The 576716-nt window shown below is 44.6% G+C and overlaps 2 protein-coding genes and 1 long non-coding RNA gene across 5 annotated transcripts; 2 read left to right on the forward strand and 1 right to left on the reverse strand.

Annotated features, from left to right (window-relative positions):
• Positions 1-7574: 7574 nt before the first annotated feature.
• Positions 7575-389718, reverse strand: LOC143773945 (protein transport protein Sec23A). The gene is made up of 20 exons (XM_077261251.1): positions 389510-389718; positions 353299-353540; positions 348595-348652; positions 331147-331233; positions 319715-319951; positions 295198-295277; positions 277252-277396; positions 241823-241981; positions 241534-241649; positions 218389-218512; positions 215319-215399; positions 172698-172787; positions 64485-64591; positions 46065-46218; positions 35154-35231; positions 31939-32100; positions 17024-17110; positions 16750-16905; positions 12815-12880; positions 7575-8772 (listed from the first exon to the last, which is right to left on the reverse strand). Exons 2-20 carry the CDS (start codon positions 353517-353519, stop codon positions 8683-8685), a joined length of 2298 nt encoding a protein of 765 aa, XP_077117366.1. The 5' UTR covers positions 353520-353540; positions 389510-389718; the 3' UTR covers positions 7575-8682.
• LOC143773969 (uncharacterized) lies at positions 71985-134325 on the forward strand. Of its 2 annotated transcripts, XR_013215440.1 has the most exons (5): positions 71985-72063; positions 90395-90517; positions 119868-120021; positions 128990-129196; positions 134061-134325. It is a non-coding gene; the product is annotated as an uncharacterized LOC143773969 (long non-coding RNA). The 2 variants fall into 2 exon arrangements; XR_013215441.1 differs by lacking the exons at positions 71985-72063; positions 90395-90517 and adding an exon at positions 90535-91151.
• Positions 389719-389862: 144 nt separating the features above from the next.
• Positions 389863-461921, forward strand: GEMIN2 (gem nuclear organelle associated protein 2). 2 transcript variants are annotated; one of them, XR_013215439.1, is made up of 11 exons: positions 389863-390119; positions 396782-396866; positions 398746-398835; positions 411495-411554; positions 417357-417473; positions 436038-436082; positions 452495-452563; positions 452716-452826; positions 452965-453023; positions 460737-460950; positions 461093-461921. XR_013215439.1 is itself a non-coding variant. In XM_077261260.1 (10 exons), exons 1-10 carry the CDS (start codon positions 389998-390000, stop codon positions 460780-460782), a joined length of 804 nt encoding a protein of 267 aa, XP_077117375.1. In that variant the 5' UTR covers positions 389876-389997; the 3' UTR covers positions 460783-461921. The 2 variants fall into 2 exon arrangements, 1 of the variants encoding a protein (XP_077117375.1); XM_077261260.1 differs by having other exon boundaries at positions 389876-390119; positions 460737-461921.
• Positions 461922-576716: the final 114795 nt, after the last annotated feature.

Here is a 576716-nt window from a genome sequence, read left to right on the forward strand (position 1 = left end):
CAGGTATCACAGACACCAATATGTTTCACAGCAGGGCCTCCGGGGGGAGCTAAGGGTGCTATTCATTAGGCCACTCCCCACCATAGTGGGTAAACTGGGGGTCAGGCAGGAAGTTAGAAGAGAACGCTGACGGGATTGAACAGAGCAACACCCTGTGGCAGAGGGTGTTGTGAAGGGAGAGACTGTAGGGTCTCTGCCAGGGGTGGGATCCTGGCAGAGGCTTGGCATTGAGAGAACGTAACGGGACCGTGCCTGCTCAGCTTAGCGGCGGTGCCCAAGAAAGGACTAGAAGCGAGGCAGATTGTGCTGAGTGAGAAACGAGATCAAGCAGAAGGAGAATACCAGCAGGGGTTTTGTTGAAAGAGGCAGCACCCTGCTGAGGCGCAATACCGGTGGCCGGAACGCCGAGGGAGTGGATTAGAATACAGCTTCAAGCCATACTCCAAACAGCGGCAGGACAGTCGGTCTCAGGCGGGCTGTCTACCACATATCACCTATGAAGTCTTGGGGGGCAATTGCGGGAGAGGAGCGTCTCTAGGGTCCCGGAAGAACTCCAGGCCTACCTGACAAACGGGTGCCATTCCAACCTGAATACAGGGAAGGGGTGGATTACAGAGGAACATCAAATCGAGTTGTGAGGGAACTTAAGAAACAGACACAACCGTTGTGGGGTCACTTCCCGTGAGCACAGCAGGGAAGGACTACAACACATAGCGCTAGAAGGAAGGCACAGATCTCCACCTGAGAGGAGGACTCTGGAGGTGCCATTGGACCGGCTGGACTTGCGTAGCCTGGTGAACCGTGTTCTGGACTGAGGACTCAGAGATCTCCAGTAAAGAGGTAAAGAGACTGCAACCTGGTGTCCTTGTTATTTACTGCGACCTGCACCCCCACAACTGCACCGCTACATCGCTATCATTACTACCAACACCCACACCTTGCATTTTACTGTGCGCCCCCCCCCACGGCAGGGTCACGGACCGGGGCCTAGCCGCCGTGACAACCCCAGAAGCAGAGACTCAGAGGCCCGGTACCGGGTACCCCTCGGCCCTGCGGCGGTGGAGGGGGCGCTGCACCAGCATCTTGCCCCGTACCAGCATCCTGCCCCGTACAAGCATACTGCCCCATACCAGTTCCCAACCACATCATCCGCGCCTCCCCTCCCTGTCTATCAGTCTCCTTCAACGCCCATCATGCCCCACCCACCACCTCTTTTGCCTCCCAATCCCTCCACTCCATTCCTCAAACCTTCCAAATTCCCAACACTACTCCCAGTTTCATGTCCACCCATTCTTTCTTTCTCCACCCCTTCACCTGTTTTGCCTATTGATCCATCACCAGCACCATCACATTCCTCTCTCCACACTCCCAATGTCAAAGTGTCCCAATCTGACAAGCCCTCCAGGATTATCTCCACCCCACACTATTTAAATTTATAAAGATTTTGGTTGTTAAAAACTTGTTAATAAAAACACAGTTTTTTTGGTTTAAAAATTTTCTTTAATTTATTAATTTATAAGGTTAAATACTTTGGTTAAAACAAGGTACAATACTTTGGGTAAAGAAGGTAAAATGCTTTTGGGAAAACCCGACCAGGTACAATACTTTGGGTAAAAAAGGTACAATACTTTGGGTAATACCCAACCAGGTACAATACTTTGGGTAAAGAAGGTAAAATACTTTAGGGAAAACCCATCCAGGTACAACACTTTGGGTAAAGAAGGTCAAATCCTTTGGGTAACAATGTCCAAGACAAATTTTTCAAACTCTCTCATCCTGCCAGTCTACTCTTCCTTGAGGTGAAATAAAGTATTCAGCAAATTTGTCCCTCATTCTGGAAACTGACACAGAACTTCGATAAGTAATGTTGTGATAATCATGCAAGATGGTTTCTTCAAAGTGGTCATCAATGGAAATCTATTCCTTGCATGTAACAAAATTGTGCAGGACCACACAAGCTTTCACCACCTCGTCCACAGTGTCAGTCTTCAGGTTGATAGCAGTCAATAGAACTCAGAATCCCAAAAGCGCACTCCACCATTCTTCATGCTTGTGTGAGGCGGTAATTAAAAATTCTTGTAGTTTTGCCAGAAACCACTACGTTCTCCATTTGCATCCGCACATATGAGAAAAATTTCTCAGGGTTTCCTCGTAGCTCCATGTATAGTGTAGAATACTCACCACATGTCATTCTCTGAGCAGTGATAGGGTGGATCCACAAACGTCGTCGGCGCAGACGCATGATGCGCTGTCTGTCTCGCTCTTTCTCCAGAACGATTCGCCTCAACAGTAAAATCCACAGTAATCTTCAGAATGTTTGCCATCACGCCTTCCATCTTCGCCACTTGTTCCACAATTTTGTTTTTTAACAAAGTTTGGAATTTTTTTTTCACCACTTAGATTAAAAAAACCTAAATATGTTTGGTGTCTATAAATTCGTAATGACCTGGAGAATCATAATGGCAGGTCAGCATTTAGTGAACCTAGTAAAAAAGCCAAACAAAAAACAAATATGGGATTGCACTTTTTTTGCAATTTCACCGCACTTGGAATTTTTTTTCCTGTTTTCTAGTACATGACTCTTCAAAAGTACAACTCGTCCTGCAAAAAACAAGCACTCACATGGCCATATTGATGGAAAAATAAAAAAGTTATGGCTCTGGGAATAAGGGGAGCGAGAAAACGAAAAACCGAAAAAAGCTCCGGGTATGAAGGGGTTAAGTAAAGACATTCTCACATATAATGAGAACATCAATGTATGTAAAAATTCAGAGTTATTTGAGAGCTGCGCTGATAAGCTTTATCTCATCAATGAGGAGAAAATCAACTGTTTAAAATGTGGCTTCAGCTTTCTGCAACTATTTACAGATGATGAGCATTAAAAATCTACTATATAATTGTCTAAGGGTCACTTCCGTCTGTCTGTCTGTAACGGATATTCATTGGTTGCGGCCTCTGTCTGTCATGGAATCCAAGTCGCTGATTGGTCTCGCCAGCTGCCTGTCATGGCTGCCGCGACCAATCAGCGACGGCCACAGTCCGATTAGTCCCTCCCTACTTCCCCGCAGTCAGTGCCTGGCGCCCGCTCCATACTCCCCGCAGTCACCGCTCACACAGGGTTAATGCCAGCAGTAGTAGCGTTATGCCGCGGGTAACTCACTCCGTTACGGCCGCTATTAACCCTGCGTGACCAAGTTTTTACTATTGATGCTGCCTATGCAGCGTCAATAGTAAAAAGATCTAATGTTAAAAATAATAAAAAAAATAAAAAATCATTATCTACTCACCTTCCGCCGCCTTTCCCGCTCCTAGCGATGCTCCGGTGACCGCTCCATGCAAGCGGCAGGTTCCGGTGGCAAGGATGGTATGCGAGAAAGACCTTCCATGACGTCACGGTCATGTGACCGCGATGTCATCACAGGTCCTGCGAGAAGGACCTGCCATGACGTCACAGTCATGTGACCGTGACGTCATCACAGGTCCTGCGCTCATACCAACCCTGGGACCAGAAGCTGCCGCGTGTACCGCACACTGGGCCAGGACTTCAAAGGGCCTTCGGAAGGTGAGTATATGTTTATTTTTTATTTTAAGTCTGTATACTACGTGGCTCTGTGCTGTATACTACGTCGCTGTGCAATATACTACGTGGCTGGGCAATATACTACGTGGCTGGGCAATATACTATGCAGCTGGGCAATATACTACGTCGCTGGGCAATATACTACGTGGCTGGGCAATTTACTACGTGGCTGGGCAATATACTACGTGGCTGTGCAATATACTACGTGGACATGCATATTCTAGAATACCCGATGCGTTAGAATCGGGCCACCATCTAGTGCCTTATAAGAGGAAGTCAAATGAGTGGTTATATGATAAGGATGGATTTAAAAAAGTTGATCTGGAACACAACCAATAACAAATTAAAAATTGATCAAAATGTTTGTTCGTTTATATTCATGTCCACATTGGAAAGGTATTATAAAAGCAGATGAAAATGTAAAATCACATTCAATGATTCAGACATTTGTAGATTACAAAAAAATCAGGAGTACACATGATTAATTCATTTACCTCTAGTCAATCCTGCTCTGCTGCGACCTTGACCGTTTCATTCCTGTTTCTTCAGTTTTCTACAATATTTGTCCTTTCTTGTTACAATTGTGACATATAAAATCTTTAGTCCCCCACTTACCCCTAAATGAAGAGGACTGTGAGGATGGAGCGGCTTGTACTTTCTTAACAGTGAGTACAGTAGCTGCAAACTGTAATTGCATTATTTTCTCTTTGCGTCCTTTATGTAACGATTCGTTATTTTTCACATGAAAGTAAAGTCCATCGAAAATGGCTCTGAACTCCAGTTGTTTCCAGTGCGGCATCTGGGTAGTTAATTTGGCCCACAGAGTCTTGGTTAACCCATCTATTAATATTTGTACAAGTATTGTAACAACTTCAGGCACTTCCAACAAAGCTTTCTCACTACCTTGATCGTTTACTAATTAACAGAATTGGTGATGCTATTCTCTAACAGATTCTGTAGACCGCTCTTGGATGTTACTTTTTGGATGTCCAATACATGATTGTTTGTAAATGCACTCCAATAGGGGTGCCATAGATGGTACAGTTTAGCTTACACAACAGTCCCACCCCAGAAGGTTTATCGGGGCATCTGCTTATAACAAAAGAGAATGTTCAGTAGTTATGGGATTGTGGCCGAATCTGATAAGAAAAGAGAATTTGGATGCCGGGTAATTTTTCACCAGCTTTTAGAATCACTTTTTGTAATCATTATAGATTTTGTCCCATTAATTTGTTACATTTCCAATGGCAAATCTTTGTGTTGGCATAATCCATATTCTCAACTAAAAACCTCAACAGGCATGAATGCAGTGTGTAATACTTACATTATTGCTTGGCCCTGCATCTGGTGGGTGTGAAAGAGTTTATTAATCAGATCCCATGATTTTCTCGGATTGTTCTTATAATCTCCAACCTGTTTATTTCAAAAGTAAAGTGCAATATGGCTTTCTCATCTTCCATGACTGTCCTCTTGTCATAGGGCATATCCTTTGTGTGTTGGATTCAGATGTCCCTCTACCAGTTCTTGTCTGATGAAGATGCAGTGAATTAGTATATGTATCATCCATCAGTGGTTTGTTTCGGTGACATAATCAGCTAGTTTTTTATATGGACTAATACCATCATTACCATTCCTCCTTTTCCTTATCTTTAAATGAGTTGGAGGTTACTTAGTCCTTATAGGCTGTACACCATGTGCCATCTGCTTCAGCTACTGCATCACATGTATGCTAGAGTCTACTTTGGGCCACCAGGCCAGCATCTGTTCATCACCACACTCCATAATATTCAAGAATCTAGTTCTATTAATTATACTATTTGATGGGAAAGTCGTGGGAACAGAGAGAATAACTACTGGTACAAATGCACTTCTTCTAACCACACACAATGTATTTCATTTCTATAGCAGGGAGAGATACTCTTTAGCAATTTTTCATCTACCGTGCCTTCCCCAATTAGTTCTGGTAGAATATATCTCCCTCTATTCCATATATGGAGATTTACCATAGGCATTAATCACAAATATCATCGGACTCCTTTAAGAATATTGTACGCATTTAGTTCCCTTTTCTGAGGGATCTTTTGATTTTTTCCAAGTACTAGGTAAATTCCCCAATCTGCATATTATCTAGGGAAGCAAAACTAATAGGGAACAATTGTGGATCTCGTCAGACCAACATATGGGTTTTACAATATTCTGCTTATATTCTATTTCACTCTCTGTATTCAACTTTACCTTGAATCTTATTTAAACAAGATCTAAATTTTTACTCCTAACACGTATATCAATATAACCAATAAAAATCAACAAGTACATTTTAAGCCAGTAATACTGTGTATAACAAAGACAAAGTATACAGTTAGGTCCATATATATTTGGACAGAGACAACATTTTTCTAATTTTGGTTATAGACATTACCACAATGAATTTTAAACAAAACAATTCAGATGCAGTTGAAGTTCAGACTTTCAGCTTTCATTTGAGGGTATCCACATTAAAATTGGATGAAGGGTTTAGGAGTTTCAGCTCCTTAACATGTGCCACCCTGTTTTTAAAGGGACCAAAAGTAATTGGACAGATTAAATAATCGTAAATAAAATGTTAATTTCTAGTACTTGGTTGAAAACCCTTTGTTGGCAATGACTGCCTGAAGTCTTGAACTCATTGACATCACCAGACGCTGTGTTTCCTCCTTTTTGACGCTCTGCCAGGCCTTCACTGCGGTGGTTTTCAGTTGCTGTTTGTTTGTGGGCCTTTCTGTCTGAAGTTTAGTCTTTAACAAGTGAAATGCATGCTCAATTGGGTTGAGATCAGGTGACTGACTTGGCCATTCAAGAATATTCCATTTCTTTGTTTTAATAAACTCTTGGGTTGTTTTGGCTTTATGTTTTGGGTCATTGTCCATCTGTGGTATGAAACGACGACCAATCAGTTTGGCTGCATTTGGCTGGATCTGAGCACACAGTATGGCTCTGAATACCTCAGAATTCATTCGGCTGCTTCTGTCCTGTGTCACATCATCAATAAACACTAGTGACCCAGTGCCACTGGCAGCCATGCATGCCCAAGCCATCACACTGCCTCCGCCGTGTTTTACAGATGATGTGGTATGCTTTGGATCATGAGCTGTACCACGCCTTCACCATACTTTCCTCTTTCCATCATTCTGGTAGAGGTTGATCTTGGTTTCGTCTGTCCAAAGAATGTTCTTCCAGAACTGTGCTGGCTTTTTTAGATGTTTTTTAGCAAAGTCCAGTCTAGCCTTTTTATTTTTGATGCTTATGAGTGGCTTGCACCGTGCAGTGAACCCTCTGTATTTACTTTCATGCAGTCTTCTCTTTATTGTAGATTTTGATATTGATACGCTGACCTCCTGGAGAGCGTTGTTCACTTAGTTGGCTGTTGTGAAGGGGTTTCTCTTCACCATGGAGATTATTCTGCGATCATCTACCACTGTTGTCTTCTTTGGGCGCCCAGGTCTTTTTGCATTGATGAGTTCACCAGTGCTTGCTTTCTTTCTCAGGATGTACCAAACTGTAGATTTTGCCACTCCTAATATTGTAGCAATTTCTCGGATGGGTTTTTTCTGCTTTCGCAGCTTAAGGATGGCTTGTTTCACCTGCATGGAGAGCTCCTTTGACCGCATGTTTACTTCACAGTAAAACCTTCCAAATGCAAGCGCCACACTGCAAATCAACTCCAGGCCTTTTATCTGCTTAATTGAGAATGACATAACGAAGGGATTGCCAACACCTGCCCATGGAGTCAATTGTCCAATTACTTTTGGTCCCTTTAAAAACAGGGTGGCAAATGTTAAGGAGCTGAAACTCCTAAACCCTTCATCCAATTTTAATGTGGATACCCTCAAATGAAAGCTGAAAGTCTGAACTTCAACTGCATCTGAATTGTTTTGTTTAAAATTCATTGTGGTAATGTCTATAACCAAAATTAGAAAAATGTTGTCTCTGTCCAAATATATATGGACCTAACTGTAGTTAACAGAAATGGACATAAGTAAAACAAAGCAGCTAAGAGGGCTAGTAATAACATTTGACTGTGTATCTAGTCACCCTTCATCTCTCCCTTTGTAAGAGATACTGTCAGTTTGACAGTGGGTGATAAACGGAGTAAAAAACTTCAATAAGTACATATTCACTCCAGACAGAGATAAAATTGCTCCAGTTAAATAGTTGAAGATTAAAGATACATCAAGGTAAAGTAAATTACATAGTACTTATTACTGTATGCAACAAAATATAACATATATTCTTATCTAAATTGGGTACCAAACTTTACAATCCTTTGAAGAATGGGCAAGTAAACCATAAAATAGGTACCTCAGACAACCCCAGACAGGATCAGGCAGTTACTGGCAGACAAAGTGAAAGCAGGTAAGAAGCTAATTTCTGAGCCCAATGGTGATCCACTTTTCCTGTCAGTGACATTTGGTAGGTTCCCGCCTGGTTGTCCGAGATCCCGGGTTTCGGCACCATGTGATACAGAATAACTTTTGAATCTCCCAAGGATGATGTACAACTTTCTGTAATTTTAAAGAACGTTCATTATGGCAATAAGAGTTCTGATCATTAGTAGAACAGAACTGTCCCATTGTGGCAAGGGTTTATTCTTATAGGAAAAAGGAACAATAAAGCAGGATGATAGGTGGCCACTATACAAGTAATCTAAATCAGACATTTAGCATAACGCCAATCAGAATAAAACAAATGGTTAAAGTGAAGCTACTACGAATAGGGCAGTTGCAAAGATGATAAAAGAAAGACACAGCTCATTTCAGGGTAATAAAACCAAATCGAAGTATGTTGATCTTGTTTTGTTATAAAGACAATAGGTCTTTGTATCCTCTAAAGTATAGTATATTTGACTCCATTTTTTGGCATTGCAAAAACATCCGTTACAGATAATTAGTTGCATGAACAGATCATACTGTGCGGAAGACAGTTTTCTGATTTAAAGGTTGAATTGTGCAATAATAAGATATCTAAAGGAATATCACATATATAGATTTATTAAAATGTATCATCATCCAATCTAATGCAAGAGGGTTCCAACAAAGATTGCTCCATAATGTCCTTTTAAACATCTAGGCTGCACTGGAAACGGCCAATTTCTTCAGATGATCCATAAAAACTTGCAAGCTAACATCATCTGTGAGGATAGGAGCCCCAGTTTCCTGCAATGAAATTTATTTGTGAATATATCATTTTCTAAAAAGCATCAATATAATGTATTGCCAGATATAAATACCTGTAGCATGTAAAGTACATTTAAAAATATTTTTTACTTAACTGAACTGAAGCTTAATGGCGTTTTCCGAGCTCAAGAGAAATTTCTGCAGTCACTGTAGATTGCAGAAAGTCAGGAGTCCCATCTATTCCTATACAAATGGTTGATTACACAAATCGCACAATGGCAGCCACAGGCTGATTAGATTCTCATCCGTTTCTCTCAATAGAGCAAATGTGCGACTAATGTCATTGGAAATGTACTGTAAATGCGCAATGAACAATGTCACGATTTGGGAAATCTCTCTCAATTGCTCTTTGCTCAGAAAACTGCTTTAACCTTAAAGGGGTTGTCTGTGACTTTAACATTGATGGGCTACCCTTATAATAGGTCATCCATGTCCCAGCAACCACGCCGATTAGCTGTTCCCAATGTTGGCTGCGCCAAGTACTGCTCAGTTGTGGAGCTGCAGAGAGCAGATCTGTCAACGGAATAGTGGCCTTGGTCAGGTACTGCACATCCAACCCCAACTGATTCCAAGGGGGTACAGTTAAAGGGTTTATCCAACACTATTTTTTTTTACTATGGGCCTATAAATTAACAGGCAGGTAGGTGCTACCAAACTGCATCTGGTGCCAGGCACTGAGCTCTGCCAGCACAGTGATTGTTCCTGCCACCGATTCAGCAGCTTCCCCTGATGTCACACTGACAGAGCAGCGGCTTCTTTTTCACTCTGCTCTGTTGACGGCGTGTGACTGCCAACATCTTGCTGATTGACAGCCGGCTCCCCGCTGCCTAATTGCAGGGAACCGGCTATTAATCAGTATAATGTCACAAGTCATGCCCGTCAACTAAGCAGAAGAGGAAAAACTGTTCTGTTGATGTTGAGGAACTAAATCAACTTCAGGAGCAGTCAATAGGCAGGAGTGCTGCACCACAATGATCAGACAATGATTACCTATTCTAAGGGTAAGCCACCAATGTTAATATCCCAGACAACCTTTCTAACTTATCTACCCATTATTTAAAAAGGTATCCGTCATTTTATTTTTACATAATTTGATAGATATGAATGAGGAGGGACAAGATAGAAATCAACAGAAGCAAAACAGACAGGCCATCGGAAGTTTTACTAAAATCGCAGTTAGATATTAAGCCTTATTAAAGAAGCACTCCTTCTCCCTTCAAAGTTTTAATTCTCTTAATATATTGCAATCATTATATTATATAGCACTGTGTACTTACAATTGCTCATTTTGCCTTTCTGCCCAGTTAAGACCTGTTCGATTAGATCTTTGAAATCTTGGGATTAATAACTGACTCCCTGAATTCTTTTAGGCTATGTGCACACGTAGAAAATGTGGTGCAGAATTTTCTGCACTAAATCTGCATCTGCAGATTTGATGCAGTTTCTGTGCAGTTTCTGTGCAGTTTCTGTGCAGTTTCTATGCAGTTTTTATGCAGTTTCTATGCAGTTTCTATGCAGTTTCTGCGCAGATTCTATGCAGTTTCTGTGCAGTTTCTATGCAGATTCTATGCAGTTTCTGCGCAGATTCTATGCAGTTTCTGCGCAGATTCTATGCAGTTTCTGTGCAGTTTCTGTGCAGTACAATGTAAATCAATGGGAAAAAAAAAAGCTGTGCACATGGTGCAGAAAAATCTGCAGCAGAAACGCTGCAGAACTGCACAAAAGAAGCGACGTGCACTTCTTTGAAATCTGCAGCGTTTCTGCGCAGATTTTTCTGCACCATGTGCACAGCTTTTTTTTTTTCCCATTGATTTACATTGTACTGTAAATCACAGTGCAGTTCTGCAGCGTTTCTGCAGCAGAAAAATCTGCTGCAGTTCTGCACCAATTCTGCACTAAATCTGCATCGTGTGCACATACCCTTAAGGTGTAAATAGCAGGTCAATTTTCCCTGTATGAGTCATTACTGCAAAAGTCTATGGCGGGGGGGAGGAAGGAGCAGCTAGGTCAATAGGTGAAGAGGGGAATGATAAATGCAAGGACAAGATACTCACTGTATCTACATAGAGCAGAGAAAAGAGATGAATTAGCTGGGTAGAAAGGCAAAATATTACTCTTTATCAAAAAAAATAAATCAAATAAAAAAAGCAATTACAAACATAGTATTTATTTAACTTTACTCATTTTTGTAGGAATTCTGCTATTTGTAACATTATTTAAAGGGGTATTCTCACCTTAGGCCTCCTTCACACATCCTGGTGATTCCTGTGCAGGAAAAACCAGTACTGTGAGATCCGTGGTTCGTGTACGTATGTGACAACTGTGTATCCATGTTTGCTGTCGATGTGTTACATCTATGTGCGTCCGTGTGACACGTACCAGCGCCTGGGCAAAGCAGTACAGTTCGCGCTGATCCCAGATGGCGGCTGCTGAAGGCAGCTCTCATCATTGTTCCAAAGACATACTGATAGGGAATTTAGATTGTCAGCCCCAACAGGGACAGCGACGATAATGTGTGCAAACTGTAAAGCGCTGCGGAATATGTTAGCACTATATAAAAATAAAGATTATTATAAAAAATAAAGATTATTATCATTGTTGCCTGGTCGCACTGAGATCAGCACAGCCAGGAGACAATGATAGGAGTTGTCATCAGCGTGACTCGTACTAGCGCCTGGGAAGAAGTTGTACAGTTTGCGCTGTTCCCAGATGCCAGGTGCTGAAGGCAGTTCTCATTGGTGTCGCCTGGTCGCGCTGAGATCAGTGTGACCAAGAGACAATGATGGGAGTTGTATTCAGCAGCTGCTGTGTAACTCATGTGTAAAAAAAAACATTAAATAAAAAAAAAGTTTTGGTCTCCTGCGCAATTTTGATAACCAGCAGACGGAAAGCTCACAGCTGGAGATTGATGTTAATAATCTTGGAAAAGGGGCCATATGCCAAAAAATTCCCTGGTTATTAATAACAGCTCACAGCTGTTTGCTTAGCCTTTATTGGTTAATTTATGGGGGGCCCCAGAAAAAAAGTGACACCCACACCATTTTTTCTATTTAATTCTTTGTTTTACATGAGAGTTACACTGCTGCTGATGAATACAACTCCCATAATTTTCTCCTGGTCGCGCTGATCTCACAGAGACCAGGCGACAATAATGAGAACTGCCTTCAGTAGCTGGTGCCTGGGAACAGCGTGAACTGTACTGCTTCTTCCCAGGCGCCGGTACGTGTCACACTGATACATGAACTGAGAAAGGAAGGAGAACTTCTGAAACGCGCGTCGAGGAGGGCGGGAGATTGTTGTGTACCACTAGGTATGTGATTTACATGTTGATACCAATGTACCTTTACTTGGGCAGCTATATGTTTGTATTTATTAATTACTCCGGGGGTATCATGCTATTACCGCCTATGCATGTGCGGCATTGCCTGTCACTTTTTAGCCATGTCTCTTGTCAGCTGACCTTTTTGTATTAACAAATATATTATGCTGCAATGTAGTAGCTGCACAAAGCAAAATTTTGCCATATGAACCATGTAATGGGCAAAGTCGCCATCTACCCACGCCTTATTGCATATCCACAAGCAAGCTCAACATGTGCAGACATCTCTTTATGAGCTGCCTGGCCAGGCACGAAAGGGGGGTTTCCATTAATGAGATAGTTGAAGATCCTGTGGATATGCCATAGATGTCTGGGGAAAATGACCTTTAAAGGGAATTGTCAGCTAATTCATGCTGCTAAAACCGCCTACCTTACAAGACTGACAGGGTTCTGCCCCTTATACACAGCAGGAGAGACCTGTCAATCTAGCCCAAAGAAACCAGAAGGAACACGCCACTTGGAGTAATCCCCTTGTCCTCGACCATGCTTTCTACTACGTAAAACATATGTTTATAGTAGATGGTCTAGGATTCATGCTGCTGATGCATTGGGCAGCATGTATGAGCTCACAGGTTCCCTTTAATACACTAAAATATTATTCACTGAACACATAAAAAAGCACAAATCCACATAAATACTGACCTGTCCCCAGCCATACATATTACTATGAGTCTGGGAAGGATTCACTTTTGAAAGCAGAAAGCGTGCCTGGAAAATAAAACAAAAGTCCAATAGAACTTTTACAAATCATTTTTTCTTAGTGTATAAAAAAATGTCAAGATAAAACACAAAGCATGGGTCAAATAACAGTATACATTTCTAGGAGTCGGGGAAGTCTGGATGGAAGAAGAATGTTCACCTTGTTAGCTTCTATCATGTTCCTACATGTTCTACACGATTCTAACAAATATAGCCAGTTATTGTTATCCATTCACAAGATATTATTCATCTGTGACCTCTTTCCCCAACTCAAGTAGACACATACTATCCCCAAACAGAACTACAAATTGATTTCTTGTTGGCAATAAAACTATTATTCTTATAGATAGGTGGATCAACTTTGAATCAAAATTCCTGTAATTCTCTGGTTCCCGCAAACGTAAAAAAATGTTTAATTCGATCTATGAGGATCGTAAAATGAAATGCCTCTCGTGCTGTATGTGGAGTCGGAGAAGGGATTTCCCCCTAATGTAGAGCTATTAGCAACTGCCTCATTGGGTTTTTTGCTTTCCTCTGGATCAACATGTTAGGCTATATATTGAACTCAATGGACTTAAGTCAATAAGTGCAAACATTTTTAAAGAGTCTCGCCAGCTAAACATGGTAAGCGGACAGGGCAGGAGACAGGTAAGCTATGCCAGATATTCAAACAAACATGCTTCTCGTTCAGTTGCACTACATCATCCAATTTCCATATCTCTGCTTCATATATGTTTTAGCTGCTGCTTCCGTTCACCTTTACCGACCTTTGATATATTCTAAACAGTATCTATACATCAGTCCCTCTCTCCTCCCCTCTCCTATGTACAACACAGAGGCCCTATTGACATTTCTCAATCATGCAAAACCATCCACTACCACCATACAAAACGCTCACACAAATCATTAAACCTCCTGCTCTTTCTCTTCTCTCTCGTTGTCGCTGGCGACATCTCTCTCTACCCTGGGCCATTATACACTACTACTGTATATCTACCTGTCATCCTGCAGCATATTTACACCCAGCCAATTTCATAAACATTCAGGGCATGCCTTCCCTGTCTCTTTTAATTGCGCCCTTTAGAACTCACAGTTAGCGTGCAACAAACTCCTCTAAATCCAAGATATTTTCCTTTCAAATTCCATCAAACTTCTGACTCTCACTGAAACCTGGATCCAGCAGTCTGACACCACCGCTGCTGTTCTCTCATATGGTAGGCTACAATTCTCATACCTGACCTGAGAGCAGACAAGAGGTGGAAGTAATGGTTTGCTCTTGTCATCAGAATGTGTTTTCCAGGTTTTCCCCCGGTCCCCTCCCTTACGTTTCCTTTCTTTGAAGTCCACACTGTTAGACTCTTCAAACTCTTCTCCCTGAGAGTGGCCGTTGTGTATCGTACTCCAGGTTTCTCCCATCAGTTCCTGGATCACTTTGCCACCTGGCCTCTACACTTGCTATCCTGTGATATTCCCACTCTCATCATGGGTAATTTTAACATCCCCATTGATGAGCCGCTCTCTGGATCTGCCTCTCATCTGCTTTCTATATCTTCCTCCTTTGGCATTTCACAGCTTACTAACTCTCCTACAAATGATGGCGGGAATACTCTGGACCTGGGCTTCTCAGAACTCTGCTCGCTGCATGACTTTACTAACTACCCTCTCCCACTCTCTGACCACAAACGTCTTTCCTTCTCTGTCAAGAACTGTCTCCACACGCAGGACACCCCTATTTACTACACACACAGAAATCAGCTTTCCATCGATACCATGTGGCTTATCAACAATCTACAGTTATCTTTATCTCCCATCTCCTTCTTTTCCTGTCCAGACTCAGCATTGTGACATTATAACAATACTTTGCAGAGCGCCCTGCATGATTTCATCCACTATAATTTCATGCTCACAACTTATAACTCTGCTCTCCATCTGGCTATACAAGTCTACTTCACCGCCCTCATCACATCAGTAGCCAACAATCCAAAATGACTCTTTGAATCCTTCCACTCCCTTCTGAGCCCCAAAGTACAGGCCCACATCACCAACTTAAGCGCTGACTATCTGGCCACTTATTTCCTACAAAAAAATCAATCACATGTGTCAGTACATTTTCACACAAACCCCTCAGAGCCTGGATCACATTCCTTCCCTCACCTCAAGTGCACTTTCCATCTTTAAGCCTGTCACAGAAGAAGAAGTCACCAGGCTCCTCGTTTCTTCTCATCCTAAAACCTGCAACAGTGACCCTATTCCCTCACATCTCCTTCAGTCCCTCTCCCCAGCTGTGACTACCCACCTAACTAAAATATTTAACCTCTTTCTTTGGATATCTTTCCCTCTTTATTCAAATACGCCATCATAACCCCTTTTCTTAAAAAGCCATAGTGTACCCTCGATTTCCTTATAGATTGTAGCTTGTGAGCAGGACCCTCACTCCTCCTGTAACTGTTGAAGTGTGTCACCTTGTATTCTTTTTATTGCCTGCACATGTCCCTGTTTAATTTTAAAGTGCCGCGTAATATGTTGGCGCTATATAAATATTATTATTAAACTATTATCCTCAGCCACACACTGCTACACTACAGCAGCCAGGGAATGCGCTAATGATGTCAGGCACATCTCTGCATGCTTCTCTAAAATACCTTGCAGATATCACATCATATGGCCTGGCCTAGTCAACCACTCAAAGGGACCTATCAAAGGCAGTGCATAATTAAAACCCATATATACAGTATATATATATATATATATATATATATATATATATATATATATATATATATATAAAGTTGCATTAAAAATGGCCGACTTCAAATGGCAGCCATGGTCACCGCGCATCTTGAAAAGTTTTCCCCCTCCTATATACGAATGTGCCACAAACGGGAAGTTATCACCAACCATTCCCATTTTATTTAGGTGTATCCATATACATGGCCCATTCCATTATATATACACACATACGTTCCTAAGGCTAATTCATAGGCTGGTGAATGCTCAGATAGCAGGCTAATCATTAGGCACAGCCATGCGGGCTTCATCATTATATACTGCAGATAACACATTACATGGTCTAGAGCAGCAAAAAAGGGGGACGATCACTGTAAAACATGAGGGTCTGCAGCGCTATTTGAGTTTAACCCCTATACCACCTGCCTGGCGATTTTCAGTTTTTGTTTTTTTTGTCCTTTTCTTCCAAGAGTCATAGCTTTTTTTTATTTTCATCCTGCCACATAGTGTACTGAAAGCCAGGGAAAAAAATACAATTGTGGTGAAACTGCAAAAAAAAAAGTGCAATTCCACAAAGTTTTTTAGTTTTTTTATTTATCATGTTCAATATATGGTAAAACTGACCTGGCAATATGATTCCCTAGGTCAGTACGAGTACGCAGATATCAAACATGTACTGAATATAAAAATACCAGAAATCCCAAAAATTATACAGGGAACTCCCAATACAGTTAGGAAAAATGGGGTATGTTGATCCCAAAATAGATATAAAATAGTAAAAAAAAAAGCCTATTTAATTAAAAATGACATTTTATTGAAAAAGTCAAAAGAATTCATAGGCAACATTAAACAAAAAATTAGTAGTAGGTCAAATGGTGAGGACACAAAAAAATGTGACAACACAAAAGATACATAAATGTTATAGCTAATTGAAAAGCAAAATAATATTTTTACACATTAGTTAAATAGATTGCTGAAAGTCACAATCCACAAATAGAAATTAATTCAAAAGATCTCAATGTAGTAATATAGTATAGCCAGTAGATGGCACCCAAGTACAATCATGTACTAAAAAACATGTTGTAAATAGGGGCTAACTCCTTTTAGTGTACTTCTCCCTGTTCAATCCTTGTATTTTTATCAGCACTTACTTGGCTTCCTCCATGTTCTGTGTCAATGTAACGAGGCATTGGGAAACGTGAGCAAAGGATCTCCTGTCCATCATCAACAGGGGCCTGAAGCAAATGTCTGAAATTCTCATACTCAGGCATATCTTGATAGCCCGCTTTCCTCCATTGTGCAATAGTCTAGATGAAAACAGAACAAGGAGGGGAAATTAACTAAAATATTAATAATATAAATTAAACACAAAACTGATAAATGAAAAAAATATTCCATTAATACATTTGAGAGAATCAAACTTACCTCACCATGATAAATAAGGATCTGGAAAAATGTGTCCATCAGCAGGATCCTATCTGGTAGAATGCTAGTGCTATCAAGCAATACAGGCTGTAAAATCAATAAATAATTTATTTGCATTAATGAGTTTTCAAGAAACCTGATACATTTCATATACAGTATATTTACATTAAAGGTGCACTCCTGTGAAGTTAGATTTTTTACTAAATCTGTGTATATGTGCATATGATGTAGTGTGAGTGTATGAATATACTCGCCTATCGCTGCATTCCCTGGTATCCAGCATCCAGATCTGTTCTTATTCCATCTCTACATGTGAGCAGGATGTCTCCTTTTACAAAGGAAGCCTATGGAATGTCGGCTTACATTGTAAAAGCCACCATTACAGACCACTAACATCACTGAGAATAGGAGCGGAATGGTGCAGGAGACCGGAGAAGGTGGCTTTAGGCGAGTATATTAATACACACAAACTGCACTACATACACAGATTTAGTAGAAAAAAAAAGTTTAAGCGAGGTGTCTCCTCTGCTTCCTACAACCCAGTCAGCTAAACTTTCTTGTGCTCCATGTTGGGCTTTGTGAGTATCCTGGTGTGCTCCCATGTGTTTACCTTCCTAGGCTTATATAAGGCCTATCAGGAAACACACCTGTGTCTTGATATCCAGAATTTTAGTTTGTATGTGCACAGCTCACTGTCCCCAGTCTCCAGGATGTCTCCTGACTACCTGCGACTTCCAAAACCTCTGGTATTTGTTCCCAGTCTTCCAGGGCCTCTGTTACCAGTCTCATTCTCCAGGATGTCTCCTGTTTACCTGCGACTTCCAACACTGCTCAGAGCCAGCTGTAGTTGTCTGTCAAGTTGGGTGGGTGGAGTATGGATACGCTTGTACTCATTAGCTACAGGGTCTTGCGAAAATATTCACCCCCATTACATTTTTCGTGTTTTGCTACCTCTCAACTTGGAATTTCACTGTTTTGAAGCTTTGCATCAGTTTATGTAAAGAACATGCCTTCATCTGTGAATATTTGGTTTTCTTTTTATTGTGAAGCAGATCATCAGAGATTGGGATTATTTTATTTATAACCCAACCCTGATTTGTACTTCTCAACCACTTTGGGATTACCCCCGAGGAAGCCCCATTTGGCGTGCAATACACATGGGGATTGTGGTCCTCAGTTATTCCCCGTCTATGCTCACAGTCTCCTTTTATACATAGAGACCAGAATAAGCCAATTCATCACTCTTTAATAGAACTTTCTACCACCTTTTCATTACATCTGGTATTCAATTTCTTTTGCATGTATAATTATCAGACTCCTCTTCTATCATACTCCTTCTTTGCAAATTGGGTGTATTTATTTCCATAAGGTATTCATTCAGTTTTGCCTGCAGCAGTTGCTTGCTTCATTTGATGTATGGACTTTTTTCTCACCTTTTATCCTTGACCGTTCGTACAGCCTCATATATTTTTTCAGCATATACTTTATTTACAGTGGGGGAAATAATTATTTGATCCCTTGCTGATTTTGTAAGTTTGCCCACTGACAAAGACATGAACAGTCTATAATTTTAAGGGTAGGTTAATTTTAACATTGAGAGATAGAATATCAAAAATAAAATCCAGAAAATCACATTGTATAAATTATATAAATGTATTTCCATTTTGTAGTGAGAAATAAGTATCTGATCCCTCTGGCAAACAAGACTTAATACTTGGTGGCAAAACCCTTGTTGGCAAGCACAGCAGTCAGACGTTTTTTGTAGTTGATGATGAGGTTTGCGCACATGTCAGGAGGAATTTTGGTCCACTCCTCTTTGCAGATCATCTCTAAATCATTAACATTTTGAGTCTGTCGCTTGGCAACTCGGAGCTTCAACTCCCTCCATAAGTTTTCTATGGGATTAGGGTCTGGAGACTGGCTAGGCCACTCCATGACCTTAATGTGCTTCTTTTTGAACCAGTCCTTTGTTGCCTTGGCTGTATGTTTTGGGTCATTGTCTTGCTGTAAAGTCACTGAATAAGAAAACAGCTGACCGCACCATCCAATTTCAGGCTTTGTGAACACACCGGCTGTCAGCATACGCTGGCCAGCTGATCTCGGGTGCCGAGCCCAGAAGACACACTGTTGTAAATCATAGAAGGAAGAAGTGGCAGCACTCACCGATCTTCAAAGCAGATGAATCTTTATTGCATTAAAATCTTCACGGCTCGGGGGTGCATATACAACGGAGTGTACAAGCTCAAACGACGGCCGTTTCACGCTGCTTGAGCGCTTCAACGGGTTTCACTCAAGATCGTGAGTGCTGCCACTTCTTCCTTCTATGATTGTCTTGCTGTAAGACCCAGCCACGACCCATTTTTTTTCCGGGCGGAGGAAGGAGGTTGTCACTCAGGATTTTACAGTACATGGCTCAATCCATTCTCCCATTGATGTGGTGAAATAGTCCTGTGCCCTTATCAGAGAAACACCCCCAAAACATAATGTATCCTCCTCCATGCTTGACAGTGGGAACGGTGTTCTTTTGGTCATAGGCAGCATTTCTCTTCCTCCAAACACGACGAGTTGAGTTAATGCCAAAGACCTAAATTTTTGTCTCATCTGACCACAGCACCTTCTCCCAATCACTCACAGAATCATCCAGGTGTTCATTTGCAAACTTCAGATAGGCCTGCACATGTGCCTTCTTGAGCAGGGGGACCTTGCGGGTACTGCAGGATTTTAAACCTTTTATGGCGTAATGTGTGACTAATGTTTTTTTTGGTGACTGTGGTGCCAGCTGCCTTGAAATCATTAACAAGTTCCTCTACTGTGTAGTTTTAGGCTGATCTCTCACCTTCCTCATGATTAAGGATACCCTACGAGGTGAGATTTTGCATGTGCCCCAGATCGATGTGGATTGACAGTCATTTTGCATTTCTTCCATTTTCTCACTATTGAACCAACAAATTGTCTTCTCTCACCCAGCGTCTTACTTATGGGCTTGTAGCCCATTCCAGCTTTGTGCAGATCTATGATCTATCTTGTCCCTGACATCCTTATAAAGCTCTTTGGTCTTGCCCATGTTGTAGAGGTTAGAGTCTGACTGATAAATTGAGTCTGTGGATAGGAGTCTTTTATAAAGGTGACTATGTAAGACAGCTGTCTTTAATGCAGGTAACGAGTTGATTAGGAGCGTCTAACTGGTCTGTAGGAGTCAGAACTCAATGGGTGGAAGGGGATCAAATACTTATTTTTTACTGGAAAATGCAAATAAATGCAAATAAATTTAAAGAATTTATACAATGTGATTTTCTGGATTTTATTTTTGATATTCTATCTCTCAATGTTAAAATTAACCTACCCTTAAAATTATAGACTGCACATGTCTTTGTCAGTGGGCAAACTTACAAAATCAGCAAGGGCTAAAATTCTTATTTCCCCACTTTACCTGATGTGTTGAGGTAGACTGCCTATACTGTTATATTTATATACATATTATATGTTGTTTATATATACTGTATTTTTCGGATTATAAGATGCACTTTTTTCCTCCAAATTCGGGAGTAAACGGGGTGGGATGTCTTATAATCTGAAAAGAGCTTACAGGTGGCTGGTGCCGATGTAGTGGGGTCACAGGAGGCAGGGTCGCTGCTTCAAGAGGCCAGCGGCAGCAGTAGCTGCAGTGCCTGGGATCCCGCCGGTGAGCGGAGTCCATTTTCAAAATGATATCCCTGCGATGGGCTTCGGGAAAATGGCAGACATGGAGCGCTTTTGCAGATGGAGATCTCAGGTGACGATGATGTAAAATACAGGTCAAATACTGGACATGTGAACGTGGTCTAAAGATACAAATGGTTTAGTGTTCTAAGGTATAGAAAGGGTAACTCAACAGGTAAGAGGAGGAAATTGGTTGCAAAATAATGATTTTTTCTTATTTTGTTCCTATTATGCATTTATATTTAGGAACGTGGATGATGGATGTCATTATTAAATAAGATTTTCTATACAAGTGAGTAACCTCTACCATTAAGAGCAGTTTAATGTCAGAAACCCGACCACTTGTGCCAGACTTTAGCAAAAAATGAATCACTAACATTTTATTAGAGAAAGATGTGCTGTCCGCTTCTGCTGTTTTCTTATGCGAATTGAAAAGTGAAGATGCAGCGCCCCAGAGTCCTGGTCGTTGCAGTACTGTGGCTCCGCCACTATGGGGAGCCATGGTGCGTCCGATGGCACTGAAGGAGTTCATCTGATCAGGTATCACAGACACCAATAGATTTCACAGCTGGGCCTCCGGGGGGAGCTAAGGGTTCTATTCATTAGGCCACTCCCCACCATAGTGGGTAAACTGGGGGTCAGGCAGGAAGTTAGAGCAGAAAGCTGACTGAATTGGACGAAGCAACACCTAGTGGCAGAGGGTGTTGTGGAGGAAGAGACAGTAGGGTCTCTGTCAGGGGTGGGATCCTGACAGAGGCTTGGCATTGAAAAGAACGTAACGGGTCCGCGCCAGCTCCGGGAAGCGGCGGGACCCAAGAAAGGACTAGAAGCGAGATAGATTGTGCTGAGTGAGAAACGAGATCAAGCAATAGGAGAATACCAGTAGGGGTCGTGCTGTAAGACCGGAGCAACATCCTACTGAGGCGCACTACCGGCGGCCGGAACGCCGAGGGAGTATTTCATTAGACAGCTTCAAGCAATACTCTAAACAGCGGCAGGACAGTCAGTCTCAGGCGGGCTGTCTCACCTAAATCACCTATGAAGTCTTGGGAGGCAATTGCGGGAGAGGGGCGTCTCTAGGGTCCCGGAAGAACTCCAGGCCTACCCGACAAACGGGTGCCGTTCTAACTGTAACATCAGGAAGGGACGGAAGATTAGCAGAAGATCAGTTAATCGAGTTGTGAGGGAACACGAGAAACAGACACAACGGTTGTGGGGTACTTTCCGTAAGCATAGCAGGGAAGGACTACAACACATAGCGCTAAGAAGGAAGGCACCGATTTCCACCTGTGAAGTGAACTCTGGAGGTGCCATTGGACCGGCCGGACTTGCGCAGCCTGGTGAACCGTATTCTGGACTGAGGACTCAGAGATCTCCAGTAAAGAGGTAAAGAGACTGCAACCTGGTGTCCTCGTTATTTACCGCGACCTGCACCCCACAACTGCACCACCAACATCCACACCCACCCATTCACTGTGCGCCCCACGGCAGGGTCACGGGCCGGGACCTAGCCGCCGTGACAACCCCAGAAGCAGAGACTCAGAGGCCCGGTACCGGGTACCCCTCGGCCCTGCGGCAGTGGGGGCGCTACAACTTGGCGTCACGAACAGGATCTACTTAAGCCTGAAGAATCGGGTCATGTGTGCCTTGGAACTGTAATTTGTTGTGCTTGGACTGTACTTTATTGAGAGACTGTGTACTGCCATTGACCAAGAGAAGTTCCCGCCAAAAGCCGCCGCCATTGCTACGCCAGAGAAGAAGGAGGGCGTGCCATGGGAGGAGACTATCAGAGTGGCGCGAGAAATGGCTACCGCCCCCTGTGTTTCTGGCTGCAAAGCGATGACCTGCCTCGGAGTACAAGACCACCCCCTGATTTGCAACGGCGGGAAACAGGAGATGGAGAAGCCCGGCCCAGGAGAAATGGCGGAGTCAGGTGCATGCACTGCCACCGACTATCAGGCAGCGATGACGAGCAGCAAGTACCTGAACGAGGAAGAAGCGATTCCGGCTTGCCCTCCTTCACCAGAGGCGGACCTATGTCCACTGCAGCGGAAAGATCCGAATTCTTTGGAACAGGCCGCGGAGCTGAGCTTACCCATCCCGTCCTCGGAGCCAGCGGAGGAGGAACCATGGTGGGCGGAGCCACACCCGGGGACCCCATTGGAGGAGCCGCGGTCCGGGCTGCGGCCAACTCCAGCGTTCTCGTCAATGGACCGGATCGACATCGGTGGAACCACATCAGGCGCAGGTATGGGAGACCCCCCTGCTCCCCTGCTCGATCCCGCTCCCGCGACCGGTCCTCACCCCAGTAAAAGCCGCCTACTATCGGCAGAGCTAGTGGTGTTACCCCCCGATGCAATGGGGAAGCTGGTGCCACCGCTGCCGACTAGGATGGGGGAACCCGTAGACGTAGGCCCAGATGGGGTGACCCTCCAGTGGGACACCCCCTGGGTTGGGCCAGATGGGGTTCGGGAAGAAGGATTCACCCTTGCTGTGCTTACCTGGGAGCAATACAAACAATGCCTGATCCTACATTGGAAAAGGCAGAAAGAGGCAGAGCTGACTGCCCCACCGAGGGTACGACAACCACCGCCTGCATGTGATGACCGGGACATGGTGAGGCGGGGCACTGTATTGGCCTTCCACCCGAAGAGAGGATGGGGCTCCATACAGGAACCGGGACTGCCAACCGACGTCTTCGTTGCCAGTTGCAACGTGAGGGCCCCCTGCTGTGGCCGAAGGGGTGATCCACTACAAAGGGGAGATCCGGTGACTTACACCCGTCATCGGAATGCATACGGGTGGTATGCCCGGGACGTGCGCCGTTGTGAGCTTGGGGGAGCGTCGTCTGGTACTCCCACCATGATGGAACCAGACGTAACGGATCTTACCAACATTGCCGCCGTACGTCTCATTGCAGCGACTGAGCTGGCGGCTAGAGTCCGCCTTCGGGTCCAGACATCGGGTGGTCTGACTGCACCAGGGAAATCCATTGGTGATACTGGTGCGGCATCAGCTGCTGACCTAGGATCACAGTCTGCACAGTCAGAAGGTACCCACTTTCGGCTGATGTCTTGTGATTTACTATGAAGATAAACCTCGATACCATGAGTATGTATATAGTTACTATTTCCTGCTGCTAAACCCGCTCAGGGTAAACTCTTAAAGGGATCCCTTTGTTGACCCGGGATCCCTATTGTTTTGTTTTCTTGTTTGTTTTCCAAGTTTTTGCACAAAGTTTACAGAACTGCTGAAATCATGAACAGTGCATGATCCGAACTTTTTGTATATAGTTTGCACCTTATTAAAGGCGCTCCCTACTGGTTTTACTTAAAGAAAGACTCTTTGCGAAGATACCGCACTGGAACCTTTGCTGAGTATGGACTGGTAGCTTGAGAAGACGCGCTACCTCACAGAGACTTGGTCCCCTCTTAAAGGGGATGTTCATTTGTCGCGTTTCGATAGTAATATTGCTTAAGACAAGTAGCAATAATGTGGATGAGAGAAAAGTGATGATAATGTTTGTACAAGAAAGTTATATGTGTTTAATTAGTTAAATGTGAAGAAATACTGATGATGTGCTCTGAGAATTAAAAGGTGAAAGATAGAAGAAGGATGCAGTGGGCCCGTAGAGATAGATGTGGTGTCCAGCATGCAAGAAAGGAAGAAAGATAATGAGAAGGCTTAATGTTCGATAGAAAATGTTTAGATAATGTTGATAGATAGTTAGGATAGAAGGTAAACCCTGAGTCCTCATAGGAGTCATGTAGAGATGACTTAGTGCTCTTAAACTGAAAGTAATGTTATGTTCTATACTGTGTATAGTAGTTGAAAAGGCAGTAGGCCCTGGCTGAATGGGGCGGTCCTGTAACAGAAAGGAGAGGCAGTAGGTCTGGTGCCGATAGGACAGGCGGTCCTGCAGATTTAAAGAAGGCGAATGGGAAAGTTAAAATACCTTATAATGTGATTATAGGAAGGTCTTTAGTGGATTTAGAGTGTGAGTCCTTAAAGGCAATGTTAAATTATTGTTCAACAATTTTGTACTTAGTAGAATACCCGGTTGGGTAACAGGAGTTATTTATAGCCTGTAATTTATAATGTTAACCATGTTTGTAACGTTCAAGTGTCCTCACCTCCCATAAAGGGAAGCTCTGTTCAAGTATACTTATTATTATTTGCACTCAACAAAAATTGTATGTCTTTTTGCTAACCTGTATTGTTGTTTTCTTCCCAGTCCCGGAGTACTGTGTTTAACGAGGGGGGAGTGCAGCGCCCCAGAGTCCTGGTCGTTGCAGTACTGTGGCTCCGCCACTATGGGGAGCCATGGTGCGTCCGATGGCACTGAAGGAGTTCATCTGATCAGGTATCACAGACACCAATAGATTTCACAGCTGGGCCTCCGGGGGGAGCTAAGGGTTCTATTCATTAGGCCACTCCCCACCATAGTGGGTAAACTGGGGGTCAGGCAGGAAGTTAGAGCAGAAAGCTGACTGAATTGGACGAAGCAACACCTAGTGGCAGAGGGTGTTGTGGAGGAAGAGACAGTAGGGTCTCTGTCAGGGGTGGGATCCTGACAGAGGCTTGGCATTGAAAAGAACGTAACGGGTCCGCGCCAGCTCCGGGAAGCGGCGGGACCCAAGAAAGGACTAGAAGCGAGATAGATTGTGCTGAGTGAGAAACGAGATCAAGCAATAGGAGAATACCAGTAGGGGTCGTGCTGTAAGACCGGAGCAACATCCTACTGAGGCGCACTACCGGCGGCCGGAACGCCGAGGGAGTATTTCATTAGACAGCTTCAAGCAATACTCTAAACAGCGGCAGGACAGTCAGTCTCAGGCGGGCTGTCTCACCTAAATCACCTATGAAGTCTTGGGAGGCAATTGCGGGAGAGGGGCGTCTCTAGGGTCCCGGAAGAACTCCAGGCCTACCCGACAAACGGGTGCCGTTCTAACTGTAACATCAGGAAGGGACGGAAGATTAGCAGAAGATCAGTTAATCGAGTTGTGAGGGAACACGAGAAACAGACACAACGGTTGTGGGGTACTTTCCGTAAGCATAGCAGGGAAGGACTACAACACATAGCGCTAAGAAGGAAGGCACCGATTTCCACCTGTGAAGTGAACTCTGGAGGTGCCATTGGACCGGCCGGACTTGCGCAGCCTGGTGAACCGTATTCTGGACTGAGGACTCAGAGATCTCCAGTAAAGAGGTAAAGAGACTGCAACCTGGTGTCCTCGTTATTTACCGCGACCTGCACCCCACAACTGCACCACCAACATCCACACCCACCCATTCACTGTGCGCCCCACGGCAGGGTCACGGGCCGGGGCCTAGCCGCCGTGACAACCCCAGAAGCAGAGACTCAGAGGCCCGGTACCGGGTACCCCTCGGCCCTGCGGCAGTGGGGGCGCTACAAAGACATTTAGGAACCACCAGAACCCAGCCACAAAACGGCAGGCGAAGTAACGTTACAAAGAAGTGTCACCAAGCACAGAGATGTATACCGCATAAAAGTTGCCATAACATCAGAGGTCCAAACCTCTTCAGAAATTTATATTAGCACAAAATTGAGTGCCTGGAGCACCGTAGCATAGGTTTCCATAGCCGAGCAGTTGCATGCAAGTCTTCCATCTCCACTGTTGGGTAAGCTTGGGGTGGAAAAACTTGACTGGCCTGGACAGAGCCCTAATCTTAATCCCACAGAACACCTTTAAGATAAATTACAACCGAGATTGTGAGATGAACCTTCTAGCCCAACATCAGTTTTACCTCACATATGATCTTCTGGATAAATGGGCAAAAATTCCAACAGACACAAAACAAAATCGTGTAGAAAAGTGGAAGCCACTTAAGCTGCAAATGAGGGATCAACTCCATATTAACGTCTTCATGACCACCAACAACGCGCAGCTCCGTCATGAATTTACGGTGGATGGTAAGGCAGGGGTAAGGTCCAAGAACCTGGTGCCAAACACCGTCTTGAACTGGTAAAATCAGGACCTAATTGACCCATGTAAGTCAGCCCCCCAGCTCTGTTATCTTATAGATGATACGATCAATTGTGTTAAGAAGGTAGTGAGATTGAGTGGGATCCCTGCCTCAATGACATCCCAACAAAATGTCTGTGGGGAGCCAACAGTAGTCACGGTAGCTGGAGGTCAAATATTGACCTCCAGGTCTGCCATCTATGGTGGCCTTTTAGACCCAACCAGAAGCAGGGTCTAACAGGCTTTCTGCCAGTGTAATCTGACAGGTGTCATGCATTGCAGTATACGTGCATTGCAATGCATGAGACTAGTGATCAGAGAAGTAAAAGTTAAAGTCCAATAGCGGGACTAAGTAAAAAAGAAAAAATATTTTTTCATGATTTTTTCCATTCTTTATTTTGTGTTTATTTTTTACAATGACACAAATTTTTAATGTAAAAACTAAAAAAAAAGTACACATATTTGGTATCACTGCGTTCGGAACAACCTTATGTATAAACCTGTTACACTTTTTAACCCCTACAGTTATCACATATTTGGTATCACTGCGTTCAGAACAACCTTATGTATAAACCTGCTACACTTTTTAACCCCTACAGTGAACACAGTGAAAAAAAAAATTAAAAAGCTGAAAAAAGTGTTATTTCATCATACCATCAAACAAAAACAGGACTAAAATGTGATCATAAAGTCGTATGTGAATAGAAATGGTACCGCTGTAATCGTCATTCTGTCCCACAAAAAATAACCCCCTACTCAGCTCTATCAATAAAAAATAAATAAATAAGCTATAGCTCTCAACTATGGGGAAGCAAAAAAATGTATATATTTCTATGAAATTGTTTTTAGTGTTAAAAAGCAGTAAAATAACAAAATGATATAAACGTGGCATCTCTGTAATCATAATGACCCAAAGAATAAAGCTGCCTTATCAGCTTTTCCACAAGGTGAATGGTGTAAAAAAAAAAAAAAACAATTGCTGTTTTTTAACATTCTGCCTCCAAAAAATTGGAAAAGAAATTAATCAGAAAATATTATGTGACACAAAAAGGTTGAAAGAAAACTGAAACTGATCCTGCAAAACACAAGCCCTCATCCAAAAATATTTTTAGAATGTAGAATAAGCAAAACACAAATCCTATCTAAATCTTGTATCGCTGTAACTGTAGTGACCCGAAGAATAAAGTCCTCTAATCACTTATACAGTACAGTGAACGGCATAACAAAAATATATCTAAAAGCAATTCTGGAACTGCTGTGATTTGTTCATTCTGCCTCCCAAGGTTTGCAATAAGGAACTTGTCGCAACTTAAGCACTGATGCCAATTATGTTTTTTTTTCTCATTTTATTAAAAAAAAAATTACCTTGCACAAGAAAAAAAAATTACATTTTTATAATTTCAGATAAAAATCCAAGTATATTAACAGGAAATCCTCAGAATGCTTATATAATATACTGTAATACTTTGAATTGCATTATGTCCTTTCTGTTCCTTTAAATCCAGCAGGGGGTGTAAAGGGCATCTGCACACAGTGTTTTTGGAGCATTCATATAAGGAATTTTTTTCACTCCTTTTCACTACACAGGGTTTGAAAATGCCTGGTGGAAGAAAAAAAAAAAATCACTTCTTTAAGTGTGGATCCTAAGAGAAACCTCTCTGAACTAGGCACTGTGCCAGAAAAATAATGCGTCAGGTAAAATAATCTAAAAAAAAAATGTTTTGCAAAAATAAAAACTCCTGAAGAGGTTTCTGCTTGAAAAACTCATGGTTTTTGAAAACCTAAAAAATGTCTGTCCACATATCTTTAGGCACACATATACGAAGTTTCTACGTTTTAAGGTTGAAAGAAAGCACAAGTTCGTCAAGTTAAAAATATAATCCTAAGGTGTTGAAGCAGAAAAAGGCAATTACTGCATCATGCTAATTTTCCAATATTAGGGAAAAACCGACTTCCTGACTCCAGAGTTGACAATCAGACTATGCTCCCTGGATCATTGTCCCATCTCATAATCTAGTGTTCATAACCTATAATATTATATTTTTCAAGAAAGGTGTCCAGGACCTCCTTGTACTGAACAGACTATTACAACATGTTGTGGGAAAGTGCTTATTCAGTTAAAGGGAACCTGTCACCCCCAAAATGGCTGGTGAGGTAAGCTCACCGGCATCAGGGGCTTATCTACAGCATTCTGTAATGCTGTAGATAAGCCCCCGATGTTACCTGAAAGAGGAGAAAAAGACGTTAGATTATACTCACCCAGGGGCGGTCCCATCTTCATTCCATGACGTCCTCTTCGGGTCTTTACGCCGCGGCTCCGGCGCAGGCGTACTTTGTCTGCCCTGTTGAGGGCAGAGCAAAGTACTGCAGTGCGCAGGCGGAAAGGTCAGAGAGGCCCAGCGCCTGCGCACTGCAGTACTTTGCTCTGCCCTGAACAGGGCAGACAAAGTACGCCTGCGCCGGAGCCGCGGCGTAAAGACCCGAAGAGGACGTCATGGAATGAAGATGGGAGGCGCCGGTGGGGACCGGAGACACCCATTTGACCAGACCGCACCGGGACCGCCCCTGGGTGAGTATAATCTAACGTCTTTTTCTCCTCATTCAGGTAACATCGGGGGCTTATCTACAACATTACAAAATGCTGTAGATAAGCCCCTGATGCCGGTGAGCTTACCTCACCAGCCAATTTGGGGGTGACAGGTTCCCTTTAAAATCGTAGTACTTGATAATGGTTAAATCTTCTTTACTGAAGTCTTGGAGGATGCTCCCTTGTCACTGTTGCAGCCCTAGGTATAAAAAGATCGTTATACAGATCTCTGTACAGTCCCCTCATAGATTTGTACATTGTAAGAAGAGAGCCTCTAAGGGTAACGTCACACTCAGCGACGCTGCAGCGATATAGACAACGAGCCGATCGCTGCAGCGTCGCTGTTTAGGTTGCTGGGGAGCTGTCACACAGCTCTCTCCAGCGACCAACGATCAGGGGAACGACTTCGGCATCGTTGAAACTGTCTTCAACGATGCCGAAGTCCCCCTGCAGCACCCGGGTAACCAGGGTAAACATCGGGTTACTAAGCGCAGGGCCGCGCTTAGTAACCCGATATTTACCCTGGTTACCATTGTAAAAGTTAAAAAAAAACACTACATACTCACATTCTGATGTCTGTCACGTCCCCCGGCGTCCACAGGGTTAAACTGCTTTCGGCAGCAGCGCAGCATTAGCAAGCGCTCCTGCTGAGAGAGCTTCCCTGCACTGAATGTGTCAGCGCCGGCACCCGGCAGTAACAGCGGTGACGTCACCGCTGTGCTCTGCTTTACGGCCGGCACTGACAGTCAGTGCAGGGAAGCTCTCGGCAGCAGGGCGTGCATTTAGCAGCGCTCCTGCCGAAAGCAGTTTAACCCTGTGGACGCCGGGGGACGTGACAGACATCAGAAGGTGAGTATGTAGTGGTTTTTTTTACTTTTACAATGGTAACCAGGGTAAATATCGGGTTACTAAGTGCGGCCCTGCGCTTAGTAACCCGATGTTTACCCTGGTTACCATTGTAAAACATTGCAGGCATCGTTGCTTTTGCTGTCAAACACAACGATACACACCGATCTGACGAACAAATAAAGTTCTGGACTTCTAGCTCCGACCAGCGATATCACAGCAGGATCCAGATCGCTGCTGCGTGTCAAACACAACGAGATCGCTATCCAGGACGCTGCAACGTCATGGATCGTCGTCGTTCTCGTTGGAAAGTTGCTCAGTGTGAAGGTACCTTAAGCCTTCACTGTTCCAAACTGAATAACCTCAAGTTGTTTAGGCTCAACAGGTGAGATGGAACCTCAAAGCCTCAGGACTGGGTGGGCACACGGACACCAGGTGTGGGTGTGGCAAGCAGGAAAGCACGTGGTAAGCAAGGACTTAGGACAAACAGGAATCTCGGGAGCAGTAGGACAGATGCAATGAAACCCAGCAGGGATGGAAGCAAGGTAAAGCACAGTATGCACAGAAGGTGGAGCAGACCAAACAAAAGTCTTGAGACTCAATCCCAAGACACAGGTGAGTGTGTGTTAATGGGCCTGAAATAGGTCTAGGGAGGTGTTGTTACTGATCCACACCGGGCAACTTGCAAAACTCGATAAGGAGCACAACAGAGGGCAGCAAACCCGGGAGAATGGAGCAAAGCCGGGATGCCTGGGACAAATGTGTAACACAAGTTTGATAACCTGTCTTGATACTGCAGTCTATCCATTCCATTAATAACCTAAATTATTGTCTTATTACTGTGGGCTGGGATAGGCTTCACAAGAGGACTAAGATGGAAGCCATGGTGGTCTTCTGCAAGTTCCCAGCTGCCGTGTCAACACATCAACATGCAAATCTTACATCATAGTCATTGAAATGCTGCTGTTAGTGATTAACAGCAGAAATCGGAGCTGAGCTTTCCATTTGTCAGTCCTTTCCATGTCTCAACTAGGTGAGGTTTCCTGTGCTGGGTCAAGCTAAGCTGCAGGCTCCACTCCTAGTGATGCCCGTAGGTCAATTCAGACAGAAGCACACAACCAGCATCTGCCAGATATGGTGCAGCCTCAACTCCTGACCCCACCCCATACATGAAGACCCTATAACGACCTAAGTTGGGAAGAGGTTAACAAAAATGTCAAGGTTATGCTCACATCTCCTGTTTGTTACACTAGTAGTGTGTATGCTGGGAAAGCTTATCACATACTCACTTAACATGCCCTTAGGATTTCATTAGCTCGTCTGCACAACAGACATGAAACAGCTGAGTAGACTACACTCTTTCATTCAACAGTAATTAGTTAAAAAAAAATGCAAACATATACACATTTTTATGCTGTTACCCTATGTGTGATGGATGCAACCCCATAAAGTATCTTCCCAGGGAAACCCATTCAAATTATACACGTATTGTATAGGCTTATGTATTATTCATAATGTATCGTTAACTTCATAGCTCATTTCCATAATTATACACCATTTATATAAATAAGTATAAATTAGAATAAAGTTTTAACCACACCATTTTGTATTTTTATATTACATGTGTTTATAATTTTTTAATCTCACAAGGCGATTTAAGCCTTTAATTTGTCTTTTTGTTTCCGATCACTGTGAATTTGCATATTTGAACATGTTTATACCAATAACACTACATGACAAATTGAAAGAAATACCCCTCTGGATACATGGTAGTTATCAGCTATTACTGGACATACCTCTGGAGGACCACTGAAAGAGTATGAATAAAGGATGGGCTGCATCATTATAAGGGACTGGGTAAGATCTTGACGCATAAAGTGATGTCTATAGTAGGAACTCTCATCTGGACTGTTGTTAAACACCTGCAGAAAAGGTGATCTTCTCAAATGGAACATAAACTAAAAGGTAAGTAAAAAACAAAACTCAGTTTTGAATAATTTCATCAATTGTTAAAAATTGTTGTCAAAATATATCTTCTAAACTATTGACTATCAGTCCCATCCTCCTAAATCAACATGCATATGATGAATGTTTGCAGTATTACAAGTATAATAGACACTATTCCAAATGACAATGCATACAAAAATTACATATTGTCGTAGAGAAAAATTGTAAAGTACATAAAGACATTTCCAGAGAGGGGACATATCACCCTTACATTGAATAGATGAGATTAATTATAACTGGAAAGTGAGAAAGAGCTGTCACCTCAACCTCTATATATTTTTTATTTTTTTTATTTTGTTATCTATGTACTACACTGGTGTGCTTAGTTTTTGCAATATATATATATATATATATATATATATATATATATATATATATATATATATATATATATATATATATATATATATATATATACTGTATATATATATTCATTTTTGTGAATTTTACCTTATCACATGCCACATGCAAAATTGGTCTTTTTTATATACAGAAATCGACATTTATTGTATGCTTTTCTATTGTCATATTATTTCTTAATAAAGATATATCTTTTTATCATGCATTCTCTGCTTGAGTGGTTTTTGGTTTACCCTGTTTGGAGCACGGATTAGTTTTTTCTTGTAAGTGGTCTCCACTATTTTTCTGTACATACGGTGGCTCTATGGTATTTAATGAATTATTGGTTTACAAAAAATATCGAATTAACAGGGTATTCCTATATAATACCATTGGGTATCACTCTTGTGTTTATTTAATTTGTCAGTTCAGGAAGACACAGTGCTCTGTGGTTCTGTCCCTTGCTCCAAGGAGTGCTTCCCTCCACTAAGCTCTGAGCCATTTTCGTGACACGGGTTTAGCACTTTCCTTTTGTCATGCAGTTTGTGTCATATGATTATATATGATAATAATGATCCATCCATGGTCAAATATGCTCAGAGCACATGGACAGATCATTACGACCATTGTCAGAAAGGGGTTAAACTTAAAAACTTATTAAACATGAAAACTAGGTTATGGTGGAATAAGTCGTTTCTGGAGCAATATCTAATTAAGGGATTGATACTTCGAGGCCTACGCATTCAGGTTTTTCCTTCTTTCATGATTGATGACGAGATTTAAAAAAAACAATAGGAAGAGCTCTATTCCACATGTTCCAGGTGACTTTATGGATCTTTTGATTGGGTCTAACACAACGTCTTTGGTATAAGTTGAAACTGAGCTTAATTCAATCAAGGAGAACCTCCTTAATCGGTTTTCCCCAGATGCCATGACTAAACTTAATGAGGATTTGGATACTGACTTTTGCAAATGAGAAAAATATTTAGTTGCTGCTAAAACCAACAAATATCAAATGGATGCCACTGATTTTAAAAATAATCAAATTTATAGATCTACCACAAAGATCCGTTCAAATTCAGCTTCTTCAGCATCATCGGCTGATGATAATTCTTCAGTGGGCATTAATGTAAGCACCAATCTAGTTGATTAGACATCCCATTGCTCAAAAGGGAAAAACATTTAACAAATGTAAATTAATACTCCCTCAGTCTACAGAGAAAAAGAGTAAAAACAATAATTTTGAGGTAATTAACTTATCCACCCATGTCTTATCTAACACTCAGCAGGAGGTTTCAGAATTGGACCTCCCTTTTGTTCCAAATAATAACTTTACTTTTTTTTTTTTACTGCAGTAAAGGATCTACACATTTTCTCGAGAAAGCTTGTGAAACAAAAATTACACTCAAAAACTGATCTTGATTTGGGTCTTAACACCAGGGCAGAATGGGAGGCCATCTTGATCCTGGAGGAGTTAGAAAGGAAAGCTCAAGTGCTCCCACAGGTATTCCCCCACCCCATTCTCACTCTGTCCTCAGGTTGAAATCTTCAGCAAACTTGTTGCTGAGGATTTCAGGTCCATTTCCACCAATAGAGTAGATGATAATCTTACTTGTGAACGATGAAGAGAGCTCAGAGAGCTGCGGTCCCTAGAGGACGTGTTATTTAAACCAAATGGAAAGAGGGACAATGTGGTCATCTGGCTCATTGCGACATACAAGAGAGCTTTTCCGGCGACTTAGGGACCAGAAGTCTTACACTTCCTTGTCCTATAACCCTCAAACTGGCTTCTCTATGGAACCTTTTCAAATCCTAGACAGGGCTTTTTCTCAAGGCATCATCATTCCTAAAATGGTACTAGAAGAGTTATTTGTGAAGTGTCTGGTTATTCACACTTTTTATTTACTTCCCAAAGTCCTCAAGGACCCCCTTAATCCACCAGATTGTCCAATTGTCTCTGGCATTGGAGGGTTCAGTAACCCAGTATGCAAAATTATCGAACATTACCTGCACCTATTGGTTGAAACCCTGCCTTCTCGTGTAAGAGACACCACGGATGTAATGAAAAGACTCGGTCCTGAAACGGATGTCACTAAATTTGCTTAATTTCAGGGAGAGGGCAGAGGCTATGGCAGTGACCACACCCTCTGCCCCCTGATGACGACTCCTGTGACTATCCCAGCATGCACTGGAATTCTCAATCAAAATGTAGTAGTAAAAAATAAATAAAGTAGTTAAATAGTGTAGTGAAGGAAAGATAGGGACTTTTAAAATAAAGTATATTATAAAATAGATTAGATTATGACATTAAATAGATAGCCATTTAGAATTAAAATAAATGTTAGTTCTGGAACACCCCTTTTACGTACCTTATGTTTTTATGTCTGTAGCATTAATGGGATTCATATGTTCACTTGTTGCAATGTGTTGATGCATAGTCTGTATATATAGTTTTGTATATTGCCCACAACTTTTTTGTGTAACTATAAATTAATACTATAGGAGTGCGGACCCCTTTTGTATTTTTCCCCACATTGCTATGTTGACGAAAAAATAAAAAAGGTGCCGCTCTCAAGTAAGCAAAGGTAAGTAAAGGTTTAGGTATTTATTTAAAAGCCTTACAACTTGGACTGTAAAGACTTACTGAAAATATGTAAGTATATACCTGGGGGAAAAGAGAAAATGTTTCTGAGAAGCGGAAGGAATTAGGGTCATCCTTGTGATACTCTCCAAACTTCTGGCACTAGAGAAACAAAAACAATTACTTTATGTTCCTATTGTTAGATGGTAAAAAGCATATTAAATACATATCCAAAGCCATGCCATTTTGTTCTTGTTGAATGGAACTCAATCAGAAAGTGACAAACTGCTTATCAAAAAGTCAATTTGATACCATCTATACTAATATGTCACATACAGTAGTGCTCAAAATAAAAGCAGTGTGTTAAAAAACGTGAGTTAATCCCAAAATCTGTATACAAGTTTTTATTTCCAGTATTGGGAACATTGCACATTGTTTTCTAATTCAAAACACAAAGAGAAATGTATATAATTTCTAACTACTTTACAGAAAATAACAAAAAATGAACATTAGGCTGTTTTAAAAAAAATAGCAGTGTCTGCATCTGTCTTTACAGACTCACAATATGTATTATTTTGTGGATTTAGCATTCCTGTGACTTCCTAACCTAATATTTATTTGCTACCCACAGTTTTTTAGAACTGCTTCACATCTATGTTACATAGAGTCACCCAACTTCTGGTCCCTGTCACTGTTATTCCAGCCCAGGATGCTTGGACTATATCTCACAACTCTTTGGCATTTGTTGGCTTTACCTCATAAACGGCATTTTTAATTTCACCCCACAAGTTTTCTATCGGATTAAGGTTCAGGGATTGGGCTGGCCGCTCCATAACCTCAATTTTGTTGGACTGGAACCAAGATTTTGATTGTTTACAGAAGATCTTTTTGATTTTGATCTCTTCAAGTATTTTAATATAGGCAAACTGGTCAATGATCCCTGGTATGTGGTAAATAGGCCCGGAACCATAGTAAGAGACAAATGCCCATATTGTGATTCTTGCACCACTATGCTTCACTGTCTTCAGAGTGTACCGTGGCTTGAATAATGAGTTTGGGGGTCGTCTGACGAACTGACTGCAGCCTTTGGACCCAAAAAATGGGTATTAGACCTACTGGTAATTCGGTTTCCAGGAGTCCATCCTGACAGCACCCTGGAGGACGTCCTCCTCCTCCTTGCAGGGACAGGAAAAACACACGAGAGGTTAAAAGGTCCCACTCTGCCCCCTTTCCTTCTGTGTTTTGACAAGTACCACACCATGGATAAATGCAGTTTGAATTCTTTTAATTAACCAAATCATATTACAGCATATGAAAATAGTATACATGGGGGGGAAAGTAACGGTGCTGTCTGGATGGACTCCTGGAAACCGAATTACCGGTAGGTCTAATACCCATTTTCCAGGATGTCCCCCTGACAGCACCCTGGAGAATACCAAAGAAAACTCCTTTAGGGTTGGACTACTGCTTGGAGAACTTTTCTCCCAAATGACGTTTCCTGGGCTGCTAACACGTCAAGTTTATAATGTTTACAGAATGTATTCACCCTGGCCTAGGTTGCGGCCTTACATATTTGTTCTAAGGACACCCCCACTCGTTCAGCCCATGATGCTGAAATGGCCCCAGTAGAATGAGCTTTTATTCCCACTGGGCAGTCTACCCCCTCTGATGAATAGGCTTTAGCAATCACAGTTGTGATCCATCTAGCTATAGAAGCTTTGGAAGCTTTTTTACCCCTATTTTTCCCCCAAACAGGATAAATAGGTTAGGGTCCCTTCTCCAGGTACTAGTGGCCTCTAGATAGTATAACACTGCTTGTCTTACCTACAGGGAATGTAAAGATTGCTCTTTTGCATTAGAGGCGTTTTCGCAAAAGGAGGGTAAAATTATCTATTGGTTCCGGTTTTGTACTGAAGCAATTTTTGGGATAAACAATGGGTCTAATTTTAAGATTATGTGATCATCGCGAATCTGAAGATACGGATCCCTAATAGATAAAGCCTGAATCTCTCCCACTCTTTTAGCTGTCGTAATTGCTACTAGCAAGGCTGTTTTCCATGTACGAACTGAGATAGGCATGTTTTCACCTAGGGCATAAGGTTCTTACATAAAGCCCCGAGGACCAAGTTTAAGTCCCAAGAGGGGATTAACTGCCTAAAGGTGGGACGCAATCTCTGGATGGCTTTAACAAACCTAATTATCGATGGGTGGGAGGCCAAAGGATAATCTAAGAAAGTGCTGAGGGCTGAAATCTGTACCTTAAGGGTACTAGGCCTAAGAGCCATGTTGAACCCAGACTGAAGAAAATCCAGAACTCTAGGGACATCCGGGGTCTCTGGCAACACGGCCGACCTGCCACCCTCCATACAGAATTTCTTCCGGATCTTGTAGTAGATCGCCAAAGTTACTGGTTTTCTGGTAGCTTGAATGGTTGAAATGACTTCATCTGATAAACCCCGAGCTTTCAAGATGTCCCTTTCAGGATCCATGCTGACAGGTGTAACCTTTCTGGGTTTTGGTGCAAGACAGGACCCTGATAGATGATGCCCTTCCATAGAAGAACGCTTGATTGGGTTCTCTGTAGTCATGGACCCCAGCAACGGGAACCAGCTTCTCTTTGTCCAGAATGGCACAATCAACAGAACTGTTGCCTGGTCTTCCTTGATTTTTCTGAGTACCACTGGAATGAGTGCCAATGGGGGAAACGCATAGGAGAGTGGTTCGTCCCATGTCTGGCTTAAGGCGTCAATTGCTTCTGGCATGTCTGAAGGATTGAGAGAATAGAATCTGGGCACCTTCGAATTTTTTCTTGTGGCAAACAAATCTATTCTGGGAGTTCCCCAACGGTGGCATAATAGTTGGAAAACTTCTTGATTTAGTTCCCACTCTGTTGGGCAGACCTTCCTCCTGCTTAGGTAGTCGGCCAGGATATTTTGCGACCCTTCTAAGTTCACTGCTGTAATTGAAGGAACTGTGTTCTCTGCCCAGACAAATATCTTTTGTGCTAGATCTTGTAGTGCTTTGTGCTTGGGACCTCCCTGGTGTCTCAAGAATGACACTGCTGTCATGTTGTCCGTTAAAATCTTCACATGCTTGTTCTTTAACCGAGAACGGTTTCTTCTTAGGGTCTCCCACACTGCATAAAATTCCCTGAAGTTTGATGACTTGTGGCTGATGTCTTCGGGCCACCTGTCCTGAAAAAACTCCCTTCTAGGTGTGCTCCCCATCTCCACTGACTGGCGTCCGTGGTGATTACTACACAAGGGGTCGGAATCCATGAGACATCTGTTCTTAGGTTGCTGGGTTGTGTCCACCATCATAATGATCTTCTCACTGCTGTTGATAGATGTATTGGTCTGTCCAGCTTGGGCCCACCTGACACAGGTGATACAGGTTATCATTATTCCTAAGATCTTCATGGCTGATCTTATGGTAACCCGATGTCTCAGGAATCCTGTGATCATTTTCCTTATTGACTCCTGCTTTTCTCTTGGTAGAAAGGATTGTCTGCAGGTAGAATCCAGAAGCACTCCAAGGAATACTTTCCGAGATTCGGGCTTCAGGTGTGACTTTTTTCGATTTACGACCCAGCCAAGGTGTTCTAACACCGCAATGGTTCGATCTCTGTGTAGGAGTAAAGTCCTTTCTGATCAGGCTACCAGGAGAAAATTGTCCAAATAAGGAATTATTGTAATTCCTTGGTTTCTTAGGTATGCAACTACCTCTGCGATCAGCTTCGTAAATATTCTTAGAGCTGAGGCCAAGCCGAATGGGAGGCATTGAAACTGGAGGTGGCAGGTTTGGTCCGGCAGACTTACCGAGAACCTCAGAAGTTCCAGAGAGGTTGGTTGGATTGGAACCTGATAATAATAACTACTCTTGAGGTCGAAAGTGCACATTACTGAATTTTTGTCTATGAGGTGGATGGTTGACCTTATAGATTCCATCCTGAACCTTTTGTAGTTGACCCATGCGTTTAACGGTTTTAGGTTTATGATTGTGCGTGTTTCCCCTGATGGTTTCGGGATTGAGAATAGGGAAGAGTAGTGACCTTTGCCTATTTCTGATGAGGGGACCCGAATTATGACCTTGGAGCTGAAAAGTTCCTGAAGGTCTGAGAACATTGGAGAATCAACTGCCATGGTTGTCGGTGGGATACACCTTTGGGGCGGGGTAGATATAAGCTCTATTTTGTAGCCCTCTGATCTGATGTTTTCCAAGCTCGACGTAGGAGAATATCTGCCTTGCGGTCCATGGCATCTCTGAGGCTTGAAGAGTCCTCAAAAGGAATGGATGTCTTTTTTGTAACTTTGGCCACAGGTACGGCGACTTTAGGGATTTCTTCCCATGTCTTGATGTCATCTGTGTCAAATGGTAGACGGCCCTTAAATTCCCGGGACATCACTAGTCTACGCTCTGCTTCCTTCCATTCTTGAAATATCATCAGCCGGATATGTTCACTTACAGGGAACACCGTCTGTCTCTGAGATGTAAGACCTCCAAACATTAGATCCTGTCTGGACTCTTTACGCGGCTCCTTCTACATCTGCATAGTATTTCTCACCGCCTGTACTAGATCTTCCGTATCTTCCACTGGGAAGAGATATTTCCTATATTGATCCTGCTCTTTTAGTGGAAGCTCCCCTTCTTCCTGGTTTGAGCTCTTAAAGTCTGATTCTTCATTTGAAGATATATCAAGATCTCTCTGTTCTGGGTCCCATCTGGGTCTCTTACGGCTCGGACCTGGACTGGAATGGTGCGGTTGTGATATGGTAGCCATGGAGGCTTGCACTTCCTCCCGGATTAAACTTCTCATCTCAGACAAGGTTGGTTGTTCTTCCCTTACAACTTTGGAAATACATGAGCTGCAGAGTGATTTTTTGTACGCCTCTGGAAGCTTTAAATGGCCTATGGAGCAACGGTTACACTTTGCCGAGGCCTTACCTGGCTTTTTGGCCATTGGGAGGGGTGTCTGTGGGATATCCTTATCCTAAATAATACAAGAATAGGGATAATAGGGCTGGGCTTAGTGTCTACATGCGTGTTCAGGTGCATCTGTGCTATGCGCACTTACCCCGGCATCCTCACTCCTGAATTCCATATCATCTTTAGTTTCAGTCATTTAGACACTGGCTCCAAGACACACACCCTCTGCCAAACCAGCGATGCTGAACATTTGACCGCGAGTCCTGTTCATATGCGGACTCTCAGAAGCCTGAGCGCAAATTTAATCAAATTTGCCGCCCGCTTTTTTCCCCAACCACATCCGCATTCCACGCTGTGAAACGCTGGACGGGATATGCTGCTGATGTCACCGGAAGTGACACTGGGTTATTTTTGCACCTACTTCCACGTTCCACGATGTGGAATGCAAGCTGGGTCCCCGCTGACCGGAAGTGACGCTCGGTTCCGGGAGTGGCTTCCTGCTGACCGCCAACTCCTCCGTGTTCCTGTATGGAACACATGGTTCCAGGTGCCTTTTCTCCTGCCGCATGGCGCCAGAGCCGAGAGCTCCCCACCGGGAGGAAGCGGCTCTACCCAGGAGCTCGTCCGCTTGACTGGTCTCTGGGGCAGAGGGACTCCCCACCGGGAAGATTCTGCCCTGGGCCACTTGACAGGGGGAAGGATATTGGACCAGCCGCATGATCCCTCTGAGCCCTCCGGTAAGCCTTTGCACGCTGCGCAGATCTCTCGTGTGTCCCTCCATGCAGGGACAGGAAAAACACTGAAGGAAAGGGGGCGGAGTGGGACCTTTTAACCTCTCGTGTGTTTTTCCTGTCCCTGCAAGGAGGAGGAGGACGTCCTCCAGGGTGCTGTCAGGGGGACGTCCTGGAAAGAAAAGTTTTAATTTCATTAGTCCACAAACTGCTTCTCCATTTCTCTTTAGGTTCTTTGATGTGTTCTTTGGCAAATTGTATCCGCTTCAGTACATTTCTTTTTTTTAACAGTAGGACTTTGCGGGGACTTCTTGGTAAGAGATTAGCTTCACACAGTTGTCTTCTCACTGTCACAGTCCTTACAGGTAACTTGAGACGGTCTTTGATCATGCTGGAGCTGATCATTGGCTGAGGCTTTGCAATTCTGGCTATTCTTCCATCCATTTTTGAATATTAGTCTTCCACTTTCTTCCACATCTCTATGGTTTGGCTTTCCATTTTAAAGCATTGGAGATCATTTTAGCTGAACAGCCAATCATTGTCTGTCAGGTTTTCAAGGAGAAATGCATGTACAACATGTCCTGGGTTCACGCTTAAATAAGGGACACCTGATTCACACTTGTTTCTTCAGAATGACTGACTTCACTAACTGAACTCCACACTGCTATTATTGTGAACACTTTCCCCTTTCAATTAATTATTCTAATACACGGACTCAAAAACCTGCAGATCATCAATGCGGAGTGTGTTGGCTTTCTTAGAATCTACTGCTCCAACTGGTAAATTGTTTGACATGTGATAATATAATTTATACCCAAAACACTGATTAATTAATTAATTAATAATTAAATCATTTTGGACTGCTGGTATTTTGAACACTACTGTAGTTAGATCATCTTTACTCATTTAGGACTTATCACCTCGTAGGATACTTTTTGGAGTAAAATTAAACCAAAATGCATAGACTTTTTCAAATATACTATTATATACACATTCCTCAACACTTAAATTGCAACATAAATAAGCAATAGTCATGGAATTATGAAAATCACAAGATTGATAGACATGGTAATGACATGTAAATGATGAAAAATTGGATATAAATGTTTTCAAAATATCTTGATTTATTCAGAGTTGAGTATGTATGTTTTGTGCATAAATCCTTGCACTTACACGCCTTGGTTGCTCTCAATGAGGTTATTAATAGTTATACAAGCAATGAGTTATATGAGTATACATGAGTTTTTGTCAACGCTGAATGCATTTGGGCATGACAATTTTCCAGATCCGCTGCTGGCAGCTGCTGTTGTAATTGCCAACCAAAGATATCTCAGATGTGCTGTTAAGGGCTCACCTTCATAGGTGGATCCTCTAAGCCCCAGGTCCGACTGTGCAGACGGATCATGGGTAATGATGCAGCAGCAGGAGACATTAAGGAGAAAGTACCGTAATTGAATCACTGGATGCCATAGGTAGACAATACACAAGAAAGCAGGTATGGTGCAAGAACTTGAAACACTGGAGGCCAAAGACAGAAAGAATGCAGGAAAGTCCAAGACAAAGCAAGCAGAAGCAAGTCAGGAGCAAGTAGTGTTGTACAGAAAACAAACAAGAGTTTTAATATCAAGACACGTGTCTAAGTGGGCCTTATGTAAGCCTAGGCAAATGATGACATAGGAAAACATCGGGCCACTTGTAAAAGGAGAGGACAGTAGCCATGGGGAGGATGATGAAGCCCTATGGCGCAAAGGCAGATGCGTAACATGTGCTCAATAGGAAATAAGTTTGGAGATGCAGCCGGCCATCTCAGTACACTTAGGTTGTTCACAATAGCACAAGCAACATGAAAAAAAATCGGCTCTTGGGAGACTTTCATGTTCCCCAGTGAAGGCATCTTCATGACTTGCCTACATGGTCTCCAGACTAATCTCCAGCTATGATTGAAAACATTTGTGGTGATCATCGCTAAAAAGAACAGACCTCTATTCCAGCCTCCATTGCTGTCTTGCGCTGTACAATGATAACCTTTGACAGCAGTGGCATGAGGTCAATGGAACACCTGTAGTGGGATGTCTGGCTCACGGCCCAGTGTTGTGCAAAAGCCTTCTAATGGTTTGTGCAGAAAATGTTTGATGCCTTAGGCTTGAATGTGATGTCTAATTTCATTTGCAGCACTAAATGGATCACTACGCACTATTCTTCACATCTGATGATGCCATGAAGAGATCTTCATGTGAAAATGTCATGTTGGTTCTTCTCCCAAAACTATGGTGTGGGGTTACATAACATACAGTAGCTAGACCCCTCTAGTCCTCATTCGAGATACACAAACAGCACAGCATTTCTCCAAAATGTCCCAGGAGCTGTTTTCAAACATAACAATGTCAGGACACATGTTGCTTGTGCTATTGTGAGCAGACGCAGCAACTCCAGACTTGTCTCCCATTGAGCACATCTAAGACGTAATTAGTTGGCAAATGCAAAGGGAGCTGCCAGAAGTGGATCTTGATGATTTTTTTTGCCAAATGCATTCATTGTAGCAGAACATTTCTCAGACAACCATTAATAACATAGTAACATAGTAACATACATAGTTATTAAGGTTGAAGGAAGACTTTAAGTCCATCTAGTTCAACCCATAGCCTAACCTAACATGCCCTAACATGTTGATCCAGAGGAAGGCAAAAAAAAACATGTGGCAAAGAGTAAGCTCCACATTAGGGAAAAAAATTCCTTCCCGACTCCACATACGGCAATCAGACTAGTTCCCTGGATCAACACCCTATCAAGGAATCTAATATATATAACCTGTAACATTACACTTTTCAAGAAAGGCATCCAGTCCCCTCTTAAATTTAAGTAATGAATCACTCATTACAACATCATACGGCAGAGAGTTCCATAGTCTCACTGCTCTTACAGTAAAGAATCCGCGTCTGTTATTATGCTTAAACCTTCTTTCCTCCAGAGGTAGAGGATGCCCCCTTGTCCCTGTCACCGGTCTATGATTAAAAAGATCATCAGAAAGGTCTTTGTACTGTCCCCTCATATATTTATACATTAAAATAAGATCACCCCTCAGCCTTCGTTTTTCAAAACTAAATAGCCCCAAGTGTAATAACCTATCTTGGTATTGCAGGTATAAAAAAGAAAAGAATGTCCAGCTTCACCGAATCCGTAAAAAAGAGTTTTCTTTATTCACATACTTTTAAGCATAGAGGATACAGACTTCAGCACGAGCCATATGGGTAAGAATCTCAACGCGTTTCTGGAGACTAAGCTCCCTTAATCATGACATGTTGTCATGATTAAGGGAGCTTAGTCTCCAGAAACGCGTTGAGATTCTTACCCATATGGCTTGTGTTGAAGTCTGTATCCTCTATGCTTAAAAGTATGTGAATAAAGAAAACTCTTTTTTATGGATTCGGTGAAGCTGGACATTCTTTTCTTTTTTGGACTCTATACGCCTGAACACGGCGGGTCCGTGCTCCCGAGGATTGGTTTATGCATCACGGGTGAGCTGGTTTATATTCCTTATTGCAGGTATAACCTGCTTCCCTTTTTCATGATTTGCACACTACTATCAAACCACAGGGAAGAACTGAACTGTTTAACACTTGATGATGAATGTAATGATATAGAAAACGATGTATCATAGAGCAGCGTGAGGAGGCTAAAAACAGCAAAAGAGGTCAATCCTGTTGTATCCTTCTCCTTAGTATGTTGTTGTTTTCTGTCTGTGTGCAGTATGTGCAGACATAGATTGATCCTTTACAAGCGGTTGTCTTCTTCTCTTAGAAATTAACCAATTAGAAACATGTATACTATTCTCTAGAAGTTCAACCCTTTAGAAGCAGCTATGTCTTTAATGGATTAACCCATTTGAAGGCTCTGCATCCTCCTTCTTTAGTTGAGCCTATAACATACAGGCACAGCTTAATACCGTACTTTGCAGATATATAACAATATTCTGTATGAAATAAACTTCAGATTCCAGGCAGGAAGCGAACAAAGAGTTTCCTTTAGGTGTGTTTATGTGCAAATTGAATGCAGTGGTAAATTAGTGCAACATGTTTGTGAGATTTATGCATATAGGGGCAGGTGCAGACAACCGTATTTTCGGTCCAAGTGCGATCTGACGAATGTTAGTCTATGGAGCTGTGCACATGTACGATATTTTCCTCCGACACAGCCAGACTAAGGATAAAATGGCATGAAGAAACACTGCATGCACTACCAGAATAGGTGCCTTAGTAGGGTCCCACACCATATATATAGAAATACATACAGAGTCCCTGCCAGACACGCCGGCACATTGTCCTTTCTGGGTCTCTACTACACACCGGTTACTCCAGTTGGGACCTTATACTCCTGCACAGATATTGCTGTTATCATGTCTACGTTATATAACCACGTTCACCTACGTTATCATCTTCTTCTGGTACTAACCGTTACTGAAGAAGGCCTTTTACTGTGGCTGAAACGTTTATTTGTTGACGACATTAAACCACAAAAAGTTCTGCATAAGCTGAGTGCCTAGTCTATTTTCTTCTAAGGATAAAATGGCGGCATGGCCGAGTTGATCAAATTTTCAGATCGCACTTGGCCATCTTCTCATCTGAGGGAATCAGAGAACACTATGCTCACTCTGATCAAACTGTGCTCAGAGTTTGATCACGGTGTGATTTGCATAATTGACCCAATTCTGTCAGATGAGAGAATATACACTGTGACTCAAGCCTAACAGATACTCCTATTCTATGGCGCAAAACAGGAAAATTGATCAGTGCCTCTCAAACCTTGCCAGATCTGTGCGCATTTGCAGTAAATTGGTGCTGCACTTCTTTGATACATGGTAAGCCGAGCAAGCTGTATCAAGTCTGCTGCATACATACAGTCCCCAATGTACCATCAGGTGCAGGAGTGTCATGTGTTTGTCACATTCCATCTAACTCCAGAACCTAGAAAAGCGATATATCGGAAGATACAGCACAGAAAGGAAACAATGTATGAAAACCGTGAATCACACGGCCTACAATGAGGCATGCGCAAGGAGGCATCACAGGTAATAATACTAAATCAAAAAACGTGCTTGTGTGGAGCTGGTAACCGATATGAGACGAGGTAGTGGAAAATCCTTTCAATATGCTTTTTCTAAACACAAATTTGCATCACAAACTAATGTTAATTGTGAATAAACAATAACATGTAAAGTGTACAAGTATATACAGTAGGTTTACCACATATTTCCTTTCAAGGTATTACCAAAAATATGTGGAAGCCCGGTTCACCATCAAATATTCATAATCAAGTGTTTTTCATGAAAAAATCATCTTACCAATCGTATTAGTTGCCTATCCAGCCACCTCAAGACATCTGGACCCTCTTCAGTTTCTGCTCTAAACATAGCCAACCTTGCCATTAGGATAGCAGAGGCCTCTTGGTCGAAGGAAGCAGCAATGTTTTGGATCTGAGTTTGGGCATCAGCCCAGCTACATGAGGGAGGGGGATTAAAAACAATACATTATACATATCATTATCTATTATCAAATTTTAAAAAAACTATATATTTTTCAAGCCAAATTGCATTTTTGTTTTACAAAATGTAGGAATAAAAAGAAACCATTATGGTTAAATAGGGAAGTACAAAGTATAATAAAACAAAAACAAAGTGCAATGAAAAACTGTCATGTAAAAAACGTTATTAATCTGCAAATATTCCTTATCTATAAAGATGACACTGGTGGAGATCCGTAAGGTGAGACCCACACATTTTTGCATATAAAGGGAACTTAAATCCTTTTTCTAGGATCAGTCATGAAATTCAAGAGAGACCACAGATCATTATTAATTAAATCCCCTGAAACATCTAAGTAACAAATACAAAGTTGAATTGAAGTGTATGTCCACCTCATACAAAAAAGGCTTTGTGCTGAGTTAAGTTCACTTTGTGAGATGGATCCTCTAAAGGTACCTTCACAGTAAACGATTTTGCAACGATATCGCTAGCGATCCGTGACGTTGCAGCGTCCTGGCTAGCGATATCGTTGTGTTTGACAGGCAGCAGCGATCAGGATCCTGCTGTGCCATCGTTGGTCAGAGAAGAAAGTCCAGAACTTTATTTCGTCGCTGGATCTCCCGTAGACATCGCTGGATCGGTGTGTGTGACACCGATCCAGCGATGTCTTCACTGGTAACCAGGGTAAACATCGGGTTACTAAGCGCAGGGCCGCGCTTAGTAACCCGATGTTTACCCTGGTTACCAGCGTAAATGTAAAAAAAACAAACAGTACATACTCACATTCCGGTGTCCGTCAGGTCCCTTGCCGTCTGCTTCCCGCACTGACTGTGAGTGCCGGCCGTACAGCACAGCACAGCGGTGACGTCACTTTACGGCCGGCACTCACAGTCAGTGCGGGAAGCAGACGGCAAGGGACCTGACAGACACCGGAATGTGAGTATGTACTGTTTGTTTTTTTTACGTTTACGCTGGTAACCAGGGTAAACATCGGGTTACTAAGCGTGGCCCTGCGCTTAGTAACCCGATGTTTACCCTGGTTACCCGGGGACCTCGGCATCGTTGGTCGCTGGAGAACTGTCTGTGTGACAGCTCCCCAGCGACCACACAACGACTTACCAACGATCACGACCAGGTCGTATCGCTGGTCGTGATTGTTGGTAAATCGTTTAGTGTGAAGGTACCTTAAGCCTTAGGTCCAGATGGGCACACGGACGCTGGGCATTGATGCAGGAAGTAGAAAGGCATGTGGGTAGCACAGGTATCTCAGGAACAGCAGGATGGATGAAGTAGAGCATAGCAGTGATGAATGCAAGCACAACACAAAACAGACAAGCTAGTGACAGCAGAAAGAGGATGCTAAGTTGATTCAACTACAAAACCAAGTAAATTAAAGGGAACCTGTAATCCCCAAAATCGATGGTGAGGTAAGCTCACCGGCATCAGGGGCTTATCTACAGCATTCTGTAATGCTGTACTATTGAATTATTATAACAAGAAAATGTGCAAAAGAGGTTTACATTTTTGGATTAGTGATATTTTTCTTAAGGAAGTAAAATATGTAGCTTGTCATCTTCCAATGTTGGAAGCCCACATTTTGTGACATAAGCTTGCATTCCATAACAAAAGTAGCAAAAATAGAACTAAGAGGTTTAATACTGCCCTCCTTATTTGCCCTTATTTACAGAGTGGGAAGAAAAAGATGGCTGAAATTATGATGCTGTTACTATAGCATATCTCAGATCAATTAAAGGGAATCTATTAGCAGGTTTTTGCTATGAAATCTGAAGACAGCAGGAGTTAGAGACTGAAACAGAATTCAGGGATGTGTAACTTGTGAGGGTATGTGCACACGCTGCGGATTTTGCTGCGGAACCACAGCGTTTCCGCAGATGCGGGCCTGCAGCGGTTTCCCATGAGTTTACAGTACAATGTAAACCTATGGGAAACGAAATCCACAGTGCACATGCTGCGGAAAAAAACGCACGGAAACGCAGCGGTTTATATTCTGCAGCATGTCAGTTCTTTGTGCGGATTCCGCTGCAGGTTTACACCTGCTCCAATAGAAATCTGCAGGTGAAGACCCACAGAGGAAACCACAATAGAAACCGCGATAAATCCGCAGTAAAAACCGCAGTGGAATCCGCAGCATGTGCACAAGCCCTCAGGCCATGTGCACACGTTCAGGATTTTTAGCGTTTTTTTCGTGTTTTTTCGCTATAAAAACGTGATAAAAACGCGAAAAAAACGCTAACATATGCCTCCTATTATTTACTTATTATTTTGTGCAAATGTTGCGATTTTTTCCGTGAAAAAATCGCATCGCGGAAAAAAAAGCAACATGTTCATTAAAAATGCGGAATTGCGGGGATTCCGCACACCTAGGTGTCCATTGATCTGCTTACTTCCCGCACGGGGCTGTGCACACCATGCGGGAAGTAAGCAGATTATGTGCGGTTGGTACCCAGGGTGGAGGAGAGGAGACTCTCCTCCACGCACTGGGCACCATATAATTGGTAAAAAAAAAAAGAATTAAAATAAAAAATAGTCCTATACTCACCTTCGATGTCTTCCCGCCTCACCGCTGCATGCTGCCACTTCGGTTCCTATAGCTGCTGTGCGGTGAAGGACCTGCCGATGACGTCACTGTCTTGTGATTGGTCGTGAGCGGTCATGTGACCGCTCACGTGACCGCTCACATGACCGCGACGTCATGGAAGGTCCTGCGAGCACACACCAGCTATAGGAAGAGGAACCTACGCCACTGATGAGATGTCTGGGTGAGTATAACCATTTTTTTTATTTTTTTTATTATTTTTAAACATTCTATCTTTTACTATAGATGCTGCATAAGCTGCATCTATAGTAAAAAGTTGGTCACACTTGTCAAACAGTATGTTTGACAAGTGTGACCAACCTGTCAGTCAGTTTTCCAAGTGATGCTACAGATCGCTTGGAAAACTTTAGCATTCTGCAAGCTAATTACGCTTGCAGAATGCTAAAAAAAACGCGAAAAAAAACGGAAAAATACGCAAAAAAAAAAATGCGGATTTCTTGCAGAAAATTTCCGGTTTTCTTCAGGAAATTTCTGCAAGAAATCCAGACGTGTGCACATACCCTCAAGGTGTGTGCTGTTGTTTACTAACTGCGATGGATTTACCAATAAGAGATTAACATTCCTGGACTAGACTGGCAAAGCCCCCTCATGTGATAAGAATCTCACTGTCTATGGACTTTGTACTTGGAGAACCTGGTGTGGGCGTGGTTAGCTTTCTCAGCTCTGTTTCATTCTAAATCTAACAACTCTGAATTGTTGGAGAAATTCTGCACTCAGTAAACTATGTAATACATACAGTACCGTTCAAAAGTTTAGGGTCACCCAGACAATTTTGTGTTTTCCATGAAAGCTCATACTTTTATTAATCAAATGAGTTGCCAAATTAATTGAAAATCTAGTCCAGACATTGACAAGGTTCGAAAAAAAAGTTTTTCATGTGAAATAACAATTTTCTCCTTCAAACTTTGCTTTCGTCAAAGAATGCTCTATTTGTAGCAATTACAGCATTGCAGACCTTTGGCATTCTAGCAGTTAATTTGCTGACGTAATCTGGAGAAATTTCACCCCATGCTTCCAGAAGTCCCTCCCACATGTTGGTTTGTCTTGATGGGCACTTTTTGCGTACCATACGGTTAAGCTGCTCCCACAACAGCTCAGTGGGGTTGAGATCTTGTGACTGCCCTGGCCACTCCATTACAGATAGAATACTAGCTGCCTGCGTCTTCCCTAAATAGTTCTTGCATAATTTGGAGGTGTGCTTTGGGTCATTGTCCTGTTGTAGGATGAAATTGGCTCCAATCAAGCGCTGTCCACAGGGTATGGCATGGCATTGCAAAATGGAGTGATAGCCTTCCTTGTTCAATATCCCTTTTACCTTGTACAAATCTCCCACCTTACCAGCACCAAAGCAACCCCAGGCCATCACATTACCTCCACCATGCTTGACAGATGGCGTCAGGCACTCTTCCAGCATCTTTTCAGTTCAGTTGTTCTGCATCTCACAAATGTTCTTCTGTATGATCCAAGCACCTCAATGTTGGATTCGTCTGCCCATAACACTTTTTTCCAATCTTCCTCTGTCCAATGTCTGTTATGGCTTTTTCTTTGCCACTCTGCCCTGAAGGCCAGCATACCAGAGTTGCCTCTTCACTGTAGATGTCGACACTGGCGTTTTGCGTGTACTATTTAATGAAGCTGCCAGTTGAGGACCTGTGAGGCGTCGATTTCTCAAACTACAGACTCTAATGTACTTGTCTTGTTGCTCAGTTGTGCAGCGGGGCCTCCCACTTTTCTTTCTACTCTTGTTAGAGCCTGTTTGTGCTCTCCTTTGAAGGGAGTAGCACACACCGTTGTAGGAAATGTTCAGTTTCTTGGCAATTTCTCGCATGGAATACACTTAATTTCTAAGAACAATAATAGACTGTTGAGTTTCACATGAAAGTTCTTTTTTTTCTGGCCATTTTTAAAATTTAATGGAATCAATAAATGTAATGCCCCAGATTCTCAACTAGCTCAAAGGAAGGTCAGGTTTATAGGTTTTCTAATCAGCCAAACTGTTTTCAGCTGTGCTAACATACTTGCACAAGGGTTTCAAGGGTATTCTAACCATCTATTAGCCTTCTTACACAGTTAGCAAACACAAAGTACCATAAGAACACTGGAGTGATGGTTGTTGGAAATGGGCCTCTATACACCTATGAAGATATTGCATTACAAACCAGACGTTTGCAGCTAGAATAGTCATTTACCAGATTAACAATGTATAGAGTGTATTTCTGAATCATTTAATGTTAGCTTCATTGGAAAAAACTGTGCTTTTCTTTCAAAAATAAGGAAATTTCTAAGTGACCCTAAACTTCTGAACGGTAGTGTAGTTGGATCCAACTTCTCTTTGCCTATATTACGCCGCTCTCAGATGAGGTAGCAAAAACCTGCTGACAGATTCCCTTTAATTCACAATCATACTGATTATACCACAACAGCACTTCCCTATCACTTGAATCTCTGAATTAGTATTTACAGATTGAGACTACCATTCCCATATTGAATCTGCATGAGCAATAAAGTAGCATACCACAATCAGATTTAGGCCTTTTTCTACCTCTGTGTGGGATGAGCTGTGCTCCCTGACCTACATATCTGTGCAAGCATACAATGGAGCTTCTTGTCCACCCCCAATCTTTCATACTGGATGTGATAGCTCCCCACCTTCACACCTGATTGGCTGAACTAGACCATATGATGCGATAGATGCAGGGCAAGTGAAGTCCACTCGGTCGTGCCTGACGTCTTTAGCCTATTCTTCCTGAGTCTTGAGCGGTGTGCGAAATAGTGGTGGCCATTATTTGTTTTTGTGATGTTCTCAGATCAAACAGTATACTGTTTGAATTCATGGGGACTTTGCGAATTTCAGGAAGTTCGACTCAACGATGATACTCCTCGTCAGCTCTACTGCCTATCAAAAACATTTATATAGCGTACTGTTTGCGTTTTCGTTATCTTGCTGCTTTAACTCAATTTGGTAATCGGCATCTTTGGATGAAATGATACTTTAATACCACAAGCGAGGATGTACAGCATACATTTATACAGAAAATTTAGAACATGATTTCCTCTGTCTCATTTCCTTCTGGTAATTATATGCCAAATTGCACTAATGGGACTCAAGAGCCGCAACTCGGAATGTTTATGAAGAAAGTTCTACTGAAAGCAACGATTGCACATCTGGCTTTACAGTCACATTTCCCTGCATAGATGTCAATGAACTATTAGACACGTATCTAGTAACAAGGTTCTAGAATTTTAGGACAAAAAATAACATTAGGTTTATTGCAAATTTGAAATATTAAATCATTGAAACGATTAACCCCTTAAGGGTGCAGCCTATTTTGTTTCCTATTTTTGCCACTAGATTCTGATGGCTATAACATCAGTATATATCAGCTGTTATTTTGAGTACTTGAATGACTTTTTTTAGTGCACAAATTATTGTTTTTAACAGCTTAAGAAATAAGTAATTTTTCCGTTTTTTCCCTCCTCTTCTTCCAAGAGCGGTAACTTTTAAAAAGAAAATCTTTCCATTGACAAAGCCGTATAGGGACTTGATTTTCTTCAGGACGAGTTGGAATTTTGAATGGCACCATCCAATTTACTATTTAGGGTGGGCTACATGGCAACAGTGCCAAGAGACAGCGATTCTCTAACGTGTTGCGTGACCAAAAATATTTGGGCAATTGGGTTGTGACTTCGCTGTTGGGCAACTATGTGAGAGCTTTGATTTTGCTGTAACTAAAACATCCAAGATACAGATAAGCCACATGTCGAATATAAGTGGTGACATGTGACCAGCGACAAAAACATCCAACATATTTTAAAAACAGCGCAAAAAAAGTTCAGATAGCCGGTTCAATGGTAAGCATGAAATTCTTATTAGGACTCTTGCAGCACGTGTATTGCCAGCAGTACACGGGAGGTGCTCAACAAAAGATCATAGCAAAGTATCCAAAAATAAATAGACGTGGCACTCATCCGAAATCTGCTGTGATTCAATGTCCTTTATTCATCATTACAACGATATGGACATGACGTGGAGAGGCGGCTGGTATGAGGAGGGGTGCGGGGGTGAGAAAAGAACGACGGCCGTTTCGCGCTGGTGCTGGCTTAAAATTTTACTTTACTTACAGTTAAATTCTTTATGGGGTTGAATTGAAACAATTGTGGCTACTGTGGGTACTGGATATTTAACAGAGCTGATCAACTCATTCTACCCAGAGATAGCACATGGCCACTGTACTGTGGCTGTAGCTAAAGGGGTTTTCTTGAGAACAAAATACATTTTCATTAATAGATCTTGGAATAATAATAATTTCCACAATTGGATGTGTTTAAAAAAATGTTCCTGTGCCGAGATAGATAATCTTATAAATGTGCCCCTGCTGTGTACTGTGTAATGACTGTGTCTGACCGTACAGGAACATGGTCTGATCATACCACAGCTCCTGGGCAGGGGGGGAAGCAAAAGAGAGGATACAGATATGACAACATGGGATCACAGCTGATTCTTTTTGTAAGGTAAAATGTTTATATTACTGTTTTTAAGCAATGTTTTACCTCATAGAAATCAGCTGTGATGCCATGCTGTATACTTTTTTTTTTATTTCTCCCCTGCCCAGGAGCTGTAGTATGATCAGACCACGTTCCTTTATGATTAGACACGGCCATTACACAGTACACAGCAGGGACACATTTAAAGGATTATCTCAGCATAAGAACTTTTTTTTAACACATCCAATTGTGGAACTTATTATTCCAAAAAGTGTTGATTAAAATTAACTTTGTGGGCAAAAAAACTTTAAGGGGTTAATATACGATTTAGGTTCTACCTCATCACCTAGGGTCTCCAATCTCGCTCCTGTGCAGGTGTACTTTTCTCTGTCCTGCTGAAGGCACAGCAAAGTACTGTACTACACATGCGCAGGGAAAGGACAAAGACCGTCGATGTCATGTAGGTAAAGCCGGCACATGTGCACTACAATACTTTATATTGCCCTCAGCAGGGCAGAGAGAAGTGCACCTACAGTGCCTTGCGAAAGTATTCGGCTCCCTGGAACTTTTCAGTTTTTGAATTTCCACAAAAATTTAAAATAACCAATACATTTCGTTCAACTTCACGATTGCTTCACTTTACATTTGGTATCTTTATGTTTGAAGCATGATATGTGGGAAAAGGTTGAAAAGTTCCAGGGAGCCGAATACTTTCGCAAGGCACTGTAAGCAGGAGCGCAATGGGGGACAATGTGTGGATGACGTAGGATACGAGATGCAAGAAGGACGGCCATTGTAAGAAGAGAGGAGGCACCATATCAAGATCAGAGATGCCCATCGGACTGGGTGGCAGAGTATGAGACTCTACTAAAGGCCGGGGTCACACTAGTGCAGCGCCCCAGAGTCCTGGTCGTTGCAGTGCTGTGGCTCCGCCGCTAAGGGGGGCTATGGTACGTCTGATGGCACTGAAGGAGTTCATCTGACCAGGTATCACATACACCAATACATTTCACAGCCGTGCCTCCAGGGGGAGCTAAGGGTGCTATTTATTAGGCCACTCCTCACCGTGTGGGTAAACTGGGGGTCAGGCAGGAAGTTAGAAAGCTGACTGGGTTGGAACCAGACAACACCTGGTGGCAGAGGGTGGTGTAGGGGAAGATTCGGTGGGGTCCCTGTCAGGTTTGGGACCCTGACAGAGGCCTGGCAAACAGAAAGAACGTCACGGGACCATGCCTGCTCAGCATAGCGGCGGTGCCCTAAGAAAGGATCAGAAGCGAGATATATTGTGCTGAGTGAGAAACGAGATCAAAGCAAGAAGGAGAATACCAGTAGGAGTCGTGCTGTAAGACCGAGGCAACATCCTACTGAGGCGCACAACCGGCGGCCGGAACGCCGAGGGAGTATTACTATATTCAGCTTCAGGCAATACTTCAAACCAACGGCAGGACAGTCAGTCATAGGCGGGCTGTCTCACCTAAATCACCTATGCAGACTTGGGGGGCAACCTGTGTAGAGGGGCGACTCTAGGGTCCCGGAAGAGCTCCGAGCCTACCCGTCATACGGGTGCGTCCCAACCATAACACCGGGAGGGACGGAGGATTAGCAGAACATCATCTAATCGAGTTGTTGTGAGGGAACACGAGAAACAGACACAACAGTTGTGGGGACTATCCCGTAAGCACAGCAGGGGAGGACCACAACACATAGCGCAAGCAGGAAGGCACAGATTTCCACCTGCAAAGGGAACTCTGGAGGTGCCATCGGACCGGCCGGACTTGCGCAGCCTGGTGAACTGTATTCCGGACTGAGGACCCAGAGACCTTCAGTAAAGAGGTAAAGAGACTGCAACCTGGTGTCCTCGTTATTTACTGCACCGCACCACTACCACTATCCACATCTATTATTTACTGTACGCCCCTCAGCAGGGTCACGGACCGGGCCTAGCCACCATGACAACCCCAGAGCAGAGACTCAGAGGCCCGGTACCGGGTACCCCTCGGCCCTGCGGCAGTGGGGGCGCTACAACTTGGCGTCACGAACAGGATCTACTTAAGCCTGAAGAATCAGGTCATGTGTGCCTTGGAACTGTGATTTACTGTGCTTGGACTGTACTTTATTGCAAGGACTGTGCTGTGCCATTTGCCGCCAAAATCCGCCGCCATTACAGCGCTGAGGAGAGTGCAGGAGAAGAAGAGGGGCGTGGAGTAGGCGTGGACAAGCTGGAGAGCGCGAACGACAATGGCCGCCCAGTCTAAATATTGTTGTATCCTAAGGGCGGGCCCGTCAACAGGGGAGATCCGCTGTTATGACCCCAATGGCGAGGGTCTCAGAGGAACGTGGAAGTCTGCAGAATACAAAAATCCAGCTCATAGGGCAGTGGTAGCTGGGTTGACCATATATCTACTCCTAACGCCAACACTAGAAGTAGCCGGGGATCATTCCTACGTTGATTCTAGATGACACGCTCCAGCCGGAGAATCTAGCTACCCCTAGTAGAGGAAAACAAAAGACCTTTCTTGCCTCCAGAGAAGGGGACCCCAAAGCTGGATAGAAGCCCCCCACAAATAATAACGGTGAGGTAAGAGGAAATGACAAACACAGAAATGAACCAGGTTTAGCACAGAGAGGCCCGCTTACTGATAGCAGAATAAAGAAAGGTAACTTATATGGTCAACAAAAACCCTATCAAAATCCACACTGGAAATTCAAGAACCCCCGAACCGTCTAACGGTCCGGGGGGAGAACACCAGCCCCCTAGAGCTTCCAGCAAAGGTCAGGATATAAATTTGGAACAAGCTGGACAAAAATACAAAACCAAAACAAAATAGCAAAAAGCAAAAAGCGGACTTAGCTGATATAACTGGAACCAGGATCAGTAGACAAGAGCACAGCAGACTAGCTCTGATAACTACGTTGCCAGGCATTGAACTGAAGGTCCAGGGAGCTTAAATAGCAACACCCTTAACTAACGACCCAGGTGCGGATAAAAGGAATGACAGAAAAACCAGAGTCAAAAAACTAGTAACCACTAGAGGGAGCAAAAAGTAAATTCACAACAGTACCCCCCCCTTAGTGAGGGGTCACCGAACCCTCACCACGACCACCAGGGCGATCAGGATGAGCGGCATGAAAGGCACGAACTAAATCGGCCGCATGAACATCAGAGGCGACCACCCAGGAATTATCCTCCTGACCATAGCCCTTCCACTTGACCAGGTACTGAAGCCTCCGCCTGGAGAGGCGAGAATCCAAGATCTTCTCCACCACGTACTCCAACTCGCCCTCAACCAACACCGGAGCAGGAGGCTCAGCAGAAGGAACTATAGGCACAATGTACCGCCGCAACAAGGACCTATGAAATACATTGTGAATAGCAAACGACACAGGAAGATCCAGACGAAAAGATACAGGATTAAGGATTTCCAATATCTTGTAAGGCCCAATAAAACGAGGTTTAAATTTGGGAGAGGAGACCTTCATAGGAACAAAGCGGGAAGAAAGCCATACCAAATCCCCAACGCGTAGTCGGGGACCCACACCGCGGCGGCGGTTGGCAAAGCGCTGAGCCCTCTCCTGTGACAACTTCAAGTTGTCCACCACATGATTCCAGATCCGCTGCAACCTATCCACCACACGATGCTTAGCACCCTCGAGCCAATGACGCCACTCCTCAAATGCCCATTTCATGGCCAACAACTCCCGATTGCCCACATCATAATTTCGCTCGGCAGGCGAAAACTTCCTAGAGAAAAAGGCACAAGGTTTCATAACAGAGCAACCAGGGCCTCTCTGCGACAAAACGGCCCCTGCTCCAATCTCTGAAGCATCCACCTCAACCTGAAAGGGAAGTGAGACATCGGGCTGGCACAAAACAGGCGCCGAAGTAAACCGGCGTTTCAACTCCTGGAAAGCCTCCATGGCAGCAGGAGCCCAGTTAGCTACATCGGAGCCCTTCTTGGTCATATCCGTCAAAGGTTTCACAATGCTAGAAAAATTAGCGATAAAACGACGGTAGAAGTTAGCGAAACCCAAGAACTTCTGTAGACTCTTAACTGACGAGGGCTGAGTCCAATCAAGAATAGCTCGGACCTTGACTGGGTCCATCTCCACAGCAGAAGGGGAAAAAATGAACCCCAAAAAGGGAACCTTCTGTACACCAAAGAGACACTTTGAGCCCTTGACAAACAAAGAATTTTCACGCAAAATTTTAAAGACCAACCTGACCTGCTCCACATGCGAATCCCAATTATCAGAAAAAACCAAAATATCATCCAGATAAACAATCAAAAATTTATCCAGATACTTCCGGAAAATGTCATGCATAAAGGACTGAAAAACTGAAGGCGCATTGGAGAGCCCAAAAGGCATCACCAAGTACTCAAAATGACCTTCGGGCGTATTGAATGCAGTTTTCCATTCATCACCTTGCTTAATGCGCACAAGGTTGTACGCACCACGAAGAGCTATCTTGGTGAACCACTTGGCACCTTTAATCCGGGCAAACAAGTCAGACAACAGCGGTAAAGGATACTGAAATTTGACAGTGATCTTATTTAAAAGCCGATAATCAATACAAGGTCTCAAAGATCCGTCCTTTTTTGCCACAAAAAAGAATCCCGCACCAAGAGGGGAAGAAGACGGACGAATATGTCCTTTCTCTAGAGACTCCTTGATATATGAACGCATAGCGGTATGTTCAGGTACCGACAGATTAAACAGTCTTCCCTTAGGAAATTTACTGCCTGGGATCAAATCTATAGCACAGTCACAGTCCCTATGAGGAGGCAGTGCACTGGACTCAGACTCACTGAAGACATCCTGATAATCAGACAAATACTCCGGAACTTCCGAAGGCGTAGAAGAAGCAATAGACACAGGCAGGGAATCCCCATGAATACCACGACAGCCCCAACTTGAGACTGACATAGCCTTCCAGTCCAGGACTGGATTATGGGTCTGTAACCATGGCAGCCCTAAAACAACCAAATCATGCATTTTATGTAAAACCAGGAAACGTATCACCTCGCGGTGTTCAGGAGTCATGCACATGGTAACCTGTGTCCAATACTGCGGTTTATTTGCTGCCAATGGCGTAGCATCAATACCCCTAAGAGGAATAGGATTTTCTAATGGTTCAAGAGTAAAACCACAGTGCTTAGCAAATGACAGATCCATAAGACTCAGGGCAGCACCTGAATCTACAAACGCCATGACAGGAAAAGACGACAGTGAGCAAATCAAAGTTACAGACAGAATAAATTTAGGTTGCAAATTACCAACGGTGACAGGACTAACAACCTTAGCTATACGTTTAGAGCATGCTGAGATAATATGTGTAGAATCACCACAGTAGTAGCACAAGCCATTCCGGCGTCTATGAATTTTCCGCTCATTTCTAGTCAGGATTCTATCACATTGCATTAAATCAGGTGTCTGTTCAGACAACACCATGAGGGAATTTGCGATTTTTCTATCACATTGCACCGAATTAGGTGTCTGTTCAGACAACACCATGAGGGAATTTGCGGTTTTGCGCTCCCGCAACCGCCGGTCAATTTGAATAGCCAGTGCCATAGTATCATTCAGACCTGTGGGAATGGGAAAACCCACCATAACATTCTTAATGGCTTCAGAAAGGCCATTTCTAAAATTAGCGGCCAGTGCACACTCGTTCCAATGTGTCAGCACGGACCATTTCCGAAATTTTTGGCAGTACACTTCAGCCTCGTCCTGCCCCTGAGACATAGCCAGCAAGGCCTTTTCTGCCTGAATCTCAAGATTGGGTTCCTCATAAAGTAAACCGAGCGCCAGAAAAAACGCATTAATATCAGCCAATGCCGGATCTCCTGGCGCCAGCGAAAAAGCCCAATCCTGAGGGTCGCCCCGTAAGAACGAAATAACAATTTTTACTTGCTGAGCAGAGTCTCCAGATGAACAGGGTCTCAGGGACAAAAACAATTTACAATTATTCACAAAATTCCTAAACTTAAACCTGTCTCCGGAAAACAGTTCAGGAATCGGTATTTTAGGTTCTGACCTAGGATTACTGATAACATAGTCTTGTATGCCCTGCACACGAGTAGCCAGCTGGTCCACACTTGTAATCAAGGTCTGGACATTCATGTCTGCAGCAAGCATAGCCACTCTGAGGTAAAGGGGAAGAAGAAAAAAAAAAAAAAAAAAACTCAGAATCTTCTTTCTTATAATCCCTCTTCTGCAATGCATTAAACATTTAATACTGGCCTGGCAAACTGTTATGACCCCAATGGCGAGGGTCTCAGAGGAACGTGGAAGTCTGCAGAATACAAAAATCCAGCTCATAGGGCAGTGGTAGCTGGGTTGACCATATATCTACTCCTAACGCCAACACTAGAAGTAGCCGGGGATCATTCCTACGTTGATTCTAGATGACACGCTCCAGCCGGAGAATCTAGCTACCCCTAGTAGAGGAAAACAAAAGACCTTTCTTGCCTCCAGAGAAGGGGACCCCAAAGCTGGATAGAAGCCCCCCACAAATAATAACGGTGAGGTAAGAGGAAATGACAAACACAGAAATGAACCAGGTTTAGCACAGAGAGGCCCGCTTACTGATAGCAGAATAAAGAAAGGTAACTTATATGGTCAACAAAAACCCTATCAAAATCCACACTGGAAATTCAAGAACCCCCGAACCGTCTAACGGTCCGGGGGGAGAACACCAGCCCCCTAGAGCTTCCAGCAAAGGTCAGGATATAAATTTGGAACAAGCTGGACAAAAATACAAAACCAAAACAAAATAGCAAAAAGCAAAAAGCGGACTTAGCTGATATAACTGGAACCAGGATCAGTAGACAAGAGCACAGCAGACTAGCTCTGATAACTACGTTGCCAGGCATTGAACTGAAGGTCCAGGGAGCTTAAATAGCAACACCCTTAACTAACGACCCAGGTGCGGATAAAAGGAATGACAGAAAAACCAGAGTCAAAAAACTAGTAACCACTAGAGGGAGCAAAAAGTAAATTCACAACAATCCGCCTCCTGATCTTCTATGGTGGGCAGAGACCGAAGAAACGAAACTATGACTCAGATGAGGTGGGACTGGAGACTGGAGAAGGCCTGCAGAAAAGGATGGCCCCGCATCGACCCCCGTCACCGGAGGATTATTCGGATATGCCCCCGCTGGAGGATCTGGATCCGTGGGAGCTGTCGATGGGGCACCCTTTGCCTGCGCAGTCCCCATCCCGTGTGCCTCCCCCAGGGGAAAGGAGTGACGCTGGAGGAGTCACCCCAGGTAGGGGTACTGAGTGCCGTGACCCCCAGGGAGATCGCCTCACCTCTGCACCAGACCCGGCCGCCGCTGCGGCCACTGGCGCTCCAGCATTCCTGCCGCCTGCTCCCAAAGAACCGGGGGGGCCAGACATGGGGCCCTTCCCTTGGGGAGAGTACAGGAATCACCTGATTGCGGAGTTCCAGCAGGAAGTGGAGCGGGAGGCGCGTGGTGAGCTGCTAGAGGGCTCCCTGCCGAAGTGGGGCGTCGTGATTGTTTACCTGCCTCAGACAGGAAAGGGCTTCGTGCAGGAGATCGGGACAGCCCTGAGAGTCCGCATCACCCAGGATGAAGTGGAGCCCTGCCTGTGCGGAGACGGCGCCGAGTCCTTCCTGAAGCCGGGGGATGTGGTCACATATCGCCGGCACTTAAAGGGGAGCAGCTGGTGGGCCCGGGATATGCAGCGCTGCACCGCCGTTCTGGCGGTATCCCGAACCGAGGGGGAGGAACTCGCTGCTGAAGCCGCTGCTGCCGCCGCCGCCGCTGCCAGCATCATCCATCGACCCACACAGACCCTCATTGCAGCGCACGACCTGGTTGTGCAGAAGACCCGAACCCACGGGGTACACCTGGCCGAGGGAGTGGACTTGGAGTTCAGCCTATCCGGGCCGCAGAAAGCCACCTGCCAGGTAAAGCCTCGGTGGGGGCTGCCAGAAACTGAGTAGTGAATAAGTTTTAATGACTGTAAATAAGTTAACTGTTTTCACTGTTTTGCTGCTAAACCCGTCCAGGGTTAACTCTTAAAGGGATCCCTTTGTTGACCCGGGATCCCTATTGCTTTTTGTTTGTTTTTCTACCTTTTGCTCTGTTACTAAAAACTGCTGAATCATGAACAGTGCATGATACAAACTTCTTGTACATAGTTGCACCTTCTTAAAGGTGCTCCCTACTGGTTTTATATAAAAGACGGACTCTTTGCGAAGATACGATTCTTGGAACTTGTGCTGGAGTCCTAGCTGCATACGGAGTTGCAGCTTGAAAAGTTGCACTACCTCATAGAGACTTGGTCCCCTCTTAAAGGGGATGTTCATCGATAGCACTTAAGGAATGATGATGCTTTGAAAGAAGTAATGATGTTGATATGTGAAAGTTAAATGTAACCAATTAGTTAATTGTAAGAAATGTTCAATAATGTTAATAGAAGGATGAGGACAGGAAGTGAACCCGTAGGGGTTAGTGGTGAGTCCTCTTAGGAGCCATATAGAGATGGCTCAGTGATCTCAAACTGAAAGAAAAACATGTTCTATACTGTGTATAGTAGTGGAAGGACAGTAGGCTCGGGCGGAAAGGAGCGGTCCTGTAATGGAAAGGAGAGGCAGTAGGTCTGGAGCCGTTAGGACAGGCGGTCCTGCAGATGTAAAGTAGGAGAATGTAGCACAGTTGCTCAAGCCTTATAATGTGTTATAAGAAGGTCTTTAGTGGATTTAGAGTGTACATCCTTAAAGGCAATGTTGAATTAATGTTTAAAAATTTTGCACTTAGTAGAATACCCGGTTGGGTAAGAAAAGTTATTTAAAAGTATTTAACCATGTTTGTAACGTTCAAGTGTCCTCACCTCCCATAAAGGGAAGCTCTGTTCAAATAAGCTTATTGTTATTGCACTCACAAAAATTGTATGTCTTTTTGCTGACATGTATTGTTGCTTTCTTCCCAGTCCCGGAGTACTGGATTTAACCGGGGGGGGAGTGCAGCGCCCCAGAGTCCTGGTCATTGCAGTACTGTGGCTCCGCCGCTAAGGGGGGCTATGGTACGTCTGATGGCACTGAAGGAGTTCATCTGACCAGGTATCACATACACCAATACATTTCACAGCCGTGCCTCCAGGGGGAGCTAAGGGTGCTATTTATTAGGCCACTCCTCACCGTGTGGGTAAACTGGGGGTCAGGCAGGAAGTTAGAAAGCTGACTGGGTTGGAACCAGACAACACCTGGTGGCAGAGGGTGGTGTAGGGGAAGATTCGGTGGGGTCCCTGTCAGGTTTGGGACCCTGACAGAGGCCTGGCAAACAGAAAGAACGTCACGGGACCGTGCCTGCTCAGCATAGCGGCGGTGCCCTAAGAAAGGATCAGAAGCGAGATATATTGTGCTGAGTGAGAAACGAGATCAAAGCAAGAAGGAGAATACCAGTAGGAGTCGTGTTGTAAGACCGAGGCAACATCCTACTGAGGCGCACAACCGGCGGCCGGAACGCCGAGGGAGTATTACTATATTCAGCTTCAGGCAATACTTCAAACCAACGGCAGGACAGTCAGTCATAGGCGGGCTGTCTCACCTAAATCACCTATGCAGACTTGGGGGGCAACCTGTGTAGAGGGGCGACTCTAGGGTCCCGGAAGAGCTCCGAGCCTACCCGTCATACGGGTGCGTCCCAACCATAACACCGGGAGGGACGGAGGATTAGCAGAACATCATCTAATCGAGTTGTTGTGAGGGAACACGAGAAACAGACACAACAGTTGTGGGGACTATCCCGTAAGCACAGCAGGGGAGGACCACAACACATAGCGCAAGCAGGAAGGCACAGATTTCCACCTGCAAAGGGAACTCTGGAGGTGCCATCGGACCGGCCGGACTTGCGCAGCCTGGTGAACTGTATTCCGGACTGAGGACCCAGAGACCTTCAGTAAAGAGGTAAAGAGACTGCAACCTGGTGTCCTCGTTATTTACTGCACCGCACCACCACCACTATCCACATCTATTATTTACTGTACGCCCCTCAGCAGGGTCACGGACCGGGCCTAGCCACCGTGACAACCCCAGAGCAGAGACTCAGAGGCCTGGTACCGGGTACCCCTCGGCCCTGCGGCAGTAAGGGCGCTACACTAGCATATAACACGGACGAGTGCTATGCGAGAAAACATAGCATAGCACTCGGACCAGTGTTAATCTATGGGGCAGATCACATCTGGGATTATTTTCTCATGCCGAATCGGCATGCGAGAACAATCACAGTATGCTGCTATTGGCATCGAGACTTGGCCGAGTCTCGGCTCACTCGCACTCATATAAGTCTATGGGTGCGATTGACAGCACACATCACTCGGATATCATCCGAGTGCTGTGCGATATACGCCAACGCCGGAAATGGAGGAGATGAAGAAATTAGTTTCTCTGCCTCCTCCGCAGCTGTGCTCCGATTCTCTCTGTGCGAGAGGATCAGACCACAGTAGCATGCTCTGATGGGAGCGGGAGCCGAGGGTCATTAGCATATCGCATCCGATGTTCTCACATCGGATGCCATACGCTAGTGTGACCCCGGCCAAAATTTTTGTGCCTTGCAGAGAGGATTGAGGACAGAGATACAGCTTACTAGCATGCTGTAAAACAGCATATAGGTTCTGTCCATATCTTATATAGGGAAAACCTGGAGATACGTTCCTTTTAAGTAAAGTCAGCTTCAGTAAAGTCAAGAAAGTTAGCTAAGCTATGACACAATGCCTGTCAGTAAGTTTATGGAGCTGTTAGGACACAGACTTCATGCAACACTAGAAATTGTTTTTGAATAAAACAGCCTTTATATGATGGGCCTTTAAAGCACTTTCACTTTTCTTGTTAGAACACATTTAAAAAAAAAAAAAAAGACTTAATTGACCAACCCAGTAATTATGTTCACGGCTAGTAGTTCCATAGAGAATGCATGGTGTGAAGTTGGGCTTGCTGAGACATGCTATACTTAAAGTTTCCATTCCCCAAACCATGCCAGATTACCGAAAGATGATACTTCAACCTAGCTCATACAAAATATCTTCCTTCAAGATTTTTTTTAACTTTAGACTGGTAATTTAATTTCTTTTCTTCACACTGTGTATTTATAAAGAAGAATGATTCTTACTTCCTTGCAATTGTGGTGACACAAATTCTCCGTTGTCCGCTCGAGTGCTGATACTGTGTCACAAACTGAATTGCTCCTCGACCCCCTTGAGGAATAGGTGCATTGTGCTAATGAAAAAGAAACACATCATGTCAAATGTATGCCGAATGAACACATTAGAATGCATGAGGCATTTCTCACAATAGGTAATAAAACATCATTATCGTAATGAGGAGCGATAAATGTAAATGTATCAACGCCAGCTTTGCATTATTTTAACTACAAAACAGCACAGGGCTCATTATGTTCCAGAACTTTGTTATCATTTTTATCAAACGATGAGCCAAGAGCAAAATGTGCACATGTAAAAGGAGTAAAGGTGAAAATACAATAGCAAAAAAAAAAAAAGATAGAGAAAGAAAGAACACCATACCTAGAACATGCTGCATACTGGAAAAAATAAAGAAAATGGTAAAAAAAAAAACACACAAAAAAGAACATAACAAAAAAAAAAAAATCACAAAAATGTAACATTTGGACTCTGAAACCCCCTGCCCAGAGATGTGTAGTGCATCATTTGTGAACACATTGACTGTCTAATAACTGGTTACATTTTTTTTATTATTGCAGAAGTGTAGCAAACAAAAAAAATATCAGCAAAAACGCTGTATGTAAAATCACAACTGTGTAAAAGTAACGCAACATTAAAAATTATATAAATTTAGTGTTGTTGTAACCATCCCGACAGGGTGCTAAACAGTCACTGCTGTGATCAGAATATCTAATGTATTTATGATCGGTGCTCCTTGATTAAAGGGGTTTTCCCCTTGAACAAAGTACGGTACATTTTGATCAATAGACTTTAGAATAAAAATAATTTCTACAATTGGATGTGTTAGGCTACTTTCACACTAGCGTCGGACGACGCACGACGAATTGCGTCGCTGCGACGTACCGACGCTAGCAGTGACTGTGCCGCACAACGGGAGCAGCGGATGCTGTTTTTCAACGCATCCGCTGCCCCATTGTGAGGTGCGGGGAGGCGCGGGCGACGCACCAAAAAACGTTACAAGCAACGTTTTTTGGTGGCGACGGTCCGACGCAACACGACGCAACCGTCGCACCCCTCAAGGTGCTCAAAACCACATTCATTAAGTTTCACAAGTTTCACAAACGTGAATTATGACCCAATAAGATGCACCATATAGACACTAGCCCCATATAATGCTGCACAAACGTTAATTATGGCCCCATAAGATGCTCCATAAAGATATTTGCCCCATTTGCTGTTGCTGCGATAAAAAAAAAAATCACATACCTCTCGTCGCTCAGGCCCCCGGCACTTGCGATATTCACCTTTCCTCGTTCCGATGCCGCTCCGTCTTCAGCATTTTCTGCACTGACGATCAGGCAGAGGGCGCGCACTAACCACGTCACCGCGCCCTCTGACCTGAGCGCCACTGCAGAAGACGCTGAAGACGGAGCGAGATATAGCGGATCAAGAGCCCCATATAATGCTCCATAAAGTTTATGATGGGCCCCATAAGATGCTCCATATTAAAATATGCCCCATAAAATCCTGCATAAAAGTTAACAATGGCCCCATAAGATGCTCTATAGAGACATTTTCCCCATATAGTGCTGCACAAACGTTGATTATGGCCCCATAAGATGCTCCATACAGACACTTGCCCCATACAGTGCTGCACAAACGTGAATTATGACCCAATATGATGCCCCATATAGACACTTGCCCCATATAATTCTGCACAAATGTTAATTATGGCCCCATAAAATGCTCCATACAGACACTTGCCCCATTTGCTGTTGCTGCGATAAAAAAAAAAAATCACATACCTCTCGTCGCTCAGGCCCCCGGCACTTGCGATATTCACCTTTCCTCGCTCCGATGCGGCTCCGTCTTCAGCATCTTCTGCACTGACGATCAGGCAGAGGGCGCGCACTAACCACGTCACCGCGCCCTCTGACCTGAGCGCCACTGCAGAAGACGCTGAAGACGGAGCGGCACCGGAACGAGGAAAGGTGACTATCGCGCAGCGCTTCCCCACCCCATTATACTCACCGGCTCCTTGCGCGGTGCCTGGTGCCGCAGCATCTTCCTGTATTGAGCGGTCACCGTTACCACTCATTACAGTAATGAATATGCAGCTCCACCCCTATAGGAGGTGGAGCCACATATTCATTACTGTAATGAGCAGTACCATGTGACCGCTCAGTACAGGAAGAAGCTGCGGCGCCTGGGAACCAGGGACCTGCAGGGACTGCACCAGGAGCAGGTGAGCATAATTAGACAGCCCCCGCTCCCCCTCCCCTGCCGACCCCTAGGTATCACTCGATTATAAGCCGAGAGGGGGACTTTCAGCCCAAAAAAATGGGCTGAAAATCTCGGCTTATACTCGAGTATATACGGTACTTTTCCTTCATACAAATTTTCTTTTAGACCTACCATAATTTCTTTTACTTTTGCAAAGGTAACAGGAGAAAATTAAACATAAACTTTGTTGTGCAATTTCTACTGAGCATGCAGATACCCCATATGTGGGGGAAATATACCATTTGGGCACACGGTAGGACTCGGAAGGGAAGGAGCGCCATTTCACTTTTTGAATTTGCTGGTATAATTAGCAGACACCATGTCATGTTTAGAGAGCCCCTGATGTGCCTAAACAGTAGAAACCCTCAACAAGTGACACCATTTTGGAAACTACACCCCTTTTGGAACTTACCTAGATGTGTATTGAGCACCTTGAACCCACAGGTGCTTCACAGAAGTTTATAAAGTAGAGCCATGCAAATAAAAAAATACAATTTTTCCCAGATAAATCTTTTTTAGCTCAAAATTTTGCATTTTCATAAGGGTAACAGGAGAAATTGCAGTATTCTGAGAAAATATTCAGAAAAATTCCCACTCTACAGTTCATATGAGTTTATGCCACCAGAGGGCGTAGCTTGTATGATGGCACCGCAAGTCAACGAAGCTGCATTCCATTCATTCCCCAGTTTTTACAGCCAGGGGCGGCTGCATTAGCAGACTCCTGGTTGTAAATGTATTTAACACCTTCAGATGGATTTACAGCGTGGGACATGACTGTACGGCAGACAGGTATGGGATATTGTTGTTTTATTTTCCTTTTATTTTTCCAGAAGAACGAGGGTCGTCAATTGGATTGAGCGTACAATAAAGATATTAAAACCCCATGTATTTATTTATTTAGTTAAAATACTTTATTCATAATGTGTGTGTATTTTTAACCCTTTATTACTACTGAATTAATAATGGAAAGGTGTCTTATTGACATCTCTCAATTATTAAGCAGGCTAAGGCTAAGTGCATACGTCGCAGAATTGCCGTGGAAATTTCCGTGGCAATTCTGCAACTCTTGCAGTAATAGTAAAGGATAGAATGTTAAAAATAATAAAAAAAAATTAAAAAAATGGTTATACTCACCTTCTGATGGCCCCGGATCTCCTCAGCTGCTTCCGTTCCTATAGATGCTTTGTGTGCAGGACCTTCGATGACGTCGCGGTCATGTGACCGGAAGCGGCCGCGTGCACCGCTGAGAGGCGGGAAGACTCCGGGGCCATCAGAAGGTGAGTATATCACTATTTTTTATTTTAATTCTTTTTTTTAACAATTATATGGTGCCCAGTCCGTGGAGGAAAGTCTCCTCTTCTCCACCCTGGGTACCAACCGCACATGATCTGCTTACTTCCCGCATGGTGGGCATAGCCCCATGCGGGAAGTAAGCAGATCAATGCATTCCTAGGTGTGCGGAATCCCCGCGATTCCGCAAATTTAATGAACATGCTGCGTTTTTTTCTGGAATGCGATTCCGCTCAGGAAAACAACGCAGCATGTGCACAAAAAATGTGGATTGCATTCTATTAAATAGGATGCTTAATGTGAGCGTTTTTTTGCGGTTTTATAGCGTTTTCATAGCAAAAAAACGCGAAAAAAACACGGAAAATCTGCTACATGTGCACACAGCCTTAATGTCACCTTACAATAGCAAGGTGACATTAACTCCTTATTACCCTATATCCCACTGCTACTCGGGAGTGGGAAGAGAGTGGCTAAGTGCGAGAATAGGCGCATCTTACAGATGTGCCTTTTCTGGGGTGGCTGGGAGCAGATGTTTTTAGCCACGGGGGCAATAACCATGGTCCCTCTCTAGGCTATTAATATCTGCCCTCAGTCACTGGCTTTCCCACTCTGGTGGAGAAAATTGCGAGGAAGCCCACTCCAGTTTTTTTTGTGATTTAACCCTTTATTTTAACACCTAGAGCTCCCAAATTTTGCACACACACACTACTAACATTATTAGTGAGGAATATGTAAAAATATAAGGGATATGAAATGGTTTACTGTATGTAAACCATGTCTCATATCCTGTCGGGTTTGAAAAGGAGAAAGCAAGAGCAGCAATTGAATTACCTGCTTTTCTGCTATCTAGCGCTGTATGAAATATAAATATATATATGTGTGTGTGTCACTGGCATTGTACATTCACACTGAAGGCATCAAAACTATGAATTAACACATGTGGAATTATATACTTAACAAAAAAGTGTGAAACAAATGAAATTATGTCTTATATTCAAGGTTCTACAAAGTAGCCACCTTTTGCTTTGATGACTGCTTTGCACACTCTTGGCATTCTCTTGATGAGCTTCAAGAGGTAGTCACCGGGAATGGTTTTTACTTCACAGGTGTGCCCTGTCAGGTTTAATAAGTGGGATTTCTTGCCTTATAAAAGGTGTTGGGACCATCAGTTGTGTTGAGCAGAAGTCTGGTAGATACACAGCTGATAGTCCTACTGAATAGACTGTTAGAATTTGTATTATGGCAAGAAAAACGCAGCTAAGTAAAGAAAAACGAGTGGCCATCATTACTTTAAGAAATGAAGGTCAGTCAGTCCGAAAAATTGGGAAAACTTTGAAAGTGTCCCCAAGTGCAGTTGCAAAAACCATCAAGCGCTACAAAGAAACTGGCTCACATGAGGACTGCCCCAGGAAAGGAAGATCTCTGCTTCTGAGGATAAGTTTATCCGAGTCACAAGCCTCATAATTCGCAGGTTAACAGCAGCTCAGATTAGAGACCAGGTTAATGCCACACAGAGTTCTAGCAGCAGACACATCTCTACAACAACTGTTAAGAGGAGACTTTGTGCAGCAGGCCTTCATGGTAAAATAGCTGCTAGGAAACCACTGCTAAGGACAGGCAACAAGCAGAAGAGACTTGTTTGGGCTAAAGAACACAAGGAATTGACATTAGACCAGTGGAAATCTGTGCTTTGGTCTGATGAGTCCAAATTTGAGATCTTTGGTTCCAACCACCGTGTCTTTGTGTGACGTAGAAAAGGTGAACATATGGACTCTACATGCCTGGTTCCCACCGTGAAGCATGGAGGAGGTGGTGTGATGGTGTGGGGGTGCTTTGCTGGTAACACTGTTGGGGATCTATTCAAAATTGGAGGCATACTGAACCAGCATGGCTACCACAACATCTTGCAGTGACATGCTATTCCATCCGGTTTGCGTTTAGTTGGACCATCATTTATTGTTTAACAGGACAATAACCCCAAACACACATAGCTGTGTATGGGCTATTTGACCAAGAAGGAGAGTGATGGGGTTCTACGCCAGACCTGAACCCAATCGAGATGGTTTGGGGTGAGCTGGACCGCAAAGTGGAGGCAAAAGAGTCAACAAGTGCTAAGCATCTCTGGGAACCCCTTCAAAATTGTTGGAAGACCATTTCCGGTGACTACCTCTTGAAGTTCATCAAGAGAATGCCAAGGGTGTGCAAAGCAGTCATCAAAGCAAAAGGTGGCTACTTTGAAAAACCTAGAATATAAGACATATTTTCAGTTGTTTCACACTTTTTTGTTAAGTACATACAGTAATTCCACATGTGTTAATTCATAGTTTTGATGCCTTCAGTGTGAATGTACAATTTTCATAGTCATGAAAATACAGAAAAATCTTTAAATGAGAAGGTGTGTCCAAACTTTTGGTCTGTACTGCATTGATGACTGTTTTACGACAAAGCTGCAGAATTATGGTTCCTTTGTAATAACACCTATACTATGTGCAGACATTTATTTTCTCTATTCTATTCTAACCTGTCAGTGTGATTTTACTGTACACCGCACTGAATTACCGGCTTTTCTATAGAACACCGGTGCGTATTTCTTGCAAATCACACTGATGGTCCGTGTGTAATCCGTATTTTTCTCACCCCCATAGACTTTCATTGGCGTATTTTTGTAGGAATACACTGACAATTGTAGCATGCTGCGATTTTCTCAGCCCGTAAAATACAGCCGAGAAATATACGGCAGACAGGAGCTGCCCCATAGAGAAACATTGGTCTATGTGCAATGCGTTGTTTTTGCGCCTCTCCCTTATCCGTATTTCTCTCTAGTGTGATGCCAGCTTAATAGTAAGGAGATCCTGAAAACATGTTGTTGGCTCTTGAGGACTGGACTTGGGGAACACTGGATTACAGCAATACCCCATTTATATATTTTTGTATGTTTTGGCGCTTTTACACAATAAAAACTATTTTATAGAAAAACGAATCATTTTTGCATCGCTTTATTCTGAGAGCTACAACTTTTCTCTTTTTCTGCTGATAGAGCTGTATGGCGGCTCGTTTTTTTGCGGGACAAGATGACGTTTTCAGCCGTACCATTTTTATTTACATTCGTCTTTTAGATCGCGTTTTATTGCACTTTTTGTTCGGCAGTATAATGCTAAAGTATTGTTTTTTGCCTCGTTATTTTTTTTTAATGGTGTTCACTGAAGGGGTTAACTAGTGGGACACTAAAGGCATCAGTAGGGGCACTATTACTGTGTACATGCCTCAGTACATGTCCTTCAAAAAGTAGTAAGGTCTTCTCTTCTTCAACTGTGACTATGCACCGAAATCTCAGCCTACTCTGTTACATAGGTTGAAAACGACCTAGATCCATCAAATTCAACCTTTCTCCACCAATCGTACATTTCGTCACTAATTTAACTATAAGGATGGGAGGGGGCAAGTACGGCTTTTACTATGGGACTCCATGATTTCTACGTATGCCCCTGACTCAGGTCACATCATTCTGCATTAACACTTAGCATGGCACAATTACCAGTTATGATTTCAGCAAAGATTGTGTCCACCTTGTCACTAATTAAGACAACTAACAAAAATGTCATTCATCAAATATAATGACCATAAAACATAATCATGTGAGATTACAGTAATTGTAAGTGTTGCTAAACAACACGACAACTCGAAATGCAGTAAGGAGGAAATTGGCTATAATATGGACAGCAATAAAAATGCACTAGCGGGCAGGATAGTTTGTTTGAGTTTGTGTCTCCAGGGCACGGGCACTTACGTGCCTCAGTCAGCTAGCAAGCACTGGATAAATCAGGATGCTGCATGTCATCTGATTACTGACCTATAGACAGTGCACATCTAATGTTCATCCACAGGCGGGTCAACGTCTGAGACTTACACAATTCCTCCATCTGCAGAGATACTTCTGCGTTGTCACATTTATACCCGGAATGCACTAACTGTCTGGTAAGTCGTCTTTTTATTTTACTTTACATATTCTTCTGTTTATTACTATGAAAATGATGAAAGTGTGAAAGTTTTATTCTGCAATATGACCGGATAATCTTTGGAATTGTCAGTCTCAGTCAGTTATCTAAGGATGGGGAAAAAATTGCTGAGCACTGGCTCTCAGACCACTGGTGCTCAGACCACTGGGACCCCAAGTGATCTGGAGCTTGGAGATGTAGAATCCCAAGAATGGGACTCTAGAGCCCTGCTCTTAATCTCATGTTGGAGTGCAGTGCTCAGCCTCTGCTTCATTTATTGTCTATGGGACTGCTAGAAATGGCTGAGCACAGTGCTCGGCAGCCCAATAGGCAATGAAAGGAGCAGATCCCAAGCATGTGCACCTGGGCTCCATTCAGGACAAAGCTGCAAAGACCCATTTTCTGGATTCCACAGACCCCATCTCAGAATAAAAAATAACTTGACTTTTTTTTGGCACAACCCTTCAATATTGCCATGAGACTTGCAGTTCATTCCTCTTTCAGAATCCAATATCCCTATACCGAACTCTCTACAAAGAGGTTCTGCATCAGCGTCTACCTCATGTTCATTACCTAAAGGACTACAACTGACTTCGTGGATTTTTGGGGATTAGGCAGAGAGAGGAGGTACAGAGTGGGCTGATGAAGCTGGCCATACATAAGTGACACACTATGGATGGCGCTAGGGTGGGTACACATACTGACTGCGAGGAGCAGACATCCAAGTGTTACAGTATAAACAGGCATCAGCTGGTGAAGGACAGCGCCGGCCTGACATTGCCTGCCATTTGTGCTGCTACCAGCCCGCAGGTTAGTTAGCAACCAGGTGACAGCAAACAATGCTGGAAACTTGCTGTCAATAATGTAGAATGAATTACCGCAGTCTGAAAACCATTCTGCCATTAGACTAGTTCTGAAGCCTAAATACACAACTCAGTGAGAAAAATTAATTCTAATACATAATGTCCATTAAACAATCTCAAAAGCTCCCAAAAATGAACATTAAACCAAAATATCAAGAAACATTGTTCAAATAGCTTATTAAGTATGATTTAAAAACGGAGAAACTGACAAGATAATTTACAATAAATATCATAGTGCAAAAATACATCATGTAGGGTACAGATCAAATATACATACTGGAGAATAATCTCCAAAGGGACAGACCTATAAGTGCAAAAGTGTATCATGAACGATCTAAAAAGACTAAATAAAGTGCATGGAAAGTCTCTAAGAAAATACTGGTACCAGTGTAGAGATGATCTGAAGTTCCCAAGGACTCCAGCTCCTGGGAGCTACAGATCATCTCTGTAGTTTTATCCAGTTTATTGCATCTTCATTTTCAACAATAAAAATGTTTTTCCTTTTGGATTACAACTGTGACTGAGTTGTTTTCCTGGACCCTTGGTGCCCGTGCTGCAGTAACCGGGAAGAACATGTAAATTGCATGGGATTGCATCTGTCCTGTCTGTTGTACACCATGTTCCAAATTATTATGCAAATTATATTTTTCTCTGATTTTCCTAAATGGTTGGTGCAAATGACAGTCAGTGTAATAAAAGTCATCACCCGTTAGATTATACATCAAATTGTATTGAAGAAACCTCCCAATGATAACAGTATAATCTCCAAAAGTAATAAAAACTCAAAATGCACTGTTCCAAATTATTAGGTACAGTAGAATTTCTAAACATTTGATATGTTATAAAGAACTGAAAATGCTCATTTGTTAAATTTGCAGCATTAGGAGGTCACATTAACTGAACAAAAAAGCTATTTAACTCCAAAACATCCTATCCTAACAGGCCAAGTTACATGTTAACATAGGAACCCTTTTTTGATATCACCATCACAATTCTTGCATCCATTGAACTTGTGAGTTTTTGGAGAGTTTCTGCTTGTATGTCTTTGCATGAAGTCAGAAAAGCCTCCCAGAGCTGCTGTTTTGATGTGAACTGCCTCCCACCCTCATAGATCTTTTGCTTGATGATACTCCAAAGGTTCTCTATAGGGTTGAGGTCAGGGGAAGATGGTGGCCACACCATGAGTTTATCTTCTTTTATGCCCATAGCAGCTAATGTATCAGAGATATTCTTCGCAGCATGAGATGGTGCATTGTCATGCATGAAGATGATTTTGTTCCTGAAGGCATGTTTCTGCTTTTTATACCATGGAAGAAAGTTGTCAGTCAAGTCAGAAACTCTATATACTTTGCAGAGGTCATTTTCACACCTTCAGGAACCTTAAAGGGCCCTACCAGCTGTTTCCCCATGATTCCGTCCCAAAACATGACTCCACCTCCCTGCTGATGTCGCAGCCTTGTTGGGACATGGTGTCCATCCACTACTCCATCCATCTGGACCATCCAGGGTTGCTTGACACTCATCAGTAAACAAGACTGTTTGAAAATTAGTCTTCATGTATGTCTGTTTACAAGCAGAAACGGTTGCAGGGAGCTCAATGTTTAGGTGTGGCCGAATAGTAGGTTTATGAACTAAAGCAAGCCTTTGAAGGATCCTAAACCTTGAGGTTCGAGTTACTCCAGAGGCACCAGCAGCTTCATATATCTGTTTGCTGGTTTGTAATGGCTTTTTAGCAGCTGCTCTCTTAATCCGATGAACTTGCCTGGCAGAAACCTTCCTCATTATGCCTTTATCAGCACGAACACGTCTGCGCTCAGATTCAGCCACAAATCTCTTAACAGTACGATGATCAAGCTTAAGTTTTCAGGAAATATCTAATGTTTTGATCCCTTAATTCGAATCACCTGGAAAACTAATTATGACATGTGTTTAAGATTGATTTCAGTGATCCATTGAGCCCTGACACACAATACCATCCATGCGTTTATTTGAAAAAGAACAAAACAATTAAACCTTTATGACACTTAAATCCAATTTGCATAATAATTTGGAACACGTTCTATGTGCAAGGGGCCGGGGTGTTTGTGGACTGTTGCTTTAAATGGACTTGGTCATGCTTACCACCCCGTGCCACCTTATTACACCTTCATCATGCAGGAGCTGCTGACACAATTCAGCTACATGAGGCCTAGCATTGTCATGGATCAGAAGGAACCCAGGGCAGACTGCACGTGCATATGGTCTCAGAATGGGTCTGAGGATCTCATCCCAGTACCCAATGGCAGCCAGGGTACCTCTGGCTAGCACATGGAGGGCTGTATGGCCCTCCATAGAAATTACACAAATGTGGACGTCAGGCCCTCATACCACCATCATGGAGACTGCTCAAACTGTCAGAAACCGATACATGGATTTTAGTGGCCTGCTGGAGATCATTTTGCAGGGCTCTGACACTATTCCTCCTTGGACAAAGGAGGAGGTAGCGGTCCTGCTGCAGGGTTGCTGCCTCCTATAGCCCCCTCAATGTCTCCTGGTATACGGGCTTGTCACCTGGTATTTGCTCCATGCTCTGGACACTGTGCTGACAGACACAGCTACCCTTCTAGGCACAGCTCGCACTGAAGTGCCATCCTGGATTAGCTGCACTACCTGAGCAACTTCTGTGGTTGGTAGATACCACCTCATACTACTGTATCTCTGGGGTGAGGACAATGACAAAATGAAAAATGACTAAAACAACAGCCACAAAGGACAAGAACAGAGAAATTGTCTGTGGTCACCCCCCAGAACCATTCCTTTATAGGTGTTGCCTTGCTAATTGTGCTAATTGTCTATCATTTCTACATGTTATCTGTTCCATTTGCACCATAGCAGGAGAAATTGATGCACAATCAGTGTAGCTTCATAACCGGACAGGTTGATTTCACATAACTGTAATTGAGTTGGAGTTATATTGTGTTGTTTAAGTGTTCCCTTTATCTTTGAGCAGTGTATATTAACTGAACCTTCCTTAAAATTGATGGCGCTAAGGCTATGTGCCCACATTGCAGAAATGCTGTGGAAATGTCCACAGCATTTCCGCAACTACCTGCCACGGGGAAAACACATGCAAAATTCGCATGCGTTTTCCCGCAAAACACAAGCATTTTGCAAGCGTGTTTAGCTTGCAGAATGCTTGCGCTTTTACAAGTGATTTGAAGCATCGCTTGGAAAAGTGATTGACAGGTTGGTCACACTTGTCAAGCAATAGTAAAAGATAGAATGTTAAAAATAATAATAAAAAAAAATATGGTTAGTCTCACCTTCCGACGACCCCCGATCTCCTCAGCTGTGCTCCAGGTACGTTCTGTTCCCAGGGATGCTTTGCGCCAAGGACTTTTGTGATGTCACGGTCGCGAGACCGCGACGTCATCTCAGGTGATTCACGCAATGCATCCCTGGGAACGGAAGCCGCCGCGTGCGCCGCTGAGAGCCGGAAGGAATCCGGGGCCATCAGAAGGTAAGTATATCCCTATTTTTTTCATTTTAATTCTTTTTTTTTTACAGGAATATTGTACGCAGCAGGGGCACAGCAACTGCAGAATCCCATAGGATTGCATGGGAATGCGTTTTTTAAACGTTTCCGCTGCGACAAAAATGCGGCGGAAACGCATGAAAAACGCAATATGGGCACATAGCCTAATAGAAAAAATTAAGAAACTAAATTAAGAATATTTAAAATGGGCATTACCCCTTCATGACCCAGCCTATTTTGACCTTAATGACCTGGCCAATTTTTGCAATTCTGACCAGTGTCCCTTTATGAGGTAATAACTCAGGAACGCTTCAACGGATCCTAGCGATTCTGAGACTGTTTTTTCGTGACATATTGGGCTTCATGATAGTGGTAAATTTAGGTCAATAATTTCTGCGTTTATTTGTGAAAAGAACGGAAATTTGGCGAAAATTTTGAAAATTTAGCAATTTTCACATTTTGAATTTTTATTCTGTTAAATCAGAGAGTTATGTGACACAAAATAGTTAATAAATAACATTTCCCACATGTCTACTTTACATCAGCACAATTTTGGAAACAAAATTTTTTTTTGCTAGGAAGTTATAAGGGTTAAAACTTGACCAGTGATTTCTCATTTTTACAACAAAATTTACAAAACCATTTTTTTAGGGACCACCTCACATTTGAAGTCAGTTTGAGGGTTCTATATGGCTGAAAATACCCAAAAGTGACACCATTCTAAAAACTACACCCCTCAAGGTGCTCAAAACCACATTCAAGAAGTTTGTTAACCCTTCAGGTGTTTCACAGCAGCAGAAGCAACATGGAAGGAAACAAGGAACATTTACCTTTTTAGTCACAAAAATTATCTTTTAGCAACAATTTTTTTTATTTTCCCAAGGGTAAAAGGAGAAACTGGACCACGAAAGTTGTTGTCCAATTTGTCCTGAGTAAGCTGACACTTCATATATGGGGGTGAACCACTGTTTGGGCGCACGGCAGGGCTCGGAAGGGAAGGAGTGCCATTTGACTTTTTGAATGAAAATTTGGCTCTAATCTTTAGCGGACACCATGTCGCGTTTGGAGAGCCCCCGTGTGCCTAAACATTGGAGCTCCCCCACAAGTGACCCCATTTTGGAAACTAGACCCCCCAAGGAACTTATCTAGAAGCATAGTGAGCACTTTAAACCCCCAGGTGCTTCACAAATTGATCCGTAAAAATTAAAAAGTACTTTTTTTTCACAAAAAAATTATTTCAGCCTCAATTTTTTCATTTTCACATGGGCAACAGGATAAAATGGATCCTAACATTTGTTGGGAAATTTCTCCTGAGTACACCGACACCTCATATGTGGGGGTAAACCACTGTTTGGGCACATGGTAAGGCTCGGAAGGGAAGGAGCGCCATTTGACTTTTTGAATGAAAAATTATCTTCATCGTTAGCGAACACCATGTCGCGTTTGGAGAGCCCCCGTGTGCCTAAACATTGGAGCTCCCCCACAAGTGACCCCATTTTGGAAACTAGACCCCCCAAGGAACTTATCTAGATGCATAGTGAGCACTTTAAACCCTCAGGTGCTTCACAAATTGATTTGTAAAAAAGAAAAAGTGCTTTTTTTCACTAAAAATTTCTTTTAGACTTAATATTTTCATTTTCACATGGGCAACAGGATAAAATGGATCCTAAAATTTGTTGGGAAATTTCTCCTGAGTACGCTGATACCTCATATGTGGGGGTAAACCACTATTTAGGCGCACGGCAAGGCTCAGAAGGGAAGGTGCGCCATTTGACTTTTTGAATGGAAAATTAGCTCCAATCATTAGCGGACACCATGTCGCGTTTGGAGAGCCCCTGTGTGCCTAAACATTGGAGCTCCCCCACAACTGACCCTATTTTGGAAAGTAGACCCCCCAAGGAACTTATCTAGATGCATAGTGAGCACTTTAAACCCCCAGGTGCTTCACAGAAGTTTATAACGCAGAGCCATGAAAATAAACAATAATTTTTCTTTTCTCAAAAATGATTTTTTAGCCCGGAATTTTTTTTTCCCAAGGGTAACAGGAGAAATTGGACCCCAAATGTTGTTGTCCAGTTTGTCCTGAGTACGCTGATACCCCATATGTGGGGGTAAACCACTGTTTGGGCGCATGGCAGGGCTCGGAAGGGAAGGCACGCCATTTGACTTTTTGAATGGAAAATTAGCTCCAATCATTAGTGGACACCATGTCGCGTTTGGAGAGCCCCTGTGTGCCTAAACATTGGAGCTCCCCCACAAGTGACCCCATTTTGGAAACTAGACCTCCCAAGGAACTAATCTAGATGTGTTCTGAGCACTTTGAACCCCAAAGTGCTTCACAGAAGTTTATAACGCAGAGCCATGAAAATAAAAAATAATTTTTCTTTTCTCAAAAATGATTTTTTAGCCCGGAATTTTTTATTTTCCCAAGGGTAACAGGAGAAATTTGACCCCAAAAGTTGTTGTCCAGTTTCTCCTGAGTATGCTGATACTCCATATGTGGGGGTAAACCACTGTTTGAGCACACGTCGGGGTTCAGAAGGGAAGTAGTGAGGTTTTGAAATGCAGACTTTGATGGAATGCTCTGCGGGCGTCACGTTGCGTTTGCAGAGCCCCTGATGTGCCTAAACAGTAGAAACCCCCCACAAGTGACCCCATTTTGGAAACTAGACCCCCAAAGGAACTTATCTAGATGTATGGTGAGCACTTTGAACCCCCAAGTGCTTCACAGAAGTTTATAACGCAGAGCCGTTAAAATAAAAAATAATTTTTCTTTCCTCAAAAATAATATTTTAGCCCACAATTTTTAATTTTTCCAAGGGTAACAGGAGAAATTTTACCCCAAAAGTTGTTGTCCAGTTTCTCCTGAGTACGCTGATACCCCATATGTGGGGGTAAACCACTGTTTGGGCACATGCCGGGACTCGGAAGTGAAGTAGTGACGTTTTGAAATGCAGACTTTGATGGAATGCTCTGCGGGCATCACATTGCGTTTGCAGAGCCCCTGATGTGCCTAAACAGTAGAAACCCCCCACAAGTGACCCCATTTTGGAAACTAGACTCCAACAGAACTTATCTAGATGTGTGGTGAGCACTTTGAACCCCCAAGTGCTTCACAGATGTTTATAACGCAGAGCCGTGAAAATAAAAAATCATTTTTGTTTCCTCAAAAATAATTTTTTAGCCCGCAATTTTTTATTTTCCCAAGGCTTACAGGAGAAATTGGACCCCAAAAGTTGTTGTCCAGTTTCTCCTGAGTACGCTGATACCCCATATGTGGGGGTAAACCACTGTTTGGGCACACGTCGGGGCTCAGAAGGGAGAGAGCACCATTTGACTTTTTCAACGCAAGATTGGCTGGAATCAATGGTGGCGCCATGTCGCGTTTGGAGACCCCCTGATGTGCCTAAACAGTGGAAACCCCTCAATTCTAACTCCAACCCTAACCCCAACACACCCCTAACCCTAATCCCAACCCTATCCGCAACACAACCCTAACCCTAGTCTTAACCCTAATTCCAACCCTAACTCTAATTCTAACCCTAAGGCTATGTGCCCACGTTGCGGATTTGTGTGCACCGTTTTTGAAAAATCTGCAGATAAAACGCACTGCACTTTACCTGCGGATTTACCGCGGATTTCCAGTGTTATTTGTGTGGATTTCACCTGCGGATTCCTATTATGGAGCAGGTGTAAAACGCTGCAGAATCCACACAAAGAATTGACATGCTGCGGAAAATACAACGCAGTGTTTCCGTGCTGTATTTTCCGCACCATGGGCACAGCGGATTTGGTTTTCCATAGGTTTATGTGGTACTGTAAACGTGATGGAAAACTGCTACGAATCCGCAGCGACCAATCCGCTGCGGATCCACAGCCAAATTCGCACCGTGTGCACATAGCCTAATTCTAACCCTAATTCCAACCCTAGCCCTAATTCCAACCCTAATTGTAACCCTAACCCTAATTGCAACCCTAACCCTAATTCTAACCCTAATTCTAACCCTAATTCTAACCCTAACCATAATTCTAGCCCTAGAACTAAGTGCAACCCTAGCCCTAAGTGCAACCCTAACCCTAAGTGCAACCCTAACCCTAAGTGCAACCCTAAGTGCAACCCTAACCCTAAGTGCAACCCTAACCCTAAGTGAAACCCTAAGTGCAACCCTAGCCCTAAGTGCAACCCTAGCCCTAAGTGCAACCCTATCCCTAAGTGCAACTCTATCCGTAAGTGCAACCCTATCCCTAAGTGCAACCCTAACCCGAAGTGCAACCCTAACCCTACCCCTAACCCTACCCCTAACCCTACCCCTAACCCTACCCCTACCCCTAACCCTAACGGAAAAACAAAAATAAATATATTTTCTGTATTTTATTATTGTACCTACCTATGGGGGTGATAAAGGGGGGGTTTATTTACTATTTTTTTTATTTTGATCACTGTGATAGAACCTATCACAGCGATCAAAATGTACAGGGAACGAATCTGCCGGCTGGCAGATTCGGCGGGCGCACTGCGCATGTGCCCGCCATTTTCCAAGATGGAAGACCGAGGACAGCGGGAGTGACACTGGGACTAGGTAAGTATGGGGGGGTGCGATCGGACAGCGGGGGCGGGCGGAGGGGAGGATGGGGGAGAAGCGGAGGGGAGAGGAAGGCGCTTAGGATAGGACGGAGGGGTAGGGAACACTGACTGCGGCTGCAGATCTCTGCCGTCAGTCGTGGGGGGGCTAGATCGGGGTCTCCAGCCATGACCGATGCTATTGCAGCATCGGCTATGGCTGGATTGTAATATTTCACCAGTTTTCATAGGTGAAATATTACAGATTGCTCTGATTGGCTGTTTCACTTTCAACAGCCAATCAGAGCGATCGTAGCCACGGGGGGGCGAAGCCACCCCCCCTGGGCTGAAGTACCACTCCCCCTGTTCCGGTAGGTCGGATGAAATTGGAGTTAACCCTTTCACCCGGCCTGCAGGAACGCAATCATTCTGTGACACAGTATATGCGCAGGGCCGCCATCAGGGCATTACAGCCGTGACTGGCGTATGGGGCCCGGTGGGCAGAGGGGCCCGCATCGGGCCCCGTCTCATCTGCCCATCGGGCCCCTACCGGCAGCCGCAGGCTGAACCGGGCCCTTAGCTGCGGCCGGCGCTGCAGCGCTATTGAAGTGCGGGCCCGAGCCCGCACGTCAATAGTTAACAGCCGCCAGCCAATCTGAGGCTGGCAGCTGACGTCAGCCGCAGCGTGCATGTCGCCGGCGTCTGACGTCATTGTCAGTCGCCGGCGAGTGCACGCTGCAGCTGCGTGCAGAGAGCAGGAGCGCTGGAGGTAAGTAGAACTTTTTTTTTTTTTTTAATTGAGAGCGGCGATCCGGGGGGGGGGGGGGGGGGCAGGAGGGGGCAGAGCGCTGGACACAGGAGGGCAGAACGCTGGACACGGGGGGCAGAACGCTGGACACAGGAGGGGGCAGAGCGCTGGACACAGGAGGGCAGAACGCTGGACACAGGAGGGGGCAGAGCGCTGGACACAGGAGGGGGCAGAGCGCTGGACACAGGAGGGGGCAGAGCGCTGGACACAGGAGGGGGCAGAGCGCTGGACACAGGAGGGGGCAGAGCGCTGGACACAGGAGGGGGCAGAGCGCTGGACACAGGAGGGGGCAGAGCGCTGGACACAGGAGGGGGCAGAGCGCTGGACACAGGAGGGGCAGAGTGCTGGACACAGGAGGGGGCAGAGCGCTGGACACAGGAGGGGGCAGAGCGCTGGACACAGGAGGGGGCAGAGCGCTGGACACAGGAGGGGGCAGAGCGCTGGACACAGGAGGGGGCAGAGCGCTGGACACAGGAGGGGGCAGAGCGCTGGACACAGGAGGGGCAGAGTGCTGGACACAGGAGGGGGCAGAGCGCTGGACACAGGAGGGGGCAGAACGCTGGACACGGGGGGGCAGAACGCTGGACACGGGGGGGCAGAACGCTGGACACGGGGGGGCAGAACACTGGACACGGGGGGGCAGAACGCTGGACACAGGAGGGGGCAGAACGCTAGACACAGGAGGGGGCAGAACGCTGGACACAGGAGGGCAGAGCGCTGGACACAGGAGGCGGCAGAGCTCTGGACACAGGCAGAACGCTGGACACGGGCAGAACGCTGGACACGGGCAGAATGCTGGACACGGGCAGAACGCTGGACACTGGGGCAGAACGATGCACACTGGGGCAGAAAGATGCACACAGGGGCAGAAAGCTGCACACGGGCAGAAAGCTGGACACAGGGGGGCAGAAAGCTGGGCACGGGGGCAGAAACCTGGACACGGGCAGAAAGCTGGGCACAGGGGCAGAAAGCTGGGCACAGGGGCAGAAAGCTGGACACAGGGGCAGAAAGCTGGACACAGGGGCAGAAAGCTGGACACAGGGGGGCAGAAAGGAGAAACAGGGCATGATTGGAGACACGGGGCAGGATGACAGACATGGCGGCATGACTGGAGACACTGGGGCATGACTGGAGACACTGGGGCAGGAATGGAAATAGATGGGGCAGAATTGAGACACAGGGGGCATGATTGCAGAAATGGGGGCCTGATTGGAGACGGGGCAGAATGGTGATACGGGCATGATTGGAGACACTGGAGGCAGGATTGGAGACAGATGGGGCAGGATCATGGGGCAGGATGGATACGATGGAGACAGATGGGGCAGGATGGGGAGATCATATGGGGCAGGATGGATACTCATTAGAACAGGATGGGAGAACATATGGCTGACCCCAGTAATGAGACACACGGGGCCAGGATGGCGAATATTATTACCATAGGGGCTAATTAAGGGATATTATTACTGCAGTGATGTATTTATTTTATTTTTTGAGTACACTGTTTTAAATGGAGGGGCGGTCCTATTACTGTGTAGATTGACACTATGTTGCCTTCTTCATGTGGTGTAATGTAGAAGTTGGGAAAATTAAGTAATGTGTTCTGCAAGTGGAACTCGAGATAACTTATTTCCTGCAGAAACGAGTCCTGGCTGCATGAAGTGATGGTGGTCTGTGCGGGATGAAAGATGAAGGACTTCACCTAGAGACGTCACTGGTGAGTCAGTGTGTTACCTATACATTGACACTATACAATGTATACTATATACAGAGGTCCTGTGTATAATATCACCAGTGATCACTGGATTACCTATAGACTATATACAGAGCTCCTGTGTATAATGTCACTGGTGATCACTGTATTACCTGTACACAGACACTGCATACTAAGTACAGATCTCCTGTGTATAATGGCACTTATGGTGATAGTATTGTGTTTTTTTTTATTATTGATCAGTATTGTAGTATTCAGTCACTATGTGTTGCTAATATGTGGTCTGGTCATGATGTTGTGGTATTTGTTCCTTGTATTTGATATTATTCGATCACTGTGGTGGTAATATGTCATCTGGTCATGGTGTGGCGGTATTTGTGCCTTGTAGATAGTATTATAGGTCACTGTGGTGATAATATGGTGTCTGGTCATGGTGCTGTGGTATTTGTTCCTTGTATGTGGTATTATAGGTCATTTTAAAAATTGAAAAATAAAAATATACCTAAATTGTACTGCATATTTTAACAAATATTTAATAGGTTACAGTAGAGTAGGGCCCGGCCAAAAGTGTCTACCTTGTCATTTTGGTGGCTTAAAAAAAATCTATTGGCCAAAACAAAAGCTGCCGGCTACATGTGTGATCTGGTGATGGGAACTGTCAATGTGTGATAGGTGAGAAGTGGAGATTTTCCAAGAGAGAGCGGTGGGACTGTGGACAGTTTGAGGGGTGGAGCGTGGAGGCGGGGCTGTGGTGGAGCCTGGGCGGAGTCTCAAGGGGGCCCCGGAAATTTTGCCAGTATGGGGCCCCGAAATTTCTAGTGGCAGCCCTGCATATGCGTCACAGGTCGGATTGGCACCGACTTTCATGACGCATACGCTGTGTCACAGGTCGGGAAGGGGTTAACAACATACAGTCCACGTTTCAAAATATACAGTCCCTTGCGAAAGTATTCGGCCCCCTGGAATTTTTCAACCTTTTCCCACATATCATGCTTCAAACAAAGATGTCAAATGTAAATTTTTGGTGAAGAATCAACAACAAGTGGAACACAATTGTGAAGTTGAACGAAATATATTGCTTATTTTAAATTTTTGTGGAAATTCGAAAAGTGGAACGTGCAATATTATTCGGCCCCTTTACTTTCAGTGCAGTAAACTCCCTCCAGAAGTTCATTGTGGATCTCTGAATCATCCAATGTTGTCCTAAATGCCTAATGATGATAATTATAATCCACCTGTGTGTAATCAAGTCTCCGTATAAATGCACCTGCTTTGTGATAGTCTCAGGGTTCTGTTTGAAGCACAGAGAGCATCATGAAGACCAAGGAATACAACAGGCAGGTCCGTGATACTGTTGTGGAGAAGTTTATGATAATGGTAAACTTAGGTTGATATGTTTTACATATATATATAAAAGTTTCACAAATTTTGCAAGGAAATGTACAAAACCTATTTTTTTTGGAATCTATTCAGTTTTGAAGTGACTGGGGGTCCTATATATTGGAAACCCCAAAAGTGATACATTTTAAAAACAGCGCCCCTCAATATGTTCAAAATTGCTTCCAGGTAGTTTATTAACCCTTCAGGTGCTTTTCAGGAATTAATGCAAAATGGCATAACAGGAATGAAGAAATGTATTTTTACCATCTAAATGCTGATAACTTCTGTACAGGCCGCTATAGCTGGCAGATTCTAAGGCCATTATCAGGCCATGAATTGCCATCGCAAACATCAGGACCACACAATCAAGATCTCAGGGTGCCGATGGGGTTAAACAGGAAGCCCCCACACTCTGATAACCATCTAGAACTATCTAGAAGCTGTAGTCATTATTGACAGCATCATTAAAGAGTCAGTACCAACACAGATCATAGCCGGTGCAGCAAGTTGTCAGCTATAGTGTACAGCCGACAGGTGCTGGATTGTCACCCGTTGGGGGCTGCTAGTCTCTTATATTGCAGGTCAGTAAAAAGACGTTATCTGTGGTCACGAAGGGGTTGAAGGAGTTTTCCCACAAACAAAGTACATTTTAATTATTAGATGTTGGAATATTAATAATTTCCACAATTGGATGTTAAAAAATAATGTTCCTGTGCTGAGATAATCTTATTATTGCGCCCCTGGTATATACTGTGTAATGGCTGTGTTATTACAGCACGGGAGCACAGATGATTCTTTTTGCAAGATAAAGCATTTCCCTGCCTGTTTTCAAGCAATGTTTTACCTCAAAGTAAGAATCAGTTGTGCTCCCACACTGTAATGTATTTATACTCTCTTTTGCTTCTATTGACTGGAATGGGTGTTGAAAAAAGCTGAAAAAAAGCACCAAAAACGCAGGTATCAGTTTTTGCTGCATTTTTTGTGCCAAAATCTGATTCTATAGAATAGGACTTTTTTTCAACACTAAACTTTATCAGCATTCACAAGAGACAAATCTAGAAGTCCAAAACTGCCGCAAAAAGACGCTCAAAAAGCAAATAAAAAATTCCAAGAAAAACATGCTTTTTTTTGCAGCTCCTTTCCTGCCAGGAGAACAGGTTTTGCTGCAGAAACACAAACTCTGAAAAAATGCCTAGTGTGAACTTACCCTTAAATAAGTGCATTTTTGTCAAGTTTTTTTGCATGCATTTTTGTTGCAGACTCATACTCATTAGTATGGGTGAAATCTGCAGGAAAAAAAAATTGACACACTGAACATTTAAATCTGCTGCAAATCTGCAATACAAAAATAAGCAACATGTTCTTGATTTCAGGAATCTCATTGACTTTCCTGGCACTAGGAAATCCATAAGTCTTTGTGACAAAACTGCTCAGAAAAAAATGCAACACAAGTACAATGTGTGCCCAGACCCGCATACATTTTTGTTCATATTTAAATGCCATTATAATTACAGATCATCGGGAGTTCAGCTCCTGAGACTCCCCTCAAACCTCAAAACCATCTCCGCAAGGTGCACAGCTCAGGTGACAGGAATGTGCAGGCACAACGTCGGCCCGGCTAAGGCTACTTTCACACTAGCGTTAACTGCAATACGTCGCAAATGCGTCGTTTTGCCGAAAAAACGCATCCTGCAAAAGTTCTTGCAGGATGCGTTTTTTGAGCATTGACTAACATTAGCGACGCATTTATGACGCATTGCTACACGTCGCAACCGTCGTGCGACGGTGGCGCCGTATTGTGGCGGACCGTCTGGACCAAAAAACGTTACATGTAACGTTTTTTGCTCCCGACGGTCCGCTTTTTCCGACCGCACATGCGCGGCCGGAACTCCGCCCCCACCTCCCCGCACTTCCCCGCACCTCACAATGGGGCAGCGGATGCGCTGGAAAAATGCATCCGCTGCCCCCGTTGTGCGGCAGAGACAGCGCTAGCGTCGGGGACCTCGGCCCGACGCACTGCGACGGACCGAGCCCGACGCTAGTGTGAAAGAAGCCTAAGAAAACTGATTGTTGACGGCTCCATTTGTTAGTAAAAATAGTGTGGTCAATTTTAAAGTACTTAAGAATTTTTCATCAGATTGAAACTGATCCAGTTTTTTAGTTTACAGGATCCATTTAAAACGGATGAATACGGGATGTGGGAAACTCAGACTTGTGCATTTTTACACCAATATCTGTATATTTCCAAATAGAAATAACAGTGCTTATGGGGGAAATGAGCAGTGTTTAAGAGTGTTTACCTCCCACCCCCCAATTTGCAACATTAAATGACCACCAATTGGAAATAATTTACCGATTGGCAGTCGTTTATTTGCGTATTTAGACAAACAGGACATGATCAATGATACATACTGAACAATCTGTAATGGGTCGATCAATGAGAATAGGTTGAGAAAGAGCTGCTGAGAATGGTGATCTTTTTTCTAGGCAAAATAATTTCATCTGAAGAATGTGCAAATTGCCTCTTCTGAGAAAAAGAGGACTTAACTCTATAGCGCCACCTGTTGGAAGTAGCGATCCTACAAGTCACAATCAACCCTCTAACGAGTAATTGTGACTTGTAAGATCGCTACTTCCAACAGGTGGCGCTATAGAGTTAAGTCCTCTTTTTCTCAGAAGAGGCAATTTGCATATTTAATTTCCCAGAGGAGCATTGTACGGCAAATAAGCCTCCTTACCTTGACAAGCCAGAGATGGTATGTCACTCTCCATAAGGAGAAACGATACCCCTTAGATCTGAAGAATGAGCATTTTGCTTATTCATAAGGTGATTTGGCAGTCTGTACTTATTGCAAGATCATCTACGAATGCTCACTCACAGAATGCTTTATAAAAGGGGGGTGACTGAGATTTCAAGACTTACGGTAACTGTCAGACACTGAGTTTGTTCGGCCAACCTTTGGTGGTTGGTCCCCTTGACAAAAAGCTATAAACAATGCAAGAAAAGAGTTCTTATTGCCGAAGAAAAGCAGCATATAGGAAAAGCAAACAAATTGCAAACTCTTATTTTCATGCTATCTTTTTCATTGGCTATGTGTCTGGGATCATTGTCTTGCTGAAATGTCCGTCATCGTTGCATCTTCATCATCCTGGCAGATTGCAGCAGATTTTTATCAAGAATGTCTTGGCACATTTGTTCATTCATCCTTCCTTCATCCTTGGGAGTGCCGTATACTGAAAAACCTCCCACACCATGATGTTCCCACCTCCAAACTTCACTGTTGGTATGGTGTTTTTGGGGCCATATTCAATGTCTTTTGGCCTACATGTTATGTATTATGGTATCTACTGAGTTCAATATTGGTCTCGTCTGACCAGACTATATTCTCCCAGTATTTCACATGCTTGTCTAAATGCTGTTGAGCAAATTTTAAATGTGCATGATCATGCTTCTTGCTCAGCAATGAATAGTGAACCTGCGTACAGGCCATGGAAATTAAGTGCCTTTCTTATAGTTTTCTTTGAAACAATTGTACCTGCTGATTCCAGGTCTTTCTGTAGCTCTCCACAGATAGTCCATGGCTCTGTTCTGATAATTCTTCACTCCTTGCAATAAACTTTTGTGGAGAACACCTGGCCGTGGCCGGTTTATGGTGAAATTATATTGTTTCCACATCTGGATTTGAAACAATAAGGTTGTGAAGGTCTTGAGTCAGCTCACTGGTTTACCCATCATGAGAGGTTTCTTGTGTGGCACCTTGGTAATGAGGCAACTTTGTGTAGGCCATCAGTTGAACCAGCTGATATTTTCAGTAAGTGGCAGGATTGCTTTCTAATTACTGATAGATTTCAGCTGTAGTCATAACTTTCCAAGGATATTTGCATATCTTTCTTCATGTATTCAATACTTTTTTCAATGTGTCTTTTCTCATTATAACACATAAGGTAATTTATGGATTTCTGTGGTTTCAATTTTTTATTGTTGAGCATTCCGATACCGCAAGTATCGGGTATCGGCCGATACTTGCAGTATCGGAATTCCGATACCAAGTTCCGATACTTTTGTGGTATCGGGAATCGGTATCGGAACCATATTCATGTGTAAAATAAAGAATTAAAATAAAAAATATGGATATACTCACCTCTCCGGCGGCCCCTGGATCTTACCGATGTAACCGGGAGCCTCCGTTCCTAAGAATGAGCGCGTGAAGGGCCTTCGATTACGTCACGGCTTCTGATTGGTCGCGTGACCGCTCATGTGACCGCTCACTCGACCAATCAGAAGCCGCGACGTCATCGAAGGTCCTTCACGGGCTCATTCTTAGGAATGGAGGCTCCCGGTTACAGCGGTAAGGTCCAGGGGCCGCCGGAGAGGTGAGTATATCCATTTATATCCATATACTCACCTCTCCGGCGGCCCCTGGACCTTACCGCTGTAACCGGGAGCCTCCGTTCCTAAGAATGAGCCCGTGAAGGACCTTCGATGACGTCGCGGCTGACGTCGCAGCTTCTGATTGGTCGGGTGAGCGGTCACATGAGCGGTCACGCGACCAATCAGAAGCCGCGACGTCATCGAAGACCCTTCACGCGCTCATTCTTAGGAACGGAGGCTCCCGGTTACAGCGGTAAGATCCAGGGGCCACCGGAGAGGTGAGTATATCCATATTTTTTATTTTAATTCTTTATTTTACACATGAATATGGATCCCAGGGCCTGAAGGAGAGTTTCCTCTCCTTCAGACCCTGGGAACCATTCCGATACTTTGCGTCCCATTGAAATGCATTGGTTTCGGGTATCTGTATCGGCGATATCCGATATTTTTCGGATATCGGCCGATACTATCCGATACCGATACTTTCAAGTATCGGACGGTATCGCTCAACACTAGTTGTTACCAACATCTGGTGAGAATTTCATGTCAATAGCACATTTAGAAACATATTAAATTAGCAAATTGGTGATATGTTCAATACATAATGTCACCCATTGTATGTATGTTTATATACAGTATATCACATTTCCTGGAGGATTGTTAGAGAGAAATAATAAGTTCCTTTATGATGTACTATAGGATAACACAGCTTCATGCACGGGGCTCTTGATTATCTGTGTCTGCCCCCCCGGTGAGTTAAAAGGCTTGTTAGAATCCTCAGCACAATCTGTTTGTGTCTCCCTCGGCATGATTTCTCACCCTGCTCCTCTATCCCCTCTCCATGCAGTAAAATCAGTTGTGTATCTTGGCACTACAGTAAGCTGGATGTCTGGCTCATCTTGAACATGGATTAAACTGTTTTTACGAGTGTCTCTTCAGTTCATGAGGCAGAGGGAGAGGTGGGTAATAAGTGGAGAAAAAAAGTTAATTTCTTTGATAGGATATATTACGAGATTTGTTATACAGTACGAATTTAAGCCGTATTTGTTAAATAAAGACTGTTCTCATACATATATATATTTATTGTCTTTGCACACTACAGGTGAGATGGTGACAACACGTGGACATAAGCCCTGAAGTAAACCTTCAACTGCATCCTCGGATTAAGATGTCATCTGTCCTGATTGTCTATGCAACGCTTATAATCAGCACAAGTGTTGGTGCTGTGAGTGCAAACCTCACCTTACTTTTACTATTTGCTTCACACTTGAAACTGCGCACAGACAGCTGGGCTTTAATACTTAATCTCAGCTTATGTGACATGCTTTTTGGAATAAGTGTCATCTCCGTTGCAATTTACAGCTGCCTTGGAGGTGGTGCCTTCTTGAATAATAGCATTGCCTGTAAACTTGCAGGATTCATGTTTGTTCTATTGCAGATGGCATCATTAAACTCCCTGGTGTGGGCAACTGTCGACAAGTTTACAGAAATCTGTTTTCCTCTACGATATGCTCAAATAGTCACCAAGAGACGTATTTGGATTATCTTGATTTTTTTATGGATTTACGCCATAGTTTTGGCTGCCCTACCTTTAATGGGTTTTGGAGACTACAGCTTCAACAAAGATGCCTATGTGTGTTTGCCCTCACTCAACTCAACAACCATGGCTTATAGCGTGATGCTACTTAGTGGTGGTGTTCTCACTCCAATATCAGCAATCAGTGTATTTTACTTTGCCATCATTCAGATTGCCAGGAACCAGGCAAAGAGAGGAACCTTTGTTTGCAATGACCAACATTGCTACTATGTGCCCATCAGGTCTTATTTTCGAAATACTCTTATTCTTGTGGTCTCCGCATGTAAGTTTTTAAGCCAAATACTAAAAGAATATACACAGCCTTAAAACAAAGATCAAATGTGAAATTAGTCAAATGACCAAAGGACCTCTTCAACAAAAAGATTACTCTAGGGGTAAAAGCAGCAGCAGACACATGTATGGATTGCATTTTGACTAAGAATGTGGGGTTTGTGGCCAGATGTTCGGAGAGATTCAGTACCATTTTATCTATGGACATGGCAAAAAAAAGGGTTCTATTTTTACAGACTTGTCTAGGAACGTCTAGACAGTTGGCAAGGCCAGTAGTTTAATGGCCTGTTTACACAGCCTGACTGCACTACCATGGGCACAAAATTATCATTACTGCCCCTGTAGATAATTTGTACCTGTATCTTCCCACACATGTTGATCAGATGTATGGGGAGCCCTTGTAGCATTCTAAACCCTATAAGAGCATACAGATTGCCCCTCTCCCCCATTATTTTATATATGCCCCCCTTCCTAGTATATAATATAAGTCTCCCATCCTGGTATATATGTCGCTTATCCTGGGCCCCATTCTGGTATATATGACCCACACACTGGTATATATGTCCCACATCCTGGTGTATATGTCCACCATCCTAGTATGCACTCCCTGACAGAAGTTATGTCGCTTATCCATGTTATGTAAATAAAAGCTTATAACCTGATGTTAAATTCATCCATTGGTAGTATAAATTATTATTTTGAAAACTGAAACCCTCCGAAATGTGCTTTAGGTTAAGAAAATAAATTGGCATCAATGCAGAAATATTGATCAGTTAAAGGACACAGAATTGTCATATTTTGGCAAGACAAACATTTTGTCGCCTGGTCATATAATGCACCCATTGCTAGTTTACATCCTCACCTGTGCTAAGTAAATGATCGGTTGATTAGTGAATGTGTATAAAAAGAAACCCAGCACCCCAGACCTTCACTTGAACTGCAACTTGAGCTTTGACAACATGCCAAAAATCCACCCTGCGACCAAAGCCTGTATTATCAAGAGGCTGAAGATCAGATCCACTGCAGAGGTGGCTGGCACCTTTAATGTGTCTCAGCGTCAAGTACAAAGAATTAAAAAAAGATTTCAAGAGACTGGAGATGTGTTTGACAAGCCCAGGTCCGGCAGACCCCGCAAGACAACTACTCAGGAGGAACGTTTGTTGGTTAGAAAATCCAAAGCAAGCCCCTCTTCCTGCAGCAGAGCTCCAACAGGCCTAGTCACCTCAAGTCCCTGTGTCAACTAGAACAGTTTGTAGGATTCTGTCTCGAAATGGCCCCCATGATCGAATCCGTGCCAAGAAGCCAGCACTAAACAAAAGGCAAATAAACTGTGTGGCATTTGCAAAATCCCACAGCCTGCTAAACAGATGGACGCTGGAAAAGTGTCAGAAGGTGGATCTCTCTGATGAATCTTCAGTAGAATTACACCACAGCCGCCACAAATACTGCAGGAGACCTACTGGAGCCTGTATGGATCCAAAATACACCCAGAAAACAGTTAAATTTGGAGGTGGAAAGATCATGGTCTGGGGTTACATTCAGTATAGGGGTGTGCGAAACATTTGCAAGGTGGAAGGCAAAATCAATAGCCTAAAATATTAAGAAGTATTAGCTACCTCTTATATTCCAAATCTTAAAAGGGGTCAAATTCTGCAGCAGGATGGTGCTCCATCTCATACATCCATCTCTACAACAAAGTTTCTCCAGACAAAAAAGATCAAGGTGCTCAAGGACTGGCCAGCTGTTGTGAACTCTATTTTTGGGCTCCCTCTAGTGGTCACAAGCGGTACTGTGTAGTGTTGTCTTTCTGCAGGTTGCAGCATCAGCTGGTTCGTTATCCTTGGTTGGTTTCCTATTTAGCTCACCTGGATACTCAGTTCCTTGCCTGCTATCAATGTATTCAGTGCTCTTCAGATTCCTTGTGGCTACCTTGCTCCCAGTCTCTCCAAGACAAGCTAAGTTTTTGTTTGATCATTTTTTGATTATCAGCGTTCATTATGTTTTTAGTCCAGCTCGCTAAAATGTGATTTCCTCGCTTGCTGGTTGCTCTAGGGGACTGAGTTTCTCCCCCCCCCCACACACCGTTAGTTGGTGTGGGGGTTCTTGAAATCTCAGAGTGGATATTTTGTAAGGGTTTTTTACTGACCGCATAGATTCCCTTTTCTATTTTCTGCTATCTAGTATTAGTGGGCCTCATTTGCTGAATCTGCTTTCACCCCTGTGTATGTGCCTTCCTCTTACCTCACCGTTATTATTTGTTGGGGGCTTCTATATCTTTGGGGATTATTTCTCTGGAGGCAAGAGAGGTCTTTCTTTCTCTCTAGGGGTAGTTAGTTCCTCAGGCTGGCTCGAGACGTCTAGGATTTTTAGGCACGTTCACCAGCTACTTCTAGTGTGTTTGGATAGGTTCAGATTTGCGGTCAGTCCAGTTTGCCACCTCCCTAGAGCTTGTCCTATGTTTGTTACTTAGCTGGAGTAATTTGTGATCCTCAACCACTAAGGATCATAACAGTATAGCAGGCCAAAAAGTGTTTAATGCATCACAGAAGTGGGATAAAAAGAAGACCTGAGTACATTTTTTTTTCCCTACCGCTTTTCCTTTGCTGCAGTCTGTCTAGCTTCTTTCATCCCCTTGAACTCTGGGTGGTTTTGAGCTCAGCTGCAGACATGAATGTTCAGACTCTGACTTCTAGTGTGGATCATCTTACTGCACGGATGCAAAGGATTTTGTTATTTGTAGCCCTATGTCAGAACCAAAGATACCCATTCCTGAGTTGTTTTCTGGAGATAGATCTAGGTTTCTAAATTTTAAGAATAATTGTAAGTTATTTCTATCTCTGAGACCTCGTTCCTCTGGTGATTCCGCTCAGCAAGTTAAAATTATTATCTCCTTGTTGCGTGGCGACCCTCAAGATTGGGCTTTCTCTCTGGCGCCAGGAGATCCTGCATTGCTTAATGTAGATGCATTTTTTCTGGCTCTTGGACTGCTTTATGAGGAGCCTAATCTTGAGAATCAGGCAGAAAAAGCCTTGCTGGCTATCTCTCAAGGTCAGGATGAAGCAGAGGTGTATTGTCAAAAATTTTGGAAATGGTCGGTGCTTACTCAATGGAATGAGTGTGCCCTGGCTGCAAATTTCAGAGAAGGTCTTTCTGAGGCCGTTAAGAATGTTATGGTGGGGTTTCCCACCCCTACAAGTCTGAGTGATTCTATGGCTTTAGCCATTCAGGTTGATCGGCGTTTGCGGGAGCGCAAATCTGCTCATCCTTTGGCGGTATTTTCTGGACAGGGACCTGAGTCTATGCAATGTGACCGAACTCTGACCAGAATTGAGCGACAAAGTCATAGACGTCAAAATGGGTTGTGCTTTTACTGTGGTGATTCTACTCATGTTATCTCAGCATGCTCTAAACGCTTAAAAAAAATCGCTAAACCTGTCACCATTGGTACTATACAGCCTAAATTTATTTTGTCTGTTACTTTGATTTGTTCTTTGTCGTCCTACCCGGTTATGGCTTTTGTGGATTCGGGTGCTGCCCTGAATCTGATGGATTTGTCGTTTGCCAGGCGCTGTGGTTTTGTCCTGGAGCCTTTGGAATTTCCTATTCCTCTGAGGGGAATTGATGCTACGCCATTGGCTGAGAATATGCCTCAGTATTGGACGCAAATGACCATGTGCATGACTCCCGTACATCAGGAGGTGATTCGCTTTCTCGTTCTGCATAATTTGTATGATGTTGTCGTTTTGGGTCTGCCTTGGCTGCAAGCTCATAATCCAGTTTTAGATTGGAAAGCTATGTCTGTGTCAAGTTGGGGTTGTCAGGGAATTCATGGCGATACTCCGTTGGTGTCTATTGCTTCTTCCACTCCTTCTGAGGTCCCTGAGTTTTTGTCTGACTTCCAGGATGTATTTGATGAGCCCAGGTCCAGTGCCCTGCCCCCTCATAGGGATTGTGACTGTGCTATAAATTTAATTCCTGGTAGTAAATTCCCTAAGGGACGACTTTTTAATTTGTCTATACCAGAGCATGCCGCGATGCGGAGTTATATAAAGGAGTCTTTGGAGAAGGGACATATTCGCCCATCCTCTTTCCCTCTTGGTGCAGGATTTTTTTTTGTGGCCAAGAAGGACGGTTCTTTGAGACCTTGTATAGATTATCGTCTTCTGAATAAAATTACAGTCAAATTTCAATATCCTTTGCCACTATTGTCTGATTTGTTTGCTCGGATTAAGGGTGCCAGTTGGTTCACCAAGATAGATCTCCGTGGTGCGTATAACCTTGTGCGCATTAAGCAGGGAGATGAATGGAAAACAGCATTTAATACGCCCGAAGGCCATTTTGAGTACTTAGTGATGCCTTTTGGACTCTCTAATGCTCCTTCTGTGTTTCAGTCCTTCATGCATGACATCTTCCGAGAATATCTGGATAAATTTATGATTGTTTATTTGGATGACATTTTGGTCTTTTCTGATGATTGGGAGTCCCATGTGAAGCAGGTTAGGATGGTGTTTCAGGTCCTGCGTGCTAATGCTTTATTTGTGAAGGGCTCAAAATGCCTCTTCGGAGTACAGAAGGTCTCCTTTTTGGGTTTTATTTTTTCTCCTTCTACTGTGGAGATGGACCCAGTCAAGGTCCAGGCTATTCATGACTGGACTCAGCCCACGTCTGTTAAGAGTCTTCAGAAGTTCTTGGGTTTTGCTAATTTTTACCGTCGTTTCATCGCTAATTTTTCTAGCGTGGTAAAACCTTTGACGGATTTGACCAAGAAGGGTTCTGATGTGACTAATTGGTCTCCTGCGGCCGTGGAGGCCTTTTGGGAGCTGAAGCACCGATTTTCTTCGGCTCCAGTCTTATGTCAGCCAGATGTCTCTCTCCCCTTCCAGGTCGAGGTTGATGCTTCTGAGATTGGAGCAGGGGCTGTTTTGTCGCAGAGAAGCTCTGATGGCTCTGTGATGAAGCCATGTGCTTTCTTTTCAAGAAAGTTTTCGCCTGCTGAGCGGAATTATGATGTTGGTAATCGGGAGTTGTTGGCTATGAAGTGGGCATTTGAGGAGTGGCGACATTGGCTCGAAGGAGCTAAACATCGTGTGGTGGTCTTGACTGGTCACAAAAATCTGATTTACCTTGAATCTGCCAAGCGCCTGAATCCTAGACAGGCTCGTTGGTCGTTGTTTTTCTCCCGTTTCAACTTCGTGGTCTCATACCTGCCTGGTTCGAAGAACGTGAATGCTGATGCACTTTCTAGGAGTTTTGTGCCTGACTCTCCGGGAGTTTCTGAGCCGGCTGGTATTCTCAGAGAGGGAGTAATTTTGTCTGCCATTTCCCCAGATTTGCGACGAGTGCTGCAGAAATTTCAGGCGGATAGACCTGACCGTTGTCCACCAGAGAGACTGTTTGTCCCGGATAGATGGACCAGCAGAGTTATTTCCGAGGTTCATTCTTCGGTGTTGGCGGGTCATCCTGGGATTTTTGGTACCAGAGATTTGGTGGCTAGGTCCATTTGGTGCCCTTGCCTAAGTTGCCTTCTTCCTCCGATTTGGTTCCTCTATTTTTTCAGAATGTGGTTCGCTTGCACGGCATTCCTGAAAATATTGTGTCTGATAGAGGATCCCAGTTTGTGTCCAGGTTTTGGCAGACTTTTTGTGCTAGGATGGGCATTGATTTGTCTTTTTCGTCGGCCTTCCATCCTCAGACTAATGGCCAAACCGAGCGAACTAATCAGACGTTGGAGACTTATTTGAGATGTTTTGTTTCTGCTAATCAGGATGATTGGGTGACGTTTTTGCCTTTGGCCGAGTTTGCCCTTAATAATCGGGCTAGTTTGGTTTCGCCTTTTTTCTGCAATTCTGGTTTCCATCCTCGTTTTTCCTCGGGTCAGGTTGAGCCTTCTGACTGTCCTGGGGTGGATTCTGTGGTGGATAGGTTGCAGCAGATTTGGAACCATGTGGTGGACAATTTGAGGTTGTCACAGGAGAAGGCTCAGCGCTTTGCCAACCGCCGCCGCGGTGTGGGTCCCCGACTTCGTGTTGGGGATTTGGTGTGGCTGTCTTCTCGGTATGTTCCTATGAAGGTCTCCTCTCCTAAATTCAAGCCTCGCTTCATCGGTCCTTATAAGATCTTGGAAATCCTTAACCCGGTGTCTTTTCGTTTGGATCTCCCAGCATCGTTTGCCATTCATAATGTGTTCCATAGGTCTTTGTTGCGGAGGTATGTGGTACCTAAGGTTCCTTCTGTTGAGCCTCCTGCTCCGCTGCTGGTCGAGGGCGAATTGGAGTACGTGGTGGAGAAGATTTTGGATTCTCGTATCTCTAGACGGAGGCTTCAGTATTTGGTTAAGTGGAAGGGCTATGGTCAGGAGGATAATTCCTGGGTTGTCGCCTCTGATGTTGATGTTCATGCGGCCGATTTGGTTCGTGCCTTCCACGCGGCTCATCCTGATCGCCCTGGGGGTCTTGATGAGGGTTCGGTGACCCCTCCTCAAGGGGGGGTACTGTTGTGAACTCTATTTTTGGGCTCCCTCTAGTGGTCACAAGCGGTACTGTGTAGTGTTGTCTTTCTGCAGGTTGCAGCATCAGCTGGTTCGTTATCCTTGGTTGGTTTCCTATTTAGCTCACCTGGATACTCAGTTCCTTGCCTCCTATCAATGTATTCAGTGCTCTTCAGATTCCTTGTGGCTACCTTGCTCCCAGTCTCTCCAAGACAAGCTAAGTTTTTGTTTGATCATTTTTTGATTATCAGCGTTCATTATGTTATTAGTCCAGCTCGCTAAAATGTGATTTCCTCGCTTGCTGGTTGCTCTAGGGGACTGAGTTTCTCCCCCCCACACCGTTAGTTGGTGTGGGGGTTCTTGAAATCTCAGAGTGGATATTTTGTAAGGGTTTTTTACTGACCGCATGGATTCCCTTTTCTATTTTCTGCTATCTAGTATTAGTGGGCCTCATTTGCTGAATCTGCTTTCACCCCTGTGTATGTGCCTTCCTCTTACCTCACCGTTATTATTTGTTGGGGGCTTCTATATCTTTGGGGATTATTTCTCTGGAGGCAAGAGAGGTCTTTCTTTCTCTCTAGGGGTAGTTAGTTCCTCAGGCTGGCTCGAGACGTCTAGGATTTTTAGGCACATTCACCGGCTACTTCTAGTGTGTTTGGATAGGTTCAGATTTGCGGTCAGTCCAGTTTGCCACCTCCCTAGAGCTTGTCCTATGTTTGTTACTTAGCTGGAGTAATTTGTGATCCTCAACCACTAAGGATCATAACAGCCAGCCCAGTCACCAGACATGAACATCATTGAGAATGTTTGGGGTAGGATGAAAGAGGAAGCTTGGAAGACAAAACCAAAGAATCTAGATGAACTCTGGGAGGAAAGTAAGACTGCATTCTTTGCTATTCCTGATGACTTCATTAACAAATTGTATGAATCATTGTTGAACTGCATGGATGCAGTCCTTCAAGCTCATGGAAGTCACACAAAATATTAAATATGACTCTAATAGCAACACAACTTCATTCACCAATGTTATGCAACAAATATTTGTTAATATTAAGTTAATTATTTGTTTGAATATCACATTACTTTCTGTGGGCGACAAAACTTCTGTCTTGCCAAAATCTGACCATTCTGTGTTTATTAACTGATCAATATTTCTGCATTGATGCCAATTTATTTTCTTAACCTAAACCACATTTCAGAGGGTTTCAGCTTTCAAAAGAATAATTTATACAACCAATGGATGAATTTAACGTCAGGTTATAAGCTTTTATTTACATACGATGGATAAGCGACATAACTTCTGTCAGGGAGTGTACATGTTCTCCATCCTGCACCCATCCTGATGTATATGTCCCCCTTCCTGATATATAAGTCTCCCATCCTGCTATATCTGTCACTTATCCTGGGCCCCATCCTGGTATATAAGACCCATATACTGGTATACTGGGTCCATCTTGATATATATATATATATATATATATATATATATATATATATATATATATATATATATATATGTTCCCTGTTCTGCTGCTGTTCTTTATCGCATTAAAAAAAAGAATTCTCACTTTCTCACACTCCCACACCACGCATCGTCCTCTTCTGTAGCCAGTGCGGGAGCCGTCAGCTGACTTCAGAGTGCAAGCGGCGGCCAGTGTATGACGTCACTGCCATGCACAGCCAGTAAATTGCACGCCAATGTCAGATGTAACCTATGACTGGCTGGCAGCTTGCATTATGCTGCGGGGACCAGACGGGTCTCTGCACCTCAATGCAATTCAGCTGAATATGAGTCCTCAGAAGCACAGAAGGTGGATTTCTCTGATGAATCTTCAGTAGAATTACACCACAGCCGCCGCAAATACTGCAGGAGACCTACTGGAGCCTGTATGGATCCAAAATACACCCAGAAAACAGTTACATTTAGTGGTGGAAAGATCATGGTCTGGGGTTACATTCAGTATAGGGGTGTGCGAAACATTTGCAAGGTGGAAGGCAAAATCAATAGCCTAAAATATTAAGAAGTATTAGCTACCTCTTATATTCCAAATCTTAAAAGGGTTCAAATACATGCTGGTGTCGGTGGGCCCCCTCCTGCATGAGCTCAGTCGTACCCTCTGCGACTGCGATCATTACATACCTGACTACAATTATTCTGTGCGCATAGAACATTATGTTATCAGCAGGACGGGGACATGTACTGATTACCAATGACGATGTGATACAAAGAATGATAATTTTTAAGCTTGCCTAAATATCGATTTACTTAACTTTCTGAGTGTTTAGCCGACATGGGCAACTGCTGGCCGGTGTGGACATGTACTGTATATAGTAATTCCTTTAAAGACTTGTTTGCAATTATTGGTAAGTGTAAATTGCCTTATTTCCTGTATTACAACTTTGAGCTCTGAGAAGCATGACTGAGAGAATCACTATTTATTCACTGTACATCACTAAAGATAAATGATCTGTACTGTTACAATGTATAAAAGAGCATGGGATCATTACCATTGGCTGCCACCAACGTCTTCCTAAAGCAGCTTTGCCTAGTAAAACTCATCAGTGCACCGATGTAAAAAAAACAACAACGTGGCAATAATTGAAGAATACGGTGGTTAAGAGGCCACGCTGCTAGAGCTATAATCACCAATGAAGGTGAAGCAGGAATGCAGTTTAGTATGTTAATTTAAGATTTTCAAACCTCTTCATCAGGACCAAACCACAATGATAAGATACAACTTAGAAATTGCAGGAATATAAAGACAATGTTGGAGTGTTCAGTGTGTATGCCAACTGCACTAGTGTCTCACCTGGCATACACACCAAATATTCCAATTTTCAAGAATGAGTTTGATCCCCCTAATTTTTACACATGCGACATACATACACACATGGTCAAAATTGTTGGTACCCCTCGTTTAATGACAGAAAAACCCACAATGGTCACAGAAATAACTTGAATCTGTCAAAAGGAATAATACATAAAAGATATATATGAAAATGAACAAATGAAAGTCAGACATTGCTTTTCAACCATGCTTCCACAGAATTAAAAAAAAAAAATAAAACTCATGAAATAGGCCTGGACAGAAATGATGGTACCCTTAACTTCATATTTTGTTGCACAACCTTTTGAGGCAATCACTGCAATCAAATGATTCCTGTAACTGTCAATGAGACTTCTGCACCTCTCGACAGGTATTTTGGCCCCTCAAGAGCAACCTGCTCCAGTTATCCCGTGTTTGAAAGTTACCTTTTTCAAATGGCGATCTCAGCTCTTTCCAATGATGCTCAATAGGATTTAGGTCAGGGCTCATAGAAGGCCACTTCAGAATAGTCCAATGTTTTCCTCTTAGCCAATCTTGGGTGTTTTTAGCTGTGTGTTTTGAGCCATTATCCTGTTGCAAAACCCATGTCCTGCGACTGAGACCAAGCTTTCTGTCACTGGGCAGCATATTTCTCTCTAGAATCTCTTGATAGTCTTCAGATTTCATTGTACCCTGCACAGATTCTAGACACCGTGTGCCAGATGCAGCAAAGCAGCCCCAGAACATAACAGAGCCTCCTCCATGTTTCACAGTAGGGACATTGTTCTTTTCTTTATGTGCTTCATTTTTCCGTCTGTGAACATAGAGCTGATGTGCCATGCCAAAAAGTTCCATTTTTGTCTCATCTGTCCATAGGACATTTTCCCAGAAGCTTTGTAGCTTGTCACCATGTAGTTTGGAAAATTCCAGTCTGGCTTTTTTATGATTTTTTTTCAACAATGATGTCCACTTTGACTCATACAACGACGGATGGTGCGATCTGACGCTGATGTTCCTTGAGCTTGAAGTTCACCTTTAATCTGTTTAGAAGTTTCTCTGGGCTCTTTTGTTACCATTCGTATTATCCGTCTCTTTGAGTTGTCATCAATTTTCCTCCTGCGGCCATGTCCAGGGAGGTAGCTACAGACCCATGGATCTAACATTTCTGAATAATATGTGCAACTGTAGTCACAGGAAAATCAAGCTGCTTGGAGATGGTCTTATAACTTTTACCTTTAACGTGTTTGTCTATAATTTTCTTTCTAATCTCCTGAGTAGTGTTGAGCATTCCGATACCGCAAGTATCGGGTATCGGCCGATACTTGTGGTATCGGAATTCCGATACCGAGTTCCGATATTTTTGTGGTATCGGAAATCGGAATCGGAAGTTCCCAGTGTATGGTTCCCAGGGTCTGGAGGAGAGGAGACTCTCCTTCAGGCCCTGGGAACCATATTCATGTAAAAAATAAAGAATTAAAATAAAAAATATGGATATACTCACCCATCCGGCGGCCCCTGGACCTTACCGACTGTAACCGGCAGCCTCCGTTCCTAAGAATGAGTAAGGTCCAGGGGCCGCCGGACGGGTGAGTATAGCCATATTTTTTATTTTAATTCTTTATTTTTTACATGAATATGGATCCCAGGGCCTGAAGGAGAGTTTCCTCTCCTTCAGACCCTGGGAACCATCCAGGATAGCTTCCGATACTTGTGTCCCATTGACTTGTATTGGTATCGGGTATCGGTATCGGCGATATCCGATATTTTTCGGGTATCGGCCGATACTATCCAATACCGATACTTTAAAGTATCGGAAGGTATCGATCAACACTACTCCTGAGACTCTTTCCTTTGCTTCCTCTGGTCCATGTTGAGTGTGATACATACCATGTCACCAAACAGCACAGTGAGTATCTGTAGCCTTATATGCAGGCCCACTCACTGATTCCAAGATTGTAGACACCTGTGATGCTAGTTAGTGGACACACCGTGATTTAACATGTCTCTTTTGTCATATTATTTTCAGGGGTACCATCATTTCTGTCCAGGCCTATTTCATGAGTTATTTTTTTTTTATTCTGTGGAAGCATGGTTGAAAAGCAATGTCTGACTTTCATTTGATCATTTTCATAGATCTTTTATTTGTCAGATTCAAGCTATTTCTGTGACCATTGTGTTTTTTTTGGTCATTAAACGAGGGGTACCAACAATTTTGACCACATGTGTATATTTAATTTTTTATCTTTATACATCTGTCACAATTACTGTCATGTCGGAACCTATTCACACTAGGGCGTCCGACAGACAGCGGTAATTCCACATTCGTCCACTATACGTTCAGTGGCGCCGGCTAGATTTTATCCTGGTTGTCCGGGATTAATCTAGCTGGTAATCTGGTTGGAGGCTGGGTCACGCCCGTGGCCTTTAAATAGTCTTTCTGGACTTTGGGCGTCGCCGATTATAGCTTGTGTCTTGTGCCTGGTGTTCTCGGTCTGGAGTGGTGGTCTAGGAGAAGAAATATCGTATCTGGTGGTGTATTATCCTTTGTCATATTTCTCCTTCCTATATTTGTATTTGTTTTGTCTGTGCTTTCTGTAGGGGTTGGTGTGTGGTCTAATCACTGGGTGGCGGGTGGAGGTTTCAGCACAGGACTGAAACAGGAGTCAGGGTCAGGCCTGGCGGCCCAGACAAGCACACCATCAGTGTAAATTCTGGGAGAGGGACAGACAGGGTTTTCCCTAGTCTTAGGGATATCGCAGGGGCCCGGGTAATCAGCTGTAGTCTACCCAGTACCCGCATGACATTATAATCGGCCAAAATAAATTTTGGATGCCATGGATCCCATGATTTCCATAACCCGCCAGTTGGAGGCGCTGTCCTTACAGGTCACTGAGTTGAAGGGGGCAGTTCAGCAACAGGGTCTTGTAGTATCTAATGTGCAAGCTGAAAATGCAGGTAGAGTTGCAGAGCCAAAGATTCCTTTACCTGAGAGGTTTACTGGGGAACGCAGTAAATTTGTTGTTTTTCATGAGGCTTGCAAATTATATTTTCGTATGCTCCCGGTTTCCTCAGGTAATGAGGCTCAGCGTGTGGGCCTGGTATTGTCATTACTGAACGGAGACCCCCAAGCATGGGCATTTTCATTACCATCTGATTCAGCTGCATTTAACTCAGTGGAAATTTTTTTTTCTGCTCTTGGACTCATATGTGATGATCCTGACAGATTGGCTCTAGCAGAATATAAAATACGCACTCTCCGTGAGGGGGAGCGAATGACGGAGGATTACTGTTCTGAATTTCGCCGCTGGGCGGTGGACACACAATGGAATGACCCGGCACTGTGGAGTCAGTTTGTACATGGGGTTTCGAGAAGGGTTAAACAAGCCCTCCTGATGTATGAGACTCCTTCTTCTCTAGAGTCTGCCATGAGTCTTCTTGTCCGCATTGATCGCCGTTTGCGTCAGGGGGTGCAAGAGACGCCGCTTATGGAGGAGGGCGTAGGTGCACGTGAGGTTGCTCCAGGTGAGCCCACGGAGCCTATGCAAATCGCAGTAGTGTCACATCATCGAGCCCCCTCACTCAGGAAGCAGGGAGCCTGTTTTTGCTGTGGTAAAAAAGGGCATTATGTAAATGCTTGTCCTCTGTTTTCTAAGAAAAGCGCAATGGCGGAAAACTACTAAGCTCAGAGGGTGTGGAGGAGGCCAATCTGAGCTTATGCATATCCTCCATGGTGGTCTCTCAATGTATGCTCCCTGCCAGAGTTATGGACGCTGGCAGAGAGCTGCCAATCACTGTTTTTGTGGATAGTGGGTCGGCCACTAATCTCATTGATGAGGAGTTTGCGCGCACATCCGGGTTCACGGTCGAAAAGCTGCCTCATCCTATCCGGGTGGTCACCATCAATGCTACTCCACTCCCACAGGGGGAGATTACTGAGTTTGTGGCTGAGGTTAAACTCCACATTGGGGTCCTACATTCTGAACAAGTTACATGTAGGGTGCTCAGTAATCTTCCTGCACAGGTGGTTCTGGGTTTTCCATAGTTGTCTATGCACAACCCGGTGATTGACTGGAGAACTCAGGACATAATTCAGTGGAGCGGATTCTGCCAGGAGAATTGCCTGGCCACATGTGTGACCGCTCTGACTCCTAGCATTCCTGAGTCACTGCTGGATTTCGCAGATGTGTTCTCTGAGAAGGGTTGCTCAGAATTGCCACCACATCGACCCTATGACTGTACTATTAGGTTTAAACCAGGGGCCAAATTGCCGAAAGCTAGGATGTTTAACATCTTTCGTCCTCAGAGGCAAGCTTTAAAAGACTACATTGCTGAGAGTTTGAGCAAAGGGCACATCAGGCCTTCGTCCTCGCCGATGGCAGCGGGGTTCTTCTTCGTTAAGAAGAAAGATGGCGGACTACGCCCGTGTCTGGATTTCAGGGAGTTAAACCAGATTACTGTTCGTGATCCATACCCTATGCCACTGATACCTAATTTGTTCAACCAGGTGGCTGGTGCTAAGTGGTTTTCCAAGCTTGATCTCAGGGGGGCGTACAACCTCATAAAAGTCCGTCAAGGTGATGAGTGGAAGACGGCTTTTAATACTCCTGAGGGTCATTTTGAAAATTTGGTGATGCCATTTGGGTTGACAAACGCACCTGCTGTATTTCAACATTTCATAAATGATGTGTTCTCGCATGTACTGGGGAAATTCTTTATTGTGTACCTAGATGACATTCTCATTTATTCATGCGACCGTGATACTCATTTAGAGCATGTGAGGCAGGTGTTACAGCTGCTCAGAGAAAATAAGCTCTATGCAAAACTGGAGAAATGTGTTTTTTCCGTTCAGGAGTTGCCTTTCTTGGGTTATATTGTGTCTGCTTCAGGGTTTAAAATGGACGCCGCTAAGGTGCAAGCGGTGCTGCATTGGGAACGGCCTGATAACCTAAAAGCACTCCAGAGGTTCCTTGGATTTTCTAATTATTATAGAAAATGTATCAAAGATTTTTCTACCATTGCTAAACCGCTTACTGACATGACGAAAAAGGGTACCAATTTCTCCGCCTGGCCTGAGGCTGCTGTGCACGCATTCGAATTTCTGAAGAACAGTTTTGCTTCGGCCCCCATTCTGGTGCAACCGGAAGTATCAAAACCATTTACCGTGGAAGTCGATGCGTCTGAGGTTGGAGTGGGGGCGGTGCTGTCACAAGGCTCATCCTTGGGTGAGTTGCATCCATGCGCCTACTTTTCCAAGAAGTTGTCGCCCGCCGAACGTAACTACGATATCGGCAACAGGGAGTTGTTGGCTATCAAGTTGGCTTTTGAGGAATGGCGACACTTCTTGGAGGGGTCAGTCCACCAGGTTACAGTTATCACCGACCATAAAAATCTGCTTTATTTAGAGTCAGCCAAGCGTCTGTCCCCCAGGCAGGCTCGCTGGGCATTGTTTTTCACGCGATTCAACTTTGTTGTCACGTACCGTCCGGGGTCTAAGAACACTAAGGCAGATGCTTTATTCAGGTGTTTTCCGGGGGAGAACCTCGGGAAGATCTAGGTACTGTGATAAAACACTTCAGGATCGCCTTTGCTGGGGTCAAAGGTCACGTGGTTTGTGCATTGAATCTGAGGCGTACAGCAGGTTTCTTAGAAGACTGACTTCAGGTCAGATTTATTAACGTGAAAGCAACATAGATAAAACAAAGCATAAAAATAAATCCTAGCCTGTCCGGCACTAACTAAACAAATACGCTGCTATCTAACAACTGGGGGGGCTTCTCCCACCCAGCTAACAACACACAGTCCTTGAGCACAGCTCTCACTCACGTTTGTCTCACACAGACAGGCAATCTGTGTGCCCCAGGCTGACCCCGGAAATCCTCAGCTGGTCATCCTTTATTCCCGCACTCATTAACCCATCATTATCCTGAAGATACTGAGCGGCCTAATTCACATAGGACAAATACCTGGGCAAGATATACCTGCCCCCGACTACCAGACCGACATGATTCTTACAGTACCCATCCTCCAAAAAAGTGTAGTGGTCTCAGCTCTCACGACAGAGGTTGAGGCTGAGATTGCCGAGGCTCAGGAGGAAGTACCACCAGAGCTTCCCATTAACAAATCATTTGTACCGCTCGATCTTCGCCTAAAGGTGTTGGGTGAGCATTATGATACTGTTCTGGCTGGCCATCCAGGCGTTAGGGGTACCTTGGAGTTGGTGTCGCGTCGGTTTTGGTGGCCCAAAATCCGACAGGATGTGGTCTCGTACGTATCAGCATGTAACACGTGTGCTAGGGCTAAGACGCCTCGCTCCCGTCCTGCTGGCTCATTACATCCTCTAGGGGTACCCAGTAGGCCATGGACGGAGATCTCCATGGATTTTATTACAGACCTACCCTCCTCAGCTGGGAACACGGTCATCTTGGTGGTTGTTGATCGGTTCTCAAAGATGTCGCACTTTGTGTCCTTGCCTTTGTTGCCTAATGCGAAGACTCAGGCTCAGGTTTTTGTGCAGGAGGTGGTCACACTTCACGGGGTCCCGTCTGACATAGTGTCTGATAGGGGTACTCAGTTTGTGGCAAAGTTTTGGATTTTGCTCACGGCTGGGGATCAAGTTGTCGCAATCTTCGGCGTTTCATCCTCAGTCAAATGGTCAGACCGAGCGTATGAACCAGAATTTGGAGCAGTACTTACGCTGCTTTGTTTCTGACAACCAGGAGGAGTGGTCGAAGTTCCTTCCTTTGGCTGAGTTTGCCATTAATAATCACTGCCAGGAATCATCTGGGGAGTCCCCGTTCTTTTGTGTTTACGGGCACCATCCTCAATTTTGTACTCTGCTTCAGGGTGGCTGTGCTGGCGTTCCGGAGGAGGACCAGCTAGGAGCACAACTGTCATCCTTTTGGAGGAGCGTGAAACAGCGCTTGCTGAGCGTGGGTGCAAGGTACAAACGAGTGGCTGACAGTAGACGTGTGCCAGGTCCGGACCTGAGTGTAGGTGATTGGGTGTGGTTGTCCACAAAAAAACATAAAACTCAAAGTACCATCCCTGAAATTGGGTCCAAGATTTATTGGTCCATTTAGGGTCGCCGCCATCATTAACCCGGTAGCCTACCGATTGGAGCTTCCTACGGTATATAAAATACACAACGTGTTTCACAGATCTCTTTTAAAGAAGGTGGTGGGTTCTGTGGACGCGGCGCCTATGCCACCTCCAGTCTTGGTGGATGGCAATTTGGAGTTTGAAGTCTCCAAGGTGGTTGACTCTCGTATAGTGCGCCGCATATTACAGTATCTGGTACACTGGCGTGGTTATGGGCCGGAGGAGAGGTCTTGGGTACCAGCTTCGGACATACATGCGGACCGGCTGGTCAGTATGTTTCACCGCCGCCATCTGGACAAGCCGGGTCCTATAAGTCGTGAGGGCCCTGGGGTCCCTCGTAGAAGGCGGGGTACTGTCATGTCGGACGCTATTCACACTAGGGCGTCCGACAGACAGCGGTAATTCCACATTCGTCCACTGTACGCTCAGTGGCGCCGGCTAGATTTTATCCAGGTTGTCCAGGCTTAATCTAGCTGGTAATCTGGTTGGAGGCTGGGTCACGCCCGTGGCCTTTAAAAAGTCTTTCTGGACTTTGGGCGTCGCCGATTATAGCTTGTGTCTTGTGCCTGGTGATCTCGGTCTGGAGTGGTGGTCTAGGAGAAGAAATATCGTATCTGGTGGTGTATTATCCTTTGTCATATTTCTCCTTCCTATATTTGTATTTGTTTTGCCCTGTGCACATTATAGTGTTTTTTGCTGTGAGTCTGCGGCGTGGTGCGTTTTTAGTTTTCCCTGTCTGTGCTTTCTGTAGGGGTTGGTGTGTGGTCTAATCACTGCGTGGCGGGTGGAGGTTTCAGCACAGGACTGAAACAGGAGTCAGGGTCAGGCCTGGTGGCCCAGACAAGCACACCATCAGTGTAAATTCTGGGAGAGGGACAGACAGGGTTTTCCCTAGTCTGAGGGATATCGCAGGGGCCCGGGTAATCAGCTGTAGTCTACCCAGTACCCGCAAGACAATTACATACACTTTGTTTTTACAGTTACATATTTTGTTTTATTCTGCTTGCAATCTTTGCATCTGCTACAATGACGTGGCATGTCCATATATTCCCGTGCTTTTTGAGTTGTATCTTATTTTGTTTTGGTCCTGATGAAGAGGTTTGAGAATCTTGAAATGCGTTGACATAATAAACCGCATTCATGCATCACCTTCGTGTGTGATCGTATCTTTGAACCTTGGGCAGCACGGACTCTGAACCACCGTATTCCTCATTCATTGCAATGTATCTCCTTGGTGTCCTGCTGCAGCCTTTATATGCTTCTATAGGAGTTGTGAATGTCACAACCCTATCAGGTGTAATATTTAAAGACCAATTGGTTACACTGCGCAACAAATTTCAGGGAAGCTCTTGTCCCCTGAGAAAATGTTACTGTATCCTATAGATTTTGATATGCTGAACAGGAATATGTGCTCCAAAAGTCTGTATCATGTAAGGTTTTTAACCCCTTCATGACTGGAGCTTTTTTTGATTTTTCATTTTTCGCTCCCCTTCTATCCAGAGCCATAACTTTTTTATTTTTCCATCAATATGGCCATGTGAGGGCTTATTTTTTGTGGGACAAGCTGACGTTTTTAATAATAATATCACTTTTGTGCAGATACTTTCTTTTGTTTGCCCGTTATTGCATTTTAATTCAATGTCGCAGCGAAAAAAAAGTAATTCTGGCGTTTTGATTTTTTTTATCGCTACGCCATTTAGCGATCATGTTACTACTTTTCTTTATTGATAGAGCGGGCGATTCTGAATGCGGCGATACCAAATATGTGTAGGTTTGATTTTTTTTTATTTTGATTGGGGCGAAAGGGAGATGATTTGAACTTTTATGGATTTTTAAATATTTTTAAACACTTTTTTTTTTTCACTTTTGGCATGTGTCAATAGCCTCCATAGGAGAGTAGAAGCTGATATAGCGTGATTGGCTCTGCTACATTGAGGTAATGCTCAGATCACCTCTATGCAAGCAAAATTACAGGCTTGCTATGAGCGCTGACCACAGGGTGGTGCTCATAGCAATCTGCCATCAACAACCATAGGGGTCACGAGCAGACCTCTGGTTGTGATGGCAACGGGGGTCATCGCTGCGCGTATTTCCGGACGTCCGGAAGTGCACTTAAATGCCCGCTGTCAGAGTTTGACAGCGGCATTTAACTACTTAATAGGCGCGAGCGGATCGCGATTCCGCTCGTGCCTATTGCGGTCACATGTCATCTGTTAAAAACAGCTGATATGTCGCGGCTTTGAGGTGGGCTCACCGCCGGAGCCCACCTCAAAGCGGGGGATACTGCCAGCTAACGTACTATTCCGTCAGCTGGCAGTAAGGGGTTATGAAACAACAGTTTATAGTCTACATTATGACGTCTGAGACACTACATACATATGCATCGATGTCAGTAGCAAAAGCAATTGTTCAAAAGTGTTTTGCAGATGACTTTTGTTTCTAATTTGTGTCAGATGCTTCTCAAATAAGATTCCAGCAATAGTCAGCCAGCATTGACATGTTCCACTTTCCCTGGTACCTTTTGTCCTTTTCTCCATCAGCGCAATGTCTTGGTGAAATTTTTAACTGTGTTCATTGCTAATGGCACCAAGATTGGCTGGAAAAAAGTCCAAGTGAGAATGTAGAAAATGCATTTTTAGTGACATATTGCTGTGATCCCCTGCTGTAATGTCAGTATTGTCTTTTGATTCCTCCCCTGCCCAGGCGATGTGGTATGCTCCGTACACGTCAGCCGAATGAATCACTGTGCTTGCGCGCAATTCGCATAATAAGTGCTTGCATATGTGTAGATCAGTGATTTATGTTATTTCAGTGGAAAATTCAGATTATACTCTTTCAGAAAATGTTCATATGAGTTTTTAGACTTATAACTGAATATTATCATGTTTCGTATCATTTCTCAAAAACCTTATATGATAGGAAAAATTTGAAGTCATTTCTGAAATCAGCATGAAAAAAATCTATCAGGAACACTCAAAATTGTCCGAGGTACAAAACCTTTGTAACAAAGTGTTATCAGATAAGACACTATTTGCGCTTTTTGTCTCTCCAGTTTTACCATTCCATTTAAAAGACAATGTGTGCACACACCATTACTAATTGCTGAACTGTGTCATGTATTAAAACATTTTTCTCCATTTCTTTATCTGTCAGTAAAATGGGGAGAGACTTTTCAGTCTCTCCCCGGTAGAGTTGGTAGTCCCCGGCCTCTATTGACTAATTAGTTCCCATTCCTCGGTTTTAAATCAAGACAGTAACATCCATTCAGAGCGATGAGGTCACTTTGTGCCTGCTATAAGGTGAAGATTTTGGCCCCCAGGAGACCACAGCACTTTATAACGCCCCCTTTTACCTTTGTAACCAAATGTTTGTTCACATAGACCTGAGAAAAAGTGTTACCGCATCTTGCTTGTCACGTTCAGCCCCCTCTGTATCTCCTTAAGGCCTCATTTAGATGTCCATTTTTTTATCACATAAGTGAAAAAAAAATACCCATTTTCTTCAGTGTTTGGTCCGTGCGCCAGTTTTTTAAGATCAGTGTTTCAGCAGTGATTTTCTCATATGCAAAAAATGACAAATTGCAAAGAATGGCATCCATGTGCTGTCCGTTATTTTCATGGACACATAGATTTGCATGGTTGATTTTTGGTTGTCAAAAAACAAAAATGTGAACAGCAGCATAGACCATAATGGGTGAGTGTTCTATGCTTGAAAAACTTGGAGTGAACACTTGTGAGAAAAAAAGAACGTCTGAATGATTCCGAACGGTGACGACTTGGATAGTGCCCATCTTCACGGCATGGATTCTGCTGTTAACCGTTAGCATCCAACATAAAACTGCAGAGCACAGTGAACTGGAAAACGAACATTGTTGATGGAATCCAGAAGTGAGTTGAATAAATGAAAATATATTGTCTAAATTTCATATACCAGTAACTATTGTTCACCGTTGGCTTCTGTCCCAATGTGGATGGTCCAGCTCGCTGCGCTGTTGTGTAGTCTGTGTGGCATCCATGTGTCATAAAGAGGTGGAGAGGGTAGGATGGGCAAGGTATGAATACAGGCTTCGGTGGGTGTCTCCTCTAAGTAATGGCTCATGCAGATGTCCGATTTTTCAAGTACGAGAAAAGTATCGATTATTCTGATCAAAGTTTGATCATAGTCAGGGTTGCCAACTTGACTTTTTATTTTTTCTGGACAGCTTATCAAAAAAATCACGAACAGAAAGTATTTTTTTACGGACCCAATGGAAGACCTAAATAAATCAAACTGATTACAAGCGATCCATGTCTAAAGTCCATAATTCTGACTTGAAGACATCGGCTGCATTCACTGTAAACTGCAAATGATGATAATTACAGTCGAAGTAATCTATGGGTATGTGTCCACCTTCAGGATGGCCAGCGGTTTGGACGGAGCGGCAAACCCGCTCCGCCCTAAGCCCCGTCCACTTTTGTGACGCGATGATGCCAGATGTGTTCATTGCACACATCCGGCATCATCGCACCCCACACATAGGGCCCTGTGTTTTACCTTGCGGAGGCGCAGCGTCGCCGCAAGGTACACGGACATGCTGCAATCTTAAAAGATGTGCCGCATGTCCGGAATCGCAGGGCCAACGGATGCGTGTTACCACGCATAGTGGAGACGGGATTTGATAAAATCCCCTCCACTATGCTGTAACATCTGGACGCTGCGTGTTTGACGCTGCGGCTCTGCGCAGCGTCAAACACGCAGCGTTTCCTGAACGTGGACACATACCCTATAGAAGTTTCTTCAACTTCAAAAAAAAATCACAGATGCCTTAATTCTTTTTACTGACAGCGCAAAAAAGTGTCTTAATTATTTTTACATAATGTCCTGGAATTTTTAGACAGTTGGCAAGCCTAATCATAGTGTGGTCCGAGTGGCATCCGATTTTCTCGTACATGGAGAAATGAAAGAAAAAAAAAAAGTTTTCCCCATCTTCTCCAATCTGACAGTCCATGACGTTCAGAATGAACTCAGATGTTATCCGAGTGTGGTATGATTTTTTTTCACGAACCCACTAACTTGCATTGACGATTCTGATCCAACACCTCGATCAAAATCAGACATGTCTCCGCAATTTTACGATGACCTCTATGTCTGCAAAAATTAATTGACAAGTGAGTTGTCCCATAGCCTATACAAAATAGAAAAAGGCACGACACATTGTTTTTCTTCATAATTTAGCCAAAAATATTTCATCCAGTATATATAAAGACAAGTAATAGAAATAATATGCAATATATTTACCACCGCAGACAAAACAGACTGTGATACGGGCTTTAGTAAGCTTCCGATTTGCAGACAGATGCTGGGTGTGGGTGATTCCTGTGCAGACTTGCACCTCCATAGCTTGAGCAGGAGAGCAGAGACCCTGACCGACAATAAGGAGAGCACACCTGTGGCCATGAGCCACTGTTTTCAGCCCCTCGTGGGTCAGTGTGCTGTCCGAGAAAAAAACACAGAACTAAGATGTGTCATACAGATGCGTGAATGTAGCCTGAGGATCAGTGTAATGGACGCTCTGTGGAGATGCTGACAGCGTCCAATACACAGCTGTTCACAAGCCTTGACCAAGGGTAACCAGCAGGATAACCTTATGAGTGCTTGGTTTTTTTCAGCAGAATCAAATGTAGTTTTTAAATATAATCATTTAATTTACCTTGTATCCATTGGAAGATGGAAAAAAAAATATTAATGTTGTTGAATTTTAAAAAAAAACAAGCTAACCCGCAGTTGTGTTTTTATGCTATTCACTTTACAGTAAAAATAACATTTAATTTTATTCTCCAGGTCAGTATGAATGCGGTGATATCAAAAGTATGTATTCTTTTTTGTCTTACTACTAAAAAAATTGGCCTGTGATCCCATTCTAAAACTAACTTTTTTATGGAGTTGTGTGAAGGCTTGTTTATGGGATCAGCTATAGGTTTAGCTCATACCATTTGGGGTACTTTTTTTACCTTTTTTTTATTATTCCTCTTTTTGGGAGGGAAGGAGACGTGACCCCCTCAAAAAAAGCAGTTCAGACATTATGACATATCATTGGTGACACCTGTCCGGTCACACAGGGGCCCGAGATGTGAAGAGGGACCACTTCTACCTCCAAAGCAACAAGCACCTCGTTACCCAAGGGGTGCATTATGATGAGACATTCTACTTCAAAGGGCCCACTCACTTTTCTTGCATGCGGGGGGGCTTCTTCTGTCTGTGACCTCCCCTGATGAATGTGACTACTATGAATTCTATTTTTCTTGTCCTATTTTTGACCAGAATGATGGTACTCGAAAAACTGATGTGATGTCAGCCTCAAACAGTAATCAGGTAGCTTTAGATCTTGTGCCTCAAGCAAAACAGGCTGAAGTATTAAAGAGTTACTAATAGCCTTTTCAACAATATGTTGTATATACTGTGTTCCAAATTATTATGCAAATTGGATTTAAGTGTCTTAAAGATTTAATTGTTTTGTTTTTCAAATAAACTCGTGGATGGTATTGTGTCTCAGGGCTCAATGAATCACTGAAATCAATCTTAAACACATGTGATAATTAGTTTTCCAGGTGATTCTAATTAAAGGAAAACTACTCAAAAATGATGTTCCACATTATTATGCAGGTCACAGGTTTCAAGCAATATGGGAAATAAAAAGGATCTCTCTGCTGCTGAAAAGCGTTAAATAGTGCAATGCCTTGGACAAGGTATGAAAAAATTAGATATTTCACGAAAACTTAAGAGTGATCATCATACTCTGATGAGATTTGTGACTGAAACAGAGCACAGACAGAGTTCATGCAAATAAAGGCATAATGAGGAAGTTTTCTGGCAGACAAATTCATTGGATTAAGAGAGCAGCTGCCAAAATACCATTACAAAGCAGCAAACAGTTATTTGAAGCTGCTGGTGCGTCTGGAGTCCCTCGAACCTTTGGTTTATAAACCTACTATTCGGCCACTCCTAAACAGTGTTCACAAGCAGAAACGGTTGCAGTGGGCCCAGACATACATGAAGACTAATTGTCAAACAGTCTTGTTTACTGATGAGTGTCGAGCAACCCTGGATGGTCCAGATGGATGGAGTAGTGGATGGTTGGTGGATGGCCACCATGTCCCAACAAGGCTGCGACGTCAGCAAGGAGGTGGAGGAGTCATGTTTTGGCCTGGAATCATGGGGAACCAGCTGGTAGGGCCCTTTAAGGTTCCTGAAGGTGTGAAAATGACCTCAGCAAAGTAAATAGAGTTTCTGACTGACAACTTTCTTCCATGGTCTAAAAAGCAGAAACATGCCTTCAGGAACAAAATCATCTTCATGCATGACAATGAATACCTCTGAGTAACTGGCTGCTATGGGCATAAAAGGAGATAAACTCATGGTGTGGCCACCATCTTCCCCTGACCTCAACCCTATAGAGAACCTTTGGAGTATCATCAAACAAAAGATCTATGAGGGTGGGAGGCAGTTCACATCAAAACAGCAGCCTTGGGAGGCTATTCTGACTGCATGCAAAGAAATACAAGCAGAAACTCTCCATAAACTCACAAGTTCAATAGATGCAAGAATTGTGAAGGTGATATCAAAGAAGGGTCCTATGTTAACATGTAACTTGGCCTGTTAGGATGTTTTGGAGTTAAATAGCTTTTTTGTTCAGTGAATGTGACCTCCTAATGCTGCAAATTCCACAAATGAGCATTTTCAGTTCTTTAAAACATATCAAATGTTTAGAAATACTACTGTGCCTAATAATTTGGAACAGTGCATTTTGAGTTTTTATTCATTTTGGAGATTATACTGTTATCATTGGGAGGTTTCTTCAATAAAATTCGATGTATACTGTAACGGGTGATGACTTTTATTAGACTGACTGTCATTTGCACTGACCATTTAGGAAAATCCGAGAAAAATGTCATTTGCAGAATAATTTGGAACATAGTGTACATAAGTATTTAGGTTATAAAAGTTTTGAGATCTCAGCCCTAGCTGTTTGACCTAGAGGAGAGCAAGACACTCTTAAAAAGGGCTCCGTGCAGATGATCGTATTGTTGGTCTGAGTGTGATCCAACAAAGCATCAGAACGCACTCGGAGCAATGTTAGTCTATGGGACTGTGCAAGTGTCAAAATTTTTCCTCAGAGTCGGTCAAAGGCAAAAAATTGTTTCATGTCAGAGTTGGATCTGATACTCAGATTGCACTTGGCCACGCAAGTCAATGAGTCCGTGGTAAACTTTGGACTGAACTCGTATGACATCTGAGTGCGGTCTGATATCTATTCACTGATGCAACGTAGTGACTGAGAAATTTTTCTTTCCATCTTCTCCTCATCAAAGAGAATTGGATCACACTGTGATCAGACAGACAACTAAGGTTGTCTGTTCCTGACCTAACTTTACAGAGGCAAGTTAAAGGACTTATACGGATCCACTATACATAATTTCATTGCTAAATTAATTATAACAATGTCATCTGTGAAGAGATGGGACTGGAGTTTTGTTACTAAAGTGGCTCTCACCAGATCACTCACCTGATCACTCACCTGATCTCACAATACATGTACATGTTCTATGTAATAATACTATGTAATCTGTATTGTGAAATCATCCTGAGTCCAGTTCCCTTTAAACACTTCCGGACATATTAGTGCGTCTTATTTGAATAAGTGTTCCCACAAATGGACATACCAATATATCTATATGATCATATGGGCACAGGTGCTCTGACGGGTACAATCACCGCGGGAGCTCGATCTGACTGACAGTTTGGCTCCTAAAGCAATAATCAATGCCAGAACCAATCCTGGCTGTTTAGCCCCTAGATGCCATGTTCTGTAGGTACCACCGTATTTAGAAGGCTGGTAAAGGGAGGGGGACTCTCAAAGCCCAACAGTAACCCATTATAGTTGTCATGGCAACCGGAGATCAAATATTGACCCCCAGGTATGCCTGGCATGGCGGTGTGTTAGACACTGCTGTAAGCACTGCCTAAGGCCGGGGTCACACTTGCGAGTTCAATGCGAGAAACTCGCACGAGTCTCTCGTATCAATTCCGGCACTGCCGCCGGCGGTTCGGATTGAAGCATGCAGCCGCAAACTCCGGTCCCAAGTGCCGGCAGCAGTGCCAGGAATTGATGCGAGAGACTCACGCGAGTTTCTTGCATTGAACTCACAAGTGTGACCCCGGCCTAAAGGTTAAGATCCAACAAAGAGTTTTTGGTGTATTTTTTATTTTGAATTTTGCATAGTTTTGTTGCAGAAAAACACAGCATCTTACTGTTCCAGCAAAGTGGATGGGATCTATAGACATCTCATGCCCACTGTGCTTTTTTATGCTGTGTAAAGTCACCTGTGGATTTCACCTGCAGTGAAAACCACAGCATATAATTTTCTCTTGAGGGTACGCTGAATTTTATGCACAGATTTTCTTCATAGAATTGCATTAGATATGGAGAATAAGCAGGTACCACTGGGGAAATACATTAAAAATGCATGTAACACACACTATTAAACATAAAGATCCAAAGGGCAGTTATTAAACTGCATACTGAATCAAGGAAGTGTCAACTTTTTTTGGATAAAATGTTATAACTTTATTAATGTACAAAACACATAAAATCAAACACACATAATAAAAACAATGCCTCATCAACTTGAATTAAATCTTATGGCAGATAGGAGTAGGATAAATCTAATGGCTAGCAGGAAAACATGCGGCAATATATGTATTGCTGTTATTGAGTAGCCTAGTGCACACAGAGACAATGTCTCATACCAAAATTGGGTGCGGCACCTATAGGAAAGCTCTTAGTGCCCTTTAATTATAGTTGCAATACTGTATATGCTGCAAACATTACTGTCAACAAAATGATACAATACAGAGAAACACCGTTGCGACGTAGTATATGGGCGGAAAAAAATAAAATTCTAATATAACAACCAAAATTATAAATAAACAAATATAATGACCAATATACACGTCTCAACGGGCGTAAGCAACAAAGTCAGCCTTTAAATCTCACACTAAGATAGTACAGTGATAATAATAAGCACAAGCTGCATCAAAGCAGTGCACAGCAAACAGTGAAGCCAACCTTAATTCAATACGTCCACCTACTTCATATAGAATACATCTCATACAGGCAGCAGCTCACTGAACACAAGTGTATTACACAGTTGGATGTGAAGGGAACAAGACTTTAATAATACATATTACCTAAAATGCGATGCTTCCTGCAGCCAGCCACGTGTGGCACGCCAGTCTCTGCACTAAACCCTGACGCGCGTTTCGCGAATAGCTTCCTCTTGGGGGCGTAACACACACGACTGTATCAATAAAGTTTTTTAAAAGTCTAATACTAGAAAGTATGTAAAACAAAGAAGTTTCACTTAAAACATGACATACCAAAAAGACAAAAACTGCAAAGTCAAAAACTTGGAAAAAAAACCCACACATGTAAAAAACTGCACTCAAAAACCACAAAAAAAACCCCGCAAATAACCTAATTTACTCACCAATTACTCATCGTGGGAATGTAGCCTTAGGGCGGGATCACACTTGCGAGTGCCATGCGAGAAACTGGCGTGAGTCTCTCGCCTCAATACCCGGCACTGCCGCCAGAACTCAGACCGGAGCATGCGGCTGCATGTATTTCTACGCAGCTGAACGCTCCGGCCCGAGTGCCGGCGGCAGTGCCGGGTATTGAGGCGAGAGACTAACACGAGTTTCTCGCACTGCACTCGCAAGTGTGACGACGGCCTAAGGCTGGAATCACACTTAACGTATGAAAAATCAGTCTGAATCTCCCTGCTGAGGGTCCCACAAGTGTAATGCAAGTGTCATGCAAGTACAATCTGATTTTTCACATGGTCCAAGTGCTGTGCAATTTTTTTCTCGCACCCATAGGCTTGCATTGCCGAGTCTCGGCCTAGTCTTAGTGACAATCGCAGCATGCTGTGATTTTACACGCACGCTGAATATGCCTGAGAAAATAAATGCTGATGTGAGCTGCCCCATAGATTAACACTGGTCCGAGCGCTACGCAATGTATTCTCGCATAGCACTCGGCCGTATTCTATGGTACTGTGACTCCAGCTTAACTGAAATTCTGTCGGTGTGAAAGAGAGAGCTCTAATGTACGGCAATACAAGATCAGACCATACAAGCCCCAAAATGTACATTTATTTAGCACTTTTTCAGGCAGTTTACAGGTAAAATCCACCTGAAACTGACGTTGTGTGCACTCGATGCGTTTTGGAGAGTTTTTGACCCTGTGTATTTTTGCAGCATCAAAAATGCAGTGTCTTAGAGTTCTCACAGAGCAGATGGGACTTTAAAAAGAAGCCCATTGGGCAGGAGATTTCTATCTCAGCGTAAACTGACCTGCGGTGCGTGATTAAAACAGATCAAAACCACCTGTAATCCTTCATGACTATATCAATAAAGTTTTATAAACTCAACAAAAGCTCATAATGGGAAGTAGATCTAATCTCAGAAAAACAATATTCAGACAAAACTCATGACAGAACCATTAATTTTAATGCTGCAAATTGTGTAGCTGTGATCTCTGTCTGGCTTCTCTTCCAGCTGTGCCTCGTCTTTATGTCATGTAAAAAAAGTAGAGTTGGTGTACATTTGTCATTAGACTTGCCCCTGCCATTGATGTGGGCTTGAAAGCCAAACCTGCAACTATTCCAACAGATGATAGCTGTTTAATTCAGCAATCATCTGTCATTAACAGCCACTCCACCCATGGCTGTTAGCCTGTTAAATGCCTGTCCATAAAAATACTGTCAATCTCTGATAGCGACATTTAACACACGCTGACAGGGGGTACATCAGCGTGCCCATGACGTGATCCAGGGAGGCCTGTGGTTTGCCATGACAGCTGGGGGTCTGCTGAAAACCTCTGTGATTTTCACAATACCTATCAGACTGTGATTTTCACTACAAAGCAGAAATTTGAAAGCACTTGGAATTTTTTTCCTGCTTTCTAGTGCATCACACGATAAAACTAATGGTGTCATTCAAAAGTACAACCAAGCTCTCATACAGCTATGTGAATTGAAAAATACAAAAGTTATGGCTCTTGGAAGAAAGGAAGGAAAAAATGAAAACAAAAAATTGGAAAAGGGGTTAAGTGCAAAATTCCTTTAGTTATAACCCTCAACAACATTTATGGCTAGTTACATATCTAGCACTTTATTTAAATGATTATATGTATCTACTTTATTATGTCAATATGATTACCAAAAGTATACAAAAATTGACATTAAATATTTTAATGTTTTTGCTTCAATCCTAGTGTATCTTCTAGTATGCTGGGTTCCATCCATCACAATTAGCTTTTGTGAAATATTTCAAACTTACAATGTACCTCCGATAGCAGAAATGGCTTCCACATGGCTTATTGTATTGACAGCTGGCATAAATCCGTGGGTTAATTCACTGGCTCAAAGGTATGTGTACTAATAAAGAGATATTCTTTGGGGCTTTCATTTAATTTTCTTCTTATTCTCTAAGGATGATTTATTGATTAAAAATTAGTGATGAGTGAGTATGCTGGTTACTTGGGTTTCTCCGAGCATGCTCGGGTGGTATCTGAATATTTCGGCGTGCTCGGAGATTTAGTTTATGTCGATGCAGCTGCATGATTTGTGGCTGCTAGACAGCTTGAATACATGTGGGGATTGCCTGTTTGTTAAGCAACCCCCACATGTATTCAAGCTGTCTAGCAGCTGCAAATTATGCAGCTGCGTCAACATAAACTAAATCTCCAAGCACACCAAAATATTCAGAGACCACCCAAGTAACGAGCATACTCGCTCATCACTAATAATAATCAAGCTGAGATTCATTTTATCACAAAATGTTAAAAGGTCATTCCATTCAAAATCTAAAGGAGTCTCCCATCAGTCAAAGTCTGTGTAGCCATAACAGATCAGTGCAGTCCTAATACACTTCAGAGTTAGCATAAGGGTAAGCAAATTGTCTCTTCAGAGAGGAAGAGGACTAGAACTCTAGCACCACCTATAGGAAGTAGCAATCCTAAAATTTAATATCTACTCTCTTGTCACATGACTTAGGATAAAAGACAAAACCAGATTCTCAATATGCAAATTGAGATTATTGAGATTTTGGGTTTGGCTTTTACCCTAAGTCATGAGACAAGGCTCATTGGAGAGTCAATATTGGCTTTTAGGATTGTTACTTCCTATAGGTGGCACTAGAGTTTTAGTCCTCTTCCTCTCTGAAGAGACAATTGACATATTTCCCAAAGGAGCATTGCGGCTTAAAAGTCTCCTCACCCTGGCATGTCAGGCTTGACATGTCACTCTTCGCAAGGAGATACGTTACCCTTTTGAATCTCCATAAGTGTATGTGCACATGATGTCTTTTCTTGATGGATTCAGCCTGGCACCTGCCCCCCAAAAATTGCTATAAAAAGAAAAAATGAATGATCATAACACAGCAGTGTCAAAACGACTTCTGTGTATGTTCCGTTTTTTTTGTCACTTCTTTTAACAGCTTTAGGCTTCGAAAGCCGTGAGGTGTCAAAAAGATGTGTTCCAATTATAAAAGCTTCTTGTTACCAGACACAGTATACCTCTTAAACATAATACTTTGGAAATACAAATGGATATAATTGATATGGACCATTAAAAAGGTACAGATAATGTTCCTGAGCAGCAGCCTGCACCTCAGACCCCAACATGCTTTTTACCAAACTGATTATTTGGGGTGTGCTGAACTGGGAGGCAAGGCAAATGCTTCAGTGGATGCTGGCCAGGTGTCAAAGCTTACCTTATAGATGAATAATTGTCTGCTGCCTATTGTATGGCACTTGTTCTAGTGTAATGTGACAGTTGCCCTGTCAAGTCACAAATCAAGGAGAGGAGACACGCATGCGTTGTCACAAATGCTCATAGATGTGCAACATCTTGGAATAGGGAAATACACAAAACTATTCAAATAAAGGTAGCGCATATAGCACATGTCCAAGTGTAGTGCTTGTAGCTCAGAGCAATGTTATAGACAAAAATGTGCCCACAATATTTAGCAGGTGAAAGGTAGGGGATAGTGTCACAATATGTCACTAACAACTAGATCCAAATTCATCTAACTAGAAATATTTCAGTAAGAAGATACTCTATGCATCTCCTCCTCAATATCCGACATCAATTCCATCTATTCCCACTGATTCATCTCTGTGATGTTCTGTAAAGTGTTTTGGAATTAATATTAATTCTGAAATCCCATCTTCGTCCATAAGGTTATTCCTTGTTACATGGATATGTAGCATAGTAGTTAAAATAATCACTTTTACGTGTAATGTACAGTTTTAGATTTTTTTTTGTGCCTGTGAATTATTTAAAGATTTTTGTTTCTTGAATGTATTTACAAGCCAAGCAGTATCTTTAGTCTTTGCTGAGATTGAACGATGGAGGAAGGAGTTTTCAGCTTTGTGCTTCTTGATCCACATTCAATTTTTCTGTCTGTCCCTGCTAAGAGTTGATTGGACTGGTTAGTCCAGTCAGCTCAGTCCAGCCACAGTAGCTTACACTGTTTGCAGCCTCAGTCTCACTGAGGCAGGGGGAGGGTCTGGCAGAGACTGGGGGCATGCTGTCTTTTGTGACTTTAAAGGCCCCGTCTCACATAGCGAGATCGCTAGCGAGATCGCTGCTGAGTCACAAGTTTTGTGACGCAACAGCGACCTCCATAGCGATCTCGCTATGTGTGACACGTACCAGCGATCAGGCCCCTGCTGTAAGATCGCTGGTCGTGTCGGAATGGCCTGGACCTTTTTTCGGTCGTTGAGGTCCCGCTGACATCGCTGAATCGGTGTGTGTGACACCGATCCAGCGATGTCTTCACTGGTAACCAGGGTAAACATCGGGTTACTAAGCGCAGGGCCGCGCTTAGTAACCCGATGTTTACCCTGGTTACCAGCGTAAATGTAAAAAAAAACAAACAGTACATACTCACTATCTGATGTCCGTCAGGTCCCTTGCCGTCTGCTTCCTGCTCTCACTGACTGCCGGCCGTACAGTGAGAAGTGAGAGCACAGCAGTGACGTCACCGCTGCGCTCTGCTCTCGCTGTACGGCGGCTCAGTCAGAGCAGGAAGCAGATGGCAAGGGACCTGACGGACATCAGATAGTGAGTATGTACTGTTTGTTTTTTTTGGTAACCAGGGTAAATATCGGGTTACTAAGCGCGGCCCTGCGCTTAGTAACCCGATGTTTACCCTGGTTACCCGGGTGCTGCAGGGGGACTTCGGCATCGTTGAAGACAGTTTCAACGATGCCGAAGTCGTTCCCCTGATCGTTGGTCGCTGGAGAGAGCTGTCTGTGTGACAGCTCCCCAGCGACCACACAACGACTTACCAACGATCACGGCCAGGTCGTATCGCTGGTCGTGATCGTTGGTAAATCGCTTAGTGAGACGGGGCCTTAAGTCCAGTCTCTGCCAGACAGAAAAACTCTAGACAGAGTGTGATCAGCTCCTCCAGAATCAGGAGAGCTGGTTACCTGCTGAAGTGTGATATCTAGGCAACAGTGCAGAATGTTGAAACTGTCAGCATTCTGCAGCCTAGGTACACACTCGAAATAAGATAAAAGCCTGGACAACCCCTTTAAAGAGGTACTGTCACCAGGTCAAAAGTGGCCAGTTTTTACTGGTCCTTTATTCATGCTTCTCATTTGTGGACTTTTCATTTACTGAGAGTGGTGCTCACAGGATTCCCTGGGGGATGTATCTTTAATCACCCTTTGAGCAATGCCCTTTTAGTAAAGACCATAAAAATGTTAGCACTAACTAAAAAAAGTGCACATATTTTAAACCATATGGATTAAAAACAAGTGGCATAAATATCGTTCCCTACAGGAGAGAGAGCTGTATTGAGATTGGAATCTATGCAAAAGAAGGAGCTGTAATATGGCTAAATGCTAATGTACTAATAATAGGTGTATTAACTTTATATTATATTTAACCCCTTACTGACATCCGCTATACATGTACATCGCAAGTCGACCCATACCTGGTAAGTAATGGTTGTGAGGATGACGTGGAGAGCAGCCTATGATTGTTGCTGCCCTCTTCAAACTGTAACCACTCCTCACATTGTCCCCTACACAGTATGATGGTCATCACACCCGCCCATACGGTACAATATCCACAGCAAGTCGCCTATAGTATGGTCACCACAACAGCCCCCCATAAATAGTATGATGTCCAAAACAGCATCCATGTATACTATGATGGCCCTCACAGCACCCCACACAGTATTATGGCCCACAAGAAGCACCTCAAACAGTACCATACTCACCACAGCTCCATATCCAGTATGTTCACCAGAGCCCCTAGAATAATTATCTCCACAGCCCCATATACAGTATGGTCACCACAGCTCCTCATATATAGAGTTAAGTGAATTTGTTCGGGTTCCCTTTTACTCAGTAAGCTATACCGCCTACCAAATAAGCTGCAGAAGGAACACGGCTTCCTGGATCGCTCTGGCCAATCAGCTGATCGGCGCCGCAGCAGCATGTGTCACGGCTGTGTGACAGTCACAGCACATGCATGGACAGCTCAACACACAGGCTCTCCATGCATGTGCTGTGACTGTCACACAGCTGTGACTAATGCAGCGGCGGCGCCGATCTATCATTGGAATATAAGGGGTCCCATGTTACTGGTAGAACAAAGACTCTTGAAAAGCAATGGTTCACCCACCCCCTCAAATAAAATCCAGTGAAATCTGTGCTCATAAATCTAATTCCCCCCTCCTTCTGAGCCCCACTGTGCCTAAACTGCAGTAAGTGGCCACATGTTTGGCATTACTGTAGAAGGGAGAGCCCAACAGTGTGCGTTGCTGGATGAACAAGCTGGGCACAATGTATGGAGGTTCTACAATATATGTGGACTCTACACAGTATGGGGCACAATGTATGGGCATTAAACTGACATATTTGCAATTCTCCAGAATGAACCCTAGAGGGTATGTTACAAAATAGTCACTGCACCTCTAGATTAATTTATTGAGAGATGTAGTTTCTACAATGGAGTCACTTTTGGGGTTTGTCTGTTGTTCTGCCACACTAGGGGCTCAGCAAATTTTGCCAGTAAACTATCCTAGCAAAATATGTGGTTCAAAAGCCATACAGCACTCACACTTTCTCAGCCCTGAAGTGTGACCAAACAACAGTTTCTGGTGACATATGGGGTATCACCGCATTCAGGAGAAATTGTGGGGTCCAGTTTCACATATTACCATTGTTTAACTGACAAACTTGCAGCAGATGCAAAAATTATATTTTTACCACTAAAATTTTATATTTCCACTGCTATAAAATAGCCCCCTAATAAAGTTTCCAACATGGGTTACCTAGGAGGGCTTCTACTGATCTGGCACCTCAGGGGCTTGGCTAATGTGTGTGTGTGTGTGGGGGGGGGGGGATCTGCTGTTTTAACAAATCAGGAGCTTGGCTAATGTGGGAGAGGGAATTTCTGCTTTTTTGACACCTCAGAGGCTTGTCTAATGACACCCACAATCTGTTCAAATGGAATCTACTTTCTAAAAGCCAAGTAGCGCTCCTTCCTATCCAATCCCTGCGGTGTGCTCAAACAGTACTGTACAACCACATATTGGTTTCTGCCACGTTCGGTAAAAATTGTATAACAAATGATGGGATCCATTTTCTCCTATTACCACTTGTGGAAATTATAAATTGGTGCTAAAACAGAATTTGAATTTAGAATAAAGTTTTGCTAAAAATCGAATCCAATAGTGTGTGCTTAACTTCGTGGATTACAGCTGGTTTCAGACAGGCATATTTCACAGTTCGAATATGAATTGACTCCGTGTACTCTGACCCAACATGTAGTTTCACTTGTGTACAAGAAGCTGTAAGTTCGGTTTTGCAGACCAGTGGTCAGTCCAGGCATTCCGATTCGTATATGCCCATCTGAACCAGGCGTACATCTGATGATGTTAAATAGACTTTAGCAACACTCCCTATTTTGAGAAAGATACTGAATGTGCTGCTAAATAAAGTGAATCACAATAATCACTCTACAGAAATATAGACACTGCTCAAAAAAATGAAAGGAACACTTAAATCCCACATCCTAGAAATCACTGTATGAAATATTCCAGTTGTAAATCTTTATTCATTACATAGTGGAATGTGTTGAGAACAATAAAACCTAAAAATTATCAATGTAAATCACAACTAATATCCCACGGAGGTCTGGAGTTGGAATGATGCTCAAAATCAAAGTGGAAAATGAAGTTACAGGCTGATCCAACTCAGTGAGTGGAAATGCCTCAAGACAAAGAAATGATGCTCAGTAGTGTGTGTGGCCTCCACGTGCCTGTATGACCCCCCTACAATGCCTGGGCATGCTACTGATGAGGCGGTGGATGGTCTCCTAAGGGATCTCCTCCCAGACCTGGACTAAAGCATCCGCCAACTCCTGGACAGTCTGTGGTGGATCATGCAAGACATAATGTCTCTGATGTATTCAATCGTATTCAGGTCTGGGGAATGGGCGGGCCAGTCCATAGCTTCAATGCTTTCATCTTGCAGGAACTGCTGACACACTCCAGCCACATGAGGTCTGGCATTGTCCTGCATTAGGAGGAACCCAGGACCAATCGCACCAGCATATGGTCTCACAAGGGGTCTGAAGATCTCATCTCGGGCCCTAATGGCAGTCAGGCTACCTCTGGCGAGCACATGGAGGGCTGTGCGGCCTTCCAAATAAATGACACCCCACACTATTACTGACCCACTGCCAAACCGGTCATGCTGAAGGATGTTGCAGGCAGATCGCTTTCTACGGCGTCTCCAAACTTTGTCAAGTCTGTCACATGTACTCAGTGTGAACCTGCTTTCATCTGTGAAGAGCACAGGGCACCAGTGGTGAGTTTGCCAATCCTGGTGTTCTCTGGCAAATGCCAAGCGTCCTGCACTGTGTTGGGCTGTGAGCACAACCCCCATCTATGGACGTTGGGCACTCAGGCCATCCTCATGGAGTCGGTTTCTAACCGTTTGTGCAAAAACATGCACATTTGTGGCCTGCTGGAGGTCATTATGCAGGGCTGTGGCAGTGCTCCTTCTTGCACAAAGACTGAGGTAGCGGTCCTGCTGCTGGGTTGTTGCCCTCCTATGGCCCCCTCCACGTCTCCTGGTGTACTGGCCTGTCTCCTGGAAGCACCTCCAGCTTCTGGACACTACGCTGACAGACACAGCAATCCTTCTTGCCACAGCTCGCATTGATGTGCCATCCTGGATGAGATGCAGTACCTGAGCCACTTGTGTGGGTTGTAGAGTCAAAAGTGACCAAAACATCAGACAGAAAGCATTGGTACTAAGATGTGGTCTGTGGTCCCCACCTGCAGAGCCACTCCTTTATTGAGTAGGTCTTGATAATTGCCAATAATTTCCATCTGTTGTCTATTCCATTTGCGCAACAGCATGTGAAATTGATTGTCAAACAGTGTTGCTTCCTAAGTGGACAGTTTGATTTCACAGAATTTTCTTTTACTTGGAGTTATATTCTTTTGTTTATGTATATTTTAGATTCTGTTCATACTATATTTGAATATGGCAAAGACATGGAAATTTGTGGCTCCCAAATTTTCAAGGGATCCAATTTCCAGTTGATAGCAATCTATTCCACCTGAACTGATGCTAAGAACGCTTCTTTCAGCATACGTTTGTCATACTATAGCATAGCCCTAAAGGGATGTTTGTCATATGTATGGAGCCTTCTTGGAAAATGTCAAGTGATGTAAATCTTGTATAATTTCATAGTTTTTCAGGGGAAAAAAACACCCAAGTCCATTAAGTTTAACCTATTACTCTAACGTGCTGATTCAGAGGAAGGCAAAAACCCAGTTAGGCCTAATTCACATGTCAATGTTGCACCCAAGTGTTGTCTTTGCTTTTTTCCCTTTTTTTTGAGCATATACCAGGATGGAGGGAGCATATACAATAATGAGGGGCATATACCAGGATGAGGGTGCATATACCAGGGTGGGGAGCATAAACAAGAATGAGGGTGCAAATACCAGGATGAGGGTGCATATACCAGGATGGGCAGAACATATACCATGATAGGAAGCATATTCCTTTATATCTGCAGTCTGGTACCCCTGCTCCTGTCTGTGGCTGCTCTGTGCTGGCCCCACCTGATCTCTGCTGCCACCGCCTGCTCTCTGCTGCCACCGCCTGCTCCCTTGCCCCGTCTGCTCTCTGCATGAGTTGTTTTTTTCTAAACTAAAAACTCAGTATTCAGTTTTTAAGATAAATAAGTGGGTTTTGGGTTGCAGTTTGGGCACTCGGTCTCTAAAAGGTTTGCCATCACTGCTCTAGGCAAATAAGTTGCCCCCTCATCATCATTGCAGGCCTAGGTATAAAAAAATCACTATACAGATCTCTGTACTGTCCGATGATATATATTTGTAGATTGTAATAACGTCACCTCTAAGTCTTCATTTTTTTTCAAACTGAATAACCCCAAATTTAATAACCTGTCTTGGTATTGCCGTCCACCGATTCCCAAACCTTGGTCAAGGGTCACAAAACTTAGGCTTGCTGTCCACCATACCACCTTAAATAGTTTTCAGTGGCAGTTTTACTCAGCGACATGATTTTCCCCAAAAAAAAAACTACAAATGGAATGAAATTGTGAAAAAAATGTAACATTGTTTCTTTGGGTTTTGCTTTCACAGCGTTCATTGTACAGTAAAAATGAGCTAGAAACATGATATTTTACGTCAGAATTAGGGATGAGTGAATGTGCTCGGATAAGGTGTTATCCGAGCATGCTCAAATACTATGTTCGAGTCCCAGGTGCTGCTTGTCTCGCAGCTGAAAACACATCTGTTCAGAGCGGCCTATCACGTTCCCTAATGGAAGTGTGTGTATGTGTACCATTCACTATCTATCTGACAATAACTGATGACTGATGAATTACAAAAAGCTGACTGGCACATCCAAACTAGTCTGAATGGGTGAAAACCAGGAGGAGTTACCTCCATATACAATATACAAAAAAAGGTTGCACTCTATCATGCTAAAGCATGTCAATGTGAAATATATGAAATATGAATAGCAGTATGGTTTTTAAATATTAAGAAAAAAAATGAGATGCGTTGCATAAAATTTGGCCAAATTATATTATTATTATTTGGGCAAAGTCACTCTATTAGCGCCCGAGGATGCTCTGATAACACCACATCACATAACACCGAGCATGTTCGCTCATCACTATCTGACCCCTTGTGGTTCCCCACTGTTAACTAAAACCTAAAGTGTGTTCTATTGCTTTACCAATTTCATACTCTTCAATATTTAAATTATTCATGGTGTTAAGTGTTATCTCATGATTAAAACAGCTTTTTTATGTATAACTAAAGAAAATATAGAAAAGCCCTCCGGGAGAGCTGGCAGAAGATTAAAAGAATCTTTCAAAACATGGGCTCCAGTGTAGAGTTGCCAAGTGAAAATGAAAGACATCCAAGTATCCAAACTCATCACTGCCTGCCCGGACATAACACGACAAGGATGATTCAAACAGGAACAGAAAAAAATAACGAATCCTAACATCTTCAAGATTAGAAGAGGTATGTTCCTTATCATATTATCAATATTTCCCATTTGTTTGAGTGATAAACTCAACATAATTTATATCTAGTTTACTGCCACTTAAATTCTTCCAGGTCCATGAAGAACTACTATGTCGTGGCTGGCTCAGCTATCATACAGCATGCTGTAATAGTACATCACGGAAATTTTGAGGGCTCAACATGCACCATCCTCAGCAGGTGTCAGTGGCATCATACAGCTGACACCCTGCTGCCATGGTCATTATCGATGCTGGGACTGATCAAGGCCATTTGATCCTCTCGAATATACATTATAAATACAGTGGTGCGTAAACGGTTTAGGTAGGCTTGGAAAAATGCTGCAAAGTAATACACGCTTTCACAAATAGAAGTGTTTAATAATTTGTTTTTATCAATTAATAAAAAGCAAAGTAAATGAACAAAGTCAGGGATTTTGCAGAATTTTAGACCGATGCATGATTAACCAATTATACTAAACAGGTGATAATGATCATAATCTTCAACTGAAACAGCTGTATAAGAGGCTTATAACTGGGTGAGAAACAGCCAAAATCTGCTGCAAAGTGAGGTTGTTGAGGGCAGTTTCATGTCACCGGTCAAAAACCATGCAGGACTGAGCACAGCAACAACTCACAAGGTAGTTATACTGCATCAACAAGGTCTTTCCCAGGGAAATTCATAGAATTGGGCAACATTAAGGATTATTAATGCAGTGGTCAGCCAAGAAAACCTAGAGCAGATAGTTAAGAGACACATCATGCTTAATTCCTTTTGAAATTGGAAGATTTCCACAAGTGACATAAGCTCAGAACTGGCAGCAACTAGCCGGACCCAGATACATATCTAGCTACTATTCTGAGAAGTCTGTCGAGAAGTGGACTTCCATCTGCAGCAAAATAAGCAGTATCTTCAACATGAACATGGCTTTGTTTTCATGTTGAAGATACTGCTTATTTTGCTGCAGATGGAAGTCCACTTCTCGACAGACTTCTCAGAATAGTAGCTAGATATGTATCTGGGTGCAGAAAATATGGGGTGCAGAAAATATGGCAGCGGGTGCTTTGAAGTGATCAGTTAAAACGCAAAATATTTGGTGCTTTGTTTTCATGTTGAAGATACTGCTTATTTTGCTGCAGATGGAAGTCCACTTCTCGACAGACTTCTCAGAATAGTAGCTAGATATGTATCTGGGTGCAGAAAATATGGGGTGCAGAAAATATGGCAGCGGGTGCTTTGAAGTGATCAGTTAAAACGCAAAATATTTGGCCGTAACAATAGTCAATTTATTCACAAAAGGTCTGGAGAGAGGCACAATAATGAGTGTCTTTAGGCATCATACATTCAACTTTGGGGCTGAATTTAAGCAAATCCAGTTGGGGTTTTGGTCAGGATTAATGGTGCCTCAGTGTTGAGAAATATAGGGAGATACTTATCCATAACATAACATCAGGTATTCATCTGACTGGCTCCAAATCCCAAACATACAGCACAAGTTATTAAAAGTTATCTTAAGTGAAAAGAAGAACAAGAAGTCTTGGAAGTGATATGGCCCCCAGAGAACCCTAATTTACATCAAGTCTATCTGCAATTACATGAAGAGACAGAAGGATTTGTACAAGTGACAGCGGCAGAAATTAGCATTCCAAAATGTGTGGTACCACCTCCCTGTTGAACCCCATCAAAAACTGTGTACCTAGAAGAATTAAAGGGGTTGTCCCCTACTAGGATAACCCCTTCTCAATCTGAATGCTTGGTGCCGATAAAATAAAAACACATAGACTCATCTCCTGTTCCGGTGCCGTTCCAGCGATGTTGGCAGTCATGTTCCCGGGACTCCAGTACGGTTGTTATGAGTAGTGAGCCCTGTGCCCAAACAGCGCTGGCGTCACTGTTCCCAACCTTGGACAATTTGAATTAATATGGCTGCATGTGCCTTTGTCAAATTGAAAAAAAATGCTTGTTGCAAAACTCTCAGAAAGGAAATGCAAGATCATTATGAAACATTACATCTAATTTTTGAATTTTGTCTTTTCTTACAGTTTTTTAAATCATCTAGAGACATTATGACTTGGTGGCTGGGGCACTCAATGAGCAAATGTAATCTGAGGAAGGCTTAATTTCTTAATTATCTAATTTTGAGTCAAATATGATAATACTTTCAAGATGGAAAAGCAAAGTTCATCACTAAAGAAGATAGAGATGAATTTTTATGTACTGACTGTGGTACAAGGAAACTTTTTCTTGTTACACAAAGGAGAATACCAGAATGTGCTGCATTTTTCTTTCTACCTACATATAAAATTGTAATATATTGTGCAAAACAGACTTTATATTTTAAACATATTGTGACAAAGTCACTGGTAAAGTGCTGGAATGGAAATGTTTCACTATGCCTAATGGCGTCAGTGATATAAAACCCAGAGTTTTTCCTCCAGCACACTAAGTGTTGTGAGGGGTTAAGTTATTTTCATAATGGACTGGCTTTTATGTGGACATCCATAGAGCGTGAGGGAGGATGTTCACCTTATCTCCACCCCAGGACTTGGTCTGGGGCTTAAGTAGCTGGCCTCCAAAGGCAGCAGTGTTCAGTGTCTGGGGAGGAAGTACTTCAGAGAAGTTTTTGCTAAAACCTGAACCGTGTGTGTTCTGCTAGCAGTGAGCGGGAGGAACCCGGCTCTCAGAAGGACTGTGCTTTCAGCTACCGTTTTCTTTTGTTTTCCTTTCTTGCAGATAGGGCTGTATTTGTTTTACTACACCTAAGGGTACCGTCACACAGTGGCATTTTCATCGCTACGACCGCACGATTCGTGACGTTGCAGCGTCGTATGATTATCGCTCCAGCGTCGTAGACTCCGGTCACACGTTGCAATACACGGCGCTGGAGCGATAATTTCATGACGTATTTGCGATGTAGAAGCCGTTGGTTACTGTGCGCACATTGTATACAACCTGTGTCACACGATGCAATCATGCCACCACAGCGGGACACTAGACGACGAAAGAAAGTTTCAAACGATCTGCTACGACGTACGATTCTCAGCGGGGATCCGGATCGCAGTAGCGTGTCAGACACAGCGATATCGTAACGATATCGCTAGAACGTCACGAATCGTGCCGTCGTAGCGATGAAAATGGCACTGTGTGACGGTACCCTAAGACGTGAGTTTCCCTGTATTTGATAACCAGCCCTACAAAACTGACAGCTGCAGGCTGCAACCCTCATCTGCCAGCGTTTACATAAATAATTTAAAAAATTGGCATTGGGTCCCCCCAATTTTTGACAACCAGCCTTGCTAAAGCAGACAGCTGGGGGCAGGTATTCTCAGGCTGGTAAGGGGCCATGGATATTGGCCCCCAACCCACAAATAGTAGTCTGCAACTGCCCCAGAAAAGGCAAATCTATTAAATGTGCCAATTCTGACTCTTTGTTCAGCTCTTCCCACTTATCCTGTGGTGGGAATCGATTGCTTATGCTCACGGCAGCTGTACTAATTTCCCAGTACAGGTTTTGTCAGTGAAACAAGGCAGCGGGCATTTTAATTCTATAGTGATTACCTCCCTAGACAAAACTAATGTACTTCGCTGTATTTAGTAATTTATTTATAATGCCATTTCCCTTAGTTATTTATTATTTTCTATTCCTGGAGAATCCTTTTAAAGGACCAGACTATTTTTTTTTAGTTTTTTAGATATTTGTAGAAAGCCATCATTTTTTTTTTTTTTTCTGTTGATGAGGCCATATGAACACTTGGTATTGTAGACAGAAGTTATAGTTTCCACTGGCATCATCTTTTTGCTATATAAAGGTTATTTATTAGATTTTCTATTAACCCTTTTTGTGAGGAATAAAAAACTTTATTTTGCCATTTCTTTTTTACATTTACAATTTTGCACATTTACCATGCAGCAAAAATAATGCTACCCTTGTACTGTAAGACTGATTATATTGATACCAAATTCTGAGCCAGACTGGCTGCACCAAAGCCTGGAGGTAGAGGGGGCCCTTGCAGGTAGGGTTATACTGCAGCCGCTATGGGGCACCTATGTCCAGTGTGCTTGACACCTGTCCCCTCATACTGCCACCCATAATCATTCTGATACCCAGAGTTGGGGTGAGAGCGATGAACTGAGTGCAGGCATTGAAAAATGGGATGTGTCATGCAGGAAGAGAGGCCGCTGGCCAATGAACACTTTCCCCATCAACTGATGAGAGCACTCACTGACTGCAGTATATGTCCTCCTGCACGGCGCCCCAACGGTGAGTGTTCGCCTGTAGAGACAGGAGGCCGGGCCACACAGCACACAGGGGACCATAGTGGAGGAAGTGCAGAATGACTTACAGTGTGTCTTCTGCTCCCTGTACTGTTCAATTTTCAGCAGCACCTACTCAAAGAGTAGAGGTCAGGAAAGGAGGGCTCAAGGGAAAGGATAGCACAGCAGGAACAGGGAGCTGTTTTTAGTCCTTTCTGCTGTGCCCTTCGTTCTCCGCAGTGGTTTCTGCAGCCCTTTCCAGCTGGTCTATGAACTACATGGCCGACCTCCTCCACGAATCGGCTGATCACTTGGTATAGTACAAGATTAGTATTTGAGTGTATGCATGTATTTATACATGTGTACTTTTGTGTGTGTACATATGTGTGTATTTATATATAAAGCAATTATAATTATATACAAAGTAGTCAAAGTGGCTCACAAATACAACATAGAAAAATCTTAAATTGATAGAAAAGTTGAAAAAAACCCAATGCATAATAATCATAAAACTGTCAATCAAGTAAGAGCAATAAAGCTCAAATATGCAGATATATTCCAATATTTTGATAATGTAACATAATCTCTCTATTTAAATGTAATCCAACAGGTAACCTACTCTTGAGGTGAAGTCTTTTATGGATCTTTTAACTCTCCCGGTAACGATGACTCTAAAGGATTTTGTGGACCCATTATCTTCTGTAATAGACTGATGCTCTACATTGGATATGTTTTCTTTTTTTAGTTGAAAATAGCCATCAAATGTTGTAAAAGACGTGTTTTTTTTATTTTCTGGATGTGTATAATATATAGGCTTTATGCCATTCAACAAAGGACATCATAAAAATTTGTAAATTCTGTATTTTCAATTTCTGAATTCCTTAATAGGGAAAATATTTAAAGGGTGGGGGGGGGTTTCTGGGCACAAATATTATTAATGCACTGTAATGCCTATCAAAACTGACAAAACTTCATAATTTACTTGTTGCTGTTAAAATTATGCTCTGCTCCTGAGCCATCGCATGTGATAACGTGTCCCCCAGCTCCTTACCCCTGCTACAGCGCCTTCAAAGCAAAGAGGAGATAACTTCCCTGTCTGTGCTTGAAGAGCTGAGCTACTTAGCCAAGGATGGTGATGTCAGGTAAGCACATAGCCTGTGATCCTCAGCAAGTTATCAGTGACTGGAGATGTGCACAGGGGAGGTAAGTGGAGCAAAGAGAGGACACTGATATTGCAAGCTTTACACCAAGTACTATTATCAACTTGTGTGTTTGGCCAAATGAGATGGTTCTTAGCTTTCCATAGTGCTAAATTACATTACAAAACATGAATACATTATCTAACTCAATGAGCCCATCTAATGTCAACGTGAGCTCTTGTGTCATTATTGTCACTGTACAAGGAAAGTCTCAAGACACTGCATACTAGGTGAAGAGGTGAATGTTAGGAAGGAGAAACTGTTTGCAGCAATTTATCCATGTTAAGACTGTGCAAAGAGTCTCTAGATAGCGCTCTGCAGGTAGAATGAGCAGGCACTGAGGTTGGGAGCTACGGGACAGATACAGCTCTGCCTCTTGGTAAATGTAGTCTAGAAGCAGGCGTTCAATATGTAAGTTCAGGATTAGTGATGAGCGAATATACTTGTTACTCGAGATTTCTCGAGCATGCTCGGGGGTCCTCCGAATATTTGTTAGTGTTCGGAGATTTAGTTTTTCTTGCCGCAGCTGAATGATTTACATCTGTTAGCCAGCATAAGTACATGTGGGGGTTGCCTGGTTGCTAGGGAATCCCCACATGTAATTAAGCTGGCTAACAGATGTAATTCATCCAGCTGCGGCGAAGGAAACGAAATCTCTGATCACTAAAAAATACTCGGAGGACCCCCGAGCATGTTCGGGAAATCTCAAGTAACGAGTATATTTGCTCATCACTATTCAGGATATAATCAATAACCACAGGTATAGCTGCATTGCGGCTAAAGGGTAGTTAAAAAAAATAAAATAAAAAGTAATAGGAAGGTTTGGGGGCTCCTTAGAGGGACATCAAGATATTTCTTTTTTTTATTTCTTTTTTTTAACTGGAAAACCTCTTTGAATTACTTTAATGTACAATACTTACATTTAATCCTCAATGTATAAACATATTATGAATTTGAGAATATTTGAATAAAGATGATCAAATGAAATAAATGCATATTGTTTAAACAATAAATTATGCTGATTGTATTAGGTTTCAAAATCTAATTTCACGTAGTACAGTTTTGTTGTATGCAGTGACTGTACTAATACTGCAGGATTCCATCCTAAAATATTGTTAAGGAATGAAAGTAATGTCGAGCTGAGCCGCCCCCCCCCCCCCAGTGGCGTAAGAGGAGGACAGCATGACAATGGTATGTAGGGAGGGGTTAGGTTGAAAGAGTTGGGGGCCTGGTGTGGAGACAGGGTTATGAAGAGGTGGTGGGAGGGGCCTAGTCACTTCCCGCTCTCTGGGCAACGAGTGCACACTCACCATGGCAGCTGTGGACCGGGTCCTGGAGAGCCTGCAGGCGACAGCGGCGTTGCAGCCCCCAGGCTGGCTTGAAGAGCAGGTTGCGGCCATCGTCGGCGGGAGCTCAGGGTCGGCATCAGCAGCTGCAGCGTCACCAGTTAGGCACTCGAGGCAGACCAGGCCTCCGGAATGCCTCTCACCGGATTCGGCTCCCAGGGCCCCCCGCAGGCGCAGGAGCCCCTCCAGGGACCCTCCAGGCCGGGTGCCGGTAAGTCGCGGTGCCAGCAGGCCCCGGCCTGGGAGGAATCTTATTGCCAGGCGGGGTCCGGCGGCGGCTGCTAGGCCTTCGCCCCGACGTGCTAGGGGGGCGGAGCCAGCGTGCGTCGGGCAGCAAGCGATGCTTTCTATGTCGGGTGGCCGCTGCGGTGATGTTCCGGCCGCGCGGCCTGCCTCTGCGTCATCAGCGGGCAGGCGAGGAAGCGTGGCGGGGGCGGGTGGTCCCGGACAATGAGGAGCGGGGCTGGCCCTTCATGCTGCGGCAGGGTGCTCACCTGCGTCGGTGGATATGGCTACAGATGAAGAATCCTCACAGGCTGATGGGGGCCCGTGTGCTGCAGCAGCGGGATCGCAGGCGCGGCAGCTGTTCCAGAGTCAGCAACCTGGTCCGTCTACATCTGCGTGTGACGCGGTATCGCAGGGGTTACGCTCAAGTTCAAGCCATGGACACCAACAACAGTCTTCCCCGGACAGATCGGGTTTGGATCTCTCAGGACAGTGGCATCAGGAGCCCGGCACTCCGGCTTGAGGGATCACAGCGCCCTCGCAGCCCGGTGAGTATGCGTCTTCGTCGTTATTGTCTTCACAGCTTTTCTCTTCTGCTGGTGGGGGTCGGCAAGGAGAATTGGTTTCTGTCAGTGCGGCTGGTGTCCCGGGTGGGGTTGAAGTGGGTGCAGTGTTAGCTAATGTGAGGGATTTGTTAGTGAGATTGGAGAGGAGGATGGAGGAGTCAAGGCATTTGGTGGCGTGGGTAGGTCCGCATGGAGGGGCTGGTCATTTTAGGGAAGCGGCGGTGTCGCACGTGGAACCCGTCTCTGTTTCCGTACAAACTGAGAAGGAAAAAGAGTGTCGGATTCATCTGGATGATAGGGCTCATGGGGAGGTCTACGTATGTTTTGAGGGCCCTCTGGGGGCACACCTTAAAAAGGAGGTTAGGGAAAAGATTTTAAAGGATGAATACGTGGAAATTTTCTCGCTACTCCCTTTGGAAAAATTTAATTTAGACAAGGGAAAAAAGGAGGACAGCAAAAAGGAGGAAGAGGAGAAGCGTAGGTGGTGGTTAATACCGCAGACGTTCAAAAACTGGCTTCAGGCCTTGGCGTCATTGGGGAAAGAGCACCAGAAAATTATTCTGGCCTTTTATGCTACATGGATTCTATTGGAGAGGCTCATAGAGTGTACGGAGGGCAGGCCTGGCTGAGATATGATGAGCAATTTTGGCAGAGAAAAGCTATTCGTCCGACTCTGAGATGGGACCAAAAGGACATTGGACTCTGGTTGCGCGTTATGGCGCAGTATAAGTTTGGTCAATCCTTTCCAGGGGGGGCGGAGGTTCCGGACAGAATAGCCAGTCCAGTTCCGCGGGGCAGTCTGGTCAATCAGGGGGGCACAAATCGGGTCTATGTTGGCAGTTCAATGATGGCCAGTGTAAGTTCGGGGTCAAATGTAAATTCAAACACCTTTGTTCCCACTGCAGTGGTTCCAGTCACGGGGCCTCTAAATGCTTCAAGAAATCTAAGCCAAAGCCGGGGGCCGGTAATACCCATGGGGGGAGACTCCGGTGAATCTGGAAAGGATGGCCCCTTATCTAAGTAGATATCCTGTTAAGGAGGCGGCGGAGTTGTTGTTTCGCGGCTTTCGGGACGGTTTTGTTATTCCTTCCCCTCTGTTTGTGGTTCCCCGGGTTCTTAAAAATTTGCGGTCCGCGGTAATACACGGTGAGGTGGTTTTGGAGAAGTTAAAGAAGGAGGTGACTTTGGGTCGCATGTCCGGCCCCTTTGTATCTCCTCCATTTGAGGACTTAGTTGTTTTCCCTTTGGGTGTAGTCCCAAAGAAGGAAGTTGGCAAATTCCGTTTGATTCACCATCTGTCCTACCCCCGTGGGTTGTCCGTCAACGATGGTATTGCGCCGGAGCTTTGCTCGGTGGTGTATGCATCATTTGATGAGGCCATTGCATGGGTTCGTAAGTCTGGTAAAGGGGCCCTGCTGGCCAAAAAGGATATTGAGGCAGCGTTTAGGTTATTGCCGGTTCATCCAGACAGTGTTAAGCTTTTGGGTTGTTTTTGGGAGGGGGGTTTCTTTGTGGATAGATGCTTGCCCATGGCTTGTTCCTTATCATGTGCCCTGTTTGAAACGTTTAGTTCTTTTTTGGAATGGGTGGTGAAGGACGTTTCGGCCTGTGATTCCGTCATTCACTATCTGGATGATTTTTTGTGTATCGGCCCAGCAGGGTCGGATCGGTGTGGGAGGCTTTTGAGGGCCGTGGAGTAGGTGTCTGATCGTTTTGGTGTTCCTTTGGCTCCGGGAAAAACAGAAGGCCTGAGTACATGTTTGAGTTTCTTGGGCATTGTGATAGATACGGTTAAGTGGGAGTTTAGGTTGCCTGTCGAGAAGATAGAGGGGTTGCGCAAGGATTTGTCCCGGGCTCAGCGTTTGAAGAAAGTGACGTTGCGGGATCTTCAATCTTTGCTTGGGAAGCTTCATTTTGCCTTTCGGGTCATGCCCATGGGGAGAGTGTTTTCAAGAAAACTGGTGATGTCCACGGCTGGTGTTCGTGCCCCGCATCATTTCATTCGGTTACCGGCAGAGTTGAAGGAGGATTTGGCAGTTTGGAGCACATTTTGGAAACTTATAACTGTCGTTCTTTGCTGATGGAGGAGGTTGTGGACAACGATTCGCTGGCGTTGTTTACGGATGCCGCTGGAGGTACTGGCTTCGGAGAGTACTTCAAAGGGCAGTGGTGTGCAGCACCTTGGCCGGCGGAGTACTTTTTATCTGGTCTGGTTCGCAACATCGCATTGCTGGAAATTTTTCCTATTTTGGTGGCAGCGCATTTGTGGCAACAGGAATTTCGTAACAGACGCATTCGTTTCAACTGCGATAATATGGGGGTGGTTTGCGCGGTTAACGGTCTCACTGCGTCGTCACCGCCCGTGGTGCGGGTGCTTCGACAGTTGGTGTTATTATGTCTGGCCTTCAACTCGCATGTTACGGGGTCTCATGTGCCTGGTATTTGTAACTCCATTGCTGACTCTTTCTCGATTTCAGTTCGAGTGTTTCCGGTCCTTGGCTCCGGAAGCAGAGGCCATCGGTTTGGAACGCTCGGCGGAACTTTGGCTTGTGGCATCCGGGAAGAATGGATCAAGTCGTCGCTGGCTCCAAAAACTTGGGAGGCTTATTAGGCAATTTGGTCATCTTGGGAAAGGGTGTTGACGGCTTGCCCTGGAGGGGGGGGGCACAGATGAGCAAGTGGGGGCATTGTTGACTTGGTTGAGTAGTGGGGCTTCAGACAGTTGGTCTTGTACGAAAGTGTCTCACATTATGGCTGCGCTGGCTTTCGGTTTTAAATTGCGGGGGCAACAGGATTTGTCCAAGGCCTTTTTGGTGAGACAGGCTGTAAAGGGTTTTTGTAGAAGGAAGTGTCAATTAGATTTGAGGCGTCCGGTGTCCTTTTCCTTGTTGGAAAGGTTGGGGGAGGTGTTGGTTTCTTGTTGTGGGTCAGATTTCAAATATCGTTTGTTCAGTGTGGCTTTTTCTTTCGCTTTCTTTGGTGCAATGAGAATCGGGGAATTGGTGTCTCCCTCCAAAAAAGTTATGGGGGGATCTTAGCACGGGATGTCTTATTGTCTGGGGGCGGGTAGAGTTTTGGTTGCATCGTTCAAAGACGGACCCAGAAGGACAGGGTAAGAAGGTTGTGTTGGGTGCTGTCGTCGGGTCAGAAATGTGTTTGGTGAGTTTGGTGGGTTTTGGGAGCTTATGACTAATAGGGTAGGACCTCTACTCTGCCATGAGGATGGTTCCTTCCTTTCGAGATATCAGTTTATTATGGTTTTCAAGAAGGCGCTCAAAGTTTTGGGGTTGGATGATCATCGTTTTGCGCCTCACTCTTTTCGCATTGGGGCGGCAACGGAGGTGGCTGTGGGTGGCTTACGGGTTGATGTCATTTTGCGTATTGGGAGATGGAGATCGGATAGGTATCGCAGTTATGTGAGGCCTTAAGGGGTGTTGTTTGTTACCAGGCGTATTCAATTTGTTTGGCATTTAAAAGATGTAAGGGGCTCGTTTTTTGAGTGATTTGTGTTTGTATTTTTCAGATCCCTTGCCGCTATTGGTGTGGATTTTCAGCCATTCCTATGTGCACTGGGGAGCACTGCGAGCGGATGTACGGTCGGAGGGTATACAGCTTGGATTTGATCGGAAGATGGCGGTGGTCAGATGGATTGGTTTTAAGGGAATGTCCTGGAATAGGGTGTTGCGGGAAATACATAATGCTGTCATTCTGGATAAGTCCCCAGATATTTTGGTGCTACATGTAGGGGGTAACGATTTGGCTGTGCGGCCTTTTAGGGAATTGATCAGGAATATAAAGCAAGATTTGTTACGTTTATGGCTTTTGTATCCTGGGTTATCCGTTGTCTGGTCGGATATTGTGCAGTGCAAACGGAGGAATATGCGGTCGTTGAAAAAAATTGACAAGGCCAGGATAAAAGTTAATAGGGCTGTCTCAGCTTTTGTGGTCAGGAATGGTGGGGTTGATGTCAGGCATTTTGAGTTGGAGAAAGGGGATGGTGCTTTCTGGTTGGCCGATAGGGTGCATTTAAATGCGGTCGGTATGGATTTTTGGGCGCTGGGTTTGCAAGAAGGTGTGGAGGCCATAGCTTTTCGTTTCGGTGGGGTCTCGGGCCTTTGAGGTATTCAAAGTCCCTCATTGTGGTGGCTGGGTGGAGTCCTTGGAGTTGGTGGAAATTGGGTTGGGGGATCCATTTGATTATGGCTCCTCTGTCTTTGGAATTCAACTCGTTTTGGATCTGGTGAATTGTGGAAGGGAGTTCCGGCAGGGGTGGTCGGTTCCCCTTGAATTTTAGCGTGAACAGTGAACCCGCTGGGTTTTTGGTGCTCCCGAGCCAGTGTGGTAGCGGCTGGGAGTAATTTGGTTTGATTTACGTTCACGCTATGCAGTGTTAGTCACCAAATTCCTGGGAGCTCCAAGGACTCCTCCTAGAGTTAAAAAATGTTATTGATGTGTATTGTAATGTATTTTGTTTTATGTTAAATAAAGGCTGCTGTGGCCCATAATATTCCAAAGAAATTGCCTCATGTTTTTATTTGAAGCTAATGACATGCTTCTTGGGTTTGTAGAAGGGGGGATAGGTTGTCCTTCCGTACCCCGGGTACTCGACATTACCAGGGTCATGAAATAAGCACTCCTCCCATCAAATTTTGTATCCTCATAATATACTGCAATCATCATATTATACACTTGTGCTCAAAAGTTTATATACCCCGGCAGAATTTTTGCTTTCTTGGCCTTGTTTCAGAGAATATGAATGATAACACCAAAACCTTTTCTCCACTCATGGTTAGTGGTTGGGTGGGTGAAGCTATTTATTGTCAAACTACTGTGTTTTCTCTTTTCAAATCATAATGACACCCCAGAACATCCAAATGGCCCTGATCAAAAGTTCACATACTCTGGTGACTTTGGCCTGATAACATACACAGAAGTCGACACAATTGGGTTTGAATGGCTACTAAAGGTAACATCCTCACCTGTGACCTGTATGCTTGTAATTAGTGTGTGTGCATAAAAGCTGAGTGAGTTTCTGGAATCCAGACATGGACATGTGAGTCATGGGGACAGCAGGAGAATTGTAAACGGCTCTATGGGAAAAGGTAGTTGTACTGTATAAAACAGGAAAGGGATACAAAAAGATATCCAAGGAATTGATAATGCCAGTCAGCAATGTTCAAACTGTGATTAACCCCCCGCCGATGGCGAGACCCGGTTCCCCCCGATGTTGTGGAGTGGTTTTCAGAATTTGAAACCATCTTTAGGATGGAGGAAATTGAAGCAGACCTTTCACAGACAAGGGTCTCCTTCTTAGGTACCTGGACTGAATGGATTCTATTTAAAGATTCTGCTCGTTTCCCTGACCTGTTTACCTGAATACACCTGTCTATTCTACAGTCGATTACTAAGCTACTCTTCCTTTCTTTTCATGTTCTCATTTTAAATATCTTTTCTTGAGCCCCACCTAATTGGGCTCCCCCCTCTATTTTTTCTTCTTTCTATCTCCCCCCTGGGTGAGCTGTTCACCTTCCACCAGCTCGGTGTGATAGGTCTGTACCATGATTTACCAGTTACTTTTATAATGATACCATCTGCGTGCATGTCTCGCTTTAGGGGACATGGGCGAACTGATTTTAGGTATGCTTTACTTTATTTACGGTAATGAAAGTCCTCGCCTGTTGCGGGGGCAAGGAGTCATTGCTTATATGTTAAAGATACCGTAGTCATTCTTGAGGGTTTACTCCCTCTAATTTTTTTTTTTTCTCTCTTTTTTGTAAGATTTATGCAAGGTTTGTGAATGAGTGTTTTTTTGTGTTACTCTTCTCGAATTGTATATTATAAGAAAAAGTACTTTGATCATTGACGTAGTTTTCAACTACTGTTTTTCTTGTAAAATTCTCTTCTCTTTAATAAAAATATATTTAACTACAAACTGTGATTAACAAATGGAAAAGCAGGGGCTCTGTAAAAACAAATCCACGCTCATGTTCAGGATTTTTCAAGTTTTTTCGCGGTTTTCGGCCGTTATCCAAGGAAAAAAAAGCTAAAAAAAGCATACATAAGCATCCCATAATTTTTAATGCATTCCGCAATTTCTTGCGCACATGCTGCATTTTTTTCCGCGAAAAAACGAATCGCGGTAAAAATCGCAGCATGTTCATTAATTTTGCGGGTTTTTTTTCGGATTTTTTACATACATACATATTTAATACACTGGAGAAGTGCTTCTTCTCAGCGGAGAAGAACGAGCCATCAGACGCTGTGGTCTTCTGGTACTGTTCTGTCGTGGTATCTCCGTAACAGTTTATTTGTGAAAAAGACAGAAATTTGGCGAAAATTTTGAAAATTTTGAACTTTTCCAACTTTGAATTTTCATGCCCTTAAATTGCAGATATTTCACACAAAATACATTTCCCACATGTCTACTTTACATCAGCACAATTTTGGAACCAAAATTTTTTTTTGTTAGGAGGTTATAAGGGTAAAAAGTTGACCAGCGATTTCTCATTTTTACAGCACCATTTTGTTTTAGGGACCACATCACATTTGAAGTCACTTTGAGGGGTGTATGATGATAGAAAATACCCAAGTGTGACACCATTCTAAAAACTGCCCCACACAAGGTGCTCAAAACCACATTCAAGAAGTTTATTAACCCTTCAGGTGCTTCACAGGAATTTTTGGATTGTTTAAAAAAAAAATGAACATTTAACTTTTTTTCACAAAAAATTTAATTCAGATCCAATTTGTTTTATCTTATCAAGGGTAACAAGAGAAATTGGACACCAAAAGTTTTTGTGCAATTTGTCCTGAGTACATTGATACCCCATATGTGGGGGTAAACCACTGTTTGGGCGCATCGCAGAGCTCGAAAGGGAAGGAGCGCCGTTTGACTTTTCAATGCAAAATTGGCTGGAATTGAGATCAGACGCCATGTCGCGTTTGGAGAGCTCCTGATGTGACTAAACAGTGGAAACCCCCCACAAGTGACACCATTTTGGAAAGTAGACCACCTAAGGAACTTATCTAGATGTGTGGTGAGCACTTTGAACCCCCAAGTGCTTCAAAGAAGTATATAATGTAGAGCTGTAAAACTAAAAAATAATATTTTTTTCACAAAAATTATATTTTTGCACCCAATTTTTAATTTTCCCAGGGTTAACAGGAGAAATTTGACCCCAAAAGTCGTTGCACAATTTGTCCTGAGTATGCTGATACCCCATATGTGGGAGTAAACCACTGTTTGGGCGCATGGCAGAGCTCGGAAGGGAAGGAGCACTGTTTGACATTTTCAATGCAGAATTGGCTGGAATTGAGATCAGACGCCATGTCGCATTTGGAGAGCCCCTGATGTGCCTAAACAGTGGAAACCCCTCACAAATTACCCCATTTTGGAAAGTAGACCACAAAAGGAACTTATCTAGATGCGTGGTGAGCACTTTGCACCCCAATTGTCTCACGAAAGTTTATAATGTAGAGCCGTGAAAATAAAAAAAATGTTTTTTCCACAAAAATGATCCTTTAGCCTGCAATTTTTTATTTTCCCAAGGGTATCCGGAGAAATTGGACCCCAAAAGTTGTTGTGCAATTTGTCCTGAGTACGCTAATACCCCATATGTGGGAGAAAACTACAGTTTGGGCACACGTCAGGGCTCGGAAGGGAAGATGTGACGTTTTGGAATGCAGAATTTGATGGAATGGTCTGCGGGCGTCATGTTGCGCTTGCAGAGCCACTGATGTGCCAAAACAGTAGAAACCCCCCACAAGTGACATCATTTTGGAAACTAGACCCCCAAGGAACTTATCTAGGTGTGTTGTGAGAACTTTAATCCCCCAAGTGATTCACTAAAGTATATAACGCAGAGCCGTGAAAATAAAAAATATTTTTTTCCCACAAAATGATTTTTTAGCCTCCAAACTTTTATTTTTATTCGGACCAACTATTGTGAGAAGCTTGTGGAAGGATATCCCAAATGTTTGACCCAAGTCATTCAGTTTAAGGGCAATGGTACCAAATACTAATGAAATGTATGTCAACTGTAAGTAATAAAAATGCCTTAAAACATTCTCTCTTTCTCATTAATCTGATATTTGTCAAATCTTAATAATTATAGTAATCCTAATTGACCTAAAACAGGAAAGATTTATTCTGATTTTGTGTCAGATATTGAGAGAAACATGCATATGTGTCTTTTTATATAGTGAATGTAAACTTCTGATTTCAACTGTATATATCTCATATGTTGGAATCAGAGGTTTATATACCATACGCTCACTTTGAGTTCCTTCTAAGGCTACTTTCACACTAGCGTCGGGCCGAGGTTCCCGACGCTAGCGTTGTCTCCGCCGCACAACGGGGGCAGCGGATGCATTTTCCAGCGCATCCGCTGCCCCATTGTGAGGTGCGGGGAAGTGCGGGGAGGTGGGGGCGGAGTTCCGGCCGGGCATGCGCGGTCGGAAAAAGCGGACCGTCGTGAGCAAAAAACATTACATGTAGCGTTTTTTGGTCCCGACGGTCCGCCACAACACGGCGCAACCGTCGCACGACGGTTGCGACGTGTGTCAATCCGTCACAATACGTCGCTTAATGTTAGTCTATGGGGAAAAAACGCATCCTGCAAGCACTTTTGCAGGATGCGTTTTTTCGGCAAAATGACGCATTGTGGCGGATTGCAGTTAACGCTAGTGTGAAAGTAGCCTAACTCGGTCAATTACGTAGCTGTCCTGATGGCTGGAGGCAACAGAGAGTCGTCCTTCTGACAGAGTCTAAAAAAGCCTCAGTTGCCAGTATAAAAATTGATAAATTATTTCTCATTTTTATTTTTAATAAAAATTGTGATATAGAAAAAAAGGGTCACTTTTTTTCACATAAAATCTTGATTTAAACAATAGTTTTATTTTCCATTTTTGCACTTTCACATTTTCCTCCCCTTCTTCCAAACACATCACTTTTTTAAACTTGATTTTAACACACAATGTACTGGAAAAGAAGAAGAAAATTACAAGAGCTGAAAAAAATGAGGAAAAAAAACACAGTTCCTCAATTGTTTGTGATCAGATGAGTTACAAAAAAAATGCAATGTTATTAATTGCTATAAAAATAAACTTAATCACAATAACCCCATTTCCTTTTATTTCCGCCCTGGCTCTAACTGACCTTCTGACTTCATTTCAGTGATCTTCTCGTTCGCTCTCATAAAGAGAACAAGGCAGCTGATATTACTTTGTCATGCTGACTGAAGCATAAGAACAGACTGCTTGCTTTAAAAGGGGGCTGGTGCTTGAAATAATTGTTTTTTTCTTTTAACTATGTTACCTCCAAGGAAATACCTGCGGTCATCATTGCTTTCCATCTAAAGGGCTTTACAGGCAAGAAAACTGCTGGCCCCTAAATCAACCATTTATCAGCTCATCAAGAACTTCAAAGAGAGAGGTTCAATTACCGTGATGAAAGTTACAGGGCACCCAAGAAAGTCCATCAAGTGCCAGGACCATCTCTTAAGGCCCCGTCTCACATAGCGAGATCGCTAGCGAGATCGCTGCTGAGTCACAAGTTTTGTGACGCAACAGCGACCTCCATAGCGATCTCGCTATGTGTGACACGTACCAGCGATCAGGCCCCTGCTGCGAGATCGCTGGTCGTGTCAGAATGGCCTGGACCTTTTTTTGGTCGTTGAGGCCCCGCTGACATCGCTGAATCGGTGTGTGTGACACCGATCCAGCGATGTCTTCACTGGTAACCAGGGTAAACATCGGGTTACTAAGCGCAGGGCCGCGCTTAGTAACCCGATGTTTACCCTGGTTACCAAAAAAAAACAAACAGTACATACTCGCCTTTCGGTGTCCCTTGCCGTCTGCTTCCTGCTCTGACTGAGCCGCCGTACAGTGAGAAGTGAGAGCACAGCAGTGACGTCACCGCTGCGCTCTGCTCTCACTGTACGGTGGCTCAGTCAGAGCAGGAAGCAGACGGCAAGGGACACCGAAAGGCGAGTATGTACTGTTTGTTTTTTTTGGTAACCAGGGTAAACATCGGGTTACTAAGCGCGGCCCTGCGCTTAGTAACCCGATGTTTACCCTGGTTACCCGGGTGCTGCAGGGGGACTTCGGCATCGTTGAAGACAGTTTCAACGATGCCGAAGTCGTTCCCCTGATCGTTGGTCGCTGGGGAGAGCGGTCTGTGTGACAGCTCCCCAGCGACCACACAGCGACTTACCAACGATCACGGCCAGGTCGTATCGCTGGTCGTGATCGTTGGTAAATCGCTTAGTGAGACGGTGCCTTTAGGCCATGTGCACACGTTCAGGATTTTTCGCGTTTTTTTCACGTTTTTTCGCTATAAAAACGTGATAAAAACGCGAAAAAAATGCTTACATATGCCTCCTATTATTTACAGGGTATTCCGCATTTTTTGTGCAAATGTTGCATTTTTTTCCGCGAAAAAATCGCATCGCGGAAAAAGAAGCAACATGTTCATTAAAAATGCGGAATTGCGGGGATTCCGCACACCTAGGAGTGCATTGATCTGCTTACTTCCCGCACGGGGCTGTGCCCACCATGCGGGAAGTAAGCAGATTATGTGCGGTTGGTACCCAGGGTGGAGGAGAGGAGACTCTCCTCCACGGACTGGGCACCATATAATTGGTAAAAAAAAAAGAATTAAAATAAAAAATAGTGATATACTCACCCTCTGATGGCCCCCGAAGTGTTCCCGCCTCTCCAGTGTATGCTCTCTCTTCAGTTCCTATAGATGGTGTGGTTCAGGACCTGTGATGACGTCGCGGTCTTGTGATTGGTCGCGTGACCGCTCATGTGACTCACGCGACCAATCACAAGCCGCGACGTCATCGAAGGTCCTAAACCACACCGGCATCTATAGGAACGGACGCCGCTGAGGATATCGGCTGTCTGCAGAGGGTGAGTATAACCATTTTTTTATTTTTTTTATTATTTTTAAACATTCTATCTTTTACTATAGATGCTGCATAAGCAGCATCTATAGTAAAAAGTTGGTCACACTTGTCAAACAGTATGTTTGACAAGTGTGACCAACTTGTCAGTCAGTTTTCCAAGCGATGCTACAGATCGCTTGGAAAACTTTAGCATTCTGCAAGCTAATTACGCTTACAGAATGCTAAAAAAAACCGCGAAAAAAACAGAAAAAAAACGCAAAAAAAAATGCGGATTTCTTGCAGAAAATTTCCGGTTTTCTTCAGGAAATTTCTGCAAGAAATCCGGACGTGTGCACATACCCTTAAAGAGATTTAAGCTACAGGATTGGTTCAAGACCAGTGTAGAACTTACTCTAAAATGGTAGGAGTCAGGTATCAGTGCATCATCAAAGTAAGGAAAAGGCTTTTGTAGCCAGGTTTGGGCTGCCATTTCTTTCCAAAAAAAACATCAAAGACAGATTGACATTCTGAAGGAAGCACAGGTTCTACTGCTCAGAGACACTTGCACAAATATTGCCTTCATGGAAGAGTCATCAAAATAAAACCTCTCCTGCATCGTCATCATAAAATTCAGTGTCAGAAGACTGCAAAAGAACATTTAAACAAGCTCTATGCATTTAAACAAGTCCTGTGGACCAATGAGGTTAAAATAGAACTCTTTGGCCATAATAGTCAAAAGTATGTGTGCATAAAAAAGAACACAGAATTTCATGAAAAGAACAGCTAGCAAACCATTAAGCATGGGGATTAATCATGCTTTGGGGTTGTGTTGTAGCCAATGGCACAGGGAAAAGTTCACGGGAGAGGGAAGAATTAATTCAATGATATTTCATCAAATTCTTGACTCAAATATAACACCATGCTTATGGTTTGCTTATGTGTTATGATCCTAGTGGCAAGGATCGCAAGTAGGACTAGCTAAGTAACTAAACTGACTACAAACTCTGGGGAAGTGGTAACTGAATTGACCGCAACCTGATCCTATCCGCAAACAATTATAGGCAGCCGTGGAACGTTACCTGAAAATCCTAGACGTCTCGTCACGGCCTGAAAAACTGACTATTCCTAGAGGGAACAAAAGTCCTCACTTGCCTCAGTGAAATGACCCCAAAGATATAGAATAGCCCCCCACAAATATTAACGGTGAGTTAAGGGGAAAGCACAAACGCAGAGATGAAATTAGATTTAGCAAATGAGGCCCGCTAACACTAGAAAGCAGAAAATAGGAAGGGAACTGTGCGGTCAATTAAAAACCCTATTCAAAATATCCACGCAGAGATCGCTCGAGCCCCCGCACCAACTAACGGTGCGGGGGAAGCAACTCTGTACCCCAGAGGAAACCAGCAAAAGAAATCACATATTAGCAAGCTGGACTAAACTCAACATACACAGAAATCATATTGCAGACTGATGAGCAAAAAATAATTAAACAGAACTTAGCTTATCCTGAAGAGACTGAAACCGAAGATAATCAGGAGTAATCAGAATAGCACTGAGTACATTGACAGCCGGCAACAAGTGGAAGTGAAACAGAGCTAAATAGGAAACTCCCAAGTGAATAACGAGGCAGCTGATCAGCCACAGACCCGCAGGATAACAAACAAAGCCACCAGGGGGAGCCCAAAACAAAAGTCACACAATACCACCTGTGACAACAAGAGGGAGCCTGAAAACAGAGTTTACAACACTTATGCAAATGGTTAATGATCCTAAACACATGTCAAGATCCACAATAGACTACCTCAAAAGGCACAAGCTGAAAGTTTTACAATGGCCCTCACAGTCCCCTTATCTGAACATCATTAAAAATCTGTGGTTAGGTCTGGTCTCGTCTGAAACGCATGTTGGGGTTTGGCGCTACATGTCCTCTTACTCAGCACAACAGCTCCCTGGTATGTTCCTCTACGCATATACAGTATGTGCCTCCTTGTACACTATTGATTATACCCATGGCTCCCACCACAGGCTCCTTACTGTCATGATATGGCTTCCCTAGTGGTTACCCTCTTTAGGATTTGCACTTCCACCAACATTCATATTAATCTGCCACTGTGAAATATGTCTTCCCATACCCCTTATATATTTCTAATTACCTTACCTTCATACATTCTATGTGTATGGGTCTGTATAAAGTTGCTTTATGCATTGTACTGTTTTTAAGTGACATGTGAATATACACTCACCGGCCACTTTATTAGGTACACCTGTCCAACTTCTTGTTAACACTTAATTTCTAATCAGCCAATCACATGGCGGCAACTCAGTGCATTTAGGCATGTAGACATGGTCAAGACAATCTCCTGCAGTTCAAACCGAGCATCAGTATGGGGAAGAAAGGTGATTTGAGTGCCTTTGAACGTGGCATGGTTGTTGGTGCCAGAAGGGCTGGTCTGAGTATTTCAGAAACTGCTGATCTACTGGGATTTTCACGCACAACCATATCTAGGTTATAGAGAAAGGTCCGAAAAAGAAAAAAAATCCAGTGAGCGGCAGTTCTGTGGGCAGAAATGCCTTGTTGATGCCAGAGGTCAGAGGAGAATGGGCAGACTGGTTCGAGCTGATAGAAAGGCAACAGTGACTCAAATCGCCACCCGTTACAACCAAGGTAGGCCTAAGAGCATCTCTGAACGCACAGTGCGTCGAACTTTGAGGCAGATGGGCTACAGCAGCAGAAGACCACACCGGGTACCACTCCTTTCAGCTAAGAACAGGAAACTGAGGCTACAATTTGTACAAGCTCATCGAAATTGGACAGTAGAAGATTGGAAAAACGTTGCTTGGTCTGATGAGTCTCGATTTCTGCTGCGACATTCGGATGGTAGGGTCAGAATTTGGCGTAAACAACATGAAAGCATGGATCCATCCTGCCTTGTATGGAGCATCTTTGGGATGTGCAGCCGACAAATCTGCGGCAACTGTGTGATGCCATCATGTCAATATGGACCAAAATCTCTGAGGAATGCTTCCAGCACCTTGTTGAATCTATGCCATGAAGAATTGAGGCAGTTCTGAAGGCAAAAGGGGGTCCAACCCGTTACTAGCATGGTGTACCTAATAAAGTGGCCGGTGAGTGTATATATTTTGTTACTATTTATATCTCTAGAATTTGCCTTTTTGCACATTTATGGTCGCATATGTCCTTTTCTGCTACTGGCATGTTGCACTTTATTTATAGATACCATCCATTTCTATACGCTATTTGCTGCTCTGTTTCCATCATACCCGGATTACTATGTTTTCAGGAACGGTGTTAGGGGCAGGCAGACCATGTAGTCGCTGAGGGCCCCCCGCTCATCCAGGGACCCCCAGCCAGTGGTGTGCCGCTAATAGCAGCATACCACGCGGCCGCTATGGGACCCCTAAGTAAGAGAGGCCCAGCGCCACCCCCCACACACACATTGCGCATTCAACTTATCACCATCACAGATGACACTCCCTCTCCCATCACTCCCCCTCTGCCTCTGACTCACCATGTGCCAGCAGGGAAGCTGATGAGACATTGAGACGCTCTGCAGAATCTAGAGCAGCGAGGGTACGAGAAGGAGAGGTAAGTATTGTGTGTGTATGTGTGTGTGTGTCTGCTGCACGAAACTGTGTGTGGGAGAACTGCACTATAATGTGTTGTGTGTGTGTCTGCTACACTATACTGTGTGTGGGGAACTGCACTATACTGTGTGTGTGTGGGGGCTGCATTATACTGTGTGGGGGGCAGCATTATACTGTGTGGGGGGGCTGCACTATACTGTGTATGTCGGATGGGTTGCATTATTATTTTACTTGCCTTCCTTGCCCTGATACTTTGATTCTGAGATAATTAACCTGTATCTCAGTTCTATTCTTTTTGGTTTCTCTTTTCAATGTAGACAGATAGACCCATTTTTGAATGAGGTAATTTCCTTGATAGAAATGGTGTTTGGAGTGAAATTGTTAACAGATCCCCGTATATGTATATTAGGATTATTTGAAGATGGACTGGCTCCCAACTCACCCCTGTTAATCTCTCATATCTTATTTAAAACACGTAAACGTCTTCCATTTCATTGGTTTGACACGCAACACCCATCTATAGGGGAGCTAAAAAAAGAAGAATAAATAATGTAATGTGGTTAGAAAGAGGAGTCTATCATAAACGTAACTCTATTCGCAAATTTGAAAAGATATGGAGTCCTTGGTTGGATATGCAAGGGTTGCCCACAAATCTTCTAATTAGAGACAGAATATTTACAATGCTATCCCTTAATTGTTAGTCCCCTTTTTCCTCCATCTTATACCTTCCACAAATTTTATGCTCTTTTATTCTAGAACAGCTCTGAAAATGAAAATCGTCCTCTCTGAAATGTTGGGATTTGGGTTTAGAGTGGGTTAGGGAATTGAAGTTATGATACTTTGTCTATGTTTTATACCATAGAATTATTATGTTATTCATGTGGAGAGTGACAAGCCTGTCATATCAGAGTAAGAAGACTTATATGCCATGCATGCTCCTCTGGGAAATTAAATCTGCAAATTGCCTCTTCAGCGAGGAAGAGGACTAGGAATCACATCATTGTGTCAGCTGTCTCACACGCGGATTGGTGGAAGAAGGGGCTGGCAGCCCCTCCACCAATGCATTGACTGATGCCTGCATCCCAAGGATGCAGATAGCAGTGACTGTGGGCGGCAGCAGACAGGCTGGGGAGGGCAATATACGGCCCGTAGGCCACTGTATTCAGCCCCTCGGCTGTCCTGCTCCGTGGGTCCGACAGGAACAGCCAGAGGGCAGGACGTGCCCCGCGGGCCGCACTTTGCCCAGGTCTATCCTAAGTCACATGGCAAGGCTCATTAAAGGGTCGATATTGACTTTTAGGACGGCGACTTCCAATAGGAGGAACTAGAGTTCTAGCTCTCTTCCTATCTGAAGAGGCAATTTGCATATGTCTTTCATGATATTTGAAAGATGGAAAATCTATATGTGGATGTTTTCAATAAAAAATTATTTGATTTAAAAAGAAAATTCACTGCAATTTCACAATCTAATGAAAAGTGTGATATTCTATTAAGAAGTGAAAAGGCAGCTGAGTAATGGGAACAGGTCAATTACTTACCATATTTTTGGCATTTTTGACAAAAGGCTTCTCAGAATGTATGGCTTATAATTTTATAATACGTGACAGCGACGTCTTTGTTGTGTTTCATGAAATTGCATTTGATAAAGAAGTCACTGAATGTTTTTCATGTACAGCAGCCTCCCTGCTGAATGTAAGGTGAGTGATGTTTAAAGGGTTAGCCTCAAAATGATAAGTTATCCCCCAAGTTATCCAATGGATAGAGGTTAATTTTATATTGTTGGGGTCCAACAGCAATTCAGAAGTCTGGTTTCTGAAACCGAGAAAACTTGGTTTTGCTGCACTGTCCTCTTGAATGGAGCAGAGGTGTGCATGCTCGGTACCTGTTTCATTAATTGTCTTTTGGACTGGGTGTGTGGTCTACACACATCATGATCAGAAGTGTTCCCTTCTAGATCCAACTGAGTGATCCCATATAGCCTCATAAAGTCAAACTAAACTTGCTCTCTAAACTTGCTCTCTTTCTGGTGCAAGCCAGAATTACATCTTCCTCAGATCCTCATGCATTGGGTGTGTGCAACTTTGAAGTCTTGTCTTCTCTCATGACAAGAAGCAAAACAAATAAAGGAACAGAGCAGGAGGCTCAGGGTGATATCAGCCTCTCACGCCTTGCCTTTTCCGCACAGATTGCATTGCTGAGGAGTTTTTTAATGTAGCTTCCAGACTGGGAAGGCATGCTAGATCTGCATTGGCAGATACAAGAAGTAATGAATTAGTCCAAGCTGAACATTCTTCACAGAGTGCAGATACCATGACCTCATCAATCACAAAGCTGACCAGGGAGAAAATGATGGAGGATGGGAGTGATGCTGCCAAGTCACAAATTATTAGTGTTCTGCAGGAGAACAACGTGAGTATTAAGAACCTACACTCAAAGATGTTATCTGAGCCATAGGATAATGGAATAAATCCATAAATTCACTTGGCTTTCAAATTAGATGTAGTAAAAAGCTACAATTGTGAGGAATGATCTTAAGAAATTATCTGACTGGACCACATGCAGATGAGAGGACTAGTGATATGGAGGAATTTCGGCCTCACATGAGATGTGCAGCAGCACAGCAGAGCGCTTCAAACAAGCCGTGCAAATCAAAATAATGTAAAAAAATAACAACTGAGTAATATACATGTCATGAGACTACCAGAGAAAAGAAGGGGATACAACCACACAGAATTCTTTGAATCCCGTTTGGAAGGACTACCTCAGCCCACTTTTTGTTGAAGAATGCGTGCATGTAAGAAGGTGGAAAGCCGAAGATGTGGTTCATCAACGTCCTTTGGCATTTAAGACCAAATGTCACCATCTGCTGAGTGACCAAAGTAGGTAGAAACTAAAAGGTGGAGGAAGCATTTCTGGAGGGAAGAACTTGAAGGGGACGCCGGGTCAGGTGATATTTATGGCACAGCTATCAAATATAAAAAACTGGGTGTCACACGGTTACCGCAACAGAGCAGAGCCGGAATACAGCAGCATCTGGTGGCTCCTACTCCGCCGCTGAGAAGAAGCACTTCTCCAGTGTATTAAACCTGTTTATTTCTTTCAGCAGAACAGGGTTTTAATCAGCCATGTTGGAAATTCCTCCATTCAGCTGTGCTAGGTTAGTCACTTTTTTCCCCTATAAAATCTGGGCTCGCTTACCAAGTCCTTGTCTGAGTTAGCAATAGCTGGAAGACATAGGAATGGGAGAAGTTGGTTTTGTGAAGGAGTGGTGGAGGAATTTATTAGTGACTGTAGTCTGGTTGGACGCCTGGTAATTCCTTATTGTTCCCTGTTTTGCTTTCTCCCCCCTCCATACACATCCTGGTGAATACCTCTGTTATATTTGAGTGTACATTTTGTGTGTGGAGTTTTCAGTTTACCCTTGTCTTTGTTACCCTGTTTGTTGGGTTGGTGTACTGTGGTGCACAGTAGTGCCCCCTCTTCCCTGGTTGGGGGAAGGGGACTAACGAAGGGCTAATCTAGTAGACAGGGCAAGGGCGGAGGCCCGGCATCTTTGCCATCTGAAGTATCCCGGGGAACATGGCGAGTTGAGGCGCCCCCTAGTGTTAGGGCCAGGAAAGGTGCCACTGGTCCCAGGTCACTCGCCAGTCAAATCATGCCATTAACTCAGACCGCAATCAATTTTTCTAATCCGTGATGGATCCTATCTCAGCTCTGACAGGGCAGTTGTAACTCAGTCTGAAGGTGGCGGATTTGTCCACAGTGGTTTCACAGCACCCTATTACATCTGATGTGGCAGTCTCGCTCTCCAGGCAAACCGTTGTGGAACCCACGGTTGCTTTACTGGACAGGTTCTCTGGGGGGGGGGGGGGTGACAAGATTGTGGTGTTCCGTGAGGCTTGCAAACTTTATTTCAGGTTGCGCTGCAGGTTGGACATTGTAATCTCTCTCCTCCAGGGGGACACACAAGCATGGGCTTTTTCACTCCCATCTGACTCACTCACTCCAGACGGTAGAGGGAGTTTTCAGGCTCTGGGCCTTGTGTATGGTGACCCCGATCGCGTCTCCCTGGCTGAGTTCTCTCCATGCCATCTTCAGCATGGAGGCCGCCTAGCAGAGGAATATTGCTCCTAATTACGGAGGTAGGCCACAGACACTAGTTGGAATGACTCCGTAGTCTGTTCTGTGAGGGCGTCTCAGTGAGAGGAATAGATGCTTTACCTCTCTATTATATGTAGGATAGCTGCGGAGACACCATCACGTGTTTCTCAACGCAAGCAGTGAATAGCCAGACCTTTCCCCGGGAAGGAACAACCACGGGAAGGGCAGCATCCAATAAAGGAAAACATCCAATACAGGAAAACCACCTATGCCAAGCATGGGATCCATCCACAGACAGCTGTTTCGGGGTGTTTGCCCCTCATCAGTGTGGAGTAGGAATCTGGCTATTAGGAGCAGTGCCTAGTAAAAGGCTGTAAAGGCACAGATGATTGGCCTCGGGGAGACCAAAAACATCTGAACACCGCGGAGACACCATCACGTGTTTCTCAACGCAGTGATCCAGAACACTGCCCCCATCCCTTATGGGAAATATGCAAATGCATGTAGGATAGCTGCGGAGACACCATCGCGTGTTTCTCAACGCAAGCAGTTGAGAAACACGTGATGGTGTCTCCGCAGCTATCCTACATGCATTTGCATATTTCCCATAAGGGATGGGGGCAGTGTTCTGGATCACTGCGTTGAGAAACACGTGATGGTGTCTCCGCGGTGTTCAGATGTTTTAGGTCTCCCCGAGGCCAATCATCTGTGCCTTTACAGCCTTTTACTAGGCACTGCTCCTAATAGCCAGATTCCTACTCCACACTGATGAGGGGCAAACACCCCGAAACAGCTGTCTGTGGATGGATACCATGCTTGGCATAGGTGGTTTTCCTGTATTGGATGTTTTCCTTTATTGGATGCTGCCCTTCCCGTGGTTGTTCCTTCCCGGGGAAAGGTCTGGCTATTCACTGCTTGCGTTGAGAAACACGTGATGGTGTCTCTGCAGCTATCCTACATGCATTTGCATATTTCCCATAAGGGATGGGGGCAGTGTTCTGGATCACTGCGTTGAGAAACACGTGATGGTGTCTCCGCGGTGTTCAGATGTTTTTGGTCTCCCCGAGGCCAATCATCTGTGCCTTTATTACCTATTAGACTCCTGACTCCCTTGAGGCAGCCATGTCTCTGGCGATCAGAGTTGATCACCGCCTTCGCCAGAGGCATAGGGAGTCACCACTGGGGAGGGAGGTCCGGGGTCGAGTGGGTCAGCACTGCCTACTGTGGTACCTATGCAGTTGGGTGTGGTGTCTTATGCTGGCAAATTGTCTGTAGTCCAGCGTAAGGGGGAGTGCGTTTCTGTTGTGGTACAAAGGGCAATTTTGTGAGCACATGTCCTTCCTGACCTCTATTTAAACAACCACCAGAAAAACCAGTGGGCTCGGGTTGCGGGGAGGTTGGCAACTCAGGTATACTTATTACCTCGGTGGGTAAGACTCATTTTTCCTTACTAGCTATTATACACCTGCGTGGAAATAAGGTGGACATTTCCGCCTTCCTGGACAGTGGAGCGGGGTTTAGTGTAATTTAGTCAATGCTAGGTTCTTCCGGGACCAAAGCCTCATCCCACATACATTGTCCAGACCTATACCCATTATTGTAATTGACTCTGACCCCCTAAAGCAGGAGCACTTTACGCAGATGGTCCGTGACTTGTGGCTCCAGGTGGGGGCCATACACTCTGAGATGTTAAACGTCTATGTGCTTGAGGGCCTGCCCTCACCTGTGGTACTGGGACTTCCTTGGATTGCTCTGCACAATGCGGTAATAATTGGCAGACACAGAAAGTGGTTAATTGAAGTACATACTGTCAAGGACACAGCTTGGGTACCCAGTTGCCTGGAGTGGATACCCAGTCCGTGCCCAATTACCTGTAAGACTTTGTGGATGTGCTTTCTGAGCAGGGGAGCCAAGAACTCCCCCATCGTCCTTATGATTGTGCCATAAATCTGGTTCCTGGTGCCAAGCTGCCCAAGAGCAGACTCTATAACATCTCAAGTCCAAAGAAGCAGGCCAAGAAGGACTATAATACGGAAAGTCCGATTAAGGGTCATATCAGACCATCCTCATCTCACATTGCTGCGAGGTTCTTTTTTTTTAAGAAAAAAGATGGGGTCTTATGTCCTTGCCTGGATTTCTGGGAACTCAATGCGATCACTGTCAGTGATCTGATCTGAATCCGCTTCTCCTGATCCCTGACCTCTGTAATCAAATTGTTGGGGCAAAATGGTTCTCTGAGATGGACCTCATGGGGGCGTACAACCTCATCCGCATTAAAGAGGGGGATGAGTGGAAGACTGTGTTCAATACGCCAGAAGGACGCTATGAGAATCTGGTAATGCCTTTTGGGCTGGCGAACAGGCCCGTCATCTTTCAGTACTTTATTAATTACATCTTTAGTCACCTGGTAGGCAGGTTCATTGTGATCTACCTGTACGATATTCTTATTTATTCACCTGACCTTGAGACACACCAGGGACATGTCAGGCAGATCTTACAATTTATTGTCACGTAGCATGTGTATGTCAAACCCGAGAAGTGTATGTTCTTGGATGAGGAGATCCCTTTCCTTGGATATGTATTGTCTGCCACTGGTTTTCGCATGGATCCAGAGAAAGTACAAGCAGTATTGGAGTGGGATCATCCTGAGGATTTGAAGGCATTAGAAAGATTCTTGGGTTTCACCAACTACTACCGTAAATTCATAAACTTTTTGGTAGTAGCCAAACTTCTCACAGATATGACCAAGAAGGGGAAGGACTTCTCCAAGTGGTCCAGTCCTACCAGGGAGGTGTTTGATATATTGAAAAGTGTTTTGCTTCTGCGCTGATTCTTATCCAGCCTGCCGTCTCTCAGCTTTTCATTGTGGAGGTTGATGCGTCTGAGGTGGGAGTGCGGGCTGTATTGTCGCAGGATGTGTCTCCTGGTAAATGGCAACCATGTGCTTACTTTTCTAAGAAACTGTCGCCACGTGAGAGAAATTATGATATTGGTAATAGGGAACTCTTAGCTATGAAATGGGCATTTGAGGAGTGGCATCATTTTTTGGAGGGAGCGGTTCACCCAGTGATGGTTATCACAGATCATAAAAATCTGGTATACTCTGAGTCGGCTAAACGTCTTACACCACGACAGGCAAGATGGGCTTACTCTTTACCAGGCTTAACTTTTTTGTTACTTTTAGGCCGGGGAGCAAAAACAATAAGGCAGATGCTTTGTCCTGTTGCTTTCCTGGGGGAGGAGATAAGTGCCAGTTCCAATTCTCCAAAAAGGGGTAGTGATGGCATCTATATGCTCCAATCTTGAGAGGTTGCTGACGCTACCTGTCCACTTGGTAAGCTGTTCGTTCCAGTCACTCTCCTTCTTAGGGTCCACAGTGAACATTATGATAAGGTGTTGGCTGGACATCCTGGGAATAAGGCCACCGCGGATCTACTTTACTCAGTGTTTTTGGTGGCCAGGTGCTCATAAGGATGTTCGGGAGTATGTGGCCACCTGTGCGTTCTAAGACCTCCCATACTCATCCGTCAGGGGCTCTCCAACCATTGGAGATTCCCAGCAGACCTTGGACTTATTTGTCGGTTGATTTTATTACGGACCTACCCATGTCTGCAGGGAACACTGTAATCCTGGTGGTGGTGGACAGGTTCAGTAAGAGGTCTCATTTTACTGTCTTACCAGCTTTGCCTAACACCTAATCTCTGGTGCAAATTTTTGTCAGAGAAATAATTAGACTGAATGGGATTCCTATCGATATTGTTTCTCATCGGGGGTACAGTTTATCTCCAAATTTTGGAAGGCCGTTTTGCACCCGTCTGGGGATCCATTTGTCTTTTTCTTCTACTTTTCACCCGCAGTCTAATGGGCAGACTGAACGGGTTAATCAGAATTTAGAGACATATCTCAGATGCTTTGTGTCTGGGAATCAGGAGAACTGGGTTACCTACTTACCGTAAGCTGAATTTACGGTAAATAATCGTCAGGAATCAACTGGTAATTTCCTGTTTTTCAGGGCATATGGGTACCATCTGCAGTTTAGTTCTTTAAATGTTAATCGCCTGGAGGAAGAACAGTTTTCATCTTCCATTTCTACCATATGGCAGGGGGTGACTAATAATTTGTGAAAGATGGGTTCCAAATATAAGCATGTGGCTGATCAGAGACGTTTGGTGGGTCCGGACCTGTGTGTTGGTGACTTGGTGTGGCTGTCCTATAGGAACATTGAGCTGAAGGTTCCGTCTTGGAAACTGGGTCCCAGGTTTATCGATCCTTATAAGATCTTAGCCGTCATCAATCTGGTAGCATTCCACCTTGCTCTGCCACCTACTTTTAGAATCCATAACGTTTTCCATTGTTCGCTTCTCAAGTATGTGGCATCTGCAGTACTTTTGCCTCTATCACCTTCTCCTGTCATTATCGATGGTAATCTGGAGTTCCACATAGGAAAGGGCTTAGACTTTCATCTTGTTCGTTTGTCGCTTCAATATATGATACATTGGAAGGGGTCCTGAGGAAAGGATGTGGGTACCAGCTTCTGACGTCCATGCGGCCAGACTGGTTCGGCCTTTCATGTTGCACACAAGGATAAACCTGGCCCGGAGGTTCCTGAGGTCCCTCGTAGAAGAGGGGGTACTGTCACGGGGTTACTGCAACAGAGCAAAGACAGAAGACGGCAGCGTCTGGTGGCTCCTACTCCACCGCTGAGAAGAAGCACTTCTCCAGTGTATTAAACCTGTTTATTTCTTTCAGCAGAACGGGGGTTAATCGGTCATGTTGGAAATTCTTGCATTCAGCTGTGCTCAGTTAGCCACTCTTTTCCCCTATAAAATCTGGGCTCAATTACCAAGCCCTTGTCTGAGTTAGCAATTGCTGCAAGACACAGGGAGTGGGAGAAGTTAGTTTTGTGAAGGAGTACTGGAGGAATTTATTAGCAACTGTTGTCTGGTTTGTACGCTGGGTAATTCCTTATCCTTCCCTGTTTTGCTTTTTTTCCCCCTTCCTACACACCCTTGTGAATACCTCTACTATATGTGAGTGTATATTTTGTGTGTGTGTGTGTGTGTAGTTTTCAGTTTACCCTTGTCTTTGTTATCCTCTCTGTCAGGTTGGTGTACTGGGGTGCACAGTAGCGCCCCTTCTTCCCTGGGTGCGGGAAGGGGAGAGATGAAGGGCTAATATAGGAGATAGGGCAAGGGCGGAGGCCCCGGCGTCTTCGCGATCTGAAGTATCCCGGGGTACAGGGCAAGCTAGGGAGCCCCTAGTGTTAGGGCCAGGAAAGGTGTCCCTGGTCTCAGGTCACTCGCCAGTCGAATTGTGACACTGGGGTATTAAGGAGGGAAAGCAGTTGGTGCCGACCAGTGAGACAGAGAGGACGTATGAGTGGTGGAACACAGAAGCAGAGTGGCCGGAGAGTGGTAGGAGACCTGGACGGCGATACATTGTTGGTTAAGTACCGAAGCTCAGACTTCGCCGGTCAGGACCTGAGACCCAGACTACACTAGTCAAGACCAGAAGTCCAGTCTTCACCAGTCAAGACCCGACATCCAGACGCTGCCGGTCAAGCGCCTAAGGTCGGACACCTGCCGCTGTGACAAGAATCCAAGAGAATCGGGCTGTTTCTTCTAACGTAGACGTACAGTACAGGGTGTGGAGTGTTGCCGCGCTCCAAAAGAGAGTAAGGGTGGTCGGTGTGACAAATACACACAGGCTTGCAGCCTAACGGGAAATACTGGAGACCCCATCAGTGTCAGTATAACAATCAAAAGCGCTTGAAGAGCATATGGTGATGAGCCTATCATTGGGAATGATGTCCGTTGAGCTAAGACAGAAAGACATTAATAGTCATTTAACTGAGACATAACTTGATAGAACATAGAATAGGATATTGCAACTGTTATACTGTGGTTATTGCTGTGATACTTGTTTCCGTATACATGAATAACAATCTGTTTCTACAGTTAAACTTCCATTCTGTGGTAAGAAAATAAATAGCTTTAATTGCCGACTTGCACATTATTACTACAGTATTTGTGTTGTTGCATCCCAGTAAGGCTTCTTTTACACTTACTGTTTTTTTTTGCGGCCCGTTATTGAGGGCCTTTTTTGCAGGCCGTATTGCCGCAATTTTCACAGTCTGAATAACGGACCACAAAAAACTTGTGGATCGCCATTTTTCGGGTTCTCAATACTATAGCAAAAGTATTCTGAAAAAAAAAAAGTCGGTCCACAAAACCAGAAGTCACGGTGCACCGCAAAACAACCTTCCGTTGATCTTTTTTCATGGCCGTAAATACGGCCCTCACGGCCATACGTCGCACGGTGTGCCGTGGAATTATTGCGGCCCGTATTTGCGGGTCCATAGAAACCTACTGGGGCCGCAAAATCATAGCAAGTGTAAAAGAAGCCTAACCTGTTCACATACATACATTGTGTCACAACCAGTTACCTCCAAGTATTTATCCTCACATGGTTCTAATGAAGATCCCTAACTACAGTGTCAGATATCCTGCTACAAAAAGCAAGAGAAAACCCAAATCTGGGTTATAGATAGACATAAGGTCTCCATGTTTCCAGATTATTCCACTGATGCGCAAAAAAAAGCACAGTTTATATTTATATTGCGATTCGTCATCCTCAGTGATATCCAATTTATTTAGTTACCAAAGATATCTTGTCCTGCTGATTGGGGACATCGCATGGGGGACAGATACGAGGTAATGCGGCGAATTAGTAGTTAGAGCAGTTACAGTTATAATTCAAAATTTATGATTTTATGTTTCCATTTACATAACATACTGTATATGGTGCAGATGACCTAACATACACAATTTATAGTTACAAGATAACACTTGTTATAAATAAAATATGCATTTCATTGCATGTTTAACAATGCATAAATTATATGTACTATATATTATGTTCAATAATGATGGATACAAATGTGTATGTAACATAGTTTATTTTGTTGTTAATAAACGAATTAAAAAAAAAAGATACCTTGTCTTGAGTTTACCGCAATGACAAACAGATTAGAGCACCCATTAACTACCAGTAATCCTGATGAACTCTGAAGATGTGTTCTATTCTAAGGTTTATTTAATCCGTAAATGTGTATGCTTCCATATTTTCATGCATTTACATAAATATTGCACATGTAAATTACTCGCCATTGCAATCCTGGGTGAGTTTTAGGAATATCAACCCTTGATGTGATCTGTTGTGTATTATAAGGAGCACTGGGGCTATTTGCTTACAGAAGTAAAGAATACTATTGTCCTCTTACCCCAATAAATGGCTTCCTCTGTTGGTTGACATATTGGCCTAGGAAGCCATCTATTGTAATAGTTCATTCTGCTTTTTTCATTTTTACAAGTGGGTGAAAGTCTTTCTGGGGGGCACTACCACCTGGTCTGTTATGTTAAGCTTGTTCAACTCTAGGCTAAGTTCACATTAGCGTTCGGGGGCTTTGCGGAGGGCTGCGTAAGTCCTCCACTAAACCCCACCTATTTCCGCATACTTCTGAATGCATCCTGCATACCTAACCTTAACATTGGGTACGCAGGACACGCCCACCGACCTCATGGGAACGCAAAAGGGGGCACAACTTAGGATGACTCTCAAGTTAGTAAAAGATCATGAATGCTCCCCAAAATTACAGCGTTTCATATTGTACCAAGTTGCGTTCCCGTGCGGTCCGCATACATCCGCATGTCCTGCGTACCCAATGTTAAAGATAGGTACGCAGGACGTATGCAGAAGTATGCGGAAGTAGGCAGGGCTTAGCGGAGGACGTATGCTAATGTGAACACGGCCTTAGTTTGTGAATAGGTGTTAACAGGCATGATCTGATATACAACAGAAGTCCTCTAAGATATCCATCCAACTTATATCCCTACTTTAGTTATGGCTAATATACGTTTAGTCCTTTAATGTTAGAGCACTAAATGACTCAACTAAACAGAAAGCCATATTTGAGTTTGTGAAACCCTACCAACCCCTGATTCTTTGTCTCAAAGAGATGCATTTACTATCTGAGAAAACACGATACTTAAGAGGTTTCCTAGGTGGGGCAGGGATTTCATGCTACCTGGTCAGCTTATTCTTGTGAAGTCAGTATTTTTATTAATCGAAATGACCTCTTTGGAAGCCACTCCATTGACAAAGATAAAGCGGGGAGACATGTCTGTCTACTAGGGAAATTGACGAATGTCTCTTGCATTATTATAGCTATTAATGTGATGTCCCTTCCCCTTACTTAGGACTAGTCATTCATAAAGCAATTAAATTTGCTGCCCAGGCCTCACGTGCTACTAGAATAATTATGGGAGACTTTAATGTCATGCCCACTTCCCCAATGTAAAATCCTTTTTTTTTTTTTTTTAAATAATAGAGTGTCATCACAGCACCCTTGGCCAAAATGCACAGTACAGACCACGTTCACCCTGGTGATATAGTGGTTCTGGATGAGGAGGATGAGGATAAGGAGGAGGATAGAAACAAACAGACCAACTATGGAAGCGTATACCCATGTGTGGTTGTGAATAGGTGCATGAGAATACACCTCCCCAAAAGAGAGAATGTATTTGAGGTTATGTTTCGCTGTTTTCACTTGGTGGTGTACAGAAGTCTTTCCCAATCCAGGCCTTGTTCATTTTGATAAGAGTCAGCTTGTCAGCATTTTCAGTTGACAGGCGGATGCGCTTATCTGTTATAATTCCACCAGCGGCACTAAAAACCCTCTCTGACAGAACGCTAGCAGCAGGGCAGGCCAGGACCTCCAAGGCGTAGAGAGCCAGTTCATGCCACGTGTCCAGCTTGGATACTCAATAATTAAAAGGCACAGAGGAATCACGGAGGACGTTTGTACGATCTGCAAGGTACTCCCTCACCATCTTCCCAAACATTGCACTTCTTGTGACAGCACCCCTTGCCTCTGTGCCACCATGATGGGAGGGTCTGAGAAAACTGTTCCAGAACTTGGCCATTGTTCCCCTGCCTGAGCTGGATTGTATTTCTGTCTCTCTCACTTGGAGTCCTTGGTTGTACAACAAACTCTGACGTCTGCTGCCAGCGTTCTCACATGGGAATTTTCTAACTAATTCCGCTACAAGGGCCCTGAGGTACTACAACATTTTAGTACACCTCTCTGCTTCAGGCAGAAGAGATTGAAAGTTCTCCTTGTAGCGTGGGTCTAGAAGTGTCACCAACCAGTAATGAGTGTCACCCAAAATTTTGATAATCCGAGGGTCATGTAAAATGCAGCGCAACATAAAGTCAGCCATGCGTGCCAGACTGCTAACAGGCAAGACTTTTGTGTCCTCACCAACAGGACGACTGACCATGTTGTCCTCTCCTCCTCCTCCTCCCTGTCCTCAGGACATCCCCGCTGAACAGAAGCTAATACAGATGTGTTTGTAGTACTGTCTATAGCGCATGAAAGTAGCTCCTGTTCTTCCTCCTCCTCCTCCTCATTGCCTACCAATCCATGTTGAGAAGACATGAGGCTGGGCTGAGTGTAATCCCCCTGTATGTTTCCTTGCTCGATGTCCTCGTGCTCTGCCTGCAATGCATCCTCTTTAATTGTGAGCAGAGAGTTTTTCAGAATGCTGAGAAGCGGGATGGTGATGCTAATTATGGTGTCATCTTGGTGCAGTCCTCAAAGTTTTGGAGGATGATACATATGTCTGACATCCATGTCCACTCCTGAGGTCTTATGTGTGGAGTCTGACCTGTAATTCGACGGCCTTGTTGATGTTGGTAGTCAACAGCGGCCCTCTTCTGCTCACAAATCCTTTCCAACATATGCAGCGTAGAGTTCCAGCGCGTGGGGACATCACACAACAGTCGGAGAGATGGAAGCTGAAACCGCTGCTGTAGCCCGGCAAGGGCGGCTGAAGCTGTAGCTGACTTTCTAAAATGGGCAGACAGATGGCGTACTTTCACTAGCAGATCCGACAGCTCCAGATAGCTTTTTAGAAAATGTTGAACCACGAGGTTAAGCACATGGGCCAAGCAAGGTACGTGTGTGAGCTCACCTTGCCTCAGAGCCAACACCAGGTTACGGCCATTGTCACACACGACCATGCCTGGCTGTAGGTTCAGCAGTGTCATCCAATCATCTGACTGCTCTTTCAGCGCTGTCCACAACTCTTATGCATTGTGCGGTTTGTCACCTATGCAGATTAGCTTCAGCACAGCCTGTTGCCGCTTGGCTGCAGTGCTTTCAGCTTCTGATTGATGTGTTGATTTCAGACATGGAGGATGAAGATGAGGAGGAGGAGCTGTAGACTGTGGTGGCAACCCTGATTGATGTAGGGCCAGCAACCTCGGCGTGGGGAGGATGTGTTCCATCCGAAGGTCCGACTGGGTCCCGGCTTCCACTATGTTAACCCAGTGTGCCGTCATTGAGATGTACCGTCCCTGCCCACAAGCACTTGTCCACGTGTCCGTGGTTAAGTGGACTTTCCCAGTAGCAGCACTGTTGAGGGCACGGGTAATGTTGTGGGACACATGCTGGTGTAATGCCGGTACAGCACACTGGGAGAAATGGTTGCGACTGGGGACCGAGTACCTTGGGATGGCCACCGCCATCAGGTTGCGGAAAGCTTCCGTCTCAACAAGCCTAAAAGGCAGCATTTCTAGCGCAAGCAGAAGAGAAATATTAGAATTGAGAACTGTGGCTTGTGGGGTGTTGGCTGGGTATTTCCGCTTGCGTTCCAAAGACTGGGTTATAGACAACTGAACGCTGTGCTGGGACAAGGACGTGGACGCGCTTGCTGATGGTGCTGCTTGACTGTGGGCCACAACAGGTGCAGGGCTAGAGGCATCTCCACATGCACGGTGTACTGGGGATCGGCTTCAACGCAAAACAGTGGAAGAAGCAGTGGTGTGACCAGCAGGCAGTGGTCCTGGAGTTCAGCCCACAAAGTCGGGTGCTTTGCTTGCATGTGCCTGATCATGCTGGTGGTGGTCAGGCTGATTGTTTTGCTACCCCTGCTGATGCGGGCATGGCAGGTACTGCAAATGGCCTGTTTGGGGTTATCGGCAGAGTCTTTAAAAAATAGCCAGACTCGGGAAGATCTCACAGGTGGAATGGCAACTTCACTCATGTTGGTGTTACAGGGAACGGATGCACGCCTTCTGTCTGTGGCCACCACACTGCTTCTTCCTGCCTGTTGGGGGGATATGCCTCCTTCCCCATTTGTGCTGCTGTCCTCACTATGCATGTCCTCCTGCCAGGTTGGGTCAGTCACTATGTCATCCACCACCTCGTCTTCCACATCTGCACCCTGTTCCTCCTCCTGACTTTCTGGCAATTGTGTCTCATCATCGTCCACCTCTTGTGTCACTTTCCCACCATCGCCTTCATGTGACCGGGGCTGGTCAAAGCTTTGGGCAGCTCTACATTCAATCTCATATTTCCTCACTTCAAGTTGACCGGCAGAGATTTCTGAATCTTGAAATGGAAAACTGAACAGCTCTTCAGAGTGTCCAAGTGTAGGATCAGTTGTCTCAGGGCACTCGGCATGGTGGGAGGAAGGAGGATCAGGGTGAGAAATATCCTGGCCACACTCACGGCTACTCAGACTTGTGGAAGACAAGGTAGTGGTGGTGGCTAAGTGACTGGAAGCATTATCTGCTATACAACCAACGACCGTTTCACACTGCTCTGGCTTCAATAGTGGTGTGCTGCGGTCCCCCAGAAACTGGGACAGGAAGGTTGAGCGAGAAGATGTGGGTCTTTGTTGTTGCCCACTTTCACCTTGCCCACAGCCTCGTCCTCTGGAAGCACCATCACGTCCACTTCCCCGTCCCTTGCCTTAACCATTTTAAATGGACTACTGCACTATTTCAAATGCTCAACACAAATGTCTTTATTACTAGAGAAATAATATGTGATCAGTATGCCTGCAAATCTACGATTTTTCAAACCCAAACACCAGGCAGGCGTCAGCCAGACCTAACAGGCTGTATTCAATTTTTTATTTTTTTTTAAGTTAATTTATGCTAAATAGCGCTGTATAGAATTTGAGTATCACACAGCCACAAAATAAGTACACCAGCCTCCAATGCCCAAACTTAGAGCTCAGAGATATATGACGGCTGTAACGGAAATACCACACTGGCAAATCTGTGGCTTTTCAATTTTTTTGGATGCTAAATAGCGCTGTATAGAATTTGAGTATCACACAGCCAAAAAATAAGTACACCGGCCTCCAATGCCAAAACTTGGAGCAGAGATATATGACGGCTGTAACAGAAATACCACACTGGCAAATCTGTGGCCGTTAAACATTTTTTTAGGCTGAATAGCGCTGTAGAGAATTTGAGTTTCACACAGCCAAAAAATAAGTACACCGGCCTCCAATGCCAAAACTTGGAGCAGAGAGATATGACAGCTGTAACAGAAATACCACACTGGCAAATCTGTGGCCTTTAAAAAATTTTTAGGCTGAATAGTGCTGTATAGAATTTGAGTTTCAAACAGCCAAAAAATAAGTACACCGGCTTCCAATACCAAAACTTGGAGCAGAGATATATGACGGCTGTAACAGAAATACCACACTGGCAAATATGTGGCCTTTCACATTTTCTTTAGGCTGAATAGCGCTGTATAGAATTTGAGTATCACACAGCCCAAAAATAAGTACACCGGCCTCCAATGCCAAAACTTGGAGCAGAGCTATATGACGGCTGTAACAAAAATACCACACTGGCAAATCTGTGGCCTTTCAAATTTTTTAGGCAAAATAGTGCTGTATAGAATTTGACTATCAGACAGCCCAAAAAAAATACACCGGCCTCCAATGACCAAACTTGGAGCATGCAGATATATGAGGCCTTTTTCGGTGAATTTAAAACACCAGAAAAAAAAAAAAAGGGGGGCACAAGGGTAGCACACACAACTATGCTACGTATGCCTGACAAACTATGATTTTTCAACAGGTCTGACAGAACAGACTGTATTTTTTTTTTTTTTTGGGGGGGGGGGGAGGGGGATTTTTTTGTAAAAAAAAAAAGGTATATAGACAGTAAATAAGCTGCAGCAGCAGGCAGTTATGGAGCTTTGGGAAGGATGCAGTGGAACCAATGGAGGCACATACAGTGCCTGCAGGCCTTGCACTGATGTGGATATGCTGTGCCCTGCCTACCTAGTGCTGCAATATCGGGACCCACAAATTATCCCTAAAAAGGACTTTTGGTTTCTGAGGAGTTGTGGATGTGAGAGTTGCAGACCTACACTAACTCTAAAACCACAATTCTGACCCTATCTCGGCAGCAGCTCTCCCTACTCTCGCTGAATCCGGAGCAGAATGCGGTGAGCAGGGCGGTGCCAGGTCTCTTATACTTGGGATGATGCTGTACAGGCCAGCCAATCACTGCACGACCACAACAAAGATGGCTGCGGCGTTTCATGGCCTCGCAGACAATCCCTGCACCGTGATTGGGTCTCTAAAGTCTGCCAAAACTGCTGGGTGGAGACTGCAGTTACCGCCGAATAATCCCGGAAATGCTCGCTGCTCGCCAAGTACGCCGAGCACAGTGATACTCGGGTGAGTAACGAGTAGTGGCAAGCACGTTCGCTCATCACTAGTTATCACTAGTGATGAGCGAGTGTACTCGTTGCTCGGGTTTTCCAGAGCATGCTCGGGTGACCTCCGAGTATTTATGACTGCTCGGAGATTTAGTTTTCAGCGCTGCAGCTGAATGATTTACAGCTACTAGCCAGGCTGAGTACATGTGGGGGTTGCCTGGTTGCTAGGGAATCCCCAAATGTAATCAAGCAGGCTGGTAGCTGTAAATCATTCAGCTGCCCCGATGAAAACTAAATCTCCAAGCAGTCATAAATACTCGGAGGTTACCCGAGTGTGCTCTGGAAAACCCGAGCAACGAGTACACTCGCTCATCACTAGTTATCACAAGATCTGAACATGGATCATTCTTTATTAAAGAATTGCAGATGGCTGATTGTACTAGTGTGCAGTCAGCTCCGAACTACTCATTCTTCACTACCTTGTATAATAATAAGGTTCACCTCATGCAGGAATCCCCATGCTATCAAAGGAGGAGGCTCAGTTGCTGAAGGATTACATTACAATGGAGGAGTTAGAAATCGAGTTGTTGCCAAAGGGCAAAGTTCCTGGAGAGGGCTGTTTCCTGCAGAGGTGTTAAATTCATGTAAAAAAAATCTCCAAACCAGTTAATGAGAAGTATATGAAGCAGCATTCAAGGGAACTCGTTTGCCAGGTTCTATGAATAATACTGCAATAGTTGTCATGTCAAAACCAGAAAAAAACCTGCAGTCTCCAGATTTTTACTGAGCTGCTTGATTGTTGATGGTAGACAAAAAGATTTTGGCAAACCAACTAACCAAAGTGATTATGTCAGTGATAAATCTTGATCAGGCCGGCTTCATTACGGATACGTCTACTGTCGTCAATGTCAGGAGGCTTTTCCTTAATTTTCTTCCTTCTGAAGAACAGGATTTTAAGGCTGTTGCATCTCTCGACACGACAAAGGCCTTTGATAGTTTTGAGTGGACTTTTATTTCACGTACATGGGTTTTGAAAACCAATTTATTTAATGGGCACAATGTGTCATGATTTCTCCACTCAGTGTGGCAAGTGGCAGCTCAGCCGTGCAATCTGGGGCAGGGACATGCTGAGCTGTCCATATATTGATAGACACTGAAAGAAGCTTTGTCCATTATTAATAATATTTGTGTATTTTCAGACCTTATAATTAATTGGAATAAATCTATTCTTATGTTGGTGGGACTTAAAAACCCTTCAACTGATAAAGAGGCTGGACAATTTAGGGTATGTTTAACATTTAAGTATCTAGGAATACAAATCAGTGAAAAAGTTACATTAAAATGTCAGTAGAAAATAATTACGTTGTATAAGCTCCCATATCAGTTATTGGATGCACCGATTTGATCAAAATGATCTTGATGCCACAGGCCCTTTATTTACTGCATAACACCCCAGTGTGGTTGCCCCTTCATATATTCTGAGAGAACAGTATATTCAGAGACTTCATTTTGAAAAAATAAACACCAAAAAATAAGTTAGAAAATCTAAAGTAGACAAAAATATGATGGAGGACTAACCATCAGCGGGAGGGGAGACGTTGCCTGTACTATCTCATCAGCACAAATGGCATGATACAGCCTAAACAAGACACATTTATTGGTTGCTTAAGATTCAAGTGGATTCAAAACCTTGCCCCCATCACATCACATGTTAATGTGTATTCATAACATATCGAATAAGTCTAAGGCAATAGTAAGTTCTATCTCATATGGAATAATGAACAATACCCCGAATTCCAGAAGCTGGAGGGATTTTAATTTTGGCAGAAAGGGAATTGATAGAACAACAAAGTTGTTTAGTGACAGTTGTAATAGATTTTATCAGTACTTTCAGTTACATCATGTGTACTTCATTCAAGACAAGTTGGCATCCTTTAGACCTTCTTCGCATGCATCCATTATATAGTATGTAATACCGGTAGTACATTGTCAGTGATCTCTTTACAGTATAAATGTTTATTGGAGGCTACCCTTCAAAAGCTCAAGGGTGGATAACCAAAAGAATTGGGCTCCATTACTGATAAATAGGTAGAAGTTTTACAGGGTGTTTAAAAAGTCTCACTTGGTGAAGGCCACAGGTTTATCCAAAATCTACTCCACACACAAAGTTTATTGTACAACAATGCTTTTATTGAAAATGGGCCATAAGAGTGATTGAAAAGGTATTAGATGCAATATGTCATAGTTTGACCTGCTGCATGTTATGTGCAATTATTCCAGGCTTAGGAGACATTGGAATGATCTGTTAGATCTGATTAACACAGTATATGAAGCCATCTGACACAATCAATAATATCATCAGACTTGATCAATTTGTCTATAAAAAAAGAGATACAATACAAAAATTTGAGGATCTGTGGGTGTTGTGGCTGAAAAATCCAGGTCTTGAACTAAAATTACTTATCATTTCCAGAATATTTAATCTAAACTAATTTTGTCTATCTGATAGACATGGACTCTGGCCTATGGCTCGTTTTTCTTCCTCACTTCTTAAAATGGTAATTGTATAACATTAGTTTGATAAACCCTTATTGCTACCGCAATGGACAATGACACTATGATGATCCCAGCCATGGAAATCTTCTCAACCTCTAAGGAGGAAAATTCATGGGCTATGTATTAAAAGATTGATGATTGCATTTTGATTAAATTTTGACGGCCGGTGGGTGAGGGCTGCTTTTGTTTTAATCTTCTTGTTCAATTCATGGTATTGTATTAAAGTGATTTATGTTCTTGGTGACTTTTTTGTAAATTGTTCCTCTTCACAGGCAGCTCTAACAATCTGTTCTCTTCTTTCTTCCAATGATCAAATGTTCTAAGGAGAGAAGGTGCAATAGGGTGCAGATGCTTGCTGCATTTTAAATACCGTATTAGAAGTATTAGAAGCTGTGTGATTCATAGCTCATGTGATTTCAAGATTTGCCCTTGACATTACAACTCATGGTATTCTGAGACGCAGCAGACGAGCATCGATATATGTGTTTTTGAGCAGAGGAAAAAAGAACATGGGGCTAAATAGCATAATACGCTCACAAACTGCCTACGTACAAAAATGTAGCATCTAAATAAAGCTGAAAAAAAGCAATATGAATGAAGGCACTCAAACTAATTTGATCACCATGATTTGATCACACAGTAATCACATGATCAGAGACTGAGCTAATGGGTCCCCGACTATTACTTGCTGTATCCAGTCTGTCACAGACAGCTCAACATAGGCTTTAAAAATCACACCATACATTTATGTTATGAGCCCCAATAGAGAAAGTGACTGATTATTATGTCTGTAAAGCGCTGCGGAAAATGTTGGTGCAATAGAAATAAGCAAAATAACAGTAACCAAAATTATTTTGTAGCGCAAGACAGGTCCTTTTAGCATCATCCATGAGTCCAAAAAATGTGCTCAACTCTGTTAACTTAGAACTTTTACTATATTTATGAAAATTATTCTTTTAAGGACGGTTTCACAAACTCCAAAATTTAAGGTCCAAGTACAGACTGGGATGACTGGACCCACTGTGGGTCTCCATTCCGAAACTCAACAGCCTCATGTATGTCGAGCCTCATATATGCACAAGAGACTATTGAGTTCAGATCAGGACAGCGGATAGTTAAGAAATTACGTTCCGTACTTGGATCATGAATGTTGGACGTGTGAAACGGGCCTAAGCGAGACAATTATTTTAGTATCTATCGAATGTAAAAAGCAATGGAATTTTACCTGATTGACAACTTCAAAGTACACTGCGAGGGTTGTGGAAGGGCTGAGGCCACCTATCTTCCACTGACATGTGCCACCTGTACCAATTTCCTGGGAAACATAAGACATTAATTACACATTATGCAAACAGAAATCAGAACTGGTGATAATATCTAGAATATATAAACAAGCAAAAGAAATAAAAAAAAATATTTTTGAATCTTTATAAAATGGTTTTTAGTCAAAATTTACTCTCAATATTAAGCACCCAGATGGCAATAGATGGAGCACATTATTGATTTCTGGCGCTCACACAACAGGATCCCTCGCTAAGTACTTACTTGGTTCTTGTGGAGTGAAACAACAAGTGAAATGGAAAGTAGTAAAAATACTAAAAAGGAATCAGCTACGGCAAGTAGCTCAGTGAGTGACACACCACTGGAATCAAGGTGACTGCTGCCGTTTAAAGCCCCCGTCACACCAAGTGAGGTCGCTAGCGAGATCGCTGCTGAGTCACAAGTTTTGTGACGCAACAGTGACCTCAGTAGCGATCTCGCTATGTTTGACATGTAGCAGCGACCAGGCCCCTGCTGTGAGATCGCTGGTCGTGTCGGAATGGCCTGGACCTTTTTTTGATCGTTGAGGTCCCGCTGGGTAGCACACATCGCTGTGTTTGACACCTTACCAACGACCTCGTTCACACAGGACGTCCCTCATCGAGGTCTGAATCGTCATAATAGCTGCCATGTGACAGGGTCACAATGACCAACGACACGACACAACGTCGTTGGGAAGATCTCACTGTTTGACATCTCACCAGCGACCACATAGCGACGCAGCAACGATCCCTGACAGGTCGTATCGTTGTCGGGATCGCTTTAGCGTCGCTAAGTGTGACGGGGCCTTAAGACCGTAATAATCTGGTGAGTCAATATAAGCAATTAAAAAACAGAAATTATAAAGTTTCTTTCTTCTACATAAATGCTTTCTTCCTGATAAAGGAGTTTGTTCCACTCTGAAACGTTTAGAATAAAAGTGCTCTTCATTCAACACCATCATCGCCATTGGACATCTTCTTGACCAGCAGAATTATCCGTATATCCAACTCAACTATTGCATTTTCTTTTACAGTAGATAAGGTCATATCATATTCACAAAGTTAAACATATGACCGGGATTACATGTGAATACTGCACCTAGATCCAAGCAAAATCCACTGCAATTCCACTGGCAATAGATCAAAATTGGGTTTTTAATTATACATTCACCGGCTATGCAAAAATATGGTGCAAATTAACCCCTTGATGCTCTATGACATACTCAGATGTGTCAGACACTTTGGAGCAGGCTTAGAAGCAGGGCCAGTAACAAACAGGGAAAAGCCCAACTATATTGTGCCTCTAACAGCAGTGATCTGTGCGTCCATCGATCGCTGCTGTTAACATCTTCAGTGCCGCTGTAAATCACTGAGAGTTGCATTTACAGTAGGTGTGAAATCTGTCCCGGGGACATTAGTTTTGACCCCACTTACCCCTTTCCCCGCAATGCGATTTTTAATAGGTCTCTATGACAATTGGGGACTGGCTGAACACCTCTCCATGCCTGTCATGTGATCTCTTCTGTAATGTCCTGCCTGTGGCTAGGCGTCATAGAAGACTGTCGTTTCCACTATATACATCAGTACCGTGGTATTGCTGTATATAGTACAAGCAATCAAACGATCACATGTTCAAGTTCCCTAAGAGGACTAACAAATAAAAGTGGGATAGAAAGTTTTTTTTTTTTTTAAACAACAACAATAAAAAATAAGTAAATATTTTAATCACCCCCCCCCCCCTTTTCTTCAATTAGCAATAAATAAATGTAAAAGATTAAACGAAAACATATTTGGTATCACTGCACCCAGAAAAATCCAATCAAAATATAATTTAATTAAAACAATTAGTAAATGTGGAAAGGATAAGAAAAATAATCAAAACAATTGCTGTTTTTTTTTGGTCACCACAATAAGGTCAAAAAATGTAATACGAAGCTATCAAAACATAGCAAGTACCCCAAAATTGTATAAATACAACAATACTTCACCACATAAAAAAACAAGCACTATACAGCTCCACTGTTTGTAAAAAAAAGTTATGAAAATGGTGGTACTAAATACACTTTTTTTTAACAAAATTCAGAGTTTCCAATAAAATTGAAAACAAATTATACATGTTTTTGGTAGATCCACAGTTTTTTTGCCATAGGTTATTTGCTATAATCAATCTTGTCATTCAAATCTACAACAGGTATTGCAAAAAGCAAGCCTTCAAGGCTATGTCAGTACAAAATTAAAAAGCTGTGGCTGTTTAAAAAAGAGGGGAAAAGTAAAACAGTAAAAACAAATATTAACCGTGGGGGGTTAACGATCATGCCAAAGCATGTGAGCAGGAAGCTCTCTGCAATTCTGTCCATTCTGTCCTTCAACCCATTACCACCATCTGATAATACAAGGCCATGAGGATTTATTGTCACCCAACTCCTTTGATCTCCAATTTACTTTGGTCTGAGCTGGAGTACGTAACCGTTCCGGCTTGAGGCATTCTGTCTGAATCTGGACCTGCTCTGCCTCTTTCTGGTTGCTTTTCTGCATGGAGCATCCAGACCTTCTGGTGAAAGGTGGCATCTGAACTCTTTTAAAAGTCTCTGATGTGCTGTCAACCTTGAACAATCAACTTCTATTACTGACTCCAGCGCATCTCTAAATTGCAAACAGGCCAGCTTAGTGGCCACACATTGTGTCCAGCTTGTGTTTCTGAAGATATGCACCCAATAAATTATTTCATGGGTTCTTCTCACTACAGCAATGTCATACATGAAGACTAAAATTGTGGTTTAGGCAAGCTGCGGGGCTCAGGAAGAGTGAGAAGGGAGCATTTGGATTTAGGAGTGTAGATTCTGTTGGATTGGTTTATGGGTGCCATGTCGTGTTTGTATGCTATACAGTCTATGGTGTTACTACAAGGGGGCATGTGATTATAAAAGTAATTAGGTTAATTCTGAGGTCTCAGGCAGCATTTGTGGTGTGTAACATTGAGGTACGTCAGCTAAGAAAATTAAGATTGCACTGTCTCTCCACTGTATACTGTAAATAAAAATTAAATGCAAATTGTTTATTTTAATGGTTGCAAGGGTTTGCATAAACTGAGCAGCCATTAACAATAAGCAACACATTTGTAATTACATTTTCTTGAATTGTCCATGGTAAACTACAAATAACTGTTCCCTTATATCTAACTGAAATATGTATTTGTAATAATGTTTCACAGTATGGGAAATGTCAAGGTCTAAAAAGACAATTTTATATTGAAAATTCAGTCCCCCAAGTGTTACTACTGAGCTTCTCCACAAATGGCTATTGGTTTGATGGTATTACCATAATAGATTAACACATATATTGAAAAGACCTTGAATTGCCTCATTAAATAGATTAGCATAGTTTAGGTTAAGGCCCCGTCTCACACAGCGACGCTGCAGCGATACAGACAACGATGCTGATCGCTGCAGCGTCGCTGTGTGGTCGCTGTGTGGTCGCTGGGGAGCTGTCACACAGACAGCTCTCTCCAGCGACCAACGATCAGGGGAACGACTTCGGCATCGTTGAAACTGTCTTCAACGATGCCGAAGTCCCCCTGCAGCACCCGGGTAACCAGGGTAAACATCGGGTTACTAAGCGCAGGGCCGCGCTTAGTAACCCGATGTTTACCCTGGTTACCAGCGTAAATGTAAAAAAAAACAAACAGTACATACTCACCATCTGTCAGGTCCCTTGCCGTCCGCTTCCCGCTCTGACTGTGTGCCGCCGTACAGTGAGAGCAGAGCGCAGCGGTGACGTCACTGCTGCGCTCTCACTTTACGGCGGCAGTCAGAGCAGGAAGCAGACGCCAAGGGACCTGACGGGCATCAGATGGTGAGTATGTACTGTTTTTTTTTTTTTACATTTACGCTGGTAACCAGGGTAAACATTGGGTTACTAAGCGCTGCCCTGCGCTTAGTAACCCGATGTTTACCCTGGTTACCAGTGAAGACATCGCTGGATCGGTGTCACACACACCGATTCAGCGATGTCAGCGGGACCTCAACGACCAAAAAAAGGTCCAGGCCATTCTGACATGACCAGCGATCTCGCAGCAGGGGCCTGATCGCTGGTACGTGTCACACATAGCGAGATCGCTACTGAGGTCGCTGTTGAGTCACAAAACTTGTGACTCAGCAGCGATCTCGCTAGCGATCTCGCTATGTGAGACGGGGCCTTTACCCTAAATACCCATGGCAGTCTCATGGAAGCACATTGTTCTTCAAAATCATCTAAGATATTGCAGATTATATCAGTGCACTTTAAATAAAACTGTATGACCTCAAGTTCCAGCATGTGGTCGATATTACAGTATAGCTTGGATACATATAGTGTCATAAAGAGATAATCATTTTCCCATGTAAAGGATAGACGCCCAAAAGACAATGAAGATCCTTGACAAGGGTAGTAAGCTTGTGTATTTTGGCCAAATTATCAACTAATACCTCATGTACGTTTCCATGTTTGCAGGATGAAGCCAGGCCTTATAATGATGGTGTGGAATAATAAGGTGCTAGTCCTTGTGGGATTCACTTACATAGTGCTGGACAGCACACTCTAATCTAATAGCATCAGCATGACAAACAGCCTGTCAGTAGAGATGGGCAAACCCGAACAGTAAAGTTCAGTGTCTGTAAAGAACACTTACTGTTTGGGCACGGACATCGAAACATGGACTTCATCAGGAAGTCCGTGTTACTGTTTGGGTTTGGTCCCTCGAACACCGGATGTTTGTATTGCTGTTATGTGCACGACAACGCGGCAAACACCGCTTCTGATCGGCGGTAAAATCATTACCGTCGGTCAGACAGCCGCGGTTCCCACACTGTCAAACGACAGCGTGAGAACGCAGCTGTAATCGGATGTAAAAAGTTTGCGTCCGGTCACTGGCGTGGGCTGATGGGACTACTGTTTCCATCAGCCTACGCCTGCTGCCGTTAATAACAGTGAGAGAATAAAGAATAAATTAAATTTTTACCACTAAAATGTTGTTTTAGCCACAAGTTTTACATTTTTTTAAGGGCTAATAGGACATTTTTTTACAACAAACTGAGGTCCATTTTTTCCTGTGTGTGCCATTACCATACATGTAATCAAGAAATATTTTTCAGGCACATTGCAAAGCTCAGAAGGCAAGGAGTGCCAGATTTTACTGCTATGGTTTGCAGGTGCCATGACCCACTGGGAGAGCCCATGAAGTGCCAGTTCAGCGGTGACCCCAATTTACAAACTACATGACTCAATGAATTAATCTAGGGGTGCAGTGATTATATTGATACAACGGGTGTGTCACAGAATATTATACCATTGGGCAGTGAAGAAAAAATAACTACAGTTTTACCACCAAAATTTTGTTCTAGCCCCAGATTTTACATGTTCACACAATAAGTAGGTAAAAATGGCACCAAAATGTGTCCCACAATTTCTACTGAACATGGCAATACCCCATATGTGGTTGTACAGTACTACCATACGGAGAGACTCGGGAAGAACAGAACGCTATTTGCCTCCTGGAGCGCAGATTTTCCTAGAACAGTTTGCGGACTCCATATACAGAGCCCCTATTTGCTAGAAGAGCAGAATCCGCCCTTAAGTGACCCCATTTTGAAAACTATATCCCTTGGGGAATTTATCTACAGGTGTAGTGACGATTTTGACTACATGGGTGTTTTCCAGAAACAAACAGCAATGAATGTTGCCGAGTGAAAATTGCAAACTGCCATTGTAGTGACCAGTATGCTGTAGTCACCAGTACGTTATGCCCATCCTGAACCTCTGGAGGCATGCACTTGTAAGTTAGGCGGGCTCTCTTCGCTTCAGAGATGTCAAACATGTGGATGCTATATGTGGTTTAGGCACACTGGGGCTCAGAAGGAAGGGGGGGCATTTGGATTTGAGAGCGCAGAATTTGCTGAATTTCTTTTGGTGGGTGAGGAGCCATTTCGCTTTTCCAGAGCCTTTATGCTACCAGTAACGTGGAAGCCCCCTATACGTCCGTTAACAGATGACAGACCTGAGTGGGACTTGCCTTTTTGTGTGGCTTTAGTTGAAGCTTTTATTGGGAACATTTTACATAACGTTTTGGATCACAGTTATCCGGCGCTCTACGCTGACCACATACTTTGGGTTTTCTATCTAAATCTCTGAGTGACGTGATTCAGATGAAACTCCTGAGAGATACATTCCCTATAATGAGGCAGCAGAGTAACGCCACTGGACTCGGTCTGGCCTCTGTTCAGCATTGTCCTTCTTTTCAAAAGTGCACAAAATTGTGTCCGACGGCACTTTTATGCAATCCTTTATTATAGGGAATCTTCCGCCAGAGATTCCGTCTGAATCACGTATTTAAGAGATTTACACGAAAACCCAGATGCAAGCACTCAGCGAAATGTGCGGCAAGCCTTACTGCGATCTTTGGGAGGCAGAATGGAAAAAATCAACAGCAGGTGAAGAATCAGTTTTATTTATTTTTTACGCCGTTCCTTGTGTGGTAAAAGTGATTAGGCGACTTTATTCTTCAGGTCAGTGTGATTACAGTAATACCAGTTTTACATTGGGGGGTTTTATGTTTGGGTGCTGTCACACACTAAAAGTCTCTTTTTATTGAAAAAAAAATAGTAACTGCATCATCATATTTTGATAGCTATAATTATTCCATATTTTGGCCCACAAAGTCATGTGATGGCTTGTATTTTTTTGCGGGATGAGTTGATGTTTTTATTGGTACCATTTTCGGGCACATGACACTTTTTGATCGCTTTCTATTCCGATTTTTGGGAGGTAGAGTGAACTAAAACCAGCAATTCAGGGTTTTTTTTGTGGGGGGGGGGGGGCGATACCCCATTTACATCTTTTTTTTATGTTTTTTGCTTTTACACAATAAAAACTATTTTATAGACAAAATAATTATTTTTGCATCGCTTTATTATGAGAGCTATAACTTTTTTACTTTTTCGCTGATTGAGATGTATGGCAGCTTTTTTTTTGAGGGACAAGATGACGTTTTCAGCGGTACCATTTTTATTTATATCCATCTTTTTTATTGCGTTTTATTACACATTTTGTTCAGCGGTATGATGATAAAGCATTGTTTTTTGCCTTGTTTTTTATTTTTTTATGGTGTTCACGAAAGGGGTCGAGTAGTGGGACAGTGTTATAGGTCGAGTTGTTGCGGACGAGGCGATACAAAATGTGTACCGTATTTCCTGGCGTATAAGACGACTTTTTAACCCCTGAAAAATCTTCAGAAAAGTCGGGGGTGGTCTTATTCGCCGATGTCGCCTTATACGGCGGTTGTGGAGCACTCTGCGGTCAGCGTTCGCCTTATACGGCGGTTGGCGCATATGGTGGGGGGAGCGGTCCCGAAGAAGAGGTGGGGGGGCACCTTACCGGAAGGTGAAGCAAGCTGCAGGCGTCACGGGGTATGGAAAACAGTGAGAGAGCAGTGCTGTGCCCAGAAGATATGCCTCTTTCACCCGTCTGGCCCGCCTTTGTATCTTATTATCTTCTCTGCCTCTCGGATCTCGCACATGCACGCCTGCGCTGTTTCACTGCGCCCCCTCACCTTGTCACTGTGCAGTCCTCAGAAGCTAGAAAGGCGAGAGGCAGAGATACAAGGGCGGGGCAGACAGGTGAAAGAGGCGTGTTTTTCTGGGCACAGCGCTCTCTGGAGGTACCAGTAATAGGTACAAGGGTGGGCCAGAAGGATGCGCTCGGATAGTCTTGGGGACAGGGAGGGCTGGGCATTCAGGGAGAGCTGACCAAAGCAAGCAGGATTTGTATACAACAACCACTGGTTGGATAGTTGTTGTACACTTGATACCAGTACATCACCAGTATCTTTACATGTTCACCAGTACATACAGTACAGTACCGGTATACAAATGTCCAGCAGTCAAAACCTCATCATGGCTCCACCAGCAAGAAGAAAGTGTGCATTAAGAGGCACCCAACATTGGCCAGCGCTTGAAAAACATGTAGCAGACATGGTGAATGAGCATTGCCAAAACGGTTATGTAGTGACACAAAATAAAATACGTTTGTTTGCACTTCAGTGAGCCAAATCTAACCCAGATCACAGCAACAGATTTAAGGCCACTGTATCCTGGTGTACTAGATTCATGGCAAGGCATAACATGGTACTGAGGCAAAAGATGAAAATTGCCCAAAAATTACCTGCAGATCTTGATAGCAAAGTAAATAGTTTCCATCGATACGTAATACAACAGCGCACTAAACATGGCTATCCGTTAAGTAGTATTGGAAATATGGATGAAACTCCAATGAATTTTGATATGGTTGGAAATAAAACTGTCCATCAAAAAGGTGAAAAAACTATTTTAATTAAAACAACGGGGCATGAGAAGTCCAGTTTTACAGTGGTGTTAGGATGCACAGCTGATGGCGGCAAACTGAGACCAATGATTATTTTTAAAAGAAAAACAATGCCAAAACTCAAGTTCCCTGTTGGTTGTTTTGTACATGTGAATGAAAAAGGCTGGATGGATGAGGAAGGTGTAAAGCTATGGCTTGATAATGTATGGAGCAGGCGACCAGGTGGATGTAGTCTACTGGTGTGGGATATGTTCAGGGCTCATTTAACTCCCAGCACCAAGCAAAGGCTTGCAAGACTAAACACACATGCTGCAGTTATTCCTGCAGGATTGACATCGTTGGTATGGCCACTGGATGTGTGCCTAAACAAGCCATTTAAAGATCGCATTCGAGAACAGTGGAATGAATGGATGGTTAGCGGCGATAAGTCATTCACAAAAGGAGGAAACATGCATGCTCCACAGTTGGATGTTTTGTGCCAGTTTGTCATAAAAGCCTGGAATGATATTGATGCAGAAACAGTAATCAAGTCTTTCAAGAAGCGTGGCATATCAAATTCATTAGATGGGATGGAGGACAACTACTTGTGGCAAGATGAAGAGGAAGCCAAAGCTGAGCCCACACCATTTGATACGGAATTCGATCCATACGATGACTGCCTTACAGATGTATCACAAGATGTCATTGACGTACTTATGATATCAGATGACGAACAGGAGGATTTTGAAGGCTTTTAAAGGGAAACTGTCACGCTAGCAAAACCTGTAAAAATACTGTAGCTTGCAGGTATGATGGGGATTGCTAACACGGACTTGCCCCACTTGCTCTCTCTCTATTGTTTGTTATCTTCCTCCTATCATTATCAGTTCCAGTTTGGTTGACAGCTTGGAAAACAAACAGCATGGCAGCTCCCATGGGTTTATTGTCTTATCCTTCCTTTCAGCTTTATTAGAGTGAATTAGGAAAAGTTTAATCCACTTGCACTGTTTAAGGGTATGTGCACACGTTGCGGATTTCTTGCAGAAATTTCCTGAAGAAAACCGGAAATTTTCTGCAAGAAATCCGCATTTTTTTTTTGCGTTTTTTTTCCGTTTTTTTTGCGTTTTTTTAGCATTCTGCAAGCGTAATTAGCTTGCAGAATGCTAAAGTTTTCCAAGCGATCTGTAGCATCGCTTGGAAAACTGACTGACAAGTTGGTCACACTTGTCAAACATACTGTTTGACAAGTGTGACCAACTTTTTACTATAGATGCAGCTTATGCAGCATCTATAGTAAAAGATAGAATGTTTAAAAATAATAAAAAAAATAAAAAAATGCTTATACTCACCCAGACATCTCATCAGCGGCGTCCGTTCGTCTTCCTATAGCTGGTCTGTGCGCACAGGACCTTCCGTGACGTCACGGTCACGTGAGCGGTCACATGACCGCTCACGACCAATCACAGGACAGTGACGTCATCGGCAAGGTCCTTCGCCGCACATCAGCTACAGGAACCGAAGCGACAGCATGCAGTGGAGGCGGGAAGACATCGAGGGTGAGTATATCGCTATTTTTTATTTTAATTCTTTTTTTTTTTACCAATTATATGGTGCCCAGTGCGTGGAGGAGAGTCTCCTCTCCTCCACCCTGGGTACCAACCGCACATAATCTGCTTACTTCCCGCATGGTGTGCACAGCCCCGTGCGGGAAGTAAGCAGATCAATGGACCCCTAGGTGTGCGGAATCCTCTGCAATTCCGCATTTTAATGAACATGTTGCTTTTTTTTCCGCGATGCGATTTTTTCGCTGAAAAAAAGGCTACATTTGCACAAAAAATGCGGAATACACTTAAAATAATGGGAGGCATATGTAAGCGTTTTTTTCGTGTTTTTATCACGTTTTTATAGCGAAAAAACGCGAAAAAAACGCGAAAAATACTTAACGTGTGCACATGGCCTTAATATACATGTTTGATGATAAACAGCCTTATGTTTATAAGTGACAGTTTTCCTGCTGAGTACCTGCATGTCATAAGCATTTGAATTAAAATTACCATACTGAAATCAAATCTGATGGTTTTTTTATATTTTCCGTATGTGCGTTGGCAGAAGTGTAGTCTTATATGGCGAGTATATCCCAAACTCTATATTTTAACTGGAAAAGTTGGGGGTCGTCTTATACACCCAGTCGTCTTATACACCAGAAAATACGGGTACTTTTATTGTTTATATTTTTTTCATTCAAATATTTATTTATACAGTACAGACCAAAAGTTTGGACACACCTTCCCATTTAAAGATTTTTCTGTATTTTCATGACTATGAAAATTGTACATTCACACTGAAGGCATAAAAACTATGAATTAACACATGTGGAATTATATACTTAACAAAAAAGTGTGAAACAATTGAAATTATGTCTTATATTCTAGGTTCTTCAAAGAAGCCACCTTTTGCTTTGATGACTGCTTTGCACACTCTTAGCATTCTCTTGATGAGCTTCAAGAGGTAGTCATTGGGAATGGTCTTCCAACAATCTTGAAGGAGTTCCCAGAGATGCTTAGCACTTGTTGGCCCTTTTGCCTTCACTCTGCGGTCCAGCTCACCCCAAACCATCTCGATTGGGTTCAGGTCTGGTGACTGTGGAGGCCAGGTCATCTGGCGTAGCATCCCATCACTTTCCTTCTTGGTCAAATAGCCCTTACACAGCCTGGAGGTGTGTTTGGGGTCATTGTCCTGTTGAAAAATAAATGATGGTCCAACTCAACGCAAACCGGATGGAATAGCATGCCGCTGCAAGATGCTGTGGTAGCCATGCTGGTTCAGTATGCCTTCAATTTTGAATAAATCCCCAACAGTGTCACCAGCAAAGCACCCCCACACCATCACACCTCCTCCTCCATGCTTCACGGTGGGAACCAGGCATGTAGAGTCCATCCGTTCACCTTTTCTGTGTCGCACAAAGACACGGTGGTTGGAACCAAAGATCTCAAATTTGGACTCATCAGAACAAAGCACAGATTTCCACTGGTCTAATGTCCATTCCTTGCTTTCTTTAGCCCAAACAAGTCTCTTCTGCTTGTTGCCTGTCCTTAGCAGTGGTTTCCTAGCAGCTATTTTACCATGAAGGCCTGCTGCACAAAGTCTCTTCTTAACAGTTGTTGTAGAGATGTGTCTGCTGCTAGAACTCTGTGTGGTATTGACCTGGTCTCTAATCTGAGCTGCTGTTAACCTGCGATTTCTGAGGCTGGTGACTCAGATAAACTTATCCTCAGAAGCAGAGGTGACTCTTAGTCTTCCTTTCCTGGGGCGGTCCTCATGTGAGCCAGTTTCTTTGTAGCGCTTGATGGTTTTTGCAACTGCACTTGGGGACACTTTCAAAGTTACCCCAATTTTTCGGACTCACTGACCTTAATTTCTTAAAGTAATGATGGCCACTTGTTTTTCTTTACTTAGCTGCTTATTCTTGCCATAATACAAATTCTAACAGTCTATTCAGTAGGACTATCAGCTGTGTATCCACCAGACTTCTGCACAACACAACTGATGGTCCCAACCCCATTTATAAGGCAAGAAATCCCACTTATTAAACCTGACAGGGCACACCTATGAAGTGAAAACCATTCCCGATGACTACCTCTTGAAGCTCATCAAGAGAATGCCAAGAGTGTGCAAAGCAGTCATCAAAGCAAAAGGTGGCCACTTTGAAGAACCTAGAATATAAGACATAATTTCAGGTGTTTCACACTTTTTTTGTTAAGTATATAATTCCACATGTGTTAATTCATAGTTTTGATGCCTTCAGTGTGAATGTCCAATTTTCATAGTCATGAAAATACAGAAAAATCTTTAAATGAGAAGGTGTGTCCAAACTTTTTTTCTGTACTGTAGATAGAATATCTTTTGACTTTTAATTATTTTTGATTTTTTTTTAAATATTTTTACAATTATTTAAAAAAAATGTTTTTAACTTTTTTACTTTGTCCCACTATGGGACTATCATTTTTTGCAGGCTGATCGTGTCTACAGCATAGAGATGATCAGCGAGTTTCCTAACTCTGGTGACCCGGATGTAGTCATGACAACATTGGGTCACCATGTCAACGATCGGAACCCCGCATCACGTAGCGGGGTCTCCGATCCAAAGGCAGAGGGGCTGTCAGCCCTCTGCAAGCTCCCGAAATGCTGCAATCTCATTTGATCGCAGCATTTCAGGGGTTAAAGTACTGGGAGCGGTTTGTGACTGCTCCTGGCACTAAGTGCCAGGTGTGAGCTGTCAGAATCAGCTGACACCTAGCAGCGATCACCCGCACACCACCCGTGTGCACCTGCGATTTAGTAGACATAATAATACGTCCCTGGTCAGCTAGACCCAGGTCACATGGACGTATTATTACGTCTAAAGTCAGAAAGGGGTTAATTCACAGAATGACACATACTCCTTTAATGATTCTAAATTAAACCAGACTCACTTCATCGCCCATTCCATTAAAGTCATTGTCTCCTGTAATAAAACAAAGATAAAAAACAACCATATCCTTTACCTGTCCGTTGTTCTGTCAAATGCCATAATCCGTCTGGGGATAAACCGTTTTCAACCTGGACGTTGCCAAGATGCAACAGTCCAGGCTGAGAACCAATGGGAAAATAAGCTGATGAGCGCACAGCATCAGTGACTAGCGGTGACGTAATTGAGGTTACCACTGGTCACTGAGGCTGCGTTCTCTGCCGGGTCCCTGAACTGCGGTGACCTCAGTGAGATCCCTGCTAACACTGAGAAAAAGCCTCAAGGATGTTCGGTGGGAGTAATTTCTTTTTATTGAAAGATTCCATAGAATAATACATCAAGCATAAAAGAATGCAGTGTGAAGTCAGAATAATCCATACAATCATGATTCACAGTGACACAGATATATTACACTCCCAGCAATAGAGTAAACAAACAAAACAAATAAAACATAACATTTAACATGATGTATTCTACAAAGCATTGCACCGTCAGATCAGCAGGTTCTTTATCAGAATTTCGAGTTCACACTAAGTCAGGTTATAATAGAAATATATTCCCAAGTTCATACACAGCATCACCTCCCTATTCTGGAAGGGATACACTTTAGGAGCCATATCGCGAGATTGAGGAAACCATGGCACCAGGGGGTGGGTGTGTCAAGGGTGAATCACACCACCTTTCCCAAATCCTATGGAACTTCCGGGGACATCCTCTGTTTCTATATACAGTAATATGTTCTCATATGGAATCATATCGTTCACTAGTTTTTTTCCATTGATTAATCGAAGGAGTTTTCTCCTCCATCCACCTCAATGCTATCGCTTTTCTAGCCATAAACAGAACCTCTTGGAGAAATATTCTATCATAATGGATCTACATCTCCTCATCCACAACACCCAGAATACACAGCTCCGGACTACATTCAATTTGTATCCCAATTATCCGTTCTAGTGTATTTATTACCTCCCTCCAGTATCTTCGTATAATTGTACATCTCCAAATGAGATGCCAAAAGTCCGCACCTGATTCCCCACACCCAGGGGCGGATTATAATAGGGTCAATCTGGGCGGTAGCCCAGGGCCCAGCGGTGTGGGGGGACCCTTGGCTACCGCTCAGATTGCACGTCAATAGTTAACAACAGCCGCCAGACAATTGGAGGCTTGCAGCTGAAGTCGGCCGCAGGCGCAGCGCACATGTCGCCGGCGTCTGACGTCATTGTCAGTCGCCGACGAGTGCGAGCTGCTGGAGGGAGCTCGCCGCTGGAGCATGGACAGGTGAGGAGAACTCTTTTTTTTTTTCTTTGCGAACGGCCAGATTGCTGGACACACTGGGGGCAATGCTGGAGAGGAGACACTGGGGCAGATTGCTGGACAGACTGGGGGCAATATTGGAGACACTGGGGCAGATTGCTGGATCATACACTGTGGGCAATATGCTGGACAGACTGGGGGCAATATGCTGGAGACACTGGGGCAGATTGCTGGACACACTGGGGCAGATTGCTGGACAGACTGGGGCAGAATGCTGGACACACTGGGGCAGAATGCTGGACACACTGGGTGTAAAATCCAATAATAATATATATAATCACTTACATATGGAAAGAACCAAGGGTATAGGGAAAGTGTATGATACAGTTTCTGAAGGTCTTGTCATTGACCATCTGTCCTCTGCATGTCAGAAGCTAGAGGGTGTTTGTGAAGCCCAACCTATATTTGGATGTCTAGCGTTATTTCTAGCCGGTAAACAAGTGTAACTAAGATAAGGAATATTCTGGAATCTACTTTTATGGTATAGACCATTGGCATGAAACTGGTTTACCTTATATGGATATTGTGTAGGAGAAAATAGAAACCCATGAAAGCCTATGGGACGGATTTGTATATAAACCGTCTCTTCTCAGCATGTGGTAGAGTCCTCATACCTTGAGCCTCTCTACACGGACGAACACATCATCATGCCACAAGACCATATGTAAGATCTCTGCTTGCTTTCATTTTCTTTTTAACCTAATACTTGAATTTGTGTAATGAACTTATAATTTACTTTTTCTTCATTTTTGTAATCACTCTTTTTGAATGGACATTAAATGAGTTCTGTTTTATCCAAACAATTCTATTTTTGCTTTTCTTCCCAATCCTCACTAAGATACATTTTTTCTAACATTTTGGCGAGCCTTAGCCAGATCTGATTTTTTGTCTTTTCTGTGAGGAATTTCAGCCTTTTCAGGGGGGAGTTTGCTAAAACACCTGTTTTGAGTTGTTAAAAGGCACAGAAATTCTACTATATCGTGTTACAAAAGTCAGACTGAACCTACACACAGAAGTGAGGATACGTGATGCAAGTCCCATATACGGAGCTCTGAAGGATCCATAAAGACAGAGGATCTTCCATTGACTATTGGACCAATCCAGGAGGAAAAGAAATTACATAGGTAAGAGGAATGGAGTTTATCTATGAATTCTCTAAGAAGAGTAATATACAGTTTCAGTTTGTTCATAGCCATACAAACGCACAATTATGGTCTAGTCTGTATAACCAATGTGAAGCAGAGAATCTTAAAATTGATAAGAAGTTTTTTCTATAAAAAAAGTTGCAAAGGAAGCTTCAGAATGTAATGCACATGGTCCGAGTGTACAATAATTTAGTTTTTGATAAAACTGAAACACAGACACAAATATGTACTGTCACACAAGACATTGATCATACTGACATACAAGGTGTCACACAAGAAGCTGATGGGGATTACTTTGACTGTCCAAATTGTTTGATATTGTCTGAACATATTGAACAATTGGAAGATCAAATTGATACCAGAACAGAATTATTGTCCAAATTGAGACAAGATATTAAAAAAGCTTCTGTTGTTACACGATCAAAAGACCAAGAAGACAATGCTGCCGCATCATTTATACCTGACACACAAGAATTAGATGAATCAGTAGATTTACATGCAGAAGAATTGCAACGGAAAAAATTCCATGACAGAGCTGCACGCATTAATCTAAAAATACACGATCAGTTAATGAAAATTGCAAAAGACATTCCAAAATTCAATGACAAGATGGATGCCTTTTACAATGCAGACATTTTTGAATCAAACACAGACAAATACAATCTTAATGATGAACAGAAAAACAAGATATTCAAAGTATGGTTACCCTCACATATGGGAAGAAGGTTACAGACCACACCCAGATTAAATGAGAACCATGAATTGACACATAGTACAAGAGAAGACAGACTTAGGCAATTAAATTCTTACATCACAGGAGAGGCCACTCCGAATGCTGAAATTTTGGAACAATTAAAAACTAATATTAATGAGGATCCATTTGTATTTTTGGTAAAATTTGAGCAGGCCTATAGAATGGAGATGGAAATTGGGCCTAATCAGGAACCAACATCCATGATCAGATTTTTTGTGAAAAAGTTCAAATATTTGGATCCTGCCTCAGAACAAATGGCTAGTACTCAGCCATCATTGCAAGAAGCAACAGTTTTTATCGACAGAGTAAGGAGATCCATGAAGCAAAATCAGGTGAAGGCTAAAATAGCAGTAATTCATGAAAAAGAGGATAGTCAGCTGAAACCTAGACCCACAGTAACATTCAAGAGCAGAGATTACGTAGAACAAAGAGGTAAAAATACTACACAAAGAAACAATATCCATTGTTATTTCTGTGGTATACCTGGACACTTAAAGTGGCAATGCAGAAAATTCTTGAGAGCAGAAGCAGAGACAGGTACACAAGGGACAGGTAATCTTGGAAGGGAAAACGGTCTCATGCCAAAATTATCCACCAAACCTTCTGCACCTCCATTACAGTCTAATGCCCCCACTCACACTGACAACAGACAAATGCAGTCTCCATATGCACCATTAATCAGACAGATCAGAGAGATGACAGTTAAGGAGACTGAGTCCAGAAATAGAATGCCGAGTGCTCTTAAAAAGGATACTGGACTTCTCCCATCTCCTTCATCCAGGGCAGTTTCTAGCCCAAAAATGACACAGGGCGAGAGTAGGAAATTTCTCCCCCCCCCCCCCCCCCCCGGCACCGAAAATAATAAACATTATTTTTGTGGGCTTGAGTAATAAATAGAGAGCAGGCTTGTATCTTCCCTTTTTTTAATAAATTATAATTTGCCTTTAACTTATATAGAACTTGGGGAAAAGGGACAAGTATGCTAATTATTAACGGTGAGAACAAAGTTGTAGGTAAATAATATCTATTAATTATTTTGGAAACAGATCCTAAAAATTGTAGGTTGCAGATTTATGAGAAACTGACTCTTCTAGATTTAGCCGCTGCAAAAGCATTAATAGCTTCCGAATAATTCAGCTTTTCTGCCAGTTCATTTTCTAATTCCAGGTCACATTTACTAATCTCTTCTAAAAGGAGATTGGCGAGACTTTCCCCAGATGTATCAGTAGCAGGACGATAGCCAATAAAATGTTCCTTTATTGCTACGTGATCATCATCTATATCAACAAATCTTAAGGTGTATGACAACTGTTCAGTGTGACCTGCATCTTGTGTGCAGTCCAACATTATTGAAAAATACTTAGATCTTTTGGCTTTTTCTAGAATACATTTCTTCACCTGAGAGGCCATCAAGCAGATAATTTCATTTTGAATTAAATTTCCACAGTAATGTGTATGGATTTCCTGGGAAGTAATTCGTTTTAAATGATCTCTCATTACTGGTTCAAATTTTCCAAGAAGCTCTATAAGCCCAAGGAAATGTCCATTATTTGGTGTAAACAATGTATTTGACGATCCTCGAAAAGCTAAATTATTGGTTGCCAGGTATACAGTTACTGCCATAACTCTTTCCAACACTTCTCGCCTGGGTGAGGATGCCACCAGACTGCCAAAGATGAGGTAAGTCAGCTGGGCCCCCTCCCGGGTTTCATGCTGTGGGGCATGCCAAATCAGCATGCCCCAAGGGTGGTTGGGGGGGGGGCAGGTGTGGGGGTCCCCATCCAAAAAAAAAGGCTAGCCCAACCCATCCCATCCCTCAGACCCCCTCACCTGTTCAGTGTGTCAGTGCCCTCTGCCCTCTGAGTCTGAGCGCGCTCAGACTGCTAAATGGGGCTGCTGGGAAGGGAAGGACTAATCCATAGGCAGGGGGTGGGCATTTTTGCTATACTGCTACCACTGTCAGACTAGACTGCAGCCTGTCCTGTCCAGCATTGAAATTGGCAACAGCCAGGCAGCCTAGTCTGACAGTGATAGTGTGTGTGCTTAGCTCTTTGATCACTGTCTCAGGGAGCGCCCGTGCTCAGCCGAGAGCGCGGCGCCCCTGCTATCAGTGTGGGAGTGGCCGAGCTGCCTCATCCTGGCTGTTCATTCTCGCTGTTCATCCAGCGCGGAGCGGAGGTGAGTCATACCTCCCAACTTTTGAAGATGGGAAAGAGGGACAAAGTTTGCGGCGCGCTTTGCGCGCCGCGGCAAATTTTAGGCCACGCCTCTGACCACACCCATTCATAATTAGTCACACCCATATCCACATCCCAACCACACCCATTTAGCACTGCCGATCACACTGTTTCATATACAATAATTATAAACAAAAAAATATGGCCACACAGTGCCCCATACTGTATAATGGCCACACATGATGCTCCATACTGTATAATGAACACACATGACGCTCCATACTGTATAATGGCCACACATGATGCTCCATACTGTATAATGAACACACATGATGCTCCATACTGTATGACCGCAAATGATGCTCCATACTGTATAATGACCGCACATGATGCTCCAGACTGTATAATGACCGCACATGATGCTCCATACTGTATAATGACCCCACATGATGCTCCATACTGTATAATGACCGCACATGATGCTCCATACTGTATAATGACCGCACATGATGCTCCATACTGTATGACCGCAAATGATGCTCCATACTGTATAATGACCGCACATGATGCTCCAGACTGTATAATGACCGCACATGATGCTCCAGACTGTATAATGACCGCACATGATGCTCCAGACTGTATAATGACCGCACATGATGCTCCAGACTGTATAATGACCGCACATGATGCTCCAGACTGTATAATGACCGCACATGATGCTCCAGACTGTATAATGGCCGCACATGATGCTCCATACTGTATAATGGCCGCACATGATGCTCCATACTGTATAATGGCCACACATGATGCTCCATACTGTATAATGGCCGCACATGATGCTCCATACTGTATAATGGCCACACATGATGCTCCATACTGTATAATGACCGCACATGATGCTCCATACTGTATAATGACCGCACATGATGCTCCATACTGTACAATGACCGCACATGATGCTCCATATTGTATAATGACCGCACATGATGCTCCATACTGTATAATGACCGCACATGATGCTCCATACTGTATAATGGCCACACATAATGCTCCATACTGTATAATGACCGCACATGATGCTCCATACTGTATAATGACCGCACATGATGCTCCATATTGTATAATGACCACACATGATGCTCCATACTGTATAATGACATACAGGCACGCAGCTCACACACAGGCACGCAGCTCACACGCACGCAGCTCACAAACACATGCAGCTTTGACACAAATGCATCACACACGCAGCCATCACACACACACGCAGCCATCACACACACACACACGCAGCCATCACACACACACACACGCAGCCATCACACACACACACGCAGCCATCACACACACACACACACGCAGCCATCACACACACATGCAGCCATCACACACACACGCAGACATCACACACGCAGCCATCACACACACACACACACGCAGCCATCACACACACACGCAGCCATCACACACACGCAGCCATCACACACACACAGCCATCACACACACACAGCCATCACACACACACAGCCATCACACACACACAGCCATCACACACACACAGCCATCACACACACGCAGCCATCACACACACACAGCCATCACACACACACGCAGCCATCACACACACGCAGCCATCACACACACGCAGCCATCACACACACGCAGCCATCACACACACGCAGCCATCACACACACACACGCAGCCATCACACACACACGCAGCCATCACACACACAGCCATCACACACACACACGCAGCCATCACACACACACACACACGCGCAGCCATCACACATGCAGCCATCACACACACACGCAGCCATCACACACACACACGCAGCCATCACACACACACACGCAGCCATCACACACACACGCAGCCATCACACACACACACGCAGCCATCACACACACACACACGCAGCCATCACACACACACACACGCAGCCATCACACACACACAGCCATCACACACACACACGCAGCCATCACACACACGCAGCCATCACACACACACACACGCAGCCATCACACACACACAGCCATCACACACACACACGCAGCCATCACACACACACACACACGCAGCCATCACACACACATGCAGCCATCACACACACACGCAGACATCACACACGCAGCCATCACACACACACACACACGCAGCCATCACACACACACGCAGCCATCACACACACGCAGCCATCACACACACACAGCCATCACACACACACAGCCATCACACACACACAGCCATCACACACACACAGCCATCACACACACACAGCCATCACACACACGCAGCCATCACACACACACAGCCATCACACACACACGCAGCCATCACACACACGCAGCCATCACACACACGCAGCCATCACACACACGCAGCCATCACACACACGCAGCCATCACACACACACACGCAGCCATCACACACACACGCAGCCATCACACACACAGCCATCACACACACACACGCAGCCATCACACACACACACACACGCGCAGCCATCACACATGCAGCCATCACACACACACGCAGCCATCACACACACACACGCAGCCATCACACACACACACGCAGCCATCACACACACACGCAGCCATCACACACACACACGCAGCCATCACACACACACACACGCAGCCATCACACACACACACAGCCATCACACACACACAGCCATCACACACACACACGCAGCCATCACACACACGCAGCCATCACACACACACACACGCAGCCATCACACACACACAGCCATCACACACACACACGCAGCCATCACACACACGCAGCCATCACACACACACACACGCAGCCATCACACACACACAGCCATCACACACACACACCCAGCCATCACACACACACACACGCAGCCATCACACACATCACACACACACAATCTCCTCTGTGATGCAGGGGCGGCTGATGTCCATGTGCAGCTCTCTGCTGAAGTCTTCAGTCTCCTGCTCACAGCTCTGCACTATCCCGGCACCTCCCCCGTCTCTCCTTCTCTGCCGGGATAGCAGCTAAGAGCAGAAGCCGGAGCTCCGTGCACACACAGCCAGAGGTAGTGAATCGCTGACCTTTCTTCTTGATTGCTGCAGGCTCTCTCCTTCAGCGTGGCAGCGCCGCACAGGGGGCGGGAGGGGGGGGGGGTGTTGCGCGGGCGGTCAGGAGGCAGCTTTTATATAAAAAAAAAAAAAAACAGGCTCTCTCTACGTCCCGGAAGTGGGCGGGGCTTCACCGGCGGCCGCAAATTCGGGATTTTAAATGCCCGAAGCGGGACAGCGGGACCCCGGTGCCAAAGCGGGACTGTCCCGCTGAAATCGGGACGGTTGGGAGGTATGGGTGAGTGGCGGCGCCGAGGTGGCCGCAACCATTATGTGCGGTGCGGGGGGGGGGGCGCGGCGACGCGAGGCGATGATCTGACCGCTCAGCTGTCAGATTTGCAGCTGAGTTCGGGCAGGGCGCGCCCGCGCTCAGCACTGAGCGCGGCATCCGCGCCCCTGACAGCCCTTAAACAGCAGCAGCAGCGGGCAGGGGACCACCGGGGCCCGAGGCCTCTCCTGCGCCCCCCGGCCCCACGGCGCCCCGTGTGGCCGCCCTGCCCGCCCTGTTGAAGAAACGGCCCTGCCTTCATCCTTCTGACAATCACAGACAATTCCAACACCTCATCCACTGGAATTTGTGACTCGAGTTACATTAGATGAATGTGGAAGACCATTTGTCAAGGTAAATCTAGCAGGACAGAATGTTGTATTTCTCATTGATACAGGAGCTCAGTTAAGCGTCACAAATCTTGATCTGAAGCTACAACCAGATTCACCAGTTTGTACAATTGTTGGTTTTAGTGGAAAAGGTGGAACTAGAGCAACCTTAGTTACTGATGTGATATTGGAAATACCTAGTTCTTTCAAAACAGGAATTGACATTTGGTATTGTCGTGACTCTGAAAATATACTTGGCACGGATTTTATGCAGAAATTTGGATGGGTTGTTGATCTAGGAAATCAGGTGATCTGGAAGGATTCTAATGGTTGTAAACCTGTAGTCATTGATCCTAGTGATTATAGCCACGTTGGAAGTATTTGCTTAAATGATGTTGTGTCAACGGATCATCTGTGGCCTGAAACTGGTGGTGATGAGGTATTGACAGAAATTGTACAGCTTTTTCCTTCTCTTTGGGCTCAGTTCAGGAATGAAGTAGGGACCATGAAAGATGTAATTGTAAATGTCGAGGGGCGTGATCCCCCACCTCAGCGTCAGTATAAATTGCCTCCAGAATCAATTGAGTCTATGTCAAAGATCATACAGGAATTGTTAAAGCAAGGTGTCATCCGAAAGGCTAATTCTGTAAGTAACAATCCTTTGTGGTGTGTTTTGAAGTCTGATGGTTCTTATCGGATGATATTGGATCTGCGGATGTTTAATAAACATACTCCCAATGTAGCACCCATTGTTGCAGATACTCATGACATGATGGCAAGGTTGAATGCAAAGGCAAAATACTTTTCTGTACTAGACATCAGTAATGGCTTTTTCAGTATACCTCTTGAAAAGAGTTGTCAGTACAAGTTTGCTTTTACTTTCTTGGATGAGCAATACCTGTTTTGCAGGTTACCTCAGGGAGCTAATTTGTCACCGAGTATATTTCATCAGGCATTGGCAAAGGTATTAGCTAAATTTTCAAGGCCAGACTGTATTTTACAGTATGTGGATGATATTTTGCTATCCACAGAAGATAAGGAGTCACACTTTTCACTTCTGAAAGAGTTGTTTGAGCTGCTGCATGATGCAGGGTTGAAATTGAACACAAAAAAGGTCAAATTGCTGCAGACTGAGGTCAGATTCTTAGGAGTATTGTTGAGCCCAGGTAAAAGACAACCATTGCAGGAATGGATCGATGCAATTGCTTCTCTACCAGTTCCAACATCACACAAGGCAGTAAGACATTTCTTGGGTCTTATAAATTTTTCAAGGGAATTCATTGAGAATTTTGCAGACAAAGCCAGGCCTTTGTATGATCTTTTAAAAAATGAAAACAGTGAGTATTTTGGTCCTTGGGGTGATGAACAACAAACCTCATTTGAACAATTGAAAATGAATTTACAAACTGCACCTGCTTTGTCCACAGTAGATCCTACGGCTCCATTTGCTTTGCAAGTGCACACATCAGAGACTTCTGTGTCTGCTGTGCTGCTACAGTTGCAAGGAGAAGAGTGGAGAATTTTGGGCTATTTTTCTAAGCTTCTCTCACCTGTTGAAAGAGGGTTTGAGACATGTGCAAGACACCTGGTAGGTGTGTACTTTGCAGTCAAAGCAACTGAACACATTGTTGGGTTCAACAAAATTACTTTGCAAACTCCTCATTCTACACTAAAACTTCTCTTTGAGAATAATATCCCAGGTGTGTCACATCAGAGATTTGCTCATTGGTTATTGTCATTGTCTCCCAAACAAATTGAGGTAGATTACAAAGCCAAATATGTTCTTCCTCAGTTGATGCAATATGAAGGACAAACTCATGATTGTTTGCAGTCTTTTCAGGATCCATGTCCATCGCTTTTCAGACGGAAGGCAGAGGCAACAGATGAACCAATTTTTGTTGATGGTTCCAGATTTTATGCAGATGGACATTACTATGCAGGATATTCCATTTTTTATCCTAAAAGAGAACAGGTAGTAAAACACAAATTACCAAGTCATTTTTCAGCTCAAAGGGCAGAGCTAGAAGCAGTGAAAATGGTGCTACAGCTGAACGAAGCTGATGATCAGTGTCCCATTGTAATCTACAGTGATAGCTCCTATGTTGTTAGATCACTGACAGATTATTTGCCAGTTTGGGAAAAAAGAGGCTATGTAGATTCTTCAAATAAGACTCTTGTACATAGTGACACACTGAAAACAATTTTCAAAATAGCATCAAAAACCCCTAATGGTTTTGCTATTGTCAAAGTACCAGCCCATAAAAAAACTGATGATGAATTATCTGTAGGAAATGCTACTGCAGATAGGTTAGCCAAAGAGGCAGCCCTGACAGGAGAAGAAGTGTTTCAACCAGAGACTATTGAGCTTTTAGCAGTTCAAAGAACGGACACGCATATCCCTTCTTTTGCGGAAGAACAGGAGAAAGACACATCTCTTGTTGCTTCCCGGGTTGATCCAAAACCTCCCTTTGTTTGTGAAAACGGGGTTTTGTGTCATGACTTAAACGGGGAGTTGCGTCCTGTTGTACCAAAACATCTACAGGCTGAGTTCACAAAATATAATCATGAAAGTTTGGGTCATTTGGGCCAACAGAAATTGTTAGACATTCTCAGAGAGAAATTTTACTGGGAAAAGATGGAAGAGACAGTACAAAGTATTGTCCAATCATGTCTCATTTGTGCCCAAATTAATCCAAGACCAAAAGGACAGAAACCGCCACTACTCCGAACCGCACCTGCAGATGGTCCATGGTCTACACTACAAATCGACTACATTGGTCCGTTACCATCAGGTAAAAATGGTCTCAGGTATGCATTGGTTGTGGTAGATGTTTTTTCCAAATGGGTTGAAATTTTACCTGTCAGAAAAGATGATGCTTTGTCTACAGCTAGAGCATTAGTTAATCATGTCTTTTGTACTTGGGGGGATCCCAAGAATGATCTCCTCTGATCGAGGAAGTCACTTTACAGGAAAAATCATGCAAGCCGTTTGTACTATTCTAGGGGTACAACAACAGTTCCATGTACCTTACCATCCACAGTCTGCTGGTATTGTGGAAAGGATGAATAGGACAATAAAATCCAGAATTGCCAAGATGCTATTGGACAAAGGCAATACTTGGGTTGATGCCGTACCTTTTGTATTGTTGAGTGTGAGAGGAACAACTTCTTCCACAACTCAGTTCACTCCTTTTGAACTAATGACAGGAAGAAAAATGCCATTGATTTTTCCACATGAACCATTTTTGTCTACATCTCAAAAAGATGCTGTTGCAAGGTCAAAATGGTTGCAATTGTTACAGGAAAATTTGAAAACAATTCTTCCTCATGCTGCATCAAGAATGCAGAGAATGGAGCCACCATATGAGTCTAAATTCAAAAAAGGGGCTCAGGTGATGATCAAAACTTTCAGGAAGAATGGACCTTGGGAAAGTAACTGGGAAGGTCCCTTTGATATCATTGAAACCATGGGACAAGTTATGATTCTTGTGCAACGAGCATCAAACGTGGTTAAAAATACCCGCAGGCAACAAAGAGTGTGGGTACATGTTGATCAATGCAAATTGTATATTGCAAAATAATGATACTGCATTTCTTTTAGGAAGAAATGGATTCCAATAAGAGCTGGAATATGAAACACCATGTCCTTGATGGAAGGGATTCAACACCAATCCTTCGAGAAAAGACGACAGTTCCCAGGAAAAGTTACTATCTGATGGGAATCGCATTTCTGCTGCTATGTACTATTTCAACTGTGATCTACGCAGAAGACATCTTATATCGTGAAACAGACACTAGTGAAGTGAATGAACCTTTCAGAAGAACTCTACATTCGAGGAAACCAAGAGGATCAAGTTTACAAAACCTTAAAGATGAAGACATACCGGACAATTCAGTAGATATTACTGGAAACATCTGCATGGGTTATGGGGTGAAATGCTGTATTGAGCTACACTTCATACACGACACTGACATAATATTACATGCTACTACAGGACCTAAGGCTGGGTTTATACAGTTACAAGGAGATTCAATGTCAATCACATCTCATTAATATGGAAATGGGAATAGAACAATGGTTTGGGAAAAGAACTCCAACACAAGTTAGAAGTAAGAGGGGAGTGTTGGAAGGAATTTTGGGGGGATTAGGTACAGTAGGAAGTCTAATTAACACTATGGACATACATACACTTAAATCAGATTTGGAAAATATTGGGTATATCGGAGGTAAAGGAGTAAAGATTCAGAAAAGTTTGAATCAAGTTCTTGAGAAAATGGTTTTGACTACTGCTTCTGTATTGGGGTCTTCAGTATCACATCTACAAGATGCTACTCTAGCATTAATAGAAAGTGAACAGGAATCTCAAGTGGCCAAAACATGTCTAGAAATTCAGATTGAATATTCCACCAATCTAAAAATGTTTGCACAAGCCTTACAAAGTGGAATTACTCCTTTAGGACTAATGAGAAATTTGCCTACAGAATATAGTTTTGCATTAAATCATACAGATTTGTGGGTAAATAAGTGGTTAGGATGTGACCAGGATATTTGTGTAGGAACATCACTGATTCCAGTGTCGGGAAGAGAAGAAACCCTAGTTCCTATAACTGTTCTGGGAATTCCTGTTAGTCACACACAATTGCTATATTATCAATTACAGTACACAGATTTTGCATTTGACGGAACAAACACTGAACAGTTGGACATTCAAAATTAAGAACATTTATAAAAAGATAAAGACAGAAATGAAAAAGGAAGATGACATTTTAAGAGAAATGCTGAAAAGAAAAATATAATTCTCTAATCTAATTTTAGTTTTCAAAACTCAGGTGACATTCGAGACAGATGTTAATACAAGGTTTTCAGAATAAAGAATGAATGTGATACGAATGGTGAGAGAAAGATTTTAGGGTTAATTATGATATTCTCAAATCATAATCAGGGGGGAATGTAAAATCCAATAATAATATATATAATCACTTACATATGGAAAGAACCAAGGGTATAGGGAAAGTGTATGATACAGTTTCTGAAGGTCTTGTCATTGACCATCTGTCCTCTGCATGTCAGAAGCTAGAGGGTGTTTGTGAAGCCCAACCTATATTTGGATGTCTAGCGTTATTTCTAGCCGGTAAACAAGTGTAACTAAGATAAGGAATATTCTGGAATCTACTTTTATGGTATAGACCATTGGCATGAAACTGGTTTACCTTATATGGATATTGTGTAGGAGAAAATAGAAACCCATGAAAGCCTATGGGACGGATTTGTATATAAACCGTCTCTTCTCAGCATGTGGTAGAGTCCTCATACCTTGAGCCTCTCTACACGGACGAACACATCATCATGCCACAAGACCATATGTAAGATCTCTGCTTGCTTTCATTTTCTTTTTAACCTAATACTTGAATTTGTGTAATGAACTTATAATTTACTTTTTCTTCATTTTTGTAATCACTCTTTTTGAATGGACATTAAATGAGTTCTGTTTTATCCAAACAATTCTATTTTTGCTTTTCTTCCCAATCCTCACTAAGATACATTTTTTCTAACACTGGGGCAGAATGCTGGACACACTGGGGCAGATTGCTGGACACACTGGGGGCAATATGCTGGATGCGCTGGGGGCAATATGATGGCGACACTGGGGCAGATTGCTGGACACACTGGGGGCAATATGCTGGACACACTGGGGGCAATATGCTGGACACACTGGGGCAGAATGCTGAACACACTGGGGCAGAATGCTGGACACACTGGGGGCAATATGCTGGAGACACTGGAGCAGAATGCTGGACACACTGGGGCAGATTGCTGGACAGACTGGGGCAATATTGGAGACACTGGGCCAGAATGCTGGACACACTGGGGCAATATGCTGGAGACACTGGGGCAGCTTGCTGAACACACTGGGGCAGAATGCTGGACACACTAAGGCGGATTGCTGGACAGACTGGGGGCAATATTGGAGACACTGGAGCAGAATGCTGGACACACTGGGGGCAATATGCTGGACACACTGGGGGCAATATGCTGGAGACACTGGGGCAGAATGCTGGACACACTGGGGCAGAATGCTGGAGACACTGGGGCAGATTGCTGGAGACACTGGGGGGCAATATGCTGGAGACACTGGGGCAGAATGCTGGACACACTGGGGCAGATTTCTGGACAGACTGGGGGCAATATTGGAGACACTGGGGCAATATGCTGGAGACACTGGGGCAGATTGCTGGACACCCTGGGGGCAATATGCTGGACACACTGGGGACAATATGCTGGACACACTGGGGCAGATTGCTGGACACACTGGGAGCAATATGCTGGACACAATGGGGGCAATATGCTGGACACACTGGGGGCAATATGCTGGACACACTGGGGGCAATATGCTGGACAGACTGGGGCAGAATGCTGGACACACTGGGGCAGAATGCTGGACACACTGGGGCAGAATGCTGGACACACTGGGGCAGAATGCTGGAGACACTGGGGGGCAATATGCTGGAGACACTGGGGCAGAATGCTGGACACACTGGGGCAGATTTCTGGACAGACTGGGGGCAATATGCTGGACACACTGGGGACAATATGCTGGACACACTGGGGCAGATTGCTGGACACACTGGGAGCAATATGCTGGACACACTGGGGGCAATATGCTGGACACACTGGGGGCAATATGCTGGACACACTGGGGGCAATATGCTGGACACACTGGGGCAGAATGCTGGACACACTGGGGCAGAATGCTGGACACACTGGGGCAGAATGCTGGAGACACTGGGGCAGAATGCTGGAGACACTGGGGGGCAATATGCTGGAGACACTGGGGCAGAATGCTGGACACACTGGGGAAGATTTCTGGACAGACTGGGGGCAATATTGGAGACACTGGGGCAATATGCTGGAGACACTGGGGCAGATTACTGGACACCCTGGGGGCAATATGCTGGACACACTGGGGACAATATGCTGGACACACTGGGGCAGATTGCTGGACACACTGGGGGCAATATGCTGGACACACTGGGGGCAATATGCTGGACACACTGGGGGCAATATGCTGGACACACTGGGGGCAATATGCTGGACAGACTGGGGCAGAATGCTGGACACACTGGAGCAGAATGCTGGACACACTGGGGCAGAATGCTGGGGGCAATATGCTGGAGACACTGGGGCAAAATGCTGGACACACTGGGGCATATTGCTGGACAGATTGGGGGCAATATTGGAGACACTGGGGCAGAATGCTGGACACACTGGGGCAGATTGCTGGGCACACTGGGGGCAGGACTGGAGGCATGGGCAGAATGTAGATACGGGGCATGATTGGAGACACGGGGCAGAATGAAAGACATGGGGCAGGATAGGATCATGGGGCAGGATTGATACGATGGAGACAGATAGGGCAGGATGGGGAGATCATATGGGGTAGAATGGATACTCGTGAGGGCAGGATGCGAGAACATATGGCTGGAGCCAGGAATGAGATACACGGGGATGGGGAATATTATTACCATAGGGGCTAATTAAGGGATATTATTACTGCAGTGATGTATTTATTTTATTTTTTGAGTATATTGTCTTAAATGGGGGGGGGGGCGGTCCTGTTACTGTGCAGAGTGACACTATATCGCCTTTTTTTCTTCATGTGGTGTAATGTAGAAGTTGGGAAAAATTAAGTAATGTGTTCTGCAAGCAGAGCTCTAGATAACTGTCTATGCTCTGCATCTCCTGTGTGTGAACATTGCCGCATACAGACTGTATCTTTTTGTGCACTGGTGTACCAAACGGCCAATCCGATATTACTGCACCTGTGTAGCTGCCATCTTTAATTGGGTCCACTGCGCCCTGTTAGAGAATTTGTTTTGAGGCCTTGGCAGGTAAGCGTCTCGGCCTTTTTCTTGGTGTTTAATATTAGAGGACGTGGACCTTCCTGGCATAAAGCCGCATTGATCTTCGTGTATAATACTTAAGGTAGTATTACTGTTTTCAGTCCGTTAGCATAAGTTTTGTATGAATTTTATAATCAGTGTTGAGTACAGATATGGGGCGATATCAGCCACACTCCTCAGGAGGCTTATCTGGCTTTGGAATTACCACAATAGTGACATCATAAAAGGATTGGGGGAGCGGGTGTCTTGCAAGTGCCTCAGAAAGAGTCTGCAGCAAAACCAGCCCTATTTGATCTAGATATCTTTTAAATAGTTCTATGGGCATACCATCAGGTCCCAGAGTTTTCCCACTAGAAAGAGACATGGCCGCTTCCCGAATTTCCTCCAAAGTAATATCCCTTTCCAGGAACGCCCAATCCTCACAAGAACGTTTAGGAAATTGTACATGGCCTAAATACTCATCAATTTCTTCTATAGTATGGTTCAGCTGGGAACTATATAATGCTCTAAAATGTTCTTCAAATCTGTTTGCACTCTGGTCAGATTTGAGTAGGGGAGTTCCCTCCCTCGTATTACTGGACAGAATGGATGGAGACACTTGATTTTGTTGGACTATATATGCTAAAATTTTACTTGATTGGTTACCTAATTCGATATAGCTCTGTTTAGTAAAAAAGAGTTTTCTCTGGGCTTTTTCCTGTAAACATATCAGATATTCCCTCCCCTTCCAAAACCATCTATGTAAAGAGTTATCAGAGGGGTTATTAACATACTCAGCTTCCAACGATTTACATTCCTCAGCAAGTCTCTGTTCCCAATATAGGATTCCCTTTTAACCCCTTCATGACCCAGCCTATTTTGACCTTATTGACAGGCCATTTTTTGCAATTCTGACCAGTGTCCCTTTATGAGGTAATAACTCAGGAACGCTTCAACGTATCCTAGCAGTTCTGAGACTGTTTTTTTGTGACATATTGGGCTTCATGTTAGTGGTATATTTAGGTCGATAATTTTTGCGTTTATTTGTGAAAAAAATGCAAATTTGGCTAAAATTTTGAAAATTTCGCAATTTTCAAATTTTGAATTTTTATTCTGTTAAACCAGAGAGTTATGTGACACAAAATAGATAATAAATAACATTTCCCACATGTCTACTTTACATCAGCACAATTTTGGAAACAAAATTTGTTTTTGCTAGGAAGTTATAAGGGTTAAAATTTGACCAGCGAGTTCTCATTGTTACAACAAAATGTACAAAACCTTTTTTTTTAGGGACCACCTCACATTTGAAGCCAGTTTGAGGGGTCTATATGGCTGAAAATACCCAAAAGTGACACCATTCTAAAAACTGCACCCCTCAAGGTGCTCAAAACCACATTCAAGAAGTTTATTAAACCTTCAGGTGTTTCACAGCAGCAGAAGCAACATGGAAGGAAAAAATGAACATTTAACTTTTTGGTCACAAAAATAATCTTTTAGTAACATTTTTTTTTATTTTCCCAAAGGTAAAAGGAGAAACTGGACCACGAAAGTTGTTATCCAATTTGTCCTGAGTACGCCGATACCCCATATGTGGGGGGGACCACTATTTGGGCACACGTCAGGGCCCGGAAGGGAAGGAGCGCCATTTGACTTTTTTTTTTTTTAAATTCGTTTATTAATTGCAGGATAAATCATACACACATTTGCTCGTATTCATTATTATCCATTAGTTGCATAAAATTACCATACATAGCCATATCAAAAGTATTGCAAAGGTAATAAACAGTGCATGTTAATCATTTATGTCTTATTTTGAACCTTAACTAGTTTAACTTCTAATAAAACCTCTAAAACTAACATACTGCCGCTTGGAGGAGAGTTCTAAATAGGTTCCGCCCTGTGAGCAAATAATGTCCGCATAATCGTACACCCATTTCTTATGCATATATTGAGTTATTTTAACTTAAACAGTATGGCAGGAGGAGTTCCATCTTCCCCATATCTTCTCAAATTTGGCTGGACAACCTCTATTTTGATACAATGTCCGCTCATACGGAATAATTGAGTTCACCAAGTCGACCTATGCTCTAACAGTTGGACAAGAACCACCCATCCACCGCAGTGCCATCACCTTTCATGCCATAAACAGCGTCTCCCTCAGAAAAATTCCCATATGATGATCCCAGGTCTCTGCCTCCCATACTCCAAACAAACATACCAGGGGTTCAAGCTTGACAGGGATCGACACCAAGGATGTCAATAATATCGTCACCTCACTCCAGTATTGAAAGACAACAGGACATTGCCATATCATATGGATAAAATCTGCATCACTAGAATGACACCTCAAGCAGTCTGATGAGTGAAGACGACCCATTTTAAAAAGACGAGTCGGGGTCAAATAGGATTGATATATGATGTACAGCTGGGTCATCCTATTATTGACTGATGGGGAGACCTTAGTTGGAGATTCCAGGATTTCATCCCATTCTTCTCCCAGTGTATCTGGAAGAAGCCTCCCCCATTTCCCCTTAATTGAATCTATGGTAGATCCTTCGCCTATGGATAACAAATAGGTATATATAGAGGAAATAAGTCCCTGAGGACCCTGCGAATTAAGAATTCCTATTAACGGTAAAGCTGAAATAGCTCGACCTGTACCCGCATTCCGTACATGTGATTGGAAGGCTGACCTTAATTGTAAGTAACGGAAAAATTGAGACTTCGGTATGCTATAAGTATTTTGTAATTGTTCAAAGGAAACAAAGACCCCCTGGTTATGTACATTACTCACTGTGAGGACACCATACGATATCCAGAATTCAGTGGACGGGTGGCTCAATAATCCGGGAAAATAACTATTATTCCACAGTGGCATTTCGGCTACTATATCGACAAATTTTGTTACTTTTTTAATTTGCCTCCATATTGATCGTGCCAGTTGGAGCAAAGGTAGCAAACGAGGAATAGCTATTCTCTCCATCTCCAAAAACCCCAGTGGACAATCAATTTTAGCTGAATGTAGAATATGGCTTTCAGAGTTAGGAAGGGATTTCCCGGGCATCCACATATTCATCATTGCCATTTGACTTTTTGAATGAAAAATTGGCTCCAATCTTTAGCGGACACCATGTCGCGTTTGGAGAGCTCCTGTGTGCCTAAAGATTGGAGCTCCCCCACAAGTGAACCCATTTTGGAAACTAGACCCCCCCCCCCAAGGAACTTATCCAGATGCATAGTGAGCACTTTAAACCCCCAGGTGCTTCGCAAATTGATCCGTAAAAAACTTTTTCACAAAAAAGTTATTTTAGCCTCAATTTTTTCATTTTCACATGGGCAACAGGATAAAATAGATCCTAAAAATTGTTGAGCAATTTTTCCTGCGTACAATGATACCTCGCATGTGGGGGTAAACCACTGTTTGGGCACACGGCAAGGCTCGGAAGGGAAGGAGCGCCATTTGACTTTTTGATTGAAAAATTAGCTCCAATCGTTAGCGGACACCATGTCGCATTTGGAGAGCCCCTGTGTGCCTAAACATTGGAGCTCCCCTACAAGTGACTCCATTTTGGAAACTAGATCCCCCAAGGAACTTATCTAGATGCATAGTGAGCACTTTAAACCCCAAAGTGCTTCACAGAAGTTTATAACGCAGAGCCATGAAAATAAAAAATAATTTTTCGTTCCTCAAAAATGATTTTTTAGCCCACAATTTTTTTATTTTCACAAGGGTAACAGGAGACATTGGACCCCAAAAGTTATTGTCCAGTTTGTCCTAAGTATGCTGGTACCCCATATATGGGGGGAAACCACTGTTTGGGCACACGTCGGGGCTCAGAAGGGAGGGAGAACCATTTGACTTTTTGAACACAAGATTGGCTGGATTTAATGGTGGTGCTATGTCGCGTTTGGAGACCCTCTAATGTGCCTAAACAGTGGAAACCCCTCAATTCTAACTCAAACACTAACCCCAACACACCCCTAACACTAATCCCAACTCTAACCATGACCCTAATCACAACCCTAACCCCAACACACCCCTAACCACAACCCTAACCCCAACACACCCCTAACCACAACCCTAACCCCAACACACCCCTAACCCTAATCCCAACCCTAACCATAACCCTAACCACAAGCCTGACCAGAACCTCAACACACCCCTAACCCTAGTCTTAACCCTAATTCCAACCCTAACTTTAATTCCAACCCTAACTCTAATTCCAACCCTAACCCTAAGGCTATGTGCCCATGTTGCGGATTTGTGTGCAGATTTTTCAGCGCCATTTTTGAAAAATCGGATTTACCATGGATTTCCAGTGTTTTTTGTGTGGATTTCACCTGCGGATTCTTATACAGGAACAGGTGTAAAACACTGCGGAATCTGCACAAAGAACTGACATGCTGCACCATAGGCACAGCGGATTTGGTTTTCCATAGGTTTACATGGTACTGTAAATGTGATGGAAAACTGCTACAAATCCAAATCCGCACCGTGTGCACATAGCCTAATTCTAACCCTAACCCTAATTATAACCCTAACCCTAATTCCAACCCTAACCCTAATTCTAGCCCTAGCCCTAATTGCAACCCTAACCCTAATTCTAACCCTAATTGCAACCCTAACTATAACCCTAATTCTAACCTCAACCTTAGTGGAAAAATAAAAATAAATACATTTTCTTTATTTTATTATGTTCCCTACCTATGGGGGTGATAAAGGGGGGGTTTATTTACTTTTTATTTTTATATTGATCACTGTGATAGAACCTATCACAGTGATCAAAATGTATCTGGCATGAATCTGCCAGCCGGCAGATTCAGCGGGCACACTGCGCATGCGCCCACCATTTTGGAAGGAGGCGGCACCCATAGGAGAATACGGAGGGACACCGTAAGTATGGGGGGGTAAGATCGGACAGAAGGGGGGGGCGGAGAGGAGAGGAGGGCGCGAAGGACAGGACAGAGCGGTATGAAACAACAACTCAGTCGGTGGCGGGGGCAGATCAGGGTCTCCAGCCGTGGCCGATGATATTGCAGCATCGGCCATGGCTGGATTGTAATATTTCACCAAGTTTCATAGGTGAAATATTACAAATGGCTCTGATTGGCTGTTCACTTTCAACAGCCAATCAGAGCAATCTTAGCCACGTGGGGGCAAAGCCATCCCCCCCGATCTGAAGTACCACTCCCCCCCCCTGCAGGTCAGGTGAAATTTGAGTTAACCCTTTCACCCGTTCTGCAGGAACGCGATCATTCTGTGACGCAGCAGGTTGGATTGGCACCGACTTTCATGACGCATACGCTGTGTCACAGGTGGGGAAGGGGTTAATATACGAAATTGTGGACCTCACACATCCCCTCAAGTATGCTTTAAGTGTATCCCACATCACCAATTTATCGGGGAAATCAGCATGATCTGTTATAAATACCTCTAGTTGGTCTGTTATTCTATCTTGTTCCCCTATGAGCAGCCAAAATGGATACATGTGGAGCCTCCTAGGCCTGTCAGGGCCACCCAGATGGAGGCATACTGCCAATAGAGCATGGTCGGATACTACTCTTGGAAGGCATTCAATTTAACGTAGATCCGATAGTACCGCATTATTCCCAAATGCATGATCAATTCTGGATAAACAGCGAACAGCTGACGTATAACAGGAGAACTCTTTCTTAAAAGGATGCTGCTGTCTCCATATCTATAAATACATATATAAAAATAAATCTACCTTCTGGGTCCCTTCTGATCATTTGAACTGACCATCTCAACGATCTATGTACCATAACGACCCCCCTCTAGAATAGGACGTGTGTGTAGCATGTTTCTGCCATTGTATCCAAGGTTTATTCATTCTGGATACAGTGTCTGGTATCAAGTGGGTTTTTTGAAGACATAATATCTGCACTTGAGTTTTACGTATCTGGGAGAACACCATATTTTGTTTCCTAGCAGACCCCAGTCCCCTAATGTTCCCAGAAAGGAGTTTAAGTGATGCCATATAGACTCCAAAGAAAATTTTGACACAGAATAATATTTACTTCCGGAGTGCCTAGCTCCACAACACACCGATCAAACCAAAACGGTAGAGTATAGGTGCAATGCTGATTCTTAACTGAATTTTCAATTAAACTGTGAATCACTGACCAGTAGTGGCCATCTATAATATAACGCTGGGAGCGTCACTCTGTCCGAAGCCTTTATAGACTGCACAAGCGCAAGCGCCGGCGCAGTCTTTATCCCACAGAGTGATGCTCCCAGGAGATCGCGGTATGCGTAAGCACTGAACGCACACCGCGATCTCCAACGGAGAAGCAGGGACGTGCCAGGAGGGTGAGTAGGCTATATTCACCTGTCCCGTTCCACCGATGCGCGCCGCTCCGTCCTCCACATCCTCTGCCTGTGACGTTCAGTTCAGAGGGCGCGATGACGCGCTTAATGCGCGCCGCCCTCTGACTGAACAGTCACAGGCAGAGGACCCGGAAGACAGAGCGGCGCGCAGCACAGGATCAGAGCCAGGTGACTATAGCAAGTGCTGGGGGCCTGAGCCAGCGGCGACTCCGGCACCTGACCCCCACAGCGCGCCGGTGTCCCCACCTGCTCAGGCCGCCCAGCACTCGGCGCCCAGCGATGATAGGGGAGTATGTTATTTTTTTTTATTGCATCAGCATACAGGGCATATAATCCTATGGAGCATCTTATGGGGGCCATCAACCATAATGGAGCAGCATACAGGGCATATAATACTATGGAGCATCATATGGGGGCCATCAACCATAATGGAGCAGCATATGAGGCATATAATCCTATGGAGCATCTTATGGGGGCCATCAACCATAATGGATCAGCATACAGGGCATATAGTACTATGGAGCATCTTATGGGGGCCATCAACCACAATGGAGCAGCACACAGGGCATATAATACTATGGAGCATCTTATGGGGGCCATCAACCATAATGGAGCAGCATATGAGGCATATAATATTATGGAGCATCTTATGGGGGCCATCAACCATAATGGATCAGCATACAGGGCATATAATCCTATGGAGCATCTTATGGGGGCCATCAACCATAATGGAGCAGCATACAGGGCATATAGTACTATGGAGCATCTTATAGGGGCCATCAACCATAATGGAGCAGCATACAGGGCATATAATACTATGGAGCATCTTATGGGGGCCATCAACCATAATGGATCAGCATACAGGGCATATAATACTATGGAGCATCTTATGGGGGCCATCAACCATAATAGAGCAGCATATGAGGCATATACTATGGAGCATCTTATGGGGGCCATCAACCATAATGGAGCAGCATATGAGGCATATACTATGGAGCATCTTATGGGGGCCATCAACCATAATGGAGCAGCATATGAGGCATATACTATGGAGCATCTTATGGGGGCCATCAACCATAATGGAGCAGCATATGAGGCATATACTATGGAGCATCTTATGGGGGCCAACAACCTTTATGGAGCAGCGTATGGGGCATATGGATGGGAGCAGCAAATTACAGAACGGTGGTGCAGGATGGGAGCAGCACATTACAGAACTGTGGCGCAGGATGGGAGCAGCACATGACAGAATAGAGCAGCACATGACAGAATAGGGCAGCACATGACAGAACGGGGGTGCAGGATGGCAGCAGCACATGACAGAACGGGGGTGCAGGATGGAAGCAGCACATGACAGAATGGGGGTGCAGGATGGAAGCAGCACATGACAGAACGGGGCGCAGGATGGGAGCAGCACATGACAGGATGGGGGCGCAGGATGGGAGCAGCAAATGACAGAATGGAGGTGCAGGATGGGTGCAGCACATGTCAGAATGGGGGCGCAGGATGGGAGCAGCACATGACAGAATGGGGCCGCAGGATGGTAGCAGCACATGACAGAACTGGGGCGTAGGATGGGAGCAGTACATGACAGAATGGGGGCTCAAGATGGGAGCAGCGCATGACAGCATGGGGGCACAGGATGGTAGCAGCACATGACAGAACGGGGGGTAGGATGGGAGCAGCACATGACAGAATGGGGGCGCAGGATGGCAGCAGCACATGACAGAATCGGGGCTCAGGATGGGAGCAGCACATGACAGAACGGGGGAGCAGGATGGCAGCAGCACATGACAGGATGGGAGCAGCACATGACAGGATGGGGGCACAAGATAGGAGCAGCACATGGCAGGATAAGGGCGCAGGATGGGAGCAGCACGTGACAGGATGGCGGCGCTGGATGAGAGCAGCACATGAAAGGATGGGGCGCAGGATGGGAGCAGCACATAACCAAAATGGAGGCGCAGGATGGGAGCAGCACATGACAGCATGTGGGTGCAGGATGCAAGCACTGCATGACAGGATGAGGGCGCAGGATGGGAGCAGCACATGACAGCATGGGGGTGCAGGATGGGAGCACCACATGACAGCATGGGGGCGCAGGATGGGAGCACATGACAGGATGAGGGCTCAGGAAGATAGTAGCACATAACAGGATGGGGGCGCATGATGGTAGCAGCACATGACAGGATTGGGGTGGAGTATGGGAGCACCACATGCCAGGATTGGCGTACAGGATGGGACCACCACATGACAGGATTGGGGTACAGGATGGGAGCATGTGACAGGATGAGTGCTCAGGAAGACAGTAGCACATCACAAGATGGAGGCACACAAAACAGGATGGGGGCTGCACATGACAGGATGGGGGCGCAAGATGGTAGCAGCACATGACAAGATTAGGGCGCAGGATGGAAGCAACACATACCAGGATGGAGATCATATACCAATATAAATGCTCGCCACCCGGGCGTAGAACGGGTTCAATAGCTAGTACAAATATAACAAGAGATGACCATAAACTTCTTCAAACTGAAGTATAGGCATAGGTAGAATTCTTATATTCTCTTCAATCAATCCGAACCACTAATAACAGTTAGACTGCCGTCACACTAGCAGTATTTGGTCAGTATTTAACATCAGTATTTGTAAGCCAAAACCAGGAATGAAACAAATAGAGGAAAAGTATAACAGAAACATATGCACCACTTATGCATTTATCACCCACTCCTGGTTTTAGCTTACAAATACTGATGTAAAATACTGACCAAATAATGCTAGTGTGACGGCAGCCTAATACCGAATTTAGCGCAGACCTTTAAAGTAATTTCCCCACTCACCCCAGAGAGGCATCCACAGAATTATTGGTCTGATCACTCAGTTTTTGCTAAACCCAAAGGGTAAGTTCACACAGGGCGTTTTTGCTGCATTTTTTTGCTGCGTTTTCTTATTCTAATTTTCATCTGCTTTTTACAGTACCAGCAAAGCCTATGAGATTTCAGAAATCTCATGCACACACATAGTTTTTTTGTGTGATCAGTATTTTGTGCTTTGCTGCATTTTTTGGACATAGAGCATGTCACTTCTTTCAGCGTTTTTGCTGCGTTTTTTACCCATTGACTTGAATAGGTGTTAAAAAAACACAGCAAAAACGCAGGTATCATTATTTGCTGCGTTTTTGCTGCTGAAAATTCAAGGACATTAGCATGGACAAAGAGAAAAAAACCGCACCCAAAAAATGCAGGAAAAACACACAAAATACGCAACAAAAAACGCACCAAAAACGCACCTAAACCTGCGTTTTTGACGCAGCTTCTTTCCTGCCAAGACGATCAAGTTTTGCTGCAGAAAAAAAAGCAGCAAAAATGCCCTGTGTGAACTTACCCTAAGGCCATGGTCACACTATCAGTACTCGGTCAGCATTTTACAACAGTATGTGTAAGCCAAAATCAGGAGAGGAACAATCAGAGGAAAAGCTATAATAGAAACACATCACCACTTCTGCATTTATCACCCACTCCTGGTTTTGACTTACAAATACTGATGTGAAATACTGACCAAATACTGATAGTGTGACCGTAGCCTAAGGGTAACCGAGTTCTCCGACCAGGAAGCATAGCGCTAACTCCCCAGAGGTGGGCGCCGCGCCAACCTCCCCTTGCAAATTATAAATAGTATCTATTGGCCTCTCCGAGGATCAGAAGCCTGGGCGGCGCATATTTAGGCATCAATTCCACCAATCCAATGCCCACCCCCATAATCCCGCAGGGTAGCACACTCAGAAAGGGGGGGGGGGGAGATGTAACAACATCAGATTAACCAATATATGAGCATTTTAACAAGCCTATATGAGAATAAGCAGTAGTAAAAGTATAACAATCAACCATAACAGTAAACTAGCCCAGGCATAAATATAAAGATTTAGAACAATAGTGCGCAAATGTCAAGTCAATGATCACCATCAGAAGTACAGAGTTCAGTGCGCACAGTAAGCTTTACCATATTAATATGTACTATCATTATTACTTCTGACGCCTCTCTCTCTTGGAGAGCCATTACTCCGCTTCCATCGGATTCTGAAAGAAAGTTACCCTCTTACCATCTACTACCCTGATCCTGGCTGGGTACTTCATTGAATAAATCACATTAGAGCTCTTCAGGCGCCTTTTAGCCAAAGTCAATGAGGTTCTTCACTTCTGTAAATCCGCCGAAAATCCGGAAACAGCATTACAGTAGTATTTTCATACTTAATTACTTGGGCCTTTCGCGCCAGTTGCAGGATATAATCTCTATCTTTTCAGTTGAGAAATCTGGCCAATAGGGGTCTTGGAGGTGCCCCCGGAGGATTCGGCCTCCCAGGTACTCAGTGTGCCCTCTCCACAGCGTACGCAGTAGAGAAGGTGGCTTCTGGAAATAAAGTACGGATCCATCGTTAAACAAAGTCAATCGGATTATTTCCTTCAACTCTCTCCGGCAGTTCGCAGTCCGATGATACGAATGTTATTACGCCTCAGTCTATTTTCTAGATCATCATGCTTTTGTACGCATGACTTCAATTTTTGTTCTAGAACTCTGATACGCTCAGGCAAAGGCGCTGTTTGGTCCTCCAGATTCGAAATTCTATCCTCCGCTTGTCGGACTTTCTCTCCTAAATTTGACATATCATTACGGAGTAGTCCCAGGTCAGTTTTAATCTCCTCAATTTTCCCCGTTAGGGAGGCTGTACTGTCCCGGATAGCAACCAGAAGTTGTGCGGATACCTGTTTCAAAGTGGGCTCTGTGTCCATATCCTCTAATTCCTGAGACATTGATGTCTCTGCCTGGGTTGGTTTATTTGAGGATTTCTGCACGGTCGTCAAATTATTGCCCCTGGAATAGGTCTTTAGCTTATCAGCTGCAGATTGCGACTTGGAAGGGCAAATGATGCCTACCCCAAGATATATGTATAATATAAGGATAAGTCCTGTGACTGATTAATCAGTATGCTTTCAAAAGATAATGGTAGTGGTTGGGATGCCAAAAGAGAAAAAAAAGGGGGGATTACAGAGTCATTTCTCTATTTAAATTGCAAAAATGTGCAACAGGCACAATTTCCAGAAAGGGAACTAGGTGGCAGCAGTACGTCACAGTCAGCGAGTCCATGGGATTTAGTGAGTTAAGCGCTGTGGTTGTTTTCATAAAGATAGCCGTTGGAGTGCCCTCCCTCCAGTCACAAGCCACTCACTGCAGCACACGTGGGAGGCTGCCAAGCTCCCTGCTTCCACACTCCCCTGTGAGGATCAATCACCAGCCGGGGAGCACCCACCAAGGCTCCTGCACAATTGGTGCAGGTATGCGGACCAAGAGGGAAGGGAGGGAAGAGAACACTCGAAGCGCTGCGACTGCACTACACCGAGATTCCACATGGGGAATCCCCGCACCTCAAACGTCCTCGCCACCCTCCCACATTCCCCGGATCTCCAAGCAGTCAGAGCCTTCCATTGCCCGCGATGGAGACGGCAATCCTCAGCCTCTCCTGCAACTCCCACTCTGCACAGTTAATGGCGTCTGCCTCAGTGGGAGTAATTTCTAACAGTGAACTGCGATGAACTGTCTGAGCTCAGTGCACTGTGAGACTTGCCCTGTTCCCGGATTACTTCTGATGGTTAAGATGCCGGGGCCACATACCTTGCTCCTGAATCTGCCCTCAGTCTGTATCCTTCCCCCACCAAGGGAAGAGGGGAGTTATAGTGTACAGTAATACACCAACCAGACTAACAAGGTAATACGAACAGGGATTATGAAAAATACCAAACATACAAATATAATCACACAGAAAACAATGGAATGCACTGGGGAGTAAAGAATGGGGTTAAAGTAGGAGAAGAAAAAGAATTATCACACACTCAAAACCTAGCAACAGTCACAGATAAATCTACCAAACACCTTCTGCAACAAAAATCAACAATCTCTAGCCATGCAGCATAAGCTGTGTCTGACAATGAGTGCTAGTGAGGGCCCAGTTTATACAGGAGATGGGAGTGGCTAACCGTGAACATCTGAGAGCCTTAATGCAGGAAAGCTTCCAAGAGCTCTCAACTGAGCAGATTAACCCCTGCACTGCTAAGATAAACATAGACTATAAAACTGTTAACTGTGCTCAGATAGGGCCCATCTTCTTCTTTTAAATTTATTTTTAGGCATATCTCCCTCTGTAGATCCCTTCCAACTTTTATGTGGCTTTATTATGCATGGATATACAGTACTTAAAAACAAGAAGACATCCTTCCCGAAGTCATGTAAGATGCTATTGAATGTAATCTTTTTTTAATTTTTAAATACCTATTGTTTTGTTTTATACAGGAGCACGCCTCTAAAAACTTACATTTTCAGAAACACAGGATCCTTTGGCATTCAGAGACATACAAGGTCCAATTGCACCTGAAATCTTGATTTCTCTTGAAGTCTTTAAAGAAAACAAGGAAAAAAGCACAAGTAAGGAAAACCTCACAGATACTTCTAAAAGGGCACCCAAGAACACAGTAATATATATACTACAAATAATAACATTTTAAAGGGGTTGCCAGGATTGGGAAAAAATAAATTACCTCACAAATTCTAAAGCAATTTTTTCTGAGTAGGCGGATAGTTCACATGTGGTGGAAAACTACTGTTTGGGCGCATGGTAGGGTTCGGAAGGGAAAGAGTGCTATTTGACTTTTATAGTGCAATTTTGGCTGAACTAGACTGCGGATGCCATGTCGCATTTGAAGAGCCGATGAGGTGACAAAACAGCAGAAACCCTCTCACACATGACCCCAGTCTATAGTCAGGAGTCTATATCCCTAGAGAAATGTAAATAGGGGTGTAATAACCTTTTTGGCCACAAATGTGCTTCACATAAGTTTATAACGTGGGGATGTGAAAATTAAATATTCTAATTCTTTCACAAAAATGTTATTTGCCAGATTAATAGAAAAACCCCACTAGTGAACCCATTTTACAAACTACACCCCTCAAGGAATTCTTCATCTAGCGGAATAATGAGTTATGCTTTTGGTTTTACTGGTGTATAAATTTATAATGCAGTATAGCATGTGTAAGTTGTGTGGAGTACAACAGGTAAAGCCAAATTGTAACAATTCATAGATGTGTGGTATGTTTAGACACAATCATTAATGCAAAGGCACTAATAATAATAATAATAATAATAATAATAATAATAATAATAAAGGTCAGGTTTCTTAGGGTCGGATTCACAATAATAAATTGTGTCCTTTTGTATTCCCTGTTTGGAGAATACTCTGCACCTTTTCTGTGTTCTTCCTTTCAATGTAGCTTGGGCGACCTCAGCAGGGAAATGTTGCCCTGGTACAATATGGGCACCACACCTTCATTTACAGAGTAGTGGGACCCCTACTTTCCTGACTTCAAAATATGAGGGCCTGATAACTACCTCCTGAAACTGAAGGAAGGTCCCCATATTTCTTGCACAATGAGACAGCCTGAAAGCATTGAGCAGTGCCATCTGTACAATGTGCATGGCCATTTTTTTGGACCTTACTTTTGTCTTCTACGTGGCAGTCTATGGTTTTAGAACCTGATCTGAGAGATTTATACCTCTATATATTGTATAATCCAAGATACAATTTGGCTTTTGAACTTCTGTTGTAATACCTCAGATAATGATGGGTGTGGTCATGATAAGGACATCCCTCTTGTCCTTTTACTTGACCACTAGCATGTTCTCGCGGCAGTGGGCTCTGCTTTCGTCCTTTCTGAGCAGTTGCCCAATTAGCGACTTAGGGATGCCTCTCTGATTTTTTCGCACGGTGCCACATGCATCAGTAATTCTGGCAGAGAGGGTTGAATAGTGGGATGTTGGGGTAGAAGCTATCAATGTAGAGGTGATAACACCGGTCTAGCAGTGGGTGCACAAAATCCCACACAATTTTCCCACTCACTCCCTTGACAGGGGGGCATTTGGCGAAGTGCAATCAAGTTGTCCCTCCCTTCGTAAACCCTAAGTCTGTGGGTGTACCCTGAGGAATTCTCGCAAAGCTTGTAGATTTTGATTCTGTACCTGGCCCTCTTACTGGACAGGTATTACTGGAATTTTAAATTAATTTGAAAAAAAAAAAACAGTGAAAAATAAAGTACACCAAAAATTGAGCATGAACGCTCAGCGCAGAATGAATTTGGGTGATGCTACTGGTGTGATCACAGATGAGTCACACAGAGCAAACAGCATGGGAACAGAAGATCTGTAATTCTGGATTGCAGGAGGATGTCAGCCACTGGCCACCAATTATTTCTGGCAGGTACACACAGACGATCTATATAACCACCGTCCATGCCATTTCGGAGTGAAATATGGTGTGCAGAGCGGTGATCATTATATTACAGAAATCCTTTTGGCTCAGATTGTTCATTCAGTACTGACTGTTTAATTGGAGCCAAAAGGGTTACTAAACAACGATAAGACTACGACCACCATCCCAATTTTACCAGAGATGTTTTTCTGCTTCCATTGGATAATGGGGACAAAGCTCCTTTTTATGACAATTCTGTATTACGAGTAGTCTCTACGTTTAAATATTTGCGTACTAACATAACAACACAGATAAACGGTTATGAAAGATTACATCTCACCACAGATTTTACAAAATTTTAACATAAAACCCAGTCTAACTTATAATTATCAGTGGTGGGTCGCACTAATTTACGTAAAATGATATGGATGCTTCAACTGCTATATGTTTTACACAATTCCCCCTAACTGGATACCCCAGAGATACTTTTTTCAAAAATTAACTGCCTATTCAGGGAACTAATCTGGAGCACGAAAACTCCAAGAATTAGGCCACGTTCACACATTCAGTATTTGGTGACTATTTTACAGTAGTATTTATAAGCCAAAAATATGACTTGTTATAATGTGTTGGGGGGAGTGTTTGAGAGGTGGGGTCTGTTTTTCTTCTGGTCGGTAAATGTCCTTAAATTTGAAAATTTTCAATAGAAAACATTTGCTTCAAAAATTATGTTTGTGCCAATCACAGTGATTGCCGGTGTGTGTGTGTGGGGTTGGGGGAAGCCCCCATGGGTGATGACTAGATATGCAGTTAGAGTTAACAGTGATAACAGTGATCTTTACTCCGTAAAAGGCAGAAACATTGCTAATTTTTCAGCAAATTTCATGTATTTTCATAAATACTGTACATTAAATGCCAAACACATTGACCTAAATTTACTGCTAACATAAAGTAAAAGGTGTCATGAAAAAAAAAAGAATCCAAGATTCACTAGGATATGGATAGGCATTCCAAAGTTATTACATTATAATGTGACACATGTGAGATTTGAAAAACATAAGGCTAAAACTAGCTGACAAGGGAATGTGGATTAATTATGGTTTCATAAAACAACATATTTTAACATGTTTCATTCAGATTTACCTTAATTTCCAAAATACCACCAAATGACATCTTGAAGTTGCCCTGTGTATCCTTAGTAAAAACCCTTTGAAACGTTTGCTTGAAGAGAGATGTGTTAAAAGAGTCTCCCATTACCATGTATCCACTGTATGTATAAAAGAAAAAAGAAGGTTTAATAAAGTATACAGAATAGGGGGAGGAGCAGTGCGGCAGACAAACCAAATGTGCAGGTGTTCCTCATGGGAAAAGGAGAATAATCTGCTGCATGCGTCATATGTGCGATCGTACGGAACAAGCTAAAGAGCTGTTGATAGTTTAGATACAACTATCAGTTGCTGAATGCAGCAGTTAAGTGGGGGGAGTTGCATCAAATTTTCATTTCAGTTTCGTCCAAGTTTGGTCCGAGTTTCATCAGTTTTTGTGGACAAGAGACAAAAAAAAGCTTCTTCATCTTCTCCTGTCTAACAGTCCCTGAAAAATGGACAGCACATGCTTGGCATCTGACTACGATCCTACTTTTTTATGGACCCATAGACTTATATTCAAAATTTTAATCTGACACTCAGATCAATATCAGTCATATCTTTACAATTTACGAAATATCTCTACCGCTCCCCCCCCCCCAAAAAAAAAATTGAACATTGAATAGCCCCAAAGATTATACTCTTGTACGTGCGAGAGTTCCATTTATAAAAAGCACTGGTAGAACTATTACAAGAAAAAACAACATCACAATGAGCCCTAAGTAATATGATTCTGAAATAGTTTTCACATAACTTGATTTGGAGACATGGTTAGCCTCTTTGTGACTAGACCTAAAAGGGCAATAATGATGGTCAGATTGTAGCCATAACTACACGTTTTTTTGAGACATCTTTGCCACCATTTTTTTTTTTTTAACTTTAACGCTAGAAGAATGGGCAGATCACTTCTTTTAACCACTTGGAGTCTTTGGAAACCTGTAGCGGTTAAAAGAAGCTCAAAAGACTGAACATATGAGCAGCAAGTGGTTTTTACATAGAAATGCATCATGCCACAGCAATTATGGCGCACTAGGCCTACAAAATAGAAGAAGCGGTTCACCGTGTTACCATCTGGCAATCACATACTAGTGATGTGGCCGCTGAATAAGAGTCCAATAAGTTGATTCACTCATCTTCACAAATTATACAAATCATATAATGGACTGAAATAATGTTATTTCTCATGTGCACACAAGGGAGCGACTTATACTGATGAATAACCCAATAGTTTTACAGAAAACTCTATTCTACAGTTGTGGCCAAAAGTATTGACACACCTGCAATTCTGTCAGATAATACTCAGTTTCTTCCTGAAAATGATTGCAAACACAAATTCTTTAGTATTATTATCTTCATTTAATTTGTCTTAAATGAAAAAACACAAAAGAGAATGAAGCAAAAAGCAAAACATTATTATTATTTATTGTTATAGCGCCATTTATTCCATGGCGCTTTACATGTGAGGAGGGGTATACATAATAAAAACAAGTACAATAATCTTAAACAATACAAGTCATAACTGGTACAGGAGGAGAGAGGACCCTGCCCGCGAGGGCTCACAATCTGCAAGGGATGGGTGAGAATACAGTAGGTGAGGATAGAGCTGATCGTGCAGCGGTTGGTCGATCGGTGGTTACTGCAGGTTGTAGGCTTGTCGGAAGAGGTGGGTCTTCAGGCTCTTTTTGAAGGTTTCGATGGTAGGCGAGAGTCTGATGTGTTGTGGTAGAGGGTTCCAGAGTAGGGGTGATACGCGAGAGAAATCTTGTATGCGATTGTGGGAAGAGGAGATAAGAGGGGAGTAGAGAAGGAGATCTTGTGAGGATCGGAGGTTGCGTGTAGGTAAGTACCGGGAGACGAGGTCACAGATGTATGGAGGAGACAGGTTGTGGATGGCTTTGTACGTCATGGTTAGGGTTTTGTAGTGGAGTCTCTGGGCAATGGGGAGCCAGTAAAGGGATTGACAGAGGGGAGAGGCCGGGGAATAGCAGGGGGACAGGTGGATTAGTCGGGCAGCAGAGTTTAGAATAGATTGGAGGGGTGCGAGAGTGTTAGAGGGGAGGCCACAGAGCAGGAGGTTGCAGTAGTCAAGGCGAGAGATGATGAGGGCATGGACTAGGGACATTGATCATTTCACACAAAACTCCAAAAATGGGCCAGACAAAAGTATTGGCACCCCCAGCCTAATACTTGGTTACACAACCTTTAAGAAACACCTAAATAATATCCCTAATAAAGCCATGAAGGTACAACCATACTGACACACCAAAACGAAACACCCTCACATCAAGGCCAGATACTGGAAAAAAGTATATACTTTATTGATATAAAAACAACATATACAATAAATAGGATTATTAGAGGTAGTAACCACCAGTGCAGGAGCAATGGTGGGTCACACACAGGCAACGACCTCAATAGACACAAAAGTGAAATAGCAGAGAGTAAACTATAACAGAGCATATGTAACAACGAATATATAACAAGTGTCTAGATACTCCATCAACATACAGCATAGTAATTACATACACATGTAAAGTATAGCACAATGTCCATACATAGCATTAAGCAGCTGAAACAGCTTGACAAAAGTACTCATATACTGCATAGATATAGTGTCTAAATACGGGTATAGTTACCAAGAGGAAGAACCCGGGGACCCACCACACCCGACGCGCGTTTCGCACCGAAATGCTTCGTCCGGGGTGGTTGGGTCCTGGCCAGAGGGGGTTATATATTGGTCATGACCAATGAGAGGACAGAAGTATTTAGGAATAAAACCACCGGCACCTGTGATCATGCATCATACCTTAAACCTCCGTACCGTACATGCAGCTCCAACAGTAAAGTGCAGATTATGCAACACAGGTGCGCCATACAGCAGTGCACATAGTTGCACGTGTAACGCTGAAAACCGGAAGTTTGTTCGGCGTCTATCAGACACCCATCGCGCAGACGCGCGATGCTGAGGCAGGAAGCGTACCTGCGGGCGTGCACATGATTGCACGTGTAGTGCCGAGAACCGGAAGTTTGTTCAGCGTCTGTCAGACACTTACAGCGCAGGTGCACGCTGCTGAAACAGAAAGCATACCTACTGCGCATGCGTGCGATAGAAGAGCAGCGATTACTGAAGCCTAGGTGGAACAGCGCGTCTGCCAGACACCACCAGCGAAGGCACGCACTATTAAGACAGAAAGTATTTCTACTGCGCATGCGTGTAGTAAAAAAGCAGCAGTTTAATGGGGCTACAGAATAACGCCGGAAAGATCAATTGGAAATAAACAGAAGCAGCAAGGCGCAGGCGCATATATAAAAAAGAAGAAACAGTGTAGCCATGCATGGTGATAAAAAAAGAAATGCCAAAAAATACTGATAAGCACCAATGAAAGTAACAAAAAAGAGAGAAAGGGCACGAAAAAGTATACATGCAGTGATAAATAAACAATAACTGACAGAGAAAAGATATATAACGAAAAAGAAAAATAATGCCAAAAGAGGAAAGAAAAGTGAAGGGACAATGACAAATAAGGACCAATGTAAGACAAAAATAATGCTGAATTAAAAGTGAAGAAAAATAAATAAATAACAACCACAATGACTAATTAATTAGTGAAAGATACCCATAAATTATGTAATTAGAAAAAAGACATAAAGTGACAAGCACAAATATACATAAAGGTATCACAAATAAAACTATATAATATGCTTGAAAAGGAATAAAGTGACATAAGTGCCTATGATAAATATAATAAATGCCAATAATAAGCCTCAAACCCAATGAGGAATGCAAAACAAATTATACTATGCCATGGTGAAATAAAGTGACGAAAGTGCATATAAGTAAATATAAAGTTGGCAATAAACTATACACAGCCAAATAGTATACAAAAAGTATGTAGGTATCGCAGATAAAGGAAAAAGGCACTGTATAATATGCTTAAAATAAGATAAAGTGACATAAGTGGCTATCGTAAATATGATAAATACCAATAATAAACCTCAAACCAAATGAGGAAAACAAAGCAATATATACTATACCTAGTGAAATAAAGTGACAAAAGTGCATATGAATAAATATTGACAATAAACGACACACACCCAAATAGTATATAAAATATGCATGATAAGTAAGAAAGGGGATAAAAACCATACAGTAGTGACTAAAAGAATAAAAAGAGAGTCCTTATAAATGAGTAGGTATAACAGATATCCTGCCGCCACGCGCGTGTCCTCTTGAAGCAACTGATGATGACATCCTCTTGAAACACCATGGAGAAATATGACCAAATATATTAACCCCTAAGACATTAGAAATAAAATTAAGAAATGAGGCACTAATATTCAACATGTAAAATTTATTAAAAACAAGCCAGGATAAAAACAAACAGAAGTCAGCAATGAAAAGTCATAAAAATAGTGACTGGGGAAGAACGATCATGTAGGTAAAAAGGGAACAAAGCTGTTGTGATCGTTCAAGCCATGTGGAGAGATGGTATTGAGTCTATATATCCACCTTGTTTCCCTTTGAGCCAGGAGTCTCTTCCAGTTCCCTCCACAGGGACCAATAAACACTCTGTCAATACCTTTAACGCTCAACCCCATAGGGTCGCAATTGTGAAAGGCCTTAAAGTGGCGCGGTATTGGTTTTAATTTAGTGGTATCATCTTCAGTAGACGCATCCATGATATCCAAGACGTGCTCACGCACCCTGCGGCGGAGTTCACGCGACGTCATCCCCACATAGATGAGGCCGCAGGGGCAAGTGGCATGGTAAACCACTGCTTTGGTAGTGCATGTAATTGTGTGGGTGATTTTAAAAATTCTATCCCCAGCAGAGTTGGGGAACTCAGTGGAGTCACAGATATTTTTACATGCAACGCACTTACCACATTGAGTGCAGCCCCATTTCGGGCCTCTGGATTCAAAAATGTATTTTTGTTTTGGACCCTTATGGTGACTATGGACTAAGTGATCTCTGAGATTTTGAGATCTCCTGAAAGAGATCGCTGGATGGTCACCAATAAATTGGGAAATTGTATCATCTAGTTGTAAAATATGCCAATGTTTGGCAATAGCAGCCCTAATTTCGCTGCTCCTAGAGTTGTAGTCCAAAATACAACGTACCTGATCATTCTGTTCAGTGGGTCTCTTTTGCTGTAACAATTCAGCTCTCTGGCTCCGATATGCTTGTTGATATGACCGACAGATGGTTCTTCTCCCATATCCTCTGTCCTTGAATCGTTTATGGAGGTCTGATGCCTGTTTTTCAAAAAGAAGATTATTTGAACAGATTCTTCTAGCGCGTAAGTATTGTCCTGTTGGGATATTTTTTTATGAGATGATATGGATGTTGCGATGACGCATGTAGTACTGAGTTAACCGATGTACTTTTACGGTACAAATCGGTTTGTAGAAACCCATCTTTGTCTGCGAAAATGGAAATATCAAGGAACTCGATACGGCTGGTGTCGCATTTGTATGTGAGTTTGATGTTCTTGTTATTGTTATTAAGAGCCATGAAGAATGAGTCCAAGTCGGTCCGAGTTCCCTGCCAAATCATCAGTACGTCATCAATATACCTCCACCAGGCAATAACCCTTGTGCTGAGATGGTGGGGAGATGTTTGGAAAATACCACGCTCCCAAAGGCCTAGAAATAGGTTCGCATATGAGGGCGCACAAGACGCCCCCATAGCGGTACCCTGTACTTGGCGAAAAAATGAATCCTTGTATATAAAGAAATTGTGTGTCAGGATGAATCTCAAGGCTTTGATAAGAAAGATGCATAGATATTCATCCAAACCGCTATTGCTTAGATAGAAAGTGACTGCCTCTAGTCCATCCTCGTGACGGATTGATGTGTACAGCGATTCAACGTCACAAGTTACAAGGATCATGCCAGGTTCCAATTGGATCCCGTCTAATTTCTTCAAAGTATCTGTTGTATCCTTCAAAAAAGAAGTATTTCCACCAGTGGTTTAAGATAGAAATCAACCAGTTTAGAGATGGGATCCGAAATGTTATTAATACCCGACACTATGGGCCTACCTGGTGGTGTACTGGGATCTTTATGAATTTTTGGGAGTAGGTAGATACTTGCTATCGTTGGATCCTCAATCCAGAGTCCCTCCATCTGTTTATTAGTTAAGACACCGTTGTCAACCGCCTCCTGTAAAAGACCACGAAGTTCATCCTTATATTTTAATAAAGGGTTAAATGTCAGTTTCTGATAACAAGACGTGTTTTTTAGCTGTCTTGTCATCTCTTTTTCGTAAGCAGTAACTGACCATACTACAACATTCCCCCCTTTATCGGAGGGTTTGATAGTTACCTCATGGAGGTTTCTCAATTCCTTAAGGGCCTTTCTTTCGTCACTGCTAAGGTTATCACCTCTGATGGTTTCGGGAATCTTTTTTACTTCCTGCATAACTGAACGTATAAACATATCTAGGGCAGGTACAGTCTGGATTTGAGGAAATTTCTTAGATTTGGGGAGGAGATGTCTAGGATACTTACTTCCCTCAGCGTCCATTGCCAAATCTTCTAGGATCTGGATTGTTTCCGCCTCTGTTGCTGTTGAGGATAAATCATCATGTGTGTCACGAAAAAACATTTTCTTAAAAAATATCCTCCGGGTAAACATTTGCAAGTCCTTAAGGACCGAAAATTGGTCCAAGGCAGAGGATGGAGAGAAGGTAAGACCTTTCTTAAGGAGGGAAATTTGAGCAGGTGATAAAACAACATTCGAGAGGTTAATTACCTTCATAGAGGTGTTCTGGGAAGGGTCTTCAGGGTCCAAATCCAAGTTTTTGACACGACGCCTCGTGTTGTACCCCCGAAAACGGTCATCTCTCCGCCTTTGATTAAATCTTAGGTGCCGCTCCACATTCTGACCAACCGATGAGGTAGATGAATTGGCACTAGAGGTGCTAGCAGATTCTAAAGTGGGACCATTCTTGTTAGATGGATCAAGATGAGACCATTTATACACCTTATTGTCCATTTTATCCTGCTGATCATGTAGAAATTTCTTATTTTTGTTACTACAGATATCTCTCTCCCATATATCACATTGTTCATCAATTTCCTTCATAAAGGTCTCAAATTCCTCAGATGTACATTCAGTCTGGAGTTTTTTATAGATCTCATCGATCTCAATTCCCAAGTCATTTATAGATTTCCCATTGATCTCTATCAAAAGAGTCATAAATGTCGTGGAACACACATGGCAAGCAGTTTCCCATCTCATACGCATGGCTGGATCACTAACCGGAAATGACGGGAAAATCTGAACACGCAATCCTTTAGGGATGAGACTCTTAGATATGTAATTTTCCAATGATGTCCTGTTCCACCACAATCTGGTACGACGATTCAGGAGGTTTTTAAAAACTTTTTTCAATGCTGTCTTCTGTACAGGCTCCTGCACCGGCGGAACACCACCAAACACACTATTAGCATGTACAGTCCAAGAAGCATCTCTGCTTCTAAAGTCCATAATGGACTGGGATATCAATACGTCCTGAAATAGGATAAATACAAGAAACACCTAAATAATATCCCTAATAAAGCCATGAAGGTACAACCATACTGACACACCAAAACGAAACACCCTCACATCAAGGCCAGATACTGGAAAAAAGTATATACTTTATTGATATAAAAACAACATATACAATAAATAGGATTATTAGAGGTAGTAACCACCAGTGCAGGAGCAATGGTGGGTCACACACAGGCAACGACCTCAATAGACACAAAAGTGAAATAGCAGAGAGTAAACTATAACAGAGCATATGTAACAACGAATATATAACAAGTGTCTAGATACTCCATCAACATACAGCATAGTAATTACATACACATGTAAAGTATAGCACAATGTCCATACATAGCATTAAGCAGCTGAAACAGCTTGACAAAAGTACTCATATACTGCATAGATATAGTGTCTAAATACGGGTATAGTTACCAAGAGGAAGAACCCGGGGACCCACCACACCCGACGCGCGTTTCGCACCGAAATGCTTCGTCCGGGGTGGTTGGGTCCTGGCCAGAGGGGGTTATATATTGGTCATGACCAATGAGAGGACAGAAGTATTTAGGAATAAAACCACCGGCACCTGTGATCATGCATCATACCTTAAACCTCCGTACCGTACATGCAGCTCCAACAGTAAAGTGCAGATTATGCAACACAGGTGCGCCATACAGCAGTGCACATAGTTGCACGTGTAACGCTGAAAACCGGAAGTTTGTTCGGCGTCTATCAGACACCCATCGCGCAGACGCGCGATGCTGAGGCAGGAAGCGTACCTGCGGGCGTGCACATGATTGCACGTGTAGTGCCGAGAACCGGAAGTTTGTTCAGCGTCTGTCAGACACTTACAGCGCAGGTGCGCGCTGCTGAAACAGAAAGCATACCTACTGCGCATGCGTGCGATAGAAGAGCAGCGATTACTGAAGCCTAGGTGGAACAGCGCGTCTGCCAGACACCACCAGCCTTTAGCCAAAATAACTGCGGCCAACCGCTTCCAGTAACCATCTATGAGTTTCTTACAATGCTCTGCTGGAATTTTAGACCATTCTTCTTTGGCAAACTGCTCCAGGTCCCTGATATTTGAAGGGTGCCTTCTCCAAACTGCCATTTTTAGATCTCTCCACAGGTGTTCTATGGGATTCAGGTCTGGACTCATTGCTGGACACCTTAGAAGTCTCCAGTGCTTTCTCTCAAACCATTTTCTAGTGCTTTGTGAAGTGTGTTTTGGGTCATTGTCCTGCTGGAAGACCCATGACCTCTGAGGGAGATCCAGCTTTCTCACACTGGGCCCTACATTATGCTGCAAAATTTGTTGGTAGTCTTCAGACTTCATAATGCCATGCACACGGTCAAGCAGTTCAGTGCCAGACGCAGCAAAGCAACCCCAAAACATCAGGGCACCTCCGCCATGTTTGACTGTAGGGACCGTGTTCTTTTCTTTGAATGCATCTTTTTTCTCCTGTAAACTCTATATTGATGCCTTTGCCCAAAAAGCTCTACTTTTGTCTCATCTGACCGGAGAACATTCTTCCAAAATGTTTTAGGCTTTTTCAGGTAAGTTTTGGCAAACTCCAGCCTGGCTTTTTTATGTCTCCGAGTAAGAAGTGGGGTCTTCCTGGGTCTCCTACCATACAGTCCCTTTTCATTCAGACGCCGACGGATAGTACGGGTTGACACTGTTGTACCTTCGGACTGCAGGGCAGCTTGAACTTGTTTGGATGTTAGTCGAGGTTCTTTATCCAACATCCGCACAATCTTGCGTTGAAATCTCTTGTCAATTTTTCTTTTCCCTCCACATCTAGGGAGGTTAGCCACAGTGCCATGGGCTTTAAACTTCTTGATGACACTGCGCACGGTAGACACAGGAACATTCAGGTCTTTGGAGATGTACTTCTAGCCTTGAGATTGCTCATGCTTTCTCACAATTTGGTTTCTCAAGTCCTCAGACAGTTCTTTGGTCTTCTTTCTTTTCTCCATGCTCAATGTGGAACCCACAAGGACACAGGACAGAGGTTGAGTCAACTTTAATCCATGTCAACTGGCTACAAGTGTGATTTAGTTATTGCCAACACCTGTTAGGTGCCACAGGTAAATTACAGGTGCTGTTAATTACACAAATTAGAGAAGCATCACATGATTTTTTGAACAGTGCCGATACTTTTGTCCAACCCCTTTTTTATGTTTGGTGTGGAATTATATCCAATTTGGCTTTAGGACAATTCTTTTTATGTTTTTTCATTTAAGACAAATTAAATGAAGATGACAATAACAAAGAATTTGTGTTTGCAATCATTTTCAGGAAGAAACTGAGTATTATATGACAGAATTGCAGGGGTGTCAATACTTTTGGCCACAACTGTATATAAATGTACAAGACTGATTTTAAAATCTGCATGTCACACCCTATGAACAAATCTCCAGGCCCAAACCGACCAGAGGTCACCTGACCTGAAGAAGCAGTCTCATAGGCATATAAAAGGGTCTTATATTGGGTCAAGAGGCCTGTGATCCATCTGGGCATTGCGGTGTATACATGCATCAGACCCTGAAATCAGACATAAGAATACAGCCTTAAAGGGGTATTTCCATCTTCAAGATTCTATCCCAATAAGTATTAGGTGTTATAATTATAATATTAGCAAATACCTCATATTTGAATTGTAGTATAGTTTTTCTGATTCGCTATGCCTCTTTCCTCATGTGCAAGCATTTCAGAATCTTAGGTATCCATGGTTACAACTGATATAGTATCAGTTAGCTAGTTGCTACTGGTCATAACCATGGATAACTAAGGTCCTGCAATGCCTGCACATGAGGAAAGAGACATAGTGAATCAAAAAAACTATACTACATTTGTAATTGAAGGTATTTGCTAATATTATTATTTTTACACCTATTACAAATTGGCATAGGATCTTGGAAATGGGAATACCCTTTTAAGCCTCATTTAGACATATAATTTCTGCACTGGTCGCGGGTCCCCTGACCTAAACCTGACAGCCTCATATATGCCTGTGAGGCTGTTCATATTTGCGGTCAGGAGACTCACGGCCAATCCATACATTATGATCCATATACAGTGTGAGAAACTCATTGGCAAAGTACTGGACGGGACATATGTTTCACTGAGGCTATTAGCTTCGGTGATTTGAAAGCCATAAGTTTGCTGCAGCAGACTATGTATTGAGAGGGATAAATTGAAGAACATGGCACACAAATGGACATGTGGTCAAATAAAGTTCCTTTTATTATTGCATTCGAGGTTTGTTTAACCGTTTCGGTCTTACATCACACCTTCATCAGAACTAAATAAATGAGAGGAGGAACCACGTTAAAAGCGCTTGTGGAATGTGATCTCCATTTGAGTGTCAGGTTGGAAACCCTACTTGAGCACCATCCACTCAAACCAAAAGAATGTTATATATATATTTCTATGTGTTGAGAGGGGTTAATTGGCCATTTTAACCATATAGCAGGTGGGAGGTTGTCCACCTTATCTCCACCCCAGGGTGTGGTATGGGGTTGAAATAGTCGGCCTCCTGAGGCATTCAGTGTTCAGTGTCTCTGGAGAGGATACCTCCAGAGAAGTGATCGTGTTTGTGCTAACCCAAACCTGAACCGTGTGTTTCGCTAACCCTGAAAGGGCGGATCCCCCGCTACCACTGTGCTTTGTGTTACCACTTTGTTTTATTTTCCTGTTTTTGTCCAAAGGGCCATGTTAATTTTTTCTTCACCACGGTTTAACCCCTTCACCCCCAAGGGTGGTTTGCACGTTAATGACCGGGCCAATTTTTACAATTCTGACCACTGTCCCTTTATGAGGCTATAACTCTGGAACGCTTTGACGGATCTTGGCGATTCTGACATTGTTTTCTCGTGACATATTGTACTTCATGTTAAAGGTAAAATTTATTCGATATAACTTGCGTTTATTTGTGAAAAAAATGGAAATTTGGCGAAAATTTTGAAAATTTTGCAATTTTCCAACTTTGAATTTTTGTGCCCTTAAATCACAGACATATGTCACGCAAAATACTTAATAAGTAACATTTCCCACATGTCTACTTTACATCAGTACAATTTTGGAACCAAAATTTTTTTTTGTGACGGAGTTATAAGGGTTAAAAGTTGACCAGCAATTTCTCATTTTTACAACACCATTTTTTTTTAGGGACCACATCTCATTTGAAGTCATTTTGAGGGGTCTATATGATAGAAAATACTCAAGTGTGACACCATTCTAAAAACTGCACCCCTCAAGGTGCTCAAAACCACATTCAAGAAGTTTATTAACCCTTCAGGTGTTTCACAGGAATTTTTGGAATGTTTAAATAAAAATGAACATTTAACTTTTTTTCACACAAAATTTATTTCAGCTCCAATTTGTTTTATTTTACCAAGGGTAACAGGAGAAAATGGACCCCCAAAGTTGTTGTACAATTTGTCCTGAGTACGATGATACCCCATATGTGGGTGTAAACCATTGTTTAGGCGCATGGCAGAGCTTGGAAGGGAAGGAGCGCCATTTGACTTTTCAATGCAAAATTGACTGGAATTGAGATGGGACGCCATGTTGCGTTTGGAGAGCCCCTGATGTGCCTAAACATTGAAACTCCCTACAAGTGACACCATTTTGGAAAGTAGACCCCCTAAGGAACTTATCTAGATGTGTGGTGAGCACTTTGACCCACCAAGTGCTTCACAGAAGTTTATAATGCAGAGCCGTAAAAATAAAAAATCATATTTTTTCACAAAAATGATCTTTTCGCCCCCAATTTTTTATTTTCCCAAGGGTAAGAGAAGAAATTGGACCCCAAAAAATGTTGTGCAATTTGTCCTGAGTACGCTGATACCCCATATGTGGGTGTAAACCATTGTTTGGGCGCATGGCAGAGCTTGGAAGGGAAGGAGCGCCATTTGACTTTTCAATGCAAAATTGACTGGAATTGAGATGGGACGCCATGTTGCGTTTGGAGAGCCCCTGATGTGCCTAAACATTGAAACTCCCTACAAGTGACACCATTTTGGAAAGTAGACCCCCTAAGGAACTTATCTAGATGTGTGGTGAGCACTTTGACCCACCAAGTGCTTCACAGAAGTTTATAATGCAGAGCCGTAAAAATAAAAAATCATATTTTTTCACAAAAATGATCTTTTCGCCCCCAATTTTTTATTTTCCCAAGGGTAAGAGAAGAAATTGGACCCCAAAAAATGTTGTGCAATTTGTCCTGAGTACGCTGATACCCCATATGTGGGTGTAAACCATTGTTTGGGCGCATGGCAGAGCTTGGAAGGGAAGGAGCGCCATTTGACTTTTCAATGCAAAATTGACTGGAATTGAGATGGGACGCCATGTTGCGTTTGGAGAGCCCCTGATGTGCCTAAACATTGAAACTCCCTACAAGTGACACCATTTTGGAAAGTAGACCCCCTAAGGAACTTATCTAGATGTGTAGTGAGCACTTTGACCCACCAAGTGCTTCACAGAAGTTTATAATGCAGAGCCGTAAAAATAAAAAATCATATTTTTTCACAAAAATGATCTTTTCGCCCCCAATTTTTTATTTTCCCAAGGGTAAGAGAAGAAATTGGACCCCAAAAAATGTTGTGCAATTTGTTCTGAGTACGCTGATACCCCATATGTGGGTGTAAACCATTGTTTGGGCGCATGGCAGAGCTTGGAAGGGAAGGAGCGCCATTTGACTTTTCAATGCAAAATTGACTGGAATTGAGATGGGACGCCATGTTGCGTTTGGAGAGCCCCTGATGTGCCTAAACATTGAAACTCCCTACAAGTGACACCATTTTGGAAAGTAGACCCCCTAAGGAACTTATCTAGATGTGTGGTGAGCACTTTGACCCACCAAGTGCTTCACAGAAGTTTATAATGCAGAGCCGTAAAAATAAAAAATCATATTTTTTTCACAAAAATGATCTTTTTGCCCCCAATTTTTTATTTTCCCAAGGGTAAGAGAAGAAATTGGACCCCAAAAAATGTTGTGCAATTTGTCCTGAGTACGCTGATACCCCATATGTGGTTGTAAACCATTGTTTGGGCGCATGGCAGAGCTTGGAAGGGAAGGAGCGCCATTTGACTTTTCAATGCAAAATTGACTGGAATTGAGATGGGACGCCATGTTGCGTTTGGAGAGCCCCTGATGTGCCTAAACATTGAAACTCCCTACAAGTGACACCATTTTGGAAAGTAGACCCCCTAAGGAACTTATCTAGATGTGTTTTGAGAGCTTTGAACCCCCAAGTGTTTCACTACAGATTATAACGCAGAGCCGTGAAAATAATTTTTTTTTTTTTCTCAAAAATGATTTTTTAGCCCCCAGCTTTGTATTTTTACAAGGGTAACAGAATAAATTGGACCCCAAAATTTGTTTTCCAATTTGTCCTGAGTACGCTGATACCCCATATGTGGGGGGGAACCACTGTTTGGGCGCATGACAGAGCTCGGAAGGGAAGGAGCGCCATTTGGAATGCAGACTTAAATGGATTGGTCAGCAGCCGTCACGATGCATTTGCAGAGCCCCTGATGTACCCAAACAGTACAAACCCCCCACAAGTGACCCCATATTGGAAACTAGACCTCCCAAGGAACTTATCTAGATGTGTTTTGAGAACTTTGAACCCCCAAGTGTTTCACTAAAGTTTATAGCGCAAAGCCGTGAAAATAAAAATTCTTTTTTTTTTTTCACAAAAATGATATTTTAGCCCCCAGTTTTGTATTTTCACAAGGGTAACAGGATAAATTAGACCCCAAAAGTTGTTGTCCAATTTGTCCTGAGTACGCTGATACCCCATATGTCGGGGGGAACCACTGTTTGGGCGCATGACAGAGCTCGGAAGGGAAGGAGCGCCATTTGGAATGCAGCCTTAAATGGATTGGTCTGCAGGCGTCACGTTGCATTTGCAGAGCCCCTGATGTACCCAAACAGTACAAACCCCCCACAAGTGACCCCATATTGGAAACTAGACCTCCCAAGGAACTTATCTAGATGTGTTGTGAGAACTTTGAACCCCCAAGTGTTTCACTACAGTTTATAATGCAGAGCCGTGAAAATAAAACATCTTTTTTTTCCCACAAAAATGATTTTTAGCCCCCCAAATTTTTATTTTCCTAAGGATAACAAGAGAACTTGGACCCCAGAAGTTGTTGTTCAATTTGTCCCGAGTACGCTGATAACACATATGTTGGGGTAAACCCCTTTTTGGGCGCACGGGAGAGCTCGGAAGGGAAGGAGCACTGTTTTACTTTTTCAACGCAGAATTGGCTGGAATTGAGATTGGACGCCATGTCGCGCTTGGAGAGCCCCTGATGTGCCTGGACAGTGGAAACCCCCCAATTCTACCTGAAACCCTAACCCAAACACACCCCTAACCCTAATCCCAACGGTAACCCTAACCACACCCCTAGCCCTGACACACACATAATTCTAATCCCAACCCTAATCCAAACGTAAATGTAATCCAAACCCTAACCCTAACTTTAGCCCCAACCCTAACTTTAGCCCCAACCCTAACTTTACCTCCAACCCTAGCCCTAACCCTAACCCTACCCCTAACCCTAACCCTAAACGTGACTGAAATACGTGGCACTGAAATACGTGGCACTGAAATACGTGGCACTGAAATACGTGGCACTGAAATACGTGGCACTGAAATACGTGATACGTGGCACTTAAATACGTGGCACTGAAACACGTGGCACTGAAATACGTGGCACTGAAATACGTGGCACTGAAATACGTGGCACTGAAATACGTGGCACTGAAATACGTGGCACTGAAATACGTGATACGTGGCACTTAAATACGTGGCACTGAAACACGTGGCACTGAAATACGTGGCACTGAAATACGTGGCACTGAAATACGTGGCACTGAAATACGTGGCACTGAAATACGTGGCACTGAAATACGTGGCACTGAAATACGTGGCACTGAAATATGTGATATGTGGCACTTAAATACGTGGCACTGAAATACGTGGCACTGAAATACGTGGCACTGAAATACGTGGCACTGAAATACGTGGCACTGAAATATGTGATACGTGGCACTTAAATACGTGGCACTGAAACACGTGGCACTGAAATACGTGATACGTGGCACTGAAATACGTGGCACTGAAATACGTGGCACTGAAATACGTGCAACTGAAATACGTGGTACTAAAATATGTGGCACTGAAATACGTGATACGTGGCACTGAAATACGTGGCACTGAAACACGTGGCACTGAAATACGTGATACGTGGCACTGAAATACATGGCACTGAAATACGTGGCACTGAAATACGTGGCACTGAAATACGTGGCACTGAAATATGTGATACGTGGCACTTAAATACGTGGCACTGAAACACGTGGCACTGAAATACGTGATACGTGGCACTGAAATACGTGGCACTGAAATACGTGGCACTGAAATACGTGCAACTGAAATACGTGGTACTAAAATATGTGGCACTGAAATACGTGATACGTGGCACTGAAATATGTGGCACTGAAACACGTGGCACTGAAATACGTGATACGTGGCACTGAAATACGTGGCACTGAAATACGTGGCACTGAAATACGTGGCACTGAAATACGTGGCACTATGACTGTCAGAAAATGTTCATTAAACGGTTAGGGGTGAGGTTAGGGGTAGAGTTAGGGTTAGGGTTTGGATCCCTTTATCACCTTGATGGTGGTGGGTGGCTTTTCAGTGTGTTTTCTGTTTTTTTCGATAAAAATGCATGCGTTTTTAACGCAAACAAACGCATGTGCTTAAAAACGCAAGAAAATACTGCAGGTTGTATTTCTGAAAATGAACGCATGCAGAAAAAAACCGCATGCGTTTGAAAACGCGACCAAACGCGTACAAAAAAACCGCATGCGTTTTCAATGTTAAATATAGGGAAAAAACGCATGCGTTTTTTTGTGCAAAAAACGCTGCAGACAAAAACGGAAGTGTGAAACCAGCGACGCTTTTTATAGCAAAAAAGTTTTTGCGTCTCCACATTTTGAGACCTATAATTTTTCCACATTTGCTCCACAGAGTCATGTGAGGTCTTGTTTTTTGCGGGACGAGTTGACGTTTTTATTGGTAACATTTTCGGACACGTGACCGTTTTTGATCGCTTTTTATTCCGATTTTTGTGAGGCAGAATGACCAAAAACCTGCTATTCATGAATTTCTTTTGGGAGAGGCGTTTATACCGTTCCGGGTTTGGTAAAATTGATAAAGCAGTTTTATTCGTCGGGTCAGTATGATTACAGCGATATCTCATTTATATCATTTTTTTTATGTTTTGGCGCTTTTATACGATAAAAACTATTTTATAGAAAAAATAATTATTTTGGTATCGCTTTATTCTCAGGACTATAACTTTTTTATTTTTTTGCTGATGATGCTGTATGGCGGCTTGTTTTTTGCGGGACAAGATGACGTTTTCAGCGGTACCATGGATATTTATATCAGTCGTTTTGATCGCGTGTTATTCCACTTTTTGTTCGGCGGTATGGTAATAAAGCGTTGTTTTTTGCCTCGTTTTTTTTTTTTTTTTCTTACGGTGTTTACTGAAGGGGTTAACTAGTGTGGCAGTTTTATAGGTTGGGTCGTTACGGACGTGGCGATACTAAATATGTGTACTTTTATTGTTTTTTTTTTTTTATTTAGATAAAGAAATGTATTTATGGGAATAATATTTTTTTTTTTTTTTCATTATTTTGGAATATTTTTTTTTATTTTTTTTTACACATTTGGAAAAAATTTTTTTTACTTTTTTACTTTGCCCCAGGGGGGGACAATACAGATCGGTGATCTGCCAGTTTGCATAGCACTCTGACAGATCACCGATCTGCGAGAAGTACAGGCTGCTTCACAGTGCCTGCTCTGAGCAGGCGTCTGTGAAGCCACCTCCCTCCCTGCAGGACCCGGATCCGCGGCCATCTTGGATCCGGGTCTGGAGCAGGCAGGGAGGGAGGTAAGACCCTCGCAGCAACGCGATCACATCGCGTTGCTGCGGGGGGCTCAGGTAAGCCCGCAGGGAGCCCTCTCCCTGCGCGATGCTTCCCTGCATCGCCGGCACATCGCGATCATGTTTGATCGCGGTGTGCCGGGGGTTAATGTGCCGGGGGCGGTCCGTGACCGCTCCTGGCACATAGTGCCGGATGTCAGCTGCGATATGCAGCCGATACCCGGCCGCGATCGGCCGCGCTCCCCCCGTGAGCGCGGCCGATCGGCTATGACGTACTATCCCGTCGGCGGTCATACGGGCCCACCCCACCTCGACGGGATAGTACGTCAAATGTCGGGAAGGGGTTAAGCTGCACATATAATAAACCAGTAAAGGTGTTAAAGAGACAGAGTTCCCGGGTCTGCCTCCGTGTACAGCTGAGGGAGCCGATCTACCACAGGTGATATTAGAAGTGCGGGCAGCATTCCCAGCAAACATGTGTGACTGCTACAAGAGGTACTGCATGTCCTGGGTGAACAGTGCGGCCACAACCCAGCAAATGACATCAGGAAAAATGAAGAACGTGATTAAACATCTGGTGCAAGCGGAGCAGCATCAGCACCAGCAACAGTTACAGCAGCAACAGCTGGCACAACAAGAGTCCATTAGGCTGTTTATACAACAAATGCAACATCAGCAGCAGTATGACTTGCTAGCAGAGGCGGTTCATGGGAGGCCAGTAGCCCCTCCCCCAAGTCCAGGTGATGACACATATGTCCAGAAGGCGGTAAGACGAGTAATGCAAAAAATTACCCAGGGCGATAATGTGACTGTGTTTGAAAGGGTGGCAGAGTGGGAGAAGCTGCCACCGGAGCAGTGAGCGGAGGTGCTGTCCCTCTATCTAACTGGCGAGCCCCAGAATGCTAATTATGATCTGGCCTTACAAGATGCCCGGAAATATGCCAAACTAACAAGTGAGATACTGGCACACTCCAGAAGTAGCCAGAATATCGCAATAGGGGTAGTGGAGCTACCCCTTGGGGGACTTCAAGGTCCCAAGGGGTTGCTAAAGGCCTCAGGTAAAGACTTGCTCTGCAGGAAATGTTATGGTCCTGGACACATAGTTGCCCGGTGTCCAATGTCCTCCGAACAGATATACTGCAGATTAGGGAGGCAATGTTCATACTATGCCTATACCGCCTGCAGTGTGGATCCACAGGCATGTCTCGTGACAATAAATGGGGTACTGCTGTCAGGACTCTCGGACTCAAGGAGTTCGATGACCCTTGTAAGGGCCACTCTCCACCACCAGTTGATCCCAGGGAAACAAGTGGTTGTCTGCTGTATCCATGGGTCGTCATGGACAACCCTGTCGCCAGAGTGCCGATAAAAATGAACCGTTACACTGAGTCCCATAAGGCTGGGGTAGTCAAAGACTTGCTACACCCAGTGATAATAAGGTGGGACTTTACCCTGTTCTGGGACTTGTGGGAAGAGGCAAGGGTGCTCATTAACTCAGACAGGAGCCAGGTCACCCATGAAGAATCCCCATTGCATTCGGAGGTGGATGAGTTCCCCCTGTGTGTCCTTGCTGGCGAAGACGAGACAGTGAACCATGAGCATGAGATTCCTGAGTTGGGGGTTTCTGTGGGGAATTTTGGGACTACTCAAATGGAGGACCTTAAGTTAAAAAGGGCATGGGATAATGTGTCTGTATTAAATGGGGTTGCTCAAGAGCCGAAGGCCGACACCAGGTTTCCTTTTTTCCCCAATCAATGAGAATTTGCTTTAGCGGGTCACTAGACAGTGAGGGGAAGTATTAGAGCAGCTGCTAGAACCAGGGTTCTATAGGCATACGGTACTAGACTTTGTGCATTCTCATGTCTGGGGTGGGCATTTGGGAGTAGACAAAACTCAACAGCGGGTCCTTCAGATGTTCTACTGGCCTGTCACTGAGACATTGTTAATTTCTGCAGACCTTGTCATACCTGTCAACTAACTGCTCCCACATCCCACTTTCACAGAACCCTAGCGCCGTTGACCATTCTAGAGGTCCTATTTGACCGGATTGCCGTGGACCTTGTGGGGCCATTAGTTAAGTCCACCAGGGGGCACCAGTACATCAGGGTGGTGATGGAGTATGCAACATGGTACTTGGAGGCGGCACCACTGAGGAACCCCTACACCAGGATTTTAGCCACAGAGATAGTCCATATTTTCTCCTGGATGGGCCTGACAAAGGAGATCCTGACGAACAAAGGGACTCCTTTTATGCCTAAAGTGATGATGGAGTTGTGCAAGGCTCTCGAGGTTACCCAATTCCGGACGTCGGTGTACTATCCGCAGACAGACAGCCTGGTGGAGAGGTTAAACAAGACCTTGAAATCCATGCTGAAGAAGGCCGTGGAGAAGGATGCCCAAGACTGGAATTGCCTACTACTGTACCTACTGTTCTCCATTCCTTAATCTCTGTTCTGAACAGGTCACACAGGCCTCTATGGGGTACTCACCCTTCGAACTGCTATACGGATGGCACCCTCGGGGTCTTCTAAACATTGCAAAGGAGACCTGGGAAGTGGAGGTAACACCTCACCGAAGCGTCATCGAACAAGTGGCTCAGATGCAGGACAGGGTCGCGAAGGTAATGCCGATTGTGAGGGAGAGCCACCTTCAAGCACAAGAGGCACAATCAAGGGTCTACAACTGGTCGGCGAGACAGACAGTTTAGCCCTGCAGACCAGGCATTGGTGCTGATCCCCATGGTGGAAAGTAAGTTCCTGGCCAAGTGACAAGGGGCATACGAGGTGGTAAAAAAATAGAGTGACGTCAACTATAAGGTCCACCAGCCAGAGAGAAGAAAGCTGTACCAGGTGTACCACATCAACCTCCTTAAATCGTGGAGAGACAGGGAACTGGTGGAAGCTACCTGCCTGGGAGCAAGTCCTGAAGCCAAGGTCAAGGATGTCACAGTGGCAGCGACACTGTCACCGACCCAGAACTGCTTCAGTAGAACAGAGACCTGTTTTTGGAGCTGCTTGGATGTATGCAGGATGTGGAGCATGAAATCCTGATGGAACCACATGCGAGGGTGAACCAAAAGCCATATTGGATTCCCAAAGCCAGCCGTGAGGTTATCTCCAAGTTGGTGAGGAGTGTTGAGTCTGGGGGTCATCGAGGAGTCAAAGAGCGGCTGATCCAGCCGTATTGTCCTTGTACAGAATCAGGATGGAGAGTGGCGTTTCTGTAATGACTGCAGGAAGCTGAATGAGATGTCCAAGTTCGAAGCATATCCGATGGCCCGAGTCGATGAGCTCATAGAAAGGCTAGGGCCAGCTTGATATATCACCACCCTGGACCTATCAAAAGGGTACTGGGAAATTCTCCTTGCCCCAAGTGCCAAGGAAAAGATAACTTTCTCTACACTTGACGGATGCTTTCAATACGCCAGGATGCCAATCGGTCTGCAGGGAGCCCTAGCTACCTTCCAGAGGGCCATGGACCAGATCCTAGCCTCTCACAAAAAGTACACCACAGCTTATCTAGACGACATCATGATCTTCAGCACGGATTAGGGAGGTCATCCACAGAAGGTCCAGGCGGTACTGGATGCTCTGATGAAGGCAGGGTTTACCATAAACCCAAAGAAGTGTGCTATGAGGAAAGCAGAGGCAAAATACTTGGGTTATATAGTCGGAAAGGGCCAAATCAGGCCGCAAGTAAATAAGGTAGAGGCAATTCAGAACTAGCCGCAACTGGTCTCCAAGAAACAAGTTTGGACGTTTCTAGTAATTGTGGGAAACTATCGTCGATTTATCACAAATTTTGCCATGAAAGCCACTCCCTTGCCTGATCTTCTTAAAGGGAACCTGTCTCCCCCCTCTGGCGTTTTTAACTAAAAGAGTCACCTTGTGCAGCACTAATGCTGCATTCTGTGAAGGTGGCTCTTCTTTTTGTGCTCCTTTCCAACGCAGCAATATTAATTTTTATAATTTTCGCGCCATACCTTTAGTCTGTTGGGGGGCACATCTTTTCCTCCGGACACAACCGCCTCCCAGCAATCGGTCGGCCCCTCCGTGCGCCGGGCGCCACCTCCTCTGTCTTCGGTAATGTACCCGGCGCCTGGTCTGTGCTTTTCTTTTTCGGGCATGCGCCGTTTGTGCTGCCCTTCGACTCACATCACCTGATGGAATTCATCTCGCGTCTGCGTGTACCCGAGGCCTGAGATCCTACCCCGCAGTTTGAAAAAATCAGAACACACTGTGGAGCGGGGCCTCGGGTACATGCAGGCGAGAGATGAATTCCATCAGGTGAGGTGAGTCGAAGGGCAGCGCAAACGGCGCATGCCCAAAAAAGAAAACCACAGCGCAGGCGCTGGGTACATTACTGAAAACAGAGGAGGCGAGGCCCGGCGCACGGAGGGGCAGACTGATGGTTGGGAGGCGGTTGTGTCCGGGGGAAAATACATGCCCCCTGGACAGACGAAAGGTATGGCGCAAAAATTATAAAAATTAATATTGCTGCGAAGGGAGCACAAAAAGAAGAGCCACCTTCACAGAGTGCAGCATTAGTGCTGCACAAGTTGGCTCTTTCAGTTAAAAAATGCCAGAGGGGGTGACAGGTTCCCTTTAAGGGCATGAAGAGATCGATGGCAAATGGTCCTCAGAAGCAGAGATGGCGTTCCAGGAGTTGAAGCTCGCCATGTGTAAGTAGCCGATCTTGACCGCACCTGACTTCAGCAGAGAATTTATGGTCCAGAAGGATGACTCAGAGGTCGGGTTGGGGGCCGTGTTGTCCCCAAATGTAAACGGGGAGGAACATCCCATCTTGTATTTATGCAGAAAACTCTCTTGGAAGGGGAAGAATGCCTGGGTGACCAAGTGGTTTCTAGCACTCCAGGACTTTAGTTTTCATGTGGAGCACAGTTCCAGGAAACTACATGATAACGCAGATGCCATGTCCAGACTTCCCTGTTTAGCAAGTGAAGGTGCCAAAGCGCCTGGCTTTGGGCAAAGAGGGGTGGTATATGTGACAAAGTCACTGGCAAAGTACTGGAGGGAGGATATGTTTTACTGAGGCTATTAGCTTCAGTGATTTGAAACCCAGAAGTTTGCTCCAGCAGACTATGTGTTGAGAGAGGTTAATCGGCCATTTTAAGGGCTGGGATTTTGTGGACAACCATAAAGCGGGAGAGAGGTTGTCCACCTTATCTCCGCCTTATGTCCACTCCAGAGTGTGGTCTGGGTTTAAATAGTTGACTTCCTGAGACATTCAGTGTTCGGTGTGCCTGGAGAGGCTATCTCCAGAGAAGTGTTTGTATTTGTGCTAACCTGAACCCTGTGTTTTGCTAACCCTGAAAGGGCGGATCCCCCGCTACCACTGTGCTATGTGTTAACTCTTTGTTTTGTTTTCCTGTTTATGCCCAAAAGGCCGTGTTTATTTTTTCCTCACCATGGATTATGCCGCATATATAATAAACTAGTGAAGGTCTTAAGGAGCCAGTGTTCCAGTGTCTGCCTCTGTGTACAGTTGAGTGAGCCGATCTACCACAACAGGTTTGAAAACATAATTCAGGAAGATCGAGCATATGATATAAATAGTGCAAGCATTCAGTATATAACTTGGCGTTCTGTGTTGTATGGCACATTTTATTACCCAGTAAAGTTCGGACAGCATTTCATTTCCAAGACTCCAGTTTGATCGAGCGCACAGGCATAAATGTCAATTACATGACCAGAAGCAGCTGCCCGGGTTGCCAGTCCTTCAAAATGCTGCCAAAGAAAGACAGAATATAGATATTTATTTTACTTCTCACAACAAAGATACATGAATGGCAGCAACATTTCTGCATAATTTAATTATTGTTTTTGGATTTTTACAGTCAGGCCCTGTTGACATTGTGTTTCTGCAGTGAAAGAAACTGAAAAAAATAATTAAATCTCACCTTAGTAGCTTTCTTTACATACTTTGAATTATCTTTTTCAATGTCATGCCAAGAACGAATGGGAATTTTAAGTTCCTCTCCAACTACCATTCCAGGTCCTTGAGTGGCAGGTCCACCGATGAACATCATAATTCTGGCACCAGTGTTAGGAAATGTGCACTATTCAATAAAAAATAAAAAATAACAACAGCTGAAAAGTTACAGCACATACATGATGTCAGGTTGACACATCATGCTTCAGCAAATTAAAGGGAATTCGTCAGCAGACCTTTGCTTTGTAACCTGAGCCCACCAGGATATAGGGGCAGAGACAAGATTCCAGCAACGTGCCGCTTACTGGGTTGTTTTTTTTTCTTTCAATCCAATCAGTGTTTTATCAGCAGGACATTATCACTATAGGACAAGCTGCCTCATGCTTCCTAGTCTAACCACGTTCCCATCACTGGTTATCAGCTTTATCTATCAGGTCTCTATATAATGTACAAAGAAATCTGCCAAGCAGGAGTGTGGGTGGGGTTTTACAAAGGAAGCTGTGGTGTGGGTGGGGTTATACATAGCTCAGCATTTTGAGAACTGCTAGATCTGAAGCAGAGAAAACTGTGCCTCCATCATAACTGCTGCACTAAGTGATACATTGCTAAAATCATGGTCTCTATCACTATATTGTACCACTTTCAGATTACATGGCAAAATCCTGCTGACAGGATTCACTTTAATAATAAGTCTGGGTATAATACTGTTTTGCACTGGCAGTTTGGCATAACTAATGACATTGGTAGAAAATTATAGATGACTAGATGGTGGCCCGATTTTAACGCATTGGGTATTCTAGAATATGTATGTAGTATATAGCCCAGCCCACGTAGTATATAACACAGCCCACGCAGTATATAACACAGCCCACGTAGTATATAACACAGCCCACGTAGTATATAACACAGCCCACGAAGTATATTGCAAAGCCACGTTGTATATAACGCACCCCACGTAGTATACAGCACAGCAACGTAGTGTATAACACAGCCCACGTAGTATATAACACAGCCCACGTAGTATATAACACAGCCCACGTAGTATATTGCACAGCCACGTAGTATATAACACACCCCACATAGTATACAGCACCGCGACGTAGTATATAACACAGCCCACATAGTATATAACACAGCCCATGTAGTATATTGCACAGCCACGCAGTATATAACACAGTCCACACAGTGTATAACACAGCCCACGTAGTATATAACACAGCCCATGTAGTATATTGCACAGCCACGCAGTATATAACACAGTCCACACAGTATATACAGTAGCAGCCACGTAGTATATTATTATTATTATTATTATTATTTATATAGCACCATTAATTCCATGGTGCTGTACATGAGAAAGGGGTTACATACAGGGTTATAAATATCGTTTACAGTAAACAAGTTTACAGTGACAGACTGGTACAGAGGGGAGAGGACCCTGTCCTTGCGGACTTACATTCTATGGGATAACACAGCCCGCACAGTATATAACACAGCCCATGTAGTATATAACACAGCCGACGTAGTATATAGCACAGCCCACGTAGTATATAGCAATGTGGGCACCATATCCGTGTTAAAAAAACAATTAGAATAAAAAATAGTTATATACTCACCTACCGGCGGCCCCCGGATCCAGCGCAGGCCTTTAGCAATGCTCCTCGCGACGCTCCATTCCCAGTAATGCCTTTCGGCAATAACCCGTGATCATGTAGTGGTCTTGCGAGACCACTACGTCACCATCTCGCGAGACCTCTACATGATCTCGAGTCATTGCCGCAATGCATTCTTGGGACCGGAGCATCGCGAGGAGCGGGAAAGGCGCTGGAAGGTGAGAATGTAATGATTTTTTTTTGTTGTATTATTTTTAACATTATCTGTTTTACTATTGATGCTGCATAGGCAGCATCAATAGTAAAAAGTGAAGCGGTGTTTAACTCCCGCCCCAATATCGCTGATTGGTCGCGGCCGGCCGGGATTTCTGTTACGGAAGTTACAGACAAACAGACGGAAGTACCTCTTAGCCAATTATATATATAGATTCTAAGGGCGCAATCAGACTGCTGCATAAATCGGTCCGGAACACAGTGCATGGACTGGCCGACAGCTGTCCAGACCCAAGTGTGACAGCTCCATAGAAATACATTAAGCTGTTGTGCTTGGAAGAACCACCGGTCAGTCCATGCACTGCACTCTGATCTCAGTCCCATTAATACGACAAATAGACTGCACCATAATAGACTGGATATATTAGCAGGGACTAACCACTAACACCCTGTTCACACTGCGTTTTTATAGTGTACTAGCTGTTTCCAGCCAGCTAACGCTCGGCACGCTCATTGCTATCTAATTAACGCTGTTGGTGATTAAACTAAAGTAAATGATGACAACATTCAATAGCACTTATGCAGGTGGTAAATTAACTTAAAATTAAGGTAATAACAATAATAATCATTAAAAATCTGAATAATACTAATAATACGTAATGTGGGGGGACGGAGCCTCGTGTGGTAATGTGTGGGCACAGAGCCTCGTGTGGTAATGTGTGGGGACGGAGCCTCGTGTGGTAATGTGTGGGGACGGAGCCTCGTGTGGTAATGTGTGGGGACGGAGCCTCGTGTGGTAATGTGTGGGGACGGAGCCTCGTGTGGTAATGTGTAAGGACGGAGCCTCGTGTGGTAATGTGGGGGGACGGAGCCTCGTGTGGTAATATGTGAGGATGGAGCCTCGTGTGGTAATGTGGGGGGGAGGGATTATGTGTGGTAATGTGATGGGGGGGTGGGATTATGTGTGGTAATTGCGGTGGGGGGCGGGATTATCTGTGGTAATGTGGTGGGGGGCGGGATTATGTGTGGTGATGTGGATGGGGTGGGATTATGTGTGGTGATGTGGTGGGGGGCGGGATTATGTGTGGTGATGCAGTGGGGGGCGGGATTATGTGTGGTGATGCAGTGGGGGGCGGGATTATGTGTGGTAATGCATTGGGGGGCGGGATTATATGTGGTAATGTAGTGGGGGCGGGATTATGTGTGGTGATGTGGTGGGGGGGCAGGATTGTGTGGTAATGGGGTGGGGGGGCGGGATTATGTGTGGTAATGGGGTGGGGGGGGTGGGATTATGTGTGGTAATGTGGTGGGGGGTGGGATTATGTGTGGTAATATGGTGGGGGGTGGGATTATTTGTGGTAATGGGGTGGGGAAGCGGGATTATGTGTGGTGATGTGTTGGGGGGGTGGGATTATGTGTGGTAATGTGGTGGGGGCGGGATTATCTGTAGAAATGTGGTGGGGGCGGGATTGTGTGTGGTAATGTGGTGGGGGCGGGATTATCTGTGGTAATGTGGTGGGGGCGGGATTATATGTAGTAATGTGGTGGGGGGGCGGGATTGTGTGTGGTAATGTGGTGGGGGGCGGGATTATCTGTAGTAATGTGGTGGGGGGCGGGATTATGTGTGGTAATGTGGTGGGGGGCGGGATTATCTGGGGTAATGTGGTGGAGGGCGGGATTATGTGTGGTAATGTGGTGGAGGGCGGGATTGTGTGTGGTAATGTAGTGGGGGGCGGGATTGTGTGTGCTAATGTGGTAGGGGGCGGGATTGTGTGCGGTAATGTAGTGGGGGGTGGGATTGTGTGTGGTAATGTGGTGGGGGCAGGATTGTGTGTGATGTGGTGGGGGCGGGATTATGTGTGGTAATCTGGTGGGGGGCAGGATTATGTGTGGTAATGTGTTGGGGGGGGCGGGATTATGGGTGGTAATGTGGTGAGGGGTGGGATTATGTGTGGTGATGTGGTGGTGGGGCGGGATTGTGTGTGGTAATGGGGTGGGGGGCGGGATTATGTGTGGTGATGTGGTGGGGGTGGAGCTACTGTGCAGGGGGCGGGATTAGTGAGTAATCACGATGCCTCTTATATATATAGATTCGGGAATTCCACCTTAATACCAATATAAATGGGATTCACATGGACCCCTGACAGGGTCATAGAATAAAATCACAAAAACAGAGTTCAAATGAACCCTCGGTTTTCTTTCTGAAAGTGTCCGTCTCTTCAGATCAGCAGAAAAACATGGTCTGCTGTATTTTTGTACTGATCTGCAAACACCGACACTTTCAGAAAAAAAATATTCTTCTTAAACTCTTTATGTCATTGCAGTCTATAGCGCTGTCGCGGGGTTCCTCTGAATCTCGTTTTTAGAGGGAATTAGGCAGAACACTTGACTACAGTGCTGAAACATAGTGTGAACATTGCCTAAGAAATGTTGGACCGTCCTTGTTGTTAGGTTACACTAGTGTTTGGGTATTTTTTATTTTTTTTTTAATTCGTTTATTATTTGCAGAATAAATCATACACACATTTGCATTTGCATCCATCATTATCCATTATAACATGAAATACAGATAATTATTATGCATTGTCACATCTGGAATATTACAAAGGTAACAAATGGTGCATGTTAATCATTGGTATCTTATTCTGTAAGCTTAACTACATTAACTACCAATAAAACGCCACCAAAAAGGAAAGTTTCGTATAAATTTCACCCCGTAAGTAATGCCTCCAAAGCTACGGGCCCCACTTCTTACATGTATACTAAATTGTTACAACTTATAGAGTGTGATAGGAGGAGTTCCATCTACCCCATATTTTCTCAAATTTATCTGGACATCCTCTATTCTGATACAACGTCCGCTCGTACGGGATAATTGAGTTCACTAAATCAACCCATATTCTAAGAGATGGACAAGAACCACCCATCCACCGCAGCGCCAATACCTTTCACGCCATAAATAGTGTTTCCCGCAGAAAAATCCCAGTACAATAATCCCATGTTTCTGTCATGTCGGACGCTGTTCAGACCAGGTCATCCAACAGACAGCGGTAGTTCCGCTTTTGACCACTATTTGCTCATTGGCGTCGGCTAGATTTTGTCTAGCTGTTCCGGGGTTAATTTACCTGATCCTCAGATTGGAGGCTGGGCCATGCCCATTGCCTTTTTATAGTTCTCCTGATCATTGGGTGTCGCCGATTATAGCTTCTGTCTTGCGCATATGTTATCTCGGTCTGGAGTGGAGAGCTGGTCGTTGGAGAATCGTTGCTGGTGGTGTATTTTCCCTTGTCTTATTTACTCCTTCCTATATTTGTATTTATTTTGCCCTGCACATTTATAGTGTATTCCTGAGTGACTGCAGCGTGATGTATATTTTCCTTTATCCTTGTCTGTGCTAACTGTGGGTACTGGTGTATTGCATTCACTGGGTGGAGGGCGGAGGTTTCCAGCTCAGGGTTGTATCAGGAGGCAGGGTGAGGTTCGAGGCCTGAACATGCACACCATCAGTGTAAACTTCAGGTAGAGGGCCAGTCAGTATTTCCCTAGTCTTAGGGAAATTGCAGGGGCCCGGGTTATAAGCTCTCGCCCACCTAGTTTTTCCATGACATTATAATCGGCCAACATTATGTTTATGGATCCCATGATTTCCATAAACCGCCAGTTGAGGGCGCTGTTCCTACAGGTCACTGAGTTGAGGGGGGCAGTGCAGCAACAGGGAATAGCAGTATCTAATGTGCAAGCCATTGTTACAGATAAAGTTGCTGAACCTAAGTATCCGTTGCCTGAAAAATTTGCTGGGGAACGCAGTAAATTTGTTACTTTTCATGAGGCTTGCAAACTATAGTTTCGGATGCGTCCGACTTCTTCCGGTAATGAGGCTCAGCGTGTGGGCCTGGTGTTGTCATTATTAAGCGGGGATCCCCAAGCATGGGCGTTTTCTTTGCCATCTGATTCTACTGCATTTGACTCTGTGGAGAGTTTTTTTTTGCACTTGGAAACATCTACGACAAGCCTGACAGAATGGCTCTAGCAGAATCTAAGATACGCACTATTTGCCAGGGGGAGCGAGTAGCAGAGGATTACTGTTCTGAATTCCGCCGCTGGGCGGTCGACACTCTGTGGAATGATTCCCCGCTGCGGAGTAATTTTATAAATGGAGTTTCTGACAGGGTTAAAAAAGCCCTCCTGATGTACGAGACTCCTACTTCACTAGATTCCGCTATGAGTGTTGTTATCCGTATTGATCACTGTTTGCGTCTGGGAGAGCATGTGACGTCATCTGTGGGAGGAGGTTTGGGTTTACGTGAGGTTGCTGCAGGTGAGCCCACGGAACCTATGCAAATCGCAGGGGTATCACATGTTAAGCATCAGGCTTCTGTACATGGAAGGCAGGGAGCCTGCTTTTTCTGCGGTAAAACTGGTCATTTTATTAATATCTGTCCTCTGCTGTCAAAGAAAAATGCAACGGCGGAAAGACTTCTAAACTCAGAGGGTGTGGAGGAGTCCAATCTGAGCTTGTGTATGTCCTCCATGATGGTATCTCAGTGCATGCTCCCTGCCAAGGTTGTTGTTGCTGGCAGAGAGCTGCCAATCACTGTTTTTGTGGATAGTGGTTCTGCCACAAATCTCATTGATGAGGAGTTTGCGCGCACTGCTGGTTTTAGGATTGAAAAACTGCCTCATCCTATCCGCGTGGTCGCTATCAATTCTGCTCCTCTCCCATAGGGGGAGATTACTGAGTTTGTGTCTGAGATTAAACTCCACATTGGGGTTCTTCATTCTGAGCAGGTTACATGTAAGGTGCTCAAGAGTCTTCCGGCACCATTGGTTCTGGGTTTTCCATGGTTGTCTACACACAACCCGGGGATAGACTGGAAAACTCAGGACATAATTCAGTGGAGTGATTTCTGCCAGAATTGCTTGGCCACATGTGTTGCTGCCGTGACTTCAAGTGTCCCTGAGTCACTTCTGGATTTTGTGGATGTGTTCTCTGAGAAGGGTTGTTCAGAGTTGCCACCACATCGTCCCTATGACTGTACTATCAGGTTTAAACCAGGGGCTAAATTGCCCAAAGCAAGGATGTTTAACATCTCCGGTCCGGAGAGACAAGCGCTAAAGGATTACATTGCTGAAAGTTTGAGCAAAGGGCACATCAAGCCTTCATCCTCTCCGGTGGCAGCAGGGTTCTTCTTCGTTAAGAAGAAAGATGGTGGACTACGGCAGTGTCTGGATTTCCGGGAGTTAAACCAGATTACGGTTCGTGATCCATACCCTATGCCATTGATACCGGATTTGTTCAACCAGGTGCTAAGTGGTTTACCAAGCTTGACCTCAGGGGGGCGTACAACCTCATAAGAGTCCGTCAAGGTGATGAGTGGAAGACGGCTTTTAATACCCCTGAGGGTCATTTTGAAAATTTGGTGATGCCATTTGGGTTGACAAACGCACCTGCAGTGTTTCAGCATTTCATAAATGATGTGTTCTCGCATGTTTTGGGGAAATTCGTTATTGTGTACCTTGATGACATCCTCATATATTCTTGCGACCGTGACACTCATTTAGATCATGTCAGGCAGGTGTTACAGCTTCTCAGAGAGAATAAGCTGTATGCAAAACTGGAGAAATGTGTGTTTTCGGTACAGGAGTTGCCTTTCTTGGGCTATATCGTGTCGGCCTCTGGTTTTAAAATGGACGCCGCTAAGGTGCAAGCGGTGTTGCATTGGGAACGGCCTGATAACCTGAAAGCACTTCAGCGGTTCCTTAGGTTTTCTAACTACTATAGGAAATTTATCAAGGATTTTTCCACCATTGCTAAACCGCTAACTGACATGACTAAAAAGGGTACCAATTTCTCCGTTTGGCCTGAGGCTGCTGTGTGCGCATTCGAATCTCTTAAAAACAGGTTTGTTTCGGCCCCCATTCTGGTGCAGCCAGATGTATCGAAACCTTTTGTGGTGGAAGTCGATGCATCTGAGGTTGGTGTGGGGGCGGTGCTGTCACAAGGCTCATCCTTGAGCGGTTTGCGTCCGTGCGCCTATTTTTCCAAGAAATTGTCGCACGCCGAACGTAACTACGATATCGGCAACAGAGAGATGTTGGCAATCAAATTGGCCTTTGAGGAATGGCGACACTTCTTGGAGGGGTCGATTCATCAGGTCACTGTTGTTACCGACCATAAGAATTTGCTTTATTTGGAGTCTGCCAAGCGTCTGTCTCCCAGGCAGGCTCGCTGGGCATTGTTTTTCACGCGGTTCAAGTTTGTTGTCACCTACAGACCGGGGTCTAAAAACACTAAGGCAGATGCTCTGTCCAGGTGTTTTCCGGGGGGAGAACTGTTGTGAATTCCGTTCTCGAGCTCCCTCCTGTGGTCATGAATGGTACTTCGGTGAGTTCTGTCCGTGGACTCCCTCTGGTGGCTGTGAGTGGAGCTGCTGGTTCTGAGATTCCTTCCCCAGCTGCCCTCGTTATGGGCTAGGCTGGATTCTCTATTTAATTCCACTCAGATCGTTACTCCATGCCAGCTGTCAATGTTCTAGTACTGGTTCAGATCTCTCCTGGATCTTTCTGAGGACCTGTTTACTCCAACAGAAGCTAAGTTCCTGCTTGTTCATTTGTTACATATGGTTTTTCTTGCTAAGTTCTAGTCCAGCTTGCTATCGTGAAACTGCCTGGCTAGCTGGAAGCTCTGGGGGTGCAGAGTGGCACCACCGCACCGTGAGTCGGTGCGGGGGTATTTTTTGCACACTCTGCGTGGTTTTTGTAGTGTTTTGTGTTGACCGCAAAGATCCCTTTTCTATCCTCTGTCTGTTTAGTTAGTCTGGCCTCCCTTTGCTAAAACCTATTTCATCCTGTGTTTGTGATTTCCTCTTAACTCACAGTCAATACTTGTGGGGGGCTGCTTTTACCTTTGGGGAAATTTCTCTGAGGCAAGTGAGGCTTTGTTTCCTTTCTTTAGGGGTAGTTAGCTCTTAGGCTGTGAAGAGGCATCTAGGCAGAGTCAGGCACGCTCCACGGCTAATTCTAGTTGTGTTGATAGGAGTAGGGTTTGCGGTCAGCAGAGTTCCCATTTCCCCAGAGCTCGTCCCGATTCCGTGATTAACTATCAGGTCATTCCTGGTGCACCTAACCACCAGGTCCCTAACAGTACAGCTGGCCCACAAAGTGTTAAATGCATCTCAATAGAGGGAAAAGAGAAGTTCTGAGACCATTTTTTTTTTCTCTGCAGTGTGTTTTGCCTTTCTTTTCCCCTTAAACTCTGGGTGGTTCAGAACTCAGGTGTGGATATGGACATTCAAGGTCTGTCCTCTAGTGTAGATCAACTCGCTGCAAAGGTACAAAACATTCAAGATTATGTAGTTCAGAATCCTATGTTGGAGCCTAGAATCCCAATTCCTGATTTGTTTTCTGGGGATAGATCAAAATTTCTGAATTTCAAAAACAATTGTAAACTGTTTCTTGCTCTGAAACCCCGCTCTTCTGGTGACCCTATTCAGCAAGTAAGAATCATTATTTCTTTGTTGTTGCGTGGCGATCCTCAAGACTGGGCATTCGCCCTGGCGCCAGGAGATCCTGCATTGCGTAATGTAGATGCGTTTTTTCTGGCGCTGGGATTGCTTTATGATGAACCGAATTCTGTGGATCAGGCAGAGAAAATTTTTCTGGCTTTGTGTCAGGGTCAGGATGAAGCGGAGGTATATTGCCAGAAGTTCAGAAAGTGGTCTGTGCTTACTCAGTGGAATGAGTGTGCCCTGGCAGCAATTTTCAGAAAGGGTATTTCTGAAGCCCTTAAGGATGTTATGGTGGGGTTCCCCACGCCTGCTGGTCTAAATGAATCAATGTCCTTGGCCATACAGATCGATCGGCGCTTACGTGAGCGCAAAACTGTGCACCATTTGGCGGTATCCTCTGAGCAGAGGCCTGAGCCTATGCAATGTGATAGGACTTTGACCAGAGCTGAACGGCAAGAACATAGATGTCAGAATGGGCTGTGTTTTTACTGTGGTGACTCCACTCATGCTATCTCTGATTGTCCTAAGCGCATTAAGCGGTTCGCTAGGTCCGTCACCATTGGTACTGTACAGCCTAAATTTCTTTTGTCCGTTACTCTGATTTGCTCTTTGTCATCCTATTCTGTTATGGCATTTGTGGATTCAGGCGCTGCCCTGAATTTGATGGACTTAGAGTTTGCCAGGCGCTGTAGTTTTTTCTTGGAGCCCTTGCAGCATCCCATTCCTTTGAGGGGAATTGATGCTACGCCTTTGGCCAAGAATAAGCCTCAGTACTGGACCCAGTGGACCATGTGCATGGCTCCTGCGCATCAGGAGGATATTCGCTTTTTGGTGTTGCATAATCTGCATGATGTGGTCGTGTTGGGTTTGCCATGGCTGCAGGTCCATAATCCTGTATTGGATTGGAAATCAATGTCGGTGTCCAGTTGGGGTTGTCAAGGGGTACATGGGGATGTTTCATTGTTGTCAATTTCTTCCTCCACTCCTTCTGAAGTCTCTGAGTTTTTGTCAGATTACCGGGATGTATTTGATGAGCCCAAGTCTGGTGCCCTACCTCCTCATAGGGATTGTGATTGTGCTATTAATTTGATTCCTGGTAGCAAGTTCCCTAAGGGACGACTTTTCAATTTGTCTGTGCCAGAACACGCCGCTATGCGGAGTTATATAAAGGAGTCCTTGGAGAAAGGGCATATTCGCCCGTCGTCGTCACCATTGGGAGCAGGGTTCTTTTTTGTGGCCAAGAAGGATGGTTCTCTGAGACCTTGTATAGATTACCGCCTTCTTAATAAAATCACGGTCAAATTTCAGTACCCTTTGCCTCTACTGTCTGATTTATTTGCTCGGATTAAGGGGGCTAGTTGGTTCACCAAGATAGACCTTCGAGGGGCGTATAATCTCGTGCGTATTAAACAGGGCGATGAATGGAAAACAGCATTTAATACGCCCGAGGGCCATTTTGAGTACCTGGTGATGCCATTCGGCCTTTCTAATGCTCCCTCTGTGTTTCAGTCCTTTATGCATGACATCTTCCGAAAGTATCTGGATAGATTCATGATCGTATATTTGGATGATATTTTGGTCTTTTCGGATGATTGGGAGTCCCATGTGAAGCAGGTCAGAATGGTGTTCCAGGTCCTTCGTGCTAATTCCTTGTTTGTGAAGGGATCTAAGTGTCTTTTTGGAGTTCAGAAGGTTTCCTTTTTGGGCTTCATTTTTTCCCCTTCTACTATCGAGATGGATCCTGTTAAAGTCCAAGCTATTTATGATTGGACTCGGCCTACATCTGTGAAGAGCCTTCAGAAATTTCTGGGCTTTGCCAATTTTTACCGTCGCTTCATCGCTAATTTTTCTAGTGTTGTTAAACCGTTGACTGATTTGACCAAGAAGGGTGCTGATGTGGTGAATTGGTCCTCTGCGGCCGTTGAGGCTTTTCAGGAGTTGAAACGTCGTTTCTCTTCGGCTCCTGTGTTGTGTCAGCCAGATGTTTCGCTCCCTTTTCAGGTCGAGGTTGATGCTTCTGAAATTGGAGCAGGGGCTGTTTTGTCTCAGAGAAGTTCTGATTGCTCTGTAATGAAGCCATGCGCTTTCTTTTCGAGAAAGTTTTCGCCTGCTGAGCGTAATTATGATGTTGGCAATCGGGAGTTGTTGGCTATGAAGTGGGCATTCGAGGAGTGTCGACATTGGCTTGAAGGAGCCAAGCATCGCGTGGTGGTCTTGACAGATCACAAGAATCTGACTTATCTCGAGTCTGCCAAGCGGTTGAATCCTAGACAGGCTCGTTGGTCGCTGTTTTTCTCCCGTTTCAATTTTGTGGTTTCGTACCTTCCGGGTTCTAAGAATGTGAAGGCTGATGCCCTTTCAAGGAGTTTTGTGCCTGATTCTCCTGGGGTTCCTGAGCCGGCTGGTATTCTCAGAGAGGGGGTAGTTCTGTCTGCCATCTCCCCTGATTTGCGGCGGGTGCTGCAGGAGATCCAGGCTGATAGACCTGACCGTTGTCCAGCGGAGAAGCTGTTTGTCCCTGATAGATGGACTAATAGAGTTATCTCTGAGGTTCATTGTTCGGTGTTGGCTGGTCCTCTGGGATTTTTGGTACCAGAGATTTGGTGGCTAAGTCCTTTTGGTGGCCTTCCTTGTCGCGGGATGTGCGTTCTTTTGTGCAGTCTTGTGGGACTTGTGCTCGGGCTAAGCCCTGCTGTTCTCGTGCCAGTGGGTTACTTTTGCCCTTGCCAGTCCCGAAAAGGCCCTGGACGCATGTTTCCATGGATTTTATTTCAGATCTTCCTGTTTCTCAAAGGATGTCGGTCATCTGGGTGGTTTGTGATCGCTTCTCTAAAATGGTCCATTTGGTACCCTGTTATGATCCTAGTGGCAAGGATCGCAGATCGGACTAGCTAAGTAACTGAACAGACTACTAGCTCTGGGGAAGTGGTAACTAGATTGACCGCAACCTGATCCTATCCGCAAACAACTATAGGCAGCCGTGGAACGTTACCTAAAAATCCTAGACGTCTCGTCACGGCCTGAGAAACTGACTATTCCTGGAGGGAAAGTAAGTCCTCACTTGCCTCAGTGGAAGACCCCAAAGATATAGAATAGCCCCCCACAAATATTAACGGTGAGTTAAGGGGAAAGCACAAACGCAGAGATGAAATCAGATTTAGCAAATGAGGCCCGCTAATACTAGATAGCAGAAAATAGGAAGGAAACTGTGCGGTCAATAAAAAACCCTATTCAAAATATCCACGCAGAGATTGCTCGAGCCCCCGCACCAACTAACGGTGCGGGGGAAGCAACTCCGTACCCCAGAGCTTACCAGCAAAAAGAAATCACATGTTAGCAAGCTGGACTAGACTCATCATACACAGAAATCATATTGCAGGCAGATGAGCAAAAAATATTCAAACAGAACTTAGCTTATCCTGAAGAGGCAGAAAACGAGATAATGAGGAGTAATCAGAATAGCACTGAATACATTGACAGCCGGCAACAAGTGGAAGTGAAGCAGGGCTAAATAGGACACCCCCGGAAGAAGGCACCGCGCCGAAACGCGTGTTGGGGCTCCTGGCAGTGTGGTTCCCCCTTCAGGTATTATGATTTAGTGTTATTTCCCCTTTCTTTTCACCTCTTCGACCCTGTGCTGCACATGTAGGTGTTACATATTCTTGCACCAATGCACTTTAATTGTTCATATACCGTTGCACTCTCAGTGGCTGATTCTCTATGTGTACTTACTGAACAAGTAGTACTCTAATTATACTGGGTGTAAACTAGTTTGTAATGTATATTCTTACCTGCTGGACCCACACTGCCTTTGTTTGGTGATCATTAACTTACCTTGTCACGTCCTTCATTGTACTATTATTGTCTCCTTTTAGTGTTATTTAATAAAGTTCTATTTCATTTTATTTGGTTCTTCTGGTGCTTTTTTTCTTTGTTGGCTTTTGTGTATATAATTCATTGCACTGAACCGCTTATATACATCTGTGCACCATTGGTTATTTTGGTTGATGGTGCATATATGGTCTGGTCTTATATGTTTTGTTCTAAATAGGAGCCTCCCTGGTGAATAACGAGGCAGCTGATCCAGCAGACCCGCAGGATAATAAACCAAACCACCAGGGGGAGCCAAAAAACCAAAGTCACACAATACCATCTGTGACCACAAGAGGGAGCCTGAAAACGGAGTTCACAACAGTACCCCCCCTTGAGGAGGGGTCACCGAACCCTCATCAAAACCCCCAGGGCGATCAGGGTGAGCCACATGGAAGGCACGAACCAAATCGGCTGCATGAACATCAGAGGCGACAACCCAGGAATTATCCTCCTGACCATAGCCTTTCCACTTAACCAAATACTGAAGCCTCCGTCTAGAAATACGAGAATCCAAGATCTTCTCCACCACGTATTCCAATTCTCCCTCAACCAGCACAGGGGCAGGAGGCTCAACCGAAGGAACCACAGGCACCACATACCTCCGCAACAACGACCGATGGAACACATTATGAATAGCAAACGATGCCGGGAGGTCCAAACGAAATGACACAGGGTTAAGGACTTCCAAAATCTTATAAGGACCGATAAACCGAGGCTTAAACTTAGGAGAGGAGACCTTCATGGGAACAAAGCGAGAAGACAACCACACCAAATCCCCAACGCGAAGTCGGGGACCCACACAGCGACGGCGGTTGGCAAAGCGCTGAGCCTTCTCTTGTGACAGCTTCAAATTGTCCACCACATGATTCCAAATCTGATGCAACCTATCCACCACAACATCCACTCCAGGACAGTCAGAAGACTCCACCTGACCCGAGGAAAAACGAGGATGAAACCCTGAATTACAAAAAAAAGGCGAAACCAAAGTAGCAGAACTAGCCCGATTATTAAGGGCAAACTCGGCCAATGGCAAAAAAGTCACCCAGTCGTCCTGATCAGCAGAAACAAAACATCTTAAATAGGTTTCCAAAGTCTGATTAGTGCGCTCGGTTTGGCCATTCGTCTGAGGATGGAAGGCCGACGAAAAAGACAAATTAATGCCCATCTTAGAACAAAAGGTCCGCCAAAATCTAGACACAAACTGGGATCCTCTGTCGGAAACAATATTTTCAGGGATCCCGTGCAAACGAACCACATTTTGAAAAAACAGAGGAACCAACTCGGAGGAGGAAGGCAACTTAGGCAAGGGCACCAAATGGACCATTTTAGAAAAACGATCACACACCACCCAAATGACCAACATTCTCTGAGAGACAGGGAGATCTGAAATAAAATCCATGGAAGTGTGCGTCCAAGGCCTCTTCGGGACAGGCAAAGGCAACAACAAGCCACTGGCACGAGAACAGCAAGGCTTAGCCCGAGCACAAATTCCACAAGACTGCACAAAGGAACGCACATCCCGCGACAAGGAAGGCCACCAGAAGGACCTAGCCACCAAATCTCTGGTACCAAAAATCCCAGGATGGCCTGCCAACACCGAAGAATGAACCTCGGAAATAACTCTGCTGGTCCATCTATCCGGGACAAACAGTCTCTCCGGTGGACAACGGTCAGGTCTATCCGCCTGAAACTACTGCAGCACTAGTCGCAAATCTGGGGAGATGGCAGGCAAAATCACCCCTTCTCTGAGGATACCAGCTGGCTCTGAATCACCAGGAGAGTCAGGCACAAAACTCCTAGAAAGAGCATCAGCCTTCACATTCTTCGAACCAGGCAGGTATGAGACCACGAAATCAAAACGAGAGAAAAACAACGACCAACGAGCCTGTCTAGGATTCAGGCGCTTGGCAGACTCGAGATAAATCAAATTCTTGTGATCAGTCAAGACCACCACACGATGCTTAGCTCCCTCGAGCCAATGTCGCCACTCCTCAAATGCCCACTTCATAGCCAACAACTCCCGATTACCAACATCATAATTCCGCTCGGCAGGCGAAAACTTTCTTGAAAAGAAAGCACATGGCTTCATCACAGAGCCATCAGAGCTTCTCTGCGACAAAACAGCCCCCGCTCCAATCTCAGAAGCATCAACCTTGACCTGGAAAGGAAGGGAGACGTCTGGCTGACATAAGACCGGAGCCGAAGAAAACCGGCGCTTCAGCTCCCGAAAGGCCTCCACAGCCGCAGGAGACCAATTAGTAACATCAGAACCCTTCTTGGTCAAATCCATCAATGGCTTAACAACACCAGAAAAATTAGCGATGAAGCGACGGTAAAAATTAGCAAAACCCAAGAACTTCTGAAGACTCTTAACAGATGTAGGCTGAGTCCAGTCATGAATAGCCTGAACCTTGACTGGGTCCATCTCAATAGCAGAAGGAGAAAAAATGAAAGCCAAAAAAGAGACCTTCTGGACTCCAAAAAGACATTTTGAGCCCTTCACAAATAAAGCATTGGCACGCAGGACCTGAAACACCATCCTGACCTGCTTAACATGGGACTCCCAATCATCCGAAAAAACCAGAATATCATCCAGATACACAATCAAAAATTTATCCAGATATTCGCGGAAGATGTCGTGCATAAAGGACTGAAAGACAGAAGGGGCATTAGAAAGTCCAAAAGGCATCACCAAGTACTCAAAATGGCCTTCGGGCGTATTAAATGCAGTTTTCCATTCATCACCCTGCTTAATACGCACAAGGTTATACGCACCACGAAGATCTATCTTGGTGAACCAACTAGACCCCCTAATGCGAGCAAACAGATCAGATAACAATGGCAAAGGATACTGAAATTTGACCGTGATTTTGTTTAGAAGGCGATAATCAATACAAGGTCTCAAGGAACCATCCTTCTTAGCCACAAAAAAGAACCCCGCACCAAGAGGGGAGGAGGAGGGGCGAATAAGTCCTTTCTCCAAAGACTCCTTTATATAACTCCGCATAGCAGCATGCTCCGGCACTGACAAATTGAAAAGTCGTCCCTTAGGAAACTTACTACCAGGAATCAAATTTATAGCACAATCACAATCCCTATGAGGAGGTAGAGAACTGAGTTTGGGCTCATCAAATACATCCTGGTAATCTGACAAAAACGCAGGGACCTCAGAAGGAATGGATGAAGCAATTGACACCACAGGAGCGTCGCCATGAATTCCCTGACAACCCCAACTTGACACAGACATTGCTTTCCAATCCAGGACTGGATTATGAGTCTGCAACCATGGCAGGCCCAACACGACAACATCATGCAAATTATGCAATACAAGAAAGCGAATCACCTCCTGATGAACAGGAGTCATGCACATGGTCACTTGTGTCCAGTACTGAGGTTTATTCGTAGCCAATGGTGTAGCATCAATTCCCCTTAGTGGAATAGGGAATTTTAAAGGCTCCAAAACAAAACTACAGCGCCTGGCAAATGAAAAATCCATCAGACTCAGGGCAGCACCTGAATCCACAAAAGCCATAACCGGGTAAGATGACAGGGAACAAATCAGGGTAACAGACAAAATAAACTTAGGCTGTAAAGTACCGATGGTGACAGATTTATCAATCTTTTTTGTGCGCTTAGAGCATACTGAGATAACATGAGCTGAGTCACCACAGTAAAAGCACAACCCATTTTGCCGTCTATAATTTTGCCGTTCACTTCTGGTCAGAATTCTATCACATTGCATAGACTCAGGTGTCTGTTCAGAAGACACCGCCAAATGGTGCGCAGGTTTGCGCTCCCGCAAACGCCGATCAATCTGAATGGCCAGAGTCATTGACTCATTCAGACCTGCAGGCGTAGGGAACCCCACCATGACATTCTTAATGGCTTCAGAAAGACCTTTTCTGAAATTTGCAGCCAGGGCACACTCATTCCATTGAGTAAGCACCGACCATTTCCGAAATTTCTGGCAGTACACCTCTGCATCATCTTGCCCCTGAGAGAGGGCCAACAACGCTTTTTCAGCCTGGTTCTCAAGATTAGGTTCCTCATAGAGCAATCCAAGGGCCAGAAAAAACGCATCCACACTGAGCAATGCAGGATCCCCTGGCGCCAATGCGAAGGCCCAATCTTGAGGGTCGCCACGCAAGAAAGAAATAATAATCTTAACTTGCTGAACAGAATCCCCAGAGGAACGAGGTTTCAAAGAAAGAAACAACTTGCAATTGTTCTTAAAATTCAGGAACCTAGATCTATCTCCAGAAAACAACTCCGGAATAGGTATTCTAGGCTCTGACATAGGACTGTGCACAACAAAATCCTGAATACTTTGTACCCTTGCAGCAAGATGATCTACACTGGAGGCTAAACTCTGGATATCCATATCAGCAGCTGAACTCAGAGCCACACCAAGATTAAGAGGAGGAGAGAAGCCAGACACACAGCAGCTAGACACACGGCAGCAAAAAAAAAAAATATATATATATCTCCAAGCTTCTTTTCTCCTGCTTCTGCCATGCAATTAACACTTTACTGGCCGGCTGTACTGTTATGATCCTAGTGGCAAGGATCGCAGGTCGGACTAGCTAAGTAACTGAACAGACTACTAGCTCTGGGGAAGTGGTAACTAGATTGACCGCAACCTGATCCTATCCGCAAACAACTATAGGCAGCCGTGGAACGTTACCTAAAAATCCTAGACGTCTCATCACGGCCTGAGAAACTGACTATTCCTGGAGGGAAAGTAAGTCCTCACTTGCCTCAGTGGAAGACCCCAAAGATATAGAATAGCCCCCCACAAATATTAACGGTGAGTTAAGGGGAAAGCACAAACGCAGAGATGAAATCAGATTTAGCAAATGAGGCCCGCTAATACTAGATAGCAGAAAATAGGAAGGAAACTGTGCGGTCAATAAAAAACCCTATTCAAAATATCCACGCAGAGATTGCTCGAGCCCCCGCACCAACTAACGGTGCGGGGGAAGCAATTCCGTACCCCAGAGCTTACCAGCAAAAATAAATCACATGTTAGCAAGCTGGACTAGACTCATCATACACAGAAATCATATTGCAGGCAGATGAGCAAAAAATATTCAAACAGAACTTAGCTTATCCTGAAGAGGCAGAAAACGAGATAATGAGGAGTAATCAGAATAGCACTGAATACATTGACAGCCGGCAACAAGTGGAAGTGAAGCAGGGCTAAATAGGAGCCTCCCTGGTGAATAACGAGGCAGCTGATCCAGCAGACCCGCAGGATAATAAACCAAACCACCAGGGGGAGCCAAAAAACCAAAGTCACACAATACCATCTGTGACCACAAGAGGGAGCCTGAAAACGGAGTTCACAACAGTACCCTTGCCTAAATTGCCTTCTTCCTCTGATTTGGTTCCATTATTTTTCCAACATGTGGTTCGTTTGCATGGCATTCCGGAGAACATCGTGTCTGACAGAGGTTCCCAGTTTGTTTCAAGGTGTTGGTGTTCCTTTTGTGCTAAGATGGGCATTGATTTGTCTTTTTCTTCGGCTTTCCATCCTCAGACAAATGGCCAAACCAAACGAACCAATCAGACTTTGGAAACTTATCTGAGATGCTTTGTTTCTGCGGATCAGGATGATTGGGTGACCTTCTTGCCATTGGCTGAGTTCGCCCTTAATAATCGGGCCAGTTCGGCTACTTTGGTTTCGCCTTTTTTTTGTAATTCTGGTTTTCATCCTCATTTTTCTTCAGGGCAGGTTGAGCCTTCGGACTGTCCTGGTGTGGATTCTGTGGTGGACAGGTTGCAACAAATTTGGACTCATGTGGTGGACAATTTGACCTTGTCCCAAGAGAAGGCTCAACGTTTCGCTAACCGCCTTCGCCATTTTGGTCCCCGACTTCGTGTTGGGGATTTGGTTTAGTTGTCGTCTCGTTATGTTCCTATGAAGGTTTCTTCTCCTAAGTTTAAGCCTCGTTTCATTGGTCCTTATAAGATTTCTGAAATTCTTAATCCTGTATCATTTCGTTTGGCCCTTCCTGCTTCTTTTGCCATCCATAATGTGTTCCATAGGTCGTTACTGCAGAGATATGTGGCGCCTATGGTTCCCTCCGTTGATCCTCCTGCTCCGGTGTTGGTCGAGGGGGAGTTGGAGTATGTGGTGGAGAAGATTTTGGATTCTCGTATTTCGAGACGAAAACTTCAGTACTTGGTCAAATGGAAGGGATATGGTCAGGAGGATAATTCCTGGGTTGTTGCCTCTGATGTCCATTTTGCCGATTTAGTTCGTGCCTTTCATTTGGCTAGTCCTGATCGTCCTGGGGGCTCTGGTGAGGGTTCGGTGACCCCTCCTCAAGGGGGGGGGGGTACTGTTGTGAATTCCGTTCTCGAGCTCCCTCCTGTGGTCATGAATGGTACTTCGGTGAGTTCTGTCCGTGGACTCCCTCTGGTGGCTGTGAGTGGAGCTGCTGGTTCTGAGATTCCTTCCCCAGCTGCCCTCGTTATGGGCTAGGCTGGATTCTCTATTTAATTCCACTCAGATCATTACTCCATGCCAGCTGTCAATGTTCTAGTACTGGTTCAGATCTCTCCTGGATCTTTCTGAGGACCTGTTTACTCCAACAGAAGCTAAGTTCCTGCTTGTTCATTTGTTACATATGGTTTTTCTTGCTAAGTTCTAGTCCAGCTTGCTATCATGAAACTGCCTGGCTAGCTGGAAGCTCTGGGGGTGCAGAGTGGCACCACCGCACCGTGAGTCGGTGCGGGGGTATTTTTTGCACACTCTGCGTGGTTTTTGTAGTGTTTTGTGTTGACCGCAAAGATCCCTTTTCTATCCTCTGTCTGTTTAGTTAGTCTGGCCTCCCTTTGCTAAAACCTATTTCATCCTGTGTTTGTGATTTCCTCTTAACTCACAGTCAATACTTGTGGGGGGCTGCTTTTACCTTTGGGGAAATTTCTCTGAGGCAAGTAAGGCTTTGCTTTCTTTCTTTAGGGGTAGTTAGCTCTTAGGCTGTGAAGAGGCGTCTAGGCAGAGTCAGGCACGCTCCACGGCTAATTCTAGTTGTGTTGATAGGAGTAGGGTTTGCGGTCAGCAGAGTTCCCATTTCCCCAGAGCTCGTCCCGATTCCGTGTTTAACTATCAGGTCATTCCTGGTGCACCTAACCACCAGGTCCCTAACAGAGAACCTCGGGAGGATCCAGTACCCATCCTCCAAAAGGGTGTTGTGGTTTCGGCTCTCACTACCGAGGTGGAGGCTGAGATTGCCGAGGCTCAGGAGGAGGTACCATCTGAGCTACCTATCAACAAATCTTTTGTACCGCTTCATCTCCGCTTAAAGGTTTTGGCGGAGCATCATGATGCTGTCCTGGCTGGCCACCCAGTGGTTAGAGGTACCTTGGAGTTGGTGTCACATCGGTTTTGGTGGCCCAAGATCCGACAGGACTTGGTCTCATACGTGTCAGCTTGTACCACGTGCGCTAGGGCTAAGACGCCTCGCTCCCGTCCTGTTGGCACACTACTTCCTCTTGAGGTACCTAGTAAGCCATGGACGGACATCTCCATGGATTTCATCACGGATTTGCCCTCATCAGCTGGGAACACGGTCAGCTTGGTGATTGTTGATCGGTTCTCAAAAATGTCGCACTTTGTGTCTTTGCCTTCATTGCCTAACGCTCTGGCTCAGGTATTTGTGCAGGAGGTGGTCAGACTTCATGGGGTTCCGTCTGACATCGTGTCTGATAGGGGGTCTCAGTTTGTGGCAAAATTTTGGAAAGCATTTTGCTCACGGCTGGGGATCATCAGCGATGCCAATGCCCATTTATTATCTGGTTCTAGAGAGCTATATTGGATGACCGATTGAACCAGCCTAATATTGATGGAAGTACTTTTCCCAGGCATAAAACCAGTTTGGTCTGGGTGTATAAGATCTAATATAATCGTATACAGCCTGGTAGCCAGAATTTTAGTAAAGATTTTATAATCCACATTTACTAAAGATATTGGTCGATACGATCCACAATCTAGAGGATCCTTCCCCTCCTTCTTAAGCACAATAATGTTGGCATCATAAAACGTTTCAGGCACTGACTCTCCCCCCCATATTCCTCTGAGTACCTTCAATAGCAGATGTGCTAACTTATCTCGGTATTTCCTATAGAGTTCAATGGGAAACTCATCAGGTCCCGGGGCCTTCCCAGTAGCCATGTCTGCTATAGCATGTTCCACCTCCTCCAAAGTAAACTCAGCATCCATGAAGGCTTGTTGGGATGAGCTCAGTGAGGGGAACGTTATGTCTGATAAGTAATCCAAACATTCAAATACATCAAAACTGCTACTAGATTTATATAATGAGTTATAATAATCGTGAAAACATTGAAGTATTTCATCAGTAGAGGACACTAATGAGCCATCAGGTATACGGATCTGCAATATTGTGTTGGAGGTGTTGTGTTGGCGTACTAAGAAAGCTAGGAGTGTACTGGCCTGGTTCCCCAGTTCAAAGTAGGACTGACGGGTGAAGAATAATTTGCGTTTCGACTTAGCGTCTGCATGTTGGGTATACAACCTCTGGGAAGTAAGCCATTGAACTCTGTTACTGCTAGTCTGATTAGCTATATAAGTGGCGTCTGAGTCCTTTAGTCGCTGCTCTATCTCATCATCCTCCCTCGCCGTTACTCTTTTGATGTAAGAAATTGTAGAGGACAGACACCCCCTCAAGTATGCCTTCAGGGTATCTCAAAATAAACCAAGATTCTGGGGTTCCGGATGTGTTAAAATAAAACAATTTAACTCGTCGATCGTCCTATCACTAGAATCTATTAATTTCAACCAGAAGGGGTTCAATTTCCAGGATCTATTGTTATTAGATTGCCCGTATTTAAGTTTAAGAATAATCGGACTATGGTCCGAGATCCCCCTGTTGCCATGTTCAGTGTTTGGGTATATTTTGCTATGCAACTTAAAACAATTAAAGCTAAGGCAGCTTTTCGTAAAACTCAGAATTCCTTTGTTATTGCTCCTGGAAATATGCAAATACAGTGGCTTGCAAAAGTATTGACCCCCTTGGCTTTTTACCTATTTTGTTACATTACAACCTGTCTAAATATTTTTGTAATCTGATTTGTGTGTGATGCATCAGCACTAAATAGTCTAAGTTAATGAGGTGAAGTGAGAAAAGTATAGGCATAAATTAAATTTATGGGATGAAGTAACTCAAAATTGTCATGTGCATATGTATTCATCCCTTTTGCTATGAAGCCCCTAAAAAAATTTTATGCACGTAATTCCCTTCGTAAGTCACATGCTTAGAGACAGGACGTCCCCCTGTGTGCAATCTAAGTGTCACATGTCTGTCAGTATATACACTTTACCTTTTCTGAAAGGCCACAGAGGCTGCAACACCATTAAACAAGAGGCACCACAAACCAAACATCATGAACACCAAGGAGATCTCCAAACACATCAGGGACAAAGTTGTTTAAAAGTACAAGTCAGTTTTGGGTTAGAAACAAAATATCCCAATCTCTGATGATCCCCTGGAGCACTATCAAATTCATTATCATCAAATGGAAAGAACATGGTACCACAACAAATCTGCCAACAGAGGGCTAGCCACCAAAACTCTCAGCCCGGGCAAAGAAAACATTAATCAGAGAGGCAGCAAAGAGACCAAAGGTAACCCTGAACGAGCTGCTGAGTCTCCAGAGAATGGAGTATGTGTCCATGCGACCACAATAAGCTGTGTACTCCAAAGACGTGGCCTTTATGGAATGGGCAGAAAAAAAAACCTTTACTTGCATACAAAAATTGTAAGGCTCGTTATGAGTTTGCAAAAAGACACATGAGAGACTCCCTAGATACAGTGCCTACAAGTAGTATTCAACCCCCTGCAGATTTAGCAGGTTTACACATTTGGAATTAACTTGGAATTGTGACATTTGGACTGTAGATCAGCCTGGAAGTGTGAAATGCACTGCAGCAAAAAAGAATGTTATTTCTTTGTTTATTTTTTTTTAAATTGTGAAAAGTCTTTTCAGAGGGTCATTTAGTATTCAACCCCTCAACCCACCAGAATTCTGTTTGGTTCCCCTAAAGTATTAAGAAGTAGTTCAGGCACAAAGAACAATGAGCTTCACAAGTTTGGATTAATTATCTCTTTTTCCAGCCTTTTCTGACTATTTAAGACCCTCCCCAAACTTGTGAACAGCACTCATACATGGTCAACATGGGAAAGACAAAGGAGCATTCCAAGGCCATCAGAGACAAGATCGTGGAGGGTCACAAGGCTGGCAAGGGGTACAAAACCCTTTCCAAGGAGTTGGGCCTACCTGTCTCCACTGTTGGGAGCATCATCTGGAAGTGGAAGGCTTATGGAACTACTGTTAGCCTTCCATGGCCTGGACAGCCTTTGAAAGTTTGCTCCCGTGCCGAGGCCAGGCTTGTCCGAAGAGTCAAGGCTAACCCAAGGACAACAAGGAATGAGCTCCGGGAAGATCTCATGGCAGTGGGGACATTGGTTTCAGTCAATACCATAAGTAACGTACTCCACCGCAATGGTCTCCGTTCCAGACGAGCCCGTAAGGTACCTTTACTTTCAAAGCGTCATGTCAAGGCTCGTCTACAGTTTGCTCATGATCACTTGGAGGACTCTGAGACTGACTGGTTCAAGGTTCTCTGGTCTGATGAGACCAAGATCGAGATCTTTGGTACCAACCACACACGTGACGTTTGGAGACTGGATGGCACTGCATACAACCCCAAGAATACCATCCCTACAGTCAAGCATGGTGGTGGCAGCATCATGCTGTTGGGCTGTTTCTCAGCCAAGGGGCCTGGCCATCTGGTCCGCATCCATGGGAAGATGGATAGCACGGCCTACCTGGAGATTTTGGCCAAGAACCTCCGCTCCTGCATCAAGGATCTTAAGATGGGTCGTCATTTCATCTTCCAACAAGACAACGACCCAAAGCACACAGCCAAGAAAACCAAGGCCTGGTTCAAGAGGCAAAAAATCAAGGTGTTGCAGTGGCCTAGTCAGTCTCCTGACCTTAACCCAATTGAAAACTTGTGGAAGGAGCTCAAGATTAAAGTCCACATGAGACACCCAAAGAACCTAGATAACTTGGAGAAGATCTGCATGGAGGAGTGGGCCAAGATAACTCCAGAGACCTGTGCCGGCCTGGTCAGGTCTTATAAAAGACGATTATTAGCTGTAATTGCTAACAAAGGTTATTCCACAAAATATTAAACCTAGGGGTTGAATAATAATTGACCCACACTTTTATGTTTAAAATTTATAAAAATTTAACTGAGCAACAAAACTTTTTGGTTTGTAAGATTTATGCATCTGTTAATAAATCCTGCTCTTGTTTGAAGTTTGAAGGCTCTAACTTATTTGCATCTTATTAAACCTGCTAAATCTGCAGGGGGTTGAATACTACTTGTAGGCATTGTATTTGGAGGAAGGTGCTGTGGTGAGATAAGACCAAAATTGTACTTTTTGGCCACCAAGGTAAATGCCAAATCAACACAGCTAATTACCCCAAGAACACCACCCCCACAGTGAAACATGGTGGTGGCAGCATCATGCTGTGGGAATGTTCTTTGGTAGCAGGGACAAGGAAAATGGTTAGAGTCAATGGGAAGATGGATGGTGCGAAATACAGGGATATTCTTGAGCAAAATCTGTTTCAGTCTGTCAGTGATTCGAAACTGGGACGGAGGTTCACCTTCCAACAAGACAATGACCTGGGGCTTACTGCTAAAACAACACTCAAGTGGTTTAAGGGGAACATGTAAATGTTTTAGAGTGGCCTAGTCAAAACCCTGACCTTAATCCAATGGAGAATGTGATGACACAACATTTAATGTTGATTATCCAGATGTTTATTTTCAGCAATACAGGAGGCATAGACTGTTATCTTTATGTTGACTCTTCTTGTAGGTTTAATTGATATTTGTAAATTGATGAATGATTATTACCTCTTGATTACCTCTTATATGAGCGCCTACAAGTTATTGTACTGTTATCTTTGCAAAACAGGGATGCAGTGTCACTGAACAATGATGTTTATGTTGATTATACATTATACCAGGCCATATAGTTTGTTGACTTGCAAACATTCAAGGATAAACTATAAATAATCAAACAATGCGGGTCAACCTCATCACCCCTTCCCCTTGACCTGTGGATGACGACTTGAAGGACAACAGAAGTGAACTATAAAAAGGGGATATGCCTCTGTAAAAAGACATACAAGAGATCCAGAAATCCAGAGACTCTTTACAAAACCACAGTCTGGAACACTCTACAGGATAGATCCCAGATCACGGGTCCACCATGAGGGACACAGATTTGACATTCTATAGGATGCCAGCTTAGAGAACTTAGGCCCCAGCTGAAAGAATACAGATCTACTCCATTGACCATCACTGATCCTATGGATATGTTTGGGGTGGTCAGGATTTGGACCCACCGGGTCACCTGAGCCCTATGGATACATTTGGGAAAGCCAGGTTTGGGACCCCCTGGTCAAATAGATCCGTGGAGATTTTCGGAGAGGCCAGGTTGTGACCCTTCGGTCACATGGCATTGTACCTCAATGGACTGTCAGCGTTCTAAGCTTGTTGTTACCTCCTCTCTGTGAGCGTCACAGGTGGGGGTTGTTGGCCCTGGAAGCTCAGAAGCCACAGCTGCTCATATCCTGGCGAATCAGTGGAAGGGTGAGACCATCTTGGGTATTTAGCTGGGACTGTTCTATGCGTTATTTGCCTGTTTTGTGGTTCAATAAAGTTTTGCTGCACTGTTTTACCCTCACCCTGTGTTGTCTGAGTAGTATTATGCCCACAGTAAAACAGAGCGGGTGTTTGGTGGGATGAGCCCTGCTCCATGAGGTTTCGGCCAGCAATCTAGAGCACTCGCTGACCCCCATGTCTCTACAGTTAGACTTAAAAATTGCTGTTCACCAGAGGAAATCATCAAACTTGAAGGAGCTGGAGAAGATTTGCCTTGAGGAGTGGGTAAAAATCCCAGTAGCAAGATGTGGAAAGCTCAGAGAGACTTACCCAAAGCAACTTGCAGCTGTATTTGCAGCAAAATAAGGCTCTATACAGTACTGACCTTAAGGGGGTGAATAGTTGTGCACATTTAAGTTTTCAGTTATTTTGTGTTTTTTGTTGTTTGCTTCACACAAAAAAAAGAAAACCAAATGTTCACAGTTGTAGGCATATTCTTTACATGAATTGATGCAAACCCTCAAAAAAAATTCCAGGTCGTGAGGTAACAAAACACTAAAAATGCTAAGGGGCGTGAATACTTTTGCACCCCGCAGTAAATTGAAAACTGGATGATAGAATAGCCCTTGTTAGTGGGGACAGTCCCTTTAGGGTATGTGCCCACGATCCGGAGTTGCTGCGGGTTTGACGCTGAGTATTTATACATTATCAAACCTGCAGTGGCCAGCTGTGACAGCATAGTGGATGGGATTTCAAGAAATCCCATGTCCACTATGACTCCACAGATGTCCGCGGATCACTCGCAGACACTGACATGTGGCATGTCTTTCCAGACCGCAGCATGTCAATTTTTCTTGAGGAGACCGATAGAAATGTATTGAACGCGATGAATCCACATGATTCTTTGAACACATGCGGATTTACCTGCGTTCAATAGACGGCAGCGCTTTGGACGCAGAGAACATACACTGCGTCCAAAGCGCTGCTAGTTCCAGATTATGGGCAGCCGGCCTAACACTTTGATTCTGACCAAGGTGTGCTGATATTCTCAGTCTGTGTAGTGACATACTGTTTTCACAGATTGAATGTTAACACCCATTTGTCAATTCATTTATCTTTTTGGAGGGAGGTAAACCTAGTTACTAAATATGTAACTGTTTTCAATCCTTTTCACCAAAAGTATGTCCAGATTGCAGGTATTTTCCCATAATCTGCTATACAGTGACATGTGATGATGGCACGGGCTCAGGAGGTGTCCACAGTTGGAACCGAATGATATACACAGCTGAGTTCCTGCTTCATGGGGGCAGACTGGACTGAGTAATGGTCCCGGGACTCAATAGTAACGTGGGGAGTTTAGCAAAGGTAAACTGTTCCCTTTGCCAGTCCACGGGTATCCCCGCAGCACAACTGCAGGGAGCCTATGGGTTGATATGGCAACCGGAGGCCCGATAATGGCCTCTGTGTATATTATATTCTTTTTGCCAATCAGAGCCTGATGGGGGCAGAACCTGATAGGCAAATACTGACAGGTTAGGTAATGCACAGTAGAACAGAATTTGCACAGTATATTATCAATGTGATCAAAGGATCAAGTCCCCATGTGAAACCAGTAATTTTAAAGGAAAAAGAAAAAAAAATGTTTTAAATGTTATTACTTTTTTTTACGGTAAATAAAAACATGAATATCACACTTTAACAATAAAAAAAATATATATTTATTTGTTAAAATAACAATCTCCCAAAAAATCATCACGTTTGGTATTGCTGCATTCATAATGACCCATACTAAAAAAAATATAATTTTTCATCAAATTTTGGCTAAAAAAAATAAATAAAAAGTGATCAACAAGTTGTATATATTCCAAAAATGGTACCAATAAAAATTACAGCTAATTATGCAAAAAAAATAAGCTCTCATACAGCTCTGTGAACACAAAAATGAAAATGTTAGGGCTCTTATATTAAAATGACCAGATTTAATGTTTTTTGATCATGCCTACTACCAAAAAAGAAAACAAAAAAAAGAATAACAGTAATCAAAAAGTGTTTGGCATCAGTAAGGCCTCATATAGATGTCTGATTTTTGTTTATGAGTGCTATCTGTGTTTTTCATGGATAGCACTTGTACCTGTGGTAGTCTGTGGGGTCATTCACATGTCCAATTTTTTTCCTCGGACCAAGTGGTCAGCAGAAAATGTCGGAAACATGTTCAATTTTGATTTCAGTGTCAGATCAAAATCGGCAATGCAAGTCAATGGGTGTGTGAAAAATATCATAGATAGCCGTAGGCACTACTATTTAGGGGTGGTGCACAAGTAGGTGCCCAAACCATATATACTTGTAGATCAACTTGGCACACACGTGATCAGATGCAAAATGTGATTTTTAATTGAAGAGAGTACATACATAGGACGTTTCGGTCATAGACCTTCTTCAATGTACTAGACAGAATAATAAATGATAACAAAAATAAATAAAATAAAATAAAGTATATACAATAAATTTATACAATTCATGGTCTCGTGCATATTGCAGAGTAAATGATTCATATAGCTGCTATGTAATAGGCCAAATACAGTAGTAAGTCGGTCCCTTATGTAAAAGCAGTATAAGAAGAAACGTCCAAATATAGGGGCACAAGTGATGTTAAGGGTGAGGGCTATTAAGTGGTGATTATGGTAGTGAGGCATTGTGCATTAGGTGGACAAAAACGAGAGAATGGAAGACCTACCCTCTCTTTTGGAGAAGCTGGTATACGTATTTTGTGGGCGGCTTCACCTGTAATATGTACAGGATGTCTAAAGCTATTCAATTGTGACGTGGCTACAATAGTATACATATGGGTGAACATACCCTTAAGAAAAATCCTATGGTCCTTGGTTCAGGTACAGTCAGTGTGCTTGTATTGCACTCTGGGGATGAAAAAGAAAGCCATGAGGGCCCCGCAGAAATGATCCCATATGATGCGGCGTGTCTCTAGGGTAGTGAGTGCCTGACTTACCTGGTGAGGATGCCGTCAATTGTTGTTCAATGTTGGTGATGCGTTCTTTACTCTGGGTGATCCCTTGATGTAGATGTTCTAGCGTCAGGGTCATGAGATCAAAAGAACATTTGTTTAGGATTTTTTCAAAATGAGAGCAAAATTCAGGGGAATCACTAAACGTTCCACCACATCCACCGAGTTCCTTAGAGTTCCCCCTAAAGAAACAAGGGGACGGGATCTGGAGAGGGAATTGAGACGGAGTACTAACCTAGAGTTACACTGTGCAACTCTTACGGAGTACCTCAAAGTACAGAGGATTCCAAGGGGACTAAGGGTCCCCCTCCGCCCCACCCTCTTTAGTGATTCCCCTGAATTTTGCTCTCATTTTGAAAAAATCCTAAACAAATGTTCTTTTGATCTCATGACCCTGACGCTAGAACATCTACATCAAGGGATCACCCAGAGTAAAGAACGCATCACCAACATTGAACAACAATTGACGGCATCCTCCACTCCGGAAGAACTCCAGGACCTCAAGGTACGCATCAACAACACAATCGAGCAACATAAACGAGACACGGAAGCAAGGAAAAGGTCAAAGTTCATCAGGGATGCAGAAGACTACGAGCAGAACAAAATCTACAAATGGCGAGACAACTCAAACTCCGGGACCTTCTCATCACGCTCCAATTACAGATCTACGACAGACATCTCGACATCGGGATCAGACCAAGAGCGACGGGAGAGACCATCAGGAGGACGTTTTTTAGGACGTGGCAGGAGACAAGCACGAAGAAGAGGACCCGTCGAGGGAGGGGACAGTCAAAGAAACACAGACTTCACGCGGATAACCCGCTCCCAGGTACGAACCCGCTGGTAATCAATATTTCTTCCAAATCTCTTAGCATTGCAGAACACCAGGTATTACAGAAAGGCCTATCCTTCTGTCCCAGCTACAGACTAAGTACTTTCAATTTAGAAATGGATCTACAGAAATTTTATAGATCACTTAGACTAAAATTACATTTTGCTGATTTAAACACCAATGACCCACCTCCCAACCCTCAAGAGGGACGACTCCTTACTGCAAGGAGCCTAGGATTAAGGAACAAAAGTAACTACAGACCACCAATAGGTTCCCCGGCCTTAGAGGCATTTATTTCATTTGTGAATGATTCTTTTCACAAACTGAGGGAGGATTTTGACAGAGGCAGGTTACATGCCCCATCAAATCTCACGGCCTTGGACCAACAGGCACTTAATTCCCTACAAACCGACAAAGATATAATAATTAAACCAGCAGACAAAGGAGGAGCAATAGTCGTACTTGATAAAATCACCTACAAACAAGAAGTCTATCGCCAGCTAAACGACACTTCTATCTATACACCCCTAGAGAGAGACCCAACTAATAACATCAGAGAACTAATTCAGGAAACACTTACCAAATACAGAGAACTTAGAATACTTGATCAAAAAACATGCGATTTCCTCACAAAACAGAACCCCATCACGCCAGTATTCTACATACTACCTAAAATTCATAAGAGCCTAGTTAATCCACCAGGGAGACCCATAGTGGCTTCAACAGAGTCTATTCTGTCACCCATTTCGAAATATCTAGAAAAAATTCTCACACCAATAATCAAACGAACCCGATCATTTCTATTGGATACAGGAGCCTTCCTGCAACTCTTAGAAGAGTTGAAAACTGTCCCAGTAGAGGCCTATTTCATCACACTTGATGTAAAGGACTTGTATACGTCCATACCGCATGAGGAAGGTATTAATTCAGTTAGGAGATTACTCCTCACCTCAGATCTTGACCCAGACCAAATTAATCTCTGCTGCGAATTACTCTCTCTAGTACTCACAAAGAATTTTTTCCTTTTTGAGGACAAGTATTACTTGCAGAGGAGGGGTACCGCGATGGGTAGCAACACAGCACCACCGTATGCTAACTCATATATGGCAGACTTTGAGGAGAGTACCATATACGTGAATGACCTCTTCCACACACACGCTCTGGTGTGGAAGAGGTACATAGACGATATATTCTGCATCTGGAATGGCCCCCAGACAACATTAGAATCGTTTTTCGAATTCCTTAATACCTCCTGGCCTGGTCTAAATTTCACCATTACTTATGATCAAAATAAAGCAAACTTCCTGGATACCACAATCCTCAAAAACGAAATGGGCGACCTTTCTACAGATCTATATACCAAACCTACAGACCGAAACAGCCTCTTGCACTATGACAGTTTTCATCCGGAAAAAAATGAAAGACTCCATCCCGAAATCCCAACTACAAAGGGTCAACAAAATAGTCTCTGATAAGAACGTACAGGCAACACGTCTAGAGGAGATGCGGAAGAAATTTCTAGAGAGGGGCTATCCCCCCCATACCCTTGAAGTCACTAGAACAAACCTCTCCCCGAATAGGAGGATAGACACCAGAGACCGCATCCCCTTCGTTCACAACTATCATCCCCTGGCCTATCTACTGCACAAATCTATACGACGCCATTGGGGTATTTTAGGAAAGGCACATCCAGGGGTTAAAGAATTTAATGAACCCTTTCTCCCTTGCTTCCGGAGACCACGTAACATACGTGACAAACTGGTGAGAGCGGATATAGGCAGTCTACAACCTACATCCAGACAGCGCTTTCTTTCGAATCCAAGGACAGGCACATTTCCCTGCCTACAGTGCATGCAGTGCAATAACATACAGAGAGGCACAACCTTATATCATCCACACAATGGTAAAGAATATCCCATTAAAGGATTCTTCACATGTAATTCGGCCTATGTCATCTATGTTATCAAGTGCCCCTGTGGACTGTACTATGTTGGCGAAACAACACAATCCATCAAACAGAGAATCTCTAAACATAAATCTACCATAAGGTGCAAAAACACCCTATTACCCATTCCGTATCATTTCGTCACCCAAGGCCATTCCATTGCCCAACTCAGATTTCAAGTGATTGAGCAGGTGACACCGCTACGCAGAGGGGGTGACAGAATAAGCCTCCTGAAGAAGAGGGAGGCCTACTGGATACATGAACTGCAGACTTTAGCCCCTAGGGGCCTGAATAGAGACTATGATATCCAGGCATTCCTCTACTGAACAGTGATCGGCTCACCGATTGGTGTTACAAAATATTACGCCCATCATGGGAGCCTCATATGTTGATAATATGATTATTGTCTTTGAATGACATTGTATCTCCAAGATTCCTGCTAATACTGATATTTTTCTTTGCAGAATCGCCTGTACTAAGAATGCCTAGAACCTATATCGCCTCTGCTAAACTCACTGAATGTAGTCACCACGGATGATCACCTATCACGAATCCCAGCACCTACATCACCTTGGAGAAACGTATCACAGTGCCTGTGAGCAACATATAGAACGCATGCTCGAGGTGGAACGCATAGTCCCACCCCCTCCAGCACTGGTGGAACACACCATGTCCGCACCGCCCCTCCGCTTTAGGTCACTTCCGGCCCGGCACTTCCGGTTTATGCGGCGCGATATCGCGCTTATTTAAGGACACAGACCGGTGAGCTCCTTCACACTCAGGACAAGCGGTGGACACCGCGTCCGGAACGTGAGCTCACCAGGTAAGTCAGGCACTCACTACCCTAGGGACACGCCGCATCATATGGGATCATTTCTGCGGGGCCCTCATGGCTTTCTTTTTCATCCCCAGAGTGCAATACAAGCACACTGACTGTACCTGAACCAAGGACCATAGGATTTTTCTTAAGGGTATGTTCACCCATATGTATACTATTGTAGCCACGGCACAATTGAATAGCTTTAGACATCCTGTACATATTACAGGTGAAGCCGCCCACAAAATACGTATACCAGCTTCTCCAAAAGAGAGGGTAGGTCTTCCATTCTCTCGTTTTTGTCCACCTAATGCACAATGCCTCACTACCATAATCACCACTTAATAGCCCTCACCCTTAACATCACTTGTGCCCCTATATTTGGACGTTTCTTCTTATACTGCTTTTACATAAGGGACCGACTTACTACTGTATTTGGCCTATTACATAGCAGCTATATGAATCATTTACTCTGCAATATGCACGAGACCATGAATTGTATAAATTTATTGTATATACTTTATTTTATTTTATTTATTTTTGTTATCATTTATTATTCTGTCTAGTACATTGAAGAAGGTCTATGACCGAAACGTCCTATGTATGTACTCTCTTCAATTAAAAATCACATTTTGCATCTGATCACGTGTGTGCCAAGTTGATCTACATGTGAAAAATATCAGACTGCACTCGGCTGACATCCGAGTGCAGTTCAGTTTTCACAGTCAGAATGGAGAAGGTGGAGATTTTTTTATTTTTTTATTTCTCTACTTATGAGAAAATCAAATGACACTCGTACCATACTCTGATCAAACCCTAATCAATGTCTGAATCAGAATAATAGGTCCAATTTTCCCTCGCACAAAAAAAAAAATTGGATATCTGAATGAGTCCTAAAAGCTAGGAATGAAAATCAGAATTGGTGTTTTTTTGTTCTTTTTGCCTCACAAAGAGTTAATGAAAAGCGATCGAAAGTCACATGTACCAGAAAATGGCACCAAATTAAACTACAGCTTGCCCCGCCAAAAATCAGCGTTCATACACAGGGCCGATGTCAAGACCAGGCGTATCCGGCCAAGCTGCAATACTGTACGGAGGACTATGTGGTGCCCATAATACGGTATGGAGGACTATACTGTCCGGTCTAAAATGAAAAATTTTGAATCCCCCCAGGGCACGCATTGTGCACTGTGAGGATTCATTGGTTTCTGAGCTATTGTAGAATTTACAATAGATATCACTTGTGTAATGTAAGAAGTGAAATCTTTAGTATTGTACTATACCTATATTTCTCTGCTGTATCTGTGCATCATGAATTGTGATATGTGTTAGCGGGGCCCACTGATACCTGTTTGCCTGAGGCCCACGATAACCTGGAGCCGGCCGTGTTCATACAGCTACATTAATAGAAAATTGTAAAACTTATGGCTCTCAGATAATGGCGACACAAAAAAATGATTTTTTTTCAAAAGTGCATAAATTGTAAAACAGCAATAAAGAATAAATATAACTGAATTGAATATTAACACTTTACTTGTGTAACACAGACAGTAGCAGAAATTTTGAAATGCAAAAAAAAGGCAGAATTGTTGTTTTGTTTATACTAGTTGGCCAGTGTGAAATTTTCTCACATTGGTTGTCATGGGGCACAGGCAATTTCAGGAAAATCAAGATGGTCAAATGTTAATGTATTTAATGAGATGATGAACACAGAGAGGTATTTATATATGTAGATTGGTAATACAATAAATTGGTTTGCTAAGTAGAGGCTAAAAAAATGTCTTGAGGTTGTGGTGCCACCTGCAGGTTATTGGTTTTTTTTCTGCAGGTTTCTGAAAATGAATGTTTAAACTGTATTTATTGATCAAATCGTGAATGTGTGGTTGTTTGTGTCTTTTCTTGCTGAAGGGGGCAAGTTTACCTTTCAAATGGTGTATTATTTGTGTGTGTGGGGCGAAGTAATCACCGAAAAAGCAGTGCATGTTTACAGATGCATTTGCATATGTGACTCACCATTTGTGTGTGTGGGGCGAAGTAATCACCGAAAAAGCAGTGTATGTTTACAAATGTGTTTGCATATGTGAATCACCTGCAGTGAAGTGAGCAATCCTCAAATTTGCCTGAAATAGGCTGGGCAAGCTGGAAAGACCCCAAGGCAAATGCCACCTGCACGTAATTTGACCATTGAAATGGTGAATCATTTGTATGTGTCGGTGGAGTATAAACGGAGCAAGTGTGCAATTGAATAGGCAGTGCATGTTTACAAAAGTGTTTGAATGTGTGACTCACCTGCAGTGAAGTGTGCAATCCTCCAATGTGCCTGAAATCGGCTGGGCAAGGAGTTCGGCAAGCTGGAAAGCCCCCAAGGCAAATGTTAGGATTTGTTTGTGATGTCTGCAAGCAGCTCTGTGGTAGTGTGCTTTGGGGTAGTGTGGTGCCACCTGTAGGTCATTTTTCCTTACTGCAGGTTTATGAAAATTAATGTTTAAACTGTATTTTGTGATCACATCGTGGATGTGTGGTTTGTTTGCTTATTTTCTTGCTGAAGGGGGCAAGTTTACCTTTCAAATAGTGTATCGTGTGTGTGTGGGAGCAGTATGAAAGGGGATACAAAGTAATCACTGAAAAAGAGTGCTTAAAAATAATATATAAGGATTCCTTCCCATCAAAAGTTCTGAAAAGCTTGCTAATAAGTTTTAAGTAACCCAAAAATCAGAAGACTCACAAAAACAACTCATCCTGAAAAATAAAACTAATCCCTCCTATGTCTATATTGCTGAAAAAATAAAGAAATGATGGCTCCTGGAATGTGATAGAAAAAAGTGATTTGGCGAAAAGGCTAAAACCGGCTGTGACACCAATACTAACCTCAAGAAGTCCCACTGCTATGGAAAGGGCAACGCCTGATGATCTCAGTGGTCTCTTTCCTTGTGGCACAGGCCATGGATCTCGTTGAAGCTCTCCTAAGAGGTCAGTAAGGTTCATGTCAATTTTCTGCACAGGCTGCAAAAACCTGGAAGACAAAACCAGCTGATGAATACTGTGGTCATATTTTCTTCTTTTCAATGTTCAGAAAAATAGTGTAAAATAAGGAGTTTTAAAGTTCAAATGTCGGACATCTTGTAGTCATGTTACGCAATTTACAATATTGTTAAAGGGAACCTGTCGCCCCCAAAATCGAAGTTGAGCTAAGCCCACCGGCATCAGGGTCATCGTAAGAAGATGGGAGGCCCCGGACCAGACGGTGACGCCCATTGGATCTGACCGCCCCCCTCCAGGTGAGTATAATCTAACCTCTTTTTCTCATCTTTCAGGATACATCGGGGCTTATCTACAGCATTCCAGAATGCTGTAGATATGCCCCTGATGCCGGTGGGCTTAGCTCACCTTCGATTTTGGAGGTGACAGGTTCCCTTTAAATTAGGATCTGGGGGGGGAATGAAGGGTAGCTGTACAAAAAACAGGATGGATTGAGCAGATGGGGAGTGGGAAAAAGTATGGGGTTAAAGTGGACTGCGACTAGCAAGGCAAGTAGGAGGTAATTCGGAGTAATAAATGTGCTAATAATAATAAATACAACTCCACAACCTGAGAACCGAGGCTCACAGGCAAGAAGAGACATAGGCTCGAGATATGTTAAAATGTTTCTTTTTAATTGAAAAATATATTAAAACATGTTCAATAAAAAAATGGGAAAACCGGAGCTATCAAACAAGATATGGAAGGAGCTACCTAGTAAAACAATGTGTAAGACAGAGGTTTTTCTTCTGATGTCTAATGCTACAATTTAGATACTCTGAGTCAAAAGTAAGAATATGTACCAAACTTTAAAGTGCAATGCAGATACTTATCATATCAAGTTATTACTGTCTAAATATAGAGTGGGATCATGGTATCACATCCACCTGTTGTTTGTAGCAACCCCGACGACGCCATTTCGCCAGTGCTTCTTCCAATGGACGTTAGCAAGAGGAAAGGGAGGGCTTCTTAAATAAACATAGGTGACCATTGTGCAATTGTCGCGTATGAAGCAGTGTAGAGTTGCTATGAAAGAGGGCGGTGCATGAAGTGTTTGCTGGCTGTTCGTAGGTCAAATACTGACTTCCGGTTCCGGCACTTGGAAAGCAAGTGTGGCATGCATGTTGTTCCAGGTGCATCAAAACGGAAGTAATCGAGTAACGCAAGTTGTGCATGCGGGTAATAACAGAGCAACATCATGGGGATAGGTTCCAAGAGCCGGAACCGGAAGTCAGTATTGTATATTTAAGAAGACCTCCCTTTCCTCTTGCTAATTCCTGTCACAACTCATTTTTGGAGCTGTGACAGCTCTGGTTCTGCTTTAATATAAATGTGGTTTTTACTATTGGGCCAGCAAGGGTTAATGTCAGTTTCCTTGCTGGCAGCTGCTGTGTTGCTGGTCAGCTGATGTGGGTGGTGACCATTCCCACTATCCTTTAAATAGCCACATGATGCATCAGCTGACTGTTGGTGATAGAGTTTTTATCTGGAGACCAGCCTAAGGAGTTGGGAGCGCTTTGGTGCCATCAGTGTATCAGCTGCTTGAGGTCCTGGTTCCGTATCCTCTGCTGTGTGGAGCTTGCAGAAGATGCTTGAGCTAAATTTTTCATTGTACCTTTCCTTGCCTGTCTCATGCTTGTCACTACCCCCTGTGGTGATACCATCGGCCAGAGTATAGTGAGGTGACAGGTAGGGAATAGGCACGTGATGGCGGCAGGGGGAAGGACCCACATTAGGCTACTTTTACACTTGCTGTATTTTTTGCGGCCTTTTTTGCAGGCCGTATCGCCGCAAAAAAGGCGGTCTGCCGCAATAACGGACAGCAAAAAAATTGTGGATTGCCGTTTTTCAGTTTTCCAATACTATGGAAGAAGTTTTGGAAAAAATAAACGGGGCTCCGCAAAACCGGAAGTGACGGTGCACCGCAAAAACAACTTCCATTGTTTTTGCAGCACCCACTGATTTTCAATTGGGGCAGTGATCATACGCCGTGAAAAAGATCAAGCAGGCACAGCACACACAGCAGGTGGATATGATCCCATGATTAAACTGTAAGTTCACATGATCCTTTCTTCGCTGCATCCCAATTGTCAATAACTTCAATGTAAAATCTATGACTGCACTAGGCACTTTGCATCATGCTGATTTCCATTTGTACTTTATTTAAAATCCACATAGATTTTGCTTTTCATTGCAACACTCTATATTTAAACAGTAATAACTGCATATGATAAGGATCTATGCTGCACTTAAGTTTGGCACATATTATTACATTTGACTGACATGAGAAGAAAAACCTCTGTCCTACACATTGTTTTACTAGGGATCTCCTTCGATATCTTGTGTGATAACTCAGGTTTTCTCTGTTCTTTTATTGAACATGGTTTAATATATATTTCAAATAAAAAGAAACATTTTAACATATTTGAGCATATGTCTCTTCTTGCCTGTGAGACTCAGTTCTCAGGTTGTGACGCTGTATATACACTGCTGAAAAAATAAAGGTAACACTTAAACAACAGAATATAACTCCAAGTAAATCAAACTTCTGTGAAATCAAACTGTCCACTTAGGAAGCAACACTGTTTGACAATCAATTTCACATGCTGTTGTGCAAATGGAATAGACAACAGTTGGAAATTATTGGCAATTATTAAGACACCTCAATAAAGGAGTGGTTCTGCAGGTGGGGACCACAGACCACATCTCAGTGCCAATGCTTTCTGGTGGATGTTTTGGTCACTTTTGAATGTTGGTTGTGCTTTCACACTCTTGGTAGCATGAGTCGGACTCTACAACCCACACAAGTGGCTCAGGTAGTGCAGCTCATCCAGGATGGCACATCAATGCAAGCTGTGGCAAGAAGGTTTGCGGTGTCTGTCAGCATAGTGTCCAGAGGCTGGGGGCGCTACCAGAAGACAGGCCAGTAAACCAGGAGATGTGGAGGGGAGGCAGGAGGGCAACAACCCAGCAGCAGGACCGCTACCTCAGCCTTTGTGCAAGGAGGAACAGGAGGAGCACTGCCAGAGCCCTGCAAAATGATCTCCAGCAGGCCAAAAATGTGCATGCGTCTGCATAAACGTTTAGAAACTGACACCATGAGGATGGTTTGAGTGCACGACATCCACAGATGGGGGTTATGCTTACAGAACAACACTGTGCAGGACGCTTGGCATTTGCCACAGAACACCAGGATTGGCAAATTCTCCACTGGCGCCCTGTGCTCTTCACAGATGAAAGCAGGTTCACACTGAGCACATGTGACAGACATGACAGAGTCTGGAGACGCCGTGGAGAGCGATCTGCTGCCTGCAACATCCTTCAGCATGACCTGTTTGGCAGTTGGTCAGTAATGGTGTGGAGTGGCATTTCTTTGGAGGGCCGCACAGCCCTCCATGTGCTCACCAGGGGTTGCCTGACTGACATTAGGTACCGAGGTGAGATCTGTTGTGATTTTGCTTTTTGCTCCCTCTAGTGGTCATTAGTGATTTGACTCTGGAGCTTCTGTCTTTTCCTATATCCTCACCTGGGCCGTTAGTTCAGGGGCGTTGCTATATAAGCTCCCTGGACCTTCAGTTCAATGCCTGGCATCGTTGAAATCAGAGCTAATCTGTTGTGCTCTTGTCCTATGATCCTGGTTCCTGTATTTCAAGCTAAGTCTGCTTTCTTGCTTTTTGCTTTTGTTTTGTTTGGTATTTTTGTCCAGCTTGTTCCAATCTGTATCCTGACCTTTGCTGGAAGCTCTAGGGGGCTGGTGTTCTCCCCCCGGACCGTTAGACGGTTCGGGGGTTCTTGAATCTCCAGCGTGGATTTTTATAGGGTTTTTGTTGACCAGATAAGTTATCTTGCTATATTCTGCTATTAGTAAGCTGGCCTCTCTTTGCTGAACCTGGTTCATTTCTGTGTTTGTCATTTCCTCTTACCTCACCGTTATTATTTGTGGGGGGCTTGTATCTTGCTTTGGGGTCCCTTTCTCTGGAGGCAAGAGAGGTCTTTGTTTTCTTCTCCTAGGGGTAGTTAGATTCTCCGGCTGGCGCGAGTCATCTAGCGATCACCGTAGGCATGATCCCCGGCTACTTCTAGTGTTGGCGTTAGGAGTAGCTATTTGGTCAACCCAGTTACCACAGCCCTATGAGCTGGATTTTTGAATCTCGCAGACTTACACGTTCCTCTGAGACCCTGTCCACTGGGGTCATAACAGTATGCCAGGCCAGTATTAAATGTTTAATGCATTGCAGAAGTGGGATTATAAGAAAGACAATTTTGAGTTTTTTTTTTTCCCTCTCTCATTTTTTTTTTTTTTTTCCTTTTCCCCTTTACCTCAGAGTGGCTTAAGCTTGCTGCAGACATGAATGTCCAGACCTTGATTACAAGTGTGGACCAGCTTGCCGCTCGTGTGCAGGGTATACAAGATTATGTTACCAGAAATCCTAGGTCTGAACCCAAGATTCCGATTCCTGAACTGTTTTCAGGAGACCGATTTAAGTTTAGGAATTTCAGGAATAATTGTAAATTGTTTTTGTCCCTGAAACCTTGTTCGTCTGGAGACTCTGCTCAACAAGTAAAAATTGTTATTTCATTCTTACGGGGTGACCCTCAAGATTGGGCTTTTTCGTTGGCGCCAGGAGATCCGGCATTGGCTGATATTGATGCGTTTTTTTCTGGCGCTCGGTTTACTTTATGAGGAACCCAATCTTGAGATTCAGGCAGAGAAAGCCTTGCTGGCTATGTCTCAGGGCCAGGACGAGGCTGAGGTGTATTGCCAAAAATTTCGGAAATGGTCCGTGCTGACACATTGGAACGAGTGTGCACTGGCCGCTAATTTTAGAAATGGCCTTTCTGAGGCCATTAAGAATGTTATGGTGGGTTTTCCCATTCCCACAGGTCTGAATGATACCATGTCCCTGGCTATTCAAATTGACCGGCGGTTGCGGGAGCGCAAAACCGCAAATTCCCTCATGTTGTTGTCTGAACAGACACCTGATGTGATGCAATGTGATAGAAAAACCGCAAATTCCCTCATGGTGTTGTCTGAACGGACACCTGATTTGATGCAATGTGATAGAATCTTGACTAGAAATGAGAGGAAAATTCATAGACGCCGGAATGGCTTGTGCTACTACTGTGGTGATTCTACACATGTTATCTCAGCATGCTCTAAACGTATATCTAAGGTTGTTAGTCCTGTCACCGTTGGTAATTTGCATCCTAAGTTTATTCTGTCTGTAACTTTGATTTGCTCACTGTCATCTTATCCTGTCATGGCGTTTGTAGATTCAGGTGCTGCCCTGAGTCTTATGGATCTCTCATTTGCTAAGCGCTGTGGTTTTATTCTTGAACCATTAGAAAATCCTATCCCTCTTATGGGTATTGATGCTACGCCATTAGCAGAAAATAAACCGCAGTATTGGACACAGGTTACCATGTGCATGACTCCTGAACACCGCGAGGTGATACGTTTTCTCGTTCTACATAAAATGCATGATTTGGTTGTTTTGGGGCTGCCATGGTTACAGACCCATAATCCAGTCCTTGACTGGAAGGCTATGTCAGTGTCTAGTTGGGGCTGTCGTGGTATTCATGAGGATTCCCTGCCTGTGTCTATTGCTTCTTCTACGCCTTCGGAAGTTCCGGAGTATTTGTCTGATTATCAGGATGTCTTTAGCGAGTCCAGGTCCAGTGCATTGCCTCCTCATAGGGAATGTGACTGTGCAATAGATTTGATTCCAGGCAGTAAATTTCCTAAGGGAAGACTTTTTAATCTGTCGATACCTGAACATACCGCTATGCGTTCATATATCAAGGAGTCTCTGGAGAAAGGACACATCCGTCCGTCTTCTTCCCCTCTTGGTGCGGGATTCTTTTTTGTGGCTAAAAAGGACGGATCTTTGAGGCCTTGTATTGACTATCGGCTTTTAAATAAGATCACTGTCAAATTTCAGTATCCTTTGCCGCTGTTGTCTGACTTGTTTGCCCGGATTAAAGGTGCCAAGTGGTTTACCAAGATAGACCTTCGTGGTGCGTACAACCTTGTGCGCATTAAGCAAGGGGATGAATGGAAAACCGCATTCAATACGCCCGAAGGTCATTTTGAGTACTTGGTGATGCCTTTTGGGCTCTCTAATGCCCCTTCAGTTTTTCAGTCCTTTATGCATGACATTTTCCGGAACTATCTGGATAAATTTTTGATCGTTTATCTGGATGATATTCTGTTTTTTTCTGATAATTGGGACTCGCATGTGGAGCAGGTCAGGATGGTCTTTAAAATTTTGCGTGAAAATTCTTTGTTTGTCAAGGGCTCAAAGTGTCTTTTTGGTGTACAGAAGGTTCCCTTTTTGGGGTTCATTTTTTCCCCTTCTGCTGTGGAGATGGACCCAGTCAAGGTCCGAGCTATTCTTGATTGGACTCAGCCCTCGTCAGTTAAGAGTCTTCAGAAGTTCTTGGGTTTCGCTAACTTCTACCGTCGTTTTATCGCTAACTTTTCTAGCATTGTGAAACCTTTGACGGATATGACCAAGAAGGGCTCCGATGTGGTTAATTGGGCTCCTGCTGCCGTGGAGGCTTTCCAGGAGTTGAAACGTCGGTTTACTTCGGCGCCTGTTTTGTGCCAGCCTGATGTCTCGCTTCCCTTTCAGGTTGAGGTGGATGCTTCAGAGATTGGAGCAGGGGCCGTTTTGTCGCAGAGAGGCCCTGGTTGCTCTGTTATGAGACCTTGCGCCTTTTTCTCTAGGAAGTTTTCGCCTGCGGAGCGAAATTATGATGTGGGCAATCGGGAGTTGTTGGCCATGAAATGGGCATTTGAGGAGTGGCGTCATTGGCTCGAGGGTGCTAAGCATCGTGTGGTGGTCTTGACTGATCACAAAAATCTGATGTATCTCGAGTCTGCTAAACGCCTGAATCCTAGACAGGCCCGCTGGTCATTGTTTTTCTCCCGTTTTGACTTTGTTGTCTCGTATTTACCAGGTTCAAAAAATGTGAAGGCCGATGCTCTTTCCAGGAGCTTTGTGCCTGATGCTCCTGGAGTCGCTGAACCTGTTGGTATTCTTAAGGATGGTATTATCTTGTCAGCTATTTCTCCTGATCTGCGATGTGTGTTGCAGAGATTTCAGGCTGATAGGCCTGATTCTTGTCCACCTGACAGACTGTTTGTGCCTGATAAGTGGACCAGCAGAGTCATTTCCGAGGTTCATTCCTCGGTGTTGGCAGGTTACCCAGGAATTTTTGGCACCAGAGATCTGGTGGCCAGATCCTTTTGGTGGCCTTCCTTGTCTAGGGATGTGTGGTCATTTGTACAGTCCTGTGGGACTTGTGCTCGAGCTAAGCCTTGCTGTTCTCGTGCCAGCGGGTTGCTCTTGCCCTTGCCTGTCCCTAAGAGACCTTGGACACATATCTCCATGGATTTCATTTCTGATCTTCCGGTGTCTCAAGGCATGTCTGTTATCTGGGTGATATGTGATCGCTTCTCCAAGATGGTCCATTTGGTTCCTTTGCCTAAGCTGCCTTCCTCTTCCGATCTGGTTCCTGTGTTTTTCCAGAACGTGGTTCGTTTGCACGGCATCCCTGAGAATATTGTGTCAAACAGAGGATCCCAGTTCGTTTCCAGATTCTGGCGATCCTTTTGTAGTAGGATGGGCATTGACTTGTCGTTTTCGTCTGCTTTCCATCCTCAGACTAATGGACAGACGGAGCGAACTAATCAGACTTTGGAGGCTTATTTGAGGTGTTTTGTCTCTGCTGATCAGGACGATTGGGTGACCTTCTTGCCGTTGGCTGAGTTTGCCCTTAATAATCGGGCTAGTTCCGCCACCTTGGTTTCGCCGTTTTTCTGCAACTCTGGTTTCCACCCTCGTTTTTCTTCGGGTCATGTGGAACCTTCTGACTGCCCTGGGGTGGATTCTGTGGTGGATAGGTTGCAGCGGATCTGGAATCTTGTGGTGGACAACTTGAAGTTGTCACAGGAGAGGGCTCAGCGCTTTGCCAACCGCCGCCGCGGTGTGGGTCCCCGACTACGTGTTGGGGATTTGGTGTGGCTTTCTTCCCGCTTTGTTCCTATGAAGGTTTCCTCTCCCAAATTTAAACCTCGTTTTATTGGTCCTTACAAGATATTGGAAATCCTTAATCCTGTATCCTTTCGCCTGGATCTTCCTGTGTCGTTTGCTATCCACAACGTGTTTCATAGGTCCTTGTTGCGGCGGTACGTTGTGCCTGTGGTTCCTTCTGCTGAGCCTCCTGCTCCGGTGTTGGTTGAGGGCGAGTTGGAGTACGTGGTGGAGAAGATCTTGGATTCTCGTCTCTCCAGGCGGAGGCTTCAGTACCTGGTCAAGTGGAAGGGCTATGGTCAGGAAGATAATTCCTGGGTGGTCGCCTCTGATGTTCATGCGGCCGATTTAGTTCGTGCCTTTCACGCCGCTCGTCCTGATCGCCCTGGTGGTCGTGGTGAGGGTTCGGTGACCCCTCACTAAGGGGGGGGTACTGTTGTGATTTTGCTTTTTGCTCCCTCTAGTGGTCATTAGTGATTTGACTCTGGAGCTTCTGTCTTTTCCTATATCCTCACCTGGGCCGTTAGTTCAGGGGCGTTGCTATATAAGCTCCCTGGACCTTCAGTTCAATGCCTGGCATCGTTGAAATCAGAGCTAATCTGTTGTGCTCTTGTCCTATGATCCTGGTTCCTGTATTTCAAGCTAAGTCTGCTTTCTTGCTTTTTGCTTTTGTTTTGTTTGGTATTTTTGTCCAGCTTGTTCCAATCTGTATCCTGACCTTTGCTGGAAGCTCTAGGGGGCTGGTGTTCTCCCCCCGGACCGTTAGACGGTTCGGGGGTTCTTGAATCTCCAGCGTGGATTTTTATAGGGTTTTTGTTGACCAGATAAGTTATCTTGCTATATTCTGCTATTAGTAAGCTGGCCTCTCTTTGCTGAACCTGGTTCATTTCTGTGTTTGTCATTTCCTCTTACCTCACCGTTATTATTTGTGGGGGGCTTGTATCTTGCTTTGGGGTCCCTTTCTCTGGAGGCAAGAGAGGTCTTTGTTTTCTTCTCCTAGGGGTAGTTAGATTCTCCGGCTGGCGCGAGTCATCTAGCGATCACCGTAGGCATGATCCCCGGCTACTTCTAGTGTTGGCGTTAGGAGTAGCTATTTGGTCAACCCAGTTACCACAGCCCTATGAGCTGGATTTTTGAATCTCGCAGACTTACACGTTCCTCTGAGACCCTGTCCACTGGGGTCATAACAGAGATCATCAGACCCCTTGTGAGACCATATGCTGGTGCGGTTGGCCCTGGGTTCCTCCCAATGCAGGACAATGCCAGACCTCATGTGGCTGGAGTGTGTCAGCAGTTCCTGCAAGATGAAGGCATTGAAGCTATGGACTGGCCTGCCCGTTCCCCAGACCTGAATCCAATTGAACACATCTGGGACATCATGTCTCGCACCATCCACCAACATCACGTTGCACCAGAGTTGGCGGATGCTTCAGTCCAGGTCTGGGAAGAGATCCCTCAGGAGACCATCTGCCACCTCATCAGGAGCATGGCCAGGCATTGTAGGGAGGTCATACAGGCACATGGAGGCCACACGCACTACCGAGCATCATTTCCTTGTGTTGAGGCATTTCCACTGAATTTGGATCAGCCTGCATTTTCCACTTAGATTTTGAGCATCATTCCAACTCCAGACCTCCGTGGGATATTAGTTGTGATTTACGTTGATAATTTTTAGGTTTTATTGTTCTCAAGACATTCCACTATGTCATGAATAAAGATTTACAACTGGAATATTTCATTCAGTGACATCTAGGATGTGGTTTTTTAGTTTTCCCTTTATTTTTTTGAGCAGTGTACAGGTCCTTCTCAAAAAATTAGCATATAGTGTTAAATTTCATTATTTACCATAATGTAATGATTACAATTAAACTTTCATATATTATAGATTCATTATCCACCAACTGAAATTTGTCAGGTCTTTTATTGTTTTAATACTGATGATTTTGGCCTACAACTCCTGATAACCCAAAAAACCTGTCTCAATAAATTAGCATATCAAGAAAAGGTTCTCTAAACGACCTATTACCCTAATCTTCTGAATCAACTAATTAACTCTAAACACATGCAAAAGATACCTGAGGCTTTTAAAAACTCCCTGCCTGGTTCATTACTCAAAACCCCCATCATGGGTAAGACTAGCGACCTGACAGATGTCAAGAAGGCCATCATTGACACCCTCAAGCAAGAGGGTAAGACCCAGAAAGAAATTTCTCAACAAATAGGCTGTTCCCAGAGTGCTGTATCAAGGCACCTCAATGGTAAGTCTGTTGGAAGGAAACAATGTGGCAGAAAACGCTGTACAACGAGAAGAGGTGACCGGACCCTGAGGAAGATTGTGGAGAAGGACCGATTCCAGACCTTGGGGAACCTGAGGAAGCAGTGGACTGAGTCTGGTGTGGAAACATCCAGAGCCACCGTGCACAGGCGTGTGCAGGAAATGGGCTACAGGTGCCGCATTCCCCAGGTAAAGCCACTTTTGAACCATAAACAGCGGCAGAAGCGCCTGACCTGGGCTACAGAGAAGCAGCACTGGACTGTTGCTAAGTGGTCCCAAGTACTTTTTTCTGATGAAAGCAAATTTTGCATGTCATTCGGAAATCAAGGTGCCAGAGTCTGGAGGAAGACTGGGGAGAAGGAAATGCCAAAATGCCTGAAGTCCAGTGTCAAGTACCCACAGTCAGTGATGGTGTGGGGTGCCATGTCAGCTGCTGGTGTTGGTCCACTGTGTTTCATCAAGGGCAGGGTCAATGCAGCTAGCTATCAGGAGATTTTGGAGCACTTCATGCTTCCTGGCACCTGCTCACAGTGCCAAAACCACTGGTAAATGGTTTACTGACCATGGTATTACTGTGCTCAATTGGCCTGCCAACTCTCCTGACCTGAACCCCATAGAGAATCTGTGGGATATTGTGAAGAGAAAGTTGAGAGACGCAAGACCCAACACTCTGGATGAGCTTAAGGCCGCTACTGAAGCATCCTGGGCCTCCATAACATCTCAGCAGTGTCACAGGCTGATTGCCTCCATGCCACGCCGCATTGAAGCAGTCATTTCTGCCAAAGGATTCCCGACCAAGTATTGAGTACATAACTGAACATTATTATTTGATGGTTTTTTTGTTTGTTATTAAAAAACACTTTTATTTGATTGGACGGTTGAAATATGCTAATTTATTGAGACAGGTTTTTTGGGTTATCAGGAGTTGTAGGCCAAAATCATCAGTATTAAAACAATAAAAGACCTGACAAATTTCAGTTGGTGGATAATGAATCTATAATATATGAAAGTTTAATTGTAATCATTACATTATGGTAAATAATGAAATTTAACACTATATGCTAATTTTTTGAGAAGGACCTGTATTTTGAAGTGGTACGCACCAATGGTATATTAGGACAAATGTGTTAATTAATAGTATTAAATGTCTGCTGTAAATGCAAGAAGTCTTGCAAACAAGATGAATGTAATGAGGACTCTTAAGTCAGCCACAGATTATGATGTGGTGGGCAATACAGAAACCTGGCTTGATGAGAGCCATGGATATATGATAAACATAGAAAGTTACACTACATTTAGAATGGACAGGAAGGACAAAAAAGGTGGAGGGGTGTGTATTTTTGCTAAGTCCCGTGCTCAATGATGACATTGTGGGGAGCTGCAACAATGTAGAGTCAGTATGGGTAAATATACATGGTTATGGAAAACACAAAACCCTGGAATTTCAAGAAAGCTAAATACAGATGATTTAGGGATCATTCACATGTCCATTTTTTCTGAACGAGTTCTATCCATGTTTTCCACAGATAAAAAGTATACCTAGTATAGTTTGTTGGACCATTCACATGTTTGATTTTTTTCTTGTGGACCCAGCAGTCCATGCAAAATCACAAAGATAAGTCAGATATTGATACAATCGTCCCATCAAAAACGGCAATGCAAGTCTAAGGGTCATGCGAGTGCTGCTCGTTTTTCAAGGATTGCTAGAAAGGAGAAGGTAGACAATGTGTTCTCATCTGCGAAAATCTGACGGAACTCAGACCAAACTCAGATAACATTCGGATGAAAATCTGATGAAACTAGGACTGTTTCTCTCATACACAGAAAAAAAGGAACGACTAATTGGCTACGTTCCCACAACGAGTTTTTGATGTCATGGTTGGGACAGGGTTAATGCCCTGCCCTCTCAGGGTTAATTGTTGTGGCCTCCTTTTGGATCTGGGAGGGATATTTATACCCACACTGGACTAGGATTCTCTGTCAGTAATACTTTCGTTCTGTCTGTGTGCCTGACCCCCTGGTGTGCGTGTGCATACTGTGTTGTTTGTTTGCTCTCCATGCTCGATCTGGTCCGTTTGATTTACTCGGCTTACTGACCTCCGGCTTCCACCTGACTATCCTTCTGCCTCACCCTTCAGTACCTCGCTTTTCTTCCGGTTATTGACCTCAGCATGTTTGACTACTCTCCGGCGCCGTTCTCCTCCTTTGCAACCCGGCGCCTGGCTATGCTCCTGGCCACTCCCCTTCTGTCACATGGTTCAGGTCCTGCTTGCTACCCGGTAAGTTCTCCACCGTTCTGCTCTGGGTTCCCTTACTGCGGCGAGTAGCCTCCCTGCAGTAGTTACACCCAGGATCTCTGACATTTGATGTTGTAGATTTTCTGCAGCATTTCGTCACATTATCAAAATTCGGTTACTTGTATTTTTTCATTGTGTTTTTTTTTTCTTTAATTTTTGATGCAGCATTTTTTACTCTCTTGTTGGTGTGTCCTCTTTTAAATAAAGCGGCTTTGTTTTTGATACTTTATAGTATTTGGCTGTGATAAAACATTATTTATTCATTCTTGTGTGGGTTATGTTACCGCAGTGGAAATGCACTACAAATACATGTGTTATTTACCTGCAGATTTTCCACATCTAATGCAATTAAATATAAAAAATCTGCACATTTTCCTCTGACTGTTCCACTCCTGGCTTTGGCTTACAAATACGAAGGAAAAAACTCACCAAATACTCTATGTGCACAAGGCCTAATAACTAATGGTAGGAATGTAGCCTAAGGCCAGAGTCACAAGGAATATAACATGGCCGAGTGCTATAAAACATCACATATCGCATGGCCTCGTGTTATACTATGGGGCAGCTCAGATCTGCGATTATTTTCTCATGCCGATTCGGCATGAGAGAACAGTCGCAGCATGCTGCGATTGGCAGCGAGACTCAGCTCACTCGTACCCAAATAAGTCTATGAGTGAGTGTGAAACATTGTACTGCACTAAGATATCACCAGAGTGCAGTGTGATATACGCCGACACCGACGGCAAAGGAGATGGAGAAATTACTTTCTCCGTTTCCTCCGCAGCTGTGATCCAGTCCTGTAATGTGAGAGGATCGGAGCACAGTAGCGTGACACTTGGCTCACGGTCACAGCAGAGCAGGAGCAGAGGGTCATTAGCATATCGCATCTGATGCTCTCTTAAGGTATGCTATATGCTAGTGTGACTCTGGCCACATTCACACGTTCAGTATTTGGTCAGTATTTTACCTCAGTATTTGTAAGCCAAAACCAGGAGTGGAACAATCAGAGGAAAAAGTATAAGAGTATGTGTCCACGTTCAGTTTTGCTTCAGGCTTTTACTTGCATAAAATCCTGACCAAAAATGCACCTGAGGTCACTGGCAGGTCACCTGCGGTGTTCCTGCGTGTTTTGCTCATTGTAGCAACATGCTGCGTTCTTAAAAAACGCACCGCATGTGCGTTTTCGCGGGAAAAACGCATGTGTTTTTTCCTGCACAGTGGAGACGGGATTTCATTAAATCCCCTCCACTATGCTGTAACATCTGGACGCTGCGTTTTTGACGCTGCGGATCAGCGCTGCGTCAAAAACGCAGCGTTTCCTGAACGTGGACACATACCCTAACAGAAACACGTCACCACTTCTGTATTTTTCACCCACTCCTGGTTTTGGCTTACAAATACTGAGCTAAAAAAGTCAACAAATACTCAGCATGTGAACGTTGCCTAAAATTCTCAGTAGGAAATGTAAAAAACAAATCAAGCTATCAAAGTTAGCTACTGAAAAATATCTCTATTTATTCAGTATGGAGCATGAGCGCGACACGCAGAAATCCCCACACCTACTCGCCTTGGCTGCTGTCGATGAGATTATTAATGGTTGTCTGAGGAATAGTGATGACTTGAGTGAACGTGCTCGGATGAGGTGTTATCTGGGTATGCTCAGGTGCTAACCGAGTATCTTCGATGGGCTCACATGTTTTTTAGGCAATCCATGCATGTTTTGCGGCTGTCGAACAGCCGCGAGACATGCAGGTGCGGGGACTCGAACATATTATTTGAGCACGCCGAAGATATTCGGTTAGCACCCGAGCGTGACCAGATAAAAGCTTATCCGAGCACATTTGCTCATCACTACTGAGGAATGTTCCATGCGGCATGCCAGAAATCGGACTCAAGTTCTCAATTGTAATAAGTTTTCTGGACTAGTGATGAGCGAATATACTTGTTACGCGAGATTTCCCGAGCATGCTCGGGGGTCCTCCGAGTATTTTTAGTGCTCGGTGTTTTAGTTTTTCTTGCTGCAGCTGAATGATTTTCATCTGTTAGCCAGTTTGATTACATGTGGGGATTACCTAGCAACCAGGCAACCCCCACATGTACTTATGCTGGCTAACAGATGTAAATCATTCAGCTGCGGCAAGAAAAACTAAAACTCCGAGCACTAAAAAATACTCGGAGGACCCCCGAGCATGCTTGAGAAATCTCGAGTAATGAGTATATTCGCTCATCACTAGTAAGGACCACTACAGCTTGTTATGAGTTAGACAAGCTGTGTCACCAAGCCCCCGCCAAGCCCCTATCCCACCCCTACTCACCCTTTTCTACGAAGCTGGGAGAAACTAATGTTTCTAAGAGAAGAACTTTAGATAATTCATACTGATGCACCAGAACCATTAGGACTGAAAATTTAGACTAAATTTTCAATAAGATATAACGATTCTAGTATCTATTCCAATTTACGCTTCTTCTTGCCTTTGTTTTTACATATGTACTGCTCATATGTTTTTAATCATTAAGATGTTGTTAACCTGCTTATTACGTTTAAAAAAAAATGTATAGATGGAGGGATATTCAGGAAGAAAAGCGTGTTATAGGAAATCTGTCAGCAGGTCTACATGCTGACATCTACCAAATGGGAGGAATAGAACTAAGCAACAGCACATGTGAAGAAGACTTGGGTATACTAATAGATCACAGACTGCACATGAGTCGACAGTGTGATGCAGCAGAAAAAAATGGAGAAGATACAGATTAGATATTAGAAAAAGCTTTATGACAGTAAGAGTGATCAATGAGTGGAACAGGCTGCCACGAGAGGTGGTGAGTTCAATGGAAGTCTTCAAACAGAGGCTGGACAGACATCTGTCTGAGATGGTTTAGTGAATCCTGTATTGAGCAGGGGTTGTACACGATGACCCTGGAGGTCCCTTCCAACTCTTACCATTCTCTGATTCTAGGGTTTTGCTATGTAATCTGTAAATGTAGCAGAATGCTGAGCTCTATATAACCCTGCCCAAACCACTGATTGGCAGCTTGCTGTGTACACTGTACATTGTCAGTAAGCAGCCAATCAGTGGTGAAGGCGTGGTTAAACAGATTACCTACTCTAGCCTGCATGTGAGACCTTTTCAGGCATTTATAATCTCCTGTGGATAAAACACTGATTGTATTGAAACGACAACACACAGCCTAATAAGTGACACATTACTGAATTCGGTGTCTCTTGATCTATTTTATGCTGCTCTAAGATGAAATAGCAAAGACTTGCTCACAGATTCCCTTTAAGAATGAAACGGCTGTTGTGTGTGAGTAAAATATTCCACACGCTTCCTCGCTGTATTTTAATGGTATTGGAATAACATTTTCCATACTGGCGAGTGCCAAATTTACTTCTTTCTATTTGGAAATATTGACTCTTTCTCTTTGAACTCTTCATATCAATAATGCTGAGTACCACGGATGTAGTCCAAAGACATACTGAGAGAGTTTAGATTGTGAGCTCCAATGGGGACAGTGATGATGATGTCTGTAAAGCGCTGCGGAATATGATGGCACTATATAAGTAAAGCATAATAAATAATAATACGGGAATAATTGTGATGAGAGTGCTGGTACTATTTCTTGTGGAATAACTCATTTTGGGTATTCTGCACATGCAGCTGTGCCTGTTACTACAGCTCAGTGACCAGGGCTGTGGAGTCGGAGTGGTGGAGTCATGGAAATTGAGGAGTCGGAGGTTTGGCTTACCAACTCCACAGCCCTGGCAGTGCTCCAAGCAAATGTGTATTAATGTCAGTTTATATGTACAAAAATTCACCGAGATAAAGAAGTATATTGAGTTACTTCAACGCTTTATAGAGGGCACTTGGTAAGAAATAATGAAAAGTCTCTGAAATTTCACAATTTTCTACATTTTTTTCAATGAAAAAAACAGAAGTGAAGTCTAAACTGTTTTTAATTAAGGTTTTAAAGATCTAGTAGAGCTTTTCAGGCATTTTCAAAATTTTATCGAGGCAAGACAAAATGTAGTGTATGAACAGGAATTAACTTGTATTTCTCAGTCAGCCTATGGTTAAAAAGCTCTAAAGGAGATGGACACTTTCGGGGTCATTTTGTTTGAATAAATATATGTAAAATAATTTTTGCAATTGGGTTTTGTTCAAACTGTTGTGTACAGTTTGCATTCTAAAGTCTGTCTATGCAGAACGAGTTAAAGGGATTATCTGGTATCAGCTATCCACAGAATAGGTGATAACTTACTGAATTGGGGGTGTCGGGAATTATTTTATTCCCGTGACAAAATGGAACGGGAGGGGGGATGCCCAACTGCTGCTCCATTCATCTATCAGATCTAGGGAAAGAACCCTATGGAGAATTAATGGATCGATGGCAGAACATGTATGCTGCTGCTCCATGCGAATGGGAATAAAAGTTCCTTATTCTGATGACCGCTACAAGTCCTAGTGGTTAAATCCTGACTGATCATCAAGTTACCTCCTATCCTGTGGAAAACCCCTTTAAATGTGAATCTGTCAGTGAGTTAGTTCTAAGGTGAGTTTATGACTCTTACCTTCCTTCTGATGAGATCCTCTTAGCTGATTTATGACCACATGAAGGGTACCCCGAATCCTGATGTCAAATCAGCTGAGTGGAGGTTAGAAGAAGGAAGAGTTAAAAGATCCCCCTTCAGAATGAGCTCACTGACAGCGCAACACAGAGCCTATACAAGGCAAATGGTGCCAATTTTTCAATAAAAAGGCACTCGCAAAAACTTACTTTATGCCAAAAATACATGCAATTTAGTGATTTTTTTTTTTTTAAATTGCCATTGAAGGTGTACCCTTATCCCTCAGCTGTCTAGTAGTGATGAGGGAACGTTCTCTGATAAGGTATTATCCAAGAATGCTCGGGTGCTAACAAAGTGTCTTCTGCGTGCTTGAAAAATATGTTCAAGTCCCCACGGCTGCATGTCTCACGGGTGTTCAACAGCCACAACACATGCAGGGATTAGGATTGCTGGTTTGCTAGGCATTCCCTCCAAGTTTTGAGCGTGGGGACTCAAACATATTTTTCGAGCACTCTGAAGACACTCTGTTAGCACCCGAGCATGCTCAGATAACATCGCTCATCACTACTACCTAGCACTGTCATTAGTCTTGACTGGTCAAGAAATAAGCGTACATACCTATTAGATGGAGGAGGTTGTTGAACTTGAGGTCCACTCCCTGACGAAGCAGCAGGAACTTTTGCAAGGGATAACATTTCCTAAAATAAAGACACAGTTACAGTATGTACAGATATACAGAGCCCCTACCTGTACCAACAATATTGCTGGGACTTCAGTTCCCGAAACCCCAATCTATGCTATTTACATTTAGGAAACACTTAAATAAAGTAACATTTCAGCAGTTTATTTGAACAGATAATACTAAATCATCAGCAGTATTCTAGCTGTGGAATTTGATTTATCCCAGCTCAGCTGTGCTATGGTGTGGCAACAGTCTTTGTCATAGATAACAAAAGACTGACCGTCACTTCCAAAGAGAAGACTAGTGTGTACAGGTGCAAACTAAGAGTAGCCATCTCTACACATAACTAACAAATAAAGTAGCTCTCTGTAATGCTATAGCATGTAAAGGTGAAATATATGAAAATAGAATAGCATTACTGCTCTAGAAAATAGGAAAAACGTAGACACTTAGAACATAATTTAACCAATTCATGCATGTCCAGCAGCCAACGGCAAGCGATCTCCTGTTGCTGAGAACCTATCCTAACGTGAATCCTCTCCTAGCCTGAAGCCTGTATCTATATGGGTAGGTAGGATCTTGCTGTAAGTAAAACCGCCATGGGCTGATGGGTGGAGTACGCGGCCAGAGAGCCTATATGCGATAAGTATCTTCATTTTTTCCTATTTTCTAGAGCAGTAATGCAATTCATATTTCATATATTTCATGTTTACATGCTATAGTGCCACAGAGTGCTACTTTATTTGTTAATACTTTGTCATAGAGTTGCAAATATGTCCAGATCTGTTGGATTTTCAATCGCTGGTCGCAAGTGGTACGCAGTGCATTTGTCATAGACTTCAATGCTAGTTGCAACATACATACGACTTGTCTATAACGTAGCGTTTTTTTTTATAACTAAATCAGTTCTAAAATAGCCGCTCAACAGCAAGTCGCACAGATGTTTTTGTCGCATGCCGTTACGCACTACATGTCACCGTGTAGATCTAGCCACATCTATACATGTAGAACCTTTTCATAATGTGCACCTATGTCATGTGATTTTGAGTCTGACTAGTAGTCCAGTACTGGCTCAACTTTGATTTCTTGTGAACTACATTATACATAAAAACCCGTTTAGCAGCCAGCAGACACCTGCTGCCCCGACCCAGCTGGACCATGCTTGTTCCTTTTATGCCCAAAGCAAAATACATACGCTACTTACCTGGTAGCAGTGTTTTTTCAGGAGCCATGACAGCACAACGAGAGAGGGGATCCGCCCTTCAGGGACAGGAAACCTCAGACATAAAAGGGCGGCACCTCACTCCCCCGTCAGTTGGATTACAGAGTATGAAAGGACCTTCTAGGTTAGTAGCACATAAACAATTTTAAAACATGGTACAATTCACCCAGTGAATAAACTTAGGAAATAACTAAAAGGAGGTGTCGACCCCAATAAGCAAAGAGGGTAGGGAATATAAGGGTGCTGTCATGGCTCCTGAAAAAACACTGCTACCAGGTAAGTAGCGTATGTATTTATTCAGTCACCATGACAGCACAACGAGAGACTTTCAGAGAAGTGAAAAAGTGACTAGGGAGGGACCACTGCCTCCAGCACCCTTCTCCCAAACGTGAGGTCGTAGGAGCCACCTAGATCTAGTCTATAGTGTCTAAGAAAGGTAGATGGAGAAGACCATGTGGCCGCCTTACAAATGTCTTCAATCGACACCTCTGCTCTCTCTGCCCAGGATGTGGCTACCGCACGAGTGGAGTGAGCCTTTATTCCTTCTGGAATTTCCACGCCACCTGCGGTATAAGCGAGAGATATCGCCTCCCTAATCCATCTGGCTAGTGTATTTTTTGATACCCTAAGCCCTCTCCTAACTCCCTGATAGGATAGGATATAAATAAGGAGTTATTTTTCCCAGGTGTCTGTAACTGAAATATATTCGAGAAGACACCTTCTTACATCTAAACAATGAAATCTATGCTCTTTATCATTAGAGGGATTGGAACAAAACGAAGGTAGGAAGACCTCTTGTGATCTATGAAATTTTGAAGCGACTTTTGGAAGATAAAGGGGGTCAGGTTTCATAACAACTCTATCTTCCCTAAACTGCATATATGGAGGCTGCCTAGAAAATGCCTGCAGATCACTGACTCTTCTTGCGGACGTGAGGGCAACTAAGAGGGCCGTTTTAACCGACAGGATTTTTATCGGTACGGTCTCAATAGGCTCGAACGGGGCTTGTGTTTGAGCTGAGAGTACAATATTTAGGTCCCATGGTACCATCTTCTGTTTAATAACCGGTCTGGGTCTGGTAACCGCCTTGAAGAACCCAGATACCCAGTGATTGCTGGCCAAGTTAGAATTATATAGCGCCCCCAGAGCTGACACCTGAACTCTGAGAGTGCTGGTGGCTAAGCCCATCTCCAGGCCCTTTTGTAAAAATTCTAGGATTTGAGAAATATCAGGTATTTGATCAACCTGCGCTCCTGAACTCGACAGGAACCTTCTCCAAACCCTGACATAGATGTTTGTCGTGGAGGCTTTTCTACTCTTAAGCAGTGTATTTACAAGATTTTGAGAAAATCCTTTCCCCTTTAGTAGCAACCTCTCAAATTCAACGCTGTTAAGTGTAAGTTGGCTACTCGTGGATGTAGGATTGGACCCTGGGAGAGGAGATCTGATATTTCCGGGAGGATCCATGGCTGGGAAATGGACATGTTTCTCAGCCATGGGAACCACGACCTTCTGGGCCAGAACGGGGCTATTAGTATCACTCGGGCCCTGTCTTCCCGTATTTTCCTCAGAACTATAGGAATTAGGTTTAGAGGGGGAAAGGCATAGGCGAGACTGAAGTTCCAGGAGATTAGGAGAGCGTCGACTGCATACGGGTTGTCCCTTGGATTTAGGGAACAGAATTGATGTAGTTTTCTGTTTCCTCGACTGGCAAAGAGATCTATTTCTGGACATCCCCACAAATGTACGATCAGATTGAAGACAGCCGGTTTTAGAGACCAGTCCCCTTGTTTGAGTTCGTTGCGGCTTAAATAATCGGCCATGGTATTGAGTTTTCCCTTTATATGAAGAGCCGTAAGGGAAAGTAGGTGATTCTCGGCAATCTGAAAAATACGATTCGCAACGTCCATTAACGAACCAGTCCGCGTACCTCCTTGATGGTTAATATAGGCAACGGTCACCTGGTTGTCAGAAAATAGTCTGACATGTCTACCTTGTAGGGGTATAAGGAACCCATTTAACGCGCGTTCTACCGCTAACAGTTCCTTTAGGTTGGAGGATGAGTTTCGTTCAGACTGGGACCACAGACCCTGGATCCAATTACTCTCCCAGTGTGCCCCCCAACCCATGGGGCTAGCATCAGTTGTAATCACTCGTGTTATCTGATTTGTCCAGGGTACCCCTCTACGAAGATTCGGTATGTGTGTCCACCAAATTAGTGAATTAGTGGTCTCAGCAGATAGAGAAAATTTACTATCGAGATTAGCGCCCAGCCGACGAAAATTACGTAGAACATCCCACTGCAGAGATCTGGAGTGAAACTGTGCCCAGAGAACCGCCGGAATACAAGAAGTAAGAGAACCCAAAAGTGACATCGCTCCTCTTAAGGAGACTACGGGATTATTAATCGCTTTGGTGGCAAGCCAATGAATACTGTTTACTTTTTGAGTCCGGCAGGTGACATTCCTGCTGACCCGAGTCTATGATAAGACCTAAAAACTCCTGTGATCTTAAGAGCTGCAGACGCGACTTTTTGAGATTAATAACCCATCCTAAGTTATTTAATGCTGCTATCACCTTCCCCAACTGGTTCTTACAATGTGATTCTGAACGCTCTAACATGATCTTAGTGAAAACACGGGGTGCACTGCAACACCAAATTATATTGCCTGATATTGGAAGTGTTCTACCGTGCCGGCAAGTGAAACCGCCACCCTGAGAAAACGCTGATGATTTACATGTATTGGGACATGATAATAGGCGTCTTTCAGATCTAAGACAACCATGAAGCAATTGTGAAAGAGAAGCTTTATTGCCGTTTTCACAGATTCCATTTTAAAGGATGGGATCAGCAAGAATTCATTCAGGCCTTTTAGATTAATGATGGTACGATACGACCCATCAGGTTTTTTAATCAGGAATAAAGGGGAATAAAACCCCTTACCTCGCTCTTCCATGGGCACTCTAATCAGAACCCTTTTTTGTTGGAGATCCTGGACTTCTGACTCCAGTGCCAATTGTTCTGCAGGAGAAGAACGGATGGGGGTTAATTTAAATTTGTCCTGAGGGATGTGATGGAATTGGAATTTTAAACCCTTGTGATGCAGTGACCCCTGTAACAGGTAGGGGGCGCTGCATGGTCTCCCCGGTATGTGCACGGAGTTGTATTGAGGCCGTGAGAATAGACCTGCAGTGATGTCAGGATCACGTGACCAGCCATGTGATCCATTACTGTGGGTGTGGTTACAGGTACATAACGTGACCAGGGTGTGGGTCACATGGCCCCTGGGTTCCTGTGTGGTTCCAGTGAGTGGACCTGAGTGGTGAGGTTACAGGGGGTTCCTGAGCGCTGTGTGTGGGCTGTGTATGCCCCTGTGCTGGAAGACCTGGTAGGAGGCTTCCTGGAGAGCACATGCTGGCGTGAGAGGTCCTGGGAGGTGTACCAGGACCCCTGAGCAACACACAGTGGAACTTGGGGAAGCTACAGTCCTTCGGTGGCTCTGGACTGACTGATGTGTGCCGGCCAGGCAAGTTGGTGAACCCCGTAAGGCAGTTTCCCCAGGAGAGAGGACTGACAAGGAGTCAGCAGACGGAGCAGGAGCTCCCATAAGGTACCTCCACAAGCTGTTGGTGCTTGTAACCCGTGCCCGTGTGCTTGAAATATCGCAGCCAAGCGAGTGTCCCCCAATACACTCAGTAAGAAAAGTCTTACATTGTCTTACATTTGGTGCTCGAAGCGGGCAGCGATCCAGCAGGCACACGTGGAGTTAATTGCTGTGGCTCGGCGGGGCCACGAAGATTGCGTCTGGCTGTAACTCGGCGGGGTTACGAAGCTGACAAGCGTCTGGCTGTAACTCGGCGGGGTTACGAAGCTGACAAGCGTCTGGCTGTAACTCGGCGGGGTTACGAAGGGGACAAGCGGCGTCCTGTGGATTGGCGGGTCCACGAAGCCGGCGGTAGAGCCTGGTGGAGCGTAGCTGCAGTGGCAGCAAGAGGTTCCCCAGCAGTGGCAGCAGCAGTGGCTTGTAGTTTGCAGCCGGAGGTGCCGGTTGTGTGTGACTGCAGCGGGAGCTGTGGCGGTACCAGCAGGAGCTGGTGAAGTGACATATACAAAAAAAAATAATTTTTTTTTTTCTTTTTGTGCAGACTCTTAAAGGGCCAGTACAAGCCCAGAGACAAAGGGGTGTACTGTGCGAACTGGGGCCTGAGTGCCGTGGGGAAGTCCACGGGGTGTATCCCAGGGTGGGGAGTATCCCTAATAGTGAGCGGTGGCCCAAACGGGGATGGTTGCCCAAAAGGGGGCGGAGACCCAAAAAGGGGCGGTAACCCGAACAGGGGTAATGGCCCAAAAAGTGGTGGAATCCCGAAGGGGGGCTGAATCCCGAACCGGGGTGGTGTCAAAAAGCAGAGCACTTGCCCAAAAAGGGGGCGGATCCAAAAAAGGGGCGGCAATCAGTGAGGTGTCACGACTGTGTCCTTTTTGGCTGGATGGAAAGTGTGTGCGGGGATTGATAGACCCGGGGAGAGAAGCGTCTGTGCTGAGAACCCTTCCAGGAAATTCTGTGTCACCTAGCGACACTGAATATCTCCAGGTAGCCACTATCTACATTGTCGCAGCGGAGGTTTCCACATACCATGAGGTGGCTGTAGACCCGATCTTGCCGTATCCTATGGTAATAGGACAAGATTTGGTAGCACTGTGGGAAAAGGCTGAAGTGTTTGTGGATATAATGTGGATGTCAGTTAGTAATATTGAGAAGGCGCCCCCTAGAGTTGACAGTCCTAAGGTAGGCCTGAACAAGGGAAAAGGTGCGACTGCCCAACTAACTGACCTAACGTCACCTGAAGTGTGCCACAATACGACTGGTAGTGGTCTGCTGGATAAAACAAGTGGAGCTGACACCCAGACAGAGAGTGACTCGTGGCGTCATCATACTGTGGGGTGTGACACAGATTCTGGGGGTGACTGTGACAAGTCATGGCCAGTAACAAGCGCATGTGCCATGGTGACAGGTGGAGGACGGGGTCCAGGATCTGTACTGACGGGTGGAGGACGGGGTCCAGGACCTGTGGTAACGGGTGGAGGACGGGGTCCAGGACCTGTGGTAACGGGTGGAGGACGGGGTCCAGGACCTGTGGTAACGGGTGGAGGACGGGGTCCAGGACCTGTGGTGACGGGTGGTGGTGACTCCCATTCAGACGGTGATACCAGTGGAAAAGAGTGTAATAAGGTTGACTCAGGCAATTCTTCCTCCCGTCGCCGGAGATGTAAAAGAGCCAAAGGGGCTGAGCCGGTTGTTCCATGTGAGGAATTGACGGAAGATGCTGAGGACCTGGGGTGTATGAAGTACTCTGAAGTCCCAGGGAAAAGGGACGAACCTAATGATGTCACCGCTGAGACCCAAGAGAGGGCCGACCCTGACAGTGCAAAGTCTGAGGGTGCAGAAGTGGAGGAGGCCACCAAGGAGGTGGTGCCTGAAGTAAATACCTCCTCAAGTGATGGATGTTCCACCAGTCCAAAGGATGGGAGGAGCGAGATAGAACTGGTTAAAGAGACGGTGAACGACCATCTCGAACGAGAAAGGGTCCTGAGACAAGCGGCTGAGCGCAGAGTGGATGAGCTGGAGAAGGAAGTCTCTGAGCTCAGAGGTCACCTGTTCAGGTGGCAAAATGTGTATCAGACCCTAAAGGAAGACATTGACGTGCTCAGAGAAGCACTGAAAGGCCCTCTACAAGGAAAAGAGGTGGTGGTCGCAGACTTCTCGTGTCAGTACCAGAGTGGTAACGAGGTGAAGCTGCTAATGCCCATCTTGACCCGGGGTCTGGAAGAGGGTAAAGCTGAAGAGGAGTTGGCGCTAAAAGCAGAACAAGATGGTCACCCGGTTGTGACAGGTGTCTTGATGGAAAGGTCCATGGCAAGGCAGGAGCCATCTGTTCTTGAAGGAAGTGAGACTCCGCTCTTCAAGTGCGTGATAGATGTACCCGTAGAGGCGCAAGATGCATGTACCCGTGAGGGTGTGCATGAGGCCTTTAAAAAGGCAGTAGAAGCGTGTAGTGTGCACTGGGCACTGGAGACGAAACAGTTGGTGATACTGTCTTCTAAGGAAGTCACAGTGAAGAGGGTGGCTGTCCTGAGGGACATGCACCTACAGTGCCTCCGCACGAAACAGATGATCCTGTTGAGGAATAATGAGGCCACTCGATGTTTGGAGCAAGCCAGGAAAGCTCAAAGTCGTCTGGGCTTGGTAGAGGGCACAGTCCAAGTGCCCAAGGCTCTGGTGGCGAAGCTCATTGGCAGATTTGGGAAAGTGATGCAGGAGATGGTGAATATATCCGGTGTGAAGAGACTAAGGATTCCGGCTGATGACGAGGCCCAGGTGGGTGAAGATGGGATGGTGTCATTCCTGGTCGTCGGGTCCAAGGAGAGTCTAGGAAATATCCGGATGCTCCTGAGGTACCGCGTGGCATACCTGAGAGAAGTAGAGCAGCTAAGACTGTACAGACGGCAGGTCAACAAACAGCTGCAGAACATGAGGTGGCGGCCGCCTTCTTCCCAAGGAAAAGGGAACAGAAGGGACCCTCCAAATGATGAAATAGCAGGTTGCCGGAGACTTTCAGCAAGGCAAGAACGTCGAGAATCTGCAAGTAGTAGTTCTACTCCCAGTATGAGACTGAGAGACCTGGACAGTAGTTCCTGTCATATACTAAGTGGGTCCGACTCAGACCAGATAGTCGGTTTGACCGTCAGTAGGACTCATGACCGCGCCAACCGTGGGTGCCGGCCGTGGAGAGGAAAGTCGGGTGACGGGGCGTACAGAAAAAATGTGGTGACCAGGGGTCTGTTGACACGAGTAGATGGTGGCTTGAGAGCTAAAACTCAAAATATACACATTGACCGCTGGGGGCGGGAAGACCTTACCAAAGGTATGATTGTATGTGATGCCCAAAACCGACTGAGACGGTTCCCTCGACTGATATGGCAAGGTAACGTACGTGACATGTCTCGTGACCCCACGTGTATGACAGGTGTTCAACCCCACAAGTTTGAACAGAGGGGGGGGGATATGTGATGCAGTGACCCCTGTAACAGGTAGGGGGCGCTGCATGGTCTCCCCGGTATGTGCACGGAGTTGTATTGAGGCCGTGAGAATAGACCTGCAGTGATGTCAGGATCACGTGACCAGCCATGTGATCCATTACTGTGGGTGTGGTTACAGGTACATAACGTGACCAGGGTGTGGGTCACATGGCCCCTGGGTTCCTGTGTGGTTCCAGTGAGTGGACCTGAGTGGTGAGGTTACAGGGGGTTCCTGAGCGCTGTGTGTGGGCTGTGTATGCCCCTGTGCTGGAAGACCTGGTAGGAGGCTTCCTGGAGAGCACATGCTGGCGTGAGAGGTCCTGGGAGGTGTACCAGGACCCCTGAGCAACACACAGTGGAACTTGGGGAAGCTACAGTCCTTCGGTGGCTCTGGACTGACTGATGTGTGCCGGCCAGGCAAGTTGGTGAACCCCGTAAGGCAGTTTCCCCAGGAGAGAGGACTGACAAGGAGTCAGCAGACGGAGCAGGAGCTCCCATAAGGTACCTCCACAAGCTGTTGGTGCTTGTAACCTGGACTGTGTGGTAAACCACGGCAACTGGTCAGTGAGGACCAGCATGTTTAGTGTCCCTGAGTCAAACCTGTAGTTAAAGTGTTTGAAGATGCAAGTTAATATCACCAGTTGGTGCCTGTGATGTTCTATGAACTGTGCATAACCCGGTTTATGAGGCTTAATAAACCGTATGGACTGCTTTGTTTTAAAAACCCGTGCCCGTGTGCTTGAAATGAACATGAGAAAAAAACCAGCGCACAGCCGTGGAAGTGGTATATCTACAGGGGGTGCAAGTAGCAGAAGATACACAGCGATAAGAAAAAGAAAAAGCTACTGCTACAAAATTGCACACCACCAATTATATATATATATAACAACTCACAACACTTTATTGGCATAATAAAAACATTTAAAAACAACATAACACCACTGTAGAGCACCTGGATTCATAATTATTATACATATATCAATGATAAATATAAATATACAGCCTGTCCATAGGCCAGTATAAAAAAACAAGGCATTACAATAGATCACACCATATAACCTGCCTATCGGCTCATGGGGTTAATGTACACCTATATGCAGCATGGTAACCAATAGGTTCATCTAATACAAACCGGCCACTAGACGGACAGGCTGAGGTCTCCAGGAGATTCAGTGGTGATGGCCCCACGCGTATCGCCTCCCAGGTGAGGCTTCGTCAGGGGAAGTAGGCCATAGCCAATACACAGGTGAATATATACCATTAATAAGTGTTTTAATCGCTTACCGATGTGTCACGTTAATCTCAGAACCGGCATAAAGCTCCGAAACCGGAAGTGACGTCCTCTAGAGGCTATAGGAACGCCCATGCCCATGTAAGGGATACCTAACCATATCACATAGCGCGCCTGCGCAGACAGCTCCAAACGGAGCGCTGCTGGTAATCAGACTGCGCCTGCGTATGTGTCCCAATACATACAGGGCACGATGGAACCTGCAGAATGCGCCTGCATGAATAAGTATTTGGCCTAACCACATAACAGAGCGCGCCTGCGCAGATAACTCCAGAGCGGAGCACTGCCAATGATCAGACTGCGCCTGCGTATGTATACCGGTTCATGTGAGGCATGATAAAACCTACGAGGTGCGCCTGCGTGAATAGGTCCATTGCAGTGGCTCATAAGTAGACCGCGCCTGCATGAATTTCTGTGCCCGTATACAGTGGGCAGATATAAAGACGACAATTACAGGACAGTAAAGTATCTATCTGGTCCAGAATAGGGTCATGCAATTGGAAGTAACCAAGGGGTTTGATTCCAATAAGAACAACCAACCCTAGGGCTGGGGAACCATAAAAGAGAGAAATAAGAACCAGGTGTTTAAAGCCAGTGCGCGTCCGCAGCTAGCCAGAGCAAGGGGGGGGAGAAAGTGTATAACCCCCCCGGGGGGGAAAAAAAGAGGATAGTAATACTTATAGTACACATACACATACCTTCAACAGTCTCACATCACATATATACAGGCAGAAAACACAATTCACATCTGACACCCGCTCACACATGTATATATCCCCGGGGATACTGCAACCAGCATGCTCCCTAACACATTCAACCTATTGATATAATAAACAAACAAATAATTTGGTATAGAAAAGTTTATTAGTTATATTATCTTATACATATAAATAGAAAGTTATATACCATTTTTTATATATATAAATGGTATATCTCACACCTCCATGGGACGTTCCATACTTATAAAAAGAAGGACCTAAAGAACTACCCATTTAGAATAAATAAATAATGTGGACGTATGGGTACCACTGTCATGATCATACAGTCCATTAATACGGACCTAACGATCCATCCTGGATAATAATACTCTATATAAATATGACAAACCCCACCTAGCTCCTGGTATAATAACCTAATAAAAAATCCAAAATACCCTGGCGTACCTAAACCCACCAAGCTGCCCCCATGAGCCGATCAACCAACTCAACTACCCCCATAAGCCAAAACAACAAAGTCCTGAGACTGACATGATGACGTCAATGGTTAGAAACCTGTATTGACACTGCAATAATAATGGTCCATAGGTGGTCTCTACTCCAGAGTCCTGTTCCAGTGGGATGGGGTCCGAATGGAGTACATGATACATGCTCCATACCAATCCAGAATAGTACTTGTAATTCATTCAGTGTTCCAGCTCCACAGGGCGAACGTATGTATAATTAATCCACAGTTGATCCACTTTGAGTACTAGTATTCAGAATCCCATGTGCTATCCATGAATGTCCCCCCTCATGAATGGGATACTTCTGCCGGTAGTCCTTGAGCAAGAATGTATATTAACCAAGAAATCCGGTAAACAATAGCTCTTCGTTCAGACCTGCGGGGGCAACAGATCCCAGATTAAAGATCCACCGTGCTTCTACTTGGAGCAACCGTTTCTTTGGAGAACCCCCCCTCTCAGAAGTAAAAATCCTCTCCAGTCCAACTACCCGTATATTAGTAGTACTGCCCGAGTGGCATGTAAGAAAGTGGGTCGCTACTGGTGTCAAAGTTCTACCTTTCTCAGCATCATTTCTGGCCAAATTAATGGTTGAAAAATGCTTCTGAACCCTCCGTCGTAATTCCTGGGAGGTTTGGCCCACATAGACCTTTTGACATGGGCAAATAAGTGCATAAATGACATGCCTAGTTCTACAATTTATATATCCCCCTAGTTTATGTGTTTGGCCATCAATGGGATTCTGAAAGGACTCTCTGACTGGACCCATGTGAGGACAGATATTGCAGTCCCCACATGGGAACGACCCCCTAAGTCTGACTCCTCGATTGAGTCTGGTAGTCTGTCTTTTGTAATGGCTCCTGACCAGGAGATCCCTGAAATTGGGCGCTCTCCTGGCCACAAGCATGGGTCGTTCACCCACAATATTGGATGTATTCAAATCCGTAGTAAGGATACCCCAGTGTTTTCGTAGAATACATCCTAATTGTGACCAATGGGTATTGTAATTGGTTATAAATTTGGGGGTGTTGTCTCGTACCTTACGTTCCGTGCTTAACAGAGACTCCTGTGTCTGGGTCCTCGCCCTCTGGAATGCTCGGGATATGCATCTCTGGGGATATTTTCTCTCCTTAAAACGGGAGGTCAATGCCAAAGCCTCGGTCTTGAAATCCTCCTCGCGTGTGCAGTTCCTCCGTGATCTCAGAAATTGTCCCATAGGGATTCCATATTTAGTATGCTGAGGATGGAAACTTCTGAAATCCAGGAGGCTGTTGGTCGCTGTTGGTTTACGATACAGCTTAGTCATGATAGCACCATCCTCCATCATGACTTCTAAATCCAAAAACGTAACTGAGGAGGAAGATATTGAGTATGTTAAAAAAATATTAAGTGAGTTATTATTCAATACTTCTATGAAACTCCTACACTCAGCCTCCGTTCCGGACCACACGAAGAAAACATCGTCAATAAAGCGCGTCCAATGACGCACCTTGTCCTTAAATATGTCAAGCATATATACCCTGGTGGCCTCCCACCATCCCAAAAACAGGTTGGCGAGAGCCGGGGCACACCTCGCCCCCATGGCCACACCAGAGGTTTGGAGATAGTATGTCCTGTCGAATGTAAAATAGTTATGTTTAAGAACAAACTCCATGAGGTCCACGATTAAGGAGTCGTGCATTCTGTCAGAATGCCTTGACTGATCCAAAAAATAGAGGACTGCCCCAACCGCATCATCATGTGCAATGTTCGAGTAGAGAGCCTCTACATCACACGTAACCAACAATGCGTCAGGTGGTAACCTGATACCCTGACTCTTCCTGATAAAATGGGAAGAGTCCAATGTAAAGGAGGGTAGTGTCTTAACAACAGGCTGCAAAAAATGGTCCACGTAAACACAAACTTTTTCGCATAAGCTTCCAATGCTGGCCACTATTGGACGGCCGGGAGGTTTGCAGAGATCCTTATGCACCTTGGGGAGCATATAGAAGGTGGCTATGATTGGATCCTCAACCCACATGAAATTAAATTCATGGCCATTAATGATCCCCAAGTCCCTAGCCCTTTCCAAAAGACTTCTCAATTTGGCTGAGAAAACTCCTGTTGGATCCGATGGCAATTTTCTATAGAAAAGGGTGTTATTCAACTGACGGTGGGCCTCCTCCAAATAGAGGGCATGTGGCCACAAGACCACATTGCCCCCTTTGTCAGCCTCCTTAATTAAGAAGGCAGGGTTAGATTTCAAATTTATGATGGCCCGTTGTTCCTCTTTCCCAAGATTATTTGGTATTCCAGTTAGGGGATGTAGTTGGAGAATATCTTTCTTAACCAGCTCGAAGAATACTCTTATGGCAGGCACCAATGAGAAGGGGGGGGCCACCATGGACTTGTTTTTATGGGGAAACCGATCCTTACCACTATCGATGGTATCCTCTTGTAATAGATGTAGTAGATCCTGTAGTACTCGTTGGTCCGTCTGATCCAATCCATCCCTGTCCTGTGGTCTGCTATGCAGAACTTGCAAAACCAAACATCTACAAAATAAATACAGGTCTTTAACCAATGTAAATTGATCAACCTTTTGTACAGGGGAAAATGTCAAACCCCTTTCCAACACTGATAACTCCACCGAAGTAAGGTGATGTTCAGATAGGTTGACAATCTGCAATTTACCTGATGGTCCATGTAGAGCAGGTGGCAGGGTCTCGGACTCAATTGGTGACTCTAGTTGTGGAAGAATTTGTGTCGTTTCGGTGTTCTGCGACCCCCAAATCTGGTGAACCGTCGAGGAGGCTGGATGGCGCTTCCGGCCCCTTCTGACCCTATGTCGGGTTCGCTTTCGGCCGATGATAAAAAATCACTGCCTGACGTGTTATATGCCCCTCCCTCTCCTTTACCTTTAGATGTCCCTGGTACTGCCCCCGGATGCTTAGATATCTGTGGCATCTGTCTACGATTGCCCTGATGTTTCCATTGAAACGCTTGTTGGGAATCAAAGTCCCTCCGATCTCTAAAAAATTTGGATCTTTTTTTATCCCTTATGTCATGATCGTATTTGTCCAGAGTATCTTTAAGCCTGGTCTTAAAAGGCTGGACTTGCATTTTATCATCATAGTCAAGTAATTTAGATTCCAAGTCCTTAATTCGACTTTTAGTATTCATAAGTAACTCCCTATCATGCTCAAGGAGCATATTTATGATAATATTTGAACAACGTAGCAGTCCCTGTTCCCATGTAGACCGAAAGGTCTCAGAAGGCTCCCAAGCGGGATAAATAGGGACCCTGAGGCCACGGGGCACAATATTGGCTTTAAGATATTCCTCTAAGCTACGAATATTCCACCACAACCTAATCCCCAATCTATGGGCTGTGGTGAGTTCAGATGTTAAAGTGGAAAAGTCAGAACCCGGTGCATTTGTCTCCGTGGAAGAGAAGACATTAGTAGATTCAGCACGCCAGGCTGCTTCCCGGGCATCCCAGTCCATAGTGGATATACACCAGTGTAAGCTATAAAACACAAATATACAAAATATAAAGTCAATAAACAGTATAGTTATCGACCCTAAACCCCCAAAATAGGGTGCGTGCCGCCAGAAAGAAAACCTGCTAAAAAGTCAGGTTACAAACAATCATGAACATGAGAAAAAAACCAGCGCACAGCCGTGGAAGTGGTATATCTACAGGGGGTGCAAGTAGCAGAAGATACACAGCGATAAGAAAAAGAAAAAGCTACTGCTACAAAATTGCACACCACCAATTATATATATATAACAACTCACAACACTTTATTGGCATAATAAAAACATTTAAAAACAACATAACACCACTGTAGAGCACCTGGATTCATAATTATTATACATATATCAATGATAAATATAAATATACAGCCTGTCCATAGGCCAGTATAAAAAAACAAGGCATTACAATAGATCACACCATATAACCTGCCTATCGGCTCATGGGGTTAATGTACACCTATATGCAGCATGGTAACCAATAGGTTCATCTAATACAAACCGGCCACTAGACGGACAGGCTGAGGTCTCCAGGAGATTCAGTGGTGATGGCCCCACGCGTATCGCCTCCCAGGTGAGGCTTCGTCAGGGGAAGTAGGCCATAGCCAATACACAGGTGAATATATACCATTAATAAGTGTTTTAATCGCTTACCGATGTGTCACGTTAATCTCAGAACCGGCATAAAGCTCCGAAACCGGAAGTGACGTCCTCTAGAGGCTATAGGAACGCCCATGCCCATGTAAGGGATACCTAACCATATCACATAGCGCGCCTGCGCAGACAGCTCCAAACGGAGCGCTGCTGGTAATCAGACTGCGCCTGCGTATGTGTCCCAATACATACAGGGCACGATGGAACCTGCAGAATGCGCCTGCATGAATAAGTATTTGGCCTAACCACAGATATCTAAGCATCCGGGGGCAGTACCAGGGACATCTAAAGGTAAAGGAGAGGGAGGGGCATATAACACGTCAGGCAGTGATTTTTTATCATCGGCCGAAAGCGAACCCGACATAGGGTCAGAAGGGGCCGGAAGCGCCATCCAGCCTCCTCGACGGTTCACCAGATTTGGGGGTCGCAGAACACCGAAACGACACAAATTCTTCCACAACTAGAGTCACCAATTGAGTCCGAGACCCTGCCACCTGCTCTACATGGACCATCAGGTAAATTGCAGATTGTCAACCTATCTGAACATCACCTTACTTCGGTGGAGTTATCAGTGTTGGAAAGGGGTTTGACATTTTCCCCTGTACAAAAGGTTGATAAATTTACATTGGTTAAAGACCTGTATTTATTTTGTAGATGTTTGGTTTTGCAAGTTCTGCATAGCAGACCACAGGACAGGGATGGATTGGATCAGACGGACCAACGAGTACTACAGGATCTACTACATCTATTACAAGAGGATACCATCGATAGTGGTAAGGATCGGTTTCCCCATAAAAACAAGTCCATGGTGGCCCCCCCCTTCTCATTGGTGCCTGCCATAAGAGTATTCTTCGAGCTGGTTAAGAAAGATATTCTCCAACTACATCCCCTAACTGGAATACCAAATAATCTTGGGAAAGAGGAACAACGGGCCATCATAAATTTGAAATCTAACCCTGCCTTCTTAATTAAGGAGGCTGACAAAGGGGGCAATGTGGTCTTGTGGCCACATGCCCTCTATTTGGAGGAGGCCCACCGTCAGTTGAATAACACCCTTTTCTATAGAAAATTGCCATCGGATCCAACAGGAGTTTTCTCAGCCAAATTGAGAAGTCTTTTGGAAAGGGCTAGGGACTTGGGGATCATTAATGGCCATGAATTTAATTTCATGTGGGTTGAGGATCCAATCATAGCCACCTTCTATATGCTCCCCAAGGTGCATAAGGATCTCTGCAAACCTCCCGGCCGTCCAATAGTGGCCAGCATTGGAAGCTTATGCGAAAAAGTTTGTGTTTACGTGGACCATTTTTTGCAGCCTGTTGTTAAGACACTACCCTCCTTTACATTGGACTCTTCCCATTTTATCAGGAAGAGTCAGGGTATCAGGTTACCACCTGACGCATTGTTGGTTACGTGTGATGTAGAGGCTCTCTACTCGAACATTGCACATGATGATGCGGTTGGGGCAGTCCTCTATTTTTTGGATCAGTCAAGGCATTCTGACAGAATGCACGACTCCTTAATCGTGGACCTCATGGAGTTTGTTCTTAAACATAACTATTTTACATTCGACAGGACATACTATCTCCAAACCTCTGGTGTGGCCATGGGGGCGAGGTGTGCCCCGGCTCTCGCCAACCTGTTTTTGGGATGGTGGGAGGCCACCAGGGTATATATGCTTGACATATTTAAGGACAAGGTGCGTCATTGGACGCGCTTTATTGACGATGTTTTCTTCGTGTGGTCCGGAACGGAGGCTGAGTGTAGGAGTTTCATAGAAGTATTGAATAATAACTCACTTAATATTTTTTTAACATACTCAATATCTTCCTCCTCAGTTACGTTTTTGGATTTAGAAGTCATGATGGAGGATGGTGCTATCATGACTAAGCTGTATCGTAAACCAACAGCGACCAACAGCCTCCTGGATTTCAGAAGTTTCCATCCTCAGCATACTAAATATGGAATCCCTATGGGACAATTTCTGAGATCACGGAGGAACTGCACACGCGAGGAGGATTTCAAGACCGAGGCTTTGGCATTGACCTCCCGTTTTAAGGAGAGAAAATATCCCCAGAGATGCATATCCCGAGCATTCCAGAGGGCGAGGACCCAGACACAGGAGTCTCTGTTAAGCACGGAACGTAAGGTACGAGACAACACCCCCAAATTTATAACCAATTACAATACCCATTGGTCACAATTAGGATGTATTCTACGAAAACACTGGGGTATCCTTACTACGGATTTGAATACATCCAATATTGTGGGTGAACGACCCATGCTTGTGGCCAGGAGAGCGCCCAATTTCAGGGATCTCCTGGTCAGGAGCCATTACAAAAGACAGACTACCAGACTCAATCGAGGAGTCAGACTTAGGGGGTCGTTCCCATGTGGGGACTGCAATATCTGTCCTCACATGGGTCCAGTCAGAGAGTCCTTTCAGAATCCCATTGATGGCCAAACACATAAACTAGGGGGATATATAAATTGTAGAACTAGGCATGTCATTTATGCACTTATTTGCCCATGTCAAAAGGTCTATGTGGGCCAAACCTCCCAGGAATTACGACGGAGGGTTCAGAAGCATTTTTCAACCATTAATTTGGCCAGAAATGATGCTGAGAAAGGTAGAACTTTGACACCAGTAGCGACCCACTTTCTTACATGCCACTCGGGCAGTACTACTAATATACGGGTAGTTGGACTGGAGAGGATTTTTACTTCTGAGAGGGGGGGTTCTCCAAAGAAACGGTTGCTCCAAGTAGAAGCACGGTGGATCTTTAATCTGGGATCTGTTGCCCCCGCAGGTCTGAACGAAGAGCTATTGTTTACCGGATTTCTTGGTTAATATACATTCTTGCTCAAGGACTACCGGCAGAAGTATCCCATTCATGAGGGGGGACATTCATGGATAGCACATGGGATTCTGAATACTAGTACTCAAAGTGGATCAACTGTGGATTAATTATACATACGTTCGCCCTGTGGAGCTGGAACACTGAATGAATTACAAGTACTATTCTGGATTGGTATGGAGCATGTATCATGTACTCCATTCGGACCCCATCCCACTGGAACAGGACTCTGGAGTAGAGACCACCTATGGACCATTATTATTGCAGTGTCAATACAGGTTTCTAACCATTGACGTCATCATGTCAGTCTCAGGACTTTGTTGTTTTGGCTTATGGGGGTAGTTGAGTTGGTTGATCGGCTCATGGGGGCAGCTTGGTGGGTTTAGGTACGCCAGGGTATTTTGGATTTTTTATTAGGTTATTATACCAGGAGCTAGGTGGGGTTTGTCATATTTATATAGAGTATTATTATCCAGGATGGATCGTTAGGTCCGTATTAATGGACTGTATGATCATGACAGTGGTACCCATACGTCCACATTATTTATTTATTCTAAATGGGTAGTTCTTTAGGTCCTTCTTTTTATAAGTATGGAACGTCCCATGGAGGTGTGAGATATACCATTTATATATATAAAAAATGGTATATAACTTTCTATTTATATGTATAAGATAATATAACTAATAAACTTTTCTATACCAAATTATTTGTTTATTATATCAATAGGTTGAATGTGTTAGGGAGCATGCTGGTTGCAGTATCCCCGGGGATATATACATGTGTGAGCGGGTGTCAGATGTGAATTGTGTTTTCTGCCTGTATATATGTGATGTGAGACTGTTGAAGGTATGTGTATGTGTACTATAAGTATTACTATCCTCTTTTCTTCCCCCCCGGGGGGGTTATACACTTTCTCCCCCCCCTTGCTCTGGCTAGCTGCGGACGCGCACTGGCTTTAAACACCTGGTTCTTATTTCTCTCTTTTATGGTTCCCCAGCCCTAGGGTTGGTTGTTCTTATTGGAATCAAACCCCTTGGTTACTTCCAATTGCATGACCCTATTCTGGACCAGATAGATACTTTACTGTCCTGTAATTGTCGTCTTTATATCTGCCCACTGTATACGGGCACAGAAATTCATGCAGGCGCGGTCTACTTATGAGCCACTGCAATGGACCTATTCACGCAGGCGCACCTCGTAGGTTTTATCATGCCTCACATGAACCGGTATACATACGCAGGCGCAGTCTGATCATTGGCAGTGCTCCGCTCTGGAGTTATCTGCGCAGGCGCGCTCTGTTATGTGGTTAGGCCAAATACTTATTCATGCAGGCGCATTCTGCAGGTTCCATCGTGCCCTGTATGTATTGGGACACATACGCAGGCGCAGTCTGATTACCAGCAGCGCTCCGTTTGGAGCTGTCTGCGCAGGCGCGCTATGTGATATGGTTAGGTATCCCTTACATGGGCATGGGCGTTCCTATAGCCTCTAGAGGACGTCACTTCCGGTTTCGGAGCTTTATGCCGGTTCTGAGATTAACGTGACACATCGGTAAGCGATTAAAACACTTATTAATGGTATATATTCACCTGTGTATTGGCTATGGCCTACTTCCCCTGACGAAGCCTCACCTGGGAGGCGATACGCGTGGGGCCATCACCACTGAATCTCCTGGAGACCTCAGCCTGTCCGTCTAGTGGCCGGTTTGTATTAGATGAACCTATTGGTTACCATGCTGCATATAGGTGTACATTAACCCCATGAGCCGATAGGCAGGTTATATGGTGTGATCTATTGTAATGCCTTGTTTTTTTATACTGGCCTATGGACAGGCTGTATATTTATATTTATCATTGATATATGTATAATAATTATGAATCCAGGTGCTCTACAGTGGTGTTATGTTGTTTTTAAATGTTTTTATTATGCCAATAAAGTGTTGTGAGTTGTTATATATATATAATTGGTGGTGTGCAATTTTGTAGCAGTAGCTTTTTCGTGTGCTTGAAATATCGCAGCCAAGCGAGTGTCCCCCAATACACTCAGTAAGAAAAGTCTTACATTGTCTTACACCCTCTTTAATGATACTGAGAATCCATGGACTATTAGTGATTTTCAACCAGGCTGGGTAGTAGGCTAAAAGCCTACCACCCACCTGGGCTGCCAGTCATTGAGGTTTTTTAGAGTCCCGAGGGGAGTTAAACGTGTATCCTCTACCTCTTCTTCTGTTGGAGTTATATCTGGTCGAATCTCTGTCAGATCTTCGGCGATAAGACCATCCTCTGTTGTAATCCCGCCTATAAAAGGGTTTTCTCAAAAGAGGAAATTGCTTTTTACTGTCACCCGCTTTTTCTAGTAATTCATCTAGCACCGGACCAAACAAATTAACCCCTTCACAGGGGATGCCACATAGCTTCGATCTGGCCTGTAAGTCTCCTGGCCAACATTTTATCCACAGAGCCCTACGGGCTGCGTTTGATAAGGTTGAGGACCTTGCGGCCAGCCTAACACTCTGCTGACGCATCTGAAAGGAAAGCTGCTGCATCCTGAATAATGGTCATAGAAGACAGGATCTCATTTCTCGGAACCTTATCCTTGAGTTGGTCTTCCAGGTGGCCCAGCCACACCATCAATGACCGGGCTGTGCAAGTGGCTGCAATTGCTGGCCTCAGGGACCCCGCTGACGTTTCCCACGCTCCTTTAAGGAATACATAGGCTTTCCTATCAAGCGGGTCCTTTAGGTTCCCTAAATCCTCAAATGGGAGGGAAGTCTTTTTGCACGCTTTGGCCACTGCTGCATCCAACTTCGGGACTTTGTCCCAAGAGGATGAGGGGTGATTAATCCTATCCAGTGATAGACAGGCTCGGCTAGATTCTATGTCCTCTGATGATGAAGATGAGGGAAGAGAATCCGAGCTCAAACAACCTGTCTCTGAATCCACATCTGAGGCTGGGGATGAAATTTCCTTCCTTTTTTTTGGAAACTGACTTGTGAGACCTGGATCTCATAGAATCTCTGACCTCCTGTTTAACCATGTCCCTAAGTGTAGACGTAAGGTCAGGGGCTTCCTCCTCAATTAAATGCTGTATGCAGGATCTGCACAACTTCTTTTTATGTCCATCTGGAAGTGGCTCCGTACACATGGCACACTCCCTATGCTTGGACTTGGAAACACATTTCCTCCCCTAACAAGGAGAGAGGGAATACAAGGAGGGACAGCAATCAGAAAGCGTACTTTCACGTAGCTCACTTACCCATCCCTGCAGCAAATGGTACCGTGATCGGGGGGGTCCTTCTTAGCCAGAGGATCCTTACGGCCTGAGGACTTGGTAGATTTCTGAGCCGCTTTAGCTCCACCAGCGCGACTACTGCCACTAGAACGCCGCTGGGAGCTTCTCAGAGACTTTCCTGTCTGAGGCTGCTCAAGTGGTTGCTGCTGTTCACCGCACAGCTGCGGTGTTCCCTCCGGTGACTCCATACTGGAAAGACAGACAGGAACACGCAGAGGCCTCTGTGCACCTCTTAAATCCATCCCCCTGGGTACCACCCCCGGATGGGGGTCAGCAGGGAAAAGTCCTCCAGGTGCCGCTGATCGGTATTGCACCGATAGGCTCCATCCACCGCGAGCCGCGCCCCCATGATGAGCGCCGGACACCCTGAGGCCAAAATCCCCCCTTGACACCGCGCGCCGCCATTAGCCGGAAAATCAGCGCTACTGCGCATGCGCGGCCGCGTCGTCACCCCGCGCCGCTCGCCGCGTCACCCGGACACGCCCCTTCCGGTCGCGGCTGCGGCGCTGAGAGCAGACGCGCCGAACAAGGATGGCAGCGCTCCCCAGCCAACGCAGACCCCAGCGCCAGCGGCGGACAGACCCCAGAGGCCCAGCAGACGTGGTACCATGGGCTACCTACTAGGTATGAAACGCGGGCACCAAAGAAGCTAACCCATTTACCTTGGGTTGCTTCCTCCTGCTGCCACCTACACAAACAGTCCCCCTGCCGTGTGGTGCTTCCATCATCCTGACCAGGCCGAGGTAGGGGACCCCCGCTACCTGTACCGGCCTGTCAGGAGTGGGATAACTTCTTTTCTTCAACCTTCTTCTTAAGGCCTGTCTGAAGAGGTTCCACTGTCAGGGACAGGAAACTAACTGACGGGGGAGTGAGGTGCCGCCCTTTTATGTCTGAGGTTTCCTGTCCCTGAAGGGCGGATCCCCTCTCTCGTTGTGCTGTCATGGCGACTGAATAAACTGAAGATATAATTTCTGTTTTCTATAACAGAACAGTCCATACAATAATTAGCTGTTATACTGCTCCCCTTTCTCGCACGGTCTATATATTTATAAGTGAATTGTGGCGATTCTGTAGAGCATTCCTTAGGAGATGCTGCTTCACAATACTATGCAAAAAAAAGAGAGGAAAGTGAAGCTTAAGCACATAGGAAATGGCTGTCGCCAGTCTTTACTTGTTCTCCCCTGGCCATATGTGCTTTTTGTTTTTTTATACAAATAAAGATGACTTGTACTAAATAGTTTGTACTATTTGCTAATAAATCACCATCTTACGCCTTGCCTTCCTACTCCATCTGATACTACCTGCAAGGTGTGATTTCTCTTTTTTATGTGATACAGATTCACACAAGTTCCCACTTCAGCTACTTGTAATACCTGACAGGTAGAAACCTATCACAAGTATTAGTCCATACAATAGTTGCTGTTATACTTCTTTACGGACTCAAACGGGCTATATTAAACAGTGATTTGTGCTAACTCTCTACATAGTGTATTCCGTAGGACAATGTTCCCCAACTCCAGTCCTCAAAAGACACCAACAAATCATGTTTTCAAGATTTAATTTTCACATGGGCAATACTAAGGAACTCCTGAAAACATGATCATTTGATGGCTCCTGGCAGTTGATTAATGCTGATCGAACTAGGGGTAGCATAAATCAAACAGCTGCTACATTACTGCAGCTGTGTACAGTATGGTTTTGGAAACTCCGCTTCAGTTCAAAGAAAACATACTTTAAAAAAGTCATCCAAGGACCACGGATCTCAGAGGAGTAATCCGAGAATGGGCTCTGGAACACCCACAAGTGACGTCACTGGCCTCTGCATGCCAGGTATTCTGACAAGCACTCTGATATACTGCTGATATAAGCTGAAAACAGAGAATGCGCTGTCATAGTGCATTTCGGACAGTGGACATCATGCTGGGACTATCCCAGCCCCTGAAAGGAGTGTCACTGATGACACCTTGTTTTTGGGAGGAAGCAGAGGCTGTGGCAGTGGCATCAGCTTCTGCCCCTTATGATGCTTCATTTGAGCATTCCAGCATGCACTAGAGATTCTTAAACAAAAAAAAAGAATGGGGAGGCGGGGGAGCGACAGTGGCGGAGCAACGGGTCACAGGAGACATGAGCCGGCTGCTGCGTCTAACACCTGTGCCCGCTGCTAAAGAGAAATAGCAGTGAATATTAATTTCTCTTTAATAGTAGACATGCTGTTAGCCACAGCCACCAGCTTCCTGCAGCTGCCGGGCTCCGAAGAGTGTCCGCTTCTAAGGGGAATGAATATTTACTGCTCTCCACTCCCATAGGCGTGGGGAGCAGTGAATATTTATTGATTTTTAATAGCGGGCACAGTAATCACAGCAGCCGGCTTCCTGCAGCCGCCGGGCGATTACATGTGCCTGCTAGTAAAGAGAATGAATATTCACTGCGCTCCACATCCATGGGAGCGGAGACCAGTAAATATTCATTCCTTTTAGTAGCGGGCAAACATGATCGCCCGACAGCTGCAGGAAGCCGGCAGCTGACGTTACTGTGCCAGCTATTAAAGATCAATGAATATTCACTGCTCCACATGCCCATAGTCCCAGCGTGGGGAGTAGTGAGTATTCCAGCAGCTATTCTCTGCTTGTAAGCAGTGCATGACATCACTGTTATGTGCTGCTTACAAGCATAAATCAGCTGCTGGCATAAGAACAGGATGCTGCGAAGGAGCAGAGGGAAGGTAAGTAGAATGGTCTATGTTTTGTTTAATGTTTTTCTGATGGGGGCTATTCATACCAGGACAGGGATGGGAGCCATGTACACAAAGATAGGGATAAAGGGGCCAGGCATACCAGGATAGGGATGAGGGGGCCATGCATACCAGGATAGGGATGAGGGGGTCATGCATACAAGGATAGGGATGAGGGGGCCACGCATACCGGGATACGCATGAGGGGGCCATGCATAACAGGATAGAGATGAGGGGCCCATGCATACCAGGATAGGGCTGAGGGGGCTATGCAAACCAGGATAGAGATGAGAGGACCATGCATAGCAGGATAGGGATGAGGTAGCCATGTATACCTGGATTAGGGGGGACATATATATCAGGGTAGGGGATATTAGTACAGAATTGACCACATATTCTGTTTTAAAAAAAAATTCTATTTTCCTCTTCTAAAATCTACTTGCATCTTATGGTCTGGTGTGTCTTATAGTCCGAAAAATACAGTATATAAGAAATTATTTAAGAGGATTTAGGAGGAAAATTATTTTGGACTTCAGACTTTAAGTAAAGAGAATAAAAAACATAACACAATTATAGATCAGTAAATACTCACCTGTAACTGTTTAGCAGAAAGGTCTTTAGTTCCACGGAATACATAGCTCTTGGAAATGCCTTCACACCCCAACTCATGGACATGCACCATTCTACCAAAGGTGATAAGCCCCACCAGGGCTGTAGGAGGCAGTAGGCTTAGAGACATTTGCATTGACTCCTTCAAAGCCTGAAGATCTTCATCCTCCATACATGTATCAACAACATAAAGAAAAATAAGAGGCATCTGAGGACCCCGCTGGAAAAAGACAAAAATGGCATATTGATACTTTGGGGCAAAGACTAAACAGTAAAAGTAACCAATGTGTTTCATTATAATCATATGCACATGCACCATAATTGGGGTCTAACAATGACACCAAAAATTCAAAATAGTAGATAATTTTACACAGATATGTAAAAGTCATAAAAAAATCATAGACAGAAAACTGACCATGGGTATGTGCACACAATTTCTTTAAGATGATGGTGGATGCACCAAGGTATCCCAGGGTGGATAAAAATCAATGTTTTTTAAAAAAAATCAAAAAAATCGGATTTTTTTGATTTAAATCGGATTTTTTTGATTTAAATCGGATTTTTTTCAATAAACTGCTTTTTGAGGAACATATTTTACCATCCAAAGGTTCTTCCATCATGAGATAAAGCTGAGTTGTTTAACTCAGTAGAATAAAGGCTGTATATGTGTAACATTCACAATGCCATGCTCTTCCAGAGGTTTCTGTAGGATTAGTGGGCAGTTTCTCTCCTATATTATCACAGACGCTCGCTTTACTTACGCAGTTCTCAAAACTGAATTTGACTCCGCAGAGGTCCCAGCCTCTTCATGGCAAAAATGTTACAACATGAACAGAGTTGAGAAAAAGACCTTAATCCTATTGTTCTACAAACCTATGAATACAGAATCAACCCCTTCTGTGCCAAGTCCAAGAAGTTAGACAATATGTTTCTGATTGTTTGGAGTGGAATAGATCTGCACAACACAAGAAGAATGTGAATCTAAGTGTTTTGAGGAGGAAGGGCAAGCAGACAAAAAAATGAAAGTGAAACTTTGAGCACAATACTGCAGCATAGCCACAGACAGACAAGTCTGGATCTGTTTGTGTGTACGATCTGAGGTTTATTACATTCTTTCCTTATAATGGCAGCAGGCCGTAAAAGAGACCCAGTTTGGGAATATTTTAATGAAGCTCCTTCGCCTATCGGTAAGGCAGGCATGCGTGCAAAATGCAAACGATGCAACAAAGAGATGCAAGGCCTGGTGGCGTGAATGAGGCAACATCATGAGAAGTGCGGTGATGAAGATGACCAAAGAAACACTTCACTATCAACATCTTCATTTCCCTTCTGGTTGCAGTTTTCATAATGTGATTTCAAACGGCAAACAAGTCCTTGGATATCCTTTTGACAGTATTTGCACTTTGCTCTTGCACCTTTCTTTCCAAGATCTGCTGCTGGCATCTCAACAAAATGAACCCAAATAGGGTCTCTCTTACGACCTGCCATGGCTCACACAGATCACTTATGAAGTTTGATTGTTACTACAGCCAAGTACTGCTGACTATCCAACAAGTTTGGGCATGTCAACTGAATGGAAAAAGAAACTAAACCAAAAGTGAAACCAAGCTAGAAGTGTGGAATTAAAGGGGCAGTATGAACAAAATGTGGAGGCTATTAATAGTTTATACAATTAAGACATGCTGCTTTTAAACACCTACCTATTGCCATATAGTAAAACAAAAAAGATTTTTACTTACTTTGGGGTCCCCCCCTCACCCTGGCGTTAGATCGTTGCCCCTAGTTTCGTCCGTGTAACTATGGGCGCACATGCGCACTGCTCTCACTTCTCATTTTAATCGTGATTTATATTAAAAAAAACCTTTTGATTTAAATCAGTGATTTAAATCATGATTAAAATCATGATTTAAATCGATCCGATTTAAATAGAAAAAAATCTTTTGATTTAAATCGTGATTTAAATCATGATTTAAATCGGCGTGATTTAAATCAATCCACCCTGAGGTATCCTAGGCGAAGCAGCTTCAGGATAAACTGGCGGTCTTTTTCCTGAATCGGTTTCTCTGGTGGCTTTGCTGACGCTTATTGGGGCGGCTCTGCCACAGGCATCTTTTCCCTATACTTACAACTATAAAGAGCGGTTGGCTTCCAAATGAAGCCACCCGAAGAATGTACATGTCACTTCTTTTACCCCTTCACAGGATGTCCACAGCAATGTCGCTATTATATTGCTGTGTGTTATGTTCATTTTTTGCAGCAGTTTTGCAGCACTTTTTCACTTGATTGTAGGTGGAATCTGCCTGAAAAAGAGGTCATGTGCCCATACTCTAATCCTGTCTTTACAGAGATGAAAAATCTGGATTACACCGCCTGGTAAAGGTTCAGCCAACAAAACTCTCCAGGCCCCTTTTATCGCTTCCGGGGTGGAATGGTGGGGGTTGGGAAATTATCACTTTAATTTTTTTTTCTTGTTGTATTTGATGATAATTTTTTCAGCAAAGCCTGCAAAATTAATTTTTGCAAAGTTAAAAAATTTATTTTTTTTCTTTCTTTAAACGGTTTTGCACAAAAAAATATCACAAAAAATTTTTGCGTACAGGGGAGACTGGAGGACATTCAGGCAAAAACATCTGGAAATGTTAAAACATACGCACAATACTGAACATAAAAAAACAACATGCGAACACATACAAAATAGAGTCAAAAATGAATTTGGTGGAAACAAAAGAAGGCACAAAACACCAAAAAGCAGACACTAATGCTGTAATGGATCAGGCCCGCCACCTTTCTCTCCCGCCTCTCTGATTAAAGCTGCCGCATAAAATCGATTTCTCCTTTCATTACCACATTGTATCGTGGACTATGCATGAATGGTCGGGGACAGAACAATGAGCAGACACTTTTTTAATTGAACACAAAAGTACAAAAATGAACATAAAAAACACCCAGAATTACCAGTCTCTTAAATCTTGGCTGATCCATCAGTCCAGAATATATTGCATAATGATTCCAATTAGCACCCAGACAATCATCACAAGCTTTTTGTCCGGGCAACAGGAGCAGTGAATAAGAAATAAACAGTCATATACAAACAGGAATTGCAAACCAAACACCTGTCTTGCGCTCCAAAACAAGATACAGCATAGCAATGAAGAAAGCCATCCAACTGTTGATTATATCTAGTGAGCGATTCCATTAAAGAGGAATTCTCTCCAAGATCGTATATGTAGTAGGTGTAATAATAATAATAATAATATTAGCAAATGCCTCCAATTAGAAGTTTAGTGTAGTTCTTCTGATTCGCTATGTCACTTACCCCATGTTAAGAGCATCGCAGTAGCTTAGGTTTCTCTCTTTTTCAAAAAATATTTCTCGCTCTGTGGTGTATTAACTTAGAAACTGATGGTGGGTTAGCAGCCATCCAGTGGAAAAAAATCAGTTTTCAGGCTTGGTAGAATAGTGATTGTCAGATGATGACTCTTCTGTACAGGCAACTCTGACATATATCCTATGACTTAAATTAAACACATTATGGCATTTTAGCCCATGCTAGTTAAAAGATACACTGACAAGATGTACCACTACTCTACAGTACCACCTCAAATGTGGACACTTCCACATGATGTGGATGAAATCTGCTCAGGGATCATCATATACTGTATGTGACATCTTGAATACTTTCTTTAACCCATCTTGTAAAGTAAAGCAGGGATTTTAGGCCAAGTTAACATGTCCAGTAATAATGTAAAAAAAAAATGGATCCAGCAGCTATTCGTTATCTTAGCAAGCGAAAAAAGTTTTGCAGACACTACTTAAAAAAAAACAAACGACTGCAGTTGGATCTGTTAATTTAACATTGACGTGTCACAATTCCTCAGCTCAATGAGTGATTGTTGTGCTATCCTATGGAAACTGGGTAATGCTGAGTTGTCAGTGTTTTGATTGACAGCTGGACTGCCCAATCTGGGACTGGGAGGTGCGGGACTTTCTCCAGGTGTTCTCTGTTCTGGAGATTCCCCAAGCTATTTAACTAAGCTGTTTGCCTCTGATCACTGTCAGAGGTAGATTGTGTTCCCTGGTGAGTGTTAGCCTGATTCTGTTGTTCTGACTTCTGATCTTCCACTGCCTAACCTTTGGACTGTGTTCTGACTATCCCTTTGTCTTGCCCTTTTGCTTTGATCAGCTTTGATCTCCTTGTATTTGACCTTGGCCCGTGCCTGACTTACGCCTCTGTCTTTTCCTTGGTTATCTACATACTCTCTTGGTACTGACCCAGTCTGACTTCTGTCTCACGGTCTATCCATGAGTAGTCACTAGCATCACATAAAGTCTATGGAAAACACATCCTTTAAATACAGTAGTTATCCATTTTTCTTCAATCTGAAAAGGATCCTTTTTTGCTTACTAGATCAGTCTCAAATGGATGACAAGTAGTCATTTGAAACTGAACCAGTAAGAAAAAAACGGATCCTTTTCAGACTGAACAAAAATGGATGGCTAATTAATGGATCCTCTTTCCATAGACTTCAATGAGCTAACACTATGTTCATATGTCCAGTAATCATCAGTTAGAACGGATCCAGCAGCAATCCGTTGGCAAAAAAGTTGTGCAGACAACTTTTTTATCCATTATTAAAGAACTGATTTCATCTGGATCAGATTTTTTTTTAACACTGAAGTCTTTAGAAAATGGAGCCATTAATTAGCCATACGGTTTTTTCATTTTAAAATTATCTATTTTTTTACTTATAAGATCTGTTTCAAATGGACGAAAAAAAATGCCTATTTAATGGATCCTGAAGGAGGGGAGGCAAAAGAGAAAGAGGAGGAGTGGATCATCCTACATTGTACTTTTAAGTATATATATAAAAACATGACATATAAAATGTATAACAAAAAAAACAAAAAACAATACAATATTGATAAGTCAATCTAATTAAATTTCCATCAATATTGTTTTTTTTTTATATGTCATGTTTTTATATATATATTTAAGAGAACAATGTAGGATGATCCACTCCTCCTCTTCCTCTTTTGTCACCCCTCCCTCTCTCACATCGGAAAAGGGCTATATAAGAAGGATCAAATCCATTTTCTCCATACACCTGAAGAAGGCTGCAAACAGCCGAAACACGTTGTGTATATAGTTTTTATCAGATTGAATAAACATTTTTTTACCTACAAGCAACCTGAAAATATTTGCACCTTGATTTCTCTTGGTGGCAAAGACAGTGCCATTCCCTGGTCCTCCTGTCTGGCATCTACTTTGTGGGATACTCCTGTTTCATGGTCCAATCCCTTCTCACCAGGTCGGCAGCAGTCTCTTGCAAATACATCCATACTTCAAGCGGGAGTTGTGCCTCTGTTTGCACAACCGTATCAGGTGAGCAAATTCCTATAGATACTAACCCACTCAATTGATTATGTCTCACTACGCTTAGATAGCACCACATTTTTCTCCTTTCGGGATGTCAAAAATGTTTATTTAACAGATCTGTTTCCCACGACGTCATTGTTAAAATAAACAGATCCAGCTGAAATCAGTTTTTTAACAACGGACAAAAAAGTTGTGTCTGCACAACTTTTTTTGCCAATGGATTGCTGCTGGATCCGTTCTAACTGATGATTACTGCACATGTGAACATAACCTTAGAGTGGATCCAGCAGTAATCGGTTGAAAAAAACATTGTGCAGACACATCTTTCTTGTCAGCCTGAAAAAATGATTTCAACTGGATTAGTTTTTTTTTAATTGAAGTCTACGGAAAATGGATCCATTAAAAAACCAAAGTTTTTCGTTCTTTTTGAAAAGGATCCATTTTTAATGTAGGTATTTACTGGTATTTTTATGTCTGAGGACTTACTGGAAATGTAAAATCTGGATGAGTATTTGGTGTATTTCATGCTCTTTCATCATCACGTAAAAAAACTTCAATTTGCAATTGTCATGACTCTGGACAGGATGGTTCCGCCTCCAACCTGGTCAGGTCAGGGTAATTCAGTCTGCCTCTCTTTGGTTTTGGGGCAGCTATTTAATGTTGGCACTACCTGCATTTTATGCATTATGGCCTGATTAGTGTCTTTACCACTAGTCCTGTATTCTATGTGCACTCAGTATTGTTTAGGGCTGTGCGGAATGAGATTGTTAAAGATGACTGTGGTCTATAGGCATTTTCTCAGGTCTCCGCTCGCAGACAAAGATTCCTACCATTAATCACTATTTTTCTATTTTTCCTATATTTTATAATTATACTCTATGGGTATCAACTGAGCAATTATTTATGAGTATTGACTTGCATCTCCTGAGTACGTGCCTCCTGCTATTTTTATTACGCCCCCATTTATGTCGCCATTTTTGTATCACCTCTCTCACACTTGTTGTCTTAGTTTTAATAATTGCTAATAAAGTGTTTTTTTTGATAAGGTGTTTGTTTGACCTAGTATCATCTTTTTTTTGTCTTACTATGCTAACTTGATGATGGGTCTTTAAGTCCCTTAGACTATTGGTACAGATTGCTGATTTATTAAGTATTACCATGGTAGTTGGCCGTATAAGTTGCTATCCACTACCTGCATTTAGTGTTGGTGATACTTCCGTAGACTCAGTTAGTGGTTGCTGACCCAGGTGACTCGTCCTTAAACATGTGCCTCTGTGCTCGTGTGCCTTGCTGTGTATGATTCGGTTTGTCCCCTGCCTTCTGCCTCTGTATTCTGCTTTTGTACTGCTCTGTCTCTCCTGGTTATCTGACCCCCTTGGCTTGTCCCCGTTTATTCTTTGTCCTGTCCCTAGGTACTGCGCGTTCGTCTGGCTTCTGACTCTCGGCTCTCCTTGACCACGCTTAGGCTATGTGCACACGTCAGGTTTTTTTGCAGAAATTTCCTGAACAAAACCGGACATTTTCTGCAAGAAATCCGCATGCGTTTTTTTTTTTGCGGATTTTTTGTGTTTTTTTCCGGAGGTTCTGGGATGCAATAATATAGTGGGAAATCCGCAAAAAATCCACAAAATTAATGAACATGCTGCGCTTTTTTCCGCGTATGCACAAAAATTGCAAAATTAATTTTAAATGATGGGATGCATATGTATGCGTATTTTAAGTGTTTTTATAGTGAAAAAACGTGAAAATCCGCCATGTGTGCACACAGCCTTACTGTCTTTGCCCTGTGCTCTGCGTGCTCAGTGTCCTTCCCTGCACTCGCGTGCAGTGGCTGTGCCCCCTGGTCACGTGATCGCTCAGTGCCAGGTGCAGTGCTCACTACACTAGCCTAAGGTCCTTGTGCACTGCGTGCCTTCTGCCTGCACTCCCTGCGCTCATTCACGTGCACCCTGATAACGCCTCCTGGGCAGCGCCAGTGACACCTTAGGTGTCATTACAGTAATTTGGCAGATTTCCCCGAAGAGATTTCCAATTGTAAGGCAACAGCACAATCTAATCTTCAAATTATATTTTACATCTCCTAGTCTGGACTCAAAAAGATCTCATATCAACCAACTTGTGTGTTTAGCCTGATATCAGACCAATGTTCAACAGCCATAATGTAAATCCAATGAAAATTAGTGCTTTGACATCCTTAAAGGTACCGTCACACTAAACAATATCGCTAGCTATCCGTGACGTTGCAGCGTCCTGGATAGCGATATCGTTGTGTTTGACACGATCAGGATCCTGCTGTGATATCGCTGGTCGTTGATTAAAGTTCAGAACTTTATTTGGTCGTCAGATCGGCGTGTATCGTTGTGTTTGACAGCAAAAGCAACGATACCAGCGATGTTTTACAATGGTAACCAGGGTAAATATCGGGTTACTAAGCGCAGGGCCGCGCTTAGTAACCCGATGTTTACCCTGGTTACCAGTGTAAAATGTAAAAAAACAGTACATACTCACCTTCGCGTCCCCCCTCGTCCGCTTCCTGCACTGACTGAGCGCTGGCCGTAAAATGAAAGCACAGCACAGCGGTGACGTCACCGCTCTGCTGTTAGGGCCGGCACTCAGTCAGTGCAGGAAGCGGACGCAGGGGGACGCGAAGGTGAGTATGTAGTGTTTGTTTTTTTACATTTTACACTGGTAACCAGGGTAAACATCGGGTTACTAAGCGCGGCCCTGCGCTTAGCAACCCGATGTTTACCCTGGTTACCCAGGGACTTCGGCATCGTTGGTCGCTGGAGAGCGGTCTGTGTGACAGCTCTCCAGCGACCAAACAGCGACGCTGCAGCGATCGGCATCGTTGTCTGTATCGCTGCAGCGTCGCTTAGTGTGACGGTACCTTTAGACTTATATTGGAGCCAAACAAAAATAGTATTTGATCAGTTGATTAGTAATAACATGGAAAAACTCATTCATACTTCACAATCCAACATAACAATGAAAAGTGCAAGAAACCCAAAAGGAGCACAATCCCCACCATCATCAATATGGGAAGATTTGTCACCCTCAGATGATTCCCTTCTAAGTATGGCTAAGGCAATCTCCAACATCCTTATGCCAGTAATAGTCTCCAGACTACAGCATATCCGGCCTCCTAGATCTCATCGTGCCACAAGTAACAGATCCTAATAAAAAGGAGCACAACAATGTAACTGACACCTTGAAATGTGGTGCTGGAAAAGGATATTATCGATACCATTGATGGCAAGAAGAATAAACAAATCAATTTTGGAACAAATCAAGTCAGAAATTTCACTCGAAGCAAGGATCACCAAGCTACGACTTGCATACTTTAGACACATACAAGGAGAGCAGTCATTGGAGATGGACATCATGGTCAGAAGAATAGAAGGAACAAGGAGAAGAGGAAGACCAGCAACCCGATGGACTGATACTATCAAGATAATGGCCGGAAGACACTGGTGGAACTATCTAGGCTTGCACAAGATCGATCTTTCCATGGCTCGAGATCGAGCTGAAGGCCGTTAATATTAATAAAAAATTACTGTCCATGATTCATCCCCTACTCTTCAAACTTACATAAACATATACAAATGGACTTAAGGACTAATGAGGCCAAGGAATGTTATCTACAAGCTAATAAGCCTTTTAACTCTGTCCTCCATAAACAAGCTTCCTCTCAGTTAGCAAACCAGAAAAATAAACACTTCCGCTGGGGAAATAGACCGGGTAGGCTTTAACCTTTTAAATATCACTGAAAAAAATCCCAGCCATTTCTTCTTTGGAAACAATTGTAACCAAAGACAATGTGGAGATATGTGATGTATTTAAAACTTTTTTTATTTAGTGTCACTTTTCTTGATCAATTTAATCCCCAAAATTAAGTGAAGATCAAATAGAAATACTTAATAAACCAATCTCTAACTATATATCTCGACAGGTTTTGCCGGGTTTCCAGGTAAATTCTATAATATCTTACAACCTCTATTTTCCCAACATCTCACATCGCTTTTTAAGGAAATGGTTCCCAATGGAACAATGCCAGATCACTTAAATGAAGCCGGTATATTACTACTACATAAACCAAGCGAGGATACCCAGTTACCAGGCTCACATGGACCAATATCTCTACTTAATATTAATTTTAAGCCATCGACCAAAATGATGGCAGTCCTTCTCCAATCTATCCTCCCCAATATTGTAACATCTTCCCAGATAGGCTTTGTTCACAGCCACTTTATTACATACAATATTAGATCATCAGTTGGCGGTATCATACAAATCACTAAAAAAAAAAACTAAAGAGACCACATTTTAATTAGCATTGACGAAATAGAGTTAGGCCTTCTAAAGAAATTCTTGCTTATATATAATCAGAACACAAAAGTTGTCTTTTCGGAGCTCCCTTAAAAAGGCATAAACATACCTCCTACTCCAACCCATCTTCCACTCAGTAGATTAATGGAGGACAATAAGCCCTACGTGGTAGTCTCACTCGACTGGACACAGAGGTATAACTAGAACACTGTCTCTTTAAGAAAAGGCTTGGTATATTGTAGCAGCATAAACCAAGCTGGGAATGTAAACACGGCCCTATGGGCAAAACAAAGAAACAAAAACAAACACAGCCTGCTCACAGGCAGCAATTTCCAGGTTGAGCACACAACTTCTTGGAGTCTTCTCTCCAGGCTCCCACTGAACACTGGAAGCTCTGGCAGTCAGCCATTTAAGCCCAGACCATGTGACTGCTCTATCATTGTGATTGATCACATGATCTTGACATCACACAGGTCCTGTCAGGACTCTGCAGGTGGAGATACGGTGGACCCCCTCCCACCACCAGGTCCACTAAAACCAGCCCATAACATAACTCTCATTTAATCCTCTCAACACGTAGTGTGCTGGAGGAAACTGCTTTGGTTTCACTTCACTGACGCCATCATGCGCAGTGCCACGTAACTCCCCTCCATCACTTCACCAGTGACTCTGTCACACCTAGTTCCCATTTTTAGAGGAACAAGACAAGAATCCCTCTTTTTATTTAGATCATTTACTAAGAACATTAGACTCTTCTAAAGGCATATCTTTAGGAAGAAACGTCTTGAATACCTCAGCCTTCCCAGATAACATTCTTCTTTTTGTAGCTAACCCTAGAGAAGCAATGTCTGACATTTTGTCAACCCTTGTTCATTTTGTTCTTATATCGAGCTTTAAAAGTAACTACTCAAAATCTCAAGTTTCAGCAATTTTTAAACAAATAACAAGATATTGGAGGGAAAGGCTCTCATGTAAGTGGAGAACAGATAGTGAACCTTCACTTGCTTTCTAAAGACATATATATATATTTTTTTATTTGAAGGGTTATCCAGGAAATTTAATCATGGGCACCTTTACAGTTTTCCCTTTTAGAACGGGTTCTAAATGATTTAATTCTCACATTTTTTTAAACCCTACCTTCATTAATTAATAGATCTGATGAGTTAAGACTCAATAAATCCGTTAGAACATTCATTTGGAACAACGACAAAAGAAGTGGTATCAGTTAATTCAGATTGAAGTAGTCCAGAATCTTTGCTTATCTTAAGAATATATGATATTGCAGCCATTATGAGATACACTATGTATGGGATAGGTAACATTTCTGTCACCACTGACATACAAGTTGATAAATCTTAAACTGTCCAGTATATCCCACCAAACATTAAAGCTGACCCACTGATTTATAGCACCAGAATAGCTTGGAAAGCTTAGAGAAAACATTGTAAACTTAATCCTCACAAAATAATCCTGATCCCATTCTTGGGAAACCCAGACATTTTAAAGGGTAGACCCGCTAAAGTTCTTTAATATTAGGCACTGAGTGGATGTGATGGTGTATCTAATATGTAAGTGATTAAGTCCCCTCTTTTGGCCAGAAATTAATTTGTATACCTACAAATTAAAAGCTATTATGGCTTTGATTCCTGAGGAGTCTAATGTTAATTGTTCTTGACTTAATTAAAAAAAATACTAGTTGGGACCTTTGTTACCTGAACCACATATTCGATGCTGGAGAACTGCGGAAGGAGTTCTGCAGGTTGGTTCACTTCAGAAATGCCGGCATACGTTGGTGGAAACTGAAGAAATAAAAATTAAAAACATAACAATCAGACTATATGCAGTGACAGCATGACCCGAAATAAATTAAAAACCTCTTACTTAGTTCAAGTAAAGAGAAAAGTATGTTAAAAACTTTGCTGCTGATATTCAATAAAAAGTGAAAAAAAAAAGGTATACACTGACGAGCAACAGGGTAACACAATGTTTTGAACTTTTGACTTTCAGGCTCCATATCTTACCAACCACTACCACTTTGAACCTGAGAATACCATCATTTTACAGACAATCTTCGTGGCTCTCTCATACATAAATTTGACTTGCAACTATTTAGCATATGATTAGTTATGCACATTCTTGTCATGTCACTGCATTGTTTCTGCTTTGCTCCTGGTTGCGGAAAAAATATTTTTCTTCATGTATATTATAAGTAACAACCTGTTCTCACATTCCCCAATAGCTCAGTGCGAAAGGTCACTGGTTCAAAACGAAGAGAAGCCTTGAAGACGATTTTCCAAGAAAAGAGAAACTGCATCATCCAGCTCATCAATAGCGGTCTCTTGGCCAAGAAAATTGACAAACTACATCATGTGAGTGCCATGATAGTTGGAAGAATACGAAATGAAGTGAATATATCCATTCAAAAGCCAAGAGGTGGATGTCCAGACAAAATATCGGAATTAACAAGTCGGCTTATCACAAGGTCTATCAGTTCTGACGTGACAAACATGGTACTGGAGGTAGCTCGTTGGCTTCATAATAGTGAGATCACAGACGTCCATGCAAGCACCATGCGAAGCACGCTACACAAGTCTGGAATGGCAGCCCAAAAAAGATGAAGAATCCTCTACTTCAATATCATCATAAGAAGCGTCAGCTCAAGTTTGCAAAAAAGTATGAAACGTGGACCGTAGAAATTTGTAAACGCGTGATTTGTAGCGATGAGATGAAAGTCAATAGACTAGGCTCTGATGGATGCAAATGAGTCTGGAAGAAATAAGGGAAAAAGGGGCTAACAAATTGAGAAATTGAAGGAACTGTCAGGTTCGGTGTAGGAAGTCTGATGATATGGGGTTGTTTCACAGCCAAAGGTGTTGGATAATTGACCAGGATGGATGGTGGTGTCAATACTGAGCTATATGTGAGTGTCCTACAAGATGAGTTACTTCATATACTCTGGTACTATGGGTACAAAAGGACGACATAGTGTTCCAGCAGGACAACGACCTGAAGCATACATCGAGATTGGTGAAGAAATGGTTCAATGACAATGAAGGTGCTGGATTGGCCCTAACTATCTCCAGACATCAACCAAATTGAACACTTGTGGGTAGAGTTGACGAAAAAGCTGTATACATACCCAAGTGAGTTGACCAGTATACACCAATTTTGGAAAAGTGCAGACAAGACCTGGGATCAGATTTCGCTAGAAACATGCTTGAGTATGATCGAGAGAATGCCCAGAAGGATTCAGTCAGTGTTGAAAGCCAAAGGTGGATTTACAAAATACTAGCAAAATAATAAAAAATAAAATTTTGATTTTTAGGAGCAAAATATTAACACTGCAGTGGCATGACAAGAATCTGCATAACTAATTATATGCTAAATAGTTGCAAGTCAAATTTATGTATGAGATAGCCAAGATGATTGTCTATAAAATTATGGCAGTCTTACGTTAAAAGCAGAAGCGGATGGCGAGATATGGAGCCTGAAAGTCAAAAGTTCTAAACATTGTGACAACTAGTCAGTCAAAGGGCATGTCCACTATTCGGACAACCCCTTCTGAATCCGTCTTCCCTCAGGATAATAATAACACTAAAACTCGCCTCCGGAACCAGCAGGTAGCATTGGCTCTCCTGGGGATGGAGTGACATCCACTGGATGTAAGTGATTCGCCTGAAGGCCGGAGAGGTGAAGCCAGTGTTGACTGGCAAACAGAGGGATCGCCAGACACAACAATGCTCCCAGAGAGTGCCAAAGCCGCTGGAACAGTGGATATTTCTGCAGACTCAAGATCTCCATAGTCATGTGTACACCATTTTTCCTTTTCACAGTGCTTCTGTAGAGCCCAGCAGCAGCGGCAGAAAATAGGATCCTTCACCCAGGTCAAAGATTTGATTTTGCAGTAGTATATAAAGATGTGTTGCCACTCTTATAGCACCCAGTACCTTAAATCCATTTCACAGTTCAAGCTGGTTTAGACACTGGATGAGCAGGAAATTCCACACCAGGGCCGGACTGGCCATAGGGCACTTCTGGCAAATGCCAGAAGGGCCGGTGCCAGTGGTGGGCCGCTCAATCCGCCGCCCCCGCCGTCGCATTCAACTATACCGGCGTATAGACGCCGGTACAGTTGAATGCAATGATGGAGGAGAGCGCGTCTACAGACGCTCCTCTCCCATCATTCCCCGCTCTGCCTCTGACACTGCGGGTGCGCGATGATGTCATATCATCGCGCACCTGCTGTGTCCCGGGCAGACTGCAGCTGCTGAGACAGGAGCAGGAACCAGGAAGCAACGCTGGGCACGAGGAGAGGTGAGGAGTTTTTTTTTTTTCTGGACTGTGGGGCCATTCTCGGAGGAGGTGAGGGGAGGAAGAGAAGAGATGTGGGCTGTATATAGTTCTCTGTGGGCTGTGCTCTGTGCTGTATATAGTTCTCTGTGGGCTGTGCTCTGTGCTGTATACTGCTGTGGGCTGTATATAGTTCTCTGTGGGCTGTGCTCTGTGCTGTATACTGCTGTGGGCTGTATATAGTTCTCTGTGGGCTGTGCTCTGTGCTGTATACTGCTGTGGGCTGTATATAGTTCTCTGTGGGCTGTGCTCTGTGCTGTATACTACTGTGTGCTATATATAGTTCTCTGTGGGCTGTATATAGTTCTCTGTGGGCTGTGCTCTGTGCTGTATACTACTGTGGGCTGTATATAGTTCTCTGTGGGCTGTGCTCTGTGCTGTATACCACTGTGGGCTGTATATAGTTCTCTGTGGGCTGTGCTCTGTGCTGTATACTACTGTGGGCTGTATATAGCTCTCTGTGGGCTGTGCTCTGTGCTGTATACTACTGTGGGCTGTATATAGTTCTCTGTGGGCTGTGCTCTGTGCTGTATACTGCTGTGGGCTGTATATAGTTCTCTGTGGGCTGTGCTCTGTGCTGTATACTGCTGTGGGCTGTATATAGTTCTCTGTGGGCTGTGCTCTGTGCTGTATACTGCTGTGGGCTGTATATAGTTCTCTGTGGGCTGTGCTCTGTGCTGTATACTGCTGTGGGCTGTATATAGCTCTCTGTGGGCTGTGCTCTGTGCTGTATACTGCTGTGGGCTGTATATAGCTCTCTGTGGGCTGTGCTCTGTGCTGTATACTGCTGTGGGCTGTATATAGTTCTCTGTGGGCTGTGCTCTGTGCTGTATACTGCTGTGGGCTGTATATAGTTCTCTGTGGGCTGTGCTCTGTGCTGTATACTGCTGTGGGCTGTATATAGTTCTCTGTGGGCTGTGCTCTGTGCTGTATACTGCTGTGGGCTGTATATAGCTCTCTGTGGGCTGTGCTCTGTGCTGTATACTGCTGTGGGCTGTATATAGCTCTCTGTGGGCTGTGCTCTGTGCTGTATACTGCTGTGGGCTGTATATAGTTCTCTGTGGGCTGTGCTCTGTGCTGTATACTGCTGTGGGCTGTATATAGCTCTCTGTGGGCTGTGCTCTGTGCTGTATACTGCTGTGGGCTGTATATAGCTCTCTGTGGGCTGTGCTCTGTGCTGTATACTGCTGTGGGCTATATATAGTTCTCTGTGGGCTGTGCTCTGTGCTGTATACTACTGTGGGCTGTATATAGTTCTCTGTGGGCTGTGCTCTGTGCTGTATACTGCTGTGGGCTGTATATAGTTCTCTGTGGGCTGTGCTCTGTGCTGTATACTACTGTGGGCTGTATATAGCTCTCTGTGGGCTGTGCTCTGTGCTGTATACTACTGTGTGCTCTGTGCTATATATAGTACTCTGTGGGCTGTGCTCTGTGCTGTATACTACCGTGGGCTGTGTGCTATATATAGTACTCTGTGGGCTGTGCTCTGTGCTGTATACTACTGTGTGCTCTGTGCTATATATAGTTCTCTGTGGGCTGTGCTCTGTGCTGTATACTGCTGTGGGCTGTATATAGCTCTCTGTGGGCTGTGCTCTGTGCTGTATACTACTGTGGGCTGTATATAGTTCTCTGTGGGCTGTGCTCTGTGCTGTATACTACTGTGTGCTCTGTGCTATATATAGTTCTCTGTGGGCTGTGCTCTGTGCTGTATACTACTGTGGGCTGTATATAGTTCTCTGTGGGCTGTGCTCTGTGCTGTATACTGCTGTGGGCTGTATATAGTTCTCTGTGGGCTGTGCTCTGTGCTGTATACTACTGTGTGCTCTGTGCTATATATAGTTCTCTGTGGGCTGTGCTCTGTGCTGTATACTACTGTGGGCTGTATATAGTTCTCTGTGGGCTGTGCTCTGTGCTGTATACTGCTGTGGGCTGTATATAGTTCTCTGTGGGCTGTGCTCTGTGCTGTATACTACTGTGTGCTCTGTGCTATATATAGTTCTCTGTGGGCTGTGCTCTGTGCTGTATACTGCTGTGGGCTGTATATAGTTCTCTGTGGGCTGTGCTCTGCTGTATACTGCTGTGGGCTGTATATAGTTCTCTGTGGGCTGTGCTCTGTGCTGTATACTACTGTGGGCTGTATATAGCTCTCTGTGGGCTGTGCTCTGTGCTGTATACTACTGTGGGCTGTATATAGTTATCTGTGGGCTGTGCTCTGTGCTGTATGCTACTGTGGGCTGTATATAGTTCTCTGTGGGCTGTGCTCTGTGCTGTATATAGTTCTCTGTGGGCTGTGCTCTGTGCTGTATACTACTGTGGGCTGTATATAGTTATCTGTGGGCTGTGCTCTGTGCTGTATGCTACTGTGGGCTGTATATAGTTCTCTGTGGGCTGTGCTCTGTGCTGTATATAGTTCTCTGTGGGCTGTGCTCTGCTGTATACTACTGTGGGCTGTATATAGTTATCTGTGGGCTGTGCTCTGTGCTGTATGCTACTGTGGGCTGTATATAGTTCTCTGTGGGCTGTGCTCTGTGCTGTATATAGTTCTCTGTGGGCTGTGCTCTGTGCTGTATACTACTGTGGGCTGTATATAGTTATCTGTGGGCTGTGCTCTGTGCTGTATGCTACTGTGGGCTGTATATAGTTCTCTGTGGGCTGTGCTCTGTGCTGTATATAGTTCTCTGTGGGCTGTGCTCTGTGCTGTATACTACTGTGGGCTGTATATAGTTCTCTGTGGGCTGTGCTCTGTGCTGTATACTACTGTGTGCTGTATATAGTTCTCTGTGGGCTGTGCTGTATATAGTACTCTGTGGGCTGTGCTGTATATAGTACTCTGTGGGCTGTGCTGTATATAGTACTCTGTGGGCTGTGCTGTATATAGTACTCTGTGGGCTGTGCTGTATATAGTACTCTGTGGGCTGTGCTGTGTATAGTACTCTGTGGGCTGTGCTGTATATAGTACTCTGTGGGCTGTGCTGTATATAGTACTCTGGGCTGTGCTGTATATAGTACTCTCTGGGCTGTGCTGTATATAGTACTCTCTGGGCTGTGCTTTATATAGTACTCTGGGCTGTGCTGTATATAGTACTCTGGGCTGTGCTTTATATAGTTCTCTGTGGGCTGTGCTGTATATAGTTCTCTGTGGGCTGTGCTGTATATAGTTCTCTGTGGGCTGTGCTGTATATATTACTTTGTGGGCTGTGCTGTATATATTACTTTGTGGGCTGTGCAGTATATATTACTCTGTGGGCTGTGCTGTATACTACTGTGTGGACTGTGCTGTATACTTCTACGTGGGCTGTGCTGTATACTAATGTGTGGTCTGTGCTGTATACTACTGTGTGGTCTGTGCTGAATACTGCTGTGTGGGCTGTGTTATCTACTACGCGAGCTGTGCTATAGTATGCAGGCTGTGCTGTATACTATGCGGTTTGTGCTATATAATATGCGGGCTTTGCTATATACTATGGGGAGTATATTATATTCTATGGGGGAGGCCATGTTATGTACTATGTGGCTGTGTTATATACTATTGTGGGGGTATATTATATTCTATGGGGGAGGCTGCGTTATATACTATGGAGGGCTGCATTATATTCTATGGGGGGCTACATTATATATTATGGGGAGGTGGGCTGTATTATATTCTATGGGGGTTACATACTCTGGGGTGGCTGCATTATACTCTGTGGGGTGGCTGCATTATACTCTGGGGTGGCTGCATTATACTCTGGGGTGGCTGCATTATACTATATGTGGGCTGCATTATACTGTATCGAGGACTATGGGGAATACGTTATACTATATGAAGAACTATGGGGTGCATTATACTATGGGAAGTGAATTGTACTACATGGATGACTGTGGCGGTGCATTATACTATATGGAGCACTATGAGGATTGTATTATGCTATATGGAGGACTATGAGGATTGTATTATGCTATATGGAGGACTATGAGGAGTGTATTATACTATGTGGAGGACTGAGCAGTGTATTTTAATATATGGAGGACTATAGGGAGTGTATTATACTATATGGAGGACTATGGAGCACATTATAATATATGGAGGACTATGGGGTGTATTTTACTAAACAAGTAAAATGCTGCATATTCGGATTGTTTTTGCTGGAACAAAAAGCCTTGTTGTCAGCAGCACATTGCCAGTGTAAACTGTAGATGTGCTGCTGAAAACATGATACTGTATGGTGATCTATTAGTGATCGTTCTGTCTCATCATTATTCCTCAGCTGGTGGAAAGAGGCCGGGAAACAAGCGTTGAACAACTTCAGTATTGTCGATCAAACTCGTTTAGCGGCCTGAACTCAGCGCACGTAAATACAACAGAAAGGCTTCTGTGTGATGTGCAATATGTTAGCATTTGGGGACCCAGTTTAAACTTTGCCTAGGGCCCCACTTTGCCTAAAACCGGCCCTGCCTACAAGTGTACAAAGATATTATACAGTCACCATGTGACAAGTGGGCCTGTGTAACTTCAAATGCCAGGGCTGAATTTTAGTCCCAGTCCGGCCCTGTTCCACACAATCACTGTTTTTACAGTACTATATTCCTGTGACACAGACATCATTGACTATAAATTCAGTTAAAGCAATTTTGTAAAAAAGCAATTTTGTGAAAAAAATTTGGATGTTAGGGGGTGGGGTTGATTTACCATGTTCACTATACAGTAAAACTGACCTGGAAATAAGACTTTCCAGGTCAGTACGATTACACAGATACCAAACATGTATAGTTTATTTTTTTTTTTTAAGGGGTGAAAAAAAAATCAAGCATTCGAAAGAAAAAAAAAAAAAAATTTGCTTGTGTCGCCATTTTCCAGGAACTGTAACGTTTTCAATTTTCGGGATAAGGAGCTATCTGATGGCTTATATTTTACGCGGAATTGATGTTTTTACTGATACGATACAAACTTTTGATCACCCCTTATAGCATTTTATTGCAGCCAAAAAAACATAATTCTGGAATTTCAATATCTTTTCTCACTACGCCGTTTACTGATTAGACTAATTTAATTTATATTTTGATAGATCGGCATTTTAAGGAAGCAGTGATACCAAATATGTGAGATTTTATTTTTTTTATTTTATTTTTAATGGGGCAAAAGCAAGATGATTTGAACTTGTGTTTTTATTTTTTTTGATAAATGAAAAAAAATGCTTTTCCTTATACTGTATTTAATAGTCCCCTTGGTGCCCTGTGATCACGTCACGAGCGCACCGAAGTGTGCATGGAATGATGCTGCCCCTCTGTCGATGCGTGTTAAATGCTGCTATCAGTGGTGACATCAACATTTAACAAGTTAACAGTCGCGGGCGGAGGTTCACTCCACCAGTGGCTGTTATAGGCACATGATGGCTGATTACATCAGCCATCATCTGCCAGGAAATATGCAGGCTCGGCTTGTGAGCCCGCATCAAAGGTAGGGACACGGCATATGACGTACATGTACTTAAAATGTTGTGAAAGAGTTAAGCTAAAGGTGCCGGAGTTCTGGCTTAACTTGCTTTCATGATTTGCAACAGATGATGATTTGCAACAGATACATATGTATTTTAGACGTGTTCTGCTCCATGTCCAACAAAAGGGCAAGGCTGTTGTAAAAAGAGGTGCGGTTTGTCTGAAAAACAGAATGGACAAGATTCTCAAACTGTGAGCCCAAAAATTTCTGACCAGAAGTAAGCCAACTAATACAGTCATGGCCAAAAGTATTGACACCCCATGCAATTCTGTCAGATAATACTCAGTTTCTTCCTGAAAATGATTGCAAACACAAATTCTTTGGTATTATTATCTTCATTTAATTTGTCTTAAATGAAAAAACACAAAAGAGAATGAAGCAAAAAGCAAAACATTCATCATTTCACACAAAACTCCAAAAATGGGCCACACAAAAGTATTGGCACCCTCAGCCTAATACTTGGTTGCACAACTGGAGCGCCCCCACACCGCCGCAGGGCCGAGGGGTACCCGGAGCCGGGCCTCTGGGTCTCAGTCCTGGGGTTGTCACGGTGGCTAGACCCGGTCCGTGGCCCTGTCTGTCAGTGGGGGACGTCCGGTGCAATAAGTGGTGGTGTAGCGGTGCAGTTGTGGGGTGCAGGTCGCGGTAAATAACGAGGACACCAGGTTGCAGTCTCTTTACCTCTTTACTGAAGGTTTTGGAGACCTCAGTCCAGAGTGCTGTTAACTGGGTTGTTAGAGACCGGCCGGTCCAAAGGCACATCAGGAGTTCTCTTTACAGGTGGGAATCAGTGTCTACCTTCTAGCGCTGGATGTTGTAGTTCTTCCCTGCTGAGCTCCCGGGATAGTCCTCACAACTGTTTCTGTCTGTCTCTACTGTTCGTTCTCTCCGTCCTCCAGATGATATGGTAGGACGCACCCGTATGACGGGGTAGGCCTGGAGTTCTTCCGGGACCCTAGAGTCGCCCCTCTCCCACAGCTGCCTCCATTGTCTGCTTAGGTGTTAAGTGAGACAGCCAACCTGTAATTAGCTGTCCGGCCGTGGTTTGCAGTGTACTTAAAGTCTCTTACTTGCTCGGCGTTCCGGCCACCGACTGCTTTGCGCCTCAGAAGGATGTTGCTTCGTTCTCACAGCATGACCCCCTTCTGGTCTCAATTCCTCTTTACTGTATTCCCGTTAGGCACTGGTTAGTTCTTGCTCTGAAGAGTCTGCCAGGATCCCATCCCTGACAGGTCCTCTCACTAGCTCTTCCCAGCTACTTCTCCGTCTTCCTGTCCAACCCCCAGTTTTACCATAGTAAAACGGTTGGCAGGGCTTCATCAGGTAAGGCTTGTTGAGGTAGTGGAGCCAGATGATCTGGTACCACCATTGCTTCTGGCGGGTCCGGCTGTTGAAACATTACGACAGGTACCACAACGGCTTGGTTTATCTGAGTCCAGGACTGGGGAAAGTCACCAAGGACAGTATGGAACATTTTCTCCTTTTCCACCGGCGGGGAGATTTCTGGGGCCGTGCCCCTCTCTTTCAACTTATCGGGGCAGACCTTAAGGTGATCCCTGGATACCGCTGTCGAGGTCTCCCCTCTGTCCTTGCTGATGAGACAGACCTTAGTGTTGTCGAAGTCGGATGGCAAGATGGTATACGGTTCCGCTTCCCATTGGTCATCGAGCTTGTGTAACCTCCTCTTTCGTTTAAGCACTTGCTCACCAGGTGACAGGGGAATCGCAGGAGCGTGTTGATTGTAGTCCCTTTCTTGTTTCTGCCTAGCCTGGGCGAGACTTCTCTCTACACACTCCTGTACTTCGCGGTATCTTCGCTGCCTTTCTGTATCCCAATCTGCCTCCGGCGAGGTATCTTCGGGTACTAGGACCCCCATGTCCAGATCAACGGGTAACCGACTAGACCTTCCTCGCATCAGGTACGCTGGAGTACAGTTGGTGGAACTTACTGGGATGTGGTTGTACATATCCACCAGGTCAGGCAACTTTGTCGGCCACAGGTTCCGTTCCTCCACAGGCAAGGTCTTCAATAAATCGATTACTACCTGGTTCATCTTCTCGCACATCCCGTTGGTTTGAGGGTGGTACGGGGTGGTTCTGATCTTCTTACACCCGTACAGCTGGCAGAATTCTTGGAACACTTCCGCTTCGAATGCAGGCCCCTGATCGGTCAGTACTTTCTCTGGGTAGCCATGGGGCCTACAAAAGTGCTGCTGGAAGGCCCTGGCGGCAGTCCTAGCCGTTAGATCCTTGACAGGCACAACCACCAAAAACCTGGAGTAGTGGTCCACGATGGTAAGGGCATAGATATAGCCCGACCGGCTAGGTGTCAGCTTAACATGATCCAGCGCGACCAATTCGAGCGGCCGTTTGGTGATGATAGGCCGCAGGGGAGCCCGTTGACTGTCACGGTCCTTCCTGCGCAGACTACATGGACCACACTCCCGACACCACTTCTCAATGGTTCTCTTCATGCCAATCCAATAGAACCTCCCTCGGAGCAGCATCTCTAGCTTCCTCCATCCGAAGTGTCCGGCTCCATCATGGTAGGCTCCCAGAACCATGGGCGCATCTCGCCTTGGCACCACTATCTGCCACACCAATTCATGAGTACGTGGGTCGATGCTCCTCCTGCACAACTTGCCATCATGGATAAACAGTTTGCTTCTCCCCTTCCACAGCTGTTGGGTTTCTTGTGGATCATCTGGGCTAGGGTGCAACCCAGCCTGCATCAAGAGCTCCTTCACCTGACGGACCGCGGGGTCACTATCCTGGGTTTCTGCCCATCCGTGGTGGGGCAGGGGATTGAGCGTGGCATCCGGTTGGTTCTTGTGCCTATTCTTCACCTGATGAGAGTTTTGGGTGGCTTTGGGGTGATGGAATGCAGGCAGCTCCACCTCTTCAAGTGCCTCCGGGTCTTCTCCCACTTCTGGTAAATTGGGCATTCGGGACAGAGCATCGGCATTGGCATTCTGGTGTCCTGCCCGATATTTGATGGTGAAATCATAGTTGGACAGCCGGGCCATCCACCGCTGTTCCAAAGCCCCGAGTTTGGCAGTACCCAGATGCGTTAGCGGATTGTTGTCCGTAAAGACGGTGAATTTCGCGGAGGCCAGGTAGTGCTTAAACCTCTCTGTCACTGCCCAGACAAGGGCAAGGAATTCCAGTTTGAAGGAACTGTAGTTGTCAGGGTTCCTTTCCGTGGGACGGAGTTTCCTGCTGGCGTAAGCGATCACTCTTTCCTTGCCTTTCTGGACTTGAGACAGCACGGCTCCTAGTCCCACATTACTGGCATCTGTGTACAGCACAAACGGTTGGTCGTATTCGGGGTAAGCCAGTACCTCTTCTCCCGTCAGTGCCGACTTCAAACAGGTGAAGGATTCCTCCAGCTCTTCGTTCCAATCAAAGGGGGTGTTCCTCCCCTTGGTCTTCTTTGGTTGGCCCACCAACAGGTTTTGCAAGGGTGCGGCCTTCTTGGTGAAGTCCTTAATGAACCTCCGGTAATAGCCTACCAGCCCGAGGAACTGCCGGACTTCGTGGAGGTCACTGGGCTTTGGCCAGTCCTTAATCACTGTGACCTTGTCGGGGTCTGGGGCCACTCCTTCAGCGCTCACCACATGGCCCAGGTACTGCACTTTAGGTTTCAGCAGATGACACTTGGACGGTTTCACCTTTAAGCCAAAGTTGGATAGGGCTTCAAACACCTCGGCCAGGTGCTTCAGGTGGTCTTCGTAGGTCTTAGAGAAGACAATGACATCATCCAAATATAGCAGCACGGTTTCAAAGTTCAGGTGTCCCAGGCAGCACTCCATCATCCTCTGGAACGTTCCGGGAGCATTGCACAATCCGAAGGGCATGTAGTTGAACTCACAGAGACCCATTGGCGTCGTGAAGGCCGTCTTCTCTTTGTCCGCCTCCGCTACAGGAACCTGCCAGTACCCACTGGTGAGATCTAAGGTAGAGAAGTAGTTAGCAGATTTTAAGGCAGCCAGAGACTCCTCTATCCTAGGCAGTGGGTATGCGTCCTTATGTGTAATGCGATTCAACTGCCTGTAATCAACACACATCCTCATTGTACCATCTTTCTTTTTAACAAGGACTAACGGAGCTGCCCAGGGGCTACAGCTGTCTCTCACCACCCCAGCCTCCTTCATTTCCCGCAACATGTCCTTGGCACACTGGTAATGAGCTGGGGGTACAGGGCGATATCTCTCTTTTATGGGTCGGTGATCTCCCGTGGAGATGTGATGTTGGATCCCTTTCACCTGCCCAAAATCTGAGGGGTGTTTGCTGAATATCTGCTCGTACTCGTGTACCACCCTGTAGGCCCCCTGTTTTTGATGGGATGGGGTAGAGTCAGTGCCCACATGCAATTCCCGACACCAGTCCTTCGAGGGCTCTGCAGAACCTTTGTTCTCCGCCAAGTTTGACGGGACCAAGGGTTCAGGTGTCTGTATCACATTATTATTGACAGTGAACAATTTGGCGAGCGTGGTATACTTGGTGAGGTGAACCTCTTCCTCCCCACAATTGAGGACACGTACGGGCACTCTCCCCTGACGGACGTCGACCACCCCCCGGGCTGTCAGAACAGTAGGCCTATTGTCTGAATATACGGGTTCTACCAAGGCCTGGTAGTCCTTACCCCTGAGGCCTATGGCTGCTCGACACCATATTAACATTTCACTCTTGGGGGGTATCGCGATGGGGTTTGAATCACTCACAGTGACACGACCAATCTCACCACCAGTCAGCTCTACCTGCTGTCTCTGCATCAGAGCTCTGATTTCCTTCTGCAGGGCACGTTGCTCACTGTGGCCAGCGGTTTCTGCCACCTGTTGCAACAAAACAATCACTTCTGCAAGACAATTTTCTATAACATTAGTACCAAGAGTCATCATGGGATTACATTCTCGACGATCAATATCAACAATCACAATCCCTTGGGCTTTCAATTCCACCCGCCCCACTTTGATGGTGACCTCCTTATACCCCACTTGTGGCAACGGCTGACCATTACTGGCGATTATGGTGAAATCATCGTCAGGGCCACGAGTAATATCAGCGTCCTCCCAATACCGTTTGTAGAGCACGTAAGGTATAGTCGTCACCTGAGAACCGGTGTCCAGCAAAGCATTCAAGGGGATTCCATCAATCACTACAGGGAGAACTGGTCGTCCTCCAATATACTTGGTTCTCCAATGCTGCGGGCCTGACCGTCCTACTTCTGGGGGTTGGCCCTTTGCCCCAGGGGTTGCTCGTTTAAAGGACAGTACCTTGCAAGATGGCCCACCTGGTGACATCGGCGGCAGATGGGTCGTCCGTCCTGATGGAAACGATCGCTGTCCCGGCCTCTGGTCGGTGGGGTCCTCTTCTGTCGCGTCCAGGGAACATCCTCTGGTCCGGAGGCTAGCTGGATCTTTTTCTTGGGGGCCTCCTGTAGGGACTGCACCGTCCGGGCTAGGGCAGCAGCGTTCTTGGTCAGCTCCTGCATCTGAAGACGGAGTCCTGCAGGGGAGTCGTCCTCGAAGCTCTGGGCGTCGGCCTCCGCGGCAACTGGGGTATCCGATGCCACCTCCTGGTGGTATGTGAGAGCGGGGCGCCTGGGTGGTATTGCGCGGCTGGGCTGTCGCTCCTGCAATGCCTGGATAGCTTTATCTTTGAACTGCGCAAAAGTCAAGTCTGGATTTTGCATGGCCAGGAAGTGCAATTGGCCCCGCTGGTGACTGCACAGGAGCCCCTCAATGAACCGCTCCTTCAGAAGTTTATCCTCATCCTGCATGCTGCCGGGGTCACTCTGCTTAATGGCCCGCATCGCCTCCTGGAGATTAAGGGCATAGTCCCGTAAGCTATCCTGGGGTCTCTGTTTGCATCTATAGAAAGTCAGTTTAATTTCCGTAGCAGTGCGAGTATCAAAGGTGGCTTTAAGCTTGGCAAAAATCTGTTGTGCAGTTCCTTTATCCTCAGCGGGCCAGGATTTCAATTCTCTCAGAGCCGCCCCAAAGAGTTGGCCGGTTATCATATGAACTTTCTGGGGCTCTGTCAGGGGATAGAACTCGAGCAGGCTGCAGAGCCCTTCCTTAAAGTCAGTGAATGTATGCGACTCCCCAGAGTATCGTGGGAGCCAGGCCGCTCCGGGCAGGTACGGCATAGAAAAGGGCATTATGGCTTTTGTGTTAGCGGCAGTGTCCGGCTGGCTGAGGGGAAAAGCGGGTTCTGCGGCAACCGGTGGTGGTATTAGGGCCGCGGCTTCGCCCGCTGCGTGGACCGGAGCTGCCCCTACGTCCGCGGCTGCGACCGCCACCTCCTCTCCTCCCGACTCAGACATAGCTGTCCCTTCCTCCCACTAACCTGCTGGAGGTCGGAGTTCCTCTTCCGGGATTGGCGCCTTACCGCGCTTTCCGTTCCGCGCTTCTTTTGGCTGGTTCCGCCCGCGTAGCTAGGGTTCCTCCCTCCGTGCGCGGCAATGGCGAATTTTGGCGGTAAATGGCACAGCACACAGTCTTTTCAATAAAGTACAGTCCAAGCACAATAAATCACAGTTCCAAGGCACACATGACCTGATTCTTCAGGCTTAAGTAAATCCTGTTCGTGACGCCAAGTTGGAGCGCCCCCACACCGCCGCAGGGCCGAGGGGTACCCGGAGCCGGGCCTCTGGGTCTCAGTCCTGGGGTTGTCACGGTGGCTAGACCCGGTCCGTGGCCCTGTCTGTCAGTGGGGGACGTCCGGTGCAATAAGTGGTGGTGTAGCGGTGCAGTTGTGGGGTGCAGGTCGCGGTAAATAACGAGGACACCAGGTTGCAGTCTCTTTACCTCTTTACTGAAGGTTTTGGAGACCTCAGTCCAGAGTGCTGTTAACTGGGTTGTTAGAGACCGGCCGGTCCAAAGGCACTTCAGGAGTTCTCTTTACAGGTGGGAATCAGTGTCTACCTTCTAGCGCTGGATGTTGTAGTTCTTCCCTGCTGAGCTCCCGGGATAGTCCTCACAACTGTTTCTGTCTGTCTCTACTGTTCGTTCTCTCCGTCCTCCAGATGATATGGTAGGACGCACCCGTATGACGGGGTAGGCCTGGAGTTCTTCCGGGACCCTAGAGTCGCCCCTCTCCCACAGCTGCCTCCGTTGTCTGCTTAGGTGTTAAGTGAGACAGCCAACCTGTAATTAGCTGTCCGGCCGTGGTTTGCAGTGTACTTAAAGTCTCTTACTTGCTCGGCGTTCCGGCCACCGACTGCTTTGCGCCTCAGAAGGATGTTGCTTCGTTCTCACAGCATGACCCCCTTCTGGTCTCAATTCCTCTTTACTGTATTCCCGTTAGGCACTGGTTAGTTCTTGCTCTGAGGAGTCTGCCAGGATCCCATCCCTGACAGGTCCTCTCACTAGCTCTTCCCAGCTACTTCTCCGTCTTCCTGTCCAACCCCCAGTTTTACCATAGTGTGAGGAGTGGCCTACTAGATAGGACCACCCCCCCTGGTGGCCGGAGTGTGAAGTGTAGTGAGGTGTTACCTGGTCAGAGAAACTCCTTTAGTGCAATCAGACGTACCATAGCTCCCCATAGTGGCGGAGCCACAGTACTGCAACAACCAGGACTCTGGGGTGCTGCACAACCTTTAGCCAAAATAACTTCCGGTAACCATCAATGAGTTTCTTACAATGCTCTGCTGGAATTTTAGACCATTCTTCTTTGGCAAACTGCTCCAGGTCCCTGATATTTGAAGGGTGCCTTCTCCAAACTGCCATTTTTAAATCTCTCCACAGGTGTTCTATGGGATTCAGGTCTGGACTCATTGCTGGCCACCTTAGAAGTCTCCAGTGCTTTCTCTCAAACCATTTTCTAGTGCTTTTTGAAGTGTGTTTTGTGTCATTGTCCTGCTGGAAGACCCATGACCTCTGAGGGAGACCCAGCTTTCTCATACTGGGCCCTACATTATGCTGCAAAATTTGTTGGTAGTCTTCAGACTTCATAATGCCATGCACACGGTCAAGCATTCCAGTGCCAGAGGCAGCAAAGCAACCCCAAAACATCAGGGAACCACCGCCATGTTTGACTGTAGGGACCGTGTTCTTTTCTTTGAATGCCTCTTTTTTTCTCATGTAAACTCTATGTTGATACCTTTGCCCAAAAAGCTCTACTTTTGTCTCATCTGACCAGAGAACATTCTTCCAAAACATTTTAGGCTTTTTCGAGTAAGTTTTGACAAACTCCAGCCTGGCTTTTTTATGTCTCAGGGTCAGAAGTGGGGCCTTCTTCGGTCTCCTACCATACAGTCCCTTTTCATTCAGACACCGACAGATAGTACGGGTTGACACTGTTGTACCCTCGGCCTGCAGGGCAGCTTGAACTTGTTTGGATGTTAGTCGAGGTTCTTTATCCAACATCCGCACAATCTTGCGTTGAAATCTCTTGTCAATTTTTCTTTTCCGTCCACATCTAGGGAGGTTAGCCACAGTGCCATGGGCTTTAAACTTCTTGATGACACTGCGCACGGTAGACACAGGAACATTCAGGTCTTTGGAAATGGACTTGTAGCCTTGAGATTGCTCATGCTTCCTCACAATTTGGTTTTTCAAGTCCTCAGACAGTTCTTTGGTCTTCTTTCTTTTCTCCATGCTCAATGTGGTACACACAAGGACACAGGACAGAGGTTGAGTCAACTTTAATCCATGTCAACGGGCTGCAAGTGTGATTTAGTTATTGCCAACACCTGTTAGGTGCCACAGGTAAGTTACAGGTGCTGTTAATTACACAAATTAGAGAAGCATCACATGATTTTTCGAACAGCGCCAATACTTTTGTCCACCCCCTTTTTTTATGTTTGGTGTGGAATTATATCCAATTTGGCTTTAGGACAATTCTTTTTGTGTTTTTTCATTTAAGACAAATTAAATGAAGATAATAATACCAAAGAATTTGTGTTTGCAATCATTTTCAGGAAGAAACTGAGTATCATCTGACAGAATTGCAGGGGTGTCAATACTTTTGGCCATGACTGTAGGTGGTGTAGACTTGAAGTAGACAGTCTTACAATAGCAACAGTCCAAATGATAGCCAGTGCTTACATCTTCTTAAATGAATCACTTTAATGATCCAGTAGTATAAAAGGCACAAAAAAATACTTGAAAGCATCAGCAGAAAAATTAAAAAGGCAGAAAAGAAATGTTCACTGCGCTCCCAAGCAAAATGTATCAGACCTGCATGGTCCTTTGTCAGCCTGACACTGTATCAGTTTCACTCACAGGATTAATTTTCATTTCATTGTTCACGTTCTGAGTAGTCAAACTTGGGATGTTGCCCTGGGACCAGAAAGGCTTGTATACAACAGACTTACTAACAAGTCTCACCTGATTTCGCTGGTAACAGAAGTTGCAAGCCCAAAGCTTTGCCCGATAGTCCACTTGACTGCAATGCAAAAGATACACGATTACACAATTAAAATGGAAAGTATATTTTAACTTCATAGGCAAATAAACTTGAGCAGTTCTAAACTACACTATCTCAGTCTAAATTCCCTAACAAAATCTACACTGAACCCAGTATTGGAAATTATTAGTGATGAGCGAGTGCACTGGTTGCTCGGGTTTTCCCGAGCATGCTCGGGTGATCTCCGAGTATTTGTTAGTGTTCGAAGATTAAGTTTTCATCACCTCAGCTGAATGATTTACATCTGTTAGCCAGCTTGATTACATGTGAGGATTCCCTAGCAACCAGGCAACCCCCACATGTTCTCAGGCTGGCTAATAGCTGTAAATCATTCAGCTGCAGCGATGAAAACTTAATCTCCGAACTCTAACAAAATATTCGGAGGTCACCCGAGCGTGCTCGGGAAAACCCGAGCAACGAGTATATTCACTCATCACTAGAAATTACTGTATACATTTTAAAAAAATTCTGCAGAATTTAATGTTTCCTATTGATGAAACCAATGCAAAACATCATCATCATATAGGGAACCAAGAAACTTCAGTAATTACCAAACGAGTTGAGAAGAGACTGAACAGAGGTTGGATGGAGAAATAGTTGGACCTCCTTTACAACATTTCTGGGCATGGCACCACCTGAGTCGGCCAGTTGTCCAAACTCTACATAACCAGCAAATAAGATTAGGAAGTCGTCACAGTCAGCAGGAAACAAAAACATCAAGGACCTTGAGAGGGTATCTTTCTATGTTCTTCTGATTGACAGGAGGGATTTCATGTTCTTAGGGTATGTGTCCACGTTCAGGATTACATCCGGATTAGCTGCGGATTGAACGCTGCATAGAGCCGCAGCATTCAACCAGCAGCGCCCAGATGTTACAGCATAGTGGAGGGGATTTTATGAAATCCCGTCTCCACTAGGCGTGCGAACACGCATCCGGCGGCCCTGCGTTTACGGACATGCAGCGCATCTTTTTAAAACACAGCATGTCTGTTTACCTTGCGGCAATGCTCCGTCGCCGCAAGGTAAATCACAGGGCCCTATGTATGGGGTGCGGAGATTCAAGATGTGTGCAATGAACACATCTGGAATCACCGTGCGTACAGAAGGGGCGGCGCTTTGGGCGGAGCGGGTTTTCCGCTCCGTCCAAAGCGCCGTCATTACGCACCGTGGACATGCACTCTTACTGTCAGAAAATGTAACACCCTCCAAAAATATTACCATTCTCCCAAAGCAAGTTTCACTGCTAGTAGCTCAAGGTCCCACATAGCATTCATTTTCTATGGGACTGTCAAATACAATAGTTATCGTCAGCAGTTAGATAGGGAATTAATGAAAGAAGAACAGCAAAAGGCATTTGAGATCTCCATTCTGGGAAACAGTTGGCATTCCAGCAATCAGACCACCACCTATTTGCAAGTTATCACCTACACTTGGGTCAGTGATAGCATTTAAAGTGTAAATGTACTTTCAACAAACTTTGCACAAATCAATATAAACACTGTGAGAAGGTAGAATACTGGATGGGAGATATGTGTCACTGAGGATGTTCACCTCAGCGACATGAACCTGGAAAAATGAAACAATACTGTTTGCTGAGATTGGTTAATTGGCCGTATTAAGGGCTGGGTTTTTGTAAATAGTTTAAGAGTGGGTGGGAGGCTGTTCACCATTTCTCCATTCCAGGGCAGGATCCAGAAAGTAAATGTGAAGCCTTTGGACTCAGTGTATCTGGATAAGTAAATGTGAAGCCTTTGGACTCAGTGCTTGGTGTATCTGGAGATGAGATCTCCAGAGCTGTTCTTGTGAGATCCGAACCTCATTTTTGCTTTCCCTGAACTGCCAAAACCCAGCAGCCACATAGACTGTACTGTATGCTATTTTGTTTTCCCATTATTCCAGAAGAGCGGTGTTTGTTTACCTAATTTTGCACTGATTTATGCAATACGTTTTCAATAAACCAGTTGAAAACTTAAATGGAAAGTGTTCCTGTGACTACCTCTCTGAGCAGCTGAGTGAGTTGATCTAACAACATACGTACAGTGCTCAGCATAAATGAGTACACCACTTTGAAAAGTAAACATTTTGACAAGACTGAGCTTCATAGAACATTTTTTTAACCAATAACATAAAAGGAAGGTTAATAATAAAACTTTCATTACAAAATCTTTACTGAAATTAGTTGATGCAAAAAGTAGTAGACCCCACATCAAAAACTACTAAATCTAGTACTTTGCCTGACCTCCATGTTTTTTATGGACAACACCGAGTCTTCTAGGCCTGGAATGGACAAGATGGTGATATTGCAACAGCTATCTTTTGCCATTCTACAAGAACAACCTGGATACTGGATGGGAGCGCTCTATCTGGCCGGAGGTGAAAAGATGTCACTGGTCCAAATAGTAGTAGCCACAACTCAGCAATCAGGAAGTCTAATGGGTGGCTAGGGTGTGGTGCAAACCTGAACAAACAGGAGGGGATTAACCATTTAAAGAGGACTTTTAACCAAATTTTTAATGTTGAACTGGACACACGGTGTAATAGTGGCTACAGAATGGAATAAAACTTGTTTTTAATTTTTTCTTTCCATTGCAGAAATGTTATCAAAGTATTTGGAACCTAATGAGTTAACTTTTGTTAAGTCAAAGTGGGTGTTGGCAGATGGCAAATCATACAATGAGAAGTTCAAGCCCTCAATAAAAACACCCACTTGGACTTAAAGGGAACCTGTCACCACTTTTTTGCTCTATCAGCTAAAAATATAATTTAATCGATTGTCGGGTATGCATTCCACAGAGATATTTGAAACCCCCTGACACCCCATGCATCACACGTAAAAAACGTTTTAATTTTTTTATTTGTCCCGCGCTGTATATTAATCTGTTCGGTCCAATGAGTGTTGCCTCTGTTCCCTCACTCCTCGGCTTGCTGTACGCATTCTTCGCCATGAATCTCGCAGAGCGCGTACAGACTTTGCGTGTGCACATTGCAATGTGTCCTCGCGCGTGCCCAGTATGCCCAAGTGCGGGAAAAGCCAAAAATCAGTACGGCGTAGTACTGGCGCATGCGCCGTACTGCTTTTCGGCTTTGCCAGCAGTTGGGCAAGGCATACTGCACACGCGCGAGGTCACATTGCAATGCGCACACGCAAAGTCTGTATGCGCTCTGCGAGATTCACGGCGAAGAATGCGTACAGCAAGCCGAGGAGGGGGTGGAGTGAGGGAACAGAGGCAACACCCATCGGACCGAACAGATTAACATACAGCGCGGGACAAATAAAAACGTTTTTTATGGGTGATGCATTGGGTGTCAGGGGGTTTCAAACGTGGAATGTATACCTGACAATCAATTAAAAGTGGTGACAGGTTCTCTTTAACTAAAGTTAACTCATCAGGTACCAAATACTTTGAGTGCTAATGTCTCCACAACAGTGAGACAAAATTAAAAACAAAGTTTTATTCTGCTTTGCAGAAACTATTATATTGTGTGTCCAATGCAACATGGAACATTTGGTGAAAGGTCCTTTTGTAAGTGCTTCTGGTCCATAGGACAGACTCGTACTGTACTAAAGGCAGATCTGGCCACTAATGACAGAGAGAAGAGGGAGGCTACCAAAACCTTGATTCCTGGAAATTATTTACTAGCCACACATTTCAAACATAATTGATCCCAAAAGGCCACGTTCATACACACGTTGAGTAGTTGGTGAGTTTTTTATCCCAGTATTTGTAAGAAAAAAAACAGAAGTGGAACAATCAGAGGAAAAGTATAAAAGAAACACGTCACCACTTCTGCAGTTTTCACCCACTCCTGGTTTTAGCTTCAAATACTGATGTAAAAAATTGACCAAATACTCAATCTGTGCATATGGACTGAGTACCAGACTAAGGCCGCGTTCACATGTTGAGTATTTGGTGAGGTTTTTCTTACCTCAGTATTTGTAAGCCAAAACGAGGAGTGGGTGAAAAATACAGAAGATACAGAAGTGTTGACGTGTTGATGTGTTTCTATTATACTTTTCGTATGATTGTCCCACTCCTGGTTTTGGCTTACAAATACTGATGTAAAATACTGAACAAGTGCATGTGGCCTTATAGTCTTCATTCAGCAGAATAAATTAATAAATAGCAAAAGTGAAAACTTGTTTTTTTTTTCGGGTGGAGACTCTGTGATGTAGGGCTTATTCCTGGAATATAAGTTAGCCCTGCTCCACATACCTGTAATAATAAGTTACGTCCTCCTTGTGATTCATGACGTATCACTACAGTTCTAATAATGGTGACTGCTCGAGTGCCTAGTCCCTTCCCCGTGTTTCTCCACACACTGTGGCCTATGTTCACCTGGTACACAAGGGCTCTACTGTACTTGTTCCAGAAACTTCAACATAGGCCCAAACAGGAATATGCCATTTTGCACACCACTGGCTGCAACGAAAGCTGCATGGCTCCTATCAAATAACTTAACTTTTAATCCTACCCTATGAGATGTACGGCAATTGCTATGAGTTAGAGGGAAAGTTTAATTCAGACATTCTCCGACCTCCTGAAGTTTAGTACCCTTTTATGAAAGTCTCTAGAACTTCTTGAACCTGTATACCGTTCAATTTTGCATGGTATAAGAGCACTTACCAGAGAGGATTAAGAACTGCTCGGCAAGTGGTTCTGCTGCATAGGACAGGCTCATACTGTATCGGGGGCAGGTCTGGCCTCTCCTTTAGTGGGGTGAAGAGTGTTGCTACTGGAACCACCATTCGAGTGGCCTCTAAGCGACTTGATGGCCACACATTCCAACTGAAACGGACTCCATCCCTATCTTCGTTCTGCTGAATAAACTCCAAGAAGGTGGTCATGGTAAAGCGTTCAAACAAAACCTAAAACAAATGAGTATATGTTTAAATGAACAGATACATGTGAAACTTAGTAAATATAAGATTCTACATGTGCCTGAAAACAAAGTTTAATCAGTATGCAGCCATAGGGTCACAGCTGCTCAGGGCCAGCCCCCTGCCCATTGGCCCCTCACACCACACCAGCAATGTTATTAGAACAGGGCAATAACCATATTCAATGAGATTTGTGTCCTAAGGACGCATATGTACCATTGGATATTCCAGTGGGTCGGGGAGTCTCCAACTCCTTGTTCTGTCATTTATCTTCACAGAACACAGATCACTATGTGTATGACAATGATGGTGATGGTTGCCATGGCAACCCAATGCCAAATAGTGACCCCAAGGGTCTGCCAGCTATGGTGGCCTGCCATGAGCATGGATTAACACGCCATGTGTCAGTGCAAAACTGACAGGTCTCATGCCCTAGAGTGCAGTAGACCATCAGTCAAAAACTAAAATCTCCAACTCTCATAGTTGGACTTTGTGAACAAAGTAAAAAGAAAAATAAATAAATAAATATTATACAAATGTGAAAAAAGCACACAAAACAAATAATCACAGTAAATTAGTTTGCAGTTAAAGAAAGCAAGTGTTACATAAGAACAAACAAAGTACACATACGGTAATTAGAATCGCCATATCTGGAAAAATAAAAAACAGTTAGAAAACTGTAGCATTACTTAAGCAGAATAGAGAATACAGTAAAAAAAAAAAAAAGATAAACCCATTCCAAAATGTAACTTTTTCACTGTACTGACACACAAAAAAAATCGAATAAAAAACAAAATATCATATGTAAACAAAAATGGTATAATTGAAAACGTATACTAATCCCACAAAAAACGAGCCCTCATACAATTCTGTTGGCGGAAAAATAACATTATAGCTCACAGAATTCAGGAATGCAAAACACAAAAAAGCTATATAAGTGTGGTATTAGTGTAATTCGTTATGCTGTAATGTCTATTGTCTGTACAAGTCCCCTCTATAAGTTGTAAAGCGCTGCGGAATATGTTGGCGCTATATAAATAAAAATTATTATTATTATTATTATTAATTCTGACCCAAAAAATAAAATTGCTTCTCCACGACCTTGGAAGAATAGGTACGTGCAAGGGCGTATCCAAGCCTATGACGCGGGCTCCGGCGCTGATCTGATCAGCTGTCATGTGCCTCTAACATGTAAAATTCTGCTGCCAATCTCTGACAGCGATATTTAACACGAGCCGGCCAGAAGTGCGTCACAAGTTCCGCCCATCGGCGCCCCATCACGTGATTTTTGCTACACATACCAAATCTAAAGCCCTGCTTTGTATAGCACAGATGATTGGATGGTTGGAGCTTCAAGTCTTCTAAGGGAACTATTAAAGCCAGTAAAAAGTAAAAAAGGTTTAAAAAAATTAAAACAACACAAGTTCAAGTCATCCCCCTTTAGCCTCATTGAAAATAAAACAATTAAAAAACTACACATATTTGGTATCGCTGCATTCAGAAATGTTCAATCTATCAAAGTATAAAGTAAATTACCATATTCCAATTGGTAAATGGAGCAACGAGAAAAAAACTCAAAATGCCAGAATTACTTTTAGGCCGGCGTCACACTAGTGAGTTTTACGGACGTATGAGAGGCGCAGAAAATACGGATTGCATACAGTACAATGATTCTCTATGGCCCAGCTCCTATCTGCCGTATTTTACTGATCCGTATTATACGGTCTTGTACGGCCGTAGACAATCGCAGCATGCTGCGTTTGTCAGCGTATTGCCTAAAAAATACGCCAATGAAAGTCTATGGGGGCGAGAAAAATACGGAATGCACACGGACCATGCGTGTGACTTGCGAGAAATACGCAGCGGTGTCCTATAGAAAAGCCGGTAATTCAGTGTGGTGTACAGTAAAATCACACTGACATGTTATGATAGAATAAATGTCTACACATAGTATAGGTATATATATGTCATTGAGACACACACACACATATATATATATATATATATATATATATATATATATATTTATGTTTAATACAGCGCAAGATAGCTTAAAAGCTGGTAATTCAATTGCAGGCTTTTGCTATCTCCTTCCTAAACCCGACAGGATATGAGACATGGATTACATACAGTAAACCATCTCATATCCCTTCTTTTTTTTTACATATTCCTCTTTACTAATGTTAGAAGTGTATGTGTGTTAAATAAAGGGTTAAATCACGGAAAAAATTGGCGTGGGCTCCCGCGCAATTTTCTCCGCCAGAGTGGGAAAGCCAGTGACTGAGGGCAGATATTAATAGCCTAGAGAGGGACCATGGTTATAGGACCCCCCCTGGCTAAAAACATCTGCCCCCAGCCACCCCAGAAAAGGCACATCTGTAAGATGCGCCTATTCTGGCACTTAGCCTCTCTCTTCCCACTCCCCTGTAGCGGTGGGATATGGGGTAATTAAGGGTTAATGTCACCTTGCTACTGTAAGGTGACATGAAGCCAGGTTAATAATGGATAGGTGTCAATTAAGACACCTATCCATTATTAATCCAATAGTAGTAAATGGTTAATAAAACACACACACACATTAGGAAAAAGTATTTTAATGAAATAAAGACACAGGGTGTTGTAATATTTTATTATACTCTCAATCCAACTGAAGACCCTTGTCACCTGAAACAAAGTTAAAATAAAAAATCAACAATATCCCATATCTTCCGTCGTTACAGTCAAGTCCCACGATGTAAATCCATCTGAAGGGATTAAATTACTTTACAAGCAGGAGCTCTGGCTTTACCACTCTGGTGGAGAAAATTGCGCGGGAGCCCACGCCAGTTTTTTCCGCGATTTAACCCTTTATTTTAACAGCTAGAGCCCCAAAATTTTGCACACACACACACTACTAACATTAATAGTGAGGAATATGCAAAAAAAAAAAAGGATTTGAAATGGTTTACTGTATGTAAACCATGTCTCATATCATGTCGGGTTTGGGAAGGAGATAGCAGAAAAGCCGGTAATTCAATTTTGTTATCTAGCGCTTTATTAAATATAAATATATATATATATTTATATATATGTGTCTCACTGACATTATATATATATATATATATATATATATATATATATATATATATATATATATATATATATATTGTAGGGATTTCACTCACTCAGGTGTGACGGCTGACACTTAGGAGGCAGGTTCCAACAAAAGTTAAAAGGTTTATTGCTTCATAAACCAGTTTAGCATAAACAGGAAAAACAAATAGCCTTTAACTCAGGCAAAAGGGAAAAAACAAGTGTCCATTCCTTCAGGCTCAGTGCTGGAGCCTTAACACACTGGAGGCTAGCCCCTCCACACATATCCCCTGTGTTAAACATTAGCCTGTCTTATATAGAGCTAACCACACCCAGTAACCCATCACATGATTAGCCATGTGGTCTGACATCACCACAGGTCCTGACAGATATATAGTTAGCTATGGTTACATCACAGCGGCAAGCCATCTATGCGACACATATCTCCCGTCGATTAGACACCCTTTAGCCACGCTACATACCTCCCCCTCTGCCTAAAGCCGTGGGGCTTGGCACTTTCCCCCACTAGACAAGGGATTCTTGACAGGGCATCAGCATTACCGTGCAGCTTTCCGGCCCTATGTTCCACATGGAAACAGAAGTCCTGCAGGGCTAAGAACCAACGGGTGACCCTAGCATTTCTACCCTTCGTTTCCCTCATCCACCTAAGTGGGGCATGGTCGGATATCAATCTAAATTTACGTCCCAGCAGATAGTACCGTAATGTGTCCACTGCCCATTTTATGGCCAAGCACTCCTTCTCAACGACTGAGTAGTTCTTATCAGACGAGGACAACTTCCTACTCAGATAGAGGACAGGATGCTCCTCCCCATGTAGCTCTTGGGAAAGGACTGCTCCCACCCCGACATCTGAGGCATCTGTCTGAAGAATAAACTCTTTTTTGAAGTTTGGGGCCATCAGAACGGGTTGCTTACACAAAGCCTCTTTCATTTCTTGGAAGGCTGACTTTGTTTCTTCGGACCACTTAACCATTACTGATTTTGTCCCTTTTAGCAGGTCAGTCAGAGGCGCAGCCATCGTGGCGAAGTTTGGGATGAACCTCCTGTAATATCCCACGATTCCCAGGAAGGCTTTAACTTGCTTCTTGGAAACTGGTTTTGGCCATGTTTGAATTGCCTCCACTTTACTGATTTCGGGTTTTATTTCTCCACGACCCACTATGTATCCAAGGTACTTAGCTTCTTCTTTACCCAAGGCACACTTCTTCGGGTTTATTGTAAATCCGGCCTCTCTTATAGCATCAAACACCGCTTGGACCTTTTCCAGATGACTCTCCCAGTCCGGGCTAAAGATGACAATATCATCCAGGTACGCAGCAGCATATGCCTTATGGGGTGCAAGGATTCTATCCATAGCCCTCTGGAAGGTCGCCGGAGCTCCCTGTAGGCCAAACGGCATCCGGACATACTGGAAACATCCATCTGGTGTAGAAAACGCCGTCTTCTCCTTGGCTTCCTGTGCCATGGGAATCTGCCAATACCCCTTTGTCAAATCCAAGGTGGTTATGTACCTGGCGGGCCCAAGCCTTTCGATGAGCTCATCAACGCGGGGAATGGGATAAGCGTCAAACTTGGAGACCTCATTCAACTTCCGATAGTCGTTGCAAAACCTCCACTCTCCATCAGGTTTTGGGACCAGGACAATTGCGCTCGACCAACCGCTCTTGGATTCCTCAATGACTCCAAGCTTCAACATACGCTCCACTTCCTTGGAGATAACTTCTCGACGAGCCTCAGGAATACGATAGGGCTTCACGTTCACCCGCACATGTGGCTCTGTTAGGACCTCGTGCACTATGACCTTCGTGTGTCCTGGCAACTCTGAAAACAGGTCCCTGTTTTTCTGGAGTAACTCCCGGCACTGTTGTTTCTGGGTCTTCGATAGCGTCTCCGCTATAGTAACCACTCCAACCTCACCTTCTGGGTTGCTTAAAAACGATGGAGTTACTGTCGGCTCTCTATCTTGCCACGGCTTGATGAGGTTGACATGGTACACTTGGAATGGTTTCCGTCTTCCTGGTTGGTGAATTTTATAATTTACTTCACCAAGTTTCTTGACAACCTCATATGGCCCTTGCCATTTGGCCAAAAACTTGCTTTCCACCGTCGGAACTAACACAAGAACTCGGTCTCCCGGATTGAACTGCCTCACTCTTGCAGACCGGTTGTAGATTCTGGCCTGAGCTTCTTGTGCCTGGAGGAGGTGTTCTTTCACGATAGGCATCACCTTTGCAATCCTCTGCTGCATCAGGGCCACATGCTCAATGACGCTTCTGTGGGGTGTGGCTTCGGCTTCCCAGGTTTCCTTGGCTACATCCAGGAGTCCTCGCGGATGTCGGCCATATAGAAGCTCAAACGGTGAGAACCCTGTGGAGGCCTGTGGAACTTCACGAATGGAAAACATCAGATAGGGTAAGAGACAATCCCTGTCTCTACCGTCTTTCTCTATAGCTTTTCTCAGCATGCTCTTCAGTGTCTTGTTAAATCTCTCAACAAGACCATCTGACTGGGGATGGTACACCGAGGTCCTCAACTGGGAGATTTTCAGGGCTTTGCATAACTCCCTCATCACCTTGCTCATGAAAGGTGTCCCCTGGTCAGTCAGGATCTCCTTCGGCAGACCTGTCCGGGAAAAGACATGGACCAACTCGCGGGCTATACTCTTCGAGGAAGAATTTCTCAAGGGAATTGCCTCAGGATAGCGTGTGGCATAGTCCAGGATGACTAATATATACTGATGGCCCCGGGCTGATTTAACTAAGGGACCAACCAAGTCCATGGCAATTCTCTCGAACGGTACCTCAATAATGGGCAGTGGCACAAGGGGGTTCCGGAAATGAGGAGTGGGAGCAGTTAGCTGACATGTAGGGCAGGACCTGCAATAGTTCAGTATTTCTCGGTGACACCCAGGCCAATAGAATCTCTGCACAACCCGTTCCTGCGTTTTTTCCACCCCTAGGTGTCCACCCAAGATGTGTGAATGGGCCAAGTCCAACACCTTCCGTCTATATGGACCCGGCACTACCAACTGCTCTACCAACTCCTCCCTTATTTTCGTGACCCGGTACAACTCCCCACTCATCAGAAAATGGGGAAACCTTGTGTCTGCCCCCGGCTCCTGTACCACCCCGTCAATAACTGTGACATTATTAAAGGCTTCCCTCAGAGTGGGGTCCTTATGTTGGGCAGTCCCAAAATTTTCACCGGTTACCTCTAACTCCATAGTGTCAGATGCAGGGGACACTTCTTCCTCATCCCCAACCAGCACACAAAAAGGAAACCTGTCTGTCCCTGGGTGTGGTGACACCCTTCCAGGGTTCACTGGTTCCCTACTCTTGCTAGGGAGCTCAGAACCTTTTCCCCACAAATCCCAAAACAGACAGAAATCCCGGCCAATAATTATAGGGTGCAACAAGTCCTGCATGACGCCGACTATGTGGGACTCAGTGCCACATGCCGTTTCAATGTCCACCCTGGCCAAAGGGTAGTCCTTGGCATCACCATGTGTTGTGAATTAGACTTTTTGGCTCCCTCTTGTGGTTACTAGTGATATGACTCTGGGATTGTCTTTCCTCAGTTTGGCACCCACCTGGGTCGTTAGTCCAGGGGTGTTGCTATATAAACTTCCTGGATCCTTAGTCCAGTGCCTGGCATCGTTGTTATCAGATCCTTTCTGTTTGCTCCTGTCTGCTGGTCCTGGTTCGTGCAAAATTAAGCTAAGTCCTGCTTCTTTGTTTTTTGGTTATTTGCTTTGCTCTTATTTTTGTCCAGCTTGTACTAAATGTGATTCCTGACTTTGCTGGAATCTCTAGGGGGCTGGTGTTCTCCCCCCGGGCCGTTAGACGGTTCGGGGGTTCTTGAATATCCAGCGTGGATATTTTGATAGGGTTTTTGCTGACCATATAAGTCATCTTACTATATTCTGCTATTAGCTAGTGGGCCTCTCTTTGCTAAATACCTAGCTCATTCTTACGTTTGTCTTTTCCTCTTACCTCACCGTTATTATTTGTTGGGGGCTTGTATCCAACTTTTGGGGTCTTTTCTCTGGAGGCAAGAAAGGTCTTTCTTTTCCCTTCTAGGGTTAGTTAGTTCTCCGGCTGGCGCGAGACCTCTAGAACCAACGTAGGCACGTTCCCCGGCTGCTGCTATTTGTGGTGCTAGGATTAGATATATGGTCAGCTCAGTTACCACTGCCCTATCAGCTGGTTTTTTGTGTTTGCAGCCTTAGTAATTATTTCTGAGACCCTCTGCCATTGGGGTCATAACAGTATGCCAGGCCAACATTGAATGTTTAATGCATTGCAGAAGTGGGATAATAAGAAAGGAAATTCTGATTTATTTTTTTTTTCCCTCTCTTCCTCCCCTTTACCTCTGAGTGGCTTGTGCTTGCTGCAGACATGAATGTCCAGACCTTGATTACAAGTGTAGACCAGCTTGCTGCTCGTGTGCAGGGCATACAAGATTTTGTTACCAGTAGTCCAATGTCTGAACCTAAAATACCTATTCCTGAACTGTTTTCTGGAGACCGATTTAAGTTTAGGAATTTCAGGAATAATTGTAAATTGTTTCTATCTCTGAGACCCCGTTCATCTGGAGATTCAGCTCAGCAAGTTAAAATTGTTATCTCTTTTTTACGGGGCGACCCTCAGGATTGGGCTTTCTCGCTAGCGCCAGGAGATCCGGCATTGGCAAATATTGATGCGTTTTTTCTGGCGCTCGGATTGCTTTACGAGGAACCCAATCTTGAAGTTCAGGCAGAAAAAGTCTTGCTGGCTATTTCTCAGGGCCAGGATGCTGAAGTGTATTGCCAAAAATTTCGAAAATGGTCCGTGCTTACTCAGTGGAATGAGTGTGCTCTGGCCGCAAATTTCAGAAATGGCCTTTCTGAAGCCATTAAGAATGTGATGGTGGGTTTCCCCATTCCTACAAGTCTGAATGATTCCATGGCGCTGGCTATTCAAATTGACCGGCGTTTGCGGGAGCGCAAAACCGCTAATCCTCTGGTGGTGTTGTCTGAACAAACACCTGATTTAATGCAATGTGATAGAATTCAGACTAGAAATGAGCGGAAAAATCATAGACGTCAGAATGGGTTGTGTTTTTACTGTGGTGATTCTACACATGTTATATCAGCATGCTCTAAACGCCTAACAAGGGTTGTTAGTCCTGTCGCCATTGGTAATTTGCAACCTAAATTTATTTTGTCTGTGACTTTAATTTGCTCATTGTCTTCTTACCCTGTTATGGCGTTTGTGGATTCAGGTGCTGCCCTGAGTCTTATGGATCTGTCATTTGCCAAGCGCTGTGGTTTTGTTCTTGAACCGTTGGTAAATCCTATTCCTCTTGGAGGTATTGATGCTACGCCATTGGCGGAAAATAAACCGCAGTTTTGGACGCAGGTAACCATGTGCATGACTCCTGAACATCGGGAGGTGATTCATTTTCTTGTTCTGCATAAAATGCATGATTTGGTCGTTTTGGGTCTGCCATGGTTACAGACCCACAATCCAGTCTTGGATTGGAAGGCAATGTCTGTGTCAAGTTGGGGCTGTCAGGGAATTCATGCTGATTCCCCGCCGGTGTCTATTGCTTCCTCTACTCCTTCGGAAGTTCCTGAGTATTTGTCTGATTATCAGGATGTATTCAGCGAGTCCAGGTCCAGTGCTCTGCCTCCTCATAGGGACTGTGACTGCGCCATAGATTTGATTCCAGGTAGTAAATTTCCTAAGGGAAGACTATTTAATCTGTCTGTACCTGAGCATGCCGCAATGCGTTCGTATATCAAGGAGTCTCTGGAGAAGGGGCATATCCGTCCATCCTCTTCCCCTCTTGGTGCGGGATTTTTTTTTGTGGCCAAGAAGGACGGATCTTTGAGACCTTGTATTGACTATCGGCTTCTGAATAAAATCACTGTTAAATTTCAGTATCCTTTGCCTCTGTTGTCGGACTTGTTTGCCCGGATTAAAGGTGCCAAGTGGTTCACCAAGATAGATCTTCGTGGTGCGTACAACCTTGTGCGCATTAAGCAAGGAGATGAATGGAAGACAGCATTTAATACGCCCGAAGGTCATTTTGAGTACTTGGTGATGCCTTTTGGGCTCTCTAATGCTCCCTCAGTGTTTCAGTCCTTTATGCATGATATTTTCCGGAAGTATCTGGATAAATTTATGATTGTTTATCTGGATGATATTCTGGTTTTCTCTGAAGATTGGGACTCACATGTGGAGCAGGTCAGGATGGTGTTTCAGGTTTTGCGTGAGAATGCTTTGTTTGTTAAGGGCTCAAAGTGTCTCTTTGGAGTACAGAAGGTTCCCTTTTTGGGGTTTATTTTTTCCCCTTCTGCTGTGGAGATGGACCCAGTCAAGGTCCGAGCTATTCATGATTGGACTCAACCCACGTCAGTTAAGAGTCTTCAGAAGTTCTTGGGTTTTGCTAACTTCTACCGTCGTTTTATCGCTAATTTTTCTAGCGTTGTTAAACCTTTGACGGATATGACCAAGAAAGGTTCTGATGTTGCTAACTGGGCTCCTGCAGCCGTGGAGGCGTTCCAAGAGTTGAAGCGCCGGTTTACTTCGGCGCCTGTTTTGTTCCAGCCTGATGTCTCACTTCCCTTTCAGGTCGAAGTGGATGCTTCTGAGATTGGGGCAGGGGCCGTTTTGTCGCAGAGAGGCCCTGGTTGCTCGGTAATGAGACCATGTGCTTTCTTCTCTAGGAAGTTTTCGCCTGCTGAGCGGAATTATGATGTTGGCAATCGGGAGTTGCTGGCCATGAAGTGGGCATTTGAGGAGTGGCGTCATTGGCTCGAGGGTGCTAAGCATCGTGTGGTGGTCTTGACTGATCACAAAAATTTGATGTATCTCGAGTCTGCTAAACGCCTGAATCCTAGACAGGCCCGCTGGTCATTGTTTTTCTCCCGTTTTGACTTTGTGGTCTCGTATTTACCAGGTTCAAAGAATGTGAAGGCTGATGCTCTTTCAAGGAGCTTTGTGCCTGACTCTCCTGGAGTCGCAGAACCAGTTGGTATTCTTAAAGAGGGAGTTATCTTGTCGGCCATTTCTCCGGATTTGCGACGTGTGTTGCAGAGATTTCAGGCTGGTAGACCTGACTCTTGTCCACCTGACAGACTGTTTGTTCCTGATAAGTGGACCAGCAGAGTCATTTCCGAGGTTCATTCCTCGGTGTTGGCAGGGCATCCGGGAATTTTTGGCACCAGAGATCTGGTGGCTAGGTCCTTTTGGTGGCCTTCCTTGTCACGGGATGTGCGGTCATTTGTGCAGTCCTGTGGGACTTGTGCTCGAGCTAAGCCTTGCTGTTCTCGTGCCAGCGGGTTGCTCTTGCCCTTGCCTGTCCCGAAGAGGCCTTGGACACACATTTCCATGGATTTCATTTCAGATCTCCCGGTGTCTCAGGGCATGTCTGTCATCTGGGTGGTATGTGATCGCTTTTCTAAAATGGTCCATTTGGTGCCTTTGCCTAAGCTGCCTTCCTCTTCCGATCTGGTTCCTGTGTTCTTTCAGAATGTGGTTCGTTTACACGGCATTCCTGAGAATATTGTGTCTGACAGAGGATCCCAGTTTGTTTCCAGGTTCTGGCGATCCTTTTGTGCTAGGATGGGCATTGATTTGTCGTTTTCGTCTGCCTTTCATCCTCAGACTAATGGACAAACGGAGTGAACTAATCAGACTCTGGAGGCTTATTTGAGGTGTTTTGTTTCGGCAGATCAGGATGATTGGGTGACCTTCTTGCCGTTGGCTGAGTTTGCCCTTAATAATCGGGCTAGTTCCGCTACTTTGGTTTCGCCATTTTTCTGCAACTCTGGTTTCCATCCTCGTTTTTCCTCGGGACATGTAGAGCCTTCTGACTGTCCTGGGGTAGATTCTGTGGTGGATAGGTTGCAGCAGATCTGGAATCATGTGGTGGACAACTTAAAGTTGTCACAGGAGAAGGCTCAGCGTTTTGCCAACCGCCGCCGCGGTGTGGGTCCCCGACTTCGTGTTGGGGATTTGGTATGGCTGTCTTCTCGATTTGTTCCTATGAAGGTCTCCTCTCCTAAATTTAAGCCTCGCTTCATCGGTCCTTACAAGATATTGGAAATCCTTAATCCTGTGTCCTTTCGCTTGGATCTTCCGGTGTCGTTTGCCATTCACAACGTGTTCCATAGGTCTTTGTTGCGGCGGTACGTTGTACCTGTGGTTCCTTCTGTTGAGCCTCCTGCTCCGGTGTTGGTTGAGGGCGAGTTGGAGTACGTGGTGGAGAAGATCTTGGATTCTCGTCTCTCCAGACGGAGGCTTCAGTATCTGGTCAAGTGGAAGGGCTATGGTCAGGAGGATAATTCCTGGGTGGTTGCTTCTGATGTGCATGCGGCCGATTTAGTTCGTGCCTTTCACGCTGCTCATCCTGATCACCCTGGTGGTCTTGGTGAGGGTTCGGTGACCCCTCCTTAAGGGGGGGGGGGGTACTGTTGTGAATTAGACTTTTTGGCTCCCTCTTGTGGTTACTAGTGATATGACTCTGGGATTGTCTTTCCTCAGTTTGGCACCCACCTGGGTCGTTAGTCCAGGGGTGTTGCTATATAAACTTCCTGGATCCTTAGTCCAGTGCCTGGCATCGTTGTTATCAGATCCTTTCTGTTTGCTCCTGTCTGCTGGTCCTGGTTCGTGCAAAATTAAGCTAAGTCCTGCTTCTTTGTTTTTTGGTTATTTGCTTTGCTCTTATTTTTGTCCAGCTTGTACTAAATGTGATTCCTGACTTTGCTGGAAGCTCTAGGGGGCTGGTGTTCTCCCCCCGGGCCGTTAGACGGTTCGGGGGTTCTTGAATATCCAGCGTGGATATTTTGATAGGGTTTTTGCTGACCATATACAGTGCCTACAAGTAGTATTCAACCCCCTGCAGATTTAGCAGGTTTAATAAGATGCAAATAAGTTAGAGCCTTCAAACTTCAAACAAGAGCAGGATTTATTAACAGATGCATAAATCTTACAAACCAAAAAGTTTTGTTGCTCAGTTAAATTTTTATAAATTTTAAACATAAAAGTGTGGGTCAATTATTATTCAACCCCTAGGTTTAATATTTTGTGGAATAACCTTTGTTTGCAATTACAGCTAATAATTGTCTTTTATAAGACCTGATCAGGCCGGCACAGGTCTCTGGAGTTATCTTGGCCCACTCCTCCATGCAGATCTTCTCCAAGTTATCTAGGTTCTTTGGGTGCCTCATGTGGACTTTAATCTTGAGCTCCTTCCACAAGTTTTCAATTGGGTTAAGGTCAGGAGACTGACTAGGCCACTGCAACACCTTGATTTTTTGCCTCTTGAACCAGGCCTTGGTTTTCTTCGCTGTGTGCTTTGGGTCGTTGTCTTGTTGGAAGATGAAATGACGACCCATCTTAAGATCCTTGATGGAGGAGCGGAGGTTCTTGGCCAAAATCTCCAGGTAGGCCATGCTATCCATCTTCCCATGGATGCGGACCAGATGGCCAGGCCCCTTGGCTGAGAAACAGCCCCACAGCATGATGCTGCCACCACCATGCTTGACTGTAGGGATGGTATTCTTGGGGTCGTATGCAGTGCCATCCAGTCTCCAAACGTTACGTGTGTGGTTGGCACCAAAGATCTCGATCTTGGTCTCATCAGACCAGAGAACCTTGAACCAGTCAGTCTCAGAGTCCTCCAAGTGATCATGAGCAAACTGTAGACGAGCCTTGACATGATGCTTTGAAAGTAAAGGTACCTTACGGGCTCGTCTGGAACAAAGACCATTGCGGTGGAGTACGTTACTTATGGTATTGACTGAAACCAATGTCCCCACTGCCATGAGATCTTCCCGGAGCTCCTTCCTTGTTGTCCTTGGGTTATCCTTGACTCTTCGGACAAGCCTGGCCTCGGCCCGGGAGGAAACTTTCAAAGGCTGTCCAGGCCATGGAAGGCTAACAGTAGTTCCATAAGCCTTCCACTTCCGGATGATGCTCCCAACAGTGGAGACAGGTAGGCCCAACTCCTTGGAAAGGGTTTTGTACCCCTTGCCAGCCTTGTGACCCTCCACGATCTTTTCTCTTATGGCCTTGGAATGCTCCTTTGTCTTTCCCATGTTGACCATGTATGAGTGCTGTTCACAAGTTTGGGGAGGGTCTTAAATAGTCAGAAAAGGCTGGAAAAAGAGATAATTAATCCAAACATGTGAAGCTCATTGTTCTTTGTGCCTGAACTACTTCTTAATACTTTAGGGGAACCAAACAGAATTCTGGTGGGTTGAGGGGTTGAATAATAAATGACCCTCTGAAAAGACTTTTCACAATTTAAAAAAAAAATAAACAAATAAATAACATTCTTTTTGCTGCAGTGAATTTCACACTTCCAGGCTGATCTACAGTCCAAATGTCACAAAGCCAAGTTAATTCCAAATGTGTAAACCTGCTAAATCTTCAGGGGGTTGAATACTACTTGTAGGCACTGTAAGTCATCTTACTATATTCTGCTATTAGCTAGTGGGCCTCTCTTTGCTAAATACCTAGCTCATTCTTACGTTTGTCTTTTCCTCTTACCTCACCGTTATTATTTGTTGGGGGCTTGTATCCAACTTTTGGGGTCTTTTCTCTGGAGGCAAGAAAGGTCTTTCTTTTCCCTTCTAGGGTTAGTTAGTTCTCCGGCTGGCGCTAGACGTCTAGAACCAACGTAGGCACGTTCCCCGGCTGCTGCTATTTGTGGTGCTAGGATTAGATATATGGTCAGCTCAGTTACCACTGCCCTATGAGCTGTTTTTTTGTGTTTGCAGACTTAGTAATTATTTCTGAGACCCTCTGCCATTGGGGTCATAACAACCATGTATGCACCGCACGCCGACCTTCTTTCCCGGGAGCAGGTGGAGAGGGAAAGTGGCCCTCACCAGGGTCACTAAGCTCCCTGAGTCTAACAGCGCCGTTGCTGCTCAACCGTTCACCCTTACGGGACACGCTTGAGGTCCCTCGTTGAGCGGAGAGTTCACACTGCAGGCTGGATACGCATAGTATGAACAACGGCGTCCCATGCTGCAGTCCATCTGCTCAGTGCTCTGGGAACAACGGGCAGCTATATGTCCTGGCCCGTGGCACCTCCAGCAAATAATATCACCCGTAGGGACCTTGGGCACCACCTCCCCCGCCCTTTGTGACCTTGGACGCGCCACCCCTTTTTGGGACTCAGCAGCTTTCTGGGACCCCCAGTACGGCATGGGCTGCCTCCCAAAGGAGCCTTCCATCCCTTGGTATCTCTCGACCAGTCCGATCAGTTCATCGGCATTCTGGGGATCACCCTGGGCAATCCAAGTCTGTATGGACCTCGGGAGGGAATGCACAAACTGATCCATCATCACTCGTTCCACCATCTGTGCAGGTGTACATAACTCTGGCTGCAGCCATTTCTGGACCAGGTGCAACAGGTCAAACATTTGGGAGCAAGGCGGTTTGTCTCGGTGATAGGCCCAGCAATGAACTCGCTGTGCCCTAACAGTCAGTGTCACCCCCAAACGTGCGAGAATCTCGACTTTCAATTTGTGATACTCTTTGGCATCCTGCAAGGTCAAATCATAGTACGCCTTCTGGGGTTCTCCCGTCAGGTATGGTGCCAGTACCTCTGCCCACTGCTCTGGCGGGAGTTTTTCCCTCTCAGCGACCCTCTCGAACACCGTCAGGAAGGCCTCAACATCATCCCCGGGGGTCATTTTCAGTAATGCGCGTCTTACCGTCTTCCGGACGTGGGTGTCATCAGCCAAACCTGGGGTTGGGGCGCTTGTCTTGCCCTGGATGGCGGTTGCCAGAAGCTGCATCTGCTGCCATTGCTCCTGCTGACTCTGCCGTTGCTCCTGCTGGCTCTGTTGTATCTGCTGCATCAACAGCTTGTTGGTCTCTTGCTGGTTCTGTTGCAACTGCTGCATAAACAGCCTGTTAGCCTCTTGCTGCTGTGACTACGACTGGACCAAGTGTTTCAGCAGGTCCTCCATTTTCCCCGGCAATGCTTGCTGGCTTACACCCCCCCCCCCCCCCCTACAATTAATGTTCTTTTAGAAACTGCTCCCCTTATGGATTTTAATAGGAGTGTATTGGGCATATCCAACCCACAGAAACTCCACAGAATTTTATAACATTGGGCTGTGAAAATTAAATATGTATTTTTTCCTCTAAAATATTGTTCCAACAGCAAGATTTTAACTTTCAAAAAAAGGGGTTAATAGTAGAAAATAATTTAGTATAAATAATTTGTTAGTCAATTTCTCTAGACGATGCCTATATACCGCATGTGGTCAGAAACTACTTTTGAGGCACAGTGCAAAGCTCAGAAGGGAAGTAGCGCCATATTACAGTGCAAATTTTGCTGCAATGGTTTCAGGGGGCCATGTTGCATTGGCAGAGCCCCTGAGGTGAAACTGAGGCTCCCCCCATTCAAGATCATATTTTACAAACTCCACTTCTCAATAAATTAATCTCTCAGTGCAGTGATCATATTGACACTACAGGACTGTCACAGAACTTTATACCATTGGGTGGTGAAGAGAAAATAATTACAATTTTACCCCTCATTTTATCTTTTCACAAGGGGCAATAGGTGAAAATGGCCCCAAATTTTGTTATACAACTTCTCCCAAAGATAACAGTACCCCATATATGGCTGTACAATAGTGTTTGGCCACACGCAGCAGGGATTAGGAGAGATGGAGCGTTATTTGACTTTTGTAGCGCAGATTTTCCTACAATAGTTTGCAGAGCACCTTAGTGCCAGTAAATCAGAAACCCCATCAAATGTCCCCATTTTGGAAATTAAACCTGTTTGGGAATTCATCTATTGGTCTAGTGAGGATTTTTACTTCATTGGTGTTTTCCACAAGCAAGGGGGCAGTGGATGTTGCAGAGTGCAAACTGAAAATATGCCAATGTAGTGCCCAATACACTGTAGCGCCCCATAGATTGTGCCCAGCTGTACTTTTGGAGACACACACCCCGTAAATTGTTAAGTTGGCTCTCCCCTCTATAGAAATGCCAAAATATGAACACTCACCGTTGTTTAGGCACACTGTAACACTGTAGAGCTCATTAGGGATGGTGACATTTGGATTTGGCAGTAGAGGCTTTTCTTTTGGGGGGAGTCATCTTACTTTACCAGAGCCTTTGCGCTACCAGTAATGTGGAAACCCCCTATAATTATATTGACAAACCTGAGTGGCGGATTGATTTTGGTCAACGAAGTTAAAATTTAAATTGGTGCCATTTTGGGGTACATAACATTATGGATGATTTTTAAGGCTAAGTTAAAGTGAACCTGTCAGATGATACATGCTGCGCAATCTGGTTGCATTATGTCAGCCTGGTATGTTTGACTCTGAAACGCTAGACCACACTACAGACTAGTCGGACAGGCGGGTCCCCGGTGGCTTCTCCCCGATCGCTGCTCTGGAGAGACAGGTCTCTGCCTACGTGCGAGTATAGGCAGAGATCTGTCAGTCACTGGCAGCGGGTGGGGAAAAGCCACCGGCGAGGACCCGCCTGTCCAAATATTCTATACCATAGTCTCAGTCCCCGGCGGGTATTGAAGTGTTTTTCTCTGAAATGCTGCAGCATTTCAAAGGGAAACATACCTGGATGACATAATACAATGGAATGGCCAACAGTTATTAGCTGACAGGTTCACTTTAAGATTTATCCTACGCTCTACGCTGAACCCTTCCACAGGATTTCTGTCTAAATATCTGAAATACGTCGTGCAGATGGAATCCTGGATGGATCCAATCACTATCATGAGGCAGCAGAGTTACTCTGGACTCCACCTGGCCTATGTTCTGGCAGTAGAGTATTAGACAGAAAAAGGGATGGAAGTGCTCAGTGCAGAGGATAGAGAACTGTGAACAAATCTAAGGCTGGGATCACACTTGCGAATGCGAGTTTCTCGCATTGCACTCGCAAGTTCGTCCCCGGCCTAACTGCAATTTTTAGGAGGCAGAATGAACAAATCAACAGCAATTAAAGTGTTGCTTTAACTTTTACTTTTTTTTTTTTTAAATCTGCACCATGAGGTCTAAATGATAAAACCGCTTAATTCTTCAGGTCAGTAAGCTTACAGTGATACCACATTTACATTCCATATTTTTCAGATTATAAAATGCACTTTTATGATCCCCAAAATTAGGGGGAAAATGGGGGTGCGTCTTATAAACCAAACACTGTTGTTACTGATGCTGCAGGCCCGGAGCTGGGGGTGTTGCGGTGGTCCTGTGGGGTGCAGTGGTGGTATGGCAGCGAGCAGTAGCCCTGCGGTGGTGGCATATCGCGGCCGTCATTCTTCTTCCGGGGTCCGGCTTCTCACTCGGCGCAGATGGAGGAAAGCTAAGATATCCATCCGAGCCTGCCTCTACGCAATGTCTCCGGGAAAATGACCATGGATGTGTCGCAGGCGCAGATGGAGATCTCGGCACCAAGATCTTGGGAGATGAGATCTCAACGACTGCAACTTATTTGTGATTTGGCATTTTTTTACAGCAAAATCACAAGAAATCATCAAGAAATAAAATAGAGAATTATGTACTCTAGGTAAAGCTGTCATTGGAAAAGACTTGGGTTCAACTATTTTATTTTACAAGCTACAGCGCCCAAATTTTGCACATACACACTACTAACATTAGTAGTGTGGAATATGCAAAATAAAAAAGGGATACGAGATGGTTTACTGTATGTAAACCATGTCTCATATCCTGTCGGGTTTGGGAAGGAGAAATGAAAAGCCGGCAATTGAATTACCGGCTTTTCTCTAACACCGGTGCGTATTTCTCGCAAGTCACACTGCTGGTCCGTGTGTAATCCGTATTTTTCTCGCCCCCTTAGACTTTCAATGGCGATTTTTTTTGCGCAATACGGTGACAAACGCAGCATGCTGCGATTTTCTACGGCCGTACAAGACCGTATATTAGGAGCTGGGCCATAGAGATTCATTGGGCCGTGTGCAATGCGTATTTTATGGACGTAGTTTATGCACTCATACGTCCGTAAAACTCGCTAGTGTGACGCCGGCCTGAGAAAAAAAAAGAGGAAAAAATTAAAATGCAAAAAAAGGAAAACTGGATGCAGACTGAAAGGAAACCTGTCAGCTACAAAAAACACTTTATAACATGAGATATTGTGGTAATCTGCAAGGAAATAGAATTTAAATCTGTTGGTTTACTGAAATATGATTTAAAAGAAAATATTTCTTTTTTTATTAGTCACTTGTGAGATTGGATAATTTTCCTCAATAAAAAAAAATAAGTGTAATATTTTCACTCATTTCTTTGATTTGGTTCTCTTTATCTACTTTTTAAGACTTGTGTGAAAATATGATGTAGATTCTGTCAAAATTTATGCAAAATTATGGAAAACTCTTAAGAGTTAAAGGGGTGGTCCGACATACAAAGTCATTTTCATCCTGAATCCCTATTTAATGCCACAATGTAAACTGTTTTGTAATGTACATGAATTAATAATTCCCTATCCTACCCTTACTACACTAACAGCTTTTCTTTTTTTTTTTTTTACTACTTCCTGTTTGATGACGCTTCGTTTGAGAATCCCCAGTGCATGCTGGGACACTGAAACAAAGCATAATTAAGGGCAAAGTCTGCAGTCACTGTTACAGCTCCTGTCCCCACCCTGAAATGAAGCGCCATCAGTGAACCTCATTTCAGAGGCTGAGCTAGTTCCTGTGCGATGTGCACAATGACAGCGCGCTGTTGGTTGCCGGCTCAGATTGACAGTCACAAGCCGGCAACAGAGCGCACTGTCAATGTGCGTTATCAGAATACCCTGAGTGCAGAGGCCAGCGCTGGCCTCACAAGCAAGTGACATCACTTACGAGGGCAGCACTGGTCTCTGCAAGCTGGGGAGTCTTAGAACACACGCTAACAGTGCCGGCTCGTTACTGCTGATACATAGCGAATCGTTTTTTGTGACACATGGGTCTTCATTTTTTCGTCATTGCCACATTCTCTTTTTTTTTTTGCTGATATCGAGTGGTACTGGCGGAAAAATAAGAACCCAATTCATCAAAGTTGTCACCCAGGATTCTGGCGTAAAAGCTTTGCAAAGTCGCAAAGCTTAAGCTCAAATTTGTGACTTTTGGTGTCTTCCCACCAGTTTCTCCTAGCTCTGCTAAAATGGGTGCAGCTGAGGCAGGACAGGGGTACGTATGGGGCATAATTCATTACATACTGTGGCGTTTCCTATGTGTCATGTCGCACGCTATTCACACTAGGGCGTCAGACAGACAGCGGTAATTCCACATTCGTCCACTATACGCTCAGTGGCGCTGGCTAGATTTTATCCAGGTTGTCCGGGGTCTAGTTGGTAATCGGGTTGGAAGCTGGGTCACGCCCGTGGCCTTTAAATAGTCATTCTGGACTTTGGGCGTCACCGATTATAGCTTGTGTCTTGTGATCTCAGTCTGGAGTGGTGGTCTAGGAGAAGAAATATCGTATCTGGTGGTGTATTATCCTTTGTCATATTTCTCCTTCCTATATTTGTATTTGTTTTGCCCTGTGCAAATTTTAGTGTTTTCCTGTGTGTCTGTGGTGTGGTGCGTTTTCAGTTTTCCCTGTCTGTGCTTTCTGTAGGGGTTGGTGTGTGGTCTAATCACTGGGTGGCGGGTTGAGGTTTCAGCATAGGACTGAAACAGGAGTCAGGGTCAGGCCTGGCGGCCCAGACAAGCACACCATCAGTGTAAGTTCTGGGAGAGGGACAGACAGGGTTTTACCTAGTCTGAGGGATATCGCAGGAGCCCGGGTAATCAGCTGTAGTCTACCCTGTACCCGCATGACACTATGCCACAAATCTCACTCCAGTACCTGACTGCAGTGAGATTTCTGGAGTAGCACACCTCTTCATGAATCAGTAGCATTTGACTCCAGCACCCCTCCTCATCAAGACCAGAATGAACAATACCGGTCTAAATGAATCGAGGCCCTAGTCTAAGATGGGGCCATTTCTCAGAAGACGAGCAGAAGCAAAAAATAAGAAATTCCAGATTCAGAAAAACGCTGGCAGGCAGTCAGTCATTACATATAAATAGAAAATTGATTGTAGCACTCTAGTATGGCCACTGAAATTGTCACAGGGATACAGCAACAAAGAGCAGACAGAATATTGTGGTGTCTGGTTACATGAACTCCTGCACTTATTAGAACCATCCTATTAAACAGTGCAGGTTTTCCTTGCTCTATTATTGCAAGGGTTAATCAGTTCAGTTGAACTCATGGAGCTCTGTGTCCTGAATTGTCTCAGCCATTCAGTGTTGACTAGGCCCATTTGGTATTCAAACTCGCCACTGGCACTTGAGAGTTGCCATTGATAGTTTTTTACTTCCTGGTTTGGAGTTGAAGGAGAAGTTCAATGTTTGGAGTTGGCAGTTGGAGTTTTTCAGGAGATTGCTGCGTGGATTTGGTTTGCATGTTTATCCTTATCCTCTCTCATTTGGTTTGTGCCTCCTATACCTCCCTTCTTTCCCACTCTGTTGTTTTGTGGATGTTTTTGTAGTTTTCTTTTATCCCTGTCTTCTCTGGTTAGCATTTTCCAATAGACTTTGGCCTCACACCTCCCTGGGTGGGCAGGGAACAGATAAGGGTAAAATCGGAGCATAGCAAGGTACGAAGCCCTGGCGTCTCTACCATTCAGGGTAATCCAGGGGACAGGGATAGCCTAGGGCGCTCCGAGTTCGAGGGATTCGTTAGGTGCCCGCAGTCCGTTGTCACTAAGTGACAGAAATAGGGCCGCTAAGCCCAATTGTAGACACATAGTGAGAGAAGTCCCAAGGAATCCACTTGGTAAAATAAAGGGGGGAGCTATAGTTGTTATGGATATCAGAATGAGATTTGGCGCCAGCTATCTGATGAAATGGTATATGAAAAGTTGTCCAATAACCCCACCACTAGATTTCAAGGTGCATTACAGCTTCTGACCAATGAGGCCCACTTCTTCTTGATGTTTGATTCGTACAAAGGTATAGTGATGCCAGCGCTGATTGGGCGCCGGGCTCACGGGTCATAACAACAACACATTAGAGCCTAGGGAACACGAGTGCCGACACTGCTGAAACAGCGTCGGCACAGGAGGTGAGTGTAAGATTTTTTTATCGGCACCAAACATTTAGATCAACAAGGGGCTGTCCTCGTAGTGGACAAGCCCTTTAATGACAAATTGGTAAAGTCGGATTTAAGTTCCTTTAGAAAGTCGAAACAGACTACTTTCAGCACTCAAAAAATTGGGAATTTTCCTTGTCTAGGGTGTGCATATTGTGGCAATATGATGAAGGGCAATTATTTCTCACATCCTCAAACTGGTAGAAGGTATATGATTAAGGATAGGTACACATGTGCAAGTAGCTATGTAGTTTATGTAATATTTTATCCTTGAAGGGCTGCGGTGTGTTGGTAAGACCACCATGAAGATATAATATACAATTAGGAAAAATATTTGACCAAATATTTGTCCAAATTCTGTGCAAAGCGTCTCAAATATTTTTCCTAATGTTCAAAAAGCCATTTTGCTATTCATATTTCATGTATTTCATATTCGACATGCTTTGGCACGATAGAGTGCAACCTTTTTTTGTATATTGTATATGGAGGTAGCTGCTCCTGGTATGCACCTATTCACACTAGTTTGGATGTGCCAACACCATGAAGATATAGGCTCCTTATCAGTAAACACAAGAGTACAATCAGAATAGGTCTTATATAAAGTTGAGCGAATATGTGCAGAATTGGTCGCTGATTCTGAATTTGCCATGTTCATGCCATATTGGTTCTCTAGTCATGCCAAATTTATGTTTGATGATCCGTTCCCGACATATTTGTTAATTTCTACTCCCAGTGACTCTAATTACGTTCGGCTGTGTTCAACGCATATTGTAAAAATAATATTCGCCAACTATCATAATCGGAGCCGAATTTTGAAAAATTTGCTTAACTCTAGTCTTAGAGACCTACTGATTCCTAAACATTTCATAGAAAATAGGCATTCTGTTAATCAACCACGGTTTAGGGTTATTGATAGTGTACCAGTATTTAGGAGAGGAGGTGACAGATTAAGATTGTTAGGCCGGGTGCCCACGATTCGGAACTAGCAGCGCTTTGGACGCAGCACATGTTGGCTGTGTTCAAAGCGCTGCCTTCTACTGACTAGTGTCTCCACAAGAGAAATGGACATGCTGTGCTCACACATAGTGGACATGGAGTTTCTTGAAATCCCATCTATTCTGCTGTAACATCTGGCAGCTGCGGGTTAGATGCTACATAAATATGCAACGTCAAACCCGCAGCGATTACTGATCGTGGGCACATACCCTTAAAGAGTAAGGAGCTATGTTGGATACATGAACTTGATTGTCTTTAACCAAAGATGTTGGATATTAAATATACATGTATGATTTTTGGATAATTCTCACTGGATACTGTTATCAAAGGTTTATTGTGTTTTTAACATGTTTGCATTTTCTATTATTTTAGGTTGCTCCTATCCTATGAGGGTAGTGATTGAAGACAGAAACCATGAGGGCAGTGTTTATTTGGCTTGTCATTATGGGATTTGCCTGTCCTTTATCCGCCTCTCTTTTGTCTCCCTCTCCCCTTATTTTTGTTTGTCATTTATGTTTTTATTATATACAGTGATTTATTTTGCATTTATACTTTCTATTATGATGGGATGTATAATAATTTATTTGGTGCTTCTAATTTAATATGTTATGGGAAATATCTATGACAGCTTTATGTCCTCTTATGTCTATATAACATGTTGTGATGCTATGATATAAGGTAATGTCCCCTATATGATATCCATTTGATAGTTTGGCTTATGTGACCCTTGTTGCTATCATTTGGCAAAGTGGCGTCTTTATGTGCTGCTGGTAGCATGCGTGCAGCGTTCGGGTCATGTTACCACTTCCTGATTACGTAGGTGCTATGTGATTGTCTTTGGATGACGTTGGCGCTGTATCTTGGACTGGATGGTCCAACCATTATGATTATAAATATGGGCATGATATAAAGCTTCATGATCCGTCATCAGACAGGATCTAGATGGTCACCAAGTGCTGCTGGTTGTAAGGAGAATGTGGGGTCAGATGAATGGTAGGGACCAAATTCAGAGGAAAAATTAGAAGGGGAGAGCAGGGGAGAGCAGGGGAGAATTAGATAATTTAATTTAGGTGATAGGCCTACTTAAGATGTGCTTTTAAAGCACACGTAAAAATGTTGGGGCTAGGTATTAATCGGACTGTCTGGGGTAGCACATTCTAGAAAACTGGTGCAGCACGAGAAAAGTTGTGGAGACTGAAGTGGAAGGTTTAGATTATAGAGGATGTTAGTCGTAGATCAGCTGTGGAGCGGAGAGCACAGGTAGGGTGATAGATATGAGGGAGGAGATGTAGGGTGGTGCAGAACTGTGGAGGGCTTTGTGAATGACAGAGATAAGTTTATATTGTACTCTGCAGATCAGTGTTTCCCAAACTCCAGTCCTCAGGGCCCCAACACATCATGTTTTCCGGATTTCTGTAATATTGCACAGGTGAGAGGACCTGTGGCATTTTTTTATGCCTTGATAATAATTCTCCCACCAGTACAATACTAAGGAAATCCAGAAAACATGATGTATTGGGGGCCGTGAGGACTGGAGTTTGGGAAACACTGCTATAGCAGATGACTAACCAGTGCAATGAAGTGCACAAGGTGGAGGCATCTGTGAAACGGCTGGACAGAAATATGACCATGGCTGCCACATTAAGGATGGATTGGAGAGGAGAAATTGTGGTTAGAGGGAGACCTATCAGGAGAGAGTTGCAGTAGTCCAGACGAGAATGATTAAGAGCAACTGTAAAAGGTTTTGCAGTTTCAAAGGTGAGAAAAAGTCAGATTCTGGAGATTCTTTTAGATGCGGGTGACATGAGCGAGCAAGTGGATATATTGAATAAAGGAAAGTTCTGTGTCAAATATTACCCCAAAACAGCAAGCGTGCTGCTGGGGGTTCCGGTAGAATCACACATGGAAATGGCAATATCGGGTATAGATATACGTAGAACTTCAGTTTTTACCCCTTTAAAAACATTACTTATTTGAATCTCTGAAAAATGTCTGTCTGCCCACTTTGATGCAAGCTCTTATGACAAGAACTTGCTTTGGACATTCTGGGGTGACCTAAATTTTATGTTGGGCATCTCTATCTGTTTGCTGGTGATTTCAGATAAGTGGCCCAAAGTAAATTAACCCATAGGAAACACCAGTTACTTATTCAAATTAGTAAAACGTGCGCAGAACCCATTCGGGCCTGCCTGAGGTGGACTGAATTTGATGCAGGGCATCTCTTTTTGTATGACGACTGCAGTGGGAGAAGGGTGGCCCAAAATTCAATTAACCCTTTAAGGACACCAGTTATTTGAAGCAATGGAAAATAGCTGTTTGCCTACTTTGGGGCAGCCTAGTGTGAATAATATGTTATACATGGCATCCCTAACTATGTGCAGGCAGTGTGAGATCGGTGACACAGCCATTGAACCCTTTAAAAACAACGGGTACTATACTCTTCTGAATCTGTGATAATTGTCTGTCTGCCCACCATGGTGCCAGCTCTTGTGCCCATAACCCATTGATGCCAGCCTATAATGACTTGATTTTGCTTTGGGGCATATCTATGTGTCTGCAGTGTGACATCCATGGTCTTAGGTAATTTAACCCTTATGATTACACCCTTCGCTGCCCACGTTGAAGCCCATTTTTGTGCCACATATTTTTTTGCAGCTGCTTTTGAAGTGTAGTCAGCTCTGGGCACCTCGTCACGTTCCATTTTATAATTGTGATCATATTTGCTCATTAAACTTGTAAAGAGCAAAACAGAATTTTGTGCGATGAAGAATCTGGAGGAATAAGAAGCCAACATCAGCACTGAATAAGCATAAGGAGGAATAAGGGCATGTTCACTCAGTGCTTTCTAGTGCTTTTCTCTGCAGGAAAAACGCAGCATTGGCAGGAAAAACACTGCGCACATGATTTGTGTTTTTCATACGGTTTTTAATGTGTTCTACCACTCATTCAGTTATGGGTAAAAAAATGCAGCAAAAATGCTGAAAGAACTGACATGCTCTGATCTAATAAAAAAAAAAAAACACCACAACTCAGTAAGATGAGAAAAAAAACTGCACCCTGTGAAGAAGAGTTTAAAAATCTCATGTCTTTTGCTGCTACTGTAAAACGCTGCTCTTTTGCTGATGAGCTCCCCGTCCACTTGTCCTGATCATCTGTGCTCCGGATAGAAGTGCCGGTGAAACACAACAAACAAGATCTAAGCTTCTTCCCAGTCAATGAAAAGTTTGAGCCTGAGATCACGTGCCAGGAGCCGATCCTGCCCAGTATAAAGTGCCAGGAACTGATCCCTGCCCTGTATAAAGTGTGCAGAGCCGATCCTGCCCTGTGTAAAGTGCCCAGAGCCAATCCTCCCCTGTATAAAGTGCCCAGAGCCGATCCTGCCCTGTGTAAAGTGCCCAGAGCAGATCCTCCCCTGTATAAGGTGCCCAGAGCAGGTCCTGCCCTGTGTAAAGTGCCCAGAGCCGATCCTCCCGTGTAAAGTGCCCAGAGCCGATCCTCCCCTGTATAAAGTGCGCAGAGCCAATCCTGCCCTGTGTAAAGTGCCCAGAGCCGATTCTCACCTGTACAAAGTGCCCAGAGTCGATCCTGCCCTGTGTAAAGTGCCCAGAGTCGATCCTCCCCTGTATAAAGTGCCCAGAGTCGATCCTCCCCTGTATAAAGTGCGCAGAGCCGATCCTCCCCTGTATAAAGTGCGCAGAGCCGATCCTGCCCTGTGTAAAGTGCCCAGAGCCGATTCTCCCCTGTACAAAGTGCCCAGAGTCGATCCTGCCCTGTGTAAAGTGCCCAGAGTCGATCCTCCCCTGTATAAAGTGCCCTGAGTCGATCCTGCCCTGTGTAAAGTGTCCAGAGTCGATCCTCCCCTGTATAAAGTGCCCAGAGCCGATCCTGCCCTGTGTAAAGTGCCCAGAACCGATCCTCCCCTGTATAAAGTGCCCAGAGCCAATCCTCCCCTGTATAAAGTGTGCAGAGCAGATGCTGCCCTGTGTAAAGTGTCCAAAGCCGATCCCGCCCTGCATAAAATGCCCAGAGCCGATCCTGCCCTGTGTAAAGTGCCCAGAGCCGATCCTCCCCTGTATAAAGTGCCCAGAGCCGATCCTGCCCTGTGTAAAGTGCCCAGAGTCGATCCTCCCCTGTATAAAGTGCCCAGAGCCGATCCTGCCCTGTGTAAAGTGCCCAGAGTCGATCCTCCCCTGTATAAAGTGCCCAGAGTCGATCCTGCCCTGTGTAAAGTGCCCAGAGTCGATCCTCCCGAGTATAAAGTGCCCAGAGCCGATCCTGCCCTGTGTAAAGTGCCCAGAGCCGATCCTCCCCTGTATAAAGCGCCCAGAGCCGATCCTCCCCTGTATAAAGTGCGCAGAGCAGATGATGCCCTGTGTAAAGTGCCCAAAGCCGATCCCGCCCTGTATAAAATGCCCAGAGCCGATCCTGCCCTGTGTAAAGTGCCCAGAGCAGATCCTCCCCTGTATAAGGTGCCCAGAGCAGGTCCTGCCCTGTGTAAAGTGCCCAGAGCCGATCCTGCCCTGTGTAAAGTGCCCAGAGCCGATCCTCCCCTGTATAAAGTGCGCAGAGCCGATCCTGCCCTGTGTAAAGTGCCCAGAGCCGATTCTCCCTGTACAATGTTCCCAGAGTCGATCCTGCCCTGTGTAAAGTGCCCAGAGTCGATCCTCCCCTGTATAAAGTGCCCAGAGTCGATCCTGCCCTGTGTAAAGTGCCCAGAGTCGATCCTCCCCTGTATAAAGTGCCCAGAGCCATTCCCCCTGTATAAAGCGCCCAGAGCCGATCCTCCCCTGTGTAAAGTGCCCAGAGCCGATCCTCCCCTGTATAAAGTGCGCAGAGCAGATGCTGCCCTGTGTAAAGTGCCCAAAGCCGATCCCGCCCTGTATAAAATGCCCAGAGCCGATCCTGCCCTGTGTAAAGTGCCCAGAGCAGATCCTCCCCTGTATAAGGTGCCCAGAGCAGGTCCTGCCCTGTGTAAAGTGCCCAGAGCCGATTCTGCCCTGTGTAAAGTGCCCAGAGCCGATCCTCCCCTGTATAAAGTGCGCAGAGCCGATCCTGCCCTGTGTAAAGTGCCCAGAGCCGATTCTCCCTGTACAATGTTCCCAGAGTCGATCCTGCCCTGTGTAAAGTGCCCAGAGTCGATCCTCCCCTGTAAAAAGTGCCCAGAGTCGATCCTCCCCTGTATAAAGTGCGCAGAGCAGATGCTGCCCTGTGTAAAGTGTCCAAAGCCGATCCCGCCCTGTATAAAATGCCCAGAGCCGATCCTGCCCTGTGTAAAGTGCCCAGAGCCGATTATCCCCTGTATAAAGTGCGCAGAGCAGATGCTGCCCTGTGTAAAGTGTCCAAAGCCGATCCCGCCCTGTATAAAATGCCCAGAGCCGATCCTGCCCTGTGTAAAGTGCCCAGAGCCGATTATCCCCTGTATAAAGTGCCCAGAGCCGATCCTGCCCTGTGTAAAGTGCCCAGAGCCGATCCTCCCCTGTATAAAGTGCCTAGAGCCGATCCTCCCCTGTATAAAGTGCGCAGAGCAGATGCTGCCCTGTGTAAAGTGCCCAAAGCCGATCCCGCCCTGTATAAAATGCCCAGAGCCGATCCTGCCCTGTGTAAAGTGCCCAGAGCCGATTATCCCCTGTATAAAGTGCCCAGAGCTGATCCTGCCCTGTATAAAGTGCCAGAGCCAATTCTCCCCTGTATAAAGTGCCCAGAGCGATCCTGCCAAGTGTAAAGTGCCCAGAGCGATCCTCCCCTGCATAAAGTGCGCAGAGCCGATCCTGCACTGTGCAAAGTGCCCAAAGCCGATCCCGCCCTGTATAAAATGCCCAGAGCCGATCCTGCCCTGTGTAAAGTGCCCAGAGCCGATTATCCCCTGTATAAAGTGCCCAGAGCTGATCCTGCCCTGTATAAAGTGCCCAGAGCCGATTCTCCCCTGTATAAAGTGACCAGAGCCGATCCTGCCCTGTGTAAAGTGCCCAGAGCCGATCCTCCCCTGTATAAAATGCGCAAAGCAGATGCTGCCCTGTGTAAAGTGCCCAAAGCCGATCCCGCCCTGTATAAAATGCTCAGAGCCGATCCTGCCCTGTATAAACTGCCCAGAGCCGATCCTGCCCTGTGTAAAGTGCCCAGAGCCGATTATCCCCTGTATAAAGTGCCCAGAGCCAATCCTGCCCTGTGTAAAGTGCCTAGAGCGATCCTCCCCTGCATAAAGTGCGCAGAGCCGATCCTGCACTGTGCAAAGTGCCCAGAGCCGTTCCCCCTGTATAAAGCGCCCAGAGCCGATCCTCCCCTGTGTAAAGTGCCCAGAGCCGATCCTCCCCTGTATAAAGTGCGCAAAGCAGATGCTGCCCTGTGTAAAGTGCCCAAAGCCGATCCCGCCCTGTATAAAATGCCCAGAGCCGATCCTCCCCTGTATAAAGTGCGCAGAGCCGATCCTGCCCTGTGTAAAGTGCCCAGAGCCGATCCTCCCCTGTACAAAGTGCCCAGAGTCGATCCTGCCCTGTGTAAAGTGCCTAGAGTCAATCCTCCCCTGTATAAAGTGCCCAGAGCCGATCCTGCCCTGTGTAAAGCGCCCAGAACCGATCCTCCCCTGTATAAAGTGCCCAGAGCCGATCCTCCCCTGTATAAAGTGCGCAGAGCAGATGCTGCCCTGTGTAAAGTGCCCAAAGCCGATCCCACCCTGTATAAAATGCCCAGAGCCGATCCTGCCCTGTGTAAAGTGCCCAGAGCCGATTATCCCCTGTATAAAGTGCCCAGAGCTGATCCTGCCCTGTATAAAGTGCCCAGAGCCAATTCTCCCCTGTATAAAGTGCCCAGAGCGATCCTGCCATGTGTAAAGTGCCCAGAGCCGATCCTGCCCTGTGTAAAGTGCCCAGAGCCGATTATCCCCTGTATAAAGTGCCCAGAGCTGATCCTGCCCTGTATAAAGTGCCCAGAGCCAATTCTCCCCTGTATAAAGTGCCCAGAGCGATCCTGCCATGTGTAAAGTGCCCAGAGCCGATCCCGCCCTGCATAAAATGCTCAGAGCCGATCCTGCCCTGTATAAAGTGCCCAGAGCTGATCCTGCCCTGTACAAAGTGCCCAGAGCAGATGCTGCCTTGTATAAAATGCCCAGAGTCGATCCCGCCCTGTATAAAGTGCCCAAAGCCAATCCCACCCTGTATAAAGTGCCCAAAGCTGATCCTGCCCTGTATAGAGTGCCCAAAGCCGATCCTGCCCTGTATCAAGTGCCCAGAGCCGATCCTGCTCTACTTACCCACTGCTTGGACAACGCTGTGTCTGATACCTACACTGCGCCACCAACGATCCTTTGGCAAACCACCAGGACAACGGCTTCCTGGGAATCCAATACACATATTGGACAGCCAACAAAACTGGACATTGCGCTATATGAAATATTGCGTAGCAGTGACACTACCTACTCGGTGATACTTCACTCAAAAGGCGACTATGTGATAAAGGCCGTTTTCCGGCCGAAACGTCCTAGCTGTCGCTTCACTCTTCACCATTAATATTCACCTGAAGCATACCTTTCCCATTGTATGAGTGCAGTGATTCTACATTGAACCTGCCCTAAACATAGTCCAGATTCATAATGTGACCAACAATTTTAGTCACATACCATGATAATCTACTTCCACATGCAAATAGTGAAACCAAAAAAGAGAACGATAGCGGAAGCTTATTTAGTTATAAAATGCATAACAAGTTTATTGAAATAGCAATACAAAACATTAAAAACACACCAAAGAACCGTGTTAAAGACGATAAAATGCAAAGACACCAAAATGTGCCTGGCCCTCATGTAATTCTGGTATCCATGGTACATATCAAATACTACTCAGGATGTATGGACTGACAAAGCACCTCCTAATTACAAGGTCTCACCGCACACCATAAATAGTCTGTAGAAAAGTATGTATTAAGTGGATATGGCAAGGTAACCGATCTCCAACTACTATAACTCTGCTCTGTGAGCACCAGAAAAGATAACCAAGAGGAGCATGTCTCACCTGGGTATGGAGGGACCACGGCACGCACCCCGACGCGCGTTTCGCCGCTGTCGCACCCTGCTTTCTCAAGGGGGAAGTGTGGTGTGGGAAGAATTGCAGGACCTTAAATCCCCATGGAAACTGGTCACATGGGCGTCAGGTGACCTGCCCCAATCGCCGCTGTGTTTGTACGGCGCATGCGCCCGTCATCGTCCTGGTTAACCCGCCCCTGCCCGGACCAGTCCGGCTAAATGCACGAACGGGAGTAGAACAACCCGGTCCTGCATGTCGCCAGACAGCGCCGGACAGAGAGGGGGGAAGCAGTGACGACCGACCTGCGCACGCGCACCACAGCTGAGAGAGAAATGTCAAATTCTACGTATATGCTATATGCAAAACAGAGCACATAAATACAAACAGAATCAATCACTAATAACACCTAAAATTCTGTAAGTCCATCAGTGTATATATATATACATATAATATAAGGTAAGTTTAACCAGAACAGATAATACATTCTAAGTAAGGTGCTGTGGTTCTTTCTTCAGTATTTTTCTGTAGAAATGACAATTGAAGAAGATCATAATAACGCCCTTTTCTTCTTTAAGGAACCTGATATGATGTATAACAAATATAAAAACTGTTAAAAACAAACAAACTCACACCAATTAAAAACAGGTGCCAAAAAAAACAGATTGATTTAGGAAAAAGGTGTTCCAACCAGGAAAGGACATTACTACAAAAAGGGGCCGAAACTAAGGGCATCATTTAAACCAGCTGGCTTCATTGTTCCCAAGGTCACGATCCATTTTGTCTCGCATTGTGCCAATAATTTTTTGACGTTGCCACCTCTAATGCCCATATGTACTACGTCTATACCCCTTACCAGAAAATCTTTGGGGTTACAATTATGGACCATCCTGAAATGTTTCGGGATGGTCTTAAGGGTCGACACATCTTCCACAGTCTTTGCTGCGACAATATCCCTAACATGTTCTCTTACGCGTACTCGCAGCTCCCGGGATGTTAGGCCTATATAGATTAACTGACAGCTACATGTAGCATAATAAATAACGTTCATAGTGTTGCAAGAGATATATTCCCTAATCATGAATTCTTTGCCTTCCACTGAGTTGAATTTGGTGGTTCGAAGGATATTGCTACATGCCATGCAGTGGCCACATTTAAAACAGCCCTGTTTTGGTTTTGAACAGCCAAAAGGATTTACTCTAGGTGCAACATAATGACTTGTTATAAGTAAATCTTTGAGGTTCCTTGATCTACAAGGAGTCATGAGTGGTCTATCTGTCACAAAACGTCTAAGTGAAGGTTCCGCACCCAGGACCGACCAGTGCTTTGCTAATATGTCTCGCATGTTATCCCACTCGTGATTATTTACCGAGATGTAACGAATCCTATCCTCCTGCTTGGTCTTCTTATTTTTGTGGTATAACAATGAGTCCCGAGACACCGACCTTGCCCTATTGTACCCGTTTTTAATACATCTCTGGCTGTAGCCTCTTTGTGTGAACCTGTCCCTGAGATCCATACCTGTCTTTTGAATTTTTGGTCTGTCGAACAGATCCGCCTCACCCTCAGAAACTGTCCAACCGGGACGGCCCTCACAGTGGCTGAACTATGTGCGGATTTAGCATGCAATAGGGCATTCACTGATGTTTTCTTACGGTATACATCAGTCTGAATCGTGGATGATAAGTCCACTTCCAGACTGATGTCAAGGAAATCAATTTTGTGATAATCATACCTATATGTTAGTTTAATGTTAAAGATGTTATTGTTCAGTGTTGCCATGAAGTCATCCAGCTGCTGCACCGTCCCCTGCCAGAAAAATAGGACGTCGTCAATATAGCGCATCCAACACAGCACATGGTTGGTGGCCCCCGCCCCTGCGTCTCCAAAAACCAACCTCTCCCAGTACCCCAAGAAGAGGTTGGCGTACGCAGGGGCACAGGCCGCACCCATGGCCGCGCCACGTTTTTGTTGGTAGAACTGATCTTTAAAAGTGAAAAAGTTGTGGTTGAGGACAAAATGCAGCAGCTCTAAGATGAATTCACATAGAGGGCCGTCCAGGTTGGAGGTCCCAAGGAAGAAGCGGACCGCCCGCAGACCATCATCATGGCCTATACAGGTGTATAACGTCTCTACGTCTGCAGTGACTAATAAAGTCCCTGGGTGCGGCCTGTGTCCCTGCGTACGCCTACAAAGAGGCTACAGCCAGAGATGTATTAAAAACGGGTACAATAGGGCAAGGTCGGTGTCTCGGGACTCATTGTTATACCACAAAAATAAGAAGACCAAGCAGGAGGATAGGATTCGTTACATCTCGGTATATAATCACGAGTGGGATAACATGCGAGACATATTAGCAAAGCACTGGTCGGTCCTGGGTGCGGAACCTTCACTTAGACGTTTTGTGACAGATAGACCACTCATGACTCCTCGTAGATCAAGGAACCTCAAAGATTTACTTATAACAAGTCATTATGTTGCACCTAGAGTAAATCCTTTTGGCTGTTCAAAACCAAAACAGGGCTGTTTTAAATGTGGCCACTGCATGGCATGTAGCAATATCCTTCGAACCACCAAATTCAACTCAGTGGAAGGCAAAGAATTCATGATTAGGGAATATATCTCTTGCAACACTATGAACGTTATTTATTATGCTACATGTAGCTGTCAGTTAATCTATATAGGCCTAACATCCCGGGAGCTGCGAGTATGCGTAAGAGAACATGTTAGGGATATTGTCGCAGCAAAGACTGTGGAAGATGTGTCGACCCTTAAGACCATCCCGAAACATTTCAGGATGGTCCATAATTGTAACCCCAAAGATTTTCTGGTAAGGGGTATAGACGTAGTACATATGGGCATTAGAGGTGGCAACGTCAAAAAATTATTGGCACAACGCGAGACAAAATGGATCGTGACCTTGGGAACAATGAAGCCAGCTGGTTTAAATGATGCCTTTAGTTTCGGCCCCTTTTTGTAGTAATGTCCTTTCCTGGTTGGAACACCTTTTTCCTAAATCAATCTGTTTTTTTTGGCACCTGTTTTTAATTGGTGTGAGTTTGTTTGTTTTTAACAGTTTTTATATTTGTTATACATCATATCAGGTTCCTTAAAGAAGAAAAGGGCGTTATTATGATCTTCTTCAATTGTCATTTCTACAGAAAAATACTGAAGAAAGAACCACAGCACCTTACTTAGAATGTATTATCTGTTCTGGTTAAACTTACCTTATATTATATGTATATATATATACACTGATGGACTTACAGAATTTTAGGTGTTATTAGTGATTGATTCTGTTTGTATTTATGTGCTCTGTTTTGCATATAGCATATACGTAGAATGTGACATTTCTCTCTCAGCTGTGGTGCGCGTGCGCAGGTCGGTCGTCACTGCTTCCCCCCTCTCTGTCCGGCGCTGTCTGGCGACATGCAGGACCGAGTTGTTCTACTCCCGTTCGTGCATTTAGCCGGACTGGTCCGGGCAGGGGCGGATTAACCAGGACGATGACGGGCGCATGCGCCGTACAAACACAGCGGCGATTGGGGCAGGTCACCTGACGCCCATGTGACCAGTTTCCATGGGGATTTAAGGTCCTGCAATTCTTCCCACACCACACTTCCCCCTTGAGAAAGCAGGGGGCGACAGCGGCGAAACGCGCGTCGGGGTGCGTGCCGTGGTCCCTCCATACCCAGGTGAGACATGCTCCTCTTGGTTATCTTTTCTGGTGCTCACAGAGCAGAGTTATAGTAGTTGGAGATCGGTTACCTTGCCATATCCACTTAATACATACTTTTCTACAGACTATTTATGGTGTGCTGTGAGACCTTGTAATTAGGAGGTGCTTTGTCAGTCCATACATCCTGAGTAGTATTTGATATGTACCATGGATACCAGAATTACATGAGGGCCAGGCACATTTTGGTGTCTTTGCATTTTATTGTCTTTAACACGGTTCTTTGGTGTGTTTTTAATGTTTTGTATTGCTATTTCAATAAACTTGTTATGCATTTTATAACTAAATAAGCTTCCGCTATCGTTCTCTTTTTTGGTTTCACATTGAACCTGCCCTGTATAAAGTGCCCAGAGCTGATCCTGCCCTGTATAAAGTGCCCGAAACTGATCCTGCCCTGTATAAAGTGACCGGAGCTGATCCCTACCCTGTATAAAGTGCCCAGAGCCAATACCGCCCTCTATAAAGTGCCCAGAGCAGATCCTGTGCTGTATAATGCGCCCGGAGCTAATCCTACCCTGTATAAAGTGCCCAGAGCTGATCACTACCCTGTATAAAGTGCCCAGAGCTGGATCCTGCTCTGTATAAAGTGCCCAGAGCTGATCACTACCCTGTATAAAGTGCCCAGAGCTGGATCCTGCTCTGTATAAAGTGCCTGGAGCTAATCCTGCCCTGTATAAAGCACCCGGAGCTGATCCTGCTCTGTATAAAGTGCCCAGAGCTGATCACTACCCTGTATAAAGTGCCCAGAGCTGGATCCTGCTCTGTATAAAGTGCCTGGAGCTAATCCTGCCCTGTATAAAGCACCCGGAGCTGATCCTGCTCTGTATAAAGTGCCCAGAGCTGATCCTGCCCTGTATAAAGTGCCCGGGGGCTGATCACTACCCTGTATAAAGTGCCTGGAGCCCATCCTGCTCTGTATAAAGTGCCCGGGGCTGATCACTACCCTGTATAAAGTGCCTGGAGCCGATCCTGCTCTGTATAAAGTGCCCAGAGCCGATCCTGCTCTGTATAAAGTGTCCGGGGCTGATCACTACCCTGTATAAAGTGCCTGGAGCCCATCCTGCTCTGTATAAAGTGCCCGGGGCTGATCACTACCCTGTATAAAGTGCCTGGAGCCCATCCTGCTCTGTATAAAGTGCCCGGGGGCTGATCACTACCCTGTATAAAGTGCCTGGAGCCCATCCTGCTCTGTATAAAGTGCCCGGGGCTGATCACTACCCTGTATAAAGTGCCTGGAGCCGATCCTGCTCTGTATAAAGTGCCCAGAGCCGATCCTGCCCTGTATAAAGTGCCCGGGGGCTGATCACTACCCTGTATAAAGTGCCCAGAGCTGATCACTACCCTGTATAAAGTGCCCAGAGCTGGATCCTGCTCTGTATAAAGTGCCTGGAGCTAATCCTGCCCTGTATAAAGCACCCGGAGCTGATCCTGCTCTGTATAAAGTGCCCAGAGCTGATCCTGCCCTGTATAAAGTGCCCGGGGGCTGATCACTACCCTGTATAAAGTGCCTGGAGCCCATCCTGCTCTGTATAAAGTGCCCGGGGCTGATCACTACCCTGTATAAAGTGCCTGGAGCCGATCCTGCTCTGTATAAAGTGCCCAGAGCCGATCCTGCTCTGTATAAAGTGTCCGGGGCTGATCACTACCCTGTATAAAGTGCCTGGAGCCCATCCTGCTCTGTATAAAGTGCCCGGGGCTGATCACTACCCTGTATAAAGTGCCTGGAGCCCATCCTGCTCTGTATAAAGTGCCCGGGGCTGATCACTACCCTGTATAAAGTGCCTGGAGCCGATCCTGCTCTGTATAAAGTGCCCAGAGCCGATCCTGCTCTGTATAAAGTGTCCGGGGCTGATCACTACCCTGTATAAAGTGCCCGGAGCCGATCCCTGCGATCTACGGGCACAACAGCAAGTGCTAGGGTGCAGGGTCAGTGCCGCTAGTCAGTGCCCTCCCGTCCTCCGCCGCTGACATGCACCGGTCTGCTCTCTCCACTTACCGGGCAGCACTCACGCTCTGTCCGCTTTGCTCCGCTAACTTTCAGCCCAGAGACCAGACAGCGCAGCTCACGACGTCACCAGCAGACGGCGCCCGGTGCCACGTCAAGGAGCAGAGACTGACAGCGCTGGCGACCCCAGCATTTCCCCAGCTCAGGGGGCGCACTCACTGTGTATTCCGCACCTCCCCCCTCCAGAACAAGTCTGTGCACGAAAGCCAGGTATCCGCATCGCGATACACGGGCAGACGCTGCGGTTTACCTACATGTGTTTACCAAGTGATAAAGTCGCAGTGAGACTGAAGTTGGGAATGAGTTTACTATTTATTTACCGCGCGGATCTGCAGTGGAGTCGACAGAGCGCGGCGCGGACGGCTGTGCACGAGCACTGTCATGCGAGAGCAGCCAATCAGCAGCCTCGTTGTAGCTTGCGTTCCACTAATAAATAGCACTGTGAGTGACAGCGCCGGGTCCGCTACTACCGGGCAGGCATGGACTCCGGGCCAGAGGAGCTGATGCCGCGGCTGCTGCCGGTGGGAGACTGCGAACCCATGGAGGATTTCGACCCCGCTGCTCCTCCTCGGACACCGCAGGAGTATTTAAGGCGGGTCCAGTAAGTAGTCACGTCATGCGTTAAGGCAGTGACGTCACGTGACGAGGCTGCATATGTATAGAGGGGGTGCTGCGTGTATAGGGAGGGGGCTGCATGTAATTGGAAGGCTGCATGTGTATAGAGAGGGTGCTACATGTATAGGGGGTCTGCATGTGTATAGCGAGGGGGGAGGGTGCTGCATGTATAGGGGGTCTGCATGTGTATAGCGAGGGGGGAGGGTGCTGCATGTATAGGGGGTCTGCATGTGTATAGCGAGGGGGGAGGGTGCTGCATGTATAGGGGGTCTGCATGTGTATAGCGAGGGGGGAGGGTGCTGCATGTATAGGGGGTCTGCATGTGTATAGCGAGGGGGGAGGGTGCTGCATGTATAGGGGGTCTGCATGTGTATAGCGAGGGGGGAGGGTGCTGCATGTATAGGGGGTCTGCATGTGTATAGCGAGGGGGGAGGGTGCTGCATGTATAGGGGGTCTGCATGTGTATAGCGAGGGGGGAGGGTGCTGCATGTATAGGGGGTCTGCATGTGTATAGCGAGGGGGGAGGGTGCTGCATGTATAGGGGGTCTGCATGTGTATAGCGAGGGGGGAGGGTGCTGCATGTATAGGGGGTCTGCATGTGTATAGCGAGGGGGGAGGGTGCTGCATGTATAGGGGGTCTGCATGTGTATAGCGAGGGGGGAGGGTGCTGCATGTATAGGGGGTCTGCATGTGTATAGCGAGGGGGGAGGGTGCTGCATGTATAGGGGGTCTGCATGTGTATAGCGAGGGGGGAGGGTGCTGCATGTATAGGGGGTCTGCATGTGTATAGCGAGGGGGGAGGGTGCTGCATGTATAGGGGGTCTGCATGTGTATAGCGAGGGGGGAGGGTGCTGCATGTATAGGGGGTCTGCATGTGTATAGCGAGGGGGGAGGGTGCTGCATGTATAGGGGGTCTGCATGTGTATAGCGAGGGGGGAGGGTGCTGCATGTATAGGGGGTCTGCATGTGTATAGCGAGGGGGGAGGGTGCTGCATGTATAGGGGGTCTGCATGTGTATAGCGAGGGGGGAGGGTGCTGCATGTATAGGGGGTCTGCATGTGTATAGCGAGGGGGGAGGGTGCTGCATGTATAGGGGGTCTGCATGTGTATAGCGAGGGGGGAGGGTGCTGCATGTATAGGGGGTCTGCATGTGTATAGCGAGGGGGGAGGGTGCTGCATGTATAGGGGGTCTGCATGTGTATAGCGAGGGGGGAGGGTGCTGCATGTATAGGGGGTCTGCATGTGTATAGCGAGGGGGGAGGGTGCTGCATGTATAGGGGGTCTGCATGTGTATAGCGAGGGGGGAGGGTGCTGCATGTATAGGGGGTCTGCATGTGTATAGCGAGGGGGGAGGGTGCTGCATGTATAGGGGGTCTGCATGTGTATAGCGAGGGGGGAGGGTGCTGCATGTGTATAGCGAGGGGGGAGGGTGCTGCATGTATAGGGGGTCTGCATGCGTATAGAGAGGGGGGAGGGTGCTGCATGTATAGGGGGTCTGCATGTGTAGAGAGGGGGGAGGGTGCTGCATGTATATAGGGAGTCTGCATGTGTAGAGAGGGGGGAGGGTGCTGCATGTATATAGGGAGTCTGCATGTGTATAGAGAGGGGGGAGGGTGCTGCATGTATAGAGAGGGAGGGGCTGCACGTATAGGGGCTGCATATGTATAGGAGGTCTGTATGTATAGAGAGGGAGGGTGCTGCATGTAATGGGGGGCTGCATTTGTATAGAGAGGGGGAGGGTGCTGCATGTATAGGGGTGCTGCATGTGTGTAATGGGAGGCTGCATATCTATAGAGGGGGGTTCCTGCATGTATATATGGGGCTGCATGTGTATAGAGTTAGAGGCTGCATGTATATATGGGGCTGCATGTGTATAGAGAGAGGGGGGCTGCATGTGTATAGAGAGGGGGGAGGCTGCACCTGCGATGCTGCAGTCTGCGTGTCCTGAACTCTGTCCTGCATCGGGCTGCATCGGGCTGGTGGGCTCAGGGCATGATTTCATTGTAGGTGCACACTCCTATCCTCTGCTCTCATTTGCTTCACTGTTCATAAACAGGTTTATTAAAGGGAAGAAAACATAGGAAATCCTCCTCCAGTGCTGGAAGTGAGCATGGCTGCAGACAAGCCCCTGTGCCGGAGAGTGAATAAGGTCTTATAATGTCAGGCGCCTGATAGGCTTGTGCAGATCTCTAAGGCTATGTTTCCACGGTCAGAAATGGCAGCGCTTTGGATGCAGCAGATACCCGCTCTGCCCAAAGCGCTGCCCCCTTTGTGCGTGTGGTGATTGCAGATGTGTTCATTGAACCGTGTGGAATGAGCGCATCCTATACATAGGCTGTGTAATTTTTTTCTTGCGGAGACTGTGCGTCTCCTCAAGATAAATACATGTTGCGGTCTATAAAGACGCGCCGCATGTCTGGTTACGCAGTTCTGCCACCTGCGTGTTTGAACGCATAGTGGAGATGGGATTTCATAAAATTCCCTCCACTATGCTGAAACATCTGGATGCTGCGGATTGGGCGCTGCGGCTGTATGCAGCATCCAATCTGCAGCCTTTCCTGACTGTGAAAACATACCCTAATTCTCTCCATATAATCCCACACAGACGGGATGATCTGAGATTTGTGAGGGCCGGACCATCACTTCCAGGACTCCTTGTTCTTCCTAAAGCCTCATTCAGACATTAGGGTTTTTTTCACGTACAAGAAAAACTGACTTGAGTTTCATCACTTTTTTTTTTTTTCTGCTGATGAGAAAAAAAAAGTTTTTTCCCTCTTATCTAGCAGTTGGTGGAAAACGGACGAGATTAATACTACACTCGGATCAATAAAGGAGATGTCTTTACGATTTTGCATGCAACACTCAGTATGCAAAAGACAAACAGCCCCATATACTATCACAGGTACAAGTGCTGTCCACAAAGGCCACGGATAACGCTCATATGCGAAAGTGATGTGTGAATGAGCCCTTAGACTGAACATTATAATCCGTGACATTTGCTGTATAGTTGAATCATAGAATCACAAAATGTTGAGTTGGAAGGGACCTCCGGAGTCATCGTGTCCAACCCCCTGCTCAGTGCAAGATTCACTAAACCATCTCAGATGTCTGTCCAGCTTCTGTCTGAAGACGTGGACCATTGAAGGAGAACTCGCTACCTCTCGTGGCAGCCTGTTCCACTCATTGATCACCCTCACTGTCAAAAAGATTTTTTTCTAATATCTAATCGGTATCTTCTCCCTTTCAGCTTCATCCCATTGCTTCTCGTGTTTCCTTGTGCAAATGAAAGTAAAGATGATCCTTCTACACTGACTGCCCTTGAGATATTTGTAGATGGCTATTAAGTCTCCTCTTAATCTTCTTTGCAAGCTAAACATTCCCAGATCCTGTAACCGTTCCTCATAGGACATGGTTTGCAGACCGGTCACCATTCTGGTAACTCTTCTCTGAACTTGCTCCAGTTTGTTGATGTGTTTTTTTTTTAAAATGTGCCCAAAACTGGACACAGTATTCCGGGTGAGGTCTGACCAAACAGGAGTAGAGGGGGATAATTACTTCACGTGATCTAGACTGTATGCTTCTGTTAATACATCCTAGAACTGGTTGCATTTTTTGCTGCTTCATCACACTGTTGACTCATGTTCAGTTTACGATCTATTAGTATACCCAAGTCTTTTTCACATGTGCTGTTGCTTAGTTCTATTCCTCCCATTCTGTATATGCTTTTTTCATTTTTATTGCCCAGATGTAGTACTTTGCATTTTTTTCCTGTTAAAAACCATTCTGTTAGGTGCTGCCCACTGCTCCAGTTTATTTATATCTTTTCGAATCCTCTCTCTCTTCTCTAGTATTAGCCATCCCTTTTTAGCTTTGTCATCAACAAATTGAATCCGTTTACCCTCAATTCATTAATCTAGATCAATACACGGCCCAGGACAGATCTTTGTTACCCCACTTGAGACATTCTCCCAACTGGATGTGCAGCCATTTACGACTACTCTTTGGGTCCTATCACTAAGCCAGTTATGAATCCACCTAACAGTTGCCTTGTCCATTGCATACTTAATCATTTTTTTTCAATAAGGATGGTGTGAGATACTTTGTCAAACACTTTGCTGAAGTCAAGATCTATTAAATCTACAGCATTTCACTGATCCACCCAGTCAGTGATTCTGTCATGGAAGGAAATTAAGTTAGTCTGGCATGACTTATTAGTTATAAACCCATGCTGACTCTGACTAGTTGCGGTGCAGCGACCTGCACCGAACGTCAAAACGACGCATGCGGAGGCATCCGCATACATCGGCATGGCCTGCGTACCTAAGGGTAAAGATAGGGTACGCATGCCGACATAGGCGGAGCTGACTGGAGGAGGTGCGGTGGTGGGCGGAGCTTCACGGAGGACGTATGCAGCCCTCCGCAGCACCTCCATCCGCAGATGTGAAACCAGCCTTAGTGAACCTAGCATAAAAGCCAAACAAAAACAAGTGTGGGATTGCACTTTTTTTTTTTGCAATTTCACCGTACTTGGAATTTTTTTTCCTGTTTTCTAGTACAAGGCACGGTAAAACCAATGGTGTTGTTCAAAAGTACAACTTGTCTGGCAAAAAATAAGCCCTCACATGGCCATATTGACGGAAAAATAAAAAAGTTATGGCTCTGGGAAGGAGGGGAGCAAAAACTCAAAACAAAAAAAAAAAGCTCCAGGGGTTAAAAATAAATAAATAAATATAAAAGTTCAAATCATCCCCCCCTTTGCCCCATTCAAAATAAAACAAAAAACAATCAAACTTACACATATTTGGTATCGCCGCGTTCAGAATCGCCCGATCTATCAATATGAAAAAAATTAAACTGATCACTAAACGGCATAACAAGAAAAAATGCAAAACCCCAGAATTACGTTTTTTTGGTTGCCGCAACATTGCATTGAAATGAAATAACAGGCGGTGAAAAGATCGTATCTGCACCAAAATGGTATCATTAAAAGCGTCAGCTCGGCACGCAAAAAAATAAGCCCTCACCCGACCCCAGATCAAGAAAAATGGAGACGCTACGGGTATCGGAAAATGACGCAATCTTTTTCTTTTTTTTTTTTTTTTTTTTTTTAAAACAAACTTTGGATATTTATTTTTCACCACTTAAATAAAAAAGAACCTAGACATGTTTGGTGTCTATAAACTTGTAATGACCTGGAGAATCATAATGGCAGGTCAGTTTTAGCCTTTGAACATTTAAAAAAAAAACCTGTTTTTGAATTGCACTTTTTTTGCAATTTCACCGCACTTGGAATTTTTTTTTACCATTTTCGAGTACATGATATGGTAAAACCAATGTGGGCGTTCAAAAGTACAACTCGTCCTGCAAAAAATAAGCCCTCACGTGGCCATATTGATGGAAAAATAAAGTTATGGCTCTGGGAAACGCGTCAACTGGGTCATGTCAATCATGTAAAGTTTTCTTTTGTATGCACTATATTTTCTTTTGAAAAGGAAAATCCAGTCCTGTTGAGCCAGACTCCATTTTTTTTTCTATTAGGCTACTTTCACACTAGCGTTTTTTTGCATACGTCGCAATGCGTCGTTTTGGCGAAAAAACGCATCCTGAAAAGTCATCTGCAGGATGCGTTTTTTCCCCATAGACTAACATTTGCGACGTATTGACACACGTTGCAATCGTCGTGCGACGGTTGCATCGTGTTGTGGCGGACCGCCGGCAGCAAAAAACATTACATGTGACGCTTTTTGGTGCCGACGGACCGCCATTTCCGACCACGCATGCGCGGCCGGAACTCTGCCCCCACCTCCCTGCACCTCACAATGGGGCAGTGGATGTGTGGAAAAACAGCATCCGCTGCCCCGTTGTTCGGCGCTTGCACAGTATGCGTCGGTACGTCGGGCCGACGCTAGTGTGAAAGTAGCCTTATCCTTGATGTGAGGCCGGCATCTGAGCCTCAGGTGGATGAGCATAGATCAACTGACTGAGCTGGAGTCAAGTCTTTATTAATGGAGTCTGTCAACACAGGAGGACTGTTGGAACCAAGCACAGGTGCAGCCCTACAGGGAAGACTGTCAGTCATTGATGGGACCGCCCACTGGACTCCTGCAGCTTACATGCACTTACTACACCAAAGATTTCAATTCATAAAATAACAAATTGTACTCAAATTTTTCCCATAAAAATGTTTATCAGTCTGACCAGGAATTTCTTCTCTAGAACTCCCTGCAGGTCAGATATCATAATCAAAATGACCGACTCCCTTGATGAGTTTTTGATGTTGCAGATTTCTTTTTGCACCAATTATGTGAAATGTGGTTATATTCGTTTTTATCACATTTTGTGTTTTGTTTTTTGTTTTTTGCTTTAAATAAAGCTGCTTTGTTTTTGATACTTCCTGGTATTTGGCTTTGACAAACTTTATTGATATAGTCATGTGCCGATTACATGCGTTAGTCTGTTTCTGCAATGGAAACACATTAAAAACGTACACATGCTCTTTTTTTTTTTTTTTTTTTTTTTGGGGGGTGGGGGGGTTCTTTAATTTTTAGTGGCCCACTGTATTGGAAATTAATGAAATCTGTGAGTTTGGTCATCCGTGCAGTTTCAGTGAAGACATATTAATGCTGTTTGTGTTTCTTCTGGCTTTAGAATTGAGGCTGCACGATGTCCTGATGTAGTCATTGCTCAGATTGACCCTAAAAAGCTAAGAAAGAAGCAAACGGTCAGTATAGCGGTAAGTACAATCCAATTACTGTCTCCCGTTAATATCTAGACATCTGCTATTGTCAATACCAAGGATCCTGCTCTTCTGCGGACCGCTCCTCCTCTTTGCTTCTTCTAAATGTCTGTCACTGGCTTCTCCCCCCCCCCCCGTGAAGACATCTTTAAGTGTGTGTGTGTACGGCCATTTTTCTTACTTATTTTGTATTGCGGACAGGTGGAAAATTGTGCTCTATTTTTACTGACAAGGAATTTCTGGACATTTGCAACCCTGATGAGAAAAAAACAAAACGCCTATGTATATATCCTATAGGGCAGGGGTCCCCAACCTGTAGCTCGGGAGCCACATGTGGCTCGCGGGCCCGTGATGTGTGGCTTGCGGCTGCCTGCCGGCTTGGTCCAATTGCACCAGGTGTAAAGAACTATTAAGAGCAGATGTCTAAATGGTGACTTTTTTGTGTAGCCCTGTACAGAAGACCAGATCTGAATGGGGGTGAGATAGGAAACCATTTTGCTTGGCATACTGCCTTGGTGTGATTTCAGTGGAGAAGCTTTGGTTATCACTATACCGGTAATGAAGGCTCTCGGTATCACTACTGTGAGTGGGGAAGGAGCTGGTTGTGGCTTGCGATCCTCTTTCATAGCTGCATGTGGCTCTCAAGGTCAGAAAGGTTGGGGACCTCTGCTATAGGGTATCCATGAGATCTACGGTAAATAGACACCTACAGATAGAATAAGGCTCTACACCAGAGCAAATGATAAAAAAATATATATTTATTTTCAAGACACAGTAAAGACCAAAAAAGGTCATAAAAACATCAGTATAGATTACAGGTGAGACTCACATAAACACAGAAATACAGGTGGACAAACCTGGCAAAATAAGCACAAAAAAAATCCAAATACAAGTGTATATATCAGGTAATGATGGGTATGTCCTGCTGCACAGGATATGTTGTCTGCTACAATGTGCAGCATAGTGCTGGTTTATATTGAGTAAACCGTGCCACTCTGTGATTTGTCATCCAGTATTCATTACCTGATATATACACTTGTGTTTGGATATTTTTGTCCTTATTTTTCCAGGTTTGTCCACCTGTTTTTCTGTGTTTGTGAGTCTCATCTGTAATCTATACTGATTTTTTTTTTTTTTATGACCTTTTTTGGTCTTGTTTTACTGTCTTGAAAATAAATATTTTTTTTTTTATCATTTGCTCTGGTGTGGACTCTTATTCTATCTGTAGGTGTTTATTAACCCTGATGAGAAGGCAAAGTGACCGAACCCCGTGGCTGACAGGTGCAGAGGATTCCATAGTCTTGCCCATTCGTACCACTCTAATCTAATTTGCTTACAGCGCAGAAAAAGTTAAGTTTATTTTATCAGTTATGCTAAGACGGGGGTGGCAAGAACAGCTTGGTGGCAGCCACTTAGAAGAAGGAAACCTGAAGACCAGTAAACACCTTCTGTGAACATAGCTGGTCCCCATCTCACTTGCATCTTCACGTCGTGCACCTTTTGCTTAGTGATATCTTGCATCATGATCAGATTTGGCTGCAGAATTCATCGGCCAGTGCTGGTTATAACGTTTCATTAGTTCTAGATGCATCGCTAGTTGCAAAGTTTGGTAATTTGATCCGAGGGTGCTTAAAATCGGCAATGCAAGTCAATGGGTCTGGGGAAAAATTCCATGATGACATTCGAGTGCAATTTTTTATTATTTTTTTAAGCAGATTGTCAGAATGGAGAAACCTTTTTTTAATTTCTCCACGTATGAGAAACACGGATGATACTTGGACCACACTCTGATCAGAATAATTGTTCCATTTTTCTGCACGTGGAAAGATCTAACGTGTGAATGACCCTTAATGATGAGATTTTCCTTTTCTTTAAGCTGTCTGGATGTCAGCCTGCTCCTGAAGGATATTCACCGAGCCTCCGATGGCAGCAACAACAGGTATCCCAGTTCTCTGCTGTACGACAGGTAAGCAAAAACCATAGACCCTGAAAAAATATGTATCTTGCTGTTTGATAGCTTAATAGAATGCTGAAAAACTTTATACACGGGAGAAAAATCAGGGGCCTTCTACCAAATCGCTGTCTGTGCAGAATTTTTTACATTTTGGTGGTTTCTGAAGTAACATGCATCTCCGTGTTGTGTTTTTTTTTTTTTTTTTTGGGGGGGGGGGGGGGGGAAATCACCTGAAAGAGTCCAGAGGGCCCCGCTGCAAAATCTGGACCTGACCGCATGCGCCTGGTTAGATGTATGGATCCTTGTGACATCCTAGATCCTATAAGGACACATGACTAGCACCCCCCCTCCCCCTTAATGTAGCAACATCCCCCAACTTGAAGTCCTCCTTTACCAATTTGGGAGTTCAGCAGGCTGCGCACGTGCAATTATATACCGGATACACTAATGCTCCAGACAGCCGTGTCATTAAGCATAAAAGGGAGCTCACATGATTAGCTTGTTAACACCCCCATTGGAAGAAGCTTGTAGGCGAAACAGGGTGGTAGCGGCGAGCTGTGGCACCTTACCTAATGTACACTTACAATATACTGATTACAGAATTCATGCACTGACCAGTCGTGGCTCCATTAATTCTGTGAACTTTAATGGGATATTTACTATTTCTATGAATGGGATACTATAAACAATTACATTATTTAGTCATTAATGTTCCTAATTTTTTTTAAATTATTTTTGAATTTTTTTTACTCCTAAAATTGGTATTTTCACAATACAAGGCACTTGCACCTTAATATATAATTTTTCTTGAAGGGAATTCATACATCCTTTTTTCCCTAATGCTGTTAATTGTGGCACAATATCTTTAGAATATGAGATAAGGCCATAATATTCTACCACTGGTCTTGCTCTGATACTCACATAATATATGTGCCTAGATTTAGCTATTATATATTTCGACTACAATTTGAAATCCTTTGTATTTTTAAAATTAATTTTAATATCTTCTCAATAAAATATTATTTTTTTGTTTGTTTTAATACTTACATATGTGTCCTTAATCCCATAAATATACTGTTTTGGTAAGTGTTGTATTTCTAAAATCTCGGAGGTCTATGTAATCACGATTGTGACTCATTGTTGTGATCATACATATGTCCCTAACACTGGCCTGTTGTTCTCCGGTTTCCTCCCACACTCCAAAGACATACTGATAGGGATTCTAGATTTGTGAGCCCCAATCGGGATAGTGCCCATGTTTGTAAAGCGCTATGGAATTAATGGCACTATATAAGTGAGTACAATAAATATATATAGGCCAGGGGACCTCCGAACTTTAGAAACACAACACTTCCCAAAACAGCATACTTATGGGATTAACGACCCATGTATGTAAATATATTAAAAAAAAAAAAAATTAAAATTTTTTTTATTGAGGATATTATTAAAATGAATTTTAAAATACAGAGGGATTTAAAATTTCAGCTGAAATACGTAATGGCTAAATCTAGGCTTGAGAAGCTCAGATGGAGACGAAACTTCGCCCAGACAAGTGGGTTGATTAAATCTTCCACATTTTCACTGAAGAAATGGAGTGCTGCCTCTTTTTTTTTTTTTTTTTTTTTTGAATTAGTATAAATCTAGGCACAGATATTATGTGAGCATCAAAGCAAGACCAGTGGTAGAATATTATGGCCTAATCTCATATATTCTAAAGATACTGTCACAATTAACAGTGTTAGGGGGGGGTGTAGGCTGTATGACGTTATATCCTGTGTAAGTAATCCAAAATGATAGAATATCCTCTGGAAGTTTCTTTTATACCGAGGAATATTCTCTCATAATCACCGGTGGAATAACTGGATCTATGGAAATCTTAACATTCTCATACCAGGACAACGATACTTAAACACTGGAGATATTGAAAAGAAAGTAGATTGTCTTGACTCTACATGACATCACTCGGCTGGATATCATCAGACCAGCAATATATTAAGGGGCTTTCAATGTAACTTTAGAACAACCTTATATTCCTATTTTATTTTTATTTTTTTTCAAGATATGTAGTATGTTTGAGAAAATGTTAAATAAGGCCTTTCTTGAGATTAGATATAAAAGACCTTTTAGGGTGCGTGTCCACGGTCCGGATTCACGGCGCTTTGGACGGAGCGCCGCCCACTTCTGTACGCGCGGTGATTCCGGATGTGTTCATTGCACACATCCAGAATCTCCGCACCCCATACATAGGGCCCTGTTATTTACCTTGCGGCGACGGAGCGTTGCCACAAGGTAAACGGGCATGCTGCGTTTTAGAAAGACGCACCACGTGTCCGTAAACGCAGGGCCACCGGATGCGTGTTCGCACGGATAGTGGAGACGGGATTTCATAAAATCCCCTCAACTATGCTGTAACATCTGGACGCTGCAGGTTGTACGCAGCGTTCAATCCGCAGCTAATTCGGATGTAATCCGGACAGTGGACACGCACCCTTTAAGGTCAACTTTCTCCAAATTCCAACTCTAGAACAATTGAACAGTCACTGACTGCCTTTTGGAAATCTGTTCTTCATTTTGTCATACTAATGCATCTCTCTTGGGCAGCGTTCACATGCAGTGGTCCCGCAGCAGCTTTTACAGTTTCCCTGCACATTCACTTAATCCTACAGCTGTTTCTCCTGCAAAATCATTTTGCTGATCATAATGGCTGCATGGTTTTGCCAGTGAAACCGCAGTTTTCCTTCCAAATTTTGTGATTGTGCAGGGAAACTGTAAAAAACCTGAGATTAAAAGCTGAATCATGAATGCAGCATTGTGATGTGAAGTTTAACTTAGGTTTTTTACATCTAAAGTATCTGGAGTATGCTTTGTGCGATTCCTCAGAATACAATACCGGTTCTACAGAATACAAGTGATGAAAGGAGCAAAGTGGTCATCTTCACTCCTGCAGCAATCGAGGGCAGTGCAGTCAGCTGTTTCTACTTCTAGCTTCTTCTGAGAAGTCAACTGAATGGACAGTCATGCTTTAAGTTTTAATAAAGCTTGGCCCTTCCTGCCCTCGGGTTTCCTGCAGACTTTGGTAACTTTTGTAGTTTAGTCCATTAAAGGTTTAGCAATCTCTGAAAAATTCAGTAGTTATTTGAAGTGATGGGCAAACCCCTGGATGTTCGGGTTTGGTGGGCTCGGACAAACAGTTTAAAAAAAAAAAAAAAAAAAAAAAGTTCGGGTACCAGAACACTACCCGAACCTGGATCCCATTCATAGGAATGAGGGGGGCCAAACACTGCTTCTGATCGGCAGTAAGATCAGTACCGTCGGTCAAAGAGCTGTGGCTCCATCGCTGAGAGGTGACAGCGTAAGCCCGTAGCTGTGATCGGAGGTTAAAAGTTTACTTCGGTCACAGGGGTCCGCTGATGGGACTACTATTCCCAATGGCCTATGCCTGCTGTCACTGATAACAGCAAGAGCAGGCGGCGGCTGATGGGACTATTCATCAGCCTGTGCTAGATTTAAATAATAAAATAAAAAAATTGACTTCCCTTGTATTTTTGATAACCATCAAGGCAAAACTAACAGCTGCGGGCTGCAACCCTCTGCTCTCAGCTTCAACAAGGATGGGTATCAAGAATAGAGGGGTTCCCACTCTGTTTTTTTTTCCAATTTTTCCAACAACGGGGAGCTTTTTGTTCTCAGGATGGCCATGGATATTGCCTCCCTTCCCCCCCCCCCCCCCCCCCCCTCCTAAAAATAGCAGGCCACAGCCACCCCAGAAAAGTCCCATCCATTAGTTGCACCAATTCTGGCACTTTGTCCGGCTCTTCCCACTTGCCCTGTAGCGGTAGCAAGTGGGGTTCATATTTGTGAGGTTGATGTCACCTTTGTATTGTCCGGTGACATCAAGCCCACGGCTTGGTAATGGAGAGGTGTCTATAAGACGCCTATCCATTACTAATCCTATAGTTACATGGTAAACAAAGACACAGCCAGAACAAAGTCCTTAATTTGAAATTTAAAAAAAACTTTTTTACTTTATTGAAAAATAAGTTATACTCACCTAACACCCATTCCATTGAAACACTCGTCTCCTGGAAAAAAGTAAAAATAAAAAAAACAATATCCCTCTCCTCTCCGTAGTTCTGTCCCACGTCATAATCCATGTCTGGGGGATAAATAGTTTCCAACCTAGACGGTGCGAAGATACGACCATCCAGGCTGAAAACCAGGGGAGAATGAGCTGCTGCGAGCTCAGCGTCAGTGACTTCATCAAGGTTACCGCAGGTCACTGAGGCTGTGTTCCTGCCCTGGCCAATGAGCTGCAGTGAGATGACCGCTCGTACCATGAGAAAAAGTAAGCGATTAAACACCCGGTGTTCGGGGTGCAGAAACTCAACAGTGATACGGACTTCCTGGTGAAGTCCGTGTTCGGATTCTGTGCCTGAACAGTAGGTCTTTGGTACGGACCCCAAACTTTACTGTTCGGGTTCGTCCATCTCTAGTTATTAGCAAAACACAGAAATTGTTGCAAAACCTCTAAGCTTTCTGACTAAACTCAATCTTTTAAGGGATTGTCCACTACTCGGACAACCCCTTCTCAATCTGTATGTTTCCACCTAAAAAAATAACACTTGTACTCACCTCAAGTGTCATTCCATTGGTGTCGGTATTGGCTCTCCCGGGCATTGTGTGACATCGTGCAATCCCTGGGGCCAATTAGCGACTGCTTCAGACGAATCACTTACAGCTGGAGGAAGTCAGAGCTGCTGCTCTCACTTTTCCTAGATGTATGTCATACATCCAAAGGCGGAGAGAGTGAAATGGCCACTTATTGGCCAGAGGGATCGTGTGATGTAACAATGTTACATGATCCCTGGGAGAGCCAATTCCGACACCACATGGGATGGGAGTACGAGTGTTATTTTATAAGGGGGGGAAACATTAGATTTAAAAAGGGGTTGTCCACTAATTACAACTCCTTCTCAATCCTTATCTGTCACCCCAAAAATCGTATATGAGCTAAGGACACCGCCATCAGGGGCTTACAGCATTCTGTAATGCTGTAGATAAGCCCCGATGAAGCCTGAAAGGTAAGAAAAACAGGTTATATTATAGTCCGGGTCCGGCGCCTCCTATCTTCAATGACATCCCCTTCTTTTCTTCCTGCGCAGGCGTACTTTGTCTGCCCTGTTGAGGGCCGAGCAAAGGCAAAGTACTGCAGTGCGCAGGCGCCGGGAAAGGTCAGAGAGGCCCAGCACCTACGCACTGCAGTACTTTGCTCTGCCCTCAACAGGACAGACAAAGTATGCCTGTGGCAGGAAGGCAAGAAGAGGACGTCATCGTATGAAGACGGGAGGCGCTGGAGCGGGACCGCCCCTGGGTGAGTATAATCTAACCTGTTTTTCTTACCTTTCAGGATACATCAGGGGCTTATCTACAGCATTACAGAATGCTGTAGATAAGCCCCTGATGACAGTGGCCTTAGCTCATATATGATTTTTGGGGTGACAGATTCCCTTTAACTGCTTGGACATTGAAGGAATTCAACCTGAAAACATTTATTAGACTTATTGTGACCTAGAAAATTTAATTTCTGAACTTTGTGAAGGCATCTAGATCCCACTGCACATCTAAGAAATAATTAACCAACAGCACTCAGGTGTTCACGGTGCGCGCTCCACAGTCCATGAATCCAAACTGGACCAATACTCACAGTAATAATGAAGAAAGGAGCAGCATCCGTATCCAGGTGAAAAAATAAAGTCTTTATTCTGCCATTTACAGGATGCAACGTTTCGGCCGGCAACCAGCCTTTGTCAAGCATACAATAGAACATCAGTGGCCTTCTTAAATAGTGTAGTGCCCAAATCTGGGCCAATCACCACAAAAGGGCGGCCTTTAATATATATCTCAAATAACGCATAGTATATACATATATTAAAAATCAATATCATAGCATCAATACAGACATATCAGAAATGTAATTAATATATAAAAACTACCTAGAAAACATGAGAATAAAAGCTAGAAAAGACATCACATAACATGAAATCCACCAATCACCTCCTTGGTTTATATTGTTGTCATAGCGACCAACATATCCTATGTAAAACGCTAACCAATTGGCAATGCCAGTAACAAGCGCGCCACATTACACTCACATAATCCATTTCTGGAGTCCAACGGCCACAGGACGCCGGCGCAAGCGCACAGGGACACCCACGTCACTGGTCACATGACCGCAACGTAGGTGAAAACCTCCGCGCACGCGCACAGCGGCAAGAGGCCGAACATTCCCATCCAAGTCACCAGATCACCAGCGCAGGCGCACATGAGGAAGGGAGGCGGTGAAGCAGGATGCATTCAGCCACACCCCCTATCACTCACCGGCCGCGCTGGGTCCGTGATCTCGGGGAGAGAAAGGGGACCAGCCATATCCATGGCTACCAAACCAAACATGGGTAGTAATGTAAAAACAGGAGCAAAACTAAAGAATATAGCCACACAGTGATCTGGCAGACAAGGAAAAAGGAGGGAGAAAAAGGGGAGGGGGGAAGAAGGGAGGAGATACAACATAATGCACATTGTGTTCAGATCTAATTAATACAGAAATATCCCTTGTTTTCTCTTCGCCACGACAGCACCCACTGAGAGAGGGGATCCGCCCCTAGGAACAGGAAACCCTATGGAGAGATAAAAAGGGGCGGTCCCCTCGCTCCCACAGTTTGGTTTCCTGTTCCTACGGGAATCCATGGAGAGAAGAGGATACCTAGCCTGGATGCCGCCTGCGCGGTTTACCTTAGAGGACGGCAGGGGCTCCAGGGCTGGAAGCAGCGTCGGGGGTCCTGGCTCAGTTTCCCCCCTCTGCTGGCAGACGCCGTGAGGCCAGGACGGTGGTTGCTGGCTCTCGGGATACCAGCCGGTTTCGTCTGCGGGAGCAACGCTGTGATGCGGTCAGCGTCGCGCCGTTCTCGGCGGACGCATACACAGCATGGAGCCCCAGTGTATTCCCCCGGAAATACAGGTAACTTCTGGGGTGATGGAGGAGGAGGGGGACAGCGCCTGCGCTGACACCGGCGGCAGCGCAGGCCCATACAGTGTGGCCGCGACCCGGAAGTGACTAGCGCTTCCGGGTACAACCGGAAGAAGATGGCGGCCCCCATATGAAAGGACGCCGGCGATGTCGCTCCGGCGTCCACTATGGATTCTGCGCAGGACGCTGTGATGTCTTCGTTAGAAGCCACCGCATCCACTCCACGCAGCCATGCCAGCACCAGCCGCTCTAAGCAGAGCGGATCTTCTAGGAAAAGCAAGTCGGATCGTGCTATTCCTCAACCCGTGCCTCAGTCTCCTCCCCATCAGCCGGTACCTTCACAAACAGCTTCACTGGGTGAGTGTATATCTACCCTATTTAGGCTGATTACTGTTCCCTCTCCCTCACACCCTAGGCCAAAAGGACTGAAAAAACGAAACACAGACAGTGTGCGTTATGTCTCCAGCCCCTTCCGGATAGTCATAAAAAGAGGTTGTGTAAACCGTGTATTAACTCTACCCTACGGGAAGAAGCCTCGGTTAGATCTGAGGATATTAGGGTCATGATCAGGGAAGAATTACGAGCCTTACATGGTTCTGACAAAGAGCCACGTACTAAAGTGAAAAAAGGATACGTTTCCCCTATATCTGACCAGTCGTCTGACAGAGAAAATGCAGACTCGGACATTTCCCGTGAATACGTTTCCTCTGATGAGGATCAAGATACATGCTTTCCCACCGATAGCATTGATAACCTGGTAAAATCAGTCTGCAACACCATGGGTATTGAAGATTCTAAGGTCCCTAAAACGCAGCAGGATATCATGTTCGCTGGTCTGTCAGAAAAGAAAAGGCCCTCCTTTCCTGTAATATCAGCGGTAAAAGATCTAATCAAGAAAGAGTGGGAAAGCCAGGGGCAAAGGGGTTTACCACCAACCTCAAAAAGACGTTATCCCTTCAATGATGACGAGTTCTTATTATGGTCAAAAGCCCCGAAGGTGGATGCGGCAGTGGCATCCACATCCAAAAAATCCTCACTGCCCGTGGAGGATTCGGGTTCATTACAAGACCCATTGGACCGCAAAACCGACTCTCTTTTAAAAAGAGCTTGGGAGTCATGTACGGGAGCCTTTAGGCCGGCAATATCGGCTACATGCACTGCTAGGTCCATGCTAGTCTGGCTAAATGACTTGGAGGAGGGACTAAAAAGCGGTCTCTCTAGAGACAGATTAATGTCCTCTATACCCCTGATCAGAGGGGCTACAGCCTTCCTGGCGGACTCATCTGCTGACTCCATACGCTTGGCGGCTAAGTCAGCGGGACTCACGAATGCAGCACGTAGAGCCCTGTGGCTTAAAGGATGGAAGGGTGATCCCCAAACAAAATCTAAATTGTGTGGCCTCCCGTGTCAGGGTGAGTACCTGTTTGGTACTAAACTAGACGAAATTTTAACTAAAGCGGGAGAGAGGAAGAAGGGCTTCCCTAACGTTAATTACCTTCCATCCTATAGGAGAGCATTCCGGAAGCCCGTGTTTAATAAAAGGAAAGATTTTAAGAACCAAGACCGCTGGGCCACTAGAGACACCAAACAAAGGGGGGCATTCTTTGGGAAGCGCCCTTTCAAACCTGAGGACAAACCCCGTTAGAGCGGATCTACCTGTGGGAGGTAGATTATCCTCCTTCTCAGATAAATGGCGGCTGATAACATCAAATAGTTGGGCAAATGATCTTGTCACCTCCAGCTTAAAATTAAGATTTTCCCGAGTCCCTCCGGACTCATTTCTATTGACTTCATTAAAATCTCAATCACAACAGGAGGCATTAGAGCAGGAAGTAATGAGTCTTCTGTCCAAGGGGGTTCTGGTGGAAGTTCCACTTCCTCAGGAGGGCAAAGGGTTTTACTCCCCTTTATTTCTAATACCAAAACCGGATGGATCATTCAGAACCATTATAAACCTTAAGAAATTAAACACCTTCTTAGAAAATCAAACCTTTAAAATGGAGTCTATCCGATCCACCATAAAACTCCTGTTTCCCCATTGCTTTATGACGGTTCTGGACCTGAAAGATGCGTATTACCATCTCCCAATCTTTAAAGAGCATCAACAATATCTCCGCGTGGCGGTTGTCATAAAAGGATATATACGGCACTTTCAGTATACAGCAATGCCCTTTGGACTATCAATTGCTCCAAGGGTATTCACTAAACTAATGTCAGAGGTCATGTCATTTCTAAGATTAAAAGACACCCTCATAATCCCATATCTAGACGACCTTTTAGTGGTAGGAAAATCCCCCTCACAATGTCAACAAAGGTTAAGTCACATGATTTCATCCTTGCAGAACTTAGGATGGATAATAAATTGGGAAAAATCTAGGCTGATCCCAACGACTCGGCAAGTATTTTTGGGGATTATATTAGATTCTATAAGTCAAAGATGTTTTCTCCCAGAATCTAAACAAATAACGGTGAGGAATAAAGTTCAGTCTATACTAGATAAACCCATAATTTCCCTTCGGGAAGGTATGTCCTTACTTGGCTCCTTCACGTCATGTATCCCGGCGGTTCCATGGGCCCAATTCCACTTGAGGTGCTTACAGTATGCAATTTTGCATGAGGAGATAAAATTACAAGGGCGGTTAGACGGTAAAATATCCCTTTCTAATGACGTAATCCAATCTCTAACCTGGTGGCTACAACCAGATCATCTAATTAGCGGGGTTCCCTGGGAAACTAAACCCTCAAACATAATATTTACGGATGCCAGCCCTCATGGTTGGGGGGCACACTTGGGGGACCAGGTTGTCCAAGGGTTATGGTCGGTTACGGAGTTAGACGACTCGTCTAATAAAAAAGAACTAAAAGCCATCTATCATGCCCTATGTGAATTCCTCCCACAGTTGCACGGAACACATACCAGGGTACTCTCAGACAACATGACATCAGTGGCTTACGTCAACCATCAAGGCGGAACGAGATCAGGCACTCATGTCTATAGCCGAAAACATCTTGACTATAGCCGAAAATCATCTTCTGTCCTTATCAGCACTACATGTCCGAGGGATAGACAACGCAAAAGCAGACTTTCTCAGTCGTCATACCCTCCATCAAGGGGAGTGGATGTTAAATCGTCGGATATTCAATATGATAACTATAAAATGGGGTATACCCGACATAGATCTCTTCGCTACAAGGGACAACAGGCAAGTGAAAACATTCGCCTCAATGTTCCGGACAGACAACCCCGATGTTCTCGACGCCCTCCAGATTCCGTGGACATTTCAGAAAGCGTATGCCTTTCCCCCGATGATTCTTCTTCCAACAGTAATCAGGAAGATAAGGGAGGACAGAGCGAATGTGATCTTAATTGCCCCGTTCTGGCCAAAGAGACCATGGTTTTCTCTGCTCAGAGCCATGTCCATCTCGGATCCATGGATTCTCCCAGAGAATCAAGATCTGCTTTTCCAGGGGCCCTTCAACCACCCTCATGTGAAGGGTCTGCGGTTGACAGCCTGGGATTTGAGAGGCAGCTGTTAAAGCTAAGGGGCTTCTCTGATAAAGTAATTGATACCCTACTGCTGAGTAGGAAAAGATCCACTACATCGATCTATGTAAAAGTATGGAAGAAATTTTTAAGCCTCTATCCCTCAGCCCTGTCAAAGGAAATTCCAGTCTCTCTCATTCTCGAATTTCTCCAGAAAGGACGGGACTTAGGCCTTTCAGTTAATACCTTAAGAGTGCAAGTTTCTGCGCTAGGGGCTCTGTATAGTCACAACGTTGCGGGAGATAGGTGGATATCCAGATTCATTTCAGCCTGCCAGAGAGCAGAACCGGTCCAAATTCCCCACTCACCTCCTTGGGATGTTAATCTGGTCCTTGAAGCCTTGACAGATCACCCATTTGAGCCTCTACATTCTGCTCACATTAAACATGTCTCCCTCAAGACTGCTCTTCTTGTCGCCTTCGTATCGGCAAGAAGGGTAAGTGACATACAGGCACTATCAGTAGATCCTCCATTTATGTCAATATTGCCAGATAGGATTGTCCTAAAAACAGACCCTTCCTACTTACCTAAAATGTGTACTAAATTCCATAGATCTCAAGAAATTCTTCTTCCTACCTTCTATAATAACCCTACTAATCAGGATGAAGAAAAGTACCATACTTTAGATGTGAGAAGGGCTGTGATAACCTATCTAGACAGGACTAGTCCCTGGAGGAAGAGCAGGGCTCTTTGTTTCCTTCCAGGGTCAAAGGAAAGGAGCTGGTGTTACTAAAGGCACATTATCCCGATGGATTCGGGAGGCGATATACCTGGCCTATTCATCTAAAGGGGAAGATCCACCTGAGACTGTAAAGGCACACTCCACCCGGGCGATAGCATCATCCTGGGCAGAGCGGGGAGAGGTTCCAATAGAACTCATATGTAAGGCCGCAACCTGGTCGTCCCCTACTACCTTCTATAGTCACTATAGACTAGATTTATCTGCCTCCACTGACCTGTGTTTCGGTAGATCAGTTCTTAACACGATAATCCCCCCCCAAATGACTATCTCTGAAAGTCTCTCAGTGGGTGCTGTCGTGGCGAAGAGAAAACACCGGATTACATACCGGTAATGCTCTTTTATAGAGCCACGACAGCACCCCTTCACTTCCCTCCCTTATATATTAGTTTGCATATGAGCACGGATAAGGGTGATTGGTTCTTGTAAATATTAGTAGTCTAAGATAAAATGATAATAAAATTGCCTACTAATACTGGTGGGCGGTTCCTCGCAATCTCTGTAACCCAAACTGTGGGAGCGAGGGGACCGCCCCTTTTATCTCTCCATAGGGTTTCCTGTTCCTAGGGGCGGATCCCCTCTCTCAGTGGGTGCTGTCGTGGCTCTATAAAAGAGCATTACCGGTACGTAATCCGGTGTATCATCCTGATGTCCCTGGATGCCAAATCCATGATTAGCTAAAAACAAGAAAGGGAAAAAAAGAAAAAAATAATGTACAATATCAAACAAAGAAATAAAAAATATATATACAAAAATACAGGAGAAGGGAACCCAAACCCTGTAATAGAAGGGGGCTTCAAGATAAACATATTTGGAGGTTGTATTCAATGTTCAACCCCTTTGGTTGCAAAGTCTCTAAAGTGGAAATCCATCTTAGTTCTTTTTGCTTCAATTTTTGTATTCTGTCTCCCCCCCCCCCCCTCCTTAATACAGGGACCCCATCGATAACCCTAAACCTTAATTGATTGATAGAGTGCCTGTACTCATGAAAGTGTTTAGGAACTGGCAAATCAAGCATTTTTGTCCTGATGGTACTTTTGTGTTTATTCACACGTGCTCTTATCTCCATCGTGGTCTCACCAACATACATGAGACCACATGGGCATATCAATAAATAAACCACAAATTTAGAGGAGCACGTATACCGTTCCTTAATGGAGAATCTCTTTCCAGTCAGCGTACTTTGCCTTTGCTCGGCCCTCAACAGGGCAGACAAAGTACTGCAGTGCGCAGGCGCCGGGAACATGATGTCCATGTCTCTATCTATCTATCTATCTATCTATCTATCTATCACACTTGATCTACTTTTTTTTTTTTTTCCATCAACACACAAGTTTCACGTGCATGTTATTTGTTTTATTAAGAGTCTCAACAAGCACAGGAGCCATTGGAAATCCCAACCCCTTGACAGCAATGTATTGATGGTGAGTGTATTCCCGGTCGCTATTACTTTCTTGTGTTTGTTAATGCAGTATTCCGAAGCCTCCTTGTGTATTAAAGGTGCCAGTCAAATCTGCAATGAGGAAGAGGACTAGAACTCTGGCGCCATCTATTCGAACTAGCGATCCTAAAAGTCAATATCGACCCTTTAACGAGCCTTGCCACATGACTTGGGATAAAAGCCAAACCAGAAACTCCATTTGCAGACAGTCTTTCGGGGTATTGCCCTTCATCAGTACAAAGTATGACATTTGATTTAGCTAGCTTAGAGGCTTAAGACTGGGATGTAAGGAGTAACACTTTTCCTTATGAAGAGTAAAGGTACCGTCACACTAAGCGACGCTGCAGTGATATAGACAACGAGCCGATCGCTGGAGCGTCTGTTTTGGTCGCTGTAGAGACGTCAAACACAGCAGCTCCAGAACGATGCAGGAGCGATCCAGTGACGTAACGGCGACTCACTTATCGTTCTCGCTGGTTGTTAGCTCCATGTAAAACATTGCTGACATCGTTGCTTTTGATGTCAAACATGACGATACACGCCGACCTGACGACAAAATAAAGTTCTGGACCTCTAGCTCCGACCAGCGATATCACAGCGGGATCCAGATCGCTGCTGCGTGTCAAACACAACGAGATCGCTATCCAGGACGCTGCAACGTCACAGATTGTTGTCGTTCTCGTTGCAAAGTTGCTGAGTGAGACGGTACCTTAACAAGCCAGGCATGTCAGAGTGAGGAGACTGATACGCCATACATTCTTCTCTGGGAAATTGTATATGCAAATTGCCTCTTCAGAGAGGAAGAGGATTTGAACTTAGATCCCAGTCTTAAGCCTCTCACCTAGCCAAATCAGATCTCATACTTTGCACTGATGAGGGGCAACACCCCAAAACACTGTCTCTGCAAATTGAGATGCTGGTTTGGCTTTTATCCGAAGTCATATGGCAAGGCTCATTAGAAGGTCGATATTGACTTTTAGGATCGGTGCTTTTCAAAAGGTGGCACTAGGGTTCTAGTAGTCTTCCTCACTGCAATTCGCATATTTAATTTCCCACAAGATCATGCCTGGCCTATAAGTGTCTCCTCACTTTGACATGCCAAGCCTGGCTTGTTGCTCTCCACAAGGAGAAACTTTCCCCATAGGCTAAGTTTACATGAGCGTTTGGGGGCTTTGCAGGGGGCTGCGTACATCCTCCGTTAAGCCCCGCATGCTTCTGCATGCGACCTGCGTACCTATCTTTAACACTGGGTAAGCAGGACATGCGGATGTATGCGGATGCGTTGTTTTGACGCGCCCGCCTACTGCACGACAGGACAGCGGGCGTGTCAAAACGACGCATCCGCGTGTCCTGCGTACCCAATGTTAAAGATAGGTACGCAGGACGCATGCAGAAGTATGCTGGGCTTAACGGAGGATGTACGCAGCCCTCTGCAAAGCCCACGAACGCAAATGTGAACCCAGACTTAGATCCCTTTTTCTACAGTTGCTTACTATTACATGTTCTGCATTGATCAAACCTTTGCCATTTAAAGATGTTTCCACACAATATACATTCATCACTTATTGCTTGCATTCACTAAAACCACCCCACAATCTCTTCACCGCTAAGCTGCCTCAGTCTGAACTATGAATAGAGCAGCCGTCAAGCATGTGCAGTGGAGGATATATAATAGGACATATGCTAAACCAACGTTCCTACTCACTGTCTGGATACAATTTGTTGAACAGCGGAGGTGCTGGGAGTCAGGTACCCAGACGACACAGCATTTTATATTAATTACTGTAACCATATGTCTATTTTCAGTAAGCCAGGAAGAATAGACTGTTTATCTATATGTTAACTTTTGAATTTATGCGTTTGTTCTTCATTTGGTCAAGAACCATACACTGTCATGAGTCTTAAATGTTGATTTTTTTGAATGGATAATGTTTGCCTCTAATATCTTCTCCTACAACTTATTCTCTGCTATCCTGGCAAGAAAATGATGCAGGGTCTTTGAACAATGTATGTTTGCTTAAAGGGCCACTGTCACCCCCCTCCAGCCGTTATAAACTAAAAGAGCCACCTTGTGCAGCAGTAATGCTGCATTCTAACAAGGTGGCTCTTTTAGTTTTTGGTTCAAGTATTCCCAAAATAAAACGTTTTGAAACTTATCCAAAATACCTGTCTTTATCCAGGGAGGCGGGTCCTCACTCCCCAGCTTGAACCGCTACTCTGCCGTCACTCAAATCTTCACGAGCTTTCGGCGCCGCCCCCTCCGCGCTTTTTTCGCTTCAAAGCCTGCGCTGTTTAAGCTCTGGCCATCTGACGTCCCAGCCAGGCTTGCAGACTGCGCCTGTGCAGGCATTGCGGCCACCCACCTTGGGAATCCCAGCCCCGCAGTGTTATACATTATGCACAGTGCGGGGCTAGGATTCCTGGGCATGCGCACCGCGTGTCAGATGCTCCCCCAGGTCCCCCGCCTTCCAGCCCCGCACTGTGCATAATGCATAACACACTGCGGGGCTGGGATTCCCAAGGTGGGTGGCCGCAATGCCCGCACAGGCGCAGTCTGCAAACCTGGCTGGGACGTCAGACGGCCAGAGCTTAAACACAGCGCAGGCGCCGATTTTGAAGCGAAAAAAGCGTGGAGGGGGCGGCGCCGAAAGCCCCTGAAGATTTGAGTGACTGCAGAGTAGCGGTTCAAGCTGGGGAGTGAGGACCCGCTTCCCTGGATAAAGACAGGTATTTCAAAACGCTTTATTTTGGGAATACTTGAAACAAAAACTAAAAGAGCCACCTTGTTATAATGCAGCATTACTGCTGCACAAGGTGGCTCTTTTAGTTTATAACGTCTGGAGGGGGGTGACAGTGCCCCTTTAATATGTTAAATGACCATTGTGTGGGTCCTGTGGCTTGTTGACTTGCAAAACAGAGGAGAAAAACTATGCAAATCGAGTAGTTAAACAATGCAAGTTAGGGTACCGTCTCACATAACGATTTACCAACGATCACGACCAGCGATACGACCTGGCTGTGATCGTTGGTAAGTGGTTGTGTGGTCGCTGGGGAGCTGTCACACAGACAGCTCTCCAGCCACCAACGATGCCGAGGTTCGCTGGTAACCAGGGTAAACATCGGGTTACTAAGCGCAGGGCCGCGCTTAGTAACCCGATGTTTACCGTGGTTACCAGCGTAAAAGTAAAAAAAAAAAAAAAACGTACATACTCACCATCTGATGTCCGTCAGGTCCCTTGCCGTCCGCTTCCTGCTCTGACTGAGATCCGGCCGTACAGTGAGAGCACAGCAGTGACGTCACCGCTGTGATCTGCTCTCACTTTCCGGCCGGCAGTCAGTCAGAGCGGGAAGCAGACGGCAAGGGACCTGACGGACATCAGATGGTGAGTATGTACGGTTTTTTTTTTTTTTACTTTTACGCTGGTAACCACGGTAAACATCGGGTTACTAAGCGCGGCCCTGCGCTTAGTAACCCGATGTTTACTCTGGTTACAAGCGAACGCATCGCTGGATCGCTGTCACACACAACGATCCAGCGATGACAGCGGGAGATCCAGCGACGAAAGAAAGTTTCAAACGATCTGCTACGACGTACGATTCTCAGCAGGGTCCCTGATCGCTGCTGCGTGTCAGACACTGCGAGATCGTAACTATATCGCTAGAACGTAAACAAATCCAAAAAATAGGTTAAACCGCACCCTATGTCCCTTATAGCCTTCCTAGGCCTGTGGACGCAAGTCCTTGCCAGGGGGTCAGCCCAGCTAAAAAGTCCAATCCATAATGTAAAAAAGAGGACAGCGCCACAACGGTCAGTGATAAGAAAAAACTTACAGCTTTAATCTGCCAACTGCGGCAACGTTTCGGTATAAACCTTTATCAAGCACAGTTTGACACATGTTCCAACCACCATTATATATCCCAAGCACCACCCCTCATTAGAACAAAACACCAATAGGAGTATAGTACTACAATGACACAATACATCAGTACATCAAAATACATATAAATATACAAAAAATACTTGTACAAATACATAAGCATTGACAATACAGCATCAGAAAAAGGCATACTAGTCCTGATCTCTAAAATTCAACGAACTCACCCACAAAAGTGCAAAGAAGATCGCCCTCAAACAGATGTAAACAAACGACATTCCTCCAATAGAACTATAGCATTCCCCGTAGTCAAGATACAAACCACCCCCCCAGGATGATGCCATAACGGCCGTAGTCCAATCAGATACTCCTCCACAAATCATGTGATCATGGTGATAGAAAAAATTGCTGCACAGATCCAGATGTATGGACTGGATCTGTGCAGCAATTTTTTTCTATCACCATGATCACATGATTTGTGGAGGAGTATCTGATTGGACTACGGCCGTTATGGCATCATCCTGGGGGGGTGGTTTGTATCTTGACTACGGGGAATGCTATAGTTCTATTGGAGGAATGTCGTTTGTTTACATCTGTTTGAGGGCGATCTTCTTTGCACTTTTGTGGGTGAGTTCGTTGAATTTTAGAGATCAGGACTAGTATGCCTTTTTCTGATGCTGTATTGTCAATGCTTATGTATTTGTACAAGTATTTTTTGTATATTTATATGTATTTTGATGTACTGATGTATTGTGTCATTGTAGTACTATACTCCTATTGGTGTTTTGTTCTAATGAGGGGTGGTGCTTGGGATATATAATGGTGGTTGGAACATGTGTCAAACTGTGCTTGATAAAGGTTTATACTGAAACGTCGCCGCAGTTGGCAGATTAAAGCTGTAAGTTTTTTCTTATCACTGACCGTTGTGGCGCTGTCCTCTTTTTTTACATTATGGATTATATCGCTAGAACGTCACGAATCGTGCCGTCGTAGCGATAAAAATGCCACTGTGTGACGGTACCCTTAGTCTCGTCACCCTTTCTACTTGACCTGTGAATAATGTCTTGAAGAACAGTTCTGAACTATAAAGAGGATATACGCCTCTAATAATATACATCCAGACAGCCAAGAGATCCAACGAACCAGAGACTGTTTACAAAACCACAGCCAGGAACACTATGCAAGATAGCTGCCAGATCATGGCTCCATCACGAGGGACACAGATTTGACATTCTACCTGATGCCAGCTTAGGGGACCATCACCAAACAATGGATTTGGACCCACCGGTCACCTGAGCCCCATGGATAGGTTTGGGAAAACCAGGATTGAAACCACCAGTCACCTGGCTCCATGGAGATGTTTGGAGAAGCCAGGATGTGACCCTCCGGTCACCTGGCCTTGTACCTCAATGGACTGTCTGGTTCCTAAGTTTGTTGTTACCTCCTCTCTGTGCGTGTCACAGGTGTGGCTAGTCGGCCCTGGAAGCTCTGAAGTCACAGCTGCTCTTATCCTGGCAAGTCAGCTGAAAGGGGAGACTGTAATTTTGCATAATCTTGGGTATTTTGCTGGGACTGTTCTGTTAATTGCCAGTTTTGTGGTTCAATAAAGTACTGCTACACTATTTTACCCTCACCCTGTGTTGTCTCGGTAGTGTTATTCCCACGGTAAAAACAGAACAGGCGTTAGATGAGATGCGGTTTCGGCTAGTGGACTAGAGCACCCCCTGACCCTCCTGTCTCCACACCCATCAATGTGAAATGTATCCTTTAACATTCATGGGACTTCTTAGTGGCACAGACACCGTATACTGTTAGCACATGTAACCTGCTTTTAATATGTCTATGTAGAACTCTCCACTGTTAGAGTGAAATAAATGTGAATTTCTAGTAATGCATCTTTCTATCTACAGCCAAGCACAGAGGATGAGGAAAGCTGGAAACGATTCTGTTTGGGTGAGCGGTTGTATTCCGACCTGGCGGCTGCTCTAAACCGTGAAAATGAAAACCTAGGGATTGATTATATCAAGGTAAAATCTTTTATTTATAATTATGTTTCTTCAGACAAAAAAGCCAACTTGTAGTGATGTTGTTAGCATGTGTATACTTAACTACATGTAATATGCGGCAGTCTCGCAGACACAAAGAGAACATGAAAATAAGCAACTTTTTCTTTTTTCTTATCAGAGAAATCCACTTCTTTCTCACCCTGGACTGATATTTCCTTCTCAACTTAGGGGTAAAAGGTGTAAAATCTGTATCCTGTGATGACTGATTACAGATGACAGATTCCCGTTAGGCCGGCGTCACACTGGCGAGTTTTACGGACGTAAGAGCGCAGAAACTACGTCTGTAAAACTCGCATAACATACGGCACAATTATTCTCAATGGGGCTGCTCCTATTAGCCGTATATTACGGTTCAGTATTATACGGCTTTCTACGGCCGTACAAAATCGCAGCATGCTGCGTTTGTCAGCGTACTGCGCAAAAAAATCGCCAATGAAAGTCTATGGGGGCGTGAAAAATACGGATTCCACACTGACCAGCAGTGTGACTTGCGAGAAATACGCAGCGGTGTTAGTGAAAAGTCGGTAATTCAATTGCCGGCTTTTAATTTCTCCTGCACAAACCCGACAGGATATGAGACATGGTTTACATACAGTAAACCATCTCATATCCCCTTTTTTTTTGCATATTCCACATTACTATTGTTAGTAGTGTGTATGTGCAAAATTTCAGCGCTGTAGCTGCTGAAATAAAGGGTTAAATGGCGGAAAAAATTGGCGTGGGCTCCCGCGCAATTTTCTCCGCCAGAATGGTAAAGCCAGTGACTGAGGGCAGATATTAATAGCCAGGAGAGGGTCCATGGTTATTGGCCCCCCCCGTGGCTAAAAACATCTGCCCCCAGCCACCCCAGAAAAGGCACATCTGGAAGATGCGCCAATTCTGGCACTTGGCCACTCTCTTCCCACTCCCTGTAGCGGTGGGATATGGGGTAATGAAGGGTTAATGCCACCTTGCTATTGGAAGGTGACATTAAGCCAGATTAATAATGGAGAGGCGTCAATTATGACACCTATCCATTATTAATCCAATTGTAGGAAAGGGTTAAAAAACACACACACACATGATTTAAAAGTATTTTAATGAAAAAAACACAGCGGTTGTTGTAATAATTTATTGTACTCTCAGTCCATCAGGAACACCCTCGCTTGGAAAAATAATAAACGCACAAGATACATACCTTCTGCTGTCAGATCAGGTCCCACGAAGTAATCCATCTGAAGGGGTTAACTAATATTACAGGCAGAGCTGCGATAATCCACTCGCTCTGCCTGTAATCCCCGGGTGCTGAAAGGAAAGCAGTGATCTATACTTACATTCAGTTGCGGTGATGCGCCCCTGCTGGATGTTCTCATGAACTGCAGCCTGGGAACTTTTTCCCACGCTACAGGTCATATGAGGACATCCACCAGGGGGCGCATCACCGCGAATGAATGAAATGTAGGTCAATGACCTACATTTCCTTCAGTCGCGGTGATGCGCCCCCTGGTGGATGTCCTCATATGACCTGTAGCGTGGGAAAAAGTTCCCAGGCTGCAGTTCATGAGAACATCCAGCAGGGGCGCATCACCGCAACTGAATGTAAGTATAGATCACTGCTTTCCTTTCAGCACCCGGGGATTACAGGTACGAGCGAGCGGTTTATCGCAGCTCTGCCTGTAATATTAGTTAACCCCTTCAGATGGATTACTTCGTGGGACCTGATCTGACAGCAGAAGGTATGTATCTTGTGCGTTTATTATTTTTCCAAGCGAGGGTGTTCCTGATGGACTGAGAGTACAATAAATTATTACAACAACCGCTGTGTTTTTTTCATTAAAATACTTTTAAATCATGTGTGTGTGTGTTTTTTAACCCTTTCCTACAATTGGATTAATAATGGATAGGTGTCATAATTGACGCCTCTCCATTATTAATCTGGCTTAATGTCACCTTCCAATAGCAAGGTGGCATTAACCCTTCATTACCCCATATCCCACCGCTACAGGGAGTGGGAAGAGAGTGGCCAAGTGCCAGAATAGGCGCATCTTCCAGATGTGCCTTTTCTGGGGTGGCTGGGGGCAGATGTTTTTAGCCACGGGGGGGCCAATAACCAAGGACCCTCTCCTGGCTATTAATATCTGCCCTCAGTCACTGGCTTTACCATTCTGGCGGAGAAAATTGCGCGGGAGCCCACGCCAATTTTTTCCGCCATTTAACCCTTTATTTCAGCAGCTACAGCGCTGAAATTTTGCACATACACACTACTAACATTAGTAGTGTGGAATATGCAAAAAAAATGGGGATATGAGATGGTTTACTGTATGTAAACCATGTCTCATATCCTGTCGGGTTTGTGCAGGAGAAATGAGAAGCCGGCAATTGAATTACCGGCTTTTAACACATATCGCGCTGAATGAAATCTAAATACAGAATATATATATATGTGTCTCAATGACATATATATATATATATATACTGTATATATGTTTTCCCGAACATTTGAGCACATAAATCCATTAGATGTCGGTTTTGCAAGCCTGCGCGAAAATCTCGCAGTACGGATGCCATACGGATTACATACGGAGGATGCCATGCGCAAAATACGCTGACACACCCTGACTACGGATCACTATTTTGGGAACATTTCACCGTATTTCGGCCGTATTACGGCCGTAAAATACGGACCGTATTGTCTTACGCCGAGTGTGACGCCGGCCTTACTGAGATAAGAGCGGACAGTTGGTGCTTGTAAAATTCTATGAAGGAGGGAGGAGCTAGAGGCAGGCTGAGCCATTCAGCTGCAAGTTCTCCTGAAATGAGAGCTAGTTTTCCATAGAACTTCTTAAGCACCAATCATCGCCCATCTCCATAATTTGTATTCACCGAAGACAGATTTTATCCATTAATTGAGAATTTTCAGAATGAAAAATCAATTCGGGTGGAGAAAGAAGCAGATTTCTCTTGTAACATATGTTATAAAAGTTTCCTAATTTGACATGACTATTGATTGTTAATAAAAATAAGATAATGACGATTACTTTTTAAACTTAATTAGTTCATGACTGACCATTTTCCACTATTCCTGACTAGGCACATTTTCTTGTTCTATCATAGAAGCGGTTTTAACCCCTTCCTGACATGCGCCGTACATATACTGCTCTGCGGAAGCTGCGTTCCTGCAGACAGCAGTAACATGTATGGCGCTGTGGCCTCAAGCTGAACACTGTGGCTATCTGGTGCGGGTCACCTCGGTGTGAGAGCTGATACCCGGCAGCAACGCCCACGATCGGTACTAGCACCGATCGCACGCGCTTAACTCCTCTAATGCGGCTGTCAGTAGTGACAGCAATATCGAGGAGTATCGCACAAGGAATGGGTTCCCTACGTCTGGGTCCTTCAGGGAAGGTGTCGTGTCAGTGCCTATTCGGAGCAGGACCTCAGATGCCTCCTTCCCTACCTGTTTAGATGCTCTGCAGTAGCGATGCATTGCAGAACATCAAATCAGCAATCTGATGCAATACAGTAGTGTCCCATCCTGGGACAATGTACAAAATTAAGTGTAAAAATGCTCATAAAAAAAATAAACAAATATTTTTTTCCATCATACATGACGGCACCACGAGAGAGAGAGGATCCACCCATCAAGAACAGGAAACCTTCAAGATAAAAGGGCGGCTCCTCTCTCCACATCAGTTGGTTTCCTATCCTTGACTGGGAACCCTCAAGATGAAGACTTCTGATGAAGACAGAAGAGGAGGCCTGGGTCGGGTGGATTTGGGCAGGCGCTAGTCTGCTGCACCCGTCACCAGGTACCGGTAGTTGCCTCGGGAGCCATGTATTCCATGCCCCCCCCCCCTGAGCGACGCATGGCCACAGCCCGTGAGGCAAACGCCCGGGTGAAGATGGAACCTCGGAGGCCATGATTAGTGACCATCCCGGTTGCCAAAAAAAAAGAAATCCACCTGCTAATTTTGTCCTTGGAGGTCACAATGGGTGCTCCCTCCCTGTTGACTATGGTGGCCATGCAGCCTGTGAGACACATCGGTGCCCAGGCTAGGTAAGGCTCCTTGGAGGTATTATGCCATCCCTGTTGAGCACTGAAGATGGTTCCCCCACCCCTTCACCTCCCCTCCTTCCTCCCTGGCATGGAGTACCTGTAAGCAGCATGATCGCAGCAGGGGAGCGGTGCATGGGACAAGCGCGGGGTAAGTGCAGTCCATACTGTGATCCAGCGCTGATCTCAGCTTGTGTATCGCGCAGCCGGAAAGGAGAAGAGTGTGTGTGTGTGTGTGTGCGTGCGCACGACATCCGGGACGCGGCGGCACTCGGAACCCTGGATGCGGTGCAAAGGGGCCAGGGGACCAAGAATTCGAGCGCGCACTGGAAGTAGTGGCCAGGTGCGCGCAAGGAGGATGTGCAGATGCTGGCGCTGGGAGCAGGATCAACCAGGTGGAGAAGTTGATTAAGGAGTGCGCACCGGAAGTAAGGACCGGGTGCACGCTCAAGACCCGACGGCAGGATCAACCAGGTGTATGGTGGATCTAATAGCGCGCACCGGAAGTGGTTGCCGGGTGCGCGCTCTGACATAATTATACAGCGCAGGCGTTGCGCTAGTGGCGGCAGATGCAGGATCAACCAGGTGATTGGATGCATCTATGAGCACCGGAAGTAGTGCAGGCACGATCAGCCAGGTAATCAAATCATGACAGGTGCGCACATGCACCTGACTACTGAAGCGACCAGTAATGGCAGGATCAACCAGGTGATCCATTAAAAAAAAGAGAGAAGGAAGTGAATCTATTTAAACGAGCCAGAAATGCTGCCCTGTGTCACTAAACCAGGCCAGGTTGAAGGTGACTACTCTTGTTACGTGGTGGTGTGTATGATGGAGAGCTTTTCACCAGAACATGAGATGCAGGAGAGGCGGTCTCGCTCAAGTGAAAAGAGCCAGACCCGCCGTGGCAGAAGCCGCTCAGACAGCGTACGGACGGATCGCCATACCAAGGAGGGGTCCCTAGTCTCATTGGGAGACACGGAGAAAACCAGCCAACCTCCGGATCCAGCACCTGTACTTTGAAAGCGTCCGAGTGGTGAGTGAACTGCGAGAGTCCAGCACGCTAATGTCTTTTCTCTTATCTCTGTCTCTCCCCTCTTTTCTTGCATACATTTGGGGGGGTGGAGTGTAGGAGGTCCCCAAGAAGTGTAAATCAAAGGCTAAAAACAAGGAATGTCCCTTATGCAAAAAAGCATTAAAACCATCCTGGAATAAAAATCTGTGTCAGGATTGCATTAACAAGACGGTAGCGGAGGAAACGCCCTCCTTTACAGAGAGTCTAAGATCACTGATCCAATCAGAGGTCTGTAGGTCTGTAAAAGCATTGCAGACAGCTGACACAGATACCAGATCTAGGGACAGATCCAGCCCCTCAGTAGCATCCCAGAGGGATTCCTCTGAGTCAGAGGGGGACTCTGATACAGCTCGCTGCTCAGATAGTAGCTCAGAGGAGGATGCTTTTCCAGAAGCTACGGATAAGCTTATAAAAGCTGGTAGATGAGAAGGCTAAAAAGACAGCCCAAGAACTTATGTTCAGTGGTCTACAAAAGAGAAAACGGAGGTCATTCCCTATTAATGAACAGCTACAAGAACTGATTAAAAGGGAATGGCAAAAACTGGAGAAAAGGTCCCAAATAACCACCTTCCTAAAGAGAAGATATCCTTTTGAAGAGGAGGCCTCCTCATCTTGGGATAGAGCCACAAAAATTGAGTTTCAAAAGTTGCCAGAAAATCCTCCCTGCCATTCGAGGATTTAGGTTCTCTAAAAGAACCGCTGGATAGAAAAGTGGATGGTTCCCTGAAAACAGCATGGGAAGTCTCAGCAGGGGCACGAAGGCCAGTTATCACAGCCACTTGTGTAGCCAGATCCCTTAAAATCTGGATAGACAACCTGGAGGAACAGGTAAAACAAAAAGTTCCCAGAGAAACTCTCCTAGAGGCAATACCAACCATGAGAGCAGCGGCAGTGTTTCTAGCAGAAGCATCAGCAGACTCGGCTAAAGCTGCTGACTTTGCTGCCAGTCTAGCAAACACAGGACGCCGGGCGGTATGGCTTAAATGCTGGCCAGGAGATACACAGGCAAAGATGAAGCTTTGCTCTTTGCCTTGTGAGGGGAACTTCCTGTTTGGACCGGCATTAGACGAGGTGTTGGAGAATGCCGGTGACAAAGAAAAATTTTCCAAAACAGCCATTTCAGCCCTTTCGGAGAGGCCAAAAATTCCAAAGGCAGCAGTATAGAGACCGAGACAGGAGCAACTTCGATAAGCGGTCCAGGGGAGGAAAGGGCTTCTATTTTGGCAAGTCCCCCAGGGACACCAAGAAACCCTCCCAGTGACGGTCCTTCTCAAGTGGGAGGGAGGCGCTCTCACTTCCTTCCAGCCTGTGAGAGGATCTCATCCAGCGTATGGATCCGACAGATCGTAGGATCAGGCCTAAAATTAAAATTCCACCACTGGCCTCCAAGAAGATATATTCAGACTATATACAGTCCTCCCAGGAGAAACAAGACAGTCTGGAGGGGGAAGTAACATCACTCCTAGACAAGGACGTCTTGGAAGAAGTTCCTATAGAGGAAAGGATGGAAGGATTTTATTCCCCCCTTTTTCTCATTAAAAAAAAACGGACAATTCTTGGAGGACAATAAATCTAAAGGCCCTAAACAAATATCTAATAATTCATCATTCAAAATGGAAACAATAAAATCAGCAGTGAAGCTCCTATATCCTCAGTGTTACATGTCTGTCCTAGTCCTCAAGGACGCTTATTATCACGTCCCAATCAGACAAAGATCGTCAGTTTCTCAGAGTTGCAGTCCAGATGGGGTCCCAGTTGCGTCACTTTCAGTACAGGGCTCTGCCCTTTGGAATAGCAACAGCCCCACGGGTATTTACAAAGCTGATTGCAGAGGTCACAGCACATCTCAGAGAAAGACACTCTGATAATACCCTACTTAAGGCTGAGTCACACAACGATATCGTTGCAACATCACGCTTTTGGTGACGTAGCAACGATCCCGCTAACTATCTCGTTATGTGTGACAGCGACCAACGATCAGGCCCCTGCTGGGAGATCGTTGGTCGTTGGGGAATGATCAGGACCATTTTTTGGTCGCTGATCACCCGCTGTCATGGCTGGATCGGCGTGTGTGACGCCGATCCAGCGATGTGTTCTCTTGTAACCAGGGTAAATATCGGGTTACTAAGCGCAGGGCCGCTCTTAGTAACCCGATATTTACCCTGGTTACCATTGTAAAAGTAAAATAAAAAAACAGTACATACTCACATTCTGATGTCTGTCACGTCCCCCGGCGTCCACAGGGTTAAAACTGCTTTCGGCCGAGAGCTTCCCTGCACTGACTGTGTCGGCGCCGGCCGTAAAGCAGAGCACAGCGGTGACGTCACCTGTTACTGCCGGCGCTGACAAATTCAGTGCAGGAAAGCTCTCGGCAGCAGCGCCTGCTTTAGCAGCGCTCCTGCCGAAAGCAGTTTTAACCCTGTGGACGCCGGGGGACGTGACAGACATCAGAATGTGAGTATGTAGTGGTTTTTTTTTTTTGTTTGTTTTTTTTTTACTTTTACAATGGTAACCAGGGTAAATATCGGGCAACTAAGCGCGGCCCTGCACTTAGTAACCCGATGGTTACCCGGGTGCTACAGGGGGACTTCGGCATCGTTGAAGACAGTTTCAACAATGCCGAAGTCGTTCCCCTGATCGTTGGAGAGAGCTGTCTGTGTGACAGCTCCCCAGCGACCACACAACGACTTACCAACGATCACGGCCAGGTCGTATCGCTGGTCGTGATCGTTGGTAAGTCGTTTAGTGTAACGGTACCTTTAGACGACTTCCTGATAGTGGGGAAAAACTTCTCACTGTCAGGAGCAGGTCAGAATAGTGATGGACACTCTACAGACACTAGGATGGCAGCTGAATCTCAAAAAATGCAAACTAGAGCCAGCAATGGTCCAGAATTTCCTGGGGATAACAGACTCCGTGGCGCAGGAGTGTTGCCTCCCAGAAGAAAGAGGAAAAAATCAAACCAATGATTATGACAACATTAACAAAACCAGAGATGACTTTAAGAAGAGCCATGTCGGTGTTAGGGTCCCTAACCTCCTGCATACCGGCAGTAAAATGGGCCCAGTTCCATGCAAGAGAACTACAATGGTGTGTGCTGCAGAACGACCTGGAACTTCAGGGGCAGCTAGAGCAGAATCTCATTCTCCCACTCTCTGTACTCCAATCACTCAGATGGTGGTTACAGATAGTCATCTCCGAGAGGCATTCCCTGGACATACACAGCCTCCAAAGTAATCACAACGGACGCCAGTCCATGGGGGTGGGGAGCTCACTCAGACACACTATGGGTCCAAGATCCCTGGGCTCAAGAGGAGAAAAATCTATCCTCAAACGAGTGGGAACTCCTAGCAATAGAAAAGGTGCTAGAGATTACTTCCACACTTGACAGGACATCATGTGAGAGTCCTATCGGACAACCGAACAGCGGTCGCATACGTGAACCACCAGGGGGGCACCCGTTCTGTCACTGATGCACATAACCAGAAGACTCATGACTCTAGCTGAAAGGCATTTCCTTTCATTATCGGCCCTGCATATCCGGGGTGTGGACAATATAAAGGCAGACGTTTTAAGCAGGAACCACTTAAGGCAAGGGGAATGGTCCCTAAAAAAAGTCAATTTTTCAACGGATAGTGCACATGTGGGGAAGACCCAGTGTAGACATCTTTGCCTCAAAAGTTCTGCTCCCTGAACCCAGCAGACAAGGCCGTTGGCAGTAGACGCCTTCAGCATAGAATGGACGTCAGGACTCCTGTATGCCTTCCCACCGATATGTCTAATCCCAGCAGTTCTGAAGAAGATCAGGGAGGACAAGGCCAGGGTAATTGTGATAGCTCCCTTCTGGCCGAAAAGACCATGGTTTTACTGGCTGAGTGATGTCAGTGACAGACCCGTGGGTTCTCCCCGGAAGACCAGGACCTTCTAACACAGGGTCCCTTCAACCACCTGCAGAATTCCAGGCTACATTTGACAGCCTGGCATTTGAACGGTCGTTACTAGAGAAAAGGGTTCTCTGCTGGTTTAATATCCACCTTGCTCAGTAGCAGAAAACCAGTAACAACCAAGATCTATGGGAGAATATGGAAGAAATTTCTGTCCAGCTCAGGGCCAATACGGGAAGGGGAGGTCCCGATAGTGGCAATACTGGAGTTCCTGCAAAAGGGCTTAGATCTGGGGTTAGCTGTTAGTACCCTCAAAGTACACATTTCAGCCTTAGCAGCCTTATTCAACTGTGACCTGGCAAGCAATAGGTGGGTGGTGATGTTTATCCGAGCCTGTAGTAGAGCTGACTCTGTTCCATCCCCTACTCCTCCACCATGGGATCTAAATGTAGTGTTGACAGCTTTGACAGAAAGCCCATTTGAGCCGTTAAATACAACTCCAGATAAAGTACTAACATTAAAAACAAACAGCTTTGTTAGTGGCACTTACATCGGCCCTTAGGGTGGGGGATTTACACGCGTTGTCAGCTGACCCCCCTTACACACAAACTATGGATGATAGGGTTGTATTAAAATTAGATCCGGCATATCTCCCCAAAGTGGTATCAAGATTCCATAGGACTAAGGATATAACCCTACCCTCTTTCTGTCCCAATCCAAGTAACAAGAAAGAGGAGAGACTCCATTGCCTAGATGTCAGGAGATGTATCCTACAGTATTTAGAGAGTACAAAATCCTGGAGGAAACAGAGGGCTTTATTTGTTTCGTTCCAGGGGTCAAGGAAGGGCCTTAAAGCCTCAAAACAAACTATCGCTAGATGGGTGAGAGGCCATTATTCTAGCGTATAGTAGTGCAGGCAGGGTTGTTCCACAGGGTCTGAAAGCCCATTCCACGAGGGCCATGGCGACGTCGTGGGTGGAGAGAGCAGATGCTACCATCGACCAAATCTGTAAGGCGGCCACTTGGTCCTCTGTCTACATTTTTTAAACATTATAGGCTAGACCTATCTGCTACCTCTGATCTCACATTTGGGAGAACAGTGTTACAAGCAGTGATCCCTCCCTAAAGAGATTACAAATCTCTGTAACTCTCTCGTGGTGCCGTCATGTATGATGGAAAAACACGGGTGTTACATACCTGGTAATGTGTTTTTTCATGAGACATGACGGCACCCTTATATTCCCACCCTTTTGATCACGTCATTAGTTGGGTGCATTATTTGTATTATACACTCCCTGGGGTATCTGTGTATAGGATGTATTATTTATGTGTACACTAACCAGCAGAGTTCCTCTCGTACTCTGTAAAACAACTGATGTGGAGAGGAGCCGCCCCTTTTATCTCGAAAGTTTCCTGTCCTTGATGGGCAGATCCCCTCTCTCATGGTGCCGTCATGTCTCATGAGAAAACACATTACCAGGTATGTAATACCCGTGTTTCCAATAAGTACACTTATTTATGTAAATAAAAAAAAATAAGCAAAGTACACATTTGGTATCACCACATCTGTAACGGCCCGCTCTATCACTGTCCCTCTAGTTAACCCCTTCAGTGAACACCATAAAGAGGCAAAAAAACAATGCTTTATCATAGCGCCAATCAAAATGACGAATCTATATAATCATGGTACCGCTGAAACCGCCACCATCTTGTCCCACAAAAAACAAGCTGCCATTCAGCTCAATCAGCAGAAGAGTAAAAAAGTTCTAACTCTCCGAATAAAGTGATGCAAAAATAATAATTTTTTTTCTCAAATAGTTTTTATTGTATAAAAGTGCCAAAACATAATAAAAGTATAAACTGTATCGCTGTAGTCACATTGACCCGAAGAATAAAGCTGTCTTACCAATTTTACCACACACGGAACGTTAAAAACAACAAAAAACAAACAAAAAGCAATTCCCGAATTGCTGGTTTTTGTTCATTTTGTTTCCCACAAATCAGAATAGAAAGATTAAAAAAAAATGTAATGTGCCTGAAAATGGTACCATTAAACGTCAGCTCGTTCCGCAAAATGCAAGCCCTGACGTGACTCTGGGCCAAAATATGGAAAAGCTATAGCTGTCTAAATAGTGATGCAAAAACAATTTTTTGCAATAAAATATAAATCTGGTATCACTGTAAACTCGCGACCCGAAGAATAAAGTTGCCCAATCGCTTATACTGCACGATGAATGGCGTAAAAAATAAACAAAACCAATTCTTCACCTGCTGTAGGTTGTTTTTTTTGTTTGTTTTTTCTTCATTCTGCTTCCCAAAGATCGCAGTAAGGCTGCTTTCACACATCAAAATTCGCAGGATTGAGCCTGACGGCAAAAACCTGAAGAAAAAAAACACAAAAAAAAACTGGATCCGTCGCAAACTGTGAAACTGATGCAACGGATCCGTTTTTTCGCCTGATCCGACTAGCTTATCCGGTCCAGAGAGCGAGAGAGACCCCAGAATGGAAAACACATGCTCAGATTAAAAAAATGGAATCTGGATTCCATCATTTGACGGATCCAGCTCCATAGGGTTCCATAATAGCAAACAACGGAGTAAGTGGTCAGCGTAGAGCACTGGATAAATGTGATCCCAAACATTATGTAAAATGTTCCCAATAAAAGCTTCAACTCAATACACAAAAAGGAGAAGAGAATCTCACCACTCAGATCCGTCATTTATTGACGGAAATAAATGGGGCTTCCACGTTACTGGTAGCACAAAGGCTCTGGAAAGGCGAGATAGCTCCTCGCCCCCCCCAAAGAAATTCAGCAAATTCTCTGGGGCTCAGAAGGGAGGGGAGGCATTTGGGAGCAGTGTGCCTAAACACCATTTAGCACCCACATGTTTGGCATTTCTGTAGTGATGAGAGCCCTCCTAATTTACAGGTGCGTGTCTCCGGAAGCACAGACTGGTCATAATGTACTGGTCACTATGACTGCAGAGTAGAATTTTCACTCAGCAAGGGGCTCTTTATATGGAATCCGCAAACTATTCTAGGAAAACCTGCGTTCCAGGAGGCAAATAGCGTTCCGTCTCTCCCGAGTTACTCTGTATGGCAAAGTAGTACTGTACAGCCACATATGGGGTATTTCTACATTCAGCAGAAATTGTGGGACAAATTTTGGTGCCGTTTTTACCCATTCCCAGTGTGAAAATGTGAAACTCGGGGCTAACACACAATCTTGGTGGTAAAAATGTAATTATTTTTCTTCAATGCCCAATGGTATAAGTCTGTGACATACCTGTGGTGTCAATATAATCACTGCATCCCTAGATGAATGTATTTACTTTGTAAAATGTGGTCACTTATGGGGGTACTGCTGTTCTTGCACCTCAGGGGCTCTGGCAATGTAACATGGCACCCTCAAACAAGGGCAGCAAAATCTGCTCTGTAATATGGTGCTACTTCCCTTCTGAGCTTTGCATTGTACCTCAAAAGTAGTTTGACCACATATGGGGTATCTATGAACTCAGGAGAAATTAACAAATTTTGTGGTCCATTTTCTCCTCTTACCGCAAAATGCAAAATCTGGAACTAAAATCTAGTTTTTTTTTGTGGGAAAAATATTTTTGTTTTGTTTCTTTTTACTTTCACGGCTTAACGTTCTAAACTTCTGTGAAGCACCTGTTTGTTCAAGGTGCTCAATAAACATCTAAGTTCCAGAATGGTGTCACTTGTGGGGTGTTTCAACTGCTTCGGCACATCAGGGGCTCTCCAAACATGACATGGCATCGGCTAATTATTCCAGTGCGCCTCTGCCTGAACAGTCACTGCAGAGAAACGGAAGACAGAGCAGCGTGTGGCAGTGGAACGGGGACAGGTGAATATCGCAAGTGCCGGTGTCCCCGCCAGCTCAGGACAAGAGGTGAGTATGACATTATTTTTATTTTTTTTTTAATCGCAGCATATGGGGCAAATGTTTCTATGGAGCATCTTATGGGGCCATCATCAACCTTTGTGCAGTATATGGGGCATATTTTTGTATGAAGCATCTTATGGGGCGCATCATAAACTTTATGGAGCGTTATATGGGGCATATTTTATTATGGAGTATCTTATGGGGCCCATCATGAACTTTATGGAGCATTATATGGGGCTCCTGATTCAATATGGATATTCAAAAACATTTAATCTACCGATGTCTCAATTATTTTTACTTTTTTATTGGTATCTATTTTTATTTTTGAAATTTACCAGAAGCTGCTGCATTTCCTACCCTAGGGTTCTACTCGAGTCATTAAGTTTTCCCAGTTTTTTGTGGCAAAATTAGGGGTCTCCGCTTATACTCGGGTTGGCTTATATTCGAGTGTATATACGGTAAATGTTTACAAAACAGCTGACATGTCCTGGCTTTGGTGCGGGCTCACCGCCGGAGCCCACATCAAACCGGGGGGGTGTTCTGCCATCGGCGTACTATTCCGTCCGATGGCAGAAAAGTTAAAGGTTGAAAGTAGACATGAATCCGTTGACTAAAACCTATAACCTAACATGGTGATCCAGAATAAAGAAAAAAAAACCACAAGGCAGACACCAATAGCTCCATATTAGGGGAAAAATTCCTTCCCGTTTTCTAGTACATGACTAGGTGGGTAAAACCAATGGCGTTGTTCAAAAGTACAACTCGTCCCACAAAAAAAATAAGCCCTCACATGGCCATATTGACGGAAAAATAAAAAATTTATAAGTCTAGGAGCAAAAAACGAAACTGAAAAAAAAAAACAGGGGTTAAAAACTATGAAACTTTGTTTGGGCTGCCTGCCCCATGCTTCACTATTCTGTCCCATAAATAAAAAAAAGTGGGTTAAAGGCTAGGCATATGATATATAGATATAGGAGACATTAAAGGGGTTATCTGAGACTTTTTTTTTTTTCTTGTCCTACAGGCAGTTAATTGTTTTGCCCATTGTCAATTTCTGCTTGTGAATGTGGGATCCTGCCAGAGATTCTGCAGTTCCCAGTGATAGCATGTCAACAGAGCAGCTGCTTCTCTTCCTCTCCGCTCTGTTAATGAGGAGTGACTGCCGATGGATAATTGCGGGAGGAAGGGGGGCTGGATCTTGATCAGCATTACGTTGGCAGTCACGCCCTGTCGACAGAGCAACCTGGAAGAGGAAGAGCGGAACCGCTGGCAGGAGAGGTCTGTGATCGCGATGAGCCCCCATCGGACAGAAAAGACAGGTAGTAAGCAACTATCTGCCTATCAGTTCTTAGCCCCATAAAAGAAAAATACCCCCCTTTTCTCCTTCGCCACAATGGGGGACATGGGACTGTGGGTGTATGCTGCTGCCACTAGGAGGCTGACACTAAGTGAATGCAAAAAAGGATTGGCTCCTCCTCTGCACTATACACCACCCACTGGCTCTGGATCGAACCAGTTCACGCTTATTGTCCATAGGAGGCACACAGGTTCTGCTATTGACCATACTTTTATTTTATTTTCAATTTTTAACTTTTTGAACCCTTTTTCATGTGGAATACTGGGGCAACTGACCCCTAAGGGGCCGATCTCCCCCAACCAACAGGCGAGCACGGCGAGTGTCGCCTCCCTGTATCCTCTCCTGCGATGTGGGTTGCCATGCCTGAGCTATCTTAGGGGCGACTGATCTTCCTGCACCAGCAACAGACGGGAACGTGTGTGTCACCTCCATGTACCTCCTTCTGAGCCAGGCCACAGCCGGGCACAGCCCTGTGAAATCCTAGGGGAGTGAACACTTAGGATACACAGAGGCCCCCATGGCATCCGTGCTGCTCCCACTGCACCAGCACTGATGGAACAGGGGTGCTGCAAGGACCTGGACGGTCCCTCTCCACCTCCCCCTCAAAGGAGACTGGATTGAGGGTTCCTGCACCGTCCTTGTCGCAGCCCTGATCTGCATGCAGAGTGGCAGCTCTGCTCTTCCTTCTCCAGGCTCCGGCGGTGAGTTTTAGTTCCAGGGGGCTCCTGAGTGTTGTGGCCCGTCGCCTTTTCCAGCAGGGCACCGCTAATTTAGTCCCCGGCTTTGGCCCTTGCTAGGCTGCAAGCCGGTATCTCCCCTCACAACTGCGCGTCACGCCGGCGGTCCCGCCCACCTACCTGTGTAGTGTGCGAGAAGCGCCTTCCTGATCTCGGCAGCCATCTTCAGCCTCTAAGGACGGAGACAGTCACTCAGGAATATAGGACTGTCACTGCACCGCTTTTGGACAAGGCTTCTCAGGGGCACAGGACCTGGGTAAGTGCTCTGCTACACTGCCCTCGGGCCCCCTCCTTCCACTCAAAGTGCTCTGCTGACCTTACCACTGCACACACATAGCCTTCCCTGCAGTATATTGGGAGATAAACAGGGATACAGAATGTCCCTACTTAAACCTCCAAAAAGTCCAGCAAGACAGTGGTTTTCGCCTCATGCATCTCCTGTCAGGCTGCGTTACCAAGGGGACATAATACTCCGCTCTGTGATGCTTGCGACCCTAAATGCGCTCAGGAGCCACCCACCGTTACCGATCCCATGTTGACTAGTCCCCCTGATCGGGTTTCGTCTTTATCTCAATCTATGGCTTCCCTAACTAAGGGTACCGTCACACATTGAAATTTCCATCGCTACGACGTTACGATTCGTGACGTTCTAGCGATATCGTTACGATATCGCTGTGTCTGACACGCTACTGCGATCAGACACCCTGCTGAGAATCGTACGTCGTAGCAGATCGTTTGGAACTTTCTTTCGTCGCTTGATCACCCGCTGACATCGCTGGATCGTTGTGTGTGACAGCGATCCAGCGATGTCTTCGCTTGTAACCAGGGTAAACATCGGGTAACTAAGCGCAGGGCCGCGCTTAGTAACCCGATGTTTACCCTGGTTACAAGCGTAAACTTAAAAAAACAAACCGTACATACTCACCCGTCGGTGTCCTTCAGGTCCCTTGCCGTCTGCTTCCTGCTCTGAGTGCCGGCCGGAAAGTGAGAGCAGAGCGCAGCGGTGCTGCGCTCTGCTCTCACTGTACGGCTGCACTCAGAGCAGGAAGCAGACGGCAAGGGACCTGAAGGACACCGACGGGTGAGTATGTACTGTTTGTTTTTTTACGTTTACGCTGGTAACCAGGGTAAACATCGGGTTACTAAGCGCGGCCCTGCGCTTAGTTACCCGATGTTTACCCTGGTTACCCGGGGACTTCGGCATCGCTCCAGCGCCGTGATTGCAACGTGTGACCGCAGTCTACGACGCTGGAGCGATGATTATACGACGCTGCGACGTCACGAATCGTGCCGTCGCAGCGATGAAAATTTCAATGTGTGACGGTACCCTAAGGCGATTGAATCCCTCCTGGAGCAGGAGCACTAATCCGCCTGTCTCACAGAATTCCCCTACATCAGGAGAACCATCGGCCTGCAGGGGCCGTTCTCGCTTTAAAACAGACAGGCATCTAGGAAGCGGATACATAGCTTGTCCCCCAGGTTCTCTGGCGCTTCGGCATCTGTTAGCTCCATTTCTTGCTCTCCCTCTCCAGGGACTTATTTCAAACATGACTCTGAACCGTTACAGGACATCTCTCATGGAAGGTTGCCTTCCTAGTCGCGATTACTTCCATCAGAAGGGTCTCTGAGTTGGCTACTTTCTCCTGCCAAGCTCCTTTTCTGACTTCACCGAGACAAAGTGGTTCTCAGGCCATCCCTGCCCTTCCTTCCAAAAGTGGTGTCTTCGTTTCACCTTAACGAGGATATTGTTCTACCCTCGTTTTGTCCAGCACCGGTGCACCGTGTGGAGAAAGCTCTTCACTCTTTGGACCTTGTGAGGGCTCTCAGAAGATACGTGTCAAGGACGGCGCCTTTTCGTCAGACAGATGCGCTGTTCGTGCTCCCGGAGGGGCATTGGAAGGGATTGGCCGCTTCTAAGTCGACAATAGCCAGATGGATTCGTCGGCTATTCAAGAAGCTTACCGCGTCAGAGGCAAGCTCATTCTAGCAGGGATCAAGGCACACTCCACTCGGTCGACAGGCGCTTTGTGAGCTATTCGGCATCAAGCGTCTGCAGAGCAGGTTTGCAAAGCGGTTACCTGGTCTAGCTTGCACACCTTCTCAAAGCATTATAATGTCCATACTCGGGCATCAGCAGATGCAGGCCTGGGTAGGCAAATTTTGCAGGCAGCGGTAGCGCACGTTTAGACAGCGGACGCTGGGAGTTTTCTGTTATGATATTTCCCAACCAGGGACTGCTTTGGGACGTCCTATGTCCCCCAATGTGGCGAAGGAGAAACGGGTTTTTGTGTACTCACCGTAAAATCCTTTTCTCAGAGCCACTCATTGGGGGACACAGCACCCACCCTTTTTTTGGCGTGTTGCCTATGATGTTTTTCTAGTTTAACATTAACAGTAGGTACAACATGTCAGTCTCCTACTGCTTGGTCACTGAACTGGTTCTGTCCAGAGCCAGTGGGTGTTGTATACTGCAGAGGAGAAGCTAACCCTTTTTTATATTCACTTAGTGGCAGCAGCATACACCCACGGTCTGTGTCCCCCAATGAATGGCTTGGAGAAAAGTATTTTACGGTGAGTACACAAAAATCCCGGTTTTAAAATCTTTTATAACATTTAGATCACCTTAGATCTTGGTTACCCAAACCCAGTTTGTTTTCATTCCAAGGGTAAAGAAGCCTCAAATGGCCAAAGATGTAAAACAAAGGTATATGTTGGTGTATCCGCAAATAGGTCTACGTAATGTGTCGCCAGTGTGCTACTCCTTTAATCCTTATTCACGCCTCACTAGTAGTTCTGTAATGTGTAGAATGTAAGATATTTGTCAACCTTACTACTCTATAGTAATGTGCATTTGCACTGTACTGGTTTGATGGGTTTTTGGATAATGAATATTCACCTGTTAACTGCTAGAGGCATGTGTCCATGTTTTAAAGGGGGTTTCCAATCTAAAAAAAGAAATTTGTTCATCCGCTTTGTGACCGTATATTGGCCATTCGTGACAGTGCAATGTACAGTCACGATTCTCGTGTGTGTGTGTGGACAGTCACGTGACCCCATGTATATGATTGCATACTTGTGGTAATCTTGTCCAGCTTCTTTACATTCTGTTCTACTAAGGCCAGGTTCACACTGCGTTAACAGCAGCCCGTTCAACACATGCGTTATGTCAGCGCGCTAGCAGTGACGGACCCGGAAACGCTGCAGCCCGCGTCACTCAATGATGGCCCACAATGGGCGTGCGCTAGCGATGCATCCGCCATAGGACTTAATGGCGGCGTTAACAGACTGGGTTACACCGCGTTATGCCGCGGTGTAACGTAGTTCGTCTTAACGGACGCCAAAGACGCAATGTGAACTCAACCTAAGAGTCCAGGTGAGACTAGTCAGCACTTGACCACAAGTATGCAAATCATATATATGGGGTCACATCACCGCACTGGCAATAAAAGGGATGACTTTTCTTCCTAAACCAGAAAACTCCTTCAATGAAGTGCATATTGCTATTTACCTTATATTTTTTTTTTATCATTCTAGATTGGGTTCCCTCCTTTGCTGAGCATTGTCAGTCGCATGAGCCAGGTGAGATAATTACTGAAGTGCACACAAATTAAAATTTCCATAGTGCAACATATGGGGAATCTTAAAGGAAATCTGTCACCAGGTTTTTTTTCTACCCCTTCTGATGGCAGCATAATGTAGAGGCAGACAACCTGATTACAGCAATGTGTCACTTACTGGGTTGCTTGCTGTAGTTTTGACAATCACTGTTTTGAGCAAGAGATTCTCTAGAAGACTAGTGAACCTACTGTCACATATTCCTACATATTCATGAGCTCTGTATAACCCCGCCTCCACCACTAATTGGCAGCTGTCTGTGTACACCATGCATAGGCAGAAAGCTACCAATCAGATATGGGGTTAATCTTCAGGTTTTTCCTTAACCTGCCTGTCTACACTTCCAGGAGGAAATTCACTTTGTTCCTTTTGGCAGCATTCAGGTTTCAGCCACAGGGCGGCGCTGGCACGGGTTTAGTCACCACTCTGTGTAATGAGAGCAGCGACTGTAAGGCTATGTGCACATGTAGGTTGGATCTCTGCCAAATTTTTTTTTTTTTTTTTTTTTTAAAGCACCTGTTTTTGTAAATCCGCAGGTAAACTGCACTGCGGATTTACTGTGGAATTACCGCGGTTTTTGTGCGGATTACACCTGCAGATTCCTATTGAGGAGCAGGTGTAAACCGCTGCGGAATCCGCACAAAGAATTGACATGCTGTGGAATAAATGCAGCGTTTCTGTGCGTTTTTTTTCCGCAGCATGGGCACTGCGGATTTTGTTTTCCATAGGCTTACATGCTACTGTAAACTCATGGAAAACTGCTGTGAATCCACAGCGTCACATAGCCTAACGGCACCCCCTGGCACTGACTGGAAGCAGCTTTTTTTTTTTTTTTTCACAATTCAATCCAATTGGATAATATTGGTTCAAGTGCTGTCAATGTGAGGTCCGTTTTTTTTTTTTTGTTTGTTTTTTCACGGAGCGCACTCAAACCGAAATTATGGTCACGTCACCCTTCCCTGTGGCCAAACTCTGATGTCCGTGTAAATCTACAGAGTATTATGCGAGGACTGGCCACCCATGAGGAGATTGAGTTCAGGTTGAAGAACACACGGCCAGTCCTTACATCACCCTCTGTAAGCCTACCGTATTTCTTGGACTTCTGAATTCAAAGCCTTAGGCCACTGTCTACAAATGGTAGAGTACCCTAAATAATCTAGGAATTAACTTTTATATACAGTATGATCATCCTTTCTGAGACAAATTTTGAAAATATGAAGACGATTGTGAAGACATGTCAAACTGATATTTCTCCTACGCCTCATTGGGGGACACAGAGCGTGGTGTATGCTGCTGCCACTAGGAGGCGACACTAAGTGATACAAAGAAAGTTCACTCCTACTCTGCAGTATACACCCTCCTGCTGGCTCTCAGCTAACCTGTTCTTGCTTAGTGTCTGTAGGAGGCACTTAGATCTGGTTCAGACCCCACCGTTTTTATTTTCTTTGTTACTTTTCTGTAAATTGTTATTTTTTAATTATCGGAGTGAAGGGGGCGATGGATCCTTTCAAGGTTCCGATCTCCCCGAACCATCAACAGGCGAGCATGCCGAGTATACCTCCCCGTACCCTCTCCTGCGACGTGGGAAGCCATGCCTGAGCTCACTTCAGGGGCGACGGTTCCTTCACGGTCCCGATGTCCCCACACCAGCAACAGGCGACCACTTAGAGCGTCGCCTCCATGTATCTTCTCCTGGAGCCAGGCCCAATGCCGGACAACTGGCCCTGTCCACCCGGGGGCTGAACTCTGTGGATGTACAGAGGCCCCTCTCTATGGCGTCCGAGCAGCCCCCACTGTCCCACCACTGTGAAAGCGGATGGCACAAGGAGGCGAACGGTTCCTCTCCACCTCCCTAACAAGGGGATGGTGGATTGAGGTTTACCCCTCTATCCCTGCACCTGCAGCAGAACAGTAGAGTGCGCGTGCTTTCCTCGGCGCTGAAACCCAGTCATCACGGCGGCTCCATGCCGGAACGCGCACCGATGGTGAGTGGATCCAGTCAGCGATGGCCTCTGCAGTGGGATATTCACATGCTGACAGGCAGCCTCAGCTTCCCTGTGGCCCACCTCTCTGAGGTAACGCTCTGGCCGGCTGCAAAAATTTAGCCCCCGGCTTCGGCCGATGTGCAGGCCGCATTCCGGAAGGCGCGCTAAGGCGGCTCCGCCCACCTTTTCTGGCGCTTCTTCCCTGGCACGGGAGCGATCGCTTCCCTCAGCAACGCTGGTATTGCTCAGGCCGGCTGCAGAAATTTCACGAGGCTCCGCCCACATCACGTCTGTGGCTCCACTCCCCGAATTGCCACCTCTCACTCTCTGCGAGACTTTACCACCTCTGCAACTCCCAGCGGCCATCTTGGCCCACCCTGCTAACACACACGCACGCACGCACATCTTCCCCCTGTACTTAACATGACCAGTATTCCTTGGTCTTAAAGGCACATGACCAGAATTACCCTGTCTTAAAGGGGTAATTCCATATCAAATGATCCAAATATGAAATTGTTTTTTTACCTGATGTCTTTAGATTTTTTTTTTTTATTTTGTTTTTATGAAATACAACTTTAGTTAATTACAAATTAAAAGTTTTGAATTTTTTTTTCTTCATCAGTTAATTTCTTACAGATTTCTAAAGTTTTGAAAAAAACGCAGATTTTGCCCTGGTATGGCTTTTACGTTTTTTATCATATCTCAGGCTAGAATTAAGATAAAGAGGTGGGAGAGGCATCATGTTTCTCAGAACGGTACCGGCTTTCATTTGATATGTCGCAAGACTGTTTCTTTGCTTTGGAGAAATCAAATTCCAAATTATGATGTGCAATTGTGAAAAACGTATGTTGTAAAATTGTGAAAACATGCATGTGTGTTACTTGTGTCCTTGTTTATATTTGTACAGGGATTCAACTTGGGACCTATAAAATTTGTATTTTTTTTAAGCTGTGAATCATGTGATTTTATGTTTGTGCGAGTTTCTTCCTTTTTTCTTTTCAAATTATAACTTAATTGAATTCAACATTTATATGTAACAATAAAGAAACACAAAACTACTGAAGTGCCAGAATAAATACATCTAATCATAACACAACTGGCTCAGCATTTTCAACCTGAATTCATTGAACAAGCCAAAAGAAAAAAAGGTGATCATATCCTCAAGTGTGGTTTTCTAAATACAGTCTCATCCTAATTATATGTTTAAAACCAAGATTAAAAGGACCAATATTTTTACCACCTATTTATACACGTAACAATTTTTTTTCTACTATATCACTAAACATGTCATTTATAAAGTGTTTAAGAAGAATAGTACAGTAGTTAAATCCTTGTTCTATAAAATATGAACTAATCAAACAATTAGTAGTATGTTTTTAAACTGACCTTTTTTCATCAATTTGTTCCTTCTCGTGGGTGAAATGTCATCTTGTCCATAAGCGCTCACTAGCAATGGACGGCCGGTCATGGTGTTCGGCTCACTGAGTTAATATCTGATTTTTGTAACTTTTACAATGTCTGGTTTTCTTGGATACACAAAGGATGGCGCTGGACCAGAAGGTGCAAAAAGTCACTTCTACGTCTTAATTTTCATAATCTTTGGCAAGTCCAGTAGCCGTCATCAGCGCCAATCATATTCACAGGTCACATAACCAGTTAAGTCATCCATTGCCAATCTTGTGCCGCCTTCTACCACTTCATGGACTTCACTTTTTGCTGAATGAAAAAATCCTTGTTTTTATTTCTGTTTCCCTACATGTGATGACAGTGTGGTATTGCTGAGTCGCTGTGATGGGTTCTACTTCTGTAACCAATGTTATAACAAACTCTCCTCCTCTTCGTAGTCCTGGTTTGTACATTACATGAACTGGATGTTGAGTATTTTTCTCCCTCCATTTGAGGAGTTGCATCGGTGTTAAGATTTGGTGTGAATCTGGCCTCTGGAGGCCCCAGCTGCTGGCTGATCATCTGCTCTGCAGTCACCCATGGTCATTCTCAGCCCTAACAAAGCTTCTCCTCTGTCCTCTCCTACTTCTAAGCTGTAACATAATAAAATAATACAGTAATATCTAAAAATCATGGATTATTTGGTAAATATAGACCCCACACTTTTAGACCACAGGCTGAACAGATCTGAATTGGAGATTTTCGAATTGACACTGTAATAGTTTTATTTTTTAAAATCTGATCCCATCACGATCCCAACTTGCATTTTGGTACAGATGTGGCTAGGAGCATAGCAGGCACATGTGCAGTTTTTGAAATTAAACGTTTTTTTTTCGGAAATACGTGTTAAAAGTTTTGCGATCGCATGGGTAAAATATTATCAAAGATACTCTTGTGACATATCTGGTGAAAGCCTGTACAGTTCTGAGTAGAATTGTGTTTATTTTGTTTCTCTATCTTTTTTCTAGCCTGAGTTATGAGGAGAAATGTAAAGGCAGGCAACACCGAAATTCGCACTTTTTCCAAACTTTGAAAATCAATAAAAAAAAAAAATCTAGAATTTTTTTTTCTTCTCATTTTGCATTCTCTGACACTATTACCAAATAACAAAATCTCAAAAGAATTAAAAATATAGAGGTAAAAATCATTGGTTCACTTGACATGGAATGACCCAAAGGCACATGATCAGTATTCCTGGTCTTAAAGGCACATGACCAGCATTCCCTGGTCTTAAGGGGAACCTGTCACCTGAATTTGGCGGGACCAGTTTTGGGTGAATCAAACACCCGAAAACCCGGCCCATATGACCCAAAACTGGTCCCACCAAATTCAGGTGACAGGTTCCCTTTAAGGGCATATGACCAGTCCGAAGCCGGTCACCCTAAATGAGCGCAGGAGCCCTCCGCCGCCAATCCCAGCTTATCCCAGAGTGCCTAGTTCTCTGAGTGGGCTACGTCACTGCCGCAACCCATGGATTCTCTGACAAGAGATTGAATCCCTCTGTGGCTCGGAGTGCTCGCAGAACCAATATAGATGGTCTCTTTCCTTCAGGCTAGCAGGGGTCGCCAGTATTCTAGAAACGTACACGCGCCTAGAAAACGGAAGTTTCATTTCCTGATCCCTGGATTCGCCTATTTTATATCATTAACCAATCTCTGTAGATTGACGACTCCGGTTCTACTCTAGATCACGCAGTGTCCCTCATGAGGAAACTAAACTCCCTCGCAGAGCATCTGCCATTCACCCTCACAGGGAGCGTCCAGATAAGCGATCCACTGGACAGAAACCTCTGCAAGCGCGGTAAGCCCTCCACGTATTCCCACCTAAGACGTGAGATGCCATACCTGGTCTGATTCTTAAGGGCGACTGGTCCTTTTAAAGGACACTGATCTCCCCACACCAGCAATAGACCAGTACATGGAGTCTTGCCTCCATGTATCCTCTTCTACAGCCAGGCCTAACGCCGGACAACCAGCCCTGTCCACCCAGGGACCTTAACTCTGTGGATGTACAGAGGCTTCTTTTACCCTTCGCCACGACAGCACCCCACATGAGAGAGGGAGAGAGAGGGATCCGCCCATAGTAACAGGAAACCTACAGAATAAAAGGAGGTGGTCCCCTCTCCTCCTCAGTTTTAGGTTTCCTGTTCCTATAGGAATCCGAAGTCACCTGCAGTTGAAGAGGATTCCTGGGCCTTGCATCCGCCTGTGTCGGTTCTGGGGGAACGGCAGGGGCTGCAGTTCCAGAAGCAGCGGCGGGGGAGCCCCTTCCCCCCCCCCCCCCCCCCTCGTCTGATCAGCTATTCATGGTCCGGGTCCGGTCACCACTGGTCCGCCCCGCTCCATGACGACGCGCGTGTGCTGCAGCAGCCTGGTTAATATCTCCGGCTGCCGCATGGTGAGAGAGAGAGCGGCGCGTCGAACGCTGAAGTCGCTGGAGCACTTCCGGGTTAGGTCCGGGGAGGCAGGAGATTTGGCGCCAGATTCAAAAGCGGCGCTGACGTCGGACCAGTGTGTGTGAGTATGGCTTCACCGGCCGACGAAGCGCACCTGCCTGCAGCAGAGCAGTGTTCTCCCAGTAAAGAGAGAAGCGCTAGGAGCAGCACTAAGAGTGGTGGTTGCCCTCTAGAGAAGCGATCTACCACCAAACAGAATACCAAGGATCACTTGCCAAAAAATCCGCTTCCAGAACCGGTAACTGTCAGCTTCACTGGGTGAGTTTTTAAAAGTCTCTTCCTATATGCTGATATCTGTTCCTCCTGTATCCCTCTTCCTCTAGACTAAGAAAAGGACACACAAGTCCAAGCACAAAGAATGCGCCTTATGTACGCAGCCCCTTCCAGATTCTTATGCTAAAAGGTTGTGCTCAGAATGTATCATGCTAACCTTACGGCAAGAGAATATAATGACTCCATCTGATGTTAGAGCCATAATTCGGAAAGAGATGCAGGGTTTGGCGCATACAAGTAGCACCAGTACCCGCCAACCAAGCAGGTCCTGGTCTCCAGCGAGCTCCGAATCAGAGGATGTACATAGATCCTTGGACGAATCTAGATCCTAGCCGAGTTCATCCGAGAAGGAAGGGGGGGCTTTGTCTACCTAACAGCAGTATAGACAACTTAGTAAAATCTGTCAGAAACACAATGGGGTGCCCAGACGAAAAAGGGAAAAAATCTGCTCTACATCATGTTTGCGGGGTTAGGACAGAAACGTAGATCCTTCCCCGTCATACCCACTATTAAAGACTTAATTAAAATAGAATGGGATAAGCAGAATACAAGGGGTTTCCTACCATCATCCTCTAAGACGCTATCCCTTCAGCGATGAGGAACTAAATTCCTGGTCAAAGGTTGATGCCGTAGTCTCTTCCACTTCTAAACAATCTTACCAGTTGAGGATTCGGGGGTCCTAACAGACCCGTTAGACCGTAAAGCAGAAGCCTTACTAAAAAGATCATGAGAAGCTAAGGCTACGTTCACATTTGCGTTGTGCGCTGCAGCGTCGCCACATGCGTCATGCGCCCCTATATTTAAAAAGGGGGCGCATGGTAATGCGTTGCGTTGCGTTTTGGGACGCATGCGTCCTTTTTGGCACAAGCGGCATGGCGCAGAGGACACAGCATGATGCATTTTTTTTGCGTTATAAAATAGAACGCATGCGTCGCAAAACGCAGCGTTGTGCATGCGTTGTTCCTGCGTTGCGTCGCCGATGCTGCGGCGCACAACGCAAATGTGAACGTAGCCTAACACGGGGGCATTCAGGCCAGCTATATCTAGTACCTGCACCGCAATGTCACTACTAGTGTGGATGGAACAGTTGGAGGAACAAATTAGAGGTAGAACTTCGAGAGAATCAATCTTGCCGAAAATCCCTCTAATCAAAGAAGCGATGGCATTCCTGGCAGATGCCTCTGTGGATTCGCTACACCTAGCAGCCAGATCAGCCGGCCTAGTGAACACAGCCCGGCGAGCACTCTGGTTAAATAACTGGAAGGGGGACGCACAGGCAAAAGCAAAACTTTGTGCGATCCCTTGCCAGGGTGAGTTCCTTTTTGGGAAAACATTGATTATCTCCTAAATAAAGCGGGAGAGAGAAAGAAAGGCTTCCCTAATCAATCTCTTCCATCTTACAGGAGAGCCTTCAGAAGACGCCCCTTTACCCAAAACAAACAGTTTGAGACTCAAAGGGAGCTCTGGAAGACAAAGGATCCAAAACAAAAAGGTGCTCTGTTTAGCGGATCCTATAATATGAAGCGTAACAAGTACCGCTGACCATGAAGTGGGTGGAAGATTAAAATTTTTCTTTCCTAAATGGAAACCAATAGCATCTAGCCAATGGATTCTGGACATTATACAATACGGTTTAAGATTGGAGTTTGATCGAATCCCTTGGGATTCTTTTGTAGTAACATCACCAAAAGGACGGGAACAACAAAGGGCTCTGGAATCAGAGATCCTATCTCTTCTATCTAAAAGCCTTGATAGAAGTTCCCCAGGATCAAGAAGGGAAGGGGTTCTACTCCCCTTATTTTTGATCAATAAACCAGATGGTTCATTCAGAATCATCATAAATCTCAAAAAATGAAGTTCTTTTTTGCGTAATCGTACTTTTAAAATGGAATCCATTGGTTCTACCATCAAACTTTTGTTCCCTAGATGTGTCATGGCGGGGATAGAGCTAAAAGATGCCTATCATCTTCCCTTACATGCCGAACACCAGCGGTACCTAAGGGTAGCAGTCATCCTGGCGGGACAGGGTTGTCACTTTCAATACGTAGCAATGCCCTTTGGGCTTTCGATGGCTCCCCGCATCTTCACAAAAGTGATATTAGAAGTGATGGCTCATCAACGCCAACAGGACACTTTAATAATACCCTACCTAGATGATTTTCTAGTAGTAGGAAATTCTATACCTCATTGTAAGATTTGATTATCTAATACGATCTCGTCCCTACAGGAGTTAGCTTGGATCGTCAACTTTGAAAAGTCCAGGCTGAATCCAGAAACCGTTCAAATATTTCTAGGAATCCAGCTAGACTCCGTAAGTCAGAAATGCTTCCTCCCACAGTCAAAGATTGACTATACAATCAAAGGTGTGATGGGCAATGAAAAACCCACACATGACACTAAGGAAAGCTATGTCCTTACTGGGATCATTATCCTCATGTATTCCAGCCGTGCCATGGGCTCAATTTCATACCCGTCCATTACAGTATGAAGTATTATCGGTTCAGGGAAAAGGACATCTGGAAAGTAAACTAACTCTTTCCAGGGATGTTATAGAATCCCTATCCTGGTGGCTAGATATGGAGCACCTTTCAAAGGGAGTACCATGGATAATGGACCCTTCTAAAATAATTACCACCAACGCCAGCCCTACGCGGTGGGGTGCCCATATGGAGGATAGTCTGGCCCAAGATATCTGGGATCAGACAGAGTTAACATGTTCTTCCAATTGGAAAGAATTAAGAGCGGTAGAATATGCCTTAAATAATTTTCTTCAACAGATTCGAGGAGCACATGTAAGGGTTTTCTCGGACAATTCCACCACAGTGGCATATGTGAACCGTCAAGGTGGTACACGATCAGGAAGTCTGACCATAGCAGCAGACTTCTTCCAGCTAGCAGAGACTCATCTCACATCCCTAACAGCCCTACACATCAGAGGTGTAGAAAATATCAAAGCAGACTACCTCAGCCGAAACATGTTACGCCAAGGGAAATGGACCCTAAACAGAACTATATTCAGAATGATAACAAGAGCATGGGGTATACCACAAATAAATCTGTTTGCCACCTCAGACAACAGACAAGTAAAAAGGTTCGCTTCACTGAACTTCATGGATCATCCAGACATGTTGGACTCTCTTCACCACCCTTGGAAGTTCAAACTAGCATATGCCTTTCCTCCGATGTCTCTGATTCCACTAGTGATCAGAAAAATCAGGAGGGAACGAGCAAGAGTAATCCTCATTGCACCCTTTTGGCCAAGAAGACCATGGTTTTCTTGTCTCCAGACCATGTGTCTATGCGACCCGTGGGTTCTTCCATCAAACAAGGAGCTGCTGTTCCAGGGTCCCTTTTTCCACCCGCAAGTGAAAGGTCTTTACTTGACGGCATGGAATTTGAGAGGCAACTATTAGTAAAAGGGTGTTTAATAGTTCTACTGAAAACCCTCTTGAAATTAAGTAGAAAAAAATCTACCACCCCAATATATAGTAGGGTATGGAATAAATTCTTACAATTTTTTTTTTTTTTTTTTTTTTTTTTTTATACAGTACCGTTCACTAGGCAAGTTGCAGTGACACCTATTCTAGAATTCTTACAAAAGGGCTGAGAATTAGGGTTAACGGTAAACACCTTAAGAGTTCAGGTCTCAGCATTGGGAGCCCTATACGGATGCAATATTGCAGCTAATAGGTGGATCTCCAGATTTATAAAGTCTTGTGAACGTAGTAACCCGGTCCATATTCCCAGTCTACCTCCGTGGGATTTAAATCTAGTACTAGATGCCTTAACCGACTCCCCATCTGAGCCACTAGATTCCATACCTCTAAATGTCCTAACATATAAAGTAGCCCTATTGGTAGCTCTAACCTCAGCCAGAAGGGTTAGCGACATCCAGGCCCTATCAGTAGACCCACCTTTCTTAAGGTACCGTCACACTCAGCGACGCTGCAGCGATATAGACAACGAGCCAATCGCTGCAGCGTCGCTGTATAGGTCGCTGGGGAGCTGTCACACAGACAGCTCTCTCCAGCGACCAACAATCAGGGGAACGACTTCGGCATCGTTGAAACTGTCTTCAACGATGCCGAAGTCCCCCTGCAGCACCCGGGTAACCAGGGTAAACATCGGGTTACTAAGCGAAGGGCCGCGCTTAATAACCCGATATTTACCCTGGTTACCATTGTAAAAGTAAAAAAAAAAACACTACATACTCACATTCTGATCTGTCACGTCCCCCGGCGTCCACAGGGTTAAACTGCTTTCGGCAGGAGCGCTGCTAAATGCACACGCTGCTGCCGAGAGCTTCCTGCACTGAATGTGTCAGCGCCGGCACCCGGCAGTAACAGCGGTGACGTCACCGCTGTGCTCTGCTTTACGGCCGGCACTGACAGTCAGTGCAGGGAAGCTCTCGGCAGCAGTGCGTGCATTTAGCAGCGCTCCTGCCGAAAGCAGTTTAACCCTGTGGACCCTGGGGGACGTGACAGACATCAGAATGTGAGTATGTACTGTTTTTTGTTTTTTTTTGTTTAACTTTAACAATGGTAACCAGGGTAATTATCGGGTTACTAAGCGCGGCCCTGCACTTAGTAACCCGATATTTACCCTGGTTACCATTGTAAAACATTGCAGGCATCATTGCTTTTGCTGTCAAACACAACGATACACACCGATCTGACGACCAAATAAAGTTCTGGACTTCTAGCTCCGACCAGAGATATCACAGCAGGATCCAGATCGCTGCTGCGTGTCAAACACGAGATCGCTATCCAGGACGCTGCAATGTCACGGATCGCTGTCGTTCTCGTTGTAAAGTCGCTCAGTGTGAAGGTACCTTTACTAATATTCCAAGATCGGGTAGTCCTAAAACCAGACCCCTCATACCTCCCTAAGGTGGCATCCACCTACCACAGATCACAGGAAATTTTTCTCCCTTCCTTTTTTGATTCCCCTGTAACTCCGGAACGTAAGTTCCACACCTTAGATGTCAGAAGAGCCATCCTGACCTATATAGAAAGGTCTCAGGACTCTCAGACATGGAGGCAGAGTAGGGCTCTGTTTGTCTCCTTTCAGGGCCACAAGAAAGGACATGGGGTCACAAAAGCTACCGTATCTTGGTGGATCAGAGAAGCTATCTGCTCGGCCTATACATCAAAAGGCGAGATTCCTCCAGTGGGTATAAAAGCACATTCAACACGAGCCATGGCTTCCTCCTGGGCGGAACAAGCACATGTACCAATCCATTTAATATGTAAGGCCGCAACCTGGTCAACACCTTCTACTTTTTACAACCATTATAGACTTGATCTACATCTTCTGACCTGACCTTTGGTAGAGCTGTCCTTTAGTACAGTAATCCCACCCAGATAATGGCTCTCTGAAAATCTCTCATGTGGGGTGCTGTCGTGGCGAAGGGTAAAAAGCCGGATTACTTACCGGTAATGCTCTTTTAATGAGTCCACGACAGCACCCATTTACTACCCTCCCTAATTATGAACAATTTCCTTCTTTTAAGCTCACAAATAATGGTTGTATAGAGTTTAAGACATTTGTAATTGCTGATTATGAGTTAATACTAAAACTTTGCGGTTCTCTTTATACTCTGAAAACTAAACTGAGGAGGAGAGGGGACCGCCTCCTTTTTATTCTGTAGGTTTCCTGTTCCTATGGGCGGATCCCTCTCTCATGTGAGGTGCTGTCGTGGACTCATTAAAAGAGCATTACCGGTAAGCAATCCGGTTTTCTTTTTGGCGTTCGAACACCCCCCTCTGCATCTCCACTATTTAGCAGATGATGCAAGAAGGCGGACGATCCCTTTCCACTTCCCTGTTAAGAGGATGGTGGATCGAGGGTTCATCATTTTAACTCCGCACAGTCAAGAGCGGCGATAGTAAGAGACGGTTTTTCCTCCTTCTGCATGCAGCCGCGCATTCTGCCACTTGGCATATTAACCAGGTAGAATCTCCTGTGGTATACCTACCAGTATCCCTACCCGATGGATCATCAATGAAAAATACAACTGACTGTCTATCAGATAGCAATTTTAATTCCTTCCGTCTTGCGGCCTCCACTTCAGTGCTCTACCCTCGTTTAGCCGCCGCATATGTTGCTAGAGCAATGGGGTCTCTTGGTCAGAGACCTTAACTATTTTGATTTCCTATAGACCCAACCAGCAGTGGATCAGTTGTCCAGGACGGTCTAGATCTATGGGATCTTGGTTCCAAAATGGGGACCGAAAAGTAAGACCGACCCTAAACCTCAAACTTCTACCAAGCTTGACAAGGTCCCCCTTCTTCGGATGGAGTTCCCCCGCTCAGCCATTACTTCAACGGAAAAAGGGGGAGTTTCTGGCATCCACCGACATTCAGGATGCTTACCTTCACATTCCTATGTATTCCTTCGCTTTCCCTTTCACGAACAGCATTTTCAAATCACGACCTTGTCCTTCGGCCTTGCTACCGCACCCAGTGTTTGCAGGGGTTATGGCGGCTGTAATGTTCGTCTTGTACCGTAGAGGCGTGGTCATCCTGCCCTATCTGGTCGACTTTCTAGCTGAGTCATCTATCTCTTGCGATACCCTCTCTCTCCTGGGCTGGCAGCTAAATTTACACAAGTTTTTTCCTCATTTCCAGCCCAGCAGATATCCTTTTTGAGGATGATCCTGGAATCTTCCAGAAGTTTGGTGATTCTCCCTTGAGACAAGGCCGTGGCCCTTCAACAGGGAGCTTGCGCACTTGTTCACTCATCCCCTCATTCCATTCGATTTGCTAGGAGTGTTCTGAGGAAAATTGGTGACGACAATGGACTTAAGTGGCTTCCTTCGCTCCTCTCATTTTCTGCAGATCAATCAGGCTTTCAGAGGGTAGTCTCTGAGCTCCTTCCTCATCCAGGGAAGATCCTTTCTCCCGGTCGTTAGTGACTACCGATGCCAGTTCTCTCCTCCTGATCATTGTTCTGGGGATCCGAACTGTACAGCTAGTGCTACAGCAGGTCCACTGCCTACGGGCAGATCACCCCATCCGATTCAATCGGACAATCCCATGTCTGTGCCATACGTCAATCATCTAGCAGGTACCCACGGTCAAGCGTCATGGCCGAAGTACCTCACATACTCTGTTGGGCCACGATCTATCATTTGGTGATCTCGGCACTACACATCTCAGGTGTAGAACTCTGGGCGGCGGACGCCGTCAGGGTCCCACCTCATATGAGTGGGAACTTCACCCGGAAGTCTTCCATCAGATCCGTCTTCTCTGGAGCACTCCAGATGTAGGTCGGATGGCATCCAGACTGAACGCCAATGTACTCTACGTTCATGGTTCGGCCTCCAGGTCCAAAAGCCATCGCAGTGCATGCTCTGGTTCTTCCATGGTACCAGTTTCCTTCACCCCTCTTCCACTGCTAATTCCGAGATCTTTTCGGAAGCAGGAAGGGCCCCAGTGATCCTGGGAGATCCGCACTGACCATGTCAGGTTTTTTTTTTTTCGTTTGCTGAACTAGTATTTTTCCGTCTTATTGCAACAAAACTGCAAATATGGACTTCCTCGCAGGGAGTCTTCACATGTGGTTCTTCCCTATCACATAGCGTTAGATCTTTTGGACCTTAATGATCCTGGGAGTCTTGCAGTAGACTCCTTTTGATCCGGACAGACTTTACTATCAGGGAACATCGCCCTTTTTTCTCTGCGATCTCCTCAACCTGATGAGTCTTCGGAGCTAGCCGCTCTTTTCTTTCAGACCTTTTTCCCTTATTACCATCAAGCTAGGTTGTCTACGGGCAATCCCCTTACCTTGTTACCAAGGCGGTATTGTATTCCCACAGTTATGAGGGCATCGTTCTTCCCTCATCTCTTTCGGCACCAGTCCACATAACGGAATGGGTTCCTCATATTCTGGACATGGTGAGTCCTCTGAGTAGGTGCGTCTCGAGGACTGCATCCTTACGAAGGTTGGACACTTTATTTAGGCTACCTCACTGTAAGAGGACTGCTTCCTGACGGTTACAGGAAGGGTTTAGCCATTTCATCGGCCATGTTAGCTTTGTGGATTTGTTACACCATCCAGGAATCCTTCCGTGTTAGATGTCAGCCTATCTCCCTGTCTATCAAGGTTTCTTGGATTCTAGGCACCAGGCGTCTGCACAGCACAACTGCAAGCTTGCGGGTTTGTCCAGTCCGCATGCATTTTTGAAGCACTATAATTCCCAGACTTTCACAGATGTGAGTCTGGGCAGGCGGACTCTGCAGGCCGCGGTGTCGCACTAGTAAGTAGCGGTTACACAGGGCCTGATCTGATGTTGCCCCCACCCAGGGACGGCTTTGGGACGTTCCACGGTCTGTGTCCCCAATGAGGCGAAGGAGGAATAGGGATTTTGTGTACTCACTGTAAAATCCTTTTCTCCGAGCCAATCATTGGGGGACACAGCTCCCACCCTATTATTAGCTTGTGCTTGTTTTATAATTTGACATGCTATACACTAATATATATGTGTGTGTGTGTATATATATATATATGTGTTGTTTATCTCCTACTGCTTTTGCACCGAACTGGTTAGCTGAGAGCCAGCAGGAGGGTGTAGTGTATACTGCAGGGGAGGAACTAACTTTCTTTGTATCACTTAGTGTCAGCCTCCTAGTGGCAGCAGCATACACCCACGGTCTGTGTCCCCCAATGATTGGCTCAGAGAAAAGGATTTTACGGTGAGTACACAAAATCCCTATTTCCAAAGTCTGTCTGGTCTAACATGATCTACCTTACTTTCTCTACTACAGGGCACCATTCATGGATTTGAACTTTAGTTAGCAATGTAAAGTAAAATGAAACACTTCACAAATTGAGTAAAAACTCAAATTTACTTTGTACCCTCATGCTCATTTAGATCTTAGGGCGGCATATATGACATGAGAACGTGGTAATTTCAAAAGCAAGCTATGCATATTTAGTTCTGTAAAAAAAAACAAAAAACAAAAAAAACAATCAATATCCTACAAGTTGTCATATTACATTGCTTTTCATTCTCAAATTATGTAGCCTGTTAATGTAATCACTGCAGACAGCTAAGTATTATGTATTAACCTCTTTAGGACCAGGCAATTTTTCATTTTTGTTCTTTAGTTATTTCTTCCAAAAGCCACGACTTTTTATTTTTTATTTTTCAATTGACCTATCTGTATGAGGACTTATTTGAGAATATTCAAAACTACAACTCGTCCTTTATTCTACCATACAATATATGGAATAAAGAAATAAAAAGTCAAGTGCGCTAAAATGTTGAAAAATAAGCAATTCCGACATTGTGTTTTGTTTGTGGTTTAAAAATTTACCTTAAGAACCTAATTCTCCAAATCAATACGACTACAATGATGCCAAACTTGCATATTTTTTTTTTTTGAGTGGTTAAGCAAAAAACAGCCCTGTTCTCCTCACTGACATATGCACCTATTGTAAATCCTTGTATAAAGCAGAGCTGTGTGTCATTAAAGGGAACCTGTCACCTGAATTTGGCGGGCCCTTTTTTCAGTCCGATGGGCGGTGTTTTCGGGTCTTTTATTTAGCCCTTCCTTTCCCGCTAGCCGCAATATTGTCTTGAAGTTGATTCACTTTCCTCCGTAGAATATGCGTGAGCAAGGCAAGATTGCCTTGTGCACGCGCAGTATGCTTTGCCCAACTGCGGGCAAAGCCGAAAAGCATTAGTGCGCATGCACCGGCGCACTATGTCCCGGAACACAGCGAAATACTTACGGGACACAGTGCGCATGCGCCGGCGCACTAATGCTTTCCGGCTTTGCCCGCAGTTGGGCAAAGCATACTGCGCGTGCGCAAGGCAATCTTGCCTTGCGCACGCATGTTCTACGGAGGAAAGCGAATCAACTTCAAGACAATATTGCGGCCAGCGTGAAAGGAAGGGGTAAATAAAAGACCCGAAAATGCCGCCCATCGGACCGAAAATAGGGCCCGCCAAATTCAGGTGACAGGTTCCCTTTAAAAACACCTCTTGCAGCTTTCATCTCACTAACAGTTCAATACAAAAGACCTTTGCAAGATTTCTATTTTTTATTTTTTAATACATTGTGATAAAGAAAAATCTCAACTTGTTTAATAAGTACATATAGCACAAAAACCTGGCTTAAACAATAGGTAATTTTCTCCCTTTTAACAATTTCCTTTCCTTCCCTCCAAAATAAAATTGCATTCTTATTTTTTATTTTTTTTATTTTTAGGCTACGGTCACAAGTGTGTTGGAGTACCTGGTGAATTGGTTTGCAGAAAGAGACTTTACTCCAGAACTGGTAATAACAAAAAAAATAAATAAATAAATAAATATATATATATATATATATATATATATATATATATATATATATATATAATCTCAAAATTAAAGTGCTAAATTGTGCCTGTCGTGTTTTTTTTTTTTTCTTCTTCTTTCTGTTGCTGACAGGGTCGTTGGCTGTACGCCTTGCTTGCCAGTTTGGAAAAACCCCTACTACCAGAAGCCCATTCACTTATTAGACAGCTGGCACGCAGATGTTCACAAGTTAGAGCTGGTGTGGTATGAAGAACTTTATTTTAGATGGCAAAAATGGCACCGCTGGATTACATGCATTCATTAGTAGTTTCATCACAAGTCCTGTACAGACATACATATTGGTGTTGCTTGCTGTTATATTTCTGATTTCTGTGTTTGCAGGAACACAGGGAAGATGAGAGAGTGTCTGCGTTAAACCTGTTTATCTGTTTAGTTGGCAGGTAATGTGTTTTGTTTTTGTTTTTTTTGTTTTTTTGCTTTTGTCTTGTTAGTCCTGCTCCTATTGAGTAAACTTCTCTCTAAACTCCTCTTTTCTGTAAACTGGTGCCCAGCACTGAACTGTGTATTCCTAATGGGAGTCCCGCTAATGTTTTGTAGAATGGTAGTATCGGGTCTGTCTCGCACGTCTATGCCACAATCTCCTGCTGGCCTGAGATGCTGATTAACACCCAGATCCTTCTCTACTAGTGACTCTCCTAGTTGTAATCTAGAGCATATGATGACCACAGATTAGTTGCAGGGTGCATAGCTTTTTATTTGAGCGTGCGTCCTTTATAAACAAGGACCATTTTGGAGTAGCATCCATTCACCAAAACTCTCCGGCGTGGTCTTGGCAAAGTAGAAAAAATGATTAAAAACTGTCTCAAGTCCAATAACACAATAGCTACCGCTACCCCTCTGTCCAGGTTCCTTTACATAAAATGGTATCCAGTTACTTTGACAAATTCTTATCTTTATAAACCGATGCCGAATAGCACTTATAAATATTATTTTCTACCACGTACTCTTGTGTTTAAACCCTTACAAGCTCCCAAACATTTTTTTCGCAACAATAGATGTGAGGCCGGAGACACACTGGTGCGAGATACGGCCGAGTCTCGCGGGTAAAAGCAAGCTGTGGCACCGGCACTCCGGTGCGGAGCGTGCAGCTGCATAGCAATACATGGAGCCGCACGCTCCGCTCCGGAGTGCCGGTGCCACAGCTTGCTTTTAACCAGCGAGACTCGGCCGTATCTCGCACCAGTGTGTCTCCGGCCTTAGAGAGATTCTCAAGTTGTCTCTTGAGAAACTCGCAACTCTGCAGTCTCCTTAGTTTTCTTACTTTACCACATATAACCCTTTCTATTAGTCAAATAATAGAGGAAAGGTCAGAGTATAAAAATTATTTATTTTTTTTTTGCTTTTTTTTTTTTTTTTTTTAGCATTTTGCAAGCGAAATTAGCTTGCAGAATGCTAAAGTTTTCCAAGCGATCTGTAGCATCGCTTGGAAAACTGACTGACAGGTTGGTCACACTTGTCAAACATACTTTTTTACAAGTGTGACCAACTTTTTACTATAGATGCAGCTTATGCAGCATCAATAGTACAAAGATATCATGTTAAAAATAATAAAAAAATTAAAAAATGGTTATACTCCCCCTCTGCAGACAGCCGATCTCCTCAACGGCGTCCGTTCCTATAGATGGTGTGCTTGCAGGACCTTCGATGACGTCATCGCAGGTCCTTCACCACACCATCTATAGGAACGGAAGCGGCAGCATGCACCGCTGAGAGGCGGGAAGACTCCGGGGGCCATCGAAGGTGAGTATATGACTATTTTTATTTTAATTCTTATTTTTTTTTTTTTTTACCAATTATACGGTGCCCAGTCCGTGGAGGAGAGTCTCCTCTCCTCCACCCTGGGTACCAACCGCACATGATCTGCTTACTTCCCGCATGGTGGGCACAGCCACATGCGGAAAGTAAGCAGATCAATGCATTCCTAGGTGTGCGGAATCCCCGCAATTCCGCAAATTTAATGAACATGTTGCTTTTTTTTTGTTCCGCGATGCGATTTTTTTTCGCGGAAAAAAATGCAACATTTGCACAAGAAATGCGGAATACACTTAAAATAATGGGAGGCATATGTAAGCGTTTTTTTTGCGTTTTTATAGCGAAAAAACGTGAAAACTCGAAAAATACTGAACGTGTGCACATGGCCTTAAGCTCAGCACAAGGTCTGCTATAAGGCTACGTTCACATTTGCGTTGTGCGCCGCAGCGTCGGCGCCGCAGCGCACAACGCAAACAAAAACGCGGCAAAACGCACGCTAAAACGCTGCGTTTTGCGCCGCATGCGTCGTTTTTGGCCGAAAGTTGGACGCAAAAAAAATGCAACTTGATGCGTTTCTTGCGTCCAACGCTTGCGGCCATGCGGCGCAAAACGCAGCACAACGCATGTCCATGCGCCCCCATGTTAAATATAGGGGCGCATGACGCATGCGGCGCCGCTGCGGCGCCCCCAACGCTGCGGCGCTGACCGCAAATGTGAACGTAGCCTTAGACATTCATCTATCAGTGGCTTGCTCTGGAGTCTACACTGCTACCACTATATTTGCTCATAGAGATAACAGGATTTGAACAAACACTTGACTCAGGACATCAAGAGCAGACATTAGGAGACCTAGAAAGATGCGGTTATAAATTACCTGCCCCACAGCTTTCAAAGCAGAAGTTGAAGGGGGGAGGGAGAGAAGTGAGCAGCTGTCTGCTGTATAGAAATCAATGGCCTGGAGAGACCTCTTTGGTATATTGCGAGAACTCCTCTCCTGGAATATAACTACTGCACACTCTACCTGGGTCTGGAGGCCAAGCTCCATGGATATGAGCAGTGGACTGTAAAGGACTAAAGCTCTCATTGCAGGAGAATGACAGCAGATAGAAAAAGCAAGTCCATTGCGAATTTGCTTATTTTTCATGTCATCTAAATAATTCATTCAAATATTCATGCTGTCTTGGCAATCCATCCGTACTTAACGATCGCGTCACGGGGCGCCGATGGCCACTTGAAACAGTGCCCCTTTCACAAATTGATAACCGCATTTAACAAATTAACAGCCGCTGGCTTAGCTCCACACATAATACAGCCATCATCTCCAGACAAGTCAGGGAGGCAGCATATGATATAACTGACATGTGTCGGTAGGGGATTAAGGGCATTGGGATTGGGTACATCAACCGCTCTCCTTTTAACCCCTCTGCTATCGAACGGAATAGTACGTCCAATGGCAGATCCCCTGCTTTGATGCGGGCTTCAGCAGTGAGCCCGCATCAAAGCCAGGACATGTCAGCTGGTTTGAACAGCTGACATGCCCGCAATAGGCACGGGCGGAATTGCGATCCACCCGCGCCTAGTAACTAGTTAAATACCGCTGTCAAACTGACAGCGGCATTTAACAAGCACATTCGGCCAGAAATGCGCGCACCGCTGACCCCTATCACGTGATCGGGTGTCAATGGTGCGTCGGCATGACAACCAGAGGTCTCCTGCAGACCTCTATAGTTGTTGATGCCAGATTGCTGTGAGCGCCACCCTGAGGTCAGCGCTCATAGCAATGCTGTAATTCTGCTACATAGGAGCGATATAAGCATCATTCCAATGTAGCAGAGCCGATCAGGCTATGTCAGCTTCTAGCCTCCCATGGAGGCTATTGAAGCGTGGCGAAAGTAAAAAAGAAAAAAGTGTTTTAAAAAATATGAAAAAAATATAAAAGTTGAAATCGCCCCCCTTTCGCCCCAATCAAAATAGAACAATTAAAATGAATCCAACCTATACATATTTGGTATCGCCACGTTCAGAATTGCCTGATCTATCAATTAAAAAAATAAATAAAAATAAATAACCTGATCGCTATACGGCGTACCGAGAAAAAAATTAAAATCGCCAGAATTACATTTTTTTGGTCGCCGCAACATTGCATTGATCAAAAGAACGTATCTGCACCAAAATGCTATCATTAAAAATGCCAGCTCAGCGTGCAAAAAATAAGCCCTCATCCGACCCGAGAGCCCGAGAAATGGAGACTCTAATGGGTCTCGGAAAATTATTCAATCTTTTTTTTTTTTGCAAAGTTTAGGTTATTTTTTTATCTAAGCGGTGAAAAAAAAATTCCAGACAGGTTTTGTCTATGAACTCTTAATGACCTGGAGAATCATAATGGCAGGTCAGTTTTAGCATTTAGTGTGAACCTAGCAAAAAAGCCAAACAAAAAACAAGTGTGATTGCACTTTTTTGCAATTTCACCGCACTTGGAATTTTTTTCTTGTTTTCTAGTACACGACATGGTAAAACCAATGGTTTTGTTTAAAAGTACAACTTGTCCCGCAAAAAAATAAGCCCTTACATGGCCATATTGACGGAAAAATAAAAAGTTATGGCTCTGGGAAGGAGAAGCGAAAAACGAAAATGCAAAGCCGAAAAAAGCTTAAGGAGTTAATATACACTGCTCAAAGAGGGAAAAAAAAGGAACACTAAAATACCACATCCTAGATATTACTGAATGAAATATTCAAGTTGCAAATCTTTATTCATTATATAGTGGAAAGCATTTAGAGCAATAAAACATAAAAATGATCAATGTAAATCAAAATTTATATCCCATGGAGGTCTCTTATTTGGAATGATACTCAAAATCAAAGGCGAAAATCAAATTACAGGCTTATTCAACTTCAGTGGAAATGCCTTAAGACAAAGAAATGATGTTCAGAAATGTGTGGCTTCCACGTTCCTGTATGACTTCCCTACAATGCCTGGGCATGCTCCCGATGTTCTCATGAGGGATCTCCTCCCATACCTGGGTTAAAGCATCAGTCAACTCCTGGACAGTCTGTGGTGCAAAGTGGCGTTGGTCGATGGAACGAGACATGATGTCCCAGATGAGCTTAATTGGATTCAGGACTGAGGAACGGGTGGGCCAGTCCACAGCATCAAGGCCTTCATCATGCAGGAACTGCTGACACACTTCAGCCACATGAGGCTTAGCATTGTCATGCATCAGAAGGAACCAAGGGTCCACTGCACCTGCATATGATCTCACAATAGGTCTGAGGATCTCATCCTGATACCTACTAGCATTCAGGGTATCTCTGACTAGCACATGGAGAGCTGTTCTGCCCTTTCAAAGAAATGCCTCCCCACACAATTACTGACCCACTGCCAAATCTGTCATGCAGGAGGATGTTGCAGGCAGCAGAATGATCTCCACGGCATCTCCAGACTCTGAACATGGATGTTAATGGCCTGCTGGATGTCATTCTGCAGGCTCTGGCAATGCGCCTCCTTGCACAAAGGAGGAAGTAGCAGTCCTGCTGCTGCTGGGTTGTTGCCCTTCTACGGCGCCTTCCACGTATCCTGGTGTACTGGCCTGTCTCCTGGTATCTGCTCCATTCTCTGGGCACTGTACTGACAGACACAGCTAGCCTTCTTGCTACAGCTCGCTTTGTTGTTCCATCGTGAATGAGTTGCACTACCTTCTGTGGGTTGTGGACACCGCCTCATGCTACTGTCCAGTACCTCTATGGGTGAAAGCAATGACAACATGCAAAAGTGACCCAAACAGCCACAAAGGATGAGAGCTGAGAAATGGTCTGTGGTCACCCCCTGCAGTAACCACTTTTTTATAGGGTTTGTCTTGCTAATTGTCTATCATTTCTACCCATTGTCTGTTACATTTGCACCATAGCAGGAGAAATTCACAATTTGATTGACTTGGTAGCATTGTGTTTGTGTTCCCTTTATTGTTTTGAGCAGTGTATATAGAGCTGAAGAACCCATTCAGTAATTCTGCCTTTTCTTGATCCTCGTTGACCAAATTTAGCATTAGTTAGGGGATCCATCTGTGCGGATCTTGTTTTTGTTTTATTTATACATTTAAATCATTTCTTGGTATATTGTTTTGCTTTCCTAACCTACCATTCAATGTGTACTTTAGCTGATTTTATTACTTGTTCATACAGATTGTTGAGATCCTAATAGTTTTTAAATGATAGAGCTGACACCTCAAGTTTATAAGTTCTACATGCTCTTTTTGTCATTAATGGCCCTATTTGGGTTTAATGGTTGTGGTCTATAGTTATTGCCTAAAGGAATATGTATTGGTCAATCGGACTGCAAAATGTATGTATAGTGCTTCCATTTTATAATTTCTATCAGTATCTGGCAGTAGCTGCTCCCTGTCATTATCCTGAAGAGCAGCCTTCAACCTGGAAAAACTTGCCTTGTCAAAATTAAGTGTGTTTGCGCTCCCCGACCAAACATGTGGTTGGGTTTTTTGTTTTTGTTTTTTTACAGTGTAAGCCATATGAAATGATATTGGGGCCACTGGTGCCAAGGGTTTCTCAAAGTGACATTTCCCACCAGCTCTGCATTGTTTGTAATGATCAGATCCAACCACGCTTCCACTCTTGTTGGATCTTTCACGAACTGGCCCATAAAATTATCATACAATAAGCTGGGAATTTTCCCCTCTTTGCAGGTGAAGCAGAACCATGCCCCAAGTCAATATCAGGAAGTTAAAATCTCCCATAATCACTACTACTTTACCAGCCATTGGCATTCTCGCCACATGATTGTGCAGCCAACCCTCCAGTTCCTCAGTGATATTAGAGGGTGCATAGCTTTTTCAGCTTTTACCTTCCCATGTAGTTCCACCTACAAGACTTGAACTTCCCCACAACTTCCATCCCCTATTGTATCTGTCACACGCTCTATAAGATCACTCCCAATATAGACACACTCCTCCTTTCTTATTCACCATGTCTTTCCGAAAGAGCGGAAAGCCAGAAGATTCACAGCCCAATCATGTCAAGAATCCAACCACGTCTCAGCAATTCCAACTACCTCAATGTGTTCCTCCAAGACCAAAGCCTCAAGATTTCCCATTTTGCTTGTTTGGCTCCTGCTACTAGCGAACATACACTTTTTTTATGTTTCCATCCACATTCACTTTCAGAAATACTATTTTCTGAATCTTTGTCAACATATTTATCATCACTATTTGGTACACATGGATCTTCATATCTACATTCTTAATCCTCCACCCAGAATCCATTTCTCCACCTTTCTGATCTATCGATCCCTTTATTTTCTCCCTTGTTCTCTCCTAGTTTCAATGCACTGTCATCCCTACTAGAATACTTTGCTCCAGCACAACACTCCCCTTTTCCATTCAGATGTAATGTAGCTCCAGAATAAAGGTTATGCCCCAATAAAAAGTCTGACCAAACCCTGCTGCTTACCGAGACATAGGGTACCGTCTCACAGTGGCACTTTGGTCGCTACGACGGCACGATCCGTGACGTTCCAGCGATATACTTACGATCTCGCTGTGTCTGACACGCTACTGCGATCAGGGACCCCGCTGAGAATCGTACGTTTTAGCAGATCGTCTGAAACTTTCTTTCGTCATCAAGTGTCCCGCTGTGGCGGCATGATCGCATCGTGTAACAAAGGTGTGCACGATATGACATGCCCGTACGACTGTCCCATACAACTTCTACATCGCAAATACGTCATGAAATTATCGCTCCAGTGCTGTGCATTGCGAAGTCTGACCGCAGTCTACGACGCTGGAGCGATAATGGAGCGACGCTGGAGCGTCACGGATCGTGCCGTCGTAGCGGCCAAAGTGCCACTGTGAGACGGTACCCTTAGTGGTTGTCTCGCTAACAAAGTTTTTTTTAATCTCCAGATCTTGGAATAATAAGTGCTACAACTGAATGTGTTTATCTCAACGCAGGAACATTTTTTTTTTTTTTTTTTTTTTTAATCTTCTAAATGTACCCCTGCTGTGTAATGCCTGTGTCGAACTGTGCAGGAACATGGTGTGATCATACCACATCTGCAGGGCAGGAGAGGAAGCAAAAGAGCGTATACAGACATTACTGCACGGTCTGATCATCCCACAGCTCCTGGGCAGGGGAGGAAGCATTTATTTACTATAAATGCGGCCTTAAAGTTTTTCCTAATACAATTTGGAATTTTCAGGCTTCAATGTCAGAATAAAAGTGAAAAAATAACTACATTAAGGGAGAGACTATTAAAATATTTATAATGTAATATGCCCCATGCTTTTTGGTCATGCTGTTTTTTATTTATTCTTTCTCTTCCTTTTGCAGATATTTTGAGCAACGAGACCTAGCTGATTCCAGTGACCCATCTTGATGTTATACAACTACCTTTCTTCCTCTTTTTTTTTTTTTTCTGACACAGCAATACCTGGTCCTAAGCAAACATCCTACATTCAGTACTGCACCGACCATCTTTTCTTTTGAAAGTGATAGGATAAGGCCATATGCACACACTGCGGATTCCATCGTGGAATTTTCCGCAGCGGATTTGATAAATCCGCAGGGCAAAACCGCTGCGTTTTTTCCTGCGGATTTATCGTGGTTTCTATTGCGGATTCCGCTGTGGGTTTTCACCTGCGGGTTTTTACCTGCAGTTTTCTATTGGAGCAGGTGTAAACCCGCAGCGGAATCCGCACAAAGAATTGACATGCTGTGGAATGTAAACCGCTGCGTTTCTGCGCGTTTTTTTTCCGCAGCATGTGCACTGCGGATTTAGTTTCCCATAGGTTTACATTATACTGTAAACGCATGGGAAACTGCTGCGGATCCACAGCAAAATCCGCAGCGTGTGCACATATCCTAAAAGTAGCAGTCCTTGTTGCTTGGGCAGCCTCAAGAGCAAAGAAAGATCCTACAGTCAAAAGTTGCACGATAACCTCTTCTGATAAAGGGGAGACTTGGTTTTCTGTCTTCTCAAAAACATTTCTCAATGCTGCTCTACAATTTTGCTTTACCTTTTACATTTATTGGCCAAAATTAGAGTGTATTTAAGTGCCTCCACTTCCCTGCATTGAACCCATTTTCTGCCAGCAGGACCTGCATGGATCCTTGTTGGGATTTGTGGTTGAAGCAAACTGTAGCATGGAAAACTGTGAAACGTCTCATTTTATAGACACTTATTTGTATTGCTCCATTTTTTTTTTTTATTTTTTTTTTTACCGTGTCTTGTATCTTCTGCCTCTGGAATTAATGGTCATAAAATCTAATCACATTTTGCGTACATAAACTACTGTTACTATGTCATACTGTTATACAGTCTTCCCCCCTTAATATTGTGCTTCCGACACAAATGCTTTTATTTTCAATATTTTTATTTTCATAGCATTTGCTTAATTTTGATTAAAAAACATAATTCAAAATACTTTGGTTGCAGAGGCAATTGCAAGATTCACATTTTATGACCTGTGTATGTTCAATTGTCAGTTTCTGTAAATAAAAATGTTCTTTTTAATATTTGGTTGTCCGATTTTTTTTTTTTTTTTTTTTTTGATTTTTTTTTTTTCCAATGAAGACCACATCTGAGGTGAGAATTACTTGCCACCTGTAACAATACTGTAAAGCTATGTTCACATGTTGTATTTTTACAGCGCTGGTTTATGTTATACAAATTTTCAGCTGCCTTTCACAGTACCAGCAAAGTCCGAGATTTCAGAAATCCTCATGCACACACCTTGTGTTTTCCCTGACTGTTTTGTCAAAGAGCTGCGGTTTTTCAAAATGCAAGATGTTACTACTTTCAGCGTTTTTGCAGCGTTTGTCACCCATTGAAAGCAATGGGTAGTGCAAAAAACGCATGTTTTGGGTTTTGCTGCGTTTTTGGTGCCAAAACCTGACAAAGTTGAATCAGGATTTTTATTTTATGCATTAAACTTTATCAGCATGCACAAGAGACAAACATGCCAGAGAGAGAGAGAGATGTGCCCCTATCTACCTAATGGGGCAAAAAGTGAAAGGAAAAGTGTTGGAGGCAAATTGACAGCTGCCAGATGTGAACAAGGGGGACTTAAAGAATGAGAGCGATGGCGCCAAAGAGTATATACCGTACAGTTGCTAAGGTGGGGCCCCGACATGGGATACTCACCACACATGGGGATATGAACACACACAAAATGCGCCACACACTACCACGTGCTTGAACACATATCACCCTCAGCACACATTTCACCACACATACACCAACCTCGCCACATAAGTCGAAACACAAAACTCGCCACATGCAAAACTCGCCACACGTGCAAAACTCACCTCATGGAAAACTCGCCACACGCAAAACTTGCACATGCGGAAAAATTGCCACATGCACAAAAATTGCAACACATGCAAAAGTTGCCTCACACAAAACTTGCACATACTCAAAACGCACCACACATAAAACTCGCCACGTGCAAAACTCGCCATGCGCAAAACTTGCTGCACACAACTTGCTACACTAACCTGTCACATGCAACTCGACACACAAAAAGTTGCTACACGCAAGTCGCCACACGCAACTCAACACACACAACTTGACACATGAAACTCGCCCTAAAACACACAAGTCTGGTATTATCCTTCAAAAATAAAAATCTGATTAATAAGCAGACAAACTACAAGAGCAACAACTGTGCCATATAGGAAATATGGCAGCTGTCAGTCACATGACCTGTCTATTATGTGTATGTGTGAGCTAATATATACTGCCAGGGGGGAGGGCTTCCTGTTGGCTGGGGATTTATCAGGCTGCTAATTTAGCTTAAAAATACTGAGGTAAAAATACTGAGCAAATAACGTGTGAACGCGGTCTAATACAGGAGGAGATGACATACTGATATATACTATATACAGGAGTAGATGACACACAGGTATATACTATATACAGGAGATGACATACAGGTATATACAGGAGGAGATGACACACAGGTATATACTATATACAGGAGGAGATGACACACACGTATATGCTATATACAGGGGAGATGACCGGTATATACAGGAGGAGATGACACACTGGTATATACTATATACAGGGGAGATGACACACAGGTATATCCTATATACAGGGGAGATGACACACAGGTATATACTATATACAGGAGATGAAATACAGGTGTATACTATATATAAGGGAGATGACAAATATAAATAAATGTATATACTGAGGAGAAAATGAGGGGTGTGAGGTGAAAATGAAAAGGCGTAAGTGCAAATTGAGAGGAGTGAGGGAAAATAGTGGAGTGATCGGAAAATGACAGATGTGAGGTCAAAATGACAAGTGTTGGGGGGGGGAATGAGAGGAGTGGGGGAAAATGAGAGGTGTAAGGGAGAAAATGAGAGATGTGAGGGGGGGAAAAATGAGAGGCATTGATGGGAAAATAAGAGAAGTGAGGTGCTATAACTAACAACAGATATTTACTATGCCTAGGCAACGCCGGGCTCTTCAGCTAGTATATGTGTGTATGTGTATATATATATATATATATATATATATATATATATATATATATAGCGAGAGAGAGCTAAAATAAATATATATATATTTATATAGAGATTATCCCTCTCTCCCGAGATGCCCCCCGCAGCGGGGACATAGTGTATCTCTGCCTGCAAAGTGTGTGAAGATTCGAAAGCATATGAAGAATCATGGTCTAAAGGGCACAACAGGCGTCCATCACTAACCTGCACTGGATCTGGGGGACACTGCAGTCTGAGCAGTGACAGCGCCATCTGTTATCAGGCAGGTTAATTTCTCTCTTCACAAGGGCTTAGCTCTCCCCAGCTATAGCCCTAGTCTATCACTTATGTCTAATCTCAGGGAGGCCCATTCTTGTCCCTATAATCCTTGATGCCTGTGCCATCTGTAAAAGAAAAGTGGCATTCAGAGAAACTCTATAATGCCCGGGATGAGAGCACTCCCATCCCTCTGGAGTGGGCTGTTGCCATATCCCAGTCGGTCTCAGATCTGACTAAAGTCTCTGTCCCGGGTCCTGGAGTGACCTCCATGTTTGTTTTCTGCCACCGGTGCTCCGAACACCTCTCACGGTGATTCGCACGCACCTGACCGTGACCTTCACAGGGACAAATTGGGTACAAAGCAAAGGAAGCTGCGGGTTCCTCTTCTTTCTCCTGGATGCATTTCTCATCCCATGCCCCCTCCTCGGAGACGGTTTTTGGGGTCGGATATGGATTCCCAGTCGGAGTCTGAGTCCGATACGGACCAGACCTGAAAGATGCAAGATATGCTCAATAGCCTCATCTTGGCAAATTACCAAAATTCTGAACCTAAGAAAGGACGAGGCGGGGGGGTGTGGCTTAGGCACCATCAAGAGAGGAAGCTTCTTCCAGGAGCTCCTGATCTCCAGCCTGGAAATCAACATTCATCGGCCACACTGCTGCTGTAAATCATCTTGTCTTACCATCTAAGCCTCCATGAGAGTGCTGCACTTGGTGGACCACAAGAAAATAGCTTTTACAGACTGTGAAGGGATCTCTGCAGCCTGAGCCTTGGGGCCTGGTGAGTGCAACAGGCCTGTGCTTCCCCTGTGGAGGAGAGCCTGTGATTTGCTCTCTGCACCTCTCGCTGCCCAAACATCTAACAGCAGAAACACCAGCACTTTTATCATCTTCCAGAGGTTTCCTTAATCCTCCTCTGCTCACAGCCAGATCTATTAGGAGGTTCCCCTTGAGCAGAGAGGTGATTACAGCCTGCACACACTTGCAATAGCCCTGTTCTCATAGTGGGGGGGGCCAGGACAGATCCTCCTTTGCTGAGCAAACAGGACTCCAGTGTGAGAAATAAGGGAGGCTGACAATATCCCTTCTAGTCAACAGAAGCTGATCATCTGCCACTGTCACTCTCCTCCATAAGAAAAAGATAAACTACTTCTTTGGAATCCCACCCCTTTTCCAGCAGCAGCACTCAGGAGAACAATAAGACATATATCAGAGACAGTGTGCTTCCTGTATGTTTTTCCCTCTGCTTCTACAACATCACTGATTTGTACCCTCAAGTACACTGTCCTGGGCTGGTCCCACACCTAACTTTGTCATGATGGACCTAAAATGAGGTGACGAGCTTTGGCACCACCAGACAACGCGGCTCATACCGGCTTTCACTGACTCTCCTGACCTCTGAGGCGCTTACCGCTAGCACCGCAGCACGACTGGGCACATGATGACCCGAGGCAGATCTCATAAGAAGGCCTCTCCTCCTCGCCTGCCAGACTTCTTTCCGCGGTCTCAAACCGCACATGCCGCAGGGAAAATGGCGGCGGCTTCTCCCTCCAGATCATCACACTCCTCCCGCGGCTCCCGGGATTCAGAAAGAGGTGAGACTTCAGCGGGAGCACAATATAACAGCTCTGCACCTATGACCAGGGGGGATATGAAAGAATTCCTCACATCTATACGCGCCTCATTAAAAGAGGATATGCAGGACATGCTGAAGGAGATAAGAGGAGACATTAACTCCTTAGGGGCCCGCACGGATCATTTGGAAAACAAAATGTCCGAATATGTCTCTGTAATTAACGCTCTGGTGGATGAAAACCAAGCTATAAAAGGCAAGTTAGCAGGGGCGTTTGATAAATTGCACGACTTAGAGGACAGATCCAGGAGGAACAATATTCGAGTGAGAGGAATCCCTGAGAATGTTGCAGATAAAGATTTAGCTGCTTTCCTCCAGAATTTTATGCAGGCTGTCCTGCCCTCGCTTTCCTTGAGAGATCTACTGGCGGACAGGGTACATAGAACACCCAAGCCCAAGCATCTGGATCCATCTCTTCCTAGAGACATCCTTGCACGGATTCATTTGTACACTACTAAAGAGACATTCCTGCGGCAGATAAGGAGCCCCCCTGACCTACCCCCTGAATTCCGGGATCTCCAGGTCTTCCCGGATTTGTCAGCTGCTACCCTGGCCAAAAGGAGAGAATACGCCCATGTCTGTAAAGCATTGAGGGACATCAACATACGTTACCGATGGGGGTTTAATCCTGTGCGTTTGATTATCACTTATGAAGGACGCATGGTCGCCTGCTCCTCGCCTAAACAGGCAGAGGAGAGGCTTACGGCCTGGAAAATACCCTTTGCTCCCAGACCTTCGGATACAGGAAGGAAAATAGCCTCAGACTGGTCTACGGATTGACAGTGCCACACGGACAGTGTCTGGATTGCTGAGCTCTCCTACTGCACCCCTCAGTGGGCCTTCGGATTGTGAACCTCTCACTTCCACCCCTCCACGCAGTTTCTGTTCTGCGGACTGTCTGGACTGTTCCGGACGTTCCTACAAGGATTCCTCGTATATTGACCTATGTTTTGTTTTTGTTTTTTCCTTTGTTTTTACTTCTTTTTATTTTTTGGTTCTTTTTACTCTGTCTGGCATACATTTAGAGTCTCCTCCCGATGTGACTACATACTTGCCCTTCCTTTTTCTTTCCTCCAGGTTTTTTCTCTCCAAATCCCCGGGCATTCTCTGTCTATATTGATTTTTGATTGTTATTATGGAACTGGCAGTTATTTGTATATATGTTTCGGTACACCGCCAGTGGGGTCACTGGGTAATACCAGCAGTATAGACTTTAGTATAATGGTACCATGAGTTTACAAATTCTTTCTTTGAATGTCAGGGGTTTAAACTCCCCTGAGAAGAGATCTATGATGTGGAGGGAGGTGAAGCGGTCGAAGGCAGATATTATCTGCTTGCAGGAGACCCATTTGTTGGCAGAGGATAATTTTAGGCTCCGTCATCCCCTCTTCCCACACATTCTATTTGCTAGTGGCCCAACCAAAAAGGCTGGTGTGTGCATCATGGTGAAAAATACAATCGCTTTTAAACTGATAGCGCAAAATAATGACCCCACGGGTAGGTGCTTAACTATCACGTGCCTATTGAATGGTGAGTTACACACGTTGACAAATCTTTATGCTCCCAATGAGGGACAACATAAATTCCTGAGAACAACCCTCCATGAGGTCTCTGCGAATGTGAAGGGCAGCAATATAATATGTGGTGACTTTAATCTCCCCATGCATGTGGACCTTGATTGCTCTTCTGGTAACAGACGACCTAGAGGGGACTTGACTCTCCTCACAGGCGAATTCCACCTGCATGATTATTGGAGATATTCGCATGCATCTGAAAGGGATTATACCTTTTACTCTTCCAGGCATTCCACATACTCCCGTATTGATTATTTTCTAACAGATAGTGCAACCTTGTCCAGATGTAGATCCGCAACTATAGGCTTAATAACGTGGTCTGATCATGCTCCCATCACTCTAACTCTTACTTTAGCACACCAAGCTAACCCAGCCTTTAGGTGGTGATTAAACGACGCATTGCTGCTGAATGGGGAGGTGTTAGATAGAATCTCTTCGGAGTTGGAACATTACTTTAAGATAAATGATAATGGAGAGGTTTCTGATGAGTCCTTATGGTTGGCGCATAAAGTAGTGATTAGAGGTGTGCTTCTCCAACAAGCTTCCTACCTGAAAAGGAAGAGGGAGAGTGGCAGAGAGGTATTACTTTCCCATCTGCAATATTTAGACAATATCAACAAGTCTGCTCCCACGCCTTCTATCTCCGAGGAGATCTATCAGATTAGGTTTAAATTGAGAGAAAATCTCCTGGCCAGATATGCACATAACATGAAGAAATTCAAGACTAATCTATATGCCGCAGGTGATAGGGCAGGTGAACTCCTGGCGCGCAGAGTACGTAAGAGGGAAGCTAAATCAAGAGTGGACCATATCTTAGATAAAAATGGGAAGGCCCTCAGGAACCCTCAGGACATAGTCCAAGCTTTTGCAGAATATTATGCCGGATTGTATAACTTAAAAGATGACCCTTCTACTCCCCAACCGGATCACCAATCTATTTATAAATATCTAGACTCTATAAAATTACCCCGTATTACATCTGAGCAGCTAAACTACCTTAATTCTCCCTTCACAGATGTAGAAATTAACTCAACGATTAAACAAACTAAATCTCATAAGGCCCCAGGCCCAGACGGGCTGACAAATGACTATTATAAATCCTTTTATCTGTTGCTGACTCCATATTTGCAGAGATTATTCTCGGTGTGGAGAGACTTGGGTACTGTGGCGGCTCCTGGTTTGGAAGCTACCATATCTACCATACCCAAGCCTGGGAAACCCCTCACACACCCTGGTGACTTTAGACCCATTGCTCTGCTCAATTCGGATGTCAAAATATTCACTAAAATTATAGCGTCCAGACTAAAGCTTATTATCCCAACTATAATTTCACCGGACCAAGTGGGTTTTGTGGCCGGACGTGAGACGAAAGATGGGGTGCGGCGCATGCTGAATCTGATTAAAATAGCCGAGCTGTCTGGCCTACCCAGTGCATTCCTGTCACTTGATGCTGAGAAGGCTTTTGACAGGGTGCACTGGGGGTATCTTCGGGCAGTATTGGAAAGGTTTGGACTGTCGGGCCCAATATTCTCAGCAATCTGTGCTATGTACTCGACTCCTTGTGCCAGGGTCTTGACGTCCGGTTTTTTATCTGGTCCGTTTCAGATCACGAATGGCACTCGTCAAGGTTGCCCACTCTCTCCTATTATTTTCGCACTGTGCATGGAGCCACTTGCTGAATGCATAAGAACCTCTACTAATATCACTGGCATCAGGGTTGGACAGATGGAGCACAGAATTGGCTTGTATGCTGATGATGTTATTCTATCCTGTGTCAACTTGGAGACATCCTTGACAGCTATTACCTTGGAACTTGGGGAATTCAGTAATGTGTCATACTACAGGTTGAATCCCACGAAGTCCTTGTTGTTTCCGGTGGCGGTTCCATGCGCGGCCAAGTCGAAAATGGAGGCTGAGTTTCCATTTAAATGGATGACAGAGGGTATCCCGTACTTGGGAGTTATATTGACGGGCTCTGAACAGATTGTCGAGAAGAATTTCTCTAAATTGATCACACAGGTTAGGGCACAACTTGACCACTTTCACATAGTTATGACAACCTGGATTGCCAGGATTAATGTTTTCAAAATGATGATCCTGCCTAAAATACTGTATCTCCTTAGGTGTATCCCATTAAAAATCCCCAAACGTTTGATTTTGAAATTACAAACTATGACATACGATTATATTTGGTCACACAAAAAATCGAGAATCTCTAGGACCTTGATGTACTATCCGTACAAACGGGGAGGGCTGGGAATGCCGAACCTCATGCTGTACCATAGAGCGGCCATACTAACTGGACTTAGAGACTGGTGGCAGGCGGACAAAGACCATAGATGGCTGCAAATAGAAAACTACTATGCCAAAACTAGATCTACCCGCACGATTCTTGAGGCTGAATCTATTGCAATCACTGATTATTCCCCTACCTTACCAACCATGAAAATCGCGCTCCACTATTAGAGGACACTGGTCCCTTCCTTGATTAAATTATCTCATGACTCCCTATCCTTAAAAGCCCTTGAGACACACATCCCATTTACTAATCTCCAGCCTTGGGTTGATGCTGGAATCGTAACATTACGGCAGATATTTGATACCACTGGCCTTATCCCCTTTGACCGCTTGGCCTCCAACTTCCCGAATGTCCGGAGATATTTCTATCAATATTTGCAGATACGTCATCTGCTTCATAATTCCCCAGACTCGCCTTTCTTCAACTCCCATTTAAATAACAGGGTTAATGGTTATTTCTTGTTGCCTGACTCTGGCCCAAAGGGAATTTCAATATTATATAAAGCCTTAAATGACCCAGCAGAAGACGTTAAACTGCCATATATGATCAAGTGGGAACAGGATCTGGACTTCCTATCTGACCCGATGGATTGGGAGGAGGGACTGGGTGAAGTATTACGGGTATCTGCCTGTGTCAATCATCTCGAACAATTGAAAAAAGTACACCTTAGATGGTATCAATATCCGGTTCAGGTGGCTCACTATGACCCTGCCGGGTCGGATAAATGCTGGAGGGGGTGCGGTCACAGGGGAACTCTGGAACATACCTGGTGGTCGTGCCCAATTCTTCAACCCTGGTGGAGAGATATGGACCTTTTAATTGCACAGGTTTTGGGGATCCAGCTGTCACCTAGGCAGGTCATTCTTCACATCGGCCTGGAGGATATTCCACACATACTTCGAGGTACACTATCACATATTCTAATAGCTGCCAGGTTATTAGTCGCCTCAAGATGGAAAGACACTAATTCTCCCAATATTAAAGAATTAATTAATAAACTTAATGTCCACTGCCAATATGAACTCGCCTTGGCTCAATCCATGACTGCCAAAACCAAAAGACAAAATATTTGGCACCCTTGGTTACATAGTGGTCATTCCTCTATTGACCCGCACCACCTAGTTTGACCGTTTACTTGAGTGGGAATAAGTAAGCATAATTGACATGTCTGTTTTTGTGTTTGTAATATTCCTATTCTGCCACAGTTTGCCAGGACCCCTTGTCTATAACTGAACTGCTAGATAATGTCTTGTGAATGCCTATACTCCTTTCCTCCCCCTCCTATTCCCCCTACCGTACCTACCCCTCCCCCCCCTTTCTGATTGGTTTTGTTTTTCTCCTCACTTATTTCTGGTCATTTTTAGTTGACCTCTGTTACTCTTATTACTGTTTGACTGTACTGTATTGTTTTGGAAATCTTCAATAAACACTAATTGATTAAAAAAAAGAAAGGACGAGGCACCTGCTCTGGAGCACTCCGTTGCTTTCTAAGGGGTAAAATGTCCTTCCCGGAGTTTTCCCTAATCTCAGGAAAGTTGTCACGATTATTTCTAAACACTTGGAACACCCTGAAAAGTGCTTCCCAGGTAGGAAGAGGCTACACATCCTCTACTCCTTTAGCCCAGACCTTCTTGATAAATGGGCAGAATCCCTATGTGGATCCGCTGGCTAAGTCAGCCTTTGAAGCAGCTGGCGCCTCTCTCTGTCCCATATTTGCCTACACCTGGGTGTCAAAATTCATGTCTGCCAGGTCAAGAATGATTACTCAGGGTATTCTAGCGGCAGCTTCTCCGGATGGGATGCCAGATCTGGCATATCAGATTGCCCATGCCGGCAAATATCTCTTGACCTCTCCCTTTTGATGCAGCTGAGTGTTCCGCCACGGCTTCCAGCAACATTGTTGCTATACACTCCAAGGCTCTAGACTTTTTCGATCCAAGCTGGATCAAATAATTTCAGATGTCAACGGCGGGGAAAGCACCCCGCTTTCCCGGTCCAAGTCTAAATGTCCTTTTACTAGGAAAAGGTTATTTCAATCTCCAGGTAGAAGTTTCCTTCTGTTTCGCCCGTCAAGACATACGTTGCAGGCCCCAGGAGTTCTTCAGGCCGTCCTTTCCCTACCACGCACATGAGGGATCGTACCTGTCCCCAGAAACGTACGTTTTTCGGGGTTCTGCTCTATTCTTTTCATAGTCACGAAGAAAGATGGACCACTCCCTCCGTTTTTGGACCTCGAGCGGTTTACCTGTCACGTCCGGTTCTGTCTTTTCAGAACCGAGTCCCTACATTCGGTTACCACTTCCATTGACTCGGGAGAATTGTTCACATTCCTGTTTGTGTTTAGCATCAGAGGTTCCTATGGTGTGCGATCCAGGAGGGTCTTCATCAGTTCACAGCCCTTCCTTTCGACCTGGCCTCTGCTCCCAGACTAGTCATGTCATGCCAGCGGTCATGAACATCCTTCTCTCCAGGGTTTTTTTCATATTTCCCTACTTGGACGATCTTCTGATCAAGCAGCTGTCCCGCCGAGACTGCTACCAGAGTCTTCAGTTTACTCTGGATACTCTGGTCCATCTCAGCTAGATTATAACAAAGAGAAGTTCTCCCTCACCTTTGCTCAGCATCTGCTGTTTCTAGGTATAAGGTTCGACATAACCCAAGCCCGTGTTTTCTTTCCAAAGGAGAGGTTTTTCATCCCTCTGCCTGGGGATTCGTACTCTAAAGCATCCAGCTTCTCTCTTCCTACGTTCCTGCATGAGAGTTCTAGGGGAAAGGGATTGTCGCCATGGAAGCTGTTCCTTTTTCCCAGTTCCATGCCCATCCTCTTCAGCTGGCTATCTGGTGGTCTCCCTGGATTATCCCGTGCTTCTACCTCTCAAGGTTTTTTCTTTGTCACAGTGCAAGGCCACTGGAACGCCTGAGGCCTCTCTCCCCATCAATCTCCTGGAGATCAGGGCAATTTTTTTCTTTGCTCTTCGCCACTGGCATTCTCTTTCCAAGCCAGCTGGTCTGCATACAGTCGGACAACGCCACCGCCAAGACTTACATAAACAAGTTATGATAGAGGTAACAAGGATTCTCCAATAGGCAGAACATCACATTTCTGCCATGTCAGCCAAGCACATTTTGAGGGTAGAAAGTCGGGCAGACGATTTTCTGAGCCATCAGAGTCTCTCTTCGGGCGGGTGATTGCTCAGCCCCGCCGCCTTCATCCAGAGAAATAGGGCTCCTCGGATGTCGTCCTCATGGCGTCTCGGATAAACCACGAGGTTCCTTGGTTCGTAGCCAGGTCCAGGGATCCGCTAGCCACCTTTTTTTTCCTTTTCCTTCCATTCTTGGCTCAAGCGGGTCTTGACTTGGCTCTATCGTTTCTGTCAATTCTTTTCCAACGAAGTCTGGCTTCTAGTTCCCAGGAAAAGGACCTTTCTTCAAGGAGTCGCCCACCTGGTACCTCCTTATCGTCTTCCTATAGATTCATGGGTTTTTAACCTTGTCTTTGGTACGCTGCAGCGCGCTCCTGTTGAGCCCATTCAAGATATCACGTTTTTTTCTCCTGTCTTGGACAGTTGTCGTCTTAGTTAAATTAGTTAAAATCCATCAGGAGAGTTTGAGTTAGCGGCCGTTCCCCACTCCTGATTTTATATCAGGAGAAGGTAGTTCTCAGGCCTGTTCCTTCCTTTCTACCCAAGGTGGTCTTGTCATTGCTCATTAATCGAGGCATTGTCCTTCCTTCTGTGTCTCGCCGGTCCATCTCCTGGAGAAGTCCCTCTACAGGCTCGATCCAGTCACAGCTGTCCAAGTCTACCTTTCAAGGACTGCTCCCTTTCATCAATCTGATGCCCTGTTCATCATCTCTGAGGGTTTTCTTAATGGGCTATAGCTTCTAAGTTCACTATTGCCGTGGAGGCATTCCGCGTTCAGGACAAACAGCCTCTTCTGGAGGTTAAGGCTCTTCCGGGAATGAAGGCTCACTCGGCTCGAAGTTGGGAGCCTCCTGGGCTGTTCGTTACCAGGATTTGGCTTTCCAGATTGTAAGGCCGCAACCTGGTCATCTTTGCACTCCTCTGCGAGTTTTTACGGGGTTCATACCCATGCCTCGTCTGATGCAGGTTTGGGAAGGAAGGTGCTGCAGGTGGTGGTTTTGCATCGGCTGACCTGAGTCCATTCCTTGAATCTTCCTGTTTCCCACCCTAGGGACTGCTTTGAGACGTCCCATGGTTACCTGTGTCCCCCAATGAAGCGATAAAGAAAGGGATTTTTGGTACTCACCATAAAATCTCTTTCTTGGAGCCTTCATTTGGGGACACAGACCAAATAATAGTATAAACAGTTAGGGAGGGTGCTATCTGCCTTCGTCTTTGGATTGGTACATATGTTGTACCATTATTTGGTCTATGTGCCTTCGTTATTGGATTGGTACATATGTTGAGTTTTTTTGGTTGCTTCTCCTACTGCTCTAGCACTAACTGAGGTACTTTGTGCCTGTCGGTGGGTGTATACTGCGGAGGAGGAGCTATTTTCCTTTTTTTGCATAGTGTCAGCCTCCTAGCGACAGCAGCATACACCCCATGGTTACCTGTGTCCCCCAATGAAGGCTCCAAGTAAGAGATTTTACGGTGAGTACCAAAAATCCCTCTTTTTGCGCCTCTCCCTCGTCTGTATTTCTCACTAGTGTGGCGCTGGCCTAACCTAGTAACATAGTATTTAAGGTTGAAGGAAGACTTTAAGTCCATCTAGTTCAACCCATAGCCTAACATGTTGATCCAGAGGAAGGCAAAAAAAACCTGCAGCAAACACTAAGCTCCACATTGGAGAAAAAAAATTCCTTCCCGACTCCACATACAGCAATCAGACTAGTTCCCTGGATCAACTCCCTATCAAGGAATCTAGTGTATATAACATATTTTTCAAGAAAGGCATCCAGTCCCCTCTTAAAGGGAATCTGTCAACTAATTTCGGGCCTATAAACTGTGGCCACCGCCATCAGGGGCTTATCTACAGCATTCTGTAATGCTGTAGATAAGCCCCCGATGTAACCTGAAAGATGAAAAAAAACAAGTTAGACTATACTCACCCAGGGGTGGTCCGGTCCGATGGGTGTCGCAGGTCCGGGTCCGGCGCCTCCCATCTTCATACGATGTCGTCCTCTTCTTTGCTTCCTGTCATGGCTCCTGCGCAGGCATGCTTTATCTGCCCTGTTGAGGGCAGCATAAAGTACTGCAGTGCGCAGGCGCCGGGCTTCTCTTAAATTTAGTAATGAATCACTCATTACAACACCACACAGTAGAGAGTTCCATAGTCTCTCTGCTCTTACAGTAAAGAATTTGCATCTGTTGTGATTAAACCTTCTTTCCTCCAGACACAGAGGAATGCCCCCTTGCCCCGTCTCGGGTCTACGAGTAAAAAGATCACTGGGAAGGTCCTTGTACTGTCCCTTCATATATGTATACATTGTAATAAGATCACCTCTAAGCCTTCGTTTTTTCAAACTAAATAAACCCAAGTGTAATAACCTGTCTTGGTATTGCATATCCCCCGGTACTCTTATAACCTGGTCGATCTTCTCTGCACCCGCTCTAGTTCAGCTACGTCTCTCTTATACACCGGAGACCAGAACTGTGCACAGTATTCTAATTGTGGTCGCCCTGGTGACTTTTATAGAGGTAAAATTATGCTCTCCTCATGAGCATCTAGGCCTCTTTTAATGAATCCCTTTATTTTATTTGCCTTTGTAGCAGCTGCCTGACACTGGCCACTAAATGTGAGTTTGTCATCCACCCATACGCCCAGGTCTTTTTCAGTGACCGTTTTGCCCAGTGTTTTACAATTAAGCACATAATTATACATCTTATTTCTTCTGCCCAAGTGCATGACCTTACATTTATCCCCATTAAAGCTCATTTGCCATTTATCAGCCCAAGCTTCTAGTTTACATAAATCATCCTGTAATATAAAATTGTCCTCCTCTGTATTGATTACCCTGCAGAGTTTAGTGTCATCTGCAAATATTGAAATTCTGCTCTGTATGCCCCCTACAAGGTCATTAATAAATATGGTCAAAAGAAGAGGGCCTAATACTGACACCTGTGATGCCCCATTGCTAACCGCGACCCAGTCCGAGTGTGCTCCATTAATAACCACTCTTTGTTTCCTATCCCTGAGCCAGTTCTTAACCCACTTACACATATTTTCCCTATCCCCATTATTCTCATTTTATGTATCAACCTTTTGTGTTGCACCGTCTGAAAAGCTTTTGAAAAGCCAATGTACACTACGTCCACTGCGTGTCTTTGGTCCAGTCCGGAACTTGCATCTTCACAGAAGCTTATCAGATTAGTCTGACAGGAACGGTCCCTCGTAAACCCATGTTTATATTGGGTCATGAGGTTATTCCTCTTCAGGTACTCCAGTATAGCATCTCTTAGAATACCCTCCAGGATTTTACCCCCAGTAGAGGTTAAGCTTATTGGCGTATAATTTCCAAGTTCAGTTTTTGTCCCTTTTTTGAATATTGGCACCACATTTGCTATACACCAGTCCTGTGGCACAGACCCTGTTATTATGGAGTCTTTAAAGATTAACTCCTTTACCCCCAAGGGTGGTTTGCACGTTAATGACCGGGCCAATTTTTACAATTCTGACCACTGTCCCTTTATGAGGTTATAACTCTGGAACGCTTCAACGGATCCTGATGATTCTGACACTGTTTTCTCATGACATATTGTAATTCATGATAGTGGTTAAATTTCTTTGATATTACCTGCGTTTATTTGTGAAAAAAATGGGAAATTTGGCGAAAAGTTTGAACATTTCGCAATTTTCCAACTTTGAATTTTTATACAATTAAATCACAGAGATATGTCACACAAAATACTTAATAAGTAACATTTCCCACATGTCTACTTTACATCAGCACAATTTTGGAACCAAAATTTTTTTTTTTGTTAGGGAGTTAAAGGGTTAAAAGTTAATTTATTTTTTTTGATCATTTTTTTTAGGGACCACATCTCATTTGAAGTCATTTTGAAGGGTCTATATGATGGAAAATACCCAAGTGTGACACCATTCTAAAAACTGCACCCCTCAAGGTGCTCAAAACCACATTCAAGAAGTTTATTAACCCTTCAGGTGTTTCACAGGAATTCTTGGAATGTTTAAATAAAAATGAACATTTAACTTTTTTTACACAAAAAATTTACTTCAGCTCCAATTTGTTTTATTTTACCAAGGGTAACAGGAGAAAAAGGACCCCAAAAGTTGTTGTACAATTTGTACTGCGTACTCCGATACCCCATATGTGGGGGTAAACCATTGTTTGGGCGCAAGGGAGAGCTCGGAAGGGAAGGAGCGCCGTTTGACTTTTCAATGCAAAATTACCTGGAATTGAGATGGGACGCCATGTTGAGTTTGGAGAGCCCCTGATGTGCCTAAACATTGAAACACCCCACAAGTGACACCATTTTGGAAACTAGACCCTCTAAGGAACTTATCTAGATGTGTGGTAAGCACTTTGACCCACCAAGTGCTTCACAGAAGTTTATAATGCAGAGCCGTAAAAATAAAAAATCATATTTTTTCACAAAAAATGATCTTTTCACCCCCAATTTTTTATTTTCCCAAGGGTAAGAGAAGAAATTGGACACCAAAAGTTGTTGTCCAATTTGTCCTGAGTACGCTGATACCTCATATGTGGGGGTAAACCACTATTTGGGCGCATGGCAGAGCTCGGAAGGGAAGGAACGCCATTTGACTTTTCAATGCAAAATTGACTGGAATTGAGCTGGGACGCCATGTTGCGTTTGGAGAGCCACTGATGTGCCTAAACATTGAAACCCCCCACAAGTGACCACATATTGGAAAGTAGACCCCCTAAGGAACTCATCTAGATGTGTTTTGAGAGCTTTGAACCCCCAAGTGTTTCACTACAGTTTATAACGCAGAGCCGTGAAAATAAAAATATTTTTTTTACACACAAATTATTTTTTAGCCCCCAGTTTTGTTTTTTTCCCAAGGGCAACAGGAGAAATTGGACCCCAAAAGTTGTTGTCCAATGTTTCCTGAGTACGCTGATACCCCATATGTTGGGGTAAACCCCTGTTTGTGCGCACGGGAGAGCTCGGAAGGGAAGGAGCACTGTTTTACTTTTTCAACGCAGAATTGGCTGGAATTGAGATCGGACGCAATGTCGCATTTGGAGAGCCCCTGATGTGCCTAAACAGTGGAAACCCCCTATTCTAACTGAAACCCTAATCCAAACACACCCCTAACCCTAATCTCAACTGTAACCCTAACCACACCCCTAACCCTAATCCCAACCCTATTCCCAACCGTAAATGTAATCCAAACCCTAACCCTAATTTTAGCCCCAACCCTAATTTTAGCCCTAACCCTAGCCCTAACCGTAACCCTAGCCCTAACCGTAACCCTAACCCTAGCCCTAACCCTAACCCTAATGGGAAAATGGAAATAAATACATTTTTTTAAATTTTTTGTAACTAAGGGGGTGATGAAGGGGGGTTTGATTTACTATTTATAGCGCGTTTTCTAACGGATTTTTGATTGGCAGCCGTCACACACTAAAAGATGCTTTTTATTGCAAAAAATGTTTTTTGCATTACCACATTTTGAGAGCTATAATTTTTCCATATTTTGGTCCACAGAGTCATGTGAGGCCTTGTTTTTTTACTGGGCGAGTTGACGTTTTTATTGGTAACATTTTCGGGCATGTGACATTTTTTTGATCGCTTTTTATTCTGATTTTTGTCAGGCAGAATTACCAAAAACCAGCTATTCATGAAATTCTTTTTTGTGGGGGGGTGTTTATACCGTTCCGCGATTGGTAAAATGGATAAAGCAGTTTTATTCTTCGGGTAAGTACGATTACAGCGATACCTCATTTATAGCATTTTTTTATATTTTGGCGCTTTTATACGATAAAAACTATTTTATAGAAAAAATAATAATTTTTGCATTGCTTTACACTGTTACAAATTATTATGCACAAAGAGTTTAGGAGTGATAAGGTTAGAATTTTTTTGTTTGTCATTTAAACTCATTGATGGTGATGTGTGTCAGGGCTCTTTAAATCACTGAAAGCAATTGCAGATACTTGAGCAAATTAGTTTGGCAGGTGTGTCCAAATAAAGGCAAGACTACTTAAGAAGGCTGTTCCACATTATTAAGCAGCCTACATTTTTTGCCAAAATGGGAAAGAAAAAGTATGTGTCGGCTGCTGAGAAGCAACAAATTGTGGAGTATTTAGGTCAAGGCATGACTACAATCAACATTGCCAAGACACTTCATCGTGATCATCGCACAATCAAGAAGTATGAAGCTGATTCCCAGCACACACGTGTGCATGCTGATAAGGAAAAATTGAGGACTCTTTCCAACAGGCAATTGTGTAAGGTTAAAAGAGCAGCTGCAAAAATGCCTTGTCACAGCCGCAGACACGTTTTTGAAGCTGCTGGTGCCTCCAACGTCCCCAGAACAACAAGATGCAGGGTCCTTCAGAGGTTTGCAGCTGTGCGTAAGCCATCCTGTCGACCACCTCTATCCACTGCACAAAAGCAGGATCGGCTCCAGTGGGCCAAACGATACATGAAGACTGACTTCCAAACTGTTTTGTTCACCGATGAGTGCCGTGCAACGCTCGATGGTCCAGATGGATGAAGTGGAGGATGGCTGGTTGATGGACACCCCATGAAAACACGGCTAAGGCACCAACAAGGAGGAGGTGGAGTAATGTTTTGGGCTGGAATCATGGGGAGAGAGATTGTCGGTCCCTTTATGATCCCTGAAGAGGTAAAGATGAACTCCATAATCTATGTGGAGTTTCTAAAACACTTCCTGCCATGGTTCAAGAGGAAGAACCGTGCTTTCCGCAGCAAGATCATTTTCATGCATGATAATGCACCGTCTCATGCTGCAAAAAACACATCTGCATCTCTGGCTGCTATGGGCATTAAAGAGGACAAACTTATGGCGTGGCCACCATCTTCCCCTGACCGCAACCCCATTGAGAAACTCTGGAGCATCATCAAAAGGAGTGTCTATGATGGCGGGAGGCAGTTCACATCTAAGCAACAGGTCTGGGAGGGTATTCTGTCCACATGCAAAACAATTGAAGCAGAAACCATTCAAAAACTGACAAATTCAATGGACGAGAGAGTTCAGAAGCTTCTTTCGAACAAGGGGTCCTATGTGCAAATGTAACATCACCTAGAATAAAGTTTTCACTTGAAAAATGTTTGATTTCATTTTGTAATAAGCTGATAATGCTTATAACTTCACAATTGACCATTTTTTTGTTCAAAATAAAAAAAAAAGGTTGAAAACTCTGCTGTGCATAATAATTTGGAACATGCATTTTGAGTGTTTATTTTTTAAAAAAAAGATACTGTTTTCATAGGCAGTTTGTTCCAAAACATTGCAATTATACTAGAATAGTAGATGACTGGAAAATAACAATGACTGCAATTCAGATAGGTAATTTAGAGAAAATATGAGGAAATATTATTTGCATAATAATTTGGAACACAGTGTATTCTGAGGACTATAACTTTTTTATTTTTTTGCTGATGATGCTGTATGGCGGCTCGTTTTTTGCGGGACAAGATGACATTTTCAGCGGTACCATGGTTATTTATTTCCGTCTTATTGATCGCATGTTATTCCACTTTTTGTTCGGCAGTATGATAATAAAGCGTTGTTTTTTGCCTCGGTGTTTTTTTTGGTTTTTTTTTAACGGTGCTCACTGAAGGGGTTAACTAGTGGGACAGTTTTATAGTTCGGGTTGTTACGGACGCGGCGATACTAAATGTGTACTTTTATTGGTTTTTTTTATTTAGCTAAAGGAATGTATTTATTGGAACATATATATATATATATATATATATATATATATAAAAATTTATTATTATTATTTATTTAGGATTTTTTTTTTTTTTTACACGTGATTTTTTTTTTACATTTTTACTTTGCCCCAGCGGGGGCATCACAGTAAAGTGACAGATTGCCGATCTGACACTTTGCTATGCACTGTGTCAGATCGGCGATCACACAGCATATCAGGGAGGCTTCCCGGCACCTGCTCTGAGCAGGCGCTGTGAAGCCACCTCCCTGCAGGACCCGGATGCAGCCCCGCGGCCATTTTGGATCCGGGGACTGCAGGGAGGAGACGCTCGGAACAAGGTGAGCACATCGCCTTGTACCGATCGTCTCAGGGAAGCATGCAGGGAGCCCCCTCCCTGCGCGATGTTTCCCTGTACCGCCGGTACACTGCGATCATGTTTGATCGCAGTGTGCCGGTGGTTAATGTGCCGGGGGCGGTCCGTGACCGCTCCTGGCACATAGTGCCGGATGTCAGCTGCGATAGTCAGCTGACACCCGGCCGCGATCGGCCGCGCTCCCCCTGTGAGCGCAGCTGATCGCGCTGGACGTACTATTCCGTCCTTGGGAGTTAGGGCCCACCCCACATGGACGGAATAGTACGTCCGATGGCAGAAAGGGGTTAAAAATAATGGTCTATCAATGACTGTACTTAATTCCTGCAGTACTGGGGGGTGTATCCCATCTGGGCCCGGGGATTTGTCAACGTTAGTGATTTTTAGATGCCGCCGTACTTCCTACTGGGTTAAGCAGGTGACATTTAATGGGGAATTTTTGTTATCACTGATCATATTGTCTGCCATGGGATTTTCTTGTGTAAATACTGTTGAAAAAAAGTCATTTAGCATATTGGCTTTTTCCTCATCCTCATCCACCCAGACTATTTTTAATGGGGCCAGCATTATCATTTTTTAGTTTCTTACTATTTATGAAGTTAAAGAATAATGTGTGATCATTTTTATTTTCTCTGGCAATGAGTCTCTCTGTCTCAAACTTTGCTGCCTTGATTTGCTTTTTACAGAATTTATTTAATTTTCTGTATTTATTTAATGCCTCATCACTACCTACTTCCTTTAATTCTCTAAATGCTTTCCTTTTGTCCCTTATTGCGCCCCTTACAGCTCTATTTAGTTATATTGGTTTCCTCCTATTTCTAGTATGTTTATTCCCATACGGTATATATTGTGCACAGGTCCTATTCAGGATGCTAATAAACGTCTCCCAATTTTTTTGTGTACTTTTGTCTCAGGATATCGTCCCATTTTATTGCACGAAGATCATCTCTGAACCGTTGGGAATTTGCCCTCCTGAAGTTTAGTGTCCTTGTAACCCCTCTACACATCTTATTAAAGGATACATGAAAACGTATTATTTTGTGATCACTATTCCCCAAGTGACCCCCCAACCCTTATATTTGCTATGCGGTCTGGCCTGTTGGTTAATATTAGGTCTAGCAGTGCCCCCCTTCTTGTTGGGTCCTGAACCAGTTGTGAAAGGTAGTTGTCTCTCCGCTGTCAAAAACCTATTACCTTTGCTGGAACTGTAGGTTTCTGTTCCCCAATTTATTTCAGGGTAGTTGAAGTCCCCCTTAATAATGACTTCTTGAGTCGCAGCTTCATCTATTTGCTTTACGAGGATATTCTCTGTTGCTTCCATTATTTTTGGAGACTTATAATAAAACCCTATCTATAATTTATTATTTTTACCCCCTCCCTCCCCTTATCTCCACCCACAGGGACTCTACATTTTCATTAGATTTGCTTATATTATCAGCCAGGATGGGTTTTAAGGATGATTTTACATATAACACCGTCGCTTATTTATACGTTCTTTTCTAAACAGACTATAGCCCTGTAAATTAACAGCCCAGTCATGGCTGTCATCCAGCCATGTCTCAGATATCCCCACCATGTCATAATTATGTTCCAACAAAATTAATTCTAATTCCTCCATTTTGTTGGTGAGGCTTCTGGCATTAGTATACATGCACTTTATGTATCTCTCTGTACCTCTATTCTTCCTTAAAATATTAGCTGTTCTAACCCCACCCCTCATGCCACCCCCAATTTTTTTATTTCTGCCCACGTCACTATCTGCACTCTCTTCCACTCCTGTAAAATGATTTCCCTCCCCCAATCCCTAGTTGATCACTCTTCAAACTTTCTAGCCATTTTCTCCCCCAGCACAGCTGCACCTTCCCCATTGAGGTGCAGCCCGTCCCTAGCGAAGAACCTGTAGCCAACTGAGAAATCTGCCCAGTTCTCCAGGAACCCAAACCCCTCCTTGCTACACCAATTTCTGAGCCACTTATTTATCTCCCTAAAGTTGCCTCTCTGGCGTGGCACATGGTACAGGGAGTATTTCAGAGAATACCACCTTGGAGGTCCTTGCTTTAAACTTGCAGCCTAATTCCAAGAAATCATCTCTAAGAACCTACCTCTATCTTTGTCATTTGTTCCAATGTGCACCATGATCGCTGGATCTCACCAGCCCCTCCCAATAATCTGTCAACCCAATCAGCGATGTGTAGGACTCGAGCGCCAGGTAGGCAGCAATCTTTCTGACAGATTGTCCTATCTGTTGCCATAATAATTGAGTTCCCCACTACCAGCACCTGTCTGGCCTGCCCTACTCTCCTATTTCCCCCCTTACTGGAGAGAACACTCCTCCAGCTTTCAAAGGACATGCCTTGCAGCAGCAGTGTGTCACGGGAAGCCTAGGTAGGCAAGAGCTAGTAACCCGGGCCCCTGCGATTTCCCTCAACTCTGGGAAACCCTGACTGACTCTCTCCCAGAGTTTACACTGATAGGGTGACGATGGAGGCCAAGACATGCACACCGTCTCCTGTTACAACCCCTGGCTGAAACCACCACCCAGTAAAGAGACCACTAACCAATACCCACAGTTAGTACAGACAAGGATAACGGAAAATATACACCACGCCGCAGTCACACAGGAATACACTATAAGTGCACAGGGCAAAACAAATACAAATATAGGAAGGAGGAAAATATGACAAAGGGAAATACACCACCAGATACGATACTCCTTCTCCTAGACCACCACTCCAGACCAAGATAACCAAGCACAAGACAGAAGCTATAATCGGCGACGCCCAATGTTCAGAAGAACAATTTAAAGGCAGTGTGCGTGACCCAGCTTCCAATCCGAGCACCAGCTAAATTAACCCCGGACCAGCTAGACAAAGTCTAGCCGACGCCACTGAGCGCATAGTGGACAAAAGCGGAATTACCGCTGTCTGTCGAACGCCCTAGTATGAATAGCGTCCGACATGACAGTACCCCACCTTCTACGAGGGACCCCAGGGCCCTCACAACTTATAGGACCCGTCTTGTCCGGATGGCGGCGATGAAACATACTGACCAGCAGATCCGCATGAATGTCCGAGGCTGGTACCCAAGACCTCTCCGGCCCATAACCACGCCAGTGTACCAAGTACTGTAAGGTGCGGCACACTACACGAGAGTCAACCACCTTGGAGACTTCAAATTCCAAATTACCATCCACCAAGACTGGAGGAGGCATCGGTGTCACGTCCACCAGACCCACCATCTTTTTTAGCAACGATCTGTGGAACACGTTGTGTATCTTATACACCGTAGGAAGCTCCAATCGGTAAGCTACTGGGTTAATGACAGCGGTGACCTTAAATGGACCAATAAACCTAGGACCCAATTTAAGGGATGGTTGTCATGATCTCAATGGCAGGAGAACATAGCATCAGCATATATAGGAACTAGCTCTTGGAAGATGGGAACTGAGCTGACCATGAACTAAACCTAACACACAACTAGCAGTGGCCGGGTAGCATGCCTACGTTGATTCTAGATGCCCAGCACCAGCCGGAGGACTAAATAATGCTAGCAGAGGAAAATATTAGTCCTAGCTCACCTCTAGAGAAATACCCCGAAAGGAGACAGAGGCCCCCCACATGTATTGGCGGTGAATTAAGATGAAATAACAAAACGTAGTATGAAAATAGGTTTAGCAAATTTGAGGTCCACTTACTACATAGCAGAAGACAGAAAGAACACTTTCATGGTCAGCTGAAAACCCTATCAAAACACCATCCAGAAATTACTTTAAAACTCTGGCATTAACTCATAACACCAGAGTGGCAATTCCTGTTCACAAGAGCTTTCCAGACACAGTAACGAAACTACAGCTGTGAACTGGAACAAAAATGCAAAAACAAACATGGACAAGAGTCCAACTTATCTAGTAGTTGTCTAGGAGCAGGAACAAGCACAGAGAGGCTTCTGATAACATTGTTGACCGGCAAGCAACTAACAAAGCAGCAAGGTTATATAGCGACTCCCACATCTTGATGGGAACAGGTGAACAGAGAAGATGAAGACACCAGTTCAATTCCACCAGTAGCCACCGGGGGAGCCCAGAATCCAAATTCACAACAGTACCCCCCCCTCAAGGAGGGGGCACCGAACCCTCACCAGAACCACCAGGGCGATCAGGATGGGCCCTATGAAAGGCACGAACCAGATCAGAGGCATGAACATCAGATGCATTCACCCAAGAATTATCCTCCTGGCCGTATCCCTTCCACTTGACCAGATACTGGAGTCTCCGTCTGGAAACACGAGAGTCTAAGATTTTCTCCACAACGTACTCCAACTCACCCTCAACCAACACCGGAGCAGGAGGCTCAACGGAAGGCACAACCGGTACCTCATACCTGCGCAATAATGACCGATGAAAAACGTTATGAATAGAAAAGGATGCAGGGAGGTCCAAACGGAAGGAAACAGGGTTAAGAATCTCCAATATCTTATACGGGCCGATGAACCGAGGCTTAAACTTAGGAGAAGAGACCCTCATAGGGACAAAACGAGAAGACAACCACACCAAATCCCCAACACAAAGCCGAGGACCAACACGACGGTGGCGGTTGGCAAAAAGCTGAGTCTTCTCCTGGGACAACCTCAAATTGTCCACCACCTGCCCCCAGATCTGATGCAATCTCTCCACCACAGCATCCACTCCAGGACAATCCGAAGATTCCACCTGACCAGAGGAAAATCGAGGATGAAACCCCGAATTACAGAAAAACGGGGACACCAAAGTGGCAGAGCTGGCCCGATTATTGAGAGCGAACTCCGCCAATGGCAAAAAAGCAACCCAATCATCCTGGTCAGCAGACACAAAACACCTCAGATATGTCTCCAGGGTCTGATTAATCCGCTCGGTCTGGCCATTCGTCTGAGGATGGAAAGCGGACGAAAAAGATAAATCTATGCCCATCCTAGCACAGAATGCCCGCCAAAATCTAGACACGAATTGAGTCCCTCTGTCAGAAACGATATTCTCAGGAATACCATGCAAACGAACAACATTTTGAAAAAACAGAGGAACCAACTCGGAAGAAGAAGGCAACTTGGGCAGAGGAACCAAATGGACCATCTTAGAGAAACGGTCACACACCACCCAGATGACAGACATCTTCTGAGAAACAGGCAGATCTGAAATAAAATCCATCGAGATGTGCGTCCAAGGCCTCTTAGGAATAGGCAAGGGCAACAATAATCCACTAGCCCGAGAACAACAAGGCTTGGCCCGAGCACAAACGTCACAAGACTGCACAAAGCCTCGCACATCTCGTGACAGGGAAGGCCACCAGAAGAACCTTGCCACCAAATCCCTGGTACCAAAAATGCCAGGATGACCTGCCAACGCAGAAGAATGAACCTCAGAGATTACTCTACTGGTCCAATCATCAGGAACAAACAGTTTATCAGGTGGGCAACGATCAGGTCTATCCGCCTGAAACTCCTGCAAGGCCCGCCGCAGGTCTGGAGAAACGGCTGACAATACCACTCCATCCTTAAGGATACCTGTGGGCTCAGAGTTACCAGGCGAGTCAGGCTCAAAACTCCTAGAAAGGGCATCCGCCTTAACATTCTTAGAACCCGGTAGGTATGACACCACAAAATTAAACCGAGAGAAAAATAATGACCAGCGCGCCTGTCTAGGATTCAGGCGCCTGGCGGTCTCAAGATAAATCAAATTTTTGTGGTCCGTCAATACCACCACCTGATGTCTGGCCCCCTCAAGCCAATGGCGCCACTCCTCAAAAGCCCACTTCATGGCCAAAAGCTCCCGATTCCCAACATCATAATTCCGCTCAGCGGGCGAAAATTTACGGGAAAAGAAGGCACAAGGCCTCATCACGGAGCAGTCAGAACTTTTCTGCGACAACACTGCCCCAGCTCCGATCTCAGAAGCGTCGACCTCAACCTGAAAAGGTAGAGCAACATCAGGCTGACGCAACACAGGGGCAGAGGAAAAACGGCGCTTAAGCTCCCGAAAGGCCTCCACAGCATCAGGGGACCAATCAGCAACATCAGCACCCTTCTTAGTCAAATCGGTCAATGGCTTAGCAATATCCGAAAAACCAGCAATAAATCGACGATAAAAGTTAGCAAAGCCCAAAAATTTCTGAAGACTCTTAAGAGAAGAGGGCTGCGTCCAATCACAAATAGCTTGAACCTTGACAGGATCCATTTCAATGGAAGAGGGGGAAAAAATATATCCCAAAAAGGAAATCCTCTGTACCCCAAAAACACACTTAGAACCCTTCACACACAAAGAATTAGACCGCAAAACCTGAAAAACCCTCCTGACTTGCTGGACATGAGAGTCCCAGTCATCCGAAAAAATCAGAATATCATCCAGATACACAATCATAAATTTATCCAAATAATCGCGAAAAATATCATGCATAAAGGACTGGAAAACTGACGGAGCATTTGAAAGACCAAAAGGCATCACTAAATACTCAAAGTGGCCCTCGGGCGTATTAAATGCGGTTTTCCACTCATCCCCCTGCCTGATTCGCACCAAATTATACGCCCCACGAAGGTCAATCTTAGAGAACCACTTGGCCCCCTTTATGCGAGCAAACAAATCAGTCAGCAACGGCAATGGGTATTGATATTTAACAGTGATTTTATTCAAAAGCCGATAATCAATACATGGTCTCAAAGAGCCGTCTTTTTTTGACACAAAGAAAAAACCGGCTCCTAAGGGAGATGACGATGGACGAATATGTCCCTTTTCCAAGGACTCCTTTATATATTCTCGCATAGCAGCATGTTCAGGCACAGACAGATTAAATAAACGACCCTTTGGGTATTTACTACCCGGGATTAAATCTATGGCACAATCGCACTCTCGGTGCGGAGGTAACGAACCAAGCTTGGATTCTTCAAAGACGTCACGATAGTCAGACAGGAACTCAGGAATTTCAGAGGGAATAGATGATGAAATGGAAACCACAGGTACATCCCCATGAGCCCCCTTACATCCCCAGCTCAACACAGACATAGCTCTCCAGTCGAGGACTGGGTTGTGAGATTGCAGCCAAGGCAATCCTAGCACCAAATCATCATGTAGATTATACAGCACCAGAAAGCGAATAATCTCCTGGTGATCCGGATTAATACGCATAGTTACTTGTGTCCAGTATTGTGGTTTATTATTAGCCAATGGGGTGGAGTCAATCCCCTTCAGAGGAATAGGAGTCTCCAAAGGCTCTAAATCATACCCACAGCGTTTGGCAAAGGACCAATCCATAAGACTCAAAGCGGCGCCAGAGTCGACATAGGCGTCCGTGGTAATAGATGACAAAGAGCAAATCAGGGTCACAGATAGAATAAACTTAGACGGTGAGGTGCAAATGGAAACAGATTTACCAAGCTTTTTAGTGCGTTTAGAGCATGCTGATATAACATGAGTAGAATCACCACAATAGAAACACAACCCATTTTTCCGTCTAAAATTCTGCCGCTCGCTTCGGGACAGAATTCTATCACACTGCATACTCTCTGGCGACTTCTCAGTGGACACCGCCAGATGGTGCACTGGTTTGCGCTCCCGCAAACGCCTATCGATCTGAATAGCCATTGTCATGGACTCATTCAGACCCGCAGGCACAGGGAACCCCACCATAACATCCTTAATGGCATCAGAGAGACCCTCTCTGAAAGTCGCCGCCAGGGCGCACTCATTCCACTGAGTAAGCACAGACCATTTACGGAATCTTTGGCAGTAAATTTCCGCTTCATCTTGCCCCTGAGATAGGGACATCAAAGTTTTTTCTGCCTGAAGCTCCAAATGAGGTTCGTCATAAAGCAACCCCAAGGCCAGAAAAAACGCATCCACATTGAGCAACGCAGGATCCCCTGGTGTCAATGAAAAAGCCCAGTCTTGAGGGTCGCCCCGGAGCAAGGAAATCACAATCCTGACCTGCTGTGCAGGGTCTCCGGCAGAGCGAGATTTCAGGGACAAAAATAATTTGCAATTATTTCGAAAATTCTGAAACCCAGATCTATTCCCCGAGAAAAATTCCGGCAAAGGAATTCTCGGCTCAGATACAGGTGCATGACAAACAAAATCTTGCAAATTTTGTACCTTCGTGGCGAGATTATTCAAACCTGCAGTTACACTCTGAAGATCCATTACAAACAGGTGGACACAGAGCCATTCAAGGGTTAAGAGGAGGTAAGAAGCAGCTAGACAGCAATTAAGGGCTAGGCAGCAAAACTCTGAAGGGAAAAAAAAAAAAAAAAAATTTCCCTTAAACACTTCTCTATCTCCTGCTTCAGCCCAAACAATTAACACTTTGTGGGCCGGTCAAACTGTCATGATCTCAATGGCAGGAGAACATAGCATCAGCATATATAGGAACTAGCTCTTGGAAGATGGGAACTGAGCTGACCATGAACTAAACCTAACACACAACTAGCAGTGGCCGGGTAGCATGCCTACGTTGATTCTAGATGCCCAGCACCAGCCGGAGGACTAAATAATGCTAGCAGAGGAAAATATTAGTCCTAGCTCACCTCTAGAGAAATACCCCGAAAGGAGACAGAGGCCCCCCACATGTATTGGCGGTGAATTAAGATGAAATAACAAAACGTAGTATGAAAATAGGTTTAGCAAATTTGAGGTCCACTTACTACATAGCAGAAGACAGAAAGAACACTTTCATGGTCAGCTGAAAACCCTATCAAAACACCATCCAGAAATTACTTTAAAACTCTGGCATTAACTCATAACACCAGAATGGCAATTCCTGTTCACAAGAGCTTTCCAGACACAGTAACGAAACTACAGCTGTGAACTGGAACAAAAATGCAAAAACAAACATGGACAAGAGTCCAACTTATCTAGTAGTTGTCTAGGAGCAGGAACAAGCACAGAGAGGCTTCTGATAACATTGTTGACCGGCAAGCAACTAACAAAGCAGCAAGGTTATATAGCGACTCCCACATCTTGATGGGAACAGGTGAACAGAGAAGATGAAGACACCAGTTCAATTCCACCAGTAGCCACCGGGGGAGCCCAGAATCCAAATTCACAACAGATGGTATTTTGAGTCTTATGTTTTTTGTGGATAACCACACCCAGTCATCCACACTCAGGTCCGGACCTGGCACACGCCTACTGTCAGCCACACGTTTGTACCTAGCACCCACGCTCAACAAGCGCTGTTTAACTCTCCTCCAGACTGATGACAGTTGTGCTCCTAACTGGTCTTCCTCCGGGACGCCGGAAGAGCCTCCCTGACTCAAAGTACAAAATTGAGGATGTAGCCCGTAAACACAAAAAACGGAGACTCCCCAGAAGACTCCTGACGGTGATTATTGATGGCAAACTCAGCCAAAGGAAGGAACGTCAACCACTCCTCCTGGTTATCAGAAACAAAGCAGTGTAAGTACTGCTCCAAATTTTGGTTCATACGCTCGGTCTGACCATTCGACTGAGGATGGAACGCCGAAGAATGAGACAACTTGATCCCCAGCCTTGAGCAAAACGCTTTGCAAAATTTTGCCACAAACTGAGTACCTCTATCGGAAACGATGTCAGACAGAACCCCATGAAGTCTGACCACCTCCTGCACAAATACCCGAGCCAGAGTCTTAGCGTTAGGCAACGAAGGCAAAGACAAAAAGTGCGACATTTTTGAGAACCGATCAACAATCACCAAAATGACAGTGTTCCCAGCTGAGGAGGGCTAGTCAGTGATAAAATCCATGGAGATCTCCGTCCATGGCTTACTAGGTACCTCGAGAGGAAGTAGTGTGCCAGCAGGACGGGAACGGGGCGTCTTAGCCCTAGCGCACGTGGTGCAAGCTGACACATATGAGACCACGTCCTGTCGGATTTTGGGCCACCAAAACCGACGTGACACCAACTCCAAAGTACCCCTGACCCCTGGGTGGCCAGCCAGGACAGCATCATGATGCTCCACCAAAACCTTTAAGCGGAGATGAAGCGGTACAAACGATTTGTTGATGGGAAGCTCAGATGGTACCTCCTCCTGAGCCTCGGCAATCTCAGCCTCAACCTCGGTTGTGAGAGCCGAAACCACAACACCCTTTTGGAGGATTGGTACCGGATCTTCCCGAGGTTCTCCCCCCGGAAAACACCTGGACAGAGCATCCGCCTTAGTGTTTTTAGACCCAGGTCTGTAAGTAACAACAAAGTTGAACCGCGTGAAAAACAATGCCCAGCGAGCCTGCCTGGGAGATAGACGCTTGGCAGACTCCAAATAAAGCAAATTCTTATGGTCGGTAATTACAGTAACCTGATGAACCGACCCCTCCAAGAAGTGTCGCCATTCCTCAAAGGCCAACTTGATAGCCAACAACTCCCTGTTGCCGATATCGTAGTTACGTTCGGCAGACAACAGTTTCTTGGAGAAATAGGTGCAAGGACGCAAATCGCTCAAGGATGAGCCTTGTGACAACACCGCCCCCACACCAACCTCAGATGCATCGACTTCCACAACAAAAGGTTTCGATATGTCTGGCTGCACAAGAATGGGGGCCGAAACAAAACTGTTCTTACGAAATTCAAATGAGTGCACAGCGGCCTCAGGCCAAACGGAGAAATTGGTACCCTTTTTAGTCATGTCTGTTAGCGGTTTAGCAATGATAGAAAAATCCTTGATAAACTTCCTATAGTAGTTAGAAAACCCAAGGAACCGCTGAAGTGCTTTTAGGTTATCAGGCTGTTCCCAACGCAACACCGCTTGCACCTTAGCGGCGTCCATTTTAAACCCAGAAGCAGACACAATATAACCCAAGAAAGGCAACTCCTGAACCGAAAATACACATTTCTCAAGTTTTGCATAGAGCTTATTCTCTCTGAGAAGCTGTAACACCTGCCTGGCATAATCTAAATGAGTATCGCGGTCGCTAGAATATATGAGAATGTCCAAATTTGTCACCAAATTGTCACCAAATTTTCAAAATGACCCTCAGGGGTATTAAAAGCCGTCTTCCACTCATCACCTTGATGGACTCTTATGAGGTTATACGCCCCCCTGAGGTCAAGCTTGGTAAACCACTTAGCACCTGCCACCTGATTGAACAAATCTGGTATCAGTGGCATAGGGTATGGATCACGAACCGTAATCTGGTTTAACTCCCTGAAATCCAGACACGGGCGTAGTCCGCCATTTTTCTTCTTAACGAAGAAGAACCCCACTGCCACAGGCGAGGATGAAGGCCTGATGTGCCCTTTGCTCAAACTGTCAACAATGTAATCCTTTAACGCTTGTCTCTCCGGACCGGAGATGTTAAACATCCTTGCTTTAGGCAATTTGGCCCCTGGTTTAAACCTGATAGTACAGTCATAGGAGCGATGTGGTGGCAACTCTGAACAACCCTTCTCAGAGAACACATCCGCAAAATCCAGAAGTGACTCAGGAACGCTTGAAGTTACAGCAGACACACATGTGGCCAGGCAATTCTCCTGGCAGAATTCGCTCCACTGAATTATGTCCTGAGTTTTCCAATCAATAACCGGGTTGTGCATAGACAACCATGGGAAACCCAAAACCACCTGAGCAGGAAGATTCCTGAGCACCTTACATGTAACCTGCTCTAAATGTAGAACCCCAATGTGGAGTTTCACCTCAGCCACAAACTCAGTAATCTCCCCCTGTGAGAGAGGAGCTGCATTGATAGTGACCACGCGGATAGGATGAGGCAGTTTTTCGATCCTAAAAACCTGCTGTGCGCGCAAACTCCTCATCAATGAGATTTGTGGCAGAACCACTATCCACAAAAACAGTGACTGGCAGCTCTCTGCCAGCGATAATAACTTTGGCAGGGAGCATGCATTGAGAAACCACCATGGAGGATATGCATAAGCTCAGATTGGTCTCCTCCACACCCTCTGAGCTTAGAAGTTTTCCGCCGTTGCGTTTTTCTTAGACAGCAGAGGACAAATGTTAACAAAATGACCAGTTTTACCACAGTAAAAACAGGCTCCCTGCTTCTTGAGCACAGGGACTCGATGCTTAACACGTGACACCCCTGCGATTTGCATAGGCTCCGTGGGCTCACCTGCAGCAACCTCAAGTGAACCTACACCTTCTCCCATAGGCGGCGTCTCATGCTCCCCCTGACGCAAACGGCGATCAATGCGGACAACAAGACTCATAGCGGAATCTAGAGAAGCAGGAGTCTCGTACATCAGGAGGGCTTTTTTAACCCTTCCAGAAACCCATGAATAAACTGACTCCGCAGCGCGGGATCATTCCACTGTGTGTTGACCGCCCAGTGGTGAAATTCAGAACAGTAATCCTCTGCAACATGCTCCCCCTGTCGAATAGCACGTATCTTAGATTCTGCTAGAGCCATTCTGTCAGGATCATCGTAAATGTGTCCAAGAGCAGAAAAAAAATCCACTGAGTTAAATGCAGCAGAATCAGAAGGCAAAGAAAACGCCCATGCTTGAGGATCCCCGTTTAGCAATGACAACACCAGACCCACACGCTGAGCCTCATTACCTGAGGAGATCAGGCGCATACGAAAATAAAGTTTGCAAGCTTCACGAAAAGTAACAAATTTACTGCGTTCCCCAGCAAACCTTTCAGGCAAAGGAAACTTAGACTCAGCAACTCTACCTGCCGCTCCAGCTTGCACATTAGATACTGCTGGTCCCTGTTGCTGCACTGCCCCCCTCAACTCAGTGACCTGTAGGGACAGCGCCTCCTACTGGCGGGTTACAGAAGTCATGGGATCCATGAATTTCAAATAATGTTGGCCGATTATAATGTCACGGGAAGCCTAGGTAGGCAAGAGCTAGTAACCCGGGCCCCTGAGATTTCCCTCAACTCTGGGAAACCCTGACTGACCCTCTCCCAGAGTTTACACTGATGGTGTGCATGTCTGGGCCTCCATCCTCACCCTGTCTCCTGTTACAACCCCTGGCTGAAACCGGCACCCACCACCCAGTGAAGAGACCACTAACCAATACCCACAGTTAGTACAGACAAGGATAACGGAAAATATACACCACGCCGCAGTCACACAGGAAAACACTATAAGTGCACAGGGAAAAACAAATACAAATATAGGAAGGAGGAAAATATGACAAAGGGAAATACACCACCAGATACGATACTCCTTCTCCTAGACCACCACTCCAGACCGAGATAACCAAGCACAAGACAGAAGCTATAATCGGCGACGCCCAATGTTCAGAAGAACAATTTAAAGGCAGTGGGCGTGACCCAGCTTCCAATCCGAGCACCAGCTAAATTAACCCTGGACCAGCTAGACAAAATCTAGCCGACGCCACTGAGCGCATAGTGGACAAAAGCGGAATTACCGCTGTCTGTCGAACGCCCTAGTATGAACAGCGTCCGACATGGCACAGTGCTACCGCTGTACTGACACCCCCCTCAGCTGCCAACTTAGCAAACTTATTGGGGTGTGACAGATCAGGACCAGCCTCCCTGTCACTCTTCCCTCTACGCCACCTTCTAACTGCCACCCAGCTAACTGCCTCACTGTCCTGCAGTTCCTTACTATCATCCTCCCCCACATCTATCCCATTGAGCATCTGTTCAGTGAGCAGCAGACTCCTTTCCATATTGTCGATTTATCTCGGTGTTGCTAGCTGCTCATTTAGATCCAGTACCTGGGCCTCCATATACACGTGCTCACATCTCGCACAGCAGTATGCACGTGCTCACATCTCGCACAGCAGTATGCACCCTCAACCGGCTGTCCAAGGATTGCATACATGTGGCAAGATGTTCATTGGATGGCATTGTCAATAATGGAGCTCATTTCCTAATGGGGATTGCACCAGACAGAAATGTTAAGTAAAACGAAATATAAAGTATTAATAATATACAAACAGCAATTCAGTAATTCCTCCGAATGACGTCGCCGGAAAAAGATGTCGGTTTCCCGTGGCAGCTGCAGGATGCGGCCTGGGGCGCTGTATGTGGGCCGGGATGGAATGGGGAATTGCCCCACATGACCTGGGGCAGCCGCGGGGGGGCATGCAACTTGCAAAGTACAGGCAGAATGGAGTCACCAGACATGCCAGAGCAGCAGCAGCCCTTACAGAAGTTCCATAAAAAGGCTCCCCAGCGGCGATCTAGTGGCAGTAGTCACGCTGGTAGCTTTAAAACTAGTCAGAAGACTAGGTCTGACAAGTCTCCAAGCCGCAGAAAGGAACTGGCGGTTCAGGATGACTCCCCCATGGATTAGGGTACCACTTAATTGCACTTCACGGGTAAGTGATCTTCGAGAAAGTTCACTTGGTGATGTTCTGTTCCCCTCTTTCTCTATATATTTGTCAGGGGAGAAAGTGTACTACGAAGGCCAAGCACAGGGAGTGTGCAGAGTGCGGAGTCCCGCTGCCGGACTAATATATATAAAAAAAACTGTGCAGGCCATGCATACAGCATTTAGTGGCGGAAGAGACTCCAGACTTTACCTCTAACTTGAGGGAGATGGTCAGAGCGGATGTTAGGGGCTCAGTAAGATCCCTGTCTCAGGAGATTACCTTTAAGAGAAGAGAGCTCAGGTCTCCAGTGTCTATTTCGGGGAGTGACTCAGGAGAGTTAATGTCAGATTCATCCCTCTCATCTTCATCATCTTCAGAAGCCTGGTCAAGCCATTCCTATTTTCCACTAGACCAGGTGAATCAGCTGGTGAAGACAGTGAACAGTACAATGGGAATTGTGGACCCCTGGCCTGAGAAGTCCATGCAGGACATGATGTTTAGTGTGTTGGATAGGAAAGTCCGTAGGTTTTTCCTTGTGAACGATAAGATTGAAGTCACTGATTCAGCGTGAGTGCAAAAAACCTGAGAGAAAGGGTTCTCTACCTCCTGCTTTTAAAAGGAGAAACTCTTTTAAGGAGTCGGCCTCATCCTTATTGGACAAAGCCCCCAAATTAGACGCATATGTCGCCAAGGTGTCCAAAAGGTCCTCTCTACTGTTTGAAGACATGGAGAATTTGAAGGACCCGTTGGACAGGAAGGCGGACGTTTTCCTAAAGGGTGCTTGGGAAACATCAGCAGGGTCCCTTAGGCCTGCAGTAGCAGCCACATGCACAGCCAGGTCAATAATGGTTTTGCTAGACCGTTTAGAGGAACAACTCAAAGAAAAAGTCCCTAGAGATCTAGAGATTATATTTTATCCTCCCTTCCTATGATCCAGGGAGCTGCTGCCTTTTTATCAGATGCTTCAGCGGACTCTGTGAGATTAGCAGCGAAGTCGGCGTCCCTTTCCAATGTTGCCCATAGGGCCTTATGGCTGAAATGTTGGCCGGGGGACATTCAAGCCTATTCTAAATTGCTCAGCATCCCGTGTGAGGGAACGCATTTGTTTGGCCCTGTACTGGATGAACTGTTAGAGAAAGCAGGGGACAGTAAGAAAAAATTCCCTCCCTGGCAGGGCCTTCATATAGGCGGGATTTCAGCAGAAGATGGTCCGACCGTAGGAGATCTGCCAAGGATAAGAGCAGATGGGGAAGAAGTAAAAGAAAAGGTAGAAGATACATGTACAGTTCCTCTCGGGATCATAGAAAACCACAATGACTGGCGGACCAGGTGGGAGGGAGGTTGATGGCCTTCTACCCTGCCTGGTCAAAAATCTCGAATAGCCCATGGATACTTGAGGTCATCAGGGCAGGACTCAAATTTGAATTTCAAGAAAGACCTCAGGACAGGTTTTGTTAACCCCCATCCGTTCTTCGTCTACAGAGCAACTGGCGCTGGATTCTGAGGTCCTAGAGCTTCAACAGAAGGGAGTCTTGGTTTAAGTTTCCATGTCTCAAAGGGGTAAGGGGTTTTATTCCCTCCTCTTCCTGGTCAAAAAAAACAGATGGTTCCTTCCGGACTATTATTAACTTAAAAGGTCTCAACAGATTCTTGTTGATTCGGTCCTTCAAAATGGAGTCAGTTAAGTCAGCAATAAAGCTGCTCTTTAAAAATTGCTTTATGGTGGTACTAGATCTTAAGGACGCTACTATCACGTCCCGATACTCAGATTATCAACGGTACCTTAGGGTGGCGGTTTCACTAGAAGGAGTAATAAGGCACTTCCAGTTTAGAGTCCTTCCATTTGGGGTCGCTGTTGCTCCCTGAGTATTTACTAAGGTAGTGGCGGAAGTCATGGCACATCTTCACGAACAGAACATACTAGTGATCCCTTATCTGGATGACTTGTTAATTGTGGGCCACTCAGACCGACACTGCACTTATCAGCTAGAGAAAGTAATGGCCATCCTACAGGAATTAGGGTGGCTTATTAATTTTAAGAAATCTCATTTGCAGACCCTAATGGTGCAGGAATTCCTGGGTCTAGTTCTGGACTCTGGAGCTCAGGAATGTCGGCTACCGGAAACGAAGGTTGACGGTATTAGGCGGCAGGTCCTCGGGTCAGTGAATAATTCATCGATGTCCCATCACATTGAGCATTCCGGTGGTTCAATGGGCCCAATACCACACTAGAGCCCTGCAGTGGGATGTTTTGCATAATGTCCATCATCTAGGTCTAGGAGGATGTCTAGAGAGCATAATTTCTTTGACCCCTTCTTCCATACAGTCCTAGCTTGGTGGTTGAAGTTATCAAACCTGTGTAGAGGAGTTCCCTGGTTAAATCAGGAGATATGTGGGTCCAAGGAGCATGATCACATTCTCAACAGGAAGCGTCGTCTAACCTAAAGGAGCTGTTAGCGGTAGAACAAGCTTTAAATAGATTCCTTATATCCCTACAGGGTCGGCATGTCAGACTGATATCAGACAATCAGGTAACTGTAACCTACTTTAACCACCAGGGGGATCTCGGTCCAAGTCATTGATGGAGGTGGAGGTGGCGGATCGTATTTTCCAGATAGCCGAAGCTCAGTTGCTGTCACTCACATCCCTACACATAAAAGGAAATAAAAGGAATACACATAAAAGGAAAGGACAACGTTGAGGCAGATTTCCTAAGTCGCAACAGGCTCAAACAAGGAGAATGAATGCTAAGTCAGTCTGTTTTCAACCACATTGTACAGTTGTGGGGGTCCCCAGAGATATACTTTTTTGCCAACAGGGGTAACAGGAAAGTTTGTCAATTCTGTTCTCTAAACACCATAGAAGATCCATATGCGATGGACGCTCTTCTAATCCCATGGGACTTCAATTTTGCCTATGCCTTTCCCCCAATAGCCCTAATTCCTATAGTTCTAAGGAAGATATGGGAGGATCGAGCACGAATAGTCCTGATTGCTCCATTTTGACCCAGGAGACCATGGTTCCCCTGGCTAAGGAAGATGTCTGTCACCAGGCCATGGGTACTTCTGGAGCTTCCAGATCTCCTCTCCCAAGGTCTGATTTTCCATCCACAAGTGTCCAATTTACATCTGACAGCTTGGAATTTGAAGGGGCACTGCTGAGGGGGAGGGGGTTTTCTCAGGGCCTGGTTAGTACCTTGCTAAAAAGCAGAAAGGCAATGAGGATATATGCCAGAATTTGGAAAAAGTTCCTAGCAGTCTCGGGGGCTGACATTGAAGTAAAGGTTAGAATTAACCAAGTCTCGGAATTCCTGCAAAAAGGCTTAGAGATGGGTTTAGCCACAAGTACTCTTAGGGTTCAGTCAGGTATCAGCATTAGGAGCCCTGTACAATTGTAATCTGGCAGGCAATTACTGGGTAGCCAAAATCATCAAGGCTAGATCCAGACCCATCCTTAAGCAGAGGTTGGTTCCGTGGGATCTAAATCTGGTGCTATCAGCATTGATGGAAGCCCCATTTGAACCTATAGAAAAAGCCCAATAAAAATTCTATCAAAATGGCCCATCTAGTCCCTTTGACATCCGCCCGCAGGATTAGTGACCTGCAGGCCCTTTCTAGACAACCTCCATATACCCAATTTAGGGAGGATAGAGTTGTTTTGAAACCAGATGCCCTATATCTCCCAAAGGTGGCTTCAAAATTTCACAGATTGCAGGAAATAGTCCTCCCTTATTTCTGCTCTAACCCTACAAATCAAAAGGAAAAAAAGCTCCACTTATTAGATGTTAGAAGGTGTTTACTTAATTATATTTCTGTAACCGACCCATGGAAGAAAGACAATTCTTTATTTATAGCCTTTCAGGGAGTTAGGAAAGGGCTTAGAGTCTCAAAAGGCACCTTAGCTAAGTGGATTAGGGAGGCAATTTCTTTGGCCTATACAGCAGGTGGTGTGGCTGTTCCGAAAGGCCTGAAGGCTCACTACACACGTGCCATAGCGACTTCCTGGGCAGAAAGGTCGGAGGTATCAATTGAAGACATATGTAAGGCGGCTACTTGTTCTTCTCCATCCACATTCTTCAAACATTATAGACTAGACTTGGGTGGCTCCTCCGATCTTACGTTTGGGAGAAGGGTGCTTGAAGCAGTAATCCCTCCCTAGACTCCTTTACATCTCTGCAATTGTCTCGTGGTGCTGTCATGGGAGACCAAATAAAGGCTTACCTACTTACCGGTAGCGGTGTTTTTCGGAGCCCATGACAGCACCCTTATATTCCCTCCCTTTCATGTGTGGGTGTGCACTCTACTGGGTTTTCAGTTTAGCCACGTGTGCAGGTTATATTTAGTGTAAGTTCTTGTATATATATTTTTGCTACTAACCCGGGAGGTCCGCTCTGTAATCCAACTGATGCGGGAGAGAGGTGCCGCCCTTATATGTCTGTAGGTTTCCTGTCCCTGAAGGGTGGATCCCCTGTCTTGTGGTGCTGTCATGGGCTCCGAAAAACACCGCTACCGGTAAGTAGCTAAGCATTTTTCATCTGTGTTGTCTAAGAAAGTATTGCAACATCAATTGATCTTCACGTTGCCATTGAAGGAATAACAGAATCCACACACTAACTATAAATGGAGAGACGATGAGGGAACACTTAGCTAATTTAAATTTAATTTAAATCTCCTGATCCAGATGAATTACATCTTACTACTGCACTGAAAGACTTAGCAGAGGAAATTGCAGAACCACTAGCCAGAATCTTTGAAAAATACTGGAAAACAGGAGAAGTCCCAGAAGATTGGAGAAGGGCAAATGTCCCTATCTTCAAAAAAAGTAAAGCAGATTTAGCCAGGAAATTACAGGCCAATGAGCCTTACTTCTATACCAGGAAAGATCTTTGAAGAAATTATTAAACAGAATGCATGTAAGCACTTGGATACAAATACAATAATTAACCAGAGCCAGCATGGGTTTGTAGCATACAAGTCATGCAAGACTAATTTAATTTCCTTCTATGATTGATTCACTGACTGAGTGGATCAGGGAAATGCAGTAGATATAGTATATCTTGACTTCAGCAAAGCATTTGATAAAGTATCTCATACTATCCTTTTTGAAAAAATTACCAAGTGTGGGATTGACAAGGCTACATTTAGATGGATTCATAACTGACTCAGTGATCGTACTCAGAGTGGTAATAAATGGTTGCACATCCAAATGGAAGAGTGTTTCAAGTGGATTACCACAAGGCTCTGTCCTGGCCCCAGTGGTTAATATTTTATAAATATAGAAATATGATTTTTTTTTAACAAACAATTTATTTTTGGGGTGGGTTGAGGCAGAACTGTAGCATGATAAATACCGTATAAAATTTCACTGCTCAAAAATTTTTCCGGTACAACATCAGGAAAATTTGCCCAATTCAGATGGACGTATGAGACTGCAGTATAAATATAGCAATGTGATTTATTTAGCAGACACTTTTTTTTGGGGGGATGGGGTTTTGAGGCCCAACTGTAGCTTGATAAATGCCGTATAAAATGTCACTGCTCAAAAAAGGCAGTATTTCAATGCCAGAAAATTTGCCCAATTCGGATGGATTTATAAGACTGCAGCATCAATATAGCAATGCTGTTGGTATCCAACCAAGTCTGACTGTATGCTTTTGACGCACAGCTGCAGCAGTAAAAATGGTGTCTAATATTTCCCTGATCAGAACAACTTGCAGAGTTAAATGAACAAAGAACATTATTTGCCCTGAGAAGGGGTTTTGGTATGAGTTTCAGACTGCAGCATAAAGGATGTACAATTCACCCTATCCTGTCCTACACAATCCATTCAGCACAATCTCTCCTTAAGTGCTACTAACAGCAGTATTACTATTTATTATCATTAGCCATCAGAAGGGCTATTTTTGTACTTAGCAGAAATATACAGTGAACAGCAAAAGAGTAACAATGTTATGAACTCTTGACTTTCAGGCTCCATATATCACCATCCACTATTGCTTTGAACTTGAGACCGCCATCATTTTGTAGACGATCATCTTGGATAGCTCATGCTTAAATTTGATTTTCAGCTATCTACTATATGATTGTCTAAGGGTCACTTCCGTCTGTCTGTCTTTCTGTCTGTCCTGGAAATGCACAGTCCGGCAGAGAATTAGTCCCTCCCTACTCCCTTGCCGTCAGTGCCCGCTCCATACTCCCCTCCAGTCAGCGCTCACACAGGGCTAATGGCAGCGTTAACGGACCGCGTTATGCCGCGGTGTAACGCAGTCCGTTAACGCTGCTATTAACCCTGTGTGACCAACTTTTTAAAAAGATCTAATGTTAAAAATAATTTAAAAAATAAAAAATGGTTATATACTCACCGTCTGTAGGTCCCCCCGGTGCATTGCGATCTCCCGAGATGATGACGTGCGGTCTTGCGAGAACGCTACGTCATCATCTCGCGAGACCGCAATGCACTCTTGGGACTGAAGCGTCGCGAGGAGCATCAGTAAACGCCTCACCTGGATCCGGGGGGGGACGACGGAGGGTGAGTATATAACTATTTTTTATTTTAATTCTTTTTTTTTTTAACAGGGATATGATGCCCACATTGCTATATACTACGTCGGCTGTGCAATATACTGCGTGGCTGTGCTATATACTACGTGGGCTGTGCAATATACTACGTGGCTGTGCTATATACTGCGTGGCTGTGCAATATACTACGGGGGGCTGTGCAATTTACTACGTGGCTGTGCAATATACTACGTGGCTGTGCAACAAACTACTTGGCTGTGCAATATACTACGTGGGCTGTGCAATATACTACGTGGACTGTGCAATATACTACGTGGACTGCAATATACTACGTGGGCTGTGCAATGTACTACATGAGCTGTGCAATATACTACGTGGGCTGTGCTATATACTACGTGGGCTGTGCAATATACTACGTGGCTGTGCAATATACTACGTGGCTGTGCAATATACTACGTGGCTGTGCAATATACTACGTGGCTGTGCAATATACTACGTGGCTGTGCAATATACTATGTGGGCTGTGTTATATACTACGTGGCTGTGCAATATACTATGTGGGCTGTGTTAAACACAATGTGGGCTGTGCTATACACTACGTGGGCTGTGTTATATACTGCGTGCATGGGCTGTTATATACTATGTGAGCTGTGTTATATGCTACGTGGGCTGTTATGAACTACGTGGCTGTGTTATATGCTATGTGGGCTGTTATACACTCCGTGGGCTGTGCTATATACTACGTGGCTGTGCTATATACTACGTGGCTGTGCTATGTACTACGTGGCTGTGCTATTTACTACGTGGGCTGTTATATACTACGTGGCTGTGCTATATACTACGTAGCCGGCTGCGAACAATCAGCCACAGGCGCAGTCTGGCCACGAATTGGCGCGGGATTTGAACCACGCTTCGCTAATTGGTCGCGCCCGGCCGGCCGAATCCTGTGTATTCAATGAATTATTCGAAAATCTTCATAAATAAACTACATACATATTCTAGAATACCCGATGCGTTAGATCAGGCTACCATCTGCTGTAGTTTAACATATAATTAGTTATGCTGATTCTTGTTTTTTTCACTGCATTGTTATTGTTTTGCTTCTAAAGATCAAAATTTTATTTTTCATTATTTTGTTAGTATTTTTTAAATCCATGTTTGGCTTTCAACACTGCCTGAATCCTTCTGGACATGCTCTCAGTCAGATTCAAACATTTCATCGAAATTTCATCTCAGGTCTCTTCTACACGTTCCCAACGTTGTTGCATACTGCTCTGCTCACTTGGGTATGTATACAGTTTAGTCTTCATCTCTGCCCACCACTGTTTAGGTTGAGGTCTGGGGACTGTGGGGGCTAATCCAGTACCTCTACCTCATTGTCATTGAACTATTTCTTCACCAATCATAACGTAGGCTTTGGGTCATTGTTCTGCTGGAACATTATGTTGTTCTTTTCATACCCATAGTATTTGAGTGTATGAAGTAACTCATCTTGTAGGATACTCACATACAGCTCAGCACTGACACAACCACTGATCCTGATCAAGTATTCAATGAGTTTGGCTGTGAAACAACCCCATATCATCAGGCTTCCTCCACCAAGCTTGACATTTCTTCCAATTTCTAAAACCGTTAGCCCCTTTTTTCATTGTTTCTTTCAGACCCATTTGCACCCATGAGAGCCTGGTCTCATCGCTCCAAATCACCTGTTTCAAATCTTTAGATGTCCACTTTTTGTACTTGTTTGAAAACTCAAACCGATGCTTCTTATGACAATATTGAAGTTGAGGCTTCTTCACCTTTTTTCGGGCCACTATTCCAGACTTGTGTAATGTGCATTGAATATCAACATCTGTGATCTCATCTTGTGATGAGCTGACTTGTTAATTCCAATATTTTGTCTGGACATCCACCTCTTGGCTTTTGAATGGATGTACGAACTTCATTTCATATTCTTCTGTTATGGCACTCACATGTTGTAGTTTGGCAATTTTTTTGACCAAGAGACCGCTATTGATAAGCTGGATAATGCTGTTTTCTCTTTTCTTGGAAAATTGTCTTCATGGCTGCTCCTCAATTCGAACCAATGACCTTTCACTTGGGAATCAACCTAATTACACACTGAGCTATTAGGGAATGTGAGAACAGGTTGTATTTTGTAGTATTCAGGAACAAAAATATTTTTCCACCACCATCAGCAAAACAGTAAGAATGCTGTGACATGACATGAATCTGTATAACTAATCATATGCTAAAAAGTTGCAAGTCAAATTTCTGTATAAGATAGCCACGATGATCCCACTTGAGCATTAAAAAAAAATTCTTGCCGTGTAACAAGCATCCCGAGCACACTGATGCTCAAACGAGTCATGAATAGTGACAAGCACACTCGCTTATCACTATTAGTGAAGATAATGAATCTTTAAACTCACTCAATACTCTGGCAGAGAAGTTTAGAAAAGGAAGTTCCCCAAAAAATTTCCAGATCACCAGAAGGACAAGGCCCAAAGTTTATAAAGAAAAATTCTTTCAAATATGCATGTGATGGTGTGTGGGGTATCATTCTGTCTATGCTCATATTTTTATTGATTTTAGGAGTGTTTTGTTGCGCTATATATAATTCAGCCATCTCACAGCTCCTGGGCTTCTCCTGTTGTCCTGATCCCAAAGAAGGATGGTACAACACGTTTCTGTGTCAATTACTGGAGATTAAACGATGCCACCAAGAATAGCGCTTATCCCATGCCCAGGATTTATGATCTATTGGATCATCTAGCCAGTGCCCAATTTGTAAAAACATTAGACTTGAGCAAGGGGTACTGTCAGATACCAGTCACGGAAGACGCTAGGGAGTGCTCTGCTTTCATTATTCTCCATTTGGACTTTTTAAGCTCCTGGCATAGCCTTTGGGATGAAAAAATGCCCCCACTAATTTCCATAGACTGGTAGATTGACTCTAAGAACAATGTCAGGACTTTGCCTGTGCTTATTTGGATGAGATTCCCATTTTCAGCACAACCTGGGAGGAACATCTTAAACACTTGGGCATAGTGCTAACCCATATCCTGACTGCAGGACTGACCATTCGCCCAGATAAATGCCACTTGGGAATGGCTGGCCGCCCTCATCACTGTTCCTGTTTTGTCCGTCATTGACTATAAGTGCAGGTTCCTCGTGCAGACAGATGCATCACCCTCGGGATTGGGGCTGAGGAGGAACATTCTGTTGCTTTTGCCAGTGGGAAACTAATGGATTGCGAAGTTGCCTATGCCACCATTGAAAAGGAGTGCCTTGCCATTGTATTGGCAGAGACTTTACAATTGAGACAAACCAAAACCCTTTCACCTGGCTGAACCACGTATCAGGGGACAATTGGCGATTGCTGCGGTGGAGCTTGTCCTTACAACCCCACACACAGCTGCTTCATCCAATACAAATGGGGAAGTCAACACCAGAATGCCGATGGACTGTCCTGACAAGAAAAACCATAGTCTCCCTCAGGCCGACCTACCCCTACTGCCAGGTACAGACTGGGACTGAAATTCAGCCCTGGCATGCTGTAACTGTCCCCAAGCATCAGATGGGATGCATTACTAATATTACCCTGGATGGACAAGACCAATGTTTTGTCATGATACCCGTGGCCTGCTAGGGTAAGTTATGGAGGCATCAATTTTGTCCTTCATCACAGCTCTTAACAGTATAGGTGTCTTGAGGACACCGATTTTGTTAACAAAATAGCAGACAAGACGATCCATGACCAGACAGGCCCTTCTGGCATTTGCCAGAATTGCCAGATGGCCAGTCCGGCACTGTCTACCGTGTTACAAGAAACTATCAACAGTTGAGCAATGTGGACTAAAGTGAGATGGCCAAAGGTCTGTGTAGACCTTATTGCGTGCTCCCTTATTATAAGTGGAAGAGGTTGTGATGGTGTAATAAGGTGTGTGGGGCACCATTCTGTTTATGTTCATATTTTTACTTTTTTTAGGAGTGTTGTCTTTTTGCTCTGTATCAATCTGTGTGTTGCCCATCTTGCTTATAGTCTTAATTACCTTACAAATGGTCCGATAATTGAATTAGCTCAATTACCATCTGCAGCCTGAATGTGTCCATGCCTCTTGATGAACCCTTGCTGACATTTCCTGAGTGTCCATTCATGACCTCTCTGCTCCCCAAATGCTGCAAATCACCCCTGTATTGCCTTGATCTCTGAGTCACGGTTACCAGGTATAGGGGGGCTTGTAAACCATCAGAACCTGTCTGCCTACACCTGGATATAAGGAGGGGACTTGAGGAGGACAGGAAGTCGAGTAAGATAGATTCTTTGAGGGATGTTGCTGGTAAGGACAGCACCCCCGAGAGACTTGGAGAAACCATGATTACCATGTTAAATACTGCTGAAGGATTGTGACTCTCATCTCCCGGGGTGTTACTGGACTGTATTCGTGTTCCTGGACTATTTTATTCTCTGTGTGATGGATTGTTTTATGGACCTTTCGGTTTGCATGTAATAAAGGTTCTTGGGACTGTTCACTCATCTCTTGCTCTGTTGATTATGTCATACTAGAGAAGGACCCCGTGTCCAAGCACCAAAATAGGAAAGACTTTAAAAGGATTCTCTTAGCATCCATGTATTGTGAAGAGAGTGGGAGGATTGCTGATATTGTCAAAAATCACTGGAAGATGTTATATAATTGTCTACCTAAAGGCTTGAGAGTTTAAAGGGAACCTGTCACCAGCCCCCCCCCCCCCCCCAGGCGTTTGAAACTACAAGAGCCACCTTGTGCAGCAGTAATGCTGCATTCTGACAAGGTGGCTCTTTTAGTTATTGGTGCTGTAACTGCAGAAATAATCCGTTTTGTAATTAGTCCCAAATACCTTTCTTCAGTCCTGGAGGCAGGCGTTTCCCCCCTTGCTGCAGACGCCACACAGCCGTCACTCAAATCTTCTTGGCGCCGCCTCCTCAACACTGTTTTGAAATAAGCCGGCGCCTGCATGCTTTTCTCCTGCCTTGCGCAGGCGCAGTGAGCGCTGCCCGTCTGTCCTCATATGCAGTCTAGCTGACTGCGCCTGTGCGGCCGCCCTGCCTGTGAATCAAAGCCCCGCAGTGTCTTATGATTTATTCATACTACGGGGCTGGGATTCACAGGCAGGGCGGCCGCACAGGCGCAGTCAGCTAGACTGCATATGAGGACAGACGACGGGCAGCGCTCACTGCGCCTGCACAAGGCAGGAGAAAAGCGTGCAGGCGCCGGCTGATTTAAAAACAGCATTGAGGAGGCGGTGCCAAGAAGATTTGAGTAACGGCTGTGTGGCGTCTGCAGCAGGGGGGGAAAGGCCTGCCTCCAGGACTGAAGAAAGGTATTTGGGACTAATTACAAAACGGATTATTTCTGCAGTTACAGCACCCAGAACTAAAAGAGCCACCTTGTCAGAATGCGTCATTACTGCTGCACAAGGTGGCTTTTTTAGTTTCAAACGCCTGGGGGAGTGACAGGTTCCCTTTAACCCTTTCCCGACATGAGCTGTACATGTACAGCTCTGCGGGAGATTTGCGTTCCCGCAAACAGCAGTACAGGTACAGCGCACCGATCACGCGGCCTCATACTGTTCGCTGTGACGATCAGGTGCGAGTGTCAGCTCTATGTGAGAGCTGACACCCCACATCAACGCCCACGATCGATACTAGCACTGATTCTGGGCATTTAACCCATCTGATGCCGCTGTCAGTACTGAGTGCCACATAGATGAGCATCGTGCAGGGAATCGAATCGCATTGTCCTGATGGTCTCCATGGAGACCACCGGCCGCAAGATGGCTGCAGGGTCCTTCAGGGTCCTGCAGGGAAGGAGGCTCGTGTGCACCTGCTGAGAGAAGGCGCTGACATGCCTCCTTCCCTGCCTGTCAGATGCTGATGTGATACTCTGCAGTGCAGAGTATCAGACCAGTGATCTGACACCATACTTTGATGTAAAAAAGTAAAAAAAATATATAAATATATTAAGTGTACAAATATTTTTTTTAAAGGGAATCTGTCACCTCATTTTTCGCAAGCTACGGCCACCGCCATTAGGAGCTTATCTGCAGCATTCTGTAATGCTGTAGATAAGCCCCGGATGTAACCTGAAAGATAAGAACAACAAGTTATATTATACTCACACATGGGTGGTCCGGTGCGGTCCGGTCCGATGGGCGTCGCGGTCCGGGTCCGGCGCCTCCCATCTTCATACGATGTCGTCATCCTCCTTGCTTTGTGTCGCGGCTCCCGCACAGGCATACTGATTTGCCCTGTTGAGGGCAGAGTAAAGTACTGTATGACTCGACTGCAGTGTCAGAGTGATCACAAGCTGCAGGCGAGTCGTATAACGCTGGAGGAAAGAGGCGGAGGGAGATGGGGACAGCCACAGAGACTAACTGCGCATGCGCCAGATTCCCAGCCCTGCAGTGTGAATAAATCATTACACACTGTGGGATGGGATCTCGGGCCTCTGCTACATGCAGGCACGATATCAGTACATCAGCTGATGTGAGTCCTAGGGCAGTGCGCACGGCGCATGCCCAAAAAATGAGAGCACAGCACAAGTGCCGGTGACGTGAGTAAACACAGAGGAGGCGGCACCCGGTGCACTGAGAGGATGGTTGACGGCTGCGAGGCGGCTGAGTCAGGGGAAAAAAAACGTACCCCCCGGACTCAATACAGGTATGGGGTGCATTTTATAAAAGTTAATATTTCAGCGTTATTAGGGAGCAAAAACATAAGAGCCACCTTCACATAATGCAGCCTTAGTGCTGCTGAAGGTGGCTATTTTACCTTAATAGGCCCTGGGGGGTGACAGGTTCCCTTTAAGTGGTGAAAAAAAAGTCCAAAGTTTGTTGAAAAAAAAAAAAAGCGCCATTTTCCGATACCAGTAGCGTCTCCACTTTTCGTGATCTCAGGTTGGTTGAGGACTTATTTTTTGTGTGCCGAGCTGATGTTTTTAATGATACCATTTTGGTGCAGATATGGTCTGTTGATCGCTCGTGATTGCATTTTAATGCAATATCACGGTGACCAAAAAAAAATTCTGGCGTTTTTACTTTTTTTTCTTGCTATGCCGTTTAGCAACAAGGTTAATCATTTTTTTTTAATTGATAGATCGGGCGATTCTGAATGCGGCGATACCAAATATGTGTAGGGTTGATTTTTTTTAATTGTTTTATATTTTTAAAAACATTTTTTTACTTTTGGCATGCTTCATTAATCTCCATAGGAGACTAGAAGCTGCCGCAACCCGATCGGCTCCGCTACCTAGAGGCGATGATCAGATCACCTTCATGTAGTAGAATTACTCACTTGTTATAAGCGTCGACCACTGGGTGTCGCTCACAGCAATCCGGCAGTGACAACCATAGAGGTCTCCAGGAGATCTCTGGTTGTCATGCCAATGAACCAGTGACCCGCGATCACCTGACGGGGATCACCTGTGGGCAGTTTTCCAACCCGATGGCCGGAAGCACAAGTTAAATGCTGCCGTCAGCGTACTATTACGCCCGATGTCGGTAACGGGTTAAGGACATAAAAATAAAAAGTTTGAAAATTGCAAAATTTTCACCAAATTTCCGTGTTTTTCACAAATAAACGCAAGTCATATCAAAGAAATGTTAACACTATCATGAAGTACAATATGTCGCGAGAAAATATTCTCAGAATCGGTGAGATCCGTTGAAGTGTTCCAGAGTTATAACCTCATAAAGGGACAGTGGTCAGAATTGTAAAAATTGGCCTGGTGAAAACAGGTTTCGGGCAAGGGGGTTAAAAATCCTCTGTTTTCCTATAGTCATGAATGCGCCATATTCTGCTGGGACCTGTGGTACATTTGAAATTAGAAGATCGAGTAGCTGAACAGAGGTCCTCTTTAAATCCTCATGATCATTCATGACAGGTTTCTTGTGGCATGGAAAGGGTTTAGAGATCGTGGTGAACTATTTGCTGTGCTGCTTATTCCTTTTATGGTTTTTAAATGCACTGGATGTGGTGGAAGCTATAGCTTCCTTAAGCATGGCCCCTTTAAATATGACTTGTTACTAAAATGCTGATACCATCTTCTTAACTGCAGCAGAGGGATTAGTTCCCCTCCTGAAACAGTTTCTACATATTATTTTTCGCTCCAAATACCTGCACCATTGATGTAAATAACTTCAGGGCAAGCTGCCCTTTTCCAAGATGGCACCTTCAAACATCAGGTGCACAGTGAGCATGCCCAAGTTTTTTTTTTTTTTAGCTAGTTGATTTTCCATTGGCTAATAAGCTATGACAAGCGCAGACACGTGCAGCAGCCCTTCCTGGATGCAGCCATCGGTGTTTTTTGTCCCTCTGACTACAATTATCGTAATGCTTGGTGAGTCTTTCCTCTAATTCTGCGCACGCATGTACTCAGTATTGCCCTATTATGCACTGTAGCATTTTATTACGTTGATGTGAAGTATTGATGTTTGTCAATGGTTTGTTTTGTCACTAGCACTGATCGGCATGTTTTTCTAAGTTTTGCACATGATGATAGGAAATGTAGACTATGTGGTACTTACATTAACTCCCTTAACGACCAATGACGGACACAGCACGTCATGAGCGGGAGATAGCAGAAGAGAAGAAAAGGTAAAAGTAAAATATAAATAAATGCAAAAGTTTGCGCACATATACGCGATAAAGCGTAAACTCTCACATTTTTACAATGAGTATAATGGAAGTCAATGGAAAACGTGACACTTTTTTGGCAGACCCTACCAGGAGGGCTAGGGGGGCAGGAAAATCTGAATGAAATGGGTGGAAACAGAGCTGAAATGGCATGGGGAAGATGCCTGGAAGCTTCTCTGACTCCCAGGTCGCTGCTGGGAACAATGTTGTCAGAGTATGGCGCCACTTTTATGGACTGACACTAAAACATACAAAACCAAAGATAAAATGGATTTTACAGGTAAAGATGTTAGGAAACATTCTGTCCTGTATAATGACTTGTATATACGGCAACATTAAAAAGAGAAAAACAACTCCCGCATCCTTTGTTTGTTCACTTTCTCATTGCCTCATATGGTGAAAAGACGCTGCAGCCTAAAAACCAAAGTTCCTTTTAGGGCTACATATTTTCTTTTTCCTATTAAGAACTGCCAAAAATTAGAAAGAAGAGGGTCTCAGATACACCTTGTATTAGGACGGGGTCACACTTGCAAGAAACTCGCCTCAGTACCCGGCACTGCCGCTGGCACTCGGGACCTGCATGTATTTCTATGTAGCTGAACGCTTCGGTCCCGAGTGCCGGCGGCAGTGCCGGGTACTGAGGTGAGTTTCTCGCATTGCACTCACAAGTGTGACCCCGGCCTTAGATGTAAAGGAGGGCCTCATACACATTCTGTTACAATTGTTAGGTAGTGGGACCTGGGCCGGTTTTAGAATGGGGCCCTGGGCAAAAGTTTAACCCCTTTCTGCCAGCTGACGGAATAGTATGTCAGCTGTCAGATCCCCTGCTTTAAGGTGGGCTCCGGCGGTGAGCCCACCTCAAAGCCGTGACATGTCAGCTGTTTTGTACAGCTGACATGTGCGCGCAATGAGCGCGAGCGGAATCGCGATCCACCCGCGCCCATTAACTAGTTAAATGCCGCCGTCAAGCGCTGACAGCGGCATTTAACAAGCGCTCCCGGCCGCGCGGCCGGAAGTGCTCGCACCGCTGACCCCCGTCACATGATCGAGGGTCAGCGGTGCATTGCCATAACAACCAGAGGTCTCCTTGAGACCTCTATGGTTGTTGATGGCCGAATACTTTGAGCGCCACCCTGTGGTCGGCGCTCAAAGTACACCTGCCTTTCTGCTACATAGACGTGATCTGTATTTCACCTCTATGTAGCAGAGCCGATAGAGTAGTGCATGCTTCTAGCCTCCTATGGAGGCTATTGAAGCATGCCAAAATTAAGAAAAAAAAAGTGTTTAAAAATATAAAAAAAAATATATAAAAGTTCAAATCACCCCCTTTCGCCCCAATCAAAATAAAACAATTAAAAAAAAATCAAACATACACATATTTGGTGTCGCCGCGTTCAGAATCGCCCGATCTATCAATAAAAACAAAGGATTAACCTAACCGCTAAATGGCGTAGCGAGAAAAAAAATCAAAACGCCAAAATTATGTTTTTTTGGTCGCCGCGACATTGCATTAAAATGCAATAACGGGCGATCAAAAGAATGTATCTACACCAAAATGGTATCATTAAAAACGCCAGCTCGGCACGCAAAAAATAAGCCTTCACCCGACCCCAGATCATGAAAATTTGAGACGCTACGGGTATTGGAAAATCGCGCAATTTTTTTTTTTTTTAGCAAACTTTGGATTTTTTTTGCACCACTTAGATAAAAAAATAACCTAGACATGTTAGGTGTCTATGAACTCGTAATTACCTGGAGAATCATAATGGCAGGTTAGTTTTGCCATATTGACGGAAAAACAAAAAAGTTATGGCTCTGTGAAGGAGGGGAGCGAAAAACGAAAACGAAAAAAGCTCCGGGGGTGAAGGGGTTAAAGTAGGACCCTAAATGCTTACACAGTGCACCATCACACTCAAGCGTTTTGTTGCGTTTACATGCAAGCATTTTTGCAGCTTACACCGGGCGATGTGCTGCTGAGAACAATTAATTTTGTTTCACCATAAACAATCCAATCACCCGATGAATGAGCAGCATTTTGCTCGTTCATTGGGCATCACGATTGTTGACATGTTTACACCTGCGCTGAAGGTATTTAAAAATGTGGATGCTACATACACACACATAGTATGTTACACAAACACTGTTATACACACAGTACACATGCATTTACAGTGGGTACAGAAAGTATTCAGACTCCGTTAAATTTTTCACTCTGTATTTTTGCAGCCATTTGCTAAATTCAAAAAAGTTCATTTTTTTCCTCATTAGTGTACACTCTGCACCCCATCTTGCCTGAAAAAAAACAGAAATGTAGTAATTTTTGCAAATTTATTAAAACAGAAAAACTGAAATATCACATGGTCATAAGTATTCAGACCCTTTGCTCAGTATTGAGAAGAAGCACCCTTTTGAGTTAGTACAGCCATGAGTGTTCGTGGAAATGATGCAGCAAGATTTTCACACCTGGATTAGGGGGATCATCTGCCATCCTTCCTTGCAGATCCTCTCCAGTTCTGTCAGGTTGGATGGTGAATGTTGGTGGACAGACATTTTTAGGTCTCTCCAGAGATGCTCAATTGGGTTTAGGTCAGGGCTCAGGCTGGACCAGTCAAGAATGGTCACAGAGTTGTTCTGAAGCCACTCCTTTGTTATTTTAGGCTACTTTCACACTAGAGTTGGCACGGGGCAGTCGCTATGCATTGGCCCGACGCGCGTTGTGAAAGTAAGCCCAATGTGGGCAGCGGAAGCAGTTTTACAACGCTTCCGCTGCCCCATTGTAATGTCCGGGGAGGAGTTTCGGCCACGCATGCGCGGTCGAAAATGGCAGACACGACGCACAAAAAAAGTTACATGTAACTTTTTTTGTGCCTACGGTCCGCCAAAACACGACGGTTGCGATGTGTGGCACTCCGTCGCAATGCGACGCTAATGAAAGTCTAGGGAGAAAAACCGCATCCTGCGGGCAACTTTGCAGGATGCGTTTTTTCTACATAACGACGCATTGCGACATGCGTCGAACGACGCTAATATGAAAGTAGCCTTAGCTATGTGCTTAAGGTCATTGTCTTGTTGGAAGGTGAACCTTCGGCCAAATCTGAAGTCCAGAGCACTCTGGAAGAAGTATATGTACTTGGCCGCATTCATGTTTCCTTCAATGGCAACCAGTCGTACTGTTCCTGTAGCTGAAAAACACCCCATAGCATGATGCTGCCACCACCATGCTTCACTGTTGGGATTGCATTGGGCATGTGATGAGCAGTGCCTGGTTTTCTCCACATATACCGCTTAGAATTATCACCAAAAAGGTCTATCTTCATCTCATCAGACCAGAGAATCTTATTTCTCATAGTTTGGGGGTCCTTCATGTGGTTTTTAGCAAACTCTATGTGGGCTTTCATATGTCTTGCACTGAGAGGCTTCCGTCAGGCCACTCTGCCATAAAGGCCCAACTGGTGGGTTGCAGTGATAGCTGAATTTTTGGAACTATCTCCCAACTGTATCTGTGGAACTCAGCCACAGTGATCTTGGGGTTCTTCTTTACCTCTCTCACCAAGGCTCTTCTCCCACGATTGCTCAGTTTGGCTGGACGGCCAGGTCTAGCAGGACTTCTTGTGGCCCCAAACATCTTCCATTTAAGGTTTATGGAGACTACTGTGCTCTTAAGAACCTTGAGTACTGCAGAAATTCTTTTGTAACCTTGGCCAGATCTGTGCCTTGCCACAATTCTGTCTATGAGCTCCTTGGCCAGTTCCTTTGACCTCATGATTTTCATTTGGGCTGACATGCACTGTGAGCTGTGAGGTCTTATATAGACAGGTGTGTGTCTTTCCAAAACAAGTCCTATCAGTTTAATTAAGCACTGCTGGAATCCAATATAGGAGTAGAACAGTCTCAAGGAGGATCACAAGGAAATGGACAGCATGTGACTTAAATATGAGTGTCTGAGCAAAGGGTCTGAATACTTACGACCAGGTGATATTTCAATTTTTCTTTTTTATTAAATATTGCAAATATTTCTACATTTGTTTTTTTTCAGTTCAGAGGGGGTGCAGAATGTATATTAATGCAAAATAAATGAACTTACCAAATGGCTGCAATGAAACAGAGTGAAAAATTTAAAGGGGTCTGAATACTTTCCATACCCACTGTACATATAGAATATTTTGTCCTCACATAACACTCATAGATGAATACCCTTTAGTTATATCAAATAGAGACAGTTGATGCCCACCAATATAAATGGCCCATATTCTGTTTGTACGATGTTATTAAACAGATTGACACTTGATACAGGCCAATAGATCATCAGGAGTATGCTGTTAAACAAGGAGTGCTTAGCTGATCGTTGTACATGTTCTGAGGTGGCTCAATGACCAGACGGCATGGGACATCTAGGGTTACTTCCCTATGTGGAGATGCTAGGGGAAACGCATCAAGTTTAATTTTGGGGTCTGATTTAGAGCCTTATAACATGTTTAATAGCATCGTACAAACAGGATAAAGGCTATAACTAAAGGGCATTCATTGCATAATAGTACAATTACAGGATTTATTGTGAATCTAGACCTCTGGGCTGTTTGATGCATTACCTCTGCTCATCTACAGGCATCAAGAGGCCATATGGTTTACCCTATAGGCTCCTTGTCTGTATTTCCGTTTTTCTTGTGGCAATCACAATACATCAATCGTACTTGGCACACATGCATTCATCTTTTTCATCTGTAACTACCTTACACTTTATCCCAACGTTTGGAGTTACAACTTATATGCTATTACTTTGTTTAACTGATTCACTATAAGGATATTGATAGCATCTTTAATCTGTAAAAGCACTAAGCTCTTTAGCTCTCCTTCACTATTTTTCAACTCCGTAAAGAAGGACAGTTGCCGACAAGTGGGGGCGCCAATCTCGTCTTCATAGGGTGCCAACCACCGCAGTTACGAAGGTAATCACAGCACAGGGATAGGTTGTAAACATCTCTAGATACTGTTCCTTCACTGTGTCTCTATATGCCATGACACATAGATTAATGGTTATTCTATCTAGACTACATTCATTGATTTTCATATATCAATACATCCAGCACATATCCTTTAAACTCCACCTATCCTGTTACTCCCCTGCCCCAACTAGGGCCTAATAGGGCTAGCAAGGTAAGCCGTCGACGAGCGGGGTCGCCATTGTGCAGATGTATAGGGTGCCAATCTCCGCTGGTAAGTAGGGAGGCTCAGCCATTTACAGGGGCAGGCACCTCCCTGTGGTATCAAAATTTCATATTATATTTTGGTGACAGTGTTTGCTTTCACGTTTTGTATATATTTTACATTTTATTGATTTGACAAGGCTCGTTATATGGTCGACATTGACTGTTAGGATTGCTACTTCCAATAGGTTGCACTAGAGTTCTAGTCCTCTTCCTCTCTGAAGAGACAATTTGCATATTTCCCAGAGGAGCATTGCGGCTTTAAGTCTCCTCATCTCGGCATGCTTAGCATGTCACTCTACACAATGAGAAACCGTACTACTTGGATCCCGGTCAGACGCCTCTCAATCAGCCAAACCAGATCTCACACTTTGCACTGACGAGGGGCATTACCCTGAAACACAGTGTCTGCAAATTGAGATCTGGTAAAGGAAGAGGGAGAGCTAGGGAGCACTACCAATGGGCGAGGAGCCAATTGCGACCTATAAGGTAAGTATAATAAGGGGTGCAGCTCAATGCATAGCAGCAGCATATACCAAACAAACAAGAAAAGAGACTATGCATATAGGGCGCACACCCAGAATACAAGTACCGTATTTTCCGGCGTACAAGACGACTTTTTAACCCCTGAAAATCTTCTTAAAAGTCGGGGGTCGTCTTGTACGCCGGGAATCGCCTTGTACGCCGGGTGTATATGGTGGGTGGGGGGGGGAGTGATCCTGATGACGACGAGGGGGCGTCTCACAGAAAAGTGAGTATCCCCCATTACCTTATCATAGCGCTGCAGCGTGGGGTCTCTGTGCTGGGAGCGGCGGCGGCTGCTGTGCTGTGCTGTGGCGGCTCCTCTTCTGCAGTGTGGGGCCTCTGGTACTGTGGGGCGGTGGCGTATCTTCATGCAGTCGGGGCTCCTCCGGCATCTCAGCCTGGAAGCCCCGCCGGCAACTCCATCGGTACAATGCGCTGGCCTCCGGGAAAATGGCCGCTGCTTAGATTCAGATCTCGTTGAGATCTGAATCTGAGCATGCGCAGCCCCCAGCGGCCGGGCCACCGCATCGCACCTATTGAGCTGCCTCCGGGAAAATGGCCACTGCTCAGATTCAGATCTCGTCTCCCGAGATCTCGGGACGAGATCTGAATCTGAGCAGCGGCCATTTTCCCGGAGGCCACCTGACCGCATTGTACCCATGGAGTTGCCGGCGGGGCTTCCAGTCTTTGAGATGCCGGAGGAGCCCCGACTGTATGAAGATACGCCGCCGCCACCGCCCCACAGCACCAGAGGCCCCACACTGCAGAAGAGGAGCCGCCACAGCACAGCACAGCACAGCAGCCGCCGCTCCCAGCACAGAGACCCCACGCTGCAGCGCTATGATAAGGTAATGGGGGATACTCACTTTCCTGTGAGACGCCCCCTCGTCCTCATCAGGATCACTCCCCCCCCCCCAAAAGGCACATATTCACCGGCCCTATAAGACGACATAGGGTGTATAAGAAGACCCCCGACTTTTAAGAAGATTTTATTTTTTAACTGGTAAAGTTGGGGGGTCGTCTTATACGCCCAGTCGTCTTATACGCCGGAAAATACGGTAAGTTGAAAAAATACAAAAAATTATTTATTAATGAGGAAGACAGAAAACACCAATAAAAACATATTAAAATACAACCAACACACCAATTGTTCTATACAGAGTAAATATATGGAGACAGCTAAAGATACAATAATATATGGTGAGTCACGCCACCAACACACTTCTGGTACTTTCGTAAATGTAAGATACAAAGATGTAGCATAAATAGCACAACACATATGCACAAACGGTGACTTATGTGCACAATGGCTTATGTGCACAGAGCAAGGTAGCAGGTAAACTCTGGGCGTCCCCAGAGTACCATATAGTGCAGGAGTGCCCCTATATAAATGAAAAGGCTAATGCTAGCAAGGGGGCCTCAATAAGCCTATTAAATTGCAGCAAGAGGAGATAAGTGTAAATCCCCTCAAAAAAAAAAAAAAAAAGGATTTGGGAGTTTAAATACCAAAAATAGTCCCTATAAAAGGCAACGCTACCAGTATCACAGAGGGACGAGCCTGTTAAAGTGATATAGGGAGCGTGTAAGATAAACTCGCCAACTCAAACCATCACAGTGGAAGGAAAAAGGGCAGACCAATGTCAGAGAAATAAGCCAAAAGACTAAATATGAGGGAACATCACCGTATCAGGCAGTCCAGAGTGTGACATCAGCCATCATACAGTCAGAAGAGAATGGTCCCAGGACCCAAGTAGTGTGGGGAAAGCCCCACGCGTATCGCTGCAGGATGCAGCTTCATCAGGGGAAGTGACGGGGGAGGGGGTCAAGACGTCTTAAGTAGCGGTCAGGTTGGTCCAGATTAATGACAGGTGGGAAAGAAAAAAAAAAAAAAAAAGCAGAGCAGAGTGTTCGGCTCCACAATAAGGCGCAGATACAAGAAACACAAGCGCCACCTTTTGGCATCACGTGTACACAGAGTACAATACCCTATAACACAATATGGCACAAGCGTGAAAAGCAACAAAATAGACCCTAAATATAGGTGCCAACATGCCAAAGCCCCAACTGTATTTGCTGATCTAAAGGGAACAGATTAAAATATGCGAAATATGCACAGGATGCAAAAAGGGGCAACCGTGTAGAATATTGCTCAATGATTTACTTGTATTGCAGACATATAATAAAGAGAAATTCATTCAAGGGAAATATCAGCAGATGTAAGAAACTGTGGAAACCATGACCATGGCCCACACTAAGGGTACTGTCACACATTGAAATTTCCATCGCTACGACGTTACGATTCGTGACGTTCTAGCGATATCGTTACGATATCGCTGTGTCTGACACGCTACTGCGATCAGACACCCTGCTGAGAATCGTACGTCGTAGCAGATCGTTTGGAACTTTCTTTCGTCGCTTGATCACCCGCTGACATCGCTGGATCGTTGTGTGTGACAGCGATCCAGCGATGTCTTCGCTTGTAACCAGGGTAAACATCGGGTAACTAAGCGCAGGGCCGCGCTTAGTAACCCGATGTTTACCCTAGTTACAAGCGTAAACGTAAAAAAACAAACCGTACATGCTCACCCGTCGGTGTCCTTCAGGTCCCTTGCCGTCTGCTTCCTGCTCTGAGTGCCGGCCGGAAAGTGAGAGCAGATCACAGCGGTGCTGCGCTCTGCTCTCACTGTACGGCTGCACTCAGAGCAGGAAGCAGACGGCAAGGGACCTGAAGGACACCGACGGGTGAGTATGTACTGTTTGTTTTTTTACATTTACGCTGGTAACCAGGGTAAACATCGGGTTACTAAGCGCGGCCCTGCGCTTAGTTACCCGATGTTTACCCTGGTTACCTGGGGACTTCGGCATCGCTCCAGCGCCGTGATTGCAACGTGTGACCGCAGTCTACGACGCTGGAGCGATGATTATACGACGCTGCGACGTCACGAATCGTGCCGTCGCAGCGATGAAAATTTCAATGTGTGACGGTACCCTTAGGCTCAAAAAGATGCCGGCACAATAAGGACAGGCCACAAATGCATATTCAAATATGTAGAACGAAAATTGTCCATTAAGGCGAGAGACCAAAACTATAAATGTCCAGGAGAATTAACATTCCATTACTTTCTTCTTTCTTCTCCCCTCTATCTGAAGATTCCCTCCTCTTTTGTCCTTTGCATCAAATGGAATCATCCTAGAAAACTTGTAAATAGAAGTTCTTCATTAAGTCCAGTAGGTGAGAGACTCCTTAGATCGAAAATCCACCAAGATTCGATTTGGAGCAATCGCTTCCTGTAGTTTCCACCTCTAGCGTTGAGCTGAATTTTCTGTAGGCCAAAAAAGGAAATGTGAGCAGAGGAGCCACCATGGTCAGTCAGAAAATGCGCGGCGATTGGGGACACGGTCCTGCCCTTTTTAATGTCTGAAGCTGCCAGGTGTATTGTGGACAGATGTTTCTGTGCCCTCTTTCTGAGCTTCTGAGAAGTCTGGCCCACATACACCTTATTGCATGGGCAGACGATGGCATAGATCACATTGACAGTCTTGCAGTTAATATAGGATGTCAACCGATATGACTTTGAGTCAAACGGATTAATGAAAAAATCCCTAGTAACTGGAATGTATTGACAAACACTCCATTCCCCACAAGGGAATGACCCCCTTAATCGTATGCCGCGATTCAGACTGATAGAGGGACGTAAAAAGTGACTCCTAGTCAGAATATCGCCCAAATTGGGAGCTCTCTTGTCCGTTAAGGCAGGACGGGGAGTGACCAAGGGAGAGGTTTGTGTGTCTCTTGTAAGGATATCCCAATGGGATGCTAGAATATTCCTTACCCTACTCCATTGGTCATTGTAGTCCGTGATGAATCGGACGCTCCTGTCCTGATGGCGATTACTGGGAGAAATTAACAGATCCTGATTCAGTTCCTTGGCCCTTTGAAACGCATGGGAGATTGTTTTCTTCCGGTATCCCCGCTGCCTGAATCTTGTAGTAAGGGCCCTAGATTGTGATAAAAAGTCCTCATCCAGAGTACAATTACGACGAGCCCTTAAAAATTGGCTGGTTGGGATACCCCTTCTATTGTGGAAGGGATGAAAACTGTCATACCTGAGTAGGCTATTGGTTGCGGTGGACTTGCGGTAAAGATCCGTAACCAGGCCTTTATCCCAGACAGAGACTTTCAGATCCAGGAATGTTACTGAATCGGGGGACAGAGAATGTGTGAGGATGATGTTCAGATTGTTGTGGTTCAACTCATCAAGAAAGCCAAGGCATTCCTGCTCCGTACCTGTCCATAAGAAGAACACATCATCAATAAAACGATGCCGGTGCTGGACATGTCTTTTGAATGAATCAGACCCATACACAATAGTTTCTTCCCACCAACCTAAAAAGACATTGGCATAAGCCGGTGCACATCGCGCCCCCATGGCCACGCCAGATACCTGCCGAAAAAAAGCTCGGTCAAACAAAAAAATAAAATTAAGCAGGTCAATCAGAAAAGAATCGTGGAAACGGTCAGGGTTGGTTTGTTTATTTAGAAAAAAAGCCACTGCCTGTAGACCATCAAGGTGACTAATGTTTGAATACAGCGATTCAACATCGCAAGTCACCAAAGTGTTTGTTCTGAGCAGGCTATGTCGCGACACGTGCAAATGAAATGAGCCGAGTCCCTGATGTAAGATGGTAAAGAAATAGCCAGTGGTTGCAGAAAAAAGTCAACATACACATTGGCCCTGCAAATTGAGATCTGGTTTGGCTCTTATCCTAAGTCATGTGACAAGGCTCGTTAAAGGTTCGACATTGACTGTTAGGATTGCTACTTCCAATAGGTGGCACTGGAGTTCTAGTCATCTTCCTCTCTGAAGAGACAATTTGTATTGATGTGAATTAATAGTTATATTTTAATCTGTAAAAGTATAGAGTTTTTCGGTGAGTGAGTACCTTCACAAGTAGCTCAGGTAAATCTGGTTAGGTTTTCGGAAAGCGCTAAACCACTAAGTTGAGCATGTGGATCAGGCATGTATGTGTGTAAGCTTGCCAGGCTTCAGAGCCACTACCAGGTTAAGGCCATTATCACACACAACCATACCAGGTTCAGCGGCGAGAGCCACAGATCAGTCTGGTCTCTTATACCTTTCCACAATTCTGTGGCGGCATGCTGTTTGCCACCCAAAGAAATGAGTTTCAGCCAGGGTGGATAAAAATCAATGTTTTTTTAAAAAAATCAAAAAAATCTGATTTTTTTGATTTAAATCGGATTTTTTTGATTTAAATCGGATTTTTTTCAATAAACTGCTTTTTGAGGAAAATATTTTACCATCCAAAGGTTCTTCCATCATGAGATAAAGCTGAGTTGTTTAACTCAGTAGAATAAAGGCTGTATATGTGTAACATTCACAATGCCATGCTCTTCCAGAGGTTTCTGTAGGATGCTGACTATCCAACAAGTTTGGGCATGTCAACTGAATGGAAAAAGAAACTAAACCAAAAGTGAAACAAGCTAGAAGTGTGGAATTAAAGGGGCAGTATGAACAAAATGTGGAGGCTATTAATAGTTTATACAATGAAGACATGCTGCTTTTAAACACCTACCTATTGCCATATAGTAAAACAAAAAAGATTTTTACTTACTTTGGGGTCCCCCCCTCACCCTGGCGTTAGATCGTTGCCCCTAGTTTCGTCCGTGTAACTATGGGTGCACATGCGCACTGCTCTCACTTCTCATTTTAATCGTGATTTATATTAAAAAAAACCTTTTGATTTAAATCATGATTAAAATCATGATTTAAATCGATCCGATTTAAATAGAAAAAAATCTTTTGATTTAAATCGTGATTTAAATCATGATTTAAATCGGCGTGATTTAAATCAATCCACCCTGGTTTCAGCAGAGCCTATTGCCGCTTCACTGAGGCTGTCATGTAGTGCTTCCAGCTTGTGACTGATATGGACAATAATTTGGAATTGGAATTGGAATTGGAGGGTGGGTTGCAGGAAAAGGGTGAAGGAGGTGGGCTCAACCCTGATGGAACTAGGTCCTGCATTTCTAGGCGTTAGTAGCACGTGTGCCTTTCCAGGCTCCGACAAGGTTCACCTAGTATGGTGTGAAAGAAATGAAGTATCTCTGGCCATAAGCACTTGTCTACGTGTCAGTAAGTGAACCTTCCCAGTAACTGCGTTGGTCATGGCACAGGTGTTTGAGCCTGATGGTGCGTGGTTGCATATTTCTGCTTGCGATCCAAGGCCTGGAGTAGGGACAGCTGAATCCCCTGTGCTCAGTCAAGGAAGTGGACGTGGTTATTGACGGTGCTTGCGAATGTCCAATGACAGGTGTGTTGTGAATTCCGTTCTTGGGCTCCCTCCGGTGGTTGTAAATGGCACTTTTGTGAATTCTGCCCTTGGGCTCCCTCCGGTGGTTTTGAGTGGAACTGCTGCTCCTTGGGTTTAGCATTAGCAGCTGCTTCCACTGATCGTCTCTCCTGGCTCTGCTATTTAGCCTGGCTCTAGTCTTCAGCCAGTGCCAGCTGTTAATGTTTCTTGGTTGGAGTCAGATCTCTCCTTGGATTTCTCTGATAGCCTGTCCATTTCAGCAAAGATAAGTCATTGCTTGTTCTTTTGGTTGTCCACTTGCTGTGGACTTAATCGTTCAGCTCATGATATGTTTTTTCTTGTCCAGCTTGTCAGTATGATATATTCAGCTTAGCTGGAAGCTCTGGGGAAGCAGATTTGCCCCTCCACACCGTGAGTCGGTGTGGAGATTTTTTGTAAACTCTGTGGATTTTTAGCTTTTAATACTGACCGCACAGTATCCTTTCCTGTCCTGTCTATCTAGTTAGAATTGGCCTCCTTTGCTGAATCTTGTTTTCATTCTGTGTATGTCTTTTCCCTCTCCACTCGCAGTCAATATTTGTGGGGGGCTATCTTTCCTTTGGTGATTTTCTCTGAGGCAAGTTAGCTTTCTGTTTCCATCTTTAGGGGTAGTTAGTTCTCAGGCTGTGACGAGGTGTCTAGGGAGTGACAGGAACATCCCACGGCTACTTCTAGTGTTGGTTTTAGGATTAGGAACTGCGGTCAGTACAGATACCACCTCCTCAGAGCTCGTCCCATGTTGCTCCTTAACCACCAGGTCATAACACAGGTGCAGAGCAGGAGGCATCAGTGACTGCCTCCTGGACAGGGGATTGGCAAGTGCATGGCATAGGGGAAGAGCCAGTAGTAACATAGTAACATAGTTATTAAGGTTGAAGGAAGACTTTAAGTCCATCTAGTTCAACCCATAGCCTAACCTAACATGCCCTAACATGTTGATCCAGAGGAAGGAAAAAAATACCCATGTGGTAAAGAGTAAGCTGCACATTGGGGAAAAAAATTCCTTCCCGACTCCATACACGGCAATCAGACTAGTTCCCTTGATCAACACCCTATCAAGGAATCTAGTATATATAACCTGTAACATTATACTTTTCAAGAAAGGCATCCAGTCCCCTCTTAAATGTTAGTAATGAAACACTCATTACAACATCATATGGCAGAGAGTTCCATAGTCTCACTGCTCTTACAGTAAAGAATCCGCGTCTGTTATTATGCTTAAACCTTCTTTCCTCTAGTCATAGACTATGCCCCCTTGTCCCTGTCTCAGGTCTATGATTAAAAAGATCATCAGAAGGTCTTTGTACTGTCTCCTTATATATTTATACATTAAAATAAGATCACCCCTCAGCCTTCGTTTTTCCAAACTAAATAACCCCAAGTGTAATCTTGGTATTGCAGACCCCCCAGTCCTCTAATAACCTTGGTCGCTCTTCTCTGCACCCGCTCTAGTTCAGCTATGTCTTTCTTATACACCGGAGACCAAAACTGTACACAGTATTCTAAGTGTGGTCGAACTAGTGACTTGTATAGAGGTAAAACTATGTTCTCCTCATGAGCATCTATGCCTCTTTTAATGCATCCCATTATTTTATTTGCCTTTGTAGCAGCTGCCTGACACTGGCCACTAAATGTGAGTTTGTCATCCACCCATACTCCCAGGTCTTTTTCGTTGATGGTTTTGCCCAGAGTTTTAGAATTAAGCACATAGTTATACATCTTATTACTTCTACCCAAGTGCATGACCTTACATTTATCCCCATTAAAGCTCATTTGCCATTTATCAGCCCAAGCTTCTAGTTTACATAAATCCTCCTGTAATATAAAATTGTCCTCCTCTGTATTGATTACCCTGCAGAGTTTAGTGTCATCTGCAAATATTGAAATTCTACTCTGTATGCCCCCTACAAGATCATTAATAAATATGTTAAAAAGAAGAGGGCCCAATACTGACCCCTGTGGTACCCCACTGCTAACCGCGACCCAGTCCAAGTGTGCTCCATTAATAACCACCCTTTGTTTCCTATCCCTGAGCCAGCTCTTAACCCACTTACACATATTTTCCCCTATCCCCATTCTTCTCATTTTATGTATCAACCTTTTGTGTGGCACCGTATCAAAAGCTTTTGAAAAGTCCATATACACTACGTCCACTGGGTTCCCTTGGACACTGATTGCGGACCCAGACGTTCGGCCCTCCTAGTCACATGCGTGAGCATGCTGGTAGTGGCCAGGCTGATAGTGGTAAGGCCCCTGCTGATCTTGGTACGGCACACGTTGCAAATTGTCTTCTGCACTTTCTGTATAAAAAAAGCACCAAAATTGGGAATACCTAACCCTCAGCTTGGGATTTTCCAATGTGCGAGTACTTTGGGGAACAGTTAGGCTATGTGCACACGTTGCAGATTTCCTGCGGATCTGCAGCGTTTTTTTCCACGCAGAAACGCTGCAGATCCGCAAGTGATTTACAGTACAGTGTAAATCAATGGGGGAAAAAATGCTGTTATAATGGTGTGGAAAATTCCGCACTAAAAACTCAGCAGATTCAAAAAAGGACCATGTAAATTCTTTTTGCGTTTCTGCACCCATTGACTTCCATTGATTCAGTCAAATCTGCAGCAAAACCGCAGTAACTGCGGTTTTGCTGCGGAGTTGGGTGCGAGAAACGCTGCAGATTGGGAGGGGGAAGAGTGTGTGGGCGGAGAGTTTTGTGTCTGTGTGCGGGTGTTTGTGTGTCTGCAGTGGTCTACAGGGCTGTGTGTGTGTCTGTGTGTGGGTTTTTGTGCAGGGCTGTGCGGTGATCACGGGGCTGTGGGTGTGCATGGGTGTGTGCGGGACTGTGTACGTGCGGGTCTGTATATAGGCAGACAACGTCTGATGGGACTCCAATGCCTGCTACAGTGACAGGTAGCCGGATGATGTGACACTATAGTCCCATCATACGGCTGCTGTGTTCAAGTGTAAAAAAAAAAAAAATAACACATATAGACATACAGTGCATACAACATAGAGTACATACCAATCACCTTGTCCCCGAAGCAATTGATCACCTGTAAAAAAATCTTAAAATAATAAACCAACAATATACTCCCTGATCCACAGTAATAAATGTAATAATGAGTGTCCCACGACGATCTCCCGTGGAGAGCTGCCACATCAGCTGATGCGACTGCTCTCCACGGGCTCCGGTATACATAAGGTATATGGCAGCTCTATAGGGGAGATCGTTGTGGGACACTCGTTATTAATTGGACTGCGTCGGACAGGGAGTATACGGTTGGTTTAATATTTTTATTTTTTGCAGGCGATCGAGGGCGTCGCAGGAATTAGGCGTGGTCGTAAGTATGGTGAAATTAAGAATATTAAAATACTTTTTTCTTTCTGTGTCTTTTTTTTTTTTTTTTTTTTTAAACTCTTTCACTACTATAAGATTAATAATGGATAGGTGTCTTATTGACACCTTTCGATTATTAACCGGGCTTAATGTCACCTTACATTACAAGAGAGAGATTAACCCCTTATTACCCATATGCCACCGCTACAGGGCAGTGGGAAGAGAGAGGCAAAGTGCCGGAATTGGCACATCTTGCAGATGTGCCATTTCTGGGGCGGCTGGGAGCTGGTATTTGTAGCCAATGGGGTGGGGCAATATCCATGGTCCCTTCCTAGGCTATGAATATTAGCCCGCAGCTGTCTGCGTAGCCTTTCTGGCTATAAAATAGAGGGGGGCCCCACGTCATTTTCTTGGGGGTTCCCCTATTATAATAGCCAGTGAAGGCTATGCAGACAGCTGCGGGCTGATATTCATAGCCTGGGAAGATCAATGGGTATTACCCACTTCACAGGCTATAAACACTGGCCCCCAGCCGCTGGCTTTCCCACTCTGGACTTGAAAATTGCACGGGAGCCCAAGCAAAAAATGTTTTCAATTTTTTTTTTTTAAATTAAACATATTTAGTTTAAGGCCGGGGACACACTTGCGAGAAACTTGCACGAGTCTCAAACCTCAATATCCGGCACTGCCGCCGACACTGGGACCGGAGTGTGCGGCTGCATGTATTTTTATGCAATTGAACGCTCCTGTCCGAGTGCCGGCGGCAGTGCCGGGTATTGAGGTTTGAGACTCGTGCAAATTTCTCGTAAATTGTGGTCCCCGGCCTAACACAGATTTTTTTCTATCTATAGATAGATAGATCGATCTATCTATCTCATTCCTTCTATCGATTTGTCTGTCTGTCTGTCTGTCTATATCTCATTCCCTCTATCTGTCTATCTATCTGTCTATCTGTGTGTGTAATGGAGTGGGTTGGACAAATGTTAAAGAGGAGGTTGGACCAGAAATTACATCACAATTACTTTTTTTTGTTAATAGATCTTTATTTAGCTTTCAAAAACGCATACAAATCGGCATAAGAAAACGCAGCAAATCCGCACCTGCATTTTCTAGCAAGAGAGGTAAGAATCTGCACAGAATATTCCACAGGCAAATCTGCAACGTATGCACATACCCTTACCCGCCTTCTCCGCCTCACTGCCTCTGCCTGCCTCTTGCATGCTGTGGATCCCTCCCCCTCTGCACTGCTGTGCTCCTCTCCATGGCACCTTCCCAGGTTGGGTCAGTGACTTTATCGTCCTAGCTCATCTTCCACTTCCATACTCTCATCCTCCTCTGACTTGTTAACTTTTCAACATGACTTGTTGGCCTCTGTGTCTCATAATCTACATCTTGAGAAACTAATTGCCGTTCATCTTCTGACTGCGGCTGCTCAAATATTTGGGCATCACTGCACACATCTCCCCATGTCCCTCTTGAAATGTGCAGGGCGAGAGGCCTGAATCAATAAATGGAAATGTAAAGAGCTCATCAGAGTGTCCTAGTGTGGAATCACTTGTCTCCTGGGACTTGCCATGGTGGGAGGAAGGAGGTTCAGGGTGAGGATTATGTAGTCCAGACTTTTGGCTAGTAAAGATCACATTAAGCGACGCTGCAGCGATATAGACAACGATGCCGATCGCTGCAGCGTCGTTGTTTCGTCGCTGTGTGGTCGCTGGAGAGCTGTCACACAGACAGCTCTCCAGCGACCAACAATGCCGAAGTCCCCTGGTAACCAGGGTAAACATCGGGTTACTAAGCGCAGGGCCGCGCTTAGTAACCCGATGTTTACCCTGGTTACCAGTGTAAATGTGAAAAAAACAAACAGTACATACTTACATTCCGATGTCTGTCCCCTCGCTGTCAGCTTCCCTTGCACTGTCTCAGCGCCGGCAGCAGAGCGATGATGTCACCGCTGTGCTTTACGGCCGGCCGGCGCTCACAGTGCGGGAAGCTGACAGCGAGGGGACAGACACCGGAATGTAAGTATGTACTGTTTGTTTTTTTTTACATTTACAATGGTAACCAGGGTAAACATCGGGTTACTAAGCGCGGCCCTGCGCTTAGTAACCCGATGTTTACCGTGGTTACCAGTGAAGACATCGCTGGATCGGTGTCGCACACACCGATCCAGCGATGTCTGCGGGAGATCCAGCGACGAAATAAGGTGCTGGCCTTCTAGCTCCGACCAACGACATCACAGCAGGATCCTGATCGCTGCTGCGTGTCAAACACAACGAGATCGCTATCCAGGACGCTGCAACGTCACGGATCGCTAGCAATATCGTTGTTAAGTCGCTCAGTGTGAAGGTACCTTAAGACTGCACTGTGTGGAAGACAGGGTGATGCTGGATAGATAATAGAATAGCTGAAGGCCTGATAAGGAGTTTTGGTTTTAGGTTTCTGCAGCAAGGACTATAAGGCCATGTGCACACGTTGCGGTTTTTACCGCGGAACCGCAGCGATTTTGATGCTGCGGGTCCGCAGCAGTTTCCATTGCGTTTACAGTTACATGTAGACCTATGGAAACCGCAATCTGCTGTGCACATGCTGCGGGAAAAACCGCGCAGAAACGCAGCGGTTTACATTCCGCAGCATGTCACTTCTTTTGTGCAGAATCGCGGCGATTCTGCACACATAGGAAAGCATTGATCCGCTTACTTCCCGCATGGGGCTATGCCCACGATGCGGGAAGTAAGCGGATCATGTGTGGATGGTACCCGGAGTGGAGGAGAGGAGACTCTCCTCCAGGCCCTGGGAACCATATTTGTGTAAAAAAAAAAGAATTAAAATAAAAAATAATGATATACTCACCTCTCAGCGCTACACGCGGCCGTCCGGTCGCAGGGTTGCTGTGCGAGCAGGACCAGCGGTGACGTCGCGGTCACATGACCGTTACATCACGTAGGACCTTCTCGCACAGCATCTTTGGAACTGGACCGCCGCGTGCAGCGCCCAGGAGATCGGGACGTCAGAGGGTGAGTATATAACCATTTTTTAATTATTTTTAACATTACTATTGATGCTGCATATTTCTGCATATGCAGCATCAATAGTATAGGAGTAAACCCGCAGCGGAAACCGCAAAATAAACCGCGATAAATCTGCAGGGATAACCGCAGCGGTTTTGCCCTGCAGATTTATCAAATCCGCTGCGGGAGAACCCGCAGAGGACCCTCCCTATGTGTGCACATAGCCTAAGGATAGAAACACTGCCTTACAGGCCTCTATTGCACTACTATCTCTTCTCCAGCAGCTATCCCTACACTAAATACATCTAACAGCGGTATTTATATCAAATTGAATAGATGTAGCCCAGAAAAGGAGTTTAGTTATAGTTTTTTGCAGCAAGGACTGTAAGGCAATATAAACCTTGCCCCGATGCCTCTAATGCAAACTTTCCATTCTCCAGTAACTCTCCCTATTCTGTTTCCGGGGTACAGTGTGGCAAGCATCGCGTCACCGGGTCTTAAATAGACTCGATGATGCGATACGGCTGACCAATCACAGTAATGCCATTAGCCGACAAGGCGACAGCATCAACATGATTGGCAGGCAATTTCCGCATGATTAGTGACTGTAAAACAGCTGCAAAATGTGTGGGGCAGGAACTGAAGCATGTTCTTGAGCACCAGGCGATACTCAACTGAGTAATGTGTGGCTGAGCACCCCGATGCTTGATCGGGTATTGAGCAGCGCCGAGCACGTCCAGTCATCACTACTATCTCTCTGTTATTATATTATTATATCACCATATATCTATCAATCGATCTTTCACTCTATCTACAACAAAAAAATTGAAACCGCAAACCAATAGTTTTCTAAAAATTAAGGTTAAATGACCATAGTATTGGTATGGCTTTTGCTATGTTGTATGTTGCAGTCATGGCTGGGAAGAGCAGACTGTTGCCCCCAGCTTTGATGCACATGGATTTGTGGAACCACTGTGCCACAGAACCAGGTCTACCCAGCAAGGGGGCATAACTATGCGGCTACCTTAGTGTTCACTGGAGCCTCTAAGGCTACTTTCACACTAGTCCGTCGGTACGGGCCGTCGCAAACCGTCGGCCTGACGTACCGACGGACAGTGTGTTAATGTAGCACAACGTGGGCAGCGGATGCAGTTTTACAACGCATCCGCTGCCCATTGTGAGTTCCGGGGAGGAGGGGGCGGAGTTTTGGCTGCGCATGCGCGGTCGAAAATGGCGGACACGACGCACAAAAAAAGTTACATGGAACTTTTTTTGTGCCGACGGTCCGCCAAAACACGACGCATCCGTCGCACGACGGATGCGATGTGTGGCAGTCCGTCGCAATGCGTCGCTAATGCAAGTGTATGGGGGAAAAATGCATCCCGCAGACAACTTTGCAGGATGCGTTTTTTCTCCAAAACGATGCATTGCGACGTGCGTCACACGACGCTAATGTGAAAGTAGCCTGAGGCTATGTCTCCATGGCCAGTGATCGGCAGCGCTTTGGACGCAGCACATGTCCGCTCCTTCCAAAGCGCTGCCAGCTTTTGAACGCAGGTGATTCTGCATGTGTTCATTGAACCGTGCGGAATCACCGCGCCCAACACACTGTATGGGTGACATTTATCTTGCGGAGACTGAGTGTTTCCGAAAGATAAATAGACATGCTGGAGTCTGGAAAGATGCGCCGCATGTTTGTCTCAGCAGGGAAGCTGGAGGCGTCCATGCACTCATAGTGGAAATGGGATTCCTTGAAATCCCATCCAGTATGCTGTAACGTCTGGCCGCTGTGGGTTGGACGCTACAGATGTACGAAGCGTTTAATGACCGTGGGAGCTTAACCTAAGTGGTTATGTCAGGCTTGTGCAGCAGGTAGCCACCAGGTACCACTCCTGGGCAGAACTCAGTACTGCAGCTGCTGATATCGGGTCAGGTACACTGACAATACTTTAGGGCTTAGTTCAGACATGCTGGTCTAGGATTCCAGATCAGGGTTGGACTACTCATGGACCGGGGAATAATCTTGATGCACTGGCCGCTCCGAGACCAGGAGATAAGGTTCAGGCACTGCCAGCTCCGGGACCAGGGGACAGGGTTCAGGCACTGGCCGCTCCGGGACCAGAGGACGAGGTTCAGACATTGGCCATTCCGGGACCAGGGAATGAGGTTCAGGCACTGGCCGCTCTGGGACCAGGGAACAACGGACACAGGACTGTCCACACTGGGACCAGGGGATTACGAACACAGGATTGGCACACCGGGACCAGGGACTATGGATACAGGATGGCGCTCTGGGACCAGGGAACTATGTACACAGGACTTACCACAAGGGGCCCAGAGCTATAGTTTCAGGGCACTGGCCACAACTCGGTACACCTTACTAATTAATGATTCACTATGTTTGGCCACTCACTAGGGGGAGAGAGTCTTTTATACAAAATGCCTTCCAGCTATTGGAATCATGCAGGTGTACTACTTATGCAAAATGTCTCTCAGCAACAGGCTGAGAGCATTTAGCATAATGCGCACGCTGCCCCTTTAATAGTGGGAAATTGCAGGTACGCTGCTGAACTGCAGCGCACACAACAGAAAGGAGGGACACGCTGGAAGACAATGCCGCTGGGCTGAGACGGTGAGTAAACTGGCATTCCTGCATGGAGGGGTAAGGGGCACCATGCAGGCCGCCTGCAATCAGGGGGCAGAGAATGTGGTCACTCTCTCAGCCCCTGCCCCCTCCCTGAAAGGAAGCGTCATCAGCAGGGGCGTAACTACCGCGGTCGCAGCGGTCGCAGTTGCGACGGGGCCCAGACTACTTAGGGGCCCCATGGACAGTAGTGAAGCCGGAGAATGAAATGACCCATGATTGCACCATTTGTGAGTGACCCGCGGCAGGGAGCCGTCACCGCTCTCTAATTATACTTACCTACTCCCGGCGCGGTCCCTGGAAGTCCCTGCTTCTTCCAGCGCTGCAGATTCTTCCTGCACTGAGCGGTCACATGGTCCCGCTCATTACAGAAATGAATATGCGGCTCCACCTCCCATAGAGGTGGAGCCTCATATTCATTTCTGTAATGAACGGGACCATGTGACCGCTCAATACAGGAAGAAGATGCAGCGGTGGAAGAAGCCGTGACGCAGCGCCAGGAGCAGCCTGCAGGTGACTGGTTTTGAGTATACAGCGCTGCGCAGCGCTGGGCGATATTTACCTCTCCTCGTTCCGGTGCGGCTCTGTCATCAGCGTCCTCTGGCAGTGACGTTCAGGTCAGAGGGCGCGGTGACGTAGTCAGTGCGCGCCCTCTGCTGAACGTCAGTGCCGAAGACGGAGCCGCACGAGGAGCAGCCAGGTAAATATTGATAGTGCCGGGGCCGGGGGTCCTGAGCGAAGAGAGAGAGGTGAGGTGAGTATGTGATTTATTTTTTTTTATGGCAGCAAAAGCAAAAGGGGCAAGTCGCAAGTGGCTATACGGAGCATCTTATGGGGCCATAACACTTGTGCAGCGCCAGCACTATAAGGGGCAGTGGCTGTGCGGAGCATCTTATGGGGCCATAACTTTTGTGCAGCACTATAAGGGGCATTGACTGTGCGGAGCATCTTATGGGGCCATAACACTTGTGCAGCACTATAAGGGGCAGTGGCTGTGCGGAGCATCTTATGGGGCCATAACTCTTGTGCAGCGCCAGCACTATAAGGGGCAGTGACTGTGCGGAGCATCTTATGGGGCCATAACTCTTGTGCAGCATTATAAGGGGCAGTGGCTGTGCGGAGCATCTTGTGGGGCCATAACTCTTGTGCAGTACTATGCAGTGGCTGTGCGGGCTGTGCTCTATATACCCCTGTGCGGGCTGTGCTGTATATATCCCTGTGCAGGCTGTGCTGTATATATCCCTGTGCGGGCTGTGCTGTGTATATCCCTGTGCGGGCTGTGCTGTATATATCCCTGTGCGGGCTGTGCTGTATATACCCCTGTGCGGGCTGTGCTGTATATATCCCTGTGCAGGCTGTGCTGTATATATCCCTGTGCGGGCTGTGCTGTATATATCCCTGTGCGGGCTGTGCTGTATATATCCCTGTGCGGGCTGTGCTGTATATATCCCTGTGCGGGCTGTGCTGGATATACCCCTGTGCGGACTGTGCTGGATATACCCCTGTGCGGGCTGTGCTGGATATACCCCTGTGCGGGCTGTGCTGTATATACCACTGTGCGGGCTGTGCTCTATATACCCCTGTGCGGGCTGTGCTGTATATACCCCTGTGCGGGCTGTGCTGTATATACCCCTGTGCGGGCTGTGCTGTATATACCCCTGTGCGGGCTGTGCTGTATATATCCCTGTGCGGGCTGTGCTGTATATATCCCTGTGCGGGCTGTGCTGTATATATCCCTGTGCGGGCTGTGCTGTATATATCCCTGTGCAGGCTGTGCTGTATATATCCCTGTGCGGGCTGTGCTGTATATATCCCTGTGCGGGCTGTGCTCTATATACCCCTGTGCGGGCTGTGCTCTATATATCCCTGTACGGGCTGTGCTGGATATACCACTGTGTTGGCTGTGCTCTATATACCCCTGTGCGGGCTGTGCTGGATATACCACTGTGCGGGCTGTGCTGGATATACCGCTGTGCGGGCTGTGCTGGCACCCAACACCATGTTGCAGTGCAGGAGATTCCTGCAACAGTCCGAGGCGTATCTAGGGGAAGGTGGGGGGGGCCCCATTTGGAAGTTCGCACCGGGGCCCATGACTTTGTAGTTACGCCACTGGTCATCAGTAAAGGTACCGTCACACTAAACGATATCGCTAGCGATCCGTGACGTTGCAGCGTCCTGGCTAGCGATATCGTTTAGTTTGACACGCAGCAGCGATCAGGATCCTGCTGTGATATCGCTGGTCGTTGAACAAAGTTCAGAACTTTATTTGGTCGTCAGACCGGCATGTATCGTCGTGTTTGACACCAAAAGCAACGATACCAGCGATGTTTTACACTGGTAACCAGGGTAAATATCGGGTTACTAAGCGCAGGGCCGCGCTTAGTAACCCGGTGTTTACCCTGGTTACCAGTGTAAAATGTAAAAAAACCAAACACTACATACTCACCTTCGCATCCCCCGGCGTCCGCTTCCCACACTGACTGAGCGCCGTAAAGTGAAAGTGAAAGTACAGCACAGCGGTGACGTCACCGCTCTGCTGTTAGGGCCGGCGCTCACACAGTGCAGGAAGCGGACGCCGGGGGACGCGAATGTAAGTATGTACTGTTTGTTTTTTTTACATTTTACGCTGGTAACCAGGGTAAACATCGGGTTACTAAGCGCGGCCCTGCGCTTAGCAACCCGATGTTTACCCTGGTTACCCGGGGACCTCGGCATCGTTGGTCGCTGGAGAGCGGTCTGTGTGACAGCTCTCCAGCGACCAAACAGCGACGCTGCAGCGATCGGCATCGTTGTCGCTATCGCTGCAGCGTCGCTAAGTGTGACGGTACCTTAACACTTGTTTCGGGGGCTGTGCTGGTCCTATAGCCTATAGCATGCTCAAATTTAATGTGATGTGTTCAATGTACCATTCTTAGAAAAATCTAAAATAAACGCCTAGGGTCTTTAAAAAAAAATGTTAACAAACTTTTGGCCTTTGTGTTTTTTTTATTTATTTATTTTTTTAATTATTTTTATAAACAAAAAATTATATTCAAATATGTGCCTTATTGTTTTTTCTTCATTTCTAGGAAACCTATTTTATATATAATGCCAAATTGCATAGTAAATGACTGCTTGAATGGCACTGGCAGACATGGCCAGAGCTCTGATATAATTCTACACTCCTTTCCAAAAGATGTCTCCAGGATTAAGCAATGGCTTCTACAGATGTGTCAACAATTCTCCAATATTGATGCATTAGCTCAAAAAATTTTTGATGGTAACACGCACAACAGATATCGCTTGTGTTCGTGTCACTTCGCATCAGATAGCTATATTCAGAATGTTGGCGGAAGATCATTGCGACCAGATGCCATACCATCCATATTCCCTTCTTTACAAGATGGAGAATGTGTCATTCAAGAAAGTTTGATAAGAGACAAGCGCTGCCAAAGGAAAAAGCATCTTCAACCGTCAGAACTTCTTGGATCAGTTTCAACTGATACTTTAACCAAAAGTGAAAATCCTGAAGATTCCAAAACCTCGGGGACAACATATTGTAGTGTTGGAATCCAGACTGATTTTACAATGGAAAATTCATCCATATGGTATAACCAAATTAGAGGCAGCGAATCAGATGTGGGTGAAGAAGGAATCTGTGGTCAGGCCACAACTGGCAAGCGTCATAAACTACAATGTGTTTCAACCTTAGATGAAGCAAGCAATTTAAATTTACCACCGGAAAAAAAACCGAATTTGACGTCTTCAAAGACTAAAAAGTTTCCGGGACTTGAAAGTGGTTTTATTCAGGGGAATGAAGCCTTTATCACCGTTACCATATAGTCTACCCAACTTGAAGTCTCTTTCTCAGGAACTATCAGAAGAAATCAATGAAAATATTAAGAAGGATAAAGTTTCAGATTCTGTTCCTGAACTGTCAAGTGCAAATGAATCAGATCTCTTTCGTTTGGCCTCTGTAAATGTTGAACAGCAAATACCAATCTCTGATGCTGACTGTGCACCATCTCTAAGGCTAGTTTCACACTAGCGTATACCTGAACTGTGGCAGGCTGCGGACTTCCTCCGTGAAGCCCCGCCCTCGGCCGTACCTCCGCCGCTAGCTCCGCCTACTTCTGCATGCGGCCCGCATGCGACCTGCGTACCTATCTTTAACATTAGGTACGCAGGTCGTGTGACTGTATGCGGATGCTGCCGCATGCGTCGTTTTGACGATGCGGAAAAAAAAATGCTACAGGCTGCGTCCTACGCTGGTCGCCGCATCGTCAAAACGACGCATGCGGCAGCATCCGCATACAGCCGCACGACATGCGTATTGTGAAACTAGCCTAAATCAGTCAGTGAAAGGAAGCTGCTTGTGTTCAGCAAATAATACAAGAAGTGAAATGTCAGGAAGAATCGGATATTTCTTCACAATGATCTCTAGAGCGCCAAGTCTTTCACCAAATCTCACCAACAGAGAGCGCCCCCAAAAAGATGACATTAAAAAAACAACGAATTGACTGATTTAAAAAGATTTATAGCTGATACAATTTCTACAACCTTTAAAGAGAACCTATCGCCAATAAAATGCAGTGCAATCTGAATGCACCATATTATAAAGTGGGGTTTGCTATGTCTATTGGAATATATAGTTTAGTGATGAAAAACATCTGCATTTGATTTAAAACTTTTATCTGTATGTGATTTTAGGTCCATTAGTGACACTATGTAACACAATTTTTGTTCCTGGCTTCCAAGTGTAATATTTCAACTGCTTATGTTTAAAGACTATGGAAAAATGACTTCATTCAGCACAAACTTTGATTTTATGACCACAGGTCAGAAAAATGTTGTATATATTGTGTCAAAAAAAGGAAATTACACTGTAGCAAATTTTTACATATTTTTTGTTCCTGGGTCCAAAGTGTTTTCCTAACCCGTTATGCCTAAAACCAATAAAAAATAGTTCCGCAAAAATTTTGCTTCTGTGATCAGGACAATTAAATTTTGAAATGTGTCTGTTTTCGGGAAAATTCTCCATTCATATTCAATACTGAGTAGTCTACATTGTCCTGATTACATAGTAACACCCAGACCCCACCGCAACTCCTTCTCCTAAGCTTCATCGATGGATGAAGAGGCACCCATGAGTAGTTACTCTACCATTCAACATAATGTACACTTGGGACTTGGTAAACATGCCGAATGGAAACTCACTCCTCCACAGTCGTTGGAGAAAAAGTCTAAAACTACTACAAATTTAGAGGTAATTAACCTTTCTGGGCATTTACTATCCAAGTCCCAAGGGGAAGTCCTTAGGTTGGGCCTGACATTTGTTCCCACTAATAACTTTGATTTTTTTTTTGGTTTGGCTTTTATCCTAAGTCATGTGACAAGGCTCGTTAAAGGTTCGAAATTGACTGTTAGGATTGCTACTTCCAATAGGTGGCACTGGAGTTCTAGTCATCTTCCTCTCTGAAGAGACAATTTGTATTGATGTGAATTAAAAGTTGTATTTTAATCTGTAAAAGTATACAGTTTTTCGGTGAGTGAGTACCTTCACAAGTAGCTCAGGTAAATCTGGTTAGGTTTTCGGAAAGCGCTAAACCACTAAGTTGAGCATGTGGATCAGGCATGGTATGTGTGTAAGCTTGCCAGGCTTCAGAGCCACTACCAGGTTAAGGCCATTATCACACACAACCATACCAGGTTCAACGGCGAGAGCCACAGATCAGTCTGGTCTCTTATACCTTTCCACAATTCTGCGGCGGCATGCTGTTTGCCACCCAAAGAAATGAGTTTCAACAGGGCCTATTGCCGCTTCACTGAGGCAGTCATGTAGTGCTTCCAGCTTGTGACTGATACGGACAATAATTTGGAATTGGAATTGGAGGGTGGGTTGCAGGAAAAGGGTGAAGGAGGTGGGCTCAACCCTGATGGAACTAGGTCCTGCATTTCTAGGCGTTAGCAGCACGTGTGCCGTTCCAGGCTCCGACAAGGTTCATCTAGTATGCTGTGAAAGAAATGAAGCATCTCTGGCCATAAGCACTTGTCTACGTGTCAGTAAGTGAACCTTCCCAGTAACTGCGTTGGTCATGGCACAGGTGTTTGAGCCTGATGGTGCGTGGTTGCATATTTCTGCTTGCGATCCAATGCCTGGAGTAGGGACAGCTGAATCCCCTGTGCTGGGTCAAGGAAGTGGACGTGGTTATTGACGGTGCTTGCGAATGTCCAATGACAGGTGCAGAGCAGGAGGCATCAGTGACTGCCTCCTGGACAGGGGATTGGCAAGTGCATGGCATAGGGGAAGAGCCAGTAGTAACATAGTAACATAGTTATTAAGGTTGAAGGAAGACTTTAAGTCCATCTAGTTCAACCCATAGCCTAACCTAACATGCCCTAACATGTTGATCCAGAGGAAGGCAAAAAAAAAACCATGTGACAAAGAGTAAGCTCCACATTGTGGAAAAAAATTCCTTCTCGACTCCACATACGGCAATCAGACTAGTTCCCTGGATCAACACCCTATCAAGGAATCTAGTGTATATACCCTGTAACATTATACTTTTCAAGAAAGGCATCCAGTCCCTTCTTAAATTTAAGTAATGAATCACTCATTACAACATCATACGGCAGAGAGTTCCATAGTCTCACTGCTCTTACAGTAAAGAATCCGCGTCTGTTATTATGCTTAAACCTTCTTTCCTCCAGTCGTAGAGGATGCCCCCTTGTCCCTGTCTCAGGTCTACGATTAAAAAGATCATCAGAAGGTCTTTGTACTGTCTCCTCATATATTTATACATTAAAATAAGATCACCCCTCAGCCTTCGTTTTTCCAAACTAAATAACCCCAAGTGTAATCTTGGTATTGCAGACCCCCCCAGTCCTCTAATAACCTTGGTCGCTCTTCTCTGCACCCGCTCTAGTTCAGCTATGTCTTTCTTATACACCGGAGACCAGAACTGTGCACAGTATTCTAAGTGTGGTCGAACTAGTGAATTGTATAGAGGTAAAATTATGTTCTCCTCATGAGCATCAATGCCTCTTTTAATGCATCCAATTATTTTATTTGCCTTTGTAGCAGCTGCCTGACACTGGCCACTAAATGTGAGTTTGTCATCCACCCATACTCCCAGGTCTTTTTCGTTGACGGTTTTGCCCAGAGTTTTAGAATTAAGCACATAGTTATACATCTTATTACTTCTACCCAAGTGCATGACCTTACATTTATCCCCATTAAAGCTCATTTGCCATTTATCAGCCCAAGCTTCTAGTTTACATAAATCCTCCTGTAATATAAAATTGTCCTCCTCTGTATTGATTACCCTGCAGAGTTTAGTGTCATCTGCAAATATTGAAATTCTACTCTGTATGCCCCCTACAAGATCATTAATAAATATGTTAAAAAGAAGAGGGCCCAATACTGACCCCTGTGGTACCCCACTGCTAACCGCGACCCAGTCCAAGTGTGCTCCATTAATAACCACCCTTTGTTTCCTATCCTTGAGCCAGCTCTTAACCCACTTACACATATTTTCCCCTATCCCCATTATTCTCATTTTATGTATCAACCTTTTGTGTGGCACCGTATCAAAAGCTTTTGAAAAGTCCATATACACTACGTCCACTGGGTTCCCTTGGACACTGATTGCGGACCCAGACGTTTGGCCCTCCTAGTCACATGCGTGAGCATGCTGGTAGTGGCCAGGCTGATACGTAACCCTCAGCTTGGGATCTTCCAGTGTGCGAGTACTTTGGGGAACAGTTAGGCTATGTGCACACGTTGCAGATTTCCTGCGGATGTGCAGCGTTTTTTTTCCGCGCAGAAACGCTGCAGATCCGCAAGTGATTTACAGTACAGTGTAAATCAATGGGGGAAAAAATGCTGTTATAATGGTGTGGAAAATTCTGCACTAAAAACTCAGCAGATTAAAAAAGGACCATGTAAATTCTTTTTGCGTTTTTGCACCCATTGACTTCCATTGATTCAGTCAAATCTGCAGCAAAACCGCAGGAACAGCGGTTTTGCTGCGGAGTTGGGTGCGAGAAACGCAGATCGGGAGGGGGAAGAGTGTGTGGGCGGAGAGTTGTGTGTCTGTGTGCGGGTGTTTGTGTGTGTCTGCAGTGGTCTACAGGGCTGTGTGTGTGTCTGTGTGCGGGTTTTTGTGCGGGGCTGTGCGGTGATCACGGGGCTGTGGGTGTGCATGGGTGTGTGCGGGACTGTGTGCGCGTGCGGGACTGTGTGCGTGCGGGTCTGTATATAGGCAGACAATGTCTGATGGGACTCCTAGTCCCATCCGGCTATGCCTGCTACAGTGACAGGTAGCCGGATGATGTGACACTATAGTCCCATCATACGGCTGCTGTGTTCAAGTGTAAAAAAAATAAAAAATAACCCAATCACCTTGTCCCCGAAGCAATTGATCACCTGTAAAAAAAATATTAAAATAATAAACCAGCAGTATACTCCCTGATCCGCAGTGATCCATGCAATAACGAGTGTCCCACGACGATCTCCCGTGGAGAGCTGCCACATCAGCTGATGCGACTGCTCTCCACGGGCTTCGGTATTCAATGACATAAGGTATATGGCAGCTCTATAGGGGAGATCATTGTGGGACACTCGTTATTAATTGGACTGCGTCGGACAAGGAGTATACGGTTGGTTTAATATTTTTATTTTTTGCAGGCGATCGAGGGCGTCGCAGGAATTAGGTGTGGTTGTAAGTATGGTGAAATTAAGAATATTAAAATACTTTTTTCTGGCTGTGTCTTTTTTTTTTTTTTTTTTTTAAACTCTCTCACTACTATAGGATTAATAATAGATAGGTGTCTTATTGACACCTTTCGATTATTAACCGGGCTTAATGTCACCTTACATTACAAGGGTGAGATTAACCCCTTATTACCCATATGCCACTGCTACAGGGCAGTGGGGAGAGAGAGGCAAAGTGCCGGAATTGGCACATCTTGCAGATGTGCCATTTCTGGGGCGGCTGGGAGCTGGTATTTGTAGCCAGTGGAGTGTGGGGCAATATCCATGGTCCCTTCCTAGGCTATGAATATTAGCCCGCAGCTGTCTGCGTAGCCTTTCTGGCTATAAAATAGAGGGGGACCCCACGTCATTTTCTTGGGGGTTCCCCTATTTTAATAGCCAGTGAAGGCTATGCAGACAGCTGCGGGCTGATATTCATAGCCTGGGAAGATCAATGGGTATTACCCACTTCACAGGCTATAAACACTGGCCCCCAGTCGCTGGCTTTCCCACTCTGGACTTGAAAATTGCGCGGGAGCTCAAGCAAAAAAATGTTTTCAATTTTTTTTTTTTTAAATTAAACATATTTAGTTTAAGGCCAGGGTCACACTTGCGAGAAACTTGCACGAGTCTCAAACCTCAATATCCGGCACTGCCGCCGACACTGGGACCGGAGTGTGCGGCTGCATGTATTTTTATGCAATTGAACGCTCCTGTCCGAGTGCCGGCGGCAGTGCCGGGTATTGAGGTTTGGGACTCGTGCGAATTTCTCGTAAATTGTGGCCCCCGGCCTAACACAGATTTTTTTCTATCTATAGATAGATAGATCGATCTATCTATCTCATTCCTTCTATCGATTTGTCTGTCTATCTGTCTATCTATATCTCATTCCCTCTATCTGTCTATCTATCTGTCTATCTGTGTGTGTAATGGAGTGGGTTGGACAAATGTTAAAGAGGAGGTTGGACCAGAAATTACATCACAATTACTTTTTTTTGTTAATAGATCTTTATTTAGCTTTCAAAAACGCATACAAATCGGCATAAGAAAACGCAGCAAATCCGCACCTGCGTTTTCTGGCAAGAGAGGTAAGAATCTGCACAGAATATTCCACAGGCAAATCTGCAACGTGTGCACATACCCTTACCCGCCTTCTCCGCCTCACTGCCTCTGCCTGCCTGTTGCATGCTGTGGATCCCTCCCCCTCTGCACTGCTGTGCTCCTCTCCATGGCACCTTCCCAGGTTGGGTCAGTGACTTTATCGTCCTAGCTCATCTTCCACTTCCATACTCTCATCCTCCTCTGACTTGTTAACTTTTCAACATGACTTGTTGGCCTCTGTGTCTCATAATCTACATCTTGAGAAACTAATTGCCGTTCATCTTCTGACTGCGGCTGCTCAAATATTTGGGCATCACTGCACACATCTCCCCATGTCCCTCTTGAAATGTGCAGGGCGAGAGGCCTGAATCAATAAATGGAAATGTAAAGAGCTCATCAGAGTGTCCGAGTGTGGGATCACTTGTCTCCTGTGACTCGCCATGGTGGGAGGAAGGAGGTTCAGGGTGAGGATTATGTAGTCCAGACTTTTGGCTAGTAAGACTGCACTGTGTGGAAGACAGGGTGATGCTGGTTAGATAATAGGATAGCTGAAGGCCTGATAAGGAGTTTTGGTTTTAGGTTTCTGCAGCAAGGACTATAAGGCTATGTGCACACGTTGCGGTTTTTACCACGGAACCGCAGCGATTTTGATGCTGCGGGTCCGCAGCAGTTTCCATTGCGTTTATAGTTACATGTAAATCTATGGAAACTGCAATCTGCTGTGCACATGCTGCGGGAAAAACCGCGCAGAAACGCAGCTTTTTACATTCCGCAGCATGTCACTTTTGTGCAGAATCGCGGCGATTCTGCACCCATAGGAATGCATTGATCCGCTTACTTCCCGCATGGGGCTGTGCCCACGATGCGGGAAGTAATCGGATCATGTGCAGATGGTACCCGGAGTGGAGACTCTCCTCCAGGCCCTGGGAACCATATTCATGTAAAAAAAAAAAAAAAAAAGAATTAAAATAAAAAATAATGATATACTCACCTCTCAGCGCTGCACGCGGCCGTCCGGTTGCAGGGTTGCTGTGCGAGCTGGACCTGCGATGACGTCGCGGTCACGTGACTGTGACGTCACGAAGGTCCTTCTCGCACAGCATCTTTGGAACTGGACCGCCGCGTGCAGCGCCGAGGAGATCGGGACGTCAGAGGGTGAGTATATAACCATTTTTAAATTATTTTTAACATTACTATTGATGCTGCATATTTCTGCATATGCAGCATCAATAGTATAGGAGTAAACCCGCAGCGGAAACCGCAAAATAAACCGCGATAAATCTGCAGGGATAACCGCAGCGGTTTTGCCCTGCAGATTTATTAAATCCGCTGCGGTAGAACCCGCAGAGGACCCTCCCTACGTGTGCACATAGCCTAAGGATAGAAACACTGCCTTACAGGCCTCTAATGCACTACTATCTCTTCTCCAGCAGCTATCCCTACACTAAATACATCTAACAGCGGTATTTATATCGAATTGAATAGATGTAGCCCAGAAAAGGAGTTTAGTTATAGTTTTTTGCAGCAAGGACTGTAAGGCAATATAAACCTTGCCCCGATGCCTCTAATGCAAACTTTCCATTCTCCAGTAACTCTCCCTATTCTGTTTCCGGGGTACAGTGTGGCAAGCATCGCGTCACTGGGTCTTAAATAGACTCGATGATGCGATACGGCTGACCAATCACAGTAATGCCATTAGCCGACAAGGCGACAGCATCAACATGATTGGCAGGCAATTCCCGCATGATTAGTGACTGTAAAACAGCTGCAAAATGTGTGGGGCAGGAACTGAAGCATGTTCTTGAGCACCAGGCGATACTCAACTGAGTAATGTGTGGCTGAGCACCCCGATGCTTGATCGGGTATTGAGCAGCGCCGAGCATCATCACTACTATCTCTCTGTTATTATATTATTATATCACCATATATCTATCAATCGATCTTTCACTCTATCTACAACAAAAAAATTGAAACCGCAAACCAATAGTTTTCTAAAAAATTAAGGTTAAATGACCATAGTATTGGTATGGCTTTTGCTATGTTGTATGTTGCAGTCATGGCTGGGAAGAGCAGACTGTTGCCCCCAGCTTTGATGCACATGGATTTGTGGAACCACTGTGCCACAGAACCAGGTCTACCCAGCAAGGGGGCATAACTATGCGGCTACCTTAGTGTTCACTGGAGCCTCTAAGGCTACTTTCACACTAGTCCGTCGGTACGGGCCGTCGCAAACCGTCGGCCTGACGTACCGACGGACAGTGTGTTAATGTAGCACAACGTGGGCAGCGGATGCAGTTTTACAACGCATCCGCTGCCCATTGTGAGTTCCGGGGAGGAGGGGGCGGAGTTTTGGCTGCGCATGCGCGGTCGAAAATGGCGGACACGACGCACAAAAAAAGTTACATGGAACTTTTTTTGTGCTGACGGTCCGCCAAAATACGACGCATCCGTCGCACGACGGATGCGATGTGTGGCAGTCCGTCGCAATGCGTCGCTAATGCAAGTGTATGGGGAAAAATGCATCCCGCAGACAACTTTGCAGGATGCGTTTTTTCTCCAAAACGACACATTGCGACGTGCGTCACACGACGCTAATGTGAAAGTAGCCTAAGGCTATGTCTCCATGGCCAGTGATCGGCAGCGCTTTGGAAGCAGCACATGTCCGCTCCTTCCAAAGCGCTGCCAGCTTTTGAATGCAGGTGATTCTGCATGTGTTCATTGAACCGTGCGGAATCACCGCGCCCAATACACTGTATGGGTGACATTTATTTTGCGGAAACTGAGTGTTTCCGAAAGATAAATAGACATGCTGCAGTCTGGAAAGATGGGTTGGACGCTACAGATGTACGAAGCGTTTAATGACCGTGGGAGCTTACCCTAAGTGGTTATGTCAGGCTTGTGCAGCAGGTAGCCACCAGGTACCACTCCTGGGCAGAGCTCAGTACTGCAGCTGCTGATATCAGGGGTCAGGTACACTGACAATACTTTAGGGCTTAGTTCAGACATGCCGGTCTAGGATTCCAGATCAGGGTTGGACTACTCATGGACCGGGGAATAATCTTGATGCACTGGCCGCTCCGAGACCAGGGGATAAGGTTCAGGCACTGCCAGCTCCGGGACCAGGGGACAGGGTTCAGGCTCTGGCCGCTCCGGGACCAGAGGACAAGGTTCAGACATTGGCCATTCCGGGACCAGGGAATGAGATTCAGGCACTGGCCGCTCTGGGACCAGGGAACAACGGACACAGGACTGTCCACACTGGGACCAGGGGACTACACACACAGGACTGTCCAAACCGGGACCAGGGGATTACGAACACAGGATTGGCACACCGGGACTTTACTTAGCTGCTTTTTTCTTGCCATAATGCAAATTCTAACAGTCTATTCAGTAGGACTATCAGCTGTGTATCCACCAGACTTCTGCACAACACAACTGATGGTCCCAACCCCATTTATAAGGCAAGAAATCCCACTTATTAAACCTGACAGGGCACACCTGTGAAGTGAAACCATTCCCGGTGACAACCTCTTGAAGCTCATCAAGAGAATGCCAAGAGTGTGCAAAGCAGTCATCAAAGAAGGTGGCTACTTTGAAGAACCTAGAATATAAGACATATTTTCAGCTGTTTCACACTTTTTTGTTAAGTATATAATTCAACATGTGTTAATTCATAGTTTTGATGCCTTCAGTGTGAAAGTACAATTTTCATAGTCATGAAAATACAGAAAAATCTTTAAATGAGAAGGTGTCCAAACTTTTGGTCTGTACTGTGTGTGTGTGTATGTATGTATGTATGTGTATATATATATGTATATATATATATATATATATATATATATATATATATATATATATATATTCCAAAGCTTTTATCTATCTAGAGTTTTATCCTACTGCTTAATGGGGTGGTCCAAAGTTAAACTACATTTCCATCTAAATCCCTATCTGTTTAGGGCTGTAATCTTAGCTATTTTCTGATCCACGTGCATTAAAATTTCCCTACTGTTCCCTGACTACACTGTCCTACAGTTATTCTATTTTTTTCCTATTTCCTGTTTGATGACGCTTTGTTTGATAATTGCAGTGCCTGCTGCCAGGATAATCAAACAAACTAATCAGGGGGCAGAGGATGTGGTCACTCTCTTAGCCCCTGCCCCCTCCCTGAAAGGAAGCGTCATCAGTAACACTTGTTTCGGGGGCTGTGCTGGTCCTCGATTATTGCTATAGCATGCTCAAATTTAATGTGATGTGTTCAATGTACCATTCTTTGAAAAATCTAAAATAAATGCCTAGGGTCTTTAAAAAAAATTTTAACAAACTTTTGGCCTTTAAGTGTTGTTTTTTTTTTTTTTTTCATTATTTTTATAAACAAAAAATTATATTCAAATATGTGCCTTATTGTTTTTTCTTCATTTCTAGGAAACCTATTTTATATATAATGCCAAATTGCATAGTAAATAACTGCTTGAATGGCACTGGCAGACATGGCCAGAGCTCTGATATAATTCTACACCCCTTTCCAAAAGATGTCTCCAGGATTAAGCAATGGCTTCTACAGATGTGTCAACAATTCTCCAATATTGATGCATTAGCTCAAAAAATTTTTGATGGTAACAAGCACAACAGATATCGCTTGTGTTCGTGTCACTTCGCATCAGATAGCTATATTCAGAATGTTGGCGGAAGATCATTGCGACCAGATGCCATACCATCCATATTCCCTTCTTTACAAGATGGAGAATGTGTCATTCAAGAAAGTTTGATAAGAGACAAGCGCTGCCAATGGAAAAAGCCTCTTCAACCGTCAGAACTTCTTGGATCAGTTTCAACTGATACTTTAACCAAAAGTGAAAATCCTGAAGATTCCAAAACCTCGGGGACAACATATTGTAGTGTTGGAATCCAGACTGATTTTACAATGGAAAATTCGTCCATATGGTATAACCAAATTAGAGGCAGCGAATCAGATGTGGGTGAAGAAGGAATCTGTGGTCAGGCCACAACTGGCAAGCGTCATCAACTACAATGTGTTTCAACCTTAGATGAAGCAAGCAATTTAAATTTACCACCGGAAAAAAACCCGAATTTGACGTCTTCAAAGACTAAAAAGTTTCCGGGACTTGAAAGTGTTTTTATTCAGGGGAATGAAGCCTTTATCACCGTTACCATATAGTCTACCCAACTTGAAGTCTCTTTCTCAGGAACTATCAGAAGAAATCAATGAAAGTATTAACAAGGATAAAGTTTCAGATTCTGTTCCTGAACTATCAAGTGCAAATGAATCAGATCTCTTTCGTTTGGCCTCTGTAAATGTTGAACAGCTAATACCAATCTCTGATGCTGACTGTGCACCATCCCTAAGGGTACCGTCACACAGTGCCATTTTCATCGCTACGACGGCACGATTCGTGACGTTCTAGCGATATCGTTACGATATCGTAGTGTCTGACACGCTACTGCGATCCGGAACCCCGCTGAGAATCGTACGTTGTAGCAGATCGTTTGAAACTTTCTTTCGTCATCTAGTGTCCCACTGTGGCGGCATGATTGCATCGTGTGACACAGGTTGTATTCGATGTGCGCACAGTAACCAACGGCTTCTACATCGCAAATACGTCATGAAATTATCGCTCCAGCGCCGTGTATTGCAACGTGTGACCGCAGTCTACGACGCTGGAGCGATAATTATACGACGCTGCAATGTCACGAATCGTGCCGTCGTAGCGATGAAAATGGCACTGTGTGACGGTACCCTAAATCAGTCAGTGAAAGGAAGCTGCTTGTGTTCAGCAAATAATACAAAAAGTGTAATGTCAGGAAAAATCGGATATTTCTTCACAATGATCTCTAGAGCGCCAAGTCTTTCACTAAATCTCACCAACAGGGAGCGCCCCCAAAAAAGATGACATTAAAAAAAACAACGAATTGACTGATTTAAAAAATTTATAGCTGATACAATTTCTACAACCTTTAACGAGAACCTATCGCCAATAAAATGCAGTGCAATCTGAATGCACCATATTAGAAAGTGGGGTTTGCTATGTCTATTGGAATATATAGTTTAGTGATGAAAAACATCTGCATTTGATTTAAAACTTTTATCTGTATGTGATTTTAGGTCCATTAGTGACACTATGTAACACAATTTTTGTTCCTGGCTTCCAAGTGTAATATTTCAACTACTTATGTTTAAAGACTATGGAAAAATGACTTCATTCAGCACAAACTTTGATTTTATGACCACAGGGCAGAAAAATGTTGTATGTATTGTGTCAAAAAATGGAAATTACACTGTAGCAAATTTTTATATATTTTTTTGTTCCTGGGTCCAAAGTGTGTTTTCCTAACCCGTTATGCCTAAAACCAATAGGAAATAGTTCCACAAAAACTTTGCTTCTGTGATCGGGACAATTAAATTTTGAAATGTGTCTGTTTTCGGGAAAATTCTCCATTCATATTCAATACTGAGTAGTCTACATTGTCCTGATTACATAGTAACACCCAGAACCTACCGCAACTCCTTCTCCTCAGCTTCATCGATGGATGAAGAGGCACCCATGAGTAGTTACTCTACCATTCAACATAATGTACGCTTGGGACTTGGTAAACATGCCGAATGGAAACTCACTCCTCCACAGTCGTTAGAGAAGAAGTCTAAAACTACTACAAATTTAGAGGTAATTAACCTTTCTGGGCATTTACTATCCAAGTCCCAAGGGGAAGTCCTTAGGTTGGGCCTGACATTTGTTCCCACTAATAACTTAGATTTTTTTCCTAGCCATGAAGGATCTGCAGCTATTTTTACGAACGGTGATTCTTCGTAAATTTCATGCAAGGTCAGCGGGTGCAGACTGCCTTGACACCACGATGGCTCGGGAAGCAGTGGCCATTTTGGAGGAACTTGAAAAGAGAGTACGGCCCCTACCCAAGGTACTTTTCCTGCATCTGTCGTGCCCAGGTCAGCCACATTCCCCTCCTTTTCTCTGTGCCCACAAATTGAAATATTTAAGTTGATTTTGGCGACTTTAAAACTATCTCTAGGAATAGAGGGAGGGACAACTTAACCAGGGCACAACGACAGGCACTTGGTGAATTACGATCCATGAAGGATGTGGTTATTAAACCGGCAGATAAGGGTGGGGAACGTGGTCATCTGGCTGACGGACTTGTACGAAAAGGAAGCCTTCTGCCAACTTAGGGATAGGGAAGCGTATATCCCATTACCCAGGAATCCAGTAACAATTTTTTCAGGATTACTCAATGAATTAAAAAAAGTATTTCTACAGGGTATTATCCCCAAGAAAATCTATGATGGTTTATGTGTAAAGAATCCGGTGGTACCAACTTTTTATTTGCTGCCCAAGATCCACAAGGAACCCCTGACCCCCCGGGACGTCCGATTGTGTCTGGCATAAGAGGGCTTTTGTTATGACCCCAGTGGACAGGGTCTCAGAGGAACGTGTAAGTCTGCAAGATACAAAAATCCAGCTCATAGGGCTGTGGTAACTGGGTTGACCAAATAGCTACTCCTAACGCCAACACTAGAAGTAGCCGGGGATCATGCCTACGGTGATCGCTAGATGACTCGCGCCAGCCGGAGAATCTAACTACCCCTAGGAGAAGAAAACAAAGACCTCTCTTGCCTCCAGAGAAAGGGACCCCAAAGCAAGATACAAGCCCCCCACAAATAATAACGGTGAGGTAAGAGGAAATGACAAACACAGAAATGAACCAGGTTCAGCAAAGAGAGGCCAGCTTACTAATAGCAGAATATAGCAAGATAACTTATCTGGTCAACAAAAACCCTATAAAAATCCACGCTGGAGATTCAAGAACCCCCGAACTGTCTAACGGTCCGGGGGGAGAACACCAGCCCCCTAGAGCTTCCAGCAAAGGTCAGGATACAGATAGGAACAAGCTGGACAAAAATACCAAACAAAACAAAAGCAAAAAGCAAAGAAGCAGACTTAGCTTGAAAAACAGGAACCAGGATCAGAGGACAAGAGCACAACAGATTAGCTCTGATTTCAACGATGCCAGGCATTGAACTGAAGGTCCAGGGAGCTTATATAGCAACGCCCCTGAACTAACGGCCCAGGTGAGGATATAGGAAAAGACAGACGCTCCAGAGTCAAATCACTAATGACCACTAGAGGGAGCAAAAAGCAAAATCACAACAGTACCCCCCCCTTAGTGAGGGGTCACCGAACCCTCACCACGACCACCAGGGCGATCAGGATGAGCGGCATGAAAGGCACGAACTAAATCGGCCGCATGAACATCAGAGGCGACCACCCAGGAATTATCTTCCTGACCATAGCCCTTCCACTTGACCAGGTACTGAAGCCTCCGCCTGGAGAGACGAGAATCCAAGATCTTCTCCACCACGTACTCCAACTCGCCCTCAACCAACACCGGAGCAGGAGGCTCAGCAGAAGGAACCACAGGCACAACGTACCGCCGCAACAAGGACCTATGAAACACGTTGTGGATAGCAAACGACACAGGTAGATCCAGGCGAAAGGGTACAGGATTAAGAATTTCCAATATCTTGTAAGGACCAATAAAACGAGGTTTAAATTTGGGAGAGGAAACCTTCATAGGAACAAAGCGGGAAGAAAGCCACACCAAATCCCCAACACGTAGTCGGGGACCCACACCGCGGCGGCGGTTGGCAAAGCGCTGAGCCCTCTCCTGTGACAACTTCAAGTTGTCCACCACAAGATTCCAGATCCGCTGCAACCTATCCACCACAGAATCCACCCCAGGGCAGTCAGAAGGTTCCACATGACCCGAAGAAAAACGAGGGTGGAAACCAGAGTTGCAGAAAAACGGCGAAACCAAGGTGGCGGAACTAGCCCGATTATTAAGGGCAAACTCAGCTAACGGCAAGAAGGTCACCCAATCGTCCTGATCAGCAGAGACAAAACACCTCAAATAAGCCTCCAAAGTCTGATTAGTTCGCTCCGTCTGTCCATTAGTCTGAGGATGGAAAGCAGACGAAAATGACAAGTCAATGCCCATCCTACTACAAAAGGATCGCCAGAATCTGGAAACGAACTGGGATCCTCTGTCTGACACAATATTCTCAGGGATGCCGTGCAAACGAACCACGTTCTGGAAAAACACAGGAACCAGATCGGAAGAGGAAGGCAGTTTAGGCAAAGGAACCAAATGGGCCATCTTGGAGAAGCGATCACATATCACCCAGATAACAGACATGCCCTGAGACACCGGAAGATCAGAAATGAAATCCATGGAGATATGTGTCCAAGGTCTCTTAGGGACAGGCAAGGGCAAGAGCAACCCGCTGGCACGAGAACAGCAAGGCTTAGCTCGAGCACAAGTCCCACAGGACTGTACAAATGACCGCACATCCCTAGACAAGGAAGGCCACCAAAAGGATCTGGCCACCAGATCTCTGGTGCCAAAAATTCCTGGGTGACCTGCCAACACCGAGGAATGAACCTCGGAAATGACTCTGCTGGTCCACTTATCAGGCACAAACAGTCTGTCAGGTGGACAAGAATCAGGCCTATCAGCCTGAAATCTCTGCAACACACGTCGCAGATCAGGAGAAATAGCTGACAAGATAATACCATCCTTAAGAATACCAACAGGTTCAGCGACTCCAGGAGCATCAGGCACAAAGCTCCTGGAAAGAGCATCGGCCTTCACATTCTTTGAACCTGGTAAATACGAGACAACAAAGTCAAAACGGGAGAAAAACAATGACCAGCGGGCCTGTCTAGGATTCAGGCGTTTAGCAGACTCGAGATACATCAGATTTTTGTGATCAGTCAAGACCACCACACGATGCTTAGCACCCTCGAGCCAATGACGCCACTCCTCAAATGCCCATTTCATGGCCAACAACTCCCGATTGCCCACATCATAATTTCGCTCCGCAGGCGAAAACTTCCTAGAGAAAAAGGCGCAAGGTCTCATAACAGAGCAACCAGGGCCTCTCTGCGACAAAACGGCCCCTGCTCCAATCTCTGAAGCATCCACCTCAACTTGAAAGGGAAGCGAGACATCAGGCTGGCACAAAACAGGCGCCGAAGTAAACCGACGTTTCAACTCCTGGAAAGCCTCCACGGCAGCAGGAGCCCAATTAACCACATCGGAGCCCTTCTTGGTCATATCCGTCAAAGGTTTCACAATGCTAGAAAAGTTAGCGATAAAACGACGGTAGAAGTTAGCGAAACCCAAGAACTTCTGAAGACTCTTAACTGACGAGGGCTGAGTCCAATCAAGAATAGCTCGGACCTTGACTGGGTCCATCTCCACAGCAGAAGGGGAAAAAATGAACCCCAAAAAGGGAACCTTCTGTACACCAAAAAGACACTTTGAGCCCTTGACAAACAAAGAATTTTCACGCAAAATTTTAAAGACCATCCTGACCTGCTCCACATGCGAGTCCCAATTATCAGAAAAAACCAGAATATCATCCAGATAAACGATCAGAAATTTATCCAGATAGTTCCGGAAAATGTCATGCATAAAGGACTGAAAAACTGAAGGGGCATTAGAGAGCCCAAAAGGCATCACCAAGTACTCAAAATGACCTTCGGGCGTATTGAATGCGGTTTTCCATTCATCCCCTTGCTTAATGCGCACAAGGTTGTACGCACCACGAAGGTCTATCTTAGTAAACCACTTGGCACCTTTAATCCGGGCAAACAAGTCAGACAACAGCGGCAAAGGATACTGAAATTTGACAGTGATCTTATTTAAAAGCCGATAGTCAATACAAGGCCTCAAAGATCCGTCCTTTTTAGCCACAAAAAAGAATCCCGCACCAAGAGGGGAAGAAGACGGACGGATGTGTCCTTTCTCCAGAGACTCCTTGATATATGAACGCATAGCGGTATGTTCAGGTATCGACAGATTAAACAGTCTTCCCTTAGGAAATTTACTGCCTGGAATCAAATCTATTGCACAGTCACATTCCCTATGAGGAGGCAATGCACTGGACCTGGACTCGCTAAAGACATCCTGATAATCAGACAAGTACTCCGGAACTTCCGAAGGCGTAGAAGAAGCAATAGACACAGGCAGGGAATCCTCATGAATACCACGACAGCCCCAACTAGACACTGACATAGCCTTCCAGTCAAGGACTGGATTATGGGTCTGTAACCATGGCAGCCCCAAAACAACCAAATCATGCATTTTATGTAGAACGAGAAAACGTATCACCTCGCGGTGTTCAGGAGTCATGCACATGGTCACCTGTGTCCAATACTGCGGCTTATTTTCTGCCAATGGCGTAGCATCAATACCCCTAAGAGGGATAGGATTTTCTAATGGTTCAAGAATAAAACCACAGCGCTTAGCAAATGAGAGATCCATAAGACTCAGGGCAGCACCTGAATCTACAAACGCCATGACAGGATAAGATGACAGTGAGCAAATCAAAGTTACAGACAGAATAAACTTAGGATGCAAATTACCAACGGTGACAGGACTAACAACCTTAGATATACGTTTAGAGCATGCTGAGATAACATGTGTAGAATCACCACAGTAGTAGCACAAGCCATTCCGGCGTCTATGAATTTTCCTCTCATTTCTAGTCAGGATTCTATCACATTGCATCAAATCAGGTGTCCGTTCAGACAACACCATGAGGGAATTTGCGGTTTTTCTATCACATTGCATCACATCAGGTGTCTGTTCAGACAACAACATGAGGGAATTTGCGGTTTTGCGCTCCCGCAACCGCCGGTCAATTTGAATAGCCAGGGACATGGTATCATTCAGACCTGTGGGAATGGGAAAACCCACCATAACATTCTTAATGGCCTCAGAAAGGCCATTTCTAAAATTAGCGGCCAGTGCACACTCGTTCCAATGTGTCAGCACGGACCATTTCCGAAATTTTTGGCAATACACCTCAGCCTCGTCCTGGCCCTGAGACATAGCCAGCAAGGCTTTCTCTGCCTGAATCTCAAGATTGGGTTCCTCAAAGTAAACCGAGCGCCAGAAAAAACGCATCAATATCAGCCAATGCCGGATCTCCTGGCGCCAACGAAAAAGCCCAATCCTGAGGGTCACCCCGTAAGAATGAAATAACAATTTTTACTTGTTGAGCAGAGTCTCCAGACGAACAAGGTTTCAGGGACAAAAATAATTTACAATTATTCCTGAAATTCCTAAACTTAAATCGGTCTCCTGAAAACAGTTCAGGAATCGGAATCTTGGGTTCAGACCTAGGATTTCTGGTAACATAATCTTGTATACCCTGCACACGAGCGGCAAGCTGGTCCACACTTGTAATCAAGGTCTGGACATTCATGTCTGCAGCAAGCTTAAGCCACTCTGAGGTAAAGGGGAAAAGAAAAAAAAAAATGAGAGAGGGAAAAAAAAAACTCAAAATTTTCTTTCTTATAATCCCACTTCTGCAATGCATTAAACATTTAATACTGGCCTGGCATACTGTTATGACCCCAGTGGACAGGGTCTCAGAGGAACGTGTAAGTCTGCAAGATACAAAAATCCAGCTCATAGGGCTGTGGTAACTGGGTTGACCAAATAGCTACTCCTAACGCCAACACTAGAAGTAGCCGGGGATCATGCCTACGGTGATCGCTAGATGACTCGCGCCAGCCGGAGAATCTAACTACCCCTAGGAGAAGAAAACAAAGACCTCTCTTGCCTCCAGAGAAAGGGACCCCAAAGCAAGATACAAGCCCCCCACAAATAATAACGGTGAGGTAAGAGGAAATGACAAACACAGAAATGAACCAGGTTCAGCAAAGAGAGGCCAGCTTACTAATAGCAGAATATAGCAAGATAACTTATCTGGTCAACAAAAACCCTATAAAAATCCACGCTGGAGATTCAAGAACCCCCGAACCGTCTAACGGTCCGGGGGGAGAACACCAGCCCCCTAGAGCTTCCAGCAAAGGTCAGGATACAGATAGGAACAAGCTGGACAAAAATACCAAACAAAAGCAAAAAGCAAAGAAGCAGACTTAGCTTGAAAAACAGGAACCAGGATCAGAGGACAAGAGCACAACAGATTAGCTCTGATTTCAACGATGCCAGGCATTGAACTGAAGGTCCAGGGAGCTTATATAGCAACGCCCCTGAACTAACGGCCCAGGTGAGGATATAGGAAAAGACAGACGCTCCAGAGTCAAATCACTAATGACCACTAGAGGGAGCAAAAAGCAAAATCACAACAGGCTTTGTAATCCAGCATGTAAATTTATTGAATATTACCTCCACCCATTAGTAGAAACGCTGCCCTCTAATGTCAGGGACACAATGGACGTCCTGAGGAAATTAAACGGCTTAACAATGGAACCTAATATGTTTCTTGCCACAGTTGACGTAGAGTCGCTCTACACAAGCATTGGTCATCTAGATGGTATAAGGACTGCTAAATTTTATCTTGAATCTAGCAACTTGGACCCTGCCCTGTGCTCCCTCATCCTGGAGGTGCTGGAGTTCATGTTGACACACAATTTTTTCACCTTTCAAGGACCGTTTTTTCTTAGAGCAGCGTGGCAGAGCGATGGGCGCAGCGTGCGCGCCATCATACGCAAACCTCTTTCTGGGGTTCTGGGAGAGGGAGGTTTTCGGGGATGGCGCATGCACTGCTTCCCGGTCGCAGTGCTGGTACCGTTATATAGATGATATCATCATAATCTGGCAGGGTGACGAGCCTGGGCTTCATGACTTCATCCGTGAGCTAAATCAGAATCACTACAATATTAAATTGACGTATAGAATCGCATCTAAAGCAATAGATTTTTTGGACATCAGGATTTTGGTAGATGATCAGGGGGTGTTACAGACTGACGTATTCCGTAAAGACACGTCGGTCAACGCATTATTACATGCATCAAGTGCACACATCTCGACTATACGAGCTGTCCCGATTGGGCAGTTCTTGCGAATGAAGAGGATTTGCTCATTGGGTGGAATGTTTGAGGCACAGGCTCGTGATCTCTCCAGCAGGTTCCGGGAGAGGGGGTACAGTAATAGGAATATCAAACAAGGGTACCAACGGGCCAGAAGAATACCAAGAGAGCAACTTCTCTGCACAACAAGAACTAGAGCTAACAGGGACCCACCATTGCACTTTATTACTACTTTTAATGATCAATGGGGATCTATTCATAGTATCTTATAAAAGCATTGGTCAGTACTCAAAACGGAACCTACTTTAAAACGATTGATCCCAGACCGTCCACTTTTAATGACAAGGAGAGGCAGAAATCTGAAGGACATCTTGGTAAGAAGCCACTATGTGGCAAGTCCCCCAAATCCATTCGGGGCAGGTAAACAGAGATGGGGCAAGCGGTGATAGGGACATCTGTGCCTGCAGCTTGATCTACATAGGACTCGCGCCTCTGGATCTCAGGGTAAGGACACGGGAGAATGTGAAGGACATCATGGCTGCTAGGTATTTGGATGAGGATGCTGACCTAAAGACGATCCCTCGGCACTTCAAGCTGTACCATAATTCTGACCTGACCACACTTAAAGTCCGTGGGATTGATAAAGTACATTGTGGTGTAAGAGGCGGGGACTACAAACGCATTTTGGCGCAGCTCGAGTGCCAATGGATCGTGACTTTGAGCACAATGTCCCCACATGGCCTCAATGAGAAATTGTCCTTTGCCCCCTTCCTTTAGTCTTTTTGCTGCGGCTCCTTCATGGCTTGGGTTATGGAGTTTTTACTCTGTGTTTTTTTTTCTTGTTGGTTATCCGCATGATCCTGTTTGCCTCATCTGTGTTGTATGTGTTTTAATTTGTTTTTGATATTTTTAATAGTGCCACAGTGATAGGAAGGTCTGAAGGTCCGTTATCCATCTTTCTACCATTCTGTCCACCTCTTCATTTGAATACAACAGGAATACTAATATGACTTCTCGGGATGGAATCCTAAGTAGAGTAATCAAAAGGACTTTTGTTGATCTCCACATCCCTTTAAGGACTTCACCGATGTATGACTGTATGGAGTTCCGCAATTAGACTTGTCCTATTGTCTGTGTCCTTTCTTCTTTTCCCCTTTTTTATATTTGTATTATATTCTTGCCTCATACCGCAGTGTTTATGTATATTTGGCATGCTCATAATTGGCTGCCCACATCTTTTCCAGTATCTAAAATGGCCACTGCGCGGTGGGTTTCCGGCCGGCTGGCGCTGCTGAAGGCATCCTTTGGGCTCGGCGCGGGTAGTTGACGTCACAGGAAGTGTTTTCCTTGACCCGCGATGTTGCGGTGGCCGCGGGCGCACTGCGCATGTGCCGTTGCGGGCGCATTGATTAGCCACATTACTGATTACAGCCCCTACATACTATATATATGGAGCATGTCTGGGTGGAATATACAGCCCCCCGAGGAAGCCAACTATGCGAAACGCGCGTCGGGGCTAGAGCGTTCTCTCTACTGCGTTCTCCTCTCCCCTCATGGGTAAGCACTAGCCTTTTGTGAGTTATGTTGATTACAATACCTTTTGCCAGTCCTGTCTGGCACATGCCAGTCAGTCCCTTTGCTCCTCATAGAGATTGTGACTTGCAACAGTTTATACCTTCTCTCTATTGAGGCTTTGTATTTTCATTTTGCTATCTAAAAAACATTTACGGAGGTATTTCGGTAGTCTGTGACGCTTGCCTGTTCTTGTCCCCCCCATTTTATTCTCGTCATGTGTTTCGTATTGGGGCTAAAAGCCTGTATTGGCTTTTGTGTGTGAGTCTATGTAATAAAGACACTTTTTGTATTATACTTAAACTCTTATGAGGGTATTACTCCTTGTTCTTTGTAGGTGCCATAGTCCTGATCACAGAAGCAAAGTTTTTGTGGAACAACAAATATTTTCTATTTGTTTTAGGCATAACGGGTTAGGAAAACTTTGGACCCAGGAACAAAAAATAAATACAAATTTGTTACATAGTGTGATCAGCACATGTCCCCTTCTCATGTACAGCACCATGGAATCAATGGTTATCTATAAATAAATAATATGTCTGTTTGATACGCCTCCTTCCTTACCTGTCAGATGCTGACCTGATGCTCTGCAGTGCAGAAGTATTGCAGATCATCAGATCAGCAATCTGTCACTATGCAGTGATGTTACATCCTGGGACAATGTAAAAAAAAAAAAAAAAAAAAAGCTAGTAAAAAGTGTAAAAATCTAAAAAAAAAAAAAAAATCCCCAAATAAATAAAAGAAAAAATATTAATCCAATAAATACCTTCTTTTTTTTTACACAAATAAAGGTACACATTTGGTGTCGCCGCTTCCAAAACGATCCAACCTATAAAATTGTCCCTCTAGTTAACACCTTCAGTGAACACCATAAAAAAGGCAAAAAAAACAAAGCTTAATCATACCACTGAACAAAAAGTGTAATAAAATGCGATCAAAAAGACGAATGTAAATAAAAATGATACCTCCAAAAACGTCATATTTCCCCCCCAAAAAAAAAACAAGCCGCCATACACCTCCATCAGCAGAAAATAAAAAAGTTATAGCTCTCTGAATAAAGCGATGCAAAACGATTTTTTCTATAAAATATTTTTTATTGTGTAAAAGCGCCAAAACATAAAAAATATATAAATGCGGTATCACTGTAATCTTACTGACCTGAACAATAAAGGTGCCTTAACAATTACCACATACAGAACGGCATAAAAAAAAAAACTTCCTGAATTGTTGCTTTTTTCATTCTCCTCCCAAATATCTGACTAGAAAGTGATTAAAAAAAAAAAAAGTCATATGCCCAAAAATGGTAGAAATAAAAACATCAACTCGTCCCACAAAAAAACAAGTTATCATATGACTCTGTCCCCAAAAATATGGAAAAATTATAGCTGTTTAATTATGGGGATGCAAAAACTAGTTTTTGCAATCAAAAGAGTCTTTTAGTGTGTGGTAGCAGCCAAACATAGAAACCCGATATAAATCTGGTATCTCTGTAATCGCACCGACCCGAAGAATTAAGTCATCTAATCACATATACCGCACGAGGAACAGCGTAAAAAATAAATAAAACCAATTCTTCACCTGCTGTTAATTTTTTCATTCTGCCACCCAAAGATCACAGTGCACATTTATCCTGAGCGTTTACATTCGGGTAAATCTCTGAAATATGTGATTCAGACGGATCCCCCGGTGAAAGATTCCCTATAATGAGGCAGATGGAGGCACTGTGGCGTCATTGGACCTGTGATCCGGCTGGGTCCGTCTTTTTAGGCAAGTTTAAAAGTGCTGTCGACAACAGTTTTGTGCACTTCTGAAAAGGACAATGCTGAACAGAGGACAGAGTAACTCTGCTGCCTCATTATAGTGAATGGATCCCTCGGGGTTTTATCTGAATCACATCACTCGGAGATTTAGATGGAAATCCCAAAGTAAGTGGTCAGCATAGAGCACCGGTTAAATGTTATGTAAAATGTTCCTAACAAAAGCTTCAACTCCATCCACCAAAAGAGCAAGCCCTCACTAGGGTCCTTCATCTGTTAACCGAAATATAGGGGCTTCCAAGTTACTGGTAGCACAAAGGCTCTGGAAAAGCAAAATGGCTCCTCGCTACTCAAAAGAAAAGAAATGTGTTTTTGTTTTTTTTTTCACATCTCCGCGTTATAAATTTTTGTGGTTTCAAGGTGCTCACTACAAATCTAGATAAGTTATCTAAGGGGTCTAGTTTCCAAAATGGTGTCACTTGTGGCGGGTTTCCATTGTTTAGGCATGTCAGGGGCTCTGCAAACGCGACATGGCGTCCGCTAATTATTTCAGCAAATTTTACATTCAAAAAGTTAAATGGTTCTCCTTCCTTCCAAGCCCTGTCGTGCGCCCAAACAGTGGTTTTCCCACACATATGAGGTATCGGCATGCTCAGGAGAAATTGCACAATAAATACATTTTATGTTCCACTTTCTCCAGTTACCCTTGTGAAAGTAAAAAAAAATTGGGTTTAACCCCTTCATGAGCCAGCCTATTTTGACCTTAATGATCTGGCCATTATTTGCAATTCTGACCAGTGTCCCTTTTATGAGGTAATAATTCAGGAACGCTTCAAAGGATCCTAGTGGTTCTGAGATTGTTTTTTTCGTGACATATTGGGCTTCATGTTAGTGGTAAATGTAGGTCGATAAATTTTGCATTTTTTTGTGAAAATTGAAATTTGGCGAAAACTTTGAAAATTTAGCAATTTTTAAATTTTGAATTTTTATTCTGTTAAACCATGTGATACAAAATAGTGAATAAATAACATTACCCACATGTCTACTTTACATCAGCACAATTTTGGAAACAAAATTTTTTCTTTGCTAGGAAGTTATAAGGGTTAAAATTTGACAAACGATTTCTCATTTTTACAACAAAATTGACAAAACCATTTTTTTTAGAGATCACCTCACATTTGAAGTCAGTTTGAGGGGTCTACATGGCTCAAAATACCCAAAAGTGACACCATTCTAAAACCTGCACCCCTCAAGGTACTCAAAACCACATTCAAAAAGTTTATTAAACCTTCAGGTGCTTCACAGCAGCAGAAGCAACATGGAAGGAAAAAATGAACATTTAACTTTTTAGTCACAAAAATGATATTTTAGCAACTTTTTTTTATTTTCCCAAAGGAAAAAGGAGAAACGGGACCCCGAAAGTTATTGTACAATTTGTCCTGAGTACGCCGATACCCCATATGTGGGGGGGAACCTCTGTTTGGGCGCACGACAGGGCTCGGAAGGGAAGGAGCGCCATTTGACTTTTTGAATGAAAAATTGGCTTCAATCTTTAGTGGATACCATGTCGCGTTTGGAGAGCCCCTGTGTGCCTAAACATTGGAGCTCCCCCACAAGTGACCTCATTTTGGAAACTAGACCCCAAGGAACTTATCTAGATGCATAGTGAGCACTTTGAACCCCCAGGTGCTAAACAAATTGATCCGTAAAAATGAAAAAGTACTTTTTTACCCTTCGCCACGACAGCACCCCACATGAGAGAGGGATCCGCCCATAGGAACAGGAAACCTACAGAATAAAAGGAGGCGGTCCCCTCTCCTCCTCAGTTTAGGTTTCCTGTTCCTATAGGAATCCCTGCTTACCTACAGATGAAGAGGATCCCTGGGCCATGCACCCGCCTGCGCCGGTCTCTGTGGGAACGGCAGGGGCTGCGGTTCCAGAAGCAGCGGCAGGGGAGCCCCTGCTTGCAGCCTCCCCCCTCGTCTGGCCAGCCATCCGTGGTCTGGGTCCGGTCACCGTTGGTCCGCCCGGCTCCATGAGGACGCGCGCGCTGCAGCGGCCGGCTTAATATCCACAGCCGCCGCATGGTGAGAGAGAGCAGCGCGTCTAACCCGGAAGTCGCTGCAGCACTTCCGGGTTGGGTCCGGGGAGGCAGGAGATTCGGCGCCAGTTTTAAAAGAGCGGCGCTGACGTCGCACCGGTGTGTATGAGATGGCTTCACCGGCCGACGAAGCACACCTGCCTGCCACAGAGCCCAGCAAGGAGAGAAGCGCCAGAAGCAGCACTAAAAGTGGTGGTCGACCTCCAGAAAAGAGATCTACCACCAAACAGAATGATCACTTGCCAAAAAATCCGCCTCCAGAACCCGGTACCTGTCAGCTTCACTGGGTGAGTTTTTAAAAGAGCCTCTTCCTATATGCTGATATATGTTCCTCCTGTATCCCCTTCCTCTAGATTAAGAAAAGGACACACAAGTCCAAGCACAAGGAATGTGCCTTATGTGCGCAGCCCCTCCCGGATTCTTATACTAAAAGGTTATGCTCAGAATGTATCATGCTAACCTTACGACAGGAGAATATAATGATTCCATCTGATGTTAGAGCCATAATCCAGGAAGAAATGCAAGGTTTGGTGCATACAAGTAGCACCAGTACCCGCCAACCAAGCAAGTCCCAATCTCCAGCAAGCTCAGAATCAGAGGATGTACATAGATCCTCAAACGAATCTGGATCCCAGCCGAGTTCATCCGAGAATGAAGGGGGGCTTTGTCTTCCTAACAGCAGCGTAGACAACCTAGTAAAATCTGTCAGGAGCACAATGGGGTGCCCAGACGAGAAAGGGAAGAAATCAACCCAAGACATCATGTTTGCGGGGTTAGGACAGAAAAAACGTAGATCCTTCCCCGTCATACCTACTATTAAAGAAATAATTAAAAAAGAATGGGATAAGCAAAATACAAGAGGTTTCCTACCATCATCCTCTAAGAGACGCTATCCCTTCAGCGATGAGGAACTAAATTCCTGGTCAAAGGTTGATGCCGCAGTCACTTCTACGTCTAAACAATCGGTCCTACCAGTTGAGGATTCGGGGGTCCTGACAGACCCGTTAGACCGTAAAGCAGAAGCCTTACTAAAACGATTGTGGGAGGCTAACACGGGGGCATTCAGGCCAGCTATCTCTAGTACCTGCACTGCAAGGTCACTACTAGTGTGGATGGAACAGTTGGAGGAACAAATTAGAGGTAGAACTTCGAGAGAGTCAATCTTGCCGAAAATCCCTCTAATTAAAGAAGCGATAGCATTCCTGGCAGATGCCTCTGTGGATTCGCTACGCCTAGCAGCCAGATCAGCCGGCCTAGTAAACACAGCCCGGCGAGCACTCTGGTTAAAAAACTGGAAAGGGGACGCACAGGCAAAAGCAAAACTTTGTGCGATCCCCTGCCAGGGTGAGTTCCTTTTTGGGAAAATGTTGGACGAACTCCTGAATAAAGCGGGAGAAAGAAAGAAAGGCTTCCCTAATCAATCTCTTCTTACAGGAGAGCCTTCAGAAGACGCCCCTTTACCAGAAACAAACCGTTCGAACAAAGGGAGCGATGGGAGACGAAAGATCCAAAACTAAAAGGTGCTTTGTTTAGCGGATCCTATAATCCAAAGCGTAAATACCGCTAACCATGAAGTCGGTGGCAGATTAAAATTTTTCTTTCCCAAATGGGAACAAATAACATCTAGCCAATGGATTCTGGACATTATACAATACGGTCTTAAATTGGAGTTTGATCTAATCCCTGGGGATTCTTTTATAGTAACATCATCAAAAGGACGGGAGCAACAAAGGGCTCTGGAATCAGAGATCCTATCTCTTCCAACTAAAAAAGTCCTAATAGAGGTTGTAGAATCTGCTGAGCTTTGGGGTGCCAGTTAGGGGTAGTAGGAGAGGGCAGAGGAAACTGGGATGTGGGGAAAGAGAAGATACATAACTGATCCTTACATATATATTAAACCAATACACATCCACACCCACATACAAGCCATGACTTCACCCTTGCTTCCGGTATCTTCTGTGGCAAATGTCCAATCGTCTTCTGGCAATGTGAACACTGTCATTGGCTGTAATCATCACCTTCCTGCAGATGGCATCCTCGTACTAGGGAAGAAAGTTCTTGTGTAGGACAGGTTCAACTCAATTTGGGCAGGCTCCAACATTTCCAACATTCAAAGAACAATGGTTTATCACCTAAACACCACAGGCATTGTGTATCAATATACATATCCATAGGCCGAAGACAGGATGTCTATCTCAGGACCACTGGCTTATAATGGAAACCCACATGAGTTGTGTACATATGTAGATAATGATAGGTCACAAACAGGATAGAGGCTATTCATTCAAGATTTCCACAGTGTACACCTATATCCTCCGTTAGGTTGGAGGGCCAATATTCATTTAAGGTACCTTCACATTAAGCGACGCTGCAGCGATAGCGACAACGATGCCGATCGCTGCAGTGTCGCTGTTTGATCGCTGGAGAGCTGTCACACAGACCGCTCTCCAGCGACCAACGATGCCGAGGCCCCCGGGTAACCAGGGTAAACATCGGGTTGCTAAGCGCAGGGCCGCGCTTAGTAACCCGATGTTTACCCTGGTTACCAGCGTAAAATGTAAAAAAAACAAACACTACATGCTTACATTCGCGTCCCCCGGCGTCCGCTTCCTGCACTGACTGAGCGCCGGCCCTAACAGCAGAGCGGTGACGTCACCGGTGTGCTGTACTTTCACTTTCACTTTACAGCGCTCAATCAGTGTGGGAAGCGGACGCCGGGGGATGCGAAGGTGAGTATGTACTGTTTGTTTTTTTTACATTTTACACTGGTAACCAGGGTAAACATCGGGTTACTAAGCGCGGCCCTGCGCTTAGTAACCCGATGTTTACCCTGGTTACCAGTGTAAAACATCGCTGGTATCGTTGCTTTTGGTGTCAAACACGACGATACACGCCGGTCTGACGACCAAATAAAGTTCTGAACTTTAATCAACGACCAGCGATATCACAGCAGGATCCTGATCGCTGCTGCGTGTCAAACTAAACGATATCGCTAGCCAGGACGCTGCAACGTCACGGATCGCTAGCGATATCGTTTAGTGTGAAGGTACCTTTAGTATGTAGATGCACCTCTGCCTTATCACTGAAACAAAGGACATCACACAAAAGAACACAGGCCTGACTGCCTAATAGTTTTACACAGTCTTGTATCTGGTTTATCTCATCAACAGAGTCCAGGAAATATTCAGCACTCATGAATTCAATATATCTCAGTGATTTCTATGATACGTGCATTGTCCATGTTGTCTCCAACAGAGGTTCCTCAGGATCAAGAAGGGAGAGGGTTCTATTCCCCTTTATTCTTGATCAATAAACCAGATGGTTCATTCAGAACCATCATGAATCTCAAAAAATTAAATTCCTTTTTGCGTAATCATACCTTTAAAATGGAATCCATTAGTTCTACCATCAAACTTTTGTTCCCTAGATGTGTCATGGCCGGGATAGACCTAAAAGATGCCTACTATCATCTTCCCATACATGCCGAACACCAGCAGTACCTAAAGGTAGCACTCATCCTGGCAGGACAGGTTCGTCACTTTCAATACGTAGCAATGCCATTTGGGCTTTCTATGGCTCCCCACATCTTTACAAAAGTGATATTAGAAGTGATGGCTCATCTACGCCAACGGGACACTTTGATAATACCCTACCTAGATGATTTTCTAGTAGTAGGAAATTCTATACTTCAATGTAAAATTCGATTATCTAATACGATCTCGTCCCTACAGGAGTTAGGTTGGATCGTCAACTTCGAAAAGTCCAGCCTGAATCCAGAAACTGTTCAAACATTTCTAGGAATCCAGCTAGACTCCGTAAGTTAGAAATGCTTCCTCCCACAGTCAAAAAGAGTGACTATACAATCAAAAGTGTCAGAGGCAATGGACAAACCATACATGACACTATGGAAAGCTATGTCCTTACTGGGATCATTATCCTCATGTATCCCGGCTGTGCCGTGGGCACAATTTCATACCCGTCAATTACAGTATGAAGTATTGTCGGCTCAGGGAAAAGGACATCTGGAAAGTAAACTAACTCTTTCCAAAGATGTCATAGAATCCCTATCCTGGTGGCTAGATATGGAGCACCTTTCAAAGGGTGTACCATGGATAATAGACCATTCTAAGATAATTACTACCGACACCAGCCCTATGGGGTGGGGTGCGCATATGTAGGATAGTCTGGCTCAAGATACTTCGGACCAGGCAGAATTAACATGTTCTTCCAATTGGAAAGAGTTAAGAGCGGTAGAATATGCCTTAAATCATTTTCTTCCACAGATTCAAGGAGCACATGTAAAGGTTTTCTCGGACAATTCCACCACAGTGGCATATGTGAATCGTCAAGGTGGTACAAGGTCAGGAAGTCTGATGACCATAGCAGCAGACATCTTCCAGCTAGCAGAGACTCATCTCGCATCCCTAACAGCCCTACACATCAGAGGTGTAGAAAACATCAAAGCAGACTACCTCAGTCGAAATATGTTGCGCCAAGGGGAATGGACCTTAAACAGAACCATATTCAAAATGATAACAAGATCATGGAGTATACCACAGATAGATCTGTTTGCCACAAGAGTCAACAGACAAGTAAAAAGGTTTGCTTCCCTGAACTTCTCTCCACCATCCTTGGAAGTTCAAACTGGCATACGCCTTTCCTCCAATGTCTCTGATTCCACTAGTGATCAGGAAAATCAGAAGGGAACAAGCAAGAGTAATCCTCATTGCACCCTTTTGGCCAAAAAGACCATGGTTCTCTTGTCTCCAGACCATTTGTCTATGCGACCCATGGATTCTTCCATCAGACAAGGAGCTGCTGTTTCAGGGACCCTTTTTCCACCCGTGTTATGGACCTGGTGGTTAGGAGCACCCGGAATGACCTGATGGTTAAAACGGAAAACCTGGGACAAGCTCTGAGGAGGTGGTAACTCTACTGACCGCAATCCCTAATCCTATTACAAACACTAGAAATAGCCGTGGAGCGTGCCTAACTCTCCCTAGACGCCTCTTCACAGCCTAAGAGCTAACTATCCCTAAAGATAGAAATAGAAGCCTACCTTGCCTCAGAGAAATTCCCCAAAGGAAAGGCAGCCCCCACAAATATTGACTGTGAGTTAAGAGGGAAGTGACAAACACAGGAATGAAACAGATTTTAGCAAAGGAGGCCGAATCTTCTCTAGATAGACAGAGGATAGGAAAGGGAACTGTGCGTTCAGTATTAAAAACTACAAAAAACCACGCAGAGTGTGCAAAAAGACCTCCACACCGACTCACGGTGTGGAGGTGCAGCTCTGCACCCCCAGAGCTTCCAGCTAGCAAGGAAATATCATAATAGCAAGCTGGACTAGAAACATAGCATGTACTGAGAAATATATTCAAAAACCAATGAACAACAAATGAACTAGCAGGGACTTAGCTTCTGCTGGAGTAGACAGGTCATCTGAGAAATCCAAGAGAGATCTGAACCAGTACTGAGACATTGACAGCTGGCATGAACTAACGACCTGAGCAGAGTTAAATAGGGAAGCCAGCAGAAACAATAAGCGAGGGCAGCTGAGAAAGCCAACCTCAAAGATCAGCAGTTCCACTCAAAGCCACCAGAGGGTGTCCAAGGACAGAACTCACCAAAGTACCATTCACGACCACAGGAGGGAGCCCGAGAACGGAATTCACAACACACCCGCAAGTGAAATGTCTTCTCTTGACGGCGTGGAATTTGAGAGGCAACTATTAAGTTCAAGGGGGTTTTCAGTGGAACTAGTAAACACCCTTTCACTAAGTAGGAAAAGATCCACCACCCTAATATATAGTAGGGTATGGAATAAATTCTTAAATTTCTATACAGTACCGTTCACTAAGCAAGTTCCGGTGACGCCTATTCTAGAATTCTTACAAAAAGAACGAGAATTAGGGTTATCGGTAAATACCTTAAGAGTTCAGGTCTCGGCATTAGGAGCCCTATATGGATGCAATATAGCAGCTAGTAGGTGGATCTCCAGATTTATAAAGTCTTGTGAACGTAGTAAACCGGTCCATATTCCCCGTCTACCTCCATGGGATTTAAATCTAGTACTGGAGGCCTTAACCGGCTCCCCATTTGAGCCACTAGATTCCATACCTTTAAATGTCCTAACATATAAAGTAGCCCTATTGGTGGCCCTAACCTCAGCTAGAAGGGTTAGCGACATCCAGACCCTATCAGTAGACCCACCTTTCTTACTAATATTTCAAGATCGGGTAATACTAAAACAAGACCCCTCATATCTCCCTAAGGTGGCATCCAGCTACCACAGATCACAGGAAATTTTTCTCCCTTCCTTTTTTGATTCTCCTGTAACTCCAGAACAATATAAATTCCACACCTTTAGATGTCAGAAGAGCCATCCTGACCTATATAGAAAGGTCTCAGACATGGAGGCAGAGTAGGGCTCTGTTTGTCTCCTTTCAGGGCCACAAGAAAGGACATGGGGTCACAAGAGCTACCATGTCTCGGTGGATCAGAGAATCTATCTGCTTGGCCTATACATCAAAGGGCGAGATTCCTCCAGTGGGGATAAAAGCACATTCAACATGAGCCATGGCTTCCTCCTGGGCGGAACAAGCAGATGTACCAATCCATTTAATATGTAAGGCCACAACCTGGTCAACACCTTCTACCTTTTACAACCATTATAGACTTGATCTATCTACATCTTCTGACCTGACCTTTGGTAGAGCTGTTGTTAGTACAGTAATCCCACCCAGATAATGATTCTCTGAAAATCTCTCATGTGGGGTGCTGTCATGGCGAAGGGTAAAAAGCCGGATTACTTACCGGTAAGGCTCTTTTAATGAGTCCACGACAGCACCCATTTACAACCCTCCCTGATTATGCACAGTTCTTTCTTTTAAGCTCACAAATAATGGTTGTATAGAGTTTAAGACCTTTATGTTGCTGAATAAGAATTAATACTAAAGCTTTTGCGGTTCCCTTTTTATACTCTGTCAACTAAACTGAGGAGGAGAGGGGACCGCCTCCTTTTATTCTGTAGGTTTCCTGTTCCTATGGGTGGATCCCTCTCATGTGGGGTGCTGTCGTGGACTCATTAAAAGCGCATTACCGGTAAGTAATCCGGCTATTTTTTCACAAAAAAATTTTTAGCCTCAATTTTTTCATTTTCACATGGGCAACATGTACACTGATACCTCACATGTGGGGGTAAACCACTGTTTGGGCACACGGCAGGGCTCGGAAGGGAAGGAGCGCCATTTGACTTTTTGAATGAAAAATTAGCTCCAATCGTTAGCAGACACCATGTCGCGTTTGGAGAGCCCCTGTGTACCTAAACATTGGAGCTCCCCCACAAGTGACTCCATTTTGGAAACTAGACCTCCTAAGGAACTAATCTAGATGTGCAATGACCACTTTAAACCCCCCAAGTGCTTCACAGAAGTTTATAACGCAGATCCGTGCAAATAAAAAATCATTTTTCTTTCCTCAAAAAATATTTTTTAGCAAGCAATTTTTTATTTTCACAAGGGTAACAGGATAAATTGGACCCCAAAAGTTGTTGTCCAGGTTGTCCTGAGTACGCTGATACCCCATATGTGTGGGGGACCACTGTTTAGGCACACGTCAGGGCTCGGAAGGGAAGTAGTGACGTTTTGGAATGCAGACTTTGATGGAATGGTCTGCGGGTGTCATGTTACGTTTGCAGAGCCCCTGATATGCCTAAACAGTAAAACCCCCCACATGTGACCCCATTTTGGAAACTAAACCCCCCAAGGAACTTATCTAGATGTGTGGTGAGCACTTTGAACCCGCAAGTGCTTCACAGAAGTTTATAACGCAGAGTCGTGAAAATAAAAAATAATTTTTCTTTCCTCAAAAATTATTTTCCAGGATGTCCCTCCTGACAGCACCATGGAGGACGTCCTCCTCCCCCTTGCTGGGAAAGGAAACACACGAGAGTTTAAAGGTCATGTTCCACCCCCAAATCCTCAGTGTTGTAACAAGAACCGCCTCATGGAAATGCAAATAGTACTTTAATGACAAAAGAACATATTACATCATATGTCAGAAACACATTACATCATGCATCGAAATATCAAACCAGGGAGGGAACAACCAGTGTTGTCAGGATGGACTCCTGGAAACATAATTACCGGTAGGTCTAATGCCTATTTTCCAGGACGTCCCTCCTGACAGCACCATGGGGAGTACCAAAGCACCTCCTTAGGGTGGGATTACCACTTGGAGAACTTTTCTCCCAAATGCAGTGTGTTGACCAGACAAGACATCGAGTTTATAGTGTTTACAAAAGGTATTGGCACTAGTCCATGTTGCTGCCCTGCAAATCTGCTCAAGAGAGGCGCCTGCCCTCTCAGTGCAGGCTTACCGGAGCTCAGGGGGATCGTGTGGCTTGCCAATACCCTTCCCCCTGTTAAGTGGCTCAGGGTAGAAACTCTCCAGGTGGGGAGTCCCTCTGCTCCAAAGACCAGGAGCGGGACGAGGCGCCTGGTGGCAGCCGCCCCTCCCGGGGGGAGGCTCTCGGCTGCGGATGCGGTTCCATGTGGCAGGGAGTCGCGGTATTCAGAGCGGTGTCTCGTCCTGCACGGCTTCTTCCGGAACTCCAAGGGAACCGCGTCACTTCCGGTATCGCGCCATCTGGTAATCGTCACTTCCGGTGACGTTGTAAAGCAGGGACGTGCGTGCGCTCCAGCGTTGGAACGCATAGCAGCAAGGGCGCTCCTACCCAGCGTCTGGAGTCACTGGGACCTTCTGTCTACCACAACAAGGGTGCCTTGGAAAGAGACATGAGAGGCGAAGAAGGGGTATGTGCGCATAGCGCAGAGTTCCCTCACTGCACTTCCGAAAAATTTAGACCTATCCTATTTTACTCCCTATCTTATGTCATTTAAGGATAAGGGAACCTCCGCTGTCACCCCCACACCAGCTTAAAAACCCGGCAAAGTATCTACAAAGTCTAACAGATGCCCCATATGCCACGTGAATCTCCCGGACTCCCACGGCAAGACCTTGTGTGCATCTTGCACATCTAAGGTTATGAGGGATGAACAATCTTCACTTCTTTCAGAAATGAGGTCCCTAATCCGGGAAGAGGTTCAGGCTTCCATGTCCAGCATTTCAGGGCAGTCCAGCCCCATCCCTGGCTGCAAGAGAGCCAGACGGGAGCTAGACCTGAGAGAGCCGGAGTTTAGTTCTGAGGACAGGTCCGACCCAGAGGACTCAGTCTCAGAAGAAGAGGGGGAGCTCCCCTCAGGGAGCCAAGTCCACCATAGAAAATACCTCTTCCAGGCTGAAGAAACGAACGAGCTTGTGCAGGCAGTGAGAAGCACGATGCAGATAGAAGAGACATCCAAGCAGCAATCCAGACAGGACCTGATGTTCGTGGGACTTTTGTCACGTCGACAGACAGTCTTTTCCATTAGTGAACATATTAAAGCTATGATACTGGAAGAGTGGAAGGACGCTGAACGTCGGCTGGTACTGTCTCGTGACTTTAAGGCTCGCTTACCATTCGATCCTGAGGAAGTCAGGTTATGGGAAGAAATACCCAAGATAGACGTTCCGGTGGCAAAGGTCGCCAAAAAGACTGCCATACCATTTGAGGACTCATCCAATTTGCGCGATCCAGTGGACAGAAAGGCTGACATACTTCTTAAAAGGGCCTGGGAATCTTCTGCGGACCTAATTAAGACTAACATAGCAGCCACTTCGGTGGCCAGATGTATGTACCTATGGATGGGGCAAATGGAAGAGCATCTGTCCAATAAAATCCCGAGGTCCGACATTTTGAGCTCCCATCCTATCATGAAATCAGCCATGGCATTTCTATCTGATATGACAGCAGAGTCAGTTAGATTTTCAGCTAGAAGCGGCTCTTTATCTAACGCGGCTAGAAGGGCGGTTTGGCTAAGATCCTGGTCAGGAGATAATGCCTCAAGACCAAGCTCTGCTCAATCCCCTTTTCAGGGTCAAGAGTATTTGGTCCTTCTCTAGATACTATTCTAGAATCTGCCTCTGATAAAAAGAAGGGGTTCCCAGAGGACAAACCCAAAAAGTCTCAGTCCTTTCGGAAAGGATTCCCCTTCAGGAGACAGTATGATTTCAGAGGGGGTAGATCCAATAGAGGATCATATAGGGGTACCCGTAGCCAGGGCAATACGAACAGGAACTTCTTCAGCCCATCCTCTAAGTCCAAAACACAATAACGCCACATATATTGGTGGGAGGCTCCGCCACTTTGCAGAGAATTGGACCCAGATCACTCAGAATCAGTGGGTCCTCCGGACCGTTGCGGAGTTATACAGCATCGAGCTCTACTCCCCTCCAGAAAGATACATTGCTCCTATGGTGGTCACGCAGGGCTCTGCCATGCTGATAGATTTGCAAGATATGCCCTCTTCAGTCATAATTCCGGTCCCGCCACTAGAAGTAGGCCAGGGACACTACTCTTCCCTATTCTCCATCACTAAACCGTCTGGCGACTCCTGCACGATAATAAATCTAAATCCTTTGAATGCCTGGGTCAGGTACAAAAGGTTCCGTATGGAATCCATACGATCAGCGATTCACCTCATAGACCGGGGCGCTGTGATGTGCACTCTCGACCTGAAGAGTGCCTATTATCAGGTCCCCGTCCATCCCTCATCTTAGAGGCTTCTGAGGTTTGCTGTAGCTCTGCCGTCCCAAACCTGTCACTACCAGTTTCAATGCCTTCCCTTCGGGCTTGCCTCAGCACCTAGTTTATTCACAAAGCTGATTTCGGAGATTGTCGCCTTCCTGAGAAACCAGGATATTATAATAGTTCCATACCTCGACGACTTTCTCCTTGTAGCAAGATCGCCAGAGACACTATCAGCCCACAGAAGCCGGACGGTATCAGTAATGTAACAATTAGGCTGGGTCATAAATTGGCAGAAGTCCGACCTGACTCCGGAACACAGGAAGACCTTGGGAGTGTGTCTAGACTCCAGAAGCAGGATATCCCTACTGCCCGAGGACAAGCTGAAGGAAATCCAGATCCAGATCAGGCACCTATTAGAACACAGAGTTTCAATAAGGATGGCCATGAGAGTGCTAGGTCTAATGATGGCTTGCATACCATGTGTCAGATGGGCACAGTCACATTCAAGACCTCTGCAGAGACTGATTCTCTCCAAATGGGATCATCGCCAGTCTTCACTGGACAGTACTTTGAAGCTAACAAATCCAGTACGAAGGTCTCTCCTCTGGTGGACACAGCCAGAGAACCTAAGAATCGGAGTGCTATGGTCTACTTCCCCCTACGTAGTAGTCACTACAGACGCCAGTGCGTGGGGCTGGGGAGCCCATCTAAAGGGCAAGATCCTACAGGGCAGGTGGCCAGCACATGTCATTCACAGCTCCTCCAACTTCAAGGAGCTGTATGCCGTTTAGAAGGCCTTAAGAAGAAATCGACACACTCTTGTAAATCGTCATGTCAGGATACTATCCGACAATGTGACAATGGTCTCATTCATGAAACATCAAGGGGGTCCAAGACACCATCTGCTCCAGGATCTAGCGGGAAGAATATTTCGCTGGGCAGAAAATTCGGTCCTATCCATTTCTGCAATTCACCTGGTGGGCTCTCAGAATGTGATAGCAGACTATCTGAGCAGAAGGCGGGTATGCCCAACAGAGTGGGAACTCAACCAGGATATCTTCCAGGATTTATGTCTTCGTTGGTGGGGAACTCCCAGTATAGACCTGTTTGCAAACAGGAGAAACTCGAAGGTCTCAAGATTCTTCTCTCTCAACCCACTGGACCTCCCGGAAGGGGTAGATGCTCTGAGCCAAGACTGGGCGGAACCTCATATGCATTTCCACCTCTAGCGCTGATCCCAGCCGTTCTCCGAAAGATCAAGGAGGATCGAGCTCAGGTTATTTTGATCGTTCCATACTGGCCAAGAAGAAGCTGGTTCCCTCTGCTAGGGGACCTGGCTATCGAGAACCCAATAGAGCTTCCTCTCAGGGAGGATGTAATCCACCGGGGTCCAATTTACCACCTGAATCCAGGGAAACTCCATCTCTCAGCATGGATCCTGAAGGGGAGCTCTTGAAGGCTAGAGGCTTATCAGATCAGGTGATAGCCACTATTAAGGCCAACAGGAAGCCAGTCACCTCGGCAATCTATTTTAAGATCTGGAAGCGTTTCTGTCTGGAGGGTGGCAGGTCTGAGGTTGCGGCAGACACTCCTGACATACCTAGAATCCTAAATTTTCTGCAGGCTGGGTTCAACAAGGGTCTTAGACCAAGCACCTTGAAGGTGCAGATCTCGGCACTTAGCTCCTTCTTCGAGAGGGTGGGGGAAATCCAGGCCCTATGTATTAGGGATCCGTACCTACAGATTAGAAAGGATAGTTTAATCCTTAAACTCGATCCCTCATTTATTCCGAAAGTAGGCTCAGCAAAGAACAGAAATCAGGAAATTGTATTACCGTCATTTTGTATTAACCCTGCCAACGCAAAAGAAAAACCCCTTCATTCCCTTGATGTCAGACAGGCAGTATTAGATTACCTAGCAGCCACCAGTTCCTGGCGGATAGATCCAAACTTGTTCATTCTTTTCGGGGGAAAGAATAAGGGAAAGAAGGCCTCTATTGCTCGTTGGATCACGTCCGTGATCTCTGAGGCCTACCAGTCTGAAGGGGTCCCACCTCCAGGGGGTCTTCATGCACACTCTACACGAGGGATATCTGCTTCCTGGGCTGAGAGGGCAGGCGCCTCTCTTGAGCAGATTTGCAGGGCAGCAACATGGGCTAGTGCCAATACCTTTTGTAAACACTATAAACTCGATGTCTTGTCTGGTCAACACACTGCATTTGGGAGAAAAGTTCTCCAAGTGGTAATCCCACCCTAAGGAGGTGCTTTGGTACTCTCCATGGTGCTGTCAGGAGGGACGTCCTGGAAAATAGGCATTAGACCTACCGGTAATTATGTTTCCAGGAGTCCATCCTGACAGCACTGGTTGTTCCCTCCCTGGTTTGATATTTCGATGCATGATGTAATGTGTTTCTGACATATGATGTAATATGTTCTTTTGTCATTAAAGTACTATTTGCATTTCCATGAGGCGGTTCTTGTTACAACACTGAGGATTTGGGGGTGGAACATGACCTTTAAACTCTCGTGTGTTTCCTTTCCCAGTAAGGGGGAGGAGGACGTCCTGCATGGTGCTGTCAGGATGGACTCCTGGAAACATAATTACCGGTAGGTCTAATGCCTATTTTATAGCAAGCAATTTTTTATTTTCACAAGGGTAACAGGAGAAATTGGACCACAATAGTTGCCCAGTTTGTCCTGAATAAGCTGATATCCCATATGTGGGGGTAAACCACTGTTTGGGCATTTGTCAGGGCTCGGAAGGGAAGTAGTGACGTTTTGAAATGCAGACTTATATGGATTGGTCTGTGGACGTCACATTGCGTTTGCAGATGTGTGGTGAGCACTTTCAACCCCAAAGTGCTTTACAGAATTTTATAACTCAGAGCCATGAAAATAAAAAATATTTTTTTCCCACAAAAATTATTTTTAAGCCCCCATTTTATTATTTTCTCACTGGTAACAGGAGAAATTAGACCCCCAAAGTTGTTGTGCAATTTTTCCTGAGTACACTTATGCCCCATATGTTTGGATAAACCACTGTTTGGTCGCACGTTGGGGCTCGGAAGGGAGGGAGATTGGCTGGAATCAATGTTGGCGCCATGTCGCGTTTGGAGACCCCTGATGTGCCTAAACAGTGGAAACCCCTCAATTCTAACTCCAACACTAACCCCAACACACCCCTAACCCTAATCCCAACTCTAGCCATAACCCTAATCACAACCCTAATCCCAACCATAACCCTAACCCCAACACACCCCTAATCCTAACCACAACCCTAACACAACCCTAATCCCAACCCTAACCACAAGCCTAACCCTAACACCAAGACACCCCTAATCTTAACCCTATTTCCAATGCTAACCCTAATTCCAACCCTAACCCTAAGGCTATGTGCCCACGTTGCGGATTCGTGTGAGGATTTTTCTTCACCGTTTTTGAAAAATCCGCAGGTAAAAGGCACTGAGGTTTACCTGCGGATTTACTGTGGATTTCCAGTGTTTTTTGTGCAGATTTCACCAGCGGATTCCTATTGAGGAACAGGTGTAAAACGCTGCGGAATCCGCACAAAGAATTGAAATGCTGTGTAAAATGCAACGCAGCGTTTCCGCGTAACCGGAAGGGTTAATAAACTTCTTGAATGTGGTTTTGAGCTCCTTGAGGGGTGTCATTTTTAGAATGGTGTCACTTTGGGGTATTTTCTGTCATATAGGCTCCCCAAAGTCACTTTAAGTGTGAGGTGGTCCCTAAAAAAATGGTTTTGTTGGAAAAATGAGAAATTGCTTGTGAACTTTTAACCCTTACAACTTCCTAACAAAAAATTGTGCTGATGTACAGTAGACATGTGGGAAATGTTATTTATTAACTATTTTGTTAGACCACTCTGATCTAAGACCATGAAAATTATAAATTTTAAAATTGCAAAGTTTTCAAAATTTTAGCTTTTTTTTTTTCCATTATTGTGTCACATTTTTCAGTGTGGTGTACCTTGTTAGTGAAAAAAAAAATATATATATAGCATGTTTTTCAAGGGAATCGGTCTCTAGGTTTTGGCATCATAACCTAACAGCAGCATAATGTAGGGCAGAGACCCTGATTACAGTGATGTATCACTTACTGGGCTGTTTGATTACGTTTTGTTAAAATGTTTTATCAACGGGAGATTATGACTAGAGGACTAGTAAACCTGCGGCCGGGTAGTCCTCCATATTCACGAGCTCTGTATAACCACGTCTCCACCACTGTATAAAAGCTTTAGTGGACACTGTACATAGTCTGAAAACTGCCAATCTTTGTGGGCGGGGTTACACAGAGCTCAGTGTTTGAGCTCTGATAGATCTGCAGCACCGCAAACATTGATTTTATCAAAATGACAGCAAGCAACCCAGTAATTCACAAATCGCTAGCATCGGGGTATCTTCCTCTACATTATGCTGCTCTCAGATGTTGGTGACATCTCTTTAAAGGGAAGCACAGACTGAAGTTATAAACAAAATTGTTAACAAAGTACTACCAATTTGAATTATGTGTAACTAAGTATTGATGTGCTTTTTATTTTTCACAAGTTTCTCAGCGCTTAGATCAGACTTTGGCCAAGTGCGGCTTCAGCTGCTATCTACATCCTCAGGATGCAGACGGCAGTAAATACATTGGTGGAGAAGGGGCTGCTATGAGAGAAATGACCTGATGACGTTAATTAATATGTTAATATGAATATTGAGAATTAATTGAAGCCTATTGATTCAGCCCTCCACAGCAGTCACGGTCTCTCCTGTGGCCCCCTGATAATCAAGTATTTTTAATACAAAATTAATTATACTGGTTAAATCATTTTTTCTTTTAAGAATTGTTTTTCTAAAAAGCAGAAGAGGAAAACGACAATAAAAGTCCAAGATGAATTAATTAAAATATGCAACTTTATTAGTCAGTAGAAAAATGGCCACAATTCCACGTGACACACACAAAGTAAAACAATCTATATATAAAAAAGTAAAAGGTGTGTGGGGACTATCTAATATAGATCAAATTACGGTATGTAATAATATATAATTAATGATGCGTTTGGGTATAAATCTAGTATTATAGTACCCACATATCTAAACGGTTTATAAACACAAACATATCAATAAATACAGGCAGTATCAAAAACAAGACATGTATCAGCAGCATATATTTTTAGTAAGGTGAGTGTGCATATATGCCCTGAGACAGAGCATGGTCACTATTGGGTGGAAGATGTAATGTTTTTAAAGATTAGATTGCCATCATGCTCTACCTGTAGAGTAGTGAGACCATGTATAGAAACTATAGCTGTATAAGGAAGGGTGAGTGATAAGTGTGGCGCAGAAGTGTCCACCCCAACGCGTGTTTTGGCGTCTGCCTTCGTCAGGGCTCTCACTGCTGTCTTGGGGAAAACCACTCTTAAGTTTGTCTACAAGTGTGTTTCAATACTCCAGCATGTGTTTGTACCTTTCCAGGAGGGAAGCATCTGGCAAAATTTACTCTTG

This window comes from Ranitomeya variabilis, chromosome 1 (genome assembly GCF_051348905.1).
Source record: "Ranitomeya variabilis isolate aRanVar5 chromosome 1, aRanVar5.hap1, whole genome shotgun sequence".
Taxonomy (NCBI): Eukaryota; Metazoa; Chordata; class Amphibia; order Anura; family Dendrobatidae; genus Ranitomeya; species Ranitomeya variabilis.

Bases quoted from the DNA above. Each gene is read 5' to 3' on its own strand.
- LOC143773945 (XM_077261251.1), bottom strand. From the start codon at position 353,519: ATGACCACCTTCTTGGAGTTTATTCAGCAGAACGAAGATAGGGATGGA. The intron at 172,788-215,318 runs GTAAGTTTTTAG...TATGTTTCCCAG, and splicing joins GATCCTGTGTTTCTGAAAAT to GAAATTGGTACAGGTGGCAC. The intron at 12,881-16,749 runs GTAAGTGCTGAT...TTTATTTTCCAG, and splicing joins CAGAACATGGAGGAAGCCAA to GCACGCTTTCTGCTTTCAAA.
- GEMIN2 (XM_077261260.1), top strand. From the start codon at position 389,998: ATGGACTCCGGGCCAGAGGAGCTGATGCCGCGGCTGCTGCCGGTGGGA. The intron at 396,867-398,745 runs GTAAGTACAATC...CTTTTCTTTAAG, and splicing joins AGCAAACGGTCAGTATAGCG to CTGTCTGGATGTCAGCCTGC. The intron at 452,564-452,715 runs GTAATAACAAAA...TGTTGCTGACAG, and splicing joins GAGACTTTACTCCAGAACTG to GGTCGTTGGCTGTACGCCTT.